The 531,043-nt window shown below is 44.8% G+C and overlaps 5 protein-coding genes and 2 long non-coding RNA genes across 22 annotated transcripts; 3 read left to right on the top strand and 4 right to left on the bottom strand.

Annotated features, from left to right (window-relative positions):
• Positions 1–86,507: 86,507 nt before the first annotated feature.
• LOC142073343 (uncharacterized) lies at positions 86,508–97,341 on the bottom strand. 2 transcript variants are annotated; one of them, XR_012670167.1, is made up of 3 exons: positions 96,128–97,341; positions 90,709–90,932; positions 86,508–90,342 (listed from the first exon to the last, which is right to left on the bottom strand). It is a non-coding gene; the product is annotated as an uncharacterized LOC142073343 (long non-coding RNA). The 2 variants fall into 2 exon arrangements; XR_012670166.1 differs by having other exon boundaries at positions 86,508–90,932.
• Positions 97,342–97,624: 283 nt separating this feature from the next.
• On the top strand, positions 97,625–210,236 carry RHBDF1 (rhomboid 5 homolog 1). 5 transcript variants are annotated; one of them, XM_075132833.1, is made up of 20 exons: positions 97,625–97,747; positions 150,367–150,508; positions 156,844–156,974; positions 162,837–162,941; positions 168,088–168,301; positions 173,966–174,172; positions 174,788–174,910; positions 175,089–175,249; positions 186,959–187,210; positions 187,966–188,077; positions 189,604–189,678; positions 190,458–190,619; positions 192,278–192,378; positions 193,894–193,957; positions 194,873–194,967; positions 198,000–198,075; positions 198,852–198,952; positions 199,314–199,467; positions 202,730–202,824; positions 209,566–210,236. In XM_075132833.1, the coding sequence occupies exons 2-19, from the start codon at positions 150,389–150,391 to the stop codon at positions 202,784–202,786; spliced, it is 2,310 nt and encodes a 769-aa protein (XP_074988934.1). In that variant the 5' UTR covers positions 97,625–97,747; positions 150,367–150,388; the 3' UTR covers positions 202,787–202,824; positions 209,566–210,236. The 5 variants fall into 5 exon arrangements, with proteins under 5 accessions (XP_074988934.1, XP_074988935.1, XP_074988933.1 ...); XM_075132834.1 differs by lacking the exon at positions 202,730–202,824 and having other exon boundaries at positions 97,626–97,747; XM_075132832.1 differs by lacking the exons at positions 202,730–202,824; positions 209,566–210,236 and adding an exon at positions 201,271–202,043 and having other exon boundaries at positions 97,628–97,747; positions 162,840–162,941.
• Positions 196,597–212,423, bottom strand: SNRNP25 (small nuclear ribonucleoprotein U11/U12 subunit 25). The gene is made up of 6 exons (XM_048868220.2): positions 212,290–212,423; positions 211,548–211,638; positions 209,973–210,078; positions 209,494–209,568; positions 207,169–207,231; positions 196,597–204,077 (listed from the first exon to the last, which is right to left on the bottom strand). The coding sequence occupies exons 1-5, from the start codon at positions 212,404–212,406 to the stop codon at positions 207,177–207,179; spliced, it is 444 nt and encodes a 147-aa protein (XP_048724177.1). The 5' UTR covers positions 212,407–212,423; the 3' UTR covers positions 196,597–204,077; positions 207,169–207,176.
• A 70-nt stretch (positions 212,424–212,493) lies between these two features.
• POLR3K (RNA polymerase III subunit K) lies at positions 212,494–215,114 on the top strand. The gene is made up of 3 exons (XM_048868222.2): positions 212,494–212,626; positions 212,924–213,011; positions 214,551–215,114. The coding sequence occupies exons 1-3, from the start codon at positions 212,516–212,518 to the stop codon at positions 214,676–214,678; spliced, it is 327 nt and encodes a 108-aa protein (XP_048724179.1). The 5' UTR covers positions 212,494–212,515; the 3' UTR covers positions 214,679–215,114.
• A 9,882-nt stretch (positions 215,115–224,996) lies between these two features.
• GTF3C1 (general transcription factor IIIC subunit 1) lies at positions 224,997–308,941 on the bottom strand. 4 transcript variants are annotated; one of them, XM_048865740.2, is made up of 37 exons: positions 308,689–308,941; positions 302,893–303,102; positions 300,254–300,430; positions 296,210–296,353; positions 294,658–294,754; positions 292,005–292,128; positions 289,935–290,093; positions 282,661–282,776; positions 280,427–280,751; positions 279,348–279,559; positions 278,334–278,473; positions 276,476–276,629; positions 274,732–274,835; positions 272,970–273,157; positions 271,633–271,929; positions 270,841–270,986; positions 269,446–269,543; positions 267,868–267,964; positions 265,996–266,173; positions 264,088–264,229; positions 260,437–260,572; positions 258,958–259,039; positions 256,996–257,181; positions 254,164–254,318; positions 252,316–252,458; positions 247,530–247,611; positions 244,435–244,547; positions 243,024–243,086; positions 241,073–241,166; positions 238,531–238,703; positions 237,736–238,020; positions 236,236–236,489; positions 234,139–234,425; positions 232,959–233,637; positions 232,684–232,723; positions 230,701–230,893; positions 224,997–227,718 (listed from the first exon to the last, which is right to left on the bottom strand). In XM_048865740.2, exons 1-37 carry the CDS (start codon positions 308,907–308,909, stop codon positions 227,497–227,499), a joined length of 6,516 nt encoding a protein of 2,171 aa, XP_048721697.1. In that variant the 5' UTR covers positions 308,910–308,941; the 3' UTR covers positions 224,997–227,496. The 4 variants fall into 4 exon arrangements, with proteins under 4 accessions (XP_048721697.1, XP_048721699.1, XP_048721698.1 ...); XM_048865742.2 differs by having other exon boundaries at positions 233,019–233,637; XM_048865741.2 differs by having other exon boundaries at positions 278,334–278,470.
• Positions 308,942–309,017: 76 nt separating this feature from the next.
• KATNIP (katanin interacting protein) lies at positions 309,018–489,685 on the top strand. Of its 8 annotated transcripts, XM_075132827.1 has the most exons (28): positions 309,018–309,129; positions 314,166–314,242; positions 333,010–333,102; positions 333,916–334,085; positions 340,918–341,012; positions 344,535–344,666; positions 372,937–373,059; positions 381,479–381,737; positions 386,607–386,756; positions 388,834–389,045; positions 395,387–395,499; positions 401,451–401,553; positions 406,583–406,795; positions 409,584–409,724; positions 415,684–416,566; positions 435,099–435,830; positions 437,062–437,270; positions 441,679–441,754; positions 449,423–449,600; positions 452,246–452,411; positions 457,678–457,835; positions 458,336–458,400; positions 462,155–462,265; positions 467,110–467,249; positions 476,405–476,506; positions 477,013–477,173; positions 483,193–483,281; positions 488,483–489,685. In XM_075132827.1, exons 4-28 carry the CDS (start codon positions 333,947–333,949, stop codon positions 488,539–488,541), a joined length of 4,809 nt encoding a protein of 1,602 aa, XP_074988928.1. In that variant the 5' UTR covers positions 309,018–309,129; positions 314,166–314,242; positions 333,010–333,102; positions 333,916–333,946; the 3' UTR covers positions 488,542–489,685. The 8 variants fall into 8 exon arrangements, with proteins under 8 accessions (XP_074988928.1, XP_048721702.2, XP_074988926.1 ...); XM_048865745.2 differs by lacking the exon at positions 333,010–333,102 and having other exon boundaries at positions 388,834–389,006; XM_075132825.1 differs by lacking the exon at positions 333,010–333,102.
• On the bottom strand, positions 422,945–428,158 carry LOC142073344 (uncharacterized). Its single transcript, XR_012670168.1, has 2 exons — positions 427,734–428,158; positions 422,945–425,639 (listed from the first exon to the last, which is right to left on the bottom strand). It is a non-coding gene; the product is annotated as an uncharacterized LOC142073344 (long non-coding RNA).
• Positions 489,686–531,043: the final 41,358 nt, after the last annotated feature.

The raw sequence follows: 531,043 nt of genomic DNA, 5'->3' as shown, positions 1-531,043 counted from the left end.
CATAGCAGTGAGTAGTAAACCCTATGACAGGGATGGTGGGAGGAAGCTTGCATGCTAGGACTACTGGTGCTATATTTCTCCAGCCTAGCAGCTCTAAAGAAAATGTCTGTTTAGTGGCTAACCACCTACCTTATTTTCTATACCGCCTGTTACAGGCTTTTCAATTGATCTGAGCCAGGGTTCTCTTCTGCAAAAATCTACAGGGAGTTGGTTAGCTTTTGCTTCTGACCGTCCATCTTTTTGAGTTGATTGGGATTCTTGGATAGCTTTTAAGATGAGGCCCATCTTATGATGGGGCTGGTTGGAAGCCAAGATCTTGAAGGGCTGGCTAGCTTGGACACAGGAATCTCTCTGGGAAGTAGTTATGTGGTCAGGAATCAAAGATTTCTTCTTGTACAGTGTATTCATGAAAGGCACTATTATGTGCCAGAGCAGTGAATGTTGTAAGTGGAGTTTTCAAATCCAGATAGTTCAATGGCTTCTTCTAACCACACAGATTCATGCAGCCACTCTCTGAATCTGTATGTAATAGTTCACAGATGGACTGTAATTAATACACTGGACCAAATCCCATAATCTTTGAAGCAATGGCAAAACTCCAGTGGGTGCTCAGACACTACAGTAATGGAAGCTGTGTAAGAACCTAAGGAAATATGTGACCATCAACGGAATAAGGATTTCACCATAAGAACAAGCATTTAAATGCTATGTGGAATGAAAAGGTGAGTCCATCCAGTGACATGAAGAAATGGAGAACCTGGTTAAACCAAAAAAAGAACAGGAGTACTTGTACCACCTTAGAGACTAACAAATTTATTAGAGCATAAGCTTTCGTGGGCTACAGCCCACTTCATCGGATGCATAGAATGGTACATATAGTAAGAAGATAGATCGATATTTTCACATACACACATACCGAGAAGTTGGAAGTTTCCATACAAACTGTAAGAGACTAATTAGTTAAGATGAGCTATTATCAGCAGGAGAAAAAAAACTTTTGTAGTGATAATCAAGATGGCCCATTTAGACAGTTGACAAGAAGGTGTGAGGATACTTAACTTAAGGAAATAGATTCAATATGTGTAATGACCCAGCCCAGTCTCTAATCAAACTGAAGTTAATGGTATCTAGTTTGCATATTAATTCAAGCTCAGCAGTTTCTCCTTGGAGTCCATTTTTGAAGCTTTTCTGTTGCAAAATTGCCACCCTTAAATCTTTTACCGAGTGGGCAGAGAGGCTGAAGTGTTCTCCTACCGTTTTTTGAATGTTATGATTCCTGATGTCAGATTTGTGTCCATTTATTCTTTTGCGTAGAGACTGTCCAATTTGGCCAATGTACATGACAGAGGGGCATTGCTGGCACATGATGGCATATATCACATTGGTAGATGTGCAGGTGAATGAGCCCCTGATGGTGTGGCTAATGTGATTAGGTCCTCTGATGGTGTCACTTTAATAAATATGTGGACAGAGTTGGCACTGGGCTTTGTTACAAGGATAGGTTCCTGGGTTAGTATGTTGTTGTGTGGTTGCTGGAGAGTATTTGCTTCAGGTTGGGGGGGCTGTCTGTAAGCGAGGACTGGTTTAAACCAAGCACCTTTTGAATAGGTATCTTCCCTTGCTGTTAGTCTTGATGTAAAGATGTGAAATGATGGAGAATTTACTACATCCCTTGGCAATCTGTTCAAATCATTATCCTCACTGTTGAAAATGTAACATTGCTGATCTCAATGTCCACCCATTGGATCTTGTTATATCTTTTGTCTTTATAGATTAAAGAGCCTCTTGTATTAGATATCTTCTCCCTCAGTAGATAATAATGGTCCATGATTAAGTTGACTCTTAACCTTCTTTTCAATAAATTAAAAAGATTGAGCTACTTTTAGTCTCTCCTTGTTTTCCAAACCACAAATTATTCCTGTAGCTCTTTACTGAAGCCCCTTAAACTTTCAACATCGCCTGCAAAGCATTCTACTATTTTTTGTATCAACAGCACAACTCAAATATAAAATACGGAGATAAATATATTTAACTTCCTATGAGCAGATCTGATCCCAAATAGTGTTTTTGTTTTTTTTAAATAGAGAGAGCACTGAATTAAATAGTCCCTTCATTCTGTGAGTAACAAATTAATTTCTGGCCAGTGTGGAAGAGATTCTTGGTTTAGTTTTTACTTAGCTTGGTGATGTTATAATGGAGTAGACTTTTTATTTTTGAAAAGGCAGATTTCCCCCCCCCCCCCCCCCAACATCCTTCTCTCTGTTTGGATAATTCCTTGTGCATGAGGCCTGCAAAGTTTGCTCCTTAATTTAATTGACCTAATAGGTAGAAAGCCATTCCTGATGGCCAGCCTTGCTTCACTCTCTCCTCTTTTGGTTTCTTGTTGTTCCTCCTTGGCCCTTCTAAAAGAATTTTCCTTAATCTTGTTGTTGTTGTTATTTGCATAGGTGGAGCTGGCAGCAACACCTATAGCTAAGATTGCCTAATGGTTTCCATTATAAAACCCTATTTTCAGTTGTTTATAACTGCTAAACTTTAAGAGTGGGGGCTAAAACTTTCCATGCTGGGTGCCTGTCTCAGGCCAAATCATATTTTAAAAATTTCAGCAAAAACACAGTCCACCTATTTCCAAGAATGAATTGAAGAGGAAAAATGTTTTGCTAATATTAAATTCTTACAATTCTTGAGAAGCTTTAATGCAAATATGCTGTTGAGTCCCAGCTTCACACTTAGCGGGAGTGTTGCCTTCAGGTCAAAAAGGGCTTTTTGCTGTCCCCATTAAAAATCCCCCCCCACGTGGCTTAGTTGTAAGCCTCTGAAATTGCTCTTTGCACATGCTTAGTGGAGGTTTGCTAAAAGCCTGGCAGCTAAATTCTCTGAAGATTCTGTCTGAACTGAGCATGCTCAAGCCCAGTTTTTCCCTGCAATTGCTCCTGTTTGTTGAACTAGAGGCTGTTCTTGCCACACTGACTACTTGAACTGAAAGCAGGGAGACTCTGTCCTGTGCTCTTAGGGAGGAGAAGGAAGAAGCAAACTGACTGCAGTACAGGGAGCTGGAGGTACAGGGATAGGCTAGGGGGTGCAGTCTGATGGGGAGCAGAAGTAGAGAGGAAGGAAGGGAAATGGGGGTGGGCTGATGGGAACAGGAGCAGAGGGGGGATTGATGTGTAGAAGACTACCTAGCTACTATGGAACACTCCTGCAGAACCTGGAATTGAACCCCAATTTGTGAGCCTCAGCATTCCTCTGCTGTCTAGCTATAAAACCCACTGGCAAAGTGGACCAGCCAATAGAAGGGAGTGGAACACACAGAGGCTAGAACCTCCTCCTGCTATCAGTTAATCCATTGGTTCAAGTGGCTGGGTTCTGTGTTGTGGATCTTCAAGAATATAACCCACTTTGGGGAGGGTGTTCAATATCCTTCCTCATGATGGAATTTCTATTTTTTCAGCTTCAATTTTTAAAAGGTTGGGAAATTATATGCAAAATAAATTCAATATGTTAAAGTTAGAAAATAACAAAACATAAGGTGGCCTGTTCAACTTTAATTTGTCTCATTTGTGCAACTGGCTTCACTTCCCCTTACTCATGTCAAACCAACATCATTCCCCATAGTCAGCCTGCTCAGAAACATCCTCTCACCCTAACCCTCCAGGCCCACCCTGGCTAAGAATCCCCCTCCCACCTGTTCCCCCACAGACCGAGACCCCCTCTTTTCACCTAACCTCTCCACAGCTCTGGAATTTCTCCCACAATGCAAATACAGCCTGCCCCCCACCCACTCACAACTCCGCAGTCTTAGAACTCTTCCTCCTGAAAGCCTTCCCTCTGCACCATCTCAGAAAACTTCCACTGATCTGGCTTGGCCCCATAGTGGAAACTGTGAGCCAGGTCTTCTGGAGCCCCAGGTCTTCTGGAGCCACTGCCCTGGGCGTGGGGGGCTTGTACAACCTTTTTCTGATAGATTGAAGAGCCCATCATCAAATATTTGTTCCCCTTGTAAATACTTACAGACTGTGATCAAGTCACCTCTTTGTTAAGCTAAGTAAATTCAGCTCCTTGAGTTCATAGCTAAAAGGAACGTTTTCTAATCCTTTCTTTAATCATTCTTGTATCTCTTCTCTGGATCCTCTGCAATTTACCAACATGCTTCTTGAATTGTGGACACCAGACCTGGACACAATATTCCAAGAAGCAGTCACATCGGTGCCAAATATAGAGGCAAAAACCTCTTCTCTTACCCGAGATACCCTTGTTTATTGCTCCAAGGATAATGTTAGTCCTTCTGGCCACAGCATCACAGGAGGAGGAGAAGCTCGTGTTCAGCTGATTATCCACCATGGCCTCCAAATCTTTTCCACAGTCATTGCTTCCTAGGATACTGCCCCCCCCCCCATCCTGTAAGTGTAGCCTACATTTTTTGTTCCTAGATGTCAACATTCACATTTAGCCATATTAAATGTGTGCTAGTGCCCAGCTTACCAAGTGACCTGTCCTGTGAAGTGGTAAATAATGAAGAAATTTTGGGGTTATCTGCAAAATTCATCAGTCATGATTTTGCTTTCTTCCAGGTCATTAATAAAAATCTTAAATAGGGTAAAGAATGGATCCCTGTGGGATCCCAATAGAAACGCACCTGTTTGATTTTAATTCCCCATTTACAGTTACATTCTGAGACCTATCACTTAGCCTGTTCTAATCCATTTAATAGGTGCCAAGTTAATTTTATGTCTTTCTAGTTTTTAAATCAAAATGTCTGTGGTACCAAGTCAAATACTTCACAGAAGTTTAAGTATATTATATCAACTCTACTACCTTTATCAACCAAACTTATCTCATTCAAAAAGAAATCAAGTTAGTTTGACAACCCTAAGCTCCTCAGCCAACTCTTTTAAAATTCTTCGATGCAAGTTATCCAGACCTGCTGATTTTAAAAATGTCTGATTTTAATAGCTGGTGTTTAACATCCTCCTGAGATATTAGTGGAATGGAAAGAATGTTGTCATATGACATAACTACATCATCTGTTTTTATCCAAATACAGAACAGAAATATTTATTGAACACCTCTGCCTTTTCTACCTAATAATTCTACCATTTCCAACTAGTAATGGACCAATATAATTGTTAGGATTCTTCTTGTTAGGAGGCTGCAGGACAGGCATTGTGGGAAATGTTGGTCTCGTAGGAGGCAGATCTATTTCATGCTCAAAGGAAGCATTTTGAGCACTGGCACCAGAGGAATGCAAACTGCTCCAAGCTGCAATATGTGCCATACATTTCATCCATTCAGTAGTGTCCCTATTATAGCATCACAGCTTAAAATAGCCCCTTGTAAAAGTTGATCTGTTAGGCCTCCTTCCCTACTGGACAAATAGACATTTTACTTTATCCATAAGAGGAAACTATTTGAAATTTGCTGCTAGTGAAACGCTCTGTCTTCGACTAGGGCAATCTGCCTTCACTGAGGGTAGTCAGCATTTTTGAGGAGCAAAAGCCATGTGGGAAAACTGATCCTCCAGAGCTCCCAGGAAACGCAAACCTCATGCTTTCTGATCTACTGATCCTTTCTAATGGACAAAGCAGATTGTTGTGAGAAATGAGGAGCAGATTTTCCCAGCAATGGGCTGAAGTATTCTCTAAGATCCCAAATCAAGCTCTAGTGATGTTACCTGAACTGCCCAGGCAGCGCTGCTGCAGCCACGCTGTAAAGTAGGTAGTTTAGACATACCCTGAGATAAAGCCGCTGAGAGGGATCGTGGCCCCACAGTGGCCACTTTGTCCCCTTTCCTGTAAAGTTTGCTTAAACAGCTATCTCAGGATTCCCCCACATGAGGTACCTACCTTCAGGTGGTGTAAGGCCCTTAGAGGAGCTCTATGATACCCATTCCTAGTACCTTTGGTGAAGAGGATGAGCCTGATGAGAAGGGGATGCAGCTGGTACAGATCCCCAGCTACTAGAATGTCCCATTAGAAGCCATTGCTAGTCAGCATACTTTAGAGATACCTGGAGGCTGCTCTAAATTGCACATCACGATCTGACTGACTGCCAGAGGATCATGTGTGCACACGCTTTGTTTGTTTTAAAAACACAAGTGGGGTGGCTCACAGCTACCTTTATGTCCCTCAGACCTGAGATGTACCAGGCACCAAAACATCTAATCCTGCAGACCAAACCTATTAGCTCATTATCACCTAAACATAGGGTGACCAGATAGCAACTGTGGAAAAACTGGGACAGGGGGTGGGAGGTAATAGGTGCCTGTATAAGAAAAAGTCCCAATAAAAATGGGATGTCTGGTCACCCTACCTAAACATAGTGTGGTTGGTTTTTTTGTTTTTGTTGTTGTTAATCCTTCCAGATCCTGTGACTTCCATCCCTGAGACAGCCAGGTGTCATTTGAATTACAGCTAAGCCTAGGGAACTCAGGACAGGTGTTTTGTATAACCATAGTGATTAAATGAACAAACTCCCTGCGAGCCCCAGATGGAGCCTGGGTCTGGCCCACAGCAGCCAGGCAAGTCTCGCTTTGTAGTACATTTATGGATTGTTTCTGCAAACTCTTTTCCCTTTTTTAAAATTATTTATTTTGTCATGTGGGGAGCAATTTTCTCCATCAGCGAGGCAGGAACACACAGCTGTATGGCATCACTCATTGGGGAGAGAGAGCTACAAAAACCAGGTAGGCATTGGAATAATCAGAACAGGATTAACTCCATTGTCCTGTGTAACCAGACTCAGCTGGGATCCAGTAGGATCACCAGAAGTGCTTAATTTGTAATGAAAGAGGTGCCAGGGCTTAAGCAATTTCTTTACTTTCATAACTGACACAGCAAGCCCGGACATGCTGGGGCTATGAACTGCCAAGCCTAGAGGTTCCAGGGCTGCCCTGACACTTATTAAGCAACGGTCACCAGTGAAAATAAGGCTCCCTTATTGCTGTTCCCTTGTTAACAAATGTAAATCAGGGTCAAATAGTCTGTCAGCCAGGCAGAGAAGCCACAAATCGGTCTTATGGAACAGGGCTACCCAAAGAACGGACTAGCTGCTTCCACCTTTATAGGCTGTGAGACTAATCACATAGGGTTGCCAACACTGTCTTTTGAAAATACCTACATGACAGAGGGGCTGGCCAGGCTAAATCTGAATGGTGGTGTGACCCTGTGCACCAGGTTGCAACACCACTCAAATTTGGCCCTGCCACCCCCTGTCAGCATTCTAAATCAGTATGGGATGTCTTTCATCCAGTCTTCATTCCGGCAGCACTACAGCCCTTGTTGATATATGGGATAAAATTTTGTATTTAGATAAGAGACGTCCCTTTATATTCCAGCACTGTTGGCAACCCCAGTGAGTCACATGAGGTCTCCAGTATAATGATGTTGCTTCTTAATGGCTGCTCTGATATTGATGACATTATGTCCTAAGTGTTGCAGACATCTACATTTAGGATACAAATGGGCATGGGCATATTTAAAGATATTTACTGCACTTGTTGCTAAAAGTGACATGAAGTTGTTTGCCCTGTAGAATGAGGTAAGGAAACTTGGCTTGAATATCACACACTAAGTTTACAGTATGCAGTGTAGTTGCAGCCATGTCGGTCCCAGTATATTAGAGAAACAAGGTGGGTGAGGTAATATCTTTTATTGGACCAACTTCTGTTGGTGAGAGAAACAAGCTTTCAAGCCCCACAGAGCTGTTCGTCTTAAGTGCCTGGCTGTACGTAACCGATTTTTTGGTATGTTTGGGGTCACAGGCACTGACTTTCCAATGTGCTGGGGGGTGCTCAACCCCAGGCTTGCCCCCACTCCACCGCTTCCCCCACCCCCACCACATTCTGCCGCCTCCCCCGAGTGCACTGCATCCTCTCTCTTTCCCCTCCCCCCCCCATCCTCCTGCATGCCTCAAAACAGCTGATCGTGGTGGGCAGGAGACACAGGGAGGGAGGGGGAGGCACTGAGCGGCAGGGCTCACCAGTGGGGTGGGAGGCATTTGGGGAAAGGGGGGCTGCCGGTGGGTACTGCCAGGGCTGGAGCACCCATGGAGTCGGTGCCTATGTTTTGGATGGTTATTGGATCTATGGAGAAATCTGTTATCTACAGCCAGGCACTCAGATACTACAGAATATGCTCTGAGGAGAAAATCTGCTATGCACTTTCGCATACTTAAAAACTGCCTTGACCAAACAAGGACACTACACCAGAGAAGTAGATTGCATCATGGAACGGGCCACTCAAATACCCTGAGAAAGCCTGCTTCAATACAGAAATAAAACCCCCTCTAACTCCACACCCCTAGTTGCACCTACCACCTCACGCTGGAACCCATATGAGGTATCGAACAACTACAACCCATACACAGTAGGGACCCCCTCCTGAAAGAAATCTTTCCTGAACCTCCTCTTCTGGCCTTCAGACAACTCCCCCAACCTCTCTATGCTTATCATCAGAAGTGAACTCCCCACTGATTGGGACACTACCTCAAAGTGGCACCAGACCCTGCCAGAACAACAGATGCAAAACTTGTAGACATATCTCTGCTGCTACACTGATCAACACCCTCCACAATACACCTTTCAAGATCCATGGGTCCTACACATGCCTATCACAACATGTGATGTACCTCATCCAGTGCAATAAATGACCCAATAACTATGTATCTGAAATCAGACACTGAACTCACACAGGAAAATGGTATAAGACAAAAACAGCCTGTCACCTCTGGGTGAACACTTTTCACAAAGCAATCACTCTATATCTGACCTATCAGTCCTCATCCTCAAAGGAAATGTGCACAACACCTTCAAAAGACGAACCTGGGAGCTTAAATTAATAACTTTGCTAGGCACTAAAAATCATGGATTGAACAGAGTCACTGGATTTATGGCCTATTATTACAACAATCTGTATCCTATTAACCCCCTCTTCTTTGTCCTGTGAAGAGCAGTGGTGTTAACAGGCCACTCTACCTTAAATGATATGTGCTAAATACTTATGCAAAACAATCAGCATTTTGCTGTGATGCTAGGAGTACCTTTCCCAGACCTGTAGAAGAGCTCTGTATTGCTCGAAACTTAAAGCTCACCAACAGAAGTTGGTCCAAAAAGAGATATTGCCTCACCCACCTTGTCTCTCTAAGGTTACGGTAGTTAAGCTGAAATAGCAGAACTTGACAGCGTTCTGGAGGTTAACACAGAGCACAGCAAAGGCTTTGGCTACCTCATCTCCATTATCCGCACAATTTTGTGCTTGCCCCCTTGTTATTTGGAAGCAAGCAGGTACAAAAGCCCTGGGTTTGGGGAGTTTCATAGCCTATGTAGCAGTGATGGCAGCAAAGTGATTAGGTCAAACATAATTAGCTAACATTGCATTCTAATTACAATCGTATTGTTTCCCCGTTTGACCCAAGTGGATAGACAATTTTGGGGGGCTAATGCATTGTTTCCATTAGGAGGAGAAATCAGGTATTTCTTCAGTGATTTCTTTATTGACAAAGAATGTGCAAAGTCCTCTTGCTCTGAGCCCAGGAGGAATCAAAGAGCAGGGGACAGTTTCTTTGCTCACAGTTCCATGCCTGTTTCCAGACAGCCCTTTACTCAAAAGTTCTCTCTTAGCTTTTTCTCTGAGTCATACTCACAACCTCCTCTGACTGTCTGGGTCTTCCAAGTTGCCTTCTCTGTAAGCGTCCATGGTATTTCTGCTTCTAAGGGATAGTCTACACTGGCAACGCTAAAGCGCTTTAACGTAGCTTGTGTTGTCACGGCAGAGCACTGGGAGAGACCTCTCCCAGCGCTCTAAAAAGACCACCTCCACAAGAGGCACGACTCCCAGCACTGGTGCACTGTTTACACTGGCGCTTTACAGTGCTGAAACTTGCTGCATTCAAGGGGGTGTTTTTTCACACCCCGAGCAAGAAAGTTGCAGCACAGTAAACTGCCAGTGTAGACAAGCCCTAACGCATACATACACCGCTGCAATCCAATCAATCCCCTACCTCAGCATTTGATATCAGATTCCCAGGAAACCCCCTGGGCCACATGGCTTATCTACTGTCTAGGCTTGCAGGTGATCTAGTCCTTGAGTGGTGTGTTTTTCCACTGTTTCAACTGTCATTTAACAAAGGGAAAAGGAGTACTTGTAGCACCTTAGAGACTAACCAATTTATTTGAGCATGAGCTTTCGTGAGCTACAGCTCACTTCATCAGATCAAAGGGGCACTTAATTGGTCCCTCATTTCATCTGAATGGAAGGCAGCTATCACGCCCAACGGCTTCAATGGGCTGGAGTATGATTGTCCATAGATCAAAGACACCTTTGTTGGGAGTCGCCCACCCTCCAGCATAACAGTATATTCTAATTATTATGCAGGCAGCGGCAGAGGTGTGCATGACACTGTACAGACACCACCATGGAAGGCATGGATCCCTCCCTGTCCAGGAGTTTAGAAGCCAAGTTTAGACATGGTACAACCATCTTTCCTTGCTGGTTTTTCCTTTTTTAACAGAAAAGCTCCAGTTGCTGTTTGGATCTGAGGTTCCTGGAAAAGAAAATGGCTCTTGAACTCTGAATTTCCTTTCAAGAAACACCAAACAACCATAGGTGCCAACTCCGTGGGTGCTCCAGGGCTGGAGGGGGTCGAGCACCCACCAGCGCAAGCAGAAGTCAGCGCCTATGCAAACAACTGCATTCCACTTGATGTGATCCTCACTACAGCAGGATCCTCCCAGAGAATCCAGGCAGTCTGAGCTCACCAATGGGATGCCTTATGTAACTGGCAAACAATAGTGTGATTTCCCCCCTTCCTCACCAAGGGCCCATGTTAGTGTACATGTTGCATTTGGCACTGCTGTTGGTTAGTGATGCAGTTCCAAACAATGCAACTAAAACCTCCCTTTTCATGGGTATTTGTGCAATAGAGCACTCAAATATTCACACTGAGCAAACCCTAAAGGGGTCCAAATACAGCTGAACTGAGATTTGCTTTTGAATGCGGTTTAGGTTTGCAGTATTCAGCCAGCTCTAACACCTCTATGTCTCAGGTCTGGTCTACACTACATAGTTAAGTCGACACAAGACAACTTACGTTGACATAGCTGTGTATGCATTTGCACTTACATTTTGCTTCCACTGATGTAACTGCCCCGTTACACTAACTTAATAACATCACATCCCTGAGCGTCATAGAGTCAAGGTCGATGTCATATCAGTGTACACCCTGCATTACTTACTTCAACTGTTAGTGGCCTCCAGGAGGTGTCCCACAACACCCCAGCCTAACCACACTGGGAGAAGAGACTGTGCAGGCAACGACTCCAATCCAGCTGTAGAAATGTCGACATCTTTGAGCAGATCGCTTGGGGCATGGACGAGAAGGGCTACAAGCAGGGGCAATGGATTTTGACCTCTCAAGGTCCCTTCCAATTCTATGATTCTTCCAAATAGTGGGGAGGAAGGGCATAAGGCCCTGCCCACTCTGTTACCCCTCCCCTGCCCACCTCTTCCCTGCAAAGTCCCATCCCATTTTCCAGCTGGGCCAGGGAGCCTAGGCCTCCACCTGCTTGGGGTGAGGGGACCCAGGAGCAGCCCCCAGGGCCCGTGTCCCTGGGCCTCTCACCCAGGGCAAGTGGAGGGTCTGCAGGTCCCCTCAGCAGCACGCATGGGTCTTACTCAGGCCAGGGCCTCGGGGAGAAGAGGAGGAATAGGGGGCTGGGCTGTTACTGAAATAACAGGGGAGCAGAATAAGCTTAAATAGTCTCACTCCAGAGTTCTTCCCCTAAATCAGCATCTATCATCTGTAGTAAAATCCCCCGTCCCAAACAAACCCAGCTTAGACACCTGCTTTAGGCAATAATCCTACCACAGCAGTAAGATGAAAACAGGGAACATTTATTAACAGCACAACTTATAACAAAACTCTATGCCAGTGATTCCCAAACTTGTTCCACCGCTTGTGCAGGGAAAGCTCCTGGCAGGCTGGGTCCAGGCCGGTTTGTTTACCTGCCGCGTCCACAGGTTCTGCCGATCGTGGCTCCCAGTGGCCACAGTTCGCTGCTCCAGACCAATGGGAGCTGCTGGAAGTGGCGTGGGCCGAGGGACATACTGGCCGCCTCTTCCAGCAGCTCCCATTGGCCTGCAGCAGCAAACCGCAGTCACTGGGAGCCGCAATCGGCCGAACCTGCGGACGTGGCAGGTAAACAAACCGGCCCGGCCTGCCAGGGGCTTTCCCTGCACAAGCGGTGGAACAAGTTTGGAAGCCACTACTCTGTACACAGTACACTACACACTACGTCTTATGCTCAGGTTAACTCACAAGGCCTAAGCCTGGACCCAGATTACCCTACAAGTGGGCCCCATACAGCATACAATAATAAGAATTCCTTCCACCTTATCTCTGTGCAGGATGCCAGGAATACAGCCGGACAGGGAACCAAGATCACAAGAACTGAACCCTCACAGCGCCATGAACACAGGAACTGCCAACAGGAGCCACCAATGGGAATGAAGATCTTTAGGAACAGGTAAGTTGTCTTCTTTTCTTTCTTGATCCGACGAATGGCAGTGGTGCACAGACGCTGGCTGCCACTAGGACAGACAGACAGACAGCACTGTGCCGAGTCCTTATATGCACTTTGGTTACAAGGCAGATTTTATACTTGAGTCACCTGATATTTCCCAACTTCTGGGTAACCAGGCAGATTACAACTGTCACTGAGCATCTTTCAAAAACTCTTAACCACTAGTACCAAAAAGGCACCAGCTAGGGGAAGAAAGAAGGAAGCCCAAGATGGAGGCTGAACTGGGAGTAGCCTAAACAAAATGGCTAAGCCTGAAACAAAACGGCTAAACCAGGCTATAGGGCTGGTGGAGGAAAGTGGACAGGCTGAGCCCATCCATTTTCAAAAGTGGGAGGGCCATGGCTCCTTGGCTCCCCTGTTCCGGTGCCCCTGGCTACAAGAGGGACCAGCAACAATGCCATGTGAAAGCCAAGGAACTGTGGCAGAAGTACCAGAAGGCAAGGGAAGCTAACAATTGCTCTGGTGCGGAGCCGCCAACCTGGCACTTTTACAAAACGCTGCATGTCATCCTCAGCCGAGACCTTGCCACCACCTCCAAAAGCTCCATGGATACTTCCCAGGAGCCCGAGTTGGAGGCTTCCAGCATTAACAGCGCGGAGGAGGAGAAGGTGGAAGAGGACGAGGAGTCTGGGGAATAGGTGACCGGGGGATCCAGCTATGCAGCAAGCCAGGATATGTTTTTGACTCCACATATGTGTCTTTGTGTGTGTGTGGGGGGGGGGGGGCGGAGGGTGAGAAAACCTGGATTTGTGCTGGAAATGGCCCAACTTGATGATCACTTTAGATAAGCTATTACCAGCAGGAGAGTGGGGTGGGAGGAGGTATTGTTTCATATTCTCTGTGTATATATAAAGTCTGCTGCAGTTTCCACGGTATGCATCCGATGAAGTGAGCTGTAGCTCACGAAAGCTCATGCTCAAATAAATTGGTTAGTCTCTAAGGTGCCACAAGTCCTCCTTTTCTTTTTGACTCCACTGCAATCCAGGCATTCCCTGCAGTCCAGCCAGCCCCTACAGTACAACACAGGCAAGCCTGATGCAGGGAAGGGAACCTCTGATACGTGTGCTGTTTGCTTTCAAATTACATGGATGAAACCTCCAAAGTAGCAGGACATATCTGCTGATTTACTTTTTTTTCCACTGAATGCATCCGATGAAGTGAGCTGTAGCTCACGAAAGCTCATGCTCAAATAAATTGGTTAGTCTCTAAGGTGCCACTAGTCCTCCTTTTCTTTTGACTTGTGCTAGAAGAGATAGTGGAACAACGAAGAGAAGTAGAGTTGCTATCTGCTTCCCACTCCTCTAGAATTAGGCAGAGGGGGCCATGCAAAGCTGTTTGTTTATGTGCACCAGGATATCCCATGAATGAGAATCCAGTTTTTCGTCCTTTAAGACAGCAGAGACCTGTTAAAGATACAGACCCATTCCACAGGTCACATCTTACGTATCAAGGCTTCACAGTCTCTGTTAAAACAGAATTTGAGAGGGATTTGTCGGAAGCTAAAAATGGACAAGACGATAACTGGCCTTAAACTCTATGAATGATTCTATGAATATCCTTTCCCATCGGACCATTTAGAAACAACATTTAAAACAAGACCGTGTGTACACACCTCTGATGTTCCGCATGGGTCAGTGAAAGGGGCTTGAAATACACAAGCAGAACTGAAGACCTCGAGTGAGTGCAGAGATGGGAAACATGTAACAAAGGGTAGTATTCTGCCCGAGATTGCTGTGCTGCCTCTACTTGGGATCCATTGTTAGACAGGCATAAGCAGCACTACCAGGAGCCATGGAGTCCCCAGAAAAGTGCTACAGCACAAAATGCCAGACACACCGTCATGTATGCTCTCAAAATGTCCTCAGACACGGCGCTGTTTCAGGAAAGGACGTGTCCACCCCTGTCAGAGCCCACCAACCATGAATATGTTGCACAACATTAGTAATTTTGTAGAGAACAGAAATGAGCAAAACCAGAAAGGTTGTTATTTATACAAATACACTAGAACTCAGGTGAGGTGGGGACCTTGTGAAGCTCAGAGGTTACCTATTTCCCAAGTTGAAGAGACCCCTTTACATGTCTCTGATTTGGACCATAGTCTCTCATTTGCTGAGTTGGCATGCTAGCTTTGCCCCTTAGTTTAAGACTTACCTGAGACACACAAATACTCCTGGCAATTCTGACTTGAAAGACACCCTTCACTAACTAGCCTTACCAAACGTTGAGATGACACAACATAAAGGGCTTGGCTTCTCAGTTCAGAATATTAATGGCTTGTGGCCCCAGGTCAAAGTGCATCTTCACACACTCTGAGTGGTCTTAGAAAGCAGGGTCTCAAACAGAAACACTGTGACCTCAAGGCCAATATAAACATTTGCTGGGAAAATAGGAGCTACTTCTAAAATAACTGATCAAGAGTCCCCCTCCTTCTGTCTCTCTGTCATTCTTTCCGTACAGTGAAAATCCATCCCTTTTGCTTAGCTTAAGGCTTCCTCTGTCTTATGTCTCTTCTCTCTGTAGTTGTAAAGTCCTAATCCTGTATCATGAGCAGTTGCCACAATTTATGGGCTCAGTAAAGAATCACAATTTCATCTAAAACGTGTTGTACCTCCAGCAGAATTCAGAACTAGCAATCTGTCCTGCCTAATAGAACTGTAAGGTGACACATGTTTTAAATCTTTGGCCCCCAGACCTATGTTCAGGTGGAGGTGAGTGAATACTGCAGAAATGTTCCACTGCTATTTGTTCAAATATTTAAAGAAATTTACTCTGACTGTGTTCAGATTCATAGACTTTACGGACAGAAGGATCCGTTATGATCATCTAGTCCGACCTCCGTATAGCACAGGTCAGAGAATTTCACCCAGTGATTCCTGCATCCAGGGTTTCCCAAACTTGGGACACCGCTTGTGCAGGGAAAGCCCCTGGCGGGCCGGGCCGGTTTGTTTACCTGCCGCGTCCGTAGGTTCGGCCGATCGCGGCTCCCACTGGCTGCGGTTCGCCACTCCAGGCCAATGGGGGCTGCGGGAAGCGGTAGCCGGTAAGTCCCTCGGCCCTTGCCGCTTCCCGCAGCCTCCATTGGCCTGCAGCGGTGAATCGCAGCCACTGGGAGCTGCGATCGGCCAAACCTGCGGATGTGGCAGGTAAACAAACCGGCCCAGCCCGCCAGGGGCTTTCCCTGCACAAGCGGCGTCCCAAGTTTGGGAAACACTGCCTGCATCAATTCTATATCTTGAACTACAGCTCTTTTGGAAAGACATCCACTCTTGATTTAAGACTCCAGATGGTGGTAAAGTCTCCATATCCCTTGCTAATCTGTTCCAATGGTTAATTACCTTTTACTGCTAAATATTCACCTCTTATTTCCAATTTCAGCCTTGCTGGTGTCAACTTCCAGCCACTTTTTGTGTCTCTGCTCAGCAGAGGAGCTTGCTGTCAGGCCTGCTTACAGACCAGTAAATCTTAGGATACCGCTGGAGAACACATTCAGAAAGGAAAATACCTGTTACATTTGTGCTCTGTGAGCAAATCAGATTCTAAAAAGTTATGTTCATCCAATCTGAAACTGAAACGTAGCAGGTGATATAGGTGACCAGTCACACAGCCTGGATGAGAAACACTCACAGCAAACTAGCTACAGATCGAGCACTACTTGCTAGAAAATAGTTGGAGAAAGTTGCCCTTGAGCTTTGAGGTACCAGAGTCAATGGAACCCCAACACTAGCTGGGTCCAGATACTGGTCTGACACTCCTATTTATGGATTAGCATCCAGCCCAAGTACTGAACATCAGCAGGTGCCTCTTCAGCCACCCAGTGAGTAGCACTGCCTAGCCTGTTTTCATGGTCTCTCAGTCACAAACACACCCAAATTGTTTCCCTTTCACCACATGTACATTTATTCTTCATTTCCCAAGCAAAACAGAACATGACACAGGTATACAGCAGGAGGGGGCTTACACACAGCCTTCTCCCCTCTGGGCTCTTTCGTGCTCCCTGGTCCTCAGAAGTATACCTTGTCCCAGTTACTGAGCTAATTGCCTCATTAGCCCTGCAGGGGCCACCATGTATCAGTCATCCCCACTAGCAAAAAGTTAATTGGTTCCAATTGAGCCTGTAGCCTTCTCTGTTCTGCAGCAACCTCAGTGACAAGGGTGCTACAACCATCTCTGTCAAGAGGCACCAATGGCCTTCTTTCTGCCCCAATAACAGCCCTACCCCTATCAAGAGAGTGGAAGACTGACAACCCTTCCAGCAGGGCCAGCCAGGAGATAAATGCACAGCACAGATTAGCCAGGCAGAAGAGACAGAAAGGGAAAGGGGAACCTATCAGATAATAGCTTGTGCTTACAGAGAGAGAGAGAGAGAGATTTCTTTATTTAGAGGGTTATATTTAGTTAAGTATACTTAGTAATAACATTGTATGTGTGTGTATTTGAACCACTATTTTTATAGGTGTTAGGTGTCTCTGAATCACACTGTTTTTTTTTAATTACATGACAACTTGGTCATTTGACTGTCTATTAGTTGCAATGACTGTTTCCAGTTGGTTTGGAGTCTTTGAGTCTTCTTGTACATACATACATACATACACACACACACTTCATCTATTTAATGTTATTGTAGGTAGGTGGAATCCAGTTCCATTTGTTCCAGTTTAAATAACACCCCCATGATGATGAGGACATTTTTGATAACCAGTTATATTATCTTGGCTACCATAAAATAACCTTTTATCAGATTGTAACACACATACATCCCCACCACCCCCAACTCTCTCCTGCCAGGAAAATTACACCACCATAATGATGGACCATTACTATATCTTGGTTGGTGGTTTTGGGATCAAGTAATCCTCTGATATATTTCAAATTATACCATAATAACCCTACTCTGAGAGGTCTGTTTACATAAGTTTCCATTAAATCAGCCCTCATTGGCTCTGGGATTAGCTTCTTCCAACAAGGACAGTGTCATGTTCGCCATAAATTGCAGGGCTGCCATAAGCAGGTCAGTCTTTTATACCAGATAGGGACTGGCCACAGAGCTTCCTTCCCACAGAGATGTGTTCACCTTAACACACTGTCTTGTATGTTCAGATAAGGCATGTTACATATGGCTCCACCTAGTGGTTGAACAATATAATACAGTTTAGCTTCCATTACATCTCCCCTTTTAAGTTTTATTTTCCCACCATTTTCAGACTTTTACAATATTTACACTATCATTCTATCTTTAAAGTTCAGTACATTAACAGTATATTAGGTGTCTCTGAATCACACTTTTTTTTTTAATTACATGGCAACTTGATCATTTGACTGTCTATTAGTTGCAATGAATGTTTCCGGTTGGTTTGGAGTCTTTGCGTTGTCTTGTTTTTGTTTTGCATCCATCATCTGTACAGTTTGCTCTGCTGATTGTTCTTTATGAGGAACAAACTGTAGATGTTGATGGTTTGTTGAATTCTACACTATTGGTCTTGATCGCCTATGATTTAGGCAATGAATTCTTGGGTTTTTTTAATGACAGGTGGAGTTTTCCATCCTTTTTTTCTATCCAGTTTGACACAAATATGGTCATCAGGGTTCTAGGCTGAGCCATTTTCTAACTTAGTAATGTCTGTTATAAAAGTGTTCATAAGCTCTTTTTGCCTTTTTATCCAATTTGGCTACTCTCTTCCTGTCTGGCCACTTTAGAGATTGGAAAAGAACCTAAGTCAGAACAGCAGTTCTGGGCTGTCTTCCCATCACAAGTTGTTCTGGACTATATCCAATAGCTGTTATTGGGGTTAATCTGTAACTCAGAAGAGCAAGGAATGGTTCTTCCTGGTGTAGGAATTTCTTGGCTGTCTGTACAGCTCTCCATTTGCTTGGGAGTAATGTGGGCTGCTAGTAATATGCTCAAGATCATATTTCATTTGGAATGACTTAAATTCCACTGCAGTGAAGCGTGGTTTTTAGTCCATCACTAATTGTTCAGGAGTACCAAAATGAGCAAAAGTGTACTTTGAGTTTCTCAATAACATTGCAACATGTTATGCCTTTTGCGTACGCTATTTCTACATACCTGGAAAAATAGTCCACTATGAAGATAGTCCTCTGAATTCGCATAAATCTGCAGCTAGTCTCTTCCACAATCTTGCTTTTAGGTGTTATTCTTATGGTTCAGCACTGTCTCTTAAGGTTATTTGTACTGGATCTCCTTTCAAAATTCCAATATCATCAAATCCTTTGTCACGTTCTCCCACCTTTCTCACTAGGCCCATCATGACGGTCACACGGTGGCTGAGAAGGCTGTTGGTCTGTGGTCCTTTGATCACATACAAAGACAAAAGCTTTGCATTCAGAGTGTAAGTGGTTAGTCTCTAAGGTGCCACAAGTACTCCTTTTCTTTCTGTGTGAACTGGCTCTCCAGGGCTAATCAGAGCTGTGTCAGGTGACTTCAGCTCTGGGAGGAGTTGACAGTGATTGTAAGCCCCTTCTGAGATAGTCTCATCTGCTCCTGACTCAATTTTAATGTCAATAGTCTGCATGAATGTTCAGTTACATTCTCCTGGCAGACTCTGTGACATCATAACATGATAGATACTAGAAAATGGCTCTTGATTATTTAGAATTGTAGCTAGCTCTCCCATTGCCTTAGTGCAGCACTGCAGCAAACAGCTGCAAAATGTCTATAGTTTGTGCATTTATTACATATTTCATCTTTAGCTGGACACATCTCTTGAGCTATGAAATTTTCCACATCCTGTACATTTATTCTAAAAGACTTTGAAGTTTGCCTGGAATTTCCTCATGGCTTTTATTGTTATGATTTTTAGCACTCAAGGTGCATCTGTGTACAGCTTCTAAGTTAGTTTCTTGTTTTTCAGGTTTATTGAGTTTGCTTTGCTGTTTCAGTTCTGTCTGGATAGCTGTGTTTAGGATTAAGTCTGTATTCAAATGTAGTTGCTATGAAGGTTCTTGTCTGCAAGATCTATTTTTAGCACATCGCTAATATTTTCACGTTTTACACTCCCAAAAATCAGTTTTCTTACAATGCATGGATAGCTCTTCTACACATTTTCTCTTGGTTCCTGAATTCTCTGATGAAAAGGTACTTTCATAAACCACATTTTTCTGAGATATAAAGTATGAATTAAACATATCCAGAACTCTTTCATCGTCATCTTTGTAATTGTCTTAGTAAAGGTAAAAGATTTAAAGATATGCACTGCCTGCTTCCTCATAGCATAAATTAAAGATAATTTCTGAATATCTTGTTTCCTTATGGAGTTTTATAGCAATACAAAATCTTGCAAAATGTTGCTTCCATTCTGTCCATCCTCCCCCATGCACATTGTGACTGTTACATTTGCTCAGCACAGGGATGACAAGGCTGGGAGCAGAGGGCATGCATCCCCTCCCCAAACTGCAGCTGCTTGCATTCTCTCCACTTGGTATTAGTGCAGCTGTATATTAATTAAGGTGTGTGGCCTGCTGAAGGACGGGAGGCATCCTCTCTGGAGCTTATATTGTGCACTGCCATCTGAACTAATGATGGCCATTAACCCATCCCAATATGGTTTCTATGGAACAGTGGAAGAAGCGCATACTTCATCTGCAGGGAGCAAGGCCTGGGTTCCCAGTGCTGAAAGGAGAAGGAACCAGAGAGTCATATTGTCTAATTTTGGTTGCTGAGTTTAGTGTGTGGGTGCTGGTGGCCTGTGATACACAGGAGATCAAATTAGAAGATCTGGTGGTCCCTTCTGGCCTTAAACTCTCTGTGGTGGTGCTTACACAACATGGGAATGTGAGAGACACCAGATTTTACTATGATCTTCCTACAGACCGCAGACAACACTGGTTTGGCTGGCAATGCCCACTGCCAATTCTCCCCTGTCTCTGCCACTGCTTTCCAAAGGACAGAACACAGTGGATTTTTCTGCATAATAAATGTGCTGGATGTCTGCAGGTAACGCCTCCCCTTCTATCCCTTTTCAGTTGGGGAGGAGAGGACATGAATGAACATTGAGAAAAGTCAGCATGGCTTTTGCAACAGGAAACCATGCCTCATCAATCTATTAAAATTCTTTGAGGGGGTCAACAAACATGTGGATAAGCGTGATCCAGTGGATCTGGTGTACATGGACTTTCAGAAAGTATTTGACAAGGTCCCTCACCAAAGGTTCTTAAGCAAAGAAAGTAGTAATGGGATAAGAGGGAAGGTCCTCTCAGTAATTGGTTAAAATATAGGAAACAAAGGGTAGGAATAAATGGTCAGTTTTCAGAATGGAGAGAGGTGAATAGTGGGGTCCCCCCAGGACCTATACTGGGACCAGTGCTGTTCAACATATTCATAAATGATCTGGGAAAAGGGGTAAACAGTGAGGTAGCAAAGTTTTCAGATGATACAAAATTACTCAAGATAGTTAAGTCTAAAACTAACTCCCAAGAGTTACAAAGGGATTTCACAAAACTGGATGATGAGGCAACAAAATGGCAGATGAAATTCAATGTTGATAAATGCAAAGTAATGCACAATGGAAAATGTAATTCCAGATATACATATAAAATGATGGGATCTAACTTAGCTATTACCACTCCAGAAAGAGATCTTGGAGTCATAGTGGATAGTTCTCTGAAAACCTCCACTCAGTGTGCAGCAGCGGTCAAAAAAGTTGACAATGTTAGGAACCATTAGGAAATGGATGGATAATAAGACAGAAAATATCATAATACCACTATATACATTCATGACACACCCACACCTTGAATACTGTGTGCAGTTCTAGTCACCCTGTCTAAAAAAAAAAGGTTTCAGAGGAACAGCCGTGTTAGTCTGTATTCGCAAAAAGAAAAGGAGTACTTGTGGCACCTTAGAGACTAACCAATTTATTTGAGCATGAGCTTTCGTGAGCTACAGCTCACTTCATCAGATGTTTACCGTGGAAACTGCAGCAGACTTTATATACACACAGAGAATATGAAACAATACCTCCTCCCACCCCACTGTCCTGCTGGTAATAGCTTATCTAAAATGATCAACAGGTGGGCCATTTCCAGCACAAATCCAGGTTTTCTCACCCTCCACCCCCCCACACAAATTCACTCTCCTGCTGGTGCTAGCCCATCCAAAGTGACAACTCTTTACATAATCAAGTCGGGCTATTTCCTGCATAGATCAAGGTTTTCTCACATCCCCCCCACCCCCATACACACACAAACTCACTCTCCTGCTGGTAATAGCTCATCCAAACTGACCACTCTCCAAGCTCAAATCCAAGCCAAACCAGAACATCGGGGGGGGGGGGGCAGGAAAAAACAAGAGGAAACAGGCTACCTTCCTCTTGTTTTTTCCTACCCCCCCCCCAGATGCTCCGGTTCAACCTGGATCCAAACTTGGAGAGTGGTCAGTCCAGACGAGCCACCACCAGCAGGAGAGTGAGTCCGCGTGTGCACGGGGGTGGGGGGGATGCGAGAAAACCCCGATCCATGCAGGAAATAGCCCAACCCGACCATGCAAAGAGCCGTCACCCTGGATGGGCCAGCACCAGCAGGAGAGTGAATCCGTGTGGGGGGGTGGAGGGCGAGAAAACCCGGACCTGCGCTGGAAATGGCCCACCTGTCGATCACTCCAGACAAGCCACCACCAGCAGGACAGTGGGGTGGGAGGAGGCACTGCTCCATACTCTCTGTGTGTATACAAAGTCTGCTGCAGCTTCCACGGTAAACATCCGATGAAGTGAGCTGCAGCCCACGAAAGCTCATGCTCAACTGTCCTGCTGGTGGTGGCTTGTCTGGAGTGATCGACAGGTGGGCCATTTCCAGCGCAGGTCCGGGTTTTCTCGCCCTCCACCCCCCCACACGGATTCACTCTCCTGCTGGTGCTGGCCCATCCAGGGTGACGGCTCTTTGCATGGTCGGGTCGGGCTATTTCCTGCATGGATCGGGGTTTTCTCGCATCCCCCCCACCCCCGTGCACACGCGGACTCACTCTCCTGCTGGTGGTGGCTCGTCTGGACTGACCACTCTCCAAGTTTGGATCCAGGTTGAACCGGAGCATCTGGGGGGGGGGGGGGGGAGGAAAAAACAAGAGGAAGGTAGCCTGTTTCCTCTTGTTTTTTCCTGCCCCCCCCCCCCCCCCCCCCGATGTTCTGGTTTGGCTTGGATTTGAGCTTGGAGAGTGGTCAGTTTGGATGAGCTGTTACCAGCAGGAGAGTGAGTTTGTGTGTGTATGGGGGTGGGGGGGATGTGAGAAAACCTTGATCTATGCAGGAAATAGCCCGACTTGATTATGTAAAGAGTTGTCACTTTGGATGGGCTAGCACCAGCAGGAGAGTGAATTTGTGTGGGGGGGTGGAGGGTGAGAAAACCTGGATTTGTGCTGGAAATGGCCCACCTGTTGATCATTTTAGATAAGCTATTACCAGCAGGACAGTGGGGTGGGAGGAGGTATTGTTTCATATTCTCTGTGTGTATATAAAGTCTGCTGCAGTTTCCACGGTAAACATCTGATGAAGTGAGCTGTAGCTCACGAAAGCTCATGCTCAAATAAATTGGTTAGTCTCTAAGGTGCCACAAGTACTCCTTTTCTTTTTTTAAAAAAAAAAGATACCTTTTCCAGTTTTATTATATAGAGAAGGGCAACAAAAGTAATTAGGAGTATGGAACGATTTCTGTATGAGGAGAGATTAAAGAGACTGGGACTGTTCAGACTGGAAAAGAGACGACTAAGGAGGGTTACGATAGAGGTCTATAAAATCACGAATGGTGTGGAGAAAGTGAATAAGAAAGTGTTATTTACTTCTTCACATAAAAGAACCAGAGGTCACCCATTTAAATGAATAGGAAGCAGGTTTAAAACAAGCAGAAGGAAGTACTTCTTCACACAATGCACAGTCAACTTGTGAAACTTGTTGCTAGGGGATGTTGTGAAGGCCAAAAGTATAACTGGGTTCAAAAAAGAATTAAATAAGTTCATGGAGAATAGGTCCATCAATGGCTATTAGCCAAGATGATCAGAGATGCAAATCTCTAACTGCCAGAAACTGGGAGTGGACGACAGGAGAGGGATCATTTAATAATTGCCTTGTTCTGTTCATTCCCTCTGAAGCATCTGGCACTGGCCACTGTCGGAAGGCAGAATACTGAGCTAGATGGACCATTGGTCTGACCCACTATGACCGTTATGTTCAAAGCCCCAAGTGCTCTGGGTCAAACAGACCCAAATTCTGTGATCAGCTCCCTTCATTTCTGCCTACACACGCACACGCACACGCACACGCACTCCCCCTCCCTCCCACGGGTATGGTAGTCTGCAAATTCTGCAGCAGCAGCACTTACATTAAAAAGATGAGGTTTTTATTGATTTAAATACAAAAAGAATGATCCAGTCAATACAGGATCCCTGCTCTTTATATACCTGCATAGTCAATCTTGTTTATTTCATGCTGCCACTAAATGTCATTTTCAGTATATCACAGATATTTGCATTGTTAAGACATAGCAGCTTTGCAGAAGGTGTCAAGGGCAAGCCAGAGGTTTTGGCAGCTGGTCAAAGGCAAGTCTGAGGTTATGTCACCTGAGAAGGTACAAGCAGTGAGTCGGGTTTATGGAGTAATCACATTAGCTTGATATGACTGCTAAAATTATCAGCAGTGAAATAATTAATAATACTGATACTTAGATTGTCATGGGTAGGTTTCAGAGTTAATATTCCATTGAGACAGAGGGGAGCAGCCACACCTCCCAGAGCTATTTCAGGCTGCCTGCAGACTGAGGGTCTTGTCTACACTGGCAAGTTTTGTCGATGAAACTAATGTTGACATGAAAAAAAATCAACAAAATCAAAGTCACCAAAGCGAGTCCCCTCTGTTGACAGATCGTGTCCACATTTGGAGCACCATTGTTGACAGCATGAGCGATGCACTGTGGGTATGTATCCCACAGTGCCTGGCGACACCATCTGTCACTAGGTGTTGTGGGAAGGTGGTAGCGGAGGGCGGCGCATCCTGGGATGTGCAAAATGTCCTGTCATGCACCGCTTTGTGTCCCAGCCCTCCAATGGTTTCTGACTTCCTTTCGCACCGTTCTGGCTTTCCTATCGTGCCATTTTTCCAACTGTCAGTCTTTGTAGAGTGCACCAGCATCTGCAGTGAGAGAGGATGGATCCCGCACTTCTCTCCTATGCGCTGTTAACTGTCGTGAGAACATCACGCATGGCAGTAGAGTTACTCGCAAAGTTACTGACAGAGGATGAATTGCAGGCACCTGAGTGTGATATGGATGGCAGCAACTTATCAGTGCTTTTGGAAATCACAGAGCAGCTGCATATGGTAGACTGTCACTTTTGGGCTAGGGAAACAAGCACTGATTGGTGGGATCACATTGTTGTGCAGGTGTGGGATGAAGACCAGTGGGTACAGAACTTTAGGATGCGTAAAGCAACCTTCATGGAGCTATGTGCTGAGCTGGTACCCGACCTGCAGCACAAGGACACCAGAATGAGAGCTGCCCTTTCAGTAGAGAAGTGTGTTGCAATCGCTGTGTGGAAGCTGGCGAATCCAGACTGCTACTGGTCAGTTGCAAATCAATTTGGAGTGGGAAAGTCCACTGTTGGGGCTGTATGACTCCAAGAATGCAGGGCAATAAATCGCATCCTGCTGCGGAGGACTATGACTCTGGAAAATGTGCATGAAATAGGGAAACCCATCCACTAACTGTGGTGGGGCAATTGATGGCACACACATTCCAATTTTCTGCCAGACCACCTTGCCTCAGAATACATCAGTAGGAAGGGATACTTCTCCATGGTGTTGCAGGCACTTGTGGATCACTGGGCATGTTTCACAGACATTAATGCAGGCTGGTCTGGAAAGATGCATGACGCACGCATCTTCAGGAACAGTGGCCTGTGCAGAAAGCTGCATGTGGGGAACTTTCTTTCCAGACCACAAGATCACAGTGGGGGATGTGAAAATGCCCATAGTAATCCTGGGAGGCCTGGCTTACCCCTTACAACCCTGGTTCATGAAACCTTACACAGGGCACCTGGACAGCAGCAAGGAATGTTAACAGGTGGAGCAGGTGCCGCATGGTAGTCAAGTGTGCCTTTGGCCGTTTGAAAGGTCACTGGAGGTGTTTCAATGGCAGGCTAGACTTTACTGAAGATAATATTCCCATGGTCATAGCCATGTACTGCACTTTGCACAGTCTCTGTGAATCTAAGGGTGAAATGTTTGCTCGGGGTGGAGCACTGAGGCAGAGCGCTTGGCTGCACAGTTTGAATGGCCAGATGCTAGGGCTGCTATTAACAGAGGTGTGATGGGTTGGATCGATCACAGAAACCCCCTTGGGGTTGCCAACTCATGTGCCAAGACTACTACTGCCCCTGCTTTCCCTGCCAGCTTGGGACTCTAGCACCCCGTCTTGTTGAGCCAGACCTGCTAGCCTGCTCCAACACAGACCCAGGGTCTGAACCACATGTCCCAAAGCTGCAGACTTAACTGAAAGCAACTTAAGAAGTGTTCCTGTCTTTGACACTCAGATGCCCAACTCCCAAGGGAGTCTAAACCCAAATAAATCCATTTTACCCTGTATAAAGTTTATACAGGATAAACTCAAATTGTTCACCCTCTATAACACTGATAAAGAGATATGCACAGCTGTTTGCCACCTCCCCCCCCCCCCCCCGCCAGTATTAATACATACTCTGGGTTAATTAATAAGTCAAAAGTGATTTTTATTAAATACAGAAAGTAGGATTTAAGTGGTTCCAAATAGTAACAGACAGAACAGAGTTAATTACCAAGTAAAATAGAATAGAATATGCAAGTCTATGTCTAAGAAAACTGAATACAGAAAAAAAACCTCACCCAGTCAGCTTTCTTTTACAGACTAGTCTCCTTCTAGTCTGGGTCCAGTAAACTCACACCCCCTGTAGTTACTGTCTTTTGTTCCAGTTTCTTTCAGTTATCTTCAGGGGTGGAGAGGCTCTCTCTTGAGCCAATTGAAGACAAAATGGAGGGGTCTCCCACGAGCGTAAATAGATTCTCTTGTGAGTGGAGACTCCCCTCTTCTCTCCTATGAGAAGTCCAGCTCCAAGATGGAGTTTTGGAGTCACCTGGGCAAGTCACATGTCCATGCATGACTCAGTTTTTACAGGCAGCAGCTATTGCTCATATGGTATCTTGAATGTCTCCAGGAAGACTTGTGGATTGGAGCCTTCCAACATCCATTGTTCATTAAATGCTTCTTGATTGGGCACTTCACTTTGCAAATTCCTTTCTCAAGAAGCTGACCAAATGCTTTACAAAGGCTACTTAAAAATCAAGCCAGTACACAGCCAATATTCATGACTACAAATACAAAAGTGATACATGCATACAAATAGGATTAATAGATTGAGTAGTTCATAACCTTTACAGAGACATGTTACATGGCATATGTAGCATAAAACATATTCTAGTTATGTCATATATACATTCATAAGCATATTTCCATAAAGCCTTATGGGGGGCACTGTCACAAGAGGCTTTGAGGAACTACTTTGACAATGGGGGGCACTAACACGTCTGCTTTGGAGTTGCTTCCCTGGTGCATCCATGTACAATTTTGGGGCCCAAGCTCCATGTAACAAAATGCTTTAGAAAGCAGTTCCTGAGACTGAATTGATTGCTATATGCTTTTGTAGAACACAGAATAAAAATGCTGTACCATTAAATATCTTAGCCTTTATTTATTGTTTAAAAGGGTAAAACCTCACAACAGTGTGTAGCTCCAGCTATCATTGTTCAAGCTGTGAGGGGGGTGGAGTGATGGGGAAACTCAGGAGTGCTGTGAAGTGAAAAGGAATGTGTGGGCATAGAGGGGGGTGGGGTTGGCAAAGAATTGTACATGTGCTGCAGTGGAGGTCGACCACGGATCTGCTCAGTCTGCAGCTGTATCAAAGACTTGGCTATCTGTCTGATCCTCCATCACTTTTATCATCCGCTCTGTCACTTGCCTAGCAAATGCTGCATTGGCTTCCCAGCACTCTTTGCGTTCCCTGGTCTGTCTCTCATCATGCTGCAGCACCTCCTGGAACAGGTCTTCTTTGCTGCATCTCGGATTCTTCCTTATCTGCCGAAGCTGGTTGGTAGGGATGCGTGGTGTGTTCCTCAAGGTCTCAGTTGTTGTAGACATTGCACAGAAGAGGGATCATTACATTCCAGCAAATGATTGAAACATTTCAGTAACAAGGGCCTTTTGCAAAGTAGCAATCACTTTCTCACTGACTCTAGGTAGGCACAGAGCTCCGCGAGCATCCCAGTCATAGTGAGTGTTGAGAGTGGGAAGAAGGAGGTTGTGTGTATGTACAAAACAGTCACGGCTTGCATGGCAGCTTTGCAGGGAACTCATTCTAAAATTATCACACACTTTTTCATAAGCGGCCAACCTGCTTGCTGACATCTCACTGCCGCGGGTGAGCAGGGAAACCAGGGCACAACTAATGCATGCTTGTGGCTTTCAACCCGGTCTATATGCAGCTCAGCTATGTGCTGCTTTGGTCCCAGCTCCAGTGATTGCTAAATAGCATGGTACAGGTTCCTACAATGCGGGAAACTAACAAGGCTGCAATTCCTTGGAATCTGCAGCAGAGGATTAACAAGTACCTCTTAAAGAAAAGGAGTACTTGTGGCACCTTAGAGACTAACCAATTTATTTGAGCATGAGCTTTCGTGAGCTACAGCTCATGAAAGCTCATGCTCAAATAAATTGGTTAGTCTCTAAGGTGCCACAAGTACTCCTTTTCTTTTTGCGAATACAGACTAACACGGCTGTTCCTCTGAAACCTGTCAAGTACCTCTTGGTAACTTTCCAGAGCCTCTCTGGAGGATTCCCTGCAGGTCTTGATGTCCAGTGACACCCTGCTTGGCCATGCGGATTAATGGCAATGTCCCGCTCACATAAAGCGCTACCTGCCTCCCACTTTTCGATTCCCTACACAAGCCACAGCAACTTACCCAGCATCTCATCTTCCTGCTCCCCGTAGAGCACTTCTGGAGTGGAGATAAGTTCCTGGCTGCCTGCCCCACCAGGTGACCCCGCTGGGAGCTCCACTTCCTCTTCCCGCTCCACTTCTTCATCCAGAATTTCAGCCTCCAGGTTACCCCCCTCTTTCTGCTGCCTCCGAAGTATCCACAGGGCTATCAGTGATGGAGGTGGGGTCACCACCGAGGATAGCATTCAGCTCCTTATAGAAGTGGCAGGTCTTAGCTGCACCACCAGAGGGATGGATGCCTCTGCACCTCGTGGTACACCTGCCTCAGTTCCTTTATCTTTGCTCTGCACTGCTGTGTGTCCTGATCACAGCCCTTTTCACACAAGCCTCAAGAAGTTTGCCCATGTGTGTCCCGATTCCTGTGGGAGAATCACAGCTGCGACTGAACAGACTCCTCTCCTCATATACTGATCAGATCCAACAGCTCAGTGGTAGTCCAAGTGGGAGTGCGTTTTGTTGCCAAAACTGGGTGTTTTTCTCGACAAAAGTCCCATTGCAGTGTGTACGCGGTCACTGTTTTGTCACCAAAAGGCAGTTTTTGGCGACAAAACTTACCAGTGTAGACAAGCCCCAAGGCAGGTAACTGAATACAATCAGTTCATGTTTGGAAGCTTTTCTTCTCAATCATAAGGGCTAGACATATAACTTTTTACCAGAAAAACTTGGGGTTTGAAGTACAAGGCTGTGGTAAGGCGCAGATGCTGCAGCCTATTCTTTAGCCATGGAATGGTGGGATACATGGGCCGATGCATTGCCCTTAGCATTTAAATAAAGTAGTTTCTCTGGACATTTAAAGTCACAGTATTTTCCCAGGCTGACTGATTAAAATAAGCTAAAAAATAAAAATTCCTCCCTAATCAAAGCACAAAAATGATCCTGGGAACGGAAACACTGCTCTAAATAGCTTCCCCAGCCTTCCGCTCTGTCACTGGCCTGTCAGCCTGCAATGCACCATATGGATGGCCTTTCCCAGAAGAAGGTCACAGAAACAACCAGCCTTGCTATTTCAGCTCCGTGCACATGCTCCAGCATGCTCATGGGTAGCGCAGCTGGGTAAGTGGGTAGACAGTAATAGTTAGCACTCCTATCTCAGGGCCACCAATGTAGTTGCTGTTCACAAAGGCATCATGCATCTTCCCTGCTGTCTGTCCAGTCAGACCTCCTGTCTAGAGTGACCTCTGCAAGCCCTGTCCATGCACCAATGGGATGCTGTTCTGCCACAAGTGTTGTCAGCCCCATTTCCTCTGACTCCAGATGCTGTGGTCTTTACTGGCACTAGGAAGATGCAGTTGCCATAGCAGATCAAGCCATCATTGGTCTATAAAATCTCCAGTGCCCTACCTCCACTGTGGCCAGTACCAGAGGCTCAAGAGGAAGGTAAAGACCGCCATAATGTTAGTTGTTCAATGACTTATTCACACTCCTCTGAGCAGGAAGGCTTCACATCTGCCTCTGTTACCTGGATCTTCTGCTGCTGGAAATAATGTTGATATTGTTAAGTATATTATTTTTCATGTTCTTGAGGAAGGCTAACCCCTTCCTCCCCATGTGCATCACCAGACATAACCATCTTTGAAAGGCAAGCCCAATGTTTGCAATGGAAGAGCAGGGCACTCACAAGAGTAAGAGCAGGGGCACACGGCTGCTGTTTAAGAGGCTGCATAGTGTACTTTCAGAGGCATTGAAGTGCGATATTAAATATGAAATAACTGAGTGGTGAATGCCAAACAAACCCATCCATGCTGTGAAAATGTGTATAAATCAGACTACATGGAGTGAGCCCCTCTCCCGGATACACACCACAGAAAGCACGGGAACCCATCTGAGCTCTTTCGGTGACCGACTAAATTAATTCATTCCTGGAGGCTCTTGAGCCCAGAGAACTTCCACAAAGAGGAAGAAATGGTCCATCTGAAACATTGTGGTGGAACTTTGCAATCAAATGCTAATGGAGCTACTAAAAAACGGGCTCTTGGCAGCCTTTTCCCCAGCACTGTCCTGCAAGTTATTAGTTCTCCGCCACACTACAGAAATGCAATGGGAAGGCAGAAGATTGGGACCAATCTTTTCTATCCGTGACCATGGCCTCATGACCAGTTTCACTTGAACAATGTACCTGTGAGCCTCAAAATGTGAGGCACATGAGCACTGTGGGCATGATCTTCTCAGCAACTGACCCTCATCTGTGGGACTCTCTGCTACAAGACATTGGAATGATCATGTACTCCAGAACCTTCAGACCAAAAGGCAAACACACTTCTGCTAGTCTTTCCCACAATAACAGACAACAAAAAAGAATGGCAGGGCAAGAGAAAAAAAGGGTCCTTCAAGGGATTCTCAAAAACTCCTCAGGAGGTGTAACGGGGTTGTGCTCACCACCATGGTGCCTCCTGCTGGTTGCTCCAGGAATTAGCTCTGTCCAACAGCAGGGCACTCTCCTCTTGTGGTGTCTCACTCTCCATCGCTGCTTCTCCACCATCTCTGCTGTCTGTTGGAACCCGTGTCGCTCCCAGACTGTAGTGTCCTCTTCAGTGTTCTGCCAGTCCTTTGAAATGGTACATCATGAATTTAACCACTGTTACTGGAGGACTAAGTCTCTAAATTCATTCCACTCCAGGACGGCCCAGTTTCAGGGATGTGTTGTCCTTGATGCACCCGCTCTCTTTCACAACCTATGGTAGGATTTAAACAGCAGTTGCTTCATACACTGAGTGTTTCCCAAGCGCTTCTCAGGTGATTTGCTTTTAGCAATGTCAGAGTTGAAAGCCAAAAGGGACCAGATCTTCTAGTCTGACCTCCTGCATAGCACAGGCCACCACCACCACCCTCCACACACTAAACCCAACAACTGAATTTAGACCAAAATATTACAGCTCACAGGACAGTACTCTATTATATGCCACCAACAGAGAATAGGAAGGACTGAGGTGCACCAGTGCCCAGGGCCTCCACAATGGCAAGGAAATGATCAAGTGACCCGCACCCACTCACTGCAGAGGAAGGGGACCCCCCCACCACCACCACAAGGTCACAGCCAGTCTGACCTTGGGGGAAATTCCTTCCTGACCCCACATATGGCTATTAGTTCAGCTCTGAGCATGTATGCACGAACCAGGCAGCCAAGCACCTGAGAGAATGTTCAGTGCCAATGCAAAGCCCTGGTTCACCCCACCCTCCCCACCCCCTCAATGTCCCATCTCCAGCCATGGCTATCCCTGATGCTTCCCAGGAAGGAGATTAAAAAAAAAAAACAGACAGAGCACACTGGGTGGGGAGATCCTTTCCTGACCCCTGCTGGTGGCCAGCTGAAACCCTGATGCAGAAATTTTTAGGAACATAAGACATCAATCAGTAGTGAGCCCCAGGGCTGCTGAGCCCTGCCCCCACCATCTGACAAGTAACCTTATCATACCATTTCACTCATACATTTTTCCAGCTCCCTCAAAACTAACTAAGTTGTTTGCCCCCACTGCTCCTATTGGGAGGCTGTTCCAGAACCTCACCCCTCTGATTGTTAGAAACTCTCATTTCCAGCTTGAATTTGTTCATGGCCAGTTTGTATCCATTTGTTCTTGTGCCAACATTGTCCTTTAGATTTAATAGCCCTTCACCCTGGTATTTACCCCCCAATGTATTTATAGAGAGCAATCATATCCCTTCTCAACCTTCATTTTGCTAGACTAAACAAGCCAAGCTCTTCCAGTCTCCTTTCATAATATAGACCCTCCATTCCCCTGATCCTCCTAGTAGCTTTTCTCTTCACCAGTTCCCGTTTGAATTAATCTTCCTTGCACATGGTGACCAGAATCATACACAGCATTCCAAATGAGGTCTTACCAGTGCCTTGTACAATGGCATTAATACTTCTCTATCTCTACTGGAAATGCTTTTATTGACACATCCTAGGATCACATTTGCCTGTTTCACAGATGCATTACACTGGTGGCTCATAGTCATCAACCCACAAACCCAGGTCTCTCTTCTCCTTTGTTGTTTCCAGCTGATAAGCTCCCAGCTTGTAGCAGAAATTCTTATTCTTAGACCTTAAGACCTTGCACTTTGTACTTTTGAAGTTTATCAATGTCTTATAGTCTTCAAGGTCATCTAGATCTTCCTGTATAATGTTTGGACCTTCTCTGTATTGCCAATGTCTCCCAACTTTATATCATCAGCAAATTTCATTAGCACAATCCTACTTTTTGTGCCAAGGTCTTTAATAAAAATATTGAATAATATTGGTTCCAAGAGAGATCCTTGAGGAACTCCACTAGTAACCTCCCCCCAGTCCAATAATTCACCTTTCAGTGCAATCTGTTGCCTTCTGCCCTTTAGCCAGTTCCTTATACATGTTAAAATGCTTGTTGTGATCCCCAAACGCTGGCTTATGATGAAAATGGCTCAGTAAGCTGTGACCCTTGCCTCTAGAGAAAGAAGGGCTACGTGGAGGGTCACGGTGAGCCTCTGAGGCTAGCAAAATCCACCAGGAAACCCGGCACCCACAGAGACAAGGACAGAGCTTTGTCACAATGTATAATACATATTTGTATATGGCAGCAATGGGACTTGTCAAGATTTAAACTACATGTCATGAAACTATTCTTCTGACTCTAAATCTAACAGAACTGGAAGCCATTCCCCTGTTCCCATGGGCTCATTTTCCTCATGTATTCATATTCTGTCTGGAAGGAAGCAGGCAAGGCGTCCAAGCCATGTGAGTTCTCCAATGTCCTTTAGAAACCACCTCTTTCACAGACGGAGCAGTGCAAAAATGCACCGTCCTCTTACCTTGCTCCATCGCTGGCAATTTTTACATCAAGGTTGGATGTTTTTCTAAAAGATCTGCTCCAGGAATTATTGTGGGGCAGTTCTCAGGCCTGTTTTATACAGGAGGTCAGACTAGATGATCACAATGCTCTCTTCTGGCCTTGGAGTGCATCGGAACTTGGGGGGTGCTGCTGCACCCCCTGGCTTGAAGTGGTTTCCATTATATACAGGGTTTACAGTTTGGTTCCATGGCTCTCAGCACCTCCACTATACAAATTGTTCCAGCATCCCTGTTGGTGTCTATGAACATATGAACCGTTTAATGCTATACTTAGAGTTGTCTGAACAAGGAGTTTTTCAGTAACTGGCTCTGGCTCTGCACTCGTACAGTGTTAGAGCCTCTCCATGTGACTTATCCAAGGTGTGCTATCCAAACACAAACAAACTTTATTCCTGGGGTCTTACTGGCACCCCCTTTAGGTTTCTCTTCCTCATCCTGGCTACACTCCTGATTTGTTAAAGGAGCCCCATCTCACAAGCAGCTGTTCCCAAATACTAGGTATAGCACTGAGTACTCCTGAGAGAATGCACCACAGACACTGGGACGGGAATTGCCCCAGGCCTGCAATTGTAATTGTCCAGTGGCCAGAGACAGGGAATACATGTGCAATCAGTCCTGTGTACTGCCAAGTCTTTTTCACAGCAATATTTATCTAACATTAGTAACTGGGCACTAGGCTGGATCCTTAGCTTGTGTAAACTGCTATAATTCCATTGATTTCAATAGAACTACACTGATTTTCACTAAGTGAGGATCAGGTCCCAGTATTTTATAATAAATCCCCAAACAAAAAAATGGCAAACTGGAGTTAAAGTTGAGAGCACATACCAGTAATTTAAGGGCAACAAACCTCACAAGAATGTTGCTGTTATTATGAATCAAGCATTAGTACCCTGGAAATTCACCATTAATGTTAAACCCTGATCCTAAAAAACCTTACTCAAATAAGGGGTCGCAGAATCAAAACTCGGTATGATGAAATGTGCTATTACTGGAAAAAGGCCTTTTTTCTAAACCCCTTAAGAAGTTCTCAGATTAAGACTGAAGATTAGAGAAGCTAGTGTCCTGATACAGAGCCCACAGCCACATTATCATCTCCCCAGCCTCCCTATAGCATCTTTTCCCTAAATCTGCAGTCCATGGAAGCAGAAATTTTACAGCGCTAGAGGCACAAAACTGCACACACCAGATTCTGAAAACCCCCCTCAGACTTTGCGGATCTGGAGTAAATTAAATCCAAAACCAAGCTGTATTCTTGCTTATACCAGATGCTGGACTGAAAGTCCCATTTATATGTAGGAATTTCTATGTCAATTGTCACAATAGCATCACATAGAGAAATAAAGTGACATTTCCAGGGTCACAGAGCAAGTTAGTGGCAGTGCTAGGAATAGAACCTAGGAAACTTAACACAGGTGTATGTTCTAACTCTATTTAACTGCCTTTGGCAATTAGGCCTCCTTCCAAGGAACTGTTACTCAGGAACAAAATACCTTTGGGATCATCTGATAACTTGTAAGAGCTATTGGTATTATATTGGTATTGATAGATCTATAAATACTGTGAATGTAATTTTTTCATAGGATTTGCCATTCCACATTTGACCAATGTTCTAGGAGGTCTAGTATACTGCCACCTATAGTGGCTAACACCTAATGTAAAACCTCTGATAATGCATCTAGTTATTTGTGTACTGACATAGAAGTGTTGCAGCATCCTTCCTGACCCCTGTGACATTCAGTTTGTGCCCTGAAGCATGGGAGTTGGTAACTCTGTTTTAGCTTATAACATTAAGAATGTTACTGCTGGTCATAAAATTAGCTCATCCAATTTTAAATACAGCCACAGTATTTCATTCTGTTTCTTTTATCTACAATTTTTAAAAATGTATTGCCAGCATGTGGTGTGGGTTAAAAATAGCAACTGATTAATTAAAATAAGCCCTAGAAAAGCTCTCACATCCCCAATGACACACGGAGTCCTTCTCTAAACATGTGAGGGACATAACAACATGGTCTTCTAATTTAACATGGTTCAAATTAGGGCTCAGAGATCATTCTACGGCTGAGTAAGAAAAGAATAGAATCAACCACATATGTTGTGAATAGTTAATATCCCAGGAGACTGCAGCTTCCCTACGCATCCAGGGATAGGTGGCCTAGCACACATAGCTGTGGTGTCTTACATTAAGCCATTCCTTTTCTTAGTTCAAGTGTGGGTGTGTGAAAGGAGTGACCTATCTTATTTATATTTGAAATTTATGGGAATCATTCTTAGCAGGGTGGAATCCTACAATAATGTTACATTATTGGTTTGAGGCTGCGATGGTGCCAAAAATAGTATTTCACAAACTGTAATGCATTGCGATGGGATGGGGCAATGAAATTCCACAGGGCTATTATTATCTTATTAAACATTCCTACAGTGCATAAACCAGTGCAAGGGGCAAGGCCTGCCCATGGCTCTTGAGCAACTAGCACTTACATTCATTCCCACAGGAGTAGGTGAGTCAGTCCACTCAAGCAGCTGGCAAACTGGCCAATCTCTTGGATTCAAATCTGAATTGGCAGCTAAATATGATTCTTCTCTCAGATCCTTTGACATTAATGAACCGTGTGAATAGTGTTTTCTTACAGGCACATTAAGCAAACTACAGCAAGTGAAATACACGGCAGAGAGACACTGCTGATCCTCAGTGAACGGGGCATGTGTTACACAAGGCTGCAGGACCTGGAAATGCTCCTTGTTACCACTCATCATGGGGGTTTCAGGCTTGTCTGCAGGACTTTCTGGGGGAGGACAGAGCAGTTTAAAAGTGCCTTGGCTTTTTCTTCTCCAAGGGGCCCCAGAGGGCTGTTGGGGATTTTCCTCCTCCTCCTTGAAGACTCCAACTTGTGGAGCCCCACAGGGTGTCTGATTGCCTATGTGTGCATCAAACCCCTGGGGCAAAGGTGCTATGGGCCGAGCAGAAACATGCTGACATGCAGAAACATACCCATATGGGAGTTTTCCTGGGGATTGTGGGAGTTTTACCCCACCTCCCATGAGTTCCCTGATGTATCCCACACTGTTTTACTGAGGCCACTGCTTCTGGGAGTTGTGCTGGGAAAGGTGGTATCTGTAGACAGAGAGCAGCGCAATAGCAGCATTGTAGAGCTGTGCTATTGTAGACATGGGACAAACCAATAACGGTCCTTAGTCCCAAAGAACATGGCTAGTGTGGGCACACTGTATCACTTGTGCTTACAGCTGTGCAATCCCAGTGGTCCAATTACCAACAGCTCCGCTCTCTAGTGTAGAGCTGGCCATAGAGAAGATTTTGTCTGGAGCTCTCAGTATCTGCCCTCCCCACTGAAGGGGTACCCTAATCTGGGATGACACATTGCACTGTGAAATGGAGACTGATTCCAGAATCCCCAACCCACTTCCTGAAAGGGCAATAGTTTGGGAGTGACTTTCTGGTTCCAGAGAGTGCATCTGAGTCTGAGCCTTCCATTCAAAGTGAAGAGTTGAGCTTCAGATTCCATGTACTAGCTGTCTGATTAGAGGGAGCCCATTACTCCTCTGTAAACCCAAATTTCTCACACTAGCAGAAGGGAAGTCTAATTCTGGGATCTAATTCTGTGGAAGAGGAGGTCTAATTCTGGGATCCCCACTCTAACTTAGAGAGTCTGGAGCCCCACATTTCTCCCCATAGATTCCAAGGCCAGAAGGGACCGTTGTGATCATCTAGTCTGTCTTCCTTTATAATGAAGGAGCCATAATTTTCAATCCCCTGTGCACAGCATATCAAGGATTTGAACTCAGGACTCCTGGTCCTGTAGGTATGAGCCAATCTACTAAGCCAGGTGGCTGCCAATAATAAGTACAAATTCTTGTTCCACCCTTGGAGTTTTACCTTTAAATGTCAGATCCAAGAGCCCTCTACTCTTTGAAATCTGCTCTTCAGAGAGGTGCTTACAGACTGTGATTAAGGCCCCTCTTAACCTTCTCTTGAATACACTAAGTAAATTGAGCTTTAGTCTGTCACTGTGAAGCTGGTTTTTTACACCTTGGATCATTCTTGTGCTCTTTTCTGAACCTTTTCAGGTGTTCAATATTCTCTTTAAGATGTGGACACCAGACTAGCACACAGTATCCAGTAACAGTCCCACCTCCATATTCACGCTCAGCGGTCCCCTGCTTATACATCCTTGGGTCTCATTTGCTCCCTCACCTCATCCCACATTACACTGGGAGCTCAATTGGCTCCCAATCAGAAGAGCAGTGACTCCTGCTGCTTGGGGCCACTGGCACTAAAATCCTCATATGGTACATGTGAGGCACCCCAGTTTTGGCTCTGTAGCTCCTGTTTTTAATGCTTCACTCAAGTTATTCATGTACACAGCTGCCTCCTGTGCTTGGCTGGTGGTGTGGGTGTGGGTGTGGGTTGGGATACTGGGCAGAGACAATGTTAGGTATGTTTTTCTGACCTTTCACACCAGTTTAATATCATGACCATAACGCAGAAGCTCCTGGCTTTGCATCATGTGGCTGGTTGGTTTTCAATCACAATGTTTTGTTAATTATGTCTGAGTGATAATTTCAACCTTAACTCCAGTTTAACAAAGTGTTTGTCTTGGTATGTAAGAATGCTTTGGACACACTCATGTTCTGTAAAGTGTCTTAACAGTCTGTATATCTATGCAGTACTGGGGTGGGGTCAACCCCATGGGACATATTCAACCTGAGAGAACTCCATTTGCCCTGGGGGAACATTACATTTTCACAGCACTGTATACATATTGGTTTCTGTGTGTATCTTTATATACATACTGTATACACACTGTATACATATTAATGGGGGCCGGTTAAAACTCAGACTGAACCACTAGAACAAGATCTCTTTCAGTTTGCACCTTTTGTTATTTTGCTGCAAGCCTCTCATTTCAGAATAAAAGTGTCCTCTTAGTTTTTTCCCATGCACACTGGCACCATCTGCACCCCCTGGGGAAATATTTTCTAATACCTGCCATTTGGTGCAATCCAGTCCATTCCTAAGGCAAAGAGAAGTAGTTCTGAGCCTCAGGGAGACATGAGCTTGGGAAAGATGATTTCACAGTCTGACTCCACCACAGGCAGTAATAACAGCCTAGCCCTTTTTGTCAGTGAATGATGTTTGTTACCGGCAAAACAAAATCCAAGATCTTTCAAAGCAATCCCACTCCCTTTACAATGTTGCGATATTAGACATTATGGCACTAAGGGCACAAGAGTCAGGCAACTTAATTGAAACTAAAGTTATGTCAAACTCTTTATTTGATACCCCTTCTCAAAAGGCTTATTCTCTGGAGTGCATACCCCATCCAGGCTCACAATCACCACATGAACTAGCAGGAGGGTTTACTGCCCAGGGGATGTGATCACAAAAGCTTCTCTCTGCAGACAAAGAGAAGGCACGAAGCAAGTTGCTCCTCTCCCCACTCCTGCAAAGCAATGCAAAGTAAATAAAGCTGGAGCTGGACAGGATTTCCTAGATGAAATGAAGAGCTCTATTTTGGGAATTCTTGCCAGGGAGAGGCTCCTTTGTGGTCATGCTGATTCCTCTCCCAGCTCTGCCACATGATTGATGACTGAAATGATGGGGTTTAATTTCCCATTTCTACCTGAGATTTCCAGCATGGGCTTTTTTCAGCTACACCAAAAATCGGTCACTCCAAAGATAGTAGTGGCCATATAATTCTAGTTGCTAAAGCTGATATAAAACCCCTCTTCCAGCTGAATTGGAATGGCTGCAAAGAATACAGTACATACAGTGGAAAACTGGCATCATCCTTCAACAACACTTACTGCTGGTGCCAGTCACATAGCTCCTTTTGTGTGCTTATGGGCCTCAAAGCTATATTAGCTCCGGCCATCACTCAGCACCTGAGCCTGTGGGACTGAATGGTATGGGCTTAGTTTTAACGAAAGTTAGGAGCCTAAACTCCTTTTAGGATCTGGGCCCATGTCGTAAGCGGCACACTAGTTACAAGGGTTCTTCTGCACTATGGGGCATATCCAGGGAATTCTTAAATCCATTTTGACCTGGCCCTAGTGTTTGAAATGATATTCCATCTAACCTTGCTCTGAGTAGATGTACACTGCATGGAAGCTAAAATGTCACAGCAGCCAATGGCTGCTGCCTGTTGGCATCCCCATCACTGCTACCACTCCATGGAGCTCCAGCAACATTTGAGGGAAAACAGGCTAATGTAGACAATGGGAGGCAAGAGAACAGGAAGAGTTAAGAGTGATTTTAGGTGTGTATGAGTGTGTGAGAGAGAGACAGAGAGAGAGTAAATGGTCTGATGAAATTCATCCTAGGGTACTTAAGGAACTTGCTGAAGCAATCTCAAAGCCATTAACAATTATTTTTGAGAACTCCTGGAGGACAGGAGAGGTCCCAGAAGAATGGAGAAGAGCAAACATATCACCTATCTTTAAAAAGGGGGAACCGGAGGAGCAGACAAATTATAGACCAGACAGCCTAACTTCAATATCTGGAAAGATACTGGGGCAAATTATTAAACAATCGATTTGTAAGTACCTGGATGATAATAGGGTTATAAGGAATAGTCAGCATGGATTTATCAAGAACATATCATGTCAAACCAACTTAATTTCCTTGTTTGATAGGATTACTGACCTAGTGGATGGGAGAAGCAGTAGATGTTATATACCTCGATTTCAGTAAGGCCTTTGACAAAGTTCTGCATGACATTCTCATAATAAACTAGGGAAATGCGGTCAAGATGAAATTACTATAAGATGGGTGCACAACTGGTTGAAATCCAAGGAGTAGATATCAATGGTTTGCTGTCAAACTGGGAGGGCATATCTATTGGGGTACAGCAGGGTTCAGTCTTGGGTCCAGTACTATTCACTATTTTCATTTATGACTTGGATAATGGAGCAGAATATATTTATAAAATTTGTAGATGACACCAAGTTGGGAGGGGTTGCAAGCACAGTGGAGGACAGGCTTAAAATTCAAAACAACCTTGACAAATTGAAGAACTGGTCTGAATTCAACAAGATGAAATTCAATAAAAACAAGTGCTGAGTACTACACTTAGGAAGAAAAAATCAAATGCACAACTACAAAATGGGGAATAACTGTCTAAGTTATAGCGAACCGCAGGGTTCTGTGGGTTATAGCGAATCACAAACTGAATATGAGTCATCAATGTGATGCAGCTGCAAAAAAGGCTAATATGATTCTGGGGTGTATTAACAAGAGTGTTGTATGTAAGACACAGGAGGTAATTATACTCCTCTATTTGGCACTGGTGAGGCCCCCAGCTAGAGTACTGTATCCAATTCTGGACACCATAGTTTAGGAAGGATGTGGACAAATTGGAGAGAGTCCCGAGGAAAGCAACAAAAATGATAATAGTTTAGAAAACCTGACCTATGAGAAAAGGTTAAAAAAACAGAGCACGTTTAGTCTTGAGAAAAGAAGACTGAGGGGTGACCTGATAATGTGTCATGGGCTGTTATAAAGAGGACAGTGATCAACTGTTCTCCATGCCCACCAAACAAGAAGTAATGCACTTAATCTGCAGCAGGAAAGGTTAGATAGTAGGAAAAACTTTCCAACTATAAGGATAGTTAAGCTATAGAATAGGCATCCAAGGGAAGTTGTGGAATCCTTATCGCTGGGAGCTTTTAAAAACAAGCTGGACAAATACCTGTCTGTGATGGGGTGTCTATCACACACACACCTGAAGGGGTAAATTATGCCAATTGACCTATTGACTGCACCTGGAGGAAAGCCAAGCTGTGATCAAGTCTAATTGGCTGATGGAGTCCAGCAGAGGATGAGCTGGGCTGGGTTTATAAAACCAGAAAGCTGCCAAGAGAAAGGGGCTGCAGGGAAGTAGTCTGTAGTCACTTTCTGGGAGAAGGGAGGTGTGTTTGGGGTTATAGAGAGTAGCCACAGTTCCTCCTTAGGAGGAGGGACTTTAGGCTGGCAAAACTATAGAAGGGGGAAAAGTGGAGAAGTCTTAGGGGAAAAAGGCAGCAAGGTATGGGGTAGGGTAAACCTTGGCTGCTGCTGAGAGGGCCCTGTGCTGGAACCTGCAGTACAGGGCACATTCCCCTAGCAGCCACTGGGGAAGTGGTACAGACAAGGCAATGGAGAATAGACTGCCTGAGACAGTTTGCCCTGAAAGACTGTTCTCCCAGAAGGGAGAAACAAGCATGGTGACCTGGCCGAGGGCAAAGGCATGAAGAAGAAGCACCTGGAGTTGCAGAGATGGGTGGAGAGACTGCCAGAGGAGGGTACAGTATCTGGAAGAAGCTAATTCCCAAAGTGACCAGGAGGAGGTACTCTAGTGGTGAGTAAATCTTGTGACAGATTGCCTAGGTGTACTTGGCCTTGCCACAGCACAGGGGACTGCAATTAATGATGTCTCAAGGTCCCTTTCAGCCCTATCATTTCTATCCTTCTATGGTGATTGTGTGTGTGTGTGTATGCACATGTGTGTAGGGGGTGCTGAATGGTGGGTGTGTGAGAGAGTTAATGGTGATTGTGTGTGTGAGAGGAAGTACTACTTGACACCATGCCAGTCAACCTGTAGAACTCCTTGCCAGGAGATGTGTGAAGGCCAAAAGTATAACTGGGCTAAAAAAAATTTAGAAAAGTTGATGGAGGATACGTCTATTAATGGCTCTTAGCCAAGATGATCGGGGTTGCAACCCTATGCTCTAGGTGTCCCTAAACTTCTGACTGCCAGAAGTTGGGAGTGGATGACAGAGGATGGATCACTTGATAATTGCCCTGTTCTGTTCATTCCCTCTGAAGCACCTGGCATTGGCCACTGTCGGAAGACAGGATCCTGGGCAAGATGGGCCACTGGTATGACCCAGTATGGCCGTTCTTATTGGTGGGGAAGGGATGGTGACTATGAGTTAATGGTGATCTGGAGAGGGGAGGATGCTGAATGGTGTGTGTGTCTAGGGGACTCTGAGTGTATCTGTACATGCAGAGAGGGGGGCCTGAAAGCCCTGTGGAGCTGAGCAGTGAGTGCAAATGGTAGGGGTAGTACTGCAATTGGGGGGGGGGGGGAGCAATTAGGGCTGAATGGAGACTCTGTGGTTGTGTGAAAGCAGAGAATTTGCTTAGCCCAAGTAGGGGAGAGGGAATGGCAGGGAGGGATTCCCAGTGCTTCCTCCCGCAGTACAGCACTGCTGTGGGGCGAGTGAGGCAGTGTCAGCAGGCTCAGGGAGAGAGGAGCCTGGTGTTCTGGCCTGAGGGTTAGTTACCAGCCTGCTAGGTTCCCTGCATGACCCCCATCCTCCTGCCATCTCCTTTGACTGGGTCTCCCTTGGGCCCAGGTGTGTACTTGTGAGGGAGCTGTACCAGGACCTGAGGTTTTAGTTTTTAGGAGGTTTTTTGTCAGGTTTCAGTTAACTGGCCAATCAGATTGACCTGAAACAGATGACTTTTTTAAAAAAGTCTTTTGGCAAACCAAGTGTTTAATATTTTTTTTTTTTTTTAAATTTCAGGCCAAACAAAACCTTTTGTCCAACCCAAAACAAAACATTTTCTTCATTTTTGACTTTTTACCCTTTTAAGAATCTCTTTTTTTTAAATGAAATTGAAGTAAATTTTTGGGAGGGATAGCTCAGTGGTTCGAGTATTGGCCTGCTAAACCCAGGGTTGAATCCTTGAGGGGGCCATTTAGGGATCTGGGGCAAAAATTGGGGATTGGCCCTGCTTTGAGCAGGGGGTTGGACTAGATGACCTCCTGAGGTCCCTGATATTCTATTATTTGAATTGAAAATTTTTTTCAGATTTTTGCGTGGTGGTATTTTTTTGTTGTTGACCATAATTATTTGGCAAAATCAACACCAACTCATGAAAGGCTTAGGTTGACCCAAATTGGCATTTTTCAGAAAAAATTGTTTTGCATGGAGAATCTGCCCCCCCATCCTGGGTGTGTGTGTGAAGAGCCTTTGCCCCAGTGCCCAGGGGGTGGAATAGGGTGGGGGGCTCAGCCCCCGTCTGGCTGGGATTCTCTTCACCCTTGCCACACCTAGACTATTAGGGTGACCCAAGCATTCCCCCTGCCTATCTGGGCTTAGGACTGCTGCCAGTAGGAGCAGCTGCTGCCTCCAGTGACCTCACCCTAGGAAACCAGCTGGGATGTCTACACGGAAAGCTTCCATGGGCTTGGGCTAAGGGGCTGTTTAATTGCAGTGTGTATGTTCGGGCTTGGGCTGGAGCCCAGGCTCGAAGACCCTATGAGGTGGAAGAGCCCCAGAGCTTGGGCTACAACCTTAACTCAAATGTCTATGCAGCAATTAAACAGCCCCTTAGCCCCCAGACCCCACAAGCCCGAGGGGAATTGCAAGGTAGACATAACCTTAGTCACTGCAGAGGGTGGGGCTTCTACTGGTGAACAGGAAAAATAATGTGCAGGCCAGTTAGGCCCCCTGTACATTGACACCAAAAAAAACCCCTCCCCAGGGATGTTGTCTACCCCTGCCCGCAGAGTTGCTAGCCTGGGACACTGTGTCACGAGTCATCCCCCAGAGTCAGGAGAGTTTATACAATACTATGTTATGAGGGGTTAAATTGCTGTCTGGTCTCTGAGCCTTTCAGGAGATTCACCTGCCCTCAAATTACCTGTGAGCATCTCAGGGTCACAATGCACCTGCAAACCTGGGAGCCTCCCTTCCAGCTCCGCCCTGGTCACTCTACTAAATCCCTCCCAGCCCCTGGATTGGCAAGATGCCATTCTAGCCCCCTGCCCCACCTTTCTGCATCACTGTCCTGTCTGCCTCCCTCCTGTACCTACACACTCCCCCATATCTCCTGTTCCCCACCAGCTCCCAGAATCTTTCCCCATCTTTATTTCTGTTGCAATAGTGGCAAAAGTCACAGTCAGGTCTGGTTCCCCCATTGCACTAGGCTCTGTACACACCCACACACACTGAAAAGGCGGCCCTGAACCCCAAAGCTTGCAATCTCAGTAAGCTCTTTGAGTTGTCCTTCTTTTTCCCCCTCATATTCTCCATTTCTGCCATTCCTATTCACCTCCATTTTTCTGCACCCCCAACTGCCCTCCCAGAGCCCTACATTCCCCCACAAACCTCCCTCCTGCTCCCCATATTTCCCAGCACCTTAAAATCCTGGCACTTTTCTCACCACAGAGCACACAGGGTTGCCATCTTCCCTGAGGGCAGTCTAGCTTCAGGCTCACTGGAAAACTCTACTACTGGTACTTCTAGCAGGCTGCCAGTGCCTCAGCGGGTGACATTCACCCAACGTACCTGCTGCATGGGCCATCAGAGAAACAGTTAAATCATGCTCTTACAGGCTGAGTGGCAGCTTCTATTAGGAAAGAAAATTCCACATCTGGGAGTTCTCCCAAGAGACCATAACTCCCAGGTACTGTAAACAAGTGTTCGGGGGCTTTGTAAAATGTGAATTCTTGGCTACATTGACCTGACTCTCTGTAAATATTTCTCTAGGAGGGGTAGAAACTCACATTTGGCTGGACTGATGCCAATGAATCCTTCAGCATGGCTGCCTTTCTAAAGGGGATCACTGAGAATGTACTCTGTGCCCCTTTTAGGGTGGGGGGACAAAAGGGAATTTTCCCTTTGAAATCTCCGGTCTGAGTCAGCACCAGACAAACCACAGGCAGACTCCTGGGGGGGAGAAGAACACTCCCTCAGTTAACACCACACAACGGTTGTAAATCACTGGTTTGCATATACACATGAGCTGTGTGTAATTTAATATGGCTATATGTAAATATATACATTTAGAACAAAGAATGTCAGCCATGCTTAGGATGGGGAGCTCTAGATCCTGGGAAGCAGGGACTTTGAAAAAGATTTTGGGGTTGTGGTGGAAAATCAGCTGAATAGGAGCTTCCAGTGTGATGCTCTGGCCAAAAGAGCTAATGTAATCCTTGAATGCATAAACCAGGGGATCTCGAGTAAGAATGGAGACTTATTTTACCTCTGTATTTGGCACTGGTGTGACCACTGTTAATGGATACTGTGTCTAGTTCTGGCACCCACAATTCAAGAAGCATGTTCTTAAATTGGAGAGGGTTCAGAGTAGAGCCTGAGAATGATTAAAGGATTAGAAAACCTGCCTTATAGTAATAGGCTTAAGGTGCTCAATCTATTTACCTTAACAAAGAGAAGGTTAAGGAGTGACTTGACCACAACCTCTAAGTAACACAGGGAACAAACATATAATAATGGGGTCTTCAGCTTAGCAGACAAAGGTATAACATGATCCAACGGCAGACAAATTCAGACTGGAAGTGAGGCATGTTTTTAATGGTGAGAGTAATGAACCATTGGAACAATTTAACAAAGGTTGTGGAGTCTCAATCACCTGTGATTTATTTTAAAATTGGATGTTTTTCTAAAATCTTCTCTGGGAACTATTTTGGGGCAGTTCTCTGGCCTGTGTCATACAGGAGGTCAGATTAGATGCTCACAATGATCCTTTCTGGCCTTGGAACCTATGAATCTGTCCCATGGAGCACTAGCACAGCCTTTCAATGAAACCCACCGTGCAAATGCATCTCCATGCTCTTGAGCACAGACCAGAGTCCCCCGTCTCTGGTGTCTGGGCTGCTGGAATCCTTTTGAATTCTTTCCACAATCTGCTTATGTAGCCATTACTGCGCCTGTCAGAATTCATTCCCAGCCCTCCTCTCAAAAGTGCAGCATGGCTGCTGGGTCTATTGGATCTGTAAAGCCTTTAATCCTCTGTCAAAGGGTGCACATTGTGATCTGTTTGGCAAGCTACTTCTTCCCCCCCCACCCCAAATCTCAGCAATCCCCAAGCTGCAGAGGGGTTGGAATGGGTCTCGAGGCAGCCAAACTGGCATTGGGTTTGTGGTGTTTGGTTCCTGGCAGTGATACAGTTTACTCAGGGCTAGATTCATTGACACTAGCTGGGGAAGGAAGGGTAAAGAAACTCCCCCTTGATAGGATAACAATGCCACACCTCAGCACATGGGTACATCTGCAGGTCCCCTTATCTGCACCAGAATGGGTCCAAACTAATTCATACCAATGATGAGTGTCAAGTCTGCCCAAAGAAAGCAAGGCACTACAGTGATGGACTCTGTACAAGTGCACCCCCCCACCCCACAACTAGTCATCTCTGTTTGCCTGAAGCACCAAATGGACATGCTGTGGCCTGATTTTTGGTGTAAATTTGGCTTTTCTTATTTGCTAGCTTTCATCAAAATCAGTAAGGGTTCTTCCCATTGATACTAGAATGTTCCCCAAAATTTTGGAATTGGTCACATGTATATTTCAAAGTTATCACATTACAGACCGAGAAATGCCATCAAGTCAAGTGTAGGGCCTTGCTTCTCATGGCCATTCATACCTCTGGATAGTCTTGTTATCCATAGACATATCCAGTCCTTTTTTTAAACCCTTTGAGCTCTTGGTCTCAATGACGTTTTGTGGCAATGAGTTTCACAGGATACTTACAGATTGTATGTGAGTTATTTCCTTTTATCAGTTTTACATTTACCACCCCTTAATTTTATTGAATGTCCCCTTGTTGTCCTAATTAAATGTAGTAATGACCAACTTTGCACAACAAAAAAATCTCTGTAGGCTGTATAATGGAGTCACAGCTTTTAAGGCAAGAAGGTACCATTATGATCATCTAGTCTGACCTTTATGGCCTGTTTCAGAGTAGCAGCCGTGTTAGTCTGTATCTGCAAAAAGAAGAGTACTTATGGCACCTTAGAGACTAACAAATTTATTTGAGCATAAGCTTCCGTGAGCTACAGCTCACTTCATTGGATGCATGCAGTGGAAAATACAGTGGGGAGATTTTATATTCACAAAACATGAAACAGTGGGTGTTGCCATACACACTGTAATGAGAGTGGTCAGGTAAGGTGAGCAATTACTGGTGGGGGGGGGGGAACCTTTTGTAGTGATCAAAGTGGGCCATTTCCAGCAGTTGACAAGAGTGTGAGGAACAGTAGGGGGGGGAAAATAAACATGGGGAAATAGTTTTACTTTGTGTAATGACACATCCACTCCCAGTCTTTATTCAAGCCTAATTTAATGGTGTCCAGTTTTCAAATTAATTCCAATTCAGCAGTTTCTTGTTAGTCTGTTTTTGAAGTTTTTTTTGTTGAAGAATTGCCACTTTTAGGTCTGTAATTGAGTGACCAGAGAGATTGAAGTGTTCTCCGACTGGTTTTTGAATGTTATAATTCTTGACATCTGATTTGTGTCCATTTAGTCTTTTACGTAGAGACTGTCCTGTTTGGCCAATGTACATAGCAGAGGAGCATTGCTGGCACATGATGGCATATATCGCATTGGTAGATGTGCAGGTGAACAAGCCTCTGATCGTGTGGCTGATTTGATTAGGCCCTATGATGGTGTCCCCTGAATAGATATGTGGACACAGCTGGCAACAGGCTTTGTTGCAAGGATAGGTTCCTGGGTTAGTGTATTTGTTGTGTGGTGTGTGGTTGCTGGTGAGCATTTGCTTCAGGTTGGGGGGGCTGTCTGTAAGCAAGGACTGGCCTGTCTCCCAAGATCTGTGAGAGTGATGGGTCGTCCTTCAGGATAGGTTGTAGATCCTTGATGACGTGTTGGAGAGGTTTTAGTTGGGGGCTGAAGGTGATGGCTAGTGGCGTTGTGGTGTTTTCTTTGTTGGGCCTGTCTGGAAGTAGGTGACTTCTGGGTACTCCTCCGGCTCTGTCAATCTGTTTCTTCACTTCAGCAGGTGGGTATTGTAGTTCTAAGAATACTTGATAGAGATCTGGTTGTTGGTGTTTGTCTCTGTCTGAGGGGTTGGAGCAAATGCGGTTGTATTGTAGAACTTGGCTATAAACAATGGAATGTGTGGTGTGGTCTGGATGAAAGCTGAAAGCATGTAGGTAGGCATAGCAGTCAGTAGGTTTCCAGTATAGGGTGGTGGTTATATGACCATCGCTTAAGCACTGTAGTGTCCAGGAAGTGGATCTCGTGTGGACTGGTCCAGGCTAAGGTTGATGGTGGCTTGTGTTATACCAAAGTGGAACTAGATGATCACAATAGTCCCACTGGCCTTTTAAAAAACAATGAATTATGTTTATATTCACTTTTCTACTGTCTTTCTGACATTAAGTGCATGTATATGCAACAGCCTATTTGCAAAGGTTGTGACAGGTCCTTGCCTGACTCATTTAAATACCTGAATCCCAGGGCTCTGACCAGGGATTTTAGCAGGTTGCTGTGTGTTCTCCCATGCCCTGTAACATGAGCGAGCACACACATTTCATTTGCCCACCAAATACAAGACTGAATCCATCTGTCTCTATTTTAAGTTATGCTATCATTTACTGTGCATTCTTCCAATCACTAAGCAGGTGGACATACACAGTGAGGTTTAGGAAGGGGATGCTTATGTGCCCTTGTTTATCTCCATTAGTGCCAGGTCTCTGTGCCCCATTCCATGAACAGCTGTATTTCATATATCTACCAAGTGCATGTGTTACTGAACTTACTGCTCTCATTTTCCAGTACTGCTCCCTGCAGTCACTGCCTGAGTGCCAGGATGCTGGCTAGGGCCTCTCAGGGAATTGCTCTGTATCCTAGATACAAAACACACTGCTTCATATATTTCTCTCAAGTGTGTGAATTGCAGTCCAGGGGTCTCCATTTCACATTGTGCTTGGTGTGAGCAAGTCAGCGTTCTTGGCATGTGTGAATACGCTTGTTTATGCATGAATAGCCACATCCAAAAGAGCAATAGCAGCACCTCCACAAACATTCACATGAACAGAAACTGCCCATCCAAATGGGCATGGAAACACCAAACAAAAAAGTAGCAATGAAGTGCAAGTTGGTTCCAGCTAGCAAGGGTCATGAACATCCTCTCCCATTATTGGACCAGCTCTAGCTGTCAGCATCAAATGCCAGACATGCTTCTGCAGAATCTCTCAAAAATACATTATTTGTACTATGACCCCATTGTGCTAGGTGCTGTAGAGCCGGATTGCTATTTCTGTAGCCCCAAAGGTCTACATCACCTCTTACAAGCAGATAGAATGAAAGGGTCCTTGTCTGTGTTTTGGTGGGATGGGACATGGGTTATTCCCAGCTTAAACAGCAGAGCACTTGTCCCTTTCAGTCACAATCCTGAGCATTAGTACCGTTCTGGGCTCTGGAAACCCCTTTCATGTTGGGGACTGGCTGGGTCCTCTGGCATTCCAGATTCTAGACAGAACTGGCATGCATGTGTCTTATTTGGCTCAGGTCTCAGGAAGCTCGTCAGACCTCAGCATATGTAAACACTACAAGTGCTGCTGCAGCTACGCTGCTGTAGCGTACACACTGAAGTGATGGAAGGGGTTTTTCCATCTCTGTAGTAAATCAGCCCCCTTGGGAGGTGGTAGTTAGGTCAATGGATGAATTTTTCCATCAACCTAGCAGTGTCTACAGTGCAGTTAGGTTGACCTAACTACATCGCACAGGGCGGCAAATTTTTCACAGCCCTGAATGATGTAGCTAGGTCGACCTACGTTTTAGGGATAAACTAGGCTTCGGTAAGAAAAAGCAGCCTGTAAAGCAAACAGCCACCAGCGGAGCATCAAAACAACTCTTAGCTAACCTCAGACCTTGGCATAAACAATTCTTGGCTAATTCCACCGCCCACCCACCTTGTCTTGTCCCCTTCATATAGCCTGTTCTGCTAGGGTTTCAGAAAGTGGAGTGGCCATATGCTTCTGTGCTCTGATCAGAGGAGCACTGGCTCCAAAAAGCAGAGTTTACCGCTGCGTAGCTGTTGTACTTTAAATTGTAATATCTGGGGGGAAAAAACAGACTGATGAATTTAACTCTGTTGCAGGGCAAACAGCACCACAAAGCCTTGGACTTCACCTCCACAGCTTTGGCCTGGAGCCACCCCTCACCATTATAGGGTGCAGATCCTGGGTGGTCTCCAGTGACATGGTGGTTCTTGACCAGCACTGCTACTCGCTAGGAGTGAAAGTTTAATGGACTGTGGGTTTCAGAGGTGAGTGACCCACCTTCTCCAGAACAGGAGTCTCCTGAGATCAAAGGGAACAAAGTGACAAACAATATTTAGTGTCACGTCCTTTTCTCTTTAGTCTCCCATGCCCTTAAACATCTCTCACTGGCAAAATCCTGTCAGCAGCACAGAAATAACCAAGTGCCTTTACTAATTCTGTCCTTTGGGGTTGGACAAACATCAAGCTTTTTCCCTTCTTTGTGTGCATAGATGCCAAGAGTTGAACAGTTCCACATCTGATATTCTATGTTCACTATTTCATGCTCTCCTTTCATATTTCCAAACTTTTGCATATACCCATGAGATTCAGCTTAAAAATATTGTCTGGATTTAGTGCTGGTGAAAGCATTTCACAGCTGTGACGCAACCAAGCATATAGTTGTGACACGAGTGCTAAAAAAGGCAGTGGCACTAAAGGGATGAAATATGAGCCTGTCATATTAGAGTCCTGGCTATTATACCCAGATAAGGAGTATAAGGCCTTGCTCAGTAACAAAAGCTGAGAAGTGCAGAAATATTAACAGTGACCGTGTGGAAGAAATTATCCTAAAACATATAGCATCCTAGTTTCCAGTGCCCCTTCCCTTGTACTACAGGGCATTTTGCTGGGGAATCGTGTGCTCTCATTCTTTCATGTTATGTGAACCTTTTTACCTAAGATGGGCAGGCATGACAGGACTGCCAAATGTGAGTGACAAGGTGGGTGAGGTAATATCTTCTATAGGATCAACATCTGTTAGAGAGAGAGAGAGACAAGCTTTCAAGCAAGAAGAGCTCTGTGTGGCTTGAAAGCTTCTCTCTCTCTAACAGCTGTTGGTCCTATAGAACAGTGGTCTCCAAACTGGGGTGCAGATCCCAGGGGGTGCGCAGTAGCAGGAGTGCCGCCAGACAGCACTCCACTGGTTTTTTGTTTGTTGCCCTTTGGCAGCAGCTCTGCACGTCCATGGCTGATGTTCCCCTCCAGCGGCCTGCCTGTAGCTGGTCTTCCAGTCTTCTGCCGTCAGCAGCGCATCTGCGGCAGGCCTTCCGCTCTTCACCCTGGGGGTGCATGAGCCAAAAAGTTTGGAGAGCACTGCTATAAAAGATATTACTTCATCTACCTTGTCCCTTGAATATCCTGGAACTGACATGGCTACAACAATTCTACATACAAATGTGAGTGTCATGCAAGACAGGGATGTCTGTCAGTGACCAGGGACATCTGCATAGGCCTGTGAATGGACAAAAGACCATAAAATAAAAATAGCAGCAGAACCAAACAGCAGTTCCGACAATGACATTATGAAACCATAACTGGTTAAGAAACTAATGTCCAAATTCATCCCAAGAGGAAAACGTCCCCAACAACCACCTCTGCAAAAGTAATTTGAGCAACCATCAACCAGCTGAAAGAAAACAAATTAGATTGGTTTCCCCCAAGTCCTACATAAACAGTGGTTTTCCCCTGGCTCAGAGGTAGGGTGGTTCATATGAAAAGAAAATACAGTTAAAGCCCAGGGGCTACCATCCACTTGGCAAAAGATCTGTGACCCCAGGCAGCCAAGAGGGGCAGGCTGCCATCAAAAAAAGGGCAAGTGCTCCTGAAACCTCAGCACTCAGCCCACCAATGCTCTGGCTGCCCTGACAATTCCTCACTGCACAGCTCTCCTGCTTGGTTATGCTTAGACTGGGTGGAGTTTGGGGCATCCTCTGGGCTGTTTTGGTCATGGATGGGGGCTGGATTAACTTTTTGTGGGCCCGGTGCCAAACACATTTGTGGGCCCCCCTGGGGAATGAAGGGGCCAGGGGCAAGAGCACAGTGGGCAGGGTAGATTTGGTTTAAATCATGATTTAAATCACTAGTCGGGAAGACTTGATTTAATCCTACTTTTCTACATAAAAGTGCATTCTTGTTGGTTGTTATAATCTTAATACATATTCTTCAACTCAGATGTAGGTTTCATTTTTAGAAGGTACACACTATACATTTTTTAATCGGGGATTTATTTTGAAAACTTTTCAGATGAGTTTTACAGCTATACCAGAAAATGAATGATGGTTGTTGGGTTATTTCATTCACCAAAGATAATTGAAGCAGATATTTATGAAGTCACTGGGAGGTGAACTATCTCCGATTCAACAGGTTGATCATTAATAGTTTTTTTTTTTTTAATTTTCTTGCCAGGCTGTACTAGGAAGAGAACATCACCGGACAGACACTTAAATTGTTTTAGTTAACTAAAACAACAATGTTAAGTATTCTGGATTTTTTTTCTTCAACAGCAAACACAATATTTTAACAAAAAAGCATATGTCCCTCACTTCTCATTTATCTCCAGACTTCTCCTTGTCCAGATCTATTCCACCTCCAACAATCTTCTATTCATTGAACTTTTGGAAACTTTTCACTTTTAAAGAGAGGTAAGGGATTGACTCTGCATACACAAATTTGCAGAAGAACAATAGAGTTGAGGTCTGTTATTTCTCACCTCTCATTTTAAAAACATTTTTACTGTTAACAAGCATGTTACCTCTGGATACACAAATCCACAACTTGAGAACTGCAAAATTAAGCATCTCTGATAATATCTTCTAGACTGAGCACTGCGTCCTGTTGGGTAGATAGATAGGAAAGATTAACCTAAATAGTCTATACAGAAGCCTGTAGAACCCCATAAGATTGGGTCTCTAATCCATGAACTATTAGAACTCATTTACAAAACTATATTCTTAAAGATTACATGCATCTATTGTCTCACACTATAGAATTAGAGTTTATAATCTCTATTCCACAGTGAGATGTGTTAGGTTTTTTTCTCAAATCCAATTTAAATAAAAAATCAGATTTTTGTTTTTTAATATTTTTTCTTTTAAGTAATGGATTTTTATCCACCCTAACAGCAGGAAATAGTAGTGGGGAAGGATTAGTCCCCAGCTGGAACGAGGCAGGGGCCAGGGCAAGATGAGCACAGTGGAGCATGGCGGGAGGACTGGTCCCCGCTGACTGGAGCAAGGCAGGGGCTGGGGGCAAAAGCACAGCAGGGCAGGAGCTAGGTCCCTGGAGCAAGGGAGGGGCTGGGGGTAAACTGCAAGCCCAGCAGGGCTGGGGAGGGAGTAAACAGGATCCCCCCTACCCCTGCCCACATAGAGTGGGTACCTACCTTTTTCCTGGTTCTAGCCCATTCTCTTTGAGGGTGAGGGTGCACAGGGCTTGGGGTGCAAGGTCTGGGAGGGAGTTAGGGTGCAGGAGCAGGCTGGGGGTTGGGGTGCACAGTCTGGCCAGGAGCTAGGGTGAGGGAAGGGGCTCAGGGTTGGGGCAGGAGGTTGGGGTGTGGAGCACTTATCTGGGGCAGCTCTCATTTGGTGCGAGGAGTGCAGGTGGGAATGTGGGGAGGGGGGCAGGAGTTCCAGTTTGGTACTCAGGCTGGGGGTACAGAAGTCAGGGTTGGGGGTGTGAGGGGGGGGGTGCAGGAGTCAGGACATGAGGTGTGGGGGGGCTGGGGGCATGGGGGGTGCAGAAGTCAGGGCAGAGGGCTGGGGGTGTGGGCTGGGGTCATGGGGATGCTCCCAGCCCCCTGTCCTGAGTGGCTCACAGCAGGGAGCTAGAGGGGGGTATGCCCTGATTCTACCCCCTTCCCCAAGGCCCCACCCCCACCTTTTCTCCACCTCCTCCCCGAGCAGCTAGTGTGCTGCAGCCCCACCCCTCCCCACCCCTAGCATGGGCAAACAGCTGTTTGGAGGTAGGGGAAGCACTGGGGAGGGGCAGGAACAGGGCACACTCGGGGGAAGAGGCAGTAGAGGAGGAGCTTGGCTGCTGGTGGAGTCTGCCCTGCATCAGGAGCTGGCAGGACCAAGCTTCTGCCTGCTGCCCCCGCAGGACAGAGCAGTGGGCGGGGGGTGGAGAAGAGCGGGCCAGGCGGGGGCCCCTTTGAAGCGTGGGCCCAGCACCATGGTAAGTCCAGTACTGGTCATGGAGGCTGTAGAACATGTGAGGTTTTGTCTGCTTTCCATGTTGACTTGAACAGCTTATGTGACAAGAAAGCTGGTCCAGGGCTTAGGGGGTTAGCCCAACACTTGGGAGACCTGATTTCAAATCCCTGCTCCCTCACAGACTTCCTGCGTGACCTTGGGTAAGTCATTTTGCCTCTGCCTCACTTCCTCATTGGTACAATGGGAATAATAGCTCACAAGGGATGTTGTCAGTTACTCTGTTATGGCAGTAAGGGGGGCTAGACAAGTACTTTAGATAGCTAGGTTCATCTGAATGCAGAATGCACTGGGGAACTCATGAAGTACAAACGCCATGCCCATAACAAGCGTCCCACAGATGCCATTGCATATGCAGGCTACCCACAGCTCTGACCATGTACTGCAGCTGGCTTGAAGGAACCAGTAATGGCCATGCTCTCCTCCCTCTAGGACAGCTGTTCTCAACCTGTGGGCTGCATGCAGCCCAATTAGCACACAGCTGTGTGCTAAAGGCTGCTGGGCTGCACAGTGGAATCTGGGTTCCTGGCTGTCTGGCATGGCAGGGTCCAGGTTTGGGGCTGCCAACTGGCCCTGCAGGGTCTCGGGCTGCCATCCAGCTCCACACAACAGGGGCCTGGGGTCCCTGCCACCCAGACCCACACCCAGGGCTCCACTCCTGGCCCCAATCTGTGGAGGGGTCTTTGGGGGTGGTGGTGCTGGGCATAGGGGTCTGTGGAAGGAGGTTCATGGGGGGGGGGGGGGGAGGGGAAGGGTGCTGTGGTTCTCCACCTGCAGCCCAGGTAACACATTGTCAGCCATGTAGATTGAGAGCCACTGCTCTAGGAGCTGGGTTTCCACCTTCCCTTATATCCCCATTGGCTGGGTGGGCCTCTGCCTCTATATACCTTGTAGCTGCAGTTCGTGTGTCTATTTTGTCCCCCTTGAAGCAGAGCAGGAATTATTTCCAGGGAAGGAGATTGTTATTTCAGCTGCATAATGTCACAGGAGAGCAGGCCCACTTGGGAAGTGAAAACACTGGTGTTCCTCTAAGCTGGGAAATCAAAAGCTGAGGTGAAAAGACAAATCTGGCAATTGGTATTGTGCCCAAACCAAACCCTGTCTGCCCAAGTCTGGCTTTATTCTAGGCTCAGCAGAACACAGAGTAGAGAGATGTGGCTCCCAGGGTGACAGCCAGTGCTTAATTTGTACAGGGGCTTGCCAGGGCTGACCCCGGCACCTCTAGGCTTCACAATTCATAGCCCTGGCTCCTCTGGGCTTGCTGTGTTATGAAAGTAAAAAAAAAATTGCTTGGGCCCAGCACATAATTCCTTGAGCCCTGGCACCAATTTCATTACCAATTAAGCACTGGTGACAACGCAACTTGTGTGCTGTGTACGTGCTTGCCCCCAGCAACGAGAGCCCACCCTTTTTGTAAACAGGAAGCTGGCAAGCAGCTGCTGAATAAGTCATTCTGGGGAGTTTGTCCCAAACTGGCTTTCAGCTTGTGAATGTGTAGGAAGGAAAAAGCTGTGAATAGTCTTTTGTGACCAAGTCTGGCACCAATGTAGGCTCTGTGAGCAGAACAAGAATGTGGCCATTTAGAGCGAAGTCAGCTGCCCTTTAAGAAATCGAATGATCCTTTCCCTTTCCTGCAAAGCTTTATTCAGAGAAGAATAAGAACTAGAGAGTGAACAGCCCCTTTCTTTACAGGCACCAGGATTTGTGTTCCAAACAGTGCCTGTCAGAGCCCGGGAAACTGCCCAGCTAGAGGGAAGAGCCCAACCAGCATATCCCTCTTGGTGCAGCCATGCTCTTTCAGGAGCAAATGAGTGTATGGATAGCTGTTGTCCAAAGTTGGCCACTGCTTCTGCCCATTTTGTGATGACACTACTGGGTACATGCACTGCAGTGTTTTGACTAGAGCTGGATGGAGAAACATCACCAGAACCATCTTCTGCTGCAATATGTGATTTAGATCAAATCAAAATACACTGCCCGAGAGCGGGCTGATTTCACTAGAATGCCACCTTGGGAAAACCTGAAAATAAAGTTCTGACAACGTCAAAATATCCTTTCCTGACAATGTTAAAATGTCCCGTCATGACATTGTTGCAATGAAACATTTTGATTTTTAATTTTGAAAGCTATTGATTTTTTAAAAAAAAAATTTATATTATAATGTGATACAGAAAATTAAAACTTGAAATAAAAAGAAATGTGCCCATTCAGAGACTCCTAGAAATGTAGGGCTAGAAGGGAGCTCTAATTGTCATCTAGTCCATTCCCCTCCACTGAGGAAGGACCAAGTAAACCATCCCAGGTTTACCCAACCTGTTCCCCAAAACCTCCAGTTATGGAGTTTCCACATTCCACAACTGCCCTCTGTAACCTATTCCAGTGCTTAACTATCATTATAGTTGGAAAGCTTTTCCTAATATCTAACCAAAATCTCCCTTGCTGCAAACTAAGCCAAGTACTTCTTGTCCCACTCTTGGTACTTGTAGTGAACATTTGATCAGTTGTCTTATAACAACCTCTGACCTATTTGAAGATTATCATGTTCCTCCCCAGCCTTCTCATCTTTAGGCTTACACATGCTTATTTCTTTCACCCTTTCCTCTTAGGTCAGGTTTTCTAAAAGTCTTATCATTTTTATTGCTCACCTCTGGCTTCTCTCCAATTTGTCCACATCTTCCTTAAAGTGTGGTGCCTAAAATGAGACAGTACTCCAGCTGATGAGTGTCACACCCAAGACAGGCCACTTGATACATCTTCCCAGTTTGACAGCAAACAATTGATAACTACTCTTTCAGTACGGTTTTTCAACCAATTGTGTACCCATCATATTGTAATATCATTGAGACAACACTTCCCTAGTTTGCTTATGAGAATGTCATGGGGGCTTGTGTCAAAAGCCTTACTAAAGTCAAGACCTATCAAGGTGTATCACATCTGCTGCTTCCACCCCATCGACTAGGCCAGTTACTCTGTCAAAGAAGGAAATTAGTTTGGCATGATTTTTTTTTCATGATCCTGTTGGCTATTCCTTATCACCTTATATTCCTCTAGGGCAGGGGTCTCAAACTCAATTTACCGTAGGGCCAGTGCCAGTCCTCAAATCCTCCCAGCGGGCCAATAATGTCCCTCATGCCACCCAGAACCCACACCCCCAAAACTCTGCCCCCTACCTGCCTAAGGCTCTGGGAGGGAGTTTTTTTGGGGGGAGGAGGTCTGGGGTAGGGGATTGGGGTGCAGGCATTGGGAGGGAGTTTGGGGGCAGAAGGGGTGAGAAGCTGGGCTCTGGGAGGGAGTTTGGGTGGGGGGGTCTGGGGTGCAGGCTCTGGGATGGAGTTTGGGTGCTGGGTGCAGGCTCTGGGATGGGGCTGGGGGTGCGGGTGCAGGCTCTGGGATGGAGTTTGGGGGTAGGAGGGGGTATGTAGGCAGGGGGTGGAGGTGCAGGCTCTGGGAGGGGGTTGGGGGTGCAGCGCTTATCTGGGGCTCCAAGGCTGGGTGGGCTGGGGGGCCTCTGTGCGCTGCTGCCCCCAGGCACCGCCCCCGCAGCTTCCCATTGGCCGCAGGGGCGGTCAGGGCAGGGGTAGCATGCAAAGGCACAGCCCCGCCTTGCCCTGCCCTGCCCTGCCCTGCCCTGCCCTGCCCCAGGGCTGCAGGGAGGGGCCGGCAGACATGTGGAATGAACAGGCAGACACCACTCAGCTCCACTGCACTGCTGGAGCCCCGAAGGCCAGATTGGGGAGGTTCGTGGGCCGCAGGTGGCCCACGGGCCTTGAGTTTGAGACCCCTGCTCTAGGGTTTGGCTCCACAAAGGGACTTAGGCATTGCTACTCCAACCTTTTAAATATTTAATAATGAGCTCTTCAGTCTTGCAGACAAAGGTACAATACAATCCAATGGCAGGAAGTTGAAGCTAGACAAATTCAGACTGGAAATAAGGCATAATTTTTTTTTAACAGTGAGAGTAATAAACCATTGGAACAAAGGCTCATGGTGGATTCTCCATCGCTGACCATTTTAAAATCAAGACTGGATGTTTTTCTAAAATATCTGCTCTATGAATTGTTTTGGGGAAGTTCTGTGGCCTGTGTTATGCAGGTCAGATTAGACGGTCACAATGGTCCCTTCTGATCTTGGAATCTATTAATCAGGTGAATTGCAGACTAATAAGGAAGAGTTATAATCACCTGGATCAGCCAATGTTATATGCTTCCAGGGTGCTGACTTAAGCACAACAAAACTCTGTGCAAACCAAAAAGGAATGGCTTCCCACTGGTTTTATTTGTGAACTGTTTCATGAATATGTAGAAATCAGGCTTGAAAGAGGCAGAGCATAAGCCTTGGGGAGGTGTATTACAGAAACTACTGTGCCAAGTACCACTCAGACTTTAGTAGGTGATCATGGAATTACAAAATCGCTCATACAGTGTGGAATAGAGGCCCAGTAAGGAAACTCTTATAACAGATGCTTCAAGGAGCTTCTATCACTAGCAGAATCAGGAAATGCAGGGAGAGAACTTTGAAGAAAATAGGATTTAATTTCTAACCATTTCCAAAATAAAATTTGACAAATGCAAATGAGAAGCACAAAATGACCCAGATTTACAACAGCTGGATATATAAAATGGGATAAAAAAGGCATGTTGATAGCAATGAATATATATGAGATGGTCAGAAATGCAGATAATTGATACGGGAAGCTAAAGATTTAAATGAAAACCCTATTGCTAGTGGGCTTAAGGACAATATAGATTTAAAAAAAAATGTCAGGAACAAAAGGAATCCTAGTAATGATATATCTTCATTATTTAATGGAGATGGTAAAATTGTTAATAATGATGCAGAAAAGGCAAGAGTGTTCAATAAATATTTATATTCTACATTTGAAAACAAGCTGGATGATGCACTCATATCATATAATGTTGGGGTAGTGCTTTGTATTCCAACAGTAACCAGGGAGGATGTTAAATAGCATCTACTAAACATTTTAAAATCCCAAAAGTTTTAAAGAATTAGTGACTCTCTTAACCATTGATATTTAACAAACTTTGAAACTCCAGGGAAGTACCAGAGGGCTTGAAAAAAACTAATAATGCCAATATTTAAAAAGAGTAAAAGAGATGACAGTTAGCCTGGCATCGATCCCTGGCAAAATAATGGAACGGCTGATGTGGGATCTACCAATAAAGAATTAAAGGATAACAAATATAATTAATGCCAGTCAGTATTGTAAAGGGGTCTTGTCAAATGTACTTGATGTTGTTTTTGATGAAATCACATATTTCTCTGATAAAGGTAACTATGCTGATGTAATGTACTTGGACTTTTGTAGTATGATCTACAATTTTGGCCCTACATGTATGCCATTGAATTTGGCTGCATTGAAATGGATATTATTTGTTTGCGCCCAGATTATCAAGTAATCCAGGTTGCTATAGTGACCTATCCTCATTACTGATCACCCCGCCAGTCTTAGTGTCATCTGAAAATTTTACAGGAAGTGATTTTGTATTTTCATCCAGATCATTGATAAAGATATTGAATAGCATTGGGCTGAGAATCAACCCTGTAAGATCCACTAGGAATATTCTCCATTAACATGTTGAGATCTATCAAACAGACAGCTTTTAATGCATTTAATATGGGCCATATAACATTGGTAGAGTGCTAGTTCTTTAACCAGCCTGTAGTGCATTTGTATGTTGAACACCTTGCAGAAATCTGAGTACATTATATTAATTAGATGTATAGTCTTGTTTAAGAATTATATTAAGTTTGTCTGATGAGACCTATTATCCCGTGAAACCATATTAATTGCCATTAATTGTATCTCTAACCTCTACCCTGGAGACTGGTGATAGATCCTGTGCCCAGACATAAGGTGTGCAAACCCACTGTTATTCAGGATCAGTGTGGGGGTATCAGGAATTCAATATAGATCCTGGCCATGGGAATGAGGAGCTTACTAGCACTCTGCCACAAATTTCCCCTGTCACGGGCGTATGCTGCCTACATCAGTAGCACCTGAGCAAAGCAGGTCTTCCTGAGACAATGAGACATGGGATTAGGATCACTGGGGCAGGGTGGGGACACTCCTTTGTGTCCCTGCTGTTCCTCTCTCTCAGAGCTTCCAGGAGCAGGGTCTGTGGGCGACACAAGAAGTTCTGGGACTTGGTTCACAGGCCTCCCTTGTTTCACTTTGTTCAGACAAACATTAGGTTCTTCCAGCTTTCTGACTTCTCCCTGTTGTTTCCATGGGGACTGTTGCTGTCAGAAGTTTGTTTTAAGAATCTGAGGAGGGAGTGAATCTGTGAGCAGGCGAGTGGTTATCTCAAGTGCTGGGCTGCAGCTGCCAGTGCAGCCTTCCTTCCAGTATACACACAGCCAAGAGGTTGCTCTTCCTTAGACAGCGAGTCTCCGGGAAAGGGCAAAGAGCAGGGGCAGAGAAACTGAGTAGCCAGGTCACTAGGAAAGCCAAAGCCTGTGGAATATGGGGGTGCAACTGGCAGAACAGCCACCCAGCGAGTCATGGAGAGGTCAGAGTGCAGCGCTGTTAGGAAAAGACCTGATTAACAGGGCAGGCAGGCCAATGAGGGAGTCAGGAGACCAGTCCTGTCCTCCCCGTGAGCTGGAGCTATCTGGGCCAGAGTGGGGACGAGCTAAGGGGAGAGCAGGGGCCTGAGCTGAGCTGAGCCGCCAGCCAGAGCTAGAGGGCCCAGAGGAGCAGCCCAGGGAGCTGCGCTGGAAGCAGAGCAGCAGCCATGCTGAGGCAGAGTGGAGCTGGAGCTGGAGCTGAGCTGGGGTTGGGGCTGGAGCCGTCCGGAGCTGGGTGCGGTGAGCCGCTGGGGAGAGCGAGGGGGACCTTGGCAGAGGGTCCAGTGCAGGGAGATGCCCCCAGCCAAGATGCACCTTGCAGGCTGCACTGGGAGGGGGATCGTAACCCCGACAGGGCGGTGGGAGGGTGACGCTGGGGGGAAGGGCCCTGCCACCGAGAGCCTGAGGGCGTGTGGCCACTGCCAGAGCAAGTGTCCGACCTGCAGCATCCCTGCAGCACAGCCAGGGCCTGAGCAGGAGGCCTGGGACGTGTGAGGAACAGACTGTGAACTGCCCTGACATTCCAGTGATGGCTGGTTGTGATGTCCCCATGCCACAGAGCAGGGTTACGTGTTTTCCTTTCACTTTTCCCATATTTTTCCTTATTTTTTTAATTGATGGCTGTTTAATAAATTATATTTGCTTGAACTGTATTCAGTGGGTCAGGGAAGTATCCAGAGCAGAGAGAGCACCCCAGAATGGGGACATCCTAGCCCCTTTCCTAAGTGACCACGACAAGGTTGGGGGTTGAGCCCCCCAGGAATCCTGGGGCCAGCCTTGTTGGGGTTACAAGGACTTCGCCACACAGGATAGTGGAAGGGGAGCCCTCGAGATCAGGCAGGCCTCTAAGTAAAGGGAGTGGGAGCAAAGACTTAGATCCTTTCGCTAGCCAATTCCACCAGGGTAGTGTATAAGCCAGGAAAGTTCCCCTCAACAGCGGGACCATTTCCCCGCTTTCACTGGCACAAAGCACAATACAAAAGCTTTATCATAATCACCGTTGACTGGTTTCTTCCCATTGACATTATGTCCATACTATCTCTTCATTTTTTTGCTCTTTAGGCCCAGAACTGTCTAAAGTTCCTGGTGTTTCCAGTATTTCTAGGCAGATGGGCTGCTGTATCTGGACCCCTGCAGCTTTCTCTGGCTGGGCAGCGCCATACCTATATAGAGTTGTAGGAACTGAGGCTGGAGGTGATAAGTTGAGGTATTCACCCCAATGTCCTGACCAAATTCCAACGTGGAAAATAATATTCAGCCATCCACCCCCAAAATCTGACTGCTCCTCCCACCAGCTATTTCTGTTGCATAACAAGATTCCCATTCACATCCTGTCCTAAATAACTGCGGCACTGCTCAGGACCAGCTGCCATGTCCTTCCCAAGAGCTCACTGCATTTCAGAGGCATGCAAAGTGCTTCCTGGGACAAACCCCACTGTCCCTTTTTCCAGGAGAAACTTCCATTGTGGCCAGTGTGTGTTTTGGCTGAGTGGGGAATGCAGAAATAGAGCCCAACTTTGGAAATAACCTTGGGATCTTCTGGAATGGAAGGCAGTGGGTGTATATGAAGCTGAGAAAAGGAAAAGGATGGACCAAACACTTAGGTGTGTGGAGAAGAGACAGTGCTTGGCTCCAGTGAGTATAAAGGAGATTTTGTTTTGGGGCAGCTGGACACAGAGAGATCCTGTGGTTCCCTCTGGCTCTCCAGCTCCCAGCCATGTCAATGCACAGGGGCTACCGAAGTCGTGGCCTGGCCTGGTCAGTTATGGAAGGGATGGCTGGCTGCAGCCTGCACTGCAGTGGACATGTCTGAGAACCATAGGGTACCTGATGCAGGACCTGGCTGCTGAGTTAGCTGTAGTGTACGGGTGTCTGTGAAAAGCTTTTCCTAAGGGACTGGAAAGAGGAGGAGGGGAAGGCGCTCTGGTCTGGCCCTTACCCCTGCTGAAGATTATGCTGTCATAGGGGATCTTGTTCTTGGTCTCCAGGCTGGAGCAGTTCCAGCTCTGGTTCCAGAATTGGTGCTCGCTCTCGCAGGTGGCAATCTGGGTGCCCTGGAATGTTATAGGCTGTTATGCTAGGGTTGTGCACGCACATCTCCAGCTGCCCAGTCACAATACCACACAAATTTGGCTCTGCTGCCTCTCTACCTGGTGGCACAGACAGGTGGCCAGTCTAAATTTGAATGGACGGGTCAAGTTGCCAACGAGACAGCGCTGCGGCAGTTTGCAAAACAAAGTGCTAGAGAACTCCCTCCTACTTGAGATACGGGATAAAAGGTGTCCTGTACTGATTTAGTACAGGACAGGCAAATGTTTTATTTCAGTAAGGGATGTTGTGATGTGTTATACAAACCCCACACTGGGATGGAAGGGGTTAAAAGACTATCCTGGGCCCAGCTAGTCCCGCCTCTCCAACCCTGCAGAGCATGCTCCTACTGGAGACAGGGTTGAAAAGGGAACAACCCAACTCTGAAGGGGGAAGAGTGTAGATCTACCCTCCTGCAAAAGGAGTTAGCAATGCCTCCCTGAGACCAAGGACTGTATGCTGAGCCCCGTTGGGGCTGATGGTTTGGTTTCCCTTTTATGTTTTCTTTCTCCTTACCTGGGACTGGAAGCAGAAAGAGCAGTGGTAGGAAGCGACCCAGGGAGGGTAACACAGAGAGTCCACAACCCTCCCCAATGCTGCTGTCCCTCCTAGGGCCCTGGGTTAGAGCCTGGTAGAGTGGGTGGGCCTGGGTTCCCCTACCACTATGCCCTGACTGAAAGGATGCTAGCCACTAGGCCACCCAGTCCACTGAGGACGCTACAACAGCTGTCCCTTATAACAGGACTGTTGGCAACCATAGCCCTGTTGCTATGGGGAGGCCAGGGTGCTGCTGCGGTAATTGCCTCCCCCCACTCCCCCTCCAATCTCAGGAGCGATGTGAGCTAACCCCTCCCTTCCATGCTGCAGCTGCTCAGTAGCGCCCCCACTGACCACATGCTGCATTGCAGGACAGGAGGGAGAATAGCTCTGCCTGCTTCTATGTCCAGCCTTGGGAGAGCAGCATGGGGACTCAACAGGCTCTGGCAGAGATCCTGGCAAAGGACAATTCCCCTCCTCTACACAGCTACCAAGGGAAGCTCAGGGAAGGTAAAGGAGGAGAAGCTGAGAACCACCAGCCAGTTACAGCTCCCTGATTCTAGCTTAGAGGCTGCTGTAACCTGCATCAGGTGGCTAGGGTCTCCAAAGGACCCTACATTAGCAGGATATACTTAAAGTATAGCATGCTCCAGACACACCCTTTCCCACCTTCTGTACCAGGACTGTGGGCAGGAAGGTGTAGGAACTCTCTATGGTGACTCTAGGCCCACAGAGCCTTGGCAGTAAGGATAGGGACTTGGGCCTGGTTTCTGCTCCCTTTGCGCTGCCTGCTCAGCAAAAAGGAAGGGTAACAGGACAGACTGTCTGGACCCTTGACCTTTCTCAAATAACATGTTTGGCCCCAGGTGAGAGGGTTGAACAGCACAGCTCTACATGTCTTGCTGCTCAGCACTGGCTGTGTGATTCACTCAGGAGATGGGGAACACACCTGAGTGGATCCGTTCAGGAAGGTGAGAGAAGAGCAATAGCATCCCAGAGAGGAAACCTGGAGTTGTCAGAGGCGATTTCATTGTGAGTCATTGACACAAACAGGGAAGCAAAACCCAAAGCCCTTGACACCGTGAAAGGAGGAAACTTGCCAAATTGTTGCAAACGAGGCAATGTTAACTCCTTGTCTGCCAGTTCTCCCCAACACCTGTTTTGTTGTCTTCACCCATTAATCCTTTCTCTACCTGTCCTCTTCTGCATTTGCTATACTGTCCTTCCCCATTAACCCTTTCGCCACGACCCCCTGGTCCATATCTACCATTCTGCTCTCCCATTAACGTTTTCTCTGCTTTTCCTACTGCACCGCCACCGCCCTGTGCTTGCCTATTATTTTTTCCCCGTGCTCATTTGGATGCTAGCCCACTGTGTTACCTTTGCCCGTTCGCACGTCCCTTAGTCGTGCCAGTCCTCAAAGATTTCACTGCAAATCATGGACCCTCGTGTGGGTAAAAAGGGGTGCCAAGTAATTTTATTTTAAAATTACTAAAACTATTAGGCCAGCTCTAGTAATTGTTTCTCTTACGATTCAGGGGTGCGGATCCCATTACTTAGTCACCAGGGTTCTTTTACATACTTTCTGGTCACCATGATCAAGACCGGGGTGGGCAAACTGCAGGCCGGATCCGGCCCCTCAGGGCTTTGGATCCGGCCCTTGGGATTGCCACACCTGTGGCGCTGCAGGCCCCGTACCACTCCTGGAAGTGGCCGGTAGCACATCCCTGCGGCCCCTGGGAGAGGTGAGGGCAGAGAGCTCCGCACGCTGCACTTGCCTGTGGGTACGTCTCCCGAAGCTCCCATTGGCTGGGAACAGGGAACCGCGGCCAATGGGAGCTTCGGGGGAGGTACCCACAGGCAAGAGCAGCACTTGGAGCCCTTTGCTCCCCCATCCCCTTGAGGCCGCAGGGACGTGGTGCTGGCTGCTTCCCGGAGCATTGCAGGGCTGGGGCCAGGGCAGGCAGGCTCGGCCCCGGTGCACACCGCTGCCAGCCTGGAGCCTCTCCCGGTAAGTGATGCTGGGCCAGAGCCCGAACCCATCCTACACCCCAGCCCCCTGCCCTGAGCCCCCTGCCGCACCCTGCACCCCTCCCTGCACCACTGCCCTGAGCCCACTCCTGCACTGTGCACCCCCTCCTGCACCCCAATCCCCTTTCCTGAGCCCCCTTGTATACCCCATGCCCCTCCTCTACCCCAACCCCTTGTCCTGAGCCAATTCCTGCACACCACACCCCCTCCCACACCCCGCACTCCCTCTTGCACTCATGCCCCGGCCCTGCAATCAATTTCCCCACCCAGATGTGGCCCTTGGGCCAAAAAGTTTGGCCACCCCTGATCAAGACCAAGCAAAATAATCACAATTAATAATCATAGCTATTTTATTATTAAAGAAAGAAAGAAAAAACCGTAAACATAAACAAAACAATTCAAATGGTTACTAGAAAAAAGAACAGGAGTACTTGTGGCACCTTAGAGACTAACAAATTTATTAGAGCATAAGCTTTCGTGGGCTACAGCCCACTTCATCTGATGCATAGAATGGAACATATAGTAAGATATATATACACATACAGATAAGGTGGAAGTTACCATACAAACTGTGAGAGGCTAATTAGTTAAGATGAGCTATTATCAACAGGAGAAAAAACACTTTTGTAGTGATAATCAAGATGGTCCATTTAGACAGTTGACAAGAAGGTGTGAGGATACTTAACTTAAGGAAATAGATTCAATATATGTAATGACCCAGCCACTCCCAGTTCCTATTCAAACCCAAGTTAATGGTATATAGTTTGCATATTAATTCAAGCACAGCAGTGGTTACTTCTGTTACCAATCTCTTTTATATGTCTCTCTGAAGAAAGCGTCTAACAGAGATTATACCCTCGAGAGTGGACCACCTCTGGAGCATTCTTCATTTGGTCAGTTAAGACTAAAGTATACTTTTTTCCAAAATTATTGTGAATTCATTCTTTAGTATCTTATTTGATACTTAAAAACTGTTTATGATTGGGCAAAATAATGTTGCCTAAGGGAAGATGGATTCTATTGATTTAATTGGGCAAAAGTAAGCAATCTTAACTTGATCTTATGAAATCAATGAAAATATTTAAATTATTTACGTAGAAGAAGTAATTTAAGGAGCTGTTATAGGACAGGCCAATCACAAATATTAAGAATTTTTAAATCCAATTAAATCCCAATATTTCTCTGCTTACCAATGTTGAGCCTCTGTCTTCTCTCCAGGAATAAATGGTATAATCATGTAGTGATTAAAAGGAGAAACTGCAAATATTTTAAGTTACAACTGCATTTTAATATCCGAATAAAATAATCAGAAGAGTTAAATCTAATCCCTTGGCAGTGTTTTAGTTAAATTTCTCTCACCAATCCATGTTGAAGTTTTGGGGAGATTTTCCTTGGGTTGGTTTCTTCAGTCTTCCTGTTTTCATCAGCTGTTCGTGGCAGCTTCTTTGTGAAGTGCTGTGTTTGAGCAGGGTCGGGGGAGAGGGGATTATGTGTGTGTGACGGGTTGGAACCCCCTTCCGGGGTGCCACCTGATGTGCTGGGGTTCCACTGAGTCTGCCAATTCCACCAGCCTGAGCTTCCTCACACAGTCCTGTTGTGCCAGGCACTGACACACACAGGGGACACAGCCAGCTGTAGAATCACATAGAGTTTGCAATCAGCTCTGTGTGGGAAGTCTCAGCTCAGGGATTGCCCAGCACTCAAGTGCACACACCCTCTGGAGAATAAACCCAAAATTATATTGTCTTGTGCTGTACAGAGACCTATACAGCATAAACTCATGAAATTCACTCCCTCCCTCAATGTGGAGGAAGATATGCACAGCTTCCCCCCTGCCCCGTTATGAATTGCACAAACTGGGGTTTAGAATAAACAAAAAACAAGTATATTAACTACAAAAAGTAGATTGCAGTGATTATAAGGGAGATCAAACAGATTAAAGCCTATTACTGAGCAAATAAAACAAACACACAAACCAGGCTTAATACATTAAAGGAGGGGTGGGCAATAATTTTCACACGGGGGCCACTCCACAAATTTTGGTAAGTTGTCACGGGCCACACATTTCTACGATATTAATGGAGGGGGTGCAGGGTCTGGGAGGGAGTTTGGGTGCAGAAAGGAGCTATGGGCTGGTGCAGAGTGTTGGGGTACAGGAGGGGGTGCAGTCTGGGAGGGAGTTTGGGTGCAGGAGGGGGTTCTGACCTGCAGCAGGGGGTTGGGGTATGGGAGGGGGTGCAAGGTGCAGGTTCTGGCCGGGAGGCGCTTACCACAGGTGGTTCCTATCCAGCAGTGCAGCAGGACTCAGGTAGGCTGTCTGCATGCTGTGGCCCTATGCTGCTCCCGGAAGCAGCTGCGGATGGCTGCTGCTTGCACATCTCTGTGTGTCCCTTGAGGAGAGGGGGGCAGCGGGTCTCAGTGCGCTGCCCGCGCCTGCAAGCACCGCACCTGCAGTTCCCATTGGCCAGTTTCTAGTGCTGGGGGGCAGGGGTAGCGCGCAGAACCGCCTCTCCCCCCATCAGGGGTGTGCAGAGACATGGCAGCAGAAGCCGGCCGCTTCCAGGGGCGGTGTGGGGCCACGGCAGGCAGGCAGGCAGCCTGCCTGCCAGCCTGCCCTGCTGCTCTGCGGGACTTTTAGCAGCCCGGACTCAGAGGAGGCAGAGGAAGCCAGACAGAAATGTTAGACGGTCTGGATTTTTCCCACCCCTGTATTAAAGAAATTGGCTACAAATAGTAATGTGTCACCATAAATGTTGTTTTATGCAAGTTGCAGAGTTTCTTGAAGGCAAACTGCACTGCTTGCAGTTTAAATCTCCAGGTATACCTTCACAGGCTGACCTTTCTCATCTGGGCTCAGCCCCTGCCCCCTACAGCTTAGTTCCTTTTTCTCTTCAAGTGTTTTCATCAGTCTTCATTCTTGGGCAGGGAGGCAGTGGAGAAGAGCCAAGATTAATTTACTCCCCAGCCTTAAATATGATTTGCATATGGTGGGAATCTTTTGTTTCCCAGTTTTGACCCCCACCCCCTTCCAGTGGAAAAAAACCAGAAGTCCAAAATGATGTCCAGTACCAGGTGACATGATAACCTGACCCTGCAGTTTTAAAGCAGCATCCCAGGAAACCTCTCAGGAAAGAGGGAGATTAGTATCTTCAAAGTCCTGTTGTCCTTCCTAATGGCCCATCCAGGCTATTTGAATACTGTCTGGTGAGCATTCCCCAGGTGAAAACACAGTTGTAATTATTACATAGTCAATATTTCTAATTCAGATACAGAAATGATACATGCATACAAATTTGATAATCATATTCAGTAAATCATAACCGTTCCAATGATATCTCACATGCCCCATCTTGCATAAAACATACCTATCTTAGTTATGCCATATTCATATAATAATATTTCTATGAAGAATATGGGGCATAATGTCACAGTGTGTGAGGGGTGCTCACTTCAGAGTTCTTTGTACTTTTTTCCTTCCTAGTCCACTGAATTAGGAAAACACACCTCTTTGAGGCTTGTTTAGAATCAAAGTTGGCGGCTGTCTATTCTTTCACTGGCTCCATACCTTCAGGGTTGGCTCAAGTGACACTTTCATCTCCACAGTATGAAGTCTGTTTAATGAATATGCAACCTTCTTTAATTCTTTGTTCTTCTGGGGCATGAAAGCATCAGATAACTTTTAAAGGTAGTTTTAACTCCATCTTTTTATCCAATGCATTTTCTGTGTTACCCTGTCAGTTTTATTAAGAGTTTGACAGGAAATGAAATTCTGTTTTCAAAAAGTCCAAACACTTTTGTTGAAGTTTTTAGCTCTCAAAACAGTCTTTTTGAATTAAATAGCTCTTACAAAGTCTTTAGCTTAAATAATTAAAAAGTTGGTGATTCTTATAACAATTTTTGAAGAGATTATTCTTGTCTTCAGAGTTAGGTGAGGGTTTGCTTTTGCACTGCCAATAATTAATAAATTTCCCATTAATATAATATTGTATATTTAAATGGCTTCTTACATTAGTAACTAGTTTAGCAATGTCACTAGATTCCATGTTGATACCATTTATATACCATTTATATAGCAGTGATATTAGGACTATCTTCATACATTATTAGGACCTTTGCGTGTAGCTAACATCTTTGCAAGTCTGTGTTTCAGTGTTTTTTGCTATTTCAATATTTAAGAAATAAAAAACATTTTTAAATGCTTCCATCTACACGTTTCTCTGAAGCTTTCAGAACACAAACAGGATTTCTTGTAAGTGGGCAAGGCTTAGTAGACCCACTTTACCTAGATTTATTGCTCTGATAACAGATTTCTTTCACAATCAGGTCTCTTTCTAAAACATTAATGTGGGTTATGGTCTTGATGTTGTAAGAATCTGCCACCACTGACTGGGTCCAAAAGATCCATCTTATTCAGGAGAAGCTCATCACCCACCTAGAAGAGGTGAAGAAGACTTACAAAAGGCAAGCGGACCATTGGTGACTGAAGGAACAAAATGGACACCATGTAGAATCAAGCACATGGGTTTATTACGCACAGCGCTGACAGAGTGTCGCTTTGCTTATTAGGCTTAGAGACATGGCCAAACAATTGATTACAATGGATTATATGGAATTTCCATGGGCGGAGGGAAGTGATGGGGTAGGAGGTCTCGATCCCCAGGATAGGTCTAGCAGCAAGACAAGATAAGCACAGAAAGCCAATAGTCTAAAGATTATATAATGTCTCTGCCCATGGTTTCAGGTTAACATGTAACATGTTGTTAGTACACAGGTGTTTTCCTTTAAAAAAAGTGTATAAGTATAAAATATATATGTTTATATATATATATTCTGATTTGGGGTCCATAGGAATGAGGTAGCTCTTCTGATTGTCCCACAGATACATTCCTGGGGCTTAAAGCAAAAAGACATTGAAAAGTACATGGCAATAGAAATTGTCTTTCACGTTGCTCATTGTGCTTCTAGAGGAGGGATGGGCAAACTTTTTGGCCCGAGGGCCACACTGGGGTTGCAAAACTGTATGGAGGGCTGGGTAGGGAAGGCTGTGCCTCCCCAACAGCCTGGCCCCTGCCCCCATCCGCCCCCTCCAACTTCCCACCCCCTGACTGCCCCCCTCAGAACCCTCGACCCCTCAAACCGCCCCTGCTCCTTGTCCCCTGACTGCCTCCTCCCAGGACTCCCCACCCCTAACCACCCCCTGGGACCCCACCTCCTAACCAACCCCCCTGTCCCCTGACTGCCCCGCCCCATATCCACACCCCCGTCCCCTGACAGGCCCCCCAGGGCTCCCATGCCTACACAACCCCCCCCCCCATCCTCTGACTGCCCCATCCAACTGCCCCCTGCTCCCTGTCCCCTGACTGCCCCTGGGGACCCCCCCACCCCTTATTCAATCCCCCAGCCCCCTTACCATGCCACTCAGAGCAGCATGTCTGACAGCTGTGCCGCCTGGCCAGAGCCAGACACGCTACCGCGCTGCTCGGCAGGAGCGCGCAGCCTCGCCGCCCAGAGCGCTGCCCGTGCAGCGGCATAGCTGCGGGGGAGAGGGGACAGCAGGGGAGGGACCGGACTAGCCTCCCCGGCCAGAAGCTCAAGAGCCGGGAAGGACGGTCCCGCGGGCCGGATGTCGTCCACAGGCCGTAGTTTGCCCACCTCTGTTCTAAAGGCAAACACTGGCATCTGGGAGGGAGGAGGGGTGGGCATCTGGGAGAGGAAGGATGTCATATCTTATATGAGGTGCAGGCTGCAGTAAAGATTAAGAACTACTCGTCTCAGGCCTTGTCTACACTGAAGAGTTTTGTCAGCAAAAGGCAGCTTTTGGCGGCAAAACAGGCAAATAACCAGGAACAACACAACACCAAGAGAAACCAAAGTTCCAGCCAGCACTGACCCTGCAGCAAGATGCCTTCACCAAGCCCTCAGCATCACAGGCAGATGAAGTTTTCATAAGCACTACCTGAAATTATTCACTTTTGAGATTTTAATTGGATATTAAATATTGTAATTTAAGGTTTATTTACAGCTTCTCCAGTTAAATACTAAAATGATTGATGTATTCTTGGAGAAGAGACATAAGATAACCTTAATAAAACAGATTGAGACTTATTTTGAGTTTAAGGTCCTTAATTTTTATGTATTTGCCCATCTCAAACCACTACTTAAAGTGAATTGTGGATTTATAAGGAACCTTGTGACTTTAAGTAACTGATTAACATTTTTTCTCCAGTTAAAGAGTTCATAGGGCTATGCTGAGATCACTTATCTATGCTCTTTTTTAAAACAATTTAGGCTATTTACTGTTCATCAAACTAAAACAGTTTATAAACAGACAGAGGAATCTTGTTTATCTGGGATAAACCGAACAGGATCCACCTGCTGTTTTCAGGAATCATTAACTTGTATTTTAATTTATCTATAAATCAGTGTCCTCCTCACTCTTAGATGGCATACGTTCTGAAAGCTCTGCACAAGAGTCACAACAGAAAGCACTGTCGATCAGCTAACCCATTGATTTAGTTTTTTTTCTTTATTAAACAAATTATTTATAGATTATAATCTTAAACTTCTGCTTGTCTGTAGTTGTGGTGCCCCAAAGTCAGGGTAAGAACCATGTATCTAAAATAGTGGGGTCATATCCCTGGATTGGTATGAAGAGAAACAGTTACTATGATTCCACCTACCCATCCTTGTTTTTCTAGACTAATTTAGGAATTGGGGGGGCAGGATTCGGTTACTTGGCACTCAACACCTAAAGCACCCTTTGCTCACCTCCCCCACCTCAAGTCTTTATTAATGCCCAAACATTAGGAACTATGGAAATCAAAAGCTAAGGTTACATGAACAATTAACCTTAACACTCAGTTTACCCAGCAAGACCATTAAAAGAAACATTCTCAATTAACAGTTCCCAACTAACCTTAACTCTGTCCCTGGACTTGTTACTATTTTAGGGCCCAATCTAAACTTAAAACAGAAGTTTGCATTACTGGATATGTAAGTATACTACATATGAAAAAATACTGTAAAAGAAAACTTAATTTCCACAGCAAGTGCTCAAAAGTTAGGAAATACCAAAATTAAGGTGCCTGTGTATAAATTGATTTAACAAACCAGAGAGATTTAAACAGTAGCTAGCAGAAGCTCTGGAAACAAATGGTTACATATAAATTCATAGTACACATTCTAGAGCCTAGACTTGATTAACAAGATACTCTCATCTAAGTATTGCTAATCCAAAATCCTTGCAGCATTTTACAGCAAGGCTGGCTGTGACCCTCCTTTCATGAGGCATGCATGCTGTCACTCTGCCTCCTAGATCAGTGGTCTCCAAACTTTTTGGTTCGCGCTCAGGGTGAAGACCGGAAGACCTGCCGCAGACATGCAGCTGACAGAAGAAGACCAGAAGACTTACCGCAGGCGGGCCATTGGAGGGGAACACCAGCCGTGGACTTGCAGAGCTGCTGCCGAAGGAAAAAAAGCAGTGGAGTGCCGTCCGGTGTCACTCCTGCCGCTGCGTACCCCCTGGGATCATCTTGCGCACCCCAGTTTGGAGATCGCTGTCCTAGATGAAGATTCCTGTGCGTGTCTCTGCACTTGCAGATAAACCCCCTGCTGTTGGTACAACCCCTTGGAAGGGGGTACTCCTGAAATGCCACACTGAGCCTCCGGGGGGTTTGCCCCTGAACTACAGCAGTAATGGTGGCAGAGGTGCTGTCCTCCGTTTCTGAGATAGAACCAGTTAGCAACACTACTGGGATCAATCATGAACCAGGACTTAGAAAATAGGGACTGAGTTTACTTTTAGTTGGCTGTGTTTAGTGTGTAGCGGGGAAGGAACTACACAGATGGGGAGGACCTGATTACCTTCCACATGCCTACTCAAAGGGAGGCTTTGAGTCCTTTTGGGATCTCAACAGAGAACAGAAACCCAGGAGCCTGAGGAGAGGCTACCAAGAGCTGGCCTAGCTGCACACTTCGAGACCAGAGCACCACAAAGACTATCTGACCATCTTTGGTGTGGATACTTTGTAAGAATACCCTTGTTTGTTTGTTTTGATATTGAATTATAAGATGGCCACTGGTTTCAGCACTGCACAACCCATCAAAGACTGAGCCTAAACCCACTATTTGCTGAGAAAGGTGTTGGAAGGAGAAGAGTGGAATGTATTGGCTGTAACTACTCAGGAAGTTGAGTTTATGTATAGTCAATTTTGTCTTTTATTATCCTAATCCCTTTTCCCCATTGTCCCGTCAGGGTTCCTTCCCCACTCTGAACTCTAGGGTACAGATGTGGGGACCCACATGAAAGACTCTCAAAGCTTATTCTTACCAGCTTAGGTTAAAAACTTCCCCAAGGTACAAACTTTGCCTTGTCCTTGAACAGTATGCTGCCACCACCAAGCGTTTTAAACAAAGAACAGGGAAAGAGACCACTTGGAGATGTCTTCCCCCGAAATATCCCCCCAAGCCCTACACACACCCTTTTCTGGGGAGGCTTGAGAATAATATCCTAACCAATTTGTTACAAAATCATTAAAGACCCAAACCCCTGGATCTTGGAACAATGGAAAAATCAGTCAGGTTCTTAAAAGAAGGATTTTATTTAAAAAAAAAGGGGGGGGGGTAAAAATCATCTCTGTAAAATCAGGATGGAAAATACTTTACAGGGTATTCAGATTCAAAACACAGAGGATCCCCCTCTGGGAAAAACCTTAAAGTTACAGAAAACAGGAATAAACCTCCCTCTTAACACAGGGAAAATTCACATAAAACAAAAGATAAACTAATCCGCCTTGCCTGGCTTACCTATACTGGTCGCAATATTGGAGACTTGGATTAGGATGGGTTGGAGAAGATGGATTTCTGTCTGACCTCTCTCAGTCCCAAGAGAGAACAACCACGTAAACAAAGAGCACAAACAAAAGCTTCCGCCCCCGCGAAGATTTGAAAGTATCCTGTCCCCTTCTTGGTCCTTTGGGTCAGGTGCCAGCCAGGTTAGCTGAGCTTCTTAACCCTTTCCAGGTAACAGGATGTTGCCTCTGGCCAGGAGGGGATTTTATAGCACTGTATACGGAAAGGTGGTTACCCTTCCCTTTATATTTATGACATCCCCCGTCCTGAGTTCCCCATACCTAATAAAGCTCCAGTTACTGTTTTAGTATCCTGGAAATTGTGACAGCATTTTATTTTTCTGTGCTCTGACTAACACTCTATATGAGCTTGGGTGTTTGAATATTATCCCAAGCAATAGGAGGAGTTTCCTTGGATGGAGGTACCAGGTGTCCTTATAGGTAAGCCCAGGATCCATACCCATGAGGAGAAAAGGGAAGAAGATTGCAGCTATGTCATATGGTTTTGTTACATTTGTTTGTTCCCGTAGATTTCCTCTTTTGTAGCTTTTGCAGTCTCAGCCCAAACTCAATCTCAGTCTTAGTTTGCAAATAGGCATACAGTGTGAAGCATACAATACACCAATGGCCAGACTAGGAGATGGGTGTCAGAGGCAGGGATTGAATCAGATATCTACAGTGGCATTCAACTGCCTTAAACCATGAGTGTCAAGGTTCCTTCCCCACTCTGAACTCTAGGGTACAGATGTGGGGACCAGCATGAAAGACCCCCTAAGCTTATTCTTACCAGTTTAGGTTAAAAACTTCCCCAAGATACAAACTTTGCCTTGTCCTTGAACAGTATCCTTCCACCACCAAGCATTTTAAACAAAGAGCAGGGAAAGAGACCACTTGAAGATGTCTTCCCCTAAAATATCCCCCCAAGCCCTACAACCCCTTTCCTGGGGAAGGCTTGATAATAATCCTCACCAATTTGTACAAGTGAACACAGACCCAAACCCTTGGATCTTAAGAACAATGAAAAAGCAATCAGGTTCTTAAAAGAAGAATTTTAATTAAAGAAAAGGTAAAATAATCACCTCTGTAAAATCAGGATGGTAAATACCTTACAGGGTAATCAGATTTAAAACATAGAGAATCCCTCTAGGCAAAACCTTAAGTTACAAAAAGATACAAAAACAGGAATACACATTCCCTCCAGCACAGCTTATTTTACCAGCCATTAAACAAAAGAAAATCTAATGCATTTTCTAGCTAGATTACTTACTAACTTAACAGGAGTTGGAAGGCTTGCATTCCTGATCTATTCCCAGCAAAAGCATCGCACAGACAGACAGACAACCCTTTGTCCCCCCCCTTTGAAAGTATCTTGTCTCCTCATTGGTCATTTTGGGTCAGGTGCCAGTGAGGTTATTTTAGCTTCTTAACCCTTTACAGGTGAAAGGGTTTTGCCTCTGGCCAGGAGGGATTTTATAGCACTGTATACAGAAAGGTGGTTACCCTTCCCTTTACATTTATGACAATGAGATTGTCCATTCTCTTTCTGCAGTCCTCTGCCTCATTCACTACACCCTTCCAAGTTCAGCAACAAATGAGACAAGGGTCCTACAGCCAAGTCTTCTTCACTGCTGTCATAAACATAAAGGGAAGGGTAACCATCTTTCTGTATACAGTGCTATAGAATTCCTTCTGGCCAGAGGCAAAGTCCTTTTACCTGTAAAAGGTTAAGAAGCTCAGGTAACCTGGCTGGTCATTTTGGGTCAGGTGCCAATGAGGGGACAAGATACTTTCAAATCTGGAGCGGGGGAAAAGGCTTTTGTCTATCTGTGTGATACCTTTGCTGAGAACAGATCAAGGATGCAAGCCCTTCAACTCCTGTAAAGTTAGTAAGTAATCTAGCTAGAAAATGCGTTAGGTTTTCTTTGTTTTGGCTTGTGAAATTCGCTGTGCTGGAGGAAATGTGTATTCCTGTTTGTGTGTTTTTTTGTAAGTTAAGGTTTTGCCTAGAGGGATTCTCTATGTTTTGAATCTGACTGCCTGTAAGATTATCTTCCATTCTGATCTTACAGAGTTGTTCTCTTATCTTTTTTTGTTCTTCTAATAAAGTTCTGTTTTTTAAGAATCTGATTGGGTTTTTTGGGTCTTAAAAATCCAAGGCTGGTTTGTGCTCATCTTGTTTGTTCTCAAGCCTCCCCAGGAAAGGGGGTGTAAGGGTTTGGGGGGATATTTTGGGGAAATAGGAACTCCAAGTAGTCCTTTCCCTGATCGTTTGTTTGTTAAATCACTTGGTAGTGGCAGCGTTTACCTAATCCAAGGGCAAAGACTTTGTGCCTTGGGGAAGTTTTAACCTAAGCTGGTAGAAATAAGCTTAGGGGGTCTTTCATGTGGGTCCCCACATCTGTACCCTAGGGTTCAGAGTGGGGAAGGAACCCTCACAACTGCACAACCCTGATTCTTTTTCTGAGCATTGTCCTCTGTATGAGGCAGGGGTCCGGTGGGAAAAAATAGTATGTGATCATGTAATTAAAGACTCTGTCATAATGCATGCATACATACAAGGGTGCTTGCACAGGCAGCCTTAATTCTGGCATTTCCTACCTTTTGTGTGCTTGACTTTGCAACCTGAATGTTCTTGCAGCATAGTTTTTGTAAGTAATTTTCTAGATTTAAGAAAAATCTTGGAGGGGGAAAAAATTCTATGATGTGAAACCATATTGATTCTCTACCTGGGTCATAAGAAGGGTTGGAACCTTTAAATCCACAGTACAGGCCTCTCTACCACCTGACCTGAGTAACTGACAACAGTAGCAGGCTGTTATCCTCTATGTGGACCAGCACTAGAGGGAATTGGGGCAAGCATTTTGTCAGTTGGCTTAACTAATTTGCCAGACAGCAGAGGAATGGTGAGACTCAGGGTTCAATTCCAGGTTCTGAGAGGAAGTGTAGACCTTTTTTTCCCCTATTCACGCTGCCCTTCCACTATCCCTAACATGTACCTCCTCCCCTGTCTCTGCTCCTATGTCTCATTCCAGGACATTCCTCCGCCCCCTACAGCCTATTTCTCGCCCTCCTCTCCCATTCCTCACCCGTCTGCATTTGAGCTTCTCCTGACCCTCACTAGTAGGACTACTGAGAACGCAGGAGAGAAATTCTTGCCAGCTCTGAGTTCCAGTGAACAGCAGCCCCCATCAGCCATGAGGAGCAATTGCAGGGAGGGTCCTGCTCATCCCCTGTAGCCCTAAGCTGGGGCATGCTCAATGATAATGTTCATCTTCCGATAGTTTAGTTACTATACTCTTGAGAGCGCATGCAAAATATGATTTATTTTTTCTAGAGTCTTATAACTTGTCTGAATTTGGGCAATTTTCTCACAGAAACAGTAAAATACATGTCCCTGAAACGAAGGCAACCCTCCACCCCAACAAGTTTCAAGTTCCTGCTCCAAAGCATGGGGGAAGAAGGGATGGAGCATAGAGATTCAAAATGAAAAGGTGTACACGTTTTTTTTAACACTGGCAAAACTATGTATTTTTCCCTAATCTCATTCTGAGAAATGGCTGAGTTGTTTTTACTGAAAATTTCTTACCAAAAAACCCAATTCCATCTGAGGCAGATACCAAACTTGAAAAATTTCAGTCAGAACCATTAAATTTGGCAAAGTTTTATAAGCAACTGAAAACAGGTTCTTATATAATAGACTGTGTTAAGCTGTACTGGAGGAGCTTTTCTACTTGGGATTTCTCTAACTTCCAGTGGAAACAAAACCAATAAATAATGAAGAGACTTAAGAACTCTAGAGCTTTCTGACTGGCTACAACATCAGTGATGTCATAATCAGGGAATGCTCGGGAGAGACTCAGAGTGACAGTGCCCCTTACCAGTGGGTGCAAATTCCATTTCCTAAGACAACCTTGTATTTCAGGGCGACAACTGCTCTCTGGCCACAGGGTTAAAGTCACTCGGCCTGGGCCTGCTTGGGTCCGGCCTCCTTACCACAAAGCAACTGTCAGCCCCCTAATGTGGAAATGTCAAGCTGGGAAAGGAGCTGTAAAGCAGGTGCTGATGCTGGTGCTCTAAGCTTCTGTGTTTGAGTATTGGTATCTGAACCCGCACACAGGGGTGGTTTGCAGCCATCTGTGCTGGGGTGGGGTCGAGAAGGCAAGAGCAGCTCCGCCTTTGTGGCTGCTGTTATTAAATGCACACAGAGGCTGCTCTCTTGTTAGCTGCTGAGGAAGCAACTCTCTTTGCTCTTTATAATGCTGCAATGACCATAGTGTCTGGAATGCTTGTCAGATGCCAGCCTGTCTACTGGCCCTTTTTACTCTGGAGTTAGTCCTGTTTTAGCTTGGACAAGGTGATTATTCCCTTGGCATTTAGTCCCAGATCCAAGGGATTCTGAAATGACAGGCTCTCCTTTCCTTGGCACAGACGCACTGCTGCACCAATGAGCCCAAAGTCCCCTGGGAAAGAAATATATGGCCCTGTGTAACAGAATGGCTAGCTCACAGCCTCTGGGCAGGCATGCAGGTGTCTCCTGCTGAGTCACACTTGGGTCAGGTGCTAACACCTGCCTCAGGGTTCAGGTAGTTACTGCTGAGTCATGCTAGCAGGTAGGTCAGCCAACTTCAACAAGGTGGAAAGAGACAGATGTGCCTCTTAGGGTCAAAAGAAACCAAGGAGCTTAGGACAGAAGAAGTCTTAAAGGCAAAGCCCCAGGAAAAGCTGAGCTCAGACAGAAAACTGGGCTGAGTTTTGTGTGTTACTAATAAACCCCAGCTCTCAAAAGGGTGAGCTGGACACTAATGCAGAGTCTGTGTACTCTGTTGAGGACAGGGTAAGATCCCACCCCATTTACACTTTTGTATGTGCAGCCCTGGAGGATGACAGTTGAACATGAACTCCCAGTGTGATGCTGTGGACAAAAGGGCTAATGTGATCCCGGGATGCATAAACAAGGGAATCTCAACTACCTCTATATTTACCAGTGGTGTGACTGCTGCTAGAATATTTTGTCCAGTTCTGGTGCCCTCAGTTCTAGAAGGATGCTGATAAATTGGAGAGAATTCAGAGAAGAGCCACGAGAATGATTAAAGGATTAGAAAACATGCCTTATATTGATAGACTCAATCTATTTAGCTTAACAAAGAAGGTTAAGGGGTGTTTTGATCACAGTTTTTAACTGCCTAAATGGGGAACCAATGTTTAATAATGGGCTCTTCAAGCTAGTGAAAACGGTGTGAAACAATCCAGTGGCTGGAAGTTGAAACTAGACAAATTCAGAGTGGAAATAAGGTGTACATTTTTAACGGAGAGTGTAATTAACCATTGGAACAATTTAGCAAGTGTGGTGGTGGATTCTCCCTGAATAACAATTTTTGTATGAAGGATGTCTTTCTAAAAGATCTGCTCTGGAGTTATTTTGGGGTTGTTTTCTGGTCTGTGCTATACAGGAGGTCAGATTAGATGATCACAATGGTCCCTACTGCCTTGGAATCTGTGACACACCCCGCTCCTTGGTAAATACCATTGGCTGGCTTAGGCAGCTCCCCCCCTTGCCTGCTGGCTTTTGTGGATCTTATTTTGAGGCGGCTATCTCTCCCCATTCATTGTACAGGAAGCCTAGGTGCTGAACTCATGCTTTGTGAATCCCTGTGATTTTTTAGTTGTCTAAAAGTTAGGTGTGGCAATCATGAGTGTCACCACATCTCAGTTCCTTTGTGAAACTAGCCTTATGTGCCTCAGTTCTCCCTCTGTAAAACAGGGGTAGTAATGCTTGCTTGCTTCCTCCCATTCTTTGTCCGTCTTGTCTATTTAGATTATAAACTCTTTGAGACAGGGACTTGCTGGCTACAGGAGTAGCCTGGCACAAAGGGACCTGATCTTATTTGGCCATTAGCTTCTACTAGTTGCTATTGTAATCTGAGTAATTATTAATATGTTGTATACAGTGTCGCTGTAGCCATGTTGGTCCCAGGATATTAGAGAGACAAGGTAGGTGAGGTAATAGCTTTTATTGGCCCAAGTTCTGTTGGGGAGAGAGACAAGCTTTTGAGCTCTCTCCCCAACAGAACTTGGGCCAATAAAAGCTATTACCTCACCCATCTTGTCTCTCTGATTACCAATAGTCTATACAAGGTTCCATATCATAATTTCACATCTAGAGGAAGACTGTTCATTGAGTCTATGGCTGATGGCTTGTCACAGCTTGGAGCTGTTTTATAATCACCCAAGTACAGAGTTGGATGCTGGACCTTCCTGGGTCTGTGGCATGAGCATTGATCCTGTCTGTCCCACAGTGGGGAGAAAAGACTGAGTAAGTGGACAACGTTATAGCTCTGTGTAAATAACATGGTGAGAATAATTAATTAGTTCAGATGTCCAAGTGTTAGGTGGGTTTTGCATCAGAGCTCCACAAATGCAGGATGAGCTTTTTTGCTATTAATGCCAGGTCTTGGCTGCAGGTCTTGCTTGAAGAGCATTTGTAGAGCTGTGAGGGAGTGGATGTGGGAGCCCAGGACTGGAATAGTAGAAAGGTTGCAGACTAGGGCTGAGGGACACTACCAAAGCCGTTGGCAGGCCTGGAGCAGCAGTTGTATACCTGTAGGAAGCAGTAATTGAACTCCAAGAAGTGTTTCTCTTTCACAGTTGTTGACATTTTCCATGGGGGGTGAGAACTATGAAAGGAGTGTTTCTGGAAGGTTCACACTTAAGTCAGTGGAACAAGTTTCACCCTGCCACACACCCCACCATCACCTTTCCTGCCCCTTTCTCCCACCTTCTCTCCCCAAAGATTGCCTCACCCACCCTGCAGGAACCTTTCCAGTGGGCAGAGAGCTTCTCACTAGCGGCACACTGGCCTTCTCCAGCCCTGGCCCAGAAGGAGGGCTCCATGTCTGAAATCCGCAACTTCAGGGGCTACTTCTCAGTGCCAGCCCCCAGTCACTTCTGTGTGTGGCAGAGCCTGGGACACAGCAGGAGGCAGACAACAAAGGGTGGTTTCTGGTAGAGGAAAGGCGCCACTTGGGAAGAATCCTGACCTGACTGTACCTCTGAGCATGTCAGCAGTGACTCTCCTCTTTCACAGTCTCTGAAAGAATCCCTGGAAGTCAGCCAGGGCCTTTCCTGGGACTGAACTAGAGGCAAGGAACTCTTGTGTTTGTTTCAAAGGGCCCAGGGCAGCTCTTGGAGAGAGAGTGCAGACAGGCCTGGGACTGTGGGAAGGTGTCCCTAAATGTGTCCAGACGCTGCCACCTTGTCATTTCACTCCTGGCAGTGCTGGCTCCTTGCCAGGCCACCTGCACTTGCAGCTCCTGGTGAATTTGCTTGAGTTTCTCCTTTTTATTTATCTTCCCCAGGAATAATCCCCAGCCTCTTTGGATTCTTTCTCCTCTAGCCTGAGAGCATAGGGCTAGGTACCTGCTTAGACCAGCTCAATAGGCATTTAGAAGCCAAGATGTCTTCAGAAGCCAAGGGTATTTTTTCCGTTTTCCAACTCTTTGTTAAATCCACAATCTGATTAATGTAATAATTTTAAAGTACTCCTGTGGAAGCTGTTCTCAGTTTCGTAGCTTGAATAAAGAGGTTAAAAACCTAACCAGCCACAGTTTATGATCTTGTTTTGTGATCTTGTGCACTCCTGGTGGGTGGCACTGAAGTAGCCATTAAGTAGCACACATGCCAGGACTGTTGTGACAGCATTGTAATGATTTGTCTGCCTGCATGGGCATAACCAACAGGTTCATAGATTTTAAGGTCAGAAGGGACCATATGATCTTCCAGTTTGACCTCCTATATAACCCAGGCCAGAGAACCTCAGCCAGTGGTTCCTGCATCCAGCCCATTAATTTATGCTCTAACTCAGTCATACCTTTTGGAAAGATACCCAGGCTTGATCTGAAGACTCCAAGTGATGGAGAATTCACCATGTCCCTAGGTAAATTGTTAATTACCCTCCCTGTTAGAAATTTGCACCTTATTTCTAGTCTGAATTTATCTATCTTAAGCTTCAAACTATTGGCTCTTCTTATGTGTTTATCTCCTAAATTAAAGAGCCTTCTTGTCATAAATATAAAGGGAAGGGTAAACACCTTTAAATCCCTCTTGGCCAGAGGAAAAACCCTTTCACCTGTAAAGGGTTAAGAAGCTAAGATAACCTCACTGGCACCTGACCAAAATGACCAATGAGGAGACAAGATACTTTCAAAGCTGGGGGGGGGAACAAAGGTTCTCTTTGTCTGTGTGATGCTTTTGCCGGGACCAGAGCAGGAATGCAGGTCAGAACTCCTGTAAAGAGTTAGTAAGCAATCTAGTTAGATATGCGTTAGATTCTGTTTTGTTTAAATGGCTGATAAAATAAGTTATGCTGAATGGAATGTATATTCCTGTTTTTGTATCTTTTTGTAATTTAAGGTTTAGCCTAGAGGGATTCTCTATGTTTTGAATCTGATTACCCTGTAAGGTATTTACCATCCTGATTTTACAGAGGTGATGCTTTTACTTTTTCTTTAATTAAAATTCTTCTTTTTAGAACCTGATTGCTTTTAGAACCTGATTGTTCTTAAGATCCAAGGGTTTGGGTCTGTGTTCACCTATGCAGATTGGTGAGGATTTTTATCAAGCCTTCCCCAGGAAAGGGGGTGTAGGGCTTGGGGGGATATTTTGGGAGGAAGAAGTCTCCAAGTGGGCACTTCCCCTGTTATTATTGTTAGACACTTTGGTGGTGGCAGCGTTTAACCTAAACTGGTAAGAATAAGCTTAGGGGATCTTTCATGCAGGTCCCCACATCTGTACCCTAGAGTTCAGAGTGGGGAAGGAACCCTGATACTTCTATTATCAGATATCGTTTTCCCATGTAGATACTTGTTGGCTGTGATCAAATCAACTCTTAACCTTCTCTTGGATAAACCTGAGATTCTGAAGTTTCTCACTGTAAAGCAGGTTTTCCAGACCTCAAATAATTGTTTTAGTTCTTTTCTGAATCCTTTCCTACCTCTCAACATCTTGTTTGAAGTATGGACACCAGACTGGACACAGTTGTGACATTATTGACATGAACTGTGACCGTATAGATTATTGTTGCAACCAGGATCCTATGGTTGCACCAGATCTTGTACAGAGGAGGTCAAGTGGGGTGTCTGTGGAAAGGTTGTAGTTTGCTGGTTATGATAATGCTGTCTGTATGTGTGTATCATTTTTGTATTTAAAGTTATGAATATTGGCTATGTACTTGTATCTCAATGTGTTTGATTCTAAGTAGCCTCAGTGAAGCATTTGGTCAACTTCTTGAGAAAGGACTATTCTCAGTAAGTGCCCAATCAAGAAACACGTAACTGATAATGGGCTTTGGGAGATGCCAATCCACATCTGCGCTTTCCTGGGAATGTTCAAACTAACATGTAAACAATGGCGTCGGCCTGCAGAAAGCTGAATCATTCATGGACATGTGACTTGCTCAGGTGGCTACAAACTCCATCTTGTTGCTGTGACTTTGCACAGAAGAACAAAGGGGTTTCCACCCATAAGAGAGAGAATATAAAAGGACCCAGAAGCCTCTCTGTTTTGTCTTCAGCTGGCTCAAGAGATGGCCTCTCCACCCCCAAGAGATGCCTGAAAGAAACTGGAACAGTAACTACGGGGGTGTGAGTGATTGCTGGACCCAGACTAGGAAGGAGTCCAGTCAGTGAAAGAAGCTTATTGGAACATCTCTGGGGGTGAGATTTCATCTGTAATCAGTTTCTTAGACTTGCATGTTTTGTTTTATTTTGCTTGGTAGCTTACTTTGTTCTGTCTGTTATTACTTGGAACCACTTAAATCCTACTTTTTACACTTAAACAAAAGTGATTTTATTATTATTTATTTATTATTATTAAACCCAGAGTAAGTGATTAATACTTGGGGGAGCAAACAGCTGTGCATATGTCTGAGTTAGCCGGCACTGAGATGAATGGGACAGTTCACACCTTTCGGAGTTATTGCAAATGCGGGCAGATGTCCCTCCATTGGTTATAGTCTGTTCACAATTTCAATTGTATCACAATAGCCATAAGACAGGGGTGGGCAAACTACGGCCTGCGGGCCAGATCCGGCCTCTCAGGGCTTTGAATCCAGCCCGTGGGATTGCCTTCCCTGTGATGCTGCAGGCCCCACGCTGCTCACGGAACCGGCCACCACCACGTCCCTGTGGCCCCTGGGAGGGGGGGCCAAGGACTCTGCGCGCTGCCCTCGCCTGTGGGTATCTTCCCCAGCAACTCCCATTGGCTGGGAACAGGGAACTGGGGCTAATGGGAGCTTTGGGGAAGGTACCCACATGCAAAGGCAGTGTGCGGAGCCCTCTGTCCTGCCCCCTGAGGGGCAACAGGGATACGGTGCCGGCCGCTTGCAGGAGTGGTGCGGAGTCAGGGCAGGCAGGCAGGGGGCCTGCCCTAGCCCCGGTGCATGCTGCTGCTACCCCGGAGCCGCTCCAGGGGTAAGCGGTGCCAGGCCAGAGCCTGCACTCTGAACCCTTCCTGCACCCCAACTCCCTGCCCTGAGTCCCCTGCCTCACCCTGCCTGCACCCCAACCCCCTCCTGCACTCCGCACCCCCTCCTGCACCCCAACCCCCTTCCCTGAGCCCCCTTGTACACCCCGCACTCCTCCTCTGCCCCAACTCCTTGCCCTGAGCCCCTTCCTGCACACTGCACTCTCTCCCGCACCCCTGCCCCAGCCCTACATTCATGGCCCTGCATGCAATTTCCCCACCCACTTGTGCCCCTCTGGCCAATAAGTTTGCACACCCCTACCTTAAGAGCTAGAGATTTACTCTTTGGTTTAAACTGTATGCTGGAGAAAACAAACAAAACCCAACTCTTCCAGTGACAGTTCTTCACAGCACACACCAGGCAAAAAGTCTCCAGTTGTTCGTCTTCCCTACCTGGGGCTTCAATCAGCAGATTCCTAGGCTAGGAGGAGACAAAAAAGCAGCTCTTCTCCCTTCTCAGGAAATCTCTCTCTCATTTTCCATCTTCTGTTTCCCTTTTATGGCTTCCACCACCTGGGAGGCACCGCTGTCAGTTCCACTGTCTGGTAGCCTCATGAGCCACAGCCTCCAGCGTTTCTCTCCAGTCCTGGCAGTCTCTAAGGACTAGTCTCCTCCTTTCTGCCCAGTAAAGGAGTTCATACAGGGACTGATCACTTATACCCCATCACAATCCTCTGGTATGGAATGTTTTTACCAGAGTAGAGACCACTAATAGGCCTTCCAATTGGGGTAGTGATGGTATGGGGTATGTGAACTAGAATATAACAGCATAGAACGAAGGCTGATATAGATAGGATTGAATTAATTCCTCCAAGCCTACACTGAGGGTGTATTATAGGTCAAGAGAACCTTCTCACCATCATCCACTGAAACTGCCAAATCCCGCCCCAAGGAGCTATCCAGGATGGTAAATCATTTCATCAATCCTGAGTGCCAACAACCTGCATTAAAGCTGAGTGCCAAGCATTACAAAGAACTCACATCCTACTGTGCTGAAAAGATCACACACATTCAGGAAGCTTTCTCAAACAGCCTGGCTCTGCCCTACCTGCACCCACCAACCAACAGCCTGCTTGCATTCCCAGAGTACATTCACTCATCACAAAGTTCTTGACCCGAGATATATGCATGTGACTCATGCCCCTACTGGCTTGTAAAAGCGAATCATGAGCAGCTTGTGCCATTCCTGACTGGAATAGCCAACACCTCATTCAGCGAAGGGATCTTCCCTTCCTCCTTCAAACATGCAATAATCCAACCAGCACTAAAAAAACCCATCCTGAATATACTGGTTCTAGCTATGACAGATATTACATCCATCCACATGCAGTATGTTTGGGGACTATTGCATTAACTTTATGAATGTCCTAGATAGGTGAGGTCCCAAAGGACTGGAGAAGGGCAAACATAGCACTTATCTTTAAAAAGGAGAAAAAAGAGAACCCGGGGAATTATAGACCAGCCAGCCTAATTTTAATATCTGGAAAGATACTAGAACAAGTTATTAAACAATCAATTTGTAAGCACTTAGCGAATAATAGGGCTATAAGGAATAGCCAACATGGATTTATCTAGAATAAATCATGCCAAACCAACCTAATATCCTTCTTTAGTAGGGTTATTGGCCTAGTGAATAGCTTTAGACATGATTTTTCTTGATTTTTTTAGTAAAGCTTTTGACGGTCCCACATGACATCTTCATAGGCAAACTAGGGAAATTGGTCTAGATGAAATTACTATAAGGTTGGGTGCACAACTAGTTGAAAGACTGTACTCAGAAAGTAATTATTAATGCTTCACTGTCATACTGGGAATACTTATCTACTGGAGTCCTAAAGGGGTCTGTCTTGGATCCAGTACTTTTCAATATTTTCATTAATGAGCTGTTAACCAAGCATGCAAACCCGTACAGAAGGGTCTGAAAGATTTTGGAACCTATCAGAGATCCCCATGTGGAAAATGAGAATCCTTTGGGAAAAGCAACATGACTCTAGACCGGGGTGGCCAAGCTTACTGGCCCTCTGAGCAGCATGCGGCAATCTTTGGAAGTTCAAGAGCCTCAGCCAGAGCACACCTGCTGGGAGCTCTGAGACTCCTCCTCCCCAACAGACAGAAGTCTCTATCCCACATGCCACCGCAAGGCAGAGGTCCTGAGCTCTCCCCACGCCCCCAGCCTAGTAGGCAGAGAATTGGGAGCCGTAGGGGGCTTATGAGCCGCACTTTAATAGTAAAAGAGCCGCTTGTGGCTTGCAAGCCACAATTTGGTCACCCCTGCTCTAGACCCTTGATTGTTTTACTATGTTTTCTCTGCATTGCTTTTGTCCTTAAATCAACGTACTTGGTGTTAAAAGAGCAGTTTGGTTATTGGTAACCCCCAGGCCAGCATACACAATTCATAGCTCTTGAAAAGAAAGCGAAGTGAAGGGGATGGAAGTTAGACCTGCTGGGAATAACCCCACTGTGCTTTAGGGCTGCTGCAGCCTAACATGCCAGTCATGGACCTGAAACTGCCTGAGTGGCATTGATGAATGATCTCCTCCTGACAGGGGGCAGACATCCATTTTCACTCTGCTGGACCCGTCTGCAACATTCAACACTGTCAACCATGAAATGGGTTGCTGTCTTGACTGAGAGGTGGCAGATCACAATGGTAATGCACTAAAATGGGTTGAGTCCTTCCTAGCGGGACCCACCCAATGAGTAGTGTGATAAACCCCGATTAATGGGGTACAGGAGTCTGGTAGAAGGTAAATATACTGGCCACTGGATGAATTGTTTTCTGTTGCCTGAGTGACCAGAGCAGGGGCTGTGCTAGAGCAATCAGGAACCTGCTAGAACCAATTAAGACAGGCAAGCTAATTAAGACACCTGGCGCCAATTAAGAACATACTAGAATCAATCATGGCAGGCAGACTAATCAGGACACCTGGTTTAAAAAGGTCCTCCCATCAATTAGTGGGGGACATGCAAGGAACAGGGAGTGAGAAGGTGTGCTGCTGGAGGACTGAGGAGTACAAGTGTGATCAGGCTTCAGAAGGAAGATCCTGTGATGAGGATAAAGAAGGGGAAGGCCATGGGAAAGTAGCCCAGGGTGTTGTAGCTGTCATGCAGCTGATACAGGAGACGTAGACAGCTGCTATCCACAGGGCCCTGGCCTGGAACCTGGTGTAGAGGGTGGGCCTGGGTTCCCCCCATCCTGCCAACTCCTGATTGGACATAGGAGGAGTTGACATGTTCTTTGAGCAACACCAGAAGAGAAGGCCTAATTTGGAAAGGGATCTGGCCTGTCCCTGACCCACTAGGTGGGACAACAGAGTCTGTGGCAATTGTTTGCCATTTCCCCCATGCTGGCCAGTGATGAAGTTAGCTGAGTGAACGGCAGGTTTGAGCTTCTAGCAGAAGTGGCCAAACTGAGGGCTGCCGTGAACCTCTGAGGTGAGTAAATCTGCCAAAAAGCGCAGGACCCACCAAGGCAGAGGAGGAACTTTGTCACAGTAGTGACAGGAAACTGCTCTTCTACCACTAGACCATACTTGTAGAATCCCACAAGGATTGAGTCTCTCTCTATTCAACATCTACATGAAGCCCATAGCTGAACTGGTCAGATGACATGAATTCAAGTGCCAGAAATATGCAGATGACACATAGTTCTACCTATTCACCATATATGACCATACTATTACCACCAAGATGGCTTGGTGGACAAGATCAGCTCATGGATGAAGAACAGCTGGCTGAAGCTGAATCTGAGCAAAAGACCCCATCACTTCTTTGTGTACAGTGACCCAGCCTCAGTTATTCATACCTTCGTCACCTCTCAGGTGGACTACAGCAATGCAATATATCTGGTCATGAAAGCTTCAGCACCTAGGAAAATCCAGTTAGCACAGAATGCTGCATGCATCTCAGCAACACTGGCTACCGCAAGCAGAGCACACCCATCCTCCACTGTCTACCAATAAAATAGTGAATTGAGTTCAAAGTCTCGGTCCTCATAGTCAGGGCATTGTATACAGGTATAACCTCTCAACTAGCACAGAGTGTGGTGTGTTTTTTTTTTTTTTGTTAAATCCCTTCCCAAGTGACCTAAACTAAACCAAAAAAGGGCATTCAAACCAGAATAAGAGTGTCTAAACAGTAGGTTATGCTGATATAACTTTTTCACTTTGAATTCACACCCTATGTTATACCAAAATATCTTTCCTGGGTAGACAAGGCCTGAATATCTCCTAAGTAGAAGAGAGGCCTTGTTGTTCCAGAGGGAGTCCATGATCACTTTGTTCAATTCTTTTCTTTGTTTCATGGCCCAGGTGTGAACTCTCATGGTGCCTGCAAGAGCCTCCAGCAGAGGATGTCCCTGTGATGGCTGCTTTCTTGTGTTGTTGACTGGACTTATTCAGTCTTAATGGGTTGTAATCATGAGCCTGAGGGCTGTGTCTCCTCTGTAAGTGAGGTTGTTTAAACTGTCTAAGCAGCGAGGAAGGGGGTTTCCCTCCCTTTTGCCAGATTAAGACCTTGTCTACACCTAACATTTTTACTGCTATAGCCATTAAGGGGGTGATTTTTTTTACCAACATAGCTATGCTGCCAACCCCTCTAGTGTAGAAAGGTTATACAGGCATAATCTATACTGGTATAAGTATAGCTATGCCAGTTATCTGAAATGACATAAGCTACACCAGTATAAGCAATTTTATATTAATATAACTGCATCCACATTAAAGGGTTTTGCCAGTTAGTTATGTAAGTATAACTGTACTGGTAGTATCTCCTAGTGTAGACAGGACCTAATACGCCATCTTAGAAATCAAGCACCTAAATCACACTTTGGATACAGATCAAAATATGCAACTAATATAGAGATACTTATAGTCCTATGCTGTCCTCTGCCTCTCTATTCTAGTTTAGTCCAGTCTTTATACCACACCCATTACTGTGCTGAGTTCCTTTCAGAATTAAAAAAGCCAGACACCCTGAAAAATCCCCAGATGGTACCAAATCCAGCAGTTGTCTGCTCAGCAAGACCTGTCACTATGATTGCATCACTGAGGTGCTCCAATCTTCTGCACTGGCTGCTCAGTGCACAGAACTCCATTCAAGGTCTCTGCCCTCATGTTCAAAGACCCCTATAGGACAGGATGTGGGCACTTGAGAGATGTTGCTCCCTCCATGACCATGACAGCTGTGTCCCATTGAAACAATTAAACTGTCAGCCAAGAGCAAGGGGTCAGGAATTCAGAAGATGTCACTTTCACAGGAGTTGGACTTAGACTGTGGAGCCATCTCCTGCAATGCATAAGAGACATCAGGCCTCACAACATTCAGCATTAAATGCAAAGTCCATTTCTTCACCTTTGCTTTCCTTCAATAATTTTTATACACACATACAATTCAACAAAATAAATCAAAGAAATACATAAATCAAGCTCTGTCTCCTACCTGCTGGGAAAGGAGATTGTTGTGGTTTTTTTGTTTTGTTTTGGTTTTTTTTTTTTTTGGTTTATTGGGAGGTACTCAGAAACTACTCTGATAGATAGCTACTGCTAGTGAGGGAAGGACTTCCAGGCCAAGAATGTTACAATATCCTATAGTATTTGCTATATGCATAACTAAACAGCTGTATCACATGACACCATTGCATAGTTCCTTTACCTGATTCTCATGAGAGTAGGTTGCTACTGATATAGTAGGACCATGGGAGACAGCACCAGTGGCAAACATACCATTATACTATTGCTGTAACTGATTACTTTGGCAAATGGTCACAAGTAACTTTCCATTTCAAAAGTTATCGAGTTCTTAATTTTCAGCAGAGTCCAAAACAACTGCATTCTGACAATGGAGCTCAGTCCACATCAATGGAATGTAAAGAATTCCTAAAGGAGAGAAACGTTAAGCACATTACTTTGCTCCACACAAAGCACATAATCCATTCTGCATTATCATGCCATTTGTTATCCTCTGGCCAATGGGAAAATAGAATGTTCTAATCAAATTTAATCCAGACTGTTTGCAAACAGCTGACTTAGAAGGATAGCCCTGGGAATGATCTGCCTTACAGGACCACCAGATACCTGATATATTCTGTTGTATTCTATACACGTTCTTGTGCCCCGCTCATCCCCACAGCACATGAACACCATTCAGTAATGCATTAAGCAATATGACTCACATGTCAAGTGTTGTTTGTTCTCTTATCCTCTCCAAGGGGAAAGACATATGTGCAGTGGAACGTTCTGTTTTGGTAGCGGTTTATATAGATCTCTCCTCACCTCAGGTGTTTGGCCCCTTGCTCTTACCTGTTTCAGGGTGAGATCTTGTAATTCTCCTACTCTGTGAACGTTAGTACAGAGAAATGTGCTTGGGTCCATTTCATTCACAGAGTAGGAGAGGTATGCTCAGAGACCAGAAAAGGGACAGAGCAAGCAGCCATTGCTAAAACCAGCAATTGAGCTACCAGTTATCTACAGGTGTTTCTCCAGTACTGGTCCAACAAATGATTGCAGGGCTTGGTCTTAAATCATCTCATCAGAGAGATCCACAAACTGGCATACCGATCTGTGAAAGGGACAGGGAAAATGTAATTGTACATGGTGAGAGCCTGTAGGCCAGCAGTGATGGAGAGGGTAGTGTATACTATGGGAAAGTATGAGGGTGAGGATAATATTTCAGTGAAAGAAAATTATTTGTCTCATATTAAACTTCCATGTGCTGGTGGGTGGAGGCTAAGAAAGAGCAGCAGTGTCTCTGAACCATATGCTGGCTCCAAATTGCTCTTTTGGGAGATGCTGAAGGGCCTGTGGACTCATCTCTTTTATTTCTGTTACTGGACAATTTCTTTGCCTGGTTTGTGTGGTTGGAGCATCTGGAAATAATCTGCAATTGTTGAATTGCTTCAGTAGAAAGGAGCTTTGAGAATGGTCAGTCTGTGCCTTGAGTAAGCCCAGCCCTCTGCAGCAGCAACTAGCAGCAGAGGCTATTGCTGTGCTCACACCATGACCAATGAGAGGGGCTGTGGATAGACAGATAGTCATTCTCTGCAGCGACCTCTTTTAAGCACTCTCCCAGTATACACTGATTTCCCTGTTGATATGGGTGTGAGTAGGAATGTGTTGGGGTGGGTGTGGTGCAGATGAGCTAATTCTTCCTTGGGAGTGTGGTTCCCGGGCAGCCCCCACACTCCTTCTTTCTCAACTGCATTTTGTAATTCAGATGATTAAGGTGAAAAGCAGGAAGCAGTAACGCTGCAAACAAGGCAGCAATTCTGAAGGTGGGGTGGAAGAACTCCAGAATAAAAATGGTATAAATTTAAAACAACAGAAAAAAATAACATAGTGCTGGAAAATTGGGAGCAGAGGGTGGGCTAATGGCACGGCCATCATAGGGAGAGTAGAGAAAGTGTTAATGAAGTGCCAAGGAATGGAGAGAGGAAAAACAAGGGATCCAGAACATGAAGAGCTGAGGGGTGGATAACAATGGGCAGGTAACAGGGGCTGGAGAATTGGAAATAGGACAACTATGAAACAGAGTGTGAAGGACATAGCTGTCAAATTTTGGGGAGGAATAGCTCAGGGGTTTGAGCATTGGCCTGCTAAACTCAGGGTTGTGAGTTCAATCCTTGAGGGGGCCATTTAGGGATCTGGTGCAAAAATTGGGGATTGGCCCTGCTTTGAGCAAGGGGGTTGGACTAGATGACCTCCTGAGGTCCCTTCCAACCCTGAGATTCTATGTGACATATATTAACATTATAAAATGGAATAATTTGCATATAACAGTAAAAACACATTTTAAAAAATGGTGTGGATTTCTTACAGGTGAAAGGCAGCCCTGGTGAATGAAGCTTTCAGGTTATCTACAGAGCAGCACCAGGGTTAGGTTTCCCTACTCACTACCTTGCCAGCCTAGGTTATGGGATAACAGTCAGTCTCAAACGCACTCTCAAAGAAACTGCAGAACCACCTGATCAACATCCTATACAGCAAACAGGAAAAGATTAAGAATGGGCTCTCAAAACTGGATACACTCATAAAAAACCAACCTTACACACAAACTTCCTTGTGGCTGGACTTTACAAAAACTAGACAAGCCATTTACAATTCACACTTTGCTTCTCTACAAAAGAAAAAGGACACTAAGCTATCTAAACTATTACATGCCACAAGGGGCCACAACAGTGGTTCCCTTAACCCACCCAGCAATATTGTTAATCTATCCAGTTATACTCTTAGCCCAGCAGAAGACTCTGTCCTATCTCGGGGCCTCTCCTTCTGTCCCTCCACCCCCACAAACACGATACAGTTCTGTGGTGACCTAGAATCCTATTTTCAACGTCTCCGACTCAAGGAATATTTCCAACACACCTCTGAACAACATACTAACCCACAGAGACCTTCCTACCAACACGACAAAAAGAAGGATTCTGGGTGGACTCCTCCTGAAGGTCGAAACAACAGACTGGACTTCTACATAGCGTGCTTCCGCTGACATGCACGGGCTGAAATTGTGGAAAAGCAGCATCACTTGCCCCATAACCTCAGCCGTGCAGAACACAATGCCATCCACAGCCTCAGAAACAACTCTGACATTATAATAAAAAAGGCTGACAAAGGAGGTGCTGTCATCATCATGAATAGGTCGGACTATGAACAAGAGGCTGCTAGGCAGCTCTCTAATACCACATTCTACAAGCCATTACCCTCTGATCCCACTGAGGGTTACCAAAAGAAACAACACCATCTGCTCAAGAAACTCCCTGAAAAAGCACAAGAACAAATCCGCACAGACACACCCCTAGAATCCCGACCAGGGCTATTCTATCTGCTACCCAAATCCATAAACCTGGAAATCCTGGATGCCCCAACATCTCAGGCATTGGCACCCTGACAGCAGGATTGTCTGGCTATGTAGACTCCCTCCTCAGGCCCTACGCTACCAGCACTCCCAGCTATCTTCAAGATACCACTGACTTCCTGAGGAAACTACAATCCATCGGTGATCTTCCTGAAAACACCATCCTAGCCACTATGAATGTAGAAGCCCTCTACACCAACATTCCACACAAAGATGGACTACAAGCCGTCAGGAACAGTATCCCTGATAATGTCACAGCAAACCTGGTGGCTGAACTTTGTGACTTTGTCCTCACCCATAACTATTTCACATTTGGGGACAATGTATACCTTCAAAACAGCGGCACTGCTATGGGTACCCACATGGCCTCACAGTATGCCAACATCTTTATGGCTGACTTAGGGGATGAGAGCTGAGGAAGTGTTGTTCTAATGCCCCTACTCTACTTGCGCTACACTGATGACATCTTCATCATCTGGACCCATGGAAAAGAAGCCCTTGAGGAATTCCACCACAATTTCAACAATTTCCATCCCATCATCAACCTCAGCCTGGACCAGTCCACACAAGAGATCCACTTCCTGGACACTACGGTGCTAATAAGCGATGGTCACATAAACACCACCCTATATCGGAAACCTACTGACCGCTATTCCTACCTACATGTCTCCAGTTTTCACCCTGACCACACCACACGATCCATTGTCTACAGCCAAGCTCTACGATACAACCGCATTTGCTCCAACCCCTCAGACAGAGACAAACACGTACGAGATCTCTATCAAGCTTTCTTACAACTACAATACCCACCTGCTGAAGTGAAGAAACAGACTGACAGAGCCAGAAGAGTACCCAGAAGTTACCTACTACAGGACAGGCCCAACAAAGAAAATAACAGAATGCCACTAGCCATCACCTTCAGCCCCCAACTAAAACCTCTCCAACGCATCATCAAGGATTTACAACCTATCCTGAAGGACGACCTATCACTCCCGCAGATCTTGGGAGACAGGCAAATCCTTGCTTACAGACAGCCCCCCAACCTGAAGCAAATACTCCCCAGCAACCACACACCACACAACAAAAACACTAACCCAGGAACCTATCCTTGCAAAAAAGCCTGTTGCTAACTGTGTCCACATATCTATTCAGGGGACACCCTCATAGGGCATAATCACATCAACCACACTATCAGAGGCTCATTCACCTGCACATCTACCAATGTGATATATGCCATCATGTGCCAGCAATGCCCCTCTGCCATGTACATTGGCCAAACTGGACAGTCTCTATGTAAAAGAATAAATGGACACAAATCAGGACGTCAAGAATTGTAACATTCAAAAACCAGTCAGAGAACACTTCAATCTCTCTGGTCACTCGATTACAGACCAAAAAGTGGCAAAACAAAAAACCTTTTTTCAACAAAAAACTTCAGAAACAGACTCCAAAGAGAGACTGCTGAATTGGAATTAATTTGCAAACTGGATACAATTTAACTTAGGCTTGAATAAAGACTGGGAGTGGATGGGTCATTACACAAAGTAAAACTATTTCCCCATGTTTGTTTCTCCCCTCCCCCCGCCCTCTCCCTCACACATTCTTGTCAACTGCTGGAAATGGCTCACCTTGATTATCACTACAAAAGGTTGTTTTTTTTCCCCCTCTCCTGCTGGTAATAGCTCACCTTACCTGATCGGTCTCATTACAGTGTGTATGGTAACACCCATTGTTTCATGTTCTGTGTATATAAAATCTCCCCACTGTATTTTCCACTGCATGTATCCGATGAAGTGAGCTGTAGCTCACGAAAGCTTATGCTGAAATAAATTTGTTAGTCTCTAAGGTGCCACAAGTACTCCTGTTCTTTTTGCAGATACAGACTAACACGGCTGCTGCTCTGAAACCAGTCAGTCTCTGTGGCCTATCCAGTTCTTGGTCTCTCTGCCAATTAGTTCAAAGTGTGGGGGTAAGAGTGTCATGTGGGAGCTGTAGCTGAGACACCCTCACCCCAAATTTATCTTGCATCAGGGCCACCAAACACCCATTAGAGAGGAACAACGTAATTCAAGCTGAGCTGGGCTGCTTTCAGACTGCTGACCTACAGGGAAAAGGCTCTGAAGCCCATTAGTATCATCCTGAGGCATCCAGTGCCTCTAAGTGCTAATATGACACCCTTGAGTATTTCTGGGAAGATACGTTTATTAAATCTAGTTCTGACCTCTTCCGAGTTTACACAAGCAACATCTCTCCCACACTGCGTGCGGCCTCTTTCACAATCCTTGTGTGTCTCACCCCATGCTGAAAGGGGCAGCTCCCATTAATCGAAACACAAACGCTAAAATCTGCAACACTGAAACAGACACAACATCTACATTCATCTCTCAGTACAATATTTTGCAATATAAAATGATTGAAACACTTTTCCCAATGGCCGCACACTAATTTGCATATACTTCTTTTTCTCTGACCATGAGCAGTATTGGAACTCAGGATGTTCAGGTGGGGATGAGGGAAAGCGTATTTTTGTCCTTGATGAGAAGCAGCCCATATGAGCTTCAGCATACACTTTATCTGCTATTTGTGAACTAGCACTAGAATGCTGGGTATTGGCATTCCTGGGTTCTCTCCTTGGCTCTGAGAGCAGAGCCTGGTCTAATGGTTAGTTACAGCACAGACAAGTGTAACAAAGCCCCCGACTGAGTTGTCCACAGGGAATAGCATCTTGATGTAAAAGTTTAGCTTGAGTGATAGTACTAGTTTACCTGTGTGGCAGAAGCTCAAAAGACAACGCATATTAGGTGTAGAGACAGTAGCAGGATCTGTGAAAGGACTGAATGATAGCTGCTCCCCCAAAATCAAGGGATGAGGCTTCGGTTAATCCGAATTGCACTGATGTAGTAAGAGCAGTCCTTGATGTAAGTCTTCACTGAGCTCAGCGCCCCTTCTCCAAAGCTATATAGGGCTTTGTGAAGCATGGCTGGTGTGGTGGCACAAACTGCAACCGGTACATTTTCCCACCAGGAGCAGTTACCACAGAGTAAGGATGGCCTTTGCTTACCCAGAAGATTTTGCTATCTTGGGACCTTTCACATCCTTCTGGTCCTGGGGCAGTTTTCCCATCCTCTAGTCCAGTGGTTCTCAACCAAGGGTACACGGGTATGTAGTGGTCTTGCAGGGGGGTACACTGGGCAGATCTCCAAGGCATAGGGTGGAATAACACTGGACAGGGGCAAGAGGATAAGGTAGCACCGGATTATTTAGGGCTTGCCTGCACAATGAAAGTTACTCTGTACTAAACGGGGGTGTGAAGCTGAAGTGGAGCAACTGCTCCGGAATAACCGCAAGTGTGGACATTTCTGGACTGGGAGTTCCCCTCGGGCTATGGGGAACGGCCGGCTGAAGGCAGCGGGCACCTCCCTGGCTGGGTGAGGGGCTGCCCGGCTGAGCCGCTTCCGCTGGGCTCAGGGGGGCAGCTGACCCGCGCCGCCGCCAGCAGCATTCCTGCGCCGTGACTCAGCGCAGATAGCGAGCCGCGGCCGGCGGCCACCACCCCAGCGGGAAGGGCATGGGGCTGCGTGGCGGAGCCGCGGGCGCACGGAGCAGTTCCTCTGCCGGGCGCCGGCTGCCGGGCGCGGCGCGGCTCGCAGCTCCTATTTGCATGCTCGGGCTGTGAATGGCGTTGCCGGCCGGCCGGCCCCTGGCACGGGGGCGGAGTCTGCGCTGCCTGCTCTGGGCGAGTTTGCGAGCGGGGGCCCCTTAGCCGCACCGGGGCGGCCCGATCGCTGGATCTGTCGCTCGCTGCTGGGCGGGCCCGGCGCGGAGCCGAGACGGCTGCCCGGTGAGTGTGGCTGCCCGGCGCTGGGGCCCGGGCGGGGGCCGGCGCTGGGGGCCGGGTGGGCGCCGCCGCGGGGGAGCGGCCCCGGGGCGCTCGGATGGGGGCAGGGGGTGCGGCCGCGGGCCGGCCGCTGGGCCCAGGCAGGGAGAGGCGCTTTGGCACGGCGGCAGCCCCGGACCCAGCTTCGCCGGGCGGGCAGCCGCTCGGGCGCCGGGCTTGGTGCTGCCCCGAGGAGCCGCCTGAGCCCGGCTCCAGCGAGGGCAGCGCTCGCCACCGCCGCCCCTCGGCCTGGCGCGCACGTGAGCTGCGGGCCCCGCCGCCGGCCACCTGCCGGGAGGGCGGCCCGAGGCGGCGCCGCGCCCCGCCCAGGAGCCCCCGGCTGGCGGGTTCCCTGGGGGTTGTGGGGGGCAGGCGGCTGCTGACGGGCCCGCGCCCCCGGGTGGGGCGAGCTCCCTCAGGACTGAGCTCCGGCTTGGCTCGGCCTAGAGGCCGGAGTCTCCTGGGTCGCTGAGGGATTGGGCGCTCCCGTCCGCGGGGTGCGGTGCATGCTGCCCGGGCTGGGGGACGGGACAGGGGCTGGGCGACGAGCGGTGATGTACGTGTGAGTTTGTAACCCCAAAGGCCGGGCCCGAGAGCCAGAGTCGAGTTACTGCCGCCAAACCGTTACTGATCCGACAGAGTGAGAAGGCAGTTGAGCCCACCGCTCTTTGTAACCTAAAACCGGGTAAACAGCTTGGGCTGGGACCTGGTGCGCTGAGAGCGGAGCCTGATCTCTAGCAGGCCCAGGGTCTGTCCAGCCACACTGTCTGGAGATGGAAATTCAATGGCAGATACTTGTTGCAGGCATCCAGTCTGGCTGCATTTCCTCTTGGGCCCTGGGGATGATCCCAGAGTAAAGTGAGGTGATGGTGGAGCAAATTCCGTGTGGAAAGCACTGACTGGAGCAGGATGCTGGGGGAAGTGAATTCAGGCACTAAGGCCCTTGGCTACTTGCTGTGGGAGTGGGACCCACGCTTGGGAATGCTGGAGTTTGCAGTTGCACTAAGGCTGCAGACCTGCTTCTGGGTGCAGCCAGTAATGTTCTTCTATTTGGAATTTGGCCTGGTTAAAGGAGGGGATGTGTGACAGTTCCAGGACATTTTCACAATTGTGTGGGGCTCAATGGGGAAATCTCAACAGAGTCTATACTGAGACGTGCACATCCCCCAAATAGTTTTGGTGGGATTAGTCCAGTGCATCTCCCTTAGCTGGCAAGAGCCCCTGGTGGACACTAGTGGGAGAGACGGCAGACAACCCCTGTTCCCAGGAATGCCTCAGTGTAGTTGTGAGCAAGCCTGGACTCTGCACACTTGGGCTGGAGTTTAGTGTCTGTCCTGCTTAGTAACTCATGGGTATGTTGTGGGCTTTCAAGGCAGGTGATCAGCAGGCAGCAGCCTGGCTCTGTGCTAAGACATCCTCCCTTCAAGAATCTGTCTTATCCTGCAGTGCACACATGCATTCTCAGGACTCTTAACTTTCAGACAGGTTCAGCTCACTGGGTGCGTATTGGGTGCTGCTTGGGCAGAAGCTGGGATAGCTAGGGAGCTTCAGTGGTCCCATTCAGAGGACCTGTTCCCTGCCCACTAGTATGTGGGGGTGTCACAAGGGCAGTCCAGCTCCTCACTCTGCCTCATGCTCAGGAAAGAAAAAGCTCAATCTGCAGCCTTTCTGCTAGCTGCTCTAACACGGCAGCTGAGGATAACACTTGACACAGGGCTTGATGGAGCACATAGCTTGAAGGACAGAGACCTGAGGTTGCTCGAAGTTACAGTGGGAGCCATTTTGGCCTTTAGCCAGTCCAGGACTGGGGAGGCAGAAAGATGGCTTTGAGTCACCCCCTCATCCTGTTCTCCTCGGGGTAGCAAGTGTAAACTCAGCCTAGCTGAGGATGGAGTCTAAGATCTTCAGATGGATCTTGGATTCAGGAAGAAATGTGTTTGGACCCGAATGCAGCCTGGCTGCTAGGATGGCAGCCTTGAGGAGTCCTTGGCTATTGATAATATTCTCAGAGTCACTGAAAAGTGAGTGAGACAGGCCCCATGAGCTCACTAGTCCAGTCCTGGCGCTGTTTCTCTCCACAGATTGCAGACAATATCATTGAGATGAGAATATTTTCATGCTACTGGCACTCTACACAAATGGGGAACGCATATTGAGTGCAGTTAGCTAAGTCCCCTAGATGGCATGCTCGTGGCCTTGGAACATGGGAGTCATGAGAAATTAATTTGCACTAACCTGCCTGATTCCAGTGAAGGGCAAAATAAACGGTGTGGGGCAGAATCCATGGCATGCTAACGTCTCCCATTAGGCAGAACAATCTCCAAAGTAAGTCTGAGTAGTCAAGCAAAGGGACCTCCAGCCTTTCCTTGGGGAGCAGACTCCACAGCTTGATATTTCTCCGTGTCAGGGAGTTTCCCTGATATCCAGTCTGAAGGTTCATACTCCCATTACAGCTGGTTGTTCCCTGTGCATAATCCTAAATAATTCTTCCCCTTCTTTGGTATCTACTTCCTTCATGCTCATGGAGACTGTAGCTACTCTACCCTCCCTGCCCCAGCATACAAGTGGGGCCTTCTATATTTATTAGGGCTGTCAAGCGATTAAAAAATATTAGTCGCGATTAATTGCGCGATTAAAAAAAACTAATTGCGATTAAACAATAATAAAATACTATTTATATTTTTATATGTATATATTTTTAATACTATTTATATTTATATTATATTTGTGGATGTTTTCCACATTTTCAAATATATTGATTTCTATTACAACACAGAATACAAAGTGTACAGTGCTCACTTTACTTTTTATTATGAATATTTGCACTGTAAAAATAAAATAAATAGTATTTTTCAATTCACTTAATACAAGTACTATAGTGCAATTTCTTTATCATGAAAGTGCAACTTACAAATGTAGAATTATGTACAAAAAATACCTGCATTCAAAAATGAAACAATGGAAAACTTTAGAGCCTATGAGTCCACTCAGTCTACTTCAGTCAATCGCTCAGACAAACAAGTTTGTTTACGTTTTCAGGAGATAATGCTGCCTGCTTCTGTCACCTAAAAGTGAGAACAGGCGTTCACATGGCATCGTTGTAGCTGGCGTTGCAAGGTATTTACGTGCCAGATGCGCTAAATATTCATATGCCCTTTCATGCTTCAATCATCATTCCAGAGGACATGCATCCATGCTGATGATGGGTTCTGCTCAATAATGATCCAAAGCAGTGCAGACCAATGCATGTTCATTTTCATCATCTGAGTCAGATGCAACCAGCAGAAGGCTGATTTTCTTTTTTGGTGGTTCAGGTTCTGTAGTTTCTGCATCAGAATATTGCTCTTTTAAGACTTCTGAAAGCGTGCTCCACACCACATCCCTCTCAGATTTTGGAAGGCACTTCAGATTCTTAACTCTTGGGTCAAGTGCTGTAGCTATCTTTAGAAATCTCACATTGGTACTTTCTTTGCATTTTGTCAAATCTGCAGTGAAAGTGTTCTTATAATGAATAATGTGCTGGGTCATCATCCGAGACTGCTATAACATGAAATATATGGCAGAGTGAGGGTAAAAAACAGAGCAGGAGACATATAGTTCTCCCCCGAGGAGTTCAGTCACAAATTTAATTAATGCATTATATTTTTAACAAGCGTCGTCAGCATGGAAGCATGTCCTCTGGAATGGTGGCCAAAGCATGAAGAGGCATACAATTTTTTTTAGCATATCTGGCACGTAAATACCTTGCAATGCCAGCTACTAAAGTGCCATGTGAATGTCTCTTCTCAGTTTCAGGTGACGTAAATAAGAAGTGGGCAGCATTATCCCCCTGTAAATGTAACCAAACTTGTTTGTCTTAGCGATTGGCTGAACAAGAAGTAAGACTGAGTGGACTTGTAGGCTCTGAAGTTTTACATTGTTTTGTTTTTGAGTGCAGTTATATAATTAAAAAAACTTACATTTGTAAGTTGCACTTTCATGATAAAGAGATTGCACTATAGTACTTGTATGAGGTGAATTGAAAAATACTATTTCTTTATCATTTTTACAGTGTAAATATTTGTAATAAAAATAATATAAAGTGAGCACTTTACACTTCGTATTGTGTGTTGTATTGTTGTAACTGACATCAATATGTTTGACAATGTAGAAAAACATCCAAAATATTTAATAAATTTCAATTGGTATTCTATTGTTTAACAGCGCAATTAAAACTGCGATTAATCACAATTAATTTTTTGGTGTTAATCGTGTGAGTTAACGGCGATTAATTGACAGCCCTAATATTTATTGGCTTATTTTTTTCTTTACATCGTGTGAAGTATATGAGTGTTGCTGTACAAATGAGTACTGGCCAGGGCCAAGAAGACCAGGGGCATTCCCAATACAAGCCTTGGCACTGGCTGCTGATTCCCCAGCCAGTTTGCACTGCTTAGTGCTGGTGTACACAGAGTAGATCAGGGATGTCTCCAGGGCAAGCAGGAAGTTGATTCCTTTCTTCCTGTTTTTGTCCCCATGGCTGCTAATTTCCTCTGGGAGGAAAGAGCTGCATTTCTGCAGTAAAGGAAAAAATATCCATATGTGATGGACAGGGAACAAAATGTGACGCAGGAAGGTGAAGTCTCTTCTGAACTAAGCATGGGCAAGAAAAGGATAGATTGTTGTGACTCCTATAACATTACCTGTGTGGTAGAACCCCTCTTACCCATGGCACCAGCCCCCAGAAATTTAGCACCTCTGCCCCAACCAGAGATGGCACCACACTCACAGAAAGTGAGCAGTCACCCCAGACTGGCCATGACAACACATCCATAGAAAGTGAGCTGGGAATAGAACTCAGGTTGCTTGAGTCCTAGTCCAATACCCTATAACACACTGTCTGTAGCTGCTCTAACTTATGGTGGCCTGTCTCAGGCTAATTGTGAGCTACTGGGCAGCCCAGAATCCTTTAGGGCTTGCTCCCAGCACACCGCCTACATTGTAGCCTGCAAAGGGGCAGCATAGGATGACTTGCAAAGCGTATATACTCCGCCTGGGCTGGGGGAATTTTTCCTTGGCCCCTTGCATCACCCTTTTAATGTCAGTGTGCCGCAGCATGTAGCTGCCCTGTAGAGTTTGGAGTTGGGGACAGAATCTCCCTCATCCTGGTTCTGCTGTAGTTCCCTCAAAGGGCAGTTGCTCTTGCACATGACCACGTATTAGTGGCGCGATCTTCTTGGTGAGCTTCTGTAGACGAAGGCTGAGCAGGAGGTCCGTGCTGTGCAATGATGAGTGAAAAGCAGCGCCTACACAGCTAGTCCTGCTCTGGGACTTTGCTTGGGAAGCTTTTTAAAGCAATACACTTGCAAGAAATTTGAATACAAACTGGCTTTTCTGGTTTCATGTATAGCTGGGAGCTGCCCAGATCTCAGGAATGTCACGCTCTGTGCAGGGCAGGCCCATAATTGGGGCCAATTGCTGCTGGATACAGGGCAGAGCATTGGTTATGTGTGGAGCATGCACCAATTCCCCAACGTGTACGTCCATTCCACGCCTTGGTCCTGAGCCACAGACATGGCGCCTCAGTCATAGTCTCTCATCCTCTCTGAAGGGATTACTTCTACCTTGCTACCTTCAGAGGGAGAACAGACTCTTCCCGACTGGCTGATGTTTCTCCCTTGTGCACAGAAGGAGATAGTGGTACTGTCATAAAGAGACCCCAGAGGGTGGGGCCTCGCTTGTCCTCCATGTGCACTAGTGAGGGGTCATGTCTACCCCACCAAGGGGTAATTGCGTCCTATTAGGGTATTAGGAGTTAACCCCAGCAGTAACCAGCATTGAGAGGGAATAAACTCCAATAGGGTTAGTGGGAGTTATCCACTGTCCCTATCCGTGGGGGTATTAGACCCTATAGTATTGGTTGGCATTTCTCCCCTGCATTAAGATATTGAGTTGTAGGGCCCTGGTCACTTTAGAGCATTTAGGGGCCCCTTCCAGCTGATTTGTTCTACTCTGGCAACTGAAAGCTGATATAATTGGATGTTGGTGTAAAGAATCTCTTTCCTGGCTCTTGATGAGGGGAGCATTTTTTCACTGAGGGGAACAGGGTGTGGCTAGAGTGCTGCTGCTCTCCAGCATGCCCCAGCTTCCAGATTAACTCAAAGGGACCACTAGCTGGGTGCACCTTAAAGCAGCCCTGAAGCTGCTCTAAATTGTGCCAAGGACTGGATTGGCCCCATGATTAGGAAGCTGCAAGGATGATGTTCATCCACTTTTATGTCCCACCCATCTCATTGTGTCAGGCACAGCTGAGGATTTGAGGGGGTCTTGTTACCATATTTTCAAACACAGTTAGACTAAGACATGGGAAGAACCTTTTGCCTATTGCAAACCCTCTGGCATCTGTGTTAAACACAGAGCTGAACTTGTCAGGGACTGGCTGAGTTAAGTGCTCCCTGCGAATGCAGCATGATGGACCGTGCTAACACCATGGTAGCTTCATCCTTACTTGAAAACACTTGGTGTGCAGAGTCCTGTGGTGTTAATTGGAATCAGGTTCAACCGGAGCTTTCATACTCCTGGTAGGGTCCCCCTTGGCGAGCACGTCTGAGGCAAGGCTCCTGACTAACTGCAGTCCAAACTTCACAGGATCCCAATGGTGGATCAGGGGCATATAGAGGACCTTTGAGTACTCTGTGGCTGTGAAGGCTGATGAGGGCTGCAGAAGGAGGGAGGTCCCTGGTTGCCTTGGATCTCCTTGCCACTGAGTCAGGGTTTTCCTTCTGTCAAGTGTCATGTCACTGCCTGCGTACCAGTTTCCCCACGTTAAAAGATTTCACATGCAGGCCTCTGCCAAAGGGCTCACACCCACACAAAGCCTTGCATCGAAGGGTGGATGGTGGTGAAGACAGGAGTAGTGATTTCTGGGAGTCTTCGGTCACAAATCTGCAAGCAGGTGGCAGCTGTGCGACAGATGAGACAGAAGTGCATTTTAGCAGCAGCGGCTGTGACTGAGCAGGCCTTTTTAGGATCCCCTCTGCTTACCCCAAATGGGGAGGGGGCTAGAAAAGGTGCCCCAAACATAGGCTGTCTCTCACTCTTCTGACTGGATGGTTGCATCCAGTGGGATCACTCAGCTCCGCAGCCGAAATGAGATATAAGAATGAATTTCACCACCTGGAATGTCTGCACCCTTATGGACTCTCTGCACAGCGAATGCCCCAAAAGAACTGCCATAATTGCCAGACTACTGGCAAGACTCAATATTGACATTGCAGCTCTGAGTGAGACCCGCCAGGCCGATGAGGGCCATTTAAGAGGATGAAGGTGGCTACACCTTCTTTTGGAAAGGAAAGCCACCAGAAGAGAGATGCATTCATGGGATTGTCTTTGCCATCAAAAATAAGATTGCCAGTCATCTTTTGGAGATTCCTGTGGGGGGTCAACGAATGTCTCATGACTCTTCAGCTCAAACTCAGCAACAACCAACATGCCACAGTCATCAGTGCATGCGCCCCAACACTTGATGATGAGAGAGACAACAAGGAGCAATTTTATGGTGCTCTCGATGCCGTTCTCACAGCCACACCTAAGGCAGACAAACTCATCCTCCTGGAAGATTTCAGTGCCAGATGGGACTCCCAACTCTGGAGTGGCACAATAGGCAAAGAAGGGGTGGGAAATGTAAACCCCAATGGTATTCTCCTCCTCAGCAAATGTGTAGAGCATGACCTGCTCATCATAAATACCATCTTTAGGCAGAGTAACAAATTTAAGACCACCTGGAAACATCCTTGGTCCAAACACTGGCACCACCTTGACTATGTTATAGTCAGAGCTCAAGATTATGCCGATGTCTGTATAAAACCAGCCATAAGAGATACGGGTTACTCTTGGACAGACCGTCTATTAGTAAGATCAGTCATGTACGTGCAGCTCCACCACACTGCAAACACACAAAGGCTAAGTGAAAGCGGTACAATGTCAAAGCACTTCAAGACCAAGCCAGCTGCAAGATGTTCCAGCAACACCTCTCTGAGAAACTCTCTAACTTGCCTGATAACATCATTGACGTTCAAGAGCACTGGGATCAACTTAAAAATATCATTCACAGTGCATGTGCTGAAACTATAGGATATTCCACTCATCGGCACCAAGACTGGTTTGATGAAAACAATGAGGAAATCCTAGCATTAATTCAACAGAAAAGAACTGCATTCTGTAACTGGCAAAACAATTCCTCTAATCAATAAAAACATGAGGCTTGTCACCTGCTCAAAGCCGAAGTCCAAAGGAGGCTATGTGACATCAAAAATAAGAGGTGGTAAGAGAAGGCCTCTGAGATCCAGGGTTTCGTAGACCAGGATGACATGAGAAGGTTCTTTCAAGCAACAAAAGCTATATATGGGCTGAGCTCCAAAGGCCCAACCCCTTATGTTCGTAGGATGGCTCCACCCTTCTCAATGACAATGTGGCCATTAAACAATGCTGGAAGGAGCGCTTTGAAAGCCTACTAAACTGTGAATCCATGGTCTCTGAAGACACCATCAAGTTTATTCCACAATGCTCAGCAACGGAACACCTTGCTGATCACCCATCTTCTGAGGAAGTCCAATGTGCCATTACTCAGATGAAAAAATCACAAGATACCAGGCCCAGGCGGCATCCCAGCTGAGGTTTTTAAAGCTGGTGGAACAATGCACCAGCACAAACTTTGCAAACTCCTTGACAAAATCTGGACCTGTGAAGAAATTCCACCTGACATTAAGAACGCCAACATTGTTACAATATGCAAGAAAGGGGATAAATCTTTGTGTGGGAACTACAGAGGTATTGCCCTCCTCTCCATCGTAGCGTACATCCTTGCCTGGATCCTACTACATCACCTTCTCCCCCTTGCTGAGGAACTCCTCTCTGAATCACAGTGTGGCTTCAGGCCATCCTGAGGCACAACTGGCATGATCTTCATGGCACGATAGATTCAGGAGAAGTGCAGAGAGCAACATCAGGAACTGTTCATGGCATTCATCAATCTCACCAAGGCCTTTGACTCTATCAGTCGTGATGCTCTATGGAAAGTGATGTGTAGGTTTGGCTGTCCACAGAAATTTATTTCCATCATCAGACTATTCCATGGTGGGATGACTGCCACCATTCTATGCAACGGCTCAGAGACCGAACCATTCATCATTTGCACTGGTGTCAAGCAGGTTTATGTCATTGCTCCAACACTCGTCTCCATTTACCCTGCCATGATCCTGATTCTCAGCCATGACCACCTTCCTGGTGGAATCAGGACTGAGTATTGTATGGATGGTCAACATCTCCTAACAAAATCTAAGATCATGAGAATTGGCATCACTGCTTCAGGGTGCAGATGGCTCTGTCATTCTTGTACACACAGAGGATGACCTGCAAAGTACCCTAAAACTTTTTACAGATGCCTATCACAGCTTGGGTCTCTCTCTCAACATTTGGGGGAAAAACAAGCTACTCTACCAGCCTTCACCTGCACAAACTACTCTTCGTACTCCATAAATCACCATCAGCTGACAACTCCTGGAAAATGTGGGCCATTTTCCATACCGTGGCAGTCACCTCTCCCAAACAGCCAGCATTGACACAGAAATCGAATACAGGATCCGCTGTGCCAGCCCATCCTCTGGAAGACTACTCAAATGAGTCTTCAGTTATAGGGATCTGCAAACAGGCACCAAGATCTTGGTTTACAAGGCAGTTGTCATCCCCACCCTTCTCTATGGGTGTGAGACCTGGGTAACCTATCGACGACATCTCAAGCGGCTGGAGTGGTTCCAACAGCGCTGCGGCAGGAGGATTCTCGGGATCAGCTGGGGAGATGGACACACTAACGTCAGCGTTCTCTCTGCAGCCATCACCATCAGTATAGACGCGCAGGTCATGAAACACCAACTCTGCTGGGCTGGCCACTGTGTCCGTATGCATGACATGCTCCTCCTGAAGCAAGTACTCTTCTCTCAGTTAAGTCAAGGAAGAAGGGCTCACGGGGGGCAGCAGAAGTGCTTCAGACATACTGGAAGTACACCTTAAAAAAGGAGGCAGCAACCCAACAAACTGGGAGGACTCGGTGTGGAACAGAACATGGTGGCGCCACACCATACACCAAGCCACAGCTCACTTTGAGGGGAACAGATGTGCTCATGAGGCAGAGAAGCAACAAAAGAGGAAAGAAAGGGCACAACGCTCCAGCCAACAACTGTGTCCTTCAAGATTACACCTGTCACTTCTGTGGGAAAATTGGGCTCCTCAGCCACTTAAAAACGCACCAATTAATCCCCTTGGCAGACATCATACTCTCATCGGTCAGACATTCTACTGGCAAAATGCACTCATGAGCAGGGGGTAAGAAAACAGACCACATGCATCATTGGGACTGGCCCCAGCATCTGTCCCATCCCTGACTGCAGCGTTCACTACTCTCATGGACCAGTCTGGAAGCTCTGGGTGATGGGTGCTGAGTAGTCTGCTGTGCTACCCAACAGCTCTGACTGTTAGGAGCTAAGTCCCAATATCTCAGGAGGCGTTCCTTTCTTTAGGGTCAAGCTTTTGCTCCTGGAGCTGCTCCTTTTAACTCATTCTCCCTTTGTTCCTCTTTCTCACTTTCCTTATTTGCATTTCCTTTTGTTTTTCTGTCTCCTGTCCAAGCCTGTGGCCCAGAGTTGTGCACTTTGCCTCAGCTCTGTTTGCCCCAAGTCTAGGGAGAGGTGCTCTTACTGCCACGATTTGACATATGTATTGAACATCCAGGGGATCACACCTGAGAATAGCCCTGGTCACTGTGAGTTTGCTGTGTGCTCTCAGCCCTAGATTTCTGAGCACTGAAGAGGAGAGACGTGTGTGTGTGTGTCTCCCTCACCTCCCTCCCTCCATTAATTCCCATTTAAAGCCATGGGATAGAATGGAGACAGCTTGAGCCTCCTCGTTCAGGTGCTGCTCCAGTTTTTGCCCTGCTGGTTGCAGAATCTGGGGTGTAGTACTGCCCTGTCCATGTGCCATTCTACCCTCACTCAGCCCTCTTCCCTCATTCAGTTACCTCTGCCCCACTGGGGAACCCCCCTCCCTGGCAGCAGAGGCACTTGAACATAGATAGAACTCGGCAAATTGGCAGATAACCGCAGACCATGTTTGCAGATTGTGGGATGGATACGGATCCACATTTTATATCTAGAGCCCTGCAAATCTGTGGATATCCGCTTTATATCCGCAGAACATGTTTGCGGATTGGATGCGGATACAAATTTTGTATCCATGCAGGGCTCTAAGCATAGAGGCCCCTTGCCTGGGCATATTCCTGAGGGTCAAGTATGGTCCTCACACCTAGCCTGTGGCTCTGTTGCTCCAGGTAGCTGGTACAAAGGGGCATTGGGCAGTGCTGAATCAGGAACTGCATTCTCCAGAAATGACCATACTCCCCCTACCATGGGTATTCTAGCTGTAAGCTGAAAGCTGTAAGCTAATTCCCCTGTGGCCAGCTTGGCACTAACCCTGGCATTGCACAGCCCTCAGTCAAAACTAGGAGGCAGTTTTCCACTTAAGACGCCATTGCACAAGAGGCATGTTTGGTGTCTTGGAGGCTTCATGGGACTAGAGACATCTGATGCAAATGTTTTGAGGTGAGCTATGCCACAATGCTCCATGGTGGGCTTTATCACAAGGCAGAAAAAGAAACTTTGTTTAGGGTCCATAGTCCTTTGTCTCTGCATTCCAGCCCCAGGTAATGACTAGCAGTCCTATCATATTCTCCCTGGGGGGCAGGCAGGGCCTGGGGCTAGGTCTTGCTGAGTGTAGCATGATAGGGCAGTTTATTCTGGGCTTCATACTAAGCTATAATTAACTGAAGTTTGACCCTCCTTAGACCAGCTGGGTCTCCGCACAATGTGAACACAGTCTGCTTGGTGCAGACTGTCTGATACAGACAACGTGACAAAGCAGCCCACCCAGTTCCCCTTTCCTATCCCACTTGTCCAGCAGAGATGGTGACAGCTTGCAGGGGTCTCTGCCAACACCGTTTGTTACTCTGTGTGGGATCAGTCCACAAGCTCACTGGGAAGAGTCAGGGTCGTAGCATCTCTACCTCTGACTCATTTGAATCTCTGTTTTCACCCTATGAAGCAGCCTGCTGTAGGATTTTTCCCTTTGAGAGAGCATCCGTGTCCAGCGGCTGTGGGATCCTACATGGAGAGTGAGCACAGATGCTTCTGTTCTCACAGACCCCAACACTAATCACAGCCTAGGTGAGCTCATCAGTTCCTCCTGATTCTCACAGCCATCCAGCCTCCACCAGCCCACGCTGTGTTCCAGCCCAGCTCCTCTGGCACATGGGAATGCCACAAAATCCTGCACCCAAAGGCTGCATTCCATCTCCCTCACCTTGTCCCAAAGGAAGGGACTGCATTCATTTCCTTGTAGCTGTAAGTCTGCCGAGGGGGATAGCCCTAAGCCCAACCCTATCCTCATCTTGGTAAACCATGTGGGCAGGAACACGTACCCCACATTTTCTCACTGTAAGGAGCTGCTCAGTGCTCGATGTGTGTAACTGTTATTGTGGAGAATCCACAGGTAGAGAAGGAACACTGGATGCTGGCACTTGTGTTTCTGCCGGCCACACCTCCAGGTTAAAGGCTAAGATGTGTGTCTTTAGCTGCAGCCTGTATTGTGTGAGTTGCTGAGCCACACTGCTGTGGTGGAAGCTCTGGGAGCGCATTGTGTCCCTGTCAGGAATAGTCTTCGAGTGCTGCAGGATGAAAGGGGTCACTGCAGTGTCCTTTCCCAGAGTGCAATGACCCCTCTCTCCAAATTCCACATGGCCCAGCCCTGCCCCCATTCTGGGGGTTAGTGCTGGGTGGGTGCTGGCTTGGAGGCATTGTTGTACTTGGAAGCCTAAGTAAAAAAGCTCCTTGCACTCTCTGCACATCCTCATAGCTGAAAAGGACCATTCATTTTGCTTCCGTGGTCAGTTATAGTCAGTAATTCAGAATTAACTTGCTAGCAGGCGGGGCTGACAAATTATTACTAGCTCACAAATTACTAACTAATGTGATTAACTCAAAAAAATTAGTCGCAGTTAATTGCAGTTTTAATTGCACTGTTATACAATAGAATACCAATTGAAATTTATTAAATGTTTTGGATGTTTTTCTACATTTTCACATATATTCTATTCAGTGTTGTAATTGAAATCAAAGTGTATATTATTTTTATTATAAATATTTGCACTGAACTCTAGGGTACAGATGTGGGGACCTGCATGAAAGACCCCCTAAGCTTATTCTTACCAGTTTAGGTTAAAAACTTCCTCAAGGTACAAACTTTGCCTTGTCCTTGAACCCTATGCTGCCACCACCAAGCGTGTTAAAGAACAGGGAAAGAGCCCACTCGGAGACGTCTTCCCGCCAAAATATCCCCCCAAGCCTTACACCCCCTTTCCTGGGGAAGGCTTGATAAAAATCCTCACCAATTTGCATAGGTGAACACAGACCCAAACCCTTGGATCTTAAGAACAATGAAAAGGCAATCAGATTCTTAAAAGAAGAATTTTAATTAAAGAAAAAGTAAAAGCATCACCTCTGTAAACTCAGGATGATAAATACCTTACAGGGTAATCAGATTCAAAACTTAGAGAATCCCTCTAAGCTAAACCTCAAGTTACAAAAAGACACAAAAACAGGAATATACATTCCATTCAGCACAACCTATTTTACCAGCCATTTAACAAAAGGAAATCTAACGCATTTCTAGCTAGATCACTTACTAACTTAACAGAAGTTCTCCCCTTCCCGCCCCCCCCCCCCCCCCCAGCTTTTAAAGTAACTTGTCTCCTCATTGGTCATTTTGATTAGGTGCCAGCGAGGTTATCTTAGCTTCTTAACTCTTTACAGGTGAAGGGGTTTGCTTCTGACCAGGAGGGATTTTATAGTTCTGTATACAGAAACGTGGTTACCCTTCCCTTTATAACTACCTCATACAAGTACTGTAGTGCAATCTTTGTCGTGAAAGTGCAAGTTACAAATGTAGATTTTATTTTTTACATAACCACTCAAAAACAAAACAATGTAAAACTTCAGAGCCTACAAGTCCACTCAGTCCTACTTCTTGTTCAGCCAATCGCTAAGACAAACAAGTTTGGTTACATTTACAGGAGATAATGCTGCCCGCTTCTTATTTATGTCACCAGAAAGTGAGAACAGGCATTTGCATGGCACTTTTGTAGGCAGCGTTGCAAGATATTTACGTGCCAGATGAGCTAAAGATTCATATGTCCCTTCATGCTTCTTTACGTCCCAGATATGCTAAACATTTGTATGCCCCTTCACGCTTCAGCCACCATTCCAGAGGACATGCTTCCATGCTGTTGATGCTTATTAAAAAAGTTTTAATTAAATTTGTTACTGAACTCCTTAGGGAAGAATTTTATGATCCCTGTTCTGTTTTACCTGCATTCTGCCATATATTTCATGTTACAGCAGTCTCGGATGATGATTCAGCACATGTTGTTTGTTTTAAGAACACTTTCACTGCAGATTTGATAAAATGCAAAGAAGGTACCAATGTGAGATTTCTAAAGATAGCTACAGCACTTGACCCAAGATTTAAGAATCTGAAGTGCCTTCCAAAATCTGAGAGGGATGTGGTGTGGAGCATGCTTTCAGAAGTCTTAAAAGAGCAAAATTCCCATGCGGAAACTACAGAACCTGAACCACCAAAAAAGGTGGCATCTGACTCAGATAATGGAATTGAACATGTGTCTGTCTGCACTGCTTTGGATTGTTATTGAGCAGAACCCATCATCAGCGTGGAGGCATGTCCCCTGGAAGGTGGTTGAAGCATGAAGGGACATATGAATCTTTAGTGCATCTGGCGCATAAATATCTTGCGATGCCGGCTATAACAGTGCCATGAGAACACCTGTTCTCGTTGTCAGGTGACATTGTAAACAAGAAGCAGGCAGCATTACGCCTGCAAATGTAAACAAACTTGTTTGTCAGCGATTGGCTGAACAAGAAGTAGGACTGAGTGTGCTTGCAGGCTCTAAAATTTTACATAATTCTACATCTGTAAGTTCAACTTTCATACTTAAGTGAATTGAAAAATGCTATTTTTTTTACAGTGCAAATACTTGTAATCAAAAATAATTATGAAATGATCACTGTACACTTCGTATTCTGTGTTGTAATTGAATCAATATATTTGAAAATGTGGAAAACATCCAAAAATATTTAAATAAATAGTATTCTAGTATTGCTTAAGAGTGCCATTAATTGCGTGACAGCCCTAATTATTACTTGTATTGCAGTTGCGCCTAGAGGTACCTGTACTTCGTGCTGTACAGACTCATAGCAAGATATAGTCCCTGTCCCAAACAGCTTACAGTCTAGACCAGTGTTCTCCAACCTTTTTATCTGAAGATCAGTTTTTGAATTTAAGGACAACCCAGGATCTACCCTGCCCCTTTCCTGATGCCCCCCCCCCCCCATCACTCGCTCTCCCCCACCCTTACTCACTTTCACTGGGCTGGGGTAGGGGGTTCAAAGTGTGGGAGGGGCTCCAGGCTGGGGCAGAGATTTGGGGTTCAGGAGGGGGTGCGGGATGCAGGCTATGGGAGGGAGTTTGGGTGCAGGAGGGGGCTCGAGGCTGGGACAGAGTGTTAGGGTGCAGGGGGGGTACAGGGTGCTGGCTATGGGAGGGTGATCAGGGCTGGGGCAGGGGGTTAGGGTGCAGGAGGGGGTACAGGGTGTTGGTTCCAGGAGGGGCTCAGGGTTTGGGGTGCAGGAGGGGGTTTGGGGTGCTGTCTCCAGGAGGGGGTTCAGGGCTGGGGTGCGGCCTCCCGCTGGGCAGCACTTACCAGTGGCAGCTCCCAGTTGGTGGTGCAGTGTGGCTGCTGCTAAGGCAGGCTCCCAGCCTACCCTGGCCCCACGCTGCTCCTGGAAGGGGCCAACATGCCCCTGTGGGGGACAGGTGGCACGTGGCTCTGTGCGCTGCCCCTCTCTGCAAGCACCGTCCCTGCAGCTCCCATTGGCCACAGCTTCCCGTTCCTGGCCAAAGGGAGCTGCGGGGTCAGTGCTTGCAGACAGGAGCAGCATGTGGAGGGAGACATGCTCCCTCTCCCCCTGCTCCACCTGCGGGGCAGCCCTGGCCACTTCCAGGAGTGGCCTGGGGCCGGTGTAGACAGGGAGCTGGTCTCAGCAGCAGCCCTGCTGCGCCGGCTGGAGATTGCCTAGGATCGACTGGTTGGTGACCACTGGTCTAGAGATAAACGAGGGACAACAGGACAGCCATTAGCAGCTTGAATAACCCAGCCTATTGGATTCTAACAGATATTTATGCAACCCTTTGGGCATCTTGTTGAGGAGGAGACCCGACACCCCCCGCCCCCAACTCGCTGAGTGCAAACAATCTGCTGGTACTGATACCAAGGGGAAGTGCCCTGTGTCTGAGTGGCTTAGGTTTTGATACTTACTACGGAATGGTCAAGAGAGGAAATGCCTTAGTCTCCCATCCACTCTGTGTGCTGATGTGAGCCGTCTCATCACTAAGGACCAAGTTCAGCTGTGGCATAATGGAATTATGAAACTATGGAATTTATAGTGGAGTCAGTGGGAGTAGCACCTTCATTGTGTTTGCCCCTAAGTGATTCATACATGTGGAACCTGTTAGGATGTTTTTGATTGTTGTGGTGTTTGCTGCTTTTTTTCAGTCCAGCATTAATTTAGTTGTTCGACAGGATTGGTTGAATCCCGTGTGAAAGCAGCAATCATACTGACTGACAAAAGAGACCTCGGTAGAGAGGAACAAAATAAACTTGCAAATATGTTTCTGAATATTTCAGTTTGTGCTGATTGAAGGAGTCTTATTACTCTTTATTTGAGAGTGTTCAGGAAACTGTGCTCATGTGCCATTGGTAGCAAAATGAATAGCTTACAGAGAACAGTTCATGGGCAACCCAGAGGTTGAAATTCTTCATCCAAACTACCCAGTGAATCCTTTTGAATAATAAATGTGTTAAAGAAAATCCTGATTAATTCAGGAAAAAATAATTAACCCACAAAGGGGCTTCATTTTAATAGGGAAAATAACTTTAACACTCAGGGTATGTCTACACTACAAAATTAGGTCGAATTTATAGAAGTCGTTTTTTAGAAATCGTTTTTATATATTCAAGTGTGTGTCCCCCCACAGAAAATGGTCTAAGTACATTAAGTGCATTAACTCGGCGGAGTGCTTCCACAGTACCGAGGCAAGTGTCTACTTCTGGAGTGTTGCACTGTGGGTAGCTATCCCACAGTTCTCGCAGTCTCTGGAAATGAGATTCGAACATTTCCGGTTCTTTTCCTGTCTACCTGGCCAGTTCATCTGAGTTGAGAGTGCTGTCCAGAGTGGTCACAATGGAGCACTCTGGGATAGCTCCCGGAGGCCAATACTGTTGAATTGTGTCCACAGTACCCCAAATTCGACCCGGCAAGGCCGATTTAAGCGCCCATCCACTTGTCAAGGGTGGAGTAAGGAAATCGATTTTAAGAGCCCTTTAAGTCGGAAAAAAGGGCTTCATCGTGTGGACAGGTGCAGGTTTACATCGATGTAATGCTGCTAAATTCGATCTAAAGTCCTAGTGTAGACCAGGGCTCAGTGATGGTTAAAGGGCATTGGATTGTTTTCAGTGAATTAAGAGATGATATAAGATTTTCTATGAAAACCTCATAGAGACTTTTGCAGCTTTGGAGAAGGAAATGGATCTATCCAGGTGAGGAGTGCAGGAGGATTGTAATTGGATTAGTGTGCCAGTATCACCATGGCTGTGTGATTCTTCCTGGGCCTGGCATATGAGAGCCATCTAGATTCACATAAAGAATTCAAAGTGGCTTTTTCTCTGAGGAAGCTGATTCTGTTATAGCTCTTCCCTCCTTTTCCTAGCTCTCTTTTGAAAATGTTTTAAAAAGTGACCTGAAGAAGAGCTCTGTGTAAGCTTGAAAACTTCTCTCTCACCAGGAGAAGTTGGTCCAATAAAAGATATTACCTCACCTACCTTGTCTCTCTAATATCCTGGGACCAAAGTGCAGTGTTGTTGTAGCCAACAGCTGGTTCAAAACATAGTTAGTTCAAACTTACAGAACTTGAGTATGTTTCTAAGGCTGTGTCGACACAGGCAGTTTCGTTGTTAAAGCTTTTGTCACTCAACTGTGAAACACCCGCCCCCCCCGGAATGACAAAAGTTTTAATGACTAAAAGTGCCAGGGTGGACAGCGCATTGTCTGCGCTCCCAGCAATGAAACTACTGCCCCTTGTTGGAGGTGGTTTTATTTTGTCACCGGGAGAACTCTCTTCCGGCGTTAGATTGGCTACACAGCGCACCTTACGATGGCGTGGCTGCAACAGAATGGCTGCACCGTTGAAAGGTACACAGTGTAGACAGAGCCTAACTGTGGTAGTACTGGAATTCATAGGTGGTGCTATTGTTTATCTGAATGTATAGGAGTGAGATCTTGGGGAAATGCATCTGGTCAGTAGTAATGCATTCTCTTGCTGAACATCTCCAGCAGTATGTGATGCTGAGTGTATCAGTCTGTTGCTTTATCAGTGAGTCTCAGTTTGAATGATTTAAACGTAGAGCTGCTACCTTCGGATCATTCCTATGAGAACAGATAAACCAGCGATTGCCATTGCCTCTCCTCTGGCCTGGGGGCTATTCTTAACCTTTTGAGATTTATGACATCACTCAGTCTTCTTACAGTTGTTAATGTTGCATATGTTTTTTAACTGTCTGAATAGCTATTAGTGAAAATATCTGAGGCTGTATTCAGAGATTGTTAGTTTCTTCATCTCACATCCTGTAGGACGTCCCGATTACAGTACCCCTTTCAGGAGTCTGATTTGTCTTGCATACCCCAAGTTTCACCTCACTTAAAAACTACTTGCTTACAAAATCAGACATAAAAATACAGAAGTATCACAGCACACCATTACTGAAAAATTGCTTACTTTCTCATTTTTACCATATAATTATAAAATAAATCCATTGAAATATAAATATTGTACTTATATTTCAGTTTCAGAGTAGCAGCCGTGTTAGTCTGTATCTGCAAAAAGAAAAGGAGGAGTACTTGTGGCACCTTAGAGACTAACAAATTTATTTGAGCATAAGCTTTCGTGAGCTACAGCTTACACTGCATGCATCCGATGAAGTGAGCTGTAGCTCACGAAAGCTTATGCTCAGATAAATTTGTTAGTCTCTAAAGTGCCACAAGTATTCCTTTTCTTTTTACATTTCAGTGTGATACCTGAGCCTGTTTTCCACTTGTGAGCCTTGTCTGAAGCCTGAGACCCAGGCAGCAGGGCTGGAGCAAGTAACTTAGCTTCGTGGGGCTGCCTGTGGCGTGGGGACCCTGGCAGTTGCCCTGCTTGCCACTCCCTCATGCTGGCCCTGCACTTGCGATCCTCCCATGACCCTCCTGAGGGCTGCAACCTCCAGGCTGAGAAACACTGATCCCCTGCGTACACCCAGAAGTACGCATACCCCTGGTTGAGAACCACTGCTGTAGGATGCTGCTATATTGTGGTACAGGGAGAAATTGAGACGTCTTTCTCCTTATGGTTGGGGAGATTTTTAGCACTGAACAGCCCATCTGGAAGAATGAGAGAGGTAAAGGAATTGCTAATTATGAGAGGTATCTGCACTCTGAGAATACTATATGCAGAAATTACTGTGTCCCCTTTCCTTCTCATTTCTCCATTGCCCTCACTGTCTAGAGACCCCCAAGTTGCTGATTGGTAAGCATGCTTGCATCACGTCTTTAAAAATATTATCTGAAGTCACACTGGTCTTTACTGCATCACAAGCTTTGCAGTTCTGCTGTGATTCAGTGGAATTTAAAATTGTGTTCATGGGTTTAAAAATTCTTGAATCTGATGAAGAAAATATTCATTTGATGAACCACAAATACATTGGAAAATAGTACTGTAGAACTTCAAGCAAAGATAGATCACTTGAAGATCTTTACTGGTGTTACTGTAAAAGAGGAGGTATGGGGAGTGTGGCAGAGCTCCAACCTTGTCCCCATGGGTCCCGTGCTTCCAGGCAGTTTATACTTGCCTCAGAGGCTCACTGCGACCCTCCACGTAGCCCTTCTCTCTCTAAGGCCAGGGTACAGTTTACTGAGCCCTTTTCATCATAAGCCAGCAAGGAGGTTGGTGAGAGAACTCCCGCAGTCTGTTGTCCCTATGGGCTTATTCAAGAACAGTTTAGCCTCCTGTCCTGACAGGGGCCTGCCTTCCCCACCCAGGAGGTGTTTCTGTAGTGGCAGGTTGAGGGGAACCCCAGCCCGCCCTCTACTCCGGGTTCTGGCCCAGGGATCCTAATGGCAGCAGCTGTTGGCAGCGGACCTTTCACTGCCAGAATTGCTACATTTCCCTGGGCCACTTCCCCACAGCTCCCCGCTTCTTTCTCTTAACGCTTTCTTCACCCTTACCTGAGAGCTCCTTTTCCAGTGGTTTGAGGGTGTCTTCACTACTCAGCCCTTCAGCCACACTTCCTCTCCTCTGGCTCTCTTTGGCCTGACTGAAGTGAGCCCTTTTACAATATCAGAGGGGCCTTAATTAGAGTCAGGTGTTCACATTAGCTTAAGGGCTTCAACTGACTCTTTGCAGGCTAATTGGAGTCGTGTGTCTGCCCTAGCCTGGAGCAGCCCCTGCTCGGTCAGTCAGGGAACAGAAAACTGCTAATCCAGTGGCCAGAAGCTGTGCTTCTGACTACTCTCTTATAGCTCTCTGGCCTGGAGGGAGGCGAGAGGCTGCTGCTGCTGCTGCTGGGGCTGCTGCTAGGCCCTGGGCTTTCGCTGCTCTAGCTACTCCCCTGGCTGGGCCAGATGCACCCCCCCACCCCATCCTTCTACCTGGTTGCTGGCTGGCTGCTGGACCCCCCCTCCCCTTGGTTGCTGCTGCTGCAGCTCTAGCCCCTTGGGGGTGCCTGCTGGCCTGCTCCCCAGAGGAGGGGAGTGAGGGACCCCAGCCCCAGCTGTTGCTGCTGTGGACAGCACCACCACCACCTGTGAGGGGCCCTTCTTGCCTGGCCACCGGACTGCCACCTGGAGCTGCTGTTGTGTTTGCTGCTGAGGTTCTGCTGGAGCCCCAAGGAGGAGAAGAAGAGGACCATCTGCTGCTGGGGGAGTGCACAGAGACTCTGCAGACCACCGTGGAGGGGGCCTCTAAGACTGAATAACTTTTGACCTGTGCTTTTGTGGTGGGGGTTTTGACTGTGTTTGTGGGGACACGGGATGTGGTGTGGAACCTGCCCTCTGGTCCATCCGTGTGTCCCCCTTCCCCACCTTGACCAGGAAGCACGGAGTCTATTGCCTCCTGGTGCCCGCTTCACCCAACGTGAAGACCTATGTGCAGGCATTGGTGAGGGTGGTGGGGCCCATGGCCATCGTAGCAGCCTCCAAGATGTACGGAGAGGTTGTGTTCTTCCCAGCATTGGAGGTTGCCGCCCAGGAGGTGGTGGAGAAGGGCCTGGCGGTGGGGGGGCGTGTTCGTCCCCCTTGAGCTGCTGGAGGACCTGGGCGTCTGAGGGGTCCTGATCTCCGTCCCTCCCTTTCTCCCTAATGCCGCCCTGTTACCTGCCCTCTCTACCCTGGGGAAACCCATCTCCATTATCAGCCCTCTCCTAATGGACTGCAAAGATCCCACCCTCCGTCACGTCCTCTCATTTCGCTGGCAGGTGCAGCTTCAACTGCCGCCAGTGGCGCGTGATGGAGAGGCGCTCGAGGGGTCCTTCCTGGTCCCCTACGAGGGGGCCTGTTACCAGGTGCATTATTCATTCCATGGGGGAGGCCCGGTGCTACCTCTGCCGGGCGATGGGGCATGTCCGGAGGGACTGCCCCTTAGCCCGGCACGGAGGAGCGTCCTGGAGCCCCGGCAGGGCGCCGGCCCCATCATCACCAGCGCCCCTGGTGCCCGGAGCCGCCCTTCCTCCTTCCCAGCCCACCACTGCTCCCGCTCGGGCCCAAAGGGTACCTCCCCCAGTACGCCCAGATGAACAGGAGAGCCCCGCTTCCGCTGCCTGCAATCTGGTGGGGCCTGTGGAGAAGGGTGCGGCGGGGATACCGCCGAGCATAGCAGAGGGCCTACCCCAGGGGGAATCTTTCCTCTCTCGTGCTGCCCCACCATTACCTCCCCAAGTCCCTAAGCCATCGCCCCTGTCCCTTGACCCGACCCCTGTTAGCCAGCCCCCAGATTATGCCATGGAGGGCTGGGCCCTAGTAGGGGCAAGTGGAAGGCTCGAGCTCTGCTCTTTCCATCTGATGCGGAGGTCCCGCAGAAGACCAGGAAGGGGGGCACCGATGCCGAGCCTTCTGCCTTGCCCAAGGGTGTATTCCATCCACCGGTGCCGGCTGGGGAAGACGTGGCAGCATGGGAGAGAAGCGCCGCCCTTCCACTGGAGTCCCTTCCCACGGAGGTCCCCGATGGAGCCCCTCCTGCCCCATTAACATCTGAAGCCCCTGCAAGCCCCGAGGTGAGCGTCGCTTTGGGCGCTGGCGGGGAGAACCCAAGGATGGTGGAAGGTGATCTCCCTTCTGTCTACGAGGAGATTGAGGCCCTGGGTCTGATACCGCTTACCCAGGAAGAGGATGACCCCCTGCCAGCGGGCCTCAATCTGGGTGACATCACCCCGGCTCCCCTTTCCTCATGCTCCCTCCCCCTAACCGTTGCTTCCGCTCCCGCCTCTGAGGGTCCCCTGGATACTTCCATCTGCCCGGCCCCAGGTGGCATCCCGCTGATGGCCGCTGAGCTTACTGAGGCGACGGCCAACGCTTCGCGGCCGGGACCCAAGTCACTGGGGCATCCTTCGTTGGTGCGGGGCAACCAACCTCCTTCCCGGGTAGGGGTCCCACCGAAGGTCATCCACCTCCTGATGCCGTGGCTGTCACACCCGCCAGGACTGGGGACCCCCTTCCAACCCCCCAGACCCTTGAACCAGACCAAGAGGGGCCACTTCCCAGCGGCCCGGCTACTGGGGCCCAGGATCCCATCTCCACCCCTCTCCCCGCTCCTGTTCCTGACCCCTGTCCTGCCCCGCCCTTACTCCTGACCCCTGTTCTGTCCCTGATTCTGACCCCGTCCCTATCCCCTCTACCTCCTGCGATGCTATTGCCACCCCTGGGGCTGTCTCCTTTCCTTTCCCAGAGGACGATCCCCAGGGAGCGGCCTTCGTGTTTCCCTGTCCTGACCCACTAGGGGCTGCTATCTTCCCTCTGTCGCCCCTCCATTGAGCCGGGGTCTGAGGAGGGCCATGTGGCACCAGCCTATTGGGCGCCATGTTGGGGGTCCGCCCCATGTCTGCCCCTCTCAGTGGGCTACGGGGCTGTGCCGGGAGACCCTCTGGAGGAAGGCCGGGGGCCAATGACCACCGTACCACTCCCCCAAATATGCTGCGAGAGGAGCTGTGCGAGTTTCTGGAAGACATCCGTGGGTCCCGTAACAGGGTGCAGCTTGCTCTCCAGCGATGGGGGAATTTTCATCACATTCTCCGGGCCGCAAGGGCCATCACGGGGGAGGGTAAAAGGACCAGGAAGCAGGCCGCCGTGGCCTACGAGCAAGTCTGCAGCTTCCATGACTCCTTGCTCACCTACAGGGTAGGTCACGGTTTGCTGTGCAGCCCAATGGGGGCTGTGAGCATCTCTGCTGGCAAGGATCCCCCCCAGCCCTCCTCATGGCACCCATCATCCTTGTAACGTTGAATACTTGGGGCTGTAGAATGGGTCTCTGCAGGTGCCAGGTGCTCCCCTTCCTTCGGGAGTGGGGGTACTCTGTAGTTTTCCTGCAGGAGACCCATATGGATCCGGCCGCCGAAGATAGCTGGTGGCTGGAATGAGGGGTGTACTTTATCCATCTCACAGTTCGTACAGCTGGAGTGGCTACCCTGTTCTCTCCTGACCTACAGCCTGAGGTGCTGGGGGTCGCTGAGGCTGTGGCGGGCCATCTGCTGCACCTCCAGGTCCACATGGAGGGGCTCGTGTTCAACCATGTCCACGTCTATGCCCCGACATTGGGCCCGGAGCGGCTGCATTTCTGTCAGCAGGCGTCTACCTTTCTTGGCTCCTTGGATCCTTGCGAGTGCCTGGTCCTAGGCAGGGACTTTAACACTACCCTCGAGGAGTGAGACTGCTTGGGGACCGAGCAGTGCCCGGCCGCAGCGGACATGCTCTGGGAGATTGTTGACCATCGCTCACTGGTGGACATCTGGCGCGACCACCACCCGGACGATGTCTCGATGTTCACCTTTGTCTGGGTGGAGGCCTATCGGTCGCGCCACTCCCAGTTGGACCACATCTACTTGTCACGCTTCCACCTTTCACGGGCCCACTCCTCCAGCATCTGGCCAGCCCCGTTTTCTGATCACCATCTAGCCACCGTGATGGCCTCTCTCTGTGCGGAGCGGTTGGGGCCGGCCTATTGGCATTTCAACAACAGCCGGGAGTTCTGGCTGGCCTGGCAAGGGCAGAGGGGTGCCTTTTCCTTGGTGTGGCGGTGGTGGGACGTGGGGAAGGTGCGTGCCCGGCTCTTCTACTGTGACTACACCCGGGGCGCCAGCCAACGGAGGGATCTGACCATAGAGCAGTTGGAACGGGAGATCTTAGAGCTGGAGAGGCGTCTGGCTGCCAGCCCCAAGGATCTATCTCTCTGCGGAGCGTGCTGGGAGAAGCGGGAGGAGCTCCGGGCCCTCGAAGACCACTGGGGTGCCTTTGTTCGATCCTGCATCCGCCTCCTTCGGGAGATGGATCGCGGCTCCCGCTTCTTTTACACCCTGGAAAAAAGGAGAGGGGCCAAAAAGCACGTTACCTGCCTTCTGGCAGAGGACAGCACCCCCTCACGGATCCAGCGGAGATGTGCGGGAGGGCCAGGACCTTCTACTCAGGCCTTTTCTCCCCGGATCCGACTGATCCTAACGCTTGCAGAGTGCTCTGGGACAGACTCCCAATGGTCAGCATGGGCGACCGAGACCAGCTACAGCTGCCTCTCACTCTGGCTGAGTTCTTGGAAGCCCTCCGCCGCATACCCACCAATAAATCTCCAGGCATGGATGGGCTGACCGTGGAGTTCTACCGTGTGTTCTGGGATGTCCTCGGCCTGGACCTAGTCACCGTCTGGGCTGAGTCTTTTGGAGAGCGGGGTCCTCCCTCTCTCATATAGGCGAGCCGTGCTCACCTTATTGCCGAGGAAGGGGGACCTCTGCAACTTATGGAATTGGCATCCCGTCTCGCTCCTCAGCATGGACTACAAACTCGCTGCGGCTGGGGTCCGTGCTGGCAGACGGGGTCCAGCCAGACCAGACCTACACTGTCCCGGGCTGTACCATCTTTGATAACCTGTATCTGGTTTGGGATCTCTTGGAGCTTGGGTGTAGGGATGATCTGTTGTTCGCCTTCCTGTCCCTGGATCAGGAGAAGGCATTTGATAGGGTGGACCATGGGTATCTCCTGGGCACTCCGTGAACATTAGGCTTCGGACCCCAGTTTGTGGGCTTTCTCCAGGTGATATAAGCCTCCGCAGAGTCTCTGGTCAGGCTCAACTGGACCCTGACTGAGCCGGTCAGCTTCGGGCGGGGAGTACGGCAGGGGTGCCCCCTTTCCGGCCAGCTGTATGCTCTGGCGATCGAGCCCTTCCTCTGTCTCCTCCATCAGAGGTTGACAGGTTGGTGCTGCGAGAGCCAGAGCTGTGGCTGGTCCTGTTGACGTATGCCGATGACATGTTCCTCATGGTCCAGGACCCGGGTGACTTGGCACAGGTGGAGGCTTGCCAGACCGTCTACTCGGCAGCCTCCTCCACCTGAGTCAACTGGGTCAAGAGCTCTGGCCTGGTGGTCGGGGATGGGTGGCAGGCGAGCTCCCTCCCACCTGCGTTTCAGGCCATCCGGTGGAGCGTGGGTCTGCTGCTCTCTCTGGGTGTTTACCTTTCTGCCACGCATCCATCTGCGCTGGAGAACTGGCATGGTTTAGAGGGGAGGGTAACAGAGGAGCTCCATAAATGGACAGGACTACTCCGTTGCCTCTCCCTTCGAGGGAAGGCACTGGTGCTCAATCAACTAGTCCTGTCCCTGCTCTGGTACCGGCTCAACACCCTAGTCCTGGCCCCGGACTTCCTGGCCAACCTCCGGATAGCGATTCTGGAGTTCTTTTGGCCAGGAGTGCACTGGGTCTCGGCAGGGGTCCTTCACCTGCCCCTGGAGGAGGGAGGGCAGGGCCTGCACACTCAGGTCCATGACTTCCACCTCCAGGCCTTGCAGAGGTTCCTTTATGGTGCAGGTAGAGTACTTGCACACGCCTTCCTGCGCTGCTTCTGAGAGCTCCGATATGACCGGCAGCTCCTTTATCTCCAACTGAAAGGTGTTCTGTGAGACCTCTCCAGGCTGCTGGTCTTCTACCAGGACCTTCTCCAGACCTGGAAACTGTTCTCGGTGACCAGGTCTGCGGCGGCCACTGAGGGGGCAGATCTCCTCGCGGAGCCCCGCCTACACAACCCCCAGCTCCGTGTGCAGGTGACGGAGTCCCACTGGGTGCGCCAGAGGTTGGTCGCGGCAGAAGTCACCAGAGTCGGAGACCTCCTGGACTATGACCGGGGAGACTGGCTGGATCCCCTGATGCTCACTCAGCGAATGGAGCTCTCCAGGCCTCGTACTCCCCGGCGCATACTTCAGGAGGTGAGGGCTGCTTTACCGCCCACTGCTCGGGCCTATCTTGACCAGGTCCTATGAGAGGGCACGCTCCACCCACCTTCCACCCCAGGCCCTCCGGACCTTTTCATTGGGCCCCTGCCCCGTGGACCCGACCGGCCTCCTGCCCCTTTACAGCGAGCTGGCTGCATGACTTGCAGCCAGTTCGGTTCCAGACTGTGCCAAAAAAACAGCTATACATGCTCGTGCTCCACACCCTTCACGTCCTCAATCTCGCGTTCTGCCCCGACACGAAGTGGTGGGACCTCTTGCCGCCTCTGGAGGGTGAGGAGCCCCGGTGGGCCAGCCTATATTCCACCCTGGTCCCGAGGCCCGCCGGGGACATCAGCTTGCGGCTCCTTCGTGGAGCCATGAGCACGGGCATGTACTTGGCACGGTTCACTCCCCTCCCGGACACCTGCCCCTTTTGCAGCATGAGGAAGATCCTGGCACACGTGTACCTGGAGTGCGCCAGGGTGCAGCCCCTATTCCGGCTCCTCCTAGATATTTTATTATGGTTTTGGTTGTACTTTTCCCCTCACCTGTTCATCTGTGCATTCCCTATCCGTGGCCCCACAAAGTCGCGGGACCTCCTTGTCAACCTCCTTCTAGCCCTGGCCAAAATGGCCATCTACAAAACCAGGGAGAGGAGGTTGGCTGATGGGGTTTCTTGCAACTGTGGGGGCTATTTCCGTTCCTCGGTCCGTTCACACATCAAGGCAGAGTTCCTCTGGGCAGCGTCCACTGGCTCCCTGGACGCCTTCGAGGAGCAGTGGGTGCTGTCCGGGGTTCTCTGCTCGGTGTCCCCAATCAGGTTCCCTTTGTTTAGCCCTGTGACCTCACTCCCGTTCCTGTTATTCATTAGTTGTCCCCCGACTTATTTGGAATCCTGGACTTGTGGATCCTCCCCTTAGGCTGTGGGGAGGTCCTTTAGTAGTGGGCAGGTAGAAGCCTACTCACCTCCTGGATACCAACAGGACTACTCTGCTGTACCCAACTGGCCTGGGTCTATCACATGAGACATTGTCACAGCATGTAACATTTATGAATGGGGATTATTATTATAATTTTATTATTTGCATTATAACTGAGATTGGGTCGATTGTGGTGGGTGTTATACACAAATGGTAAGGGACCACCTCTGTCCCAGAGAGCTTACAAGTAAAATAGCGGAGATAAACAAAAGGGGAAGTGACCTGCTTTGTGACTTTGGACAGTGGCAGGTTTCCTGAGTCCTGGTGTAGTGCCCATCTACTGAGCCACGCTGCAGCCTTGATCAGCAAGCTCAGCAAAAAATGTTGAGTTTTTGATTTCTGGAAAAGGATATTTTTGAATGAAAACCCAAAATATTTGTAAAAAACCTTCCAAACTGAAGAAAAAGGCCTTGTGATCAGCTCTGTCTGGTAAACATATGCAGTATTGCCAACCCCACATGTTCAAAAAATCATGAATGGATGAGTTAAGGCATCCAAAATCATGAGATTTAAAAATATATATACTGGGGTTCTTTCATTTGTGTTCTGGTGTTTGAGCCATTAGGGGTCACTTTATCCAGCTTTTCTTTTCAACTGGGGAGCTAGAAACTTGTTTATTAATGCAGGCTGAAATGCTCACATCGTCACCTGACTGCAGGATCAGGATTGAAGAGTAAGCCCTAATATTGCATGTGTGCCTGGCATTGTACCAAATACTCTCGTGATTCAGTTGGTCTTGGTAATAAGTGAGCATTCAGCTTGCTGAGTGGTTCTGTGGTATTGATTTTTTCCCCCCCCTTTTGATTGCTCATGAGCATTTGGTGCTCAGCTGATCTGTTATGACTGCATACTGCTTTATGTCCCAGCGGATCTCCTGGAATTCCAGGGAACTGAACCTGCTCTTAAGGATGGTGCAGCCTGCTCTTTTCTCTGCATCTGCCCAGCTCTGTGTCCCCCGTTTCTTACTCCCTTTGGGGTGGATTGTGCCCTGGGAGGTGCTAGGATGTAGCAGTCCCTGTGCTGGCATAGCACAGGAATCGTGAATGTGGCTGACCTCTGAGTAAGAGTGCTGCTGGGAAAGGCTCCTTTGGCCTGTTTCAAAAGTGCTGCACATCCAGCAGCTTCTGTAGAATGACAGATTTTTAAGGCTAGAAGGGACCACTATAAACTTGTATCATGACCTCCTGCATAACATAGACCAGAGAACATCATGCAGTGAGTCCTGGGGCAAGTCCATGACTTCTCTTTGAGCTGGAGTGGATCTTTTAGAATTGCAATTTTCATAAGTTATCACATTCCATACATACATATCAAGAGGATAGATTGAGCTTCCTAAATCTCTGACTGTGAAGCAGATTTTCCAGACGTGTGGATGATAAACAATTCTTTGTTTTTTTGTTTTTTTGGGAAAAAGAAATCAGCAATTTTGGCTTTTATTTAAATAAATATTTCTTTTTAAAAATGAACATGTTTAAAATGAAAGCTGAATTTATAATGAGTTTTGGCCTTAACATTTTGTATTAATCTCTTAAAACATTTAAATAAAAAGTAAATATGCGGAATCCATGAGCCCCATCAAAAACTGAGTTAAAGGATGTTCTTCTGTATAAAGAAAGATGTTTTCCCCCTGATTCTCACTTTTGAGGTCATGCTTTATAAATATGGGATAATAGGTCATTTACTGTGTTAGGGGCTTGGTCCTGTGCGGGACCCGTGGACCTTGAAAATTGTAAGGGATCCAGAAAACAGCTACAAGAATAATTCAACTTTTTTTTTTTTTTTGAAGTGTCTACATCAGAACTGGACACAGTATCCAGTAACAGTCTCGCTGTTGCCGTGGTAATACCCCATCCCTGCTTCTACTCAATATTCTTCTGCTTACGCATCCAAAGATTGTATTCTACCCCTTAGCCACATCATTGGATTGGGAACTCATGTTCAGTTGGTTACTGAGTATGACCCCTAAGCTCTTTTCAGAGTCTCTGCTTTCCAGGATACAGTCTCCCATTCTGTAAATGTGACCTACGTTCTTTTTTCCTAGATGTATGACCTTGCATTTGACTACTCTAAAATACATGTTGTTTGGGTGAGATCACCTTTCTAAGTGATCCAGATTATTCTGTATAACTAACTGACCTGTCCTTATGATTACTTAACCGTTCCACCAACATTCGGGGCATCTGCAAATTTTACCCATAATTACTTTTATATTTTCTTCCAAAGGGTGTCTAGCAAATTGATATGATCAATTAAATACATAATGAGCTAAACCTATTAGCAACAGCTCCCGTGTCCTAAGGAAAGATGGCACAGCTCACAGAATTGCATGCCTGAGGGAGCAGTGGGTCTCTCCAGTTAGCAAATGTCTCTTTAATCCATGCAAGTTTCTTCTTTCCCACAATGGGTTGAGCTGTTATTAATTGGGGTGGTAGTAGGAGGCCCTCAGTGCAAGGTGAACCCTACTCTGGCTGGTGCAATAAAGGGTATGGGTAGGGTGACCATATTTCTGAAAGGGAAAACAGGACACTGCGCAGGGCTGGCCCTTTGCGGGGGGCAGTCAGGACTCAGGCGAGCAGTGACACATACTAAACAGGGTGACCATATTTCCCAAAGGCTGAGGCTGGCATTGGTGCTCGCTCAAGCCCGCCTGCCTCCTGAGTCCTTCCTTCCTCCCATCCCCCCACGTGGGGCTGGTATTGCCACTTCCACCCCCCACCCCACACGTTCCTCTGCACCCCACTTTTTGACACAAGTGGGCATTTATCCCGTTTGCTCTTGCCAGCTTGATCAGTTGGTAGAGCAAACGGGACAAATGCCCACTTTTGCCAAAAAGTCGGGGCGGCCGAGATAGAGCTTAAAAAAGGGTCTGTCCTGACCAAAATGGGACATATGGTCACCCTAGACATGGGGGATCAGTATGAGTGTCTCCATCTCAGCCCTAAAACCAAGGCTTGGGGTCGGGTCACATGGACTAGTAGCACTAGAGCAGGGCAATGCTGTTGGTTCCCAGGAATGCTTAGTTGTAGGCCATATGCAAAGAGAGAAGCTTTTGAGCTACTTAGAGTTCTTCAGGACTGGGAAACGTACTGAGAGTGTCATAGCTAAATAGAAGGTAGAACAGATTGTTCAGCATAAGTAGTTAACACATATTCTAAGGGGGACAAGGTGTGTGAGGTAATATCTTTTAATGGATTAACTTCAGGACCTGAAGAGGAGCTCTTTGGAGTATGACAGCTTGTCTCTCTCACCAACAGAAATTGGTCCAATAAAACATATTACCTCACCTACCTTTTTTCTCTGAGGTGGTTAGACCAGCCAACAGGCAGCTGGTTAATTGACCTGGCCAGAAATTGACCCTTTGGGGACCAGGCAGCACTCATTTGCTGTGTGTCAGGCAGGATCAGAGGAGTGCTGATCCATACTGATATCTAATCCTCCGGGTTTGATGGGTTGTCCCTGGAGCTGTCCTCATTTAATGCCAGCAGTTCACAGCTCATGCATATATTGTCAGAGGGATCACATAGGGACTGACTTGCCGCTTTCAGAGATCTGAGGGGTGGGATGGCAGCAGCTGGAAATATGGCTGTTTTTGTGTGGAATAAGGCTGGGTCTCACTGTGTGCAGGGTTTGCAGTGTGTTTCTAGTAAGAATCGGCGTGGGAACAGAACACCAGGTTGAATAGGCTTCCGCTACCTCTCTTATTTGTGGTCTAGGACCTCTCCCTTCTGTCCATGCTTTGTGCATAGATTGTTCATGCCAAATGCAGTCACTGGGTTTCAGATACTTTCGTGGTGGGCTCTCAGTAAATACTGCAGGTTTCATCCAGGGAAGGAAAGGGCTGATACTTACTGACTCTCTCTCATTCTGTATCAAACGGTTGACTCCTGACTCATGCCCCCATGATGCCAGCTTGTCATACTTGTTAAATTTTCAAGCAAGCCCCTTCATGCTTTCTCCCATGCTGCTCCTTTCTCCTGGGAGTTGCTCCCCGTAAACATCCACAAAGCTGCATCACTGTCCACCTTCAAATCCCTCCTCAACATTTTCTCCATTGCTGCAATGCCTACAAAAAACTTGACCATGGTTAGGATGCTGTATGCTGAGACCACTGCCTGTCATGTTAACGAACATTGTCTCATTGTTTCCTTGTACTCCCCCATCTGACACTATCCATCTGTTGTCTCTTGTCTTACACATAAGCTCTTTGGGAAGGGACGTCTTTTTGTTCTGTTTGTACAGCAGCTAGCACAATGGGGCCCTGGCCCATGACTGGGACTCCTAGGCGCTACAGTAATACAGATAATGTAGGAGGTATGCACGTGGAGGGAGATGGAGTCGCTGAGTTCCTGGGCTCTCATTGCTCAGGACCCTGTCTAGACTTGTAAAGCAGATTTTGTCTCCACACATGTTAGCTAACATGTTTCATATGCATTCAGACACTAGTGTAGAATGGGTTTAGCACTTTGAAAAGTGCTTTGGCTTGTCATGATAGGCCTAGAGAGGAGCCATGGTAATGGGAAAGGTGAGGCCCTCAGCCCAGTCCCTCTCCTGTTCCTCCCCTCCTGCCAGCATGCAGCTGTTCCCTTGCTGGGCACTCTAGTCGTTGGGCAGGCAGTGCTGTCACTAGAAAACTTGCTCTTTGCTTCAGGGATTGTGCTTTCTAAAGAACTTGTGCACTTGAGCGCGAGTGAAGTTTTTCCATGGGCCCCAGAGGAGCCCATGGATTCCACTGTGCACCAAGTGATCCTTGCAAGAATTCACTGTTTCTTTTTCTGGCAAACAGCACTTTGCTCCTGTCGTGGGGCACTGGGGAAAAGATGAAGTAAAACTGCAAAATGTTTTGCTGTGCCCAAGGCCATCCTGATATCAGAATGCTAGGAACCATTGGGAAAGGGACCACTAATAAAACAGTATATCGAAATCCATGGTACGCCCATACCTTGAATACTGCCTGCAGTTCTGGTTGCCCCATTTGAAAAAAGATGTATTAGAATTGGAAAAGAAACAGAGAGGGGATTAGGGATCTCGAACAATGTCCATATGAGGACAGATCAAAAATACTGGAATTGTTCAGGTTGGAAAAGATAACTAATGGGGGGAATGATAGAGGTCTATAAAATCATGACTGGGATAGAGAAAGTGAATAAGGAAGTGTTGTTTACCTCTTCACATAACACCAGAACCAGGGCTTACCCAATAAAATTAACAAGCAGCAGGTTTAAAACTAACAAAAAAAGGAAGTCCTTCACCCCATGCATAGTCAACCTGTGGAACTCATTGCCAGGGCATGTTGTGAAGGGCATAAGCTTTACTGAGTTAAAAAAAATATATATATCTAAGTTGATGAAGGAGAGGTCCATCAATGGCTATTAGCCAAGATGGTCAGGAACACAACCCCATGCTCTGGGTGGCCTAAGCTTCTGACTGTCAGAAGCTGGACCTGGATGAAAGTGGATGGATCAGTCGATAACTGCCCTGTTCATTCCCTCTGAACTGTCTGGCACTGGCCACTGTCAGAAGACAGGATATTGGACTCACTGGACCACTGATCTGACCCAGTATGGCCATTCTTATGTTACTTCTTATGATCTTATCACATGGGACGTTTTATAGCCAGCACCCAGAGTCTACCCACCATTTGTCTCTGCGTCCTAGCTGGGTGCACACTGCAACAGGGCCAGCAAACAGTGGGTCAGGTGCAGTGTTTCAGCCACTCTGCTAGGTTGCTACTGTCTCCCAAACTCAGCTCTGTGCCCTGGGAAGTTTGATGAGGGGACTGGAATCAGCACCCTGCTAAAGCCTGAGTGAAGGGAGATGCCTCTCCATCATAACAGGTTCAGGAAAGGGACTCAGGAATTCCCTCATGCAGCACCTTGTAAGGGAGCTGGGGCTGCCATGCAGTGTAGGATGGCCACCATCTTGTGTGCTATCAGCACCAGTGCACAGAGTGTGTAAAACATGCCTGTTCTGAGTTGAGAGCATTTGACACCCTCTTTGCTTTGGAGGAGGAATGATACACAAGGGTTGGGGCAGGAGAGAATCCGCTCCAAGTCACTACTGACAGATAAAGAGGAACAAATCACAGAACTAAAAATTAATGGTATTATAGGTACAAGTGATCATGACGGTACAAGCAGAATAAAGTCCAGGCCAGTACTATCTACTTGGTGCTTTAATAGGGCCAATTTCACAAAGCTGAAAACAATTATGAGTAAGGCTAAGAGTTTAGCACAGGTATTTTTAGTAAAAGCCATGGACAGAATGTGGGCGATAAACAATAAATCATGTAAGCCAGAGCCCAACCAATTGGGGCAGACAGCTGGAGCCCCACAGCCCAGGGCTTAAGTTGTGGAGGTCACACAAAATCATGGAATGTGTGTCCTCCACGACTGACTTGCAGCCTTAATCATGAGCCAAATCAGCTGGGAAGAAGAATAATTTAGAATAATTTAAAAATACCTCACTAGATGCCCAAAAACCACAATTGAGGAAGAAAGCTGTGCTATTTAAAAAAACAACTTGGTTTAAAGAGGAAGTGAGGGTAGTTGTAAAAAATGAAAAGATAATATAGAACACATGGAAGAAGAGGGAAATTGATAGTAATGAATATAAACCAGAGACTAAGAATTGTAGAAAATTGATAAGGGAAGCCAACCGATACAAGAGAAATCTATGGCCAGCAGAATTAAGGACAATAAGGAGTTTTAAAATATATTAAGAACAAAAAGAATCCTGACAATGGTATTGGTCCATTACAAGATGGAAATGGTAGAATTATCAATAGTAATGCAGAAATGCAGAATAGTTCAATAAATATTTCTGTTGTGTATTTGGGAAAAAACATGAAGTAGTCTCATCATAGGATCATAACACTCTTTCCATTCCACTAGTATCTCAGGAGGATGTTAAAACAGTAGCTACTAAAGTTAGATATTTTTAAATCAGCAGGTTCAGATAACTTGCATCCAAGGAGCCCGCTGGACTGTTAATATTGATTTCCAGTAAACCTTGGAACACTGGGGAAATTAAAGGCTAATTTTGTGCCAATATTTAAACAGGGTAAGCAGTATGATCTGGGTAATTATAGGCCGGTCGGTCTGACATTGACCCAGGCAGTATAATGGGGCAACTGATTTAGGACTTGATTAATAAAGAACTAAAGGAGGCTAATGTAATTAATGCCAATCAACATGGGTTTATAGAAAATAGATCCTGTCAAACTAATTTGATATATCGTTTTTGATGAGACTGGAAGCTTTGATGGTAAAGGTAACAGTATTGATGTAATATGCTGAGATTTCTGTAAGGTGTTTGACTTGGTACCACATAGCATTTTTAATAAAAAAAAAAAAAAAAAAAATCTAGAATGATATAAAATTAACATGATGGCACACATTAAATGGATTAAAAACTGGCTAACTGATAGATCTCAAATGTAACTGTCAGTAGGGACTCATCATCAAGCGGGTCTGTTTCCAGTGGGGTACCACAGCGATTGGTTCTTGGCCCTGCACTATTTAACACTTTAATCAATGACCTAGAAAAAAACATAAAATTATCACTGATAGTCTGCAGATAACACAAAAATTGCAGAGTGGTAAATAATGAAGGGGACAAGTGATTCAGAGTGATCTGGATCACTTGGTAAACTGGGCGCAAATAAACAATACGCATTTTAATATGGTTACAAAGAATGAAGGGCATACTTACACGATGGGGGACTCCACCCTGGGAAGCAATGACTCTGAAAAAGATTTGGGGGTTATAGTGAGTCATCAGCTGTGGCCAAAAGAGCTAATGCGATATTGGGATGCATAAACAAGGTAATCTCAAGTAGGAGTAGAGAGTTTTCTTACCTCTGTATTTGGCAGTGGTGTGACGACTGCTGGAGTAGTCTTTAGTTGTGATGGTCCCTATTGTATTCCACTGAGGGTTACGCATGAGCACCGTGTGTCTGGAGCCGGATAATTTGAAAGTAGTGTCCGTTGGTCTGCACAGTGTGCCTTGGCTCGCCTTGTGCTTCTGTCCAGTGTCATAAAGGGTGGGGCGGATTGACTGCATCTCTAGTTCCTTCTCAACATTGCATGGTCTGGGTTGGAACTTTCTGTCCTTGTTTCTGACACACTTTAAAATAAGATAGTTGTACATAGTTTTAAGAGTTTTATAGTAGTTTTACTAGTTTATTGTAGTTTTATCGTAGTTTTAGTGATTAGTTTAGATAGATTGGGGGGTGGAGGGGGGATGTTTTAGGAAACCTTTAGTATAGAGCATAGAACAAGACCTGCTGTTAGTATCTGTAGCCCCTGTTCCTGGATAATCGAAGATACAGATACTGCAAGGATGGGTGCTTTGCAAAGGCAAAAGAAAACAATTAGCAGTTATCAGGTGCTGAACTCTGAACATTGTGTTTGTGATGTGTTAATACAGTTTTGTTACACAGGAGATTTGTATGTGGTGCATGAGTGCATTCATGAGGGAGCGTTCGTTATGTACGGGGGGGTCATTCAGAGGGGTGGGTGGGGGAGAGGTGTGTGTGTGGGAGAGCTGGCTGAAAGTTTTCATTCAAAACTTCGGAAAAAAAAATTTTCTTCAAAATGGAAATGTCAGCGGGAAATGTTTTGCTTTTGACTAATTTTATTGTGGTTTTCTTTGTTGGAAACTACCAACCCAAATGCCGATTTTTGTTGTTTTTGTTTCTGGGAGCCAAAACCAAAAATCTCAACTAGTCAGGCAAAAATTTTCAGTAAAATCCCCAAATTTTTGCCTGATCAGCCAGAATTGTGTGATTTCCTGTTGTTGAAAACAAAAACCAAAATTTTTCATTTGTTGAAATTTTTAACGAGGAAAAAGCTGATTTTCCCAGCCAGCTCTAATATGTAGCAAATTGCAAGGTTTTATGAACCTGACACACAAACGTGCACCCATACCCTCATGTACCCATCCCTTTAATTTACACACATTCCTCTCCACATGCTCATGAACATCCACTCAATTACATTTGTACTCCCTCTCACACAAACACAGTTGTTCTGTTCCCTGGGTAATACGTCTGCTGTGGCATCTCTGGTAGTATGCACCATATGTGCCACCCAGAGCGAGTCTGTAGGAATCCTTTGCTCCCACATGCTGAGTGCTCTCAAATTCCCCAAGCCCATGACATGCAGTGAGGAAGGCAGGAGCTGCAGCACTGGGGCCTTGGAGCTGGAAATGGAGTGAGCTCCTCACAGCAAGCAGAATGGTGGGTTTGCCTTTGGTGAGTGCCTTACCTCCCCTCCCCCCAGGCTGCCAGGACTGCTTCCTCTTCCCCTCCTGTTTTGTCATTCAGGATAGAGGATGTTCTAAGAGTCTAAGGGCAACAATGACCAGTTGGACAAGCCTTGTGGAAGGCTGCCAAGTCTCACAGTGGTGTTTAAGTGACGTGACTGAAGGAGTACACAGTAACAGGATATGACACAATGGTTGGCTGAGCAAAAGCAGGCCATATGGCTCTGGAAGAGACATGGAGTGTAATGGTGACAAAATCTATAGGGTTCTATGGAAATTACTCTAACATGTAGCCTTTAAAGGGAAGAAGGGACTTTCCATGGAATTGTTATCCGGTTGAGAATAAGATTCCTGCCCTACTATTGTGTAGATTGGTTTAGAAATTCTACAGCAAGGTTTTCATTCTGTTTGGGTCACTAGAGACTTTCCTAGAAGTGGCTTTTGCCTGAGGATCCCTGGACTTAACCACCTACTCTAGGATTTAACCCACTAACTCCCACCCCTTGTTGGATTGTGTCACTGATGTGGCAGATTTCGGTTTTATGCTTTCCCCAATGACTGCTTCACTTTGGCCCAGGGGTTCTTAAAGCATCTTACCTTGAAAAACTGTGCCTCAAAGCTCACATGCAGAATTTGTGTGTGTCATTACCATGAGTGGATTTGCAGTTACCAGCTGAGTGAATGTAACAAACCTTCTCCAAGTGTGTGCACAGTTGTGGTACCTGTGTTCAAGTTATGTACATGGATTCCTGAAAACATGACCCCTCGCCAGTATATTGGGTCCAAGATCTGTACAGTACTGTTTGGTGACCTGGCGAGAGGCAGGTGTTCAAAATCCCTGTAATCTAGAGTTTACTCATCTAGAATGACTGCTCAGGAGAGAAGTTGTCCACTAGCACCTTACAGTGTGTTTAGCATCTTGGACTGGCTGGGAAAAGTGACATTCTTGGGAGGTGGGGCATACAGTTCTCCAACAAATGGAGGAAGTGGAGCAGCTTTGGAGGGGTCCCTGCTTTCCCAGTACAGCCAGGAGCGATCCCCTCTGAGACACCCTCCTTCCCTTGCTGGGCTTCAGAGTCTGAGCGGGAATGTCTGTGCTGCTATTTTTAGCATTATAGCATGAGGCCCATGAGCATGAGTCTGTAGACCCGGGCTCTGGGATTCGCTGCCATGTTTTTGTTTTGTTTTGTTTTGTTTTGTGTGTGGTATAGACATACCTTTGGTAGCAGGAACTCTCTCGTTTTGCAGGGTACTCTCATATAGTTGCCAACTCTTACGATTTTATCTCCAGTCTGGTGAGATTTGGTGCTTCACTGAAAGTCCCAGCTGCTGGAGTCCATCTATTACCTGTTTCAGAGTAACAGCCGTGTTAGTCTGTATTCGCAAAAAGAAAAGGAGTACTTGTGGCACCTTAGAGACTAACCAATTTATTTGAGCATGAGCTTTCGTGACAGTCTTAGCTTTCGTTTAAAAACACCCAAAACTTTATAGCCAACCTGTGTGCAGAAAAAAGCTTGGAAACATGGACCCTAAATGTTCCCATGCCAGAAGGGAAGTACAAAGAATAAATTGGTTAGTCTCTAAGGTGCCACAAGTACTCCTTTTCTTTTTGCGAATACAGACTAACACAGCTGTTCCTCTAAAAGAATGCAATGTAATTTTTTTTTTTTTTTTTTATATCTTGATTTTTTTCGGGGGGCCTGACTCTCACAATTTTTGAATGCTTGGGACTGGTGATGCTGCCCTCTGCATGGGCCCTTCTTTATTAAAGGCAAACATGCAAAGTTCCCTCTGTGACCTTCATCACTGGGAGAGAAGCAAAGGCGGCTGCTCACATCAGTCTGTCACTTAGACTCCAGCCTTCTAGCTCTTCGAGGTGGCTGCAGTTTGCTGACCAGGCTGCGCCACTGTCTATTCCATGGAGAGTGCACCCCAGCATGCACAGAAATGGCTCTCCTCTCCAAAGTGACTGGACAAACCAGCTGTATCCTCCAGTCCCTGGGTGGGCCAGCTATGGCTGACAATAAGAAGGATAGGGTGTTCCCATGTGCAGTGCAGGGCACACACAGTGAAGCATTGTTGGGCTCACAATGCCTGAGAGAGATGTTTCTGGCCAGTATGGAAAAGGAACCATTTGCCCCAACCCAGGAAATGTTTACATCTTTCTGCAGGTTAATTTCTCATGAGAAAGAGTCGCATTCTCCAAGCTGGAAACTCTGGGGCCCTAGCACTAGTAACAATGCCATGCATCAGCAAGCAGCTCAGCCCTGCATTGAGCTTGCAACCACTGAGGTCAAGTGAATCCTGGGGACAGGAGTGTGGGTTGATCACAGAGCCTGGGATTCCATTAGTCAGGAAAATTTCTTCTGAATGGTTAGTTTGTAAAAGTTATAGACAACTACTTCAAATAGAGGTCATAAAGGGGAATGCTAGGCAACTTTAACTATAAGCATCAGTCCACACTCCACCTATAGCAGGTGTGGGCAAACTTTTTGGCCCGAGGGCCACATTTGGGTATGGTAATTGTATGGTGGGCCATGAATGCTCATAAAATTGGGGTTGGGGTGCAGGAGGGGGGTAAGGGCTCTGGCTGTGGGGTGCAGGCTTTGGGGTTGGGCCAGAAATGAGAAGTTCAGGGTGCGGGAGGGGGCTCCAGGCTGGGGCAGGGGGTTGGGGTGCGAGAGAGGGATCAGGGGACATGCTGTTGCCTCTGGGAGCCTTGGCATATGCACGCGGAGCAGTCTTCAACCCTGCTTCTAAGATGGAGCGCGGGAGCAGGGCAAGCCCCAGACCCCGCTCCCCAGCGGGAGCTTGAGGGCCGGATTAAACAGGCTGGAGGGCCGGGTGTGGCCCCCAGGCTGTAGTTTGCCCACCTCTGACCTATAGTTACCCATTGGTAATTGGAAATGATCACATCTGTTCAGTGCAAAGAGGGGGAAAAAAAGCCCATTAATTCATGTTTCTCTCACAATATATGCAAAAACCAAACACTCGTTTCAGCAAACTCAGCATAAATGTGCACAATTATTACATACATTTTTGTAAAATTTGACCAGTGGCTTGCTATTTTTCTGAGAATGAGGAAGATTGTAAATGTGAATGTGTGAATGTCCATTTCATGTATTATTCAACAGCATTACAAAATGTTTCACTTTCTGTAACACTGGACTGTATATTCAATAAGGCACTTATGCAAAGGTGGCTAAGCAGATGAGACAAGTTATGAAGTCATAACTAATAATGCACAAGTCTTATGTTATTTAATGTTTCTATAACAGTCGCACACACATGCCCCAGTCAGGATTGTGGGTGCGACACAAACACACGTGAACATGCAGTGCCTTCCCCAAAGAGCTTCTACTGCAGAGGTCTCCAAACTGTGCCCCCTTTGAGAGGGCTGGGAGGAACGTTTTGGGGGAGGGGGGGCACAGCTGGGGCCTGGGATAGCCCCCACAGGGGGTAGGGAGGGAGTGCCCACCCGGTTCTGCTCCTGGCCCTGTCTGCCGGCCCGGGACTCCAGCTGCCGGCCCCACGCCCGGGGCTCCACTCACCAGGGCTGTGGCCCCAGCCTCAGCCCCCTTACTCCTGAGTGGGGTGCAACCCTGAAAAGTTTGGAGATCACTGATCTTCTGCAAGAAGAGAAGTGAAAAAGTGATAGTTTATTAATAAACAATTTAGTTTTGGGCCAGCGTGCAGAAAACAAAGTACTACAAAAAACTGAAACTAAATCCAAAAGGATAAAATGTTAAAATATTTATAAATACGGATTAAAAAGGATATACACCATTAATCTGTATACAATCACCAGGCTCCTTGCCTTTTTGTTATTTTTAGTGGCTGACTATGCAGATAGGGTAACTGCTCGATACGTTGTCAGTTCCTAAAAAATATTCTGTTTTCTGAGAGATCATAGATAAAGGCATCTGGGACAAAAACATGGAAAGCCAGTTTGGCGTTAAATGACAACACAAATTACAATGTAATAAATAATAAAGTAAATATTCCACCTGCCCTAAACTGCATGGACAGAGGCATTTACATTTCTCAGTGCCAATATCTTGGCCTTTTAAGTAAGTTGTCTGCATTGATTGGAAATGAAGAGCTCCTGAGTGTGTGATTACAAGGACTGGGTAAATATCTGGCATACACAAGTATGTTTTTGACAAGGGGAGCCAGTGTGACATTTGAAATAGAAAAAACTGCTATATCTAGTTGATTATTCATATCCTTTATTCTCAACTTGAATAGGGATTTCACATTTTTAAACTTAAATCTAATCATTTCCGATTCTCAGAAACGTAAAGAATGCAAAGAATTCTGAACATGCTCTAACTGAGGAAACTTACGTGAGAAAGTCCTGCTGAGCTGTTCCTCTAAGCATAGCCTGGGCAAAGGCTGTGGGTGCATAGTATGAGTATGAAGCCAAAAATTAATATTACAATATTGACTTTGGACAGAATATCCATTCCTGCCTCAGCTCTAAGCACAGAAGCTGGGGTATTATTTGGGAGACCAAGGATCTTTCTAAGAAATTTGTTTTGACTCACCTCCAGTCCCATGGGATCATTCCACCCCCATATTTCTGCACTGTACAAAATTTGAGCTCACAACTTGTCCTCAAACACTCTTATGGGCCCTACGCTACCAGCACTCCCAGCTGTCTTCGAGACACCACTGACTTCCTGAGGAAACTACAGTCCATCGGTGATCTTCCTGAAAACACCATCCTGGCCACTATGGATGTAGAAGCTGTCCACACCAACATTCCACACAAAGATGGACTACAAGCCATCAGGAATAGTATTCCCGATAATGTCACGGCAAACCTGGTGGCTGAACTTTGTGACTTTGTCCTCACCCATAACTATTTCACATTTGGGGACAATGTATACCTTCAAATCAGCGGCACTGCTATGGGTACCCGCATGGCCCCATAGTATGCCAACATCTTTATGGCTGACTTAGAACAATGCTTCCTCAGGTCTCGTCCCCTAATGCCCCTACTCTGCTTGCACTACACTGATGACATCTTCATCATCTGGACCCATGGAAAAGAAGCCCTTGAGGAATTCCACCATGATTTCAATAATTTCCATCCCACCATCAACCTCAGCCTGGACCAGTCCACACAAGAGATCCACTTCCTGGACACTACGGTGCTAATAAGCGATGGTCACATAAACACCACCCTATACCAGAAACCTACTTACCACTATTCCTACCTACATGCCTCCAGCTTTCATCCAGACCACACCACACGATCCATTGTCTACAGCCAAGCTCTACGATACAACTGCATTTGCTCCAACCCCTCAAGACAGAGACAAACACCTACAAGATCTCTCTCAAGCATTCTTACAACTACAGTACCCACCTGCGGAAATGAAGAAACAGATTGACAGAGCTAGAAGAGTACCCAGAAGTCACCTACTAAGGACAGGCCCAACAAAGAAAATAACAGAACGCCACTAGCTGTCACCTTCAGCCCCCAACTAAAACCTCTCCAACGCATCATCAAGGATCTACAACCTATCCTGAAGGACGACCCATCACTCTCACAGATCTTGGGAGACAGGCCAGTCCTTGCTTACAAACAGCCCCCCAACCTGAAGCAAATACTCCCCAGCAACCACACCCCACACAACAGAACCACTAACCCAGGAACCTATCCTTGCATCAAAGCCTGTTGCCAACTGTGCCCACATATCTGTTCGCGGGACACCATCACAGGGCCTAATCACATCAGCCACACGATCAGAGGCTTGTTCACCTGCACATCTACCAATGTGATATATGCCATCATGTGCCAGCAATGCCCCTCTGCCATGTACATTGGGCAAACTGGACAGTCTCTACGTAAAAGAATCAATGGACATAAATCAGACGTCAAGAATTGTAACATTCAAAAACCAGTTGGAGAACACTTCAATCTCTTTGGTCACTCGATTACAGACCTAAAAGTGGCAATTCTTCAACAAAAAAACTTCAAAAACAGACTCCAACGAGAGACTGCTGAATTGGAATTTAATTTGCAAACTGGATACAATTAACTTAGGCTTGAATAGAGACTGGGAGTGGATGGGTCATTACACAAAGTAAAACTATTTTCCCCATGTTTATTCCCCCCCTCCACCTTCCACTGTTCCTCAGATGTTCTTGTCAACTGCTGGAAATGGCCCACCTTGATTATCACTACAAAAGGTTCCCCCCTCCACCCCCCCCCCCCCCCCCGCTCTCCTGCTGGTAATAGCTCACCTTACCTGATCACTCTCGTTAGAGTGTGTATGGTAACACCCATTGTTTCATGTTTTCTATGTGTATAAATCTCCCCACTGTATTTTCCACTGAATGCATCCGATGAAGTGAGCTGTAGCTCATGAAAGCTTATGCTCAAATAAATTTGTTAGTCTCTAAGGTGCCACAAGTACTCCTTTGCTTTTTGTCCCGAATTGGCACTCTCAGTTGGGTGCCACCAAAGCCAGCATCCTTACCTGGCCACGTGCTTCTCCATGCGGAGGAGAGCAAGGTGTCTGGGACTCTAGTGTTGGTAATCTTCTCCCCATTTAGATACTCAGAAACTAACTAATTCACTTCTTAATCATCAGTAGGCTAAGAAAATAGAGTTCTGATCTCTCACTGCAATATAGGTTTGTCAGACCTCAAATCATTCTTGTTTCTTTTTTCTGAGCCATTTCTGATTTGTTTCAACATCCTTTTCAAAGTGTGGGTACTAGAACTTGACTCAGTTTCCAGAAGTGGTAGTACCAATGCCATTTATGGAGGTAATGCTGCTGCCTTATTCTTACTTTGTATTCCCCTCTTTATACTTCCAGAGATTGAGTTAGCCCTTTTTGCCACAGCATCGCACTGGGGACTCATGTTCAGCTGGTTTCCCTATGACCCCTAAATTCTTGTCAGTCATTGCTTTCCAGGATCTAGTTCCCGCCCCCCACCCCATCTGCTAAGCACAGCCTGTATTTTTTGTTCTCAGATGTATGAGCTTGCATTTGTCTATATTAAAATGTATGTTGGGTAATTGCAGTGAGTTTATTCTATCTGTGATTTGTCCTTATCATTATTACCACTCCACTAGTCTTTGTGCAATCTGCAAATTGTACAGCAAGGGCATATAAAGCCATTTCTTCCAGATCATTGATAAAGATATTGAATAATTTGGTCCGAAAATCAATCACAGCTGGATCCCACTAGCAGCATCCCCCACTTGATGGTCATTCCCCATTAACAATCTATCCAGTAGCCAGATTTTAATGACACTGTTTAATATGCGTCGTTGACTTGGTATAGTGCCTATATACTGTGGTACATAGTAGGTCAAATGCTTTACAGAAGTCCAAGTATGTCACCACAATTACCGTAGTCAACCAAACTTGTAATCTCGTCAAAAAATTATATCAGGTTAGTTGGACAAGCTCTATCTTCCATAAAATGAAGATGATTGGCTTTCATTATGCTATTATTCTTAGTTCTTTACTGATTATGTCCTGTATCAGCCATTACATGATTTTACCCACAGTCAATGTCAGGCTAACCAGCCTATAGCTATGCATTTACCCCTATTAAATATTGGCATTTAGCTCTTGCAGTTCTCTGTAACTTCTCCAGTGTTCCAACATTTATTAAAAGTCAACACGAATGGCTCAGAGAGCTCTGTGGCCAATTCTTTTAAAAGTCTTGAGTGCAAGTTATATGCTCTTGCTGATTTTAAATTATTGAAATGTAAGTAGATGCTGTTTGACATCGTCCCTACTTACTGTTGGAACAGAAGATATTCCATTATCACTGTAACATATTAATACATCACCTCGCTTCTTTCCAAATCCATAAATATTTCTGTAACATTTTATTACTTACCATAGGGAATGGATGCCTGAGGACATTGCTAATGTAACCTGAGCCTTCCACTTGCAGGTCACCAGCCCAGCTCAGTACAGTTTTAAAGTGGTTGCCTTTGAGTGTTTGGAAGGCATTTGGGGGCTCTTACTTCCCCATTAGAGAGCATTCACCCTGAATGACAAACTTGCAGTGTTTGTTAAGCAAGAGCAAAGCCCTGTGTGACTACTTCTAAGTCAGTTTAGAAATAGCTTATAGTGATTTATTTACCTTCAGCTCGTCATCAACTTCACTTAATCGGTTATAGCCATTTCTAATCCAGTTTAAGACTGTTCACACAGGGTTTGCAAACTGAGCAAGTTTGTGGGTGGCCAACCCCTCAGTCAAACAGGATTGTTCTGAACAATACCTTCCCGACTACTTGGAGTCCCTGCTTTGCAGGTTGTTCTCAGAGTCTGCACCTCAGGTCTGCACAACAGCCTGCCGGAGGATTTGTTCTGCTGCCTCACTGTATGTACTTGTCTGAGTTTCTCTCCATTGAGCTTCAGGTGACCCCTCTTTAGTTCTAAAGCCCAGAGCTGCTCCAACACAGACCTGCCTGTGCTCTCACGTGCACACACACACTCTGCTCCCTCTGGCATTGAGTGAGAAGAAATGTGGTTGTGAGCATACGCATGCATGCATGCGCACACACACACACACACACCACCCCTCCTCCCCCCTCTCTCCGTCTGGCATTTGGGCACCCGGAGCTGTCTCTTCCATGAGTCAATATAAAGTAAATGTGACCGTTTGGGCACAGAGCTAGCCTCAGCAGTTACCCAGTGTTTTTGCTTGCAGCAATTCAGGAGAAAACAAATTCCAATAGGAAGTCTTTAGGATTGCGTGATTCAACCTGCAGTGTGTCTATTATAGGAGGTTGGCAAACCCAAGGGATAGCTATGGGGCAGTTCCTGTATTCCTGTTCGTGTCAGAGTGTGAAACCAATCCTATGTATGACAAATTCACTGACCCACACTGGCCTGGCATGGAGAGGGGTAGTGCAGTGCAGAGGGCAGAGTAAAGCTGCTCCTCTTCCTCATGCCGTTTTCTGCAGTAGGGGGTAAAAACCTGCATCAGGTCCCCGGCTGTTTTTGGTGAAGACCTGTCTGGATGATGCAAAGCCTGACTCATGATGACAGGACCACAGCCCAGCTCCCATGTCACAGAAGGACTCGATGCCTTGTCACCCTCTGAAATAAGGAGATTAGCAGGAGGGAGCTCACTCATGTCCTCAGACTGGGACCCTTTTCATCTGCAGCCCTGAGAAAGAAGCCTCCCACCATTTTGTGATGGTCTCTCTGAGGGTTCCCTGTGGCAGGCCGGTCTGCATCACTTATTACAACTTCTAGCCAGTCCTTCCAGACTGGGGAACAGATGTTTACCACAGTTCCCCAAGAAACTGAGGGTGGGACCATTTCTGCACCAGTGGGCCATAACCTGACCATGAAAACGAAGTGTAGCCCACACACCATTCACATCAAAAACTATCAAGGTGAAACCTCAGCCATTTGCCTGTCACAAGTGAAACAAAATTCTTCTGCTTGTATCAGAATATACTCCCAGGAGCTGGTTGCTGCTCACAGAATCTCACCAGTTATCTGCTCTCTGACTAGGTGCCCAGCATGTATTTTCTCATTTAAAAAGTGTAACAGCAATTTGTTCTCTATAACTAGGAATCTTTAAATCAAGCTTGTATGCCTTTTTTTTGTAAAAGGTACATTCTATCTCAATGACAAAATATGGACTAGATGTAAGAATCAGTGGGTGAAATTCCCTGGCCTGTGTTATGCAGGGGGTCAGATGAGGAGATCAGAATTGTTCCTTCTGGACTTAAAAAATCTATGAATTTACAGATTACTCCCATCCCAGGTCTAGCTGACCTGCCTGCACCCAGGGGCTAGCTCCCTGGAAACCCGATCAGAAAGACAATTGGGAGCCACTTCCTCTTTCTCTGTAGTGTTTGACACCTTGTTCTAAATGTCCTGGCTTCCTTTCTCTTTCTTTTGCAATTAAACAAATACCTGCTCTCTAGTTATATGTTCCTTCAGTGGGTTTTTTTGTGGGGGAGACGCATAAGAAGACTGATTTCTGAGCAGATGTCTCCAAAGTAGTAAAGTAGCTGCCATGCTTGCAACAGAGAGTGACTCATGTACAGTTAGTGTTGGGAGAAAAATATGTGAAGGTGCCAGCAAAAACATGCTACACCTCCCAGTAGAGTAGCCTTTTGGGTGTGGACCGGACTTTGCCCATATGACTAAGCGTAGCCCAGACTGTAGGATTGCTGTGTAAACTCTTACACGATATGGGATGATTCATGCATCTGCATTCCCTGCTTGACCTGAGGACTTGTTTGGGCCTTGTTTGGGCCTTGCTGGTTTTGATCAGTTCCTAGTATCTTAAGCATTTATGCTGTTAAGTCAAACCCTACTGGCCCTGTAGGCTTTGCTGGAGCCAACGACAGGCTCCATACACAACAGACAAGAAGGTTTCCAGATGACATTGGGTTGGAATTCTTTCTAAGCATTTAGTGAAAATGCAGCTGAGAGTAGAGAGTTGCTTGAGAAGCTATCAATTTAGCTTCTGAGGCATGTGATGTAAGCTCTTCCATAAATACTTGTGTTGTATTTGGTACATGTGAGGCTAGTTGTGTTAAGACCTTTTAGGCAGCCACCAGACTGACACCTCCACACATTGCAGTGGCTGTATGATAAGAGTGTTTCAGGGAACTTTGGCCTCTTATCAGGCTCATTTGACAAATACTATTCACTTCTGAACTGCACTGAGAGTATGTTTTCAGATTCCAGAGCTTGAGAAACCTACCTTGTTCCCAGTCTTAGTCAACGATGGGGAATTTGTCAGCATATTGCATGTTAGGATAAAATGCAGAAGGCTGTCTGGTAATTGTGCTTTCCCATCTCTTATTCTGACTAATGCTCTGATGCCCTTGTTTAGCTCTGTTGTACCCTGGGGATCAGTATTAATCTCCAGCCTCCCTGGCTGGTTTGTCCTGGCTTGGAATTAGTACAGCTCTGACACCAAGGACAGCAGTAAGGGTGTGCGTGAGAACTAACACCCACATTCCTTTATGGTGCCCTTGGGTATGTGAAGCAGTGCAAGTGGCTGGCATCATTCTGGAGGTTATTGTACATACTAGTTGACTGGTACGATTGCTGTTGCAAGATGGTCTCTATTCCTGGAGCTAGAGGAATCTCTAGCTTTTTAATGCCTAACAGACTACATCAGCATGTAGCAGCAGGAGAACACTGAGTGGAAGTAAGGACGTGGCATTATTTCTTTATATGGCGGTAATGAGACCATTACTAGCTACTGTGTCTAGTTCTGCTGTCTGCAATTCAAAAGTACGTTGACTGATTGGAAAGGGTTCAGAAGAGAGCTACCAGAATGGCTGGAGGTCTGGAAAACCTGCCTCAGTGAGAGACTAAAGAAGCTCAATGTACTTAGTTTATCCAAGAGAAGGTTAAGAGGTGATGTGATCATGGTCTACATGGGGAAGACATTTCTGATAGTAGAGGGCTCTTTAATCTTGGAGCTAAAGGCAAAACAAAACACACAGGTTGGAAGCTGAAGCTAAACAAATTCAAACTGGAAATAGGGTATTTTTTACAGTGAGGGTATTTAATCACTGGGACAACTTGCCTAGGGACATGGTGGATTCTCCATCACATTGAAGTCTTTAAATCAACGCTGGATATTGGTCTAAAAGTCAGAAGTTGTGGGCTTGATGCAGAGTTTACTGGATGAGGTTCTTTGTCCTTATGTGTTTTCCCTCCCGTATGTTGTTGTCCCTGCTGCTGTCTTCTGCCACCTGCCAGATTTTCATGAGAAGGCTGAAGATGGACAAATGGCTCATATAAACTCTGCCAATGTATCCCTTCTGCTAGGCAGCAACAGGAGTAACAAGAGCCAGGTTCAACAGAACATCAGGAGTCCCTTTTAAAATAAATAAAATGGTCAGCTCAAGCCCCACCTGACACCTTGTTCATGTCCAGTTTTTAGAAATTTATAATCTAACCATCGGGACCCTCTTACAGGTGATTTTTCACCACTTCCAAGCACAGGGGAGTCCTGGAAATAGGAAACAGGAATCTTTTTTATTTGGTAAACAAGATAGACGTTCCTTAACACAACAAAATAAAATTAGCCAAACCACAAAGTATATATGAAGGGCATGGCCAACTCCATGGGCTCAGTTATTAATTCCCTGGCCTTTTGGGGGGCCTGAGACTTTACTGAAATGCAATCCCCTCAACCAGGCCAAGCTGGGGCTAGTCTGCTCACCCATGTCCAGTTCCCTGACATCAACTCCACAAGGGTCCAGAAGCCTGGGCTGGAAGCCAGCACAAAGCAAGACACCCAGTGTCTGTCTTTCTCCTGTTCCTCTTGGGCTCACTACTGAATCCAAGCCGCTATCCATCAGCTCATGGTGACCCATTTCTCCCAGCGTATCCACTTCACACTTCATATAACTGTAACCATTTATACAGTTATATGGCACTGTTTCTCAGAACAGCCCACAAGTAAACTACAGAAATGCGGTATAATAGGCTGTACTTGGCAGTGGTGGTTCAATTTTAATTCCTTGATAAGGTGTCATTTTCCAGTGAATTTACTGCACTATATTTTGTAAAATTAATGAACTCTTAGTAATCTGAGAGGAGACCTCTCTCCAGATTTGTGTCTGTGTCTTAGATGCTTGCAAATGATAAAGGGACACATTGTGATTTGAAGGTATTGGTTCAACATACAGTCCCCTCCACATGCACTGTGTGGAGGGGATGGACCATGGCTCCACCTCTTCCTCACCCTCTCTGTGGTAGGTATGGAGATATTAGTAGAGAACCCTACTTAGACAAGTTAGATGTCTTCCAGTCAGCAGGGCCTGATGAATTACACATTAGAATACACAAGGAACTGGTTGAAGAGATCTCTGAGCCATCAGCGATTATCTTTGAGAACTCATGGAGGATGGAAGAGATACCAGAGGACTGGAAAAGGGCAAATATAGTACCTATCTATAAAAAAGGGAATAAGGACAATCCAGGGAATTATAGACCAGTCATCTTAACTTCAATACCCAGAAAGATAATGGAACAAATGATCAAACATTCTATTTGTAAGCACCCAGAAGAAAATAAGTTAACAGTCAACATGAATTTGTTAAGAATAAGTTATGTCAAACCAAACTAATATCTTTGTCAAGGTAATAAGCCTTGTGGACAGGGGGGAAGCAACAGATTTCATATATTTTGACTTCAGTAAGGCTTTTAATGTGGTCTCTTACTACCTTCTCATAAACAAACTAGAGAAATATAGCCTAGATGAACCTACTATGAGGTGGGTGCAGAACTGGCTGGAAAACCATATTCAGAGAGCAGTTACCAATGGCTCACAATTGAGCTGGAAGGGACCTGCAAGGATCTGTCCTATGTCCAGTACTATTTGATGTCTTCATAAATGATTTGGATAATGGCATAGAGAGTACACTTTATAAAGTTTGTGGATGATACCAAGCTGGGAGGGGTACCAAGCGCTCTGGAGGACAGGATTAGATTTCAACATGATCTTGATAAACTGGAGAAATGGTCTGAAGTAAATAGGATGAAGTTCAATATGGACAAATGCAGAGTACTAAACTTAGGAAGGAATAATCAATTGCATAAATACAAAATGGGAAATGACTCCTAAGGAAGGAGTACTGCAGAAAGGGATGTGGGGGTTATAGTGGATCACAAACTAAATATGAGTCAACAATGTAATTCTGTTGCCAAAAAAAAAAAAAAAAGTGATCATTATGGGACGTATCAGGAGTGTTATAAACAAGAAGTAATTTCTTCCACTGTACTCAGTACTGATAAGGCTTCAACTGGAGTATAGCATCCAACCCTGGGCTCCACACTTCAGGAAAGATGTGGACAAATTGGAGAAAGTCCAGAGCAGAGCAAGAAAAATTATTAAAGGTTTAGAAAACATGACTGACAAGGAAAGATTGTAAAAATTGGGTTTGTTTAGGCTGAAGAAGAGAAGACTGAGGGGGGACATAAGTCTTCAAGTATGTAAAAGGTTGTTATAAAGAGGAGGATGATAAATTGTTCTCTTTAACCCCTGAGGACAAAACAAGAAGCAATGGGCTTAAATTGCAGCAAGGGAGATTTAGGGTAGACATGAGGAAAAAATTCCTGACTGTAAAGGTGGAAAAGCACTGGAACAGGTTATCTAGGAAGGTTGTGGAATCTCCATCTTTCATTGGAGGTTTTTAAGAACAGATTAGACAAAAACCTGTTAGAGATGGTCTACTCTAGATAATCCTGCCGCAATGCAGGGACTGGACTAGATGATTTATCAAGATCCCTTCCAGGCCTACATTTCTGTGATTCTAACCCAGGTAAGTGCAAGGAGAATTGGGCCTGAGAAAATATTCATATTTTTCTCCCTCCTCCTTGTAACAACCTTATATGTACTTGAAAACTGTTATGTCCCACCTCAGTCTTCTCTTCTCCAGACTAAACAAACCCAGTTTTTTCAATCTTCCCTCGTAGGTTATGTTTTTTAGACCTTTAATCATTTTTGTTGCTCTTCTCCTGAACTTTCTCCAATTTGTCCACCTCTTTCCTGAAATGTGGTGCCCAGAACTGGCCACAGTACACAATACAATAATTGCTAGCTTGTATTTATACAAACATTGTGTTTCTGCATCCTCCTCAGCCCACCGCACTGAGGATGCTGAGACAGAAAACAAATTTGTATGAAGGGCTCGGCATATTTGTAAATTTGTATATAGGAATAATTGATGAGGAGGATGATTTGTTTCTGTTTCTGTTGCACACACAGTGCACTTTCCAAACACAATCCCTGCCCGGAAGAGCTCAACCCAAAAAGGCAAAGGGCAGGGAAAAAGGGCATAACCTCTAGTAAAGTGGGTAAGATGGTAATTTGTCACATTGTTGTTAAAACATTTCATTAACCACAGTGATTTTTATTTAATGCTATTTCTGTACTGTTCCCATATGACTACACTCTGTCCTGGATTTAACCTGGAATTGATGAGCTTCTGTAGTTTGCACACTGAGCTCATTTTTTCTGAGGTCAGTATGTGGTTGGGTTTTATATAAAACAGTTAAATAAAATTGAATTTTAAGACAATAATAGTTAATTAGTGTTTGCCAAAGTCAGAAATACAGTTCTTGGCTCAGGCTCGGCTAGGGAATGGACATGAATCACAAGGAGTTTTCAGAGTGAGGTTGATGGCTTTGATTTGTTGGGAGGGCCCATTGGTTGAATTGGACCCAGGTCCAAATAAGCGGTAATCCATCCTCAGTCCTTGAGGAAATAGTGGCTATGAAGCAAATCTCAGACAGTGTTAATGGAAAGTGAATTTTAAAACAACAACTTAGCGTTCACTCTGGAAACCTGATTCTAGGTGTTCCCTTTCTCCTATTGGAGAACAGAAACATGCCATGTGATCTGTGTGTCTAATCAGAACTTATCAGAACTGCTGGGAAGGTGACTCTTGAATACCCATAGCAAACTGCTCACAAAACTGCAACAGCAGATTAGTCACAGAAAGTACTCAGCAAATCAGCTAACTAGGGACAGGATTTGAGTGAATCGGTAGCTGCTCATAGCCACTTTGTATGCATGATAAAAGGCGAGATCTGCCTGACCAATGAACGGCATGGACTCCTTCCAAACTCAATGATCTCTTCCCTTTTCCTCAGGCCTGAGGACTGGGACAGGAAGATGTCTGAAGTGCGGCGTGACAGCACGAGCAGTTTACAGCGGAAGAAGCCGCCATGGCTCAAACTCGACATACCGGTGCCCATCTCTGTGGCAATGCCTGAGGAGCCCACCTTTGTGCAGGTACTGGTATGAGTAATGTACAAAGATCGGGGAGGGGGCATAAGGAATGAATATGTGAGTTCAATGTAGTCTGTACGCACAATGGGAAGGGATTTGGATGCTTAGAGCTTTGGACTCTACTGTGTTGAGAGCCTGTTTGCATTATATGGTCTAGGGATACTTTATTATATGGCATTATATGGTCTAGGCCTCCTAGATACAAAACAGGTAGGGCATATTAAATGGTTATTAAGTTACAGGGGTAAGGATGGAAACGAGAGCTTCATTTAAGTCAGGTGATCTGAATTGTATCTTCCAACAGACAAAGGGAGGCAGAAGGTGGGTTGTCTGGAAAGAAAAGATGAAGAGTAAGTGGAGTGTTAACATGTCAGTATGCCAGGAGCATGGGAAATCAACAACAACCCAGTGGATCCTAAGAGCCACACAATGGACTACAGTACCAGGGAGAATGAAAAAATGGGAATGGGGCGGTTACATATATATCAAGGGCAGAGAGGAACTGGGAAGAAAGTAGCTCCATTAATAAGTGAGGAAGGGATGAAATTAACAATTCATAAATAGCTGATAGTGAACTCTTCTTTTTAAACTTGTCTTCAACAACAACAAAAATAGTGAGAAGGTGTTTAGTACAGGAAGTAAGGTAGGAATAGCCTGTACAATAACTATTGATAAAAGGCAGTTAAGAATTAAATACGTAATAAGTTCCATATGGTGATGCTGGCATCTATTATCCCCTCCCTTCCCCATGGAGCCTGGTTTGCAGCTCTTGATATGAAGGACGTCTATGTCCACGTCGACATTCACCCAACCCACTGGAAATTTCTCCCTTTCCGGGTAGAACTACACCACTACCAGAATGGTATTTAGTCATTATTTAACTGCATCACATTGTTGGTTTATATTCAAATTGTGATCCACTATCACCCCAGACCCTTTTCAGAAGTACTACCACCTAACTAGTTATTCCCCATTTTCTATTTGTGCATTTGATTTTTTCTACCTAAATTCAAAGTACTTTACTTATCTTTATTGAATTGCATCTTGTTGAATTCAGAACAATTCTCCAATTTGTCAAGGTCATTTTGAATTCTAATTCTGTTTTCCAACGTGCTTGCAACTCCTCCCAGTTTGGCGTCATCTGCAAATTTCATAAGCATACTCTCCACTCTATTATACAGGTCATTAATGAAAATATTGAATAGTACCAGACCCAGGACTGACTTTTCTGACATCCCATTAGATATGACTTTTTGGTTTGACAGTGAACCATTGATAACTACTCTTTGCGTACAGTCTTTCAACCAGTTGTGCCCCCACTTTATAGTAACTTCATCTAGAATGCATTTCCTAGTTTGCTCAAGAGAAAGTCATGTGGAACTAATCTGCATGCTTGAATAATAAGAGTATAGAAGTAGGGAATGTTCTATCGACCACCTGACCAGAATGGTGACAGTGGTTTGTGAAATGCTCAGGGAGATCAGAGAGGCTACAAAAACAGAAAACCCAATAATAATGGTGGATGTCAACTATTCCCTTATTGACTGGGTACATGTACCTCATGCAGAGATAAAATTTCTAGACACCTTTAAAAATTGCTTCTTGGAGCAGCTAGTCCAGGAATGCACAAGGGGAGAGGCATTTTTGATTTAGTCCTAAGTCATGGAGTCCTAAAGTACACAGGATCTGGTCCAAGAGTTGAAAATAGCTGAACTGTTCGGTAACAGTGAATATAATGTAACTAAATTTAATGTGCTTGTAGGGGGGAAAATGCCAATGAAACCCTCCACAGTAGCATTTAACTTCAAAAAGGGCAACTACCTAAAAATGAGGAGGCTAGTTTAAAAAAAATTAAAAGGAACAGTCACAAGAGTGAAATGCTTGCAAGCTGCATGGAAAATATTTTAAGATACCATAATAGAGGCTCAAACTGAATATATACACCAAATAAAAACAACAAAAAAACAGTAAGAGGACCAAAAAATGCCCCTGTGGCTAAACAACATAATTAAAGAGGTGGTTAGAGGCAAAACGGCATCCTTTTAAAAATTGGAAGTCAAATCCTAATGAGGAAATTAGAAAGGAGCATATACTCTGGCAAGTCAAGTGTAAAAATGTAATCAGGCAGGCTGAAAAAGAATTTGAAGAGCAACTAGCAAGACGCAAACGAAAGCAACATTTTTTTTTAAGTACATCAGAAGCAGGAAGCCTGCCAAACAGCCAGGGGGCCACTGGATGATCCAGGTGCTAAAGGAGCACTCGAGGAAGACAAGGCCATTGTGGAGAAGCTACGTGAATTCTTTGCATCTGTCTTCACTGGAGAGGCTGTGAGGGAGATTCCTTAGGTGACAAATCTGAGATACTGTCCCAGATTGAGGTGTCAATAGAGGAGGTTTTGGAATAAATTAAACGGTAATAAGTCCTTTGGACCAGATAATATTCACCCAAGAGTTCTGAAGGAAATGCAGATATGAAATTGCAGAACTACTAGCTGCAGTATGTAACCTATTGCTTAAATAAGCCTTTGTACTAGATGCCTAGAGGATATCTAATGCAAAGCTGATTTTTAAAAAAGTGTCTAGAGGTGATCCTAGCAATTACAGGCCGGTAAGTCTAACTTCAGTATGAGGGAAATTGGTGAAACTATAGGAAAGAACAGAATTATCAGATGCATAGAGGAACATGATATTTGAGGAAGAGTCAACTTGGCTTTTGTAAAGGAAAATCATGCGTCATCAAATCTATTAAAATTCTTAGAGAGGATCAACAAATGTGGACAAGGATGATCCAGTTGATATAGTGTACTTGAAGTTTCAGAAAGCCTTTGACAAAGTCCCACACCAAGGGCTCTTAAGCAAAGTAAGCTGTCATGTGATAAGAGGGAAGATCCTTTCCTGGATCAGTAACTGGTTAAAAGATAGGAAACAAAGGGTAGGAATAAATGGTCAGTTTTCACAATGGAGAGAGGTAAATAGTGATGTCCCCCAAGGACATATTCATAAATGATCTGGGAAAGGGGGTAAACAATGAGGTGGCAAAGTTTGCAGATGATACAAAATTACTCAAGATAGTTAAGTCCAAAGCAGACTGAAGAGTTACAAATGGATATCACAAAATTGGGTGACTGGGCAACAAAATGGCAGATGAAATTCAATAATGATTAATGCAAAGTAATGTTAATTGGAAAACATAATCCAACTATACATACTAAATTAGCTGTTATCACTCAAACTGTGATCTTGGAGACATCACGGCTAGTTCTCTGAAAACATCTGCTCAATATGCAACAGCAAACCCAAAAGCTAACAGTGTTAGCAACCATTACGAAAGGGATCGATAATAAGACAGAAAACATAATAATGCCGCTATAGACATCCATGGTAACCCACACCTTTACACTGCATGTGATTCCAGTTGCCCCATCTCAAAAAAGAAATATCAGAATTGGAAAAGGTACAAAGAGGGGTAACAAAAATGATTAGGGGTATGAAACAGCTTCCATATGAGTAGAGATTAAAAAGATTGGGATTGTTCATCTTAGAAAAGATGACAAAGGGGTGATACGATAGAGATCTATGAAATCATGAATGATGTGGAGAAAGTCAATAAGAAAGTATTATTTACCCCTACGTAACACGGGAACTAGGGATCACCCAATGAAATTGAATAGGCAGAAGGTTTAAGACGAACAAAGGAAGTACTTCACACAATGGAGAGTGAACCCGTGGAACTCATTGCCAGGGGATGTTGTGAAGGCCAAAAGTATAACTGGGTTTAAAAGGAATTAGAGAAGTTCATGGAGGATAGTCCAACTATTGGTCTTAGCCAAGATGGTTAGGGATGCAACCCTGTGCTCTCAATGTCCCTAAGCATCTGACTGCCAGAAGCTGGGTTTGGACAACAGGATGGATCCATTTGATAACTGCCCTGTTCTGTTCATTCCCTCTGAAGCATCTGGCATTGGCTGCTGTCACAAGGCGAAATGGACCATTGGTCTGACCCAGTGTGACCATTCTTATGTTCTTACAGTGTCAAAAGCCTTACTAAAATCAAGAAAGACCATATTTAATGCTTTTCCTCTATCCACTAGGCTATTAACCCTTTCAAGGAAGGAAATTAGGTTGGTTTGGTATGATTTGTTCTTGACAAATCCATGCTGACTATTCCTTTCATAACCCTGTTATCCTCTGATTGTTTAATAATTTGTTCCACTATCTTTCTAGGTATTGAATTTAGGCTGTCTGGTCTATGATTCCTTGAGTCCTCTTTGTTCCCCTTTGTAAAGACAGGTACTATGTATCCTCTTCTCCAGTTGCCTGGGACCTGACCTGTCCTCCCATGAGTTTGCCAAAGATAATTGCTAATAGATCTGAGATCGCTTCAGCTAGTTCCTTGAGTACTCTAAGATGAAATACATCAGGTCCTGCTAACTTGAATACATCTAACTTATCTAAATATTCTTTAACCTGTTCTTTCCCTATTTTGGCTTTTGTTCCTTCCCCCTTGTTGTTTTAATGTTAATTGTGTTGAGTATCTGGTCACTGCGAGAGAGCAAAGGGAGCGAAGGAGCTGCCTGCAGAATCCTGGGCCAGGCTTGCTAAATGAGCCAGTTGGAGACACCTGTTGCAGGGAAGGAACCTCAAGCAGCTGGTTCCTTCTGAGAGAGCTGAAGCAGTTCTGTGGGGAGAGACTGACACTTGAGAAGCTGCAAGTGAGTCAGCTTGTGTAGGGTAGATGCAAACTGATAGGAGAGGCTCTGTGAGGAAACCATTTCTGCCCCCAGGCTCTGAGGTAAGAGCCAGGCCTTGGAACAGATTTGTGGGGGGCTCTGTGAGTGAGTGGTAAAATTCCTTCTTTGTGTTTGCTTTTTTTGGAGCTTTGTAAAGAAAGAAACCAGACCCCAAGAAGGACTATATTTGGAGGAGAGAGACAGTGTGTGGTTTGTCCAAGGAGCCCTGAGAAAGGGGAAACGGGGGGGGGGCACTGCAGACATACCTATGGCCATGAGGGGGCGTTACAGTCATCATAACTTTTTTACTGAAGACTGAAACAGAATAGGCATTAAGCACCTCAGCTTTCTTCATGCCAGCCGTTATTAGCTCTCCTTCCCCACTAGGTAGAGGACCTACCCTTTCCTTCGTCTTAATCTTGCTCCTAATATATTTAAAGAACCTCTTCGTATTGTCTTTTATGTCCTCTGCAAGTTGTAACTCATTTTGTGCCGTAGTCTTTCTAATTTTGTCCCTACCTGCTTGTGCTGTTCTTAGCGATTCATCTGTGTTTCCACATTTTATAGAACTGTACTAAATGTACAGTTTGGACAGAATTCTGTGCAGTGCTGAGAGTGCCCCTCTAGGGAAGGCTGCGAGACATTCTCTATTTTAGGTCCTTAGTTTCACACACTCCCTTCTGGGCTGATAAAATGTGGAAACACAGATTATTTTGATTTTCAGGTAATTAAAATGCTTCTGATGGAGACATATTGGCCTCTTACTATTATTCCTATCTTTCCTTCACATTGGGATAATTTGCTGTTGTGCCTTTTATATTGTCTCCTTGAGAAACTGCCAACTCTCTTGAACTCCTTTTTCCCTTAGATTTTTTTCCCATGGGACCTTACCTACCACTTCTCTCAATTTGTTAAAGTCTGCTTTTTTTAAATCCATTGTCCTTGTTCTGCTGCTCTCACTCCTTCCTTTTCTTAGAGTCATGAAATCTGTCATTTCATGGTCACTTTCACCTATATTACCTTCTACCTTCAGGTTTGCTACCAATTCCTCCCTGCTGGTCAGAATGAAATCTAAAATTCTTGTGTCCCTGGTTATTTCCTCTGCTTTCAGAAACAAAAAGTTGTCCCCAGTGCACTCCAGGAACTTGCTGGAGATCTTGTGTTTTGCTGTATTACTTTTCCAACAGATGTCTGAGTACTTAAAGTCCTGTATTACTACCAGGTCTTGTGTTTTGGATACGATGGCAAAGTCCGTCTCCTCACTCATGTGACTAGTGCCCAGTTCTGGGGTTGCAGCGCTATGAGCCTGGGGGTGTGTAGGGAGAGAGGCCCGGACCATAAGTAACGCATCTTTCTCACCTACTCAGCACTGTGGCAAAGCCTAGAGCAGGGGCAGAAGCCTGGTGCAAGAGCTTTGCCACAGACCCGGCCAGTAGCACTTGTTAGCCCATGAGCTATTAGTGCCCTACAGAGAACAAACAGCCCTTGGCTAGGGAAGCTGCTATACTGTTGGTTCCTTTGTGTTTCATGTCCCTGTTGGGTTTTGCTAGGGAATGAATGTGCAGCATGAAGGCAGGGGCACTGAAATGCTCCCCACTTTGTTTTGCAGCCATTTAAACGCCAGGCCTTCCTGAGAAGCGTCAGCATGCCTGCTGAGAACACCCGCATCCCCTCCCCGCCAAACGAGGTGCGGCGGCCCATGCTACAACGACAGACCTCCATCACCCAAACCATCAGAAGGTAAGATGTGGCATATTGTGCACACAGAGACTGTTTTAAGAGGGAAAGGTGAAGGCCTTGGGATTTACTGCTGACAAGCCTCCTGGCTTCGTTTGCACTTTCTGAAGAGTTGCAGCAATTTCCTGCTGAGGATTCTGGATGTTGGAGTCCAAGGAGCAGTTTCCTCTACTAACGAGTGGTTTAGTTAGAACTGCTCCTGGGAGATCAGCGCTTGCCTACGTTGCTGCATTACACTCTCCACCTTGCATTAGAAGTGCCTTATCATGATTTTTACTGAACAGAATATTTTCGGAGCGTTAGGACTGCCTGTTCGCTTTGACTTGGTCAAAGCCCTTCAGGAGATTATAGTGTTTGGGAAGATACTTCAAATCATTGCAAAGGGGGCAGGGTCATGGTTCTTGGGCTGCACACAGAGAAGCAGTATGTGCTAGCCAAAGAGCTTCTGTTGTCCTCCTGTGCCCCAAGCCCAGTCCCAGAGATCTCCTGGGGCCAGCAGCTCTACACCGTCCTTATTCAGGGCCATTTGCACTTGGCCCAGTATGACCTCAAGCTGCTGTTTTGCCAGAACCAATGGAAATGAAGGGCTTCCTTGGCCGAGATCCAGCTGCAGCTGGAGGGGCAATGGGCAACAGTTAGTTTGGACAGAATTCTGTGCAGTGCTGAGAGTGACCCTCTAGGGAAGGCTGCGAGACATACTCTATTTTAGGCCCTTAGTTTCACACACTCCCTTCTGGGCTGATGTGTTCTCGGCTTGGTCTCTGCCCAGAGGGAAGATCTTTGGAAAGTTTGAGCAAATTTCCTTTGGCTGCTTGTGTTTATGGCGTGTCAAACAATGCACTTCTTGCCTTGTGCAAGCAGTCTGACCATCCCTTTTGAAACGGCAGAACCAGCTGATGTCTGCCTGACGTCTGCTCGAAAGCTTCTCTCTCTCTCACCAGCAGAAGTTGGTCTAATAAAAGATATTACCTCACCTGCCTTGTGTGTCTGACATCTGTACAGCAGCCTGGCCCTGATGGTTCTTAGGAAGGTACATGTGCCTGGATGTGTTTGGGGAAAGAACCCTTGAAAATAGGCAGTTGTTGGAGAAGGAGGGAATCCGGCTGTGCAGACGTAGAGCAGGGGAGAGAGAGCTGCTCTGCAGCTGTTCCCATGGCATCTGCTTTCTTGGCTGCCACCTTTATGCACTTGGGACTTTTGGGGTTCTGGAGAACTTGGTGGGATGGTGTCTGCCCTCAGGACTGAGAGCAACCCCCTGCCTTGTTAGTGATGTCTGTATATTGGGGTAACATGCATCTGCATCCCCAACTGGTCCTGAAGCCCCAGGTCACATTAACAGGCAGAAGTGACTTTTCTGTCTGTATTAGGCATACTGATCCAGTTTCTCCCAGATGTGGCTATCTCCTTCCTGATCCCTGCCCTATGACTTTTGGCCTGGTTAATATTTATCATATTATAGTAGCTGCCAGAACTCCAGACAAAATTGGGGCCCCAGTGCTCTGGGTACCTGAACAAACGCAGTGTGAGACTTGCCCCATGGATGAACAACATGCACAGCTGAATGGTCCCCGCTCAGTTATACTCTTTTCCTAACTATCATTTTAAATAGTCCCCCCCCATTCCTGAAAATGTGACGTGGGGAACACGCTTGTACGTCTGGCTCTTGGGTGTGATGGATTTGATCCCCATCTCAATACTCCGCTAATGTGGTTCTGCTGGCTGTAAGGAGGTCATTCCCCACTTATGGGAGAGGAGCCTTCAGCTCCCTTGATGATGAGCTCCTCCCTCTGCATCTGCCCTTGGTGCCTGGGAGGCCACTGGGGCTTGGAGGGCAGCGGTGTCAGGTCTAACAGGGCAGAAAGTCCATTGATCAGTGTATGTTGGGATGTCTCTGGGGTTCACAGCCTGTTCATTCCCTAATCTCCTACCTACCCCCTCCCTGCCAACAATCACTTTCTCAGACCTCCTGAACAGCACAGAGAGTCCTGAACACCTGGCATTGGGCCAGGTTCATTGCTGCTCTGTGACCTTTGTAACAGCTAGACTGGCCATAGGGAAGGCATGAGCACCCTGCTCAAGAAATAGGGAATACACCATGGAGAAGGGGCCTGTGTCAGGCCCAATACCTGAACCACTACCTCGGCAGGAGCTCTGAGCACTGGGTGCATTCTGGGGGATAGGCCAGAGAAGTGAGGGGGGAAGTTGAGGTTGGGAGGCGGTTCGGCCGGCTCAGCCCTGAGCCCCAGCAATTCTGCACCCTTGTAATGGCCCATAGGGACCATTGCAACTGGGCACAAGTTAGGGCAGCCCCTAAATGGGGGAGGTACAGGCTGCCTCCCCTCTATCCTTGCATTAGCACAGCTGTGGGATGAATCTTCCCCCTGGTGCTGTTCAGAGGGGTGAGGGCTCCTTGGGCTTTGGAGGGGCTACAGCAGGTGCAGAATGGTCCCTGGATAGTGGAGAAGCTGCTCATGCTCCATTGAGGAGCTGAGGTCAGATGATCTGCTCATGCCAACAGTCCCTAGATCTGACTCTCTGGGCCTGGTCCTGGGCAGGGCATGCTTGGTGCTGGGTCTTTGGCTATTGATCTGACGGAGTTTGAGTCCTGCCTTTCTGGGCATGTTGGAAAATCCATTTACTCTCTCAGGCTGGGGGTAGCTGTGGGCTCTGCTTGGTAGCCTGGATCTGGCGTTGTGTCTCTGCTGTAGTGAACGTTTCTATTGTTTGTTTTGTGCACTGTTATTTTACAGCCCTGAGAAGTGCACAAGGCCCCTCCCAGTGCAACTGGAGAGTCACAATTCCTGGGTGGGTAAATGGCTCAGAAGTCCCATTTGCCTTCATGTCACGTACAGGAACTTTCGAAAATGTTCTCCTGCTCTGAAAAGGTGATTTCGAACATGCTGCAGTAAGACAATGTAGCTGTTCCACACAGGCTTGTACACAGCAGAGAGGGTCTGCTAAGGGCACTGCTTTTCTTTATGCCTTTTGGCAAGTCTCTTTGACTCATGGCTTGTAGATGGTCCACCAGATTCCTAAGGAATGGGGAATGGGTCTGGTGGACCAGCTTGGAAGGGTATTCCATGGGCAGGAGGGAGTTGTAGGAGATGCAAACGGGGCACTGAGGGTGGGAGAAAAGGGTGGGAAATGCTGTAATAAAAGACTAGGTCAGATAAGTAGGAAGGGCAAGACTAGAAATGTACATTTGATACAAAGAAGGTGGAGAGCCAGTCGAGAGATGCAAGGACGGGGTCTGATGAGCTGGCCAGAAAGATGATCTCAGCAGCTGTGTTGTGTGGACTGGGCAGCACTGTGTGTATCAGGGAGTCTGCAGACATTAAGGCAGGAGATGATGGGGGTCTGGATGAGAGTTTTAGTGGTATGGACAGAAAGGAAAGAGCAGATCTTAGTGATGCTGAAGAAGAAGAATCAGCAGGATTCTCTCCCATGGCCTAGATTCCAGTGTAGGGAGATGAAAGGGTAAGAGCCAGAGGTCCCCCAAGGGAGAGGGAGGAGATAGGGGTAGACAATGGCTGAGATGGAGGGGTAGGGAGGGAAGATCAGGAGCCCAGTTTTGGTCCTGTTGAGTTTAAATTGACAGTAAGACTTTCAGGAGAAAGCTGGGAGTGTTTAATTCAGCTTCCTGGCCTCTGCCCCTACTTTCACGGGGGCTGGACAGCAGCACCCTCATTTCATAGAGAAAGCATCTGACGCATGCAGAGGTAAAAGCCAACATTTCCAAGTGTTGGTGCCTAAAGGTGGGCAGCTCAATCCATGTTCAGTAGGGCTGTTGATTAATCACAGTTAACTCAGACGATTAATTAAAAAAAATTAATCCCGATTAATTGAAGTTTTAATCTCACTGTTAAACAATAGAATACCGGTTGAAATTTATTAAATATTTGGATGTTTTTCTACATTTTCATATGTATTGTATTCTGTGTTCTAATTGAAATCAGTGTATATTATTTGTTATTACAAATATTTGCATGTAAAAATGATAAACAAAACAAACAATTCAACAAAACAATTATTTTTCAATTCACCTCATACAAGTACTGTGATGCAGTCTCTTTGTCATGAAAGTGCAACTTACAAATGTAGAATTTTTTGTTACATAACTACACTCAAAAACAAAACAATGTAAAACGTCAGGGCCTACAAGTCCACTCAGTCTTCTTGTTCAGACAATCGCTAAGACAAACAAATTTGTTTACTTTTATGGGAGATACTGCTACTCACTTCCTATTTACAATGTCACCAGAAAGTCAGAACAGGCATTTGCATGGGACTTTTGTAGCTGGCATTGCAAGGTATTTACGTGCCAGATATGCTAAATGTTTGTATGCCCCTTCATGCTTTAGCCACCATTCCAGAGGACATGCTTCCATGCTGATGACGCTCGTTTAAAAAAAAATTAATTAATTAGTTAGTTAATTAAATTTGTGACTGAACTCCTTGGCAGAGAATTGTATGTCCCTTGCTCTGTTTTACCTGCATTTTGCCATATATCTCATGTTATACCACTCTCGGATGATGACCCTGCACATGTTGTTCATTTTAAGAACACTTTCACTGCAGATTTGACAAAATGCAAAGAAGGTACCAATGTGAGATTTCTAAAGATAGCTATAGCACTTGACCCAAGGTTTAAGAATCTGAAGTGCCTTCCAAAATCTGAAAGGGATGAGGTGTGGAGCATGCTTTCAGAAGTCTTAAAAGAGCAATACTCCAATGCAGAAACTACAGAACCAGAACCACCAAAAAAGAAAATCAGCCTTCTGCTGGTGGCATGTGACTCACATGATGGAAATGAACATATGTCGGTCTGCACTGCTTTGGATCATTATCGAGCAGAACTCGTCATCAGCATGAACGCATGTCCTCTGGAATGGTAGTTGAAGCATCAAGGGACATATGAATCTTTAGCGCACCTGGCACATAAATATCTTGTGATGCTGGCTACAATGGTGCCATGAGAACGCCTGTTTTCACTTTCAGGTGACATTGTAAACAAGAAGCGGGCAGCATTATCTCCTGCCAATGTAAACAAATTTGTTTGTCTGACCAATTGGCTGAACAAGAAGTAGGACTGAGTGGACTTGCAGGCTCTAAAATTTTACATTGTTTTATTTTTGAATGCAGTTTTTGTACATAATTCTACATTTGTAAGTTCAACTTCATGATAAAGAGATTGCACTACAGTACTTGTATTAGATGAATTGAAAAATACTAGTTCTTGTTTTTATATAGTGCAAATATTTGTAATAAAAAATAAAGTGAGCACTGTACACTTTGTATTCTGTGTTGTAATTGAAATCAATATATTTGAAAATGTAGAAAACACCCAAAAATATTTCAATAAATGGTATTCTATTATTATTTAACAGTGTGATTAATGGCACGATTAATCGTGATTAATTTTTTTAATCTCTTGACAACCCTAATATTTAGGCACCTAAATAGAAAGTGGCTTCAGTTCCAGAAGTCTGGGGGACATGGGCCTCTCTGGCGTCAGCAGGAGTCTTGGGGAAATCAGGTCAAGAGTGTAAGTGCATGAAAGGGAGTCTGTGGCCTACCACATTGCCCCAGGCCCTGCTCTTGCCCCAGGCCCCGCTCCAAGTTACAAGCACAGAGGCTCTTTTCTGCCATTCCCAGCTTCTCTCTGCAAGGTTGTGCTGTCCATCAGAGCATGGCCTTGGGTGCACCTGGTCTCAGCTGTCACTGTGGTGAAAATGTTATGAACAGGAATAAATGACAGTGCGATACCCTCCCTTTACCCCGTCCCCAGTGGCAATGGGAAAAGGTACCTCTCATTTGCTGCCTCTCCCTGCAGGCTCTCTCCCTTCAGCTCTCTTTTCTTTGCAGCAGACGGGTACGGTTTGAGAGGATTCAGACCCTGCCTATTCATGGGCACCGGGCAGGCAGGAGGCCCCTGAGAAAAAGGCAGTCAGTTCCCCGATCGCTCTTCAGGTACCCGTGGTGTTGAGTGTGAAGCCCAGCCAATGCATGTGTGTGGGAGGGCTGCTGTGAATCGTGCATGGATGCTAGCCCTGTGCCATGCTGCCTACTGCATAGACCCCAGGGCCTGGGCAGGATCCAAACAAAGGGGCCTACTGTGGTGGGTGTCATGTGCGCACCTAACGGAAAGAATGGTCACATCCACTAAACGTTTCAGAAGCTGAAAATACCGAGCATGGAATTGACTAATGAGCCATTAGCCTCCTTCCCTCCCTGACAAGCCCTCAGCCTCCTGGCCTTCTTCACAGCTGGAACCAATTCCCAGAGGCACGCCTGAGCCCCACAGACCTCCAGGTGCAGGGTGCACTTCTTCACCCTGCCATGCTAATGGGAACAGAGTAGTGTGTACACAATGCCTTAGAATGATAAACCGTCCCCTGGGGAGGGGAAGAGAGAAAGAGAATGACCCACAGGACACAGATGCTAGTTACTGAGCTTGATATGCCTCTGGAAGGTGCTCAGATAGCAAGGGGGATATGTTACACTCCCAGACCAGGAAGGGTTTTAAAACTGGGGTTTTATTAAAGTTACTATCCAAGAAACCAAATAAACGCAGCTTGCCCAAGCCCCATGCCTGCCCAGTCTCACTGGAGTACAACTGCCTCCTGCAACCACACCTTGCTTCCCCACTGTGTTCCCTTTAACCTCTTCAGCAGAGCTCCAAAACTGCAAAGGGACAGGGCACATCTTTAGGGCTAGGGTGCACACAAATATAACCCTGGCATTCCATTATGAGTGCTAGAAATAGAACAGAATAGCTGCCCATTCCATCCTAACATCACAGCTTTGACTTCAATCAGAGCAACTGTTTTCTTTTGTCCTCTGCTGTCAGGGCAAGGGGCCTGCCTTGCTGGTGGCTAATGGAGGTGGAGGGTGTTCAAAGGGCTCCAAAGCATGATCCATTTCTGTCACTACATTGTTCCATCCGTGGTTGGTTAGGACAGTAAAATGCTTTGTCCTCTTCCTTCAGTGGAGTGGCCCCTAGGTGCAGGCTTCACCCTCACAGATTAGCTTGGTTCACATACATCCTGTGACAAAAGAAGTGACTGGGAAGGTGGATAGAGTGCTGGATACAGAAGCCTCGAGACAAATCTGGTCAACTGAGCTATAAAGATTGTTTTGAAGCCTTACATTGTGGCCGCGCAGGAAGTAAGGAAAGTTTCTTTCCTCCACTGTAGCACCTGTACAGTCTCAGTCAGTGGGTTTGTTTTGGGCTGTGGACAGCCCAGTTAATTCAGGCTGTGTCAGCCTGGGTGCTGATTCTAGTCCCTTTCACTATGGGCAAATGGAGAACGTTGTTCAGATGTTGTACCTGTTTGTACCTGTTTGAGCTGACCGATCGGTGTCTGTAGGAGCAGAACAATATCCTGAGGGAATAGACTCCTAAGCAGAGTGCAAAGCTGCCTCTTGACTTTTGGCCTGTATCCCCTTACTGAGGTGCTGGAGGTGTTAGGAAAAATTTGGGTCACTCCAATCAGGTGAGATCCACAGGCTGGTGAAGACCAGTGGGGAGCGCTGGGTTTGTTATTAGAGGAAACTGTCCATGTCTCTGCCAAGGAGGAGATGTTGGTGCTTGACTAGAGTTCACCATCTGGGGCCTGGTTGGATGAACAAGTGACATTGGGCCAGGATGGCTTTGTTCAACTTGCATGTGTCCAGAAGGACAGGTTCTCTTTTCTTGGATGCAGACCTTAAGAACATAAGAATGGCCATACTGGGTCAGACCAAAGGTCCATCCAGCCCAGTATCCTGTCTACCAACAGTGGCCAATGCCAGGTGCCCCAGAGGGAGTGAACTTAACAGGTAATGATCTAGTGATCTCTCTCCTGCCATCCATCTCCACCTTCTGACAAACAGAGGCTAGGGACACCATTCCTTACCCATCCTGGCTAATAGTCATGAATGGACTTAACCTCCATGAATTTATCCAGTTCTCTTTTAAACCCTGTTATAGTCCTCGCCACAACCTCCTCAGGCAAGGAGTTCCACAGGTTGACTGTGCACTCAGTGAAGAAGAATTTCCTTTTATTTGTTTTAAACCTGCTACCCATTAATTTCATTTGGTGGCCCCTAGTTCTTATATTATGGGAACAAGTAAATAACTTTTCCTTATTCACTTTCTCCACACCACTCATGATTTTATAGACCTCTGTCATATCCCCCCTTAGTCTCCTCTTTTCCAAGCTGAAAAGTCCTAGCCTCTTTAATCTCTCCTCATATGGAACTCGTTCCAAACCCCTAATCATTTTAGTTGCCCTTTTCTGAACCTTTTCTAATGCCAGTATATCTTTTTTGAGATGAAGGGACCACATCTGTATGCAGTATTCAAGATGTGGGCGTACCGTGGATTTATATAAGGGCCATAAGATGTTCTCCGTCTTATTCTCTATCCCTTTTTTAATGATTCCTAACATCCTGTTTGCTTTTTTGACTGCTGCTGCACACTGCTTGGATGTCTTCAGAGAACTATTCACGATGACTCCAAGATCTTTCTCCTGATTAGTTGTAGCTAAATTAACCCCCATCATATTGTATGTATAGCTGGGGTTATTTTTTCCAATGTGCATTACTTTACATTTATTCACATTAAATTTCATTTGCCATTTTGTTGTCCAATCCCTTAGTTTTGTGAGATCTTTTTGAAGTTCTTCACGGTCTGCTTTGGTCTTAACTATCTTGAGCAGTTTAGTATTATCTGCAAACTTTGCCACCTGACTGTTTACTCCTTTCTCCAGACCATTTATTTATAAGTTGAATAGGATTGTTCCTAGGACTGACCCTTGGGGAACACCACTAGTTACCCCTCTCCATTCTGAACATTTACAATTTATTCGTACCCTTTGTTCCCTGTCTTTTAACCAGTTCTCAATCCATGAAAGGATCTTCCCTCTTATCCCATGACAACTTAATTTACATAAGAGCCTTTGTCAGAGGGACCTTGTCAAAGGCTTTCTGGAAATCTAAGTACACTATGTCCACTGGATCCCCCTTGTCCACATGTTTGTTGACCCCCTCAAAGGTTAGACTGTTGCAGTGCGAGGCTACATTTGGACCTGGTGCAGAAGGCAGCTGCCTGCTGGGTGAATAGTGTGTCTTATTGGGAGCACATGACACCAGAGCTCTGTAATCTACATTAGCTGCTGGTTAACTTCCAAGTAAAATCTAAAATGCTGGTTTTAACCTATAAAGCTCCAGATAGTCTGGGAGCCACCTCTTTTCCTGGGCTTCACTGCCAGAGCTGCCATCTGCAAAGCTGCTTAAGCTGAAGCCCTCTTGGGAATGACAGAGAAGAGGCTGCTGGCAGGGTGAGGGCATTCTCCATGAGGGCCCCTTGATTTTAGAATTCCCTCTCCTCCTTGGATGAAAATAGCCTAAGTCTTTTGACCTTCGGGACACACTGCAAGGCTCTTCTGTTTTGGGTATCTGGGAAGGGATATATAGAGGGGACCAGTCTGAGATAAATGGGGTTACAGTTGGAGTTTAACAGGAGAGGCTGTCTGAGGCCTTTGAATTGGATATGTATTTACATAACCCAGATCGTTTGGATAGGGACCTTTTTGTTATAAGTCAAAAAGCAGTTTATTCTCTCGCTGCCCAGGCACAAACCCCATTAACAGAATCTTGCCCCTGCCTAATTCTAATTCTAGGGCATACTACTTCCTGCTAATACTAAAATGGTATATTCCCCTCTGATGCCCAGGCATAAACCTGATGAACTAACAGTAACTGGGTCTGCTTCCCTCTTAGTGCCAGAGCATACCCCCTGGCCTCCACCAGGAGCACAGGCTAAAACCGCTCTCTCAGTGTCACAGCGTCAGTGGATGTCCTTGCTCCCATGAAGGAGTTGATGAAAAGGATCAGATGATCTCACGCTTCCATGTGTGCACTTGGGAGGGGTTAGGATGGACTTTTTCTTCACAGCATTGAACACTTGGCCAGGTGCATTATGGGTTCTTGTGGCATGCCTTCTTTGGAAGCAGCAGGTATTGGCCACTGCTGGAGGAAAGGCATGATGGATCAGTGGTAAATCTTACATTTCTAGGACAGTTTACAATTCATGACTAGAGAGACGACTGTAGCCATGTCAGTCCCAGGATATGAGAGAGACAAGCTGGGTGAGGTAAGTGCTTCACCCACCTTGTCTCTCTCATATCCTGGGACTGACATAGCTACAATTACACTGCATGCTACAATGCATGACTGTCCTCCTGCATTTGGGGTGGCCTGAAATGCTCCTAATTTACATGTTCTGGCTTCCTCCAGGATTTTGTCTTTGAATGTAGATGCCTTTCAGTGATGAAGTAGAAGCAATGCAGTACAAACGGCTCTGCTCCCAGCAGAGCCCTAGCAATATCCTGATGGCCTGCATTGCTGCACTCCACTGCCTTCTGCTCCTAGCTTTTCTCAACTTTCCGCAGCAGGCAGCTCAATGCCATGTACCCCTATAACCCAGACATAAACTGCTGGAAAGTTGAGATCCCAGGGAGCATAGCGGCACTCTGGATGTTGATGCTAAGCTTCAGCTAAGTACCAGTTTGGCAAGCACAAGGAGGGAGAGGGCAATAATGGGGAGTCAGGAGAAGAAAAGATGAATTCAGACTGAATATAAGGAAACTCTTTCGGACTGTGAGATGGCTGAGGTTGTGAAAAGGCCATGGCCCCATCACTTGGGACTAGGCCTGGTCCAACATGGGTAAGTATTTTCTGTGAAAATGTTCAAAGAAATAAAATAGTTTCATTAAAAAAAGTTTCCAGTCAAACTAAATGACAAAATAAATAGGTCCCCTGGTTCCTGCTGCCCCTTCTTTTCTTTTCCCCACTGGGAAAAACTTAAAATTGACCAAAATATTTTTTTGCGTGAAATGTTTGTTTTGGTAAAAGGCATTTTTTGTTTATAATAATGTTTTGATGAAAATTTTGTGCCCTGGTCTTACTGCATATTTAAAACCAAGCTGTGAAGAGCCCGTGAGATATACTATAGGGCAGAATCCTGCATGGGAATGGAGTAGGTGTGAACCACTGGGGCTTTTCTATCTCTAATTTGCATGATTTAAGCGAACCCAAACGTTCCCTGTGCTTGTGTGTCGGTGTCTTTCAGGGGCACAGCAGATTGGTTTGGGGTAAGCAAGGATAGCGATGCCACTCAGAAATGGCAGAGAAAAAGCCTTCGCCATTGCAGCCAACGATATGGGAAGCTGAAACCTCAGGTCATCCGGGAAATGGACCTGCCCAGCCAGGATAACATCTCACTCACTAGCACAGAGACCCCTCCTCCTCTCTATGTCGGGCCTTGTCAACTTGGCATGCAGAAGGTGAGTCCAATGGAGGAGTAGCCAGGGCCTTTCCATGGGGCTTGTTAGCTTTCAGAACATACCAAAAAGGCTCCTTTCTCCCCTCTCCCACTGCTGGATGCTAAGCCTGCTTTAGGGTTCAATGTTTCCTGAACATTTCAGATCAGTGTACACAAGACACTAAAGAGATCAAACATGGAAACAAAGGTTTTAGAGGAAAGGAAGAGTTTCCTGTGAAGGGATGGTTTCCTAAATCTCATACACACATTTGAGCACTCTCTTCCCATAATCAGTGTTGTCACCCTTCCATTTGGGCCTCTGTGGTTTATACATCTGCAGTCTGTTTCCCCAGAACTCTGAGAGCCATGTCTTTGTCCCTTTGGCATCATTACTGAGTGAGAATGGTATATAAGCACTAGTAAGGAATTACAGTAATCGTGGAAGGCATTTTTCAGCTTTTTCCATAGCAAGATTCCAGTTTCCTAGTCAAATCTGGCTGTCAGAGTCTTTTCCAACATGGGGTATTCAGCAGTTTTGAGAGGAGAACTGTCAGTTTACTTTCGATACCCAGATTAGACCCTATCCTCCCTAACTGCAGTCTCATACTAATAGCCCCATTGCCATGCAATGCACTTACTTTTTTATTCTTCACATTTTGCTGTGACAATACCCTAGTTTTCAGTATCCTCAGAAATATTATCTCATGACTTCACAGGAGCTACCTATGTGTCATCTCTCTTACCTCAGCAGCTGGCACACTCTGCTCACAAGCCCTCAGAAATTGCCAGGGGAAGCTGTAAATCTTCCTGCTTCCTTGCCTACTCCATGTTCCCAAAGTACAGATTCTGCCAGTACACAAACCTAAATGAGGTAACTTCATGAGCACTTGAGCTCTAACCTGAAGGGTTCCCAGTGCCTTGCTTTTCCCTCGTAATTAATCTGATATTATGAAGTCAGTTAAGAGTGTTACACTTGTCCAGATGGTGAAATGGGAAATGAAATTATCTCCATCTGCAGATAATCCTGCCTTGGAGAAAGGAGGGTAAGAGATTGGTAGTGTCTCCATAGTAAAGGATTGACTATTGTCTAACCCTGATCCTGCCCACCGAGAGCCCTCTCTCCTCTGTCTCAAAAGCTGAAATTTCTCATGTTTTTTAAAGTTTGATTTAATCAAACAAATCATTTTAGAGTTATGGAACTTAGAAAAATGGCTTCTTTTTCAGTTTGGAAAAGCCTTTGAATCAACTCATAATTGACGTGTGGCTTCAAACAGGTCCTGTGCTCTAGACCTTGCTGAGAACTCAGGCACAGAACCAGTTTGACAAAGTATTCTTAAATATAAAATATTTATTCATGGTCAAGATCATTAATGTTGGAACTTCCATCCAGTCCTCTGACAGCAGTTGTAACTTTTGTCTAAAACCTTGTGTTCATTTTTGAAAGTACAAGTCTTTTATAAATTGGCACGCAGGAGAGGTTAAAGTTAATGAGCACCACATCTCAGGCCTCACAAAAGTTATCGTCTCTCCTACCCTACCCATTGGAGCCACGTGGAAGTTGTAATGTCTGTCGGATGTAGCTGCCGCATTTTATAACTTCCATATGTAACAATGGAAAGAGGCTGGCTATGTTGTGCTGTTAGATGTTGAACTCTTGGTTATGAGCCCAGCCATCAGAGCCTATAACTTTTTCGGGCCACAACTGTTGGAGTAATGAGGATTATATGCTATATTGGCAGAACCTGTAAATCTACCAAGGATTGTATTTTATCAGCCTTTTGGTTAGGAGAGTGCATAGAAATTGCTGCCATAGCCAGCATTAATTTTTTCTGACTGTGTTGGACAGAGTTAAATCCTCATTTTTGACCTTGTGGAGAAGTAATGTGATGTTCTGGATCCTGTAATTTCACAAGTGTGTGCTGCCCAGGAAGGTTACAAGTAGGGCTGTCGATTGATCACAGTTAACTCCCGCAATTAACTCACAAAAATTAATGGCGATTAAAAAAATTTATCACGATTAATCACCGTTTTAATCACACTGTTAAGCAATAGAATACCAATTTAAATTTATTAAATATTTTGGATGTTTTTATACATTTTAAAATATATTGATTCCAGTTACAGCACAGAATACAAAGTATACAGTACTCACTTTATATTATTTTTGATTACAAATATTTGCACTGTGAAAATGATAAACAAAAGAAATAGTATTTTTCTGTTCACCTCATACAAAAACTGTAGTGCAATCTTTGTCGTGAAAGTGCAACTTACAAATGTAGAATTTTTTTGTTACATAACTGCACTCAAAAACAAAACAATGTAAAACTTTAGAGCCTACAACTCCACTCAGTCCTACTTCTTGTTCACCCAGTCGCTCAGACAAACAAGTTTGCTCACATTTATGAGACATAATGGTACCCGATTCTTATTTACAATGTCACCTGAAAGTGAGAACAGGCTTTCGCATAGCACTTTTGTAGCTGGCGTTGCCAGGCATTTACATGCCAGATATGCTAAACATTAGTATGCCCCTTCATGCTTTGGCCACCATTCCAGAAGACATGGTTCCATACTGGTGACGCTTGTTAAAAAAAATGTGTTTATTAAATTTGTGACTGAACTCCTTGGGGGAGAACTGTATGTCTTTGGCTCTGTTTTACCTGCATTCTGCTATATATTTCATGTTATAGAAGTTTCGGATGATGACCCAGCACATGTTCGTTTTAAGAACACTTTCACTGCAGATTTGACAAAATGCAAAGAAGGTACCAATGTGAGATTTCTAAAGATAGCTACAGCAGTCGACCTAGGGTTTAAGAATCTGAAGTGCCTTCCAAAATCTGAAAGGGACGAGGTGTGGAGCATGCTTTCAGAAGTCTTAAAAGAGCAGTACTCCGATGCGGAAACTACAGAACCCAAAAAACCAAAAAAGAAAATCAACCTTCTGCTGGTGGCATGTGACTCACATGATGGAAATGAACATTCGTTGGTTCGCACTGCTTTGGATCATTATCGAGCAGAACTCGTCATCAGCATGAACGCATGTCCTCTGGAATGGTAGTTGAAGCATCAAGGGACATATGAATCTTTAGCACATCTGGCACATAAATATCTTGCAACGCTGGCTATAACAGTGCCATGTGAATGCCGGTTCTCATTTTCAGGTGACATTGTAAACAAGAAGTGGACAGCATTATCTCCTGCCAATGTAAACAAATTTGTTTGTCTGAGCGATTGGCTGAACAAGAAATAGGACTGAGTGAACTTGTAGGCTTTAAAGTTTTACATTGTTTTATTTTTGAATGCAGTTTTCTGTACATAATTCTACATTTGTAAATTCAACTTTCATGATAAAGAGACTGCACTACAGTAGTTGTATGAGGTGAATTGAAAAATACTATTTCTTTTGGTTTTTACAGTGGAAATATTTGTAATAAAAATAAATATAAAGTGAGCACTGTACACTTTGTATTCTGTGTTGTAATTGAAATTAATATATTTGAAAATGTAGAAAACATCCAAAAATATTTAAATAAATGATATTCTATTATTCTTTCACAATGCAATTAATTGCAATTTATTTTTTTAATCACCTGATAGCCCTAGTTACAAGTAGATCTGTTTGAGAAATTGACAAATTTTGCAGGTTGCAAAATTGGTTCATTTTTCAAATTTATTAGCCAAAATTCTAATCAGTATGTTTATCATTTTCCATTTTATAAACAAGCAATATTGGGGGGAAAAATTTGGTCAGCTTAGTCACTTGGTAGAATTTAAAAAAAAATTGAAAAATTTAAAGAAATTATTGACTCGATTGCTTATTTTGGAAATAGTCAGCAATAAATGAAAAATATCTATGAAATTTTCTGTGGATTTGAAGGAGATCACTCGTTGCTGGAGTTCTTCCTTGTGGCTAAGCATGGTGTAGTGTTTCTCCCCACATCTGGCACATCCAGCTGCCCATTGCTTTGGCGCTGCAGTGGTCTCTCTTCTTGTAACTCGGCCCTCTGGTCAGGTCACAATTGAGTCAACCTCTGCCAGGGTACCAGAAGAGTCCAACCAAGTCTGAGACCTTGTATCAGATCTTCAGCCCTGACACTGGGCCTTGTGTCCTCACTCCCGTTTCTCAGGGCTCTCTATCATCCATGTCCCTTTCTCAGGGGATTCATGCCACCTTCCCTGGTGGTTGGTAGGGAGCCTGTCCCCTCCCACTATCTCAGGTTCCAGTCCAGGGATCCTGTAACCAGCAGCTAAGGGCTGCTCTGCAGAATTCCTTCCTGATGCCTCCCTGGGCTTCCAGCTGGGTTACCTCGTCTGCAGAGTGAGGTAGGGTTACATTTTCAAAAATTGGACCCCAATCTTGCAAGCACACATGAGCTTTACTTTACTATCTCAGATAGTCCCACTGAAGTCATGTTCTGGTGGGGGAAAAAAAGGGCGGGGAGTATTTAAAAAACCAAAACCAAAAGGAAGTGAAAGGAAACACCTCCCCTCCCCCCCGCCCAAATCCAAAATGAAATGAAAAATGCAATTTGAACCTAAACAAAGTGAAAATTTTCAGTTTGTTTCAAAATTTTCCATTGAAATATTGAACAATATCATTGAAGATGACCTTTTTCTACAAAAAAAAATTATATTCAACAAAACCACAATTTTTGGTGAGAAGAATTTTTGGCTTAAAAATTTTGACCAGCTCTAAAGAACAGCAGTGATGACCAGAAAGGAGTTTTGTGTTCTGCTGCTTAGGAATGGAGGAATTTCAGAGACCTAACTAAGCTGGGTGAATGTAGCTTACATTCGATGCTGGTATGTGCTGCAAAGTAATGCATATTGGAGGGGAAAATGTGAACTATTTACACATCTTGCAGGGTTCTAAGTTAGCTGTATTAAATCACAAAAAGGACCAGGGCATCACAGAGGACAGCTCAATAAAGACCTCTGTTCAACTGTGGTCCAGAAAGCAAACAAGATGTTAGGATACAGGATGGAAAATGCTACTGTAAACATTATTATGCATTGTGTAAATAAGTCCATCTCGACAGCGTATGCCGCACTGGTCACTCCTTCTCAAAAAGGATATTGAACAGTGAGAGGGGTCTCAGAGAAGAAATTTACTTTAGGAATTATTTTGGGGAAGTTATCTGGCCTGTGTTTATATAGAAGGTCATACTACATGATCGCAGTGGTATCTGGCCTTGGAATCTGTGAAAGGAAGCCAAAGAGTGATCGAGGGCCTAGAAAAAACTCTCATTCACACAACAGATAATTAGACTGTGAAATTCACTGCCACATGACGTTGGTGAAGCCAAGAATTTAAGAAGAGTCAAAGAGGATTGGACACTCCTCTGGATAGTGTTTTTATCCATATTTGTTACAGTTAATGATAAAAATTTTGGAAGGAATGTAAAACCTCATGTTCAGGGCTCACGGTGTGACCTTCATGGATTACAGATTATCCCAGACCTTCCTCTGAAGCATCTTGTGCTGGCAGCTGTCAGAGACAGGATACTGGGCTTGATGAAGCCCAGGTCTGATCCAGTCTGGCAGTTCCTATGTTTCTTTGTGTTTGTTGAGGGGAGAAAAGGGCCCCAAGAATGAGGCACAGGTCTTCGCTCCTTGCCTGAGAGCATGCTGAGATCTTCCCAGTTTCTCACAGTAACTGAGATCCTCTCTTCGACTGCAGATTGTAGACCCTTTAGCACGAGGCCGAGCATTCCGTATGGCTGATGATAATGATGGATACAGCATCCCTCACACACCAATCACTCCAGGTGCCACATCACTGTGCTCCTTCACCAGCTCTCGGTCTGGGTTTAATCGCTTACCACGACGGCGGAAACGGGAATCAGTGGCCAAAATGAGCTTCCGAGCAGCAGCAGCGCTGGTGAAGGTACTGTCTGATTGAGGAGGATTCCTGTGGGGACAGGGTGGAGGTCTCGGGTGAAGGCACCATCTATGGGATTCCTGAGGTGGGAGGAGGTGTAAAATGGGACTCCACTATGTCATTTTGGGGAGTCACTGTTCTGACTGCTTTGCACTGTGTCTCCTGCCCATGCCTAGAAGGAAGTGGAGTAGACCAGATAAAGACCTGCCAAGAGTTTGTCAGTCTGAGTGCTTCAAGTTTGACAACAAACAGGCTCAAATGTTCTTTACAAAATTTGGTTAGCAGTAGCTAAGCTCTAGGCTCTGATTGGATGAGAAGTTTGGAAAAGCTAGGCTCTGAATGGGTGATGGTCCTTTGTAAAAAGCATGTTAGAGCATTCATATACTGCAGAAGGCACCATTTAGCTCAGCTGAAAGGGATGGTGCTGCCATCTTGGAAATACTAGTATGTGGGATTCACAAGTCTCACTAGAAGGGTGTCAAGTGGCTGGTGGATCTGCTGCACTTACTTTGGTGACTCCCTGACACAGCTAAGCCTCTGAAGAAGCAGGGTCTGCAGAACTCTTAGGTGTTTGTGGGGTCAAATTTCTCTGTGACTGAATGCTATTCCCTTCTCTTCCAGGGCCGCTCTGTGAAGGACAGTACCCTGAGGAGGGCTCAGCGACGCAGCTTCACCCCAGCTAGTTTCTTGGAGGAGGACACGGTGGATTTCCCCGATGAGTTGGACACCTCGTTTTTTGCTCGGGTAAGGGGAGCAGTGCTGGCTTTGTCCCCAGTAGCCAAAGGCTGTAAGAACTCTATCACCCAGCAGTATGTGTGGGCTCAAGGGAGAGGTGCCACTCCTGACAGAGCTTCCTTTTGAGTTGCTTTGCTCTAATAAGTCACTGGAATGTCTTTGAAAGGACTTATGTTTCTTTGCCCAGGAAGGAGTCCTCCATGAGGAGCTCTCTACATACCCCGATGAAGTGTTTGAATCTCCATCTGAAGCGGCGATCAAGGATTCTGAGGTGAAACCCCAGGATCAGGCCGATCTAACAGGAGGTGCCTTAGACAAAAATGAACTTGAAAGAAGCCACCTGATGCTGTGAGTTATCTTCCTGACAGTTGGCAGAATCTAATCTGTGGTCCCGAATCTGGGAAGGGAAGGACATTTCACACCACAAATTTGAAAGGCCTTAGCCACCATTGCTCATGGTGAAGACAAGCCCAGAGGAGTTAGTGTCTCTGACGCTGCTGGTACTCCTCGGAATGGATCTGATACACAGGCCTGATTTGTGCAATGATTGATACCTCAGCTCAATTGACTCAGTTTAGCTCAGTGCAGGCCTAGAGCAGCAGAGCACACAGATTCTTGCCTAGTGCTAAATACTAGCCCTCTTGCTGAGGGCCTTGAATGGAAAGGCTGAGGGGCTGCAGAGGCCACTGCCCCAGTATTCCTGTCTGTCTGGGAGGAGAATCCCCAGGGCTGCTGCACAATCTGCGTGACACCCCCTCTGTTTATCCCATACCTGAAATCTTCTTGTTTACCTAAGAAACAGTGTCCGACTTCAGAGAGCAGTAGACAATTGGTGCATATGAAGGGCTAACTCTGTTAACTTAACTCTAGTCAGCACAACAGCATGATGAAGTTGGGTTCCTGCACATCATGTTTATGAGGCCGTATCATTCTTAAGGGGAAACAGAGACCAGTTTAAATGGGTTATATGAGTGCCAAGAGCGCAGAACATGGCAAAAATGCAGTGTGTGAATGTCAGTCCTCTAGGGTATTGGCATGAAGACCGGTAGATAGAATGGCTACCCCTAGCCATATTCACTATGAATTGTCCTGCTCAAATGCCATGGGGTAACATGGTAGGTGATATTACACTAATTTGAAACCAAGCAAGTGGAAGACCTGGTGCTTTAAGACCATGATGCATGGATGGAACCTTGTGTCTTCAGTTTCCTCTTAAACCTAAGAATGGCCATACTGGGTGAGACCAATTGTCCATGTAGCAAGTATCCTGTCTTCCAACAGTGGCTGGTGCCATATGCTTCAATTTATTGAGTGATCCATCACTGGCATCCAGTCCCAGCTTCTGGCAATCAGAGGTTTAGGGACACCCAGAGCATGGGTCCCTGGCTGTCTTGGCTAATAGCCATTGATGGACCTGTCCCCCATGAACTTATCTAATTCTTTTTTGAACACTGTTACACTTTTTCCCTTTTCAACATCTCCTGCCAATGAGTTCTACATGTTGACTCTGCGTTGTGTAAAGAAGCATTTCCTTCTGTTTGTTTTAAACCTGCTGCCTATTAATTTCATTGGGTGACCTCTGGTTCTTGTGTTATGTGAAGGGGAAAATAACACTTATTCCTTTTTCTCCACACCATTCATGATTTTATAGACCTCTGTCATATCCCCTCTTAGTCATTTCTTTTCTAACTGAACAATTGCAGTCTTTTTAATCTCTCCTCAGAGAGAAGCTGTTCCATACCCATAATCATTTTTGTTGCTCTTCTCTGTATCTTTTCCAATTCTAATATATCCTTTTTGAGATGGGGCAACCAGAACTGCACACGGTATTCAAGGTATGGGTGTAGCTTGGATTTCTATTTTCTGTTTTATAGTCTATCCTTTTCCTAATGGTTCCTAACATTCTGGTTAAATTTTTGGACTGCCGCTGCACATCTGAGTGGATGTTTTTAGAGTACTATCCACAATGACTTAAAGATCTTTCTTGAGTGGCAACAGCTAATTTAGATCCCATCATTTTGTGTGTATAGTTGGGATTATGGTTTCCAATGTACATTACTTTGCATTTATCAACATTGAATTTCATCTGCCATTTTGTTGCCCTGTCACCTAGTTTTGTGAGATCCCTTTGTAACTGTTCCCAGTCTGCTTTGAATTTAACTATCTTTAGTTTTGTATCATCAGCAAACTTTGCCATCTCACTGTTCACCCCTTTTCCCAAATCATTTATGAATATGTTGAGCAGCACTGGTCCCAGTTCAGATCCCTGGAGGACCCTGCTATTCACCTCTCTCCACTGTGAATACTAACCATTTATTCCTACCCTTTGTTTCCTATCTTTTAACCAGTTACTGACCATGAGAGCATCTTCCCTCTTGTTCCATGACTGCTTACTTTGATTAAAAGCCTTCGGTGAGGGACCTTATCAAAGGTTTTCTGAAAGTCCAAGTACACTATATCCACTGGATCACCATTGTCCACGTGTTGACACCCTCAAAGAATTCTAATAGATGGGTGAGGCATGATTTCCCTTTACAAAAGCCAGGCTGACTCTTCCCCAATGTATCATGTTCATCTATGTGTCTGATAATTTTGCCTGGTACTGAAATTAGACTTACTGGCCTATAATTGCCAGGATCACCTCTGGAGCATTTTTTAAAAATTGGCGTTACAATAGCTGTCTACCAGTCATCTGGTACTGAAGTTGATTTAAGCACTAAGCTACATACCACCGTTAGTAGTTCTGAAATTTAATATTTGAGTTCCTGCAGAAGTCTTGGGTGAATATCCCTGGTCCTGGTGACATATTACCATTTAATTTATCAATTTGTTCCAAAACCTTCTCTATTGATACCTCAGTCTGGGACAATTTCTCAGATATATAACCTAAAAAGAATGCTCGTGTGGGAATCTCCCTCACATCATTTGCAGTGAAGATCCATGTAGAGATTTCTTTAGCTTCTCTGCAACAACTTTATCTTCTTTGAGTGCTCCTTTAGCACGTCTGTTGACCAGTGGCCCCCTGATTATGTGGCAAGTCTCCTGCTTCTGATGTACTTACAAAAATTAACAGCAATTTTTTAATCTTTTGCTAGTTGGTTAAAAAATTTTTTGGTCTGCCTAATTATACTTTTACACTTGACTTGCCAGAATTTATGCTCCTTTCTGTTTTTCTCAGTATTATTTGATTTCCAGTTTTTAAAAGATGCCTTTTTGTCTCTAACCACTCCTTTTACTCTGTTTAGGCATGGTGGCATTTTTTGGGTCTGCTTCCCTTTTTATTTATTTTTTTAATTTGGGGGTATACATATAGTTTGAGCCTCTATTATGGTGTTTTTAAAAAATTTCCATGCAGCTTGTGGGCATTTCAATCTTGTGACTGTTCCTTTTAGTAACTGGTTCCTCACCCTAGCAAGGAATCAAACTATGTCATTTCCTTTTGTTTCCTGATAAGTCAGAGACTCCCTGAGTAACTGGCACCTCACACTGTCAGAGGGCAGCCTTGTTCTTGGCTCTATCAGTTCACCAGGGTGTGAATGCACAGCAGACATGGGGAAGGACCTTGTCGCGGTTCTGCTGCTCACAATCCATCTCATTGTGCTAACGCTTTCCCTCGTCATGTTATTGAGAATGTTACCAGCTGTGACACAGATGCTGGAAGTAATACTGGGAGTTCACCACTTTTCCAACGAGAATATGAGATCCAATTTTTGGGCAAAACTAATTCCCAGTGTTTCCATTTTTATATCATTTTAATGGTTTTATTTATCAAAGCAAAAATGATTTAATTCAGACTCTAGGGAACGGTATCAAACTATTGAAGGTGCCAGTTCAGGGAGTCAGGTATGCACCTGGTCATAAACCAAATCGGAGACTTCATAGCAGGAAATTTAGAGGGCAGTACCTCTCTCTAAAGACACATAGAAACGCCTCAAACTCCCAAGAGTCAGAGGTGTTCAAGGCTAGGCCACAGGTCAAATCTGAATCCATATTGCTCATCGAGAAGAATGATTTTCCAAGTGACACGTAACACAGTCTTCTTCTCAGAGTGTCTTGGAAGGGTTTGTATCGAATCATTCATACACTGAGAATCCCTAAAGGTTACAAAGATTGTTTTATTCAATTTCTTTTGAGCATTTAAAACATCATCTGTTATGCTTTGCAACACAGAAACTAACCTACAAACACACAGGAAAGTTTGGGGGTGTTATTTGTGCACTTATTAATTTTCTGTGGATTCTTTCTTTCCCTAATGCACACTCCAAAGAGTTGAGCACTCACAATATTCACTACCCACCACACCACAACTAAGTGATGTGGTGGGCAGTGGATCCCCATTGGACACAGTCTGATACTACTGGTAGCCGCAACAGTCACTCGAAGATACCAGAGAACATAAAGCCACCCTAAGCTCATGCTCTGTTGTGGTGGCTTTCCAGGAACCAGTTAAGAGATTTCCTAGGGCTGTGCTCTGGTTCTTCTTTGAGTGGTAGCCCCTATGTGTCATCCACTGTGGATAAGCATGCGCTGCAAATGCGTCTGAGACCAGAGAGTTCTTGCAAGCAGTGTCCACTGCCTACGCCTCTGCCTTTGCCATCCTCACGCTCCACTCCAAGGCCATAAGAGGCTGTGTGCACCAACTGCCTCTAAAGTACCTTCTTATTGCCTCCTGGCCTGACTCAGAATCTCCAGTGTCTGGAGCTTCTCCTTTCTCTTCAGCCTCGTCCTTGTCTTCAAACCTGTAAATATGTCAAAGATTTTACTGTTTTAGCTCTGTAGTGAAGCTATTGTTAATGGGTTTTATTAGTATAGTTAGTGAGTAGTTTAAATCCCCTTCCCAGAAAACCTCCTGCCTCCCTGGTACAGGAATTAGATGATGCCCAGAATACCTGTATTTGGAAACAATGTCTCCTCTCCCTGCTTCTTTTTGGTCAGCAATGACCACCAGTGATACATACACTGCCTCAGAGAAGTGCATATCTCCACCAAGTGCAATATGTACCACTCCTTCCCCAGCCAGACCCAGAACTCCAACTTAAAAAGCACCTCATGGTGAAAGCTGTGAGGCCTGAGTCGGACCCAGGCTGGGGACCCCACCGTACATCGACGAGCACGCCTCCTAGCACAAGGCCTGACACAGGAGCAGGAAAGAGCAAGGCCAGGGACCCTTTGACAGGTTTTCCACATGAGAGCAAGGGACTCTCTCATAAGCACAAGAGCAGAGTCCACTCTGAAGAGTTTGGATCCCACCCCAAGACTCTGCCGCTGACACATCCTTCAGAATGGCGGTTCTACAGGCAGCCATACCACCTGCATCCTCCTCCTCTCTGAGTGCTGCTTGCCAGACACCCACAGTGGAAGACACACAGGGACCAGTGCTTGAAGAAGAAAGGGAATTTACTTTGTGGTAGCAGGAGTTCTTATAGGTATTCCACTACCCATCCTCCTTCCCCTCTGCCTCAGATCATGTCTGCATTCACAGGAGAGACGGAACTGGAGAGGCATCTGTCCACACCACCTCTTATATCCTCGGCGTGGAGCACACTGGTGGCAAGGGGATAGGCACCGACCAACGGACACTGTTTGCAAGAATTCTCCAATCTGAGGTGCGTGGTGCACAGGCATTGTCACATTTTGGGGTGCAGTGCAGTTCAGTGAGGGGCCTGCCTGTAACGCCCTGCTGCTGTGGCTTACAGCCTGGACATCAGCAGACGAACACGCAGGTCTGTATGCTGTGCATCCCTGGAGCAGCAACTCTGACTCCAGCAGCCTGCCTCCAGCACAACAGCCCTACCGTGGTTTCCGCCAACCTGGGTCGCTACTTGCACGGTGACCCCAACGCACTCCCAATCCTGAATTTTCCCAGAACTGTGTGCCCTGAAATGTCCAGCCCTCTCCTGGGCCACTCTGAGAAGTAATAAGGTTTGTTTGCTTCTTTAAAGAGACAAAAGCACATTACAGCTTATTAACTGGGGGAGGTACACCCTTCCTTCAAACACAGCACTGAGTTGGTTTATAAGAAAAAAACCACAAAAATAACCAAAAACAAATTTATTAATAGGACAAAGGTTATGTGATGCCAAGTAAAAGAAATAAAAGTAGAGATGTTACAAGAAAATACAAGTGAAAGCACATATCTAAAGTTTAAAACTTAATCTAGCAAGGTACAGGCTTTGTTAAAGATGGTTTCTCTCATCAGTCATTCTTCTTTCCAGCCGTGGTTGACTTTCCCTCAGTCAGGGCCTTCCACAAAAGCACAAGAGGCTGGCTTCTTTTGTCTTCCTAGGTGAAAGGTCTTGGCCTAAGCAGGTTTCTCACCTATATTCAGTTTCCAGTGGCTTCAGCCCCTCCTTGGTTGAAGGGCCCATCTTTTTCAGCTTGCAGAGCTCTGGGCCCTTGTGTCTGTCTGGTGATGGATGCCAAAGATGACCTCTGTCCTTGCTTATATCTTCCAGAGTTCAGTGACTTTATTTAGAGAGGCAACATAAGATAATACAAGAATGTTAGAATGGCCATATTGGATCAGACCAATGGTTCATCTAGCCCAGTATCCTGTCTTCAAAGTGGCCAGTGCCAGATGCTTCAAAGGGGATGGACAGAACAGTGCAATTATAGAGAAATCCGTCACCTGTTGTCTACTCCCATCTTCTGGCAGTAAGAGACTCAGGGACACTCAGGGCAAGGGGTTGCATCGCTGACCATTTTGGCTATTAGCCATTGATGGACCTATCCTCCATGAACTTACTTGGTACTTTCTTGAACCCATTTATACTTTTGGCCTTTACAGCATCCCCTAGCAACAAGTTCCCCAGGTCGACTGTGTGTTGTGTGAAGAAATACTTCCTTTTGTTTGTTTTAAACTTGCTGCCTATTAATTTTTATTCCACACTGATAAGGCCTCAATTGGAGTACTGTGTCCAGTTCTGGGTGCCAGATTTCAGGAACGATGTGGACAAATTGGAGAAAGTCCAGAGAAGAGCAACAACAATAATTAAAGGTCTAGAAAGCATGACCTATGAGGAAAATTTGAAAAAACTGGGTTTGTTTAGAGTGGAGAAGAGAAGTCTGGGCGAGGTGGGGAACGATGACGGACACATAACACTTTTAAAGTACATATAAAGTTGTTACGAGAAAGAGGGCGAAAAATTGTTCTTTTTAACCTCTGAGGACAGGGCAAGAAGCAATGGGCTTAAATTGCAGCAAAGGGAGGTTTAAGTTGGACATTAGGAAAAACTTCGTGACTGTCCAGGTAGTTAAGCACTGGAACAAATTGCTTAGGGAGGCTATGGAATCTCCATCATTGGAGGTTATTAAGAACAGGCTAGACAAACACCTGTCGGGCATAGTTTAGTTATTACATACTCCTGCTTTGAGTGCAGGGGACTGGATTAGATGACCTCTTGAGATCCCTTCCAGTCCTACACTTCATTGGGTGACCCCTTGTTCTTGTATTATGTGAAGGGGTAAATAGCATTTCCTTAGTCACTTTTTCCACACCATTCATGATTTTATAGACCTCTATCATATCCCCCCTTTAGTCATCTCTTTTCCAAACTGAACAGTGCCAGTCTTATTAATCTCTCCTCATATGCAAGTGGTTCCATATCTCCAGTCATTTTGGTTCAGAGTAGCAGCCGTGTTAGTCTGTATTCGCAAAAAGAAAAGGAGTACTTGTTGCATCCGATGAAGTGAGCTGTAGCTCACGAAAGCTTATGCTCAAATAAATTGGTTAGTCTCTAAGGTGCCACTAGTCCTCCTTTTCTTTTTGCGAATCATTTTGTTGCCCTTCTCTGTATTTTTCCAATTATATCTAATCTATCTTTTTTGAGATGGGACTGCACACAGAATTCAAGGTGTGAGTGTACCATGGGTTTCACTAGTGGCATTATGATATTTACTGTCTTCTTATCTATCCCTTTCCTAATGGTTTCTAACATTCTGGTTAGCTTTTTTGACTGTCGCTGCACATTGAGCAGATGTTTTCAGAGAACACAGTGACTCCAAGATCTCTTTCTTGAGTGGCAACAGCTAATTTAGACTCCATCAGTTTGTATGTATAGTTGGGATTATGTTTTCCAATGTGCATTACTTTGCATTTATCAACATTGACTTTCATCTGCCATTTTGTTGTCCAGTCACCTAGTTTTGTGAGATCCATTTGTAACTCTTTTCAGTCAGCTTTGAACTTAACTATCTTAAATAATTTTGTATCATCTGCAAACTTTGCCGCCTCACTGTTTACACCTTTTTCCAGACCATTTATGAATATGTTGAACTGCACTGGTCCCAGTACAGATCCCTGGAGGACCCTGCTATTTACTCTCTCCACTGTGAAAACTGACCCTTTGTCTCCCATCTTTTTAACCAGCTACTGATCCATGAGAGGGCCTTCCCTCCTATTCTATGACTGCTTACTTTGCTTAAGATCCTTCGGTGAGGGACCTTGCAAAACTTTCTGAAATCCAAGTACATTATATCCACGGGATCACCCTTGTCCACATGTTTGTTGACCCCATCAAAGAATTCTTAATAGATGGGTGAGGCATGATTTCCCTTTACAAAAGCCATGTTGACTCTTCCCCAACATATCATGTTCATTTATGTGTCTGATAATTCTCTTCTTTACTGTAGTTTCAATGACTTTGCCTGGTACTGAAGTTACCCTTACTGGCCTGTAATTGCCAGAATCTCCTCTGGAGCCCTTTTTTTAAGAATTGGAGTTACATTAGCTGTCTGTCAGTTATCTTGCACAGAAGCTGATTTAAGTGATAGGTTACATATTACAGGCAGGATGACCTCAAGGTCTTTCCTTCTTGTGGGATTCCCATCCACCTGCTGATTTCTGTGTTAATGGGGCTTCCATTGTTTTTGGTCACACCTTGCTTAATTTCATTGGGGACAGATAGATAGCTGCCTTTCCCTGTCTGGTAGAGACCTGTTTCTCCCTTTGTTTGGTCACAGACTGTAAAATGTAATATCAGTGAGTATTTGTAATTTTCATATAGTGTTAATGCAGAGATTTCTCATTGATATTAATCACCAGTGTGTCACAGGCTTTCCTAAAAGACCCCACTCTACATAGTTATAATACCTTGATATTGCATACAGTCAGTTGATTCAATTGCTTATCACTTGAGGATCAGCCCCCTGTCTTTGTAGACGATGAAACCTTTACAGTGTATTCTTTGAAATGTAAAACCCAGACCAATTTTCTCTCTCCTGCTCTTGTGTAGATGCCATGCTGTCTCCTCCCCAACTTGGTAGCTTGGGGGATTTGTTTGCCTAATATGTAAATGGACCTTCATTGTCTCTGCCTGTCAACCAGGCCAGTCAGAAAAGCAAATACACATTCCTGTGTCTAAGGCAAAGTGCTTATGCATTGCTTGACAAACACATGCTAAGTATATAATTCTAGCACACATTTCTGAACACACCCTATACATACATCATGCAAGAATATTAATGATCTGTGAGTTCTTTGTTTTCTAATGATATCTTACATGCCACCTGTCAGATACAGATTGTGACAACAGTGTGTTAGGTGTAGTGAGTATGTCAGGCCTGACGAGCTGCTGACACAGAGTACAGAGTAGCAGCCGTGTTAGTCTGTATTCGCAAAAAGAATAGGAGGACCTGTGGCACCTTAGAGACTAACAAATTTATTTGAGCATAAGCTTTCGTGAGCTACAGCTCACTTCATTGGATGCATTCAGTGGAAAATACAGTGGGGAGATTTATACACACAGAGAACATGAAACAGTGGGTGTTACCATACACACTGTAATGAGAGTGATCAGGTAAGGTGAGCTATTACCAGCAGGAGAGCTGGGGGGAGGGGGCAGGAAAACCCTTTTGTAGTGATAATCAAGGTGGGCCATTTCCAGCAGTTGACAAGAATGTCTGAGGAAGAGGGGCGGGGGGAAGGAATAAACATGGGGAAATAGTTTTACTTTGTGTAATGACCCATCCACTCCCAGTTTTTATTCAAGCCTAAGTTAATTATATTCAGTTTGCAAATTAATTCCAATTCAGCAGTCTCTCGTTGGAGTCTACAAGCCATCAGGAACAGTATCCCTGATAATGTCACGGCAAACCTGGTGGCTGAACTTTGTGACTTTGTCCTCACCCATAACTATTTCACATTTGGGGACAATGTATACCTTCAAAACAGCGGCACTGCTATGGGTACCCGAATGGCCCCACAGTATGCCAACATCTTTATGGCTGACTTAGAACAACGCTTCCTCAGCTCTCGTCCCCTAATGCCCTTACTCTACTTGCGCTACATTGATGACATCTTCATCATCTGGACCCATGGAAAAGAAGCCCTTGAAGAATTCCACCAAGATTTCAACAATTTCCATCCCACCATCAACCTCAGCCTGGACCAGTCCATGCAAGAGATCCACTTCCTGGACGCTACGGTGCTAATAAGCGATGGTCACATAAACACCACCCTATACTGGAAAGCTACTGACCGCTATGCCTACCTACATGCCTCCAGCTTTCATCCAGACCACACCACACGATCCATTGTCTACAGCCAAGCTCTACGATACAACTGCATTTGCTCCAACCCCTCAGACAGAGACAAACACCTAAAAGATCTCTATCAAGCGTTCTTACAACTACAATACCCACCTGCTGAAGTGAAGAAACAGATTGACAGAGTCAGAGGAGTACCCAGAAGTTACCTACTACAGGACAGGCCCAAAAAAGAAAATAACAGAATGCCACTAGCCATCACCTTCAGCCCCCAACTAAAACCTCTCCAATGCATCCTCAAGGATCTGCAACTTATCCTGAAGGACGACCCATCACTCTCACAGATCTTGGGAGACAGGCCAGTCCTTGCTTACAGACAGCCCCCCAACCTGAAGCAAATACTCATCAGCAACCACACAACAGAACCAGGTTTCAGAGTAACAGCCGTGTTAGTCTGTATTCGCAAAAAGAAAAGGAGTACTTGTGGCACCTTAGAGACTAACCAATTTATTTGAGCATAAGCTTTCGTGAGCGAAAATAAATTGGTTAGTCTCTAAGGTGCCACAAGTACTCCTTTTCTTTTTACAACAGAACCACTAACTCAGGAACCTATCATTGCAACAAAGCCCATTGCCAACTGTGTCCACATATCTATTCAGGGATCACCATGATAGGGCCTAATCACATCAGCCACACTATCAGAGGCTTCTTCACCTGCACATCTACCAATGTGATATATGCCATCGTGTGCCAGCAATGCCCCTCTGCCATGTACATTGAGCAAACTGGACAGTCTCTACGTAAAAGAATCAATGGACACAAATCAGACGCCAAGAATTATAACATTCAAAGACCAGTCGGAGAACACTTCAGTCTCTTTGGTCACTCGATTACAGACCTAAAAGTGGCAATTCTTCAACAAAAAAACTTCAAAAACAGACTCCAATGAGAGACAGCTGAATTGGAATTAATTTGCAAACTGAATACAATTAACTTAGGCTTGAATAGAGACTGGGAGTGGATGGGTCATTACACAAAGTAAAACTATTTCCCCATGTTTATTCCTCCCCCTCCCCTGTTCTTCAGACGTTCTTGTCAACTGCTGGAAATGGCCCACATTGATTATCACTACAGACATTGGGGGGACGGGGCATTAGGGAGACAGGGTGGGGAATGGGGAGGCAGGTCGGGCAGTGCTGAGATGAGATGGGGCTTGGGTGCAAAGGCAAGAAGGGAAGGGTTTCCTGTGCAATCTAGCAGTGCCCCCACTCCTTCCTCCCCGTAGACAGATGTTCTGGGGGTTGAGCGTTCAGACTGTCTGTTAGGAATCCCTGGGGTCTCTGAGCCAAGTGCTAAGTTACCTGCCCCAACCAGCTTCTGACAACAGAGCTTGGTTGGTTCCTGGCTCCGTAATTCCAAGGAGCTAATAGCTGGGGTAGGAAGGAGCCCTCCAGCCCTTGCTCTGCTGTCCTGTCCCCCTCTCTGACCCTGTGGCCATAGCCCAGGGAACGGCCTTTGCTCCCTGCTGCACTCTGCAGAAGCAAAGCATTGCTGTCTTGCTTTATGTTCCAGTCCCCTGGAGCGAGGCTGGAGAAAACAGAAGGAAGGGACCCTGCCCCAACCCAAGGTTCGCTTACGGCAGGAAGTGGTGAGCATGAGCCCTCAGCGACGCGGCCAGCGCATCGCCGTCCCAGTCAGAAAGCTCTTTGCCAAGGAGAAGAGGCCATACGGACTGGGCATGGTGGGCAGGCTGACCAACCGCACCTACCGCAAGCGCATAGACAGCTACGTGAAACGGCAGATTGAGGACATGGACGACCACAGGTGAGAGGAGCGAGCCCCTTTACAGCAAGGGTTGCTGGAAGAGGCTACAATGAGCCGGTTAGCATGTCCCCGACTGGGTGGGATGCATCTCACCCGCTGCGAGTACGTGTGTGACACTTGCCGAGTGAGACATGCATCCTGCAGTGGGGATTATTTGTGTATTCCTTGAACCCCTCCACTCAACACATTTCCTTGGTGCCCATTGGGACAATCCTGCCATGAGCACCCTGGAGCCTGTGTGGCTTTGACAGCCCAGCACATCTGCTAGTTGCTGACGAGAATGGTCCTCTGCACAGACCCACCTGTCTTATTAGCCAGATTGACAGGGAAATTGAGACGTCTCCTCCTTTTTCCTCCTCCCTGATGAATTTTTTTAGTCACAAAATGGATTTAGGCTTCAGGCCTGACATTTTGTGTCACGGAAACTTTGCACAAATGTTCATAAGAAGTGAATATGGCAGGGTGTGACCCCGGGTTCCAATCCTCCCTCCCTCCAAAACATTTCCTCCAGTCTTGTCCCAGCTCTGAATCGGCTTGTGGCTGGTCCTCTGTGCTAATGAAAACCAGAAAAGACCATTGCTCACCTGTGCGTGGGGCCCAGGCATTACCGGTCACAGCAAAGCTCCTTTCAGACTGAAGTGCATGTAAATTAGCAGGTGTTTTGCTTATGCTCCAGGAGCAAAGACACCTCCAGAAAATATGAACATGATCTTGTTCCTGGCTCTGATCTGTGATTGTCTCCATCTCCTGTCTAGGCCTTTCTTCACCTACTGGGTCACCTTTGTGCATTCGCTCATCACAATCCTTGCTGTGTGTATCTATGGCATTGCCCCCGTGGGGTTTTCTCAACATGAAACCGTAGATTCAGTGAGTAAATCCTCTGCCAATCGGTATGAACTGTGCTTGTTTCGCAGCGATTGTTTATTACCAGAGTCCCTGACCTCTCCCCACGTTCTGTAACTTGTCAGTGCGTTTCCTGACAACGGCCAATAGCTGGCAGCCAAATGTGCTCACCTGAGGGGCTGGCAGCTGTAGTTGCACGCACACGCACACCTACAGGCCTATGCACCTGCCCATGTTCACACCTGCAGCCACACAGCGCACATGCATTCACGTACACATCTGCAGACTTGTAAATTCCCCACTGTGCAGAGGCCTGGCTGATTTTCAAGGGCAGCATGTTGCCTGGGCAGACAAACCTGCCTGTTGGGCTTGCCTGCCTGTGAGCTTTGGCTTCCTGCCATTAGCACTGAGTGATGGGAGACAAGCCCATCAGGGCTGGTAATTTCTGCATCTGTCAGATAGCAGCAACGTGGCACTGTTCAGCCTGAGGAGCAGGGTCCTGGCGGCCCATTGGCCCCCACAGCACGGGTTAGAAGGAAGGTGTCTGAGTGGAATCCTAGGCTGGGGTCTGGGGCAGAGCTGGAATTCAGCCAGGACTCCTGGGATAACACCTTACAATGTCATGAGGTATTAAGGGCTAGATTTGCAGGCTGTGTTGAAGTGCTTGTACTAGTTCCCTTGCACAGGATCCCACACGTCCCTTCAAGTTTGTGCGTCCTCTGGCACCAGTTAACATCTAACAGCGCTCTCCCCTCCTCACTTGAGCCCAGAAGGGTGTTCACAGCAGGGAAACATTTATTTTTCGTGACACAGAGACAGGATTTCCCTTAAAATCCAAACAAATCCCAACCCACCTGTAGCGGCTGCAGCATTCTATCCTGGCCCATCATCCTGCTCCTCCCAAAGGGTGAAAACGGGGTGTCACATTTTGGGAAGCTGAGTCCCCCTTCAAGAAAATACATCTCCACCCACCTCCTGTAGCCGGCCATGTGTTGACAAGGGCCCACACAACCCTCCCTCCCCTCCCCTTTGGGAGACACTTGTAGATAATCGTAGTATGATCCTTCCTCTTCTTGCGTGCTTTGATGTGCAATGCAGCAGTTTCCAAGGGTGACATTTAGAGCAGCATCCCAGGCATCTGAGTCCGCACCAGTGAAACGAACGGGGCAGGACACCACTCTGGGTTCACTTTCGGCAAACATTGCTGCATCCATCACACTTGGGGCATGTTTTCAAGGTTTTTTCTCACAACCAGAACAGATGGAGGTGAAGGGGTCTATTAATGAAAGCTGAGGCTCTGGAGATCAATTGAGAGGCCAGGGCAAGCCATGTGCACACCACTCCCTTCTGGTCCAGGGGACTGTTTGGAGAGCTCTGGATTAAAAGAAACCTGAGCCTGATGACCTGCTATAGGGCTTCCGCTACCCCAGGCATTGCAGGTTTCCACTGCTCCTTCCCAATTAGTGCCCCTTTTTACCATTGCGCCTGCGCCCTGTGGTGCCCTGCTGGCCATGTGGTTCAGAGGGGGTTGCTGCTTTCTTGTCTTGCAGGTGCTGATGAACAGGGGGATTTATGAAAACGTCAAATATGTGCAACAAGAAAACTTCTGGATTGGCCCCAGCTCGGTGAGTCCCACCAGTTGGGGTTGGGTCCCTGGCGCTGGGGCAGATAGTACACCCGCACCTTCATCTGCGGGGCTCAGCAGCTCTGCTGTTTCTGCATAGAGCGGTGAGCCTGGTGCAAGGGCCTGACCAGCCAGGGCGTGTCCAGTGACACTCAGGTCCCATGACTGGCGATTTGTGCTCTGACATGCTTCCTAGTGGGCTTGTGGCCTGGCCCAGCCAAGCTTTTCAGGGTCCCATCAGAGTGGCATTGCCTGCGCTGGGTGCCCCTGTAAAATGGGCTCATTCCCTGCTTAGGGAAGCATGTGGTGTGTCTCCAATGGGGTCTGCCCTCTGCTGCTTGGCACTTTGCAGCTTGGCCAGGGGCATGCCCTGCTGAAGAGCTGGCTCTGCCTCTGTGGGGCACAAGCTGGGACATACCAAGTCCTGTAGGGGTCAGTGCAACAGGGGTGGCTGCCGCCCTAACTGGGGCTTTCCCCTCCACCAGCATGAGGGGGACCTTGCACAGGATGAAGATGATCCTTGTTGTTTGCGGAGACTGACGACACTTGTTTGGGATCATGTATTATGTGTGAATATTGCTAGTTGTGCCCAGCCCCTTGCCCTCCCCCTTCATCCCCGCCTGCCTTGACTTGCCAGAGGCAGCTGTTGCCCAGCCTCCCCCTGCCTTCCTTTTCTCCTGGACCCCTTGCTGCCAAGCCTCTTCCTTCTCTCCTCCCCCAGAGACCTCCCTTGGCCCCTGCATGACCCTCAGCTGAGCTCCTAGCCCTGTCTCTTTCCAGGAGGCCCTGATCCACTTGGGGGCGAAGTTCTCGCCATGTATGAGGCAGGACCAGCAGGTGCATAACTTCATCAGTGCTACGCGAGAGAAGGAGAAGCACTCGGCCTGCTGTGTGCGCAACGACAAGTCGGGCTGTGTGCAGACCTCGGAGGAGGAATGCTCTGTGAGTGCCCCCACTGCAACCCACTCACAGCCCTGCACACCTCTCCTCCCTCACTGCTCATCATCACGCCTGCGGATGGGACCCCTAGGCCAGTCTCCCTGCCTGCCTGGCAGCTGTGACACCTCCAGCCTCCCTTCCCAGTTGGTGTGGACCTCTGCAGCCTCCCACCTACCTGGGTCTTGTATTCATTTAGATGGAATAAATGGGCCCAAAGAGTCAAAGGTGTTAAACAGTGTCTGACAACGTTCAGGGTTTGGGGGACGCAGACTTCCACCTGCTTAATACCATGGCAAACACACCACTACACATCCCATGACCTTATTAAGATTCAGAAAAGAGAAAACAGTTTAAAACATTTGAAATGTAATTTTAACAACCTCTGTTGTTCCCTTTTCCTCTAGCTAGGAAGAGTTTTTAGAAGGGAAAAAAAATCTTGTTTGAGAGTCCCTGAGATGGTATCAAAGCAGGTAATAGCTGTCCTTTTGGGGAATAGAGAAGTCAGTTGAGCTGGGCTCAAGCTGTTGTTGGGAAAGTCTGATCCCCTTTCCCGGAAGGCAACACAAGACAAACACACACAAAGGGGACAGCAAAGATAGAAACTGCAGCTTCTGCCACTGCCTCACTTGCAGCCTTGCTACTGCGGAAACACAGGTGCAGTGCACGGTCTGATCAGCCACGCTGAGACCTGGCAAACTCATACCAGCATCATGTTCAGGGTGTTGCTTTTAAATGCCTTTTTGGTCACAGGCTTATAGCAGTGTTGCAAAATATACAGTCTTGGCTGCTAAGCCAGACTCTGGTTAGACAGAAGGGAAAAGAAGAGAGATAGGAAAGGGAAGAAGTAAGGTGGGGAAGGAAAGATAGACACAAGAGGCGTGTGTGACAGTCTCACATCCCAGGAGGCGTCTGGGATTTAGCTGAAGCCTGTGGAGGTGGTGGTGTCAGCTGGGTCCCTCTGGCTCAGTCTGGTCAGGGCATCTCTCAGGATCAGGATGACAAAGGCCCAACTGTGTCCTGGTGCATCCCGGGGTCCCAGAATGGTGGGGGTGGCAGCCATAATAGTAATACTTACTCCTTCTGGTCCACCCATCTCCCACTCAGCTGTTGGCAGCTTCTTGATTTTTCCCCCTGAAGTGTGTTTTTTTTTTTTTTTTTTTTTTAAAGGACCCCCGAAAGGGAGTGGTGGGAGAAATAGCCTGTCACGTCATTATTTTGTTCAACAATTAGACCTAATTTCTTTCCCACCAATTTTGGTCCATTGATTTCTGATCTCGCACTTCTCTTGTTTCACAAACGTGATCTTAACACAGTCCCTGAGTTATAGTAATAGGCCTCTTCGTTTGGACTAATTCGGCCTGTCTCCCTCCCTTTCATACCTTTCCCCCTCGCCATTTGTTGTTATTGCTTATTGGAACAGTTCGTAAACTTTCCCTCACTTTTCTCAGCTGAGCTCACAATCAGGCTAAGTTTGTAGGCCGGTTGCCAAAAGTCTCCGTACTCAGCGTGTGTGACCCCATCTCATTCTGATCCCCCAGTTCCCTGCTCAGTCACTGTGACCCCCACCCCACCCCCAGATTATCTCTATGAATGCCTCTGCCTCCTAGAGCTCCTGGGCCCTGTGGTGCTCAATCGTGCCTCCTCTGCTCTCTCCTGCACAGTCCACCCTGGCCGTGTGGGTGAAATGGCCCCACCACCCCAGCACGCCAACACTGGCAGGAGGCAAGAGACAGTTCGGATCTGTTTGTCACCAGGATCCCAGGTAGGCACTGCCTGGCTCAGGGCTAGCTCAGCCTCTCTCCGCCTGGTGACCGTCAGGGGCTGCCGTGTCTGTGCAACAAGTCAGAGGAGTCATTGTGCGGAGTGGGTGGGACAGCTCGTTATCCTGGGGCTTCTTAAGGAAGTAGAGGCTGTTTGGAGAATGGGCCAGGCAAGGGGAGTGGATCCACAGCTGGAGAAGGAGACTGCTCTGGGCCTTGATTGGAGGAAGGAGCATGATTAGATTCTTACCCCAATATGGGAGCTGAGAGAGGTTCTGATGCATTCATATACCATGGGGCAAACTCTGCTGGACACAGGTGGGAGCACAGGGTCACTGGGTAGAGGAAGCGGGCACAGCGTGTCACTGGGTAGAGGTGGGGAAGGGGGTGTGGAGTGTCACTGGGCAGGGGGACAGGGAACGGGGCACAGCGTGGGGGCTGTGGGGAAGGGTGGTGCTGCTTAGAGACCAATTGGATACTTGGTCTAATTTCTGCTCCTCCTCCCCATGGGCATTGCTGTCCGCTTGTAGCCTGAATGCATCCAATGAAGTGAGCTGTAGCTCACGGAAACTTATGCTCAAATAAATTTGTTAGTCTCTAAGGTGCCACAAGTACTCCTTTTCTTTTTGCCTGTAGCCTGTGCTTGATATTCTCCCTGAGCTCCCAGCAGCATCCAGGCAGGGAGCTCCTGTGTGCCTGGCTCAGAACTGCTGGAATTCACCCTGCTTGAGCCATCCCATCCTGCACTGCACCTGCCCTGCCCTGCATGCCATCCCCTGCTCCCCACTCTGCAGTCTCCCTGCCTTCCTAGCTGCTTCCTGCTGAGCTGGCAGCACAGGCCCCACCTGCATGCAGCTCTGTGACTATGGCAAATACCACAGAAGCCCACAATCCATGGGAGCCACCCTGGCTGGCCTGTCGCTTCCCCTCCTGTGGCTCCACCCTGCCCTCTATTGGAGCCATGTATTTCACTGGAGCATCCAGACTCCTGAGAATCTCCCTGGGACTCCCTGTGCAGGGGGGAAATGTGCATTGGGGGATTGCTGGTAGCTGGGTGTGGGGCTGGCCCTGCGTGGAGAGGAGTCTGAGAGCTGGCAGACAGGGCAGAGTTGGGGTGCTCTGTCAGGTAGCTGGCCAGCCAGCTTGCTGCTCAGCAAGTGGCCCAGATGCTGGTAGAATCAGCTAATGCACCAGGAAGTCGAGGTGTTCCCCTTCAAGTGACTGCACTTCAGTCAGCATCACAGCACCATGACAAGTGCTCTCAATACGGAGGCCTCGGTTCCTGTGGCACAACACTGCCAATGGCAGCTTGGACCATCTGACCTTGAGCGATCCCTGACTCAGCCTAACCTGTCCTCAGCCCTACAGACATTGCACATGAGCTTGGAGGAAACCCTGGGGATTGCGGCAGCAGCATGGTGCTGTAGCTCCTGGCAGTGGGGGTTCTCCTCCCCGGCCTGCGCCTGTCTGCTGCTGCCTGGTTTGTCCAGCTGATCTGTTGGATTTTGTTGCCTCAGGGTTTGTGAGCAGCCAGCATCGATGGATCCCCATGAATGGCCTGATGACATCACCAAATGGCCGGTGAGCATTGCTAGAATCACGGTGGGGGGCAGGGAGTTGCAGGCCAGGGTTGGCACAGACGGTGCCAAGCACACCAGCCTCATAGCCGCCCAAGGAACAGAGGCGCTGGAGATGGGCTCAGCCCTGTGTCGTTCACCTCATCACCATAGAAATGCTTTGCACATCCTCTACTGACCAGTCAGTGGGAATTCCAGGCCCTCAGACAGAAATCAGTGCTGTGTGCAGGGGGAGGGTGAAGGATCAGGGGCAGCCCCAGGAGATGCTTCCTCTTTCAGAGAACCGGGAGACACAGAAAGGGAAGAGTTGGGCAAGGGCTGTGCGGGGCCCAGGCTGCTTTGGGGGCTGACTTGGCCCACAGCTACCACTAGTGTGGGGGAGCTTCAAGCATAGCTCGGCCAGGCCTTTGGATCTTTGAACAGTGACTCCAGTCAGCTGAGATTTTGAACCTTTGATCTGACTGTGGTGTTTGGGAGGGGAAAAGCAGCCAGGCCAGGATAGACAGGCCCGGATTCACCGCACTAGGCCAGCCTGATGAGTGCTCTCCTGAGGGCTGACTGTTAAGGCTGCTTCTCCCAGTCAGAAGCCAAGGGAACTGTTGTAACTGGGAGGAGCCTGCATGGGATTTTGCTCCTGTGCTTGTGGAGCCCATCTTGGGGAGGGGGCTGGCTGGGCCACCCAACTGGCAGCTAAAAAGCTATGTATGATCAGGTTGTTCTGTTGCAAACCTGGGTGCATCCCCATTAACCGCTCCCCTGCAAAATCAGATGGAGGTAGAACGTGGCCACAGCACCAGCCCCATCCCCTCCCAGAACCTGGTCACAGGTGGCTCAGAGTACGGCCACAGCACCCTCCCCACATGTCAGGTGGCGGAAAGGTTTCCACATCCATCTCATTCCATTTGTTATTGTTATCCAGATCTGCACCAAAAACAGCGCTGGGAATTATACCAACCACCTTCATATGGACTGCGTGATCACAGGCAGGCCCTGCTGTATTGGGACCAAAGGAAGGTAATGGAGGCCACCCCTGCCCATCTGCAGAGGGCTGCAAATAGGATGAGGCACGCAGTGCATTTGCAGAGGCTTTGTGCGATTTGCATGTAGGTACGGGGGACTTGTCCTTCTCCACAGAGGGTAGTGTCTCCCTGGCTATGTGCGGCCCAGGGCACTACTGTGAAAGGGAAATCAGACAGAAATGGAACCAACTCAGGCTTGTGCATCTAGAGAGCCAGGCCCTGCCCTGTGCGGAATGGGGAGGAGCAGAAAGGTAGAAGCCAGAGGCTCCAGCAGAGAGGGCCAGGGGACAGCATACTTCGTAGCCCCCCTCACCCTCTGCATTTCCCACCCCTGGCAGCAGCTTCTGGCCAGCACAGAATGTGTGCAAGGGTCTAGAGCATTGGTTGCTGAGCCACCTTTTTGACACTGCAGAGCACTAGGAATGGACTGACCTGTTCTTCAGATCTGGAGCCCTCACGTTTGTTCCTCATTGAAGGGAATAAATGTTTTCCTTGCCCATCTGATGATCTGGTAGTGCTTTGGGGTGGTCCAGCAGCCTGCCATCCCCTGCTGAGTGCAGTGTAAACTGAATGGGCCTCGCATTTTGTCGTGCTGGAAATGGAGATGGTCTTTGTACACATAGGTTAAGGTGTGTCCCTTGTCCTGGGGAGCTGACAGGCCAAAGCTAGATTCTGGCAATGGCTGAGTGGAGGAAGCTGTGGGGATTACAGTGAGGCGGGAGGGAGAGCTCCTGGGAGGGATAGCTCAGTGGTTTGAGCTTTGGCCTGCTAAACCCAGGGTTGTGAGTTCAATCCTTGAGGGGGCCATTTAGGGATATAGGGCAAAAATTGGGGATTGGTCCTGCTTTGAGCAGGGGGTTGGACTAGATGACCTCCTGAGGTCCCTTCCAACCCTGATATTCTATGATACCTTTGCTGGAGCATGACGGAGTTATGGAGGGATCTGACGGAGGATGGAAGGCACTTGGTAGTGACATTAGGGAGGCTGTGCCAGACGCAGGAGCAGCACGAGCCAGCGTACAAAGCAGAGTGTACGAGGAGCAGAAAGGAGAGCATGTTGGGAGGGGAGCTGGGGAAAAAGAGCAGAGATGGCAGGCTCTATAGTGAGGGCTAGGTGCTTGAATTTGATGTGGTAAGCAACGGGTGCTGATGTGGCCAGGGGGACAGGGAAAGCATTTTGGAGGGATGGGGGGAGCAGGGAGAAGCGGGCAGACCAGAGAGGGGCAGGTTACAGTGATGGAGGGGAGAGCCCTGTGCTGGGGGTCTCTTAAGCAGGAGGGGACACATGCTCCTGGGATTGGCTCATATGTAATGACAGGGTCACAGTCATTCCGGGTGCCTGTCCTTCCTGGCAGGAGGAATGATTATCTGGGACTATAGCAGCTGCTACCCTGGCTGGCCAGATCCTCAGGCAGGGCGAGGAGCTGTCAGTAGAGGTTAGATAATAATGGACAGGGAATCAATAAGTGCTGCAAACCATGAGTGTGGTGGTCTGGCTGGCTTTCAGCAAGAGGAACTTCTTGCTCTTTATACAGGTGCCCCTTTGGCCAATATGGATAGCCAATAATTGGGGTCTTGTGGGATTGCTCCATTAGGAGGGGAAATTGATTATAAGAGTCAGGTATTTCTTTCGTGCGATCCTGTTTATTTACAAAGAATAGACATAGAGTCCTGTTCCCTGGAACATAGGAGGAACAAATAACAAAAGTTCCTTGCTCACAAGTTGAAAGTCTGCCTCTCCAGTGAGTCCTGTGCCCTGAGAAGCTGTCTGTGATCTCTTTCAGGGCTACACTAGTTTTTCTGGCTTTCTCCTTTTGCGCACGAACACACAGCTGCAACCAATCAATCCCTCAGCCCCTGTATTTGCAATCACTGCTAGGGAAACCCTGGGACCACATTGCTTAATTGTGTCCTTGGGCTGTAGCTTCTTGTTTCCAGTTATCACTACATAAAGGGTTATTCAATTGCTCCTTCTGTGATTTTTCTATAGACCAATTTGTTGGCAGCCATTAGCACCTTCCAGCATAATCACATGGTGGTGGTGCCCAGAGAACTGATCAGGATCCGTGTGTTAGGCACTGTACACATATAGAGGCAGACACAGTCCCTGCCTCAAGTTTCTCACAGTGTAAGAAAGTCCTGCAATGGATGCTGTAGTACTTAGATTTAGAGACCCTCAAGATTGTGGCAGACTCCCTGTCTGTCACTCCTTTAGCTAGGAAATCAATGGACTAGGGTTATTATTCCTTCAGGGAGATCATTAGTTCTTGGTTCCAATCTGACTCATGGAACAAAATCCCAATAGAAATCAATGCCTTCTTGTACAGCCTTGTCTACACGGCCTGCATAGCTGTTGGTGTAGTAGTGCAACTACTAATATAGACATGATTCACACACTGATGGGATTTGCACAAGTGTAAATTGTGTCTATGCTAGAGCTGTACAGCTAGACTGGAGGCTGATGTTCAGGGTACACCAAGCCCAAGAGTGCCCTGAAGCATGATGAGCACCTCCCAGAAAGAAGGGAAGACCTGGTCTCTGCACCAAAAGGGTTTACAGGCAAGGGTCCTAGACAGAAAGGGGAAGGGCAGCACAAGCCAGCCCCTGTGCTTCCTCAGGGCTACCCAGGGCATTAGGCTGTTGGGCGGTGACCCCTTGCTGGGTGAGACACGGTGGTGACTCTGAGCCGGGATTTACTGAGGTGCCAAAGGTGACTCAGGATGCGTTTTGGGAGGATATTGGTGAGGGCTCCATTTGCTGGGTGGATTGTTCAGAGTGGTTCCCTGGCTCTAATGGGGACATCGCCACACACAATGGCAGCAGAAAGGATGGCACAAATGCCCCTGGCAGGGAGAGGCTACAGCAGTGCTGGGGAAGAACATCTCTGAATCCGGTACAGTGTGGTGCCAATTTTGGGGCCTGGACTCAGGGTATGAGGGGGTCTGAAGCATGCAGAGCATGACTGGCTCCAAGAGGGCAGCAGGTGCTATTAATAGCACAAATGAATCTTGCTGTTTCCCTCCCCAGGTGTGAAATAACATCCCGAGAGTACTGTGATTTCATGCGGGGCTATTTCCATGAGGAGGCAACACTCTGCTCCCAGGTACGGCCAAGGCTGCAGGGCAGGTTCTCATGGCCACTCTCTCCTCCCTCCCCTCACTCTTCTCTTTCCCTCTCCCCCATCTCCTCCAAGTGGCGTGATGAGATTTGGGCAAGATTTTGCAGCTTTCCTTCCCTTCGCTTGGGAGCCCCTTGCTGTGCCCCACAGCAGGCCCCATGTGAGGCGGCACTGCCCGCAGAGCTCTCCTGCCTTTATTCAAATGGGGGTGGGTGGTCAGGCCTGGGTCTGAGCCACAAACAGGTTAGAAAAGGCAACTCTTCCATCTCTGGAGACCAGTGCAGGATTTGTGCTCCAGGCAGCCCCCTAGCCCTGCAGGGATTCAGGAATGAGTGGGGGGGGGGGGGGGAAATGAGGTACCAGAACCCTGGTTCTAGTTCTGCTCATGATGTGCTTTGTGGTCTTTTTGCTTCCTCTCCATGAAGAGGGGAGAATATGACTTCCCTGCTCTGTGGGTGGAGGAGGGTAACTGGAGAGTTGCAGGGAGTAACTTAGGGCAGGTGCACAGAGCACCAATACCCATATGGAGGCTCCTCTACTGACAGGAAGTCAGGTGAGTGGGCTCCCCCATGTGAGCAGGGGGAAGATGCATATCTTCCTGTAGGGGGCAGTCACGCAGGTGCAGAGGTGCCTAGATTCTGTGGCACTAGGCACATTACAATGAGACAGGCAGAGCAATACCATTGTGTGGCAGGAGGGGGCAGCATACTCTAGCCTGACATAGACCCTCTGGGCTTCCAGCTGACCATGCTCTCTATTAGGTGCACTGCATGGATGATGTCTGTGGCCTCCTGCCCTTCCTAAACCCAGAGATTCCTGACCAGTTCTACCGCCTCTGGCTCTCCCTCTTCCTCCACGCTGGGTAAGTCTCACTGCAAAAACAAACCAGTGTCTGCCACTGTCATGGCGAGGGGGGAGTGTCTGTGTGTGTGGGATACCTGGGCATGGTGCTCATTGGTTCCCTGCAAGGGGTGGGGAGTGGTTATCCCTGCTTGGGTGTGTTACAGGCAGTGCTCAGCATGGGGCCAGTCTCCTCTGCACCTCAAAAATAGTTACAAATATTTCATGTTCTTGGCCCAGGTGCTCGCTGGGGCCATGGACTGAAGTGCATGTGGGAGGCAGGCCAGAGGCCATGGGTGAGCCTGGGGCAGGGATTACAGAGCAGGACTGCACACGACCTTAGTAGCTGCTGCCTCAGCTCTGGTGTTCTCCTGATTTGGTAGGATCCTGCACTGCCTGGTTTCAGTCTGTTTCCAGATGACCATCCTGCGAGACCTGGAAAAGCTGGCAGGCTGGCATCGCATCTCCATCATCTACCTGCTCAGCGGCATCACAGGGAACCTGGCCAGTGCAATATTCCTGCCCTACAGAGCAGAGGTAGGTCTCTGGCAGGTGAGCAGGCCCAGTTACCTGCTGGGAGCACTGAATCCTACATCACCCAGCCCTAACACACCCACCTCCAGTTACCTTCTGTAGGCACAGCCCAGACTGGGGACCCCAGAGTGGCCCAACTCCTCCTTTGTGGACACCACTTGGATAAGGAGCGGGATGACAGCTCCTGGCACTTCAGCCTCCACTGCCACTTTTGTCATGGGCCATCTCTGCATCTCCCTGGCCTGTGAGGCAGAGGGCTGCACTACTGGCCACTGACCAACTGGTCCAGTTGCTGAGCAGTAAAATCCCCAGAGCGCTCCAGACCCTCTGAGGGTCTTGCCCTTTCAGGACATGGCCCCGAGAAACAGGAGTGAGGCCAGGCCCTGCCCACGGTCCTGAGGAGGCAGTGAGATGGCCCAGCATGATAGGGTGCCCATCTTGAGTTAGCCTAGTGCAGGGGCTCAGGCCCCTGACAGACCAGAGACTGAGAGCTCCATAGCTAATGTCCAAGAGCTGTTGCACCACTGCTGCAGCGCTTAAATGAAGATACTCCTGTGCCGACGGGAGAGCTTCTCCATCTCCCTGAGAGGCAGTAGCTTTGTTGATGGGAGAATCTCCCGGTGACACAGCGCTGTCTACACTGGGGGTTAGGTTGGTATAACAAGGTCCCTCAGGGCTGTGGATTTTTCATACCCTTGAGTGACGTAGTGTAGAACTGGCCTTAAACAGAATCCCAGCAATGGGAGTTGCTACTGCCACCAGGCCTCCCCAGCCAGGCATGGCCCACTCTTTACCCCTGAAAATGATCTTGAGCATGTTTGTACTGCAGGTAGGAGCAATATGCCTACACTCTTCCACAAATGGTCACTGCCTTTAGGCTGCTGGCTATGGGCAGGCCCTGATCTTAAAAGGCTGAGTGTTCCCATGGCAGGGAAAAAGGAGCAAACAACTAAAACAGACTGTCATGGCAGGAGAAGCACATACAATATTACTCCCACACCTTCCTCCATCTCTCTCACCTCACACCTTCACCCTGCCTCCCTGCTCCCATCTTCTAAGACCCCACTGTATCCAGCAGCCAAAGTCCTCTCATGCTCCCAGCTGATGTCCTGATGCATTTTAGAAGAATGCTAGAGCCTAGAGCAGTGATACTCAGACTGAGGCTCGCGAGCAGCAAGTGTTTCTTTAATATGTTTCCTGAGGCCTCTTTGGAGCACATGACATTAAAACACTGGTTAATAACTTAGATTGATTAATAATTAAAATCACACCATCAGGATGTTTTACTATATTATTAACCAACTATAGTTGATAATAATATACTTGGTCAGTCATTCTGCTGTGAGAATATATAGCACTGTAATAAATGAAACAATGAATTCACACTACTGTGGCTATTTTGGGTAATGTTGATAGCTACTTTGGCTCCTGAACCACTGAGGCCTGAGTATCACTAGCCTAGAGGATACCTTGTATTCCTCACCCCTGGATACTGGTATCTAGCTTGGGCTGTATAGCATGCTTGTTGCTTTAATGCTACCCTACAAGGAGTGAAGGCTGAATCAAACTGGCAGAAGGCCTGATGCAGATACTTCCCCTCCCCCCCCAGTAGAAAATGGCTCCCCTGCTAGCTGTTGACTCAGAATGAGGCAGCTCCTCAGAGTCACTGACATGGAGCATTCTAGTGGCTGATAGCACTGGATAGCAAGAGACACACCTCTGTGAAGCTGAGACCCGGCAGGAGCAATCAGTAGCTGGGTTGGTTTGGTCTCGCTCTCTGTAACCTGTGTCGTCCTCCTCCTGCAGGTGGGCCCCGCAGGATCCCAGTTTGGAATCCTGGCCTGTCTCTTTGTGGAACTCTTCCAGAGCTGGCAGATCCTGGCACGGCCATGGAGGGCCTTCTTCAAGCTGTTGGCTGTGGTGCTCTTCCTCTTTGCCTTTGGCCTCCTGCCTTGGATTGATAACTTTGCCCACATTTCAGGATTCATCAGTGGCCTCTTCTTGTCCTTTGCCTTCCTGCCCTACATTAGCTTTGGGAAATTTGATTTATATCGGAAGCGATGCCAGATTATAGTGTTCCAGCTCATCTTCATTGGACTCTTCTCAGGACTCGTGATTCTGTTCTATTTCTATCCGATCAAGTGTGAATGGTGTGAGTTCCTCACATGTATTCCATTCACAGACAAGTTCTGTGAGAAATATGATCTAGACGCACAGCTCCACTGAATGGCGAAGACTGGCTTCTCAAGCAGGTCCTGGAGTTGGATTGTCTTTGCAGCTGCTGGGCCAGTTCCACATGGACAACACCTCCTCATCCCGTGACACATCTAACCCTGACCATGGTTAATTTAAACTGTCTTGTCAGCCCTTGGCAGACCTATTTTGCCTTATCTCAGAAGACTTGCACATTTTCTGAAAACAGAACAATTGTGCCTTGTTCAATTTATTGAACTTTTTCTGCTGCCATATTTTTATTACACTACTTTAATACTACATTTTTAACCAGATTTGTTTACTACTGCTAAGGTGGTGATTAAATAGAAAGGTAGCGTTTTAGCTACTGTTAACTATTCTGCACAGTCTATGGCTATATTTGTTTGCTTTATCCTAAGCACTTTGTCTCCAGCACCTACTGGCCACGTCCTTTCCCTTTGTCTGCAGCATTAGGTTCCCACAGTCCCAGCAGGATGATTCTACTTTATTGTTTTGTAGTAGTTGCCATAATGAATTCTCTATAGCAGTGTACATGCTCACCATTTTGTAGGCTAAGCCCTTGAGCCTTTGTGGCAGTAGGACAAGTCATAAAGAGCCTAGTGATGGCTCTTTATGTGAAATCAGTGTGATAAGTCCATGAGCTGCTTCTTGCTAGACTCACTTGTACTTGTAGTGAACCATGCCTATTTGCTCCCTTCACCTTAATTGCCCTGTATCCACCTGCTTGACTTGCCTGCAGTACAAAACCCAGGATCTCTGCCAATCTGACCCAGAGAAAAGAATTCTTCCTGACCCCAAATATGGCAATCAGTTAAACACTGAGTATGTGGGCAAGACTCACCAGCCAGAGACTTGGGAAAGAATTCTCTGTGGTAACTAAGAGCCTTCCCCATCTTGTATCCCATCACCAGCCGTGGGCATTTCTATTTTTTGTTAGGTTGACACAACTGATTAGAGCTTTAGGACTCTTTTGAGACCAACTAGGTCCCTTTTTAATTTCCTGTTTCTCTTTCGTTCCTATCTGTACGTTCTGTCCTCTCCTCTTTACTAGGCTATAGAGCAGAGGTCCCCAAACTGTGGGGCTTGGATGACTGTTTGGGGGACATAGCTGGGGCCCAGGCCAACCCCCATGCCCAAGGAACAGAGGTAAGAGGCGGTATGACTCTGAAAAGTTTGGGGAGCACTGCTATAGAGCATCCTTGTTAACAGTTCCTCCCCTTAGGGATGTCTGTCTCTCTCTGAACCTGTTGGCTATTCCCCAGTCCTTAGTTTAACAACTCCTCTACAACCTTTTTAATTTTACATACCAGCAGTCTGGTTCCATTTAGGTGGAGCCCAGCCTTCCTGTATAGGCTCCTCCTTTCCCCAAAAGGTTCCCCAGTTCCTAATAAACCTAAAACCCTCCTCCCTACACCATGACACCTGCACACTGAGCCCCTGCAGTTCTAACTGGCTCTGTGTGTGGAACTGGAAACACTTCAGAATGCTACCAGAGATATCCTGGACTTTAGAGGTTTTCTAGCAAGGTGGCACAGCTGTGTGGGAACCTTCACAGAGACTTCTTCCAAAATGTTTAAATTCTCAGTTGACTGGGTAGTGATTTAGTAGCTATAGGAACAGGATGAATATTGACTAGTATAGGCCCTGATCCTGTACACCTTCCACTCCTCCTTCAAACCCATCACACCATTTTTATTAAATTTATTTAAACACACACAGGCTGGTGTTCTGCAACATGGGGCTGGTGTCATCTTGTTTTATAGATGCCAGTTCCTTGTTCCAAGGCCATCACATCCTGCCTGTCTCACCAAGGGAGCAAGCTTCCTGGAGGTAGGGCAGCACAAAAGCAACAAATGCCATGGTTTTCCATACAGGCCAGTCCTCTGACTGCGTGCACGCTCTCTAGCTGCTGTTGGTCTGATTCCCATCTCCTGGGCTCAAGGCCTCACGCCTCCATTTATGGCTTCTTAGAGGCAATGCTCCACACCTTTACCATATCCATTTTTTTAAACTTGCAGTAGCTCAGGCTCAGTTCTGCCTCTCTGTGGTCTGGATTGCTTCATGACCAAAGTCTGGTCAAGACAGCTGCATAAATTATTAGTCTGAGTCTTTTATTTCTGGTTGTACCTATGGTGGCATCAAGTTCTGGCAGACAGAACTTCAGAGGGCTCCGAAAAGCATCACTGTGCACCATTTGCCCTTCATAGCCAGGGCACAGCAAAAGCAACCACCACATTCAAACACTAACCTATACAAGAATTTATCACCTCCTGCATCTGCTCTGCTTTGAAATGCCACAAGTTTCTCTTCTGGAAAGATGCTGAATGTGCAGGCTGGTCCTGCTGCAGTAACGGCCTGGACTGAGTCCTTTTCCAGCAGAGGGAATGCTGCACCTGGAGCTGTAACCAAAGAGTGAGAAATCAAGACATTGCTACTGCAGCCCCTATTCCCACAGGCTGGCAAGCGACCTTGGGCACCAGCTGGGCACTCTCAGTGTGGTGTATGTTGCTGTGTTTTCTTTATAGTTACCTTAGGACAATCAAGCATCCTGTATCAGACACAACATTTCCTACATCAATTACTAGGAGCTTGGCATTTGAAAAAAATACCATGCAAACAAAACAAAATTTTGTAACTTGATAACTAAAGTTAGGCACCTCGATGAGCAGCTTGGTGGTGCAGTGCTGCCGCTTCCTCTAGCATTCGGAAAACCAGTTCACTTTATTACATGCAGGAATATGGATTCAGGTGCTTAACTTTAATCAACCAAGACTGACCAATTTTGGCCACCCCAGTTTAAATGCCTGCCAGATATCGGAACTGTTTAGTAAGCACACACAGTACCCTTGTTATATTGTTGAAAATACTCATAGTGGCTGAAAGCATTTTAACTACATTAACAAAGAGTTAAGGTTGCCCAGTGGTACACTTTGCCCTTACAGAATGTTTAGTTCTTCAAGTGGCACTGCATAGTCCCACTTATAGGTACTGCGCCACCTTGTGTGCCTTTACTAGCACCACTGCCCCGCCCCTCAGTATCCCCGAGGTACCGAAGGAGATTATAGAAGGGGGTAGAATGCCCGCCCCACCTCAGTTCCTTCCAACTGCATGCCTGGACAGCTGTGAACTCCTCCAGTTTCCTCCAAAAAACTTAGTGTTCCCTCCTAGTGAGTAGTTAGGGTGTCTCTCTGGTTCTGAGGTATGGTAGAACCAAAAAAGCAAAGAAAGCTGGGGTTTAAAAGGTGTGCTTACTGCCCAGCTGTATTCCCAGTATCAGACAACCATGTACAGTACCTGAAGTGTCTGGGAGAAGGCCACTTGCCTTTTGGGTATCTGATCTGTCAGAAGTTCATTCCTAGTGCCCACAAGTATGGGAAGATTTGTCTGCAATGCCCTTTGCTTAAGGAAGCCCTTGAGGCTAGAGCTCTGGATCTGTTTAGACTTTGGTTTCAAGGTCTGAAAGAGTCAGCCTCTGCCCCGGTGGCCTCCAGTGGTTCTGAATGACTGAAGAATTGCAAGAAGGTGCCAAATTTCCTCCCTTATGATTCTGTCAGTGCTTCTGAGCACCCAGAAAGCAAAAGTCTCTGAGGACAATCCCTTATTCATTAAGGGATCATAGAAAAATTAGTATAATTACATCTTTGGAATCCCAGTTCTTGATCGAAGCTCTCGTCATCAAACAGGGTTTTCAAAAACAGCATTTGGGATGGGTCCTGACACTAGTAAAGGCTGCTGTCCAAAGGTAGGCTGGCCCCTCAGTAGCTGTGCCAGAGCACAGCCCTAAGAATCAAAGGTTGGCAAAAGGGTAGAGCCCCCAGCTTGAACCCCCCCTACCTCCTGGCACTGCTCTGATACCACCTCCCATCCCCCATATTTCCTATCTCTGCCCCCCCAAAGTTTTAAGAATCTGAAAGTGTTAGCAGCAGCTCATGTTAGGTGTGCTATGTATCAGGATCCCCTTGACTAAATGGCCCAGTCACTTGCTTTTCTTTGATAACACTCAGTCCCATTGTACAGGAAGAGGGTGGAGGGCATGGATCAGGATTTCATTATCCTTATTGCTTACTAGAGACTTTCACCTGCCCTGTATTTAATTAATGCTAATTTCCTTGACAGTACTTCTAAAGTAAAACCAAGTCCACTTGTGGATTTTAGAGCCCTTGACAATATTGCTCTTAAACCAGAAATTTTGGTCTCAGGGCCAAACTTTCAAAAGGATTCCTGCAGAATGCAGGTAGAGGGAAACTAGTGTGCACAACATGCATTCTCTGAAAGCTGCCAAGGAAAGGGCTCAAACTCTCAGTACATGGGTGCAGCTCAGGTTCAATGACCACAGCATGTCCCCTTGAGCCACCCCGTTACTGTGACAACAGTCTGCCTGCAAACTCTCGGGTTTCAGAAGAGCCCTAGGATTGCTGCCCTTACACATACTCTTTGGGCCAACCCATGCTGGAGTAGTGTATTTTACTCAGTAATTTTTTCAATATTGATTCCCCAAATGGGTAGGGGATAACACTCAGGGGGGGTAACACCATGTTTGTTCCTGGGCATAGAACAGCATAATTCTCTATTCAAGTACAGCATCAAAAATCAGGATGAGGTCTGCTTTATAAAGAAGCAAGTCTGAGCCCCAAGTATGGGCAAAAAAAGAAAGAATCAGATGATTTTTGTGAACCGCTGATATTTAGGGAGGGGACCCTTTCCTCAAATGACCCCAGATTTGGACCAGTAACCCTACCCTGAATGCACCAGTCTCCACGAGGCACAGAACTTTCAAACAATTCGAGTCACCCTGTGGATTTTAGAGTATTTAGAATAGGTGTGTTTTAAACAGTAGGCGACTCTTGACCTCAGCTGAACTAGAACTGCTGTTCTACTATAATCTTGTGGCTCAGAATTAAGGATATCTGGGAAATGCATCGAACTTTTTTTTTTAAACCATATCAGCATTAACCAAACGCATGAACTGCAAGGATAATAGGTGATTTATTAAATACCTGAACCAGTTGTTTCCACTGCTTTCAAGGTGTAGGTTGATTTAGTTGTGTTCTTGCTATGTGGTTTATATAAGCACTGAATTAATAGTTCACTATAAATTAAAGTGCTCCTTCAGAGAGCAAAAAGAAAAGGAGGACTTGTGGCACCTTTTTGTGAATACAGACTAACACGGCTGCTGCTCTGAAACCTTCAGAGAGCAGTATTTATTAGCTGTAAAATACTATTGGGGGGAGGTAACCTCACTGATATCAGTCACAGCCGCAGTGCCTAATGATGAGGCATCTGCCTACTTGGCCTCACTCCAGCCTACGTGACTGAGACCTGGAATTATAGTAGGACAAGTGGCTGAAAGTGACTGGAACACAGCAACAACTCTGGAGCGCTCCAGCAGCTGAGAGTTGCAGCGTTGGGCACCATGAGCATGAGCACTATGATCCTGGATTAATGAAGATATAGGCTTACAGAATGTGTGCATGAAGCTTTAAGACGTACCTTACAGGTCACTTTCGAAGCTTCTTTATAAAGCAGACCTCATCCCGATTTCTGATGCCGTACCTGCAGAGAGACTTATGCTGTTATATGTCCATGAACAAACTTTTATATGCCCCCAGCCCAGACTCCTCCTCACCTGGTAGAGTCCATGCTTTAAAGGAGAGAGAGGCGCACCGTGTTATTGGCAGGACACCAAATAGTCATGTGACCAGAGAATTCTATTCCATTTATCCAACTTCTCACCCCATCACTGCAGTAAGTCAGGACCTACAGTCATTCAATGCATTAAGTGACATGACTAACATCTATCACATGCACCTCCTTCTCTCTCATCCTGTCCCCAGTGTGAGAATCATGCATGCACGGGAGGGTTGGTTTTCGTAGCAAAGGCATTTCTTGCACCCACCAATCCGTACACTGTATTTAGGAGACAAGCCTTTCCCCTTCAGTCTGTGGATGGAGGCTGCCAATTTTCTTTGTCCAATCTGACTGGCTCCAGCGTGCCCAGTGCCAGAATGTCTGTAATAGCTAGAGAATGCAGCAGGTGCTGGCGCTGCTCTCTTCTTCTCATGTTACTGAGTATATGTATGGGAAGCTGGGATGGTTTGTAAACTTCTTACTTAGGTCCCAAGTGACATACCACTAAGCAGGGCCAGGAGCCTGTCTTCCACTCTTCACTCCCTCTTCCTGTGTTATCATGACTCCCACCCTACCTCTCCCTTCAGCCTCTCAACCAGTGGCACGGCTCCTCTCCCCAGTGCCAGGGTTCTGTACTTGGTCTGCTCCCTGTCCTCATCTTATCCTGGATGCCTCACTGCCCATTAAACCATACCCTGAAAAAAAAACGACTTACCCCCTGGTCCCAGCTAATTTCTGCCCTCCCAGCCCCATCACCACCACACATGCACACTGATCCCTGAGGAAAAATAACACCCCCCTTTCCCCTGCCTCTTTTTCCCTTGGTCTGTGGGCATCTATGGTGTTGTCAGGCTAATTTAAACTGAGCCCCTCAGGGCAAAATGTCATATTTATCTGGGAAGCACCATGCATACCTGTGGTTGGTGCTCTGGAAACAGCAATAGCCTGGGGAATGCAGAACCTACTCTTGGTAACTGCGAATCAGGGAAATAGCTTTTCACCAGGAGAAAGGACTCATGGCTGCTCTGTTGAACTACAAGGTTTGCGGACTTCGAAACATCAAGTCAACATATTGTACTGTTATACACATGCCCCGCTGAGCTTCCTCCCAAGAGCGTGAAGTCATGCACACTATGAGGGCAGCCCAGAGAGTGAGAAACAGGTACTGAGACATTGGGGGGGGTGTTCCTTTAATAATAATTATAAATGTTGGATCTAGATTGGTCAGTGGTGTATCATAAGTGGGGCTGGATCTTTCACCCTGGATAGCGGAGCTGACCAACCTCTGGAGAGAGGGCTTTCTAAGAGAACCCCTTACTAATAGTCACCAAATCGCTTCTACTGAGACCAAGCCAGAGAAGGAGCCTTAATGGCTCTAGCCCACTTTTGTGGGAACAGCGTGAACAAGAGGGAACCTGAATGGGAAACCCCAAGACACAGGAGGTTCTGGGCCAGCTAGAGGAATGTAAGTGGCTTCTGTTTTGTTCCTGTAACTGAAGAGGAAAACCTGTCTAACTGAGCATATAGAAAAGTGTAAGACTAGATAAAAAGAACAGGAGTACTTGTGGCACCTTAGGGACTAACAAATATATTAGAGCATAAGCTTATAAGATCTCTCTCTCTCTCACCTAACTATATGTTCCATTCTATGCATCCGATGAAGTGGGCTGTAGCCCACGAAAGCTTATGCTTTAATAAATTTGTTAGTCTCTAAGGTGCTACAAGTCCTCCTGTTCTTTTTGCGGATACAGACTAACACGGCTGCTACTCTGAAACCCGTAAGACCAGATGAGACTCAATGTGTGTGTTGGCTGTTTATTGTTAGAAAATCTCTCTCTCTCTCATTGCTTTGTTGCAGTGGTTAGCTAAAAACAGTTTTAAGGAGGCTGTTGGTTAATCTCACTGGTCACAGATTCCCCCAGGGAGAAAACTCATGCCTGAGCCCAGGTCAGGAAAAGACATACAGCTAGTTCACTGACATAACACACACCCTGGGAGCACTCCATGAGGCAATGCAGTCACACTTCTCAAGCTTTCCATTAGAAAATCTAACCAGAATCAAAGGGACAAGACCAGCCCCTGTACACACAAACGTTTTACACACATGCAGTCTGACAACAGCGATCAAACCAGGCCTCCTCCTAGTTCCAACAGGCTCAGTGAAGATAGAGAAATCCTGATACTTACTCTCGCAGCTTCTTTTTGTCATCTGTCATTTTCTCTCCAGCAAAGGTTAAGTGATATGTTCTCCATACATAGGTCCTGTAAAAGCAAAATTCTGTGACTTAACAGAGGGCAGCAGGAACAGCAACAAGCCACAAAGGATCAGAAAATAAGGATGACAGCAGCTCTGTATGTGGCCTGCCCTTCCACCGCTCTGTTCCCAGCTATCACAGGTCAGCCCAGAGTGGAGTGACTGAGCAGCTAGGGCCTTCATGCTCTTTCTGGCCCACATGTGCTTTACAACGGACTCCACCTGCAGTTATGTCTCTAGGTTTGATTACACAAATGAAGGCCAGGATTTACATGCCTCAGAGACAAAAGGAAATGAATAGGATTGTGTGGGTGGCTGCTTTATGCTCCCCTTGTTGTAGGAGAAACGGTAGTATCAAGGTTCATCAGACTGCCCACAGCACCCCCTTTCCTCTGAAGAGCCCCCAACTCACCAGCTAATGTGCTGTATGCCCCCTTCCCGCTCCTGCTTCAGCTGCACATATCGCTGGATGGCTTTCTTCAGGTCCAGGACACTGGCATTCTGTACCACTACTACAGCTAAAAGGGAAAAGATTGTCACCTGGCAATGGCCCCAGAGATGCATTCTGGAGGGAGGCAGAGCTCCAGCTCCCATACCCCACCCTCACCTCTTGGAAGCTGCACTGTAAGTGGAGTTGCTTTGTGCTATTTGTGGAGAATAAAGAGCAACACTAGGACTGGCTTTCCTTAATGCTCCAATCCAAAAGCCTGTGCCACAGTAACCCCAGGGAATGGGCTCAGGGCTGGGAACTGTATGATACAAAGCCAGTTTGGCAGCTGGTGAGAAGTGAGGTAGGGATGAGTCTGCCTGGCTTTATCAACTATCACACAGGAGTTTTTTACTTTATTGCATCACAGCATTTTAGGCCCCAACCTGTGCGTCTGACTCAGGAGATGGTTTGGGCTGCAGAAGCCTGGTAAGAAGGCATTAAGCTACTGCACTCTGATACCCTGCTGGCAGTATTCAAAGCCCTGCATGACAAGGAGTTTACCAATCTAGTGCCCTTCACAATATCACCATGGTAGGGTGCCATGTGGAGGGGCTTGCCCAACCTCAGACACAGCACCCACTGCACTGGCTTACTAGCCGGCTCAATACTTAAGTGCTGAATTTCCTAGAACTCATCCTCAATCTTCTGGTTCCATTCAAAACCCAGCCCCTGCAGATAGCCTTTTTTCACCAAGCATGGAATTCCTCCCCAGAGCCCATCAATGCCACCCCTACTCTGGCTGGGGAAGTTCACCTCAGAGTGAGCTATGCAGTGGAATAGGCACCACTAGATCAAGTGGCAAGAGAAGATGTGGGAACTGAACTTTGGCCTCAGTGTCCTCCCCAGATCCAACTCCACCTGAGCCTGGCTTCAGTAGGAGGCTGCACACATGCCCAGTGCCACTTAACTGCGAGCAACTACCCCAGCTAGCTCTACCACTCTCCCCCCGGCTCCTGCTTCTAACTGACCAATGCTCCAGAGCTCTAAGCTGTGCCTGAGATTTGCAGGGGAGATCATTCAGCATGGTCCCTGTATGTGTGTCATTTAACATAGCAAATACATGTATGCAGGGGCAGGCCCTACACAACCCCTGAAGTAGCACATGGGAGCAGAACCACTTCTCCTGCCTTTAGCCCCTCCTTTCTCTTTAGGTCAAAGATCTGGCCAGTGAACTAAGGCAGGCCGTCAGTATGATCTTAGATCATATGTCTACTCTGCAATAAAAGACCCATGGTATGGGCATCTGTGGAGGCACCCACGCACAAGAAGGGTGGGTCTCAGAGCCCACGCTCCAGTTTCAGCCCGAATGTCTATGCTGCAATTTTTAGCCCCACAGCCTGAGCCCTGCAAGCCAGAAGCAACTGACCTGGGGTTACTCAGACTCAGTGCTGTGGCCTTTTTATTGCAGCGTAGACATACCCAGAGAGACTCCCAGCACAACCCCGACAGTCAGTCTAGGGCGCCGGGGATGGGGGGAGAAGCATGTCAGGGACTTACGCATCACTTCTTCATCCGCCTTGCACACCCGCACAGTCATGGCTTGGCCATACTCCAGCGCAATCTGAGAATTGATCTCCTCCACGGTGACCTGTCCAGAAAGCGAAAGGCAGATGAACCACCAGGTGCACCTTACTCCCCACAGCCCTGTTAGTGCTCTGAGAGGTGTGACGCAAAGCAACTGACACCTGCAGCCATGGGGCTCTGCCTCTTGCCAGCCTCCCCCTCCCGCCCCCAAAGGCTCTGCCCCTCCCACACCCTGCCTCCAATCTGCAACCCCCAGCTCCTCCACAGCCCTGTCCCCTCATCCCCCCCTCCAGGGCTTTTCCTCCCGCCCCCCTTTTTCCAGGGCTCTTCCTCCCCCATTCACCACCCATGCTCCAGGGCTCTGCCCCCCATGACTGCCCATGCCCTGAACCCACCTGCCCCCCCGAGCTCCTCCAGGACCCTGCCCCCCCACGCCGGAAACCCAACCCCCGCATTCTCCAGGGCTCGGCACCTCCCCCCGGAATTTCCAGGACCCTGCGCACCCCACAGCGCGCACCCAACCACCCCCACGCTCCAGGGCGCTGACCCCGGCAGTCACGTGCGGGGGAGGAGCTCGCCCGGGCTCGGGACACGCCCCCCAGCTCCTGTCCGGCTCGCGGCCGGTCAGCGTCCGCCCCAGAGCGGGGGACGCGCTGCCGCGACGCGGCACCATGCGGGGGGCGGGGCTCGGCGCGGGGGGGGCAGGGAGCGGCACCTGCACGGGGAGGTCGCACAGCAGCGGGTCCTGCACGAGGCGGGCCAGCCCCTCCTGGAACAGCTCGAGCACCTCGGCGTGCGCCAGCTCCTCCTCCTCGGGGCCCGGCTCCGCCATCAACCCGTCGCCCGCGGCTCGCCAGGAGGGCGGGGCCTGAGCGGGGGCGGGGCTTCCCGTGACCCGGAGAAGGGAAGAGGCGGGGCTGCGACGTGACCCGGAAGCGGAAATGCTGCTGTTCTGCCCAGCCTGCGGGAACGTGCTGGTGGCCGAGGAAGGCGCGAGATGCCACCGCTTCGCCTGCACCACGTGTCCCTACGTGCGCAACGTCACGCGCAAGGTACTGCCTCCCGCCAGTGGCAGCGCCCCCTGCTGCCGCCTCCCCTGGCGAGGCCTGTGCTTCGGTGGGCGGGGACTGCCAGCTCCTATAGCCCGCCTCCTGGGGCAGAGCAACCAATCAGAGCCTGGTGGGACGGGCCTGAGGGGGAGGGTCTGCTGGGGGCGGAGCTAGTCGCTGGCAGGGCGGGGCCGATGTGGGCGGGACTCATGCCATGGGCGGAGGCGCCTCCCCCCCAGGCTGCCTGGTGAAATCCCAGCGGGGTCTGGGCTGGAGCCTCACGGCCTGTGTGACCCCCAGGTGAGCAGCCGGAAGTACCCGAAGCTGAAGGAGGTGGACGACGTGCTGGGCGGCGCTGCGGCGTGGGAGAACGTGGACTCCACGGCTGGTGAGCATCGCCCTTGGGGCTCGGCTGGTGATGCCTGGTTGGCCCCTCCGCTGCGGGAGACACTGGGCCCTCCTGGCATGGCGGGGAGCCAAGCCAGAGCTTGAGGGACAAGCTGAGCCAGGGAACAGCTCCTGGCAGGCTGGCTCCCAGCCTCCCTCCAGCACAAGAGCGGCCCTATTGGGTCAGACCAACGGTCCATCTAGCCCAGGATCCTGTCTTCTGATAGTGGCCAATGCCAGGTGCTTCAGAAGGAGTGAACAGAACAGGGCAGTTATCAAGTGATCCATCCCCTGTCATCCAGTTCCAGCTTCCGGCCGTCAGAGGCTAGAGCCATTCAGAGCATGGGGTTGTGTCCCTGCCCACCTTGCCGAACAGCCATTGATGGACCTGTCCTCCATCAACCTAACTTTTTTTTGAAACCCCTTTATAGTTTTGGCCTTCGCAACATCCCCGGGTCGTGAGTTCCCAGGTTGACTATGCATTATGTGACAAAACACTCCCTTTTGTTTTAAACCTGCTGCCTATTAATTTCATTGGTTGACCCCTAGTTCTTGTGTTATGAAGAGTAAATAACACTTCCTTATTCACTTTCTCTACATCAGTCATGATTTTATAGACTTCTATGATATCCCCTCTTAGCTATTCTTTTCCAATTTTAATATATCTTTTTGAGATGGGGTGACCAGAACTGCACACTATATTCAAGGTGGGGGTGTACCATGGATTTATATAGTGGTATTATATATTGTCTGTCCCTTTCTTAATGGTTCCTAATGTTCTGTTTGCTTTTTTGACTGCCACTGCACATTGAGTAGATGTTTTCAGAGAACTATCCACAATGATTCCCAAGATCTCTTTCTTGAGTCATAACAGCTAATTTAGACCCCATAATTTTGTATGTATTGTTGGGATTATGTTGTCCAATGTGCACTACTTTGCATTTAACAACATTGCACTCTTTGCACTCATAACAACTCTTTGCAGTGTGCTTTGGAATTAATTTTGTATCATCTGCAAATTTTGCCACCTCACTGTTTACCCCTTTTCCCAAATCATTTATATATATATATATTGAACAGCATATTCTGGGTCTGCTTATGCACATGGAGCTGTTGCTATTTCTGTGCTTCCATTTCCCTACTCCCATTGGGATCTGCCCCGTACCCTGCAAGATTTTCGACTGAGAATGAAGTGACTTCTGGCCCTACCTTTCAGTGGCCATGAGAGCAGCATTAGTGCCCCGCTGTATCTTAGAAACCAGATAGTCCCCAACATGTTAAATCCGTTGGCATTAGGGAGTGCTCTCAAGGACAGTGGCCAGAGTTACTGATCTACCCCTGAAGGCCCTTTAAGTTCTCCCATCATGTAAAAAGTGAGCCAGTGGACATTTTGAAATAGCTCTTGAATGGATTGTGGAAGGCTGAATTCTAGTCCTTCAGATAGAGCAGCTCTAGAAGTGAGCTCCCCTGGCAGAATGAAGAATTGCTTTGCTAGCCCTGGGAGCTGTACTCACTGTAGTTCGTCTGGTTTCTTTTGCAGAGCCGTGTCCCAAGTGTGAGCATCCGCGTGCTTACTTCATGCAGATTCAGACCAGATCAGCTGATGAGCCCATGACCACCTTCTATAAGTGTTGCAATGCCCAGTGCGGCCACAGGTGGAGGGACTAATTTTTGCTTCAGATTTAATTTCTTCAGTATCATTTTTGCTGTTTGTTTGAAAATTCTCCAGCTGGGTTCTATGAAAGATGGTAACATGGAAATAAGTGTCTCTGGTTCCAGCTGTTGCATAAAGTTAAATTAACACTGGCTGCTGCTCGTGCAGGCATTCACCATAATCTGATGGTCCAGGGGCTGAATGTTATGCGTACACTGCACATTTTCCTGATAGCAAACATTGTTAGAACAAAGAACTGCCTCTGTTTAGAGATTATATGCAAAAAACTATTTATTCAGCCGTTCCCACTGCAACGCTGCTCTTTTATAGGGATGCATTAAGTTATCATTTATTACTAACCACAGCTGTGATCTAAGATTGCAGGCTAAGAAATGGCAGGAATGGTCAGTATCTAGATGGGAAACAGATAAATAAAATGTTTAAGTCGTACTATTGCTTCATTGGGTGATGCTTCCCCTGGATCAGTACTGAACTCACAGGACTGGGGCCCTGTTGTACTATGCTCTCTACAGAAACCTGACAAAGACTGTCCCCTTGCCCTAGATTGCTTATGAATGAAAGGAAAAAAAAAAAGACAGGTGAAAGATGAGGGGAAAGAGATACAGCATACAAGGAGCACGATCAGAGTGATGGAGAGGAATTGTCATTTTAGTTTTGTGTTTCAATATTTAACTCCTGTCCCTGGATAGTATGAGGCCAGTGTGTGAGTGGAGGTGGCTTCTGTCTCATAAGACCAGGGACCTGACTGCTGGATACTAAGGATACCACAGTGCTTTTTTCAGACTTATTTAAAAAACAGGCCTTGTCTATGTTCAAAGTTGCACTGATTTAACTAACGGTGTGTTTAAAAAGACCTCCAGCAACTAGTGAAACCAGTGCAAATCCCTGTGTTGACACAGTAGGATTTAAACCTAATATATTGATGTATTTTGATTCCTTAGGGAGTTAATATAAGCCAGCTTGAAGTCAAATTAAGAGTGTCCAGTAGTTTTACTAAAGTTAAACTAGTGCCATTTCAATATAGACAGATGTTCTCCTTCTCATATTTATTCAGTGTCAAGTAACCAAGTGACTTTTCACTAGAAACTACTGCAGTGTAATGTAATTTTTCCCATCGCTGGGTTACCCTAAAATTTAGATGCCAATTAAATTAGCCTACAATGATGCTTTTAATTTAACAAAAGGGTAACAAGGTTGTGGCCCGCCCTAAAGGAATTGCCAGAGCTTTACCGAGGGCTTGTTTCTGACCTGCAGAGGGCTCCCAAGAGCAAGCTAGTCTTGCTAACCCCTGAAAGGACACGGATACAGCCTTCTGCTCAAGGATGGACACACAAGCAGAAATTCTTCAAAAACAAAAATTATTTATTTAACAGAAATAGAAGTTACAGTGGGTTTAATAAGGCAAGAAAAGATACAGCATTTAATAGAGCACAATAGAATTACATTTAAGAATTGTACAATAAAGTAGTGCAACAAAATAAAAAGACTACATAGGATATCTAACACATACAGGAAATACAGTAGTTTCAATGAAACATGCATATAGGGATCCCATATACACAAAGGCTTTTAGTTTTAGTGATACAATTTAACCCCGTACTTAATACAATATGGTGTATGTGACCTCTATATACACTTATGAAAAACCATTACCGTATTCACAGATTTAAACATTTATTTAGCATCAATATTAACACTTAATACTAAACATTTAAAATTGAGCATCCTACAAATGCTGGCCAAATGGTTGCAGGATGGGTAGGGGAGAAGTCACTCAAGGCACAGGCATCTGGCTTTATTTATAGACAGATCCATATATTCTTAAATGGTAGGTAGAAAAGAAGATCAGACTTACACTTATATCCAAAACTCCCTCTGTATCGTCTTAGGTCCTTCTGATCTGTCTTCGTTTTAGGGACTGTAGTCTCTACAGTTGCGGTCTCTCTTCGAGCTGCTGGCAAGGTAGCTGCTAGCAGGCAGTTGTTCGTTGCCAAGGCAACCTTAGAATTCTGCTGATGATCTTTGAGACTTCTTGATCTTCTAGGTAGTGCTGTCTTGTCTTGCCACTCTTGCTCTTCTCAGTCTGCTGTCGAACTCACTATGTCAAACTTGCTACAGTCTCAGCCTGCTGGCTGTCTGCCTTATATACTGGTTGCTCGCTCAAGGTTAGCTCATTAATATAATTTGTCTGGCTCAGCCAATCTGCTTCCAGATATTAGCATATTTCATCTTCCTGTCTAGATTCTCCCCCTTTTATTAGCATATTTGTACTTCCTGTCTTGCTTCTTCCCCTCTTACATCATCCTATTTTTAGATAACTAAGCTCCTCCCCGATGCCATCTTGGATTCTAGACCTTTCTGAGCTCCTCCCTCTGATGCCATCTTGTTTGCTAGAACTTTCCACTACTTAAATTTTCTGCATCATCCCCCATCTCTGCCGTTTTGGTAAGCCATGTTGGATTTTCTATATTTAAACTATCATTAGTTTCTACTTAGAACCTTAATGTTAAAACTAATTAATATTTTATGCAAGCCAAAGTTTTCTGATACTGTCACCACCTTAATTATATCAATTGGGAAAAATTTTATGAATTTTATCGTGTTTTTAAACCCCCTCTGAGGTTTTTCTGCAAGCTTTTATTAAGGTGCTGCAAGGTATTTCAGAACATTCAGAGCAAAAATCTCTTGGTACAACTGTGCTCTGAAAAACCATCTACAGCCGTGAAAGAGAACCTGCAAGGGGCACCCGACTTTGGGGGTTCTGTCATTGGAGCTTCACTTTCACACTCAGCTAGTTTTGAAAGTGGCGCCTATGAGAGTGAGGTTTTACCTGGCCCGTAACCAGTTGGTACGTTCTACAGGTAGCACATTTAAGATGCTGCTGTAGAAAATGACTTAGGGAAAGCAGCATATAAGTTCCATATTCATCTTTCAGTGATCTCGCATCGAATGGGACCAATTTACAAGTACAAAGATTTTTTTTTAATTGCTAGCTCTGCACATTCGCACTGGCATTAGCACATTTGTGCTTTTTCCATTTCATGGATGATCCATAAAGACTTTGCAAGCACCTTGGTCTACAGTTCTGTTACATGAGGTAGAATAACATTTAACTCCCTCTCCCAGAGCTGTGCTAGCTCTTTAGGATCTGGAGGAGTAAAAAGTAGGAAAAATTTACTTTGGCAGCAATCTGCTGAGAATCCTCATAGGTTTGCCATGTGTAATGTCATGGTTAGGGCCCTATCAAATGCACGGTCCATTTTGGTCAATTTCACGGTCAGAGGAATTTGAAAATCATAAATGTCATGATTTCAGCTATTTAAATCTGAAATTTCACAGTGTTGTAATTGTAGGGGTCCTGACCCAAAAAGGACTGTGGGGTTATTGTAGAGGGAGTTGCATGACACATTTTTCACGGCCGTGAATTTGGTAGGGCCCTCAGCATGGAGAAGCAGCACTCTCACAGCTTTGCTCCCTCTGCCCAGCCATGCTCCAGATTCAGAGAAGCCCAGCCACGTAGCGCTCAGAGAGGAGTGCTGTGTCGACTCAACTCCCTGCCTTCAAATAAATTTCATGTCAAAGGAGCAAAAAAAAAATAATGGGTAGAAAGGCTACGTGAAAGCTGCAAGATTGTTCAAGCTGTGTCAGGTAGGATCTGTTGTATATATTTACATGGAATATATGGGCCAAAGCTGTTACCATAACCCAGTCACTGTCCAACATTAAACAGTTTTAAACAAGGTTTGGTATACAGAGACCTTAGCCTGTTTTGTGCCATGCCAAACATACCATTAAAAATCCTTTTAACATTTTATTAAAGATACAGGGAAAATGGTTACAGCGTTTGCTATGTAAAGTATTGAATAAGGTTTTTGTTTTAACAACGTTCCTTATTCCCTTTCCCTTTAGCTGGAGAGAGTTTTTAGAAGGAAAAAATACTTGTTTGATACCATCTAAGAGACTGCCAATGATGGTAATAACTGTCCTTTTTGGGGAAAAGATTAGTAGTTAGTAAAGAGAGGCTGGAACTGTCATTGTTGCTGTTGATGTTAAAGTCTGATCCTGTTCCCTAAAAGGGAGAGGAAAAGAACAGCAAAGACTGAAAATGCAAAAAGAAAAGGAGTACTTGTGGCACCTTAGAAGTGTCTGTATCTGACTCTCACTTGCAGCCTCACTGCTGGAAGAACATAGACATGGCACATGGTCTGAGACCTGGCAAAGTCATACTAGCATCAGACAGTTTAGGGCATTGTTTTTTGCCACTCTTTGGTCACAGTCTTACAGCAGTGTTACAAAATATGCAGTCTTGACCGGTTAAGCAAGATGGAAAAAGACGAGAGAGTAGAAACAGAACAGAAAAGGTGGATAAGGAAAAGGATACCTGGCATGAGACAAAGTGGAGCGGGGATTCAGAGGGACGTGGTAGGTAGGGATGGTCATCTGGCTTCCTGGACATCTTTCAGGATTGGGAGGTCTGCAGTCCCAGGAGATGATGGGGGTCACAGCCATGAGGGTGAAGCTCACTCCTGTAGCCTTTTTCTCCCGAAGTCTCTTTCTTTAAGGACCCCAAAATGGAGTGATGGGCGGAACGGCCTGTCCTCTCATTTTGTCCACCAGTTAGGCCTAATTCCTGACACCAATTTTGGTTCACTGATTGCTGATCCCGTCCTTTTCTTGTTTATCAGGCATGATGTTAACTCAGTCCTTGAGTTATATCAGTAGGCCTCTCCCTTTGGACTAATTTGTTCTTTCTATCTCCTTTGTGCACTTTTTTCCATCACCATAACATAGGTTACTGTGATATTTTATAACCTTTCACTCACTCGTCACAGTTGAACTCACAATTAGGGGAAGTTTACAGGTCCATTTATTACAGCAGATCCCTATAGTGAGCTTGGACAAAACACTTGACAAAGGCTGCAGGCATGAATGTGTTCCTAGCGGAGGAACTTGCAGCGCTTTGATAAGGTAACCTGGTTTGCAGAGTTAAACAAGGCCAGCCCAAATCAAAGGAAGGGATGGCTGAAATCAGGAGTGTGTTGGAAGCAAGGTGGATACCATCTGCTGGGCTACTGGGGGGTTTGCTGCTGTGATGGTTGAGCCAAAAAGTTCATATTACACTCAAAACTCCATTAAAACATTATAAAAGTTGCAAAGTTGAGCACTCAGAAGTTAGGAAATGCCAGAATTAAGGTGGTTTGTGCAGCCTTAATTTGGTCCTTGTGTGCCTATACCTTATGATGGTCTTTAATCACCTGAGCACATACTATATTTTCCACAGGGCCCCTGTCTCAGTCAGGGCCCAGGCTGGATGTGCTCTGGGGATGAATCAGGGTTGCAAAGTGAAGGAGTCTTAGAATGGTGCTCTTTGCTGTCACAGGCAGCAGGAGAAGCTGACTAATGAGAGGGCATCTATGCCATAGGCTCAGCAGGTTTTGATGCAGTGCTAGGTCCCGAGATCCAGGGTGTTACTTATCAGCTCTGTGTTCTTGAGGAACCAGGGCGCAGTACCCAGCCTGTCTGACTCATGAAAGACCTCCCCTCCGAGCCTCTGCTTGAACCAAAACCGATCAGAAGAAAGACTTATGAAAAGGCAGTGGAGACCCACCTAAGCCCCTGGGACAAGGGTGACAGGATTAAGGCAACTCCCCTAGCCTCATTTGCATCGAAGATGGGACAAGGCAGCATCTCCATTATCATACAGAATGGAGAACAGAGATTCCAAGGCAAGAACTGCATGGAACTCTGGGACCAGAAAAGCAGGGAAGCACTGCATGATGGGGGATCTCTGCTCCAGATGTTAATGAACCCACAACTGCACACACCCAGCTCAGTAGTTATCAGACCAATTCTAGTAATAAATCCTTTATTGGTATCCAAAATAGTGAAGCTCCCTAATTGCATTGTGAGCTCCCTCCAAGGAACACTGCCCATAGCCAGAAATGATCAGCTCCCATTGTCTGGCCTGAACAAAACAACTTTGGGATACTCCTCTGAGCTATCAGTTTACATATAAACAAATCTAGTGTTCTCCGTTGAACCGTTATTGTTTCTCTACAAAAACCCCTACCCATGCTCAAGTAAGCGTTCTGATGCCTGGATCCAAAATCTGCATCAGTTCCATTGGGACTTCAGCATCTCCTGACTGATTGTGCTGGGGACTCTGCCTGTCCCCAGCACTCTGGACCCTCAGCTACCACCGCCTGGGACCTCCGATCGATTCAAGCTTCATGGAGTCGTGAGAACTCAGCTTTCTCTCTCGGTATAGCCTGACCTTGACTTGTGTGGTCAGTTATAGTTTTCTAAACCTGACTTTCATAATCAAATTTAAGCTAGATTTAATGTTACAACTGTTTTGTTTGTTTGTATGGTTATTACCTGGCAATAAATAACTTTCATGGTTAAGCTGGTTGCTTCTCTCCCTCTCTCCCCCTTTTGGGTGTTTTTGGCTTCCTCATTCGTGCTGCAGCAACGCTCCTCGTACCTAAGCTAAAAGATCCCTGCAGTGCCCAAAAATCCAGTGGGGTTTGCTCATCGAATGTGTTACTACCTGAACAATTGTAACGTGAAAGTGGGGACAGGGATGTGCTGAACCTGGGACATATGAGGGTGGCAGCCTGGAAGTGCAGCTCGACCCAGCCTGCTCCATTGTGCTCTATTCGGGTGCGGTGCCCAGGGCATATGAAGGTGACAGCCTGGAAATGCTGCTCAACCCAGCCTACTGAGTCCAGGGAGATATAAGGGGTAAACTTGGGAGTGCTGACTAACCCGGTCCTCTCAGACATGCTCTGTTAGTGTGTGTGTGTTTGTCTGATTCTGGGGAACCTAGGTCCTGCAGCATAGCTCCATTGGGAGGGGACTTGCAGGGGGGAGAAGTAGAGCTCTGTATAAGAACACAAGTGATACAAGCAGTACATTGATAGAAGTACAGACCCCCCTCCCTCCACACTGGAAAAGTAACCCTAATAAATGAGCATACCCCAAAGTAACAGGCAAAGCTGGTAACAAGCGGTAACCTCTCGGGTAGTCAGAGCATTGGCTGAGGGAGGCCTAGAAATGGCAGGCACTTCTCAGAAAAGAGCACTCCAACAAAGGAATATTAGAGCACCTCTGGCATGTTGAATGTGTTTTGAAAAACCTGCATCCTGATCACTTCAGTTGCATGCCTTTCTCCAAAGACACGTAACATGCCCATCGTTTACAGGCATAGCTGCCTCACAAGCTGGGAAGTTTTAAAGCCTGGGGATGCTCTGTTATAAGGACGGTGCTCTGACAATGAGGTAAGTAATTACACGATCACATACTGTTGCCTCATTCAGTGCACCACGATGGTGCTTTCTCCCTGTTGTTCAATGTGTGGCTCTGGCCTTATTTACTGCACACTGTTCAAACCCGCTCTGAAGACAGAATTATTTATTAATTTATTTTCACCCCACCCCAGCGAGGTGAGGGGATGGAATGATCCCAGGTTTGCGGATTGAGGCACAGCAATACGCTGTGAATGAGTGGGATTGGTGGAAAAGCGTAGAGGAGCCTGCCTGACCATGTCAGTATGGAACCCGGGCTGTGATCCCGTAGAATTGCTGATGCTTTGTTGGACTTTGCTGTGGAAGATGAATCTGGCCACATCCGGGTGAAGAGACCACTCACAGTGACATGTAAACAAATTGCTCAGGAGGTCTGCTAGGTTGTTCTGTATGCCTGACAGATGCTTCAAGATCTATTGAACTGGCAAGATTGGCTCCCAAGGTAGAGTTGCTTCTTGACAGAGTGGAGTAAAGCAGGCATCTTCCCTGCTTGTTGAGGTGAAACATTGCTGCCCTGTTGTCTGTGAGGACGGACAGGCTGCTTCCCCTGATCTGTGATAAATACTTGGCATGCCAGCCTGTCAGCTTTCAGTTCTCTAACACTGATGTGTAAAGCTAAGTCCTCTGAGAACCACAGACCCTGCGATTGTAGAGAAGCCAGGTGGGCTCCCTACCTCAGAGCCAAGCATCTGTCACTAGCATGAGAGGTGGCAGTGGGCAGGCAAATGGAATGCCTACACATACATTGACTGGATCTGTCCGCCAATCTAGGGAGGTGAGGACATGGGAGGGCATTCTTACCACCATGTATAACTGATGGCATCTTGGCAAGCAGACTGATGCCAACCAGCCCTGCAGAGTTCTGAGTTGCAGTCTGGCATATTGAACTACATAGGTGCAAGAGACCATGTGACCCAGAAGCCTCCAACTGTTTTGTGCTGTTGTGAGCCTTCAAATCTATAACCATCTAATTGCCTGGAACCTGAAGTGCAGAAGAAAGGCCCTGGCTTAAGAGGAATCCAATACAGCCCCTATAAACTCTATCCTCTGGACCAGGGAGAGAAGGGATTTTTCTGTGTTGATTAACAGTCCCAGAGCACTGAAGGTTGACTGGACCAGGGCAACACTGCTCTGTCCTTGCCATCTGGACCAGCCTTTAACAAGCCAGTTGTCTAGATCAGTGGTTTTCAAACTCTTTTTCTGGCGACCCAGTTGAAGAAAATTGTTGATGTCCGCAACCCAATGGAGCTGGGGGTGAGGGGTTTGGGGTATGGGATGGGCTCAGGGTTGGGGCAGAGAGTTAGGGGGTGTGGGCTGGGGCCAGGAATGAGGGGTTCAGGGTGTGGGAAGGGGCTCAGGGCTGGGGCAGGAGGTTGGGGTGTGGGAGGGGGTCAGGGCTCTGGGGTGGGCAGGGGATGAGGGGCTCTGGGTTTGAGCAGGGGGTTGGGATGCGGGAGGTGCTGGCTCTGGGGTGGGGAAAGGATGAGGGGTTTGGGGTGCAAGAAGGGGATCTGGGTTTGGGGGGTGCTCAGGGCTGGGGCAGGAGATTGGGGCATGGGGTTGGGGTGTGAGGCTTACCTCCAGCAGCTCCCGGTCAGCAGTGCAGCCGGGGTGCAGAGGCAGGCTTCCCACCTGTCCTGACACCATGGACTGCGCTGTGCCCCAGAGGCAGCCAGCAGCAGGTTCGGCTCCTAGGTGGAGGCGCGCAAGTGGCTCTCACCCAGAGGCACCCCCACCCCCAGATTCCATTGGCTGGAAAACTGCCGATGCGAGTGCGAAGCCGGTGCTTGGGGCAGTGTGCAGAGCCCCGTGCCCCGCCCCCGTCTAGGAGCCGGACCTGCTGCTGGCTGCTTCTGGGGTGCAGTGCAGTGTCGGAATAGGTAGAGACTAGCGTGCCTTAGCAGGGCAGCAGCGCCGACAGGACTTTTAATAGCCCGGTCAGTGGTGCTGATCAGAGCCGCCGCAACCAGTCCCTTCCATTCCGTGACCCAGTTCTGGGTCATGACCCACAGTTTGAAAACCACTGGTCTATATAGCAGAGGTGGGCAAACAACGGCCCACGGACCACATCCGGCCCGCTGGACCCTCCTGCCCAGCCCCTGAGCTCCTGGCCTGGGAGGCTTGTCCCCGGCCTTTCCCCTGCTGTTTCCACCCCCCCGCAGCCTCAACTCACTGTGCCACCAGTTCTGTGCTGCGCGGTGGCGTGGCTGGCTCCAGCTGGGCAGCACGGCTGCCTGTCCTGGTGCTCTGGGCGGCACGGCTGTAGTGCTGCCAGCCACCGGTGCTCCAGGCAGCGCGGTAAGGGGGCAGGGGGGGTTGTATAGAGGGCAGCAGAGATCGGGGTGGTGGTCAGGGGGCTAGGGTGTGGATAGGGGTTGGGGCGGTCAGAGGGCAGGGAACGGGGGGTGAATGGTGGCAGAGGTCCCCAGGGGGCAGTTAGGAAGGAGTGGAGGGTTGGATGGGGCAGAGGGGGCAGTCAGCGGCATTGGTTCTGGGGGCGGTCAGGGAGAAGGGTGGTTGGATGGGGCAGGGGTTCTGGGAGGCAGTCAGGAATGAGAGGAGGAGTTGGATGGGGTGGGGGGGCAGTCAGGGGCGGGGGGTCCAAGGGCCATCAGCGGACAGGGAGGGTTGGATGAGGCAGGAGTCCCGGGGGGGGCCGTCAGGGGGTGAGAAGTGTGTGTGTGTTGGGGGGAGGAGGGGGCCAGGCCACGCCTGGCTGTTTGGGGAGGCACAGCCTCCCCGAACCACCCCTCCATACAATTTCGGAAACCTGATGTGGCCCTCAGGCCAAAAAGTTTGCCCGCCCCTACTATATAGGGATAAACCTGGACTCCTGATCTTCGGTTCTCGACCCGCCTCTTGATCCTCAGTACTCAGCCTGCTGCTGGGCTCTGGGGTCTCACTGGCACAGGTTTGGAGCAAGAAGCACATGGCTTGAAACCCAGTGACCAGAGCATACCTCGGTACCTTCAATAGAAAATCCCCAAACAGGGAAAACAACAAGTGCAGAACACATTTTTATTATACACACAGCTAAAACTTACTAACTATCCTAACCACCCTAAAGACTAAATTACACACAGTGTACAATATACAGTGTTCCCAAAGGCTGAGAGAAAGTCCTGTTCTGATATAGAACAGAGTTCCAATGACTGTCGTGGGTAGTAAAGAAGGAACTGAGGGGTGCTGGGGGTGACTCTGCTCTTTAGACCTGCATGCAGCAGTAGCAGGAGCTCGAGTTTTCAACAACCGTGTGCTGGGCACACTGACACCAAGAGTGAATGCACATGTGCAATCCTCGAAGAACCAGCAGTGCTCAGATCATCATATGCAGCAAACACCCTCGTGATTCTTATTTTGTGTTACCGTAGTACCCAGGAGCCACAATGGATGCCATTGTGATTGGAGCCATACAGACACTGAACAAAAAGACCGCCCCTACTCCAAAGACCATACGATCTAAGTATAAAACAAGAGAGAACAGACGGATGCAGAATGACCGACGAGAGAGCACGAGGAAACAAATGAGAGAACATTGGTCAGCATGATGGACAGTGGTCGCAGTACACAAGCAGCATCAATTTTTCTTATAGACATCATGAAAAAAGGAGGGCTTTAAAGGAGGATAAAGAATTTGCTTTGCAGATGTCCACAGGGAGCTCGAGGGGCAGCACAAGAGAAAGCACAAAAGTGCTTGTGTGAAAACTGAACAAGTGGACAATGGAGGCTGACATCATGGGCTGATCAGAAGTGGAAAATAACTTTTTTGATATTGAATCAGAGATGATAGGCAGGGTGGTCAGGGCTATGCCATCAAGGGCCTTGAAAGAGATGCCAGGTAGCAACAGAGAAGGGGGAGAAAGTGGAGGGATACAATATGAGGATGACATAGGCAAAGTAATAGGCTGGGGAAATGATTTTTGTAGCAGCATTCTGAATGGTACGCAGGGGGCAAGATTACATTTGCCAGGCCAGAGAGAAGGATATTGCAAGAATCATGATTGAAGATGAGAACCTGGATGAGAGCTATACCTGTGTGGATGGATAGGAAAGGCCGGATCTTAGAGATGTTATACAGAAGAATCTGAAAGATTTAGACATAGCCTGGATATGAGGAGCTAGGGAGAGGTCTGAGTCAAAGATGATGTTCAGATTACAGACCTGAGCAGTACTGTCCACAGTGATCAAGAAAATAGGAAGTGGGGAGAGCGCAGGGGGAGGAGGATGGAAATTAAGGGTATGTCTATACTGCAATCAAAAACCTGCAGCTGGCTTGTGCCAACTGACCTGGGCTTGAGGGGCATAGGCTGTGTGTCTGTTTAATTGCAGTGTAGACTTCTGGGCTTGGGCTGGAGCCTGGGCTCTGGGACCCTGCAAAATTCTTACCTTCACCTGAATACTTTTAATCAAATATAATGAATTGGGTTTATTATACACCGTGTTAGTTACTAATTAGTGAAACAGCTGTAATAATCATGAGCTCAGTGAGGGCTGACAAAGCATAGCCCAATGTGGAGGGTAACGGGTCACCAGCTCCTCCTATAATGCAGAGGCTGGGTCAATTGCATTGCCATAAGAACTCCACTTTCTATGGCTCCTGTCTCTGTTGTAGCTCAGGACTTGCTGGAGGCACAGGATCTGGTGAGAGGTTGTAGGGAAAAGAAGGCAGTACAGCTTGCCTAGATGTAGGCCTCCTGGTCCCCAAACCAGTTAAAGAGGTAGAGGCCTGCGTGCCTGCAGCTGGAGCAGCAGAATTCTAGTCCCTGCTCCCCATGACTGTGTGTATGTGCAGGTTATACAATAGCTGTGTGAGAGATTTCTGATAGTAAAGGGCTCTTTAATCTGCTGACAAAGTCAGAACACGATCCAATGGCTGGAGGTCAGTAGAGTTCAAACTGGAGATGTAATTAAAACAGCAAGGGTAGTTAACTACTGGGACAGACACCCAGGTTGAGTCTCTAAGATCTGCTCTACTTTAATCAAAAGTCTGTTGAAAAAGGCTTGATACAGGAATCACTAAATGAAATTCTATGACCTGTGGTCAGCCCGAATTATAACAATCTCAACCTGCCTTATATTCTATGGAATAACCTTACTTCATTTGCATCTTGCACTAAGTAGAATCTGACAGTCATGTTAACCAGGCAAGAGCCTTTTGGGTGAAGAGATCTTTGATCATGTAAAACACTACAGCTTCTGATGTGAATTTGAGAAATCAAATCAAGGTACAGCAGTTTGGATACAAAACCATGTCCAAAGATGATGCAGTTTCCCTCCTCTAGGAGGTGCTGTCATTGTTTGAAGACTGTTATCCTATACAACCATACAAGCTTAATGTTTGCTTTACAATGGGCCTGAAGTAATTCCCAATAAGAAACGAAATTTATTTAACAAAACATGACAAAATGACAGGCACAGCACAAGTTATAGGACACACCAGAAGTTTCTCCTCCATTGGCATTCACCAATGCAGGCTGGACAAGCATGACGCACCATGCCATCTCTTATAAATGGATCATCTGCACCCATTTATTCCAGTTGCCTTCGTATGGGAACACTCTGCCCATTCTCAGAGTACAGTCTATGGTGGGCTCATAAAATATTGTTGGAGTCTCACTCAGTTTGGAGTCGGTTAGCTCTTCTTCAGGAGCAGGCCGAGAGAAGAGAGATATTACTGAGGGCTTTTTCATGCAGAATCTTCTGATGCAGCCAAGGGTTTCCAGACCCTGTTGAAAAGTTGACATGTTTTAGCTTAAGAAGTTACATAGTAATGCTAAAACCCAGGAACACCAGTAAGACTATTCCGTGTGACATGCTTCATAGACTGTTTCTCCAGATGCTTCAGAGAATTAAAAAAATAGAAGTGAACAGCCACAAGAAAGTGGCACTGCTATAGATTACAGCAATATAACTAAACCAATAATGTGAGCCGACACTGCTGAGGACATGCACCAGTTTAAGCTACTCTGCTCATGAATCATTGTGTCCCCACAATGCAGAAGTATATTGATAAAAGCATGTTGCACTCTGGGTGGCTATTCCAGGGAGCTGACTGACACTGCTAGGCTCTGTGCATTCTGGGCAAGCCTGAGGCATAGTTGTGGCAATGGCTTCAGGATCCTTGAACTTGCAACAAAAGCAAATTGCAAATGCAGATAGTCAAGGGTCTAACTGGCATTTAAACTGAAGGGGAACATCCAGTCAGGTGACCCTGGAGCAGTGGAGTAACCAGACACATTTCAGGAGTGGACAGTATAGCTTGGGATAGCATTTGAAGGGCTAAATAGTGTAGATATATAAAATGGTGATGCCTCCCTGTGGCTCTTACACCACTATAGCTCGCACCAAATTAGAGTTAAGTCAATTCCATAAGTCACAGAATCATAAAAATGTAGCACTGGAAGGGACCTCAAGAGGTCATCTAGTCCTCTGCATTGAGGCAGGATTATCTAGACCATCCCCGACAGGTGTTTGTCTAACCTGTTTTAAAAACCTCCAATGACAGATTCTACAACCTCCCTTCTACAACCAATCTGTTCCAGTGCTGGACTACCCTTACAGTTAGGAAGTTTTTCCTAATGTCCAACCTAAATCTCCCTAAATCTTTCTGCAATTTAAGCCCATTACTTCTTGTCTTGTCCTCAGTGGTCATGCTCCTCTTTATAACAATGATTTACATGAAGACTTATATCCCCCCCTCAGTCTTCTCCAGGCTAAACAAATCCAGTTTTTTCAATCTTTCATCATAGGTCATGTTTGCTAGACCTTTAATAATTTTTATTGCTCTCCACTGGACTTTCTCCAATTTGTCCACATCTTTCCTGAAGTGTGGTGCCCAGAACTAGACACAGTATTCAGATTGAGGCCTTATCAGTGCTGAGTGGAAGAATTACTTCTGGTTTCTTGCTTACAACACTCCTGCTAATACATCCCAGAATGATGTTCACTTTTTTTGCAACAGTTTTACATTGACAACTCATATTTAGTTTGTGATCTGCTGTAACTCCTTCTGCAGTACTCCTTCCTAGGCAGTCATGTCCTATTTTGTATTTATGCAGTTGATTATTCCTTTCTAAGTGGAGTACTTTACATTTGTCCTTATTGAACTTCATCCTATTTACTTCAGACCATTTCTCCAGTTTTTCGAGATCATGTTGAATTCTAATCCTTTCCTCCAAAGTGCTTGCTACCTCTCCAGGTTGGAACTCTAGATCCCCAGCCAGCCAATTGTACACTCACCTTGTAATAGGTTTGTCTAGGCCAGTGGTTCTCAAACTTTTTTTTTCGTGGACCACTTGAAAATTGCTGAGGGTCTCGGCGGACCACTTAATGATCTTTCCAAATGTTGTTTGTACCGTTAGCTAACTAGTGTAAAGTGCTTTGGATAAAAGCGCTCTATAAAAAAGCCCCTTAATAAACATGTTTTTGTTCTACAAAGAAAAGCACACAACTCATATTTTAATATCACTAGTCTTACCTTTCTAATTCAATGGATGTGCCCTCTCTCCCCTGGTGCAGCAGCCCCCAAGCTGGGGCTGGGAAGGAGGGGGGTCTCTCCCTCTCTCCCCCGCCACAGCAGACACAGAGCTGGGGCTGGGAAGGAGGGCCATCTCTCCCCGGCAGACGCAGCCCTGGAGCTGGGGAAAGTTGCCTCTTTCTCTTGTCACTGCAGCCCTGCACGTCCCAAATTCCCCCACCCCCTCTTCTCACCCCACTGCCCCCTCCCACTTACCCCCTATTTTCCCACCCCTCTTCTCCAGGGTGCACGGCTCCACTAATTAGCTGGGCAGCCCTTCATTCTCTCATGTGCTGCCGTCCAGGCCCGCACCTAAGAGGGAACTATCCGCAGACCACAGTTTGAGAACCTCTGGTCTAGGCTATATTTCTCTAGTTTTTTTATGAGAAGGTCGTGTGAGATAGTATCAAAAGGCTTACTAAAGGCTTTTTTGATAGATGTCTGTTGCATCAACTGCTGATTGAAATGAGGTTCTGGCCATCAGTTTACCTTCCTCAGTAAGAGCCTGGAACTGATTTCTGTCTTGCTGTGGCAGCTTTTCTACAGTTTGTGATCTTGGAATAGTTCAGATAGTCATACTTAGCCAATAGGACAGGATAGTTTGCTATTCTGAACAGAAAGCAAGTGGATATGAAGACCTTCCTTCCCAACAAGCCTACATGTTTGGCCTTCTTGTCAGAGGGAGTTGATTTTGGATGTTGTCTAGATCAAGGTTTCTCAACCCATGGGTCGGGACCCAAACTGGGTCACCAGAATGCTTCAAAGGATTGCGCGGAACTCCTGTGGCTCCCGTCCCCTGACGAAGCAGCAGTTCTGGCCACTGGAGGTTCCAACCCAGGCCATGCTTGACATTTCAGGCCAACAGGCCCATTTTAGAAGGCAATCCTAGTTGTGCAGTTGCTACCAAGCACCACAATAATTCAAAGACCAGGCACGGCAGGGCACACTTCCTATCAACCCCACCAGCCAGCACGCCCCAGGCTTGGCCCAGATGAACCTGTTCAAGGAATGAGAAGGGAACTCAGTCTCCACGGTCCAGTCACAGTTTTTGGCTTCTCTCCTGGGACTCCCAACAAGGGAGTCTGTTACTGTGGCGTGGACACGTGAGACCCTTTGGTATCACTCCAGGGGGACAGTCACACTAAACAAAGGCTGAAATAGGATAATGTTCAACATCTGATAACAAATGTACCTGTAGTATCTCCAGGACAGAAACAGGCTGAAGAACCCCCACATAATGTTGCAGCAAGGTGTTTTCTGTTATGCCGGGCTTTGTCATGATGTGATAGAGCACAGCTTCCATCATTCCCTTACACACAGGTTTATTCAGATTCCCGTCCACGATTCGCCACGGCCTCCCAATGAAACAGACATTCTCACAGGCCCTGCAGAGGGACAGCAAGTTCCACTTTGTCAGTTGCAGTTTTAAAAATGAAAAATGCAAATTGCTTGCTATATAGAGGTGTCTCTTCCCTCTCCCTACACTAGCAAAGCACCCACATCAGAAGCAAAAATAATGGCACCTTCTGTGAGTCTGTGCAAACACATTGGGCTGCAGATCACTGTCCTAAGTCCCTGCAGGGCTCTCCTGAAATAAATGTTCCATCCAGCTACCAGAGTCCCAGGGTTAGAAGTATTGCTTGCTAGGCATACCCCCTTGAGAGTGATCTGGGAGTGAGTTTGTCACAACAAAGCATCCTAGTGATGGCCAGTTTGCTGGCGAGTGACAGTGTTTTTAATCTGGCAGTGGGTGTGGAGACTTGTGCTAGTTTCTATTCAGCTTCCATGGTGGTTTGACCCAGAGCTGAACTGAGTAAATAAATGTGTGTGCTGCGTGCCCTATTAAAGTTGGATGGAAACACTACCTTAGGGCTCCTCCCACCACATTGCAGGGGGTAGGGAATGTCTGTTTTCAGCAAGAGGCTTTAATTCCATATCATGGTTTCTGCACAGCACCAGTGGGAATGCTTAGGACATGCATGAGCAGCAGCTGAGTCAGAGTGCTCCCTGACTAGTTGGGAAAGGCAGCTAGCCTGTTAACATAAACCATCTCAATGCCAATCAATGAAGCAGAAGTGTGCAGCTAATGTGCTTGTCTATTTCTGCTGGATGCACCAGCAAATACTGGGACAAGGGCAGTGGGAGATACGGTTACTGTCAAGAGTTACTGGGGCAGAGAAAAAAGCAAGTCCCTCATCCCCAAACGTACGCAGCCACCTCTAAATCAGGCTGAAAAGGGCAAAGAAAGATGTGTCCCTTCCCCAGCGCACACACCTTCCCAGATACCAACAGTTCCAACTGCCCTCACCCCTCACCATTTCTGCAATGAAGTTGTGCTGACAATACAAAACTCTGTGGCACATTAAAGATTATGGGAGTAGTAACAAATAAACCAACTAATAAAAACCCAGCAGGAAGCCTACCTGATCGGACTGCTCATTTCATATAATTTTTAATTCAATACAATCTGCATTTCTGATATACCTGGATCTCCTGCCGAAACCACGGGGCCAGAGCGTGTCACAGGGTGCACTTTACATCCGTGCCCAAAAACGATGCTGGCTTTCACTCTGCTCATCAGTCCAATTCAAGAAAACAGCTCTTTAATGAGCTACAAGGCTACACAAGACCCCTCTCTCTGCGTTGCATGTCAACAGCAGAAATCAGCCGAGGCACTGAGTCCCCTGATTTAACATCTTGGAGGTGACGGCCAGGTTCTTGACTGGAATCTACCACTCCGATATTGTTCTATTCCCTAGACCCTCACTTGGGAAGCAGGGCCTAATGAGCATTAAGTTTATTTGAGTGTAGGGTGGAGAGGATTATTTCTGTTCCTTCTAGTGTTTATAATATGTTGGGGACTTTCAGAAGTGCCCATGCCCCAGAGACATTTGGAATGGCCATGCTGAGGGGCAAGGAGTCTGAGGTAACAAGAGGACGAGGTAGGACAGCAAGTCCTAGTCTCCAGAGTCCTTCCATGCACTCTGGGTTCACCAAGGAATTGGAGACACATCTACACTAGCGCCAAGCATGCACTTTCCACATCTGTTTTTGTAATTGTTATTTTGCTAATATATTGTATTATATTATACATTATATTATTTTTCTAAATGATTGCATGTCTAAGCACGATATGCTTATTATTTAATGGTTCTACAGACTTCTCTTTACGTACCTTTCCCGTACTGCCTGGGGTAGATCTGTCAAAGAATTGTCTGAAGAAAGATCAGAAAACATGTAATGAGCACCAGAAAAAAAAAAGGACATACAGTTTTTTTTTTTTTTTAACTGCCACAAATCACTATTCACTGTTAATGAAAAAGCAGTAAGAGAGATGTCTGTTTCCTGCTATAGCACAAAGTTATGAGGTTTGGGGCTAGTGAATTTACAGGTATAAGCTTATAGCTTGAGAAGTAGTCTATATCCCATATGAATAAAACTCCTATGCACCTTTACAGACTTCAGAACTTTCCTGTGGGTGAGATGCATCATCAAGTGACATGTTCAAACCTGTATCTCTGGCTGTATGTTCAAAGCTAGGCATCTGCCTTTCTTCCTCATTAGCTGCAACACTATCATCTACTGCAGTCTCTTGTTCTTCAGAATTGGCTTTATCTTGCTCTTTATCTTTTTCAGTGACAGATTCTGGTCCGTGCACAGGGTGTTGCACATAGTGTCCTGTCTGCCCTCTGAAAGGACCCATTTCTTCATGTGCAGCTAACACCCCTTTCACCTGCGTGGGCTCAGTTAAACTTGCAATAGGGACTGCTTCAGTTGCTCCTTCTGAACAGCTCTTTATGTCCTGATGGACTTCGGTGCCATCTTGAAGCCCACCATGTTGAGTCTTGAATCTTTTCCTTGAGGGTCCTTCATCACTGTCAACAGGACTTAAGACTTTTCCAGGCTGTCCCTCCTCCCTTGAAGACTCCACCCCTTGCTTTGGCTCTGGCTGCTGAGAGTTCTGTTGCAAATCCAAATGAGTGACGGAGTTTTTGCCCTGCAGATCAGCACCACCACCTTTATTCTTCAGACACACTGAATACAACAGCCAGGGTTTGGCAAATGTCATTGCAACCAGTCGTACAGTGTTCCCTCCCACTTCTAACACCTGTTCCATCTTGAGGAGGTCCTGAAAAAGAAACAAGTTTTATCTTTAGGTAGCGCTGTGGAATACCAGTATGATGAAACATTCAAAACTTCCTGGAATTCCCATTATTGTAACCAGTTGCAAGAGTGCCTTGCCAAACTCTCAGTCCCTTTTCAACTCTCCTGTCCTATAGATTTAAAAAAGGGAATAGTTCCCTTGCTTAATCTCCTCTGAAACTACAGCAAAGATATTGAAATATTCCTGTGCACTTTAGAGACTGACCACGGTGCGCTGGGTGAGTGTAGTCACTCATCCAACTTTTTCATTTAGTGCCACCATATTTTCTGGTCTTCAGAAAGACAAAACACAGGATGTATGAGGTGAGATGACCATTGGTTGTTGATTGGGAATCTCATTACTAAATTTATCATGTAGAGGAAGTAATTCTGTTCCCATTTGTTTCATATGGATTATATGTCCTTCCTATTCAAAAAGAGTGCTATGGAGTTCACATATATATTGGTGACGGAGATGTAAACCAACCTGAATATACTGCTGTAAACACCTGGTGCATTCGGTGTCAGCTTCTTCATAGCAGTGGAACTGTTTGCCCAGCTCTGCCTTGTCAATCCCGAAGGAAGAGGATGCCTCAATGGCATTACGGATCTCTAGGACAGCAGACACATCTTTGGAGCTATACCCATAACACTCTGTACACTGGAGGACAAACTGATCTACATCATAAGTGGCTTCCTGGACTTTTAGCAGCCTGGTAAAAGCATCAGGGAGGCAGGAGATCCCTACAGCCATGTTATCAACCACAGAAGGAACTGCAAAGTAAACAGAATGAGTGTATTAGTCTTGATGAAGACAGAATCTTCCTGTACAATGTTACCATACATTGGATGACAGAAGGATCAAAAATCTTTCCAGGCTCCTCTGACAACTCTTGGAGCTATATTTTTAATTTAAGAGTCTATGTTCCACATTCACCACTGCAAATTCCCTTCTTCTATATGCCCCCCACACTTGTGTATGAAATGGGCTGCAGAAAAGGAACCATCAAGTTGGCTTACAAAGGCTCTAACCTCAAGCCAGTACGAAATATCAGCGAAGGGGAGACTGGACTCTTGCAGTCTCTCTCTCTCTAGCTCTGGGTCACTTAGGAAATCCTGTAAATGAACAGATTTAAGAGTGTTCTGCTACGTCTTTAGAGAAGGTCAGTAAAATCACAACTGGAGAGCCTGAGGCAAAAAGACAGACTCTGGAGAAGCGACTCCTTTGGTAGAAATGAGTGACAGATGCCGATGCAGAGTAGAAAGCTATTGGCCAAGTCGGATAAAGAACATGGAACAGAAGATTACACCACCATGAAGACACCAGAAAAACTGGGTATAGAGACGGTGTACATCTCTGAGTGGTTTTTGCCTTAATGAGAAGCTCTGTATCAGTTAGCTCCAAACTAACATTCTTTTCAAAAGTGACTTTTCTGGTCCAGGATGCTGGGGGCGGGGGAAGGACAGATATGACACCATTCTTAGTTGATTCTTTGCTCCCACCTTCCTTTTTCTGGTGTTTACAGACAGCCTTTACACTTTGCCCTGTGGGGCACTATGATGTAACACCTGCTCTCCTTTGTTGGCCGAAGTCAGGTGTCCAAGAGGAACGGCAAAGTACTGCAATGAGCTGGCAACCTGACTGACCCATACAGAGATTGTATGGTAACAGGACTTCAGGAACCGGGGTTTTCAGATTCCTGTTGTGACAGATGTGAATAGCATAGGCAGGGACAGCAGCGGGCCTTCCATTACAAACCAAGAAATCCTTCCTGGATACATCTGTCTTGAGCAAAGACCACCACCACCACCACTCTTGTGGTTAAGGCACTGGACCAGCACTCTGGCAGAGCTGAGAACTGAATCCAGATTCCCTGACTCCCTGTGCGACTGTGGGAAAAACTGCACACTCTGCTTCAGTTCCCTGTCGGTAAAATGGAGATAAATATTCCCTTTCTCCCACTCTTTGTCTGTCTTCCCTATTCAGGTGGTCTCCTGTTCGGTGTTTGTGCAGCACTGAGAACAAGGGGCCCTGATCTTGGATGCAGCTTTTAGAACCCAGAGTTCTGAATATTATTAACATTTATATTGCAGCAGTGTCTAAAGACCACAGCCAGATCAGGCGCCATTGTGTTAGGTACTGTATAAAATACAAAATAAGCAAGAGTCCCTGCCCCAAAGAGCTTTTCAAGGAGATTGGCTCAGTCTCCTTACAGAAGAGGAAACTTGGAGGTAACAGAAAAGCGGTTTTAAAATTAGAAAAGGGACTGATAGTTTCACCAAGTAGCAGGCATGTTTGGATTAATGACCGCCCACAAAGTGGGATGCACATAAGGAGCTAAGTTACCAAGAAAGCTGATCAAAGCAAGCTGCATTAATAAAACCACGTTAGAGTCAGAAGAATGAAACAGCCCAATAAGTAGTATGAGAATACAGGAAGAATCAGATATTTGGTACGTATGAAAGAAGATGATCCTGCTAGGAGACTGCATTAAAACACTGCCTCCATTCCCCTGAGTTTGCAAACGCAGAATGACATCCATTCCAATTTGTTTTACTTGTTTACACATATACAGAAACTAACCTGAGGTACTGAGCCTCCCTGGCATTGGGGCACATCTCAGCTTGACTTTCACTTGGCAAGAATTAACCACGATATTGTCGTTGGGGTTCAGATTGCGTGTGCTGACAATTCCTGGAGCATAGTAGCCTCTCATGAGTAAGTAATTGGTATGAGATGCTTGACGAGCTTTTATCTCTATTCTCCGTTTGTTTCCAGAGCTCTCATCCAAGTCATCATCTTCATCATAGTCATCCTCAAGACCATCTTTTCCCAAACTGCAGGAAATGTACTGTTAATCTTTTGCCACTTTCTTCCAAAAAAAAGAGAGACTTTTTTCCAATAGTTTATTTCATTTAAGCTAAATCAATTAAAAGGATTGATAATGATGAACACACAACACTACAGTAATGCAACATTCCAACTATGATTTTAACCACAATCAGGAAATTCAGAAATGAGGTTGCTGACCCAGTCAAATATATGTACTGCAATAAGGTCTTTCATTACATAACCACATAACACCAAGAAAGATCACATTCTGCTCCACACTCCAACATGTTAGTCATTCTCAAAATACAGCCCACAGAGGACTGCTTTTCTGTAGAGCTGTTCATAGTAGTCTGCTGAATGAAATGCTTAGAACCAGACAGTAAAAAAGGAACTGCAAGAAAGCTTGGAAGAGGGAACTCCCCTTTCTGTGAATTTTTAATCTGTAAATTCTTTAAAAACAATCCCAATGCATCAGCTCCCACTACTGAACAGTCAGGCTACATGGTCATTTCATCAGCTACATTATGGAGCTTTGAGAGGCCTCCTCCCATAGAGGGCTAGATCTGTATCTGGTTTCCATTGTGTTCATCACTCCCTAGTTCCTTCACAGTATGTCTTTGTATCCCATGTTCAAGGTATTTGATTATATTCCTGGATTATTGCTGTATATTAATGATTTGATTAGCAACACTTAATGGCAGATCTCTCCTTTCCATCACCTGCCTGGTCTTCTCAGAACAGTGAGGTGACAACGGGCATTACTTCTTAGGTGTCCCATCATTTGGAGCCATAGCAAGTGCACAGGGTAAATATCATGCAGGCAATTTCTTTCCCACAAATCATAACATGAGTCCAGCAGAGCTGAAACCCACATAGAAAACATAACAAAAACACCAATTCATAGTAATACCCTGAAATGGTTAGGTTGGTACAATGGCGATGAGCATGTGCAATTGACACAGCTAGGCTATGCTGCCCTGATTATCTCTGAAAACAGTGATGAAGTCTTTGGCAATTCTATCTTCACCATAGATATGTTCTTTCAGAATAATGAGGAAGTTAACACATGCCAATGCTCAGATGAAAGACTAACAAGTGCTGTTAAATCTTCAGGATGGTCCCTGAAAACATCCAAGATTGCCATTGGAAAGCATGTGCTGAAACGCAGAGCAGAATATTCCCATGTCTGTTGTCAATTTCATTCAGCAAGTTATACACAGCCCTTATTTGGATAAGAGCATTAGTGTTTACCTTTTGATGACTTCATTCTCCACCATAGTGCTGTCCACCACGATTATTTGGTCTGGGATCCTCACATCCACAGAAATAAGGCCCAGGGAGAACAGGGAAAGAATTGCTACACAATGACCTCCGGGGCCATCCATAGGAAAAGCTAGCATGCCTGCTGAATCTTTGGCTTCTTGATCCTTGAATGAAAAGCTATCTGGTTCGTCTGATTTTCCAGCTTCCTTGAGCTTCTCTAGGAACTGGAAGGATTCTGTACAAACTGTACTAGGAAACCGCCATGTGAAGACTCTGGACACAAAAACATTTGAATGAAGATATACAGGATTTGTACTACTGGGCAGAAATCCCAAAAAACTGCAAAAAATCCCAAAAGGAAATGCAACAGTCTATGTTCCAGGCTGTAGCAAAGCATCCCAGTGCAAAGAAAAACCCTCCATTTTCCTAACAGCTGTTATGCTATCCTCTCCTCAGTGCAGTTTCCAGCATAAGGGGCGTGGCTGGGAGAAAACAGGCTTGGTTCCCTACAATTCTCTGATGATCCCCCAGCTGCCATTTCAGCTATTCTAACCTAGCCTGGGGACTAGCTGAAGCCGCACATTTAAACCACCTTTACACCCTTAACTCCTGCTGTGTGCTCTTTAGCCATAACAGAGAATCTGGTCCCTACCTTCTAGTTCCTCATTGTTTCTATTCCTTGTTAAGTAACAGAGTTATATATTTTATCCTCTATTCAAAGCATGTTTGGAGACATTACTGTGTTAGCTCTATACAGTACAGCAGACTTTGCTGGACATTTACCTGTAGTAGCTTTGTGATAGTTGATATGACATAGGCACAAAGGGCAAAGCCCGGCTTTTCTTTGGACCCAGGGTATGGTTAACCCGACGGCGATTGACCAAACTTCTCTTCTGACATTCTAGGAAAGCCTTCACAAGAATGTCATCCTTGTACTCACGGTACAGCCGAAAAGTCTGCAACACACACCGTTTAAATGCCAGATTAACAGCAGGGATACATTAATAAAATCCACATATTGCAGCCCAAACCACAAACTCTTCAGCTCTGTAGAGCAAAGTTACATCCAAATCAGAACAGTGACTCAAGGCAAGACAGACAGAGAGCAAAGTCATCCCTGTATGTCCAGATCCTATTGTGGGGGGAAGCACTATAAATATGATAGCCATTACTGAGATACTGGAGTGAGCTTTATGGGTAGTCTCAGGTACTGACCTCATAAGTACTTAGCATTAGCTCTCTATTCTGTTGTGGTTTTTTCCAGAGACTGAGTCACGATCACGTACAACAAAATATTTTATGACATATGCTATTTATAGAGAAATTTATACCCAAATATAACAAAGTTTCACTTGTTTGCTCAAGAGGCAAAACAAATTCCATTCAATTTACGTGGCGGTTTGCTTGCATGCAGATCCTGGTAAGAACTAGGAAACCATTTATTTGGAATCAACAGCCCTTGTAATCAAGTCTGTATGAGTTGTTTATAAATTGTCAGTTACATTTTCAATATGAAACCACAAATCAGAACTTACAGTTGAACGTAAGCTTAAAGGACATATATATATGTTTATATTACATTTACAGGGTTTCCTAGGAACCAAAACCAGTAAATTCCAGTGATGTGCACCAAATTCTATAGAACTTCGTAAACAGAGTGCCTGTCTGATATTTCAAAGGTAAGTATTGAGATCAGCTGCTGTTATGATTGCACATTTAAAATTCTTCATCTATTTTTCTCATTAAAAGGATCACAACACTTTCAATGCACTTCAAATGTGTGCATAATTATCTATGTGGAAGTACGCCATGACAGACACAATCCCATGTAATATCTTTGGGAATCTCATTTTATTAAATTTATGACTGGTTTACGTATGATTGTGTTCTTCTCCATGGAGGAGGGTTACCACAGTTCCTACAGGAACTAAAAACAGTGGGAGGTGATTAAAGTGAATCACTGAGACTAAACAACTCTAGAGAGGTACCACCACCTAGGAATGCTTGCATATACTGCTTCAAGATGGCTTTTAGGCAGTCTGGCTTGCTGGGGATATAACAGCGTAAGGCAGCCTTATACCTTCCAATCAGAAGGGACTGGGACGAGGGTCCCTACCCAAAGACAGGTGATGGTAGGAGACTTGAGATCTGATTGGGAACTCCTGGAGTGGATCACAGGGGAGGGGAGGAGGAAGGGGAATACAGGTGTAGTTACGCTGAAACAATTTCAAAGGTAAATACTGAGATCAGCTCTTGTTAGGATTCCAAATTTTAAAAAATCTTTATCTATTTTTCTCATCATTAAAAGGATCACAGCATTTGCACTATTCAATGATCTTTGTGGAATTATTTATGTAGAAGTACACATCCTGCAAGTTGAGAGCCATGAACCAGTCTTGAGCTTGGAGTGATGGACTGATGGAGGGAAGTATTACCATTCTGAACCTGAGACATGTACATATTTGTTCAGTCTGCTCAAGTCTAAGATAGAAGAAAGAGGGTTTTCGTTCTTCGGAATGAGGAAATACTGACAGTAGAAGCCGCTACCCCTATACTCTGGAGGAACCTCCTCTACAGCTCCTACAGGAAGCAATGAGACCACACTGCTGATTGTAATAGGCTCTTATGAGAAAGGTCCCTGAGGAGGGATGGGCACACCATGGACAATGATCTCTAAAATCCATCTGTTGGCTGTCATGGCAGACAACATGCAGTTGAATGGATGAGGTGGATTCCGAAAGTTATGTTTTCTCTAGACTGGGTTTGATGCAGATCTCAACCATCTTATCAAATCTACATACGTATCAAAGCAGCAGTGTGCATTGCCAGGGAAGAGGAAGGTTGGTGCCTCACGTTGTATGGCGCATGCCTTTTGGCACGCTATTTCATCTGCCTGGGGCATTAAGATGGTGTGTGCTGTCTCAGCTGGGGATGGTACAGCTTGCAGTACGAAGGAGAGGTGTAAGTCCCCAGAGAGTACAGGAAGCACTGGAGTCATTCAGTGAGCGCGGAGTGTTGTCCATCCTCTTGATGAAAAGCTCTGTGCCCTCAAAGAACAAGTCCTCTATCATGGCCATGGGCTTTAACAGGGAACTGAGGGAGTGTTACAGCTGCCCTGCCCTTTATGCCCTTATGTGGGAGCATGAGGTAGTACAGGACACACGTGGGCCCCACTGGACACTGCTAGTCACAAAGATCAGGTTGTGTGTGCATGAGGCGCACGCACACTTACAGTGGAATCCACTCTGACAAACTTGAAGAACTTTGTTATTTCCATCACAATGTGTTGCAGAAAAAGTGAAACAAAACCAAAATCATACGGTACCTGAAATGACTGGCAGGACTTCATTTGATTATCTGAGAGTGCCAAAGTACTCTGAATCAGGTTCTGGAGCACTAGGAAGTGAATATCATAGATACTGAAAGAAAACAATCGCATTACTTTATTCAAGGCATTCTGAGCATGAAGCACCCAATCACTAAACTAATGCAGTAATATTTAAATGGAGTGTTTGCCTGTAATGTTTGCATATGCGTGCACACACACAGTTAGTCAATGTTGCTACATCTGAATTCCTAACGAAATGGGGACATTTCCCCTACGTGCTACACTTGGCTTTTTCAAGAACTTTATACCACTCCAGGATAGTTGGATCATAGCTCCTCCCAATCAGTCAATGGAGACAGAACTCTTAGGGTTTTTGATGACATCACACACCCACATAGAAGGATCTAGCTCTCTCCCAGCCTTCACTTGGCTTCTTCAGAAGCCTTACTTTAACAAACATAACACTTCCGTAAGCTTTTAAAATGACTCTCAATAAACACTGGGTACCAACATTCTCAGAGGGTCTGGACTGTTATAGATCTTGAAGGAGAATTAGCAGATAAAGAAAACTTCCCCTTCTCTCCTCTATACGTGTTCAGAAGCTTGGGACCTTCCAAGGCCGTTTACAGTCTAACAATACAGATGGAATTAGTACCTGACTGCTGTCTATAATACCCTTCTGCCAAAGGCCACAGCTGCAGAAGTAGTCACTCCTCATCTATAGTGTTTTACAAACAAGAGGGACTGTAATACTACTTATGACTCCATTCCTTAGACTAGGTGGAGAAGATTAATTTGGAGAATAGACCCGTGACTAATTAGATGAATTTAAGAAACAGAGATGTAAGATGAATACCCAGAAAAGGCTTCCTGAGAATGAAGTGGGCCAGGCAGGAACTGTCTCCCCCTGCTTGGCAGCCAGAAAACTAAACTGGACAAAACTCTGGTAAGTGTACAACAGGGGAAATTCTGCTGTGGCAGGGAGATGGGGTGGTCTGATACCATGTCACGAGCACACTTATAAACACCTCAAGTCATTGTGGAAGCTTAAGCTGGCAAAGTTGGCAGTAGGCGCACATCACACCTGTGCTCCATGATCTGCACTGGCTGCCCACTGATTTCTGGATAGAATTTAAGTTGTTGGTTTTGACCAACAAAGCCCTAAATGGCCTGGAACCCTACTTATTTGATAGGTTGCCTTTCTCCCCATGACATACTGCTGCAGCTATAATCCGTGATGGTACTTCAGTTGGATTTCCATAGATCAGGGTTTCTCAAACTTCATTGCACCGTGACCCCCTTCTGACAACAAAAATTATTACATGACCCCAGGAGGGGGGACTGAGCTTGCTGAAGCCCTGGTGCCCCGTGTGTGGTGGTGGTGGTGGGGGGAGGCGAAGCCAAAGCCTGAGCCCCACTGCCCAGGGCTGAAGCTGTTGGGCTTCAGCATCAGTCCTAGCCAGTGGGACTCGGGCTTTGGCCCCAGACCCCAACCAGTCTAAGCTAGCCCTGGTGACCCCATTAAAATGGGGTCCCAACCCACAGTTTGAGAACTGCTGCCATAGATTTTAAAGAGAGAGGGAGCGGATGGTAGACTGATCTCTGTGTGAGGCACTCAGCTTTGGAACCAGCTTGCCTCTTGGTCTGAAACAGCTTGGACCTGACTGAGTTGCAGGGCATGCTGCGAATCCATCTGTTTACTAAAGCTTTTGGAGAGGAAGGCGTTGATGGGGAGTTGGTGAAAGTCTTTGTTGGCTGTTAGTTTTAGAATCCTCTCTGTAGCCTATGTCAACAGTGCCTATAGCTTTAACACAAGCAACTTTCTATTAGTATTTTCTCCACCCTTCTCCAATAACCAGTGAAAAGAAAAGACTATCCGTCTCATTTTCACTGAGAGCCCACAATAACTCAGGAGCTCTAATGGGAAAGGCCTCTAACTCCCCCTCACCTGTTGAGAGCATCCTGTTTGATGCTTTGATTTGCTTCATCTCCAATGGCCAAAACTCTGAACCTGGTTAAGAGAGAGTAAAAAGGAAACATTTAAACACAGAAAATAGTATGCCCTGTATCACAGACAGAGCCCCTGATTTTATATTAACCCTTGAAACGCTGAAGGCTGATATTTATCATTGTTAATCTTGACACAACCTGCAAAAACAATGTTGGGGAACCACCTGTCCTGGCAGACCTCAGCAGAGCCACAGAGATGAATTCCCCGGTCTCCAAGAAGCTGTTTGTCCACATCCAGACTGAAGCACATAGGGAGGAAGCAGCATGGAGCCACTGTCTATGCTGTGGATACAAAATACTTCTGTCTACAGGGCTGGTGTGTGGGAAGAGAGAGAATTTTTGTATTAGAGAGGGATGGCATCTGCTCTTATCATCCCCTAATGTGAAGGAGTGGAAAGGACTTACATGTTATTGGGTGATAGAATGTCTAGTTCTCAGTCCCAGTGTTTTCTGCAGATGTGCAGCTCCTCTCAAAGTCAGGGAAGTTAATGAGGTGACTAACTTTGGGACACCAAAAGAATAAGGCCAAAATTTTCATGCTTGGCTACCTAAATTCCCCATCTGTAGATGGGTACACTGATACTTACCCTTCCTTGTAAAGTGCTTTGCAATCTACAGATGACAAGCAACAAGGGGGGAGGGATAGCTCAGTGGTTTGAGCATTGGCCTGCTAAACCCAGGGTTGTGAGTTCAATCCTTGAGGGGGCCGTTTAGGGATCTGGGGCAAAAATTGGGGATTGGTCCTGCTTTGAGCAGGGGGTTGGACTAGATGACCTCCTGAGGTCCCTTCCAACCCTGATAGTCTATGATTCTATGACAAGTACCATATAAGTGCTAAGTATTACTATTACAGCAACTAGGGATGTGATGTGTCCACTCTTTTAGGAATCAACATTAATACTTCATTTTTATTATTTAATGGAGACACCAACTACAAATCCCAATGTAAAATCATGCCACCTAATTTGTGCAAAACAGTGAGTGGTTTGTGACAGTTATCTATTACAGTGGCACAGGGCACATCTAAGTACTCAAAATATTTTTTCTAATAGAAAAGTTAAAGACATGATTGACATTAATGAAAACTATAATAAAAATTTTCAATATAAAATGCAATTAATAAAAACAATATTTAATATCTGGTGTGTAGATGAGAGTAATTAAAAATGTAGAATCGTTATTTCAGAACAAATTTAATGAACAACTTTTCTTTGAAAACCAAACTGAAAATTTTTTTATACCATGATTCCAGGTGCTCTCAAAAAGTCTGAAATTCTTGACAGCAGATTCTCTATCTAGTTCTGATCTCACCTTTGCATATGACGTTGAGAACATCTTAAGTAAAATACCTGCAATACAGCTCCTGCAGTGTATCTGGAATTTCGAGTTTGGGATTCCCTAGGGTTGAACTGAATTTCTCTTTAAGTCTCTCCACAAATTCTTTAAACTCTTTTGCACACACCTTTCAAAACAAGAGATTGAAATATTAAACACTTAGCAGGTATGTTTCCTACAGTGCAAAAGGGCAGTAGGACCTCCCTATTTCACATTCATAACTGGAAGACCTATTGCAAATGGCTACAGTTTTTGAATTAGCAAGTAGGAGAAGCAGCACAGTAAATAAGCCAAGATAATGTGTCATGAAATGTACTCTGTACCTTCATTTATTTAACAAATGCTGTTTCATAGTTTTGAGTAACTAAATAACATATGAAGTATCCTATCGACAGTATATTCTATAAAAACAATGATATCTCATTACCAGTGTGACAGCTTTCTCAGAAGAGCCTTGATTTAAATCTCATCTGATTGGAGATTTTTCTGTATACCAGCCCTGCTGCGCAGATTATCAGACTGTGAATTTGTGAGGTTCCACTATTTGTCTCATCAAACAAATCAAGTCTAGCTTCTAAAAGCATTGCTGGAAAGAGACCTAGTATATTGCAGGGGATGGCTGGACCAGATATCTCATTGGGAATATTCCATTTGGTTCCAGAGAAAGAAAGACAAACAGGGACACAGCAGGAAGAGAAATGGAAGAAAGAGGGAAACAAAACAGTAACAGCTGGAGTCAAAGAAAGGTGAAAACGACAGGGATTAGACAACCCCCCCCCCCCCTTCTCTTTGTTATAAAGGTTGACACTAGAAACTAGATGCAGGAAGATACCCAGCTCAATTTGCTGAAAAAGGAAGATTTCCTTTGCAGTTTTTCCCTGAAGGTTTTTCTACTCCTTAACTTCTACTTTGTTTTCTCTTTCCTGTGCTTTCTCTGAACAAAGCAAGGGAGGAAGTGGAAGCGCAAGAAAGATGGTATTCTCTTCTAAAGGCTGAGACTGCACTCTGGTGGCACAGTCAGGCCAGCGAGGCTTTTAGGTTATGAGTCACAGCATACACTTGGAGCAGAAGCATCAGAAAACCCGCTCCATTCTCTTCAGCATGCAGGTAACAAGATGGGTAGCTCACAACCAGGAGCAGCCTAGCAGCAGGGCACTCTGGTTACTTTAGATGCTGGCTGCCCAAAACCACGTTCCAATTAGCAAATCAGGCCTTTTGGTGATGTCAGGTCAGGATGAATTATGTGGATGACATTGCCAACGTCTTATTTACATCTACAGGAGCTATAATTCCAGCATGCTGGGGAACGGGGGGCAGAGGCAGGCTAAATTATTATGCTGGGAAGCCGAGAAAGAGGAGATTTTGATTAAGTAAATACTACAGGCAGCAGGTGCAGAGTGCTTCACCAATGACCCACTCCTCCAGCCCAGCTTCTGTGCTTTGCAGGCTGCTCCAAAACTTCTCAAGGTCCTGGTCTGAGCCTGGGAATAGCTCCCATGTCAACTAGATAAAAAGAAGTTCAGCGGCCTCTGCAATGCTTCTAAGGGTCTCACCCAGGCTGGAGGAGAAAGATGGCGTCTTGAGGAGAGCTACTGGCTGAATTTCACATAGAAATACCCTGGCCATGGCCCTCAGTGCTGCAGAGGGGGGCTGGGTTGCCTTTTTTGTTAATCAAGTAAATTCACGTCCAGCACTGCACCCATCCTACATCATCCCAGCTCTCAGTATCTCCCCACCAATCTCTAGCTGAGCATCAGAACACGGTCACCACTGCCAGCCTTGTAAGGAGATTGTCTCATGCTTCTTGTTTGCCTACCACCACCCCAGGCCTCCTTCCAGGATTTCCTGCTGTCGGCTTCCAGCTAGTTCCTTGGACACCTGGTTTTGTCTCATGCCAGACCATGTTGCCTCCCTCCTGACTTCTAGCCAGAATATTCAGACAGTAAGTATATCAGGAGAGGCAGGAGACACCAGAAACGCAAGACAGAGAAAGAGAGAGGCAGAACAGTCTTGGGGAGAGCTGATCCCAACCATGCTACAGCTTTAGGAAACTATTCCTCATCTCTCGGCCTGCAACACCTATTAGCCTTACTCTACAACCTTTAGGAATCAGCTGGTCACCACACCAGCAGCTCCATAGCTAAGGGTGAAAACAGCCTAGCCACTTGCAAAGCACAGCAGCTGGGCTTGGTGTGGCTGGTCCATGAAGAGAAAAAAAACAAAGAGGCAATTGTTGTTTTAGCCATGTTCACCTCCCACTCTGTACTGTAGGGGTTCCACTGGGAGCTAATCCTCTGATAAACAAAACGGAATGGCTAGATAATAGAAGAGCTAGTTGGGAATTTCCAACAAAACATTTTTTTCTATAATCAAATGCCAACTAGTCAAAACCCAAACTGCAGAACAGGCTGGTTTCAACATATCTCGTGATTTGAAACAAATTTTGAAAAGTTTTGAACTAGTCAAAAAGTCTCATTTGGACATTTTCAAAATGAAAAGTTTCATTTTTTGATTCAAAATGACTGTTTAAAAATGTTAATTTATTCTGCACAAGGTAACAAAGGGGATGAAATCAACACACAAATGCTTTGATTGGCTCAATCAGATCTTTTTTTTTGAGTATCAATTTGCAAAAAGAAAAAAAAAGTCTGAAATTGACTTTTTATCTCAATTTGGGAAAAATTTCAAAATTTAAAAAAATTATCACGGGATGGGTAAACTGTTTCCCACATAGCTCTACATAACCAGTAACAAGACTGGTGGGGAAGATTTGGGGCAATTGACACCAAATGGATAATCTGTGGAAGCACAAATTGGCCTAAGAAAAACTAGCTTTGAGGATAGCTTGGCGGTACAGATCTGTATGCTAGGCAACCAAAGGTTAAAGCAGGCTCTGTTGCTGCAAAGCGGTGCTGCTTTCTTGCTATTTGGAGGCTAACCATGTCTGTCTAACTCCCAGAATAGCAGTGATTTGGAGCATGAGTCTGTTTTTAGGAGGTTGACAGCACAAAGGGAAGAGACAAGAGGTGAATCATAGGAATCCAAATACAATTCCATGGAAATGTTATGTTAACCACTCTGTCTCCCTTTAGAATACCTCTCCTCCTACCTGTGGGTCTTGGTAGTTATTTTCCCTCTTCATGAAATCCTCAATAAGAGCTTTATCTTGGTAAACTTCAGCAAGGCAAACTCTGCAACAAATAAGTGTAAAAGTGTTCACAATTCAGCATGGGTCACAATTCACAACTCAATGGGTCAGAAAACACGCACACAACTGCTCATTTGGTTTGCCATTTCTATGCACCCTGGAGTACCGTAGCAATGCTGCTGGCTGAGAAAGTGTGTCTACTGGATCACACACATGCCATTGTCTTCAGTGCAACTAACTCCAACTACCATATCTTCATTTAAGACCTAAGTTCACTTTTGAAGGAGAAGCTTCTCCATAGTGTGAGCATGCTACCATATAAGAATAAGGGAACTGGTATAACAGAGTCTCATCACCTCATCATCTCTTGGGAAAGAAAAGGGAGAGAAAAGTAGATCTCTGTCTGGATGGAAGAGGAGATGGAGTCTGAAATGATGCATATCTCTAGAAGTCAAGTTGTAGCTGTGTCAGTCCCAGGATATTAGAGAGACAAGGTGGGTGAGGTAATATCTTTAATTGGACCAATGCCTGGTGGTGAGAGAGACAAGCTTTTACGCTTACACACAGCTCTTCTTCGGGGCTGGGAAACATACTCGGAGTGTCACAGCTAAATACAAGGTGGAACAGAGCGTTTAGCATAAGTAGTTAACGGATCTGGAGAAGAGCTCTGAGTAAGCTCGAAAGCTTGTCTCTCTCACCAACAGAAGTTGCTCCAATTACAGATATTACCTCACCCACCTTGTCTCTCTAGCAGTCTAGTTCATCTGAGACTTAGGACATCCAGGAAACACGCCTTCTAGAGAAGTAGGTAGTTATGAATAAATTACGTTTTCTTGTGATATTTCATTATTTTAGCAGAGCAAATTTGTCCTACTGGCACGTCCCTGCATCTCAGTGACAATTAGTTTCAAAAGATCCTGAAGTGCAATCAATAATTCCCTAGAATGCAGGTCAACTGGACTAGCTGATCTGTACATGTTAAAAGTTCTCCAGCCAGTCCTATATCTGAACTTCAACAAAAGTTACATCTCATGGGTCTGTCTTCCTTGTTAATACTTTCTATTTGCTAGCTGAAGACAAATGTCAGAGTTCAGAACCTCAGCCATTTTTCAGTCATTAATTATTGACTTATTTAGTAACAGAACTACTTTCATTTCCTTTGATATTTTCATAAAAGCCTTTAAAATAAGTTTTTTTTTATTTTTCAGAAACAAGAATGAAAGTCAAACGGAAGATGTTGGAGAGACAATTCAGTGTAATTATAAGAATACCACACATGTATACTTATTACTATGCATAACTGATCTGCTGTTACACACCAATAGAAGCAGCAGAAGAGGAAAAAGGGAACAGATTTTATCAACAGTTAGATAGCACTGTAGATGAGATCTCTGATCATGATAAGATTTTGATAATGGGAGATATGAATGCAGAGGTTGGTAGCAGACATGGTACACAAATGAATAATGTTGGACTACGCAGCATTGGGACAGCAAATGACAATGCCTAAAGGTTAAGAACTTGCTGTGAGATGCTCACAAGGTTACATGGAGTTCATCAGATGGTCAAATCAAAAACCAGATTAATCACATCACCACCAGTAAAAGGCACAGACAGTCACTGATGGATGTTAGAGTTTATAGAAGTGCCAAGTGTGGCAGTGATCATGAACTACTAATGGGAAAGATTAAGATTAAGTTAAAGTCCAAGAAAGAGATGGGTGCAATTGGAGCTAAATTTGATTTTAATAAGTTAAAGGATAGCTCTGTGAGGGAGGCATAGAAAGTGACTCTTGGAGGGCATTTCGGGTCATTAATCTGTGATGATGAAGAAGAAATCTCACTGCAGGCTGGATGGGAAATATTCAAGGAAGTAATAGAAAACAGTGGAGGAAGTTCATGGGAAGTTATTGTACTATTGGCAGATGTGTGAATTAATTAATTTCCTCTTTGCTACCTTGAAACATTGGCGTAGGCGACTTGGAATAAATGCCAAGACGACAAAGTGGTTGTATCTTGGAAAAGGGACAACAGATAGTGTCGACATGCAGTGGTGGTGAAATCATAGCAAAAGGTAAATCTTAAGCGTACCTAGGAAGCTTGGTCAGTGCCAATGGTTCCATCAAGGATGAAGTTAAAATGATGTTGTTTTAGCTACATGTGCTGCACAGAAATTGATTAAATTATGGGCTGATAAAAACGTTAAATTTGGAACCAGACTGAAAATTTAGCAAACCAGTGTACAAACAAAATTACTCTATGGTCTGGAAGCAGCTGCATTAAAGACAGAAGGCGGGAGGCAATAGAGATGAGAGCATGCTGAAAGATGGAAGCTGTAAAGTGGAATGCTTTTAAGACAAATGAAGTGAGAAGGAAAGCAGAGCGGGAAATCCAGGTACAGGACTGCGTGCAGTTGAAAAGATTACAATGGTAAGGACACTGGAGAAGACAGACAGATGATACAGTGCCAAAGAAAATAATGCAAAAACAACAAAGGCCAGTCTGACATAGAGACTGACCATCGACTAGATGGAGGGACACGGCACGCAGGGACATGGCCAGGCTGGCCTTCATGGAGGAATAAACCAGGGATAGGAATGAATGGTGATGCTGTACTGCTCCTGGTGTCTGCAAAGATGCTCGGAGATGAAAAGATGATACTTATTCTAGGCAGAGCAGGTCGTGTCACCTATTAAAATGACCTGATTTCCCGTCATAAGACCCTGTATACAGGTGCTTACAGGTTTGCCAAACTGCAAGCTCAAGCTGATTTTTTATTTTATTTTTTAAGTTTCAGTCACAACCGTTCACACGTTTCTGAATGAAGTGAGGGAAAAAAGTTTTGTTATGATAAAATTCTGGTTACCTTTAATTTGAGAAGCTCTAGAGGCTTTGGCACAGGGGACTTGAAATTCAGCAGGGAGTGGCCTCTGTGTCAGAGAGGTACCTTTTGCCATGACAGTGAAAATACACCCAAATTTGGCCAAGTTACAAGCCTCTGAAAAATCTCAGTTTGCACATGCTCAGTAGAAACTTGGGAGTTTCATGACAGTTTTTGGAAGAGTCCATCTGCACTGAGTATGCTCCAGCCTAGGGCTGAAGGGGCCAAGTAGGACTTTCCCTGCAATTGCTGGTTCTAGCTGCTATGGGGTCAGGGTGGGGAACCACAATTGAGGGCAGGGAAACTCTCCTGTGGTCTCAGTGCTCCCGTGGCTGGCACCCAGGCACGTGGAGAAGGAAGACACCTGACAGACACTAATGCAGAAGGGACAAAAGCCAGGGGGTTGGGGTGGGGAGGAGAGTGGGAGAAGGGAACAGGACAGGACAGGACCAAGGACTGGGATTGCCTGGGCAGGGGGATAGGAGCAGGCAGGAATACAGAGACTGAGCAGGGAGACTGGACAAAGAATCAGACATGGAGAGAAGAGGAGACAGATCTGATGACAAAAAAAGGGTGTGGGGGAGAACTATGTCTACCTGGGGAAAAAGACAAGGAGCTAGGGACAGGGTAGACTGTGACAAAGCTGGCTAGGATGGAGGTGAGGAGACAGATTGGATAATGAGCCCAGAGAGGAAGACTGGGAACCATTGTGGGGAGAGAAACTTGAGGAGTGGAAACCTGCACTGCCTAAGCAAGGAGACAGGGGTGAGAAGGAGGCAGGACTCGAACAGAGACAGGTTGCAGGAGATGGGATAGAAGGGGTCATGTTTAAGGAGGAATGGACAGAAATGTTTGAGTCCCACTAAAGCACACTCCAGTCCAGTGTCTACAGTCAAACCTAGTATTCCTGAGTCTGATCACTTTTCTGCTGTCAGCAAATATCTATGAAACCCACTGGCAAAGTGACCAACCTCTCCTTAGTACTGGTTCACAGAGACTGACAACCTACTACTGCTATCAGTTAATCTGTTAGCTCAAGTAGTAGAGGCCTGTGCATTGGATCTCCAGGTTCCAATCCTGCTGATGACCCATGTGGGTGAGACCATATGATGCCACATGATGGAATTTGTTTTTTCAGTTTGCTTTTTTAAAAACCTATGAAATTACACACAAAAATATTACAGTAAAGGAACATTAAGGCCACAAAGTCAAGCACTCAAAAGTTAGGAAACAATACAATTAAGATTGCCTATATAACCTTAATTTGGCACCCCTCTGAGCATTCATGATAAAATCTAATTGGATAATATTATTTCCCACAGGACCCCTGCCTCATTCATAGGCTAGAAGTTGTTCTAGGGATCAATCAGGTTGGATGGGCAACCTCAACTCTAGCATTTCCTATCTTTAAAATGCTTGGCTTTGCAACCTAAATAATACTTTAATGTTGCTTTTTGTGTGTAGTATGTATGATACACCCTCCTTCCCCACAAAAAATCATCAGGAAAGCCTGTACCTAGTTTATAAAATAAAAGTTAAAGTGCCCCGGAACATGACCCAGGCTACAGTAACTTCAATGAGGCAGAGTAAGTCTGTGGAACTCAGAAGTGATATGGCAGGACCAAGAATCCCTGCATCCCAAACTTTGACTCAGCTATGCATGGTGCACCTGCCTCTTCCTCAAGATGTCATAGATCATGTAGCATTCCAGATTAACTTGTACAGAGATGCCCAAAGAGGGACACTGGAGATTTGAATTAATAGGATGGAGGGGGACAAAAAAAGCAGGAATCCAAGTACGGAGGAATGAAATCCTTAACTTCATTTCATAAATATTTAGAAAGACAAATTAAAAAAAATCACTTACTTATAATTAAGATAGGTTTGTGGATTTTTGACAATGTAGCGAGCTCTTCGTCCAACAGAATGAGAAGTTTTATCTAAAGATTCTTCAAAGCTGGCATGCATGATATCTCGGACAACCTGCCATGGAACAAACGGTCCTTTCACCTGGATCAAATACAAAAAGTCAAAGCTCATCTTACATTGACATGCAGGTATGCAAGTGATGGCTGGCAACAACCACTAGAAAAAAGGCCGCAATCCTTTCCTGTATGCCCCTCCACACACATTTATAACTGTCCAAGACATTCATTTTTGCTGCTGGGATTTTCCATGTTTGCTCTGTTCCTAAAAGTGAAATCTGGTCTGGAAATTTTGAACACAACCCCTTCAGACATTTCTGAGATATGGAAGGGTACAATAGTTTACTTTTCCCCACTTAAAGTACAGGCTAAGACTTTAAAATATATCATAAGAGGGGCTAATAGCAATTCCTATTAAGATCACCCTATACTACTTCTTATAAGACTCTGTTTTCAGTTGCTTATAACTTTGCCACTTTGTTTCAACTGAAATTTTGAATGCTCGGTGTTTGCCTCTGGGGGGAAATTTCAGCCAAAATCATTTAGCTGTTTCTGGGAATGAGTCAAGAGAAAAATAGGTTGGTTTGCCCATGTTAAAGAATTTTGTTCACCTCTTCTTTGAATAGCTCTAGCATGCCCATTCTTTGGAGCAGTGCCTTGAAATATGGCAGGGGGTGACCACTGCACCAGAGATAAATCTTTTCCTGTCTTGTAAAAATCCACTCACATTAACCCAAATTATAAGCCTCTGAAAAACTGCAATTTGCACATGCCCAGTAAACACTTGAGGGATTTTAGCAGCTAAAATCCCTCAAGATGTCATCTGCACTGAGCATTCTCCTGCCCAGGGCGGAGAAGGACTTTCTCCAAAATTGGAGTCTGAGTGCTGCAGGCTAAGCTAAGTCTGGACACCTGAAGCGAAAACAAGGAGTCTCTCTCCTGTGATCTCCATGACTGAGCCCAGGCAGAGTGGAAGAGGAAACTGTCTGATTTGAATGCAAAGGGGACAAGGGCCAGACCCGTGGAGGGGATGGATGAGTAAGCTAGGATAAGGAGCCTTTAAGGGGAGGAAAGAGAGGGATTGTATATCAGTACAAACCAAAGCTTTGTTTAATGACAGCTAAAGTTGCTTCAGGACACATCCCATCTACCCATAGTACAGAAGCATGGGAATAAGAAACTAAGGAAAATCTCCTGCATTCCTTGCTACCTTCACTTCACTTGCAATGCTGTCAGTAACAACTTTCCACTTCCATCTGAAACACATTACAATAAGCAATATGTACCTCAAACTACATCCAACTCATAAAACCTTGGTAATCTCATACTCTTGTCTCAGAATGGCACACATCCTATTCACTTGGAAAGTTATCCCCCCTTAACACTGAAGATTCATCACTAAGTTTTTTTGTGTTGTAAGTTTTAGCATTGGTCCCAACATCACATACTACAGAAGGACAATTTCATACTTCATCCTGCTTTTCAAAAGAGATCCAAAGAAAAGGTAAGAGTGCAGAATATTTTATCTCATGGTGCTTTTTGGTACAGCAATAACTAAGCTCAGATTTCCACTTTACAAACTACAAATCAGCATTTCAAATTAATCCTACAATTCAAATCACACAATACCTTGGAAACCTTTGTCACCTCTGTGAACATAAAAAGTCTGAAGCAAGCCCAAATGTGGTGTTGCTTCCACTCCCCCATAATACAGAGGGATACGGCAATGCCAATGCTATACTAGTTCTACTGTGTACACATTCAGTAGAGAAATGATAAGAAGTGAGCACCTTTGTGTTTAGCACATTACTGGCAATTCGACATAGCATGAGCAGGCTGTCTTCTTGCACAGTCCAGGTGACACGCAGGCGCGTCATTCTCAGCAGGGCGCTCTGGTCAGCCTCATCATGGTAGCGCAGCTTTTTATTTTTTTCTACAGACTCCTCTAAACACAAACCCAAAGAGAGACAATTATACTAACAGTGTTTGTAGCAAGGCCTTTATTCTTATTGAATTGTATTATGCTAATAGCTAGAGGCTCCAGCTGAGCCTGGAGGCTCATTGTGCTAAGTACAGTATAAACATATAGTCCTAGTGCTGAACAGTTTACAGTCTAAACAGGCAAGACAGACAAAAGGTGGGAAAATGAAAGCACTAGCCTTATTTTATAGGCAGAGAACAGAGGCACAGAGAGACTAAGTGACTTAGTCTGCGCAGTATTTCTGCCTGCTCCCAAAACATGACTTCTATTATTTATTATTTGAGGTGCCCACTACGTACAAGGTGCTCAGGAAAGTGTCCCCATTCCAGAAGCTCAAACTGAGAAGTCTGATTGAACATCTAATTGTAAATAATTTGTCTGACAAAGTTAAGAATTTCAGTGATGAAGGGCCTCATCACATCCACCTCTAGATGATGATTAATTCCTGGCGCTGCCACTGACCTGTTCTGTGACCTTGGACAAGTCTCTTGACTGCTTTATGCCCGTTTCCCCAACCTTTGTCTGTCTTGAAGATAAATGCTTTGGGACAGAAATTGTCTTTTACTATGTGTGTGTAGAATGCCTAGCAGAATGGGATCTGTAAGTGTTACTGTAACATACATAATAATAATAAGGGGGGAGTAGAAGGGGGGGAGTGAAGGATGACAAAAAAGAGGAAGGTTGAGGGGTTTTAAAACAATGAGACTGAGATTAGCATTGTTGAGGTGAAGTCGAGCTCCTATTTCACAGTGCCAGTGTTTTGGAAAAATACTGGCATGATGATGAGCAGAGAAGAGGTGAAAGAGGACAAGGGAGAAGTAGTCAGCAGGATTAGAAAGGAAGTAGTCAGCAGGATTAGAAAGGAAGAGTCAAATCAATTTAATGTTGTGTGTCAGCACAGTCTGGTGGCCTTTTCCAAAGGGGCTCAACAAAGCACAAACAGCGATGCGAACAACTTTGCCTGGAAATCCAAGGGGTGGACAGTGGTCTCATTAGCATAGGACACAGGGGAGCTGAAAGTAGAGACCACGGAGCTAATAAGGGGAGGGATGTCAGATGGAAAGGTGGGGGCTGAATGCAGCAGAGAAGCCAGAACATGAGATATTCAAAAAGGAAGTAATGGTTGGAGAGGCAGAATTCAGAGATGGAGACATCAGAAAGAGAGGTTATTAAAGACCAAAAGTCCAAGAAAGTAATGAGATAGTGTGGAAGAGACACCCCAAAGCTGTCAAAGTAGGATGTTGAGGGGAAATGAGAGGTAATGAAGTCAGACTGGTCAGCACTAGGAAATTCCTGAGAAAGGTAGGAGATATAGAGCCAGGCAGCAATCAGCAAGAGGAGATGGGGGTTAAGTTCCCTTTAAGCTGCATGGCCGCACAGCAGGCTATCAAGGGTCATGCAGGCGCACAGCCATAGGGCCTGGACTGGAGAGGCGCCTCTCCCCTGGCCCCAGAGCTGCCGCAGCCAGAGAAAGGCACCTCTCCCAAGGCCCCGGGATGCTGCAGCGAGAAAGGGCTGTGGGGGAGTCCTCACTCCTTGCCGCAGCCCTGGGGCAGCCTGCACCCCAAACCCCTCATCCCTGGCCCCACCTCAGAGCGCACACACCTAGTCAAAGCCCTCATCCCAACCCTCTGCCCCAGCCCTGAGGCACCCAAAGCCCCTCATCCCTGGCCCCACTCCAGAGCCTGCACCCCCCTGTACTCTAACTCTCTGCCCTAGCCCTGAGCCCCCTTCCACAGTCCAGATCCCTCAGCCCCACATCACCTCCATATTGGTGCACATAACAAAATTCATTCCTCACATGGATGTAAAAAAGTAGAGGGAACTTTGGCTGGGGGCATGAGGGGCTTCAGATAACAGCCACTCAAATGGAAAGGGAGAGAAGAGCTGGATAGAGTGGTTTTCAGAGAGGAGCCTGGTGTCACCAGCATAACCTTCAGGATAGGAAGGAGAGAGCACAGACTTAGAGGGAAATATGTGGCGTATCAAGGCAAGTTTATAAAAAAGAATTAAGATTCCAGGGAGTAGGAGGGAAAGGAAGAAGAGGAGGAAGGCGTGCAGGGAGGAAGGAGGCAGCAAAGACAGGGGTTGGAAGGTTTGTGAGAATGAAAAAGTGCAGGCAGGGGAGGAGACACTGAGACAACAGTGGGTAAGAAAGTAAAGGCCATGAAAGTCAGTGGAAGAAGGGTTGGTAATGCCCACAATGTGGGGAGGAGGGAGAAGGAGTGTGACAGGAAGAGTGAAGGCCAGAAGCCAGGAAATGATTTCTACAGAAAGCAAACTGACCGCCCTGTGGCTCTCCATGGGAGAGAGCTCTGTGGTGCAACCACAGCAATGGCCAATGGGGCCCAGACTGGGATCTGTGATTCTGCAGCTAGTATGAATGGCGATACAAATCTGTAAGCGCATGCAGCTAAAGGACAGTGTTCCAGCATGCTGCTATGCTTCCCCAAAGCCAGCACATAGCCCTATGGCACTGACAGCTTTCTGTTCACCAGGAGGGCAACCCAAGGAAGTGGCCAATGAAAGCTTTTGGTTACAGGAAACCTCACAGTCACCACAGCTCCTCTGAAGTGATGCCACAGCAAGTAGACTGCTCAAAACAAAGCTTCTCTTACTGACAAGCATACTACTTGTTTACCTCTCTTTGTCTTCTTTGTCTTCTTCCCAGTGTCTTTCTTAAGCCTCTTACGTTTCTGGCTTTTTCCACCCCTTACTCTCTTGGTTCTGTTCAGAGTTGCTTCTTTATCAATCTCAATACATTCCTCCTTCTGTACAGGGGACTTTGCACCTTCCCTTGCATTCCCCAAAATGTTTATTTTACTACCTACAAAGAAGTACATTTACATCAGTGGAATTTTATAGCAAAATATGCAATGCAATGTTAAGCCATCAAAAGTCGAAATACGAAGTTACATGAGAATATACCACCCAAACTCTGTCCCCTCGTGTATCTACATTATCAGTGTAGTCATGTAATCATGTATTATTTCTCAAAGACAACGTAACAATAGGATTTTCCCCAGGTTTAGATATCCGTATCCCTAAGGAAACATATGATCATGTAGTTGAAGACTGCAATGCGATGCACACGTAAATCAAGAGGGCAGTTAAAGTTTTACATTCAACTTTAGGTTTCACATTTCCTTACTGTGGTGCTTTACTATGCAATCTTAATATTACTGTAGCTCTATTGCATTTAATTTCTTCCAACTTACTGGGAATTAAAATAAAACCAAATTTGAAGAAAATGGTTTGACAGTTTCAAAGTTACTCATTTTTGAAGTCAGCAAGTGAGCCACCTTATCTCAAGTTAGTGTTAAATAAAAAGATTCCACTTCCACTTTAAAAAGTTAATAATAAAAACACTCAGGCTACACAGATTCTCTTCAAACATGGCTTGCAGTTTATACATTTCAATGAGCTCTACAAATCAAGACAAGTATGATGAAAACTTGGGACTTGGGCAGGTTTTAAAGTTTTGAATATTTAAATTCATCAGGCCCCATCATTTTCATCAAAATTCATCAATTTTAAAAGCGTGCTAATTGCATTTTACCACTTGTCTATAGATTGACTAAAGAGTCTACTGTTCATACTTACAGGTTTCAGAGTAGCAGCCGTGTTAGTCTGTATTTGCAAAAAGAAAAGGAGGACTTGTGGCACCTTAGAGACTAACAAATTTATTTGAGCATAAGCTTTCGTGAGCTACAGCATCCGATGAAGTGAGCTGTAGCTCAGAAAATCTTATGCTCAAATAAATTTGTTAGTCTCCAAGGTGCCACAAGTACTACTTTTCTTTTTGTTTCTTTAGTAATACATTTTCAAAAACTTCTAACTTTGGCTTAAAACAAAAAAGCAATATTCTTTAAACTAAGCAGAGGCACCTCAATAAGGAAAAAAAATTCAGCCAAAAAGACTGATGTTTTGGGAAAGTATGAAAATGTGAAAATTGTTTTATATTCTACATCACAGTTGGAAGTATAAGACGCCTGATATAATTATGGCTACAGTAGAAAGATCTGAAAAAGCTTCTGGCTTGTCAGTCATGTAGAATGTGTGTCTGTCTGGCCTTTCTGCAAGATGTGCTTCTGAGGCCACGTCTACACTACCTGCTGGATTGGCAGGTAGTGATCGATCTATCGGGGATCGATTTATTGCGTCTAGTGTAGACGCGATAAATCGATCCCCTATCGCTCTGCTGTCAACTCCGGAACTCCACCACTGCAAGAGGTGGAAGCAGAGTCGACGGAGGAGCGGCAGCCGTCGATCCCGCGCCGCAAGGACGCAAAGTAAGTGATTCTAAGTCAATCTAAGATACGTCGACTTCAGCTACACTGTTTTCGTAGCTGAAGTTGCGTATCTTAGATCGATCCCCCCCCAGTGTTGACTAGGCCTTAGACTCTCCAGGATGAAGTACAAATGACCAAATTCTGTCACAGTCATCCAGAAATAGGAAATAAAGTTTTCACTGTTTCAGTAATGACCTAGAATAGCTCATATTATAGGAGGGGTGTGAAGAACTCACATCATCACTGTGGGTTTGAGAAAGAGGATCATAGTTCTAACGCAATTACATATTTTATATGCACCATTATGTTACCTCCAGTACTGAGTGGAAGGGGGTGTTTTGTTAAGAAAGTCTGGAGTCTCACTGTAAGTCCATTTTCAGGAACGGCACTTTCCTAAAAGCAACAGAACATCCACCAAGACAAGATGTAAGCATCAAGGAGTACACACTCTAATATTAATAAATTCAAGATATTTCTGAGAGAAGAATGTGTTCTGGATAGTTTTCAGAAAGAGATTTTTAATATAAGCAGTAGAAAGTCTCCTGACATGAGTCAAGGTTGATCTAGTAACGCGATCACCACTAAATATATGGATAGTTTAAAAACATTTCTAAAGTTGTACTGAAACCACCACCACTGTTGGAAGTTCTGAACTTCATACTAATTCCGTCAAGTAAAAATTTGTGGAGGAAAAGTAGAGAGGAACTAAGAATTTAAGGAATTTATGGTAGGGGTGCTCTAAGGCTGTATCATAGTTAAGACTGAGCAGCAATTTCTCTATAACACTTCTTTTCAAAGTGCTCTAAACGCCATATGAATTTCCAAGAAGCAGGAAATACACACAAAACACAAACATTAGAAAACCAGGAAATGCACTCCATCCACCCTACCACTCCACCTAACCATATCTCTAACCCCATGGAAATAGCAATAAAGCAGAACTTTAGCCATTCCCAACAATATCTTCCGTTTTCTGTGTGGCCACTACAACTCCAAATCTGTACTCTTATTTGCACACTTCCATGGACCCTCTGTGCTGCACCATTAATACGGGCAGTATATGTGGTGGGCTGACAGACATAACTGAGAAAAGAGTCTCAGCAAGGGATCAGAGGCTTTTGAACACCTTACACTCCTCCTCCTCTCCCCCTGGAACACTGTTCTTTTCTTCCCTAACCTTCATATCTTGAAAGAGCTGTACAGTACTGTGATATCCCCCAGGGACTCCGGAGGGCTGCACTCACAGGGGGCAGAGTTAAGGTCAGATGGGAGAATGGCATGGGAGGCATTATCCTGTACTGACAGATTTTCTAATGTTTGTTGTGTGCATTTAATGCTTTTTGGAGGTTTCAATGTTCAGCCACCAAATTCCATGTTCTGGAAGTGTACAAAGCACTATTCAGCAACCTTTTACCTTCATATTAATTATGTGTTTGGGTAGTGAATTCTCCTTTGGCCGAATGTGCCGTTAAAGCAAATCTCAGTAAAGCACATGTACTGAAGGGAACCATAACTCAGACTGCATTTCACAATTCAGACAAATTTTCCATCCACTGAATATCAAAATTCACCAGGGTAACTATTCATTTACCATCTGCTACCTTTCATGTTTTTATAAAGATGCCTTGATAAGGAAAAACCTTACAAGGTTATGTGTCCTTGGGAATGCACACAACTAGAGTAGCAAACATTTCTATTAATATTTCAACAACTCTTAAAAATACTAGAAGTTAAAAGTTTAAATAAAGTCAAGCCATTTCTATATAATAAATCCATTTAAAAATCCTTACCTTCCTAGTTTTATTAATGATATAGCTTGTCCATATCCAATTGCGTTTTAAATGTCCATAAAAGCTGGAATCCAGACCCCCAGCTCCCATCCCATCCCCGGGAATGCATCCATCATCCACCACCTCTCGACTTCCTCTGAGGAAAAGAAACAAAATACATAGTAACAGACTTGTAAGAATAGCTGACAAGACATTTGCTAGACGACTTTGTGTACACCTCAACAGCTAATGAGTTGGTGCAAAACTGCAGGAAAAGGCGCACACTCCATTGCTCACACCAAAAAGTTGGCCACAATGTCAGCTTTTCTACTCAGACTAGGTACTCAGGATCCAGTGAACTGACTTTTCAATTTTAGAGAAAAGAACTGAATATTAGAAATTGCAACCAAAGAGACTGCAGAACTGTTAACTTAGATTAAACTGCAGGACATAATTCTGCTCTTACTAACATCTGTGCCACCCAACTGGAGATAAAGTTTGCCAAGATGAAATTCAGCTAAAAGAATTTTTAATTGAGATAGCACAAAGGCCTAAAAGAACACAGCTTTATCTGTAAAATGGAGCTGGCAGTGGCTCACACTTGATTACCTTCTGAATTTCAGGCTCATGGACGTGGTCAATAGTAAAGGTGATGAGATGCATGGAAATAAAGACATCAGTCATTAAAGCTGAGATTTGAACTCATAGGCTCCTGGCTGCCAGTGCAAGGAACTTTCGTTTAGGTTTACAGAGGAATTTAATGGGTCTCACTCTGAGTCAAGGGTGATGGAGGTTTCCCTGAGAGGGTGTGCAGGAGACAGAACTTTTTGGGGGGCATGAGCTCCCACGGGAATTAAAGACCTCACCATCTTCTGCTCCAAGTGAAAGATGTAGTTCTTCAACCTGCTTTCTCTAACACAAAGCAGCATCTGCACTAAAACAAACAACACTCTACCAAAAAATCAAAACACTTCACTAAACACACAGTTCAGAGTGTATAAGACCAGAAAGGCTCACTCTGCTCTGACCTCCTGCACAATACAAGTCAGGGAAGTTCTCTGGCCTAATTCCTGTTTGAACTATAACATATCTTTTAGAAATCTAATCTTGATTAAAAAGTTGCCAGTGATGGAGAATCTACTTATCAATTGTTCCAATAGTTAATCTCCCTCACTGCTAAAAGTCTATGCTTTACTTTCAGTCTGAATTAGTCTAACTTAAACTTCCAGCCACTCAATCTTGTTATACCTTTGTCAGGTAGGGTGAAGAGTCCATCATCAAATATTTGTTCCCTATGTAGGTACTTATCAACTGTAATGAAGTCACCCCTTAACTTTCTCTTTCTTAAGCTAAATAGATATAGTAATAGACTCATGGAACTAGAAGACATGGTTTCTCACCCTTTAATTAGTCTCATGTCTCTTCTCTGAACTGTCTGCAATTTAGCAACACCCTTCCTGAATTGTGGACTCCAGAACTGGACACAGCATTCCAGCTGTTGACACCTCAGTGTCAAAAACACAGATAAAATAATCTCTCTGGTCCTACTCAAGATTCCAATTTATGCATCCAAGGATCGCATTAGCCCTTTTGTCCACAGTGTCACACTGGGAGCTCATATTTAGCTGATTATCCACCACGATAGCCAGATCTTTTCAGATTCACTACTTCCCAGAATAGTGTCCCTCATCCTGTACGTATGGCCCTGCATTCTTTTTTTCTGAGATGTATACATTTTCATTTAACCATATTAAAATGCATAATGTGTGCTTGCACACAGATTACCAAGTGATCCAAATTGCTCTGTATCAGTTTTATCATCTTGATCATTAACCGACCTCCCCCCCCCCCACATTGTTTGTGTCATTTGCAAACTTCATCAGTGATTAGTGTGTGTTTTCTTTCAAGTCATTGATAAAAATGGTAAATAGCATAGGGCCAAGAGCCAATCCCTGTGGGACCCCACTAGAAACATACCAGCATGACGATCCCCCATTCACAATTACATTCTAAGACCTATCAGTTAGCCAGCTTTTAATCCATTTAATGTGCGCCATGTTAATTTTATATCTTCCTAGTTTTTTTATTCAAAATGTAATGTGGTACCAAGTCAAATGCCTTGCAGAAGTCTAAGGGAGAGGATGAGTGAGAGAAACAGGACAGATGTTTTTCACACTGCTTAATACACTATGGGGAGGACTTAGATATGATGTTGAAGAAGGCAGTATGTGACACTACAGCGTAGCAATATTGCCACTCCTAAATACACAGTATTTATCTTGGCAAGTTTTTCATTTACAAAGAAAAAGTTATGAATCATGAGATTAAAAACTACTACTTCACATGACTGCTACTTATTAATGAGCTCGTGTGAAGCTACACATGGCACAAGGCATGAGAGTTTCAGATTTATTGCAAGAAGGTCTTAAAACAAAAGATAAGACAATCCAGTTCAAATGTCAAAAAGTGGTCATTTTAGAACTTGTGATTCTCTTTATATCACTCCATTTTTCATCTACCCACTATGAAAAACTCAAATATTAGACCAGATTATTTTATGAATTTTTTGTTGAAGGTTTAAAATTCCTGTTAAGCGTCAGCCTTAACTATGCTGTCACAATCGGCTCGAGCATAATTACAAGTCATAACTAGGCAGAGATAAATTTTTAATAGGCTATCAGACAGTATTGTGATGGGGACCACTTAAGGAGCTAGATAGAGGAAATGAAAAATTCAGTCTGGCAACACGGTTCACTGGAATCAGGTTCCCCAAATGCAGCAGAAAAGTACTGCTACTAACTTAAAATGCATAGGGTGCGATTTACAAAAACACCTGACTGAAAAGCAAAAATTCCATTGACCTTCATGTAACTTAGGTACTTTTGTAAAACCCAACCACAGTATTCAACTTTTTGGAAACACTGACTGATCTATAACAGACTCTGGGGTTTCTTTATTACAGCAGAGCAGAAGGTTAACCCTTCACCTGTATATATATAATTTTTTTTTTTAAAAAGAGCATATAGCTCGAAGTGTGACTTTCATTAATGCTGATGGGTGTTCTACCTATATATCCCAATGCAGCATGTGTGCAGTTACTGACATTACTGCATACATAACAATGGGCTCATACTAATCAAAGGACTGAATTAGGAAAATGTCTCCAGGCAGTTTTTGAAGGTCTAGTCATGGTGAAGCAAAGCACTACACAGGATTATATAAAGGGTGGACACAGAGAATCTTCAAACATTAGCACTGCCACAGTGATGCTTCTTAAACATCATCCAAAAGTCTTCAACAACACTCCTTGCTGTTGGATACAGGAGGAAATTTGAGCCCAGTTTTCTCACTGGTCACTTCACCACCACCCGGTCTTTAAACTAGTCTGCTAACTGAAAACACAGGACTGATCAACTATCTTCCCTATTGGTTAGATGGACTCTAAAACAGAAAGACATACCAGATTAAGTATTACGATGCTAACTTCCACTGACTGCATCTGATGAAGTGAGCTGTAGCCCACGAAAGCTTATGCTCAAAAGATTTGTTAGTCTCTAAGGTGCCACAAGTACTACTTTTCTTTTTACTATCAGTATAATACTCTTAAAATGAACTGTTCTGTTCTTAATAATCCATCTACTCAGTGACACAGAAAGCTGGAAAGAGACATACGAGGTGTATTCCTCCATTGCACACTTTCGTTCAAGATTATGCTTATCCACTGCTGACTCCTGTTCCATCTGCACATCCAATGTGGTGCTGGCCTCCTCACCCTGAAGATTACTTCTTTTTGCACGAGGATGGCGGACGACTCCTAAACACACAAATGTACTTCGGTTACTATCAGTATGAAGAGTTATGTTCCAGTCTCTCCCCAATCCCGTTTCTGGCTGCTTGCTGCCACCATGGCAAAACAGTTGGGCAAATGAGTGGGACAGATGTTTCACTGAAACGGAAATGCTAAGAGAGTCAGAAACACCCTCTACCACTTTCTTTAGGTATCAAACATGCTGCTTTCATAACATAGTTGCTTGTGAGGCTCATGGCCTGGACCTTAAATTCCAACATAGAGATCTACTTAGCACAGGAGAGTGGTGGTGGTATCCATCAGGAAGTATGCTGCACACTGATGCTCTGGGCACAGACCCCAGAGATTAGAGTAGTTCCTTGGAAAATGGACTGCTAATAGTCCTCAAGAGACAGCCAGTTTAGGATTGCTTGAACTCAATGTGAAGCAGCCATGCTACCTTCCTATCCAATGTGCCCCCTACACTGGGGTGGGGTTGGAGGAATAGTGCAGGATGGACCTGTACCAGCTGAGAGGTCTCCCACACTGGGAGAAATTCTGAGCTGGCCAGATCCATTTGGGTTTTGGCCCTTCGTGCTGACAGAACAGCAGGCTGGGCCTTGAATGAAGGAGAGCACCTGACCCATAGGCTCAGTATAAGCTGAAGCCTAACACATAGTTTTGCTGTTTTCCCTCAAGGCTCAAGCAGACAATTTGTTAAAAACCCTACAGCTTTCCAAAGCATTATGTTGGTGGCACAGTACACAAATCCCCATATTACAGGGAGCCAGATGTACATTATATCTATGACAGCCTGGTAAACATATACTACTGCACACAGTCTGAGAGCAGCAGCACAATTATAGCACTGCCAAAATGGACATCGGCTCAATTACACAAAGTTGTCTAATGCCTTCTGAAAAAAACTGCTTCAATATAAAAAGGAGGATGAAACTGCAAATGGATCATTCTGCTTGGCTGCTTTCAAGTTACAGAAACAAAAAAAGTTGCTTTTGGTTTTAGAAGCTTTTGCTCTTTAACCAATTATTGCTAGTGCACTACTCTACCTTTATTAAAAAAAAACCCACCACCACCACCAAAAAGACACTCCCCGATTGCGAAAATACTGTAACCGCTTACAACTGTAATACTTATTACTTCGATGAACTTGTACTTATGGGCTATGTCAGAGTATCTAATGGAAGGTTTAACAACATGGTTCTCAGAAAAAAGATCTCTGCCCATGCTAGCCAGGGAAATCATGATAAAAACATGTTGGCAACAAGTATTTTTTAGTTTGCTTGGCAAGGACCGAACTAGGCCCTGTAAGGAGGTGGGGGGTGAATAATTTGCCTTGTACCTCTGCTCTGAAGGTATTAACCTGCATGAGTCTCATTCTTGGCTCTCAGCTCTGTAGCAAGAGATGGACAAACACCAAATCCTAAAGTTTTCTGGTCCCCAAGGGCAGAAGCCAGGAGTGCAACATGCCCTGTACTGTTGACTGTGCTCCATGCTGCACCTTAACCCCTGCCCGTATTTGGAGATTTCCAGTCAGTTTCAGATTACACACACTCCAAATAGTGCTAATCACAAAAATCGATCAAGAAGGTTAATATTTCAAAAGCTTAGACAATAAGCTGCAGAACAGACAGATACTTGCCCATAGGGGTTCAGAGACAGTAAGTTAAAGGTGACAAGATCGAATCTGCCTTACTTCATGGCAAAGTGCAAGGGAAGCAAAGGATATAAAGGATGAAGGTGGAAATGACAGAGAATGCTGGATCATACCATACCTAATGGAGTATTAAGGCAGACACACTGCAAATCAAACCAAAAGTTTTCTACGTCCTGCATAGTGTTCAAAACATACAAACGTCTCTCAAATGGGCGACTGCTTTGAGCCAGGTTATAGTGAGGGTCACAGATAGTAGTATCAACAATCACTGCATTTCTCTTCGTATAGACGAATACCTGTGAAATACACAAGGTTTCACACCTGTAAGTAAAATTGCTGAAATGGCTATTTTAGCAGGACACACAACTCCATCTATTCCAAGTGGCCCATACTGGCAACAACCACTTTGCACATTGTTGTCATCTTGCCCAGTGATGGCACTTCACTCTGTGATTAGGGAACCTATTCTGGGTTCTACAGAGAGACAATCTATCATCACCCAATGGCTAGGATCAGGAATACAATTTCAGAGATTGTTATCAACTGTGTTGTGGTAGAATATATCACCTGCTCAAGTCAGAATTTTACTGAAGTAAACTATTTATGCCTGGAATTCCTCTTACTGGTTTGTTCTACTCTGATTATGTAGTCCACTGTGTATGCAAGAACTATTGTCTTTAATTCAGTAATGAATGATTGTATAAGTGTGTTTAATCCCAAAGGGACACCTTTCACAGTTATGTTTTCAAAAAGCCACATCTCCCAATGCAGGATTTACATGGCACCCGAGTTCCCAGTAATGGAGGCAAACACGTTCAGGCAGTGTGACGTTGCACCCCGTGATGCTTTATGGAAATATGCTTATGAATGTAAATATGACATAACTGGAATATGTTTTATGCTACATATGCCGTGTAACATATCTCTGCAAAGGTTATGTTCTACTGAATATATTCATCCTATTTGTATGCATGTAGAGAAAATCTATTTAAGCCCCTGGGAGACTCCTCCATTTTGTCTTCAGCTGGCTCAAGAGATAGCCTCTCCACCCCGAAAGGCTACCTGAAAGAAACTGGAACAAAGGACAGTAACCACAGGGGTGTGAGCGATTGCTGGACCCAGACTAGAAGGAGCCTAGTCTGTAAAAGAAGCTTATTGGAGCATCTCTGAGGGTGAGATTTCATCTGTAATCACTTTCTTATTGTATTAGGTTTAGACTTGCATGTTTTGTTTTATTTTACTTGGTAATTCACTTTGTTCTGTCTGTTAGTATTTGGAACCACTTAAATCCTACTTTTTGTATTAAATAAAATCACTTTTTACTAATTAACCCAGAGTATGTATTAATAGCTGCGGGGGCAAACAGCTGTGCATCTCTCTCTATCAGTGGTATAGAGGGTGAACAATTGATGAGTTTACCCTGGATAAACTTTATACAGGGTAAAACGGATTTATTTAGGGTTTGGACCCCATTGGGAGCTGGGCATCTGAGTGTTGGAGACAGGAACCCTTCTTAAGCTGTTTTCAGTTAAGCCTGCAGCTTTTAGGGGACGTGGTTCAGACCTGGGTCTGTGTTTGCAGCAGGCTAGCGTGTCTGGCTCAAACCAGGCAGGGCACTGAAGTCCCAAGCTGCCAAGGGAAACAGGCTCGGGGTAGTCTCAACACATCAGGTGGCAGTCCCAAAGGGGGTTTCTGTAATCCAACCCATCAGAGCCTGGTAAGTTCCAGACAGGGTGCTGACATTCTGGAGACTTCTGGATCATCACTGCATATAGTTTGTAGGAATCTGGCTCAATATCTGTGAAGTCTTGTCCCAGAATAATGGTCAGAAATTATCCATGAAACTTCCAATATTTCACTAAAAATTGCACAGTTGCATTTTAGCCCAGAGTCAAATATTTAAGCTCATCGCAAATGTAAGAACTCTTATTTTATCATCATCATCATCAGAACAAAAAGTAGAGTAATATTCAAATTTTAAATAAATTACCTGATCTTTATCTTGGAATTTCTCAGTTGGGCCAAACTGTAGCAGCCCCATGCAACATAACCTCTGCAGGTTTTCCACCACTGAAAAGATGTATCTCCTGCAACATAGTTGGACGTGTTACATTTTGAATTCATGATAAATTAAACATGTGATACATGTCACTAATTTACACTAAACTGTAAAAACAGGCACGAGCAATAACATATTTTAACAGACATATTAAGTAGTCATATAACACTCTAGTGTCTCCAAATGTTGAAGCATGAACTTTAAATTTCTCAGAAGGGGCTGCTGGGATCAGAAAGGTGCTTTTTGGTGTTTCCAAGAATACCCACCCAAATTTGGCAAGTTATAAGCCTCTGAAAAAAACCCACCACACTTTGCATATGCATGGTAGAGATTTGTTTGAGGCTGGCAGTTAAAAATCTCTGAAGATTTCATCTGCCCTGAGCATGCTCCTACTCAGGTCTGCAGGAGCCAAGAAGTACATTCCCTGCAATTGCTCCTCCAAGCTCATGGGGACTGCTACGGTGCCAAGCACCAGAACAGAGAGCAGGAAGAGTGTCTCTGCTGTGCTCCCAATACTTCCCAGGCTGGTACCCAGGAAGCATGGAAGAGAAAGAGGAAGCTGCCTGACTAGAATGCAGAGGGTGACAAGCAGAGGGACCGGCTGGGTGTGATACAAGCAGATAGGCTGGTTTGGGACAGAGATGGGGAAAAGACTTGTAACCATTAGCGGTTAATCTCAAGAATTTAGAACAGAACCCAAATTCCCATGTCTCAGCATTCCTCTGCTGTGTAGCAAACTGTTATGACACCCACTGGCAAAGTCTGTCTCTGTCTCATCCTCCTCTGCTGGCTGGTTCACAGAGGATAACAGCCTCCTAGTGCAACCACCAATCCATTAGTTCAAATGGAAGTCTGTGCTATGTAGCTAAAGGTTCCAATCCTGCTGACTCATGTGGTGGGTTGATACAGTCCCACACGATGAAATTTCTGTTCTCTCTAATTGCTTTTTATTAAAATTTAGGAACTTACATTAAAAACATTATGGTTGTAAAATCAAGCACCCAAAATTTAGGAAATTCCAGATTTAAAGTTTTCTGTGCCACTCTGTTTGCTGACACATCATGGTGGACGAGTTAATTACCAAATCAGGATGTTCTCCTTTGGGAAGAGAGAAGACAGTGCCATGAGGTGAACTGTCCAGGCCAGAGTGCTAGCCAGTTGGCACTGCTCTTTCACTGACCACATGCCCTGAACCATCTGATATTCTCAATAAGCCTAGAACGAATTAGATCAGCACCTGTCGCAATTCTTCCCCCCGAAGGCCTGATTGATGTGAAAAACTTGTTCGTTCTCTGACAACATGGACAACCTACCCAGACCCCAGTCACTTTACCTGAATGTTGCTGTCTTCTTCCTCCCCCACCTTTTGGTGTGTTTTTCATCTTTTCGAGCATAAAGTTCTTCTGGGCAAAGAGTTTGCCCAGTGTAGTCCTTGCGAGAACAATCAACAACCCCACTTCCTCCCCACAGCCACTTAGTTTGACATATCCCACCACCACAGGTACTTGCCTCTTATAAAGAAGCTGCTGTCGGACTGACCTCGGAAGACATCTGATCAGGGTATGTTTTTTTAGAGGATTGTTTAAAAAATCTTCAAGACCATCCACCTAAAAAAAATTATTTTACAATAAGTTTATCAAAATGTGAAAACTGACTGAAATTTAATCAGAATACTGACTAGAGATTAACTAGTCTTTGAAGTATCACACTTAAGTGTGACAATTGCCTTCAGAATCTGGGTTTTTTTATAATAAATATCAGCACCAAGAAGGATATTCAGCGAAGAACCATGAGACTGATTAAAGGATTAGAAACCATACCATATAGTGATAGATTCAGGGAGCTCAAGCTATTTAACTTGAGAAAGAGAAGGTTAAGTGGTGACTTGCTTACAGTCTATAAGTACCTACATATGGAACAAATATTTAACAGTGGGCTCTTCAATCTAGCCAGAAAAGGTACAACAAGATACAGTAGCTGGTTGGAAGTTGAAACTAGACAAATTCAGACTCAAAATTAGGCATACATTTTTAACAGTGAGGGCAATTAGCCATGGAAAAATTTACCAATGGTGGAGGTAGCTTCTTCATCACTGACAATTTTTAAATAGAGATTGGATGTTTTTGTAAAAGATCTCTAGGAATTAGTCTGGGGAAGTTCTCTGGAACATGTTATACAGGAGATCAGGCTAGATCAGGGGTCGGCAACCTTCAGCATGCAGCCCATCAGGGTAATCCAATGGTGGGCTGCAAGACATTTTGTTTACATTGACCATCTGCAGGCACGGCCCCCGGCAGCTCCCAGTGGCCATGGTTTGCCGTTCCCAGCCAACGGGAGCTGTGGTAAGCCAGGAACGGTAAACCATGGCCAACGGGAGCTGTGGTACGCCAGGAATGGTAAACCATGTCCAACTGGGAGCTGCGAGGGGCCATTCCTGTGGGATGGTCAACATAAACAAAACGTCTCGCGGTCCGACAGCGGATTACCCTAATGGGCTGCGTGCCGAAGGTTGCCGACCCCTGGGCTAGATAATCACAATGGTTCCTTTTGGCCTTGGAATCTATGAATTGCCAGTGCATACAAAGTGGCTAATCATTAGTCAAGTTAATTCATTTTACCAGGCAAAAGCAGGGTTCTGTGAAGTCTTCAGTAAGTCACATGCAAATTATTGTCCTATGAATCAATAGTACTAGAGTGCTGTTCATCTTGGATTGATTATTTTCTTCCGGAATCAAACTGGCAAAAACTAAAGTTAAATTTCTATGGATTACCAGCTGAAACTGATTATATAGTCTTAAGAGCAGATAATACTGACTAAGCATGTCTGCTGCTTTGTAAAGTACTGTTAATAACAATGGACATTATATCATACAGGATATGAATTGCAAAACAAAAGCACAGTACCTTGTAGCTGACTTGCACTATCTGAACAAAGATGGAGAGAGGTAGGCAAAGAAGAACGTCACTAACAAGAGCCCAGCCATACCCAAATTCCCTATGTACTGGGAGAGGAGGGACGTAGCGCATCCACGAAATATCATCCACATACACTAGAGAAAGGATGCTGGTTTAGAATCACAGATGGAACAAAATTATTAGTCCTATCTGGGGACCAGTGAAGTATTGGAAATCTGAAGCCAGGTCTACAATTGTAAACAAACATAAGAACTGCAATACAGACTTAAAGCAGCAGTCCACCTAGCCTAGTATCCCGTTTCTGCCAGTGTCCAGTACCAGAAGCTTCAGAGGGAGGCACGCTAATCCCCGCCATGGGCAATTATGGAATAACCTACGCATAAGAGAATCTTCTTCCTATACTCAGGCAGTGAGTTGTTGGCTTATGCCCAGCATTGAATAATGGGACAATCCAAAGCCTTAGGTCCAAACCACCTCCTTTTTTGAGTTCGCTAAAGTACATGTTCTCCATTTCCAATATGTGCCCCACATTTTAATCATGACTACAGCATCCACAGCTGAAGTCAAACTCTAAAACATGGCAGTACCAATCCTTTAATGAGGGTCAGTGCCTTAAGTAAGCTTTGAGGAAGTGGTGTTACAAGCAATTGAAACAATATTTCGGAGCATGCTCACTGAGTAACTGGCATTAAAAGTGGCGAGGATTCCCCCCCTTGCCCACCACTCCAAGAATTCCTCCATGTAGACACAGTCCTGATCTGATGAGGAGCCAGTTCTTACCTGTCTCATTACACAGATCCACTTCAGACTCCTGTGCAGGAACTTCATGATTCGCCACGCACGTAGTTTCTGGTGCAGCCTCCTCCTCGTCATCTCCTGATGCACCTGGATGGGTTTCAGGTACTGCTGTGTTTGTGTCCAGTCCCTGTGGACTGCCTCTTTTATCACCATCATAGCATGCTTTCTGTTGCTGCCCATTTAAAGGATGTCCATAAATTAGGTACCAGAGGAAAATGTGGACCATTCTTAACCGAGGCATTTTGGGAAGAAAGCCAAGGGAACGCCCAAGTCCTGGAACTGCAGAGAAAAGAAGATGAACCACTGAATGCAAAGACAAAATAAATTAAAAAGATAAAAGGACTAATTCCTTAAAAGTGAGGGAAATTACAAGTTAAATTGATCGGGAGGAAAAATTTAGACACGCAAACGTGCATGAAAGTTCAAAGCTGTTTAAGAGGAGTTTATCAGATAGCCAAAAAGCCACAATCACAAATAAGAACATTGTGTAAAAGCCCATTCTGGTTAAGATGGGAACTGAAGGAAGCAATTAGAAATAAAAATGTAATATATAACAAAGAAAAGGAGAAGATGACAGCCATCAATATAAATCAGAAGTTATGAAGTGTAGAAAATTGATAAGGGAAGTTAAAAGACATCAGGTTAAAATTCATGGTTGGAAGGGCCCAGGACAACAAAGAGGAATTTTTAAGTAGACCAGGAACAAAAGAAATCCTAATGGTATGGGCCTATTAGTAGATGGAGATGGTAAAAAATTGTTAATAATGATGCAGAAAAGTTCAATAAAAATTTCTGTAAAGCGTTCGGCAATCCTAACTTTAAGAGTTGTTGCCAGCACTCCCTAGAACTGTTTTACTTCACTGTAGTCTTGTTTTAGTATGCTGTAATGCATATTTTTCTGTACTACTTCATTGTCATACAGTAGTACACAGTACTCCAAGATGGTATGCATGTGTAGCAAAGGCTACATAAAAAATCCCTATATTATAGAAAGTGACCAACTGAGCTATAGTTTTAGCATCCCTATTGGTGATTGTAGATGGAGAGGGGGTTTTTAATTGCTGATGAAGAGCTGGGCATAGCCACCTATGGGAACATTTTCCCAACTGCAGTCACATCACATAGGAACTACTGGAGCACCACGGGCTACATTTCACTACGAATGGCTTTGATACACTGAACCTAGGAAGTTCCCACCTGAATTTCACTCTAGGACACAAATCTTAAGTGTGAGGATCTCTCAAACCCTGTATCTGAGAAATGGAAAAATTTCTCCAGTTGTCTGAATTATTTGACGGACGAGTAGAAGTTAGTTTTACCTGTAACAGGGTGATAATTTTTTAGCTGCATTATGCCCATTTTCAAATCAGTTTTCCTTGCCCGACCATTATTTTCAGCATTAGAGGGAGAGGTTCCTTGCATTTCCCCTGATACAGCAGCAGTCTCTTGCCCCAGACTATCTTCCTCTAAATGCTCTTGGGGTGTTGGTGTCTGGGGAACTTTAATCCTATATAAAAACCACACAGGAAAATTGGTACATTGGTAAAGTCAAACAGGCACTAATATAATTAATTCTGCAAACAATCACCAGCCAAGGTGACAGTCACTGTTCTGCAAGAAAATCTTCATACAAAACCAAGACTAACTCCTCTCCTTGCAAATCATTACTGAGGAAAAGGGTTTTGCATGTTTGCTCTCATGAGACAAATAGTGGGGGGTCTCCTGGTGAAGGATGTGGGTCTATTCACAAAGAACAAAAGGATTTCCCTGAATTGACAATGGAGTGGGCTGCACAGAACACCATACCACCAGGACAACCCCTTATGACTGCTACAAGAGAGAAGTCACTCCAAACACAGAGAGCATCAGCTAGAAGCTTCAAAAGGGGAGAGTGTGCAAGGAGCAACAAGAGGTGCCGCTGCCTGAGGCTATGATTCTCCAAAGGATAGTAACAGTTTCATATGTTGTAGGAGACAACAGCTGTAAGCGAGGAATGATTAAGATTGTGAAGTATGACTCCTTCACTAAACAGATGTGTGAGCCTGCTATCTAAATGGAATGTGAGTCTCGAATGGGAAAGAAGCACCAGGAATCAGTCCGCCCCATGCAAGGGGTGAGAAGTGTTGAGGAGGAAACCTCCAGCCTCAGTTGACAGTCTGGGTCACCTAAAGCCCTTAGGTAATGGTGTGTCATGAAAGCTTGCAGGAAGGGCCCCACTCCTAGTAACATGTATGTGGAGGAAGTGGTCCCCAGGTGACGGGAGAAGAAGTCAGGGGAGATGTCCTTTCCCTACTACTTCTGAATCAGTCAGGAAGCCATCAGGTATTTCATGACCCCCGAAGGGTGTGTGTGTAGGAAGCAGTGGCCCTCATGCGCTGACACATGCTGGACTCTGTTTGAATACATGTGACCAGGGAGGGAAGCAATCAAGAGGCTGTCAAGTATCCTCTTGGTCTGGATTTTGTAAATGTGCAAGAAGCAATCAGGGGGAGGCTGTCTGTGTTCAAACAATAGGACACAGGTAACCATTGAGCTAGTGAAGCATATCTGGCATGAGACATTCAATTTCGAACAAAAAAGAGAAAGCAGACTTCACATGCCTCTTTACAACAATCTATTCTTTAGACATATGATTTCTAATTGGGGCCTGTCCCTAAGACTTGCTAGAGCAAGTGAGGCTGATACCAGACAGACCTGCTGAAAAATCAAAACTGCCAGGCTTACAAGATTAGTCTTTGAGTTAAGGCTTGGGATTCAAGAGATCCACGTTCTATTTCTGGCTCTATTAGACTTCCTGCATGATCTTCAGCAAGTCTCAAATTTCTGTGCCTCAGTTTCTCCAAACAAAGCAAAGCCAATACTTCAAAAAATTCATCACTGTTTGTGAGTGGCTCAGCTATCCCACCCAGGTGTGCCACAGACAAATGTAGAGATAAATAATAAAACAAGACTCAAGGACATAACGCAGAATAGCCCTATGCATGATACGGTGGCACAACAAGGAAATGAACAAACAGGATGGAAATTACAGGAATCTCAGACTGCAAATATTGGAGTCACTGAACTGTAGACAGTACTTGCCTGTTTGCTGTGCTTGAGTTGGAGATCCGGAAACGCACTTGCTCAATGGCACTTTTTACCAGGGGGTCATTAGGATTCACCGAAGGGTGAACTACAAACTCTACCTGTACAACAAAGTAAAAACAGAAGAGTGTATGGAGATTTACTTATACTGATTCAGAACAAATTGAAATTAATCACCATACAAAAGCAGTATTATCTGATGCCCTGCACATACTTTATGTTTTACGTTCACGGTTCCCAAGCTGTGATCTTCAGATCACTTGTTGATGGTCCATGATCAGCTGGTGCGTTTGGACTTTGGTGCGGTTGTTTCCAGCTGCCTTGTCTGGACTTTTTACTGTAAAGAGCAGCCTGCAAAAGCAGCTGAGGCCAGGGTGAAATCCTGGCCCAACTGAAATCAATGCCAAAACTCTCCTGGACTTCAGTAGGAGCAGGATTTGACCCAGGGACAAGGAGTCAACTACATAAGAGGAAGAGAGGAAACAGGAGCTGCCCTCAGACTTGAGCCCCCCATGAGGCTTGATATTCCAGATGGAGATGAAGGAACAGAACAGGTAGGTGAGGCCCATACTACATTTGAGAACCATATACATTTAGAAATGTTTCCTAAGTTTTTAAGAACAAACTAAAGACAGAAAAGGCAATTAAAACTGCCTCAACTGCTGAAACCTGTATAATTTTTAAAAACATCTTAAATATATATAGGGGAATATAACCATGTAGGGCAGCATAAGGTGTAAATTTTTAACAGTGGGAGTAAATAATCATTGGAACAATTTACCAAGGGACATGGTGGATTCTCCATCACTGACAATTTTAAAATCAAGATTGGATGTTTTTCTAAAAGCTCTGCTCTAGAAATTATTTTGTGGAAGCTCTCTGGCTTGTGCTACACAGGACGTCAGAACAGATGGTCACAATGGTCCCATCTGGCTTTGAATGCTAGTAACAGGCTGAAAAGTGTATGAAAGACTTCAGAAGTCTATAAGACCAACAAATTCATATTAAAAGGAGTGCACCTTGAGGACTTCTCCCAGGTCAGGCACTCAGATTTCACAAACTTTCTTCTGTGCGTGCACAGCAAGTAATTTTCAGTGCATGATTATCAAACAGTAACTTTCACTCATGATTGTGTGCAAATCTCCTCACTGAGGACTGTTTAAACAGCAAGCACCAGTTTGAGTTGTGTGAAGGAAGTTTCAATAATTATTTCAAATTAAAGAATTTGTTTTTACCTCCATGAAACTCAAGAACAGATGCAGAGATTTTGCTTCAACTTAAAGAACACAGACAATTTTGGATGAAGATCAAGCTTAGGAAAATTCAATCCCAAAGGCTAATTTATGAAGTTTTCACATGCTCTTGCTTTCCAAGAGAAGGCTAAAAAGGGGAACTGTTTGACAGTCTGAACTATACTGAGAGGGAGCAACCAGCCAGTTACCAGAGAAGTGACAATGGGAAGCTCCAAGCACTAATTAGGAGGAATCTTGGCTTGCTGAGTGTAGTCTCTTGGTAGCTTTTTTGGGGTGTTACTAATAAAACAAAGTATTTCTACAAGAAAGGCCTGACGGGTGTCAACATTGGAGAATATTTAATATAATGTGCTGAAAGCTCTACCTGTCTGTTACGTCATTTAGTTCTAAATTAAAAAATGGCCAAGACTAGCTTGATAATACGCAGTATAAGCAGCAATTTTTGCCGCCACAGTTCCCAGCAGCAAAGACTCAGAGCAACAAGTTACCTTTTTGCTAATGCCATCTTGAATGACCGTTGTGCGGTAGAATCTGAGGAGCCCTTCTTGGGAAAGCTTGTGTACCAGTCGAACAATGGATTTCTTACAGCATTTCGTGGAAACACCTTCTTGCTTCTCCTGATCCATGATCATTTTCTGAAGCCTAGAACATGAAACAGCATCTTACACTTCTTAGCTGCAGTGACATTTCCATGCTGCTTACAGCTGCAAAATCTATAGTGAATTTGTGGTCAAAATTAATTCTATTTTTAACCTTGCACCAAAACTGCCACAGGCTGCTCAACCCACATCTGAAAGCTCCGTTTGTCACTGCCTGAAAGGAACATTTAGTCATCAGCATCCTCTGGCAAACTTAAATTGTGACGTGTTTAGAAACAGTGGCTAAGATACAGCAACTGCAGTGTGGTATGTGCCTGATGTCATAATGTAGGAAAGTTTTTTTTCTGGTTTTAAGCCAGTAACTAAACTGAGACTTGAACTGGGCTAGGTTGTGCCATAAGAACAACCCAGCACTTCTTCTGAGGTTGCCATCCTGTTTTCTAGAATCTCAGCTTTCATTTTAACAAAGGTAAGTTTAATGCGTATGGCTGTGTAGAATAACTTGAAAATGTGAAAGGAGTGTGCACCATGGCAATGATTTCTGGCTGCATCTGCAAACCCCGAAACAATTGCTCAGGGCTGCAAACTGCCTCATACATCTCAATGGGGCATTAGCTCAGATGTGGTAGGATACTTTAAATGTCATGTATGCTTGGAGAGATGCTGTACAGGGGGATCTCCCAAGCCTGGATTCAATGCACCCTGGGTCTCATCGCTTCTTTCATCAGATATTTTCAAAGGCAGGGCTTGTGGGCTTCCTGGGTCTGGGGCAGAAGGATTTGCAAATGGCGCAGTTAGCTGCAATGTGTGTCTCACCCAGGCAGGAGAGGCATCGCTGGTGCTCCCTGCTCAGAGAAGGAGTGCAGGCAGGAAACAGTTTTTTAAGCCCAGAATCCAGGGCATAGTCCTGGGCAGAGGTGAGGGGGCAGAATGCAGTCCCTGAACGGGGAAGAGAACTAAACTAATTATACCAAAAATGATCTAAACACTAAGAAAACCTATGTACAAACTATTTACAGCTAGGCAGAAGTAGGTCATGCTTAGAAAACAAAGAGCATGAAGGAACAGTAGGTTCCGACTCAGGCCATGCGGCAGTAAGAGGGAACTGGAGAGGCGTCAACCCACACTACCTCTTACACCCTCAACTGGGAGCATGAGGAGATGCACTATGTATGTGTGGGTCAACTAACACTACCAAGAAATACTTCCAGACTCAAGTGCATGGCATGCATCCGCACCCACACGTGGAATACTCATAGGGACCATCACTCGAAGAAGCTTATATACGCATTTAGACCTTTTATTGTTTTGTATGTTTATTGTGTCAGACCTATCCTAAAATAAATGTACTGTGCTTTGACAGAACTCTCGTTACTTGTAGCTGCTGGCAAATACCGTTAATAGCCCTCTGAGACAAAGTGAAGTGCAGGGATAGGACTTTTGTCAGATCTGCTGGGATAAACACAGTGAAGAATAAGGGGGCTGCAAACCTATACCTCTGGTCAGTAGGGAGACGGACTAGAGGCTGTGAGGGCATTCCTTGAGCAGACCACGGAGGGGGCTGAAAGTGCAGTTACTCTTAAACTGTAAATACCTGCATTCCTACAGTACAGAACATGCTGTCGACAGGAAACCACGATCAACCACCATGTAATGAAGTGCACAGACGTTTCAAAGCAGTGATTGTGCTACCATAATGCTTCAGGCTCCCACTAAACAAGTAAACAGCTTTCAGACCCTGTCTTACGTGAACAAGCTTTCGATTAAGCGGAGGTTTCGGACAGCTTCTACGATGAGATTTCGGCGCTTCAGTAGCCGGTATGTTTCATGAGATCTCTCCACTGCAGTGGCTCTGGAGCGCTTTTCCTTCTTTTGCTCAGCGTTCTTCTAGTGAAGAGCATGGAGAGAGGAAATTCAATCTGTACAAACTCAAGGAGTTCCTATCTGTCCCTCTATCACCATAATATCTGAGTCTCTCTCAACTTTAATGTGTCATGTTCTCAGCATCCTGGTGAGGCAGATCAGTACTATTTATTCCCATCTTGTAGATGGGAACTGAAGCACAGACTAAGTGACCTACCCAAGGTCATACAGGGGAGTCTGGTGGAGCAGAGAACTGAACCCAACTTTCCCATGTCTGAAGCTTGTGTCCTAAACAACTAGTCTAACTTCCACCAAACTGCAATAACCATGTCCATATCATGCATCACCATCAGGTTTTGAACCTTGAACCTTCAGCACAGATCTCTACCACTCAAACTACAGGATGACTTTAGGTCTAGCACATGCTTGCTCTTCCTACAAATCTCACTCGGTTTTAGCCCTATGGCATTTGACTATGCTTGTTTCTGAATGTTTTAGGCAAGTGGTGATCAATGTGCATAGCGACTAAAGAACGAAGTCTGCTCTGTGTGCAAGCAAGGAGTGGCATTTCCCAAGCCCCCTGAGCTGAAAGACTGACAATGAGGAAGTTCCTATGAACGCAGTTTCATCCTCTCATTCCATTCCCTAAACTTTGAATTGCATGACTCAACTAGGCTGCTGATAACCTTTAAACAAAACCAGATTGAATGTGTGCAGGGAGATGGGAAAGCAGAGGGACAAAATAACCAATGTGAAACAAAGGGATTGTAGCTGGAGGTCTTGCTATGAAAAGTAGAAAACTGTCAGTCAGAGGGTCACCTGCCCAATGTTGCAGGAATTCTCATACTTCAAGCAGCTGTACCAACAAGAGAGCAAGTATCAAGCCATAATATCTTACCTTGGGGTCTTCAAGTCTGACCTCCTCAATCACAGTCATATCCCCCTCTTCATCTATGGAATGAGTGCCTAGAGAGAGATTAGGTTCCTGCTTTATAGTGTCCAAACTAGAATCCTCCTCTGCAAAGCCATCTGGGAGCTCTTCAGGATCTTCAAGAAGGCGGGGGGAAGGCAGCTTCTTCACCAGGGTCTTCGTGGCTTGGAACTTGCAGCCTAATTTAAGAACACAAAGAAGTCCAGTTAGGCTGGCCACTTCATTATTCAGTTCCTACAGGTTTTTCCCATGCCCAGCCATTCCCTAGATGACAGGGACCTAGCCCAGGCCTGCAGACAGGTTCACTTAAAGTGTCTCCGGCTATACTCTTCAAGCATCTTCTATCCAATAAGGCCATTGCAGGAAACAGGGAGGCTCAAGGAGAGTAAACAGCTATGCTCAGTCTTAAAAATTTAAATATTATTTGAGTGAATTCTGGACACTTACATCCTCCAGGTGATGATGCTTTCCCCCCCTTCCCTGACTGCAGGTAGAAGACTCTCCAGGTAGATTCCTACCTGATAGTAGGGGGCAGGATTAGCTTGGTCAGCAGCTGCTGCCTGAAGAAAGGGGGGAACGGGGGGGTTGTCTCCCACTTCAAAGACTGTCTTGCCTGAGAGGAACCTCCCCTGGAGCATGAAAAGAGTAGGAGTTCACAACATGCACCTCTGCAGCCTTTCCATAAATCTATGGCAGGTCAGGTGACCCCTTCCCATAGCTCATTAGAGAGACGGATGGGAGTGCACAGGAGACTGGGAAGAAGCACCTGTACCCCACCCCTACACCAGTTTCCCAGTCTAGCAACCTTAGGCAAGGAAGTTGTTCCAAGTCCCCAGCAGAAGGAAGAGAGAGTGGGGTTAGGAACGAATGTGTCACCCTTGCCCCCCAACAATATAGTAAGTTTTGGGGAGAGAACACCAAACGCAAACAGGGTGCAGGCAATGCTGCAGAAGAGGATTTTTTTTAAACAAACCTGATGTCCTCTCTATTTTCTTCAAAGGAAACCTACATGAGAAAGCCAGACTCCCCAGAGAACCATTCCCTACCTTTAGTTGGTGTTGACTGATGGGGGCCATCTCGGAAGCTGAATTTCAGCAGTGCATCTGAGTTGGCCTTCACTCCTTTTTCTCGTTTCTTGTTGTATTTCATCTCTTCCTCATTATCTGATTCTGAGAGGAAAGTGTCTTCTTCTACAGGAGACAGATCTTCCTCAGGCAGGGAGTCTTCATGCACTAGAGCCAAGCTAACTGTCGCTAACTGTTCACTCCGGGCCTTCTCCCTCTCAAACTGACGGCTTAAATCACTCTCTTCTGCAAAAACGTGTGAAATGTACTTTGTTGTTCGTTGCCGACCTTCATCTTCCATAAATCCCTAAGAGGATTGAAAGTCATTATTTTGGCAAATTCTTCCGTTTCCCCCTCCGTTATCCTTGTCCTCTGACCACCCAGATTCTCAACTCCTCCTCCTCCTCCTCCAAGCCCCACCTCCCAAAGCTTTAATCTCTATTCTTAAAAACTAGGCGGGCCACGTCTGCAGCTCATGGAAAACAGAGAAACATTCTGTTTACACAAAAATTCTGTATCCTGCGTAGATAACAATCACATACCACAATATATTTTCTCTTATTCTGTATTACAGACATCTGAATAAAACCAAGGTATTTGTTTCTTAATCAGTTTGATGCATACTGTTCTAGAACCATAATTCTGTGTGAAGTTGCTGGAATATGGGACTTACAAGGCTGGATCAGACCAGGGGTCCTTCTACTCCATTATCTGGTCTGACAGTGGCCAGAACCAAATGCTTCAAGTGTAGAAAAGCCCAGAACAAATACTTAAGGAATTTCTTCCGACCTCCACCCCACCCCAATCAATGAATGGTTGGTTTATGTCCTGAAGCATGTTTATATCCCTTTTCTAATCTTATATAAAGTAACTTTAGATATGAATCCTGGGAATATGTTTTGTTTTTTTAAATCCTACCAATTTCTTGGCCACGACATGCAATCTTATTAAAACAACTGCTATACAGAAGGGTTGGAGGGTAGCAAACGTACCTATACTTAAAAAAGGCTCTAGGGGTGATCGAGGCAATTATTGTCCAGTAAGCTTTATATGGTAATTTGTTAAAATGATAAAAAACCTGGAAGATCAAGGTATGACAGGGTTTAACAGCATAGCTTCCTCAAAGGAAAATAATGTATCACTAATCTCTCAGAATTCTTTGTTACTTTAGTGATATGTTCAGATAAAGGAGAACCAGTTGACAATTTATTTAAATTTCAAAACGCCTTTTGACAAGGTCCCTCAGTAAAAGCTACTAAAGCTTTATCTACACAGGAGGGTTTATCTTGCACTGAGTTTTTTCATATTAGATTGTATGCACTGATTGTGTACACACTATCAACTGTTTTCTGATTCAATACATGTCACTGTGTCTACATGGGGACTGTGCACCATTATGGGTGAATACCACATGGTGATTTGCTTCACTTCTGGGTTCCACACATGCCAGGACTTCTCTCCCTGTGTATGATGGGATACATACTGAAGTCAGCTGGAAGGGATTTGAATTCTGGGGGTCAAACTCAATTTCCATAACTTCTTTCCTACTCTCCCACCTAGGTTAGCCAGTGCCATTTTCAAACAGCCAGCATTTTCTGTCTCCTACCACGTACAGGTAAATTAAGTATTGGGGCAGCTAACCAGGGACTGGGCAAGGAGGGGCATGGCTTGGGGAATTTGTGTATTGCAGCTTGGCAAGTAAGCTTAGGGCTAGATTTTTAAAAGTATTAGGCATGGCTGCACTTAACGTCGCAATTCCCAACTGATTTAGGAGCCTAAATCTCATGTTCAAAAGGGATTTAGATGCTTAGGAGTCTAAATCCCAACTGTCAATGGAATTTAGGCTCCTAAGTGTCTAAATCCATTTCAGAAATGAGATTTAGGCTACCAAATCAGTCATGTGTTGCAATGCAGAGCACAATACCGCCTAAACACCTTAAAAATCTATGTTGTTGATGTTGAATTAATTTTTCAAACACTGCCTTCCCCATTCATTATTTTGCATATGCTATCCCTTATCTGTCTCCCCTCTAAACGGAACAGTCAATCTTTATAGTTTCTACAGGTCTCTTTTTTCACTGCCCATCTTCAAATCCCTTCTATTTTCTCTCTTTTTTTTGAGATAAAAGTGACCATTAAGTTCTATTTAATTTATTTCCACAGTGATGGTAGTTGCAACCCTGTCTTTAATCTCATGTTAATTCACAAGACATTACCTTGACAACTTTGTATCTCTCTAGAAGACGACAGAGCATCCGTGCTTCTAGCTTCCCCACATTCATAGCCGATCGAATTTCTGCCTGAGAAATTCCTTTGGTTCCCCTACTTTCAACTGTTTTAGGGAGGGGAAAGAAGTTAAAACTTAAGTTTACAGGAATCACCTCATACTGAAACAATCTGGCTGAGCTGCAGAGGCTATCAGATCCAGCCTGAACAACCGCTGTCAGCTTGAACGTCATTGTCTTAAAAGCATAAGATTTTCAAACATACATCAGAATGTCTTCAACACTTAAAGAAAAGGAGTATTGTGGCACCTTAGAGACTAACCAATTTATTTGAGCATAAGCTTTCGTGAGCTACAGCTCACTTCATCGAATGATGATGGCACATGATGGCATATATCACATTGGTAGATGTGCAGGTGAACGAGCCTCTGATAGTGTGGCTGATGTTATTAGGCCCTGTGATGGTGTCCCCGTTGCCAACTGTGCCCACATATCTATTCAGGGGACACCATCACAGGGCCTAATAACATAAGCCACACTATCAGAGGCTCGTTCACCTGCACATCCACCAATGTGATATATGCCATCATGGGCCAGCAATGCCCCTCTGCCATGTACATTGGTCAAACTGGACAGTCTCTACATAAAAGAATAAATGGACACAAATCAGATGTCAAGAATTATAACATTCATAAACCAGTCGGAGAACACTTCAATCTCTCTGGTCACGCGATTACAGACAGGAAAGTTGCAATACTACAACAAAAAAACTTCAAATCCAGACTCCAGCGAGAAACTATTGAATTGGAATTCATTTGCAAATTGGATACAATTAACTTAGGCTTGAATAGAGACTGGGAGTGGCTAAGTCATTATGCAAGGTAACCTATTTCCCCTTGTTTTTTCCTACCCCCCCCCATAGACGATCTTTTTAAACCCTGGATTTGTGCTGGAAATGGCCCAACTTGATTATCATACACATTGTAAGGAGAGTGATCACTTTAGATAAGCTATTACCAGCAGGAGAGTGGGGCGGGGGGAGGTATTTTTTCATGCTTTGTGTGTATAAAAAGATCTTCTACACTTTCCACAGTATGCAGCCGATGAAGTGAGCTGTAGCTCACGAAAGCTTATGCTCAAATAAATTGGTTAGTCTCTAAGGTGCCACAAGTACTCCTTTTCTTTTTGCGAATACAGACTAACACGGCTGTTACTCTGAAACCTTCTTCAACACTTGCTACTATAAATCGTTTTCACTGTCATACACATAATACACAGTGTTGTACAATAAAATATGCATATCTAAGGCTGTAAAAAAGATTTCTACTACATTATATTTGTGAAATAGTATGTGCTAATTTAGTTAAAGAAGATCATAATGCATGTGCACAATGGGCAGAGTTAAGTCTGCCTGTGCTAATTTGACACGTTAACTTAGATTCATAGATATTAAGGTCAGAAGGGTCCATTATGATCACCTTGTCTGACCACCTGCACAATGCAGGCCACAGAATCTCACCCACCCACTCCTGCAATAAACCTCTCACCTATGTCTGAGCTATTGAAGTCCTCAAATCATGGTTTAAAGACTTCAAGGAGCAGAGAATCCTCCAGCAAGTGACCCATGCCCCATGCTACAGCACAAGGCGAAACCTCCCCAGGGCCTCTTCCAATCTGCCCTGGAGGAAAATTCCTTCCCAACCCCATATATGGCGATCAGCTGAACCCTTAGCATATGGGCAAGATTCACCAGCCAGATACCCAGGAAAGAATTCTCTGTAGTAACTCAGATCCCACCCCATCTAATTTGAGTGGTTAGCTGGGAAAAGAAACAGTTACTATGAGGTAAGTAACTGAACTGTGCTTCTCCAAGATGTTCTGTGCATGTGGATCCCACTCATGGTGTGGTAGCACCCCTTGCACAGGAGTTCGGAAACTTAAAAAGCAGTGTCCATTAAGGGGTCATGCGTGCACCCTTTGTGTCCTTGCACCCCCTCTCCTAAGGGCAAAGGGCAGTGTGACCCTGCTTACTCCCTCAGTTCCTTCTTGCCATCCAGAGTCTCAAAGAGTCTCCGAGCTGTGGGGATGTGCTGTGGGTCATGGGATCCACCATGCAAAGAGCATGTTAAAAAGCCAGTTACTGTAAGTAACCATTTTTTCTTCTTTGAGTTCCTGTGCACGTGGTTTCCCCTCATGGTGATTAACAGGCAATTCAGAAATCAAGGTGATGGGAACTCAGAGCTCATTTGAACAGAGATTGCAGGACTGCTCTTCCCATTTGTGCATCTGCTCTGAAAGCTGATACCAAGGAATAATGCTTGGAAAGAAGTATACAATGAAGATCAAGTTGCTGTTTTGCAAATTTCAGCAATTGGTATCCTACTCAAGCACCCTGCTGAGGCTGTGTGTGATATAGCAGAATGAGCAGTTACTCTGGCTGGAGGCTGGAGTTTGTTAATAAGGTAGGAAACTTTTATACACTCCATGATCCATTTAGATCATTGTTGAGAGGAGACTGATTTTCCCTTTGAAGCACTGCCATAAGCAATAGAAAGATAGCTCAGGAAATCACCAAGATTTGTTATATTAAGGTAGTATAAGAACATGAGAATGCCCATACTGGGTCAGACCAATGATCCATCTAGCCCAGTATCCTGTCTTCCAACGGTGGCCAATGCCAGATGCTTCAGAGGGAATGAACAGAGCAGGGCAATCATAGAGTGATTCATCCAGACCCAGCTTCTGGCAGTTAGAGGCTTAGGAACACTCAGAGCATGGAGCTGTATCCCTGACAATCTTGGCTATTGCCATGGATGAACCTATCTTTCATGAATGTGTCTAATTCCTTTTTGAACCTAGTTATACTTCTGGCCTTCACAACATCCCTTGGCAACGAGTCCACAAGTTGTCTGTGCATTGTGTGAAGAAGTACTACCTTATAGTTTGTTTTAACCCTTCTGCCCATTAATTTTCAATGGGTGACCCCTTGTTCTTGTTTAATTCGAAGGGGTAAATAACACTTTCTTATTCACTTTCTCCACACCACACTTTAGATTCAAGTTTGAGAACAGATGTAAGGTTGATTTTACAGAGTTGGAGACCTGCTGAACTGATCTTCTGTGGATTAACCAATCGTTGAGGTATGGGTATACAAATACCTTGATGCTGGAGATGGGCAGATACTACTAACAGGCATTTTGTAAACAACAGGAGCAGTGAGGAGGCTGAACAGGAGAACCCTGTATTGATAATGATTGTGTAGTACATGGACATGAAGAAGTTTCTTGGTATTCCAACATGAAAAGGTGTTTTGCAAATTGAGGGTACTGAACCAGTCCATGAGATCTAATGAATGTGTGATATATGCCAAAGTCACCATGCAGAATTTTGTACTGATGGAGGTGTTAAGGAACCTGAGGTCCAGTATGGGGCTCTATAGCCCCTTTTCTTTTTGGGTACAAGAAAGCAGAGGGAATAAAACCCTTCTCCCTTGAAGAATAGGAGGACTGGCTCTATTGCTCCCAACTCCAGGAGCGATAGTATTTCTGGACACACGACTCACGGGAGATTGGTCCCTCAAGAGACATAGGGACGGTAGTGGTGGGGGAGGGTATAATATGGAATTGGAGGGTATACTCTTCCTGAATGGCCTGTAAGACCGAACGGTCCGATGTTATGGAAGTCTAGGCATATTTGAAAAAGAAAAGGAAAGTACCAAAAAGGGGAAGAGAAGGGTACAGATCCACAGTCTAGTGCAGAATCCTTAACTGAAGCTTCAAAACTGTTGCTCTCCTGTTGGTACTCTAGCCACTTCTCTCCTGCTGAATTACCAACATGGCATTTGTCGCTCCTCATTCTTTACTAAAGCTGAACTGTTCTTGTTCAAGGGAGGGTTCCATCGTTCTCCTAATCCCGGCAATGAAGATGTATTCATGTATCTTCATCCCATGTAATAGCAACTTTATTCCTTTATATAGTTTCCTCATTCCTCGATGCTTCCCTTCTCATGTTCTGGGATCAAGATAGACTTACACAATTTCCCACACAAACAGAAACTAAAATTGCTAAATCAGAGTACTGTTAATTGCCTGGGCCAGAATATCTCATAACGTGTATGGATAAAACCTCTTTCTCCCAACCTAGCTAAAAAGAACTCTAAAAAGTTAGCAAGCAGGGTAACACACTGTTGTCCTATGAAAAGCGGCCCACTGTGCACTGAATGGATCAACAGATGGGTGGGGAAGTTGTGAGTTAACCAAGATACAGCTTGCTGTGAGACTGAATGTCAAATGAGGCAAACTGTTACCTCAAAAAAATCCAAACCAAATTTTTCGCCCCCAAATGATATACTATACATTTGTTTGCCCTCAAAGTCAAATATACCATGCATTATCTGTTTTGTACCAAAAATGTGCCTTTCACCCCAAATTAGAAGCTGCATGTTTGTGTGCCCTGTGAGTCAGATCTACATCTCTCTATAGGAGGACAGCATCTCTTGTTGTGTTGTAAGCCCTATATAATATGAAATACTTATAGACAAAGAATGTATGGCGTATGTCCATTGGTCTTTGGAAGATAAGGGATTTTGTTGGTTTTCATTGTAAATAACTGTTGCATTCTAGAAGTAAAAGGAATTGTATGCACAAGGAAGATGTTGAAATATATAAACTAGGGTATACCTTTGAATTATTAAAAGAAATTGCTTAAAAAGAGCAGAAATCCAACTAATTATGTGGGCTAATACTGAAATACAATCCTTGAAATTAATCAAACAGAAAAAGCCACCAATAAGGAAAGGATTGAAGAAATGCATTGTACACAGATGCCATCTACTGGATGCCAATGGAAGCAGCAGAGAAACAAAGCTGAAGTCTGAACCCTTATTTGACATGTGTCCAACAGAAATCGAGAGGGTGACCCTCTCCAATGGCCCCTGGAAGCACAGCATATAAAACTAAGGTCACCATGTGGGACCCCAGAGCTCACTGATGGGGGAAAGACTCTTTTCATCCAGAGTCACAGGACCAAGAGTTGACTGAACCCACGAAGAAGCTGCAGAATCCTAAGTGCAACCAATGCCTTGAACAACTGTGTGGAAAGGACTCTCCCCCCATCCCTGGGTTAAGTGGTGAGATTTCATTTCAAAGATTATATTTCTTCTTTGGTTCCTTAATATAAATAACTAAAGATTAGCTCACTGAGTCTACATCTCAAGTAACTATATCTTAGATCGGTAAGCATTAGTCTTACCGGTTAACCTGCCTTAACTGATAATCCCGGGCTGGCCGGCCGGCATCAGTGGCCCCGCTGGCTGGCCGGAGCAGCACCTCCCAGCTGGAGCAGTGGCCCCGGCTGTGCTGGCCAGCGGGATTCGCCACAGAGGCTTAATCAGTTAACTGTTTAAACGACATTTTAAATTGTTTAAATGGTTAACTTTTTAAACAGTATTTACATCCCTAATGCTGGGCTTTGTAAGTCCAAGCAAATTGGCCTAAGAGAGATATGAACCATAATTTTAAGCAATTCCTTTTGATATTCTGTACTTGTCTGTTTTGAGACCAAACCATTCAAATAGCAGGCACTTAGAAGTGCCTTACAGACACACACATTCTTACTCCTTGAAGAAATACTGGAATTGTGATAAGTGTATTAGATACTACACAACTGATGATAACAAGTAAATGCTATAAGAAATTTTGGTGATTTGCATTAATGTAACTGCTAAGCCTCAACCCTAGTCTATGACAATTGCTTGTAAGATTATATTGTTGTGCTCGGTACAGGCCTAGAACACTGGTTTTGTCTACCCTTGATTGATGAACTGTTGATTGTATACTAATGTGGTTCTGGGTGAATTAATACATTGTTGACTGGTTAAGAGAAACTAAGTGTACTGATCTGAGAAGTACTGTCTAAGATAAAAGTTAACCTGAAAAGAACCTGTCATTAAATTAGTAAACCAATGCTTCCTGGACTCAATAAAAAAGGGTTATTAATCTATTAGATTCCATCTAACATTGCCTATAACACTGATCAAACTGAAATCTAGTTTATCAGATTTCAGTTTTAAAATCTGACTGGTACGTTGGAAAAATCATAAAACTGACCTTCATTGACGTTTACACCAGGCTGAGTGCAGGGGAACAAAGCCATTTAATAAGTGACAGCGTGGGTGAAGCAGTAGGTAGGACACTAGGGTGGCGCTAGATATGAAGGGAGAGGCCAGGATTAAGAGCAGCAAAGGAGTGGCTGCTCTTGCACCCCGCTCTTTACTATAAGGTGTTGAGTTTTGGGGTTTTTTTTACTCTGAAAGGGAAAGTGATGGGAAAAGGTAGAGGGCAGTCCTTTTTCTTCCCCACCAACCTCCTTTATTCCCCATCAGCATGCTCCTGTGTGATCCCATCCCCACCCCACTTTTTCACTTTGAAAATATAAACAATCTACAGAGAAGGGACAAAGGTGATGGCAATTGAGGCAACTTGCTACTTTCAGCCCCAACAGTTACTCTGGGCACCAGCCACCACTGCTAAGATGGATACAGAAGTCCTGACATTCCCCCCCCCCCCATTACAAGTTCAAATCCTGTCTAGGCTTGGACTGGAGAACTAGTGTAAGTGACGACAAAGAGGCAAAGCCACATCTAACCTAGAAAAATAGGCAATATTTAAAAACATTAGCTAACATGTTTTAAAAAATAGTATGCACTGAATTTAACCTCCTTTAAAAATGTTATCTGGCTAAGTAATATTTTTAAACAACGTATATCCTAGTGTAGAGAGGGCCCAAGAGAGCAAAAATTAATCTGTTAGAGGGAAGAGATTTTTAGCAAGTGTTTAAAACTCTTGCCTCATTTTTCTTAACTATTTTACTCCAATGCCAAATTGACATTTTGAATAAAGGAAGCTTTGTTAATCATTAAGCACCCACACTCCTTTCGACTAGGATATTGAGAGTTCATAACAAGCCTTAGTCATCTCATTTTTATATCCTGGTAGTCCCTAGAGGCAAACAAAACTGGGACAGGAAAGTGCCCAATGTGTTAGACACTTTCACACATTGTAAAAGACAATCCTGCTCTGAACAGATGAGACGAAGGGTAGGAGAAAGTAATTATTTTTCTGATTTCACAGATGTGCACAAGAATCTAATGTACAAAGTAATGACAATTTCAAAATTAAGCCAATAAGAAAACATTCAGCTCATTTTCATGCAGGTAACATATGAACTTAGATTATGAACACACAGAACCTGATTACATTACCTACTTAGCTCATAAGCCTGCGTAAGCATATCCCGCTCATAAACAATATCTACAGGCTGGACAGCTTTTGTGATCATCTCTTCCTCCTCCTCATCATGGTAATCATTCACTTTCTTTCGAAATTCCTTCACTAGTTTGAGGCATCGGACCATGACATCAGTCCCTGAGAACACATGAAACTACTGGTTAGTAAAATAACTGAATAAAATCTGTGGGTGAAAAGGAGGGATCCACATGAAAAATAAGTTAATTTGTTTTTCTCAGCATTGACAAATAGAATGACATTCCAGTTAAGTATCTTAATGAATTATCACAAATGGAACTGGGCACTCGCATATGGGCCTGATGGAAACTCTCACAGCCTTGAGGTTTTAAACCATGGATACAGATGGAAAGGTCTCCTGCTCATCTGCAAAGGTAACATAGGATATCCCTAGGGCTCAAACAGTGAAGTATTTGAGGGGATGTGAAAAAAGTCCTATAAAAAGACATAATATGAAATTAGGGAACTTTTAATTATGTGCAAGGTGGTGTGTGAATGGTGATCCTGTGAGACACATCTCTTCAGAAAACCAATTTAGATTGCAATCTCTTCAAAGACACTGTCCTTTTGCTCCGATAATCACCTAACAAATGTTTGGGTCTTTTAAAGAAAGTAATTAACTGTAATAATTTTAGAGACTAACCAATTTATTTGAGCATAAGCTTTCCTGAGCTACAGCTCACTTCATCGGATGCATACTGTGGAAAGTGTAGAAGATCTTATTATATACACACAAAGCAAGAAAAAATACCTCCTCCCACCCCACTCTCCTGCTGGTAATAGCTTATCTAAAGTGATCACTCTCCTTACAATGTGTAGTCTCTAAGGTGCCACAAGTACTCCTTTTCTTTTTGCGAATATTGGATTTGTGCTGGAAATGGCCCAACTTGATTATCATACACATTGTAAGGAGAGGTTTCAGAGGAACAGCCGTGTTAGTCTGTATTTGCAAAAAGAAAAGGAGTACTTGTGGCACCTTAGAGACTAACCAATTTATTTGAGCATGAGCTTTCGTGAGCTACAGCTCACGAACGTCTCTAAGGTGCCACAAGTACTCCTTTTCTTATTGTAAGGAGAGTGATCACTTTATATAAGCTATTACCAGCAGGATAGTGGGGTGGGAGGAGGTATTTTTTCACGCTTTGTGTGTATATAATAAGTTCTTCTACACTTTCCACAGTATGCATCCGATGAAGTGAGCTGTAGCTCACGAAAGCTTATGCTCAAATAAATTGGTTAGTCTCTAAGGTGCCGTAAGTACTCCTTTTCTTTTTGCGAATATAGACTAACACGGCTTTTTACTCTGAAACCTGTAATCATTTTATCTATCAAAATGTAATACCACCCTTGAAGTTTTACAGCCCTTCTACTCTATGAAAACAATAGACTCAGGGAACCTGGTTACAACACAGCTATCTTTTGAGCTGTTGTAATATGGTTAAAATGTATAATGTGGATGAAACATCACAGTGTTGGAACCAGGACTAAACCAACAGATTTGTTTCAGGTTTCCCGTGCAGACTCAGGAAAATGATGTGGCATTAGTCACAGACATCAGAAGGCTCTCTTGATAACAATATATATGGACAAGAAACTCTTAAAAGTTTACCTTTTGCATCCGTGAAACAGTGGAAAACTTAGTACTGTGCATCTAGGGAATGGTCAGATTTGTTAACACAAATGGCAGACTGAAAAATATTGGGGAAAAATACACACTGTGAAAATGGGTATTTGATAGAAAATCTTTCCTGGGTCTAAAACTAATGCACACATGGAAGGATGACATTAGTACATTAACTAATCATATCATAATCCAACTAATCCCTGGTTAATTGTTTAATGCTCAATATATCCCTGGAATGGATAATTATTTCAGGTGAGTTGTGTTGTGTACTAGCAAATTTATAACTTGATATATACCTGAGATGCAAAGGAAGCTTTACCTTTAAACACTCTGCAAATTAAGATTTTGGTTAGTTTATAGACTTGATGATATCAGCACGTACATAATAAAGATGTGGCTGCAATTACCTTTCTTTGTTTTATAGGGTCCGCCATCAGGGTGAATGTCCTGTAACGGGGTAGATAATACTTTGGCCAGGCCAGCGTTCATCATATATTGATACAGACGTTTGAATGTTCTTTCACAGAGACCCTACAATAACAGTAACAGTAAAGAGAAATGAAAAGGATGTCACTATTCTAAGGAGCATTCCCTACAAATCAGGAAGCTAATAGAACTAAACCCTTGATTTTCATAGAGATGTAAACAGAGAAACATCTTTCTGTCCCTGAGGTGCTTGACTCAGTTACTATATGCCTCTAGCCCCTTGACCAGGACTTTAGATCCCACTTCTTCTCTTTCATTTACCTGGTTTTTAGTACCCGGTTGTCTTTCCCTATCTACAAGCTCTCCATTATCTGTCTTGGAAAATAGCTTTCCTATTATCACATCTGCCTCTAATTACCATCCCTTGCCTCCTTTCTTCCACTGTGTTCAGTTTATTCAAACGTCCTAGTCCTCAACTAAACCTTTCATTCCATTCAATCCTGCTTCTGCCCTCTCCATTCAGAACTGTCAAGATCAAAAATAATAATATATTACAAATGGAAAAAAGGGAAAGTTGATAGTAGTGAATGTAAATCAGAAGCTAGGAATTGTAGAAAATTGATCAGGGAAGCAAAGGGACACAAGGAGAACTCTATGGCCAGCAGAGTTAAGGATAAGAAGGAGGGTTTTTTTATGCACATCAGGAACAAAAAGAATCCTAACAATGGCTCTGGTCCATTACTAAATGGAAATGGTAGAATTAATAATAATGCCAAAACATAAGTAGTGGTCAATAAATATTTATATTTTATATTTGGGAAAAGAACAGATGATGCAGTCACATCATATCATCTGATAACACTCTTTCCATTCCACTGGTATCTTAGAAGGATGTTAAACAGGAGCTACTAAAGACAGACATTTTAAAATCAGCAGGTCAAGATAACTTGCATCTAAGAGTTTTAAAAGAGCAGGCCAAGAAGCAGGCTGGGTCATTAATGCTTATTTTCAAGAAGTCTGAGAACAACAGGGAAGTTCCAGAAGACTGAAAGAAAGCTAATGTTGTGCCAATATTTTAAAAGGGCAGATGGGATGACCTGGGTAATTATAGGCCTGTCAGTCTCACATTGATCCTGGGCAAAATAATGGAGCAGCTGATACAGAACTCGATTAACAGAGAATTAAAGGAGGGTAATATAATTAATGCCAATCAACATGGGTTTATGGAATATAGATCCTTTCAAACTAACTTCATATATATATATTTATGAGATTACAGGTTTGGTTGATAAAAGTAAAAGTGTTGATGTAATAGACCTTTTTAAGGCAATCTTGGGGCACTTCTCACAGCCCCTCACGTACTAGCTCCTGACTTCCCTACGACCCAAATGGAGTTGAAGCAGCCAAAGGAAGATGAGAAACTAGTGACTAATGGGATGTAAGGAGTTCAGCCACCAGCTGGAGGCAACATAGAAGACAGCAGAGGAACCCCAGAGTCCATACAAAACACTGTGGCCCAGTGTGAAGGGGAAAGTGATCTGCATTCCCCTTGCTCCCAGAAACAGGGAAGACGGGATCACAGAGCTCCTTCCCCTCCCACTGCTCTCCTTCCTTCAGGAGTGGGGATAAAGGTAGCCCCAAGCCTATCTTCAGAGCAGGCACCTTAGGAGGCTGCTCACTGCAGCTATGCAGCTCCAGAGGCTCCCAATGGGGTGGGAGAAGCAGAGGCCTACCTTCCAATCCTAGTCTGCCTCTCTGGGCTCCCGTCCAGTCCCACCGCACCCGTCCCCCACTGGTTGTCAATCTGCCAGTCTTCTCCTATTCCTCCCCCCAACTTTTACTCCCAGTTTCTCTCCCCATCTGCCAACCTCTAAGTCCCAGTCTCCCCCAGGTTCCATGTCCCAGTTTACTCCCTCTGGTCTGGTTCTTGTCCCTTCTGCACTCAATTCAGAAAGCTTAATCCTTCATGATGCCTGAGCCCAGAAAAAGGAGCACTAAGAACACAGGCTCTTACTTCGAGTGCCTGGCTCCACCCCAGCCCAACCTGCATCAGCCAAGAGTGGCAATGGCAGAGAACGCCCTGCTTAGCCCCTTCAGCCTGGGTAGGTGTACGCTCACTGCAGATGGAGTCTTTGGAGAATGCAGCTGTGAAGCTCCAACAGGTCTCTACTTAGTATATGTGGACTGAGATTTTTCAGAGGCTTAAAACCTGGCCAAATTTGAGTACATTTTCACCATACCAGCAAAAAGCACTTCCCTGACACAAAGGCCACTCGCTTCTTAATGTCAAGTCCTTGCTCCAGAACATGGGGGCGCTAGAGATTCTCAGATAAATGGTTGTTTATTTAATATGATAAACAACATTTTCCCTATACCTCATTCTGGGAAATGGCTGAGCCATTTTGTCTGAAACTTTCTAAAGTTTGTTTTGAATTAGACACCTGACACTGCAAATTTCAGCCTGAGAAGTTAAAGTCTGGCACTTTGAAGCAACGGAAAACAGGTCTGTTTAATGGGAAGTATTATAAGGTTGTCTAACACTTCTCATTATACTGACCAATTCTGCTTGTAATGCTGAATTTTTGGATTTCATTAACAGCAAATTGAGAACTTGAAAGCAAATGATAATCTCACCAGTTCTTCCCTCAGATTCCCCAATTTTTCCATTTTGTTTGGTCGAGTGCTCAGCATACTTGAGAGCTTCTCCATAAGGATATCATATTTACTCCTCCTAAAACAAAAGAAGGTTATTCAACATATGAAATTCATGAACACTGACATTTGTATCCAGAAATATCACAGAAAACACTAGTTACCATCACAGAGGCAGACTGAGAAATAAAAAGCAAAGATTTTAGCAACATTTGAGGGAATATCAAGTTGTTTATGTTTAGGTCTTACAAAAGATAGATGCAATTCAATTTTTGAATAGTCTTTGAATTTGGACTCAAAACCCAACATTTATCTGCAAAAAGAACAGGAGTACTTGTGGCACCTTAGAGACTAACAAATTTATTTGAGCATAAGCTTTTGTGGGCTGCAGCCCACTTCATCGGATGCATAGAATGGAACATATAGTAAGAAGATATATATATATACATACAGAGAATATGAAAAAGGTGGAGTAAGAGGCTAATTAATTAAGATATTCTCTGTATATGTGTGTGTGTATATCTATCTTCTTACTATATGTTCCACAACTACTCCTGTTCTTCTTTCTAAAAGTTGATAAATCCCATATAGATTTCAGCAGAGCCTTTGACCCACATTAATACTTCACAAACATAGTGATGTATGCACAGTACCCAGATGACTTCCCCAAATTATCTCTACACATCACATTCCCCACACCACATATCTTTATTTATGCTATCAATCCCTGGTTTGCCTCCTGGAAGCATGAGAACACAAAAAGCTTTATGAAGTCCATGTAGGTTTAATGGTTCCTACTAACAGGCCTTAGTTACAGGACCACCTACACTTCATCAAACAATATTCAAAGGTTGGATGTTTTTCTGATATAAAACTATATTTGATATAAACATTGTTTGTCATGGGAAACTGTAAGAAGTCATACTTGACAATTTTTTTTTACCCACTTCATATTTAAAAGCCCACACTCTGTTACACTGTTCATATACAGAGTCAAATTTTAAAAAATTTATAGAGGAGTTCATTTCATTTACACACAGAGTGCTGGTAGGGGAATGCCCTTCACCCAGGTGGGTCAAACAGCAGATGCAAATATCCAATACCAGGAAGACAGCCAGATACCCAAGCTGTTCTGAAGCCAGGCCTGCTGTTTCACTGTGACCATGCCAAAGCCAGTGCAGGATCTAACTATGCAACAGAGAAAAAGAGAGTCAGAAGTAAAAATTCACTAGAAGGCACTATAGATGCTATCCAACAACAACACAGCTATTAAAACAATGTACAAGAAAAACCCGGTCTCTGTAGGACAAGACCAGGCAGCAGGATACCTACCACTCAAACCATGGCTGGAGGAGGGGCACACATCCTTTATACAACCTCTGTCTCTGAACGCTGTGAGAAGGAGCTAATGCAGCAACCAATAGGCACTGCTTCCAGAAAGTTCTGATAGTCCTGTGGCACCGGGGCATGTCCTAATGATAAGAAAGTACACATGCCACCCTGAAGAACCACCTAACATCTGTTTGGTACATACCTGTCAACATGAAAGCGGTTCAAAAGCAGAAGAATGGAGTGCTGCTGGGCTCCACTTGGTAGTCTTATGACATGGGACTGCATTGAAATTAGACCATTTTTGTCTAATACTCTTCTGTGATAATGCATTTTACCAGCATCCACCCTAGAGAAGACAAGACATCCACAGAACCTCCCATGATGACTTGTAAATAAATATAATAAACAAATTATATTCATATAGCACCTGTCATCTCAATGCCCTTTACCAACTTAAATTACTATACAAATTGCCTGTACAACCTTAATTCAGCCCTCTTGTGCATATACATTATGATAGTCTTATTACATAATCACATACAACTTTCTCCACAGGACCTCATTCAGTGTACAGGAAATGAATCAGGGTAGTACACTGAATGAGGCTGTTGTCTATAGGACTCAGCCTCATTTGTTGCAGAAGTTAAGTGTATAATAAATGAGAAAAAATACTATTGGAAAAGAAAGGCTGGTCTTACGGTTAAGGTAGCTGACTGTCACACAGAGATTGGATTTTATCTCCACTTCCACCACGTGATGCCGGGCAAGTCACTTAAACCAAAATTTTCACAGGTGGCACTAACTGTGTTTTTCATTTTCTTGAAACAACTGGGGTCTGTTTTACAAAAATGCTGAGAAGTCATAGCTGCAGCTGAACTCAATGGGAGCTGTGCTCTGAGCATATGAAGTTCTACAAAAATATTAAGTACCCCAAAAAATCACTCCCCAAATGTCTCAAGTTGAGCACCCAAAATAGACAATTATGACCTTCATATCTCTGTGCCTCAGTTCCCTATTTGTAAAATAAGGTAATCCCACCACCGCATCTCACAAGAGTGTTGTAAAGGTAAATTCATTAATGTTGGTGAAGCACTCAGATTATGATGGGAGCTCCAGAGAAACATCCATGAGGAAATTAATAGTTCTGTATTCAATGCAGGGTTAGGATGCTGTGAGTGTTGCAGGAATGCAGAATTGGTCAGCGCTATGCTCGGCTGATGTGGCAACTCCTGGTGTCAGACGCCATCACGTGGTCGAGGGACATCTACCTAGAACACATCACTGGACATCGGCAATACCAGGAGTGATGAGCTGAAATGCTGATGAGTAGCAAAGTCGGGAAAGTATCTGAAATACTTCCCTGATGGACTGTATTTTCTAAGGAACAACCTATCCTAATTTCTCAGATACTGAGGGACAATCTTCACTCATTGCCATATTTGCTTTCCACAACCAACTCTCTGTATAACTTTTCATGAGTGAAGTAACTGAATATTTGGATACTAATCTCTAAACTGTCTTGTTAAATTTATTCACCTAAATTTGGGTTATTTCAGATTAGGTACTATATGTATTTTATGACTTTTAAAACAAACTTTGTATTTTTGGATAATCTAAGCACTATACCCAGATGTACAGACACTCTTTCCTTAACCTGTGTATTATATAATTTTAACATTAGATTTAATAAGAAATTGTAAATATGGCCTGGGGCCACACGCTGAATGATGAGGATAAAAAATACTGACTAGCCGCTCAACATTAATTCTGGCATTTCCCAACTTCTGTGTGTTTGACTTTGCAACCTTAACATTCTTTTGGTATATTTTTTTTAAAATGTAATTTCTTAAGTTCTTTAAAAAGCAAATGGAAAGAAAAGAAATTCCATCATGTAGAACCATACAGACCCCACTTTCCAGCAAGGCTGGAACCTTTAGGCCCACAGCACAGTCTTCTGCCACTGGACCTAACAGAGTAACTGGTAGCAGTAGCAGGCTACTATCCTCTGTGTACCAGCCATGAGAGACAGGTAAGAGTTTCCCAGAGGGTTTCCTCTGCTGTCTAGCCAATAGCTATAAATGTTGAGACTCAGGAATCCTGGGTTTAATTCCAAGTGTTCTAGTACTTACAGACTTTTCTGTACCTGTATCCCCTCTGCTTCTAACCCAACCCCAGCCTGATCCTGCCTTCCCCCCGTGTTTTCCAGACAGGCTGTTTCCTCCTACCCTGAAACTGTGACAGGTGCATCTCTGATCCCACAGAGACCTCCATGCAAAATTTTGAGTCCCTAACATCATCCTCTGAAACAGATGAACGGTCATTGTTTTTTTAAATTCAGCCTGGGGCAAAGACCTAACATAAAATTTTTCAACTTGAACATTTAGATTCTGACAAAATTATAGGCAACAAAAAACAGGGTCTTACAATGGAAAGCATAGCTCCATGTATAATTAACATCCTGTATAAAAAGCGTATACTTGCCAGGAAGTAGAAGAAGCAGGTGGAAGCTTTCTTTAGACAATGAAGGGCCATAAAAGCCACATTTCTGCCTAACTTAGGCTTGCATTTTAAATAAATATTAAATTTCTAGTCCTTATGGTTACAAAGAAAATCTTGTGAACATGAACAGAACCTTTTACACCTTTCTAGGTCTGCAGAGAGTTTCAGTGTCTGAGCTTCACAGGTAGGGCCCTATCAAACTCACCGTCCATTTTGGTCAATTTCACGGTTGTTCAATTCTAGGAATTTAAAAATTGTAAATTTCATGGTTTTAGCTATTTAAATCTGAAATTTCATGGTGTTGTAATTGTAGGGGTCCTAAGGCAAAAAGGAATTGGGAGGGGTGGCGGCGGGGGGTGTTGCAAGGTTATTGTTGGGAGGGTTGTGGTACTGCTACCCTTACTTCTGTGCTGCTGCTGGTGGCGGCGCTGCCTTCAAAGCTGGGCAGCCGGAGAGTGGAAGCTACTGGCCAGGAGCCTAGCTCTGAAGGCAGAGCTGCTGCCAGCAGCAGCGCAGAAGTAAGGATAGCATGGTATGGTATTGCCACCCTTACTTCTCCACTACTGCCTGCAGAGCTGGGCCCTCAGTCAGCAGCTGCCACTCTCTGGCTGCCCAGCTCTGAAGGCAGTGGCAAAGACATAAGGGTGGCATGGTGTGGTACTGCCAACCTTACTTCTGTGCTGCTGCTGGTGGAGTGCTGCCTTTGGAGTGCACCTGGCCAACAGCCACCGCTCTCCAGCTGCCCAGCTCTGAAGGCAGTGCAGAAGTAAGGGTGGCAATACCGTGACCCTCCTAAAATAACTTTGTAACCGCCCCCCCGCAACTCCCTTTTGGGTCAGGATGCCCAATTTGAGAAACGCTGGTCTCCTCAGTGAAATCTGTATAGTATAGGTTAAAAGTACACAAAAGACCAGATTTCATGGTCTGTGACATGTTTTTCATGGCCGTGAATTTGGTAGGGCCCTATTCATAAGCAGCAGGAATGGTATGAAATTAGCATGGATAGCAGCAGTAAAACTACAGAAAGTCTGAACATGGCAAGAACCATGCCAGTTTCATGCTGCTGCTTGGCAAAACTAACAAAAACAGCAGAAGCAGGGAATTAAACTATTAATAAGGATAAGAGGAAGGGATAGGAGACAAAAAACTGGAGTCTTGAACAGAGGGGTAGAGTAGCAACAAATGATCTGGGTTGGCTGGAGCTTCAAGTTTTCCTATCTAGTAGCTGGAAACTAGTATAAAGGAAGCAGGTCCCAACCACGGTTCAGGTACAGCAGCTCAGCAGAGACCCCCGCACCATCTCCTTCATATAATCTGGGGGTAGGTGAAGGGAGAGAAGCAGCAACTGAGCTTCTAAGTTGCACACCTGAACTTTGCAGCACTTCATGTTTTGTATCTAGCTATAGCTATTAGGATCAGTCCTCCACATGAAAGTAATCCCTACATATAAGCAGGTTAGGACAGGAAATTAAAATACCATCTCCAACTGAAACTGGAGGAGCAATTTAAAGAAAGCATAAAGTAGTTAACCAAATGGGAATTTGGTAAAGACACAAGGTTAATAACTATTTTGGTGAGGAAGTACCAGGAAATTTAGTTACTACAAGCAGTAAGCTGGCATCTCAAGCAGCACAGGACCTGCAGAAACAAAGTGCCTGTAATACTGTGATGATACATTCCTGATGAATGAAGCCTTATCTGCAAGGCTTTGATTTACTTTATAAACAGCAACAAACACTATACTTACTTGAAAGCGCCACTGTGAAGGTCTCTCTGAAGTTCCCCTTGCCATCTAGCACGACCTAATCGCTCCAAAATGCAGTAGGAGAAGTCTGGGAGTTTTAAGTCTGGATCTCCCTCCCAGCCAATTAAAGCCCTGTAGCGCAGAACCTGTGAAGCAACGATGACTAGTTTCTCCCCCCACCTACAAAGCAAACAGCAAGAGATGAGAGGTTAATTTCCCAGAGCTCCTAAATTTAACCATTTCCCCACCTGCTTCCTTTTCTGAGCGAAAATGATTACTGAAGGGATTACTTCAGCTGATGATTTAGGACTTTCCTCTTCATGACTGCACATAACATCCAGTAACATTACAAACAATTACCTGTAACTCCAGAAAAATTCTTCACTAGCACCAAGTTTGAAATTTAGGAAGTTGAACTGCCTGCCTGGTTCCTATCCAAACTTTTCTCACCTTCCTGATATAGAACTGAGGTATGATCCTGTTCTCAACCACTATCTCCATATAGGATGAGGACAATTGCAACAATTCCACGATAGGCTTGATATTCGGCAAGTCAACTGACATCAGCAATAACAAGAGGCTTGTTACTCAGAACTGCTTTCACAACACTGTTTTAAGTGCTGAACTGAGGGATGGAAAGGATCAAATTATTTTTCAGGAAGTTAGTAAGGTGCTTAGGCTTGATCTAAACTTAAAAGTTAGGTCGACATAGCTACAGCACTCAAGGGTTCTGAAAAATTCACACTGTAGATGCAGCTAGGTTGACAGAAGAATTCTACCTTCAGGAAGTGTAGGAAGTGTCTACAGCATGGCACTAGAGCAGCATGGCTGCAGTGCTGTAGCACAGGCATGGGCTTAGTGAGCAGCATTAAAAGAAGTAACCTTGCAGCAGGAACGGGTGATGGAGCTTTAGTTATAACAGGAGCAGTGCACACATACAAAACGATTAGCTGCTCGGTGCATATTATACAGCCCACAGGCTCCCCAAGTGCTGATAATGCAGTACATCAAAAGAGAAATCTAAGAAGTTCCAGAGCAACTTGTTTAATCATGTTTTTAACACTGAATAGTGGTAGCATTACTAAATACATGTGCGTTTTACTCCAAACAATTGTCAAAGGAAAACCTAGACGTCTCCGCTGTACTACCAGGGATATGTAGTATCTTGGCAGCACTGAGAGCTAACTGGTGGCCCCAAGACTATGTTCATTAGAAACATTTAAAAGAGAAAAACTTCAAAAGCTTGGGTTTGAAAATCTATATATCTGGTTCCCAGGTTAAATTCCTCAATTGTTAAAATGGAGAGAAGCTAAGCTGACGGTAGGCCAGACAAAGGGTTTGGGAAGCTCAGTGCAGACAGAACATTCAGAAGTTTAACCAGCAAGCTTCAAATGATTTATCTTGTTTATGTACAAGACTTTCCCAAGGATTTATAGTTTGGCCAAATCTGGCCAGAGTTCCATGAGGATAGAAAAAGATGCCTCTCGGTCCTCCTACCAAATTTCAGATTCTTGTTCCAAACCACAGATGTGTTAGAATGCTTTTAACATTTTTTTCTGACCATTTTTGAAATACTCATTTTCCCCAAACTTCCTCAGAAACTTTTACCTGAAATTTCTAAAAAAAAGTGACCTGAGATGGACACCAAACAGCCCAAGGTGGGTGAGATAATTTATTTATTGGACCAACTTCTGTTGGTGAGACAGACAAGCTTTCGAACCAACAGAAGTTGGTCCAATAAAAGGTATTACCTCACCCACCTTATCTCTCTAATATCCTGGGCTACAACTACTACACCAAATAGCCCATACAGTTGGTAAATTTCAGCCTAAACAGTTAAAATTTGGCAACATTATAAACAACTGAAAGTGGAATTATAATGGGAAATGTTAGGTGAAGAGATTCACAATTAGAACCCCTATAATGGTAAAAAACATGACAGCTTGGATCAGTGATATCTGGATGGGGAAGGTACAAATGTTTACAATTTTTTGAAGACTGTAGACACCAAAGAGGAAGAGGAATTATTTAGGGTGAAACGGGGCAGAAAATAGGCAGCAGAGTTTACAATAATTGGAATGCAAGACCAATGGATGCATTTGGATCTGATGAAGAAAGCTTAGTCACTCATATATGCCTTTGATGAATGTGGTGAAGGAGGGATAGATTGAAACCCCATGCCTCTGAAAATCTCAGTTCTCATTTTTGGAAGATGCACTAGAATTTTGTCTACTGCTGCAACAGAAAATCAATGTTATATTGAAAACAATGGTTTCTTTACAGAGATTTTCCTCCATTGATTTATATGTATCTAATGCAGCACAGTAATGCCAAATTAAATCATGGAGCCAGTAGGGATGTAAATATTGTTTAAAAAGTTAACCGTTTAAATTATTAAAATTATATCGTTTAATTGGTTACCGATTAAAGGGAGAGGTCCCGGTCAGTGAGGCCCGGGGTGGCCCAGGGCCGGGGGTTAACGGTTAGGGTGGGTTAATGGTAAGACTAATGCTTACCAGTTAACCATTTAATATTTTCATCCCTAGGAGCCATGCTCAGCTCTTCTTAAAAGGAGCTGTTTCCAAATAGCAAAGAATTGTAATTTAAAACGAAACACCAACAAATACTGAAATCTTACTCACTTTTCATAGGCTTCTGTGTAGGCATAACAAGGCTGCAAATCCTTTGTCCTAATTTGATCAGTATAATTTAGTCTCTCCTTAAAATATTTGCATGAACCCTGAATGCCATCCTTATTATCCAAAATCATATGGACAGGATAAATATCATCTAGAGGGACAGGATCTCTTTTAGTTTCCAGTATTCCTGTTTCAAGATCTATTTCTTCATACCTGAAATAAAAATGTAAAGAGAGTCAATATTTAAAATTGTAACATTCACAAGACAAAAACAATTTAAAAGCTGAATTTAAGATTGCTGCTACATTTCAACTGGTCTCCAGAAAATGTCTTGGAAGAAAGCTAGAACTAAAAATCCTTCAAATCTCAAAAGTCAGAAAGCCAGGAAATGCAGAATTAGAGTTGCACTTCTCAAACAAGGAATCCAAATATGTCAACATTCAGAGCATAATGCAAAGGCCTTTTCTGAGGAGATGGGAGCAAAGTAAGAATTTTTAGCGTAAGTGTGTCAGGAGGGTCATAATATGCACACTGATCTTGCTGAATTTGAATGTACTTTTATTGATTTGGACATGTACCATAAGTTTTAGACAGGCACACTGAACTAATACAGAACTTGACTCTTTTTCAATACTTTTCAAAAAAAGTTGCAATGCTTTTTATTTTCTGATTATTTTGCAATAAGACAATCGTACAGAAACTACGTTTTTGCATATTAATTTTGATTTATTTACAAAACCATTAAAATAGTGCAATTCAGAAATTATTTCTAGTTTTATAGTTTTTGACAAACACAGGAGAGAGTTGTGTGCTACAACATATTAGTATACAAAACTTATGTTTAGTAACAATTAAGGTTGTGACAGTCCATACCCCACCCATGCTTTCTTTTCCATCTTGCCCACAACACTGTAAATAACCCATTCCAATACTCCATAAAGCCTTCACTTCTCTCTCCAACAGATACCCAAAAGTAATACATACCAGTTTTATCAAACTTTAATTCAAATGCAAAACCTTAAGCTACCTCATCTGCTTTTATAAAATTGTATCAAAAGATCAGTAAATCTGACTATGACATATTGCATGCATTCCGGACATTATTCCGCCTTAACACTACAAGGTTACTGTTAAGATTGTTAATCATGCTATCTCTCCACACATAGATCAGCAGCCCCCTGACCTTCATAAGCCTAGTTTAGGTTATTTGAATTACACAAGTAATTATTAGCTCCTTTCCAGACCAGGCACTGGAGAATGATTTGACACAATTTTCCACTGGTTTACACAACTGTTTAGTAGACAGCAGCAGAATCCTGTATTCCAGGGGTTCTCAAACTGGGGGTCAGGACCCCACAGGGGGTCGCAAAGTTATTACATGGGGGGATCGCGAGCTGTCAGCCTCCACCCCAAACCCCGCTTTGCCTCCAGCATTTATAATGATATTAAATATATTAAAAGGTGTTTTTAATTTATAAGGCGGGAGTCCGCACTCAGAGGCTTGCTATGTGAAAAGCGTCACCAGTACAAAAGTTTGAGAACCACTGCTGTATTCTATCCATGCTTGGGAGAGGAGTCATGCTGCAAGGCAGAAGGATTCAGTGGCTAAGACGGGTTTGTCATGGGTTCTGGGCCTGCAGTGATCTTGCATAAGCTCTCTCCTTAACTTTTTTTTTTTAAATAGACAGGAATGTTCAGCAGCTCTTCCTTAACTATCTCCTATGTTTAGATTCATAGCCTTAGTCAATAATAGCAAATTGCATGGGAATTAACAGCATTTAGAAAAAGTGAGATTTGAACTCCTGGTCTTCTCTCCCTCAGCTCTGGGAGCTTTCCCTTACACAGACAGGCATGTAGTGTCATTCTTCCCTAAAAGTTAATGACAGTGTTCACACCACAACATTTATTTTTCGTTGTTGAGTTAAAAATTAACAACTTCAGTTTCGCACACTTATTTGATGTTATGGCTAACAAGTTACAGTAAAACACGCTTTACAAACACTACTGACATATAACTGATATTCTAGGTACAGTATTCAGAGTAGCAGCCGTGTTAATCTGTATTTGCAAAAAGAAAAGGAGTACTTGTGGCACCTTAGAGACTAACAAATTTATTTGAGCATAAGCTTTCGTGACCTACAGCTCACTTTATATACATAGAGAACATGAAACAATGGGTGTCACCATACACACTGTAACCGGAGTGATCACTTAAGGTGAGCTATTACCAGCAGGAGAGCAGGGGGGAAAAAAAACCTTTTGTAGTGATAATCAAGGTGGGCCATTTCCAGCAGTTGACAAGAAAGTCTGAGGAACAGTGGGGGGTGGAGGGGGGGAATAAACATGGGGAAATAGTTTTACTTTGTGTAATGACCCATCCACTCCCAGCCTTTATTCAAGCCTAAGTTAATTGTATCCAGTTTGCAAATTAATTCCAATTCAGCAGTCTCTCGTTGGAGTCTGTTTTTGAAGTTTTTTGTTGAAGTATTGCCACTTTTAGGTCTGTAATCGAGTGACCAGAGAGATTGAAGTGTTCTCTGACTGGTTTTTGAATGTTATAATTCTTGACGTCTGATTTGTGTCCATTTATTCTTTTATGTAGAGACTGTCCAGTTTGGCCAATGTACATGGCAGAGGGGCATTGCTGGCACATGATGGCATATATCACATTGGTAGATGTGCAGGTGAACGAGCCTCTGATCGTGTGGCTGATGTGATTAGGCCCTATGATGATGTCCCCTGAATAGATATGTGGACACAGTTGGCAATGGGCTTTGTTGCAAGGATAGGTTCCTGGGGTAGTGCTTCTGTTGTGTGGTGTGTGGTTGCTGGTGAGTACTTACTTCAGGTTGGGGGGCTGTCTGTAAGCAAGGATTTGCCTGTCTCCCAAGATCTGTGAGAGTTATGGGTCGTCCTTCAGGATAGGTTGTAGATCCCTGATGATGCGTTGGAGAGGTTTTAGTTGGGGGCTGAAGGTGATGGCTAGTGGCGTTCTGTTATTTTCTTTGTTGGGCCTGTCCTGTAGTAGGTGACTTCTGGGTACTCTTCTGGCTCTGTCAATCTGTTTCTTCACTTCAGCAGGTGGGTATTGTAGTTGTAGGAACGCTTGATAGAGATCTTTTAAGTGTTTGTCTCTGTCTGAGGGGTTGGAGCAAATGCGGTTGTATTGTAGAGCTTGGCTGTAGACAATGGATCGTGTGGTGTGGTCTGGATGAAAGCTGGAGGCATGTAGGTAGGAATAGCGGTCAGTAGGTTTCTGGTATAGGGTGGTGTTTATGTGACCATCGCTTCTTAGCACGTAGTGTCCAGGAAGAGGATCTCTTGTGTGGACTGGTCCAGGCTGAGGTTGATGGTGGGATGGAAATTGTTGAAATCATGGTGGAATTCCTCAAGGGCTTCTTTTCCATGGGTCCATATGATGAAGAGGTCATCAATGTAGCGCAAGTAGAGTAAGGGCATTAGGGGACGAGAGCTGAGGAAGCGTTGTTCTAAGTCAGCCATAAAGATGTTGGCATACTGTGGGGCCATGCGGGTACCCATAGCAGTGCCGCTGATTTGAAGGTATACATTGTCCCCAAATGTGAAATAGTTATGGGTGAGGACAAAGTCACGAAGTTCAGCCACCAGGTTTGCCGTGACATTATCGGGGATACTGTTCCTGACGGCTTGTAGTCCATCTTTGTGTGGAATGTTGATGTAGAGGGCTTCTACATCCATAGTGGCTAGGATGGTGTTTTCAGGAAGATCACCGATAGACTGTAGTTTCCTCAGGAAGTCAGTGGTGTCTCGAAGATAGCTGGGAGTCCTGGTAGCGTAGGGCCTGAGGAGGGAGTCTACATAGCCAGACTATCCTGCTGTCAGGGTGCCAATGCCTGAGATGATGGGGCGTCCAGGATTTTCAGGTTTATGGATCTTGGGTAGCGGATAGAATACCCCAGGTCGGGGTTCCAGGGGTGTGTCTGTGCAAATTTGTTCTTGTGCTTTTTCAGGGAGTTTCTTGAGCAAATGCTGTAGTTTCTTTTGGTAACCCTCAGTGGGATCAGAGGGTAATGGTTTGTAGAAAGTGGTGTTGGAGAGCTGCCTAGCAGCCTCTTGTTCATATTCCAACCTATTCATGATGACGACAGCACCTCCTTTGTCAGCCTTTTTGATTATGATGTCAGAGTTGTTTGAGGACGTGGATGGCATTGTGTTCTGCACGGCTGAGGTTATGGGGCAAGTGATGCTGCTTTTCCACAATTTCAGCCCGTTCTACTGTAGCTCAGGAATGGAGGTTGTCTAACTCTGAAATGTTGCATAATTCTGAAGAGGTTATGGACTTCAGCCACATGGGGGGGGAGGGGTTGGGGCTGCAGTCAATGGATGGGTGCGTGTGCGTTAGGGGGGGATTGGGTAGTGGGGTGGTCAGGACTCTGGGGGAGGGTCATGGTTTCTGAGCCTTGGGGAACCAGGGCTCCGGGTGGGGAGCTCAGGGCTTCTGCCCCATGGGAACATTGGGGCTTAGCGCTTTCGACCTGTGGGGAACGATGGGGCTTCAGCCCCGCAGCTCCGTTCCCAGCTTCAGTCCCGCTGGGGGGGCGCCAGGGTTTGGGGCTCCCCACGGCACCACTCCCAGCTTCAGCTGGAGGGGGGGAAGGCGCACTGGGACTCGGGGCTTTAGCTATGCGGGGAGCCTTGGGCCTGAAACCAGCGTCCCCCTCATAGCTAAAGCCCCAAGTTCTGGCACCCCCTGCGGGGCTGAAGCTGGGAAAAGAGCCGCGGGGCTGAAGTCCCAAGCCCCAGCACTCCCCCCGGTCTAAAGCCCCAAGGCCCCCCCCACCCACTCTGCCCAGAACCCTGCCCCCTATGGCTGCAACCCTCTGTGATTGAAGCCCTGAGTACAGTAGAGAATGGACACAAATCAGACACCAAGAATTATAACATCCAAAAAACAGTCAGAGAACACTTCAATCTCTTTGGTCACTCGATTACAGACCGAAAAGTGGCAATTCTTCAACAAAAAAAATTCAAAAACAGACTCCTTTTCTTTTTGCGAATACAGACTAACACGGCTGCTACTCTGAAACCTGAATTATAAAAGTGAGGGAAAAAACACCTCAAATCTCTTTCCTTATCCATCTCTCTCCTTTTCATCTAAGAGGACAAAAGAAACAACTGTTGGAGTTGGGGAGCAGGTCCTGTCCTGAGAGTTTGGTCAGCAACGTTACTGAAAACATGTTTGTTAAGGTTAGTACTAAGAAACATGTTATATGTATTTCTCTTGTAACCATTTCTGACTTATGCCATACACTTGTACTCATAAACTATCTGCTTGTAGTTAAATAAACTAGTTTATTCTTTAATTAAAACTAATCCAGTGTTGTGAATTGTCTGGGTAACTTCATTTAAGGTAGCAAACTGTTGCAAATTGATCCCCATAGCGGGGGGTGGGCCTAATATATGTGGACTGTATGGGAGAGGGTGGGACAGTGCAGAACACACGTTCGGGGGGGGGGGGGGGGGAACCCAGGCATGGGAGTGTGTTGGGGTCACCATGCAAGTCGAAACCAGACTGTGTCTGATGGGTGACTGGCAGGTTGCAGCCATACACAGACACTCAGGGTGTTTCCTGCATACTGGAAGGATGTGAGTAGCTAGAGGGGGGTACAGCAGCAAAGCATTCTGAGGCACCCAAGTTTGCAGGGCAGGGGATGACACAGCCTCTCGCCGGTTTGGACTGCGCCCCGCCGGCCCCACCCCCGCACTCCCCAACTCACTCTACTCCCCACCCCCTGCCCTCCCCTCACGGCCGCCCCTCACCGATCGTGCAGGCGGAGGGGGGGCCGCTCCCGCGGTAACAGGTAGAAGCTGAGGCCGGGCTGGGCGCTCAGGGCAGCCCACAGAAGCTGCTGGGTGGCGGGCTCCAGGGGCAGCGGGAAGGGCGGGACGCGGCTGCTCAGCCGGTGCCATAAAGTGCCCAGCGTGATCCCATCCAGACCCTCCAGGGCCACCTCGTCCAGCAGAGCCCACAGCGCCTCCATCCCGCCTCCACTCACTGCGCCTGCGTCACCGCCCTCCCGACAGACCCTGCGCCGATTCGATGAGCTCTACTGCGCCTGCGCATCCTCATTTTGCGTCACAGAGTCGCTCCGGAAGTGAGGTTTGCTAGTCGCCAGTCTCGACGGTAACCAAGGGAACCGGTAAACAGGGAGGGCGGCAGAGCTGTCGGTGTCGCCGCTGGCGGGAAAGCGACGCGACACGGTACGGGGCGGGGCGGCTCCGGGGTGAAGCAGCGGAGGAGTGGGGACGGGGTGCAGAGGGGAGGCTCCGAATTGAAGGCGGAGCGCTGGCCTAGGGTGAGCGGGGAGGCCGGGATTGGGGGAGCGATGCCGACCGGGATGGGGTGCGGGGAGACCCGGCCGGGATGGGGAGGGAGCCCGCCGGTGGGCTCTGGCGCTTGTGCGATGAGGCGCCCCGGCCGCAATATAGCAATGTTTGTTCTGGCCCCACCCGCCGTTGCCCAGGAACAGCGGTCGGTGTTCAGCTTAAAAACCAAGGCTGAAGCGTTGGGTCTTCGCCTCTGTCCCAAACAGCCGCTTTCAAGGGGCTCTTGCAAGACCGTCTCCTGCCTGCTGATATTTCGAAGGTCCAGTTTCTAAACAGCTCTGTGCGTTTAATATCGACATGGAACGAAGGAATGTCTCTTAACTGAGCCGGTTCTATTACGGATTAGTGCATTGTGACTCGTTTTTACATAATTGGTTTCCTAAACTATCCTGTGGTTGGCCTGTTGAAGTTATAGAACAGGAAAAAATAGAAAACAAGTAAGAATAAGTTTGTTTTGGAGTAGCTAATGTGAATTCTAGTGTTCATCTGTTTTTATTGTCAATACAACGTATGAATTGTAAAGTTAGTAGAAACTGTAGCTCTGTTACCTTGGCTGATTATTTCCACACCTTTTAGAGCAGTGGTGAGCAACCTGCGGCCCATCAGGGTAATCCGCTGGCGATTTGTTTACAGGTGATGGCCAGCCCGCTCCGCTTCCAGCAGCTCCCATTGGCCGGGAATGCTGAACCGCGGCCATTGGGAGCTGCGGGCAGCTGTCCCTGCGGATGGTCGATGTAAACAAAAAGAAAAGGAGTACTTGTGGCACCTTAGAGACTAACAAATTTATTTGAGCATAAGCTTTCGTGAGCTACAGCTCACTTCATCGGATGCATTTAGTGGAAAATACAGTGGGGAGATTTATATACATAGAGAACATGAAACAATGGGTGTTACCATACACACTGTAACGAGAGTGATCACTTAAGGTGAGCTATTACCAGCAGGAGAGCGGGGGGAAGGGGGACCTTTTGTAGTGATAATCAAGGTGGGCCATTTCCAGCAGTTGACAAGAACGTCTGAGGAAAGGGGGAGGAAGAAATAAACACGGGGAAATAATTTTACTTTGTGTAATGACCCATCCACACCCAGTCTCTATTCAAGCCTAAGTTAATTGTATCCACTTTGCAAATTAAATTCCAATTCAACAGTTTCTCATTGGAGTCTGTTTTTAAAGTATTTTTGTTGAAGTATTGCCACTTTTAGGTCTGTAATCGAGTGACCAGAGAGATTGAAGTGATCTCCGACTGGTTTTTTATTCTTGACGTCTGATTTGTGTCCATTGATTCTTTTACGTAGAGACTGTCCAGTTTGGCCAATGTACATGGCAGAGGGGCATTGCTGGCACATGATGGCATATATCACATTGGTAGATGTGCAGGTTAACGAGCCTCTGATATTGTGGCTGATGTGATTAGGCCCTATGATGATGTCCCCTGAATAGATATGTGGACACCGTTGGCAACGGGCTTTGTTGCAAGGATAGGTTCCTGGGTTAGTGCTTCTGTTGTGTGGTGTGTGGTTGCTGGTGAGTATTTGCTTCAGGTTGGGGGGCTGTCTGTAAGCAAGGACTGGCCTGTCTCCCAAGACAGTAAACAAACTGTCTCGTGGCCCGCCAGCGGATTACCGTGATGGGCCGCAAGTTGCCCACCACTGTTTTAGCGGTTACGTGAACAGGAGAAAAAAAGAGGTTTTTTCCTTTCCCTGTTTTTTGTTTATATTAGAAATTCAGGTCTTATCTAATACATGTCTAGATGACAGTCTTAAGTCGACCTAGGTAAGGTCGACTTACAGCCACTGCAGTAATTACTGTGGTGGCGGATGTCCACGCTGCCCTCTTTCTGTTGGTGGTGTGCGTCCTCACCAGGAGCACTCCCACCGACTGAAGAAGGGGCGGGGTGGCCCTGAGAGCCAGGGCTTTCAGCTCTGCGCAGCTTCCCGCTGGGCTTCTCACCTTCCAGTCCCTGTTGGGGGTGGGGGGGAGCCACCTGCAGCTTATCGTCTCCAGCAGCTTATCACCTCCAGCAGGGAGAGCGACACCCAGTATCTGGTTGGCAGCCGTGCTCCTGGCAGGGAACCAAGAGCCCAGGGGGCAGCCGGGCTCTGAGTTGGGACCGTGGATGCAGCCGGGCTCCCTGCCAGGAGCAGAGAACCAGGACACTGGAGGGTAGCGGGGGCTCTCAGTGGTGAGCCGGGACTCTGGGGGGGGTAGCAGGGCTTCCAGTGGGGAGTCCAGGCAGCAGCCCAAGCCGGGAGCCTGGCTGGCAGCCCAACTTGGAGTGGAGAGGGGGCAGCAGCCCAGGTGGGAGTCAGGCTTTCTTGTAAATTTCATGGCTCTGAGTGGCTCAGAGCTGTGAAATTGACAAGACAACCAATAGCCCATGTAAGTAATGCAGTGTCTATATTGACACTGCATCTTCCTAACTACACCGACATAAGCCCTACTCCTCTCATGGAGGTGAAGTTACGATGTTGGTTTTGTGGGGCACTTACACCAGTGTGTACGCTGACATAGTTGCCTTATGTCGATCTAACTGTATAGTGTAGACCAGGCCTAAGATGTCTTTTCTGGAAGATTGAGTGGATAACTAATGAACTGGGAGGATCATATTCACAGATATTATAGCATAGTCAATAATATAATAATGGACAGCAAAGTCAAGAGTATATTATTTATTTTTTATAGGAAACTATATAAAATCCTTATTTCAGTGTGCAAATTAAGCTTCTCAGTGTGTAAGTAGTCAAGTGGTTTATATGTATATAGAGGCTGAAGGGAGTAAACTTTTACTTTATTGACATGTATTAGAGATGCATCAGAAGTATCATCCTGTACTGTAACTGTTGAGAAAGGCCTGGTAACTTGAAATATGTTCTTTTAATCTGTATTCAGCTGTCAGCCTGAACCCTAACTTCTGCCTTATTGCATCCTTCATGTTGCACATCTCTTTAAACCTCCTAAGAAAGAAACACAATGAATATTGCATCATTTCAAAGGGAAGTACTGGTTCTCTCTGACAGCCAAGTATGAGAGAAATGGGGAGCATTTAAAATGAAGTTTACTTTACGGGCCTGAACTAGAAGCTGGTATAATGGTCCCAGTTTATTTTCTTAAGAATTTAAGAAGAGAAATAAAGTAGTGTTGTGGGGGTGGAGGATTGCTACTGCCTCCACTCCCCAATTAGCCCCTTTCCAAGTTGTGATGCTACAATCACTTTTAGCTTTCACTTTTAATTGGAAAAAACAAAGCAAGGTGTTCAGTATCATCTTTTAATTATAAACAGAGTTGTAATTGGCTGCTGGACCACAAACTACTGCTGAAAGGTTAGCATTTATAAACTTTTCTCTACTGATTTGTTTAATTCTTCTGCTAGTATATGTTTCCTAGTTGAAGAATACTTTGCATAACCCCTTAATTCTTCCCCATTCCAAAGTAATTGTTTTACAGTTTAAAAATGAAACAAAAACACTAACTCAGAATAACTCAGAAAGATTACTCTAATATCAATAAGACACACTAGAGTATGAATTAGTTTGCCACTGATGCACTGGCTCCTCATAATACACATGAGGTCACCAGCTTGTAGAAGTATATGTTTGTGTATTTTCAGTAGATGTTCTAAACAATCTCACATTTTCTGTTCTGAGGACCAATTCAATTCTTATTAAAGTCAGTGGAACTACTCAGATTGACTTCAGTGGGAGTTGAATCAGTCCTGCTTAGTTGCTATGTAACACTGACCGACTCTGGTTGTTGTCAGGCGGGACGGAACCTGGGACCTCTGGAGCTAAATGCATCAGCCAAAAGCTATAAGGCTGTTAACTAAGGCTGTAGAGCAGACTTCTTAATCTCTTTCTCTAACTGGTCTTAGTGTCATTAGATGGGACAGAACATCACATGCAGGTGGTGTGTGGGTTACAGCTACATGCTATGATTCCACTGGGAACCGTAAAAAACAAATCAGACTACAAAGTCCTTATACTGTATTGTCAATTGAGATAAAATACAATTGTTTTTCAAGTTTAGAATTGTGAAAATATTTCTGATGCTTCTTTTTTTGTTTACTATAAATTCAGTGTATTCGATTCACTGTTTTGTTTTATGAAAACTCCTATGTTAAAGCAGCAATTAAATAATACATTCTTGCGAAGTAGGTCAGTAATGTGAGTTATTTTAAGAAAATACACTGTGCAATAACAAGTGTGAATTATTTAATTCATGTCTTGCAAATTGAGAAATCTCATAGTACACAGAGGAGGAAAAGATCTATTAGTTAACAGCTTGTTATATATATTGCCTTTTGTTATTCCCCTTTCCCTAAAAGTTGTTTACTTGTTTGTCCTTAAATTGTGCATCCTCTTGGAGCAGGGATGTTACTTCTTAAGTGTTTGGAAGGCATCTTGCACATAGTGGGCAGTACCCCAAATAAATAATTACTTAGGCTGTGTCTACACTACAGCTTATGTCGGCATAATTTATGTCACTCAGGGTTCAGGAAGTGAATAAATCACACCCCCCCCCCCCCGAGAGACATAAGTTTACACCAACATAAGCACAGGTGTGAACAGTGGCTTCTCCTGCTGACATAGCTACTGCTGCTCGCGGGGGCTGGAGTAGTTAAACCAATGGGAGAGCTTTCTCTCATCAGTTTAGAGCAGCTACGTTAGAGAGCTTGCAACAGCCCAGCTGCATTGGTGCAGCTGTGCCACTTTAAACTTGCTAGTGTAGCCATACTCCTAGGCTATCTTTTCAGGAGGTAGTGCAACGTTGTTTTCTTTAAAACCCTCAGGAAACAATGTTCTTCAACATTAGAATGTAGCTTTGTTCTTTTGTTACTGATGCTAAGAGACTAATCTTTGTGTTCTGAACCCTTTCCTTAGTCCACTACTCCAGTTATATTTTCTTGTTTCAGGTTTACACTAAGGACATGGTGACTGACTTTGATGAGAAGCATGATGAATATTTAATATTACTTCAACAAAGAAACCGGTAAGATGCAAGGTCACCAGCACTTTTCATATTACGGAAACTGGGCTAATACTTGTATTTATTAACAGAATATAAAAGTGGACAGTGGTGCAGAGTCTGGGTAGAGGGAGAGTGTCAAACTCTGGGCTCCAGCCCAAGCAGGAACATCTAGACTGTTATTTTTACTCCCATAGCACAAGCTGGAGTCAGTTGACTCAGGCTCTGAGACTTTCTTTTTCTTTTTTTTTTTTTTTTTTTTGGCAATGTAGACATAAACAGAGTATTCACTTTATTGAAAAATGAAAAAAATAAATAAACAAACACCTACTTAGATGATTCTGCTTGTGTAGCCATTATTTTCTGTTTATTACCACTAGTGTTATAAGCATGGAAACAGGACTCTTGTTTCATTCTCCACCCAACTTTCTTTTTGTGACACCACATTCTTCTTCACAGCAGCTTATTGTGTCGTCACAAACATAGCCTAGGCAATGGCAGAATCTGGTAAACTCTTATAGTCTATAGACAAAAGATCCTGTTTCCATGCAGATATCTCCAGTAATAAAATGAATGAAAGAAAGAAAAGGGCAAAATGTATTGGGGTCTTCAACCCCATAGTGATCTGGAATCACAAGGGATGTGCCTCTTGGCCCCAAGCTTGGCTGGATCAAGTAAGTGTTGTTTACCTCTTCACATAACACAAGAACCAAGGGTCACCCAATGAAATTACTAGGCAGCAGGTTTAAAACAAACTGAAAGAAGTGTTTGTTAATACATAGAGTTTAGTAGCAGTTGGGGCTTGTTAGCTTTCTTTTCTGAAGAAGACAAAAGGAACAGGAGATGCCCTGCTAGGTGCTTCTGGGACTGGAACAGCCAAGCTACTAGACAGGGTTAAGAAACCCTGCTGTGACTTGGACTTTGTTTAAAAAGACTTTGAGACAAAGTGCAAGAATATTAATTTGTTTTTTCCTGTATGTCAAGAAAAGGAGTTATAGACATCTTTAGAAAGAGTGTGCTGTGGCTTTCCCTTATGGTGTTACAAGGGATGTTATTGGAGGGGGGAGTGAGCGGCATTGCCTTCATGTGGAGTTTTTCTTTTCTTCGTGATGATTCATGTTCACCCCTTTTTCAAGACTATGATAAATTTTGTACAAAGTATGCCTTGTGAGGTATCAATTGAAAACTCATAATTTGCTGATCATTATTGTCCTGGTAAAATATGTGTGGCAACACTCTATGTAAAGTTTACAGTTCTACTGTATGACATTACTGAGACATATCCAAGTTTAGAAAAGTAACCACAAACCAGTTCCTCAGAGACAAAAGGTTAGCCGATGCCTTGGACAGGTGTCAACAAGATTAAATGGACTATCACTTGGTTAAGTGGCCATTCTTTGGCAAGAAAGAGGATGTGAATGAGAAATTTACCTGTTGTCAAAGAAACAGCTGGAGGTTCCTGTCCCCACACACTTTCTGTTTCCTCAACCCCAGCTGGAGATGATTCTCAAAGAAGAGGAGAAATATAAGAAAGGGTAACAGATGCCCCAAGTTATTCCTCCCTTTCTTTCTACTCACGGTAGCCGCAATGTCTGAGAACAGAGAAATGGCTTTAGGATGAGGAAAGGATCCTGTCTGAAAGGAATTCAGCTAGTAAGACTGCTAAAGCATGTGGTGAGAGAGATTTTTACTTTGAATTAACTTAGCTTGTTAAGTTAAGAACATAAGAATGGCCATACTGGATCAGACCAAAGGTCCATCCAGCCCAGTATCCTGTCTACCAACAGTGGCCAATGCCAGGTGCCCCAGAGGGAGTGAACCTAACAGGTAATGATCCAGTGATCTCTCTCCTGCCATCCATCTCCACCCTCTGACATACAGAGGCTAAGGACACCATTCCTTACCCATCCTGGCTAATTAATGGACTTAACCTCCATGAATTTATCCAGTTCTCTTTTAAACCCTGTTATAGTCCTAGCCTTCACATTCTCCTCAGGCAAGGAGTTCCACAGGTTGACTGTGCGCTGAGTGAAGAAGAATTTCCTTTTATTTGTTTGACACCTGCTACCCATTAATTTCATTTGGTGGCCCCTTGTTCTTATATTATGGGAACAAGTAAATAACTTTTTCTTATTCACTTTCTCCACACCACTCATGATTTTATATACCTCTATCATATCCCCCCTTAGTATCCTCTTTTTCAAGCTGAAAAGTCCTAGCCTCTTTAATCTCTCCTCATATGGGACCAGTTCCAAACCCCTAATCATTTTAGTTGCCCTTTTCTGAACCTTTTCTAGTGCTAGTATATCTTTTTTGAGATGAAGTGACCATACTTGTACGCAGTATTCAAGATGTGGGCTTACCATGGATTTATATAGGGGCTAAGATATTCTCCATCTTATTCTCTATCCCTTTTTTAATGATTCCTAACATCCCGTTTGCTTTTTTGACGGCCGCTGCACTCTGCGTGGATGTCTTCAGAGAACTATCCACGATGACTCCAAGATCTTTCTCCTGATTAGTTGTAGCTAAATCAGCCCCCATCAGCTTGTATGTATAGCTGGGGTTATTTTTTCCAATGTGCATTACTTTACGTTTATCCACATTACATTTCATTTACCATTTTGTTGCCCAATTCCTTAGTTTTGTGAGATCTTTTTGAAGTTCTTCACGGTCTGCTTTGGTCTTAACTATCTTGAGCAGTTTAGTATCATCTGCAAACTTTGCCACCTCGCTGTTTATCCCTTTCTCCAGATCATTTATGAATAGGTTGAATAGGATTGGTCCTAGGACTGACCCTTGGGGAACACCACTAGTTACTCCTCTCCGTTCTGAAAATTTACCATTTATTCCTACCCTTTGTTCCCTGTCTTTTAACCAGTTCTCAATCCATGAAAGGATCTTCCCTCTTATCCCAGGACAACTTAATTTACGTAAGAGCCTTTGGTGAGGACCTTGTCAAAGGCTTTCTGGAAATCTAAGTACACTATGTCCACTGGATTCCCCTTGTCCACATGTTTGTTGACCCCCTCAAAGAACTCTAATAGATTAGTAAGACATGATCTCCCTTTACAGAAACCATGTTGACTTTTCGCAGCAATTTATGTTCTTCTACGTGTCTGACAATTTTATTCTTTACTATTGTTTCAACTAATTTGCCCGGTACTGACGTTAGACTTACCGGTCTGTAATTGCCAGGATCACCTCTAGATCCCTTCTTAAATATTGGCGTTACATTAGCTATCTTCCAGTCATTGGGTACTTTTTTCAGAGTAGCAGCCGTGTAAGTCTATATCAGCAAAACGAAAACAAGTACTTGTGGCACCTTAGAGACTAACAAATTTATTTGAGCATAAGCTGTCGTGAGCTACAGCTCACTTCATCGGATGCATGCATTGGGTACTGATTTAAAGGACAGGTTACAAACCATAGTTAATAGTTCCGCAATTTCACATTTGAGTTCTTTCAGAACTCTTGGGTGAATGCCATCTGGTTACTGTTAAGTTTCTCAATTAATTCCAAAACCTCCTCTAGTGACACTTCAATCTGTGACAATTCCTCAGATTTGTCACCCACAAAAGACAGCTCAAGTTTGGGAATCTCCCTAACATCCTCAGCCGTGAAGACTGAAGCAAAGAATTCATTTAGCTTCTCCACAATGACTTTATCGTCTTTAAGTGCTCCTTTTGTATCTCGATCATCCAGGGGCCCCACTGGTTGTTTAGCAGGCTTCCTGCTTCTGCTCCCTGGTCGCTTGCTCACTGCTTTATAAAGCCCTGGCCTCCTTGATAGCCCTGCCCCCTGACTAAGGCTCAGGCAATGAACAGAGGCTTCTAGATTTCAAACCTTGTTTAGAAGCTCACAGCTTCCAACCACCAGCCACAACACACGGTCCTTCAAACAGACAGACAAACACAACCTCAGCACACAGTACGTAACCCCCAAACACAAACACACACTACAGACAGCCACTTACCCCAAGGGTCCCGTATTTGCTCCTCCTTTACCTGGAGAACTCCCTCTTGAAACTCCCTGTTAGCGGCCCCTGGTCGCAAAGCTCCCTGGTCGCTTGCTTGTGGCGGTTCAATACAAGACAGGACACGGCTTTAGGCAAGCAAGCAGGCTGGTCTGCTGACGGGATTGCCCCTGTAAGCTTTTCCACCTCTTTTATTTCTCTCCCCCCTGCGCATTACATACCCCAACCGACCGCAAAAGGCATCAACAAAGGAAATAATATGATTTTGATTAATATTCCTATTTACTAGCCTCTATCTACTACAATCTTTGTTCTCAGGCCTTGAGCTTAGGCCGAGGAAGCTTTCCACGGTTGATGTCCTTATTTTGACTTCCCAGATGGTCCATGTTTCCATGGTCCATGTCCTTGGACAGAGCAGAGCAATGTGTGCATTGCTCCTACACAACAGTCAGGGTGTGCCCTGACTGTTTCCAGGTGCATGAACGCTACATGAACCCTTCATCCCCCCTTTTGTTATTATTTGTGCTCGGCCATCTCATGGTAGTCATCAATTTGCTTTTGCAAGTGATTTAACTCTCGGACAGACAAGGACATAACTTGGGGAGCCTGCCAGGGCGGATCTCTGCAAAGCCTTAGCAAAGAGGGAATACATTGTATACAGCAGCAGCAAAATATAAGCCCAACAATTACAAACACAGCATAACCGAAAAGTTGTCGCAGCCATCCTAGAGAGGGCAGCCATCCTGTAAGCCAATTCCAAAAACCCTCAAACCCCAGATCTTGGCGTATGTGTGCTGTAAGATTGGCCAATTGGGCCATTCTAGTTTCTATGGAGCGACTATTATCAGTTAAATTAAAGCAACACATATGCTGAAACGTGGAGCAGCCTAGATGGTGTTTCAGGAGCAGAAAATCAATGGCTGCTCTGTTATCCAAAATTGCATCCCTTAATTCGTGTTGCTCTGTGTTAAGTAGGGCAATTGCCTGGGATGTTGTATTAATTGCCTTTGCCGCAAAGCATGCCAGGTTATTTAAAGTTCTGGCTGTATAAGTGGCAAGCCCGGGAACCCCAACAATAGAGGCTGCTAAGGCGGTATACTCAGCGCGGCTAAGAAGATCAACATCTGCAACACAGTCTTCTGAAAGGGGTACACCTCTTTTACTGCTCTTTTGGCCGGCAAAAGGCAGAATGAGTGTCATTCTGCTGAGGCAGCAAAGGGTGCCATCGCTTAAATTTGCAGGAATATAACTAAAGGTGCATGAGCCGCAGGTAAAAAACCACCCTGATGGTAGGATGATATGGCCATAATTGTACGAAACATTCACGGCGTGGGAACAATTTAAAAAGGGTTGAGAAACTTGCCGACAGCCCAAGGGCACCTTTGTACTAGTGCAGTTAACCACACGCGCACAGGTGACATTGTTGGCCCCGGCCAGGTACGGTGTGTGGAGGGATATGGCCGTGTGAGGCAAAATATAGTTGGCCGGGCCCCAATTAGCCATACCAGAGTATTGGGAAGAGAGATTCGCGTAAGCAGCGAGCATCGTCTCATTCCCTATTTCCTCAGGGTGATGACATACTGGGATAAGGCATGTACCTAACAATTCTCCGGCTGCTACAGAATTAGATAAACAAAAGTGGGTAAAATTTGCTATTGAAGCCAATCTTTCCCATAGGTTATATGTCATTCGGGCTCGTAATGGAGAAAGCGCTCCCGAGCCAACCCATACAGGAAATAGCAGGCACAAAAGGCATACAATCAATACAGAATTAGCCGTAATTTGGGCAAGAATTGCCACAAACAAAGTCTCAGGAGTCTCTGGCTGTTGGTTTGCTGCCAGCCGTCGTTGAGCCGCGGCGACCAATGCTTTTACTGCTCCCCATGTCACGGGCTGGCTTGGGACACTACGCCTCTTCCGTTTCCGTCCCTTCGTTGTCGACCCGGGAGGCACCGCGCTCTCCTCCAGGGTCAGCTGAAACTCCGGTATGGGGTTCGATAGTCCCTGGTGCCATGCCATGCTGCTTCAGTGCTGGTCGCACACACCGGGCCGGAACCCACAACAATCCTGCAGGGAGAGACACAGCAGCATATCCCCGACCCCAAGTGATTAGAGGTACTGGGCCCAGCCATTGCAGATCAGGTAGCTGACGGTAATAGAGACGTGGTCTTTCCAGCACCTCGGATTTATGAAAATGCCGATCCGCGGGGGTCTGCTGATCTGCATTCAGTGTTAAATTATTTAGAGTAAACAAAAGGATATGCAATTGTTGCTGAATGTCTCCTAAGGTTCGGAGACGCAGCTCCCCTTGTTTTAATTGTTTGTCAAGCAAGGTTTTTAGCGTGCGATTTGCACGTTCAACAATGGCTTGGCCCGTGGAGTTATAAGGGATCCCGTGTGTGAGACGGACGTCCCATTGGACACAAAAGGCGGAGAGGGCTGTGGAGCAGTAGGCTGGGGCATTATCTGTTTTTATTTGGCTCGGGCGACCCATAACAGCAAAACAGGCTAGCAAATGGTGAATAACTTTAGGAGTGGCTTCCCCACGCTGTGGGGTTGCCCAGAGGAATCCCGAATAGGTATCAATGGAAACATGTAAAAACGAATAGGGACGGAATTGTGGCACGTGAGTGACATCCATTTGCCACAGCTGATTCGCTGCGGTACCTCTGGGGTTAACGGCATAAGAAAAGGTAGGGGTAGTAGTGGCACAGTGGGGGCAGGAACGAACAATAGAGCGTGCATGATCATCAGGAATGTGAAACTGGCGGGTCAAAACAGAGGCAGATTGATGAAAAAAGGCATGGCTTTCAATGGGGTCAGAAAAAGGGGAATTTACCTCACCACGTAACGCGCGGTCGGCGCACGCATTGCCCTCAGTAAGTAGCCCAGGCAGAGGGGTATGACTGCAAATATGAGCAACAAAGTAAGGGAAATTACGAGTGGTGATGAGATACTGTAAAGACAAAAACAGGTGAAGGAGGTCTGCATCGACCTGAGGGGTAATGAGGGCAAGGGGTAAATGATCAATTACTTGATAAACATAATGGGTGTCCACAATCAAATTAAAGGGACAATCAACAAAAAGTTGAAAGGCCAAAACAACAGCAGCCAATTCTGAGCACTGCGCAGAACGCTGAGGCAGCGTAAAACGAGAATGCCAATGAGGGGGGTCACCTAATCGATAGGTGACAACACCTCGACGTGGAGAGCCATCAGTAAAAAGAGTGACGGCTGAAACAATGGGTTGAAAGCGGCTAAGACGATGGACAACTAGGGGCACCTGTTGGGTAATTACCAATCGGGGATCTTTTGGGGGATTATAAGAGATCTCTCCCACATAATCACAAAGAGCAACCTGCCAGGCCAAGGAGGTATGGCACAAGGAATCAAATTCACTACGGGACAAGGGGAACACAATGGCAACTACATCGGTACCCGTGAGTTGCACTGCACGGTGGCGGGCTTTACGAACAAGATCGGACAAGGCATCTAAATAAGGATAAATGTTCCGAGGAGGAGTGGATGACAAATATATCCACTCTATGATAGAGACGGCTGTGTCCGTACGAGGGACAAACAGAGCCACAGTAGGCGTATGAGGGGTGGCCAGGAGAACCAACCGTAGGGGACGGATCTCAGTGAGTCTATCCACAAACTGCTGACTCAACACTGCATTGATCTGCCGAATGCAGGCAAGGTGCTCTTCAGTGACGGCAATAACTGCGCCCGGTGCCTGAGCTCCACGTAGGAGCTCGAACAACGGCCACAGGATTGATGTGGGGAGACGGAAGTAGGGTCGAATCCAATTTAAATGACCCAAAACCTGTTGTAATTTAACAAGGGTTAGGGGTTGAGGTAGAACCAGTTCGGGGCGAACAGGGGCGGCATAGGTTTGTAAAACCTTATGCCCGAGGTAGTGGTAGGGATAAGAGCGTTGGATTTTTTCTGGTGCCACTAATAGGCCATTTTGGCCGAGAATCTGGGACAGAGATTCAAGCTGTTCTGCCGTAACCTGGGGACCACTAAGCAAAATGTCATCCATATAATGGTAGACCTTTAGTGTGGGGTATCGGGCACGAAAAGGGGCAAGGGCCCGATCCACAAAAAGCTGACACAAGGTCGGACTATTTTGCATTCCCTGGGGCAAGACTTTCCACTGATACCTATGAGAGGGTTGCTGATTATTATATTGTGGCACCGTAAACGCGAATTTTTCGCGGTCTTGTGGGCAAAGGGGAATGGTGAAAAAACAATCCTTTAAATCTAACACACAAAGCTGATTGGTTTGAGGAATTAAATTTGGGTTCGGTAAGCCAAATTGTAAGGGGCCCATGGGTTGTATGTGTTTATTTATTTCCCTTAGATCATGTAAGAGCCGCCATGCATCCAATTTTTTCTTAATAACGAACACCGGGGTGTTCCAGGGACTAGTGGAGCGTTCCAAGCACTGTGCATGCAAATGTTGCTGCACAAGCGACTGAAGTGCTTTTAGCTTCTCTAGAGGGAGGGGCCACTGGTCAATCCATACGGGCTCTAAGGATTGCCACACCAAGGGTAATGCGGAGGGCAAGGTGCGTGCGGGAAGGTTTTGGGCCATTAGATATTAATATCAAGGGTGGTGTCCAGCTTTGTAAGCAAGTCACGGCCCCAAATATTGAGGTGGACAGGGAGCACAAAAGGACGGATTGTAGCAAGGGCACGGCCTCCCGGTTTAGAGACCGTGACCCAAGACAAACTTTGGCGCCCAGGTTTACTACCCCCAATCCCCCACAACTCTTTAGAAGGAACTGTTGGCCAACTGACGGGCCACTCCGGATCGCGAATCACCGTAACGTCAGCTCCAGTGTCCACCAGCCCTGTAAAAGGAACATTGTTTAAGAGAAGTGTTAACTGAGGTTTCGAGGGGCGGACCGACATTGTTAGAGGAACAAGTGGAGAGGACGTGTTGTGAGATGGCAACTGAGACAGCGTCGATCCAAAGCCGTTCCTGCCCCCGGGCTCAATCCTCTGCAGCTGGCACCTGATAGGGGACTAAAATCAATTGCGCAATTGACCGTCCACGCGGGAGCGACTGCGGAAGATGGGTCCATACCTGAACCTTAATAACGCCGTTGTAATCGGCGTCAATGACCCCTGGAATGACAAAAAAACCCTGTTTCCCAGCGTGTGAGCGAGGGAGAACCAGACCCACAAATCCGGCAGGGAGAGGTCCCGTCACCTGGGTAGATATGGCGCAAACCTCCCCCGGCAACTGAAAGTCAGCATCCTCCTGCATAATCAAATCAAGCCCTGCACTTCCGGCAGTCGCCGCCTTCATGGAGTCTATGGGTTTTGAAGCAGAGGAACAGTTGTCTGAGTGGGAAACATCCCCGTTTGGCCCTGGGTTTGGGGGGGACCCGTTGTGCGGTTTCCCGACCTGCTACGACACTGATTAGCCCAGTGATAGCCCTTCCTACACTTGGGGCACTTCTTTGAGGGGCGAGCGGGCGCCGCCGAGGAGCGGCACTCCCGCTGAAAGTGACCCTCCTTACCACAGCGGTAACAACGCTTCCCCTCCTTCCCGCTTTTCCACAGGGCGGCAGCCAGAACTCCACCCTTATGGGCTTTGGTGCTGATGTTTTGGCACGCCCGCAGCATGTCCGACAGCTCTAGAATCCCAGAGGCTTGTGCCGCCTGGAGAGCACGGCGACAATCCTCGTTCGCATTTTCAACTGCCATTTTTAAGAGGATCTCCTGAGCTGCTGCAGGGCTATCCACCTGCCGGAGGATAGCCTCCTGTAATCTGTTGGTAAAATCCATAAAGGACTCTGATGCACCCTGATGGATACTGGCAAAGCTTTTGGTAGGCTTGCCTGAATCCGGGACCTTCTGGAAAGCATGCTGGGCGCAGGTGGAAATAATGGGGAAGACGGCCTGAGGGAGTTGAGACTGCAGCTGGACAGTAGCAAATTGGCCCTCCCCTGCCAGGTGCTCATAAATGATACCTTGCTCTCTATACACCTGGGCCTGGCGTTCCGCCATCTGCCGAAATTCACTAAGCCAAATAATATACTGACTAGGTGTCAGCATCATGCGCAACAGCGCCTTCCAGTCCTCAGGGACCAGGGAATATCCAGAACCTAGCCCTTCAATGAGACCACGCACATACGTGCTAGTCAGACCGAACTCACGAATCGCTTTCTTTACTTCTCTGATCACCGAGTAAGGCAAACTGACCCAGTTTGCAACCTGGTTGCCCTGGCCATCATCCTGCCAGGTCACTGGACAGACTGAGACCAGCTCAGCCAGCTCCTCCGCTGTAAGATCCGAGCGAGTCTTCGCTGCATGGACCATTTGTTGCACCAGCGAAAGCCCCTGAGCAGACGCGGATGACCCTCCAGGGGGCCCCGGAGAATGGGGCCCCACGGGGGGAGGGTGATCACACACTGGCTCCGGTGGGGAAGGCCAGGGAGGCGGTGGTAATAGAGGCCCTGGGGGCGAAGCAGGGGGAGGGATGGTTGCAGGAGCGGACGGGGGTGGCGAGATCGGCAGCCCCTCTGTTGGTGCGGGGGGGGGCCTGTCCGAAGCGACACGCTGTATCGCGTCGCGGCAGAGGTGCCAGGTGTGTAAAGCCTGCACGGGCGCCCGAGGCGCCTTGTGCAATGTCTGGCCCAACCGCTCCCAGTCCGCTAGCTTAAGGGTTCCAGCTTCAGGGTACCATGGGCACTGGGCACTCACCTCCTGTAGCAGGAGAGTGAGCTCTCAAGTGGGACAGTCATGCTGAGCCTTACACAGCAAATACTGTAGCTCACAGCGGTGTTGCACTTGCAAAGCAGAGAGGGAGCTTCCCATACTTACCACAATGAAAAATACTCACTGGGATCCACGAAGCGGATGAGTGACGCGTCTGAAACCTTTGCCGGGCGAGGTGAGTGCTGAGGACCCCACGTTTGGGCGCCAGTTGTGGCGGTTCAATACAAGACAGGACACGGCTTTAGGCAAGCAAGCAGGCTGGTCTGCTGACGGGATTGCCCCTGTCAGCTTTTCCACCTCTCTTTTATTTCTCTCCCCCCTGCGCATTACATACCCCAACTGACCGCAAAAGGCATCAACAAAGGAAATAATATGACTTTGATTAATATTCCTATTTACTATTTAGGCCGAGGAAGCTTCCCATGGTTGATGTCCTTATTTTGACTTCCCAGATGGTCCATGTTTCCATGGTCCATGTCCTTGGACAGAGCAGAGCAATGTGTGCATTGCTCCTACACAACAGTCAGGGTGTGCCCTGACTGTTTCCAGGTGCATGAACGCTACGTGAACCCTTCACTTGCTCACTGCTTTATAAAGCTAGGTATTAGTTACTCTTTATTTTCATTTTCTTGTAACCAGCTCTGACTTTTATGCCTCATTACTTGTAATCGCTTAGAATCTATCTTTCTTTAGTTAAGTAAATAAATGTGTTTTATTGTTTTATCTAAACCAGTGTGCTTGGATTGAAGTCTTTGGGAGATAACCGGATTTGTGCATATCATTTTCTGTTAATAAAATGATGGACTTTATATGCACTTGTGTTGCCTAGGAGAGGGGTGGGCAGTACAAGATGCATATTTCTGGGGTGGAGGGGGGAGTCTGGGACTGGGACTTTGCTGTTGTTGCTCTGCAGTGTAATTAAAGGGTGACTGGCTGTAGCACTGTTACAGTGCAAGAGGGAGTAATTTACATGCTGGAGGCTTTGTGTGAACAAACCAGGGTAGTAACTCTCACAGCAAAGCAGTGTAAAAGGCACCACAGGTTGGAGAACTGATGGGACACAGCTGTTCTTCAGTCCAAATTGTATCCTGGGTAATGTCACTGTGGTGTAGCGGACCAAAGTATATGCACAGTATGTTATTTTAAGTGAAGTTTACACTTTAAGCACTGGTATAGCAATTTTAAGTGAGTCTCAAGTGCAGTAGCTAGAAACAGTCAGAGGTTACAGTTGTTTTCTGTTTGTTTATTTCGGGTAATGGAAATAGAAACAGTAAGGCATAAAAATGAACAGTGAAACAACTGGAAAGTTAGAGAGGGCCAGACTGGAAGCAGAAGAAAAAGAGAACTCCAGCACCAAAAGTGGCTGACAGAATTGAGACTAAAAGAAGCAGGTGCTGCCCTGGCGCATAGGAGAAAGATGCATGTGCTGCATGGGAAGCTGAAGAAGCCACCCACATAAGAGCTGTGGAATTGAAATAAGAAGCTGAGGAGAAGGAGAGAAAATACAATCTGGAGCAGATAGGAAAACGTGGGAAGATCCTAGAGTCACTGACATCCTCCAGTCGAGATGATCCACAGCTGGGACCAGTTATGTTCTGCATAGAAGGAGACAAACTGCATTGAGGAGAACTTCACCACTTTTGAAAAGCTACGTGAAGTTCATAAGATTCCTGAGGACAAGAAAGTCCTCACACTGGTTGCAAAACTGTTGTTAAAGTTTTGAATGTATTTAATGCCAATTCAGGAAGCTTTGATATATTCTAAATTTAAGGAAACAGTTTTATAAAGGTTTCAAATCACTCCTGAAGGGTATAGGTGAAAAATTTAGAAATCTTAAAGGGAGTACTTGCTTGAGTCATAATGAATATGTTTATAAGATCTGTGACTTAATAAGAAAATGGGTAAAGGGAAAAGGGGCTGCAGATTATGACGGATTGCTTGATCTCATTGCTCAAGAACATTTCTTGAGTATATGCACTAACAGTGTAAAAAATTGCCTATGGGCTAAACCTTTATCAGAGATGGCTACGCTGGCTGATGCCTTTGAGCAAGCTGAGATGTCCAATGAGTGCAAGCTACAGACTGAGGCGCACAAACCCAGTGTAAAGGGGGGATCCTGTTTTACCCCTGGGAAAAAGAAGGGTAGTTGGGAGCCTAAGTACTCCTCCCTCACCACCAGAATTATTCCTCTCCTGGTTATCCCCATCACAAACCTCCTGTGAAGAGGGAGGGCCCAAGAACGTTTTACCAGTGTAACTCCGCTAGGCATCTGAAAAATCAGTGCCCTAAGATGAAAGAAACTAAGCCCTATCCAATCCATGTTAATGCAGCTGTCGTCAGCACAGTAGCCCCAGAGGCACCTGCAGTTTACCTGATGAGTAGGTCCCTTCCAAATTCACTGCCATGAAAAACACATCACGGACTGTGAAATCTCGTTTTCCCCCATGAAATCTCGTCTTTTGTGTGCTTTTACCCTGTACTATGCAGATTTCATGGGGGAGACCAGCATTTCTCAAATTGGGGGTCCTAACCCAAAAGGGAATTGCAAGGGGGGGGTCACAAGGTTATTTTAGGGGGGGTTGCGGTATTGCCACTCTTATGTCTACGCTGTCTTCAGAGCTGGGCAGTCGGAGAGCAGTGGCTGTTGGTCGGGTGCCCAGATCTGAAGGCAATGCCCCGCCAGCAGCAGTGCAGAAGTAAGGGTGGCAATACCATATCATGCCACCCTTACTTATGCACTGCTGCCTTCAGAGCTGGGCGGCCAGAGAGTGGCGGCTTCTGACTGAGGGCGGCTTCTACAGGCAGCAGGGCAGAAGTAAGGGTGGCAAAACCATGCCATCCTTACTTGTGTGCTGCTGCTGGCAGTGGCTTTGCCTTCAGAGCTGGGCTATCAGTCAGCAGCCACTGCTCTCCAGCTGCCCAGCTCTGCAGGCAGTGCTACCCCTACAATAACCTCGTGACCCCTCTCCCCCGCCCATGACTCCTTTTTGGGTCAGGACCCCTACAATTACAACACCATGAAATTTCAGACTTAAATAGCTGAAATCATGAAATTTACAATTTTAAAATCCTGTGACCGTGAAATTGACCAAAATGGACCGTGAATTTGGTAGGGCCCTACTGATGAGTTTTAAGGGGGCTGGCTCTGCAGAGCTAGATATGAAATTTGTTAAGGTTGTCAAGATTATCAATAACAGAGTGCATAGGGTGGCGAGACTCCAGTGCACAGATTCCTCTAGTTAAGCAGAGTGTGATCCAAGACACTAACATGTTACCTGGCCTAATGGCAGAGCTTGTGGTAGTGGGAGGATCTAGGATTCCTGAGCCATTAGCTAAAGAGCATGTGGAGTGGGAAGGTTTAGAAAGTGATTTGACTGTAGGGGTAGTGGACAATATCCCTACTGAAATGCTTGTTGGGAATGATTTTTTTCATGTAGTTAAGACTATTAATATGGTAACTTACATCAAAAGGGAATATTGTACTGTGATCCCAGAGGGGAGTGGTAAGGTCCCAGAAACTGCTGAGGGAGATAGAGAAGGTCTCTTTGACTCCTCTGCTGTCTCCAGGTATGGGAGGGACTGAGGGTAACTCCTGAAAAACAGTATAAAAGGCAGCATGCTCTCAGGGCCAGTGGCGGGGAACGTGATCCCTGTGATTGAAGAAGCTGTCCCAATTGTCAGCTGCCAGCATTTTGCAGGTGAGCAAAGATCAGACCATACTCTAGAGAGCATAAAAAAGTGTGACCTAGTGGGAGCCACAGGAAAGGAAGATGGGAAGAGATTTTTTGAAGAAGATGGGAGGTTGTATATACAGGCTTCTGTGGGAAAGAACAAAAGCCCTGGGCAACCCTATAAGCAGTTGCTTGTGCCCACCTAACACCATGGGGAATTACTGTTAGCACATGACTGTCCTTTTGTTGGTCACTTGGGGGCACAGAGAACCTATTACAGGGTGAAGAAAAATTTCTATTGGTCAGGAATACAGAATAATCTGCGGAATTATTGCAGGTCTTGTGAATTATGTCAAAAAAGGAAAAGACCTGCAGGACCCCAGAAAATCTCTCCATGCTCCTTGCCTGTAATACAGGAGGCATTCCTAAGGGTAGCAGTGGACATTGTGGGCCTATGCCACGTCTTACCCTCCAAGGAAATAAATATATCTTAGTGCTAGTGGATTTTGCCACTAGATTTCCTGAAACAGTACCTCCGTCTAGTACTGAGGCAGAAACGGAGGCAAGAGCCCTTCTCACCATCTTTAGCAGATCTCCCTAAAGGGATTTTATCTGATCATGGGTCAAATTTCATGGCACAGCTATTCAGCGAGCCATGGAAGTTATGTGGGATGAAACAACTAAAAACTGCCCCATATCACCTAGAAACCAATGGTTTGGTGGAAAGATTCAATGGGACTCTAAAATCCATGCTGGGAATGTATGCAGACAAAAGGGTTCAAAATTGGGATGAACTGTTACCATTTTTGTTGTTTGCTTACAGAGAGGTACCCCAAGAATCAGCAGGATTCTCCCCATTTGACCTCCTATATGGAAGGAAAGTGAGGGGACCCCCTAGACCTCATCAGAGTCTCCCGGGAAGGGAACACTGAGGTGAAGGAGGAGCCAGTGACTGAACATGTACAGGGGTTCAGAAAGGAGATAAAAGACATGATGGGTATTGTTCAAACTAACCTCAAAGTCAGACAATCCAAACAAAAGGCGTGTTATGATAAACATACTAGTAAACACTCTTTTGTAATAGGAAATTGGTGTTAGTGTTAAGCCCCGTGAAAAGGTACAAAATGCAAAATTCTTGAAAGGACTCTTTGAGGTGGTAGAAGTGGTAAATGAAGATACATATTCTGTTAGAGCCTCATGGTAATGCTGTTCCACAGCTAGGACATGTAAACAGACTTAAAGCCTATCACAGCAGGAAAGCCATGGTAAACATGATCTGCTGTGTAGAAAGGTTTCAGAGTAACAGCCGTGTTAGTCTGTATTCACAAAAAGAAAAGGAGTACTTGTGGCACCTTAGAGACTAACCAATTTATTTGAGCATGCACACCACCTCATTGATTTAATAGCTGAATGCCAAAATAACTCAACTCTGGAAAGCATTGATATCTGCAGTGAGATAACACCAGTTGAAAGGGCAGAGGTGTTGTCAGTGCTGCAAAAATACAAAAGGGTATTTTCTAATAAGCTAGGAAAGACACTTGCTAACTCATAAGATCATTACAAAAGGATGACAGCCACCTCCCAGCAGACCCTATAAGGCCACTGGAAAGGTAAAAAACAAATTTGTGCAGAAATATGAAACATGTTAGACCTAGGAGTAATTCTAGTCTGACAGCTCTTGGGCATTAGCTGTGACGTTGGTCCCTAAGAAAGACAACACATTAAGATTTTGTGTTGATTATAGAAAACTCAGTGCTGTTACAGTACCAGATGTATATCCCATGCCAAGAATTGGTCAGGTGCTGGACATTTTAAGCAAAGCTAAATATCTCAGTTCTTTTGATTTACCTCAAGGTTATTGGCAGATCCGTTTGGATGAGAATGCACAGAAAAAATCTGCTTTCATCACAGATATAGGATATATATGTATGAGTTCACAGTGTTACTGTTTGGTTTAATTAGTGCCGGGGCCACCTTCCAGAGGCTGGTTAACCAAGTGTTAAATGGTTAACAGAACTTCACAAGAGCATGTGTGAATGATATTGCAGTGTTTAGCAACACTTGGGCTGAACACAAAGAACACTTGGGAGTTGTACTGTCAAAACCCAGGGAGGTAGGCCTAACCATAAAACCTCTAAGTGTAAAATTGGAGCAGCCAGAATTCATTATCTGGGACACTGTTTCAGTGTGTTTGGGTGTGTGTGCGGGGGCGGTCAAATATTCCCTGATCCTTTTAACGTTAAAGCCATTGTGAATTGGCCTGTACCCCAAACCAAAAAAGAGGTCCAATCTTTCATAGGTCGAGTAAATTATTACAGAAGGTTTGTGTGGGGGTTCAGTGATGCATCTGCAATCACAGATTTATGTAAAAAGGCTAAGCCAAACAAAGTTGTTTGGATGAAAGCATGCCAGGAAAGATTTGATAAGATAAAGAAAATCTCATGTAAAGATCTTGTCTAAAAAGCTAACCCTAATTTTGACAAAATGTTTGAACTGTGTGCAGATGTTTTATCAGACATTAGTCTGGGTGCTGTGCTTATGCAAACAGGAGAATAACAAGAATCACACAATTGTCTTAAACAAAACACTGACACCAACTGAACAGAATTATTCTATCATAGACCAGGAATGCTATGCTATAGTGTGGGCAGTTAAGCAACTAAGGCCCTAACTTTTCAATATGAAGTTCAAGGTCTTAACAAATCATTCACCATTGGTCTGGCTAAGCAAAACTAAAGGCTCAAATGCTAAGCTTCTGCACTGAAGCCATATACTTTAAAAATCTTATATGGAAATTGTGCATATAAAGGGAAAAGAAAACATGGTGGCAGATGCCCTGTCTAGGAAGGAGGGCCCTGACTCACTGCCTCTCACTTTTTGTACACTGCCTCGCATAATGGGGCCTTGTCACAGACTCCGAGTGTGGTTCTTTGGAGGGTGGCTTCTGCCCTCACTGGGACCCCCCCTTAGTTTGCTCATGGTCAGGGAAGTTCTTTGATTGTGTCTGGAAGTATGTCTCAGTCTCTTAACTGTGCTCTGGGAGGGAGCCTGGTACAGCATGTTGCCCCTCCGCTGTCCAAGGCCGTTCTGCCTTCCACTCCAACCTTCTCTGCACTCCCTCCTTTATAGTATGCCTTGTTTCCTCTCTTGGTTGCAGCTGTGAGTTCCCGCCTCCATGATAGGCAGCTCTGGCAGCTGCATGTGGGTGTGGCTGAGCTGCTTGCCTGCAGATAGGAAATCCTCCTTGTGACGCTCTGTACCTCGGGGGAAGACCCTGCACCCCCATGTTCATCCTTCTAATATGATTGTGTGGTATCCAATGCAAAGTTTTACATGTTGGGTGTCTTCAGAAGGCTCATGATGCACTAAGCATTGTTGTTATAGTAATGTTATAGGTTGTAATTTCATGTATGTAGTTATGAGGCTGAAAACATGTTGTCATGGCTTAAAACAAACCCTGGCAAAACTCTCCAGAAGCAGAGGGGCAGTTCACACCTCATAAGGCCATGTATGGGACAAACCCAGCCCACCCTCCCAGGAACAAAGGACACGGGCCTAGGCAGTAACAAAGGATCTGTTGGACTCTCCAGTGAGTCACCCCCCTTCTCTTGGTCAGTTTGGGACTACGATGAGGTAATGCTCACCTGACTCTGAAGGGGTGGGGGCAAAGCCAAGAGGGAAGAAAGAAGATGATAAAAGAGAGCATGGCAAAGTCTCTCCTTCTCTTCCACCTCCATCTACAGACACCACCACCAAGCGACTGAAGCGCTGATCAAAGGGGAGAGCCTGGTTGGGCAACCAGTCAGCCTGTGGTGAGAAGCACCTAAGTTTGTAAGGGCACTGAAAGTGTTAAGATCAGCTTAGAATGCGTTTTACTTTTATTTCATTTGACCAAATCTGACTTCTTGTGCTTTGACTTAGATTTTAAGTGATTATATCTTTTGTAGTTAATACATTTGTTTGTTTGTTCTGCCTGAAGCGGTGCATTTGGTTTAAAGAGTGTCAGAGACTCCCCTGGGGATAACAAGCCTGGTACATATCAATTTCTTTGTTAAATTGACTAAATCATACAAGTTTGCAGCGTCCAGTGGGCATAACTGGACACTGCAAGATGGAGGTTCCTAGGGTTGTGTCTGGGACTGGAGATATTGGCTAGTGTCATTCAGTTGCACAATTCGAGCAGCGGCTGGCCAAAAGTGCTCACTCACGTAGCTGGGAGCAGCTTACATGCTAAAGGCTGTGCAAGAACAGCCCAGGAGTGGGGGTTCTCACAGTGGAGCAGGGTAAGGCTGGCTCCCAGAGCCAAGGGTTGGAGTGACCTAGCAGATCACCAGTCCAGATAACACCAGGAGAATGTCACGCTCCTCTCCTGCCTAAGCTCAGTATGGGTTTTGTATTCCCCATTACAGGCCCTGATCTCAGTTGGGTTCTTTAGCAAGAGGGCCTTCAGCAGGGGACAAAATTGCCTTATTCACGATAAATGTGCAAGCGTTGGCAAGACTGTAAGTATTGTGCACTCACACTGGGGTGGGCAGGAGGAGTTCAAATATCAGAAGACAGAACAAAAACCATGACTGATCTTCTTTTTTTAAAAAACTCATGTTTGGGACAACAGCATGATTTCAGGGAGAGGGCAGGAAGGTCTGACTCATGATTTCTGAGCTTTCAGGGTTGCAATACTGTGTAATACAGTACAAACTGCCAGTGGAGAACTGTCAATTAGTTTTACTGCATATAAAAATAAATGCACATGCAACATGTTTTTACTGAACTGTCAACTTTGCTGAATCCAAACTGATATTCACTGGACTGCTGGAAAAAAACTCATGGAACTTGGGATGATTTCTCCGCCAAATGTTAGCTTTCCATTATCTCTATCAGAACTACTAAAGTTTTTTATTTTTAAAGTCACAATTATTAGCAGAAAATTGTGACTTTTTTGGTCTATTCTTGAAAACAGCTCAACCATTTAATAAAGATTTTGAGTGAAAGTTTCAGAAATAATTTGCTTCCTGAGTTGAGTGCAAATGTTCTAAATTTCAGCTAAAAATATAAAACTTTGAGAAAAGTATAAGGAGCTAAAAATGATCGGTTAGAATGGAAATGCTTGGGCAACCTTAATATAGGTGTCACAATGTCTGTAACTATAAAAGAACTGTAGAAATAGAATAGCTCCGGGCGGTTATACCTTGGAAGCTTTTATGATTCAGATTGTGAATATGTTCTTTTGTTCCACAACCCAGCAATATATATCTATTGTTAATTCATAGATATTTTTCTGAAGATCACATTAATTACTGTCCTTTCTATTTTAGGATATTGAGACATTTGAAAAGAAAGGACCCCATGCAAATCAAACTAGAGCATTTAGAACAAGGATTTTCTCTGTATCTAAATGGAGCTAATTCAGAGTCAAGAAACTGTCGCAGAAAACCCAGTTTTCAAGAATTCTTTAGATGTGGGTTGCAGACTGCAAGGATAAATGGTGAGTTAAAAGTAATAGTTACTCAATATCTTACTAGAGTCACCATTTAAAACCTTTGCTTATTAGACTAATAAGCTATTGGCATGGCTACTGGATTTTAAAGAAGGTGAGCTGTGAGGGAGTAAGGGTGGTAAGACAGTACCAGCTGAATGTGGTGAAAATGAGGCTCCATGACACCACTTCATCAAAGCACTAATGTCTATACTACACTACAGAGACAATCCTAACAGGAAGCCTGATTATACCTCAGTGGAGCCCCAGACAGATCCAGTATTTAAGGTAAACTGGATCTTAAACATGTTCATAACCAGGCTGAAGTTATTTAACGCAGTTGGGGCTCTAGTTTGCTAGGTGTTGAAACCAACATAGTTGTAACCAAATACTGCTTTTTTTCTCTTTTTTACCCTCCTATGTATTTGTCTAAATTCAGTTTCTATCCATTGGATATCATTATGCCTTTGTCTGCTAGAATACAAAGCCCTCTACTATCAGAAATCTTTTTATGTACCAAGTTACCTCTTAACTTTCTATTTGATAAAGAGCTCAATCTATTTATAGCTTAAGTGTCTCTGTGTAAAGCAGGTATGCCAGTCTTAATTCATAGGCCTCAAACCTCCTACAATCTCTCTTCTAGAGGTAAGCCATATCCATTAGTAGCCATTGTCCTTATACCCTAATCATTCAAGTGTTGGTCAGTTCAGATCAAGGTATGGCGTGTGTGTGAGTGTGAGAGAGAGAGAGAGAGAGAAAGGCGTGTTCAATAAATATTTCTGTTCTATATTTGAAAAGAAGTAGGATGGTGCACTCACATCACTTAAGGATGATGAAATACTTTGCAGTCCATTAGTAATAGGGGACATCTGGTAACATTACTCGTATTCAAGCGAGTTCAATGGTAATCAATCAGAACTATGCAGTCCAAATGTTCAAATTAACATCAAGTTGACTGAGACCCTGTTAAAAAGAAATCCTGCGTAGCTGGATTCTTTTTATTTACCTTCTTATCTTTAAGGCTTTAGGGTTCACACAGGGAGGGGTGACACACACACACACACACCCTTACCCTCCCCCACAGACACGGGAAGAGGTGACACACACACACTCCTGTACACCTCTCTCACATGGGGGGGGTGACCGACCGACCTGACCCTCCCTGCCTGATGTTCTCCGCCCTCCAGGCCTGGCTGGGCTCCTGGGACAGACCAGCCTCTCCTGGTACCTGGTACTATGTCTTCCTGAGGCAACATGTGGGTCACATGCCCCTGCTCCCCAGATTTCTGCCAGGGTTCACACCAGAATGTGACCAGCAGCAGCCTTTTGGCACTGTGTGGGAAGGAAGGGATGGGATCTGCGTCCAGCTGCAGGGGAGAAAGAGAGGAGGAAGGGATGACCTGCCCTGTGTCTTTGCAGAGCTCATCTCTTCTCCCCCACCCCGCTCCTATGTGTCTGAAAGCAGCTTGCCCCTTCCTGCCCTCACAGAGTTGAAAGACAGCAAATGTTGTACCAATAAAATAAAAACCAGCAGGATCTTATTAAAGGGAAAAAGGCAAAATACCACATTTATTGTGAATACAGAAAGAATCATAGTAAGCAGTTAGTTCTAGTTATAACATTTCATTCAATCTCATATTTATTCACACATTCATTCATACAAACACACACACACACACACACACACAGGTTCTGCAAGGTTGTTATCATAGTTACCAGCCTTAGAGTTGCTCATGCCAAGCCACTGGCCAGGTGGCCTGGACATGAGGAGGGAGCAGGGCCTTGTCAGATGCTCATCTGATGCTCCTGGAAGTTGGTTTGCAGAATCAGACCCCAAAGTTCTCACTTTTTAGAGTCTATTTTTATAGGAATTTCTTCCTATGCCAGTCTATGGGAATTGCTTCATCATGCTGTTGCTGAATCAATCAGCAGATAGCACATTCCTGACGGCTCCAAGATGTTATCTTGTTCTTTGGTTCTCCCATTCTTGAGGCTGTTGGGTGGATTCCAGTCTGCCCTCCGGGGGGTCCTCTGGTTATTTCCACTTGACGCCTTCTTCAGCTGATGGACACTGGATTCTTAGGCTGGCACCTCCCTGATCATTCAGTTATTATCCACACCAAGCATCCATCCACATACATCCTCTATCTCTATTTTAATCACAATTGTTAATACAACAAAAGGGTGGGGAGTCTCTGGGTGCTGTTTCTGTTGTTAGAGTATTGCTTTGAGTCTCTCTCTCTCTGTGAATTGCTTTGAGAATAGACTCTGTCTTAGAATGTACTAACACAATTAGCAGCTTGCAAGTTTCACACATAGAGGGAGAGAAACAGTACCAAAAACCAAGAGACCTCTTAATTAGTAATACCCTGGAATTTAAACTCTGGGGAATCAAACTCATTTGTGATTTTAATACAGAACTTCTTTAATATGATCCAACACTAAAACCTCCAAGCTGCTGCTGGCCACCGACATTAACCCAACCACCTCCTGTCCCCTGGCTACAGCATGGGCAGGAAGGGGTTAAACCCAAAGGATGCATTGTGCACCAGGGCCCAGGGAACTTGACTGCAGGGGCTTCAGCGAACAAGAGCAGAGAGGTGGCTCAGCAGGGAGGGTGCTTAGGGGACAGAGCGGCCCTGCGCTCCCTGGGGACAGGACCCAGGCTGGTGGAGGTGTGTGAAGAGGGTGCTAAGCCCCTGTCCTGGGGGCTTCTGTGGAGCCTACAGATTCAGGGCGTGAACAGGCTGGAAATCACTTCCCCCGACTCCAGAACTTAGCTGAAGGGCAGAGAGGCTTCCCCATGCCAGGGATGTGTGGGATTTTGGCACATGCAGGGCTTGGCTCCTCCAGGCCAGCGCCCCGGGCTGGAGGGTCTTGGGTTTTCCTGGGGCACCAGCCAAGTCAGAGGCAGTGGGGGAAGGAAGGAGCCTGCCGGAAGGCTGTTAGTGATCTGAGTGTTCCAACCAGGGGCTAGATCTCTGCACAGCACTGGGAGCAGGACGCAACCTGCTGGGAGGGATATGGAAGAGAAGCAGGGCTGGGGGGTGGGAGGGAAGAAGGGGCAAAGCAGGGAGAGGACAGTGAGAGGGGGAGCACATAAAGGGCCAATGGGTGGGCAGCAGAGGCAACACATAACAAACTGCTGCCTGGCGCCTTCCTGCACTCACCAGCCACTGCAGCTTGCAGCCAGTGCTGGTCAGAAACGGAACCGGGGGCAGGACCCTGCTGGCTGGGAGCCGGCATGCAGCGAGGGCTGTGCTGACGGACCAGAAGAGGGAGCAACCAGCCCCACTTGCTGCATCTTCGCCTTATCATCAACCTTGCACACCCACCCCCATTGCCAGCCACTGGACCGCTCCATTCACCACTTAGAGTTGTCCAAGAAAATACGTGGTCACTGAGGTTCATTTTTAATAAATCTTGTAATGATGGGGAAATTCCAGGAGACTGGAAGAATACTAATGTGTCAATATTTTAAAAGTGCAAGCAGGATGAGTAGCCTGACAGCAATCCAGGGCTAAATAATGGAAAAGCTGATATGGGATTAAGTCAATGAGGATTTGAAGGATAGGAATATAATTAATGCCAGTCAACATGGTTTGATCAAAATAGATCTTGTCAAATAAGCCTAATTTCATTCTTTGAGGCAATTACAAATTTGGTTGATAAAGATATAAGTATCAATGAGGGTTGATTTTATGAGTTTGCTGAGGTGCCATTTGGACATTAAAACTGAAATCTAACAAACTAGATTTGCCAATTTGAGAAGTGTTATTGCCAATATCAGAATGAAATGTAATTAGGTTACCCTCTTTTTACTGAGTCCAGGGAGCTTTAGCTTAGTAATTTTAATGCTAGGTTCTTCTCAGGTCAATGTTTACCTGGGACAGTATTTCTAAAATAGGACATTTGGTTATTTTTAACCAGTCAACAGCTTATTAATTCACCCAAACTATATCATATACAATCAGCAGTTCAGTAAAACTGTAGATACAACCAATGTTTTAGGCAGTAACTGCATACAAAAGATACAGTCTTGCAAGCTACTGTCATAGACTAGGGGCTGAGGTTCAGCTGTTCTACCATGTAACAATACAAATCACCAAGATTTCTTCTTATATTTACTTATGATCTTCAATCTTCAGTTCTTTAGTATCTCTACCACATTTATTATATTTCCAGCCTTCCTCCAAGGCAGGGGTGGCCAACCTGTGGCTCCGGAGCCGCATGCGGCTCTTCGGAGGTTAATATGCGGCCCTTTCATAGGCGCTGACTCCAGGGCTGGAGCTACAGATGCTAACTTTCTAATGTGCCGGGGAGGGGAGGGTGGGCGGCGACGGCTCGCTGCTCAACCCCCTGCTCTGTCCCAGGCCCTGCCCCCACTCCACCTCTTCCACTAAGGCCCTTGCTCCTCCCCCTCCACCACAGAGCCTCCTGTGCTTGCGAAACAGCTGATTGCGGCAGGTGGGAGGTGCTGGGGGCTGATGGGGGTCTGCTGACATATTACTGTGGCTCTTTGGCAATGTACATTGGTAAATTCTGGCTCCTTCTCAGGCTCAGGTTGGCCACCCCTGCTTCAAGGAGTAAGGATACACTTGTTTTAAAGGCACTTTTAAGGATGTTTTCCCTGCTGTTGATTGGTTTGGTCTGAAAGGGACAAGTTTAAAATATCAAGCAATTGCTTAAAGTTGTTGTTTTATTGTTTGTTGCTTTAAATCTCTTAGTTTGCTTAGACTTACAAAGGAGACCATGCAGATAGCATTAGTTAAAATCCAAAATATTTCTTGAGATCTCACTAAAAAGTGTAGACTCATTAAAATAATGTTCAGTTATTTATATTAAAGAACAGAAGGCGAAATACAATCTTATCTGAAATCTCACCACTTCTTTAGGGCTACAATAGAACAGGAGACATTGTCCACATATGAAGAGCCAGTTTATTTGATTCATGAAGGCATACAATGTGCAGCTTCTAATTTTGGGTGAAAGGCATATTGGTGGGATGAAACAGATTCTCCATGGTATATTTGATTCATAAGCCAAACAGATTTAGGGTGAAAACATGTGAACTGGACTTCTTGGAGTAAACAGGAAACTTGTTCCCTAACATAACATGCTGTTCGTGACTGGTTTAAACTCACAGCCTCCCTGCTCATCTCTTGATTGGGATTCACTTACAGAATGCAGTATGCCACCTTGCATAGTAAGACAAGGTGTTACTGTGATCCAAGGACCTCTTGATGCCAACTGGGAGAGGGTTATGGGCTCCTGCCAGTCAGAAGTGACAGCACCTATGGGGGAACTCCAGACAGCGGCAGCTAGCCAGAAGGAATTACTGCCAAGCTTGAGTCCCCATTTCTCTGAAAAGCATTAGGATTACACGAACATTTTTGAAAAGAACAATGAGGACTTGCTGCCTCTGCACCGAAACTACTACTGCCCTATATATCTGCAACCCAGGGTGAAGATCCCTTATGGACTGATCAATGTCTGAGCTTGAACTGGCAGCCCTTCGTGAATGTATCCTTGAAAACCTGGCCAAGGGCTTCATCCGGCACTCCACCTCACCAGCAGGGGCTACAGTCTTTTTCGTCAAGAAAAAGGACAAAACGCTACACCTTTGCGTAGATTGGTGGGCTCTAAACCATGTAAAGGTCTGAAACAGGTATCCTGTGCCTTAATCTCAGAATTAGTAGATCGTGTGCAGTCTGCCAAAGTCTTCAACTTAATGCACATCAGGTCAGGGGACGAACGGAAGACCACATTTTGAACCTGCTATGAGCACTTCAACTATTTAGTAATGCCATTCAGGTTGACCAATGGTCCTGCAACCTTTTGCAACACTTTGTGAATGACACATATTTAGAGACATCCTGGATCAGTATGTAGTCCTCTATCCTGATGTCTGAAAACACAAGTATGTCAGTCTTGAGGAGCATTGTTACCACGTTCATTCCATCCTGGAAAGGCTACAAAAGCATGGCCTGTTTGCAAAGTTGGAAAAATGTACTTTTGACCAGTCCTCTACAGGATTTTTGAGTTACATCCTCCCCCCCAGAGGGTGTTAATATGTACCCCCAGAAGGTGGAGACCGTTACACTATTACCTTTATAACCAAACTTGTAAGCTCATAACAAAAATCAAGTTAGTTTGACAGGATCTATTTTCCATAAACCCATGTTGATTGGTATTTTTCTTTATTAATCGAGTCCCATATTAGCCACTTCACTATCTTGCCCAGAATTGATGTCCGGCTGAGGGACCTAAAAAGACCCAGTTTTGTAACACTTTGTTTCCAAAATTTCTGTGTGCTGTTGTATGAATCTCCACCTTTTGTTCAATAAACATATACATACTTTTCCTATAAACAAATCTAAGTGGTGTGTGCTAAGCAAAGCTGTGTTCCAAGGTGAACTAGTAAGCAGTGGTATACTGTTCCTTTGGGATCAGTGGGCCTGGTAATTCTGTGAGTGTCCAGTTGGGCAGGGACTGAAGACTACAAGTGGATACTTGAAGGATTCTTCGGTTGGTGCGTGCCTGTCACTAACCTGTAAAGAAAGTGGAGCCTATGGAGGTAGTTGCTAGTGTTGCCAGTAGCCAGTGGATCAGGGCACTGATCCCGAACAGGCACAAACACTGTTCACTCATGCTAAGGGCAGGTGGAAGCAAGGTTTCTCACAAACCTGGGTACCCCCAGGGAGCATCAAACTTGTGTTTAACTTTTTGTTTGACATTGGAATCAAAAAAGTGTCAGACCTGGGGAGCCTTATAAACTTTCTGAAAGAACTCCAAAGAGGATATGTGTTGTCAATTAGATTGTTCCTAATTCCTGTTTCAGATTCTGGTACGCCAGCCCAAGTAAAAGAAATTGAACTGCAAGGACGCAGCACGCAGACTGCACCAAGCAAAATCCAACGTAAAGGATGGCGTCAGGTATGGCGTGGCAGGGAAGAATGCATCCTTGGTGAACTGTATTGGGGCAGCAACAAGTTTGTTGGGAGGCCCTTTCCTGACCCTACCTACAGCCCTTAGTTCTGCAGTGTTACACAGGTATACAGGGAGACACACTGTGCAGTTCCTCTAGCCTGAGCAGTAGTCAGTAGGGAATTCTTACATTATTGAATTAAAGAAAAAGAGCAGCATGTACTGGTAGTGGATATTGCTTCCCCATGAGAGGACAGTGGTCATCAGCCCCGCACTTGTTTACTCCACGGGAAAAAAAGTATTTTTAAAAAAATCTTGCAGGTGATCAGTTTATCAGAATTCAGTAGGCTGTGTGTGCAGTAAGATGTCTTGAGCTATGACATTTTACAACGTTTCCCTGGAAGTTTTAGTTTGACACCAGTTGCAGTAGTAGCTATGACATGGTTCAGAGGAAGTGTGTATGCCCCAGACAGCTAATATTTTTAATAGGATCCCTATGGAAAGAAGAGGGAACGTGATTTCCACCTCAGGTTGTTGGGGTGTGGGGAAGGGGGGAACAGCAGAAAAAGGGATGATTGATTAGATCAGGAGCAGAAAGAACATATTGCTGCAGGAACCAGTTTGTGGAAGTATGAACGTAATGTTTGTTTGCCTGCTATATTATCTTCCTTCAGTGACTTAATCTGCTTATTTTCACAGATTTTAAGGCCAGAAGGGACCATTGTGCTCATGTAGTCTGACCTCCTGTATGAACAGGCTATAGAATTAATCAAATTTGTAAATTTTACAGTTCCAGCCTGGATTGATTCTAAGCAAGATGATTGAAATAACTGATTTCAATTATTCATATAGATATAAACTTGATAACTTGTACATCTCGCTCAAGCAGTGACTTGCCTTAACAAATCTCTTCAGCCTTCATTTTTGATATATCAATTTTGTACTATACTTCTTCAAAATATAGTACATACACCTGTTTCACTGAAATTCCTGGGAGTTTTAGCACTAATGGGAACAGGATCAGATCCTGTGTAAGGAACATTACTCGAACGAAATTAAATCCAACCACAGAGAGCAGCTTGCTACACATTTTTTAAAAACAAAACTTTTTCTTTATTAGGTTTATACTTTCAGCAAAATGTTCAGTACTGTGTTATATTGAAATTATAAAATATTGCTAGTAACCTATTATCTTGTGAGAGGCCACAACTAACCATCTCCCTAGGGAGCCACCTGTATGGGTTTTTTTATATATATATCGTCCTTGTCATCAGCAGTATGCATTTCTAAACTGTTTCTTTCTTACTACCAGACCTTGTATCTGTTCATCACACTTTGCACATTTGGCCCATAATTTTTTTTAAATTATTTATTTTTTTATTATTATTTTGACACAGTCACTATCAATAGGTACAGGGACACCTTTAGCATATTTTCCCATAGAGTAGTTTCTCTGATCTAAAAACCTGACAGTCTTTTCCTCTAAAATGTCTGGTAAGATAGCTGAGCAGCCTACACCAAGGTTTCTCAACCTGGGGGTCGGGACCCAAAATTGGGTCCCCAGAATGTTTCAAAGGGTCACGTGGCAGCTCCCATCCCAAGGGGGTGGCTGGGCTCGTCTCCCTGTTCCAGGCACTGCAACCTCTGGGGTCCAAGCACCACTCAAGTTTGGCCCCGGTATTGTGATGACAGGAGCCCGGGTAGGCCAAATTTGAGTGAGTGACGTTGCAACCCCATGAGTCAGGTCACAACTTCGCTCACAAATTTGGTCCAGTCAGAGGGAGGGCCAGACCTGAGTGGTGCTGAAACCCCGGAGGTTGCAATGCCTAGAGTGAAGAGCCAAGCCCAAACAGCCCCACAGCACAGAAGCCACCACTGTGGGATTAGTGCTGGGTAGGATCCAACCCCCACAGGGGCAGGATCCAACGGAAAACACCCAGCTACTCTGCCCCTGGACTATTTACTGGGTCACAACAGGTCATAAACATTTACAAATGGGTCCTAAGCCCAAAAAGATTGAGAACCTCTGATCTAGACTAAACATTATATCAGTCCCATCACCATATGGGAACTTTATATCAACTTTATAGTCTGAAGTCCCTTATTAATTTAGTTTCCTACTTTGGAGACAGCTGGAATACATCTACATAGAGCTGTTTGGGTGACTTCTTGCAATTTGACAGAGAATCCTAATGGAGTACAGTTATGACACACAGTTTGGACACTGAATGTAGCTTCTCTATTCAGCTTTTCCCCAGTAACTATGGAAAGGCTGGGAGGAATTTGGCTCTAAAAGTAATGAGTTTTAGACTTTGACCAACAAAGCACTTAAGTACATGCTTAACTTTAAGTACAAGTAGCCCTAACATCATTAGTCATTCCTGGGTTCAAGCTATAAAATTTCCTTATACATTTGAAGTTTATAGTGTGTAATAAAGTTGAGGACTGTACAGAACATAGTTTAAATCCCATTTGTGCTGATAATTTCATACATGTGAATTGTGCAAAGCACTGAGCTATTCCAACATACTACACTATTTTTCTATTTAAGTGACTTTGATATGTAATGAACTTAAGTAACTTGTCATAAATTAGATAAATGTCAACTAGCAGGTTTCTAGCAATCTGTTCCATTACTTTCTTTTCGGGAAGCTGCTTTTCTCTTGTGATGTCAAATGGTATTTAAAAATAAAGTGAAGATAGTTCACTAAACTTCACATGATAGGGAATCTACTGCATCCCTACATAATTGCTTTAATGGTTAATTACCCTCACTGTTAAGCATTTGTACTTTATTTCTAATCTGAATTTGTCTAGCTTTAACTTGCAGCCATTGGATTGTCTTATCTTTCTTGTCTGCTAAATTAAAGAGCCCTCTGCTATCAAAAATTTCTTTCCCCCTCCCCTTTGTAGGTACTTGTGGACCATGATCAAGTCACCACTTAACCTTCTCTTGGGTAAACTAAATAGATTGAGCATTTTAAGTTTGTCACTATCAAGCATGATTTCCCAACCTTGATTCACACCTTGGGACTCTTTTCCACACCCTCTCTAATTTTTTCAACATCCTCTTTGAAGTGTTCACGCCAGAACTGGACACAGTATCCAATAATAGGCTCCCTATTGACAATACAGAAGTAATGCTACCACCCTGTTCTTATTTGATATTCCCCTGCTTACACATCCAAAGATCAGGTTCACACTTTTAACCAATGCATTGTGAGCAGGATGGCTAATGTGGAGACACTGCACCATTGCTACTTACATTGGAGCAATCCGATTGATTCAGCTCTACAGTGCAAATGCAGCCATTGCTAATACTTGTAACCATAGTAGATAAAATTTCACATGGGAGAGTATTTTTAAGTTAATGGTATCCCTTTAAACTTAGGGAAGGAATATCTTTCCAGTTACATTTGAAAGTTTGTATCTAATATGCATGGATATAGCATTGTACGAAGCATGTGATAACTACTTACTTAGTGTGCTAATAACAGAAGAAAGATGTGATTTGTTTGTTTCTTTTTATAGAAACCTGTGCTGATTAAAACAGAAAGTGGCTCTAGACTCTGCATTTCACCTCCTCTGGAGTACTCTGATGATTTTGAACCTTATGAAAGCTTGAATATGGAGACAAACGACTATCATATTAATTGTTCCCAGGTACAGTTTGACTTCTGCTGTGGCATTGTTCATGATCAAATGTGAGTCTAAATGAAAGTGGGCTCAATTGCCATAGTTTTGGCAGCTGAATACTAATTCTCACTAATTCAAGCAAACCCATAATGTATATGGATAACTAGAGTATTTGGGAATGGTTAAAAGTGACACCAGAAGGGTCAAAAATGAAAACATCTAATGTGTCATTTTAAAAGCATCGGTTTAGTCTAATTGCAGTCTACAACACTAAAATACTAACCAATTTATTTGAGCATGAGCTTTCGTGAGCTACAGCTCACTTCATCAGATGTTTACCGTGGAAACTGCAGCAGACTTTATATACACACAGAAATCATGAAACAATACCTCCTCCCACCCCACTGTCCTGCTGGTAATAGCTTATCTAAAGTGATCAACAGGTGGGCCAGATAAGCTATTACCAGCAGGACAGTGGGGTGGGAGGAGGTATTGTTTCATGATTTCTGTGTGTATATAAAGTCTGCTGCAGTTTCCACGGTAAACATCTGATGAAGTGAGCTGTAGCTCACGAAAGCTCATGCTCAAATAAATTGGTTAGTCTCTAAGGTGCCACAAGTACTCCTTTTCTTTTTGCGAATACAGACTAACACGGCTGTTCCTCTGAAACACTAAAATACGTAAATCATAATTGTTTGTCTTTTGCATGGTGTCACTACAAGGCAGAATTAAGGGTTCTGCTGAAGGAAAGCTTTCAGCCCTTAGAGCTATTGTCCACAAAGATTCCACTCTCTCAATTTTTGGGTCAATGGCAAACTTTGTCAGTGATGATTTTATGTTTTCGTCAGGTGATTGATAAAGCTGTTAGTAGTTAAAAACTTTATAGCATTCTTCACCATATAATTTTGACTGGTTTCTCCTCCCTTTCCCTACTTCTGGTTCATGTCCCACCCCATGTCTCCTATTTGTACCTGCACACTTTTGGTGTGGTTGGCTATTTTGAAAAAAATATTTATTTTTAGGGAACTTAGGGTGATTTGTATGTGTGGTTTTTTACATATTAAGGTTAGAAGAAAATAGTTTTTTTACACATTTTTAGAGAAAAATAATTTGGTAGGTTTTTAGATAATTTATAAAGTGGATTATCACAAAGTGGTAAAGGAAAAATGTCAGAAAAGAGTTTTTTAAATCTGCACTAAAGGAATAAGTTTTAAAACACAAACATGTCAACAAACCTCTTTAGAGAAAAAATAATCTTTATTCATTTTTTGAAATAAAGGTTGTGACACTGGCCGACCAGGACTGCCTGCTCTTGCTATGGCTTTAGGCCTCAGGCGAGCGCTGACAAATTAACCACTGGAAACTAGTCTGCTTCACCTATGTACTAGTATGGTTACAATGGGTATTGGACTTATAACAATGTATTTGATGTTTAGACTTTAGAAAATTCTTGTAAGTTGTTGCATGCATTAAGCTCACTTATAATATCTTTATCACATACTATAAGGTAATATTTAAGTTTTTGCTTTGTATCTGTAAAACATATTTTCTCTGAAATGAGTCAGGAGGAATCATCTCCTGCCCATCAAGAAGGCCTATCAAAACTAAATGGGCCATTGTGGGACATCACAATACAAAGAGTTGGTTAATTGCCCCATTAAACCCATGAAGAGGCTATGTGCAAAAGGGCTTGTCACATCAGCTTGAATTCTGGAAAAAAAGATATAAAAATAGCTGACAAGAAATTTTTTCATCTTTTGCTGTTTGGACTCTCACAGGACCAGAGCTACAAAACAGAAGCAAAGATTCCTAGGGTTAACCTGGATTAGCCCTAAAAGACATTCAGAGCTGACATATTACTACAATTCTGTCAGCTTTTGAAACTAGAGACTGTAACTCATTTGTGTATATATGTGTGCCTGCTTTAACTTTGTAATAACTCATTCATTTCTTTTCTTAGTTAATAAATCCTTAGATATTTACTATAGGGGCTACAAGCGTTGTCTTTGGTGTGAGATATAAGGTACACATTGACCTGGGGTAAGTAACTGGTCTTTTAGGACTGGAAGTAACCTGACTATTTTGTGATCTTTTGTGTAAAGTGACCATCTATTAATGCTTAATTTGCACCAAGGCTAGGCTTGGCAGTTCATAACCTCAGCATATCTGGGCTTGCTGCATCAGTTATGAATGTAAAAAAATTTTTTTGACCTCCAGCCCCTCTTTCGTTACAAATTAAGCACTGACATCTATCACATAGGCCAGCCTGCCTGAGTGGCAAAATTGACTGGAATGCCCCAGGGGACCATCTGTGACTCCATGGTAAGACTGTTATAGTGATTTAGGAGTTCACACTTGTTACTGGGTTGGTGATATCTGATATAGAACATACAACCAGTTTGGGGTCTCTGCTCTGCTTCTTGACTGTCTGTCCTAAGGTTGGCACTCAGTCGTAAGCAAATCCAGATAGTGTGACAAAATTAATAAATATTAGTTTTTAGAAAAAAATGTTCTTTATGCATTTAGGTTATTTTGAAATAAAGTCTGAAAAATAATTGTATATCTTTTGAAATAAAGAATAGTACATGTATTTTTAGAGTACATGAACAAGACAAATTGAGAGAACCGCCAAGAAAAGCAAAAGCCTCTTCGCCTGTTACAGAAAGAACAAAGAGAGAGAGAGTGAGTTTTAAAGCAGCAAGAAAGCCTGTTACTGATCACATGGCAGAGAGAAGAGAAAACCACCTTAACTCTGTGACTGCCTCTAGTGAAATGCCAACAATTCCAGGGTCAGCTAGCTTGGAGCAAATCACACCTCTTGGCTGAGCCAATCAGAAGCTGTTCTATAACTACATCATCTAATGCATCTCCCTGAACCAATCATAATGTCCCACATGACCACTGAGGCGTGGTTATCAAGTGTTGGTCAATTAAAAAAATACAGCTGTTTTGATGAGCCATTTCGAAATAACCTTTCACAGAATGGATTGGTTCAGTGGTTCTCAAACTTTTTTTTTTTTCTGCGGACCACTTGAAAATTGCTGAGGGTTTTGGCGGACCACTTAGGGATCTTTCCAAATGTTGTTTGTACTGTTAGCTAACTAGTGTAAAACTAACCATTGTAAATATAAAAAAAAAAATTTAATAATAAACTTTTTTTGTTTTAATGCGATGGATGTGCCCTCTCTCTCCTGCTGAGGCAGCCCCCGACCTAGGGCTGCAAAGGAGGGGGGTCTCTCCCCCACCACAGCAGCCACAGAGCTGAGGTTGGGAAGGAGAGCCATCTCTTCCTGGCAGCCGCAGCCTTGGAGGTGGAGAAAGTCTTTCTCTGGCCGCCACAGTCCTGCACATCCCAAATTCCCCTCACCCCCTCTTCTCACCCCACTGCTCCCTTCCACCTACCTCCTATTCCCCCGAAGGGCACCACCTCACCTTACATGTGCATCTTCTCCAGGATGCCTGCGTGGCTCCACTAATTAGGTGTGCGGTCTCCCAGGTGCTCACCTTAGAGGGAACTATCCACTGACCACCTGAATGAAGCTCACGGACCACTGGTGGTCCACGGACCACAGTTTGAGAACCTCTGGATTAGTCTGCAAAACTCTAGTCAATGATTGTCTGACCAGTGTGTATAAAACCATGCTTTTTTGCACGGGGTTTTAAATTGAGAACCTATAGATAGGAATCATGTTTTTACAAGATGCCTACAGACACCAAGAAGCTAGAATTGTCTTTGAATGCACCTGCATGTATTCGGAAGAGACAACCTGTTTACACTTATTTTGCTAAAGAGGAATCACCAATACCGAATCCCATGTTCCATCCAGAATTTGAACTGAAGAATCAGGGAGACTTTATGGAGTTGTCACCGGTTGTAAATGAGGAAAAAGATGTAAAGGACGGGGCACAGAGAGATTTGTTGCCTGTTATGGAGCAGGCAGACTCGAGAGCAGAGGTAAGAAGGGTCTGTATTATTTTATAACAAATTGTTGAAAAATTATAAGAGGTTAAATATTTATATTTTTTATAGGCAGGAGAGGAAGAAAAGCCTTATATACGTGGACAGAGCGGCTGTGGAATTGTCAGAGGCTAGTGAGGCTCAGAGTCAGGCAGTAACTGATGAATCATGGGCAGATGGCGACATTGTTACGGTAAAAGTAGCTGAACGTTTTTACAGATTCTGAAAAAAATTATTACAATCACGCTTTTGAAATGAGGGGTTTGGGTTTTTTTTGACAGATAACCAAGCCAGGACCATACAGGATCACAACCCAATTGTGTAGCAAGTGGCCAACAGCTTCAGAACTATCTAAGCCAGAAGCACATGACGAGGTAAGACAGCTTAGACCATTTTAAAAGAAAATGAGGTAGAAATACAAGGCTTAAAAGCTATCCATTTGTTTTTAATAATGGAGCAAAGACAGATGATACGGAGAGAAACTCAGTTCCTGACAATGCGACTGACAGGGATGATGATGATGATTCAGAAACAGATGAGGGTATGATTGAGGTAGCATGTGTGAATTTTTTGCCTTTTTAATTTTTAAACTACCACAATGGAGGATTTAAACCCTACTTTTTTCTTTGCTTTTGACAGATACTTCAGGATGAACAGGATAAAGAGAACCAGCCTTTGGGAAGGATAAACCTGATATGCACATGCTCCTTTTGCATGAAGCAAGATTTAAAAAAAAAAATACTGTAAAAAGTACAGTAGAACCTCAGAGTTATGAACACCTTGGGAATGGAGGTTGTTCGGAACTCTGAAATGTTCGTAACTCAGAACAAAACTTTATGGTTCTTTCAAAAGTTTACAGATGAACATTGAGTTAATACAGCTTTGAAACATTACTATGCAGAAGAAATATACTGCTTTCCCTTTATTTCTTTTTAGTAGTTTACACAACACAGTACTGAACTGTATTTGCTTTTTCGGTGGGAGGGGTGCTCCCCTGTTTGCTGCTGCTGCCTGATTGCATACTTCCACTTCCAAATGAGGTGTGTGGTTGACTGGTCAGTTTGTAACTCTTGTGTTTGTAACTCTGAAGTTCTACTGTAAAGTGGTTGACCAACAGAGCTGTAAAGACTGTTGTTAGGGCTGTTGTAGTAAAAATCCTTTACCTTTGCTTGAAAGGACAGCATTTAGATAACTGTGAAACTTGTGTGATAAATTAAACCAGTCAGTGCTGCCACAATTGTGTACTTTGGGGATGCTCGGAAACATTTCACCAGATTGGATGCATTTCTTCGGAACTGAATGTGGCACAGATCCTAAGTATAATTATGAGCGAAAGCTACAGACTCAAAGGGCTTAACTTGACCACTGAACCATAACTGAAGTTGTCAAAATGATAAAGGGGGTAGAAGAGCCACCATATCCGTTGTCACTGCTGATAGGCATTGGAAATAAGGTGCCAGCAAAAATTGGCCAGATGGTGTGTCAGAGGGTTTGTAAAATAGATTATAAAACCTTTTACATGACGAAACCTCATCTTAAAGAGTAAAAAAATTGAAACTGAATATTGATTAAGATGTACATGGCCCACAGTCCGAAACAAATGTAAAATACAAATATGTATAATTGCTTCACATATTACTGCTTTTAAGTATTAATGTAAAATATGGTGCATTGCTCTATATTATATAAAAAACAAACCAACCCAAGTTTGTTTTTTTTGATATGCCTTCAAGTTTTGGGTCAGAAATAGTGGGATTGCTAAAGAAAATGTATTGCTTTCCCAGGGAGGTTGGGAGTTTTGGGGTTGTACACCCTTCTATGAGGCTGCTAATAAAACATAGTAAAATTCTGAGTAGAAAATGAGTTGTAGCTTGGCTTACAGATCGAGATGCTTACACTTTGCACAAACTGGCAAGAATTACATTTAAAAGAAATAAACTGGTTGTGCCTGATGTGGATGTCAGCATGACCTCAACTCTAACCAGTGATGGTTGTAAATATGTTTTAACGGTGATAGACATTTTGTCTAAATACGCCTGGGCAATATTCCTAAAGCATAAGATTGGAGAAGATGTGGCAAAGGTGTTTTAAAGTTATTTTTTAGGTGTTTAAAGCTGGGTGCCTAAAAAATTACAGACAGACTGAGAAAAAGCGTTTTTAAACAAAGCTTTAAAGAATTTGTTAAAACAACAAGGTGTACACCATTTTGTTACCAATAATGAAGTCAAGCCAGGGCTTGTTGGAGAAGTTTTACAGGACTTTAAAATCAAAGATGTCGGTATTTTACTGCCTGTAGCACCTGTCGATGCATTGACATACTGCAGGCCTTCACATACAGTTACAACTGAAGTTATCACAGAACTATCAAAGATTGACCAAGTGATGTTTCCCATGCTAACTCACTGAGTATGTGGAAAATTGTCTATGGGGACAGTTTTAAAATAAAGGAAAGGTGAGCGCTTTTTAAGAAAGGAGATCATGTAAAGGTGTCTAAATCAAAAGGAGCTTTTGAAAAGAGATATCTGCAAATCTTTACCAAAGAATATGTATTATGTCTGTTCTTTTAGAACAAGGGCAGAGACCAGTGCACACATTAAAGATTACAGAGAAGAGGAAGTTGTGGGATCTTTTTACCCTGAAGAATTACAAGAAGTAAACATTAACCAGGACCATGTTTGCAGAATAGAAGAAATTCTAATGAAGAAAGGATGGGTGAGAAACAAGTGTTTTCTGGTGAAATGGAAAAGGTGGCCTGAAATATTTAACAGTTGGATTAAAGCGTCTCAAGAACTCCAATAAGGGCAAAAATGGCTGAAGGAGGGTTTTATGTCACTTTATCTCACAATGTATCTTCAGGGACTTTTCCTCAAAATACTAGTTCCAACTTTACAATACAGTTAGCCAAGCCTTTGGGATGTTGCTTTATCAGAAATTGATTATTGTCACTCATGGAACACAATCTCTCATGATTTACCATTCGAGATAGCATTGAAAAAAAGGTGATGATGATACTATATAGAAGTGGATTATTCTTCAAGCATTCAGTAGAGAACATCAGAGAAACCATGAACAGCGATCCCAAGATGCCTGAGGTCAACATCATTTAAAATGCAGTGACCAGAAGGATTCAGTTAAAAGCAAAAGCAGACAATGAAAACTACTTTTTTTGTATGGGGGGAATTGGGAGTGATACCGAATGAGAAATGTAAGATAGTCTCACACCCTGCAGACATTACAGGGGGCTTTAACGCTTTATACATGCACCTGGATATAGTGGAACATCAGTTACTGAGAGACTACTATATACCACTGTTGCAGCAACAAATAATTTTTTACTACCACATATGACATACTGCATTATGCCCCTGTGAGTAAGCAACACATCAGTACCATCACTATTGAAATAAATAGTTGAACCAGAGTAAAAAAGTTTCATTTCGTTTTGGGAAGGTGATTGTTAAATTGCATTTGCGCCCCAAGCCAGTTGAGGGATGTTGACTGTAAAAAAAAAAAAAAAAAAATTAGGGGGATCCCTCTTTGTGTAGGAACTACTACAAGGCCTAAATTCGTTATGCCTTACCAGGAATATCTAGGATTACCCATCATGTATGGGGCAGGTTTTGATAGATATTCTGTAGTCTTTTTAGAAAAACACTGATTTTGAGAAGGGGTTTAGAAATAATTAAGCCTCACATGAAAACAGCAGCTTAAATTATAATCAAGATATAGTGAACCATGTGTCTAGTGCCATTATGAACAAAGTAGACATGCGCATGCAACAGGAAGGTTGGTCTAGTGGTGATGAGAAAAAGCAGTATCACAACATCAATTTACAGGCCCCCAGGCCCTTGGGAGGAAAAAAAAGCTGTCAGAAGATGCCTCAGAAGAGGAAGCAGAGCATGGCTGGTGGTAAAAAGGATATATTTTTAAAATACAAAATGGCTTTCATTCATTGTAGTTCTGAAGAATGTGCCAAATCAGAATTGGCTCCATTTCAGATAGCCCCCACTCAAGCCAACATCAAGAATAGCTTTTATGTAAAGGTGCCACCTTTGGCTGCTTTAATGGTGAATGCCTCTCTAGAATTTTTTATTTTGGGACACAGGGATCATTATTTAGACCTCCACAACACAGTACTGTACATATGCTTCAAGGTTGTGAAAGAAGATGGGTCAGACATTGATGAAGATGCCATGGTAGCCCTAACAAAATACTTTATCGTCACCCTTTTTAACGAGTTGGATGTCAGTTTAGGTGACCATCTTATCAGCCAGAGTAACAATTGTTACCCTTACAGAGCCTTTATAGAATTGATTCTGAAGTACAGCCTCGATACCCTTGCTACACAATTTTCCACAGGAAGGTTTCAGAAAGACACAGCGGCGGCCCATCAGAGCACCAATTTGGATGGTGTGGGTAATGGGGTTTATGCACAGGGCCGAACTAATGGCCCACATCAGGAAGTTGGATTTTTTGGGGCCTCAACATAGCGATTTTGTTTTTTTTCAAGAAAAATTGCTGCTGAATGTGTGGACTAAAATTAAACTTACGCATAGCAATGATTCTTTTTGCCTCATGAGTGGGAATGCCAATCAGAGCTAGAAAGTGCATATTATTTCAGCATCCCTTTCTGAAAAACATGTGAGACATTGCACTCCATATGCTTTATGAAAATATGCTTATGAATGTGAATACAGTATGATGTAACTGGAATATGCTTTATGCAAAAGGTCTCTTGTGAGGTATCATTACAAAGCTTATAATCTACTGAGTGTGTTCATCCTATTTGTTTGCATGTATTATTTCTGTGTCTGAAGTTAGGAGAATAAGATATAAACTTGTATTACTGATGTAGACATATTAAGTGGAAGCCATTAAGGGTGCTTCAGAATCAATGAACTGTAAATGGCTCTGTTTACTTGCAAACCTTCCTGTTTATATATAGGACAGCCCAGGAAGAATGGAGGCTGGGGTCTCACAGGACATGTGACCATGTCACCTGATACTGAAATCCATCTTAAATCTGGTCCTTTTCCATTTAGAAGGAGGGGTGGGGACTCAGAGAGACAAAAGATTCCCACCTTATGCCAAAGCTATAAAAGGGGGTGGAGCAGGGCGAAGGGGTGGCTACTCATGAGAGAGCCCCTGCTTACCACCTGAGATGTCTGCTGGAACTAACAAGGACTGTACAAGGGGAAAGGATTGGGCCCAGACTAGGAAGGAGTCTAGTCTGTGAAAGAAGCTTATTGGAACATCTCTGAAAGTAAGATATTATCTGTAATCAGTTTCTTAATGTATTAGGCTTAGACCAGCATGGTTTTGCTTTATTTTGCTTGGGGACATGCTTTGTTCTGTCTGTTATTACTTGAAACCACTTAAATCCTTCATTTTATACTTAATACAATCACTTTTGTTTATTAATGAACCCAGAATAACTGATTAATACCTGGGGGAGCAAACAGCTGTGCATATCTCTCTATCAGTGTTCTAGAGAGCGAACAGTTTATAAATTTACCCTGTATATGCTTTATACTGACTAAAACGGATTTATTTGGGGTTTGGATCCCATTAGGAGGTAGGTATCTGGGTGCTAGAGTCAGGTAACCTGCAGAGCTGTTTTCACTTAAGTCTGCAGCTTTAGAGGCGTGGCACAGACCCTGGGACTGTGTTGCAGCAGGCTAGCATGTCTGGTTCAACAAGGCAGGGTTCTGGAAGTCCCAAGCTGACAGGGAAAATGGACTCCGAGGTAATTTCAGCACATCAGGTGACAGTCCCAAGGGGATCACTGTAACTGAACCTGTCACAGGGTGAAAGTTACCCCAGGGGTCTGTCTGGGCTGTGTAGAGGCTCTAATGACTGCCAGTGCTAGGTATTCTGTGGACAGGGTGGGCTTGAAGGTATTTAGTATTCCAGCTGGTAGTCATGTCAGTAACCAAGAAAACCTCTTTTGGGGACAGTTATTAGTTTTATAGATAACAATGCCATCAGTGGCAATTATGCTAAAAACCCTTTCAACTTTAAACGTTATGACATTAATTTTGTGGCCTTATAAGTGGATGGCAAGCAGGTGCCACCTAAACCTCTACAACCTGATTTTGAGAATGGGAACTGTGTGAAAGAGTACATGCAGCTCATGCAGGCAGCTGGGAAATATGTAAAAGACTGAGTGCTCATTGTGGTGACTTTGCCCATGCTGTATACCTTCAACCTGACCAGGAATGCACTGATCATTATTCTCCGATTAAAACTGGAAACCGAAGAGCAGAAATTTGTTTTTCTATGGTGTTGCCCTCTACAGTCAGCATGATGGTGTATGAGGTTTTTGATAACATACCCGAGGTTAATCACAGAAGGAATGTTCCGTTTGATTCTATGTGATTATAAACAACATGCAGTTAGCACTTTTTTTTAAAATCAAAGGATGCTTTTTTAGATTTTTTTTCCAAGTGACCTGCCTCCAAAGAGTTCTGTGTCCAGAAGACCCCTGGGACTTGTAAACACAACTCCCCACAATTTACCCAGGGAACACTGGCTAAACCTCTACTTACCAGATCATGGGCCAGGACAGTTCTTTGACTCCTGTGGATTTTCCCCAGACAGTAACTTTTTTCCTAAATCTTTCTTGCCTTTTTTTTTTAAACCAGAGATAGCTACAAGACCCCCTTGCTGTTACTTAGGGATAAGCTTAGACTTGCTGTGGCCTGGGGCCAAAGCTCAAGTCAGAGGGCTTCAGCCCTTGGTGGTAGGGCTCAAGTATATTTTGTTTAAATAAATGTAGTAAGGGTTTATCTTTTGATCATATTTTAAAATTGTATACAAATGATTTACCAGAAAATGACCACATGGTGGTGTACTTTGTAAATGGGAAAAAGTCCAGACATGCCCCAAACATGTTTTAGCATATCCAGACTTGTCTGTCTTATTGCAAGTATAAAGATGTGCATCAGTAAAGCAACCCCACACATTTGATCCTGTGAAGTGTACAGATGGCCTTGGTCTCTACAGGCTTATGTGTAATGAAGGCTCTGGATGCGTGGGGTTGTTTAGAATCAGGGTTGTTATCCCATCTGTGTTGTGTTTGCTGCTTATCCCCACTCTTGCTTCCCCTGGACAACATAGATGCTTCAGGGATTCTTGTAAAGCTAACTTTACCCTTTTTAAAAGCAGTTTCTTGCGATCTTTCCTGTTGCTGTTGTGCATCTTGTTGGCTAACATTTGATGAGCCTGCCAAAGTAAATGAATAAAATGGTTTGCATTCCAGTTTAAAACAAAAGCCTATATTAAAGTGTTAGAGATAGAAGCAGGGCATTAATGTAAATGCATAGCCCATCTTTTTACTAATTTTCATTGTAATTTAATTTTAAGTAAGACAAAACCAAAGTTTAAAAAAAGGGGAGGAGGGGAGGGAAGAAACTTTCTTATCTCTACAAAAGCAGTACACTAAATTCACAGCCTTTATATTATACAAAGATACCTATTCTTAGTAATGGCAACTATGTTTAACCCCATTTAAGCCATGTATATATATTTTTAAAAACAAAACTTTAAAATAGTTATTTAAAAAAAACCAAAATTCAAGCTCTCATAAGCCAGAAGCCCTTTATATACGCAAAGCCCTGATTATTTTAATACTGTTTATTATGTTGTTGCGCAAATAAAGTGGATCGCGGCCCCATTTTAATGGGGTTGCCAGGGCTGGCTTAGACTTGCTGTGGCCTGGGGCCAAAGCTCAAGTCAGAGGGCTTCAGCCCTTGGTGGTAGGGCTCAAGTTACAGGCCCCCTGCCTGGGGCAGAAGACTTGGGCTTCAGCTTTGGCCCCCGGCCTGGGGAGGTGGGGCTTTGGCTTTGTTCCCCCTTCTCCCCTCAGGGTGCCGGGGCTTGGTTGGGGTCAGGCTTTGGTCCCCCCTCCTGGGGTCCTGTGGTAATTTTTGTTGTCAGAAGGGGGTTGCAGTGCAATGAAATTTGAGAACCCCTAATTATTCTATAGTGAAATTTCCCCCTGTGTTTTAAATAGCATTTTATTGGAAGACCCCTATATTAAGGCTATTTATGTTATACCCTGGCATTCTTTACCAATAGAACAGTTTTTGTTTGGTACTTTCAATGGAAGCTAAAACTGTTTTTAAAAAGGATAGTATAGTGTATCTTAAGTATTTTTTTTTTCCCACTAAACCTCTACAAAACATTTCTAAAATAGGTCTTTTTATTATGTTACATCTCAGTCAAAAATGACCAATGCTGTATTTTCATGTTACACTTTTCATAGTTTGAAATAATTAAAAACTGTATGTTAGCAAAAGAATGACTGTTTTAAACTGAGGGGAAAAAAGAGTGAGATAAGGGGATGGGGGGGCAGACTTGGGGTTGTTTCATCAGATAACCACATGGGGGGGAGGTATGTTTGCTAAGATAAGGGTGAGTGGGATCAGTCTTCATCTTTGGCCAGGTGTACACTATAAACTTAAATCAGTATAACTCTGTTGCTCAGAGGTGTGAAAAATCCACACCCTGGAGCAATGCAGTTATACCAGTGATTCTCAAACTTTTGTACTGGTGACCCCTTTCACATAGGAAGCCTCTGAGTGTGACCCCCTTTATAAATTAAAAACACTTTTTAATATGTTTAACACCATTATAAATGCTGGAGGCAAAGCAGGGTTTGGGGTGAAGGCTGACAGCTCGCAACCCCCATTTAATAACCTCACAACCCCCTGAAGGGTCCCAACCCCCAGTCTGAGAACCCCTGAGTTATACCAACCTAATGCCCAGCTTCTTCTGTCGACATAGCTACTGCCTCTCGCAGAGGTGGATTAACTACACGGGAGAAGCTTTCCTGTCCGTGTAGTATCATCTTCACTGAAGTGCTACAGCAGTACAGTTATGTTGCTTCAGTGTTTTAAGGGTAGACCTGCCCTTATTCATACAGTTAGAAAAGTATAGCTTTGTGGCAAAGGTGCCTCTTTGCTGCAAAATGCTGCTTTCTTAGTATTACGTTTAAATCCAATATAAAAGCATGCTAACAAAAAATTCTTGCAAAAGTTATTAGAAATAAAGCTAAGAGCTTCAAATAAAAAAAAAAGGGGAGGGGGAAGTCTTTATCTTATTCCTTCATGCAGTTACTCAATCCACTTCCTTTCTTTTTTAGACTTTTATTGTAAATGATGGGAATATTCCATTCACCCCAAAAATCTTCACATTTTACAAAGGATATCCTATAAACCAGTTACAAAGTTTAATTTAAAGGCCTCCTTATGGTTAAATCAATAGGTGCTAATTTCCAATTAATGTAAAAGCTATAAAATACATTACTTCAAGTAAATGGAATAAGGGAAGTTGATATAAAGGTTAGACATAACGTTCATGAAAGTCTATCAATCATTTTTAAAGACAAAGGCTAAAGGCATTATGTTTTTAAAAAAAAAAGTAGTTTAACTCCTGGTACAAAACTAAAAAAAGGATGTTCACTATATTTATGTACTTTTTGTAAATAAAGAAATCTACACTCATTTCAAAAGTTTGTTAAAACTTTGTTTTAAGAGCATTTAGATTAAAAAAAATTAGGAAAGAAAAAGTGTGGGGGAAACAAAACAAAACACACTTTTTACCAGAGATAAAGCAGCAAACTGTTTTATATAAGCTAGTATTTCTTTTAAGTTAGCCTGTGTGTGTTTTCTATAACGTGTGTAATTCTAAAGCTTTTTTATAGTTTACAAATAGTAAACTTGAGACATTTTCCTTTAGGCAAATCTTTAAAAAGCAACCCAACACTTGTTCTACAAAATGTTGTGTTATGCAGTGTTTGTTGGTCGATAGCTACACCTCAGTGGTCATGTGGGACATCTTGATTGGTTCAGGAAAATGCAGACTGACATAGCTATAGAACAGCTGCTGATTGGCTCAGACAAAAGACCTGGTTTGCCCCAGGTTGGCTGACCCCAGGATTGTTGGCATTTCACTAGAGGTTGCCTCAGGGGTGAGGTGCTCTTCTCTTCTCTCTGCCATATGGCCAGAGACACAGGCTCTCTCTCTCCCTTTAACTTTTCTCTTTCTGTAACAGACTAAGAGGTTTTGCTTTTCTTGGCTGTTCTATCTCACTTTGTGTCTTGTTTATTTTCTCCAAAAATACATGATCTATTCTTTATTTCAAAAGACAGTTATTTTTCAGACCCTATTTCAAAATAACCTAAACACACAAACAATATTTCTAAAACCTAATTTTTAATACCTTTATTTAAAAAAAGTATAAAATTGTTCTTCCTCTAAAAAGACCTGTTAACATATTTGTCTTACAATTTTAGCCCTTTTTTGCAGTTTTAAACTTTTATGATATTTTTCCTTATCACTTTGTGATATTTAAAAATGCCTATACAATTATTTCTCTAAAAGTGTGTAAAAATCCTAGTTTTCTTTTATTAAAAGTCCGGTGAGCTTCTCAGCCAGCTCTTTTTAAACTCTACAAATTATCTGGACCAGCTGATTTAAAAATGTCTGACTTTAGTAGCTGCTGTTTAACATCCTCCAGAGATATTAGTGGAATGGAAAGAGTGTTTTCATCACCTAATGAGACTGATAGTCTATTTTTCCACAGAAAACACAACAAATATTTATTGAACACTTCTGCCTTTTCTGCATTATTAGTGCTAATTCTATCATTTCCATCTAGTAGTGGACCAATACTATTGTCATGATTCCTTTTGTTTCTAATATCTTTTAAAATATGTATTTATTGTCCTGAACTCTGCTGGCCATAGATTTCTCCTTGTGTCCCTTAGCTTCCCTTATCAATTTTCTACAGTTCCTAACTTCGGATTTATATTCATTACTATTAACTTCCCTGCCTTCCATTTGTTATATATATTATAGCTGCCTTCACTTCCCCTCTAAATCAGGTTGTTTTTTTAAATCAAAATGACCTTCTTCCTCAGTTATGGAATTGTGACTTTTTGGGCATCTAGTAAGGTGTTCCTAAATGATTCCCAATTATCATTCCCATTTTTCTGATTAAATTCTTCCTCCCAGCGGATTTGGCTCATAACTGTTTTCAGCTTTGCACAATTGGCCCTACTAAAGGACTAAGTATATATACTTACTGATTTGGACTTTATTCTGCTTGCACATTATAAATGTGATCAAGTCATGATCACATGTACCTAAGCTACCATTATCTTTTAGTTCTATGATCACTTCCTCTTATCTGTTAGGACAAGGTCTACTATTGAATTCTCCCATGTTGGCTGCAACATGTTGAGTTAGGAAATTGTCATCTATAGTATTTAGAAATTCCAGGTTGTTTTAGTACTGGTGGTATGACACCTCAAGTTTATGTCACTCAAATTGAAGTCTCCCATGATCACACAATTTTTTCCCCCTACACATTATAGATAGATGCTGTTAGATTGAGATTCATTTGCTCAGCTGCTGGATCTAAAGCAAAAACACTCAGCAAGTAGTGATCAGTTACTTACAAGTGGGAATCTTATCAGGATGATCTCATCACAGTTGCCTCCAGCACCACTCAATACAGCTTCAACCTCCCTTTGTTTCACAGACTTACTTATAACTTTATATTTTCTTATACATATATATTAGTCTCTCATTTCCATGAAAAATCTCCTCCCCTATCAGTACCGGTTTAGTGTTAGTTCAAACTGATCTTTTCTAGCTTATTAGTTACTTTCTCTTTTTTCCACACAAACATGATTACCTTGCAGTTTCTTACACCGTGCAGTTCTACATATGCTTACGCCATTAAACATTATCAGAATAGACTCTTACAATTCACATCGGTCCTAAATATGCCTTCATTCATTTTGATGTTGAGTGCCACTTCCCCACCCCTTTGGTCTTCAGAGGTTCCCTCTTTTTACCTCCCCTTTTGCTCTTAGTTTAACCCCTTCCTGACTAGTCTAGCCAGCTTGTCCCCTAGGACAGTGGTTTTCAAACTGTGGGTCACGACCCAGTACAGGGTCACGGAAATGTAAGGCACTGGATCACAGTGGCTCTGGTCAGCACTGCTGACCAGGCTGTTAAAAATCCCATTGGCGGTGCTGCCCAGCTAAGGTAGGCTAGTCCCTATCTGTTCTGACACCACGCTGTGCCCCAGGAGTGGCCAGCAGCAGGTCTGGCTCCTGCGCGAGTGGGGGGTCACGGGGCTCCATGCACTGCCCCAGCTCCAAGCACCAGCTCTGCACTCCCATTGGCCATGAACCGGCCAATGAGTGCTGGTGGGGGCGGTGCCTGTGGGCGAGAGCCACACAGAGCTGCTTGCATACCTCTGCCTAGGAGCCGGACCTGCTGCTAGCTGCTTCCGGGGCAGAGCGCGGTCCATGGTGCCAGGACAGGTGGGAGGCCTGCCTCTGCACCCTGGCTGCACTGCTGACCAGGAGCCACCGGAGGAAAACCCACGCCCCAACCCCACGCCCAAACCAGGAGCCCCTTCCTGCACTGCAAACACCTCATCCCCAGCCCCACCCCAGAGCCTGCACCCCAGCCCAGAGGCCTAATCCCCTCCCACAAGCCAACCCTCTGCCCCAGCCCTGAGCCCCCTCCCACACCCTGAACCCCTCGTCCCCAGCTCCGTTGGGTCGCAGGCGTCAATTTTCTTCAGCTGGGTTGCCAGAAAAAAAAAGTTTGAAAACCACTATACTAGGAGATTGGTCCACCTTCTACTGACATGGAGGCCACAGTAACTACACTGCCCCCTCTCTTCATAGAAGGTGGACCAACGTTCCACATAGCCAAAGCCCTCCACACTACCCCACTTACCTAACCAGTGATTCACCTCCAGGATCTTCTGCCTTCTGTCTTCCTTCACTTCTGGGACAGGAAGAATCTCAGAGAAGATTGGACATTTTTCTTCTTCAGCACACTTCCAAGTTCACTGAAGCAATTTACTAGCTGTGAGATATTTTATGATGCAGAGTCATAGTGCTTATATGAACCATCATTGATTAATCCTTGCCTGTAGACTTCAGAAGTCTGTCCAATCTTAGAGACAGCACACTCTCCTGTTGTCTGCTTGTTCCTGGCAGAATGTTCTTTCTAGTACTGAATCTCCATCAAGGATCATCTGTCTTCCTTGGGTGGTTGGAGAACTCTTTTGCTGGTAAGCTAGTTTTTCTTATAGGTTGGCCCAAGTTGCCATGCATGCATCCCATACATCTCTCCATTCCCTTGGATCTGCCTGATCTTGAGAGGTGTCTTCTGTAGTTTCCATGTTGAGGATCTGATATAGATTTGAAACTTTAGCTGTGTGGAATTCCTCCTGCTTCTCTTTTCTTGGGTGGCCATGTCTGCCTAGCCTCATCTGTCTCCAGCTGTGTAAAACATTGCAGTGACTTCTTGCCTCTAGTTGTTGTGAGCATCCAGGCCTCCACTTGTACCTATTCTTTTGTGGCCAGCTCCATTCATCCTTGAACCTGAAACTGAACCTGAATCTGGTTGTCTAGGAACTCCTCAGCTTCACTGATTCTTAGTAGCATCTCAGCTTGCCCCTCCAATCCAAGAATCTTTTCCTCCAGCACAGCCACCAACTTGCTCTTCATGCACAGGAGTCCCTTCTGTTTTCAGGCAGGAAAGAACATGGCATATACATTGCAGGTAACCACCACTGTTCCATCGCTAGCCATCTTGATATCACAAGTTGTGCTGAAACTGGAAGAAAAGCCTCAAACTCCCTTCCAAACTCCCTCCAAAACTGTTAGCTGTCTTTGTTTGCAGCTCTCAACTTCACCTAGCAAGTGTCTTTTATACCAAGTCTTCCCCTCTTAGCTCAGGTCAGCTCCTCACCACCAGCGACCGATTAGTCACTCAGAGACTTTAAATAGTTGGGCTGATTGACGCTCCAAGGGCTAGAGCCTCACAGCTTTTAGCAAGGCACCGATCAAAGCTTCAAGGGCTTACTCACAGGCCCACAGCCCAGCCATACTGGAGTTCATTCCACTAGGATCAAGACTTATCTTCTGCCTGTTTGGGGAATATTCCCATTCCTGAAATATGCAGACCAGCTATGCAGATCTTGATCCACACATTTACCATTCACTAGACTCCCAGGTCGGATTTTGGTAGGGCTGCCCTGCAGTCACTATTTAAGTAGGACTCCTCAGACTCTCCTCCAAGCAAATACATAACTGCTTGTTAGTCAGCAAGAGTGGAATCTGTGGACAATCATTTGAAGAAAGAATGGTTACTTACTATAACAGGGCTGCCCTTGAGCACGGTCCCTGGCAGTCCTGCAGGTGCACTGCCCTCAGCTCCCTCCTGGTTTTGCAATAATTTCCTCAGACCCACGTACCTCAAATAGGTACACCTTTTGGGGGTCTGATTTATTAACTCTTTCACAGAATGCAAAGACATCTTCTTTAGCTTCTCAAGTCCAAGCCTCTCTAGGGTCTGTATGGGTTCAAGTAGGCTTCCTCTCCCAATTTTGAGAGTCTCCAGCTTTCCTCCTGGAGCTGGGTTACAAAACTCACTCTCCTTGCATGTTTTATGCTCTTAAAATCTCATGCTTCAGGGCTTCAGCTGTTCATCTGCAGGGGTTATGGAGAGATTGCCTCTCAGTGTACTCTGGGTTTTTTGTCTCCTTTCTCTAAATTGTCAGAGATGGCCACAGGTGGCGATGGGACACTAAATGGAGTGGGCCAATACTCAAAGGTGGCACCCAGATTTCTCTCTCAGGCACTTTGCTGGCTGGTTCTTGCTCACATGCTCAGGCACTAGCTGATCACCATGTGTGAGGTCAGCAAGGAATTTTCCCCAAACCAGATTAGCAGTGACTTTAGGTATTTTCATCTTGCTCTGCCGCATGGGGTGTGGTCACTTCTGGGACTATCTGCATATATCTCAATACGTTCTCTGCCATTACAGGGGCCTCAGGCATTGATGCACCTTGGTCCGTCCTGTTCTCTGGCTGTGGCACATAATAGTCTAATCTCCTGTTGGCTGTATTAGGTTGGTCTAAATTTGGTTATTGGGTTTAGTGTGCAGGTGCTGTTGGTGGCCTGTGATATACAGGGGGTCAGACTAGATGATCTAGAGGTCCCTTCTGGCCATGAACTCCAGGACATCAGGATTCCTCAGCCCTCTTACTGGAGCTGGGTTATAATTCAGGCTAGCTGCAGCCCACTATCAGCTCTCCCCAGCTGGTCCCCTTTTCCCACTAAGTCCTTTCCTTTAGGCTTGTAGAGGTCAGCAGTCCTCCCACTAGTGGGGTAGAGTGGAGAGGTTTTTTTGTGTGAAACATTGGTCCATCTTCTGCGAGGAGCGGGCTGTATAGTCTGAATGGCCTCCACTTCAACAGAAGGGGACCCACTCTCCTCAGAGATAGGCTAGCTAGAGTAGTCAGGGGGCATTTAGCTAAAAGCAAAAGGGGAGTGTAAAAAGGAGGAAGATATGCAGACTCAGCACAAAATGGAGAGATTTAAAACAAAATTAATCAAGGAACCAAAGGACATGAAGAGAAGAAATTCTTGAATTGTCTATACACTAGTGCTAGGAGCCTGTGTAACAAACAAAAAAAGTGGAATTGCTCATTCATAAGCAAAAATTTGATCTAGCTGGTATTACTGAAACCTGGTGGGTTGATTCCCATGATTGGAATGTTAAAAATCAATGGTCATAGCCTATTTAGGAAGGATTGAGGCAAAAAGAGGAGTGGCACTCTAAGTAGAAAATGGCACAAGGATTAACACAGAAGAAAATTATCTTGAATGCTAATGCATCAGTGTCCTAACATATAAAGCATAAGATGGGGTATTGGTTGGTGTCTGCTGTAGACCACCAAATCACACTAGGGAACAGGATAACCAGCTCCTTACACACCTATCTTTAATGTGTAAGAAAAAGATCTGTGATCATGGTGGATTTCAATTTGAATGAAATATGCTGGAGGTCTCATGCTCCCAGTAGGAAAAAATCCTTGGTATTTCTAAACATTATAGATAAGTTTTCTAACTCAAAAAGCATTGTAGCCAACATGGGAATTCTTTATTAGACCTCATCTTGACAAATAAAGAGGTCAAGGTACACTTGGGCCTGCCTCATTTTAGGGGGACTTGATCTATGTACACTGTTGTATATACACTTATGTTCATGGCAGGGGGACAGACTTGAGGTCCCTTCCAGACCTACATTTCTATGATTCTGTGGTAGTGGTAAAATGAAGGACTTCCCCTTGATTTCCCTGGGGAATGCAAGTTCTTAAAAATAAATCTTATTTAGCTGCATTCCCCTCATGCTTGAGTAAGCACCTCACATGTCTGTTGTAACAAAACAGGCAATATGGATTTAGAAGCCTAACTATTTTGAAAATCTTGGCTGTATGTTTTTATAGAAAAAAAAGAAGTTTTTTTTCCAAAGATACCCATCTATATAATAAGCACAAAAAAAGTATCTACATTTGAAATATAACCAACACTATAAAAGGTTGTAACAGTAGAGAAAAAAACCCCAAAGTTGCTGGCTAAAGAGGTGGAAAACAGCAAATATTATTCTTGTGTATGTGTGGAAGACGGAAACAAAAGTCCTGTGTGTTGGAGGGAGGACAAACACAAAACCAGGCATAGGAAGGCTAAGATGCTTCCAAACCTCTTCAGAAAGTTAAATAGAACCTTCCATCCAAAATAAAAAAAATCATATAGGGCATCAATTACATGTTCTTAATGTAACTCATGGCGACCGGGGGAAGTCCCGGACGACTGGAAAAAGGCTAATGTAGTGCCCATCTTTAAAAAAGGGAAGGAGGATCCTGGGAACTACAGGCCAATCAGCCTCACCTCAGTCCCTGGAAAAATCATGGAGCAGGTCCTCAAGGAATCAATTCTGAAGCACTTAGAGGCGAGGAAAGTGATCAGGAACAGTCAGCATGGATTCACTAAGGGCAAGTCATGCCTGACTAATCTAATTGCCTTCTATGATGAGATAGCTGGCTCTGTGGATGAGGGGAAAGCGGTGGACATGTTGTTCCTTGACTTTAGCAAAGCTTTTGACACGGTCTCCCACAGTATTCTTGCCAGCAAGTTAAAGAAGTATGGGATGGATGAATGGACCATAAGGTGGATAGAAAGTTGGCTAGATTGTCGGGCTCAATGGGTAGTGATCAATGGCTCCATATCTAGCTGGCGGCCGGTATCAAGTGGAGTGCCCCAAGGGTCAGTCCTCGGGCTGGTTTTGTTCAATATCTTCATAAATGATCTGGAGGATGGTGTGGATTGCACCCTCAGCCAGTTTGCAGATGACACTAAACTGGGAGGAGAGGTAGATACACTGAAGGGTAGGGATAGGATACAGAGGGCCCTAGACAAATTAGAGGATTGGGCCAAAAGAAATCTGATGAGGTTCAATAAGGACAAGTGCAGAGTCCTGCACTTAAGACGGAAGAATCCCATGCACTGCTACAGACTAGGGACCGAATGGCTCGGCAGCAGTTCTGCAGAAAAGGACCTAGGGGTTACAGTGGACGAGAAGCTGGATATGAGTCAACAGTGTGCCGTTGTTGCCAAGAAGGCCGATGGCATTTTGGGATGTATATGTAAGTGCATTGCCAGCAGATCGAGAGACATGATCGTTCCCCTCTATTCGACATTGGTGAGGCCTCCTCTGGAGTACTGTATCCAGTTTTGGGCCCCACACTACAAGAAGGATGTGGAAAAATTGGAAAGAGTCCAGCAGAGGGCAACAAAAATGATAGGGGGCTGCAACACATGACTTATGAGGAGAGGCTGAGGGAACTGGGATTGTTTAGTCTGCGGAAGAGAAGAATGAGGGGGGATTTGATAGCTGCTTTCAACTACCTGAAAGGGGGTTCCAAAGAGGATGGATCTAGACTGTTCTCAGTGGTAACAGATGACAGAACAAGGAGTAATGGTCTCAAGTTGCAGTGGGGGAGGTTTAGGTTGGATATTAGGAAAAACTTTTTCACTAGGAGGGTGGTGAAACACTGGAATGCATTACCTAGGGAGGTGGTGGAATCTCCTTTCTTAGGAATTTTTAAGGTCAGGCTTGACAAAGCCCTGTCTGGGATGATTTAGTTGGGGATTGGTCCTGCTTTGAGCAGGGGGCTGGACTAGATCTCCTGAGGTCCTTTCCAACCCTGATATTCTATGATTCTGTGAATGCATATCCTAAACCAGAATTCCTGTTTAGATGACAGATGTAAGCAATAATGTTTTATAATCATGTGGTGCTTCGTAGGTCTGAGACCAGCCACTGAAATGGCAATACCCATAATACTTTTAGCATGACCATGAATAGAATTTAATTAGGATAACCCCTTTTTAGTGAGCCCAGAGAGCATTAGTTTACTAATTTTAAACACTCGGTTCTTTTCAGGTCAACTTTTAAGTTGGACAGTATTTCTCAAATCGGGACACCTGGTGTTCTTAATCAACAATTTATTAATTCACCCAGAAGCACATAAGTATATATATTCAACAATGTTTAGATCAAGTTTAGGTACACCAAATGTTCTAAACATGTACTGAACACACAAATACAGTCTCTCTAGCAATTGTCATGGGCCAGGGTTGAGGCTTAGCAATTATACCATATAATACCACAAATCACCAAAATTTCTTATTTCATTTACTTATGATAATTAATCATCAATTCTTTAGTTCCTCTAACACATTTATCGTACTTTCAGTAATTCTCCAAGGAGTAAGGATGTCTTAAGTCACTTCTAAGGGTGTGGTCCCTGCTATTTGAATAGTTTCAGATGAAAGGGACAAGTTTAAATATCAAAAGCACTTGCATAAATTTTATTGTTTTAAATCCCTCTTGGGCCAATTTGCTTGCATGCATAACATTAGTTAAAATCCAAAATAGGATTACTTGAGGTCTGTCAGCAATATCCCCCCTCATCCCCGTGTGCCCCCTGTGTCTGTGAGTGCAAACAAACATCAGTTATCACATTAGGGACCTCTTGGGTCCCTAGTACTCCAAGATAAACTGCTCCCAAGGAGGGATATTATTGACACGAGAGTTTATTACAAAATCTTAGTGCAAATAATCTGTAACAAAAGTCCCAAAACACAGTCCATTTCTCACCCCCATTGTATATAGTCCTTAATATCCCACATCATTTAACCCATCAGCATAGCACATACCATGCCCCAGCATCTTCTGTCACACCCGGGCTTTTCTTCTGCCAGGACAGCCACCACAGCTCCTCTAGCTGGAATTAAAACCCTGCTCTTCCCAGCAGGCACTCCCTTCTTCCCCCACAGCTCACCAGGGTAACATCCATCATACCCTGTTCCATTAACCTTTTCCAGCTTTCCAGGATGGAGACATCAGCGGGTAAGCCCCATCCACTGCTTCCCTACCTTCAGTGCTCTTTCATTTTTGGCTCCAGCTCTCTGGCTTAGGAGTCATTAGGCAACTCACTCTGCCACCTTCAGCCCTGTCCTGCTCTCTGGATCTCCAGCTTGGGCCCTCCTACAGCCTCCTTCACAAACCTTCCCCCTCTTATTCTCCCTGATCCTTATAGCCCAAGGTGCTACCACATCCTTGTAATTGGCCAAATTGGGAGCACATGTTCTGATAAATGGGTGATGGACCTGGTTCATTTAAAGAGGCCAGCCACCCTGTGACAAGGTCTCACTAAAAAGAGTGCAGCCTCATTAAGATAGCCTTATAGCCTTTAGTTATTAATATTAAAGAACAGAAAGAAAAATATAATCTTTTAAATGAAACCTGCCCACTTCTTCTGTTAATTCTGGGAGGGGGAATCAGTCCATACAACTGCTCCAAGTGGCTGGAAGCATTCCTGATTTTGTAGTTTCTTCAATGGGTTCAGTAACTCTTCTTAGTTCTGTAATTCCAGAGGAGAGAAGAAGCTGTTCACAGGGTATTCAGCAAACTCTCCTATCCACATGGTGACTTCTGGCTTATGTACCTTGTTTCTGGGTCTGTTGGAGCAGACAATCTTCTTACTTTCTATTGGACACTGATCAACTGGGCACTCAAAGTTCACCTCTTAGTTTCTCTCTGCTTCAGTCAGTATCCAATAGATGGTGGCAGTTTATAATAAATGTATTTGATGCTTCTCTTAGTCGGAGGCTTTAATTCATTCCCTGGATTCTATTTCAGCATTATCCCTGGTTATTAGCTGGGATTCCCCCACTATCATCAACATCATCCCTTTTTAAGCAATTGCTTGTAATATTCCAAAGTTATATTCTGGTTAGGTGCTTATGTCTTTCAATATTCCCTTTTCCTTCTTGTGCTATGCAATTCCTACCACTTCTAGTGTGCACCAATCATTTACAAAGAAAACTAACAAAATCCTTTATAATTCCTCTACACATCTACTGGACATAATCTATACATTCTTTGATTACATCTAATGTTTTTCATTGCACATCTTTCAGGACTTACCATAGGATATGAGACATAGCATTGGGGGAACAAGACAGATTATCTACCTAGAGAGCTGTGTATGTCAATCATAAGGCAAACACATATATAGTTTCTAATTTGAAAGATATATTATGGATCTTTGGGTAGTAGGCAGTTTGACCTCTGGAACTTCAGCGTTTTGTGGGTTGCCCACCAAGTTATATCTTAAACAGTTTTTCCCTTTTTGTCAACCCCCTGGGGTTCTATATAACCAGACCGAGAGTCTCTTTGGTTTGAGAGTCTAACAAAAGCTGGAAGACTCCTTTCCTGGAAAATGCGTACTTGAACTTTAGCTTAATTGATGCTCTCAGACAAGATGCCTCCTCTGTTGGAATGTGCATATTGATTCTCATTGTCTTTTATTCGGAGAGGAAGCCAAAGGTTTGGAATATGCATAGTGGGATTGGTGGTATTCTTATTTGCCACAAACAATCAAAATGGCAGAGAGAGAACTATAATTGGTAAAAATATATTTTCAAGGCATATTTGACACCTATGCTGCTTATACCATCAAGTTGCAAGCCTTTCAGTGTGTAGCACTTATAGATGCATTATTCTTGCTGACAGATCAAACTGTATTAGAAATTCCATTTATCTTTTTGAGAGGTTTCAGAGTAGCAGCCGTGTTAGTCTGTATTCGTAAAAAGAAAAGGAGTACTTGTGGCACTAAGCGCTTTAGTCAGCTTCAAATAAAGGGAGGGGACCATCAGGTCAGGCAGACTGGAGTACTAGTTTAAGTACTATTTTGATGGCTGTTAGATGTCCAGGGCAGGTAGCAGCTGTAGCAAGAGTGCTTTTTCCCCCCTGCATGTGGCAAGACAAGTGAGATCTTTTCTCCCTGAGGTAGCCTTTGCCTTAACTGTCCGTGTCTTTGTCACTTCTCTACTAGGTTATGTCTACACTAGCAGTTATGTCGGCAAAACTTTTGTCGCTCAGGGATGTGAAAAAAAGACTTCCCTGCGCAACGTAAGTTTTGCTGGCATGAGCTCTAGTTTGCATAGTGCTCTGTTGTTGGGAGACACTCTCCAGCCAACATAGCTACTGCCGCTCGTTAAGCTGGCTTTATGTTGACGGGAGAGCTCTCTCCCATTGGCATAACGCAGCTACACAAGTGCTCTTACAGCACCAGCACAGTTGCAATGGTACAGCTGTGCCCTTGTAAGTGTAGACATGGCCTTAAATTGCTGTAATATGTTCTACCTGGGCTACACTTTGGAACCATTCAGAATTCTTCAGGCTGCTTCTTAAGAGTAATAATAATACCTAGCTCTTATAAAGTACTGTACTTTTCATTAGTAGATCTCAAAGTACTTTACAAAGGAAGTAAATATCACTAGCCCCATTTTACAGATGAAGAAACTGAGGCATACAGAGCATTGAAGTGACTTGTCTGAGGTCACCCAGTAGGCCAATGGCATAGTCAGGAATAGCACCCAGATCTCTTGACTGCCAGTCCAGTGCTCTAACTAGTAGGCTATGCTGTGAAGTTGCCTGTTGGGAGCATATTAAACCAATGCTCTGTCATCTGTATCAGCTCCCAGTAAGTTTCTGCGTGGAATCCAGGGTGTTGGTCTCTGCCCAAAATATGCTGTCACTGTTGAGATTAGCAGAGACACTTAAGAAGCAACTCCTTCAATATAAACGAGAGGGAACTGCTGGCAGGACATTCTCCAGGAGTGGTCCTCAGTTTTGGAACTCGCTCCCCTACTTGCTCTGCCATGGAAAAGAAGCCCTTGAGGAATTCCACCATGATTTCAACAATTTCCATCCCACCATCAACCTTAGCCTGGACCAGTCCACACAAGAGATCCACTTCCTGGGCACTACAGTGCTAATAAGCGATGGTCACATAAACACCACCCTATACCAGAAACCTACTGACCGCTATGCCTACCTGCATGCCTCCAGCTTTCATCCAGACCACACCACACGATCCATTGTCTACAGCCAAGCTCTGCGATACAACTGCATTTGCTCCAACCCCTCAGACAAACACCTACAAGATCTCTCTCAAGCGTTCTTACAACTACAATACCCACCTGCTGAAGTGAAGAAATAGATTGACAGAGCCAGAAGAGTACCCAGAAGTCACCTTCTATGGGACAGGCCCAACAAAGAAAGTAACAGAATGCCACTAGCCATCACCTTCAGCCCCAAACTAAAACCTCTCCAACGCATCATCAGGGATCTACAACCTATCCTGAAGGACGACCCATAACTCTCACAGATCTTGGGAGACAGGCAAATCCTTGCTTACAGACAGCCCCCCAACCTGAAGCAAATACTCCCCAGCAACCACACAACAGAGCCACTACCCCAGGAACCTATCCTTGCAGCAAAGCCCACTGCCAACTGTGTCCACATATCTATTCAGGGGACACCATCATAGGGCCTAATCACATCAGCCACACGATCAGAGGCTCGTTCACCTGCACATCTACCAATGTGATATATGCCATCATGTGCCAGCAATGCCCCTCTGCCATGTACATTGGCCAAACTGGACAGTCTCTACGTAAAAGAATCACTGGACACAAATCAGACGTCAAGAATTATAACATTCAAAAACCAGTCGGAGAACACTTCAGTCTCTTTGATCACTCGATTACAGACCTAAAAGTGGCAATTCTTCAACAAAAAAACTTCAAAAACAGACTCCAACGAGAGACTGCTGAATTGGAATTAATTTGCAAACTGGATACAATTAACTTAGGCTTGAATAAAGACTGGGAGTGGATGGGTCATTACACAAAGTAAAACTATTTCTCCATGTTTATTCCCACCCCCCCCCCGCCCCCACAACTGTTCCTCAGACGTTCTTGTCAACTTCTGGAAATGGCCCACCTTGATTATCACTACAAAAGGTTTCTTCCTCCCCTCTCTCCTGCTGATAATAGCTCACCTTACCTGATCACTCTCGTTACAGTGTGTATAGTGACACCCATTGTTTCATGTTCTCTGTGTATATAAATCTCCCCCCTGTATTTTCCACTGAATGCATCTGATGAAGTGAGCTGTAGCTCACGAAAGCTTATGCTCAAATAATTTTGTTAGTCTCTAAGGTGCCACAAGTCCTCTTTTTCTTTTTGCGGATACAGACTAAGATAGCTGCTACTCTGAAACTTTGTCTATGTTGTCATTTTTAATGTATGAGATAGGTGTCCACAGCACTGTATGGACATCTATAATTAATTTTATTTATTCATATTTTTAAAACACATGTAGAAATCAGATGATTACTGTTCCCCCCCCCTTGGTGCAGACAGAATGTGGCTCTTTAGAGGAGGCAATGTCTTGATTGAAGTAGTATAGGGAATGTCAAGCATCCCCTGGATTGATGCACAGAAGTACTCAGGACAAAATCTTGATGCATCCTGCTGACAGGTATCAGTATCAGGTGTGCAGGGTGTGTCACAGGGGTGGAAGAGGTGGTACGGGGCCTGTCCTTTTGCTACATGGGTGACAAAGTCACAGACAGCTATAAGATTTCTTGTTCCCCAGTGTGCCTTCCCTACACCGTGGAGCACTTTAAGTTGGCTATATGTTGGATTTATCAGCAGGTACAGGGTAGGTCTGGGGCACTTTCACACGCTCTTTCTGAGGCGTAATGCAGGCAGACCTCATGGTGTCTCGGTCCTTGCACAGAAAGATATGAAGTTCTTTATGCCTGTACAGCACAGGCTGAATACAGTGTGAGTGCTTTCTCTTTGCTGCCTTGTTTTTAAATTCAAGTATGTTTTATTGTTTAAAGTGTTTATAATATTTCTAAGATAATTTCCCTAAACATTTTCTAATTCTTTTAAAAGTAAAACCTCCATTGTATATTGGATTGCTCTCTCTTTTCTCTTTCAAGAGACATCCTATCCACCCTTGATTGTCTATGAGCAGGGAATGTACCTGTAAGTGAAGCTACAGTGAGTTGTTCTGTATTTTTGCTTCCAGAATCTCAAGTCTCCCAAAAGCAGTCCTGTCAGTGACTTTAAATTCACCACCCAGAACCCAGTACTCCAAGTACATGGCGATGTGGAAAAGGAAAGAATACTTTTAAGTATTGATGATGTAAAGGTGTGGTATGGCCTTTTATGTTTTGCCAAACTTTATAAATAATCTGATAATAGAACAATTTTTATCAAAAGCTTTGCAGGGTGATTGGAACTGAAACCATTTCCTTTTCAGGAAGGTGAGAGTCCCAGGCTTTCTTCATAGCTTCAGGCCATCCCCTGTCCCCATGCGTACACATACATGTACACACACATGCCCTTCAACCAAATTCTCTAGCCTGAAATCTCTGCCTCTCCCCCCTCCTATGTCCCTGTTCCCTCTGGGCCTTTGACTCCTCTGTCGTACTTCCCTACTCTGTTCCCCTGGTGCACCATGCAGCAGCTCACTCAGTCCCATATTCACCCCGACATTGTACTGTCCTTGCCTGCCCCAATGGTGCCCCGGAGCCCAATTTCACCACCAGAGCCTAACTCATGCCTCCTGCAGCCCAGCTTTCCTGATTCACCAGGGATATTCATAGATTTATATTTTAAGGCCAGAAGGGAACCATTAGATCTCTACTCTAACCTCCTACATAACATAGGCCAGAGAATTAAATCCAGTTACCAAAGAAAAAAAAGCTTGTAATGATGTAATTAGAGACTGTACCACAATGCATTCCTAACTGGCATTTCCTAACTTCTGACTGCTTGACTTTGCAACCTGAGTGTTCTTTTAATGTTTATAGTTTTTTTGTGTGTAATTTCCTAAATTTATAAAAAAAGTAAGCTGAAGAAAACAGGATTTCCATCATGTGGAACCCCATATTGACTCCTACATGATTCATCAGCAGAGTTAAAAGTTTTACATCTACAGCATGGACTGCTGCCACTTGAGCTAACAAAGTCACTGCTAGCAGTAGTAAATTGTCATTCTCTATATTGTGAGGAAGGTGAAGCACAATGTCGAAGAACAACTACCTCCAGGGCATGCCCTCACGTGGTCCTGCAGTGTTCCAATGCCTCAATTTTCCCTTTCCAGGAACTTGCCATTCCACTTTTTACAGGGGATCACCTACTCCACCATATGTGATAAGACGCACCATCCTGTGGTAGGCTGTGAAATGACTGCTGCATCTGCCTCAGTTTGCCCTTTCTTCCAGCATCCCAGTAACTCCATGCAGGCTTTCAGAGAATAAATAGCCCTTTACAGGGTTAATTTATTGCAGAAGTTCCAAAAATCATAATCCAGATTTTCCCAGCACAGTCAATCTTTCAAATTCCACCAGTCAACATATCAACTACAGTTCCAGTGTCTCTCACCATGCCCCAGCACTTCAGCATGGCTCTGGCATTTCTTACCTCACCCCAGCACCTCTAGCTAGGGAACTTCTCCACCCTGTTTCTAGCTTCTGCCTGGAGACATCAGTGGGCTCACCCTTTAATCATTCCCCAGCCTTCATCCCTCTGGCTTCAGCTCTGCAGCTTAGAGAGCCGGCAGGCATCTGCCTTTGTGGCTGTCGGCCTTCAGCTCTCTCTGGGCATGGCTCTCTGGCCTGGGAAAGTTTGTAAGTGACCCTCCCGCAGCTGTCTTCCCACCTCCACCAACATGACCTGGATCCATTGCTCAATAAGAAAATGCTCCCTGCTCCCTCCTTCAGGGGCATCTCCTTCCTGAAGTTTTCAACACAGCTCTGCTCTTCTTCTGAGCTTTCTCCGGACTCTGAATTCTTCTAGTTTGGGTTCTGAATGCTCTCATGTCTTTGGGTTGTCTTATTTATAACTTTCAGGGCAGCTCTCCCTCCTAATTACATCAAACTAGGGCACCTGTACTTGGACGGGGGACCTGGGCCTAATTTCATTTACAGGGCCAGCTACCCTGTTACACATACATTTTATTAGTGGATTTCACAGTTGCTGGCAATGTTATCAGAGGCATGTTGACATTAGAGGAATCCTGGGTTCTATTCCAGGTTCTGAGGGAAAGTTATAGACCATTCTGCCCCTGTTTTCCTCAAAGCCTGATCCCTTTTGCCCCACTGATCCCTCCAACCTGTCTCAGTCCATCTCCACCTCAGCTTCTTGTCCCAGTTCCTTCTCTCTTTTTTGGGTCTTCATTCCAGTGTGGCTGCTTCCTCTTTCTCCTCCTCACTGCCTGGGCACCAGCAGTGGGAACATTGAGAGCACCAGTAGAGACAGTATCTCTGCACTTAGTTCTTGTGTCTGGCATCCTAGTTGTTCTTGGCATCCAAGAGTAGCAATTGCAGGGCAAGTCCAGCTCAACCGTGGCTATCCTGGGATGATGCATGCTCAGTACAAATAAAATCTTGGGAGACGTTAGCTTCCAAATTCTAACAAGACTCTGTTGAACTTGTGTGCATTAAGATCTTCAGAGACTTATACACTGGCCAAATTAGGGAGAATTTTCATAGGGACAGCAAAAAGCTGACACCAGGGCAACGCTCTGCCAAATTTAACTCCTTGCTCCAAAGAATGGAAGCATTAGAGTTTCTCATTTAAACAGCTTTAAAAAAATGTTATGTGGGCAAAGCAACATATTTTTCCTTAACCTCTTTTTGGGAAATGGCTGAACTTTTTTGCTGAAATCTTCCAAAAAATTCAGCCCGAGCTTGATACACAGCATGGAAAACTTCAGCCTGAATGGTCACAGTTTGTCAAAGTAAAAAGCATCTGAAAACTAAGTCTTATAATAGAAAGTATTATTAATAATACAGAAATGCCAGTTTTCAATGCACAAGGATATAGTCTGTGTTTTTTTTTCACAGGGTTGCTGTCTCATTCAGGTCCCAATCATATACCACTAAAGTCAATGGGAGTAAAGGGAGCAGAACTGAGCCCTTATTGCATAGCAGAGGCAATGAGTTGGCTGGGTGGGGGGCATGTGGGGTCATGTGCCCACCCAGATTTGCCGCTTGGCTTGTACTGAACATACTCACAGAGACTGAGCATGCTCAGTAACACTACTGAAGCTGGCTTCCCTCACTCTGATGGATGGCGCTTATTGAATGCGGCAGCTGTTCAGCATTGCCTTTTAACCTCATTATTCATTATATGGCACCAGGATTTATTTACTGCACACCGTCCAAACCCTGCACTGAATAGGGAATTACTTATTTCCTCACAACTTTTCTGCTATGCTGCTCACCATGATATCTGAGTCTCATAGACTTTAAAGAATTAGTTAGTATTCACAGCACCCTGGAAAGAATTATTAATCTCATTTTACAAATGGGGATCTGAGATATAAAGAGATTTTGGCCAACATTTATAAAAGGGTGCATGAATTTTGAGTGCCTCAGTTATTGGATACTCAGCTTGGGATACTTAGGGCTAGATTTACAAGGGAGATTTAAGCTAGCAGCTAAGCGCCTAAGTGCAGTGTTTAGGCACCACTGACATTCACAGAACCATAGTTCAGCTGCCATGTAATCTGTTGGTGCCTAAAGTCTATAGGTGTCTAATTTTTCCTCTGGTAAAGTCCCCCTGGCAACTAAATTTCTGCCTCTGGGCCTGCACACAGCCTCCTGAAACCCAACACTGCCGAGCAGCTTGGCACTTAACTCCTGCCTAAACCCCAGCAACATTCACAAGCTAGACATTCCCCTGCCTGTCTCGCCTGATCTGGTAGATATGCTCAGAAGCTGCCTAAGAACATGCGTACCAAATCTTGCCCCTCACAAAAAGCCAGCTGAGGCGGTATCCCCAATAGCCGATGGTTGGAGCACACCCTTAGGATGTGGGAGACCTGGTTTCAAATCCCTGCTCTGCTTCCTAGCTAAATCCCCCTTCCTAGCTGAGTGCCCTAAGATAGAGGGTATTCTGGGGTGCGGCTCTCTCATTCTCTCCTGTTCAAGTTGTTCCACTTTGTGTAAAATATTTTAATATTCAGGAGATCAGAGAGAGTGTGACTGGATAGCCTAGTGATTAGCACACTCCCATAGCAGACTTGCGTTCCAGCCCCTGCTCCAGTGAATAGTTCAGTGTTTCATCCAAAGTCGAACCATTTCAACAGGTGAGATTAAAAAAGACAGCCCCCACCCCCACCCCAGAATATCCCATAGCCCAGTGGTTAGAAGATTCAATTGGGAGACCTAGGTTCAAGTCCTTGCTCTGAATCAGGCAGAATGGGGACTTAACCTGGATCTCCTACTTCCTGGGTGAGTGCTCTAATGACTGCACTCTTGGGTATAAAGGAGGGTGGCACCTTCTCTTCATTTTTAACTTGAGAAAGGGTTGTTCCGGTTTAGGTCCCTAACTCCAGGAGAGGGTTCAAAGTTGTGAATTCTGAGCATACTCCAGCCCAGAGTTAGGCATCTCTAATGGGTTGCCCCCTTTCAAGGCGCCGTCTGATGTGCTGAGATACCACTGAGCCCACCTGTTCTGTCAACATGGGCCCCCTTTAACTTGTCTTGCTGAGCCAGGCTCTTAAACCCCCTCTAGCACACACACAGGCAGGGTTACACCCAGCTGCAGAAAGACACGGACACTGAGATCAGCTCTGGAAAGACTCAGCTTAAGGGACTTGCTCCAGTAGTCAGGTGCCCACCTCCCTTAGAGTGCAGACCCAAAGGCATATTGTCTTGTGATGTATAGAATAATCTGCACAGTGCAATCTCATAAAAATTCACCCTCTTCCTCAATGTGAAGAGAGATATGCACCCTGTCTTCCCCCCCCCCCCCAGTTACAAATTGCACAAACTGGGTTTGATAATAAACAAAACAAATTTATTAACTATAAAAGGCAGATTTTAAGTGATTATAAGAGAGAGCAAACAGAACAAAGCAGATTACTAAGCAAATAAAACAAAGCACGCAAACGAAGCTTGATTCACAAAAAAAATTGGTTACAAAATGTAATTTCTCACCCTAAATGTTGAATTAGACTGGATGCAGCGCTTCTGTAACTCAGAGTTCCAGTTATTTCTTCTTACAGACTGGTCCCCTGTCCCAGTCTGGACTCAACCCTGCCTTTCCCTTCAGGTTAGTTTCTTTGTCCCTTTAGGTTCTTTCATCAGTCCTTCTTCTTGGGTAGGCAATGGAGGAGAGTCTGGAATGCCTTCCCTCCCAGCCTTAAATAGAATTTACATAAGGCAGGAAGCCTTTTGTTTCCCAAACTTGACCTCCCCATCCTGTGAGTGGAAAATTACTAGAAGTCCAAGAGCGTGTTTAGTACCAGGTGGCAGGACCTCCTGACCAATTAGTGTCACAGCTACATCCCAGGATGACTCTTAGGAAGGAGAGAGATTAGTATCTTCACAGTCTTGTTGTTTCTTCCTAATGGGCCATTGGCCCTGTCTGGCTTTTCACTGTTGTATCTGAAGGGCTAGTTATGGGTGTCACCCAAAGTAGCACATTTGAAATACAGCTACATGGTCAATATTCCTAACTTCAGATACAGAAATGATACAGGCATACAGATTGGATAATCACATTCAGTAAATCATAACCTCTCCAATTCTATCTTACATGAGCCATCGTGCATAAAGTGTATCTCAGTTATGCCATATCCATATCATAAGCATATTTCCATAAGAATATGGAGTGTAACATCACAGCATCAAGCTTCCTTTCAGGGGTAGGGCTTAGGCTTCAGCTTTCTCCTTGGCATTTCCTACTGGCTAGCTTAAGTGGCTTCCTGCTCTACGCTCTGGCTTCTGTGAATCCCTTTTTTGGTACCCAACTATCTCCATGCATTGTATGAAGAGTCCAGGCATCCAGCTCGGGGTTGTGAATTCCACTTATTGGCAGGGTGCTTAGCTCTGCTTTTGAATCTAGGGCCTAAGGCTAAACATGCACAACTCCTGTGGGATTCAGCTACAATTCTGAATGATCAGCACTTCAGAAAATCATTCCCTATCTAGCTAAAGTTGATTTCCCAGTAAATGAGGAACACACAGTTATCAGCCACCTCTGAAAATACTGATTTTAAGTAACTTATCCAAAATCCTATTAAAAGTCTTTAGCAGAGCCACGACTAGAACCCAGTTCTCCTTGGACTTAGTCCAGCACCTTGTCAAGAAAACCATCTTTTGTCTTCCTTGAGTCCCCTGTTTCCCCATGATGAACTTTTGGAGTAAATGAGCTTGGGTGCTACAGCCATCAATCTTGGTTACTATTCAGACCTGTCTTACTCACTGCCCCTCTTTTGTATGTAATTTTATAGATTTAAAAAAAAAAAGGACTTCTGTCATGTGTAACTTTAATAATATTCACCTGGGTTGTTAGTAGGATTTGAACCTGGGACCTTCAGATCCCCACCATAGATACCATAACGTGAGCCAAAGCTGTCAGCCGTAGTAGGCTGTTATTGTCTATGGACCAGCTACTGCTAGAATCGGTCGTGTATTGCACTGAAACAGTGGGTTACGCATGCAGGAGTAGCCCCATTCTATAAAAGCAGAATCAAGCAATACATTTGGCATATTCTTTCTGAGAGGAAATATGGCTAAATTGAAGAAACTTAGGTTCCGTTCTGAGCTATGCCAGATGTGATCTTGTACAACATTTCAGGCATATTAAAACAAACCAACAAAAAACCCTTGGCCATTGGCATATTTTATACAATCCCTGTTCCAGTGCTCATTGAGCTTTTATTCTGGGACATCCATTGTTTTCTTCAACCGCCATGGGTACCAGGATGGATCCCCAACATGCCAACCTCTTTATGGGCTACCTCAGGGAAGAATTTCTGGATAAATGCAACATAAAACCAACTATATACCTGAAATACATCAATTATATTTTCATCCAATACATTTCCCTGTTCTGTTCACTCTCTCTGAAACATCTGGCCTTGGCTGCTGTCAGAAGACAGGATATTGGGCTAGATGGACCATTGGTTTGACCTCATATGACCATCCCTACGTTCTTATCCTTCAGACAGACAACCTAAACAATGATTTCCACAACAACATCAACAACTACCATCCATCAAACTTTGTAGAGAACTCCCACACCAGCATCAACTTCCTGTACAGCACGATCAGTGTCAACAATGGAACCCTACAGACAACTATATACAAGAAAGCAACAGATCACCACACTTACTTCCACTGATCCAGCAACCACTCCAGAACACCAACACCAAGAAATATGTTATATACAGCCAGGCACTTAGATACCATAGAATATGCTCTGAAGAGAAAGTCGAGAATGTACACCTTAACACACTTAAAACCACTTTAATTAAACAAGAATGCTTCACTAGAGAAGTAGATAGCCTCCCCAAGAATTTATGGCTCTTGCAGAGAAGGGGAGGCAAAAAGATTAGGAGAATGGAAAGAAAAGAAGATCCACCCCTCTGTATTTTAAAAAGCAAGGAAACACACAATACTTCAAAAATGCTAAAGAATTAAAATAACTTTTGGCTGACTACCAGTAGCTCAGAGTCTTAATATGACAATAACAACAAGGAGTCCGGTGGCACCTTAAAGACTAACAGATTTATCTGAAGAAGTGGGTTTTTTACCCATGAAAGCTTACGCCCAAATAAATCTGTTAGTCTTTAAGGTGCCACCGGACTCCTCGTTGTTTTTGTGGATACAGACTAACACGGCTACCTCTCTGAATATGACAATGACATTTCCATTTTTGTAAAAATAAAATAAATAGGAGTTCATTATACCATACATCTCTCAGAAAGATACTAGTAATATATTAGACAGACAAGGTAGGTGATGTAATAATATCTTTTATTGAACCAACTTCTGTTGGTGAAAGAGACAAGCTTGCGACCTTACACAGAGCTCTTCTTCAGGTCCTCAGAGTATCATAGCTAAATTACAAGGGTGGAACAGATAAGTAGTTAACATGTTTTGCAAGAGAGCATTCAAAGTGAAAGGGGAAATTAATACTTCTACAGCTGTAGGACAAAGGAGTATTAGTGAGTTACAGATTGTTGTAATGGGCCATAGTAATATATAGTAATATATTATAGTTCACAATATTATTGTAATAAACAGGTTTGTTTGTAATAACTGGTGAAGGCTTCTAAAGGGGATTATTGCCATATTGAAAGCCACAACTGTGAGAAATAAACATTTATCCCTGTGAAACACTGGCAACAGAGGGCTGAGTTAAGGTTGTCTAGGTGTGACCTTGTGGAGTAGGGCTGATTTGCCAAGGGAAAGTGTTTGTGAGCAGCTTTGTGTATATGGGAGAAGGTAAGGTGTGTAGCAGTATATTGTTTCCTGGCTTTTGTAGATTTAAATTTTGCATTGCTGTCCCTCAGCAACTTTTAATGTAATTTATTTTTTTAAATGTAGTCTATTTACTCAGTTTCATAGCTTTCCCTGAAATACTACACTTCCATGCTCTTGCTTGCGAAGGCCCAAAATGTTTTCAGCTGCCTTCCAGCTGTGTGTATTTATAAAAAGTGTTTGTGTTTTTCCCTTCTTGGGGGTGGGAGGAGCAGCAGTTTAACTGGTTTTATTTTGAAAGACATATGTGAGATTTTGCTGACAAATCTGTCTGGATTGTACCAGGAATTGAGAAGAAGTTTGGAACTCAGTGTAAGTCAGAAAAGGATGGAGAAGGAAAGTTCTAGTGATGACTATGACTCTGTTGAGGAGGATGTGCTTTTGGAGCACTCTCAGGTGGAAGAGACAGTTGCAAGTTTTGGAAGCCTCCAGTTGCCCAGTGGCGAGTCATTACTGAAGGATGTTCCCAAGTATCAGGAGGCTGGAAGATGCTGTGACCTCGATGCTGGTGCTCTCGTGCTGGAATTTAAGCAGAATCCAACAAGTAAGTCTTTGTGTCCTGTACCAGTTCAGCTGCAGCGTTGCAGTAGTAATTCTAGTTTTTATTTATAGAGTTTGTGGCTAAAAGGGAACCTTATGTCATCTAATCTGACCTCTTATACACCACAGGCCATTATGTTTCATGCAGGTATCCCTGCATTTAGGCCAGTAATATGTGTTTGATTAGAGCATATCTTCCAAAAAGGATTCCAATCTTTCTGAAGAATTCAAGAGATGGAGAATCTACCACTTCCCTTGGTAGTTTGTTCCAATGTTTAATCACCCTCGCTGTGAAATATTGGTGCCATGTTTCCCGTTTGAATTTGTCTGGTTTCAGCTTCCAGCCATTGGTTCTTGTTCTGCCTTTCTCCGCTAGATTAAAGAGCCCTTTTGGTACCTGGTGTTTTTTCCCCATGTAATCAAGCCATCTCTCAGTCTTCTTTTTGATAAACTGAACAGATTGAGCTCTTTACATCTTTCACTGCAAGGCATTTTCACCAGCCCTTGAATAATTTTGTGGCTCTTTTCTGCACCCTCTCCAGTTTTTCAATATCCTGTTTAAATGTAGACACTAGAACTGTATGCAGTATTCCAGTGCTGGTCTCACTAATTGTAATAGGCCTAGATCACATCCTCTAGTCATCAGCGCACTGGCTAGTCATACCATCTAGTGGGTTCAAGTCCTGGTTTGGCAGTAGTGCCTGGTGGGTTCAAGTCTGAGGTTGCTAGTAGCACCTAGTGGGTTCAAACCTGGGGGTTGATGGTAGTGCCTAGTTGGTTTGAGCCCGGGGGTTGGAGGTAGGGGAACCCAGGCCCTCTCACTCCTCCGGTTCCAACCAGGGCCCTGGGGCAGGCAGTTCAGGTGTGCAATGTGGGTCAGGGTATCGCCCAGCCTTTTCCCTGGGTTACTTCCTATTGCGGGGTTGACAACCTGCAGCACATGTGGAAAAGGCGGCATGCGAGCCAATTTTTACTGCCACGCTGCTGCCAGCCAGGGTCCCAGCTGCTGGCTCCACTCAGCCTGCTGCCTGCCTGGGTGAACGGAACCCCAGGCCAGCAGCGGGCTGAGCGGGGCCAGCAGCCGGGACCCCGGCTGGCAGGAGCTGGCAGCCGGAACCTCAGACCACTGGCCACACTCAGCCCGCTGCCAGTCTGGGGTTCTGTCAGGGGCCACTGTAAATGTAAAATTTATTACTGTCACGCGAAACCTTAAATTAATGAAGACTTGGCAGACCACTTCTCAATGGTTGCTGACCCCTGTCCTATTGCATCCCTGCCTCTCCAGAGGCACAGCGAAGGCCTGACTAATGACCTGCAACATGTACCCCCAGAAGAGGAGCAGGAGGTTCCCTTCCCCACTCACAAGCAGATGCTTTGCTGTCTCTTCTGCAGTGGTTTACGGCTCTGAGTCTTTTCAGGGCTGTGTGGAGTTCCTTTTGGATTCCTGCATGAGCTACCAGTGGAAGTCAGCTCCCTTGCACTGACCGCCCTGATTGAGCTGTGCTGTGCCCTTGTAAGCTCTGTCTCAGTTGACAGCATGTCCAGAAGGCTCTGCTGGGTAGAGCCTCCTGCGACTAGAGCTACTCCTTAATTCCCTTTTCCCCAGTGTGGGGTTTGTACCCCATCATACCAACACAGAGTGAAGTTACCTCTCTACTTCCCTCCTTATCCATCCAAGAATCTCATTATCCTTTTTTGCCACAGCATCACACTGGGAGCTCATGTTTAGTTGCTTGTCCACTGTGACCCTTACCTCCTTTTAACAGTCACTATTTTCCAGGATAGTCTCCCATTCTGTAAGTATAGCCTGCATTCCTTGTTCCTAGATGTATAACTTTCCATTTGGCTGTATTAAAACACATGTTTTTTATCCAGGTTACCAAGTGAATCCAGATCACTCTCTATGAATCCCCTGTCCTCATTATTTACTGTTCCACCTATCTTTGTTTCATCTGCAAATTTGATCAGCCATGATTTTACATTTGATTCTGGATCATTAATGTAAATTGTTGAATAGCATTGGGCCTAGAACTGATCCCTGTGGAACGCCACTAGAAACACCCCGTTCAATGATGATTACTTGTTGAGACCTATCCATTACACAGTTCTTCATCCATTTAACATGAGTGTTGTTGCTATTGGACATGGCTAATTTTTAAGCAGAATATCATGTGATATCAATTCAAATGTCTTACAAAAGTCTAAGTCTATTATATCTGCCCTGTTACCTTTATCAACCAATCTTGTAATCTCATCAAAGAATGAAATGAGGTTTGTTTTATAAGATCTATTTTCCATGAAACCATGTTGGCATTAACTATATTCCTGTCCTTTAATTCTTTATTATTTGAATCCTATATCAGCTTTTCTATTAATTTGCCCAGTAATTATGTCTTTGACAGCCTCTGTTCATTCCCACTTGTGGCATATGGTGCCCCGGCGTCAAGCTGTGGAACTGCCTTTAAAAGCCATGTCTGTTTGTAGGGTGCACAAGTGGTCTCACACAAGGGGAATGTCATCTCCCTACACTATATAAAGGAGTGAGTCCCCTGGCTGCCTCAGTTCCTTTGCTGCTTCAGCAGAGAACTAACAGAACTCACTTCATGTCCTTGAATTGCTCCATTGTAGTCTAATTCTCTTCTTGTATATAGTTAGTTAAATTAGTCTTTAGTGTAGTGTAGCTTTTAGCACAGTATAAGTAGCTACCCTCTTTGGGTAATGGCAGGAGCCATGTTGGGTCCTGAGCCATATAGGGCATTTAAGAAGTGTGGTCCTGCCCTGCAATGATTCCTGAGATGGACGCTTATTTCAGATGTGTCTGTCGTTCTAATTTTGATTGACTGAATGGGCTCAAAGAGTCAATGGTGTTAATCATGACCCTGTTGCTATTCCACATTAAACAGTTAAACATGGGTCAGGGTTTCTAGAATAGAGACTGTAGCCTGCCTAGACCATTAAGTATCTTTATAGCCCTTTTTTTAAAGATACAGAAAAAAAGGGGAAAAAAACTGTTGAAGCATTTGAAATGTAAAGTGTTAAGTAAGGATTTCATTTTAACAATATCCCTTATTACCTTTCCCTTTAGCTGTTGAGAGTTTTTATAGGAAAAATCCCATCTGATGGTCTTTAAGGTAGTATTAAATATGGTAATTGTTCTTTCTGGGGACAAGAAAACTAATTTGTTGAGGTCAGCTGGAGCTGTGGTTGTTGCTGAAGTCATATTCTGCTTTCCCTAAGGCTAAACGAAGCAAACACCCTCAAAAGGGAGAGAAAAGAACAGCAAAGATAGAAAATGCAGCTTTGGTCTCTCGTGCTGACTATCACTTGCAACCTTGCTGCTGGAGAAACACAGACACAGCATGTGATCTGATCAGCCACACTGAGACCTGGCAAACTAGCACTGGGCTTTGTGTCTCCTGTCTGCCACTCAATGGATACAGCTTTTAAAGGGCAGTTCTGCAGCTCAGTGCCAGGGTCACCATATCCCACAAGTGGAAATACATAGAGGCAACTCTTGATCAACAGCTACTAGTAAGTGACCTCTCTTTTCTATGAGTTGGATCTTCAACTCTAAACCTCTGTTATCAATCATTTAAACTTTAAAAGTTTGAGGACAAAATTTACTATTTGAACACTTTCCATTTTTCAAAAGTTCCATTTTTTTTTTTTAGAATGATGACCAATAAGGACATAGATTCTTGGCTGCAATTTCTCTTTCACTATTGCCCTTGCAGGCAGGGTCACATCTCTCTCTTGCCTTGTGCTTGAGGCTGAAGTGTCATTTTGACTGCCCAACAGTCTTGTTCTTCAAAAGCAGAAAGACTGATGTTCCTGAAAGATCCAAAAAAGAAACGTGGGAATATCTTTGCTGCAATGTCCATGTGCAGCCCCCTTTTGTGGGCTCAGAAGCTGCCATGAGTAGAGATGGGGGGAGAGAGAAAGGTGAAGGGGAGGTCACTGTCTCTCATTCTTATAACCCTCTCCCCTCTTTAAGGATTACCCCAAGCTGGGGTGCAGGCGGCAAGCATCTCTTGTGGATGTGAGGTTTGAACCATCCCTGTGATGAAATGTAAATTTCTTAGTCACATCTTCCCCCTGACGGAGAATGGCCACTTAAGCAGGTGATAGTCTTTTAACATCTGGCTGGGTGTTGGCCTGTCCTTTATTCCGGAGAAACTGGTTTAGACCTGCTTTTCTTAACATTGGAGCATGTTATAACAGTGTTATACAGTAGACTCTTGTAACTTTACATACCATACTCATACACACATTTTACCAGGACAATAATGTTCAGCAGATTATGAGCTTTCAACTGATACCTCACAAGGCATACTTTGTACAAAATTTATCATAGTCTTGTAAAAGTGATGAACATAATAGTATAGATCATCACATCTTCCCTTGTAATCCAAAATTTGTGTCTAAATCCTAATCTACATTTAACAAGTTTTATTGGCATAACTATGTTGGCAATGTATATATTTTATTTACAGATATATTATGCTGGTAAAAGCTTTAGTGTAGATAGAGTTATACAGGTATAAGGCACTTCATACTGGTATAGCTTATTTAGCTTCATTGTACTGGAATAAGCTATATGTAAGCACTTCTGTAACAGTAACTTCTGTAACTTTGCCAGCATAGTTAAAGCAGCAAAACTCTTATTTGTAGACAAGTCCTAATAAGTCTTCACTGATTTGCTGCTCCTAAATCCAGTTGAACTTCACTTGACTTATGTGTTTAGTGTGTGGGAGCTGGGTGATGATGGTGGCCTGTGATGTACAGAAAGTCAGGCTGGATGATCTGGTGGTCCCTTCTAGCCTTAAACTCTGTGACTCTAGTTCTCTTACTCTTCTCACTTGTTTTTCTGCAGATATGAAACAGGAACGAATTCTGTCTGCAAAGAGGAAAGATGCTGCTGAAACCTACATTCCAATCAGACCTATGAAGGTCAGAAGTAAAATGGCTCGTCCACTTTCTGCTGGACCCCTGCACCAGGAGGGACATGAAAGAACCTGCTCCCGTAAGAGAGATGAGAATATGTAAAGTATACAATTGTGAGCTTCCATTCTCCTTCCCCTGCCCTGGCTTAGATGTTGTCTCTGCTGCACACTTCTATCCTCGCTCTCCTGGGCTGTTGCCCATTTTTATGCTTCCTCTCATCTCAAAATTCCATTGACTTCAGTGGGAGCAGGAGCAAGCCCATGGCTATATATGCTATCTCTCCGCCTCCTCATTCTTCTTTCCCTGCCCCCACAGAATGAAGACTTCTTCCCCTCTTTTTCCATCCTCCCTACTGCTCTATACTTGCCCCTTTTTCTTTACACAGACATATTCCCTATGGTGAAAGGGTGCTGACAGGAAGGCAACCTCTGCATGTCAACTACTGGATCTTCAGAGGAACTGTCAAAAGATGGTAGCTCTCTGTAATCCAGCCACTCCCCTTAAGCATCAGTTACAAAAAGATGGGTTTTTTGGGGGTGTGGCGGATATCTGACATAAACCCAGTTACTCAAATGAATGGAAGAGGGTCAGATCACCTTATTACTGTAATAAAACTTCTCAAGCTAAGCACAGCTTCCAAATGAATCCTGAGAGCCAGTAAAGTTAACAGTATTGAAAAGCCCAAACTGTGTCTCCTTAATTAATACAAAACCTAAACAAAACCAAGAAATTATATTCCTTCTTAAACAAAAGAGAAACTCAAACTCCCCCTGTCACCTGGATGCCAGCATCAGCTAATGTTTGTAGTAATACCTTCTGGATCAGATCCTTGCGTTGACCAGTTTTTGAAAGATGTGTGTTGCACTTCCTTCAAACACTTTTAAAACAGTGTATTATATGCATATATCAATTCTGTGTGAGCAAGACAACCAAGGGAAGGTTTAGGAAAAAACAACAGCAGCTAAATAGTCTTGAGCTAACAGTGGTCACCTTGGGAAGACCTCTGGGGAACCCAACACAAAAAGAGCAACCATCCAGCATGTGTACAGCATCTTTCACAGCACCATAGATACACAGGCATAGTCAGTCTTGGGGCAGTGAACCATGCCACATCTAAACTCAATAATCTGTCTCCAGAGGTGGCGTGGGAAGCCCAAAGCCAGGGAGTCGCTGGTAGTAGCAGAGGCTTTTTCCCATCCTGTCCACCACAGTAAGCTGATGATGTTATCAGCTTGATGGAAAGTATGCTGCACTGCTATGTAATTGGTGGTGCAGTGCATCCCATATATCCCTGAACAGTGGCAAGTGTGTCATTTTCTGTAGCTTTGGGGGCAGTTTATTGGTGCATTCTGACACCAGATGTTAGGCGGAGGAATATGAGGTAGGACTGGTAATCACACAAGTTTTGCTGGCTTCAATGTCCCTGTTATCACTCTTATAGTATGATTAAGCTGTGTTTTAAAAACAGTAGGCCAGAAAGTTGTCTGGGCTTTTTGAGGGCTGTAGAGGAAGGATTGTGTTTGGTTGTTTTGCCTTTGGCTATGTTTACATTATGTACTAGGGGTGCGATTCCCCTGCTCGTGTACATATACTCACGCTAGTTCTTATTGAGCTAACATGCATATAAATAGCAGTGTTGTTGTGGTAGCATGTGTAGCGGCAGCATGAGCATGGCTGAGCTGTGCCAAGTACAAACCTGTCGGAAACCAGTGGGTATGTATTCGGCACAGCTCAGCCGGGCCCATTCTGCCACTATGCATGCTACCACAGCCACACTGCATTGCATCCGATGAAGTGAGCTGTAGCTCACGAAAGCTCATGCTCAAATAAATTGGTTAGTCTCTAAGGTGCCACAAGTCCTCCTTTTCTTTTTGTGAATACAGACTAACACGGCTGCTACTCTGAAAACTGCTGTCTATATTCTTTTGTGATGTCATTTGTTCACTAGTTGCCCAGGGTAGAGAAGACCTGGAACTCTAAATTTAAAGCAAACATTAGCATCACCTATATGCTGTGCCTTACTTGGGCTGGGTTGCAAGCTGCCAGTTCAGCCCTTTGTTAATAACTAGACCAGATATTTCATGCTTGGGCTTTTACAGTATTTTATGCGTGTATGAGATGATCAAAAGACATTTCTTGCTACTTTTTGATGTCAGGACCAGTAAGTCGACCAGAAAAGCCACTGTCAGCAACTCGAAGGAATGTGTGTGAGAAGAAGGATCCTGAGCAATCTGCTTCTGCTGTCATTAAAGCTATGCAAGTTGAAAATGAGATCTTGCAAAGAGAGATGCTTTGCAGAAGGCTGGAGACTTCTACCAGCCGTCAAATGGTATGCCAAAGTACTGACCTGGGACAAGAGAGATCCAAGGTGTTCACTAGCAAAAATTATTTCCTTTCCCTAAACATGAATAGGAATCTTATATAGTTTAGTACAGAGATACTCAGACCTCAGTGGTTCAGGAGCCAAATTGGCAATCAACATTACCCAAAAGAGTATTAGTATGAATTCATTGTTTCATTTACTATAGTAGTATATATTCATATTTAAATAGAATGGCAGGGGAAATATTTAGTTAATTTTTTATATATGTGGTATATAATGCTCACAGCAAAATGACTGACGAAGTATTATTATTTTATCAACTATTGTTGGTTAATAACATAGTAAAAGCATTCTGAGTGGTTAATAATTAAATCACACAGTGTTTTAATATCATATGCTGCAAAGAGCCGCATTAGGCACATTAAAGAGCCGCTTGCGGCTCAGACGCCTCAGTCTGAGTATCACTGATTTAAAGCCTTACAGGGGTAGGTGGTGGGGTGAATCTTAACACTACATGAAATGGAATAGTGTGGTCATCCCATATGCACTTTCTGGGGATATTACCTTACAGCTCTTTCTTGATTTCAGAGAAGATCAGAAAAGAATGTGTTAACCATTTATGTGACTCTTCTTCCTAGAGATAGAAAGGATCCTTCTGGTTTCTGCCATTCCCTCCCTCAAAGTTAACACCCAAACAATTTGAAAAGCAGTCACATGACTTTCACTGCACACATTCACCAAGCACTTAGGGCCTGATCCTAGTTTCATTGAAGTCAATGGGAGCTTTTAATTTGCTTCAGAATTGGATCAGACCCTTCTTGGCTGGAATTCAGGACTGGGTCTGTTGGTGTTACAGAACCTCTTTCCAGGTTATGGGCTGCCAAATTCTCCAGTCTCCTTTTTATTTTTTGTGATGTCTGTTGTTTTGTGGTTGAGAGAGAGAGTAGTTCCCTCTGCATATTCACAAATAACATGAACTTGCTATGTTTTATGAAAGTAAGGTAATACTTACTTAATAGGCATTGTCTTGGGACACAGAGTGGGATTTTCAAAAGCCCCCAGTCTCAGTGTTGGCCTAACTCTACTCTCAGGGAAGCAATTTACTTCCAGTTACTACTAACACTAAAGGCTTTGAAAATCCCACCTTCAACATGTAAATGTGCTACAGGGCAGAATTAAGGCATTAAAAAGAAAACAAACAAAAGATGGCATTTCATTTCCTGGGACTTTTAAATTCTACTGGCTTTGATTGCATGTGTAAATTCCATAGCCCAACTCCTTGCCTCAGATTCTGTGTACCTTTCAAAGCCTACAGGAGCCTCTCTCTATCTCTCTTACAAGGTCCATATGGTCCTTTTCCTGAGCTTCATCTGTCCCTAATTATTCACCTCATATTTGACCCACAGACTTTTCACCGCACAGCTAGGTTACCCATTTGTACATATATGTCACATTCTTAATGACAAGAACATGAAAAAAATCTAGTGCATGTCTGTGGTATGTCATTTAGCAGAGAAATAGTTCTCCTGGAGGAGCAGTGCATGGCCTTGTTCCAGATGAAATAGGATTTGGTTTGACCAAGTTACAAGCCTTGAAGTCCAGGAGATATAGGTTCAGGTCTCCTGCTACTTCGGCTCCAGCCCCAGGCCCTTCAAGACTTGTGGGAAATGCCAAACAATCATTTTGACGGGCCTGTTGAGGATGCAAACAGTTTCCATCTCTCCAGACCCAAATTCCCCCACTTTTGCAAATGGTCTGTCCCACTTCCTCAGTGCTTGGTACCAAGTTATTTCAGACCAGTAGGTCTCCAGTTTGTTTCTAAAATTCTTTCCCACCCTTCTTCCCCATCCCTCTTCGGAGACTACTCCCACGAGACAATCCTCCTCCAGGAGGTACAGTCTCTCCTTTGCTTGGGGGTCACCGAGGAGTTTCAACACTGTCTCAGATGGCAGGGGTTTTAATCCCTCTATTTCTTAATTCCAAAAGTGAAGAGGAGTCTCAGACCAATCTTAGACTTGCGTCAACTCAACAAATTCTTAAAAAATAAAGTTTTGCATTGTCACCCTAGCTTCCCTGGATCCTGGTGCCACCCTTGCTTGACTTAACAGATGTCTACTTCCATGTGGCAATCAATCAAGCTCACAGGATGTACCTCAGATTTTTGGTAAATCAAAATCATTACCAGTTCATTGTGCTACCGTCTGGCCTGTCACCAGTTCTCAGGGTCTTTACAAAAGTTATGGCAGTAGTATCTGCATTCCTCAGAATATCTGGAGTTCAACTCTATCTGGATGACTGGCTTGTCAAGGGCCGATCCGGACTGCAGGTACAGTGTAGTGTATTCCTGATCCAGTTGACAGTCAATGCTTTGGGACTGCTAGTCAACACAGAGAAGTCTCTCATCTCCTTGGTCCAGAGGATAGAGTTTATAGGGACTGTAACGGACTCAACTCAAGCCAGAGCTTTTCTTCCAGACTCGAAGGTTCAAGCAATTTAATCAGTTGTCATAGGTATGAAAGCTCACCTGGTCACAACAGCACAAAAGTGTTTGAGGCTTCTGGGGCACATGGATTTCTGCACTTACCTGGTTCAGTGTGCCAGACTGCACCTCCGAGTTCTACAGGGTTGGCTGGGATAAGTCTACTTTCTGAGCTGTCATCATCTAGATTCGGTGGTGAAGGTACGCTCTCATGTCCTCCCTTCCCTACATTTGTGAACAAGTCTAGCCAATGTATGTGTAGATGTTCCCTTTGCCTGCCCACAGTCAACATGCACATTAGCTCTGGCTGTTAAGTTTGGTTGCTAGTTTGATTAAAGTACATCTTGTAACTATTTCACTGTTCCATTCTGAAGTGAATTTTTCTCTAATGACATGTCCATACATTTTTGAAAGGCCTAGTCAAATTGTATCTTCAGGTGCAAGATTCCCATTCCCCTGTGGGATCTAAACTTAGTGTTATCAAGACTTATGGGTGCCCTGTTTGAGCCTTTGGCTACTTGCACTCTACTGCATCTGTCAATAAAGAGAATTTTTGGTGACCATCACCTCAGCCAGAAGGGTAAGAGAGCTGCCTGCCTTAATGTCTGGGCTTCCCTATGTGATATTCTTTAGGGACAAGGTTTACCTGTATTCTCAGCCAATGTTCGTCCCAAAGGTGGTGTAATCTTTCCATACGAACCGGCCAATTTATTTGCCTGCATTCTACCTGAAGCTGCATTCGAGCAGGGAAGAGGAGTGTTTCCGTACCCTGCATATCAGAAGAGCTCTGGCATTCTAACTGCACAGAACCAGGCACTTCCCTAAGTCTTCCCAACTGTTAGTAGAGGTGACAGACAGAACAAAAGGACAATTAGTCTCCATCCAAAGAATTTCTTCTTGGATAGCCTCCTATATACGCGTGTGCTATGACATGGCTAATGTCACCCTTGTGAGCAGAGTCACAGTTCATTCACTGAGGTCCCAATCTGCCTCAGTGGCTTTTATGGCACATGTTCCAATTGTGGACATTTGTAGAGCGGCAACCTGGTCCTCAGTCCACATATTTGCCTCCCATTATGCTGTGACTCAAGATTCCAGAGACAATGCTAGAGTTGGATGAGTCGTTGTCCAATCCCACCTCTTGTTTTCACAGCTTGAGAGTCACCAAGAGTGGAATGCATATGTGCAATCACTTAAAGAAGAAAAATTAACCTGTTCAGTAACTGTTATTCTTTGGGATGAGTCACATGTGTCCATTCCATGACCCACCCTCCTGCCCCTCTACATGGGAGTTCTAGCAAGAAGGAACTGAGGGGAGCTAGGGGTGGCTCTGCCATTTATATGTCCATGCGCTGGTGCATGGCAGCAGAGGGCACTTGAATGTCCCAGTGGGTACTGCTGAGGGGAAAAGTTTCTGACATCCCTGCGCTGGACACACACATACTGAGAATGGAATGGACATGCGCAACATATCTCAAAAAAGAACAGTTACTGAGCAGGTTAGTAACTGTTTTTTCCAGGACCCGATGAAACACATGGTGTAAACCTCAGTCATACCCCTGAAAGTGGTCCAAGAGAAGCAGCGCAAAGAAATTTTTCATATTTTCACAATACAGAGATTTATCATGGCCATTAATGAAAGTTTACTAGAGTCCTCAAGAATCATCTGTGTACACCTCCATCCATCCCTTTGTGAATCTGTGACCAGTGATGAATAAAATGTGACAGCCTTCTTAAACCAGTATGTTGCTTAATATTAACAATAGGAGCAACATTTAGAGAAAAAGGATTTTAAAACAGTCAACATGTGTGTCTTTCTTACCTAAAGCCTTATCATTCTGTGATGGTGTCCTAAGCAGACCTAGCTTCTTCAGATACCCAAATAGGTGTCTGTGTTAGTTTGAACAGCTCTCCCAACAATTACCTGGAATTTCCCCCCTGGAAAAGAGAGCCTCATTTTATCCAGCTAGCGTTCCTTTGGGCTTGCCAGTTGACAGGCTTTTGGCTCTGCTTCTCCAAACCAATTCAGCAGGCTCCACAGGAGGTTGAGGCAGACTCCTCAGAGCCAAGGGCTCACCCATTGTCCTACAATAACCCTCTAATGTTCATTATAGGGTAGCTTATCTTGAGCTGTTGTTTCCTTTCTGTTTATTTTCTTACAGCTTACTATTAAACTAAACCAATATATTCACATAGTAAACATCTCAATAACCAGGTCAACATATAGTAGTTGTAAATAATTACAGAACAGCTGACCATCTGTCACACTAGTAACAGCTGTTCTCTGAAATCTGTGTGATGTGATGGATCAGAGCTCACCCTTCCTTCAGCATTTAAAGATTATGTAATCTTTTGTACTTTGTACAATTGTGATAAATATGGGAATCTTCTTATGAAGAACCGGGGAGATATTTGCATTTTTTAATGAATGTCCTGTGTACCTCAGTGCTTGATATTGTCCGGTAGGACTGCATTAAGTTGAATCAAAGAAAGCTGTTAGGGGAAAACAAGCAGGAAATGAATGACAGTCACAAGGTTCCTCCAAAGAGAATACCAACTCTCCTTAAGAAAATAATGTGGGAACTATTAATTGGAAAATGCCCACCTGCCTGTTTTCAGCCAGGTTAGCAGATTTATTTTTCCGCAGCCTGAGCCTAGAATCAAAGGAACATTAAACCATTAAAGACTTCTTCCTAGAGAGGAAGGAAGGGGTGTGTGGGCATCAGCGGCCTGGGGGACATGCTGCAGGGAGAGAGAGGCAGAAAATGGTGCATGGCATGGCTGTCTCTTGCAACCCAGAAGTAGGGGGCCTGGACTGAGTGGAACTTATGGGAAACTTTCAAGGAAAGGGTAAGAGTTAGGTAAGACCCAGGCAAATAGACCTTTTGTTGTTTTATCCCTTTCTGCTTTCTATCTATATCTGAGTGTGTAAACAATGTTTGTTTTGAAGAAATCAGTTTTGAGTCACTTTAATTAACCATGGTTCACAAGTCTCCCAAGTTTCAGAGTGATAGCCGTGTTAGTCTGTATCAGCAAAAAGAATCAGGAGTACTTGTGGCACCTTAGAGGCTAACAAATTTATTTGAGCATAAGCTTATGCTCAAATGAATTTGTTAGTCTCTAAGGTGCCATAAGTCTCCCAAGAGAAGTTTTCTTGCAGGTTCCAAATACAGTTGGGACTGTCACATTATAATGGTTGGGAAATAAGGGGGACTGCAATCCACAGATTCAATCCAAGAGTGGTTGAGCCTTGGAGTTCTGCCTTTGACAGACGTGAACGAAGCCAAGTCTGTCACCAGAAGGGTGCACTCAATTGGGCCTTCAAAGGGATCTAAAAAGCAGTTTGCACTGTAACCATGACAGTTTTTATCATCTATTGTGAAAGGAGCAGGTGATTTTAGCATCAGGCCCCACCAGTGACTTTAGGCCTTTGAATTTGAGGAGTTTCTGCCCTGTTCACATGCAGGATCATGAGACAAGGGCAGTGCTCTTTCTTTCAAAGTATTATCAGCAGAGGACTGCCATTGCAGGGATGTAATTTCTTATTTTCATGAAAGCACATTGAAGTGGCGCAAGCTGAAAGTGGGAAGGAGATTGCATTTTCACTCTTTCATGTATGCTTTAAATCTCATATTAATAAATTATTTTAAAGGGTGGTATGAAATCCTTTTACATTATTTTCACCTGCCTTACATATAAAGGACCAGATTCTAATCTCAGCTATAACAGTGTAAATCCACAGTAATTCCATTAAATTCAACGGAAATAGGTTGGATTTACATTAGTTTAGCTAAAATCAGAATTTGGCCATACTCTCATTGATTTCAGAGACACAAACCACAGCTCATATTGTTTTATGTGCGTAGGGAATAGCGTATATAAAATTTGTTAATCTTTTCTTACATAGCTGCCTTCTGTTTCAATTTCATCTATTTCTGCAACAACTGAGCCTTCAGAAAAACAACAGGAAACAACTGTAGTCACAGAAGCCATTGAAAGAATTGGCCATTTGGGAAGCAGGTAACTATATTAGTTTATTTAAGAGTGATTTCCTTAATGTGACTGGATTATTGATATCATATACTGTGGTTCTCTGGTTTTATCCTTTCTCGTGATTATTTCTAGAAGCATGTAATTTCTGCTCTGTGTAATGGGATAAATCTTACCAACAAAATATTTTTCTAGATGTTCCTTCCTGTGTCCCATATTTCGTCTCTACCCTGTAAAAGGCAGGATGACCTGCATCTTGGTTATGTACAGGGGAGAGGCTGAAAATATTGGTCTTCTAAGTTCAACAGACTTTTCTGCTACAGTCCAGGTGAGAGTGGGTGTGTGATGGGGTTTATCAATCCTGCACCAACGAGGCAAGGGTTAAGGAGCCACTCTGGACACGGGAAGCCACGCCCCCTCACCTTTGCTAGGCATGTTTCCAGTTGTGGGAGCATTCGAAGAGGAAGTAGCTCAGCAGTGGAGGAGATTCCAGAGACAGACTAGAGAGGAGCACAGGAAGGCCCGATTTTGCAAAACTGTTCATCCTCCAAATGGATTCCTCCAAGGTGGGCCTCAGGGCCATATTGTCTGAGGAGGTGGATGTCAAAGAACATCCAGTACTGTAGGTAAGCAGGAAGCTGTTCCCCTGGGGAACCAAATACTTGACAGTTGAGAAGGAGGTGCAAGCAGAATAAAGTTCAGACAGTAATATATATATATATATATTTGGTCCTATAATAGGAGAAAAGTCACAAAGCTGAAAACAGTTATGAGCTAAATCAACTCGTAGGAAGAATTTAACAAAGAAAAATGTGACTGATAATTGGGACTCATTTAAGAACACCTTACTAGATGCCCAAACAGCCACAAAGAAGGCTGTGCTGGTTAACAAAACAACCTGGTTTAGAGGAGACGTGATGGCAGCTATTATTATATACTTACTGAATATTTTATATATCTATAGATGGATATAGATATCTTTATATAAATTGAAAATATAGGTATATCGTGTGGCAAGGCACCTCTTTTCTCTTGCTAGCCTTAGCCCTTCCCCATCAGGTGATGGTGGGCCTGGGGTAATCAGCCCCACTCAGGCAGGGTTTGCCTTCCCCCTTCTGTGCTCCCTAGGTTGTATTTTCAGGGTAGGCCTGAGGGTCGGCCTAAGGGTGATCCTCCACCAAAGAAACAGTCTCATGAACAAAAACCCATGAGGGTACCTTTCTCTACCCCCCTCGCTGGGGCAAGGTGTCATCCTGTTGGTTGCCCTGGAGCATCAGTCCTTCCCCTAGCAGGCACTCAGTTTTGGCTGTCTCCCTATGGGAAGGAACACAAGCTCTGATCCTGGAGCAGTTTATTTCCCTGTTGCCACTAGGCTGGCAGCAGCTTGTCTTTCTCTCTCTCCCCCCCTTCCTATCCTCAGAGGAGGGGTTTTTAAAGGCCTCAGGCAGCCCTTAATTGGATTCCAGTGTCCGTAATTGACCTGAGGTAACCATTTCTCAGCTTGTAGGGAAAAGGGCTTTTAACATTCTAGGGATAATATATCGGCCTTCCAGGACCCTCTTGCAGCCGTCTGGCCTGACTTTGTCACAACAGATATCTATCTATCTATCTATCTAGAACAAATTCAAGAAGGGGGAAGCTGAAAGAAAGGAATATGAATCAGAAGTTAGGAATTGTAGAAAATTGATAAGGGAAGTCAAAGGACACAAGGAGAAATCTATGGCCAGCAAAGTTAGACAATAAAAAGGAGTTTTTTCAATATATTAGGTACAAAAAGAATCCTGAAAATTGTATTAGTCCACTACTTGATGAAAATGATAGAATTATCAATAATAATGCAGAAAAGGCATAAGTGTTCAATAAATATTTCTGTTCTGTATTGGGGAAACATTAGGTGACATAGTCTCATCATATCGTGATGATAACACTCTTTCCATTCCACTAGTGTCTCTGGAGGTTGTTATACAGAAGCTACTAAAGTTAGACATTTTTAAATCAACAGGTCCAGGTAACTTGCATTCAAGAGTTTTAAAACAGCTGCCTGAGGAGCTCGCTGAACCATTTATGTTGATTTTCAATAACTCTTGGAGCACTGGGAAGTTTCAGAAGACTAGAAGACAGCTATTGTTGTGCCAATTTTTTAAAAAAGTCAATGGGATGACAGGGATAATTATACCCCTGTCAGTCTTACATTGATCCTGGGTAATGGAGCAGCTGATATGGGACTCCCATTAATAAACAATTAGAGGAGAGTTATGTAATTAATGCCAATCAACATGGATTTATGGAAAATAGCTCCTTTCTAACTTGATATCTTTTTTTATGAGTTTTACTAGTTTAGCTGATACAGGTAACCATGTTGATGTAATAGACTTTTGTAAGGTGTATGACTTGGTACTGCATAACATTTTGATTAAAAATCTAGAATGATATAAAATTAACATGGCACACATTAAATGCATGAAAAACTGGCTAATTGATAGGTCTCAAAATGTAATTGTAAATGGGGAATCATCATACAGCCGGGTCTCATAGGGATCAGTTCTTGTCTCCATGCCAGTCAACATTTGTATCAATGTTCTGGAAGGAAACATAAAATCATCAGTGATAAAGTTTGTAGATGGCACAAAAAAATGGAAAAGAGGTAAATAATGAAGAGGACAGGTCACTGATACAGAACAATCTGGATTGCTTGGTAAACTGGGCACAAACAAACAGTATGCATTTAATTCAGCTAAATGTAAATGTGTACTGTGACGGGTTCAGTCACAGAGACCCCCTTGGACTGTCACCTGATGTGCTGAAACTACCTCTGAGCCCATTTTCTTTGCCAGCTTGGGACTCCAGAACCCTGTCTTGTTGAGCCAGACTTGCTAGCCTGCTGCAACATAGACCCATGGTCTGAACCACGCCCCCAAAGCTGCAGACTTAACTGAAAACAGCTCAGCAAGTACTCTTGTCTCCAGCACCCAGACACCCAGCTCCCAATGGGATCCAAACCCCAAATAAATCCGTTTTACTCTGTATAAAGCTTATACAGGCAAAACTCATAAATTATCTGCCCTCTATAACACTGATAGAGAGATATGCACAGCTGTTTGCTCCCCCAGATATTAATCACTTACTCTGGGTTAATTAATAAACAAAAGTGATTTTATTAAGTATAAAAGTAGGATTTAAGTGGTTTCAAGTAATAACAGACAGAACAAAGCAAGTTACCAAGCAAAATAAAACAAAACACGCAAGTCTAAGTCTAATATATTAAAAAACTGAATAAAGGTAAATCTCACCCTCAGAGATGTTCCAATAAGCTTCTTTCACAGACTAGATTCCTTTCTAGTCTGGGCCCAATCCTTTCCCCTGGTGCAGTCCTTGTTAGTTCCAGCTCAGGTGGTAACTAGGGGATTTCTCATGATTGGCAGCCCCCTTTGTTCTTTTCCACCCCCTTTTATAGCTTTGGCCCAAGGCGGGAATCTTTTTTCTCTCTAGGTCCCCACCCTTCCTTCTAAATGGAAAAGCACCAGGTTTAAGATGGATTCCAGTTCAGGTGACATGATCACATGTCACTGTAAGATCTCCTTCTTTATTACCTAGTAGCTGGAAGACAGGTACACAGGAAGACTTGCAGGTAGACAAACCTATTCACAGTTCATTAATTCTGAAGCACCCTTAATGGCTTCCACTTAACATGTTTACATCAGTAATAAAGTTTATATCTTATTCTCCTAACTCCAGACATAGAAATAATACATACAAACAAATAGGATGAACACACTCGGTAGATCATAAGCTTTGTAATGATACCTTACAAGAGACCTTTTGCATAAAGCATATTCCAGTTACATTATTTTCACACTCATTAGCATATTTCCTTAAAACATATGGAGTGCAACGTCACATGTACATTTAGGAACATAGGACATACTTACAGGATGGGGGACTCTATCCTAGGAAGCAGTGACTCTGAAAAAGATTTGGGGATTGTCATAAATATAAAGGGAAGGGTAACCACCTTTCTGTATACAGTGCTATAAAATCCCTCCTGGCCAGAGGTAAAACCCTTTCACCTGTAAAGGGTTAAGAAGCTAAAATAACCTCGCTGGCACCTGATCCAAAATGACCAATGAGGGGACAGGATACTTTCAAATCTGGAGAGGGGGAGAACAAAGGGTTTGTCTGTCTGTGTGATGCTTTTGCCAGGAACAGATCAGGAATGCAGCCTTACAACTCCTGTAAAGTTAGTAAGTAATCTAGCTAGAACATGCATTAGATTTCCTTTTGTTTAATGGGTGGTAAAGCTGTGCTGGATGGAATGTATATTCCTGTGTTTGTGTCTTTTTGTAACTTAAGGTTTTGCATAGAGGGATTCTCTATGTTTTGAATCTGATTACCCTGTAAGGTATTTACCATCCTGATTTTACAGAGGTGATTCTTTTACTTTTTCTTTAATTAAAATTCTTCTTTTAAGATCCTGATTGCTTTTTCATTGTTCTTAAGATCCAAGGGTTTGGGTCTGTGTTCACCTGTACATATTGGTGAGGATTCTTATCAAGCCTTCCCCAGGAAAGGGGGTGTAGGACTTGGGGGGATATTTTGGGGGAAGACGTCTCCAAGTGGTCTCTTTCCCTGTTCTTTGTTTAAAACGCTTGGTGGTGGCAGCATACTGTTCAAGGACAAGGCAAAGTTTGTACCTTGGGGAAATTTTTAACCTAAGCTGGTAAGAATAAGCTTAGGGGGGTCTTTCATGCAGGTCCCCACATCTGTACCCTAGAGTTCAGAGTGGGGAAGGAACCTTGACAGGGATCATGATGGATAATCATCTGAACATGAGCTCCCTGTGCGATATTATGGCCAAAACAGCCAGTGTGATTCTCAGATGCATAAATAGGGGAATCTCAAGCAGGAGTAGAGAAGTTATTTTATCTCTGTATTTGGCATTGGTGCAACCACTGCTGGAACACTTTGTCCAGTTCTGGTGCTCATAATTCATGAAGTATTTTAATACATTGGAGAGGGTTCAGAGGAGAGCAATGAGAAGGATTAGAAAATATGCCTTATAGTGATAGACTCAAGGAGCTCAATCTGTTTAACTTATCAAAGAGAAGGTTAAAGGGTGACCTGATTACAGTATATAAGTATCTACATAGGGAAAAATATTTAAATAATGGGCTCTTCAATCTAGCAGAGAAAGGTATAACATGAAGTTGAAGCTAGACAAATTCAGATAGGAAATAAGGCTTGTTATACAGGAGGTCAGACTAGATGGTCAGAGTGGTCCCTTTTGTCCTTCATATCTATGAATCTATAGCACAGGCCTGAGAACGTCCCTGAAATAATTCCTAGAGACTATCTTTTAGAAAGCATCCAATCTTGTTTTTAAAAATTATCAGTGATGGAGAATCCCCCACAGCCCTTGTTCAGTTGTTCCAATGGTTAATTACTCTCACTGTTAAAATGTACACCTTATTTCCACTCTGAATTTGTGTAGCTTCAACTTCCAGCCATTAGATTGTGTTATACCTTTCTCTGCTAGATTGAATAGCCCACTATTAAATATTTGTTCCCCATATAGATACTTACATGTATGTTAAAGAGCCCTCTGGTATCAAATATCTTCTTTTGTGTAGGTAGTTATAAACTGTGATTAAACTTCACCTTCTCTGAATACATTCTTAAGAAAAATCCTTTATCTAAAAATAGCATATCTTGCAAAGCAAGTACATGGGAAATAAAGAAAGAAAAATGCTGCTGCAGTTGATACGGGGGCAGAAATAATCAGTGTTTGCATTGCTTTTTAGGTACATCTTTGTCTGAATTTCATGGGCTTCTAATAGGGTTTTTTAAATAACTGTAATGTCCTGCATGAGTTAGGTGGGGGTTTTTTTCATTCTGAGTTTTCTTCACCTTTACTCTAACTCAGTATTTTTTTTCCAAGTAAAAAGTTCAGAAACGAAATTCCTAAGAGTTTAACTATGTTTCAGGCAACAGAGGAAACTTTTGAAACTCCTGCAGGAAATTGAGAGCTGTTCTAGCTGCCACAGTCACGAAGTCCTACCTACTGAGGAACCGGAGCCAGATTCTGTGGTGAGAAATAAGGCTTGTACGGATAGGTGCAATAATCACAGCTTTGTAACTATTCTCTCATCAAGATCTTATCAAAAACCAAAATGCAAAAGTGGTACTTTGAATGACTTGTGGCCTTGTGAGAGAGGGCACAGGAAACATGACTTCAACATGTCTCAGGGAGCAGGCACAGCTATGGGCATGGGCTTCCTTGGACTACTGAATTGCCAGGGTCTCACTCTCTTGCAGTGAGAAGGGGTCATATGGGTCCTGCTGGTCATATATGTTTGGAAAATGTAGTTGTATAGTGGCACAATGAACTCTTTTTTTCAAAGTCACTTGCAACTCTTGCTCCATAGACACACCCAGCAGGAAGTAAGTTCAGACTGTGCAAGTGATTGGAGTCTTGATTTACCTCTGTGGTTTCCATATATTCCATACCTGAAAACCTGCTGTCTTTCAGATGATGATTGGTCAGAGAGAGGGTATGTGTGTGTATTATAGGTAGGACTCCTACCAACAGCTATAGTTAGGGTTACCTAACTATACTCTTTGTCAAATTTTAACTGTTCAGGCTGAAATTTTCTTAAATTCTTTTAAGAAAGTTTAACCAAAAATAGCTCAACCATTTCTTTAGGGAAAATTAGCTAGTTTTGCCACCGCCTCATACACCTATGTTGCGAGGCAGGCAAGTATCATTCCTCCTTTATTTTACAGATGGAGTAACTGAAAGGTTGCAAAGGTCAGTTCTGGCTGAACTAGGAATTGAACTCAGTCAATAGATTCTACGATGCTTTCCGGAAGCTGAGTGGAAAAGGTGCCACCTGGAGGGAAAGGGGGTAAAGGATACTGCGCGGGCTGGCCGCCACTTCCTGCAGCTCCCATTGGCCAGGAACGGTGAACCACGGCCACTGGGAGCTGCGGGCAGCTATGCCTGCAGACGGTCAGTGTAAACAAACTTTCTCGTGGCCCGCCAGCGGATTACCCTGACGGGCCGCAGGTTGCCCACCACTGGAATAGATAGTTAATTTAGGTGAGAGGGCTGTTTTCCCTCTCTGTTTCTCCATGAGACTTATCTTCTCCTGATGAGGTGTGCCTAGTTTGCCAGGCTTGAAACGCTGCCTCTTTTCCCAGGAGGCTATATTGATGGACATTCCAACTGTGTCCGTTGCTTGTGGGAGTCCCACATCTTCCAGAAGTGTTCTTTTTGTTTAGCTCTTAAGTTCAGGGGTAGGAAGAACAGGGAAATAAAGCTCAGACCGTTGGTGATGGAACGTTCCCTGCAACCACCCTCTGAGCCAGGTCAGAAGACACCCCGTATACATCTGTCCCTGGACAGATCCAGCGCCACGTCAACCTTGGGGCACACGTCTGCTAAGAAAGGGGAACCTTTGGAGCATGCAGGGAAGACTCCCAAAAAGTTAAGCATGGACCCTGTATCTGAGGAGCCAGCTCCGAAAAAGACCAGTTCCCCACTGAGAAAGGAACAGCAGTGTGTAGGAGAATGGACATCAAGAGGAAAAACAGTGCCGATACCAATGAAGCTAGCAGTCAGGTAGGCGATACTGGCTGTAGAATGACTGTCCTCAATAGGGTGAGGAATGTAGGCAAAGCCAAGCAGAAACAACTAAGACGTTTGTACACCAATGCAAGGAGCCTGGGCAACAAAATGGAGAAACTAGAACTACTGGTGCAGGAAGTGAAATCAGCTATTATAGGGATAACAGAAACATGATGTAATAGAAGTCATGATTGGAGTACAGGGATTGAAGGGTATGTGCTGTTCAGGAAAGACAGAAATAAAAGTAAAGGTGGTGGATTGTAGCATTGTATATTAATGATGAGGTAGACTGTAAAGAAATTAGGAATGGATAAAACAGAGTCTGTTTCGGTCAAAATCACTTTGGGAAAGAAAGCTACTAGAGGTTCTCTTGGGATAGTGCTTGGGGTATGCTACAGACTCCAGGATCAGATTTGGGTCTAGCTAGGGACCTCTTTAACGTTCACACGTTCCCATTGTCTTTGTCTCTAAAAACTGATTTGGGCTTGCTTTTCTTAACCTTAGGGCAAATTATTACAATGTTATAGAATCTTGTGACTTTACATACAACACGGATACACACATTTTTACCAAAGCAATAACATTCAGCAGATTATGACATTTCAAATGATACCTAACAAGGCATACTTTGTACAAAATTTATCATAGTTTTGTAAAAGTGGTGAACACAGTAGTATAGACTGTCACATACTAAGGACCAGGGGCTTTCCTCCTCCCTTCTACTCCAACAGAAGTCCCACTCAAACTCCCCTGTTTACAGTTCTGTTTGCTGGCTCCCATGCCTCACCCTCCATAATTCCTCCCTTAGATCTCCAGGACTGGTTCATGGCTCTTGACCTGCAAGAGGCCTGTTTCCACTTATCTATTCATCCAGCACAGGAAATACCTCAGATTCCTTGTAGAAACATCTGATTACCAGTATAGAGTCCTGCCCTTTGGTCTTTCCACAATACTGAGGGTATTCACCAAGTACTTGGCATTCATGGCAGCTCACCTAAGGAGACAAGGAAACCAAGTCTACCTATACCTCGGAGACTAGCTGATTCGAGGAGATCATCCAACAGGTGACCAACTCAATTCAAGTAACCTTATAGCTCTTCACCTCACTGGGACTCAAAACCAACAGATAAAATTCCACAGTGATTCCAACTCAAAGCATAGAGTTCAGAGGAGCAGTGTTAGACTCCAGGTCAGTGAGAGCTTACCTTCCATAGGAAGAGTTCCAGATAACAGTAAGTCTCATCAACCACCTTGAAGATCATTCAAAAATATCAGTAAGAGTATGCCTTAGACTGCTGGGATTCATGGACTCATGCACCTGTGTTATGCAGTTTGCAGACTTCATCTATGCTCCATAAAAGGATGGTTGAAATTAGTATCTATCCAGCAGACACCATGTGGACATGCTGTACAAGGTCCCACAAGAAGTCTTCATTAAACTGGTGGAAAAACCTCTTCATGGGTACAGTGGAGTATCCCTCTCTACACCTCTATCTACAAAGACTTTGGTAACAGTCACCTTTCACTCAGGGACAGGGTGGCAGAAAGACTGTTTGCACGGGAACCTCCAGCTGTTCTGTTGGCAATATGTAGATTTCTTGCTCACACCCTTCTTCCTGTAAAAGAATGGCTGTTTAACCAGGGATAGTCCATTTGATTGTGTTGACACCTGGTTGAGGTGTTGGCTAGCATGTCTGGGGAACTTGTTTGAAGCTATTTTCCCAGACTTGGAGCATGTCTTCTATAGTAAAATTTTATAACTTTACATACAGTGCTATCGCACATATTTTACCAGGATGATAATGTTCAGCAAATTATGAATTTTCAAATGATACCTCACAAGGCATACTTTGTACAAAATGTATCATAGTCTTGTAAAAAGGGTGAATATAAGGGTAGGGATCTCACACCATTACATCAGCTTGAAGGGCAGGAGATATTCCGGCCCTCATGGCAGGTTTGCCTTCTGCATTATTTAATAAGGACAACATCATCCTCAGGTCTCAACCCAATTCCCTACCCAAAATTGTTTCAGAGTTCCATGCACGCCAATTTATTCATTTCCCAGTTTTCTTTCCCGAGACTTGCTCAACCTTGGGGGAAGCTAAACTTCACATACTTGATGTAGTACTGACATGACAACAACCACTCAGAAACGTATTGGGGCTCTATGTGGCCTTTGCAGAGATTATGAGTCAGACAATATCTTCAGAGCTTATCTAAGTGGGTCTCCAACTGTATAAGGACAAGTTATGAATTAGTCATCTTAGGTCCACCTAACTACGTTAGAGCTGCCTGTTTGAAGAATGTCCCTATTTCTGAAATCTGTAGGGCTAGGGCTAGGGCAGTTACATACAGCTTGGTCCACACATTTACAAAACACTTCTATTTCATAGTAAACACTTGCAGATTGGATCCCCATTTTGGTAGAGCTGTCCTACAACCATTTTGATTCCTACTGCCCAACTCCAATCAAAGAGATAACTGTTTGTAGATCACCAAGAGTGGAATCTATGTGATCAATCACTTGAAGGAGAAATGGCTACTTACCCTACAGTAACTGTGGTTCATTGAGATTTATTGTCCACATGGATTCCACAACCCACCCTTCTACCCTGCTACTGCAAAGTTCTACTCCTCAGGGATTCTGTTTTGGTGAAGGAACTGTGGTATGGTTGGGCCTGCTCCACCCCTTAGGGCTTCAGATGGGTGTGATGGGGGAGTATAAGGAAGTATAGGGTGCAGGCATGGCCCCAATGGATTCTGCTGGCCAAAATAAGCATATCTCATGTGCATGGGGCATATTCGCACCGAGAGTAGAATCCATTTGGATAACACATCTCAAAGAACCACAGTTACTATAAGGTAAGTAATCATTCTTTATTATTGTTTTTAGCAAATCTAAGGATTACATACCAAAAATACAGTAAATAATCATTATGGTTGCAAAGCCAAGCACCCAGAAATTAGAAGGTGCCAAAATATTGGTTGTTTGTGCAACTTCAGTTTGACTCCCAAGGCATATGCTGTCAGAGGCAATTTTTACTTATGGCTCACATACTGTTTGTTCTGCAGAACACCCTTGCCTGACTCACCATACAGAATGAAGTGAATGAGGCAGAGAGTTGCAAGAAGAGAAAGGAGAGTCTCTTGCGTTTAAATGCTTGGGACTGGACTGGGCCCCAGGAATGCTGAGTTCTAGTCCTTACTCTCCAATAGGCTTCCTGTGTGACGTTTGGCAGGACCATGATAATGCGCATGAGCTCAAATGAACATTATCTAAACACCCTAAATTCTGACAAGTATCAGGGGGTGGCCGTGTTAGTCTGTATCCACAAAAACAACAAGGAGACCGCTGGCACCTTAAAGATTAACAGAATATTTGATTCTGACATTTCCTAACTTCTGGGTGCTTGACTTTGCAATCATAACATCCTTTTACTATATTTTTTGTATATAATCTATGTGTATAAACAATCTCTCTTTTAGGATCAGCTGCAAACAAAGGCAGAAGTACAGGATGCCATTTATGTGACTATGGAAATCCTCTCCAATTGGGGGAATGCAGTCAATGTGGGCTTGACGGAGGTGGAATTCTTTGATTTACATGCTGTCAGGATGTTTGTGTCTCCTCATGACGTGGACATCCGAAATGCTGACTCTCCAGGGGATCTCTCTTGTCTGGTCAATAGAAGCCTGAATGTAAGTTGCCCTCATCCCACCTGTACAGGCCTCCTTCATTTCAATAGTTTTCTTTATAGTTTATGATCTCTCAGTAAGTTATTTTCTTTCTAAAACATTTAAACCTGAATTTTACCACTTATTCAGTGATTTTAAATGTATGTAATATATTGTTTATGGCTATCGCTGATGGACGTCTCTGTCCAAGATGGGTGTGACCAATATATAATTAGCACTATAGACATGGATGAGTTTGTGTAATTGAATTTTGAATGTTCGGATTTGCACAATTTCATGCTCAAAAGTCAGAAGACGATAACTCTCTCTCCTTGTGTGTTTACACTGTAATATAGGCTTTAAATACAGGAGCACATTACATTTATAAAACAATGGACTACAATGTAATACATCTATCTGCCAAGATACAATTTTTCTGGAAAGTCTTGTGAATCTTCTGCATTTCCTTATTTTTCCTCTCATGATTAACCTAAATAATTGTGTCTTCTGAAAATTTTGCACCTTTACTTTTTTTTCCAGACTCCTAATATATTTTAAACACTGATCTTAGGACAGAAGTTTGGGGCACCCCACTGCTAACCTTTTGCCAAGGGCAGTCACTGGGTAGAGTAGAAAGAGAAGGTGTTCCAGGCATAGGCGTGGCATGAAGATGAGTGAAAGAATTGAACAAAAGGGGTGTGCAGCTTGGAAACATTGGATGAAGTGTAGGCAGCGAGAGGTGGGGGAGGAGAAAGGATGCTCTGTGGTAAAGCCATTGAACTCAGGAATTCTGGGATGAAATCCTGGTCCCATTGAGGTCAGTGGCAAAACTACTATTGAGTTCCACAGAGCTAGGATTTCACCTTGGCCATACACTCACTGTGTGACTTTCAGCAAGTCACTTGAGGTAAAATTTTCAAAAGTCTTTAAATTCTACGGAAAGTCAATTGGACTTCAGGTTCTAAGTGACGTAGGTGCTTTTTGAAAAATTTACCCTTAATCTCTCTGGGCCTCTGTTCCCAGTTTGTAAAATAGGGATAATACTTCTCTCCTTCACACACTGTCTGAAGATAAATGGATTAGTGTATATGAGCCACTCAGATGTAACGGTGATGTGCGGCATATTATTCTGTCCTGTTCTATGCAAGTTCTTATACTGCATGTCTTCCAGTACAGTGCAGTGTGACTAATATCTATCACATGTGGTTTGATCTTTCTATCATACTCTTCCCTGGGGAAAATTGTATGTGCAGTGTAATGTTTTGTTTTGGTGGTATGTGTGTTTTTTATAAATTACATATATTCTGTGTTATGTGTCTATATGATCAAAGGCAAGTTTTAAGACCTACACCTTCCACTGGGAACAAAAGGGGCTGAGGGTTGTGGGGTTCTTGCAAACTATAAGCAGGACCAGAGCTGCCTGCAGCCTTGAAGGCAAGAATAAAAATTTTAACTTTCTAATGACTTCCACATCAACTTCAATGGAAGAATTTTAAAGAGGAGAATGAGGTGGTCCAGAGAAAAAGGAGTGCTCTGGAGGAAAGGAAAAGGTCAAAGTCAGTCCCCCCACACCGCTCTAGTGACTCCCATTCCCCAACTTTCTAAAACCCACTACCACTCTGAAACCCTCCTATACTGAGCTGGTCAGAAATACAGGGAAAAGGGAATATGAGACAACTGAACTCTCTTGTGGGACTGCAGCAGCATTTCTAAATTGAAATATTTTGGGGTTTGTCTGAAATATTTTGGGGGTTGGTCATTCAATTTTTGACCAAAAATAAAAAATTTCCACAGAAAGCATACTTTTCACAAAAAATTCTCGTCAAAAACTCAGTTTTCTGTTGAAAAAACTGTTCAACAGAAAATTTTCAAGAAGTTCTCATACTGTGCACCTTCACCTGACTTTACCTATAGCTGCCAAAATACCATCCTTTCTGGTTACCAGAATATGTCCCACCCTTTTCCTCTTGGCTTTTTAAACCCTTTGCTTCTTACACTTTTCCCAGCTGTTGGCAATGTAAGATCACAAGAGGGTCTCAGTAACCGGGGTGCGGATTTTGGGTTTTGCTTTCTGACCCATGATATAAACTTAGTAGCTGCACATGCGGAGGTAGATCATTGCAGCTACAGGGGGTGCTACATTCTTGTGTTTTTTAATCCCTTTTGTCCATTCTCAGATGTCTACTCATATCCATAATGTGGTTCTCTGTGAGGCTTAAAAAACCATCAAGCACACACCTTTGTATATCTGTAGCTCTAGGTCTAAAATTGTCTGCATAGGAGTCTGGTAAAGCATGAGCAGTACAGAAAATAACATAGAGTCCCTTATTCCCAAGGGTTAAACCGGAAATGTACCTTCAGAAATTGAATTAATCTTTTTTCTCAGTGTCCTGTGGGCACAAATCATACTCTCCTTCCCCCTCCCCTGCCCTCCTCAACTTGCAAGCTGATTAATTTGATTAAAATAAACTGTGGACTGGTTTTGACCCTGCATGTACAAAGCATTGCAGACAGTCTTAGCGCTGGTGAGCATGCAAACTTCTCACAAGCACAGCAGGTAGCAGACCTATATCTTACAGCCCGTCTGCTCTGTGCTTTTCTGCAGGCAGCAGAGTAGAATGTACACTTTGGAGACTGGGGTTAAAGGTTTTTTCTTTTGCTTTCTCTTTAGCAGTCTTGTCTGTCAATTTGTTGTTCCTGTGACTTGGGCTCTCTGCTCCCTTTTTCTGGTGAGCAGTGAGTTAATCACAACTACTTTGCTTCAGGAGAAGAAAAGCGTATTACTAACCATCTCTGCTTGTCCGTGTTTTAGAGCATCAAGGAGCGCTTCCTGTGGACGTGCCCTTTCCATGCACCAGTTCAGCTTTACTTTGTTATCCGCAATCCCAGCTGGTCACGTGACTTTGGTATATCTAAGATCAAGATTTGGAATTACAACACGACGACTCTTAGTGTAAGCAGCTTCTTCTCAACTCCTTGCTGTGTACACTCACCTTAGACCTAGATAGACTCAGTTTGACCTTCCTTCCAAAAGTGTGAAATACATATAGATATTGTCTTCTCTAATAGGAAAGGAGATCTTGAGGGATGTCTCTACTGTGGGGTTTTGTTGTTGTCTTAATTCTAAGTGGTAGACATGCAACTCATAGTGTTTTCACCAACAAAGCCAGTATTCTCTTTGAGTCTTGCTAGTATTTCAGAAGGGGTAACAAAATCCTTGCATAGAGTGTTTGTTGTGGCTTTACTGGTAATTAGAAACTGAGACGCTGAAAGGTAAGTGCATCTCAATATGCAGGTCTCTGTTTGGGTTATATTATCAGAATAGAGAAGACTACTTGTCTGATCACATGATTAATTTGTAGATGATTTAGGAGATAGAGATCGACTGACTTTCCAACTCAGGTTCCTGTAGTTTTTGTCACTTGAAATTTGGCATGTACAATCTGTGTATGCATGTTAAAATTTTAAAATATTCTAGCATTGCAAGAGACATTACACGGCAGATGGTTACTGATTCATATGTCTGCAATTCACTGTGAAATTATTCTAGTTAGTACACTATGATGTTCAGTTCAAAAAATTCCCAGGTACTGAGTCAAAGAGGATTTTCTGTTGTGGATTATAAATGAGATAAGCTTTATCCTTTCTGACTTGCTCTCATCTGTGTTCTTATATAAGCATATGGCAATACAAATGTACAGAAACTGCCGCAGGGGAAACCGTCTTAACAAACACAATATAACACCAGCTTAAATTATTTTCTGGAATCCTTGTTGCTGTGTGTATTAAATGTGGGTTACAGGATGTTATACTGTAAGCAGGGGGGATACAATGGACCTTTCTGAACCCTTTGAAAAGGAATTCTATTTGTGGAGTAAATAATACTGGTCTGTTGTCACCGTGTGTTGAATATGTCGCAAATGTAACTGTATATTGATTTAATTGTTTTGATACATGAAATAGTTGGAAAAACCCCACTTTGGCTAGTTTCTCAGCTAGTACAAACTAGTGTAGTCCTATTGATTCCTGTGCAGCAGTGCTGACTTATGCCAGCTGAGGATCTAGCCTACTATTTTTCATGTGGAGAAATAATAGAAAATAATTCTGAATGGTCCGCTATCATCTGTGATATGGAAAAGTTAGCACCATTTCTGCTGAATTCATTTTTATTCAAGTATTTTTTAAAGAAATAAATAATAAAGAGCTTTACAATTTAAGTTATAACAGCCCTCTGATCACTCCCTCCCCTGCTAAAATAAATCCTGACCAAAACTACTATTTTGTTAAGATCCTGAGTATCACCACCTGCTTCCCCTTCTTTCCACCCCTCAAAAAAAAAAAAAAAAAAAAAAGCCATGAGTGGGGAGAAGTGTTTAAATGCATCCCAAGTGAATCCTGAATATTTCTGCAATTCATGCAAAGCTTATCTCAGTTTGAACAAGTACTTCAACAGAAACTGAAATTGTTGAGATTGTTTAGGGATCTGGGATTTTAAAACAGGAACTGAAGGTCAAAAAAAGTGGTTGAAAGAAAACTATTAGAACCTGTCACACAATTACTACAGAAAATTTAATTGATTTAAGTGAAAATGTGTATTAATTTAAAGGACATCTCAAATAAAAAGTACTGTCTCACTGTCATTATTGATTAAAATGTAAGGGCACTTCTGAAGACATCTGCTGCATGTATTGATTTAATGCAAAGGTGATCAAGGTGATATCTGCCAGGTTTATAGATCTAAATACCTATACAGCAGAAAGATAATCACCAACATAGTCAAGTTTACTAATTTAAGAGAAATCACACACCAAATTTGCAACTGGCTGATTAAGGGCGTGATATAAAGCCTATTAAATGAATACTAGTCTATCCATTGATTTCACTGGGTTTTGGATCTAGACCTACATTTACTGGATTAATTATAAAGACAGGTTTAATAATGACTAAACTTATAAACTTCAAGGAAATTGCCTTTATTACTTTAACAAAGGTATACATAGAATTAATGGGCTTGCTAAATTTAGTGGCTTAAAGTGTTAGTTAATTTAAGAAGTGTGAATTTCACTGTTCATAAAAAGGCTCACAATTAAATTCATGTCCTCCTTTTGAGAATTACCTCTGTAGATCCACACTTTTTAGAGCATGTGTTTTAGAATCAGACCTCCTGGGACCTGTGGAAAAACAATAGCCATTAGGGTTGTGTGCATATCTTACTCAAGGAATTAATGCTCTGGGGTGGTTATAGGCACCAAAAAAGGTTATAGGTCATCAAAAAAATATTGATTCTTTGAAACAAACTCTGTGAAACAGGGTCACTTCTGATGAATCTCCCAACTCAAAAAATGTTGAAGAAAAAGTCTTGAAATTGTCAAAACATTTTTGAATGAAAAATTCAATTTTCTGGTTCTAAGATTCATAGATTATAAAAGCCAAAGAAACCATTGTGATGATCTCATCCAGGGATTGGCAACCTTTGGCACGCGGCCCATCAGGGAAAGCCCCTGGTGGGCCGGGATGGTTTGTTTACCTGCTGCGTCCGCAGGTTCGACCAATCGCAGGTCCTACTGGCTGCGGTTCGCCGTCCCAGGCCAATAGGGGCTACGGGAAGCAGCACGGGCCGAGGGATGTGCTGGCCACCCTTCCTGCAGCCCCCATTGGCCTGGGATGGTGAACCGCGGCAAGTGGGAGCTGTGATCGGCCGAACCTGCAGGCGCTGAAGGTAAACAAACCGGCCTACCAGGGAGTTTCCCTGGCAGTCTGCGTGCCAAAGGTTGCCGATCCCTGATCTAGTCTGGCCTCCTGTATAATAGGACATAGGACTTCCCTGAGTTAATTCCTTTTTGATGGAGTTACAGTTAACAGTATATATCAGTATATAGGATAAAATATATTAGAGATGTCACAATTATCCCCAAACCAAATATAATACATCCAGGAAATTCAGAGCTAAAATTAAACTTCAGTAAATCCAAACATGTTAATGTATAGAAAAATTCTGCCAGGGCACGCAAACCACCTTACTTTGTCCTCTAAGGATACCATGCAATAATCATATAGGTATGTGAGTCTTTTTTTCCGAGATGAAATTAATCTGGAAATGTCCTTGTTTGAAAAAACCCAAGTAGAATGTTACCATGAGATATTTCTAGTGATTTGAAATAGCAACCATAAATCATTTTTCAAAATGTTGTCTTTTTGATGATCAGATGCACCAATGTGCTCTGGCTGCTTTCTGCTACTCTGAAGCAGCATGAGAAGCCAGAACATATTGGCCAGTTAAACTGTGTTTACAACTACTTTGTTTTGTTAGAGCACTTTAAAACAGCCACAGTGTACACCCTAGTTTTTTCCATCCTCCACCCTGTCTTCAAATTCCACCTGCTTCTTGCACTTTTCTGTATTCCCTGGTCATCCCACCAAGTTTCTCCCTCTTGCAAGTCCCTCTTGCATTCTCTACATTCCCCTGTGTGCGCACACCTGTTTTCCCTCTCTCCTGCACACCCCTGCATGTGTGTACACATAATTTCCCCACCCATTCTCCTCCACTGTCCACACACACACACACACACACACACACACACACACACCCCTCCTGTGAAGTGGGTGCACTCCCCCGCAGGGTCCTAGAACCTGAGCTCAAGCCCTAGTCCGGTAGTCTACACAGCAGTGACACAGCTCCTGTAGCCCAAGCCCCATGAGCACAGGCCAGCCGCAGGTTTTTCTTTGCTGTGGGCAGCACATTCTTAGGAGTGAAGTTAGGCCATGATCTGGAACAGCTCTTAAATATGCCCTGGCTCTGGGCGCACCGAGATAGCAGGCGCGAGGGACAGAGTCTTGCATGCACTGCCCAGCCCCACACCCCTAGGCGGTGATTTATTTCTCCTTTGGCTGCTCCCGATGCCTAAACCAGATGTGCCCACTTGGGAATGCTACCTAGAAGGGGAACATGAATCAATTATTCTGCAGGGAAAGAGTAAAATCTGCAGGGGACATTAATACTGTGCTTGTGCAGTGGCCACAGAATTGCCCCAGGAGTAAATTTCATCTGTATAAAGTCTGCCATCCATCAGATGAATCAGTTCAGCCTCCCTAAATGATGTAGGCCCAGATTACCATAAAGGATGCCTCCGTGTCTCAACCTACTGTGCAGTTTATGTCACAAGCCAGTGGTGAAGGTTGGAGATGCTAGTGGTAGTTTTCTTGGTAGCAGACAATGCCTCTGGAACTCACTTCCAGCAGAAATACAGTTAAGATCAAACTTGCCCTCTTGGCTGAGGCTTTTCCAAGTAACTGAATTTTGGTTTCCTAGCTGACTGGTAAAGTTGCAGGCAACAGGGAAAACAGCGGGACTTTTGGGCTCTCTTACTGAAATCTTGAATGCCTCAACTTAAGCCTTAAAAGGTATTCAGATATCATGAAGATGCATGCCATGCTTACAATAATAAAAGTAGTCTTGTTCAGTAAACTTGTTCCATTTTCTAACTCTCATTCTGGATCCCTGCACAACTATCAGACACGTTTCTGGGGTACCAGTTGTAGTAGGAAGAGGTCTTGAAACTTAAGCCCTTGTATCAGAGGACTGGTATGAGGCCTGAGGCCTGGACTAAAGTGGTGGTCAAAGCTTTGCTAATATAAAGCAAAGTCAGGTTGTGAACTGGAGGCAGGCCTTGCTCACAGAATCTGGCAATAACAGGGCTAATATTGCAGAAACATACATTCCTAAGTAGTGTTAGTTACAAGAAAATACACGCAAACACATTCCAGAAGGATGGTACCAGAACACCCAGATACCAGCACATTCCCCAAGATAACGGGAACACACTGACTCATCCTAAAGATTAGGTCAGGATGACAGCATGATGGATAAAGATGTTTTGATTGAACCAACAGGTACAAGACAGTGGGTGGCGCCCAGATATGTCAGGGGTAATACGTAACTTGCTTGTATTGCTGTATAAAGAAGCATCTCAGAGGGAGTGTCTTTGGCTAGCCTAGGGGGGCAGTGGAAAGTCCCGCCACTGACTGAGCTGCGTCCATTGTCATGGGCATACATTGCAGTGTAACTGTAGACATTGATCCGGGAAGCTAGGACTGTGCTTCGTCAGCAATAAACCTGGCTGGGTCCCTTCGTACCTTAATCAATCTTGTGGTTATTGGGTGGTTCACTCAAGGTCTACTGAGCCAGCTGTCTGCACAGAGCTGGGACAGCACACAGGGAGAACACACACACGCAGCAAAACATCTAATTACACCAGTGATCAAAGAGAAAATTAAACTTCTGACTATATTTGAAACAATAGCAACAGCTATTTTGGAACCTTAGTTTACTGGCTTCTTCTTACAGGGAATTTAGGACAGTCATATTTTCCCCCAGATAAATCATACACAATCATATAAAAAGAACAACTCTGTAATCTCTAAAGCCAAGTCTTCTCTCTCCCCTCCTCAGAGGCTTGGAAGATGCTGACTTTAGTGGAAGTGTTGTGGTTTCACTTAAATATGACAGAATACCACTCTATGGTAGTTCTGCCTGCAACAATGCAGATGGGGATTGGGGTGGTAGCTGGGCTAGTGGGTCCACCACTACACATATCTACTAGCTAAAACTTCCCATTTATAAGTTTACTGGGCAGCAGCTCATGGGCTATTTTAGCATCTGTGGACTGGCTATACTGGTGACCCATAATCTGCAGGGGAAAACTCTATTTCTCTGGACCCCCACAGTGATCCCCATGAAAGTCTGATTGCTTGGAACCTACATTTAAAAAATATTTTGTATCTTTATATGGATTGTCATTGCATTATATTAATATGTTCCCTATTCACTCTGGAGTCAGTATATCAATTCTGTTAAATCTGATACTTGGGGAAGTGCAATACAAATCTTCATGCTTCTATTTCATTTCCTTTAGGATCTTGACATAGGTGCAAAGAATGTGAAACTATATATTGATGAGAACCTTGTATTCAGTGGTCAGTTAGAAAAAGGCTGTGGAGATCTAACCACTGATTTCAGCACTACAATCAACCTTAAAGACAATAGACAAGAGATTGCTGCACATTCTACACAAGGAAGAAAACAATCAAATGGAGCTAATAGCACAGGCAATAAGGAGGACCTGTACTTAAAATATCCACAGCCAGACTGGGCTTTATTACACTGGAAATCTTCCTTAGAAGAAAATCTCCCTGAGGAAATGATGAATTCCATCAACTTTAGGAAAGAGAAATTGACTAGATTAGAAGAAGATCTGAAGGTGTTATCAACTCCTGTGTCTACGAAGGCTCTCAAGAATGACGTGTCAGAATCAGCAGTTGTGGAGTACATTCAGTCTGATGATGAGCTTACTATGAGTGAGCAAATGGAAAAACTAACCAGAAGAAAATTATCTGAATCTACAGGTGTAACTCCATCTTGGTTACAGTCCTCTTCCCAAGTGACAGAGAAGTACCATAAACAGAAACCCTCCTGGCTGGATACAAAGCACCCTTTAGATTTGAGAGTTCAAGAGCAGTCTGATGGCACCATGAGGGGCTGTCCAGGACTAACTGATGAGACTATCAAATGTCACGGAAGTGAACTGGGGAGATCCAACAGTAGGAATGCAAATGGAGATGAGAAGACACAAATGGTAACCAGTAAAGGCTGTACTATTAACTTGGACATTTTAGACCAGCTTCCCAACAAGTATTGCTGGACCCCTGAATGTCCTGCTAGTGGGAGGAGAAGCAGCAGAGGTGTAAGAAAGGAGGGTTTATGTACAAGTCATGGAGATGAAGGTCTGACACACACAGGTAAGAGCTGAAGACAGCATCCTTAACTCAAGCTCTGCTTACATGTTCTCCATTATCAGGATATATGAGACAGGTTTTAGTTACACTAATGCAGTATTTAGTTTTTGTTGTTCTCGAGCAGGACAGAGACACCACTGTACTGAGCATACTGCAAACATATAATGCGAGAGAAGTCCTTGTCCTGAACAGCTTGCATTCTAAGTTTGGGTGTCAGTCATGCTCAGAGGAAGAATGGATTTCATGGTTAATTATGTTGGAAGGTTATCTTTGCAATAGGACTGGTTGGAAATTCTGATGAAACTGTGAATTTATTAAATACTGTGTATTTATTAAACCTGAAATGTTTTGTAAAAATGGTTTAGATTTGATGAATTTTCATTGATTCTCAGGCAGGATTCTGTCAGAAACATGACTGGTTTCCTGCCAGTTGACCTGGTGGATGTGCTGGGGAGCCTGCATTTCCAGGGTATGTGGCTCCAGATCAGCCCCGTCATGTGAGGGCTTCCAGATTCCCTTTCATGGAGCCTGGGAGCCCTGGCTCTAGCCAAGGCTCAGCTTCTAGTTCTCCAGCAGGAAGCATTTAAGCCCTCAGAACTCCAGCCTGATCCAGGGCTCTCAGAGTTTCCAGGCTTCCAGCCACATAGGCAGGAGCCTGGAAGTCCTGGGATGGGCTCCCAGGATTTGTGGCTCCAGGGTCACCCCACCATACAGATGTCCTAGCCATGGACTCTGGGCCTTCCAGACTCTCAAGCCAGCTAACCAACCTATTTCCAAGAAAGTGGACAAGCTGTACCAAATCCTCTGAGGGTTTTTCATACTTTCATGTGCATCTTCCTCTTAACTCCCTAGGACTGGCAGCAACAGTATAGAGGTCAAGATCTGGGTATTTACACTAAGCCCCTAATGACAGAGAAGGGAAAAGGTTTCAGAGTAGTAGCCGTGTTAGTCTCTATACGCAAAAAGAAAAGGAGTACTTGTGGCATCTTAGAGACTAACCAATTTATTTGAGCATAAGCTTTCGTGAGCTACAGCTCACTTCATCGGATGCATTCAGTGGAAAATACAGTGAGGAGATTTATATACACGCAGAACAAGAAAAAATGGGTATTTATCATGCACACTGTAAGGAGAGCAATCACTTAAGATGAGCTATTACCAGCAGGAGAGTGGGGGGGGGCGAGGGGGAGAAAATCTTTTGTAGTGATAATCAAGGTCATTGTGGTTTAATTTTTTTAAAGTTGATTTAACAAGGTCCTAATATATGAACAGAAGGGCTCAGTCATGCTAGGTTTCAATCTTTATCTTCACTGAAACTTGACAGTGAGAAGGAGTATTAAGACATGTGACTAAACACAGCTGTCTTTTCTCCCCCCCCCACTCTCCTGCTGATAATAGCTCATCTTAAGTGATCACTCTCCTTACAGTGTGCATGATAAACACCCATTTGTTCATGTTCTGTATGTATATAAATCTCCTCACTGTATTTTCCACTGAATGCATCCGATGAAGTGAGCTGTAGCTTACGAAAGCTTATTCTAAAATAAATTGGTTAGTCTCTAAGGTGCCACAAGTACTCCTTTTCTTAGAGGGGAAAAGATTAGATTCTTTGGGAAGGAAGCTGTTTTCTTCATTTGCAATTCTCATATTTAAAGAAGATGATCAGGCAATGATGGTCACATATACATTTCATATCTGGGACAAAAATTCACTTTTTTACAAATAATCTCCCAGAAGAACATAGTAAATTAGCCAATGCCCTTATCAAGGAGAGTCAAAATGTGGACAGACACCCTTAGAGCTTCATTTGACATTTCGGATGCTGCTCCTAGATTGGTTGCCTTTTCTGTAACTCATTGCTGACATGCTTGGTTCTTCTTCGAGATGTATCCCTATGGATGCTTCACTGTGGGTGTGTCTGTGTCCCTGCGCTTCTGATCAGAGATCTTCGGTAGCAATGTCTGTTCGGCCAGTGCATGCTCTTTCCCTCCCTTGTGTTCTGTGTGCCTTAAGGCGAATTAGTGTTGAACCACCCTTAGTTCCTTCTCAACCGCCAATTAGCAATCTGTTCACAGATACTTTAGGTCTTTAGAAATGTTCCCTTAGTGTTTTCGTTCACCCTTTTCTTCTTAGTGTTATGGGGTTTCTGTTAGTTTTTTCTTTCCTGTTTAAAAATAAATAAATAACCCCCCTAGTTTTTTATTTTATCCCCTTCTCTTCCCGAGGGTTTGCCCCCAGTAAGGGACATGCCTGGTTCCCCTGGGTTAAAGAGGCACCTCTCCTGCAGGGAAGCCGTAGTGGTTACAGACAGACATTCCCTCTGTGTGCGGTGCCTTGGAGAGGCCCACATTCCACAAAAGTGTACTTTTTGCTGGCAGCTAAAAGCCAGATCCCAAAAAAGCCAGGAACTAAAGTTGAAACTACTCCTGATGGGGGGATACAGTGAACTCTTGTGTCCGCCAACATCATACAAAATCTACCTCTTATGATAGGGACTGGAAAAGGCTTGACTTGTTTGGAAGGAAGGCCTATTCTTCATCGACGTTGCAATTCAGAATTGCAAATTACCAGCCTTAATGGCAAAATGTGACCACAAGAACTACGCCAAATTTAACATTTTTATTGACCACCTGCCAGAACCACAATGAGAACAGTTTCAGGCTATTGTATATGAGGGGCAGTTAGTGGCAAGAACAGCACTCCAGACAGCATTAGGTGCTGTGGTTACAATGGCCTGCTTGGTATCAACAGTGGTTGTGATGCAATGGACATCATGGTTATACCTTTTGGAGTTCCCAAAGAAGGTTTAGACGATAGTAGAAGATCTCTCTTTTGAAGGCACAAAATTGTTTGCAGTTAAGACTGATGCATCACTCCACATTCTCAAAATTGTAGGGCCACACTATGGTCACTGGGGATCTACACACTGGGTCAGAAACGGAAATTTAGTCCTCAGTATTTCCACAAATGACGTCATCCCCAGTCCCCTCCACAGTGCTACTATGAGTCACAGCAAAAGAAGACTAAATTTCAGAGGTGTAAACCATCAGCCCCTCAATCTTCAACGTCAAAACCTTCTACCTCGAAGCACCAGTTTTGATGCCTTGGACAAGACTCTGAGAGGCCACTTCCTACAGCATTAGCTGCAACTTTCAGACCTTCCACATCCCTTTGGATGCTGTCTTGCTCTGTTTCTTCAAAATTGGGAACACATATTTACCGACAAATGTTTTGGAGATTGTCTCCAATGGATACTTTAAGCATTTCACCTCCCTCCCCATCCCTCTTCAGGGACCTTTCTCATGAGAGACTGTTAAGACAGGAAATAGATCACCTCCTATGCCTGGAAGCCTGTGACTAAACACAGCTGTTCCAGTACATCTCAGAGGCAAAAGGTTTTTATTCCCGATTTTTCCTGATCCCCAAGAAAAAAGGAGGTTGGAGACCCATACTGCGCCTCAGAGCACTGAACAAATATATGAAGGCAGAAAAACTCAGGATGGTCATGCTAGCAGTGATTATTCTATCTCTGGAACAGGGAAATTGGTTCTCAGCCCTTGATCTCCAGAATGCATATTTCCACAAATCCATTATATCATCCCTAAGATAATTCCTCTGGTTTACCCTCAGTCAGGACTATTATCATCACAGAGTACTTCCTTTCAGCTTCTCATCAGCTCCCAGAATGTTCTCCAAGGTCCTCTCTGTAGTATTGGCTTATCTACGCACCCTGGTGATTATAATTTACCCATACTTGGATGACAGTCTCCTCAGGATCTGCTCCTTCAAAGATGCCCAAGGGGTCACCCACGGAGCTATGGACATATTAACGAAGCTGGGCCTACAAATCAATGTCCAAAAATCGACCTTAACTCTGGTACAGTGTTTGGAGTTTATCGGAGCCAATCTCGACTCACTGCAAGCAAAAGCACTCCTCTCGTAACACAGATTTCACAGACTGCCCCCGCTCATAAAGACAATTCAAGCCAGCCCACAAACGTCAGCCAGACATTGCTTCCAGCTTCTGGGACATATGGCAGCAAGCACATTTATACTATCTTATGCCAGACTATACATGAGGTGTCTTCAGGCATGGTTCAGATCTGTTTACAGACCAAACAAAGACAAACCTCTTTCAATGCCCTCCAGGGTCAAACACTCCCTGGATTGGTGGAAAGACCCAACAAATGTCTGTATGGAGGTCCTGTTCACACATCTTCCCCAACATTGTATCCCTAATTGGCTGGGGAGTGCATCTCAACAACTTCAAGACTCAGAGCAAGTGGTCGCCCATGGAGACAACTCTCCACATCAACCTCCTCGAACTCGGAGTCAGAAATACTTGCGCTCACTTTCTTCCACTGATCAGAAATACGCACACAAAAATTATGACAGACAACATAGCGTGCATGTATTACATAAATCGTCAAGTGGGACAAGATCATCTTCCCTATGCACAGAAGCGCTAAAGCTGTGGAACTGGTGCATTCACCACAATGTTTTAATATCAGCAGCTTATCTACTGGTAGTGCAGAACATAACAGCAAACAGTCTCAATTGCAAGTTCTTACATGACCATGAGTGGGAAATGACCCCAACAGCATATTCTATCAATGGGGACCCCGATGATAGACTTGTTCGCTACTTACCTGAACAGGAAATGCCCACGCTATTGCTCCAGAGCCAGCCTCGGGAAACACTCATAAGGGGATGCTCTCCTTCTCCCATGGGACAAGAGCCTTTCTCCCATTCCCTCTGCTGTTCAAGGTCCTGATAAAAATAAAAAGAGAAAAAGCAAACGTCATTCTGATTGCTCCCAACAGGCCGAGACAGACACGTTACCCACATGTACCCTGGCAACATGTCCCCCAGTCCCTCTTCAGCCCACCCCTTACCTCCTTTCACAGAACAAAGGATAAACTCTCCATCCCAACCTGCGGATCCTCTGTCTCAAAACTTGATTCCTTCATGGTTCCAACACATAGAGATCTGCTGCTCCGAGGAGGTGCAGGAAGTGCTACTACACAGTAGAAAACCAGCTACCTGACGCATTTACGTGCTGAAGTGGACTATGTTTCAGGTTTGGTGCAATTCCAGGCAAATTACCACGGCATCTACCACTCTCCCCATGGTGTTGGACTACATGCAGGATCTCAAGATGTCAGAGCTATCCCTCAGTGCACCCAAAGTACGCATTGCCACCATAATGGCTTTCCATCAGCAAACTGAAGGATATACAGTTTTCACCCACCCAAGTACAAAGAGATTCCTCATGGGCAATCTCTGTTCCCAACCCAGACATTCCACTCCAACATGGGACCTAAATCTATTTTTAAAGAGCCTGACTAGACCACCTGTTGAATCTATGACCTCTTGTTTGCTTCCATACCTGTTGATGAAGATGGCATTTTTGGCAGCCATCACCTGGCGAGGAGAATAGGGGAGATGGCGGCACTAATGGCACACCCCCTGCCCCCTTCACAGTATTCTTTAAAGAAAAGGTTACTCTTAGGCCACATCCAAAGTTCATCTCCAAGATGACCTTGTCTTTTCACATAAACCACCCGATTCACCTACTGACCTTTTCTCCTAAGCCTCACTGTGATAATAGGGAGGCTATACTGCATCTGCTAGTTACTAGGAGAGCCTTAGGGCTGGTCTTCACTACAGGGAGATCAACGCTGCTTCAATTGATGCAGGAGAGGTTGATTTAGCAGGTCTAGTGAAGACCAGCTAAATCGACCACAGAGCGCATTCTGGTTGACCCTGGTATTCCAGCTCCCCGAGAAGATTAAGGTAAGTCAACAGGAGAGTGTCTCCCATCAACGCAGCGCAGTGAAAACACCGGGGGAAGTCGACCTAAGCTACGTCAACTCCAGCTATGTTATTCATGTAGCTGGAGTAGCGTAACATAGGTCGACTTACCCCGGTAGTGAAGACAAGCCCTTAGCCTTTTATCTGAACAGGACGAAGGCCTTTAGGAAAGCACCTAAGCTTTTCTCCTCCATTGAGGAAAGGTCAAAAGGCATAGCAATATCAGCGCAAAGACTCTCCAAATGGTTCTCAAACGGTACTTGCTACTGCTATCATGCTCTCAGTGTGTTACCTCCATATGGAATCTGCACACACTTGATGAAGTGGTTTCCACCTCTGTCACCTTCCTCAAGAATATTCCTATCTCGTAAACCTGTAGGGTAGCGACTTGGGCATCTGATCATTCTTTCGCGGAACACTATGTGATTACTGGAAACTCAGCTTCAAACGCACAGGGATGCAGACATACCTACAATGGTGCACCCATAGGGGCACACATCTCGAAGAACCATCGTTACTGCACAAGGTAACTTCCTGTTGCGGTTCAATGACAAGACAGCACAGAGCTTTAAGCAAGCAAGCAAGCTGGTCTGCTAACGGGCTTCTGCCTGTCAGCTTTCCACCTTCCCCTTTATTCTTTCTCTCCCCCCGCGCATTACATTCTCCAACAGATAAAAGGAATACATTGGCTTTGTTTAACATTCTTATTTACCACTTTCTGTCTACCGCATTCCTTGCTCTCGGGCCTTGAGCCCAGTCCTGGGAGGCTTCCCACGGTTCATGTCATCTGGGCGAGATTCCAAGGTTGATGCCCTTGAAAGGAGCTGTGTGTGCACAGGTCCTAGACAACACTCCGGGTGTGCCCTGAATGTTGTCAAGCGCATGAACCTTGTATGAATCCTACGTCCCCTCCTTTTTTGTTTATTTGTGCTCGGCCATCTCATGGTAGCCATCAATTCGCTTTTGCAAGCCAATTAACTCCCGGACAGATGAGGTCATAACTCGTGGAGCCTGCCAGGGCGGTTCTCGACAAAGCCTTAACAAAAAGGAATCATAGAATCATAGAATATAAGGGTTGGAAGGGACCCCAGAAGGTCATCTAGTCCAACCCCCTGCTCGAAGCAGGACCAATTCCCAGTTAAATACATTGCACACAGCAACAGCAAAAAATGAGCTTAAAAAGGTAAAGTGTAATTGGCCGGGCCCCAATTAGCCATGCTAGAATACTGGGAAGAGAGGTTCGCGTAAGCAGCGAGCATCATCTCATTTCCAGTTTCCTCAGGGTGATGACATACTGGAATAAGGCACGTACCTAACAATTCTTCAGCTGCTACAAAATTAAATAAACAAAAGTGGGTAACATTTGCTATTGAAGCCAATCTTTCCCATAGGTTATATGTCATTCGGGCCCGTAACGGAGAAAGTGCTCCCGAGCCAACCCCTACAGGAAATAGCAGGCACAAAAGGCATACAGTCAATACAGAATTAGCAGTAATTTGGGCGAGAATTGCCACAAACAAAGTCTCAGAAGTCTCTGGCTGTTGGTTTGCTGCCTGTCTTCATTGAGCCGCGGCGACCAATGCTTTTACTGCTCCCCATGTCACGGGCTGGCTTGGGACGCTACGCCTCCTCCGTTTCCGTCCCGCCGTTGTTGACCCGGGAGGCACCGCGTTCTCCTCCAAGGTCAGCTGAAACTCCGGTATGGGGTTCAACAGCCCCTGGTGCCACGCCATGCTGTTTCAGTGCCGGTCGCACACACCGGGCCGGAACCCACAACGGTCCTGCAGGGAGAGACACAGCAGCATATCCCCGACCCCAAGTGATTAGAGGTACTGGGCCCAGCCATTGTGGATTGGGCAGCTGACGGTAATAGACACGCGGTCTTTCCAGTACCGCGGACTTATGAAAATGCCGATCCGTGGGGGTCTGCTGATCTGCGTTCAGCGTTAAGTTATTTAATGTAAACAAAAGGATATGCAATTGTTGCTGAATGTCTCTTAAGGTTCGGAGACGCAGCTCCCCTTGTTTTAATTGTTTGTCGAGCAAGGTTTTTAGCGTGCAATTTGCACGTTCAACAATAGCTTGGCCTGTGGAATTATAAGGGATCCCGTGTTTTAGACGGACGTCCCATCGGGTACAAAAAGTGGAGAGGGCTGTGGAGCAATAGGCTGGGGCATTATCCGTTTTTATCTGGCTCGGGCGACCCATAACAGCAAAACAGGCTAGCAAATGGTGAATAACTTTGGGAGTTGCTTCCCCACGCTGTGGGGTCGCCCAGAGGAATCCTGAATAGGTATCAATGGAAACATGTAAAACCGAATAGGGACGGAATTGTGGCACGTGAGTAACATCCATTTGCCACAGCTGATTCGCTGCGGTACCTCTGGGGTTAACGGCATAAGAAAAGGTAGGGGCAGCAGCGGCACAGTGGGGGCAGGAACGAACAATAGAACGTGCATGATCATCAGGAATGTGAAACTGTCGGGCCAAAACAGACGCAGACTGATTAAAAAAAGGCATGGCTTTCAATGGGGTCAGAAAAAAGGGAATTTACCTGACCACGTAACGCGTGATCAGCGCGCGCATTGCCTTCAGTAAGTAGCCCAGGCAGAGGGGTATGACTGCGAATATGAGCAACAAAATAAGGGAAATTACGAGTGGTGAGGAGATACTGTAAGAACAAAAACAGGCAAAGAAGGTCCGCATAGACCTGAGGGGTAATAAGGGCAAGGGGTAAATGATCAATTACCTGATAAACATAATGCGTGTCCACGATCAAATTAAAGGGACAATCAGCAAAAAGTTGAAAGGCCAAAATAACAGCAGCTAGTTCCAAGGACTAGTAAAGCTCTCCAAGCACTGTGCATGCAAATATTGTTATACAAGTGAATGAAGCGCTTTCAGCTTTTCTAGGGGGAGGGGTCAATCCATACGGGCTCTAAGGATTGCCATACTAATGGTAATGCAGATGGCAAGGTGGGTGAGGGAGGATTTGGGGCCATTATATATTAATATTGAGGGTGGTGTCCAGCTTTACAAGTAAGTCACGGCCCCAAATATTGAGGTAGACAGGGAGTACAAAAGGGCAGATTGTAGCAAGGGCACGGCCTCCTGGTTTAGAGACCGTGACCCAAGACAAACTTTGGCGCCCGGGTTTGCTACCCCCCGATCCCCCACAACTCTTTAGAAGGAACTGTTGGCCAACCGATCGGCCACTCCGGATCACGAATCACCGTAACGTCAGCTCCAGTGTCCACCAGCCCTGTAAAAGGAACATTATTTAAGAGAAGTGTTAACTGAGGTTTCGAGGGGCGGACCGACATTGTTAGAGCAACAAGTGGAGAGGACGTGTTGTGAGATGGCAACTGAGACAGCGTCGATCCAAAGCCATTCCTGCCCCCGGGCTTGATCCTCTGCGGCTGGCACCTGATAGGGGACTAAAATCAATTGCGCAATTGACCGTCCACGCGGGAGCGACTGCGGAAGATGGGTCCATACCTGAACCTTAATAACGCCGTTGTAATCGGCGTCAATGACCCCTGGGATGACAAAAAAACCCTGTTTCCCAATGTGTGAGCGAGGGAGAACCAGACCCACAAATCCGGCAGGGAGAGGTCCCATCACCTGGGTAGGTATGGCGCAAACCTCCCCCGGCAACTGAAAATCAGCATCCTCCTGCATAATCAAATCAAGCCTTGCACTTCCGGCAGTCGCCGACCTCATGGAGTCTATGGATTTTAAAGCAGAGGAACAGTTGTCTAGTGGGAAACACCCCCATTTGGCCCTGGGTTCGGGGGGGACCTGTCGTGCGGTTTCCCGACCCGCTACGACACTGATTAGCCCAGTGATAGCCCTTCCGACACTTGGGGCACTTCTTTGAGGGGCGGGCGGGCGCTGTCGATGAGCAGCACTCCCGCTGAAAGTGACCCTCCTTACCACAGCGGTAACAACGCTTCCCCTCCTTCCTGCTTTTCCGCAGGGCGGCGCCCATAACCCCAGCTTTATGTGCTTGAGTTCCGATGTTTTGGCACGCCCGCAGCATGTCTGACAGCTCTAGAATCCCAGAAGCTTGTGCCGCCTGGAGAGCATGGCAACAATCCTCATTTGCATTTTCAACTGCCATTTTTAACAGGATCTCCTGAGCTGCCGCAGGTTATCCACCTGTCGGAGGATAGCCTCCTGCAATCTGTTGGTAAAATCCATAAAGGACTCTGATGCACCCTGACGGATACTGGCAAAGCTTTTGGTAGGCTTGCCTGAATCCGGGACCTTCCGGAAAGCATGCTGGGCGCAGGTGGAAATAATGGGGAAGATGGCCTGAGGGAGTTGAGACTGCAGATGGACAGTAGCAAACTGGCCCTCACCTGCCAACTGCTCATAAATGACACCTTGCTCTCTATATACCTGGGCTTGGCGTTCCGCCATCTGCCGATACTCACTAAGCCAAATAACATACTGACTGGGCGTCAGCATCATGCGCAACAGCACCTTCCAATCTTCAGGGATCAGGGTGTACCCAGTACCTAGCCCTTCAATGAGACCACTTAAATACGTGCTAGTGAGGCCGAACTCGCGAATCTCTTTCTTTACGTCTCTGATCACCGAGTAGGGCAAACTGACCTAGTTTGCAACCTGGTTGCCCTGGCCATCATCCTGCCAGGTCACCGGACAAACTGAGACCAGCTCAGCCAGCACCTCTGCTGTAAGATCTGAGCGAGTCTTCGCTGCGTGAACCATTTGTTGCACCAGTGAAAGCCGCTGAGCAGACGCGGACGACCCCCCGGGGGGCCCCAGAGCATGAGGCCCCATGGGGGGAGGGTGATCAAACACCGGCTCCGGTGGGGAAGGCCAGGGAGGCGATGGTAATAGAGGCACTGGGGGCGAAGCAGGGGGAGGGATGGTTGCAGGAACGAAAGGGGGTGGCGGAATCGGCAGCCCCTCTGTTGGCGCGGGAGAGGGCCTTTCCGAGGCGACACACTGTGTCGCATCGCCAGGAGGGGGGATGGCTGCAGGAGCGGACGGGAGTGCCGAGAGCACCAGCCTCGCAAGGGAGGGCCTGTCCGAGGCGACACGCTGTATCGCGTCGCGGCAGAGGTGCCAGGCATGTAGAGCCTGCACGGCCGCCCGAGGCTCTTTGTGCAATGTCTGGCCCAACCGCTCCCAGTCCGCTAGCTTAAGGGTTCCAGCTTTAGGGTACCACGGGCACTGGGCACTCACCTCCTGTAGCAGGAGAGTGAGTTCTCGAGTGGGGCAATCATGCTGAGCCTTACGCAGCAAATACTGTAGCTCACTGTGGTGTTGCACTTGCAAAGCAGAGAGGGAGCTTCCCATACTTACCACAATGAAAAATACTCACCGGGATCCGCGAAGCGGATGAGTGACGCATCTGAAACCCTATCCGGGCGAGGTGAGTGCTGAGGGCCCCACGTTTGGGCGCCAGTTGTTGCGGTTCAATGACAAGACAGCACAGAGCTTTAAGCAAGCAAGCAAGCTGGTCTGCTAACGGGCTTCTGCCTGTCAGCTTTCCACCTTCCCCTTTATTCTTTCTCTCCCCCCGTGCATTACATTCTCCAACAGATAAAAGGAATACACTGGCTTTGTTTAACATTCTTATTTCCCAGTTTCTATCTACCGCATTCCTTGCTCTCGGGCCTTGAGCCCAGTCCTGGGAGGCTTCCCACGGTTCATGTCATCTGGGCGAGATTCCAAGGTTGATGCCCTTGAAAGGAGCTGTGTGTGCACAGGTCCTATACAACACTCCGGGTGTGCCCTGAATGTTGCCAAGCGCGTGAACCTTGTATGAATCCTACATCTTCCTTTTATGGACCTCTTCTCTTTCCTCTGAGACAAAGTCAAAGATTAAGGATCTTCTGTTTGAGAGAGACAGTCTGTTCAGTTCTAAAACAGATGAGGTGTTGGAAAAGATTAAATAAACTAGATCTATGGCAAGATATCTAGAAACCTTTAAGTCTTTTTCAGACAGAGAACTCCTGCATCCTCATTCAGATACCAGAGGCAATGTTACATTTTCATAGTTTTCTTATTACTCTCAAAGAAAACATCTTTATCAACAACAGCAAAAGCATCCTCCTCCTTCTCAGTCTCAATATAGGAAAAGATTCTCCAAACTCAAGATGAGACTGAAGTACTTTTCTATGACTTCTTTTTGCCTAATATTAGGCCTCAGATTTGATTAGGGTGACCAAAGAGCAAATGTGAAATATCGTGATGCGGGTGCGGTGATAGGAGCCTATATAAGAAAAATACCCAAAAATCGGGACTGTCCCTATAAAATTGGGACATCTGGTCACCCTAGGTTTGATGTTACAACCAAGAGCTACAAACGAACCTTAGATGCTCATGACGTGTGGAGACTGTCTGTCTGATTTTTACAATAAATGGCAAAACATCACTACGGACAGATGGATTTTGGAAAGGAGGGTTACACCATACCATTCAAGACCATTCCACTCTTCCTTGCCTTCCCTTTTCATGGACACCTCTCACAAGAGAATTCTCAGGGCAGAAATCCATTTTCTGCTACTACAGAGAACAATAGAGGAAGTCCTGGAAGATCTCAGGAATCAAGGGTTTTATTCCTGTTATTTTCTGGTTCCTAAGATGGATGCAGGTTTCTGACCAATCCCAGATCTTAGAAAATTTAACAAATACATCAGGAATTTTCACTTTAGGATGCTGACTCTTAGTTCAGTCATCCTCTCTCTTTCTGCTCTAGATTAGCTTGCTGCTCTCTATTTAAAAGATACTTACATCCACATTTCCATTCAACCATCTCACAGAAACTACCTTCATTTAACCCTGGGACAGGTCCATTTCCAATACAAGGTTTTCCCATGTGGCCTTTCTACTCTTCCTTGGGGTTTTACAAAATGCTTTTCTGTAATAGCAGCCTTTCTGAACAGACAATGCATTTTTGTGTTTTCATATTTCAGTGACTGGCTTCTGAAAGCTCATTCCAAAGTTGAGTTGAACAAAGTCATTCTCTTCACATATTCTCTATTCCAAAAATTAGATTTTCTGACAAACAAGAAAAAATCATATTGCGCCCAATGTAAACAATTTCTTTTCTTAGCAGTAGTTGTCAACTCCACAGTAATGAGAGCTTACCTCCCAGAGAAAAAATTCCAAAAACTGAAATCCAGCTTATTCCAGAAATCACCACAAGAAGTACTGTTCTTCCTCATCCTCCTTCTGGGTCTTGTGACCTTCTGGGTCTTGTTACACCTTACACAGGATTCAGAATGAGACCTCTGGGTTTCAAGAAATTTCATTCTCACAGTGCACAGCATGTGCATGATGCTTACAATCCAAAGAAAGTTTGGAATACTTTTCTATGGTGGATGAAGCCCAGGAATGTACTGAAGGGAGTGATGTTCAACCCCCCCACCTCCTTCAGCAATAATTACAATGGACGCTTCCAAGACAGTTTGGGGGCACATTTCAACAAATTATTAACAGGAGGTTTCTGGAATCTGCAAGAATTGCAAATTGACATCAATGTTTTGGAATTAAAGGCTATCCATTTAGCACTCAAATCCTTACTCCCTCAGATTCAAGATTCTGTGTTGCAAGTTGCCATCAGCAATTCTGTAAACAAACAAGGAGGTGCCCATCCATCACAACTTTGCCGATAAGCAATAAAACTATGGAACCAGTGTATATGTCATGAAATTTATCCAATTGTGTTGCATGTAGCAGGATCTAACAATAAACTGGCAAACCAACTAAGCAGAGACTCTTCTAAGGTTCACAAATGGTCTCTAGAGGAATCAGCGATTTAAGAACTTGTCAATATTTGGCGATTTCCAAATGTCAATCTCTGCCATCAGCCTCAATAGCAAATGCCGTCACTTTTGTTTGATAGAAGAGATAGACACTCAGTCATTGATGGATATGTTTCTCATCAGTTGGGGGACAGATCTGATGTATACTTTCCTGCCTTTTCCATTATTGTTTAAGGTGGTAAAAAAGATCAGACAGGACTCAGCCAAAATGATACTCGTTGCTCCCGCATAACCAAGACAGCGATGGTACATGAACTAGTTTCTCCTCTACAAAAGGAAATTTAAACACTTACCTGTATTGCCATATCTGCTGTCATAAAAATGGGAAGAGTACACCATCCAGACCCTCAGTCACTACATCTCATGGCATTCGGAACAGGATTTTGACAAATTTTGAGAACTCTTTCTCTCTTGAGATGCAACAAAATGGCAGATGAAATTCAGTGTTGACAAATGCAAAGTACTGCACATTGGAAAACATAATCTCAACTATACATATAAAATGATGGGGTCTAAATTAGCTGTTACCACTCAAGAAAGAGATCTTGGAGTCATTGTGGACAGTTCTCTGAAAACATCCACTCAGTGTGCAGCGGCAATCAAAAAAGCAAAGAGAATGTTGGGAATCATTAAGAAAGGGATAGATAATAAGACAGAAAATATCATATTGCCTCTATATAAATCCATTGTACACCCACAACTTGAGTATGGGTGTACAGATGTGGTTGCCCCATCTCAAAAAAGATTTATTAGAATTGGAAAAGGTTCGGAAAAGGGCAACAAACATTATTAGGGGTATGGAACGGCTTCCATATGAGGAACGAATAATAAGACTGGGACTTTTCAGCTTGGAAAAGAGATGACTAAGGGGGATATGATAGAGGTCTATAAAATCATGACTGGTGTGGAGAAAGTAAATAAGGAAGTGTTATTTACTCCTTCTAATAACACAAGAACAAGGGGTCACCTAATGAAATTAATAAGCAGCAGGTTTAAAACAAACAAAAGGAAGTATTTTTTCATACAATGCATCTGTGAAACTCCTTGCCAGAGAATGTTCTGAAGGCCAAGACTATAACAGGGTTCAAAAAAGAAGTAGATAAGTTCATGGAGGATAGGTCAACCAATGGCCATCTGCCAGGATGGGCATGGAAGGTGTCCTTAGCCTCTGTTTGCCAGAAGCTGGGAATGGGCGATAAGGAATGGATCACTTGATTATTACCTGTTCTGTTCATTCCCTCTGAAGCACCTGGCATTGGCCAGTGTCAGAAGACAGGATACGGGGATAGATGGACCTTTGGTCTGACCCAGTATGGCCATTCTTATGTTCTTAGGTACTGCTTAATTCTTGAAAACAATCTACTAGAATATGTTATGATCTAAAATGGAGATTTCTACTGTGGGTATCAGATAAGGATTTTGATCCAGTATTTGCTCCTATTTAGTGTATTTTAGAGTACTTGTTTTTCCTAACAAATAAGGGGTTATCCATCTCATAGTTTAGAATGCATTTAGATGCAGTAGCAGCTTTTCATAATCCTGTGGATGGTAAAATCAATTTTTTCTTGTTATATTGTCAAAAGATTTTTAAGGGTCGATTGAATCTTTACCCACCAGTTTCTCCATGGGACTTAAACCAGGTGTTAACATTTGAACTGTTATCAACTTGGTATTTATTTCATCTTTCCATTAAAACAGCCCTTATTATAGCAGGTACATCGGCTAAAAGAATCAGTGAATTTTTTGCCTTGATGGCAGACCCTCCATTTACAATTTTTTATAAAGATAAATAACCACATTTTTTTAGCAAGTAATTTCTGATTTTCTTATTAATCAATGTATTAACCTGCCAATACTCTTTCCAAAACTTCACACTCATAGGAGTGAATTAAAGTTACATTGTTTGAATGCTAAAAAGTTCTCTCTTACTATTTAGACAAAGCTAAAGTATTCAGAGGGAAAAGAACATAAGAACGGCCATACTGGGTGTCAAGGTTCCTTCCCCACTCTGAACTCTAGGGTACAGATGTGGGGACCTGCATGAAAAATCCCCTAAGCTTATTTTTACCAGCTAAGGTTAAAACTTCCCCAAGGTACAAAGTATTCTACCTTTTGTCCTTGGACTTTTTTGCTGCCACCACCAAGCGTCTAACAAATACAACAGGGAAAGAACCCACTTGGAAACGTCTTTCCCTCTTAAATCCCCCCAAGCCCTACACCCCCTTTCCTGGGGAAGGCTTGATAAAAATCCTCACCAATTTGCACAGGTGAACACAGACCCATACCCTTCGACCTTAAGAACAATGAAAAAGCAATCAAGTTCTTAAAAGAAGAATTTTAATTAAAGAAAAAGTGAAAGAATCACCTCTGTAAAATCAGGATGGAAAATACCTTACAGGGTAATCAGATTCAAAACATAGAGAATCCCTCTAGGCTAAACCTTAAGTTACAAAAAGACACAAAAACAGGAATATACATTCCATTCAGCACAACTTATTTTATCAGCCATTTACACAAAACAGAATGTAACGCACATCTAACTAGATTGCTTACTGACTTTTTACAGGAGTTCTGACCTGCATGCCTGCTCTGGTCCCGGCAAAAGCATCACACAGACAGAAAGAACCCTTTGTTTCCTCCCCACTCCAGCTTTGAAAATATCTTGTCTCCTCATTGGTCATTTTGGTCAGGTGCCAGCGCGGTTGTCCTAGCTTCTTAACCCTTTACAGGTGAAAGGGTTTTTCCTCTGGCCAGGAGGGATTTAAAGGTGTTTACCCTTCCCTTTATATTTATGACACTGGGTCAGACCAAAGCTCCATCTAGCCCAGTATCCTGTCTTCCAACATTGGCCCAATGCCAGGTGCCCCAAATAAATAAAGCCAAGCACCTCACTGCTGGGGGACAACAGGCCCAGCCAGAAACTGCTGCCCAGGCTCCAGCGAGATTTGAACTCATGACCCCTGGTTTACAAGACCAATGCTCTGGGTCAGACAGTTCAATGAAGTGAGTTGTAAGAATGTTTCACATTTTTCTCCTCCTACTATTAACACACATTCTACCAAGGTAGTTTCTACTTCAGCAGCATAGACCTATTTCATTAATTGAAATGTGTAAAGTGGCCACATGGAACTCAGTACATACTTTTAGTAAACATTATGCATTAGACATAGCTGCTAGTCTGATACATAATTTGGCGGGGCTGTTCTTCAACCTCTCTCGTTGGGATACATTTACCACCATACATTTACTATCTACTACTGACCAAACTATCCCAAACTATTGCCAACTTTGTAATATATAAAAACCGAATATTCCAGCAGGAGTGCTGGAACCTCCCTTGCCCAGCCCCTTCCCCCTGAGGCCCTGCCCCGCCCCTTCCCCCAGGCCTCATTCCTGCCTTGCCTCTTCAGAGCCCTGAGGCTCCACCATTGCCCCTCCCCCTCCCCCTGAGGCCCCACCTCCCATTCACTCCTCTTTCCCCCTCCCCCCATCACTCGCTGCTGTTCCCCACCTCCTACCCCTGCATGGGTCGGGAGGGACTTGCCTGCAGAGCCGGGGAGGGGAGCTGCAGTCGCCCAATGCAGGTAGGAGGCGGCCCTGGCTAAGTAGGGGCTGGCACAGGTGATGACTCGGTGCCTCCCCTGCCTGCAATAACCAGACTTTGGGTGTCTGATCAGTAGAGCTAACCGGACACCATCAGGTCCCCTTTTCAACTGGACTTTCCGGTCAAAAACCGGACACCATTCATGACTGCCGGTTGGTGCATATCCCAGGAGTGTGAATATGCAGAGTCCATCTTGAAGAACCTCAGTTATATGTAGGTTTTAGAGTAGCGGCCATGTTAGTCTGTATCTGCAAAAAGAACAGGAGTACTTGTGGCACCTTAGAGACTAACAAATTTATTTAAGCATAAGCTTTCATGGGCTAAAACCCACTTCATTGGATGCATGCAGTGGAAAATACAGTAGGAAGATATATATATATACACAGAAAACATGAAAAAATGGGTGTAGCCATACCAACTATAATGAGAGTAATCAGTTAAGGTGAGCTATTATCAGCAGGAGAAAAAAGAAAAAGAAAAAACCTGTTGTCGTGATAATCAGGATGGCCCATTTCCAACAGTTGACAAGAAGGTGTGAGTAACAGGAGGGGTTAAAATAAGCATGTGGAAATAGTTTTACTTTGTGTAATGACCCATCCATTCCCAGTCTTTATTCAAGCCTAATTTAATGGTGTCCAGTTTGCAAATTAATTCCAATTCAGCAGTTTCTCGCTGGAGTCTGTTTTTGAAGTTTTTTTGTTGTAGTATTGCGACTTTTAGGTCTGTAATCGAGTGACCAGGGAGATTGAAGTGTTCTCCGACTGGTTTTAGAACGTTATAATTCTTGACATCTGATTTGTGGCCATTTATTCTTTTACATAGAGATTGTCCATTTTGGCCAATGTACATGGCAGAGGGGCATTGCTGGCACATGATGGCATATATCACATATATCCTTTAGTCTCTAAGGTGCCACAAGTACTCGGTTTTTTTGCTGATACAGACTAACACAGCTACTACTCTGAAACCTGTAATTGACTTGTAGTTCCATTAACAGTGCTCAGCTGATGATGCTCAGGTAGCCTTAAAACTTGGATTCTTTCCTTTTTTTTTTTTTTGTTGGTTTGTGTCTCAACATTAACCTTTATTGACATAATTATTTTGTTTAACACTAAGCTGGGAAAGGGAGTCAGAGATTTTAACCTTGTGTGTAATAAGAGAAGCAATGTAATAGCAGCATTAGAACAGAACGCTACCGCAAAAGAACCCAACATAACCAACACAATGGTCTACATTTGATAGTCTATATTGTGGGAATTAATTTCTTGTCATGTCTACATATATAAAGACTTATCTTGGATTTTATTTTCAGATGAAGCCCTTTGTGTCAAAGGCCTAAAAAACTTCAGAGCCGGGTGGCACAGTGAACAAGAACACACTCTGCAGGAGTCATGGAACTCCCTTCTAAAGTTCAATTATTCTCACCGTGGGCGAATCTCCAACATGGATTTTCAAGGGGATATCTTTGATGAGTTTCTACATCAGCAAAAAATCAGCCGGCATGGAGAACATCAGCTTGTGAGGAAAGAAGGAATACAAGTGCTACCAAAACGACAAGAAGAAAATTACATGGAGACAGATGATGGAAATGATTTTAAAATCCCTGTTTTGCCATATGGACAGTACTTAATAATAGACATTAAATCCACATGGGGAGACAGACACTATGTTGGTCTTAATGGAATTGAAGTTTTTAGTTCCAAAGGAGAGCCTGTTCAGATTTCAAAGATAAAAGCTGAGCCACCTGATATAAATATTTTACCAGCGTATGGCAAAGATCCAAGAGTAATAACCAATCTAACTGATGGGGTAAATCGGACACAGGATGACATGCACCTTTGGCTAGCACCCTTTACTCCTGGGAAGCCTCACCTTATCTATATTGACTTTGTGAATCCCTGTCAAGTAGCTATGATTAGGATTTGGAATTATAATAAATCCCGAATACACTCCTTCCGAGGTGTGAAAGATATTACAATGCTATTAGATGAGCAATGCATCTTTAAAGGAGAAATTGCAAAGGCTTCAGGAACATTGTCTGGAGGTATGGTATGATCCCTCATTTTCTTTGTGAAAACGACACTGGCTACACTGCTATTTTTAGCATGCTAGCTAGAGTTAGTTTGGGTACATCTGCATGAGCTGGGAATCAAATTTCCCAACTCAAATGTAGATGTATCCTTTTTAAGGAGAATATTTTATATTTATAGCTCCTAGAGTCCCCAGCCAGGACAGGAAACAGATAAAAAAACAGAAGATTGTCTCTGCCCCAAACAGCTTACAGTCTTGGGCTTTATTTGTATTGTCCTTGTTTTTATGTGTATGAGATCTTCTTTTTTTACAGATTTATATTTTAGATGTGTTTAAAAATCAGCTGGATTCTCTGGACTCACCTACACTACAATAAGAAATTGTGTTTTAACATGTTAACTACAGTAGAACCTCAAAGATATGAACACTAGTGTTACAGACTTACTGGTCAACCGGACACTATGTGGAACTGGAATTAATCAATCAGGCAGCAGCAGAGACAAAAAACCACAAAACCAAAATACCCCCAGCAAATACTGTACTTCCTTGGGGCTTTAGCCCTGGAGCTCAGGGCTTCAGCCATGGGGGGTTGGGGCTGCAGCTGCAGGGTGGGGATCAGGGCTTTAGCCCCTTGGGTACACAGGGGCTTAGGGCTTTAGCTACAAGGGGAGCACCCATTTCAGCCCCAGCACTCCCTCAGCAGTTAAAGTCCTGAGCCCCAGTGGGCCCCCCTTGCTGAAACCGGGAGCGGAGTCATGGGGAGACCCAAGCCCCGACGCCTGCCACGGGGCTGAAACTGGGAACAGAGCAGCAGGGCTTCTGCCCTGAGCCCCAGCACTCCCCCCCAGGTCTAAAGCCCTGAGCCCTGTTGCTCCCGTGGGGCAGAAGCCCTGAGGCCCCTGCCCAGAGCCCTGGCACCCCAAGGGTCAGAAGCCCTGACTGTCCCCACCCCCCGTGACTGAAGTCCACAATGTCTTGTTCAGAGTTACGGAACATTTCAGAGTTACGAACAACCTCCATTCCTGAGGTGTCCATAACTCTGAGGTTCTACTGTAACATGACTAAACTGTAGCATAAACAAGGAATACATTGTCTCTTGTCTATGTTACAATTTACAATTATATTAGTTAAACATATTACTCAACACATGTTAAAACATAGTTCCATATCGTAGTGTAGTGAAGCCCTTGATTTGCAGTACTTTCACATTGTGTTTTTAATTCCTAATGTCTTGTGCTTTTCAGCTCCAGAGCACTTTGGGGATACTATATTGTTCACGACTGATGATGATATTCTAGAGGCCATATTCTGCTATGATGAGACTTATGATGGAGAAATTGAAAATGTGTGCTCACTAAGATATGAGGAAGAGCTAAAGAGACCAAGGACTGCTGATGGGGAGGGAGATGAGAGACCTTTCACACAAGCAGGCTTAAGGACAGATGATAAGCAGGTAGGACACATATAAATGAGGATTTCTAAGGAAACTATCTTTTCTTTCCATTGAATAGCTCCAATGGCAATAATTGATATCAGGGACTGAAGCTGGGACTGATATGGCTGTCAGTCTGTTCTTAGGATTTTATCACCAGTCATATTACTGGGAGAAATTTGTTTTCAAAACTAATATTGTATTCCAATTTTTGTCTTTTTTCTGATTTATTCATGAGCATTTAATGAAGGCTATAGTGACATTATTCACAAACTTCCTCTTTAATTACATGGATAGAGATAAGACAGTGTTTCTTTTGATTTAGACCCAGCTGCATGCTTTGAGGGTTTATCTGTGTTTTTAATCCACAACTTGTTCTTTTCTGAGTGTCAGGGCTGTGGGTCTCAAACGCCAGTCCACAAGGCTCTTAGGCACCAGTATGTTCCAACCCGCCACCCCGTGACCTGTTTTAAAAGTGACCAGAACTCAAAGTTCACCTCTGACAGAGGACTCAAGTCCTGGGCTCTGATGGGTGGAACTCCAGGAATCCTGTTTGGTTCGCTGCTTCTATTTAAACCAAGCAGAGGAACAGGAATTCATCTGTGCAACTGGGTGTCCCCTGCTTGGGATGGCATCCCCTGCATTACCTGCTCCTACTGCCTACTCTTATCTCCACCTGACCCTGCTGACATCTGACTCTTTTTGCCCTCTGGCCTATCTCAGACTCTGATCACCTGGTATCCGGACCTGGCTTCCAACTCCTGTTCTGACCAGTAGGCCTGGACCATTCACATCCCGCTTGTGACACTGGGCTTAAGTCAGCTATAAAAGTAAACCCTGAACTAAAACATATTCAAAAGTTCTTTGTGAAAATTTTCTCTACAGATCCAAATTGCAGCTTACTTTATGAACTAGGGAACTATGCAGAGCAATATAAACTGTCAGGGAGCACTTGCTCGTCTGTCATAGTATAAAAGACTCTCTTGTGACTTTCATCCCCTTAAAGTTCAATAAGTAGTGGAACACTGGGGAAGTTCCAAAGGACTGGAAGAAAATTAATGTTGTGCCAATATTAAAAAGGGTAAACAGGTGACATAAATAATTGTGGGCCTGTCAGTTTGACACTTAGAAAAAACAATGGAATGGCTGATATAGGACTAGATTAATAAAGAATTAAAGGAGATATTATAGTTAATGCCAATCCTCATGTGTTAATAGAAAATAGATCCTGTCAAACTAATTTCATATCTTTTTTATGAGATTACAAGTTTGGTTGATAAAGGTAATAGTGTAGATGTAATATACTTATGTACAGCATTGGCTTTGGTACCACACACATTTTGACTGAAAAACTATAAAGATATAAAATCAACACAACACACATTAAATAGACTAAAAACTGGCTAATAGGTATATCTCAGAATGCAATTGTAAATGGGGAATCATCATCTAGCACATACGGTTCTAGTGGGTCCTCTGGGGATTGGTTCTTGGCCCTATGATATTTAATATTTTTATCAATGGTCTGGAAGAAAACATAAAATCATCACTAATAAAGTTTGTAGATGACACAAAGTTTGGATGGGTGGTAAGTAATGAAGAAGACAGGTCACTGATACAGGCTGATCTGGATCGCTTGGTAACCTGGGCATAAGCAAATAATGTGCATGTTAATACAGCCAAATCTGTAAGATCATACATCTAGGAACAAAGAATGCAGACCATACTTATATGATGCAGGAAGCAGTGACTCTGAAAAAGACTTGGGGGTCATAATGGATAAATAGCTGAACATGAGCTCTTAGTGCGATACTGGGGCCAAAACATGTATGTATAAACAAGGAAATATTGTGTAGGAGAAGAGAAGTTGTATTACTTCTGTATTTGACACTGGTGTGACTACTAGTGGAATATTGTGTCCAGTTCTGGTGTCCACAATCCAAGAAGGATGTTAACAACTTGGAAAGAGTTCAGAGAAGAGCCACATGAAAGATTAAAGAATCATAGAAATGTAGGGCTGGAAGGGACCTCAAGAACTCATCAAGTCCAGCCCCCTGTACTGAGGTAGGACAAAGTAAACCTAGACCATCCGTGACAGATGTTTGTTCAACCTGTGCTTAAAAACCGCCATGGATGGGGATTCCACAACCTCCCTTGGAAGCCTATTCCAGCATTTAACTACCATTATAGTTAGAAAGCTTTTCCTAGATATAACCTAAATCTCCCTTCTGCCAATTAAGCCCATTACTTCTTGTGCTAGTTTCAGTGGATGTGGAGAACAGTTGACCACTGTCCTCTTTATAACAGCCCTTAACATATCTGAAAACTGTTATCAGGTCCCCCCTCAGCCTTCGTTTCTCAAGACTAAACATACCCTCTATTTTTAACCTTTCTTCATAGGTCTTGTTTTCTAATTTTATAATTTTTGTGGCTATTCTCTGGACTTCCTGCAATTTATCTTTCCTAAAGTGTTGTGCCCAGAGTTAGACACAGTACTCCAGCTGAGGCCTCACCAGTGGCAAGGAGAGTGGGACAGTTACCTCCTGTGTCTTGCAAAAGACACTCTTGATAATAAATCACAGGTTATTAGCCTTTTTCACTTCATTGTTCACTAATATTCAATTTGTGATCCACTATAACCCCCTGATCCTTTTCAGCAGTGCTACCACCTAGCCAGTTTTCCCCATTTTAAAGCTGTGCCTTTGATTTTTCCTTCCTAAGTGTAGTAATTTGCACCTGGTTTTATTGAATATCATCTTGTTCGTTTCAGACCAATTCTCCCATTTCTCAAGATCATTTTTAATTTTAATCCTGTCCTTCAAAGTCCTTACAACCCCCTGCCCATCTGGTGTCATCCCCAAATTTTATAAGCACTACTCTCCACTCCAGTATAATAGATTCATAGATTCCAGGGCCAGAAGGGACCATTGTGATAATCTGTTCTGACCTCCTGCATGACACAGGCCAGATAACTGCCCCCACAATAATGCCTAGAGCAGATCTTTTTAGAAAAACATTCAGTCTTGCTTTAAAAATTTTCAGTGATGGAGAATCCACCATGACCCTTGATAAGTTGTTCCAATGGTTAATTAATCTCACTGTTAAAATTTTAAGCTTTATTTCTGGTCTGAATTTGTCTAACTTCAACTTCCAGCCACTGGAGTGTATACCTTTGTCTGCAAGACTGAAGAGCCCACTATTAAATATTTGTTCCCCAGATAGGTATTTATAGACTGTAGTCAAGTCACCCGTTAACCTTCTCTTTGTTAACCTAAACACATTGACCTCTTTGAGTCTATCACTATAAGGCATGTTTTCTAATCCTTTAATAATTCTCGTGGCTCTTGTCTGAATCGTCTCCAGTTTATCAACATCCTTCCGTACATGTGGGCACCAGAACTGGACACAGTATTCTAGCAGTGATCGCACTAATGCCAAATACAGAAGTAAAATAACCTTTCTACTCCTGCTCAAGATTCCCCTGTTTATGCATTCATGTATTGCATTAGTCCTTTTGGCCACAGCATCACATTGGGAGCTCATGTTTAGCCGATTATCCACTAAATCTTTTACACAGTCACTGCTTCCCAGGATAGAGTCCCCCGTCCTGTAAGTATGGCCTACATTATTTGTTCCTAGATGTATACATCTACATTTAGCCATATTAAAATACATATTGTTTGCTTGCACCCAGCTTACAGAGCGATCTGGATTGCTTGGTATCAGTGACCAGACTTCTTCATTATTTACCACTCTCCCAATATTTGGGTCATCTGCAAACTTTATCAGTGATGATTTTATGTTTTCTTCCAGGTCATTGAGAAAAATATAACCTATTACATATAATGTTGCTACGTGCATTTGCCATGATATTATTTGTCAGCAAATTGAGTTTTTAAATCATACCTCACAAAACATACCTTGTACAAACATTATTACAATAGTCTGTAGGGTGGGTACATAGGGTTATATTCTGTCACAATATGGAAACAGTAAGTCCACACAGCTAGTGTGGAACAGAGTTTGTGTATTTGAATTAATGGACCCACACTCTGGCAATTCATCAGAATGAGACCAAATGGCAGTTCACCAGAATGAGAATCTTTTGTTCATTTATAATACATAGGTACAATAGTGACATGAAATAAGTGCACCATAAGTGATAAGATTTCTTTGTAAATTATAGTTTATCCCTTTTCTCTAGGTGTCTTTTTTTTTTCTTCTATTCTTACAAACTATCCTTCCCCCTGCCCCAGCCTGTTGTCATATCTCATTATTTTATCTGTCAAATTAAAATTGTGAGTACTCTAGGTCAAGGGCTTGTCTTCTTTCTTGTGCACATAGTTCTTTGCACATCAATAGCACTGTATCAACAATACACTATATACAACATATGAATATCCACTGCACTTCTTGGTTTACTTTTTAGGTTCAAGAGCAAGTGATGGTGTCAGACCATCTTTCTGAGCTTACACCTAAGCTCCCCGGGGTATACACTGGACAATGTAAGTACTGTGTTTTGCCATTTTTTCTTGTAATATACAAACTAACATGTTACATACCACATTCTTTCACCCATAACATCTGCAAACATTATCATGTGAGATTTTTCTCCAGCACCGTTGTGTACAGACTTCTGATGAATGTTAGATTGAAGTAAAGAAGAGTAATTAAGTGTGAATAGGTTGAAACTTTGTTTATTATGGAATTTAGCACACCATAACACTTGAAATTTAACCCAATTTTCTGTAATACTCAGAAAAATGGCACAAGGTAATTGACCAGTCCCTGAATGAAGGCTGATTTGAATTAGCTCTGTCCCTGTCAGTTTCTGTGTAAACTGGTGGGATGTCTCAGGCGTGCTTTAGTGGTATAGGAATACCAATCTAGTGTCCCAGCAAAGCATACCCAGCATGGATGCAGTTTATATACCCCCTCACCTGCACAAGAACGAAATAAGCTATACTTCTCAAAGTACTGTTTTGCCATCATAACTGCATCTGCACTGGGCTTTCAGCTGTGTCATTCAGGGTTCACACCTCATCACACCCTTGACTGACACAGCTATGATGGCAGAACTCTGTAATATAGACCTAGCCTCAGTAGAAATAAAACAGCAGTAATCGGTAGGAGCAAATCTTTAATGGAAAAATGTTATAATAAGCAACATAAACAACAAAATACCTCCACAGCTAGGGTTCAATCAGTACCTGGATAAAGATCCCTGCCTTCTCACAGGCATTCTCCCTTCTCTGCCACCCCAGTAGCCCTTCTGTAACTCTCTCCATGAGCAGTTGTACAAAGAAAGAGGAAAATGAAACTGGAGTTAACATCTCCAGGGACTGCCCTTGCCCCATCAGAGTCTACTTCAGGAGACAAGACTCTTGAGCTAGGCAGTTGAAACTACTATCCCTTAGCATCCATGTAAGCTCTGCAGAGATCGCCACACTTAGGGTAATTACTAATAGGCACAGCATGAGTTCAGCATTGTGTAATTATTAATAGCAGGTTATATGTAGCTGGACTGTACACTTTGGCTGCCTTGCTGTTTGTTAAACAGGGTATCATGAGTATTAGTGCTTCTTCAGACTTGGTGAAAGGCAGCTATCTGTGGGTTTTATTGTTATTTATGAAATGAGAAATATTTTTACATTTACTGTGGTGGACTTATCCCACCTGATGCATTGGAATTTTACCTGCTGTATCTAGATATTATTGATAGTTGTTTAGTAAACCTATGAGCCTGTGAAATGTGAAAAGCCACCTGTCTGTATGTATGTAATACTGTTGCACGCTACTTGGCAGTCCTCCAGCAGCTATCTCACACTGCTTTATGGGCAACTGTTACCAACCTGTCTGTGTACCTCTGTGCCCTCCCCTCCTCTGGTGTCAAGTTGCCAGGATGCCCCCTTCTCCCATTTTAAAACAGACACAGGGCCAGATTTTGTCCATTTGCTGCTGGATTTGAGTATTCTAGCATTGCTGCAATATTACTCCAGAAACTCCACAATATGCCTCGCACAGCCTGTTGGAGCTGTGCTGAGACACTGGATCTCATCGCTATCTAAGGAGAAGCCTCAGTGCAGGAAGCTCTTGTGGTCAGTCACCGCAATAAAGACCTTTTTGTGGACATTGCTAACAGATGGCCACGACGGGCCACAACCAGAAGGATGACCAGTGCAGGATAAATAGCAAACAGCTCAGGATAACCTATATTCAAACCAGGATGACAGAAAATGGTCCAGGAGTAGATAGGTGTCCTGTCCACTTTTTGAGGATCTGGACAGGATTTTGCACTGTTACACAATCTCCCAAACCCAGGGAGGCTGTGGAACCTGCTACCGTAGCTTTTCCCCATCTGGAGGATGACCAGCAAGACTCTTCGGAGGAGGAACTTGAGAAGGCCATTGAAGAGCTTAGGTTCTCTAGGTTCCCTGAGAGTTAGGTTCTCTTTGGGACAACAGGACCTGATGCCAGCCTGGAAGAAGGCAAACCTGATTGCTGCCATATAACGACTAAGCCCAATTCCCAGCCAGCAATCTTGGCCAGAACTGAAGAGGGAGATCCTGTGGAGAAAACCTCACTATGTAAGTGTCTAGCTTTATAATTTATTATTATTGTTGTTATTGTGCTTCCTGCAGTGCTAGCTTCCATTCCAGGTGCCCCAGGGCTGAAGTCACTGTAGGTGGGTCTTCAGCCCCCTCCTGCATCCATCCCTTCTTCGGCCCATGCTGTCCACTCCTTTCCTCCCTTGTACGCATTTCCAAAATGGCGGCTGTTACAACTGGGCAATCGGCCTCTGTCACAGTTCCAGTGTAACTGGACCTGTATTCCCCCTCCATGGTTCACTGAGGGCACCTACTCCAAGGTTTCTGGCCCCCAGCCATCACCTCTCTTTGACAGAGAGCTACATCTCACTCTTTCCTGATCAGGGCTTTTTCAGGCTGCACAGTTCCCTGCCTACACTGTGATACACCAGCAACCCAGACTGTCTAAACAGGCCAGCATCTGTGCTTTGCTTTCTCTCCAAAGGCTGTAAACAGTGTAATTACCCTCAGTTACCAAATACCACACAGCTCTTTCTATGCAAGCATATTTATTCTTAAGGTCAAAGCATTAAACAGAAAACATATCAAAACAATAAAAGCACACACACCCATGCTTAAAAGCTTACTGGAGGTCACTCCAACTCCAGCCTCAGGTTCTGCTAGCTGTAAGTCCTTGAAAACCCACAACTAGGTTTTCCCAGTGGTTACAAGTTCATAACTGTCTCAGATTCAGAACCAGAACAAGTGTGGCAGTTCATCTGTTTTTTTATACAGCTCAGGCCTTTGATCTCCACTCTCTGGCAACAGGTAAATCAGCAGACAAAAACCCTCTCCTCAGGGTGTAGCTTCAAAAGGCAGGTTTTTTTGCATAACCAGAGGTGGGGAATTTGCCTTAACCTCCCCCTACCTATTCCCCAGGAAATCCATTTAACGTATATTGTCCCAAAAGGCCATTCTTATCTGGCAAATTTTCAATATAGTTCTTTGAACTTGCAGGCCTCTCATCCCATCCCCTCTCTAAAGAGGTGACATACAATCCCGGCCCATAATAATACTTAATCTTTGCATTTAACAGAATGGACCCCAAAGATACTTAAACTTAATTCAATAAGGTTTTTTAAGGATATTGTAAGAAATTGACGTCTGTCACAACCTCTGTCTCATACTAAAGTACTGATTATCAACCATTTTTAGTCCCACAGCACAGAGGGTGCAATTGCTTGATATTCATCTAGATATTGTGGGGGATATCTGCACAGTCATTCCCCCCAGAATAGCTCGCAACTCTCTTCCATTTCTGCAGCATTTCTTGGGGAACCGTCTTGGGGAATAACTTCACAGCATAGCTCATTGGTCTGCTCTTTGCCTTTTTGAGTAAGGCCATTCTCTGTCTTCTAGTCACCCACCTCAGTGCAGTGGAGAGTCAGGATACCTAAAGGGAATGTAGAGGGAATTACTATTCAGCTCACCGCTGGGCACCCTCTGGTAAGGCCTCCAAAACCATATAAACTCCTCTACGGCACACCAAACCTGCAAGGAACATAATTCCCAGCTCCCAGCTTCCAAGGCACAACAGCAAAGCCAAATAGTATATACTGCACAAACAAAAATCCCAGTGCAGCCAGCCCTCCTCATGTACAAACCACTCTCCATATCTGAGGTTCCCCAACCTGGGTAGACTCTCAGTGAGATAAAATCAGAAATACATATAAAAATGCTATTGTAATCTGTCTGGAATAGGAACAATAACTGCTTTTGTTTTTTTTCTTACTCCCACAGCCATGGCACCTGCAGCGGCCAGACCTTCAAGGACGGGATCTTTATCTACAGCTGAGCTGCTGGCTAACCTGCCGGGGAGAAAATGGAAGACTCAGGACAAAAATGTTGTGGACCTCATCAAAGTCCTAAAGTAAAACCAGAATAGCGGAGAGATGGAGACGTTATTTGAAAATGGAGAGGGGAAAAAGAGAGGGAGCTCTACAGGGAGATCATAGGATCCAGAGAGAGTGTGGTCAAGGGCAGCATGACAGTTTCGAGGGAGAGCGGTGCTGTGGCCAAAGACAGTATTGACAAAGAATGGGAGATGCAGAGCCAACTTCTGGAGGCAATGTAAAGCCTGAATGCTCTGCTGCAACACATGTTGATGTAGGGCAGCAGGTGCTGCAAGTGTCATACAGCAGGACTCAGCCTTGTTCTGCAGCCCCTAGATAATAAGAGATACTGGGAACAGCAGCAACTCCTCCCAACTGTAGCCCCTCCCCCTGGGCAGTCCTCCCAGTGTCCGTTCCTTTCCCACAGGCAGATCTGGGCACTGAGAACAGTTGCACATGGAAGCAAGGTTGTTTTGAGCCTTCCAGCTCCCCTGGTAACTTTGTGCCTTGCCACTCAATTCCAGAAGGCCCTCAAACAAGACGAAACAGAGGCAAGGTGTATACTTCCCTGTGACTTTAAGCCACCCTCCCCCTTGTTTTGTTTTATACTGCACTTTCTGTTTTTACTTCACTATTGTTTTAATTAAAGGTTTCTTTTAAGTTGTTAGTTAATAGATTGTTGTTTAATGTATTAATAATAAAAATTGTTGTTTCATTATTGCTTCTGCTTCAGTTAAAGTTTTATTTAGTTCGTTACATAGCTGATTGTGGTTACATAATAAAAACTGTTAAAATTCATACATAGTGAATCATCCTATTTAACATAGAAAATCCTTAAACCTGAAATAATTCACAGCACATTTTTTGGCCCTGAGGCTCAAAATAACAGCAGTAGGCGTCTCTGATAATAATGCCTCAGCTATTTCTGTAGGATGCCTTGGTGGCTGCTCACACTGCTGAGTGAGTCTCTGCATCTCCGCCTCTGCATCTCCCCACCCATTGTTAAGGCTTTCTCCCTTACTCTCACAAATATTGTTCAAAATCCAACATGCCGCGATAATTGTTGGAACTTTTTTTCTGCTGCTTCCAACCTATTCCAGAAGCAGCAGCACCTCCTTTTCAAATGGCCAGATGTGTAGTCCACTGCCATTCTGCAACTAGTAGGGCAATAGTTGAACTGTTCCTTCTGTTGAGGCATCCTGTGAACAGCTTCATTAACCAGGGAAGCAGAGGATAAGCCAGGTCTCCCAGGATAACTGGAGCAACCTTCCCACCATCAATGTCCATAGTGATCCTGGAGGCAAACTGTCCATTATTCATTAAGGTAAAAAGAGCTGAGTTCCAAAAGATCCTAGTATGTATGTGGAGGAAGAGAGGGGTGCCAAATAATAGGCACTTGAGTCCATCAGTGGCCCCTATACTGTTTGGGAACCCCAAGTGTGCAAAGCTATTAACGACCCCCTGAGCATTACCAAGCTCTGTAACCCAGTGTACCTTTTCCATAGCAATACATACATAGATGACAGTGGCCCCAGCAGTCAATCTCCCCATGCCAAACTGGTTGGCTAATAGCATTTGGGGATGGCCAGCTTCCAGATGGCAATGGTGACCCATATCCCCACAGACATGGGGCACCATGTGTTGGTAGGCTGTCACTGCAGCTCTGGGATTAGTTCAGTACAGATCTCAAAAAAGGTTGCCTTCCCCCTCCTGAAATTCTCTTGATTTTAAAATTGTCAGTGGTGGAGAATCCACCACAAAAGTTGGTAAATTGTTCCAACGGTTAGTTACTCTCACTGTTAAAAATGGATGCCTTGTTTCCAGTCTGAATTGGTCCAGCTTTAACTTCCAGCCACTAAATCATGTTAAACCTTTCTCTGATAGATTGAAGAGCCTATTATTAAATATTTGTTCCATATGTAGGTTCTTATGGACTTTAATCAAGTCACCTTCTCTTTGTTAAGCTAAATAGATTGAGTTTGAGTCTATCACTATAAGGCGTTTTTTCTAACCCTTTGGTCATTCTCATGGCTCTTTTTGGAACCCTGTACAATTTATCAACATCCTTCTTGAATAGAGGGTGCCAGAACTGGACACAGTATTCCAGCAGTGATAGCACCAGTGCCAAATATAGGGATAAAATAACTTCTCTGTTCCTACTTGAGATTCTCCTGTTCGTGCATCCCAGGATCTCATTAGTTCTTTTGGCCACAGCGTCCCAATGGAAGCTCATGTTCAACTGATTATCCAGTCCCCACCCCAAATCTTTTTCAGATTTTTAATCAACATGTTGTGTGATACCAAGTAAAATGCCTTACAGAAGTCTAAGTATATTACATCAACACTCTTACTTTTATCCACCAAACTTGTAGTCTCATAAAAAAAATCAAGTTAGTTTAATAGGATCTATTTTCCATAATTCCATGTGGGGTGGGGACAGTTGGTGGCAGGGAAAGGGAAGGGGCAGGGAAGCAGCTACTTGCTGGGACCAAGGAGGGGGAGAGCAGGTGGCAGCTAGGAACGGGGAAAGGAGCAAGAGAGCAGGTGACAGCTAGGAACAAGGAAAGGAGGATCAGGTGGCTCCTGGAAGTGGGATGGAGGTAAGTGTAGCCAGCTGCTCCAAAATTGTGTGAGGGCATGAGTTCTTCACATCATCACCAGAGCTCCTGCAGCAGGGGTCAAAATCATGGGACTCTGCATAAAACCATAAAAGGTGGCAGTAGTGGGGGTGACATCGTAAGAGCGTTCTGTCAGGAAGATGCTCTTAGCAGCAGTTTGAATGGACTTGATGGGCTGAGTTTGCAGGCATAGAGTTTACATTTGCATGCCCGCTCCTAAACATTTTGAAACTCCTGCATCGTTGTGGATAACAAGCTACCCTGGATTCCTTAGATCCCCTGCTATCTCCAGTTACTGTTAGCAAGTCTTAGCCCTTGAACTTGCATTCTGTTATTTTTAACTTTTCTGGATGCACCTGGAAAAAAATGAAAGGAGGTGCTTCTTCTTGTTGCATGCTAATTATGGAGGTTTGGATTAATAAACTGATCTGCTAGCACAGAGGTGGGCAAACTACAGCCCACAGGCCCGTTCTCCCCGGCCCTTGACCTCCCGGCTGGGGAGGCTAGCCCCTGGCCTCTCCCCTGCTGTCCCCCCTTCCCTGTAGTTATGCTGCCACGGGGGCAGCACAGCTTGCGCCCGCCCACCTCACAGGCTTTCTAATAAGCCTGTCCTGCCACTCGGAGTGGCATGGTAAGGGGAGCGGGGGGTTGGATAAGGGGCAGGAAGTCCCAGGGGGCAGTCAGGGGACAGGGGACGGTTGGATGGGGCGGAGGTTCAGGGGTGGGGTAGTCAGGAGACAGGGAGCGGGGGTGTTGGATTGGGTCCCGGGGGGGATAGGGGATGGGGAGCAGATGGGGTTGGATGGGGAGGGTTTCCGGGGGGGGGCAGTTAGGGGCAGGGGGTCCCGGGAGGGGGTGGGCAGGGGAAAAGGAGCAGGGGAGGTTGGATGGGTTGGGAATTCTGAGGGGGACAGTCAGGGGGCGGGAAGTGGGAGGGGGCAGATAGGGGGTGGGGGCCAGGCTGTTTGGGGAGGCACAGCTTCCCTACCCAGCCCTCCATACCGTTTTGCAACCCCAATGTGGCCCTTGGGCCAAAAAGTTTGCCCACCTCTGTGCTAATATGTGCTTTAGGATCATTTCTTTGGTGCCTCCTGCTACTGACTGATAAATATGTATGTGTTCATTCTTATTTTTAGGTCTGCAGCTAAATTTCACCTTATCCTGGGGAGACTCACATTATCTTGGACTGACTGGACTTGAAGTAGTAGGAAAGGATGGTCAGGCTTTACCAATTACTATGGCTCAGATTTCTGCTTCACCACAGGATTTAAATGACCTTGCAGAGTACATGGAAGATTCCAGAACATTAGACAAGTAAGTAGGAAAACAACTGAAAACGCTAAGTATCTCCTGAAGTGTTTCGTCCTGTGTGGGCTGTTTCCATGATAGTCTTCTCAATATTCTCATTAGTCTGAGATTTTAGAGGTAATGAATGAGAACTTCTTATAAATACATATAATTTACATTTATAAAATGTATAATTGTTTAACCCTTACTATATCATGATGATAATAATAACAAAACAATAATAATAATTAATAATAATGTAAACTTGCAGCTGTGCCATCATTAGCTATGACCTGTGTCAGATTCCAGAATCCTGTGCCAGCACGTCCCTGTGACCCGCCGCGTCCCACAGCTCCCATTGGCTGCGAACGGTGAACCACACCCACTGGGAGCTGCAGGGGGCCATGCCTGCAGATGGTCAACATCAGCAAAATGTCTCGCTGCCCACAATCACATTATCCTGATGGGCTGCATGCAGCCCGCAGGTTGCCCACCACTGGACTATACAGTACAATTTTGCAGACCTGATCTCAGCCCAAGTATTAATCATTTTTGGAAAGTTTGAGCAAATATAGGTTCTTGTTCCCTTTTTAAAAAAAAAAAAAAAGCTGTGCACTAAAATAGAGAGGTAAACATTGGAACTATGTCAAGCAAATAGTCTTCATTATGGAGAAACACCTTTCAGTTTTCCAGTGAAAATGGGTTATGAGCTGAGTTATGTCCATATGAAAACTGCATGTCACACATGCTCAAGTAGTTTTCCTGGTAGCTCCACCTCATTCAATGTGCATGGCTCATGCATTTGAAATATGTTATGTGCCTAGAATGTAAAGTTTTCTGTAAAATTAATTGGATTCTTTGGGCAGGATCACATTTTCACCATATGTACAAACAGCACCTACCATAATGGGGCTCTTATCCCTGATTGGCCATCTAGGTGTAACTGCATTACAAATAATAATAGCTTGTGTGCACAGTGCATACAACATTTAATGGTGCAAGGAGCATGTTCAGTGAGACAAGAGAACACTGGAGTTCTTGCCTCAGAGAATAAAATATGTAGTGACTTAGGCAAGACCTTGTTTCCTTAAGTGAATATTTTGCACAGGACAGATGTACCATTTTTCATGTTTTAAAAATAACAAACCTAAGGAATTCTCTTAAAATAACTTGTGAAAGAAAATGTTACAGTTGCATAATTAAGCACTCAGAAGTCAGGCAGGAAGCACTCTTTTGGCACAAACGTAAAAAAATTATTACAAATAGTAACATCACTATGAACAATTAATTTTGACTTCTTTAAAATATTTGTAATAAGTACTTAGTGTAATGTTATTTTACTTCAGACTTAAGTTATTTAGAAATAAATCTATCACACCTTTTCCTTCAGTGGGTATGATTCTACACATACACTGCAGAGGTTCTCGGAAATCATACTGTGCAGTGATTTAATTAAAGCTTGTATCATGCTGCATAAACACATGGGCAGAGTTAAGACTACATGGGCAACATTAACTTTGTCATTTCCTGGTTTTTGAGTGGTTCACTTTTGCAATCATAAAGTTTTAATCATTAAAAGTTATTGCATTGAAACCTCATTCTTCTTTTTAGATTATACGTCTGCTCTAAACTGAGGTAATTACAATTGCTGTCCTTTTAATGCCTAAAAAAGGAAGACTGATATCATCTAGCTTAAGGACCTAGCTTACTAACCAGGATGAAAATATATTCACCAAATGCAAAACTGAGAACCACATTCATTTACTGCATTGTTTCCCAAACTTGGGACACTGCTTGTTCAGGGAAAGCCCCTGGCGGGCCGGGCCAGTTTGTTTACCTGCCGCGTCCGCAGGTTTGGCTGACCACGGCTCCCACTGGCCACGGTTCGCCGCTCCAGGCCAATGGGGGCTGCGGGAAGCGGCAGCCGGTACGTCCCTCGGCCCGCATATAACTGCAGCATATGTAGGTGTAGCCAGCTAGCCTTGATCCAGCTAGCTCACTAAAAATAGCATTGAAGCCATGGCAGCCCAGGTGGCAACTACAGGCTAGCCTCCACTCATGCTGCCACATATTCACTGCAATTTTTAGCAAGCTAAAACCTAGCATGGGTAAGCCTATACTTATGGCAATCATACCTCATGATTGCTCAGTCTTTTTCCTCTTTTCCTTCTTTCTCCTTTTACGCTCGTTTATCAGGTTACATAGTGTTCTCTATCTTTTTCCATATATATTCTCTTTCTCCCTGCCCCCCTTTCACATATATGAAATATAAACATATAAAACACTAGTTAAAATATTAAATTATGAAGTCAAACAATCAAAAGTTAGGAAATGCCAGAATTAAGGTTACCTAACTCAACATTAATTTGTCTTCTTGTAAGTATGATACTGGGTAAAATTTTCAAAAGTACCTAAGTGATTTAGACACTTTAGAAAATTTTACTCACTGTTTTTAATTACATGATGATATAGTGTAGAGTGCTTTTTTAACTTTCAGACAAAGGCATAATAAAATCTAATGTCTGGAGGCTGGCTACTCAAATTCAGAATAGAAATAAGGCACAGGTTTTCCTGCGATCAGTTTTGGGCCTCTTCTGTATACTGTTTTCTCTTGCTATTTTCCGTTGCTTAACAATTGCCAGTCTATCACTAAAGGATTTTTCTGTTTGTAGGTTAATAGATGGGACTAACATCACTGTTGAAGATAATCATATGTGGCTTATTCCTTTCACTTATGGGGAAGATCACATGATCACAATCCATTTTGATAAAGCTGAAAATATTGCAGGGCTTCGCTTTTGGAACTATAATAAATCTCCAGAGGATACCTATAGAGGGGTGAGTGAAAGAAAGTGGCACTGCCAGCAGAAGTGTTTAACCACCCATTAGAAAATGTGTACTTTGATAAATGAATGTCGCTGCTTTAATGTAATAGCATAAATCCTTCTAAATTATCTGACTCTGAGTTTAATGGCAGATTTAATGGCAGGTTTGCTGTCTTCCTTCACAAACAACAAATACAAGAAAAAGAGGCAGAGATAGTTCTAAGAAATTCACAGGGCCTGATAATAACAAATGGGTAGGTGTAAATACTAGGTGGGGAGAGGACTCAGCATGGACGCCTTCCATATGGCATTAGCTCCTAAAGTATTGAGGTTCTAGAATGTGGGCCACTCTTTCATAGAAAATCTAATTAGGAGAGATACTGATAGCAGTTTGTGGGGCCCGGGCTTCCATGTGCTCTCTTAGCTGGAGGTAATTTTTGTTCTATTTTTGTTTATTTTATCACTGTATAAAATGCCAACAGGAATTTCTTTCTAAAAGATGCCTCAGTTGTTGTGGGACTTCATTACATTTAAAACCTCAAGCCTTAGGCATGTCAAACAGGTCTTACAACTCCCATCCACTCTATAGGAATGGATAGTGTGTATAATCTACAGTTTATGGCAGTGAACATAAGCCCTATGGAATCATTTTAGTTAATTCTAAGAACTGAGAACTGATAGAAAATTATTTGGATTTGCAGGGACCTCTAATGGGCATCTAGCCTATTCCCTACATATAATAGCAGAGAAGCTAGTCAGCCTCACATACCTCCACTGAGGGTGATTCCTTATCTAAGCGCAGTAACTTATCACATTCTCCACAGTAATCTTATCATGACATACATACGTATATACCCCAGAAGAGACCACCTCAAACAAGAAATCATCACATACTCCCACACACTGGAAGAAAACAATCCGGAAATCTACATGGCGATCATGCAGGAAACCCAAAACGATTATAAAAAGAAACTGATGACAGCCATCAAACACAAAAACAAACTACACCAGCTCCACAGTCTACAGAACACCACGCCTGGGAGGAACAATGACACCAGGACCCACCATATGGACACTGCACTACACCCCAACGTCATCAAGCTGTCAAGGGAACCCAGGCAGACCCATCACATCTGGCCACAGTACACTTAGTGAAGGAATATCAGGACTCATAGAAACCATCCTCAAAAAACTCACCACACAAAGGGCCAGGGAGATTGAAGTGACCAATCTGGCTAAATAAATTTGTTAGTCTCTAAGGTACCACAAGGACTCCTTGTTGTTTTTGCTGATATAGACTAACATGGCTACCACTCTGAAACCTGTCATCCATTTCATATTCACCCACAAATTCCTATTTAACAACAGACATCTGTGACATTACCCAGGGTACAAGCTGGACTGTTTGACAGCTGTGTCCCCTCAGTTCTCCTTCCTGGGGTGCCTTTTACACTGCTTCGCTATGAAAGCAACCACTCCTGGCCTGCCCACTCACAGCATATAAATTATCCCCAGCTATACTGCAAAAGTGCTTCAGACAGCCACCCTGCCACCCATGAATTACACTGTAGCGCAACACCAGCAAATTCTCAGTTCCAGACTTTCCCCCAGAAATGTGCTGCTTGTACTGCCCAATACCTTCCTGGATAATACAAGCTCACAGAAAGTTCATAATAAAAAATGATATGTACAAACCTTGTTATCCCAAATGAAGTTCCCAAATACTTCAACCTAAACACCCGAGTTGAGATAAAACAATAAAACACATTTATTAACTATAGAAAGATAGCTTTTAAATGATTACAAGTAATGAGACATAAAAGTCAGAATTGGTTACAAAGAAATAAAAGGTAAAATGCAAAATAATACCTTGCAAACTTAACAAGCAAAGTGAATTTGAAGCAAAATGTCTCTCTCACCACATGATTTTGCTGTCTTACTGGCTGAATGCCTTTCAGTCAGGATCCATCCCCCAGTTCAATGTTCATTTCCTTCTCCTTCAGATATTGTGGATGTTGTGATCTGAGAGAAAGGGATGACAGGTGATTTGTTCCTCATTTTTATATCTTTTCCTCCTCTTTGAGAATCATTTCCAGCTGGGGTTCAGGCAACCAAAAGTTTGTTGGACTGTAACTTTCAGCTGTTCTATTGCTAAGATATAAATGTCTTGCTCACACCCTTCTTCCTGCCAAAGAGTGGCCGCTTAATCAAGTGATAGTCCATATGATTACGCTGGCTGTGGTGCTGGCTAGCTTTTTGTCTCTGGGGAAGTGGTTTGAGGCTGTTTCACCAGAGTTGGAACATGCCATATACAATAGAACTTAACAACTTTACATACAATGTTGCCACACATATTTTACCAGGACAATAATGTTCATCAGATTATGAGTTTTCAAATGATACCTCACAAGGCATACTTTGTACAAAATTTGTCATAGTCTTGTAAAAGTGGTGAACATAAGGTTACAGACTGTCACAACACCTTGTCCAAACCATGAGAACATCCATGGGTACTAGGATGGCTCCCCAATATGTCAGCCTCTTCATGGGCTACCTCAAGGAAGAATTTATGGAGAAAGGTACCACAAAATCAATGATATACCTGAGATACATCAATGATATTTTCATCGTTTGGACAGATTACCTAAATTCTCTCCTAGATTTCCACCACAACTTCAGCAACCACCACCCATCCATGAAACTCTCTCTAGAACGTTGCCACACAGCATCAACTTCCTGGACACCATAATTAGCAACAGTAATGGAACCATACACATGACTATGTACAAGAAACCCATGGATCACCACACTTACCTCCACAGATTCAACAACCATCCTAGACACACCAAGAAATCTGTTTTCAACAGTCAGGAACTCAGATGCCATAGAATTTGCTCCAAAGTGAAAGGGGAGTGAGCTTAGTAAAATTGCCACTATTTCCCATTTTTTCCAACGGGACTGAAGCCACAGGCTACCCTCAGAAAAATGGCCCCCATTTCATTAAAAACTGTGCTGCCAAATTTCTCAGCCACCAAATGGCCAGTGTGTGACATCAGTGAACAAAATGTGTGAAATATGACCCAAATGTGGAACAACTGTTTTTTGTTACATGTCACATTCACCTTAGTTGGCAGATTAAAACTTGTCTAAGGATATTTTCTCACTGTGTGAATTAAATAAGCCTTTTTGTAATTTTTGGAAAATCACGACTTCTACTGTGCAGCCATCAGGGAGCCCTGTGAGGGTCACAGCAGAGTTTGAACCACAGACCATCACATTCCCAGCCCATCTTTCTAGCGCCTGAAGTGCAGGAATAACTGTTCTCTCAGTGGAGCAACCACTAGAGGGGAAAGTGACATGTACCTGTTTCCAGTGGGTTAAGTAACTATTTGTTAGTCAGCTGTAGAATACTGGGTTCTAGTCCTCGCTCTGGGGTGGGGTGGCCTACTGATGATTAACCGGATAACTTTTCACATTAGTTTGTCAGTGTAGTTGAGACTAAATTCTGTCAAATTATTGGACTGGATTCTATTCCCAACTGTGCTAGAAATTAACTTGTGCAGTTCTGCTACTTGATTGGTAAAATGGGATGCCTGATACTTGACTGCCTTCTCAAATAGGTGTTTGAGGTATGGCTCAGTAATAAGAGCTGTAAAATGCACACAAATATAAGCAGCAGTGAGTAGAATAGGTGAGATTTCAGCCTGGGCTCTCCTGGCACCCAGCTCCATGCTTCTTTCCTTAGGCTAAAGTAGATTTTTGGATTGGACTCTCTCTCTCTCTCTCCTCTCCAAATTGGGAGCCTGATTCAACTGAAATATAGTACATCTAAGAGTCCTGCTTGCCATCTGAATGTAAGGCTGTACCAACTCAAGATGGCTACCTTTTGGCTCTTTCATTTCCGGTGGGGCTGCTGCTACAGGCTGCTCCCAGAAAAGATGGCTGCCATCTATGCTTTGGCTAGGAAACTGCAGGGAGATAGTCTGTGACACAATCCTCGACTATGCTGGAGAGCAGTGGAAAGAGCTCCCCGAGAGAGAAGTTACATGCTGCAGTGCTGGGGCTCAGTGCTGCCAACCCTCACAATTTTGTTACAAGTTGTGTGATATTTGGTGTGTTTCTTAATGTCTCTGCCCCTGGAGTCATGTGAATACATCTGAATTTTAGCTATCATTTTTTAAAAGGACATTTCTAACATTCTTAGTTGTTGGGAAGAGCCAGGAAACATGACACCAAAGGCTAAAACTAGAAGGCAACTACCAAGAGCCCAGCTGTGTTATTTCCCTGCATTCTGCACTCTTTCCTCTCACTGCAAGCATCCCTGCTCCATCCATATTCCCATATACATGGCAAAAGTTGACGTGGAGTGCATCCCTATCTCCTCTTATATGCCTCCCAGAGCCCTGCAACACTTACTGTATTAAAAAGCAAGGAATTTCCGTAAACAAAAACTTTCTTCAAAAGGATGAAGGTGGGTAGGTGTGACATCCCTCAGGGTAAACCCAAACCCCAAACAAGTTTAATAACTGCAGATCTGACAAAAACTGGGATTATAAACAGTCACTCCTCAAACGTTCAACCTTGCATTCCAGAGCACAAAGCTGAACTCTCTTCCTCTTAATTCTGAGGTTAAACAGATGTCCTTTCTTATTACAGGTGAAAGCAGTTACTTAAGTAGCTACTAGTTCGTATTTTGCTGATGCTAGTAAAACCAAATTTACTAACTTTAAACAGCAATGTAACAACAATCTAGGGAAAAGTGATACCTTTATTAAAATAAAATCTTTTACTTTTAAAATTCAAATTTAAAATTTAAAAATTCAGCACTTCTACCGAGAGCCTCTGTACTTCACACAGGCTCAATAGTGATCATAGCAATGTCTCATACCTTACTTCCTTGCTTTTTAGGTTTGGTGTTGTGGGATGTCACTCTTAACCAGCCTCAGCCCCTTTTAAATGAAGGGTTTTTTTAATGGAATTTTACTAGGAATTAAAATTAGCATATTGGAAGCTAAGCTCTGAGTGTGAGCACTCTCATTATTCCTGGGAATTTTTGTCTCAATGACATTTTGATTTACATTTCTTGTGTCACTAGTGAGGTATATGTATTTTACGCCTTGTTTTTTGTAAGAATTCAGATTCCAACGAATTTGTCAAAAGGGAGATGAAATAAGTGCAATACAACAAAAGTATCTTTAATAATCAAGTTGTTTCAGTCAGTGAAATTAAAACATATTTTTTTTAGATCCATATGTTAAAATAAGGTATTCTTTCCCAAGGCTAAGGTTGTCCATGTCTCGCTGGATGGACATTGTATCTCCCCGACAGAGGGCTTTCTTATCCGAAAGGGACCAGGCAACTGTCACTTTGACTTTGCTCAAGAAATTCTCTTCATTGACTACTTGAAGCCCCAACAGATTATCAGACCATATGGCAGGTAAAGTAGAATGTTCTTACTATTCTAAATCTTACATATTCTCTTACCTACTCCTTGACGGTAGTCTGTTTGGATGGGCCTCCCTGGAGCAGATGCATTATGAAGTGCATGGATACAAATATCAAGTACTTTGGGCATACTTTTTTAAAATTACATGCACTTAAATGTGCCCTCAGTTGTGTGCCTAATTTTCATGTGTGCGTACAAAGACTGTATGTGCAAGTGGCCAACTAGATGCACAGTGGACAATTAGCATGGAGAAATAAATGTGTATACAAAATAGATGTGGAGTTCTGCACTCAGCTGTGAAAATAAGGCCCTCTTCTTCCTGTAGTTTCTCAGAGAATTCCTGTGCTGAAAGCAGATGGATAAATTCTCCAAATTCACTGGTTTGTTTTTGTTTTTTGGTGTGTTTTTTGGGGGTGAGGGGGTTGGTGGAGAGTGTCTGTTCTTTACTAAATATGTCAGGATTTTAACATTTTTCTTGTGTATTTTGGCAGAATTAATGCAAGGGGGATGGAACAAGCTAGTATGGACTATGAAGCACCATTGATGCCATGTGGTTGTATCCTTTCTTATCATTTTCTCACTTGTATTATTATGTTTAGTATCTTGTGATTATTTTTATTATTATTATTATGGGTATTGCAATTCTGTTCTTTTTGGTCTCCCTGAATCCCTGCTCTCTTGACCCCAGCATTTTCAGAGTTCCTCTAGCTGGCTTTGTTTTAATTTAAGTGAGGTACCTAAAGCATGAGAGAGGCATCATTAAAATACAAATAAATATAAATTGCATGTACAATAAAGCATGAATATGCAACCCCAGCTTCAAACTCTCCACTGGCTCTGTCTCTAATTCAGGATCAATTCTAAAAACTGCCTCTTGTTTTTATAATCCTCTATACAGAATAAAGCTGGATATGATTTAAATAGGAAGGACAAAAACTATTGACATGAATGTAGGTCAGGACGTAACTATGGTTTGTACTAAACTATGTTAATTATATATTTTAAAATAAATTTTCCCAAATAGAGGAGTTGGATTGGGAACTTCTTTTCTCCCTCTATCCAAGTGGGAAGAAGATGACATTCAAAGTAATTGAGAGACAGTGAATTCAAAAGCAATAAAAGGCAATACTTTTTCACACAAACTCATTGCTCCAGGATGTCACTTAGGCAAAGAAGTTAATGAGATTCAAAGAAGGATTGGACATTTCCACAAATATCAGATCTATTCAATGTTATAACAGTAAACACTAAAAATAAGGTTTAAAAGGCTATAAATCCCCCTGCTTCTCAGGGCTCAAGCCTCTCTCTGTTTGTGGTAAGGAGATGTCCCGACCAGGGGTATTCTATCTACTACCCAAGATCCATAAACCTGGAAATCCTGGATGCCCCATAATCTCAGGCATTGGCACTCTTACAGCAGGATTATCTGGCTATTTGGAATCTCTCCTCAGACCCTACGCAACCAGCACTCCTAGCTAGTTTCAAGACACCACCGACTTTCTGAGGAAACTACAATGCATTGGTGATCTTCCTGAAAACACTATCCTGGCCACCACGGATGTAGAAGCTCTTTACACCAATATTCCACACGAGGATGGACTACAAGCTGTCAGGAACAGTATCCCTGATGAGGCCACGGCACACCTGGTGGCTGAGCTTTGTGACTTTGTCCTCACCCATAACCATTTCAGATTTGGGGACAACTTATACCTTCAAGTCAGTGGCACTGCTATGGGTACCCGTATGGCCCCACAGTATGCCAACATTTTTATGGATGACTTAGAACAGTTCTTCTTCAGCTCTCGTCCCCTCGTGCCCCTCCCCTGCTTGCACTACATGGATGACATCTTCATGATATCGCCCCTCAGGAAGGATGCCCTTGAAGAATTCCACCTGGATTTCAACAATTTCCACCCCACCATCAACCTCAGTCTGGACCAGTCCACACATGAGATCCACTTCCTGGACACTACAGTGCAAATTAGTGAGGGTCACATAAACACCACCCTATACTGGAAATCTACTGACTGCTATACTTACCTACATGCCTCCAGCTTCCATCCAGGACACATCACGCAATCCATTATCCTTATCCAAGTCCTCAGATACAACCGCATTTGCTCCAATCCCTCAGACAGAGACAAACACCTACAAGATCTTTATCAAGCATTCTTAAAACTACAATACCCACCTCGGAATGTGAGGAAACAGATTGACAGAGCAAGACGGGTACCCAGAAGTCACCTACTACAGGACAGGCCCAACAAGGAAAATAACAGAACACCACTGGCCATCACGTACAGCCCCCCAGCTAAAACCTCTACAGCACATCATCAACGATCTACAACCTATCCTGGAAAATGATCCCTCACTCTCACAGACCTTGGGAGACCAGTCCTCGTTTACAGACAGTCCCCCAACCTGAAGCAAATACTCACCAGCAACTACATACCACACCACAAAAACACTAACCCAGGAACCTATCCCTGTAACAAACCCCATTGCCTATGCTGTCCCCATATCTACTCTAGCGACACCATCAGAGGACCCAACCACATCAGCCACACCATCAGGGGCTCACATCTACTAATCTACCTACACATCTACTAATGTGATATATGCCTTCATATGCCAGCAATGCCCCTCTGCCATGTACATTGGCCAAACCGGACAGTCTCTATGTAAAAGAATAAATGGACATAAATCAGACATCAGGAATGATAACATAAAAAAAGCCAGTAGGAGAACACTTCAATCTCCCTGGACATTCAATAACAGATTTAAAAGTAGCCAACTTCGACAAAAAAACTTCAAAAACAGGCTTCAAAGATAAACTGCAAAGCTACAATTCATTTGCAAATTTAACACCATTAATTTGGGCTTGAATAGGGACTGAGAGTGGCTGGCTCACTATAAAAGCAATTTTCCCTCTCTTGGTATTGACACCTCCTCATCAGTTATTGGGAGTGGACCACATCCACCCTGACTGAATTGGCCTCATCAACACTGGTTCTCCACTTGTAAGTTAACTCCTTTCTCTTCATGTGCCAGTATATTTTTCCCTGTATCTGTAATTTTCACTCCATGCATCTGAAGAAGTGGGTTTTTTTTACCCATGAAAGCTTATGCCCAAATAAATCTGCTAGTCTTTAAGGTGCCACCGGACTCCTCATTGTTTTTGTGGATACAGACTAACACAGCTACCCCTCTGATACTTAGGAGATGCATATTATCCCACATCTGAGTACTGTTTTGCTGTACTGTTCTTGCACTTTTGTGGTAAGTATCTGGCCCTGGCCACTGTTGGAGACAGAAGTCTGGACTTGATGGACCCTCGCCTGATCCAGGATGGCAATTCCTATTCCCAGTTACTATGTGGGTCTGGGATTAGTCCAGCACAAGGACTTAAAAGGGTGATGCAAGGTCTTCAAATCTCACTTAGCACAAACTATTTAATCAAAAGTCCGGTGGCTGGAAGTTCAAGCTAGTCAAATTCAGACTGGAAGTAAGGTACAGTTTTTTTAACAGTGAAGGTGGTTAACCATTGGAACAACTTACCAAAGGAAGTAGTGGACTCCACATCACCTGGAACTCTTTAAATCAAAACTGGATGTTTTTTTAAAATGCCATGATCTTGTTCAATCAGAAGTTATTGTCCTTGGCATAGGAATTACTGGGATAAATTCTATGCCTTGTATTATGAAAGAGACGAGACTAGATTATCATAATTGTCCCCTGTGGCATCACGATCATGTATCTGTATTCCAAGTAATTGTAGCCCACATAAGCTGTTAGCTAAGTGGGCTTTATAGTTACCTGAATCCTCTCCTGAACTGCAAATCAGGATACCTGTGTTGAGTATTTGTGCATAGCTTATTTAGTTTCATAGTTAGCTGGCTCATCATGTGACCTGCACCTAGGGAAGACTGTGATGCTTGAGGAAAAGAATATGTACAGTATGTGAATGCAGATTATTAATTAGAGAGAAGACAATTTCTGGCAGAAGCAGTCTAAGTCAAGGAAGGAATATTTCACCATTATGACAATGGATTATTGAAAGTAATAAGAGAATGAAAAAGAATAATGCAAGATGTTACCCATGTAAATAAGGCTGTAGAAAAAAATGTATGATGTACTAAATAATGTGTGTCCCAGTAATTAAAGACAGTATCATAATGCATACACACAAGTGGGCAGAGCAAAGGTTGCACAGTCATTTATTCACCGTAGAGATTTACTATTCTCTTATAACTTTCTTCTGAAATAGAAAAAACGTTGGAATCAAAATTTTCCTTAATAACATCTTTCAGTTATTTTCCAGTTTCAGCTTCTAACGAGCTGGGGTGATCCATACTATATTGGTTTGAATGGACTAGAGTTGTATAACGAACATGGAGACAAAATCTTACTCACTGAAAACAGTATCCTTTACCAGACTGAGCTTCCCTTTATCTTGCATACACACTCTCTTCAGTCCTTGATGGACCCTATCCTACCATCATCTGCTGACCTATACAAAAAGTGCAGTATTACCTCTCCTGACTAACTGCTGGGATTGCTCTTGAGTTTTTGGTGATAATTATTGAGGCAGAATTTCATAATGTTGCTGCTTCATCAAGTGGCCTCTTCACATTCCGGCTCTTGGGATGGGCCTGGCAATGCAGCTTGGACTGGTGGATCCTTTTCATAGTAGTGCCCATTAGAGCATTCTCATGGCTCCTCCTGCCCCTCCCCTCACTGTTCTTGAATGTTCTGAAGGCAAAGCTATAGAAGGGAGGGGTGGGCTCCAGCTGCCTCAGTTCCTTACAACCACAGTAGCAGACGGACCAGGAATTTCACCAGCTTAAGATAACCTGGATTTGTTGGAACAGATTGTTCCCAGTGCCTGCTGATTGAGCTAGTTATCTATTTAGTTTAGTTAGACTAGAGCTGTTCATTTTGATTGTTTAATTTATTTTTATTATTTTACTTTTATTTTTTTTGTTGGCTTGTGTGCCTTGGCACAGATTCACGGTTCCAAACTACCACTAAATGGAAAGAAATCGGGATGCAAGAGATGAGCTTCTTGAATGCAGTCAACAATGTTGGGCTTTTACCATGGTTACATTGGTCTGAGGCAGCCTCTTGCTCTCTTGGAGAGGAGCCTCCCTGGCTACAGCAGACACAAGCACACCTCTCAGAATTAAGACTGTCTTTATTCAAGCTCATACCTCTCTCAGGATTTTTGAATACTAAGAATGTCACCCTTTTATTTTTCTACAGCTTTTAACAGCTCACTCAGCAGCCCCCATTGCCCTTCTTCCTGCACCCAGAATATTTTTGAATGATGTTCTGGACCACAGAACCACACAAGTTTTCATTATTCTTTGGGGTAGGTACCTTCAATTTAGTAGCATAGTGGCTGGGGCTTTGTCTTGCAGTTTTCTCATGGTCCCATGTTTTTATAGCTTTAGCAGGGCAGCTCTTATTTTCAGCTGACTGTTGTACCTCCTTCACCAGCCTGTTCTCATTCTGTATAGCCTTACTCTGCAATATTTCAGATCTTTTTGCAGGGTGGCCACTTCAGCCTTTAGGCCCTCTAGTTCTTTATCCTTCTCCAAGTCAGACTTCAACCCTTGCTTGACATTAAGCTGGTTCTGGAGTATAGTTAGCTCCTTCTATAGCAATAAAGACTGCTGTTCCCCAGTCTCCTTTTCAGCTCTGAGGGGTTTTAGCCTCTGCTCCCACTTTATCACTTGCACTAAGAACCTTTCCCATAAAGAGCATGTCTCGGGGATTTCAGCCCAGTTCCCATCAGTCATAGCAGCCTTCTCCTCCAGTTCCCTCCAGCTCATTATTATATAGGTCTGCTGGGTACTACTGCCATTATTGCAGCTTCTTCTGTACACTGGTTCTGAGTGTTCATGCCATGGGATGCCCGGTCCTTTGACAAACAGCCAGTTGTCCTTCTTGGAAGGCCTTTCTGGAGCCTCGAGGGGTCAAACAACTCCCCTGTGTCTACATCAGCTTCCCATTAATCGACTTCTGCGCTCAGCATGTGAATGCAGGTCTCCACCCATGTTTTAGTATCCTGGTCACACCATCCTTCACAGTCCTGGACCAGTTTTCACTGCAACACAGCTTCTTCTGCCACAGTGTATAGGCTAATGCTTCATTGGCCAGTTTCAGGAGCTCACTAGCCTTAGTCTCCAGCTTCTTTTCCCTCTGGGTAACCCACTGCTCCAAGGTATGATTGACACTCAAACTCCAGCTTCTGCTTCAAAGCTTCTTCCCTTGTTCTGCTCAAGAAAAGGATCTCTCTTCCTTCCTTTGTACTTTTCCTTCAGCATATTCCCTCACATCCCTGCAGTGGGAGGAGCAGTTCTCCAAAATTAGCAGATACACCAAGTCTTTCGGACTTTTGTCCTGGTTGAGATCCCTAACTCAAGATTTCCATTTTCTTCTGCTCCTCCACACATGTGCTCGTTTAGGGTGTTCTCACTCTCTAATCCAGTGGTGGGCAACCTGCGGTCTGCGGGCCGCACATGGCCCATCAGGGTAATCCACTGGTAGGCCACGAGACCGTTTGTTTACATTGACCATCCACAGGCATGGCCGCGAGCAGCTCCCAGTGGATTACCCTGATGGGCTGTGTGCAGCCCGTGGGCGGCAGGTTGCTCACCACTGCTCTGACCATTCCACCTTGGTATTGAGATGTAGCTCCTGGTGCAGTTCTTCCTGAAGTAACCCCTCATCCTCCGCAATAGTGATACCAGTTCTACCCAGCTGTCCACTGATTTAAACAAATTGGCTTTCTGTCTCTCTGGCTGGAGAGGCTTGTAACTGGTTATGTAGAGAGTGGTTCCAAGAAACATTTTCTCAAGAGCAGATTCCTTGAGAATCATAGAATCATAGAATCATAGAATATAAGGGTTGGAAGGGACCCCAGAAGGTCATCTAGTCCAACCCCCTGCTCGAAGCAGGACCAATTCCCTGTCCTCATTGCTGTGAGTCTGAATGGGATGAGGAAGAGTCAGCAGTTTGTTTCTGCTGTCAGATTGGTAGCTCCAGTTACTCAGGAGAAAATGCTGCAGATCTCAAAAATGCAGCATGGCCCACTAAACTCTGTTTTCACAGGAAACCATGGTTTCCAGAAGTTGCAAGAATTGGAAGGCTGAGATTTTTTGGATGGTCTCAAAGCTTTGGGAGAACCAATGATTTAAACTTCTGAAAGTGATCCAAGATCAGGAAGACTTTTCCTAAATCTGTCTTGTAAAAAAAGAGCTTGTGGTTGAATGGTCCCTGTAAAGAAGTCTGAAACCTCTTCTCCTGACTGATAATAATATTAGAATATAGTGTCTTGACAAGCATGGCAGACTGTTCCCCTTGCTGAGGAAGTATTTATTTATCTGCAGACAAAAATACTGCATTACTTATTACAAAACCACAAGCCAATGTAAAGTTAAGGCATTTAATAGTACATACCATCTACTTCTCTGTCCAGAGACACATGTCACCTTACCACTAGAACAGTAAGTCATAGTAAATAAACTCTTACTTTTATAAGAAGATCATTCAGGCAGTGATAGATTTGAATCTTCACGCTTCAGACATCTCTGAGCATATTCACAGAGGTATGGGAACAATTGTGGCTCAAGTCAGAACCAAAGAAATTCGTTTGTTCCCTTATCTAGTTGTCAAAGACAAGATACAGAACTGAATTGCAACAGACAACAAACACCGGCATTAGGGTGCTGTTATCTTTCAGATTTATGCTAAATCATGACAAGGGCAGCCTCACACCCACTCATTCACTGATGTGCCTGGGATTACTCATACAGACCACCACTGGGCAAATGGTTATCAAAACTATAAAGGTATGGCATTCTAGATCCAAAGCTCAAAGAGATCATAAAAGCCTGCTCGGACCCCTGGGGATGATTATTTTTTCCATGGACATCCCCTGAACCGAGTTGCACACAAGGAACCTTCCTAAATTCATCCTAAAAAAACTGGGTCCATCACAGAGAGTATGGAGAGGAAACTCTCATCTGTGAAGATGGAACTGTGTTTATGAAGTCAGAGATACCTACTTTGAAATCAGTGGGAGTTAGGCATATCTAATCTATGTATCAGAGTAACAGCCATGTTAGTCTGTATTCGCAAAAAGAAAAGGAGTACTTGTGGCACCTTAGAGACTAACCAATTTATTTATTTATTTATTTATTTATGAATTTATTTATTTATTTATTTAAATTGGTTAGTCTCTAAGGTGCCACAAGTACTCCTTTTCTTTTTGCTAATCCGTGTAGGCATTTTCAAAAATCATAATAGGCTCCTAAATACTAGGCCAAACACCCCCTTCCCCATATGCTGGAGATGTCCTTAGGTAGTGAGCGTGCACCTATTCCTTGCCAGGTCTGGCATTTGCCTCCTTTGCTGATGGAGTCCAGAAACTCCTGGCACAAAACTGAATTACACAGGAGTTTTGTAGCCATTTCTATACAGGAATATTAGGCATGGGAATGTGTACAGACCAATGGGCTAAATGTAGTGAGAAACATAAGGGAATTCAACAACAACAATGAAACAACAGCAGAATCCCTTCTCCTGCCTCTGGAGGTGCCCAAAACCTTTAGCTCCTCCACCCAAGGCCTCTAATCCCACTGGTGGGGCACATAAAGCTGAGCTGCACTAGCCTGGTGAGGTGTACTGCTCTCTGGTGGCTGCTCAATCTGAGCCTCCAGCCTGGTGGGGCGCTGCTTTTTGACTGCTTGGTCATCACCTGCCCTCGGGATACTAGCGAGTCTGAGTCTGAAGTGCTCGCAACTTGTCCTTTCCCCCAGACTCATGCACACCCACACCAAGGGAAACACAATCCTTCCTCTTTCCACCAAAGCGCCTCCCACACACACACACACACACACACACACACATACTACAGACAAGATGGCACCCACCCCCCAGTTCGTCCCAGCTGCCATGGACTCCTCTGACCTCTTGTCCCTGTAGGCCACTGATCCTCCAGGACTTGGCTGCTCGCACTTAGGTGCCATCTGCTGGTTTATTCCAATACCTTTGAAAATCTGGCCCTAAATTCTTCAGTTAACTGACAAGGTCACCAATAAATGTCCTCCAATCAGCCTAGCTGTAGGAAGGATTTTATAATTTATACTGCTAAAGAGAATACATTTATGACAAAGTCTGGTAGAAAAAACATAGGTTGTAAAATGATGGTGTTTTTGACTCTTCCTGTTTGGTTAGTTAAGCTTAAGTTTTGTTTCAGACATTGCTGCTTTTCCAGACAGTGTCAACATTTTAGAGGGGGTGTGTGGAGATATCCGAACTCCAGACAAACTGATTGACAGAGTTAATGACAGTGGTGATGGCAGACACATGTGGCTTGCACCTATTCTTCCTGGTTTGGTATGAATACTTTTCTGTTTTCACCTCTTCATTACATCTGAGTGCTCTGTATGTCTCATGTGTGCAAAGATATAGATATACAAACGTGTGTGTGTATGTGTATGCTTTTTAAAGTGAGGTTAGTGCCAGTGAAAAGTTCTGGACTGACACCTTTCAAAACGAAATCCTCTGTCTCCTGAAGTGCTACAGCATGGACAACAGCAATGTAGGTTTCCTCACACTGTGACCCCCCTTCCACCCCACCTCCCCGTGCCTGCACTCTGACATGGAGGCATCACTTCTAGCAACAGGGTATGTAGATCCTTGGCCTCTCAGCTGAGACTACCAACAAGGGAGGCAGATGCATGTGTCTTGTGCAGTGGACACCTGTCCACTGAGAGGTGGGCTCAGAACACCAACTCATTTAATGTAAGCCAATGGTTAAGACTTTTGGTGTCTGCTGAACTGCTCTGAATTGAAAATAGTGAACAAGAAGGGACAGGCAGAGTGTTCCATGTCCCAAGGTTCTGAGTAATCCATCCCCTTCTAGTAGCATCATTTTAAAATTGTGTGTGGTTTCTAATATCCGAAAGGGAAAAGAAGATAAACCAGACTAGTTCTGGCCTACGTTTAACTTTTGGGGATGAACCATTTTGCACACCTGTATCGTGGACATTTACATTTCTCTACTTAACCTTTCAGAATTGAGCAGGTTAGAAGTTTCCAAAGAAGGTCTAACATGAGATCTGATGTTGGCTATTATGTTGGGGAAATCCTGACTTAGGGCTTGACTACAGGGTGGGGTGACCACCCGTCCCGAATTGGGCAGGACAGTCCTGAAATGCAAAGTTCAAGACCTGGTCCCGGACTAAATGACTCCAGGACAGCCTTTGTCCTGGATTCCCTGCAGTGCTGCTCCGCACCCGCCCCAGGCTCAGGGGTGGCACTAACCTCTTTCCAGTGAGGGGTGCTGAGGTGGGCCTTTATCCCCCCTCATCATGAGGCCCTGCAACTGCTCCTCCTCTTTCCCCTGAGGCCCCGCTCCCTGGCCAAGGTGGAAGTCAGTGCCGGGCCATAGTAAGAGCTGTCCAGGGAGCCCGAGCTGCTGTGGGGAGCCCCGGACCCTCCACCTGCCCTGGGTGGGGTGTTGGGGTGCCCAAAAGCCACCCCCAGACCATGTCTCGACAACCCAGGGCACACTACCCAGGGCAGCTGGAGGATTCGGGGCTCCCCACAGCGACCTGGGCTCCCTGAGTGGCTCTTACCAAGGCCTAGCTCTGGCTTCCAGTCTGACCAGGGGGCAGGGTCTCAGGGGAAAGAGGAGGGGCAGGGAGTGGGGCCACAAAGACTGGTGGGGCTCCTGCATGTAGGGTTGCCAACTGTCTAATCGCACAAACCCAAACACCTGTGCCCTGGCCCTGCCAAGAGGCTCCGCTCCTGCCCCACCCCTTCTCCGAGGCCCTGCTCTGCTCATTCCATCCCTCCCTCCCTCTGTTGCTCGCTCTCCCACACTCTCACTTTCACCGGGCTGGGGCTGAGGGGTTCAGAGTGTGGGAGGGGGTTCTGGGCTGATCCTGGGGCAGAGAGTTGGGGTACAGGAGGGGGTGCAAGTTGTGGGAGGGAGTTTGGGTGCAGGAGGGGGCCCAGGGCAGGGGATTGGGGTAGGGGGTGCTGTCTCTGGGAGGGAGTTTGGGTGCAGGAGGGGCTCAGGGCTGGGGCAGGGGGTGGGGGTGGAGGAGGGGGGTGGGGTGCAGGCTCTGGGAGGGAGCTTGGGTGCGGGAGGGTGCTCAGAGCTGGGGTAGGAGGTTGGGGTGCAGGCTCCAGCCAGGCAGCATTTAACTCAGGCAGCTCCTGGTCAGCGGTGCAGCGGGGCTAAGGCAGGCTGCAGCCTCTGAGGGAGGGGCAGGGGGCTCTGCACACCGCTCCGAGCACCAACTCCACAGCTCCTATTGGCCGGGAACTGCGGCCAATGGGAGCTAAGTAAGAGGTGCTTGCAGACAGGGGTGGCGCGTGGAGCCCCCTGCCCCTCCCTCAGGGGCTGCAGGGGTGTGTTGTCCGCTTCCGGGTGCAGCCTGGGGCCAGGGCAGTCAGGAAGCCTGCCTTAGCCCCGCTGTGCCACCTGACTTATAGCAGCCTAAAATCTCCCAGATTGGCTACAGTAGCCTCCGGGAGACAGAGCCCGATTCCGTGAGACTCCTGGTGAAACCGGGAGGGTTGGCAACCTACCTGCTTGTGTCTCACTTTTGCCTTTTGAAAAGGTGGTCACCCTAGTAATGCGCACTGCAGAGGTGTGATTTGTAAAGTGCACTAATTTGCCATGCAGTAGTTGGTCTGTGTAGGCCCTGCTGGTGTGCACTAGGGAACTTTTAGTGCATACCAGCAGGGCTTACCCAGACCAATTACTGTGTGACACATTAGTCCCCTTTAGAAATCACAGCCCCGTTGTGCACATTGCTACTCCATTGTAGACAAGCCCTCCGAATGTTAAAAGTTACAATTATAAACTTAAGCTGTCAATTAATGAGAAATTTCAAATACAAAAAAAGAAAACAGCTTGGGAAATTATACAAACAGCATTACATGTTCCAGTGCAGTGGATATAAATGAGGTAATGCCTCCAGATATGTAGGAATTCTTGGATATCTGCATTTCTTGGGGTAATGAAAAACGCAAGACTAATTGCAATACCATACTCTTGTAAGTATGCAATATACCTGAAACGCCACAGTCATGTGCATGTTATTCCTTATACAATTACCTCTTCTCCCGGATGTGCTCTTTCTTCTGTAAATGCTGTGCAGTGGAGACCTTTTCCTGACTTCTTTGGCCCCAGACTTTGCCTTCATGGCTGTGCCAAAGAATCTTGATTTCTTTGTAGCAGTGTAGTTGGTTGTGCTGGAGTACCACAAGGTGGATGTATTTATTCCCTCTGGTGCATGCATCTCTTCTGCTTTGGGATTGGAGTCTTGTTTCACAAAGCTCTTGGGACCTCCAGTTTGCTCTTGGTGAGAATATTATCTGTACCATACACCTCTGAAGAGGACATCCTTCATAACAATAGTTACAGCCCAGTCATAGTCAGGTACAGTCCAAATGGCCAATTCTCTGTAAACTGTAGTCCATATGGGAAATGTGATGTGGGCAGTGATTTTATCCACATTGTCAATCTCAAGTCATGTCTGTTTCCGTCTCTTACAGGCCACTATCCTGTTTGTATTTCCCCAGCTCTCTTTTGCATCATTGTTATGACTCACCAGGTGTTCATTCACCTGACTATAACTAATGGTATTCATCTAATCTAAAAACAGCATCCATTGCAGGCCATCTGTCTTTTTCAGAGAATTTGCAAAACTGTTACCTGAAGTTTTGTATGTACTTGAAACCAGATTTGTCCCTCACTCATGTCTGATCTTGAAGAACAAAATTATGGTCAATTATAATTCTTTCTTGACCTGCCATTCAGAGCTGGTCCTCATTTGCGCAATCTTGCAGTTTCTGATCATCTAAAACTCCTCAGTACACCTTCTGAGTAGGTTGCACTGCTTGCTACTCTCCCACAAGTGGGAATATACAGAGGCCACTCAAAGAAGGGGAGGATACTTACCAGTAACTGTCATTCTTCCAGAGCGTTCCCTCTGCATATTCACAGTCCCTGCCAACCTTCCCCACTTCTTCAGAGTTCCAGGTGAAGAATTCTGAAATTAGGAAACAAACTGAGCATGGTTTGTGCCATGCTTCCTTTTGTACCTTCAGAATCCAGAAGGGGCAAATGGCCCTAAGGGACTGCTCTCTAGTCCACAGCTCGACCCCAGGATGCATCAGTCCCACAAGTGTGAATATGCAAAGGCCACACTCTCAAAGAACAACAGTTACCAGTAAGTAACTGTAAAATGTTTCCAGCATTCAGTGGAAGGTCACACTCCCAAACTTGTTTTGCCTGTGCAGTCTCTACTTCTGGGATGAGAAAACATCAGAGCAATTAACTTAGTGATGCTTTTGCACAGACTGAGGTGCCATAGTGTGCAGATCTTCCATTCGGTCTCTGAATCCTTGGGTCATCTGTTCTATCTGGAGTTTCAGGAGGCTTTGATTCCCCTGTTGGAGCCTTTTGGTAGAAAAGAGAGACCATTTTAACAAGTACTCTTGCAAAGAAGAGAGCCCTAAGCAGGAAGTAAGGAGGTCAAGAGAGTTGAATTGATCACTTTCTAGGCGCAGGGGAGACTCTGGTTCTGACCATATTTCTATGCCACGTTTCTGTGCAGGGCTTTGTTCTCAACAGTCAGATTCAATATGCTTGGATCCACTGAAGCATCAGGTCTGGTGTTCAAGTGATTATTTAGTTCCACACCAGGTCTAATACCCGCCAAGCCAATGCTAAAGTTAGAAACTATTATGAGGATTGAGGAAGGATTTAATTCTGGGACTTGGAGCAAAATCTTTACAGATCCATCAGGATTTGCACTGAGAGGTTCCTCTGATCCGTTGTCTGGATGGAAGGTGCCTCAAATGAGGTTTAGGTCAGATCCATATGAATCTTTGAGATAGATGCCCACGCTTCAGTTAACACTCAGCAAACCAACTGCTTCATTTGTTCTCAGAGAGGATGAGTGTCCAATGTCAGATACCTCTGAATCACCTGGCCCTGGTTCTCTTATCATTCCCCCAGAGCAGAGTCCTGTATTTTCCCTTACATCTCCGCAACTGTATGGGGAACTACTGTTCCATCTCGTGTTACTCATGGTCAGTGTTCAGCTTACATGCCAGTATGGTCTTAATTTCACAGTTAGGGCTGTTAGAGCACCTTCTCCTAGATCGAAACAGTCTGGTGGACCTCACCCACCTGAAAAACAAGTTGCTTGAGAGCCATCATCTCCTTGAAGCTTTTGTGCTTCCATCAGCACTGGAGTTAACATTTTTGACTGTAGAGGACTTGGAGGATGTCAGGTGGTGAAAGAGATTCCTGGATGAATGAATGAATTCTCATTACCTTTTCCTCTTACTCTCCAGATGACAACAAAGCTTTGGAGATTCTTGTGGCTGCAATTCCAAGGAAGTTGTATAAATTATTCAGTGTTTTCCAATCCAAGGAAAGAGGAAGGTGTCCTTACCGATTCTTAAAGGCCTTAAGGATTTTGCCTTGGATGTCTGCAAGTATCCAGCCTTTGTGCCTTCCAATTTCAAGAAGTCTGATAGGACGTACCAGGACCTGCAACAGGATTTAAATATTTTTCTTTCCCCTTCCCCGTTCTGAGGACTGTGCAGATGTTTGCCTCTGCAGATAGACCTCTGTAGTTCCCCTCCCTCCATCCCCCAGTGCAATAAAGCATCTAGAAGTTTGTGTATTTTATTGGGAAAAGTGTACTCACTTGCTTGGCTCCTTGAGTGACATTCGCCTCCGAGCTCAAGGCGTTTGCATCACTAAAGTCCCACTTAAACCCTCTCAACTACAATGAATCAAATTGATTTGAATATAAATTGCCTAATGTTCCTCTTCCCTCTAATCTCTGTCAGCTTGCCTGCCAGCCCCTAGACTGTGAGTTCTTCAGAGGAGGGACTATCCTTGAGTGTTTGGAAAGTGTCTAGCACACAGTGGGTACTACCATAAATAAATGAATGATAAGTACAACTAAGCCCGTCAGAATCATCTGGCTCTTTGTGGAGATGTCCAAGGGGAAAACAATAACAGTTGAAGGCTATGAAAATGGACTGCCAATACCAGACAGACCAGTAGTGCCTCAGAAGGGACTAAGCCCCACCAATTAAATCATCCCCTCTTTATATTTTTGTAGTTTGCCAAATATCCATCCTTTCTCCCCTTTCTTTCCCAGTGCAGCTCCATGGAGAGCAGTCCAGAGGGGCTGCTGACATTTAGCCCCTGCAGTGCAGCTGTCCGGGGAGGAAGAGGTTGATGGAAGTGGTTGCCTCTAGCTCCCAAGAGAACTCCTTCTTCCAGTGAAAGTATTGAACAGTGCAGAGACCAGCACATGTTCACAGGCTGCCTTTTCAATTCCCTTTGAGGCTAAAGAAGATTAGCCCCAAAGTGTCTGAACACAGCCTCAGTATAGAGCTCCATGCCTTCCTTAGGTGCTGTGGCAGTGGGAAAGGGAAGCAGAGCTGTCCAGTGTCCTGCAAATTTAAACAGGAGCAGAGGCAGCAAGTGTGTAGGAAGAGGGAAATGGATGGTTAGCAGCCCAGTGGTGAAGGGCTGGGCCTCTCACACAGCATCGGCGCCTAGCAGGGAGATTCGGGAGCTCAGTGAGGGATGGCCTTTGGCTTGTCAGGTCTGACAGTGGCAGCTGAGTGGCTGGAGCCACTAGCTTCTTTTCAGGAGAGGGGAGGGAGAGAGCTAAGGTGGGGCCTTTCGCCTATGTCCTTGTTCGGAGGAATGGTAAAGAGCAGGAAAGGGGAAGGCGCAGAGTGACTGGAGCTCCACCATTTGCTTTGGGCACCAGCTGCTACTGAGGGGGACTTGGAGCGAGAGAAGAGACAGGCTGGTTACCTCAATGACTTCCCTCTGTAGTGTTTCCATTATGGCAATATGTAAAGCTGGTACTTGGCATTTGAACCATGCCTGATGAAGCATTCCTCTTTCCATTGAGATGCCAGTCTGATTACTGATTTGAGAGAGTAGTGCTTCAGTTTCTGTTTAATTAAATCTCCTTAGCCCTCCCTCTGTAGCTGTCTACTGCTTGCTAATCTCCCTAATAACTGGGAGTTAGCAAAACCCATTTCATGATAGTAAAAGGAAAATAACTCACCAGTAGCTGGAGTTCCCCTAATATATATGTATCTGTGTACATCCACATAGCTCTTTCCTCCTTCCCCTCTTCTTTGGAGGGTGGTTAGTGTCAGGAAGAGGAAGCAAGCTGATCCTGTGGGGTGTGAAAAGGGCAGTCTCTGTAATGGAATCTGTTGGAATGCTGGACCAAATCTTTGGAATGCATGTGCCTCCTAATGGCCAGGCTGCTTTGAACTGTTCCAGGGACCTACCAAAGCAAGTGTGCCCCTCTTTAACTGGAGATCTGCAACACATTCAGCAAACTTCTCTTTTCTGTTAAATAATCTTCCTTTTTTCTTTACGCCTTGTATTTAATCAGGCAGAGTAGTTCTGTCTTGGGGTAAGATAGATATTTGGTTGGTCGGAATGATTCATTTCTCCATCTCTGATAGCTGTTTTACTATTAATATATACGAATAGCCAGCAAATTAATTATTGTACCCGAATGTAACTGTCACAAGGCAGAGTCTATGCTGGGTGGAGGGAAGGGCAGGGGGCTTGGCTGGCTTGGTTTTTCTCAATTGCAGGACAGATCAGATATTTTACTAAACTGCACCAGATGTAGCCAGTCCAAGAATCAAGGCAACAAAAATGTGGCTTAAAAGCCACTGTTGAGCCACCTTGGGCCCAACCACCCCCATGAACCTGGCCCAGTGTCTTCAGTGGAGTACTTCCTATCTTTAATTGTGTAACTGAGAGTAGAATCGGTCCCCTGAGCTCCCAGGTAAATTAGAAAGCTGAGCCAGTATATTAAATACCACCATTAATCTTCTCACAGGCAAGGCAGTGTCAGATCTATATTTCAGGTGGATTCAGAAAGTAAAAAACTCAGTGTCAGCATCTGGCAACCTAAAGTTACAGAAACCAGATTTACAGTAGTATATACTTAATTGCCGCCTTAGAAAGCATATTAAAACCCCAAGAATGTGAGTAAAGACCCCTGAGGCATGACAACACCATCCCTTCTTAAAGATAACCAGAAATACTGTTTCTTTAAAGAGATTGTCCTGGAAAAGTTAGCTCTCCCTGTGGAGAATGTATTCATGGAACCAGACTCTCCCTGAAGCCCAAAGATAGAATCCTAGCAAGAAATAAGAGTAGAACAATATATTGAAAAGATACAATATTATTATTTTCAACTTTTAAAAATAGGCTTGCATACTCCTGAGATCAGTGAACTGCTTCAGAACATGTGGCAAGGCTTATCCATGGTCTATTGCTAAACTTACCTGAATTACAGTAGTGCTGAGGAGGTCCCAGTCATGGATCAGAACCCTGTGGTGCTAGGTGCTGTACAAACACAGAACACAGGGACAGTCCCTACCCCAAAGAGCTTACAGTCTGAATATGAGACAAGAGACAACAGGCTGACGCAACCAACAGAGGGGGAGCACACGGAAGCAATGTGACAATCCTAGCCAGCCATGTTAAGTTTTTAGTCAGCCTCAGGGCAAAGCGGAGTTTTAAGGGATCTGAAAGAGGACAATGAGGTAGCTTTACAAATGTTATGAGGAGTAGTTCCTGGGCAAAAGGGGCAGCATGGAACACAGCACCAAGGTGCTTGTTGGAAAATGTAACAAGTGGGCAGTGGAGGAGACGTTGTTAGGAATGCAGAGAGGAGAGTCATTATCTCGATAGCATATCAGAAATGAAAGGTAAGTGGGGATAGGCCACAAGGGCCTTATAACCAAGACCAGTAGTTTTTGATGCAATAGCAAGGGGGGAGCCAGTGGAGAGATGTGCAGAGTGGAGGGACATGGTTGGAGTGATGAGGCAGGAACATGATCTTTGCCATAGCATTTTGGATGGATGTAAGTGGTGAAAATTGCATTTGTCGAGGACATGTTGCAGCAGTCGAGACATGAGATGATGAGGGCCTAGGTGAGCGTTTTCGCTGTGTGGATGGCAAGGCCAGGTCTTAGAGATGTTGTGCAGGAAGAAGCAGCAAGATTTCGACTAGCCTGAATCAGTGAACCTAGAGCAAGATCAGTCAAAGAGGACGCCCTGGTTCCAGGCATGAGAAGCAGGAAGGTGGTGCTGGCCACAGTAACTGAGAGAGGAGGGAGAGGGAAAGGCTTTGGGTGAAGAAAGAAGAGCTCTGTTGTGGGTTAAGCTAATGGCTTGACATCCAGGAGGAGATGTTAGAGAGACAAGCTGAGATTTCAGTCTGAACAGGAGAGAGGTCCAGAGTGGAGAACTAGATCTGTGAATCTTTGGCATGGAGATGATAGATGAACTCATTAAATGCTCAAATATCATTTTTCTGCTTTCCAGCTCTGCTCCTTTAATACAAAATTTGAGTCTTGTTCTTTACGTTTATCATGCTTTATGTTTGCATTCCTTCATTTGATGTTTGTCATGTTTTACTGAAAATTAAATGAATTCTTTTCTCTGACAGGTGAATAGGGTTTATGTTATTTTTGACCTGCCCACTACCGTGTCAATGATCAAACTGTGGAATTATGCAAAAACTCCCCAAAGGGGAGTGAGAGAATTTGGTGTAAGTACTTATTCATAAGCAATTTTTATGAGTCAGCTTGCCCTAATTTCCTTTTTTATTTCATACTCATAATTTATCACAGTGTGATTCACTCTTTTTGTGTGCAACTTCAACATAAATGTCTAAGTTTTTAAAAACATGATGATTCATTAAAGTTAATAACATGCAGAATAACAGAATCAATTTCTGTAATAGGGTGTAGTCAGGTCTTCTATGCCTGCTCATATATTTTATTAGAAACTAATCTGCCAGGAGACAGAGTGTGAGAAAGCACCAGAGGCAAAGTGAGAGAGATGCAAACTGTTTGATACAGAGATGCAGCTAAACTAGTGAGCAGCTCTCCTGGAACAAATGGTGCAACTCCTATTCAGCTGACAGAGAGGACTGTATTGAGAGCAATGACATTTCATTCAGATGCTTTTTCCAGAAGAGTTTTCAGTTTTCATGAATAATAATATAAACTGTTGCTTGAACAAAACTGATTCTTGATTGTTTTGTGTTTCCAGCTTCTTGTAGATGACTTGCTTGTGTACAATGGAATTCTAGACATGGTGAGCCACATAGTGCATGGCATCCTGCCCACTTGCGACCCTGTGGTCCCATATCATACCATTCTCTTTACAGATGATGAGAGGATTTGCCAACGAGAGAAGAATACAGTTATTAGGTATGTGCTGGGCTTTCATTTTAATGAAGAATCCTATTTACATAATTTTATCTCCAGTGGCTGATGTCAGCAACTTCTACGTTACTGTCAAGAATTGCAGTGCTATGTACTGACTGGCATAGAAAGCAATTGTGCTGTATATTGTATTCAAAGGATCAGATACCAACCCAGTGATGTTAAATTTTAGAAAAGTAGATTTCAATAAAATGAGGAAGTTAGTGTCAAAAGTAAAAAAAAAAAATTAAAATCCTTCCATTTGGCATCAATTCTACTTAAGGAAACAATACTAGAGTCTCACACAGTATACATACCATAGAACAAGAAGGTAAGCAGTAAACCAGTCTGGCTAACTGGTAAGGTTTGAGAGGTTATTCAAGCCAGAGATCTTTCAGAATATGGAAACCAATCTTAGTGAAGCCAATTAAAAGAAGCATAAATTACAGGATGAAAATATAAGAAGGAAATTAGTAGGGCCCAGACGCATTTCAAGGAGCAAATAGCTAAAGGTAGAAAAACAAATTGATGTTACAAGGCTAACTGCACTCTGTCCCCTTTGTGGTCACTCTGTTCCTTTGTGCACCTGCTTAGGAGTCAGGCCTCATGTCTTTACCTCTCTAGTGGTGGAATTCTGCAATTATCCTACTGCTAGGGCTTTGGGCAGCAGTATCCTGTGTATTAACCATACTTACACAGCAAGTTCAGCTGGGTTCAGCACCTGCAGGGAGCCTGTGACTCGTGGTGAATACAGTGACCAGCTAGCCTTCTTGTTTATTTTCACAAAGGAACAAAGCATAATAGGAAAAAATTGATTTTAAAATAAGAAAACATCTACATACATGTCTATCATTCATACTTAAGGTTTACCATCCCTTGATAGTGACCTAAGCAGGTCTACCTTCTTCAGACACCCCAGTGGTCTTGGCATCAGTCTGCCTTCCCTGTCCAGTTACCCAGCAACTATCTCATCTCTAGAGAGAAAGAGTTCTTTTTTCTCTGCCAGAGAGTCCCTGGGCTTGTTCCCTTCTGGATCAATCCAGTCCTTTGGGCTAAACAGGAGGTCAAGCCAGGCTCCTCAGAGCCAATGGCTCAGCCATTCTCCGGTAACCCTCAAGGGTTTACCATGGAGTGGCTTATCTCAAGGTATTGTTTTCTTCCTGCTTACTTTTCCTTACAACAGCCTATTAAACTAACCCAATATTTTCATACAGTAAACGTATCAAATCAACACACACTATTCCTCAGTTATTAAGGAGCAGCTCCATGCCTGTCACACAAACAATAAGAAATTATTTAAGTATGTCATTAGCAGGAAGCCTGCAATACTCTTGTTGGTGGGTCTGCTGGATCACTAGAGTTAAAGGGAGCAATTAAGGGGGATAAGGACCTTTGCAACAATCTTCCCCAGACAATGTTGGGGAGATTCTTTTTACCGGTAATGGAGATGAGGTACTATCAGACTGAAGTGTCAAAATGAGAGATGCTGATACAAACTAAAAGCAATAAGTCACCAGGCCCACATGGAATTCATCCGAGAGTTCATCTAAAAGAGTTCATTCTAAAAGAATTCATCTAAAAGAACTTAAGAAAGCTGTGACTTAACTTTGCAATCTCTCATAAACATCAGCTGTGATACCAAAGAATTGATACCAGAGTGGGTATTAAATGTTGTATCTATAAATAAAAAGAGTTGTGATCTGAGGAAATACTGGCCTGTGAGCCTTATATCTGTGCCTGGTAAATTGGCTAAAATGATAATTAAGAGTACAGATATAAAACAGTTAGAAGGTGATTATATAATAGGATCTAACCAGTATGGTTTCTGCAAAGGAACATTGTAAAACAGTGGATAAAGGAGAACTGATTGACATGGCTTGTCAATGAAATTGAATAGTGGCAAATTGAAAATGTACAGAAGGAAATGCTTTCCCATATAGTACACAGCTAACTTGTGGAACTCCTTGCCATTATCATTTGAGGCCAAAACCATAATAGGATTCAAAAAGGGATTAGATGTTTATTTAGATAACAAGAATATCCAAAGTTGTTATAAAAATTTTAAAAATAAACAAGGGCATAAGCCAACCTCTGATTATTTGGGCTTTATGAGACACTTTTTCTGAGGAGACGTTATCACACAGCTTCCTAGTATAGGATTTCGTGAACTTGCTCCAAAGCATCTGATATTGGTCAGTGTTGGTGCCAGATTGCTGAACTAGTTGGACCACTGTTCTGAACTAGTATGGCAAGTCCTATGTTCCTATCAAGAGTCCAGTCCAAATGGCTGTCTCATTGCATTTCTCATTGCTCTTGCCTGGCAGCCCTGCAGCTCAGGAGTTGTGCCAGTGCACCTTTAATTGGAGACACAAGTAGCTCCAGCTGTAACTATGGGTCTCCTTTCTCTTCTGAAGACTTGTAAAACTACTGTATGACCTTCTCCACACATACTCACAAAGCATTATTGTTTGGAGTTAGTTTCAAGAAAGGAATTGCCATTTGAATGATCAGTGCTGCAGAACGTCTTCCCCAGCCAGGGATGCCCTAACTCTCCTGTCCCCGGGATTTTCAGTTCAGGAGATCTCTTGGGTCTCTCTTTTCAGTTGGCCTTTTTTAAGCTTTCATTCCGTTTTTTCCTCCAAGGAGAGGCACCCTACCCTCACAGTTTTGTGGTGGAGAGAATAAAACCTCACACTATTAGTACTTGGTGGATCTTAACCTTCATTTTCAGAAGTGTGTATAAACTTTTCTTTATTGTTACTTTTGGCATTGGCCTACTGTCTTTCCCACTGCACTGTTCTGCACTTTTTATAAACCCTGGGCCTGATTCTGATCTCATTGACCTGTTTAAATCCAGAGTGACTTCAGTGGAATTATTTCAGATTTATACTGATGAAGCCTGAGGTAGAATCTGTCTCACTTTGTGTTATTTTGAGATATCCCTCCTTTGTCTCCAAGAATGGAAATCTAGTACAATAAGGTATCTTTAGAGAAAAGGAAAAAGGCAATTCTTGTTTTCTGAAGCTATCATATCACTGGATTCCCACTCACCCACCCTTTGGGTTGCTTTTTGTGGTGATTGATATATAAGCATAAAATGGGGTTGGTCCATTTTGTTAATTTGCCAAGCTGCCTGTTAGATTTTAAAGCTAAAATCTAACAAACTAGATTTGCCAATTGGATAAGTGTTATTGCCAATATAGAACGGAACCTAATAGGATAACCTCTTTTTTTTATTCAGGGAACATTAGCTTACCAGTTCTCATTCTGGGTTCTTTACAGGTCAACTTTTAACTTGAACAGTATTTCTCAAATCAGGACACATGCTTAGTCTTAACCAACCAACAATTTATTAATTCACCCAGAGCCACGTTAGTATACAATCACACATTCACCACTCAAGTGTAGACAACAACCAGTGTTCTAGATGTGTAGTACACACACACACAATACAGTCTTGCAATCAATTATCATAATCTAGAGTTGTCTCAACAGTTAAACCAAGCAACAATGTAAATTATCAAGATTTTTTATTACATTTACTTATGATACTCAGTTTCAGTTCTTTAGTACCTAGCATTTTTATCACATTCCAAGGATGAACTTGTCTTTAAGACACTTTTAAGAGTGTGGTTACTATAGTTTGAATGGATTGGTCCAACAGTTAAAAGTTTAGCATGTCAAAAGCAAGTGGTTTAAGTTATTGTTTTTTATCTCTCATAGGCCAATTTGCTTGGATATGCAAAGGAATTAAAATCTAATATATTGTTACTTTAGGTCTCACTGCAAAGTATAGACTAGGCAAGATAATCTACAGTTATTTATATTAAAGAATAAAAGGGGAAATACAGTCTTCTAAATGAAATCTCATCACTTCTTCATATCCACTTAACCTGGGATGAGGGAGAGTCCTTTCCACCTGGCTGGTCTGGGCATCGGTCACACTTAGGATTCTGCAGCTTCTTATTCCATTCAGTCAACTCTCCATTTGCACATGGTGACCTCAATTTTATATACTCTAATTTCAAGGCTGGTTGGAGGGGCCACCCTCTGATTTCTATTGAACATGTGCCAAGTGAGTGTTCCAATTTCAGCTCTCTCTGTTTTTCTGCTGCTTCCATAGGTATCCCATAGTGTAGGTGTACAACAAATTTCTTCAATCCTTTTCTTATCGGAAGCCTTTATATGTTCAATTCATTTCAAGGATTGAATTTTGTTATTAGCCACTACTATCAGTTGGGATCCACCCCTTTTAGCAATTGCTCTTAATATCTCAAAGTTATATCATTATAACATTCCTTCTTCCTTGTGCCAGACAATTCCTATTACCTCTAGAGTGCAACAGTTATTTACAATGAAAATCAACAAAATCCCTTCTCATCTTCTAAATCTGGAGGACATACTCAATGCATTCTTTGGTTGTACATAAGCATTTCACATTATTTAAGACTGACAATAGAGCAAGAAGGATATATATATATATTCACTTATTGAAGGAGGTAGATCTGACTCACAAAGCAAACAAACTTGCAGCTTCTAATTTTGGGTTAAAGATTATCCATGATATATTTGATTTACAAGAAAAGCAATATATAGTTTATAATTAGGGGTGAAAACATGTGGCTTTGATTTTCTTGGGGTAGTTTACCCAATTTGACCTTCAGTCTTACAGCCAGTCATTTCTAGTTTGCTTAACTTGCAGCTTCCTCATTCATCTCTTGATCCACTCACAATGTGCAATGGGCCACTTTTCATAGGCTAGGAAGGTGTCACTCTTGCCTGTAAACTGGAGTTCTTTTTAGGTAGGTTGGGAGGGAGAAAGAGGTTTTATCCGTATGCAGATCTTGCCTAGGTGATTAACAGTACTCCCATTTAGCCATTTCAATTTCTGTTCTTTGGGAGAAGAACTTCAAACCTTGGCTGATCTGTGGGTTCTTAGACAAAGTGTCTCACATGATGCAAATCATTTTCTTCTTGTCTTTACTTCTTAGATGGATCCTGTTTTAGGATAAACAGAGGTGGATAGCTTTTCTAATATTTTTTAAGGCCAGAAGGAATCAGTAGTTGTTAATCATTCAATGCATATCTGTTCTAGAATGTCCCTTACAGATGTTATTGTTAAGCATCCAGCTGACATTTTTTATGTATTTAAATTTGATGAGATTTTGAAGCTATTGATTCCTGCTCATAAAGGAACAGATAGTCTGGCTGCAGTCTACACACAAATGTTGCATTGATTTAACTAAAATCCACTTTTAAATAAAACACTCCCATATGGACACACTTACACTGGAAAGAAAGAGAACATTTTCAACAGTGAGGGTAATTTGGTAACATTGGAACAACTTACCACAGGTTTGATTCTCCATTGCGTACAGTCTTTAAATCAAGAATTGATGTGTTTCTAGAAGATATTTTTTAGTTCAACCAGAAGTTATGGTCTTGATGCAGGAATCACTGGGTAAAATTCTCTGGCCTGTATGGTGCAGGAGGCCAGACTAGATGATCATAATAATCCCTTCTGGCCTTGAAATCTATAAATGTATGAAATTGGTTTATAACTCTTTTATATCAATTTAGCTTAATTCAGTAAATGATCAAATTAAGCTAAATAAATTTAGGATGGTTGCAAATTGGTTTAAGAGTGTCTACATGGGTTTGCACTGGTTTAATGAAGTTGATTTAAAAACAGATTTTGGTTTAGATGGTCAGATTTTGCATGTAGAGAAGGTCGGAGTAGGCTGTGGAGTGGACGTGGTAGTAGCAGTTGGAATGTGTGTTTGAGAGCACCCCTCCCAACAAATACAATTGTGAGGAATAACTTTAGGTTCTTAGGTTTATAACTGTGGGCTATATGAGAGTTAAGCCTCACCCTTCCAGACTGTGACTCACAGAAGGCAGTGGTGGCAGTGATGCAGCCTCGCAGTGGTTTAGGTAACACATTGCAATGTGCTTCCCCATAGCTGCAGTGGTGTCTATAGACTATTGATTATCCCTGCTATTGGTCTGTTTTTCATCTTTGCAGCAATCATGTAGAGGATCAGGATGTACGAATGATGAACGAAAATCAACTTATCACAAACTCCAAAAAGAAGCAGATTGCTGCTGATCCCGGTGAGTTCCGTTTCTTTATGAGAACCTTTTGCCCACTTTCCGCAGACAGAATGAAAAACGGGCACACTTTTTGGCAGATATACAATCACCAAGAGTATAGAAAGTGGGGAACCTCCAGTAAATATACCTCCCTTCCCTGCCAACCCCTCCACCCTATGAGGGCAAACCTGCTACTTCAAGCTCCTCCTGCCCCAGCATGACAGCAGGGCCCCTTCTTCTAGGCCAGTGGTTTTCAAACTTTTTTTCTGGGGACCCAGTTGAAGAAAATTGTTGATGCCAGTGACCCGAAGGAGCTGGGGATGAGGGGTTTGAGGTGTGGGAGGAGCTCAGGGCTGGGGCAGAGGGTTGGGATGTGGGGGTGAGGGCTGTGGGGTGGGGCTGGGAATGAGGAATTCAGGGGGTGGGAGGGGGCTCTGGGCTGGGGCAGGGGGTTGGGGTGTGGGAAGGGGTTAGGGCTCTGGGCTGGGGGTGCAGGCTCTGGGGATGAGGGGTTTGGGGTGCAGGGGGGGCTCCAGGTTTGGTTGGGGGTCAGGGCTGGGGCAGAGGGTTGGGGTGCGGAGTTGGGGCATGGACTTACCTCTGGAGGCTCCCGGTCAGCAGCACAGTCAGGGTGCAGAAGCAGGCTTCCCGCCTGTCCTGGCACAGCGGACTGTGCTGCGCCTGAAGTGGACAGCAGCAGGTCCAGCTCCTACACGGAGGTGCAAAAGCGGCTCCATGTGGCTCTTGCGCACAGGCACACCCCACCCCCACCTCCCATTGGCTGCGATGGTGCTTGGGGCGGGGGCAGCGTGCGGCGCACAGTGGCCCCTTTGCCTAGAAGCTGGACCCACTGCTGACTGCTTCTGGGGCACAGCGCGGTGTCGGAGCAGGTAGGCACTAGCCTGCTTTAGCTGGGCAGCACCGCCAATGGTACCTGCTCATAGCAGACTAGGAAGGTTTTTTTCCCACACTAGTTAGCAGGTTGAGTTAAAGATGGGGGGAGCCTATTCTGTAATTCGACCTGCTAACTAATGTGAAAACTACAAATTGCCTTGTCTTAACTAGGATTTTACCTTGCATTTGTTAACTTGAGTTAGCTAACTATGTGGGCGCCCTGAGGGAAAGCAAGCAATTGGCCAGCATAACCCTTAAGAATCCCTCAGAGAGGAAGCAGCAAACTTGCTGAAGGGCTTCCTTGTCCACCCTTCCAAAGTCCTGCAGCTGAGTCAAAATTTCCACCTGGTCAATGGTATCAAGAGCTGCTGATAGAATCATCTTACCCTAGTCTGCTACTAGCAGATCATCGCTCGTCAAGGTCAGCACAGTCTTTGTTCTGTAACTCAATCTGAAAATGGACTAATATGGATCAAAGAAATCTGTCAAATGCAAGTGTAGCTCACGCTGACTCATCACCACCTTCTTGATAATAGAGCCCAAGAAGGAGACCGGGTTCAAGATGAGATGAAAATTGGTGAGGTTGTCCATGTCCAAAGTTCAAACATGGCTGACAATTTTCTTACCTCAAGGAAGGCATTACAGTAATGATACTCCTCAGTACTGGCCTCAGTGTATCTCCACTGGGTTTGTAATCAGCTTTGAAAGGCATAAATTCATCTCAGAGGTGGTTGGTTGTGCTCCCCAAGTAAACCACCCAGTCAAGACGGTGTTTTTAATTTCCATCCACTGTTCTCATGGAAGCTGTCGATCAGCCTGAATCTGATCAATCTTCTCTAAATAATAATCATAATTAATCAGCAGTTCTTTGTAGACTTTACTGAGAAATACGTGACTGTGTTACCGTACTGTGAGGATTCATGGGACTTGATCCCAGGTCTATGCTGACGGGAGAAGCTGCAGAGTTTTAAGTGTAGACCTGCCCTCAGAGTGTCACAGCAAAATACAACCTGGAACAGATTGTTTAGCATAAGTATTTAAAACACATTTCAAGGGACCATTCAAGATTAAGTGGCCCTTTAACACCCCTGTATTCATGAGGAGGAAAGGGGTGGAAGCAGCTAGGGGAGGGTTAGTGGGTTATAGATTGTTGTAATAAGCCATAAGTGCCTCTGACTGAAGGGGTGAAGAAGAGCTTTGTGTAAGCTCGAAAGGTTGTCTCTCTCACCAACAGAAGTTAGCCCAATAAATACATTACCTTACCCACCTTGTCTCTAATATATTAATGGCCCTATATATGTTCTGCCCCATATATAGTTGCAGGTACTATATTTGAGTAAAGGCAACCCCCTAGCAGGGCACTTCAGATGCCTCAAAAACTACTTCCTAGTCTCCTGCTTCTTTTAGTGGCCCTGGATGTGGGTTGAAATTCAGGCTTATGTTGACTCATGTGACTTATGAACTTGCACCAAGGTGCTGCACACGAAACCTCTTGGCACCCTCATACCTCTGGAGACTCTTCCCCAGCCATGGACAGCCAGTGCCATGAATTCCATCATAGAACTCCCCAAATCAAATGGCCACACAGTAGTACTAACAGTTGTAGATCAACTGACCAAGATGGCACACTTCCTCTCCTGTTCCCATGTACCTTCAGCTCAGATGACAGCTCAGCTCCTAGTAACAAATATCCTCTGCCTCCCTGGGCTCCCCTGCCTCTGGCGCAAAACCCTCAGGCTACTAAACGTCCACGCTTATTCCTCCTCAGCATACCACCTGCAGACGGATGGCTAGATAGAGAGGATGAATAAGGTACTTGAGCAATATTTACAGTCCTTTCTTAATTACAGCCAAGACACCCTCGTACTGTATGCTGAATTTGCATACAACACCGACCATGCCTCCACAGGGAAAAGCTCTTTATTTATTTATTTATTTTGCTAACTATGGATTCAGCTGTTTCCTCCTGCACTACCAGTAGCCTCCCTGAACCCACTGCCTGCTGACTTGGTTCAATGAATCCACCATATAAAAGAAAAACTAAGGGGACACTTTGAGGATGCTAAGATGCATGATACACAAACAGCCAGAAACAGGAGGGGCCAGTCTTTTCTGTACACAAGAAGGTCTGCTTATCCGCTAAGAATCTCACCATGAACAGGCCATCTCACAAGCTAGACCACCCAATCCTTGGAAACTACCAGATTTATCAGAAAATCAGCCCTGTCACTTTCAAACTCCGCTTACCTAGTCCCTCAAATTGCACCTGATCTTCCTTGTTTCTCTCTTGAAACCATACACTGAAAGCCTGTTCCCTGACAGAACACAACCACTGCCCTCACTGGTTCAAAGCCATGAGGAGTACGAGGTCCAGACCACACTGGACTTTGGATTGAAGTGGGGTCAGTTGTGGTACCTCATAGGCTGAGAAGGTTTTGGTCCCAGAGAATCTCCTAGGAGCCTGCCGGTAACATTCACACCCCTGGACTTGTACAAGAGTTTCAAAAATATCACCTTGACAACCTGGTCCTACAATACCCCACAGGCACCCCCTGAAGGAGGACTTGACCCCAGAACTTCCATGCTGTCATGGCAGAGCCATCATGAATGCACCATACATTCTGGGAGACCAGCCACTGCTGGAAGTGCTGACCACGGTAGAGATGACTGGCAGCCCCTACCATGACCTCTGATTGACCCAGACCTATTATTTAAGCTCGAGGGAGTATCAGGAAGTTGTCTGTGGAACAAGGCAGCTCCCTGACCTACTGTTGAAACAGATCCAGCATTATTTTTACCTCCTTGCCCTGCCCCCTGTTTTCTGGCTATTGACTCTGACTTGATCCTTGGCTACGGTTCTTGGCTATTGACTCTGGCTCAACCCTAGGCTCCAGTCCCTGGCTATTGACCTTGCTGTGACCCAAGGCTCTGGACTCCAGCTACTGACTCTAGCTTGACTTCTCAGGCCCAACCACTTACGGCTTCAACCACTGAGCCTGACCTCCCACACCCTGGTTCCTGACTCTGAGGAGTCCAGGTTTCTCATATTGCCCAAAACTCAGACCAGTTCCCCACTGACTCTAAGAGAAAGAAATTTTGCCTTAACCACACCTAGAGGAATTAAACATGTCCATATCATGCAATCAATTGGATTCAGAGCTAGTTTTCCACCACCTGCACCCAATCCTTTTCCCACCGTTTCCTCTGTTATGTGTTACCTAAATTCTGTATTGACCTGCAAGATCAGTGCTGAAGCAGAAGGTATCCAGGTATCACCGTGTTCTGTACAGAACAGTTACACTTTGACTTTTTGTCGCATCTCTTGTGCCAGCACTGGGTGGTCAGGATAGCACCCTGTGTCTGGGTCAGAGATGGTCTAGATCTCATTCTTCACTATCAACTCCTCAACTGAGGAGTGAGGATCACCTGCTGCTTCTTCTGAGCTGCTCCCATGCCGGCCTTGCCTTTAGATAGCTGGTTAGACTGCTGTCCATCCTTGGCCTCTTCTCATTCAGGTCATCTCCTACTTTTCAAAGATGAAATGTATATTGCTAGCACTGAGACTGAATGGTGCTCTTTTTCCTTACCATATTGCCATGTTCTTCCACTTTCCTTTGTCTTCTTCCACATCCATCCCATTCATCGTGTCATCCTGCGATGTCTCTCATAGGTGGTGCCTCCCTATGTGACTTATCTGATTCAGCTATAACTCATCGCAGATTTAGCTTCTGTCTGAACCTCTCAACTATCTCCTCCACAATAGAAACTTGTACTTGTGCATATGTAGCTCTTCTAGCTTTCATTCAGAAATAGAATGATGTACAACTTCCACATCAGATCGTTTTTGTTCAGCCAGGAGCCATGCTAGATTCTAGCTTATTTTTCTTTTACAGCAGTTCTCTTCTTTCACTGTGGAAAAGGTTTCATAGATTCAAAGTGTTTAATACCAGAAGGTATCATTAGATCATCTAGTATGATCTGTTTGTATGTTACAGGCCATTACATTTCACCGTTACCCCTGTAGGAGCCCAGTAACTTGTGTTTGGCTAAAACATGTCTTCCAGAAAGGCATCCAGTCTGGATCTGAAGATCTCAAGGGATGGAGAATTCATCCATTCCCTTAAGAGTTTGATCCAATGGTTAATCATTCCTTGCTCTTATAGTGAGAGAGGGTTCTCTTTCTTTGGGGCTCAGTACCGAGGAGGAAGGTGATAGCTTTCTGTCTGGTGTGGAAAAGGGAGTTGATTCTTCTCTCCTGGTTTAACTTGTGACTTCACTGTTAATATGTATTATTGGTCTTAAAACAGAACACTTTTCTGTCCCAACAGCTTTACGTCCAAAAACCTGCATATGTGATAAAGGAATACTGAGGAGGAAAAGACACTGAGGGGTTATGAACTGGACGTCCCGAGCCCACCCACCTGAGATGCCTACCACCTGGCACTTCGGAATGCAAATCAGCCATGTGGCAGATGTTTGCCACTTGACACTCCCAAACCACCACCGAAAGGCCTGAGATCTTTACTGTGTAATGATGGGGAGTTTCATTTGATGGAGGAAGCTCTTTAGAAATGAAATTTTAAGTTTATGCTGATAGTGTTTCTTATTATGTCAGCACCTATACTATCCAAATTTTCATTCTCTGTTAACTGGTAAACCAGTAAACAGTGTAAGTAAAGTCACTGTTAACTTCTACCTATCTCTACCTAAGTGGACCTGCTTTTGAGTAAGAACCTTAATGCTAACTGGAGTCCACTGAGTTTACACACACATGGTTATATGCTGGATTGTGTACAAAGAGGCTGTAGCAACACATGCCATATAGTGCACAAAACAGATCTATTGTCATCAACATACCACACCCATCCTGGCAAACTAAGTGCTTTCCCTCTGGTAGGTAACTTGTGTTCCATATATAAATGGATTATGTTTCTGGATCTAAACCTGAAGAGTCCAGATATATTGTAGCATAAGTGTGGTGTTATGCAACTAAAAATGTGATGAAAAAAGTGACTGTGTTGCAGGGTGCAGTTATGTAAGTGTCATTTTCACTTAAAATTTGTTGCTGATTATAACCTATAAATCTCTTTTCCATAGAAAAGATTCTTCCTTTTCCCAGGTAGAGAGTTCCCAGTGTTCACCGTAGAGGTGAGACACTGAAATACCATAAGACACATTTATTTTAGCCAGATGCTATTTTAAACATAAAGCAGAGACTTACCACTGCAATTCCTGATACAGCAACCAAATTCATTGTTGCCAATTCTAAGCTACATCAGGATTATGTGAGAACCTGATAGCTTGTATATTTGCTTATAAAAATATATTTTATTCTTTGTCCTGGTCAATGTTGTTTGCTGAGTTGTAAAGCACAAATGAAATGAAATGTACTCCCCCCGATTTCTGCCTATTGATATTACAGCTATATATAACATTTTGTATTTAAGACAAAAAGAACTTTTTACTTTCTCTAAATATAAAATAGATTTATATCTCTATTTCAATATCATTAAAATGCTATTGTATGGAAATATTGATGTGCTGGCTATGACCATGAAAAAGTTTTATTGTAGCAGCCAGGAGATAAAAGATAAAGTCACTTCAACAGAGCGGGGTTAAGATCCTGATTAGGAAATGGAAGTCTCCTCTTGGTTCCTAGAAGGCATTTGTTCACATCGTAAAGCAGCTGTAAAATTTTCCTCTCTTGGCCCTTTCTGCCCAAGACCCCCCTGGCAACAAAAGGGAGTGCTGCCAGTCAGGACTGGAGTAGATTTGGGATATTGAAGGTCCAGGTAAGGACTTGTACAGTTGTGAAGGGCTAATGTTTGGGTTCCAGGTCTGCACCATCGTCAGTAAAGCCTAGTCTACACTAGAAAAAGTTAGTAGCCACAATTCATAACAATAGCAGCTCACTGTGGTAGCAATGGTGGAAGCCGTAGTGTAGATGGGACTTAGACACAGTTGTACAAATGCCTGAGTCCTAAGCATAGTTGAGATTCTGCCTTAGCTCTGCAGTGGAGCTGCACCGATTGTGAATTATGATGACAAAGTTTGCTAGTATAGATGCAAACATATAGAATAATGTTAGGAAAGTGAGTAATCCAAGAACTGTTGGACTGTCCACTGGTTCAGCTCTACTGATGGTAAAAATGGTGAGAATTAATGTGTAAAGTGCTCCAGGCAGCCACTGGCATTTTGAGCACTGTTGTCGTCATTGGCTCAAAGCATGTCTCTGTGGCCAGTGGCCACATCTTGTCTACACTATCGCTCCCACTACTGCTACCATCAATGGAGCTGAAATTTTAGCAAAACGTGAGAGCTTGTGTACATTGCGATTTAGTGTGTGACAAACTAGGGTGTGAATCTACAGTCCACTAACATGCTGCACACTAACTGATCATGAGAACCCTGCTACTACACACTAAACATTCTGTCTTTTAGTATGCAATGGCAGAGCCCACATGAGCAGTGAGTGCATAGCATGCTAATGCACTGCATATTCACATGCTGGCTTGTTATGCATTAAATCACTGTGCAGTCAAGCCCCCTGAAGGTCTTGGAGAACTGGAGTTTAACAGAATGACAGTTATTGGTAAGGTGCTTGTTAAAAAGCTTCCCTAACTTATACCACTTACTTATGTCAAGTTGCACTATACCTCAGTTCTTCATTGGTGAAATGAAGATAATATTTCTCACCCCACAGGGGTGTTGAAGACATTGTCATTAATGTTTGTGAGGTGCTCAGATACTACAGCCATAGGTAGATAAAGTTGAGTGTTGTATTTTGAAGGGCTAGTTAACTGGAGTGTAGCTGCTGAGTAACATGACAGTGGACAATACTGAAATACGTCTATTACAACTGCTTTCAAAATAGGCCTGGATTAATGGATACTAGCATCCAAATAAGCTCTGCATTTCTGAATGATCAGCCATAGAAATGCTGCCCATTCTCCTCTGAGCCAGCCGGGGGACCATTCAAAATGATGCATTAATTTCTTATTAACAGTCTAACTTGCAAAATGTCCCAATGTCTTGCAGGAAAAGGTATTAAACTCTTGGAGCTGGGCCCTCCTGGGGTTTGCAGTGGACCCACTATGTGCTTCACAGAGGGGGAAGCAAGTTTCCACATTCCCTCCCCAAGGCAGGGTGATTTTGGAAAACATTGCCAAGGAAACTTCTCAGAACCCTCACCCACGGGCATTTCCACAGCAATGAGTGACTGGGCCCTCTGCAAGATATGTGTTCCCCTTCTACACCGGGAGCCAAGCCACTATACATACATGCTGCTTAGGCTTCCTGAATTGTCTCAACAAAATAAAGGTTTTAAAATAGGCAGGGTTCAACAGCCCCAACCATCACTGTGTTACACCCTGTGCAAAGTTCCTCAGCTCCTCTGGCCACTGTCATAGCCCCAGATTGTCCGCACCGTAGCCACAGCCAGAGGGAACTTTTGGGAGCCTGAGCACCAGCATGTCTTTACAGAGGGGGCTCCATGGGAGGGAGTAGAGCAGGGGACTGGCTGTGCTCCATGACACCAGACACTGCTCAGGAAGTAACTATGCCAGCAGCATTAACTGCAGCATTCCCTCCACAGCTGCAACTGAGCAAGTGCCTGGGGCCTTAGCCAACACAGGAGATGGGAGGCCTCACTAGAGCTGGTTGGAAATTTTCCATCTAAATGTTTTTTGGACGGACAGTGCTGTTTTTCGTCTAAGTTAAAAGAGTTCGAAAAATGTCCTCTATTGCAACAAAAAATTCCCAGGAAAATCGTTATTTGGAAACAACCAGGGAATTCATTTCAAAACATTTTCCTTTTGCAAGTTTTCAGAATTTTTGTTTAGCTTTCCAAAAAAATTCTTTTGAATTTCAAAATTTAATTTAGAATTTATTTTGACTTTTTTATAAGTTTTACATTATTTCATGATATGTCAGTGGTAGTATCATGCCACTTCGCCTTTAAATCTCTCTTTGAAACCTACCTCTGCCATGATCCTTAAAGGTCCCTCCCATCAGGTACTGGGTGGGCCAGGGACCAACTGGACCATGGGTTCTCTGCTCCACTGTTATCTTGTCTCTTCCACTCACCCGAACTCTGACCTAGTTTGTGTTGTGGGGACTGTTGCATTAATTTAGATGGCATTCATAGACTCCAAGGCCAGAAGGAACCATTGTGATAATCTGGTCTGACCTCCTGTATAACAGGCCAGAGAACTGCCTCGCAATAATTCATAGCATAGCTCTTTTAGAAGAACATCCAAGCGTGAGTTAAAAATTGTCAGTGATGGAGAAGCCATCATGACCTTGGTAAATTGTTCCATATATGGGCCCAAAGGTGTTAACAAGACCCTGTCACTGTTCAACAGTAAACAGTATTAAACGAGATTCCGTATACAGATACCTCAGCCTGCTTAGTATCATGGCAAACACATCATTAAATATTCTTTTAGCCTTTTAGTAAACATACAGAAAAGAAGGAAAAACAGTTCAAGCATTTGAAATATAAAGTATTAAGGCTTTCATTGTAACCTTACGCCAGGCTTCCTTTCCCTTTAGCTGGAGTGTCACGAAGGAAACAAACCGTGGTTTGACAGTCTTCAATCACTGCCCTTTTGTGGGAAACAGAGAAGGAGTTAGTTGCGATGGGCTGGAGCTGTTGTTGCTGGTCCAGTCCCATTGCCTGGGAGACAAAACAAGACAACCGCACACAAGAGGGGAGAGAAAAGAACAGCAAAGAAAGAAAATGCAGCTTCTGTCTCTGGTGTTGACTCTCACTTGCAATCTCATTGCTGGAGAAACACAGACATAATGTGTGGTCTGATCAGCCACTCAGACTGGCAAACTTGTACCATCGTCAGGTTGTTTAGGGCATTACTTTTAGCTGCCTCTTTGGCCAGAGGCTTCAGCCGTGTTGCAAAATATAGTCTTGGCCAGCTAAGCCAGATTCTTACCAACAGAAGGCATAAGAAGAGGGATAGGAAAGAGAAGAGGATAAGGTGGGGAAGAAAAAAGATAAATGGGGGGCGGGGGTTGTTGGGATGACAAAATCTCACATCCCAAGTGGGGTTGGGAATTTAGCCACAGCTGGTGGAAGCGGTGATGTCATCTGGGCCCCTCTCTTTAGCCTGCTCTGATCTCGAGATTAGGACGATGAAGGCCCAGCAATGTCACAGTAGAGCCCAAGGTCCTAGGAGATGGTGGGATTGGCGGCTATGATGGGCAAAGCTCACTCCAGCAGTTGTTTGCAGATGACAACTTCTCCTCCCCCCCAAATCTTTTCTTTTAAGGACTCCCCCCGACCAAAGGATAGAGATGGGTGAAATAGCCCATCCCCTCATTATTTTGGTCACAAATTAGACCTAATTTCTGACACACCAATTTTGCTCCATTGCTTTCCAGTCCCACACTTCTCTTGTTTACCAGAGTTAGAGTTATATCAGGATGTGTTTTTGTTTGTACAGATTCAGCCTTTCTGCCTCCCTTTTGCATCTCTTCCCATCAACATGTATTGTTATAAGTTATTGTGACAGTTCACAAACTTTCACTTATTTTTGATGATTGCACTTACTACGAGGGAAAATTTGTTGGCCCCATTATTACAACATAATCCCTCTCTTTCATGAACCAATTCCATCCAGGATTGGCCATTGGTTCATTAAATTACTATTACAAAAACAGAAACCTTGTTTATTTTAAGCACAGTAAAAAGGAAAAGGTATTTGGCTATATATTTAGGTTTGCAAATTTCTTATTCCAAAATGGGGATTTACAAATTTTATTTGATTAGATGTTATAAAAATTACAATGAAACCTTAGAGATGTTATCAAAGCGTAGAACAACTTACTTCATTTGTTGCTAGAACAAACCCCAAACAGCTGCTGTTATATGTATGTAAGTTGTTTAAAAACAAACCCTCTCTTATTGCTTCATTAGCTGTGTGCCTAGAATGGGTAAAGATGGCAAAAACGTCTCCCTTCTTTTTGCCACTTATACAGTTAAAGTTGCACATTTACACACGCCGTGAAAATTTTATGCACTAGTGGTTAAACGTGCTTACTTGGAGAACAATGGCATTTTCACCCACGTGTGTTGCCTCCTTTAAAAAGAAGCAACAAAATGATGTTCATTGAAACAATTTTTGTATTCATGAGCCATTTGCAAAACCCAAAGGCGGTGAAAATTTGTAGGCATTTTTAGTCTATGCCGTATCCTGCCCACCTGTTTCACCACAAACATTTGTGAGGACAACGTGGCCATTGTGGGCTTGTGCCAATTTAGCCCATTATGGGCATCATTAGCACCGTGCTGTCTCTCATGTACAGAACAACAACAAATATCATTTACATCAAAAACAAAACCACCCCACTTTGCAACAACAACACAACAAGGAAGAAATTGCAAATCAAACAATCACAAAAAGGTTTAGTGTTACAACAGCCCTTGGTTCAGATGATTTGAAAATAATTTACAGTCACTTCATTAGAAGCCCTGAATTAAGAACATAAGAACGGCCATACTGGGTCAGACCAAAGGTCCATCTAGCCCAGTACTCTGTCTTCGGACAGTGGTCAATGTCAGGTGCCCCAGAGGGAATGAACAGAACAGGTAATCTTCAAGTGATTCATTTCCTGTCGCTCATTCCCAACTTCTGTCAAACAGAGGCTAGGGACACCATCCCTGCACATCCTGGCTAATAGCCATTGATGGACCTATCCTCCATGAACTTATCTACCAAGAGTTCTTTTTTAACCCTGTTATAGTCTTGGCCTTCACAACATCCTCTGGCAAAGAGTTCCACAGACTGACTGTGCGTTGTGTGAAGAAATACTTCCTTTTGTTTGTTTGGTTTAAACCTGCTGCCTATTAATTTCATTTGGTGACTCCTAGTTCTTGTGTTATGAGAAGGTGTAAATAACACTTCCTTATCTACTTTCTCCATGCCAGTCATGATTTTATAGACCTCTATCCTATCCCCCCTTAGTCGTTTCTTTTCCAAGCTGAAAAGCCCCAGTCTTATTAAACCTCCTCATACAGAAGCCATTCCATGCCCCTAATCATTTTTGGTGCCCTTTTCTGAACCTTTTCCAATTCCAATATATCTTTTTTTAAGATGGGGTGACCACATCTGCACTCAGTATTCAAGATGTGGGCATACCATGGATTTATATAGAGGCAATATGATATTTTCTGTCTTATTATCTATCCCTTTCCTAATGATTCCCAACACTATGTTAGCTTTTTTGACTCAGGGGTCAGCACCACCAAGTTCCACAACAGACACTTGACAAAATTACCGGACTTAGTGACAGACATTGGCGGGGGGTTATGTCATTCAGTCATTCAACCTGTAAAATAGCGGACATAATTTTCCAAACTGAAAAAAACAGTAACCTAGTTAGCTAGCTAATAATAATAAGAAGAAATTCTACTCACTCAGCCATGTGCCTGTACGAGCATCTCTCTCCGACTTCCCCTGCAGGACTGGCTGGGAGCGGGACCCCTCTCTGCGTGGAGCCTCCCTCCCCTGCCTGCACATGCTGCCTCTCGGGGCCAGGCAGGGAGTGAAACCAGAGAGCCCCGGCCGCCCGTTTCTCTCCTGCCCCTGAGGCCCCCGGGCAACACAATCCCCTCCCTGCCCCATGCAGTGCCAGCCACGCACAGCCAGCTCCGCACACACTGATTCCCTCCAGGCGGTGATGGGTTAGAGCGCGCACCCCTCTGCCCTTCCCCCCACCTTCCCCAAGCCCCGTGTGTGACAGGTCAGTAACCTCCCAGAGCCCAAGTTGTGCCTCCGCCCCCAGCATTCAGGGAGGGGTGATGGAAGCAGCAACAGCAAGGATGGGGAGCCACTTGCGGGGAGCCGCCTGAGATGGCCATGAGCGCCCCACACAGACCTCAACATTTTTACCATGGACACTTGTGTCGGTGTACGGACACGTTGCCGACCCCTGTTTTGACTGCCACTGCACATTGAGGGGTCGTTTTCAGAGAACTAGCCACAGTGACACCAAGATCTCTTTCTTGAGTGGTAACAGCTAATTTAGACCCCATCATTTTATATGTATAGTTGGGATTATTTTCAGAGTAGCAGCCGTGTTAGTCTGTATTCGCAAAAAGAAAAGGAGTACTTGTGGCACCTTAAAGACTAACCAATTTATTTGAGCATAAGCTTTCGTGAGCTACAGCTCACTTCATCGGATGCATAAAAGTGGAAAACACAGTGAGGATGTTTTTATACACACAGACCATGAAAAAATGGGTGTTTATCACTTCAAAAGGTTTTCTCCCCCCACCCCACTCTCCTGCTGGTAATAGCTTATCTAAAGTGATCACTCTCCTTACAATGTGTATGATAATCAAGGTGGGCCATTTCCAGCACAAATCCAGGGTTTAACAAGAACGTCTGAGGAACAGTGGCGTGGGGGAAGGGGGTAGGAAAAAACAAGGGGAAATAGGCTTGAATAGAGACTGGGAGTGGCTAAGTCATTATGCAAGGTAACCTAAGTTAATTGTATCCAATTTGCAAATGAATTCCAATTCAGCAGTCTCTCTCTGGACTCTGGTTTTGAAGTTTTTCTGTCGTAATATCGCAACTTTCATGTCTGTAATCGCGTGACCAGAGAGATTGAAGTGTTCTCCAACTGGTTTATGAATGTTATAATTCTTGGCATCTAATTTGTGTCCATTATTCTTTTATGTAGAGACTGTCCAGTTTCACCAATGTAAACGGCAGAGGGGCATTGCTGGCACATGATGGCATATATCACACTGGTGGATGTGCAGGTGAACGAGCCTCTGATAGTGTGGCTGATGTTATTAGGCCCTGTGATGGTGTCCCCTGAATAGATATGTGGGCACAGTTGGCAACGGGCTTTGTTGCAAGGATAGGTTCCTGGGTTAGTGGTTCTGTTGTGTGATATGTAGTTGCTGGTGAGTATTTGCTTCAGGCTGGGGGGCTGTCTGTAAGCAAGGACTGGCCTGTCTCCCAAGATTTGTGAGAGTGATGGGTCGTCCTTCAGGATAGGTTGTAGATCCTTGATGATGCGTTGGAGAGGTTTTAGTTGGGGGCTGAAGGTGATGGCTTGTGGCATTCTGTTACTTTCTTTGTTGGGCCTGTCCCGTAGAAGGTGACTTCTGGGTACTCTTCTGGCTCTGTCAATCTATTTCTTCACTTCAGAAGGTGGGTATTGTAGTTGTAAGAAAGCTTGACAGAGATCTTGTAGGTGTTTGTCTCTGTCTGAGGGGTTGGAGCAAATGCGGTTGTATCGCAGAGCTTGGCTGTAGACGATGGATCGTGTGGTGTGGTCAGGGTGAAAGCTGGAGGCATGTAGGTAGGAATAGCAGTCAGTAGGTTTCTGGTATAGGGTGGTGTTTATGTGACCATCGCTTATTAGCACTGTAGTGTCCAGGAAGTGGATCTCTTGTGTGGACTGGTCCAGGCTTAGGTTGATGGTGGGATGGAAATTGTTGAAATCATGGTGGAATTCCTCAAGGGCTTCTTTTCCATGGGTCCAGATGATGAAGATGTCATCAATATAGCACAAGTAGAGCAGGGGTATTAGGAGACAAGAGCTGAGGAAGCATTGTTCTAAGTCAGCCATAAAAATGTTGGCATACTGTGGGGCCATGCGGGTACCCATAGCAGGGCCGCTGATTTGAAGGTATACATTGTCTCCAAATGTGAAATAATTATGGGTGAGGACAAAGTCACAAAGTTCAGCTACCAGGTTTGCCGTGACATTATTGGGGATAGTGTTCCTGATGGCTTGTAGTCCATCTTTGTGTGGAATGTTGGTGTAGAGGGCTTCTACATCCATTGTGGCCAGGATGGTATTTTCAGGAAGATCACCGATGGATTGTAGTTTCCTCAGGAAGTCAGTGGTGTCTCGAAGATAGCTGGGAGTGCTGGTAGCATAGGGTCTGAGGAGGGAGTCTACATCGCCAGACAATCCTGCTGTCAGGGTGCCAATGCCACATTTATAACATTCATAAACCAGTCGGAGAACACTTCAATCTCTCTGGTCACGCGATTACAGACATGAAAGTTGCGATATTACGACAGAAAAACTTCAAAAGCAGAGTCCAGAGAGAGACTGCTGAATTGGAATTCATTTGCAAATTGGATACAATTAACTTAGGCTACCTTGCATAATGACTTCAGTCTCTATTCAAGCCCATTTTCCCCTTGTTTTTTCCTACTCCCTTCCCCCACGCCACTGTTCCTCAGACGTTCTTGTTAAACCCTGGATTTGTGCTGGAAATGGCCCACCTTGATTATCATACACATTGTAAGGAGAGTGATCACTTTAGATAAGCTATTACCAGCAGGAGAGTGGGGTGGGGGGAGAAAACCTTTTGAAGTGATAAACACCCATTTTTTCATGGTCTGTGTGTATAAAAACATCCTCACTGCATTTTCCACTTTTATGCATCCAATGAAGTGAGCTGTAGCTCACGCAAGCTTATGCTCAAATAAATTGGTTAGTCTCTAAGGTGCCACAAGTACTCCTTTTCTAGTTGGGATTATGTTTTCCAGTGTGCAGTACTTTGCATTTATCAACATTGAGCTGGCGTTTTGTTAACAAGGGGTGGAGGTTACCCAAGATGTGATTGTAGTAAAAATCTGCTTTAGCAACTTAACCTTTAACACTTTATTTTTGCCACTTTTGCTTTTTTCTTAAAAATGCCTTTACATTAAACTATTAAAGTTATTACCAATTATAGAAAAGACAAACCTTAGCAGAATAAAAAAAGATCTGAAACAAAGCATTTGTGAAGGGTTAAAAAACAGTAACTTTAAAACAATGGTTAACCCTGTTTTACTATTAAAAGCAAAAATATTAAGGTTTGCTTTGCGTGCTTATTCCAAACAAGATCAACACATTTAAGGATTTAAAAACAAACTTGTTTGTTGGCTCATCAGGGTACAAGGTGTGATAGGGTGTTCACCCTACACTTGCCCTGGGGGGTGGTTAATAGAAGACAGATGGGCCAATTAACCTATTAGGTGACAAACTGGGAGAATTAAGACTGAGGGGAAAGCCCTAATTAGGGAGAGATCACCTCTGTGGGAACAGGTGGGGTTTCTATAAAGCTAGGGAACTGAGAGCAGAAATAGGCTGTAGGGAAGTAGTCTGTAGTCACTTCCTGGGAGAAGGGAGGTGTGTTTAGGGCTATAATGGCAGGTAGCCTACAGTTACTCCCTGGGAGGAGGGAGTTGTGGGGCTGGCAAACCCTGAGAAGTCAGGGAGGGCCAGAAGGTAAGGAAAGGCCCAGGGAAAAGGCAGTAGAGTCCAGGAAGGAAAAGACCTTGGCTGCTGACTAGAGGATCCCTGAGCTGAAACCCAGAGGAAAGGGCAGGCCCAGGTTCCTCTGCCAGCCACTGGAGAAATGGCACCAAAGGGGCAGTGAATGGGAAGGCTGCCAGTAAGGAAAGACTTTGACACCCTGGAAGGGGAGAATGCAAATAGTGACCTGGCCAGAGGGCCACATCAAGAAGAGGGAGTTCCCTGAGTGATAGAGAATAGCAACAGAGCGTGCTGCAAGCGGCAGAAGGGCACCTCAGACCTGGAAAGAGCTGATCCCCAGAGCAGCCAGGAGGCAGCGCCGCCTGCGATGAGTGGACCCTGTGACATGAGGCACTACGTATGTATTAACCCTTTAGGCCCACTCAGGGAGGCCAAAAATGTTGTATGACGTTAGATGGAATATATGGGCCCAGAGTCAAAGGTGTTAACATGGGCCTATCACTGTCCAATATTAAACAGTTTTAAACAAGTTTGGGATTGGGCTATAGAGCCCTCAGTTGGCTTAGTACCATGGCAAGCCCCGCATGAAACACCACAAAAGAAGGAAAAACAGTTTACAAGGTGTGATCATAACACAGTCCTTGAATTATATTAGTGTAACTTTTTTTACAATTAAAAATCACAATTCGGGTAACTTTGTTCCAACAGGACTCTCCTTATTATTTATCTGCACAGGATCTGTCACATGGGGCCCTGATCTTTGATAAGGTTCTGAGGCTACAGCTACAAAACCAATAATAGCAGCTTCCCCACACTATGGGTCTTTCAAAGGACTTCACAAGTGTTGTGAGGAGACTGTCAGGTCTCCCAGGCAGTCAACAAATGGTGCCTTTATAGGGACTGCTGTAAGGGCCCCAAGTCAAGGCAAAATTGAATGAAATCCTGGGCTTGTGCCTGCAGTAACTTATACAGAGCAATGTAATATTTAGAAAATATTTTGTTAATCTCTGTGGGATGGGAGCAGACGTGAGTTTCTGCATCCCTAATCTGAGGGATTAGCCTGGATGCAATGACCTTATTATAAACCATTGCTAGCAAAGGACCTCTTTTATCCCTATACTCACATACACTCTGCTTCAGATACCAGTCCCGCTTCCAGTCATTAGAAGAGCAAAATCTGAGCTGTTTTAATTTCATTTTTTCATTAATAATTTGCAAAAACACTTATCTCACCCCAGGGCTCACAGCAGACAGAGGAGAAACAAACTTGTCATCAAGAAAGTTTCCTTTAGTCAATGTCAGGTCTTGTTTCAGCAAGAGTAATTCATTCACAGGCAGCAGCTGCATATCATTCAACATTGCCAAAAGTATGATGCAAAAAAAAGAATTAATGTGACTTCTTGCCTAGCCGTTAAATGTAAAAGATTAAACTTCAGGCTTATCCACCAATTCAATTTCCAGGCCATTAAGCAAACCATCACAACGGGATTGTTCACCTTTACCTATAGCCTGCTTACTCGGGGGAAAAAACTGAATCTGGATTGTAAACATTAGTTTATCACAGCATGACATTGGCAAGGGCAAAGAATAAAGGAAAAAAACTGAATCTGTAATGGACTACATCTCAGGCCAAGTCAGATCTACAATTGCCTTTTGATTTTTGAAAACCTAGCTAGCTGGTTATCGTTACACTGATATCTGATCACACCGGATATCCAGTGACAGCTTACTATCTTACATTTTCAATTTCTTTCTTAAACAAAACCAAATTCACCAATCAGTAGAATTTCAAATGCCAGTTCCTGGTAGGGGGCACTGGGTGGTGGACAGGGGTACACTGGTGGTACTTTAGCAGCCTTGTAACTTCTGAAAGGGGCAGGGCAGGGCAGGTGGAAATTGCTGTAATGACACAAAAACAACAAGGAGTCCTTGTGGCATTTTAGAGACTAACAAATTTATTTGGGCATAAGCTTTCATGGACTAAAACCCACTTCATCAGATGCATGGAGTGAAAAAGTCTCAACAGCTGACAAGAAGGGGTGAATATCAAAGGAGGAAAATTACTTTTGTAGTGCTAACAAGGCCAATGCAGTTTCGAACTGGAATTAATTTGCAAACTGGACTCCATCAAATTAGGCCTTGTGGTGGAGCAGAGCCCCACCCCCTGAGAAAAGGGCTGAACCAGGCCAGAGAGACTGGCTGCTGGTTCACACAATCAGTGAAGGCCTGGGGAGAGCCAATCAGGACTGAGCAAGGTTCTATATAAAGGCTGCCCAGCTAGGGAGTAGGGTAGTCTCTCCTTGACTGGCAAGGGAGGAGGACTGGCTCCTGAGCAAAAAGGTAGCACCTTGGACAGAGCAGTGCTGAGGAAGGGCAGAAGGAGCTGGGGCGCTCCGGCCAAGGAAACCCCAGGCTGCAGGCCTTCCTACAAAGGGCTGAGCATGTGCGCAGGGCCAAAGGGGAAGCAGCCCAGGGACAATAGTTTGACAAGAGGAAAGAAGAAGGGCTGAGAGGCTGCCGCTAGAGGGTCCCTGGGTCGGGACCCAGAGTAGCGTGTGTGCCTGGGTTCCCCCCTTTCCCTCTTGTACTACACCTTGCTGAAGAGGAGCGTGGCCTGATACAGGCTGTGGCTGGCCCCTGAGACAAAGGGGCTAGACTTTGAGGCTGCAGTCGGCCACTAGAGCTGGTGTAGATCGAAGACTGCTGATAACACCAAACCCCCAGAAGGGGGTGAGACCAGAGCAGTGGGTACTGCCGGAGGGCAGTATCCTGAAGGGGACGCTGCAGAGTGGGGAGCAATTCGGGTCCCCAAAAGCAGACTAAGGGCAAGGCACCACACCTGAAAGGTGCTCCATGACTGGACAGAGAATTCCCAGAGCAACCAGCAGGAGGCACCAGTGGTGGTGAGTCAAACCCCGTCACAGGCCTGAGTAAAGACTGGGAGTGGATGGGTCACTACAAAAACTAAGTTTCCCTTCTGCTGATTCTCACAACTTCTTGTCAACTGTTGGAAATTGGCAACGTCCACCTTGATTGCATTGGCCTCATTACCACTACAAAAGTAACTTTCCTCCTTTGATATTCACCCCTTCTTGTCAACTGTTGAGAATAGGCTACTTCCACCTCAATTGAATTAGTCTCGTTAGCACTGACCCCCCCACTTGGTAAGGCAATGCCCATCTTTTCATGTGCTGTAATATTTATAGTGCTTTCTGTATTTTTCACTCCATGCATCTGATGAAGTGGGTTTTAATCCATGAAAGCTTATGCCCACATAAACTTGTTAGTCTCTAAGGTGCCACAAGGACTCCTAGTTGTTTTTGCTGATACAGACTAACACGGCTACCACTCTGAAACCTGTAATGAGACAGGTAAGGATAGCAGTGGTGACAGGGAACTCCTTGGTGATGTCAAGTCAGTATAGCAGGCTCTGTGCCAGCTGTTCCTGCTCCCCCTATAACTGGGGGAATAAAAGGGGATATGTCAAGCCCAGGTCAGGAACAGCTAGACCTAGTGATCAGAGCTGGACTCCACAGTCAGGAGTCAAGAGTCAGGACACCAGGAGATTAGAAGCAGGAGACCAACAGGAGATAAGAACCACAAGTCGGCAACCAAGGTCAGGTCAGCATACCCAGGGGTCAGAGGCAGGAGCCAAGCCAGGTCAGAATGCCAGGAAGTCAAGTAGGAGCAGGGTGGATCCCAGTTGTTCAGAAAGCTTCTGGTTCCTGTGCTGGCTTAAGTAGGGCTAGGGTTACCAACTTTCTAATAACACAAAACTGAACACCCTAGCCCTGCCCCTTCTCCAAGGCCCTGCCCCCACTCCCTACATTTCCCCCCTCGGTGGCTCGCTCTTCCCCACCCTCATTCACTTTCACTGGGATGGGGTAGGGGCTTGGCGTGCGGGAGGGAGTGAGGGCTCTAGCTGGAGGTGTGGGCTCTGGGGTGGAGCCAGGGATGAGGGGTTTGGAGTGCAGAAGGGGGCTCCAGGCTGGGGAGTGGGGCTGAGGCATTTAGAGTGCAGGAGGGGGCTGTGGGTTGAGCCAGGGGGTTGGGGTGTAGGAGGGGTTGAGGCCTCAGGGGTGGGGCTAGGGATGAGGGGTTCAGCAGTGGGAGGGGACTCTGGGCTGGGGCAGGGAGTTGAGGTGCAGGAAGGGGTATGGGCTCTAGGCTGGGGCCAGGGATGAAGGCTTTAGGGTGCAGGAGATGGCTCCAGATTGTGGGGGATCTCAGGGCTGGGGCAGGGGTTTGGGGCACAGGCTTCCTTTGGGCGGGTCCCGGTTAGCAGTGCAGTGGGGCTAAGGCAGCCTGCATACCTCTCCTGACACTGCATTGTGTGTGTCCTGGAAGCAGCCAGTAGATCTGTCACTAGTTGGCAGGGGGGCAGGAGGCTGTACCCACTGCTCTTGCCCATAACAGGCACTGCCCCCAAAGCTCCCATTGGCCAGTTCCAGCCAATGGGGAGTGTGGAGTTGGTGCTCGGGGCGAGGGCAGCGCACATTGACCTGTGGCCCCCTGCCTAGGAGCCAGACGTGCTGGCCGCTTCTGGGGCACAGCATGGTACCAGGACATGTGGGGACTAGCCTGCCTCAGTGCCTTTAACGGCCTGGTTGACGGTGCTGATCAGAGCCACCAGAGTCCCTTTTTGACCAGGTGTTCTGGTTGAAAACTGGACGCCTGGTCACCCATAGTAGGACCAGCAGGCCAATCGGCTGCTCTGGGACTCCGCCAATGGGAAGCCAGGGGCAGAGCCTCAATGGGGGCTGGACTTCATGGGTCCTGGGTCAGCAGTTGTCAGCAGGCTGCCAAGTGGAAGGTTGAAGCATGGCTGCTTCTGTGGACCTGGATTTGAGGCCTGTGGATCATGAGATCGTGTGTCAGGGAAGGCCTTGGAGCAGGTGAGTGTGCATGGAGTGCATTGCCCTCTGATAATGGGCACCATTCCTGCTGGAGTAACAGAGCATCTCTTCTTCAGTATAATGCCTGAACCAGCAGCTGAAAGGTGGCTTGAGGCCTTTCCCACCCTCCCTTGGAGGCTCAGGCCCTTGGTGTCTGCATGAAGCCGAGCTGGTAAGATTTTATACAAAGCTTTCTGTGCTTTGTCTGCAAGACTCATACAGTACAATGTCGTTTCGTTTCAGGTCGGTGTCAGCGACAGAATCAAGCAGGGAAGAGCTGCAGCAGGCCCACCAATACAAGCTGGTGACCAGGAAGCTAAAATCAGGTAAATTCACCATCTGAGTCACAGGCCAGACAGTGCATTGCTTGTTGCCTTTTCGATCACCTAGGAAAATTGGACATGTACTTCACTGCCACTGCTGCTCTATAGGGGATAGCAATGTGTGGGGCCCACTCCTATTGTGCTGGGCCCTGGGGTCCCCTAGGAGCTCACTGCCCAGCCTGGGTCCAGAAGTGGTTGGTTTGAGAGTCCGCGCTGCCTTGTCAAGTTTGGTTAATGGGGGATTTAAAGCCTGTTTTAGCCTCTCCTCCAAGTCCTGAGTCTATCTTTGGAGAGAGACTGGTTGGAGAGAGAAACTAGGCTTAGTGCCGCTGAGGCATTTCTGTTGCCGTGCCGGGAGATGGGTCCTGCCCACATGGAGGACACATCATCACACTCTGCAGAAGCTCTTGACATGAATGAAGTGGATTTGCCAGGAGAGACTCCTTGAACTCCACCAGCCCCAAGTCATACTCTCCTCTCCCTTAGAACTAGGCGGGACTTTGCGCGGACGGAGGGAAGCTCTGCTGCGTTAACCCAGCGCTGCTCCTGGGTTTAAAACCCCTGAGGCCACAGCATCTCTCCCCTTCTGGGGTTACTATGGGAACAGCTGTCTCCACTTAGCCAGCAAAGACCAGTTGGTTCAGAAATCCCTAAACAAAGCAACATCCCAGGCCCATTAATAAACCTAAAACCAACCCTCTTCCTTCCTCCCTAAGAACTGGAGTACCTGGTATTGAATGGGGAAATTGATATAACAGGCATTACAGAAACTTGGTGGAACGATGATAATCAGTGGGACATGATATCAGGGTACAAAATGTATAGGAGTGACCGAGTAGGTCGTGCTGGCGGGTGAGTGATGCTATAAGTGAAAGCATAACATCAAATAGTGAAAATTTTAAATGACTCACTGTACCGTAGAATCTGTATGGACAAACTTCCATGCTTGACTAATGAGTATAGTAGTAGGAATATACTACTGACCATCTGGCCAGGATGGTGATGGTTGTAGGCTTTGCTGGAGCCCTAGGCATAGCTGACAGCGTGAACCAGAGTAGGTCTGGCTGTGGCAGAATAGTTGCACACTAGGTGTCGGCTAACCAGGTAAGCACATTCCTGACCAGAGAAGATGGTAAAAAAGCGCACACCTCTCCAGTAACTGCATAAACGTATTCCGAAGAGCTGGTACAGGATCACACCAACCCCTCATAAAGCTAAGGGGATGTTGTGAAGTCCAAAACTAGAATTAGGTAAGTTTATGGAGGAGAGGTCCATCATTGGCTAATAGGCAAGGGATGCAACCCCATGCTCTGGGTGTCCATAAGCCTCTAACTGTCAGAAGCTGGGACTGAACAACAGGGAATGGATCAGTCAATAATTGCCCTGTTCTGTTCATTGCCTCTGAAGTATCTGGTAGTGGATGCTGTTGAAAGACAGGTTCTTCAAGTAGATGCATCTACTGAGGTTTGTGGGCTCGCTGGAGCCAGAGAACTTTGCTGAGAAGTACCCTTAGGGGTGGCATGCATACCCTGTACCCATGGCCATGGCTGCTCTCCATATAAGGAGGGGCCCCCCTCAGTTCCTTCCTACTGACCATGGCTAGAGTAGGAGCACAGTGTGGTTTTTCATCTTGCACATTCAGTCTCGGTTTTGGAGAAAATGTTCTTGTATATGGTAAAAAGAAAAGGAGGACTTGTGGCACCTTAGAGACTAACCAATTTATTTGAGCATGAGCTTTCGTGAGCTACAGCTCACAAAAGCTCATGCTCAAATAAATTGGTTAGTCTCTAAGGTGCCACAAGTCCTCCTTTTCTTTTTGCGAATACAGACTAACGCGGCTGTTCCTCTGAAACTTGTATATTGTAGTTAGCAGTACCTTAGGCTAAGCCAGGGATCCGCAACCTTTGGCATGCGGCCCGCCAGGCCGGTTTGTTTATCTACCATGTCCTCAGATTCGGCTGATCGCAGCTCCCATTAGCCGTGGCCCACCATCCCAGACCAATGGGGGCTGCGGGAAGTGGTGGCCAGCATATCCCTTGGCCCACGCCGCTTCCCGCAGCCCCCATTGGCCTTGAGCAGCACATCCAACAATTCAACATTGGCGCATCCTTTGGCAGTGTCGTTGTCTTGGCAGCAGATCCCTTCATTGAACTCAGTACCACCCTTAGCATCAGTACCAGCACCTCTCCTGATACTGGGTAGGAGCGTTTCATTTGGTACTGCCAGTGCTGATCCGTCCCACCCCATTCTGCTTCAGCACTGATGTTGCCCCCGTATTGGGCTTCCAATAAGTCTGTTTGCTGCATTGGGGTTTGCTTCCCCATTGTCACCAGAGAACCTCTGGGACACCTCAGGTTCTAGGTGGGGGGTCATCCTTTCCTCCTGACTTGATAGGCACCAGAGATTGCCCTCAGATCACCATTGGTACTGAGATTGGCATCTGTCCCACAGTTGGACATGGGCTCTTGACCCGGTGCCTACTGGTCATCAGTGCCTTATCTGTATGCCCAGTGGCCTCCTTGGAATCCTTAGAATGCTCCACAGTTCCTGACATCCCACTCCTCTTCTTCTCCGGAGGGAGATCACTGGTCCCAAGAGTGACTTCTGCTCCCAAACCATGTCAGCCACCAGTGACCACTGAGCCTATTTCCCCTGGACCTCCAGGATTCTTCTGGCTGGATACTGTGGTCAAGAACAGGACCCAATGTTGGCACAGAAAACTGCCTCCTTATCCTCTCTGGATGACTCTACTGTCCTGGAATCTCCTTCTTCCTCTGTGCCTGAGAACTTTAAGGCCTATCAGGACCTCCTGAGGCATATGGTTGCTACCTTGGGTATCCAGCTGGAATTCCTGCAGGAGAATATACATAAGCTGCTGGATATTCTCAATCATTAGCTCTGGGGAAAGTAGCTCTTCTGATAAATGAGGCTCTCTTGGAGCCTGAAAAAGCCCTCTTTAATATCACATCTTCACTGCCCCTGACAGTGAAGTATTTGAAGAAGCCATACTTCATCCTTATGCAGGGTTTTGAGGGTTTTTACTCACACCCAGCCCCTAAATCATTAGTGGAAACTGCAGCAAATGAAAGGGCTTGGCAGGGGATGCATAAGTTTACTCTAAGGACAAAGAGTCCAAGAGGATGGACTTAATGGGGAGGAAGATTTATAGCTTCTCTTCCCTGTAAATGTGCATCACAAGCCACCAGGTGCTCTCTAAATCCAACTTTTGATTGCTTTCAGCTTCCCAAGTGATCCAGATCTCTCCATGTCAGGGACCTGTCATTACTATTTGCCAGCCCATCACTGGTGTGGCCTGGAAGGGGACAGGGGCTGCACCCTTCATCCTCAGAACTATCTCATTGTGGGGTGCAATCCAGACCAGTGAGAAGCTGTGATTTCCCTGCCCTGCCACCTTGGTGCCTCGCAATGCTTTGCTGTTGTAGCTTCCATCTTGGGTCACTTACAATTAGCCTGCCAGCATGCAGGTCACATCCTGAGTGTCTGTTGTGATGGGGGCAAGGCTGGATGGCTATAGGAAAGTGGTGAGAAACAGGTATATTAGCCCCAGGCTAAACAAATCCCTGTTACCATGGTAACCAAATGGCAGTTGCTCCAGGTTAATCAGGACACCTGGGGCCAATTAAGACCCTTCCAGAAAGCCATGGAGACAGGTTGATTGGGACACCTGAAGCCAATCAGGGGCTTGCTGAAGCTAGTTAAAAGCCTCCCACTTAAGTGGGGGGGGGTCGTGTGTCAGGAGCTGTAGGAGAAAACCATGTTGCTGGAGAAATGGAGCAGTACAAACTCTATCAGGCACAATAAAGGAGGCATTGAGCTAAGGGTGCTGTAGATTTTTGAGGAGGGGGGCTGCTGTGGGGGAAGTGGCCCAGGGAATCATACTAGTCCTGTTTCCAAAAAGTCCACTACCAAGAGCTGCTACTGTCAGAGTCCCTGGGCTGGAGCCTGGAGTAGAGGGCGGGCCTGGGCTTCCCCCTCCCTTCCCCAACTAATCACTGAGACTGGGAGACAACAGATTGTGTGAGGGAGGATAACTTCTCACCTCCCTTGCTGATTTATGATGAAAATGGCTCAGTAGGCTGTGATTCTTGCCTCTAGAGAGAAGGGCTATGTGGAGGGTCTCAGTGAGCCTCTGAGGCTAGCGTAATCCGCCAGGAAGCACAGGACCCACTGAGACAAGGTCGGACCTTTGTCACACTGTGTATAGCCACAGGCCTGATCCAGCCACTCTGACCCTAGCAGCCTGTCAGCAGCACACCAGCCACACTCCAGCTTCCAGCAGCCTTGGTTACTACTTGCAGGGTGACCCCACCATGCTCCTAGTCCCAGTTTTCCCCAAAACAGCATGTGTTCTGCACTGGCTAGACCTCACCTGGACAGTCCAGATATTGGAGGTCTATTGCCCTGGTAAGGGGTCACTGTACAACCGTTTGCTACTTTAACTGGAGTTACCCAAACAGTTCACTTTGAATGCAATACTGGATTAGTTTTGTTTAAAGAATAAAACAAATTAATTTAACTACAAAGATTAAGTGAGTGCAAGGCATTAAAGTCAGAACTGGTTACAAGAGAAATACAGATAAAATGCTTTCTAGCAACTAAACTTAAAGTAGATTTGGTTCAAGGTAAAATCCTCAGCCCAAATTCCCAGCACTACAGCTGACCAAATTCTCACGTCAGGATCTGCCTCCAAAGGGTTGGTTTCTTTTGTCATCTTAGGGGAATAAACAAGAGAGAATTGATGGAGTGATTTGCCCCTCATTTTATGTTCAAGTCACCATTTGAAATGCTTTTTCCTGAGGGTATCCCCTAGATAAAGTGCCCTCCAGCTGTGAGGAAGGAGACATGGGGGTGTCATGATGAAAGAGGCTCCATGGTGGTGTTGCTAAAATGCAGATCAGTCCATTCCTGCCCCCCCCTTCCTTGCCAAAGAATGGCCACCTGACAGGTAATTGCCCATCAACTTTGACACCTGGCTAGAGGTGTCAGCTTGTCATTTGTCCTTGAGAAACCAGTTTACCCCCTCTGAGATGTCTGGTAAATATGTTGTCATAATTTCAGCTTATGTTCATAATTCTGCATATAATGTTGCTACACACATTGCACCATAATATTATTGACCAGTGAGTTATTCGTTTTCAGATTTCTCACAAGGCATATTTTTACAAAGCTTATTACAATAATCACATGTAGGGTGTGAATACAGAGGTGCATTCTGGTTCAAGAACGTTTTAAAAAAACATGAGCTGCCACATTCTTCCTATCATTTACTGCAGAGAAATTTGGAAGGGATGGGGGGGAGGCAGGCGTGACTGTGCAGTGAAAAACATCAGCACATACAGAGGACACTACTTTTCTCATGGCCTCAACCCGGTGTCCAGTTTTGCAGGTGTAGTCAGGTTGCTAGATGTGTAGATGGTGGCTCTCGGGGTGCATGGCCATGGTCTCTCGAGACTAATGGATGCCTACTACTAGATAGTGACATGTGCCCAGAACTAATGGTGGGCACAACAAGATAAAGTGTGGCAAAAATAAAGGCCACTCCTGAAAACCAGGGCTCTGCTGTATAATACAGAGAGGACAGAAAAGGGAGAGATGGGGAGGGTGGTGCCAATTGGGATGTCAGAACTGCTTATGACTCTCCTGGAGTGTTGGGGCACAGGGATTCAGAGGGGAAGAGAATTGGAGCTCTTGGCTTAGAGCCTCCAATGCCCGTTTCTGTGGCTGTTTGTGCAGAGAAATGACTTACAGCCCCTGTGAGACACAAACATCCCTTTATCACGCAGCTTGTGTCACCCTAATGCAATTCTGTCAGTTGAGGATAAAATGTGGACTCAAAAAGCAATTACCGAGTGAATCTCCCAGCTGCTGGGAAGAGCTCAATGATGGGGACAGAGTGCCCATCAGGAATAATATCCTGTCTGTCTGGCCACTAAATCTTGCTGGGAAGAGATCAGTTTCCCTCTCTTGTCTAAGAGTCTTTGCTCCAGCCACCCAGCTCCATTCTAGGAGGAGCTGGGCTGAAATGGATGCACAGCAGGAGACACCTGCAAGTTATGGCTTCTTCCCTGTTTTGTTGGTCTGGAAATTAATGGAAAAGGGAAAGCAAGGCTGCAGCTCCTTCTTCTCAAGGATCTAAACCTTCCCTTCCCTAGCATCTAGTCCAGATAGAGCCCTGGATGGTCCACATGAGTCACGGCAGGGCAGCTGCCCCCAGGCTAAGCAGTCAGCATACACCCCCTTTCCCCCTGTGTAACTCTGAGCAGCCCACTGTGGGCCATGGCATTGGTACTAACTAGGAGGAAACAGCACCAGCTGATGAGTTGCTAGGAGTATTTTTCAGGCTGCATGGGCTTCCCTTGGATGTTTCCTATTCACAGTGATTCAGCCTAGCCCTGCTTAGCTTGCGAGGGCGCAGTGAGGTACTATGTCTGTAGAAACTACACACCACCATGTACTTGGCATGATCAAAATCAGCCAGACTTACAAACTCCCAGTGTGTCAGCTGTTTGCTATTCTTTGGGGCTCTTAGGATAGCTGGGCAAACACTCCCTCTACCCTTAGACCTGAAGGAAAACCTTTCCCTTGCAGGGCGGAGTGGCTGGCTGGGGAAGAGGCTTGGGAAGAACTGATTTAGTTACTGTTTGTTTCAACATTTGCTGTTTGTTTTAAGCACTCTTATGCTCCAGGCATGTAAACAATTATTTCTGATATGAACTGCCTGCAGGAAGCCCTCACTCCTTAGCACACCATGGAAGTACAAAATGAGAACCTATTACATTACCATTCATTAACCGCCCTCACCCCTGCCACCGAAGAGTGGGGGCAAGTTGACATTTTAAAACTGCACTGGTGGTGTAACTGCGTTGCTGTAATGCTTTTGTGAAGATGCTGCTAGGTTGGGGGTGTCACAAATATAAAGGGGAAGGGTAAACCACTTTAAAATCTCTCCTGGCCAGAGGAAAAATCCTCTCACCTGCAAAGGGTTAAGAAGCTAGAATAACCTCGCTGGCACCTGACCAAAATGACCAATGAGGAGATAAGATACTTTCAAAAGCTGGGGGGAGGGAAAAACAAAGGGTCTGTCTGTGTGATTTTGCCGGGGACAGAACAGGAACAGAGTCTTAAAACTTAGTAATTAATCTAGCTAGATATGCGTTAGATTATGATTTCTTTAAATGGCTGAGAAATTAAGCTGTTTGTAACTTAAGGTTTTGCCAAGAGGGATTCTCTATGTTTTGAATCTGATTACCTTGTAAGGTATTTACCATCCTGATTTTACAGAGGTCATTCTTTTTTACTTTTTACTTCTATTAAAATCTTTCTTTTCAGAAACTGAATGCTTTATCATTGCCCTTAAGATCCAAGGGTTTGGGTCTGTGGTCACCTATGCAAATTGGTGAGGATTTTTACCAAACCTTCCCTAGGAAGTGGGGTGCAAGGGTTGGGAGGATTTTGGGGGGAAAGATGTTTCCAAACAACACTTTCCTAATAAATAAACCCAGATAAACGTTTGGTGGTGGCAGTGGAAGTCCAAGGGCAAAGGGTAAAATAGTTTGTACCTTGGGGAAGTTTTAACCTAAGCTGCTAAAAGTAAGTTTAGGAGGTTTTCATGCAGGTCCCCACATCTGTACCCTAGAGTTCAGAGTGGGGAAGGAACCTTGATGGCGGGGGATAGGTCAGTGGTTTGAGTATTGGCCTGCTAAACCCAGGGTTGTGAGCTCAATCCTTGAGGGGGCCATTTAGGGATCTGGGGCAAAAATTGGGGATTGGCCCTGCTTTGAGCACGGGGTTGGACTAGATGACCTCCTGAGGTCCCTTCCAACCCTGAGATTCTATGGCAGAAGAGCTTCTCCCATCAACGTAATTAATCCACCTCCATGAAAGCCAGTAGCTATGTCAATGGGAGAAGCTGACACAGCGCTGTCTACACCAGGGGTTAGGCCAGTATAACTGCGTCACTCAGGAGTGGATTTTTCACACCCCAGAGCAATGTAGTTATACCAATATATGTTTGTAGCGTAGGCATGGTCTTAGAAAGCAGTGCACTTAAGATACCCAAAGACAACTAGTACCCAGGGTGGATGTGCTATTGAAAAGGCCAGAAGCTGGGCTGCCATTAAAACAGTGTGAGCAGTGGGAAGGGGAGGGTCCTATACAGGGACTATGCTGATTAAAACAGAAAACACCTGGAAAAGGGAGCTTCTAGCTGTCCTTAAAGTGGGCAGGGCTGGATATGGGAGTGAGGGTGAGTTCAGTAGCAAAGAATCTGCCTCCTGCTTACCCAAGACACAAACCCCAAAAGGGGGGCTCAGGTCCCTCTCCAGTCAGGGTTTGAGAGTCATGGGTCCAGTTTAAAGCCCATTGGCCATATTGTAGGCAGCTGGTGTGAGGGGATGCGGAGTGGAATGCTCTTATTGGTTGATCTGGATTTAGAGGTTCCATCCTACAGCTCACCCTGTGGGTGTCGGGGAGCCCAATGCCTAACTGCTTGCTCCCAACAGCTGTGGGAATGTGGCAGAGTGACAGCTGGCAGCTCTGCAGCACAAGTGGATTTTCAGATGGGTCTTTGGCACAAAGTGCCAAGTGCAGTGGGAGTGAAGCAGAGAGTGGAATGGCCTGGCCCCAGGCACAGGAGAAAAGCACGCAGGCTGGGATGGGCTGAATCAGGAGACGGGAGAAGTTGCCTCATGATTGTCAGCGTTTTTCCACCAAAGGAGGCTCAGCCTGGGAGTCGCTTGGGAATGGTCCCTTTGTGGATGGGGGATGGCAGAGGAATGGTTGCCACTAACACTGTATAGACTCCTAGACCTTAAGGTCAGAAGGGACCATCATGATCATCTAGTTTGACCTCCTGCAGGCCACAGAACTTCACCCACCCTCTCCTGTAATAGACCCCTAACTGAGTTACTGAAGGCATCAAATCATGATTTAAAGACTTCACTTTACTGAGAATCCACCATTTACACTAGTTTAAACCTACAAGTGGCCCATTAAGAACAGGATTGGATTTTTGGTGTCCTAAGAGGTTTGTGCATATGCTGTTTGATTAAGAATGGCCATATTGGGTCAGACCAAAGGTCCATCAAGCCCAGTATCCTGTATGCTGATAGTGGCCAATGGCAGGTGCCCCAAAGGGAATGAACAGACAGGTTATCATGTGATCCATGCCCTGTCATTCAATCCAGGCTGGTGGCAACAGCTGATTTCCTTTGTTTTCTCTCTCAGCTCTTCCCCAGAGCAGTGTGTGAAAGAGCTTGAGGGTACTCTACAGGGAGGAATTCCCAAGTGCTCCTTCCGGGATCCAAGGGTTTTTTTGCATTTGGGTGGTGGCAGCATTTACCAAGCCAAGGTCGGAGAGAAGCTGTAACCTTGGGAGTGTAATACAAGCCTGGATGGCAAGTATTAATTTCTAAAATCCTTGCGGGCCCCACCATCTGCACTCAAAGTGACAGAGTGTGGATTCAGCCTTGACAGTACCTCTGCCATTTCCACATTTTCTGTTGTTATTCCCCCCCTCCCCCCACCTTTGAGTAATGGGCCTACCCTGTCCTTAGTCTTCCTCTTGCTTCTAATGTATTTGTAGAATGTTTTCTTGTTACCTTTTATGTCTCTAGCTAGTTTGATCTCGTTTTGTGCCTTGGCCTTTCTAATTTTATACCTACATACTTGTGTTATTTGTTTATAGTCATCCTTTGTAATTTGACCTAGCTTCCACTTTTTGTGGGACTCTTTAAATTTTTAGATTACTGGAGATCTCCTGGTTTAGCCAGGAGGGTCTCTTGCCATACTTCCTATCTTTCCTACGCAGTGGGATAGATTTGCTCTTGTGCCCTTAATAATGTCTCTTTGAAAAACTGCCAACGGTCTTCAATTGTTTTTCCCCTTCAACTTGCTTCCCATGGGATCTTACCGACCAACTCCCTGAGTTTGCTAAAGTCTTCCTTCCTTCTTGAAATCCATTGTCTTTTATTTTGCTGTTCTCCCTCCTACCATTCCTTAGGCTCATGAACTCTATCATTTCATGATCACTTTCACCCAAGCTGCCTTCCACTTTCAAATTCTCAACCAGTGCCTTCCTATTTGTCAAAATCAAATCTAGACTAGCCTCTCCCCTAGTAGCTTTCTCCACCTTCTGAAATAAAAAAAAATGTCTCCACTACATTCCAAGAACTTGTTGGGTAATCTGTGCCTTGTTGTGGCGTTTTCCCAGCAGATGTCTGGGTAGTTGAAGTCCCCCATCACCACCAAGTCCTGTGCTTTGGATGATCTTGTTAGTTGCTTTAAAAAAAGCCTCATCCACCTCTTCTTCCTGGTTCGGTGGTCTGTAGTAGACCCCTACCATGACATCACCCTTGTTTTTTACCCCTTTTATCCTTACCCAGAGACTGTCAATAAGCCTGTCTCCTATTTCTATCTCAACCTCAGTCCAACTGTATGTATTTTAAATATATAAGGCAACTCCTCCACCCCTTTCCCCCCGTCTGTCCTTCCTGAGCAAGCTGTACCCTTCTATACCAATATTCCAGTCATGTGCATTATCCCACCAAGGCTCTGTGATGCCAGCTATGTCATAGTTGTGTTTTATTTACTAGCATTTCACGTTCTTCCTGCTTATTCCCCATATTTCTCACATTAGTGTACCGACATCTAAGATACTGATTTTGATATTTCCCTCCCCCCACACTTCTGTCTTGTCTCTCCCTTATCCCTGCTATAACGGCCCATGCTCCACCGAAATTCCGATCCTTCTCCCAGGTCTCCATGTTTTTGACTTACCTGTGGGCTTTGGTCACCTGCCCCCTTCTAATCTAGTTTACAGTTGAGACAGCATGAGCCTACACAGGAATGGTTGGGAACATCCGCTCCAGTGCATATGGATAATGCTCACAAATCTAATTTCTAAGGCTCCCTTCATTGAGTAAAAATTGTAGGGTAGGTGGCCATAGGCACCAACTTCTGGCACTGGTGGGTGCTCAACCCCCACCCCACCCCCTCCTGTCCCCATTCCAACCCCTTCCCCAAAGTCTCTGCCCCAACTCCATCCCTCCCTGACCCTATTCAACTCCTTCCCCAAATCCCTGCCCTGGCCCTGCCTCTGCCTCTTCCCCGCCTCCTCCCCTGAGCGTGCCATGTTCCCACTCCTCCCCCCTCCCTCCCAGCACTTACTACAGCTGTTTGACAGCAGCAAGCACTGGGAGGGAGGAGCAGAGATACGGCACACTGGGAGGAGGTGGAGGAGGAGGTCAGGTGAGGCGAGGTGGGGGGGCAGGGTGGGCAGGTTGGCTGCCGGTGGGTGCAGAGCACCCTCGGGGAAAAATTAGTGGGTGCTCTGCACCCACCGGCAGCCACACTCCCAGAGCACCCACAGAGTCGGCGCCTATGTAGGTGGCCAGGTCTGGGGGGTCCTCTCCCTTCTGCCCAGAGTCATCTGCCCTCTCACCCCCAGATTTGATGGGAGATCCAATACTCTGTGTGTGAGAGAGTGACCACGCTGGATATAGGGATGGGAGTTCCATGGTGTTTATTAAATAACCAAGTTCGTTCAGTTAACACATCATGTTAGGAATGACAAAGTAGCGTGAGCTGCAAATGCCTTTACTACATTTCTAAACACTGTCCCATCCCCTTGCTTTGGGGAAGTAATTGTAGAACTGAGGAATAATGTCACCTGTGGAGTTCAGTGCATGAGCTGCCCTGATTTTGGCTGTGCCCAGGAATGGTGGAGCTCTGTGTGGAGGAGTGAAAACACCACTGAGGCCTGGTTGGAGCTGAATCAGTATCTAATTCCAAATGCTTGCGACTTATTGGTAAACTGGTAGGAGAGGGATGTTTAAGAAGCCTGACCTGTCCTAAGGGGATGTCTACACTACGAAATTAGGTCGAATTTATAGAAGTTGGTTTTTTAGAAATCGTTTTTATATAGTCGATTGTGTGTGTCCCCACACAAAATGCTCTAAGTGCATTAACTCGGCGGAGTGCTTCCACAGTACCGAGGCTAGCATCGACTTCCAGAGTGTTGCACTGTGGGTAGCTATCCCGCAGTCTCCGCTGCCCATTGGAATTCTGGGTTGAGATCCCAATGCCTGATGGGGCAAAAAACATTGTTGCGGGTGGTCCTGAGTACATGTCATCAGGCCCTCCCTTGTGAAAGCAACAGCAGATAATTGTTTCGTGCCTTTTTTCCTGAGTTACCTGTGCAGACGCCATATCACGGCAAGCATGGAGCCTGCTCAGCTCACTGTCACCGTGTGTCTCCTGGGTGCTGGCAGATGTGGTACTGCATTGCTACACAGCAGCAGCAACCCATTGCCTTGTGGCAGTAGACGGTACAATAGGCCTGAACCATTCTCATCATGTCCAAGGTGCTCCTGGCCACCTTGGTAAGGTAGGTCAGGAGCGCCTGGGTAGATATGGGTGCAGGGACTAAATTAGGAGTGACTCGACCAGGTCATTCTCTTTAGTCCTGCCAGCAGTCCTATTGTACCGTCTTATGGTGAGCAGGCAGGAGATGAGGACGGCTAGCAGTCCTATTGCACCATTTTCTACCAAGCAGCCAGGAGATGTGGATGGCTTGCAGTCCTTCTGCACTGTCTGCTGGCAGCCAAAGATCTAAAAGATAGATGGAGTGGATCAAAACAAGAAATAGACCAGATTTGTTTTTGTATTCATTTGCTCTCCCCTCCCTCTGTGAAGTCTTGCCTGAAATACCAGGGGGAGGGATAGCTTAGTGGGTTGAGCATTGGCCTGCTAAACCCAGGGTTTTGAGTTCAATCCTTGAGGGGGCCATTCTGTGTGAAAGTTGTTTTTGTTTCTCCTTGATGTAAAGCCACCCCCTTTGTTGATTCACTGTAAGCCAATCCTGTAAGCCATGTCGTCAGTCGCCCCTCCCTCCGTCAGAGCAACGGCAGACAATCGTTCCGCGCCTTTTTCTGTGCTGACGCCATACCATGGCAAGCATGGAGCCCGCTCAGATCACTTTGGCATTTAGGAGCACATAAAACACCATGTGCATTATCCAGCAGTATATGCAGCACCAGAACCTGGCAAAGCGAAACCGGGTGAGTAGGCGATGTCAGCGTGGTGATGAGTGATGAGGACATGGACACAGACTTCTCTCAAAGCACAGGCCCTGGCAATGCAGGCATCATGGTGCTAATGGGGCAGGTTCATGTCGTGGAACGCTGATTCTGGGCCCGGGAAACAAGCACAGACTGGTGGGACCGCATAGTGTTGCAGGTCTGGGACGATTCCCACTGGCTGCGAAACTTTCGCATGCGTAAAGGCACTTTCGTGGAACTTTGTGACTTGCTTTCCCCTGCCCTGAAGTGCATGAATACCAAGATGAGAGCAGCCCTCACAGTTGAGAAGCGAGTGGCAATAGCCCTGTGGAAGCTTGCAATGCCAGACAGCTACTGGTCAGTTGGGAATCAATTTGGAGTGGGCAAATCTACTGTGGGGGCTGCTGTGATGCAAAGGTCTGCTGATATCAAGGGTAGTGACCCTGGGAAATGTGCAGGTCATAGTGGATGGCCTTGCTGCAATGGGATTCCCTAACTGTGGTGGGGCCATAGACAGAACCCATATCCCTATCTGGTCACCGGAGCACCAAGCCGGCGAGTACATAAACCGCAAGAGGTACTTTTCAATAGTGCTGCAAGCACTGGTGGATCACAAGGGATGGTTTCACCAACATCAGCGTGGGATGGCTGGGAAAGATAAATGACGCTCGCATCTTTAGGAACTCTGGTCTGTTTCAAAAGCTGCAGGAAGGGACTTTATTCCCAGACCAGAAAATAACTGTTGGGGATGTTGAAATGCCTATAGTTATCCTTGGGGACCCAGCCTACCCCTTAATGCCATGGCTTATGAAGCTGTACGCAGGCAGGCTGGACAGTAGTCAGGAGCTGTTCAGCTACAGGCTGAGCAAGTGCAGAATGGTGGTAGAATGTGCATTTGGACGTTTAAAGGCTTTGAAAACCAGTTTCATGACTGGCCAGGCTACGCTGTGAAAGTTCTGTTTGTTTCTCCTTGATGAAACCCCCCGCCCCTTGGTTCACTCTACTTCCCTGTAAGCTAACCACCCTCCTCTACTCCCTTCGATCACCGCTTGCTGAGGCAATAAAGTCATTGTTGCTTCATATTCACGCATTCTTTATTAATTCATCACACAAATAGGGGGATAACGGCCAAGGTAGCCTGGGAGGGGTGGTGGAGGAGGGAAGGACAAGGCCACACGCCACTTTAAAACTTATTGAATACCAGCCTTCTGTTGCTTGGGCAATCCTCTGGGGTGGAGTGGCTGGGTGGCCGGAGGCCCCCCCACCGCGTTCTTGGGTGTCTGGGTGAGGAGGCTATGGAACTTGGGGAGGAGGGCCGTTGGTTACACAGGGGCTGTAGCTGCGGTCTGTGCTCCAGCTGCCTTTCTTGCAGCTCAACCATACGCTGGAGCATATTAGTTTGATCCTCCAGCAGCCTCAGCATTGGATCCTGCCTTCTCTCATCACTCTGCCACCACCTTTCAGCTTCAGCCCTTTCTTCAGCCCGCCACTTACTCTCCTCAGCCCACCACCTCTCCTCCCGGTCATTTTGTGCTTTCCTGGACTCTGACAATGTCAATCTCCACGCAGTCATCTGTGCTCTGTCAGTGTGGGAGGACAGCATGAGCTCAGAGAACATTTCGTCATCAGTGTTTTTTTTTCACCTTCTAATCTTCACTAGCCTCTGGGAAGGAGAAGATCCTGTGATCCTTGAAACACATGCAGCTGGTGGAGGGAAAAAAAGGGACAGTGGTATTTAAAAAGACACATTTTATAGAACAATAGGTACACTCTTTCACGGTAAACCTTGCTGTTACCATTACATACATAGCACGTGCTTTCGTTCCAAGGTCGCATTTTGCCTCCCCCCCCCCCCCCACATCATGTGGCTAGCCCCTCCCCCTTCCCCATGGCTAACAGCAGGGAGCATTTCTGTTCAGCCACAGGCAAATAGCCCAGCAGGAACTGCCACCTCTGAATGTCCCCTTAAGAAAAGCACCCTATTTCAACCAGGTGACCATGAATGATATCACTCTCCTGAGGATAACACAGAGAGATAAAGAATGGATGTTGTTTGAATGCCAGCAAACATACACTGCAATGCTTTGTTCTACAATGATTCCCAAGTATGTGCTACTGGCCTGGAGTGGTAAAGTGTCCTACCATGGTGGATGGAATAAGGCTGCCCTCCCCAGAAACCTTTTGCAAAGGCTTTGGGAGTACATCCACGAGAGCCGCAAATGCCAGGGCAAATTAATCATTAAACATGCTTGCTTTTAAACCATGTATACCATTTTGAAAGGTACACTCACCAGAGGTCCCTTCTCCGCCTGGCGGGTCCGGGAGGCAGCCTTGGGTGTGTTCGGGGGATACTGGCTCCAGGTCCAGGGTGAGAAACAGTTCCTGGCTGTCGGGAAAAATGGTTTCTCCGCTTGCTTGCTGTGAGCTATCTACAACCTCCTCCTCCTCATCTTCCTTGTCCCCAAAACATGCTTCCATGTTGCCTCCATCTCCATTGAAGGAGTCAAACAACACGGCTGGGGTAGTGGTGGCTGAACCCCCTAAAATGGCATGCAGCTCATCATAGAAGCGGCATGTTTGGGATTCAGACCTGGAGCGGCCATTTGCCTCTCTGGTTTTTTGGTAGGCTTGCCTCAGCTCCTTAAGTTTCACGCGGCACTGCTTCAAGTCCTTGTTATGGCCTCTGTCCTTCATGCCCTGGAAGATTTTGACAAATGTTTTGGCATTTCGAAAACTGGAACAGAGTTCTGATAGCATGGATTCCTCTCCCCATACAGCAATCAGATCCCGTACCTCCCGTTCGGTCCATGCTGGAGCTCTTGTGCGATTCTGGGACTCCATCATGGTCACCTCTGCTGATGAGCTCTGCACTCACCTGCAGCTTGCCACGCTGGCCAAACAGGAAATTGAAATTCAGAAGTTCGGGGGCCTTTTCTTGTCCTGGCCAGTGCATCTGAGTTGAGAGTGCTGTCCAGAGCGGTCACAATGGAGAACTCTGGGATAGCTCCCAGAGGAAATACCATCTAATTGTGTCCACAGTACCCCAAATTCAACCCAGCAAGGCAGATCTTCAGCGCTAATCCCCTTGTTGGGGGTGGAGTAAGGAAATTGATTTTAAGAGCCCTTTAAGTTGGAAAAAAAGGGCTTCGTCGTGTGGACGGGTGCAGGGTTAAATCGATTTAATGCTGCTAAATTTGACCTCAACTCCTAGTGTAGACCAGGGCTAAGTGCATTAGCAAGTGGCTATGGAGTGGGCTTTTTGTTTTGTTTTTCTTAAAGAATGGTGAGCAAACCCAAAGGCCTATGTATTTACCAATGGCATTGCCTGTGCTCTGTCGTTGCTCCAGTGAACAATGGATCGGGTGCTCCAGTAGGTAAAGGCATCACCAGTTATTTGGAAGATACATTGTTGATGGTGAGAGAAACAAAAGAACATGACTTATCCTGGAACACTTCAAATTAGTTCTGGACAGGTTGTAGAAATATGATTGGTTTTCTGGGGGACAGTGGCACAGAAATCAAAGGGGGATGTTCCGAAGAGAGAATATCTCCATTGCCGAAAATGTTTCAGAGTGAGATTTTTGGGGGGTATGTTGAATTGATATGGAAAATTCATTCTAGATATATCAACATTAATCAGACCCATGTCTGCATTGCTAAAAATTTGTGGAGTGGGTTTGGACTGAGACAGAAAATGTGACTCTTGAGGAAGTGACGTCAAACCTGAGTTGGCCCCATGTAGTGATACATTTTAATCTACTGTTTCCCTTACAGTGTAAGATGCTACACAGTGTGGGTAAAGGGGACCGGAATCTGGCACTATATTGATGGGGCATATTCATGATAGTCAAGTGGTTATATGCAAAGGTCTATTGAATCCTGCTGGCTGTCAAATGAGATCGGCAAAGTTGGAGGAATCTGATGACTCGAGGGCTGTGTCCTGTTCAGCTGCTGGCTAGGCCTGTGCTATTGTGCAGGGATTGCAGAACCCTGGAAAAATTAATAACAAAAGAGGAAACACATGTAACCCCCAAAGGGGCAAAAATGAAACCCAAAGTTCCATTCATGACTGGAGTCTCCAGAGAGCTCTGGAGCTGGCCTGTTTTCAAACAGCTATTTTCACAGGGGGAAGAGGAACAATTTTTGCATGGCTTTTCTATCGGTTTAAAGATTATTGGGTAAGAAGTAGAAGGTGAAAGAATGAATCAAGTTGACATTTCCATTACCAACAGGAGATCAGTTTGTGGTCAGACTTCATGGAGAAGGATGCTGGATGCTACCAGGACTATTTATTACGTCTTAACACTGTCAGAGCGATGAAATAGCTGCTATTATTCATCTCCCCGGGACAGTAATGCATCTGTGAATATTAAAGCAAAACATGGAGATCTGATTCAAACCTCTGACCCTCCAAAGTATTTATCTGAATGTGGAAACATTTTAGTCTTTCTCATTTGGACACTGAGAAAATGAGCCCTTCACAATTAGGCTGCGAGCTGCTAAGATGCATTATTTTGCTTGCTGTTCCAGTGGTTTGATCATGAAATGCAGCTTCCCTTTCAAAGGCCATACTGTCTGCAATCTGTGTCGTGTCTGCTATGTGCATCTTGGGCTGCCTCCTTTCAAAGTCTCTTGTATTCGTCCTTTCACCCTTGAGAGTTGATGTAAGAGCACCGATGAGATTTGTGGTGCCGTGACCTGCCTAGGAGTGCACAGACCGGGTGCAGAAGGATTTACACATCCCAGCACTTGGTGCATGCAGTCTGAGCCTAGCAGGAATTACTGATGTGAGAATGAGACACACCTGAACACAAGGCCCCTGACTCTGCAGTGCTTCGTTCCTGCACTTGGCAATGGGTCAGAGATGAGAGGCAGAGGGGGGTGCCTTTAAGGCACCTTTGCCTCTGCCTAGTTCTGGGCTCAGCCCCCAGCACAACTTAGAGCAGCCCCAGCCTGCCTCTGATGTGCCCCTATGCCCTGACTGCAAGGGGAACTGGGGTAGGATTGTTCTGTCAGTGACAAGAGTATTCTGAGAGGGCCATTTCCACCCCTTTACATTGCCAGAGCTGCACCATCTGGCAGGCTTGGCACCAAGGGCAGTAACCTTCCCTCCACGTGTTTAAGGGGGACTCTCCAGCACAGTACTGGCTATGGGAGGCATATTGTGCATGTGTGATTCTCCTCTCTACTGGGTGCTCCAAGTTTGGTCGCAAAAAGGAAGCAAGTGTCCAGTGTGAGCTGCAAACCACTTCTTCTTTGCTCAGGGCTATTTCCTTCGTTTCTCCCCAGCAATCTTTCTTGAGTCCATTTGCTTTCCCTGTGTCCCAGAGAGGTTTTCACAGCCTTTCTGCTTATTTGTAACTGGCCAAACTGAACCACCCCTCCTCTGGAAACCTTCCCACTGTACCAGTGCTTGTTTAACATGTCATGCCGTATGGAAACACAGTCTGTCTATCACAGGAAACATTTATTAATGAAAACAACTACAAATGATGGACACAAATAAACCGGCTTCCATGAAGTTTGAGTCCCTGCCTTGGCTCCCTCGTTCACCAGGAACCACATCCTGCCTGGAATTCTAGAAAACGTACAGACATCTAGTGGCCAGATGATGTGCTGCATGTGAACATATCCTAGACTGGCCTGGCCTGATCATTCCCTGCTTCCCAGAGTCTTATATCAAAACCCCCTGATTATGATGCACCAGCTCGCCAGCTCACTCCAGCAAAACATGCACATGGGATTGGGAACAGCAAAGAGGAGACTCCCTTTAGGCACTTTACCAATGTGTAAGTGGAATTTTGACTGTTCATGGGAGCATTTGAGACAGAACCAACCTCACTGAGGGAAGCCCGGTGATTGTCAGCCTACCCACCAGTATGGAGTCACCAGAAAAGAAGTAAGCTCTGGTTTACACTGGCAGGTGCTGGAAGCATGAACTGGAGGTGTCAGTAGGTACACCTGGAAGAAGCGCTGACTCTGCTGGGTCCAGGGCTGGCCTTACCATGAGCTTCCCATTTCCTGCTGTTTTCCTGAACCCACTTGAGGAGAACAGGCTGTCAACTGAAGTAGTAGGAGCCAGTTAGGCGCTTAAGACGCTGATATCTTCCCTCACTCAGGCCCTGCCACCAGCCTGCTTATTTGTTCCTTCAATTGAGTGAGAGCCACTGTAGGTAGCACAGAACAGTAGTCATGAGTGAAAGAAGAAAACGCCCCTCTGGGGCAGCATTCAGAAAAAGAAAGAAAGCAAAGAAAGCAAAGGAAGCTTTTCTATCTAAGCTGGAAAGAGTTCTCCTGAGATACATAGACACAAATGTTCACGGTGAGCCTTCCTGCCCCAGTAAGGATGTGAGTGGTGAGGAGATGCCTGATCTTCCAGTTAGTCAGAGTACAGGTGACCTGGCAACTACTGCAGCATCCATATCTCCATCTCAAATGGATGTAACCATGCACATTCCTGAAAAAAAGCTTAGATCAGAGAAGAGTGTGGTGGAGGCGCAAGAAACAGCTGCTGCTGAGTTTAGTTCCTTAAGTCTAGATGATCCAGGACTGTGGACCCACTTGAGCAGTAGCCTGAGGGACTTCCTTGTACTGCATGGGCCACAGCAAGTGAAAAACTTCATGTTCCCCAAAGACAATAAAAATAGAAGTTTCCATCCAACACGTTTACTGGCGTGAAATCCCCAATGATGACAAAGTGGAGAGGCCACGGCTTATGTACTCAAAAACCAAGAATGCTGCATATTGTTTTTGTTGCGAACTCTTCCAGTCTAATGTTCCAGCCACATTGGGTTCTAAAGGAACAAAGGACTGGAAAAATCTGGCTAGAAATCTGGCATGCCAGCAAATCACCAGAGAGCAGTCCATAGGTGGAAAGAGCTTGAGATGAGACTAAAGTTAAAGGCCACCATAGATAGTCAGCATCAAGAGAAGATTGCATCAGAGTCTCTTTATTGGCAAAATGTTCTGAAAAGGCTCACTGCCATTGTGAGAATGCTTGCTACCCAAAACCTAGCACTGCATGGTACTTCAGATCAGCTGCATGTGCCAAACAATGGAAACTTCCTTAAAATTGTGAAACTGATTGCTGAGTTTAATGCTGTAGTCCAGGAGCATCTAAGAAGAGTCACCACCCAAGAAATGTACACACACCACTACCTTGGAAAAACAATTCAAAATGAGATCATACAGTTACCGGCAGCAAAAGTCAAACAGAAGATTGTGGCAGATCTGAAGTCAGCAAGATATTACTCTGTTATTCTAGACTGCACACCTGATATCAGCCATATGGAACAAATGATTTTAATGGCGCGTTTTGTAACAACAACAGAACCTAGTGAAAATGTCCCTGCAATGGTGACTGCCGGAGAGCACAGAAGCAGGCTGAACTAGCAGAGTGAGAGAGCAGCTAAGACTCCGGGAAGGGCTGAGAGGTCAGGAAAAAAACCAACCTGATGGGGACACAGAGACATAAAAAAACGGATTTCACCGAGTTGCTTAATAGATTTGTCATGCTTCACAGAAGACAACACAGACCCTTTGTGTTAAACTACAGGTCATGGTTAATGTGTACAAAAGGGAATCCTGCTTTTATGATCTTTGTGGGAAAGGTGGATTAACTATAAAAATATGCATCAAAGATCGTACATAAAATATTTATGAGAGGGTGACAGAGCACTAAGTAAAACAAGCATTTCTTATGAAATTTAACTGAGGAAAGTTTTTTGCCTTTTGGTAGCAAATACTTTATTAGTAGAAAGCTGCTAAGAATAACACTGATTGTTAAAATTCTGCAGACAGAGGAGTGTAACTACCACATGCAGTTTAATGCCACTTGTATAGAGGGATTCATTAAATTTTATTCTGTTCAATTCTGTATCCATCTAAAATTTGATTAGTTTTGGGTGGGGGGGTGGAATCCAACCCTTGAAATGGCAAGGGGATGGTCTAATGGGAAGTTCTGTTGGTTAAAAAAAAAAACAAAACCATGACCACAGAGTATCATGAATATTTGTTCTTTTATTTGAAATCTTATGTGACTGATCCTTTGGCTACAAAGCAAGAGGTGATAGAATTTATTTCCATTCTATCAGAAGCCAAGTGACACATTTCCCTGCACTCATGTTCCGTGTAGGACATGTCAGACGTGTGTGGTGAGGGGGTGGAGACAGAAGGAGCATGGACAGCCCTCATCAGGACCTGCCACAGTTGCCATTTAAGGAGTACATGGACTGCTCTGTCAGTGCACCTTTGGGTTGCCTGGTGCCCCACGGTGCCATGCCCTCAACTGCACCAGCCTGCGGAGGAGCTGGCTGCACTGGGGGCAGCAGGCTTTTCAGGCCCCCAGGGCACTGGTATGCTTGGTCCAAGCCCTCCCTGTGGAATGGTGCAGCTGCTTAGCTATTTGCTAAGCCCCACAGTAGGGCCCTGAACTGAGCCCAATGACATTGTGTCATAGAAGAACTGGATGGCCAAAATGGTGCATCAGGGGCATGTTTAGAAGTGTGCAGATGAAGCAATTTAAGCTCTCATCAGTGAAATGAGAAATAAATAAAGACAATGGGTAGTTACTGATGTGGAGATGAAAGAGTGAAGTGTCCATTTCATTGAAGCTTGTTTTGAACCAAGTCCTAGATTGACTGGAAACAGACACTGCTGAACTGATGTTGTACTGCTGATAAACATGGACTTAAGTCAGCTCATAAACCCAGCAGAGAATGTGTAGATTCTTGGCACTGAAAGACAAACTTCCCAGCGGGCTTCATGCAGAATGGAGCAAATGTCAGAGTGTACCCAGGTGCATGGGCTGTACTTAGCCTGAAGTTCAGAGCAAGTGACTGCAGTATGGCCACCTTGCCTGATGTATCATGAATCTCATGATATTTGGAGTCATGTGATTAGGAGTGAAGCTCAGCTTCCATTAATTACACAAGCAAATGTGAATTTTGTTAAGGAAAAGTTAGCATATGTGACTCCATTTTGGTTTGGGGCCCACCATTGTCTAAAAGCAAGCACATCATGCACCAGGAGAAGTGTTCCTTAGATACTGCATTCCTGTGAAAACCCTCCCCCTTGTTTCCAGCCTGTCTCGACTCCTGGTTTCTGTTCTTTGTCTGTTCCTAACTCCCTACCTCCTGGCCTTGATGTGAGCCTCCCATCCTGATAAGAAAGGCTACTGGTGCATTGCTTTAGGATCATGTTGTGTAATTGAAGTAATGGTTTAGCTCGGGGAATGTATCTAGCAGGGATAGGTGGTAGATAAGGGAAGGGTTTGTCTATTGGCTAAGGTTTCCGATGCACGAGGGCAACATGCTCTGCTAAAAGGTATATAATCTCTGTATAACCTGCATTCGGGGTCCCCCTCTGACTAGCAGGGGGGAACCACGCTCGAGCGTAATAAACTTAGTATCTTTGGGAACTCTGCAGTTGTGGACTTTGTTTGTGTGTCTCAGCATAGACTCAAACTGTGCATGACCTATCGGGTATAATTCGCAGCAGTTCCTGTGCGTGACCTATCAGGTATAATTTGTAACAGTTTGTGTACATGACCTGTCAGGTATAATTCGTAACAGTTTCTAGTCCTCATGCAGAAAGATGTGATAATGTGGCTCCAAAAGGCCCAGCACCCGAAGGCAAGGAATGATTTTTAAGATAACAAGTAACCTGATTTTGGGGACCTGATTTGTGATTTTTGAACACTTGGGGATGTCAATACTGTAAATGTCATGCAAAAGGAGGAGCTGCAGGGCACAGTCTGAACCACCCAGCTGGTCTCATTGACTGAGAATTACTAGGGCTGGTTGAACATTTTCTGTTGAAAAAAATTTTTTTTGACGGAAATTTGTTAAACAAAATTTGTCATGCAAAGTGTTGCCTTTCCTTGAACATTTTTCAGTTTTTCTGTCAGAAATCTGAAAACCTCAAAACTGAAAACTATTGATCAAAACCTGAAAAATTTCAATTTTCATTTCTTTGACAAAATAAACCCAGATTTTCTGTGGGGAGAAAAACACATAGTCCAGCCAGTTCTAATCGTTACCCCAGATCTATTGCTATATAAATGTTGAACAGGACTGGCACAAAACATGGGCATGTAAAGTGACCGTGGCTCTGGTTCTGAGAAATCAAACCCTAGAGGAGGGGCCCTGCTTTGCTATTAAGCTGTGACAAGATGATGCACACAGCTGGACGCTGCAGTGCTCCACAAGGGGCTGTTCTGCAGCCAGGGCTTCCAGGAGCCCAGCAGCACATGGCCCAGCCCTTTCCCATGGCCACATCCTCCACACAGTTCCTCTACTGCAGGGCAGAGGGGGCCATAGGCAGCTGCACACCACCCTGGGATTCCCTGGGGGCAGGGGAACACTCTGGTGCAGGGTCTGTGGCACCGAGGATTGGAACCGGGAGCAGAGAAGAACCAGGGAGATTAGGCCAGGATCAGGAGCAGCTACCCTGACCCTGGCAACTGAGATGTGAATCCCTTCTCAGCCTGGAGCCAGCTGCTCCTCCACCTGAGTCTCAGTAGCTCCCTGAGCTCCCCGTACAGAGCACCCACCCTGCTCCTATCCCTGACATCCTGCTCCCCAGGCAGAGTTCCCACTGCCACCTCCCTCAACACCCTGATGTCCCTGTCTGCCCTGGCTTTCCTCACTCCCCAGGTGTGGTATGGTGCTCAGTATGGTCAGGTTTCACTCTGCCCACCCCCATTCAAAGTGAACTTTCACCACCTCTGCTCAGGGGGGCTCTTTGGTTGTTTTATGCTGGTGGCCTGGCACGGAGCAGCAGGAATGGGACCAGCAACTGGCCATCAAGTCTGTGAGAGGAGCATGTTCTGTGTCTTTTGGGGGAAATGCTGCCCGGGAGGCCTCCCCTTTCTAAAACTCTTGCACACTGGCTGCACAGAGGATGGTTAGGGCAGTCGTGCAGAGAAAGTGAGTCTCTACAGCCTGCTGTATCTCAACAATGGCCAGAACACCACCAGAACGTCCTCTCAGACTGTTGGGAAGTTGCACGTGGCCCCGCTAAGACCAGGTGAAAGAACGTTGGAGCCAGGCTGTTCTCCTCTTGCTCTCTTGAGTAAAGCCTAATGGACAATCTTTGGGTTTATTCATGCTCAGTAAGTTTGGGGACGTTCCTGCTGCCAACCCTATATCTCCTTGTGTCAGATTGTCCCTCCAACTAACCTTCTATACGGTCTGCACATGGCTATCTCTGGAGACAATGTGGCCTTATGCTATAGCAGAAGTATACTGTAACTAGTGGTATTAACCACTTGGACCTGACTGTGCAGAGGGCTCTTTGGAGACTGTCAGGATTCTCCCTCCTTGCACCTCGGAGAGGTGTGGTACAGTGGTCATAAAGGGGTTACCTGGGTTGATTTGGTACTTGCTCCACCCCTCCCTTACTTCCTGTTTAGTCAGTGTGTGTTTCCCCTTCCACTCCGCTTGCATAGAGGTGAATGAAGCAGCACACTCCCAGCCTGCAGTACTGTAAGCAAAGTGTGTTTCTTGTGCACTGAGGGGTCCCTTTACGCAGGGAAGGAGACAGAGGAGTAGCTCAGGAGCACTTCACGCTGGAGGGAATGGGCACTCCAGGAGAGAGGCAGACAGCCAGGTGTGCATAATGGATGCCTGTTAGAGACTGTACTTGTGCAAGCAGCCCTGTGCCTTGGGCCAGACCGGAGATGCAGGTAGCACGGAGTGTGGCAGGTAGCAGCGCTCTGCTGCCATGGCTCCTCCCACTCACAGAGATAGCCCTGTCTCAGTCCACTGGTTCTGCTGCAGAGCCCAGAAGCAGAAGCCATGAATAGGGGAAGCTCTAATCCAGGAAAACTGAGAAGCTGAGAAGTGTACTGATGTGGGCCGGGACTAGCAGCACCCTCATCAGTGAGGCTAAGCAGCGTCTCCCTCGGCCTGGGCAGGAGCTGTTCCTCCAAAGCGCCATGTGTGAATGGAGCCTGAGCTCCAGCCTGCACAGCCTACACAGCTCCTCTTGGGTTCCAGACCATGCTGCCTGTCTCCATTAGCTCTGGGAACCTCCAGACCTCTTCTCCCCTCTGCCACTGCAGGAGAAGCTCCTCTGCATGAAGTTGGCCTTCTCTCACAGGCCCACTGGCTTCAGCAGCAGCTAATGGCTGGAGATTCCTTGGCACAGCCTGTCATAAGGCTGAGTGTGGGGGCAGCTGGGTGAGTGTGTGTGGTGGGTTACGCATGCAGGAGTAGCCACATTTTACAAATACCATAGCCAAGCATGTAGATTTGACAGATCCTTTTTCACTGTAGCTAAGTGGCTGAAACTTGAATCTACTCTATTACAGGTAATCACTAGCAGCCAGCATGGATTTACCAAGAACACATCATGTCAAAGCAGCTTGATTTCCTTCTTTGACAGGGTAACTGGTTTGGTGGATGGGGGAATGTGGTGCACCTAATATACCTGGACTTCTGCAAGGCTTCTGCCACAGTTCCACATGACATTCTGATGAGTAAGCTGGAGAAATGCATTAACTGGATACACAATTTGTTAAACAATCACAAACAAAGAGTAACTACTAATGGAATGATGCCATATTCAAGGGCAGTCTCATGTGGGGTTCCACAGGGATCTGTTCTGGGTCTGGTGCGGTTTAACATCTTTATTAATGATCTGGAGGTAGGAATAGAGAGCAGAATGATCAAATTTACAGATGACACAAAGCTGTGGGTGGGGAGGGGGGCGTTTGCCAACACTTTGGAGGATAGAGCTAAAATTCAGGGGGATCTTGATAAATTGGAGAACTGGGCTATAGACAATAAAGTGAAATTCAACAAAGACAAATGTAAGGTGCTACACTTAAGGAAGAAAAACCAAATACACAAATACAGAATAGGGAATAACTGGCTTGGCAGCTGCACTGCTGAGAAGGATCTGGGAGTTGTGGTGGATCACAACCTCGACATGGGTCAGCAATGTGATGCTGTTGCAAAATAAAGCAAATGCTATTTTTGGTTGCATTAACAGAGGCACAGCATGCAAGCCACAGGAGGTGACAGTACTGCTCTATTTGGTGCTGATTTGGCCTCAGCTGGAGTACTGTGTCCAATTTTGGTCACCAATGTATAGAAAGGATGTAGAAAAACTGGAAAGGATCCAGAGGTGAGCGACAAAGATGATCAAAGGGAGGCAAGCCATATGAGCAAGGCTGAAGGAACTGGGTATGTTTAGTTTGGAAAAGAGGAGATTAAGGGGGGAACGTGATAGTGGTCTTCAGATACTTGAAAGGCTGCCATAAAAAAGATGGAGAAAAGTTGTTCTCGCTTGCCACAGAGGACAGGACAAGAGGCAATGGGTTCAAACTACAGCACAAGCAG

Source organism: Caretta caretta, chromosome 10 (assembly GCF_965140235.1).
Source record: "Caretta caretta isolate rCarCar2 chromosome 10, rCarCar1.hap1, whole genome shotgun sequence".
NCBI classification, from domain to species: domain Eukaryota; kingdom Metazoa; phylum Chordata; order Testudines; family Cheloniidae; genus Caretta; species Caretta caretta.
The sequence above is the reverse complement of the archived record's forward strand: the minus strand, read 5'-3'. Positions and strand labels throughout refer to the sequence as shown.

Coding starts and splice junctions, on each gene's coding strand:
- RHBDF1 (XM_075132831.1), top strand. CDS start 150,389: ATGTCTGAAGTGCGGCGTGACAGCACGAGCAGTTTACAGCGGAAGAAG. Junction 150,509..156,843: donor AGGAGCCCACCTTTGTGCAG/GTACTGGTATGA, acceptor TTTGTTTTGCAG/CCATTTAAACGCCAGGCCTT. Junction 174,173..174,787: donor CAGCAGCAGCGCTGGTGAAG/GTACTGTCTGAT, acceptor CTTCTCTTCCAG/GGCCGCTCTGTGAAGGACAG.
- SNRNP25 (XM_048868220.2), bottom strand. CDS start 212,406: ATGGCGGAGCCGGGCCCCGAGGAGGAGGAGCTGGCGCACGCCGAGGTG. Junction 210,079..211,547: donor GGCGGATGAAGAAGTGATGC/GTAAGTCCCTGA, acceptor TTTCCCTTTTAG/CTGTAGTAGTGGTACAGAAT. Junction 209,569..209,972: donor GGCATACAGCACATTAGCTG/GTGAGTTGGGGG, acceptor TTGCTTTTACAG/GACCTATGTATGGAGAACAT.
- POLR3K (XM_048868222.2), top strand. CDS start 212,516: ATGCTGCTGTTCTGCCCAGCCTGCGGGAACGTGCTGGTGGCCGAGGAA. Junction 212,627..212,923: donor TGCGCAACGTCACGCGCAAG/GTACTGCCTCCC, acceptor TGTGACCCCCAG/GTGAGCAGCCGGAAGTACCC. Junction 213,012..214,550: donor GAACGTGGACTCCACGGCTG/GTGAGCATCGCC, acceptor TTTCTTTTGCAG/AGCCGTGTCCCAAGTGTGAG.
- GTF3C1 (XM_048865740.2), bottom strand. CDS start 308,909: ATGGAGGCGCTGTGGGCTCTGCTGGACGAGGTGGCCCTGGAGGGTCTG. Junction 279,560..280,426: donor TCAGTCAACACCAACTAAAG/GTAGGGAATGGT, acceptor TTCTTAAATTAG/GCTGCAAGTTCCAAGCCACG. Junction 257,182..258,957: donor CCTTCCACTCAGTACTGGAG/GTAACATAATGG, acceptor ACTTCTTTGTAG/GTAGTAAAATAAACATTTTG.
- KATNIP (XM_075132825.1), top strand. CDS start 314,181: ATGGTGACTGACTTTGATGAGAAGCATGATGAATATTTAATATTACTT. Junction 449,601..452,245: donor GATTCCAGAACATTAGACAA/GTAAGTAGGAAA, acceptor TTCTGTTTGTAG/GTTAATAGATGGGACTAACA. Junction 452,412..457,677: donor CAGAGGATACCTATAGAGGG/GTGAGTGAAAGA, acceptor TTCTTTCCCAAG/GCTAAGGTTGTCCATGTCTC.